Raw genomic sequence first — 576,716 nt, forward strand, 5'->3', positions numbered from 1 at the left:
TATAAGTCACAGGGGGAAAATGTAAAAAAAATAGCATTGCAATGTATTGTAAATAAACCAATGTATACATGTCATCTGAAAATGAAGTTGTGAAACATAGCTTTGCATGGTATTGTAAATAAACCAATATACGAAACTAAACAGAAAAAATAGCTTTGTAAGAAAAGCAACAAAACAGTAGCTAACTAGCAATCAAACCATGCTGGTGGTCGCAGGTTCGAGTCCTGCCTCGGGCATGGATATGTGTGATGTCCTTAGGTTAGTTAGGTTTACGTAGTTCTGAGTTCTGGGGGACTGATGACCTCAGATGTTAGGTCCCATTGTGATCAGAGCCATTTGATTCTTTTGTTATTATTTCCTGAGCCGGTCACTATTCAGCTACAGACAAAACATTATTTATAATATTAATTGCTTTATAACAAGCTTGATCTTCTCACTATGGTGCAACAGACCATGAATGCAGAGCCCTACGCACCTTTTCTAGCTATAAAGGATGAGGAGGAGGAGATACCCGCCTTGGCTCAAATAAATAGTGGGATGGGAGCGGTTTACTGCCAATTTTATATCACACAAGTACATGACGAACACATTACCAGTATTGGGTTACATCCTGTACCACATACAATTGTGGGTAGGAAGGGGGTTCCCCTGGGTGACCTTGTACAACTGATTTAGGTGTGAGGACTAGACGGTGGTATCCCATGGAGAGGAGAGACGGGGTTACCGTGGATAGAACTAGTCCAACTACCACAGGTCTAACATGATACCAGATGTATAACCTGATTCCAAATGTAAGTTATTCACAAGAGTAAATAAGAAGTAGCTATTCTCAGAGAAGTGAAGCAGTTTAAATCACTTAATAAAAGCATGTTTTCTAGTCCAGATTGTATAAAAACAAGGTTTCTCTCAGAGTATGCTGATGCAATAGCTCCATACTTAACAGTCACATATAACCGGTCGTTAGACAAAATATCTGTAATCAAAGATTGCCAGGTCACCCCCACAGTCCAGAAAGGCAGTAAGACTAATTCACTAAATTACAGGTCCATATCGTTTATATCGATATGCAGCATAATTGTGTAACAAACGTTGTGTTTCAACTTCATGTATTACGTTGAAGACAACAGTCTATTGACACACAATCAACACGGGTTTAGAAAACATCGTTTTTGTGAAAAACATCTAACTCTTTACACACAAGAAGCGTTGAGTGCTATCGACGAGGAGTTTCAAATTTATTCCTTGTTTCTAGATTTCCAGAAGGCTTTTGACACTGTACCTCAAAAGTGCCTTGTAAGCAAATGGCTCAAATGGCTCTGAGCAGTATGGGACTTAACATCTGAAGCCATCAGTCCCCTAGAACTTAGAACTACTTAAATCTAACTAACCTAAGGGCATCACACACATCCATGTCCGAGGCAGGATTCGAACCTGCGACCGTAGCGGTCGCGCGGTTCCAGACTGAAGCTCCTAGATACGCTCGGCAGCCCCGGGCGGCCCCTGTAAGCAAATTACAGGCTTATGGAATAACGTCTCACTTATGCGACTGGATTCGTGATGTCCTGTCAAAGAGATCACAGTTCGTAATAAGTGACGGAAAGCCGTCGCGTAACACAGACGCGATTTCTGACGTTCGCCGAGGTACTGTCTTAGGCACTCTCCTGCTCCCTATCTGTATAAACCATTTAGTGGACCATCTGAGCAGCCGTCTTAGGTTGTTTGCAGATGATGCTGCCTTTTATCGTCCAGTAAAGTCAACAGAAGATCAAAACAAATAAATGATATCTTTACGGTGCGAAAATTGGCAATTGAAGCTAAATAACGCAATGTGTCAGGCCATCCACATGAGTGCTAAAAGGAATCCGTTAAACTTCTGTTACGCCATAAAAACAATCAAATCTAAAGGATATAAATTCACTTAAGTTAGGAATTACAATTACGAATAACATAAATACGCTGAAGCGCCAAAGAAACTGGTATAGGCATGCGTATTTAAATACCGATATATGTAAACAGGCACAATATGGCGTTGCGGTCGGCAACGCCTACATAAGACGACAACAAGTGTTGTTAGCCCGGTCACTGCTGCTACTATAGCGGGTTATCTAGATTTAAGTGAGTTCGAACGTGACGTTATAGTCGGCGTACGAGCTATGGGACACAGCATCTTCGAGGTACAGATGAAGTGGAGGTTTTCCCGTACGACGATTTCACTAGTGTACCGTAAATATCAGGAATCCGGTAAAATATCACATCTCCGACATCACTGCGGCTCGAAAAAGATACTGCAAGAACAAGACCAACGACTACTGAAGAAAATCGTTCAACGGACAGAAGTGCAAATCTTCCTCAAATTGCTACAGATATCAATGCTGGGTCGTCAACAGGGCTCAGCGTACGAACCATTCAACGAATCATCATCAACATGGGCTTTCGTAGCCGACGGCCCATCGTCTACCCTTGATAAGTGCACGACACAAAGCTTTACGCATCGCCTGGGCCCGTCAACACAGAAATTGGACTGCTGCTGACTGGAAACATGTTGCCTGGTCAGATGAGTCTCGTTTCAAATTGTATCAAGCAGATGGACGTGTACGGTATGGAGAAATCCTCATGCATCCATGGACCCTGCATGTCAGCAGGGGACTGTTCAAGCTGGTGGAGGCTCTGTAACGGTGTGAGGGATGGGCAGGTGGAGTGATGTGGGACCCCTGATACATCTAGATACGACTCTGACAGGTGACACGTACGAAAGCATTCTGTCTGATTACCTTCATCCATTCACTCCCATTGTGCATTTCGACGCACTTGGGCAATTCCAACAGGACAATGTGACACAGCACACGTCCAGAAATGCTGCAGAGTGGCTCCAAGAACAGTTTTTGAGTTTAAACCTTTCCACTGGCCACCAAACTCCCCAGACGTGAACATTATTGAGCATATCTGGGATGCCTTGTAATGTGGTGTTAAGAATAGGACGCCACCCCCTCGTACTCTTACGGATTTATGGACAGCCCTGCAGGATTTATGGCATGAATTCCCTCCAGCAGTACTTCAGACATTAGTCGAGTCCATGCTATGTCGTGTTGCGGCACCTCTGCGTGCTCATGGGGGCCCTACACGATATTGCAGGTGTAGCAGTTTGTTTGGCTCTTCAGTGTAGACAAGAACATATAGAAAATTTTGTGACCAAGTCGAACCAAAGTCTTCATTTTATTGGCAGAACAATTAGAAGATGCAACGGTTCTACTAAATAGACTGCCCACATTACACCTGCCAGTCTTCTTTTGGAGTACTGCTGCACTGTGTGTGATCCTTATCAGGTAAGATTAATGGAGTACATCGAGAAAGTTCATAGAAGGACAGCACGTTTTGTTCTATCGGAAAATAGGGAATAGAATGTCACGGACATGATACAGGACTTGGGTGGCCATCATTAAAACAAAGGCGTTTGTCACTGCAGTGGGAACTTCTCATAAAATTTCTATCACCAACATTCTCGTCCGAAGGCGAAAATATTTTGTTGACGCTGACCTACAAAGGGATAAATGATCATCATAATAAAATAAGGGAAATCAGAAATCGCCAGACAAAACATAGCTATTCATTCTTTACGAGCGCTGTTCGAAAGTTGAACAGCAGAGAATTACTGTGAAGGTGCTTCGATGAACCCACAGCCAGACGCTTAAGTGTGATTTGCTTAGTATCCATGTAGATGTAAATGTAGGTGAAGGTCGTCTCATTGGAGTCCTGTACATCTGTTTCCGTTTCAACAGACGGAACATCACTGATGGCCACCCGGAAGTCAAAAAAGAAGGCGACAACTTGCGTACAGCTGTCTGCCGGATCTCATGAATTAACTGAGAAATAAGTAAAAGGGAAAAAAACATTCCAAAGTTGCAAATTTCGAATTTTTATTAACTCGGTGACTAGTTTCGGGCAGGGATCCCATTTCAAACCATCCTAACATAGTAAAAGAAAAAAGAGCAGTAGTTAATTCCATGTACATCCATATGTGTGCCACATCAAAAAGCCCAACAAATCCTCCTTTTAAAATCTAAGAAACATGTTATTGTGATCAATGGATTCTGGGAAGGTCTGTCAACACTCTGCTTATCGCCCTGTTACCGACCTTCCTGATGAAAGTCGCTCTGGCGGCAAACAAACGTCTTACATTTTATTTGCACCTAACGCCTGAGAGTCTGCAGGTCAACGTCGATTAATTTCTGCGGTCCCTGAGGACTATAATTCATGATGATATATTTGAGACGTTCCTACTTCACAATGGCGCCTACGTCATTGTAGATGGATATGTATTAGTTCCATTAACACTCTCAGTCTGAATACTCTACCATGTAGTCCTCTTTGAATGCAGGCAGTTCTTTCCATTGACTCATACCGACAGAATGCTGTGACGCTGAAGAATTGTGCCCGCACATACATACTCTCTGTTCCACGTCATAAAAGTTATTCAGTGATCAACTCGGAAAGGTTGGAGCACTTGGTGCTAGTTCAATATGCAATGATATGCATATCCTCTTCTTAGCAGTGCCAGATATAGTAAAACACACCCGTGCTGAGATCGCTCTCTCCAAACCTTCGATCCAAGCGGTCATCCGGCTATGCAACGGCATTGCGCCACTGGCGGCAAAGAACCTGCTATATTAATGACGTTCCCTGTCTGCACTGTTGTGTTAATCAAATAGTTTGCATTGAGCTCTGGACAAGTATAAAATCTCACATTTCTGATAGCTCTTCACTAGCAGTAAAGATTGTACTTACGTAAATTTCAAAATCCAACCACTGTGCTGCAATCAGAGACGATAACGGTCTCCGTTTAGTGTCCAATTGGCTCTTATTAGGATCCTCAGCAACTTTAGTCACGGATCTTAAGGTCAGAAGGACACCAACGTCAAACAATGCATTACCCTCTGAAGCAATACGGTATGTTCCCACCACACTTAACCTCGTCTTTTCCCTTAATCAGCCCTTCCTCTATTAGGCTGTTATCTTCATTGAATGACACAACACGGCCGCCAAATAACAGCACAAACATGTGATAGTACATTGTAGACTCGACCTCGAGAGTTACAACGGATGATCAGGTATTACTAAGGCAAACATCCGCCATGAATTGCACGCTACTGCATTAAGACATTAAACTGTATTTACGTAACTGAATATAGCCGACAACATTTCACGTTCGACAGACAGTAAAAAATCCTTCTACCTTCTGTCCTCAATTATACATTTACGCTTTTCAGCTAGTCATCTACGTCAACATCTACAGTACAGGTATTGCGCAAGCCACTGTACATTGCGTCGCGAAGGGTCCATCGTACCATTATAACGATTTCCTATACTGCTCAATTCGTGAACTGACACAGAGGCATATTATTGTCTACATGGTTTTGTACGTGTCCTAATCTTATCTTATCATCATTATCCTTACGCAGAATGGTGGCAGCAGAGTGTTCACACAGACATTGTCAAATACAGGTGCTCCAAACTTATTTAACAGGGATTCGCGAAAACTGCATCACGTTTCTTCCAAGCATTCCCATTTAAGTTTTCTATTATACCTGGAACTGGACTGTATCTACCTGTTCCGATACTTGCAGCAAGTTGTCGAATTCTTTGTATGTCTGTTGTCACGCCTACTTCATATTCAGTTCTAAGTTTTCGCACCATTTCGTACCGCTTCTTAGACCGGTAATTCTTATACAATGTGACGTGCTGTTTATGTTCATTACTAGTATTGTAATCGCGTTCCACTAGGTACTTTCTAATTTTGAAGAACTTTACTTCACAATTGCCCACATTTGAAGAGAATTGCAATTCATTATATCAAAAGAAAATTAGGTCCAAGTCTTTCTACAGTTTCCTTACGATCGTCCAACAGCCGGGATTAGCCGAGCAGTCTAGGGCGCTGCAGTCATGGACTGTGCGGCTGGTCCCGGCGGAGGTTCGAGTCCTCCCTCGGGCATGGGTGTGTGTGTTTGTCCTTAGGATAATTTAGATTAAGTAGTGTGTAAGCTTAGGGACTGATGACCTTAGCAGTTAAGTCCCATAATATTTCACACACATTTTCTTGATCGTCCAACAACGATACTTTTTTGTATACATCTGTATCGTCGGCGAACAATCTTATACTGGCGCCGATCCTGTTTGAAGTACCATTTATTTGATGTACCATTTACTTATATTAAGAAGGAAAGAGGTCCGAGTACGCTTCCTTAGGTCACATCCTACCTACCTTCATTTCTGTAGCTGCAGAAAACTTGGTTTGTTTCCCTCACGGGAAATCACATTGACTCACAGCACTCTGCAGCTAATAACATGCCTCGTAACCATGCTTAAGAAAATGACGATCTGATAAGTAATTGTGACGTCATTCGAGACGCTCTGAATACTCTGTAGCTTGAAAGAATTTCAGTAGGCGACACTAAGCTCAGGACTGAGGATCTCGACAAAGGGAATAGCATAGCGCCCGTCTCTACGCGCGTGGTGGCTTGCCGGCACGTAATTTAAGCACTTAAAACTACTCTCTGGATTGAAATCCACACAGAATAATTATTCCTCTAACGAACAGGCCTTATCGCCGTGGAAAAGATACGTTACCCACTTGTTGATCATGTCAGTGAAAGTGGAGGCATCCAGCCCCATACGGAGGCGTACTTACGGCCTTCATTCCGGCACACTATCTTTGATAGTAATATTCCCGATGGAGGTACAATTACTGCCTTCAGCACATACCAGTGCGATGGTCAAGTATAGATGTTGATATACTATCATTACTATTCAAAAGCTATTCTTGAGCACCATTGCTAGCAGGGTGTCATTATCTCGCAGAAATAAGACCGGAAGAGCGGCCTGCAGAAATGGAAGTCTTAACGATCGCTGAATGTCGTTAGCCCAAGTAGCACTCTATTGCTTCAGCCGCGCACACAAGGTGATCTGCTTTCCTACACAACGGCTCGTTAGATCATATCTTGATTGTTACAGTGCGGAACATTCTTTCCTACATATCCTCGAAGCTACGGACAACGGGTTGATTTCTAAAGCAACTGTTTAGTTTCCCATATTGTATTGAATATTAACTGGATATTATATCCACTAGACATGAAATACAGCATCTTGGTTGTAAAGTGGTAGCAACAGGAACCAGTCTTCGCCTTCTTGGAGAAGAATCCCGAAAGTCTGAAGTAATTTTGTGAACCGTTAAAACTGAATTCAATGGAAAACGAAGAAATCGACTGTTAACATAAAGTGTACCCACCTACGTCTGAAATCAATCTCTCACTAGAAAGATTTCCTATGCTTATTGCAAGAGGTAAGTACAGTGTTGCGCGTTATTATTTTCTTGCATTAGAGTTGAAAACAAAACAGGAAATACGCTCATCGACACTTTGGTGCCAACGTTACGAAGTTAAATGATGACTAGAAGGAGACATGGGAAAATGTCAGTCAAAATGCCTATAGCTTGTGATTCCAACGTCTTTAAGTGTTATAAAATCACAATTTGTAAAGTACTAAACTGTGGCATCTATCATTTCAGCGTTTTCTTGAGAAACGATGACGACACATGTTACATCAATGACGTATGAAGAGTTTTGCATGAACATAGGGGGATACGTCTCTTTTTACAATATGGCACCAAGAAATGGCAAGTCAGTGCAGACGTGATATTTTTCAGTGCACTACGAAGTGCTTAAAGGAGCTATCAGAATGTTTCTTTTTCTTAGTAAGATGCCGAGTAGAAGATACTAGAATATGCGACTGGACACATTTAACTGAGGGGATATATTTGCCAAACTATACATTTATGATTAAAAAAATTGGTTCAAATGGCTCTGAGCACTATGGGACTTAACATCTGTGCTCATCAGTCCCCTAGAACTTAGAACTACTTAAACCTAACTAACCTAAGGACATCACACACATCCATGCCCGAGGCAGGATTCGAACCTGCGACCGTAGCAGTCCCGCGGTTCCGGACTAAGCGCCTAGAACCGCAAGACCACCGCGGCCAGCTTATGATTAAACACCAGAGGAAACATTAGGTTGCAAACTCCTGTAGACAATGAGGTAATTAAAAACTGAGCTCAATCTATCGGAAAGTATGTACAAAGAGGTGACAGGAAATTGGACGTCCTGTCTACAAGGAATCATCTCCGCTCACACCTTAATCAAGTGTGAGTCGTGTGTCTTTCCACTGCACCGCTTTGTTTAGTATGATAAAACGAATTATCAGCTGAAGATACTGTTACTTACATCACATGTCCGATGACATCAAGGATACAAAGTACACATTTGTTTGCAAACTAGATTGAAAGACAGTGCTTTCTTGTGTATTAAATAGGTGAAATTTTATAGTAAAATTGTTTTCAGCTTGACCAGTACCTATTGTATCTTGTCAAAACGAAATTCAGAAGAAGGTGTTTACTATATTGCATTTAGTCTTTTGTAGACAACTTACTACTAGCATTTCCCAGTTAGTATTAAAAACGGTTGTTAATTTACAATGTCGCAGCAGTGAGTGGATAAACTGGATAATGTTAGAAAAGAATAAATGAATTTTTCACTAAGTGTTAACCTTCACGCGCTCGCGCGGGCGGTGAAGTGACGGCCTTTTTGCAATTTCGCGCCATACTTACTCCACAAAGGTAACGAGGCGGCGGGAGGGACATGTATTCTCTAGCTGCACCTTTTTCCGACAGATGCTGCTCAAAGTTCGTCCAAGTCGCACCTATCTGCCTCTCAGGACAAGTTCAAATAGGTCCGAACACGTTCGACGGTTAGTTTACCGCCTTGCGAGCGCTTACTACACCTTACAAAAGCGGTCAGTTACCGCCTTGCGAGCGCTTACGAGACTTTGTTCTACTCGTCTACTTCGGGATGTAAGTATTTCTTTTTGTAATCCCCTATAAGTCCTCAATTTTATAGACTCTTCCAATTCTCTAGTGAATGTGCATTACTTTCTATAAATTTTGCCATTCACTAATTCTGTTTTTCTTTCTACTTTAGCACTTCGTCATTCTAAGAAATTTCTGTTGGCAAAAGTAACAATTATTTTTATTTTTTAAAGGGAACGACGAAACCTTACGTCTTACATAGAATCTTGGCTGAATTGGAGAGAGAGGAAGCAGAGGGGAAAGGCCGTGAGGAGTCCCTAGAAGATGACGTTTCCGATGACCCAGATTACGAACAAGAAGGGATTGAAGATGATATACATCAAAGTGAGTCGGAAATTGATTTCGAAAACTGGGGAGAAAATGACATAGATCAACAGGAGCTACCAACAAATGACATCAGATTTCATATAGGTAAGGACATGGAAACTATTTGGGCTAGTAGTGCCAATATTACCAGCACAAAATCAAAGTCAAAAAATATAATCAAAACTTTACCAGGTCCTAGAGGACAAGCCAGCCAATGTGAAACTCGACTGGAGAGTTTTCAGTGTCTAATAACTCCCGAAATGGTAGAAGGATCGTAAGGTACACGAATATTTATATTGAAAGGAAAAAATTGGCACGTCAAGCACTGGCAGAAGGAAGCAGTAACTCTGAAGTACGTGAAAGGGATTATAAGCCGACAACAACGGCTGAAATGCTAGCACTGTTTGGTGCTCTGATTTTGATTGTGGTCAAAAGAGAAAACCGTGCAGATTTCTCTGGATATTTCAATAGCAATGGAACAGGTCTGACAATTTTGCCAGCTAATTTTAGGCTAAATAGATTGAGACTTTTGCTACGAGCTATAAGATTTGATGACACAAACACGAGATTGGAACGTCAAGCAACGGACAAACTATCTCCTATACGAGAAATTTTGTCTTCTTTCATTGCTAACAGCCAAAAATCATTCAGTTTAGGGGAATTTGTCACTGTTGATGAGATGTTGGTTGCGTTTAGAGGACGATGTTCATTCATCCAGTACATGTCTGAAAAACCAGCCAAATACGGGTTAAAAATGTACGCATTCTGTGATGCTCGCACTTTTTATACATATAATTTAGAAGTGTACTGCGGAAAACAAGTGCCAGGCCGTAACGTACTCTCCAACAAACCATACGACTTGGTCGCTAGATTGGTTGAATGCGTAGAAGGAACAAATAGAAATGTAACAACTGATAACTATTTTTCAAGTTACCCGTTGCTGAATATCTCCTTAGCAAAGGCTTCACTTTTTTAGGTACAATGATAAAAAATAAAAAAAGAAATTCTCCCAGAATTTGTGACAGTAAATGGAAATGCAGTGGCAGGATACTACATGTTCGGTTGTCAAGATGACAAAACTTTGATTTCTACGATTACAAAAAAAAGGAAAGCTGCAGTAGTGCTCTCCACAGTGCATGATACCGACATCATTGATAAAGATACCAAAAAACCTGTACAGATCACAGACTATAATTCAACCAAAGGTGGAGTTGATACTGTAGACTTCATGTGCTCCAGAATTTCAAAATCAACAAGAACACAAACGTGGCCTGCATGTATATTTTTCCGCTTACTTGACTTGGCAGGATTCGTTACGCATTTTTCAATTCAACACAGGTAATATGAAAGAAAAGAACGAGAAGACAATTCTTACATGCGTTATCTTTGGAACTGATGAGCGAAAACCTGAAAGAAAGAGCTAAATTGAAGCATTTACCAAAATATTTGTTAGTATTTTTGGAAAATTACAGAGGAGTGACGTAGTTTATCCAGCTGCATCAACCCCTACAAGGAGAGGAATATGTTATTTGGTGGCTCAAAAAACAATATAAAAACAAAGCGAGAATGCGGCGAATGTGGAAGAAACGTCTGTCTACGACATTAAACCACGACAGTTACGTGCAATAATTGTTGTCAGCCTCAAAACGAAAATGAAATGGATACAGACTGATCAGCATTTTTCATCTGACAGAAATGTTTGTGACGTTTTCAATCAAAAATTCTTTTTTTCAAAGCAAAATTAACTTTTATTGTGACGAGTTAAGACAGTGAATAGTTCTAGTCTAAAGTATTACATTATATAGTCCCAAAACATTACAATTAAAAAAATGTTCTTATATTTCATTTGGGCATTTGGCTTCCTTTTTGTATTCCATTGTATATTTTATTGTTAAATAAATAAATTTGATTACAAATGTGTTTTCAATATTGTGTGAGATATCCTATGTCGATATTTTATGCAAATATGACCTTTAAAAACGGAAAACCTCAAGAGATTGATGAAAACTCTCGGGCGGTCGACCGACCGCCCGCGCGGCCGCTCGCGTGACTATTTCTAGCGCGAGCGCATGAAGGTTAACAGTAAAGACAGGTTTGATAGGAAGAGAGGCGGTGTATTTTTAACTACAGACGAAACCTTTATAACCAATTGCGTTAGACATCGAGCCTGCATGAGATACGTCTTTTGCCGAGTTACACATGAGGAATTTATATCCTGCAAAACTTGCAGTAATATCCAGCAAAATGTCGAGAAAATATCAGTTCAGTGCAAGGACTAGTAACTAGCTCCTGAAGTGAAGAAATAAAACATGGCTACTCTTCGCACTCGCCCCTATCCTTCCATCGTCTTTGCTCCCCCGCCACGCTTGCACATCTTTGGCATCTGACAACTCAGTCGGTCACCATTGTATGGGGCTCAGTCCTGTAGGGAAACTTTCGAGTAAACTGGTAGAGAAATATTGTTCCATTACTAAGTCTCAAGTTTAAAAAAAGCTGTCAGTTATAGTCGCCTGTACGTTCATTATTTTTTAATAATTTTAACTGGTAATCAAACGTTAGACTAGAGTGGGTGATAAAAGAAAGACGATTTACTAAGGCCCTCTGAAGCTGAGAATGCAACTGTTTCAGCGTGGTCCAACTTTGGCCACGCACTGGCCATTCCGCTGCTTCGGATCCTAGGTTCTACCGACCGTGAGATTTTCACAGTAGCGGGAAAGCTCACAGGTTACGATAAATGTGCTAACGTGCTATCCCGTCTACGTGTCATCAGCGATCGTCCCTCAGGGAGCTCACGAGTCTTCCGTGAGTACATGCATGGCGATCTTAGGGCTCCAAGTTATAACAGTACCTACTTCCTATCCTGTGCTACAAACTTGCGCCAGGTTATGCTTTCTTTCATTTACATCTTCATCCATTTTATGTAGATCTATTTTTTGGCTAAAATAAGTTTTGGTTCCCTTTTGGGTTTGACCTCCATTTTTAAATTTTTTCTCCATTAAGGACCGACGGGGGAAGGACGCCTTAAATAGCGTCAACTGCCCACAGCCTTAAAGATCCTTTGTGCACAGTAACTACGAAGACTCATATGTGTGCCTAAAGCCCAATGCAGTAGCTAAGCTAAAGTGGTCGGGTCGTTATGTACCCCATAGGTAAAGCTCCTTAACAAAACATACCTCTCTGACTGATCAACTAACTCCTCTCGCATGCCTTGGAGTAGATGCCCATCTTCTTGCGGCACGAGGACCCGCAGTAATGACCATTATGTCAAATGATCTTTGCTGTGACTGGGCGTCGCCTGTGGGGAGAGCGCTTCTGCCGAGTATGTGCCATCGGTGATCGCGTTTCGAACATGAAATGGACGAAACTAAACCAATAATTAGTGCAGTACTCATCCGGATGTCTCAACACATAGTTATAGATAAGTCAGTGCGTACACTTACAATTCAACTGCTTTCCTTCCCCTGGCTACCCCACTGAAAGACTGATAAGTCAGAGGACAAGGAACGAAACAATTTATTCAATACCTGGTGCGTACTAGACAAAATGGAGATAATTTTACAGCAACGAAACCATTATTTTTCGTGGAACAAACTGGAGAAAAATTTCGAGAATAGGTCTCACTGGGAAACTTGCTAAATTAACCATTTTTGATTAAAGGCTCCTATGCTCCACAATATCAAGCAAATGGCATACCAGTGGCTATTACTTCACATATGGTAGAAGAATTTATGTTTCTCACATACCTTATATTACAGACAGAAGAGGAGCGACGAGGTAGTCTACACCAGGAAGGTATTTCTTTTGTACACGATGTAATAAATGATCGAAGAAATAACCACAATCTTGTAAGCAGTTTCATCTTAGATTTTGAAGGAAATGTTATCCAAGGAAAGTTAAAGTTATGGTTTATAAGGTGTGATGTGTAGCCTTTCAAGTCCTATCGCCCAAGAGATATTTGCAGTGTTCATGCCTTGGACATAGCACATCCAAAATGTGGAAACTGTGGAAGATCACTTCAAGGGGGTCGTCCTTGTGAACAACCACTTTTGTGTGTAAACTGTACAGAACACTATCCTCTACGTTCACCAGATTGCCCAGTATTTAAAAAAGAAAAGGAAATGGAGATCGTAAATCAACTGACCACCTGACGTAAAGTGGGGCAAGGAAATAATATGAACACATGCAACCAGTCGATATGGCGACAAATTACTCAGAAGTCGCATCTGCCACCCACCTACGTCGGCTTTCCAAAAGGAAATCTGTCACCAACCTCTCCTCTCGTGCTTCGTGAGGTTCAAATGGTTCAAATGGCTCTGAGCACTATGGGACTTAACATCTTAGGTCATCAGTCCCCTACAACTTAGAACTACTTAAACCTAACTAATCTAAGGACATCACACAACACCCAGCCATCACGAGGTAGAGAAAATCCCTGACCCCGCCGGGAATCGAACCCGGGAACCCGGGCGTGGGAAGCGAGAACGCTACCGCACGACCAGCTTCGTGAGGCACCATCTTCAGGAACTCCCTGCACCCGAGTGGCAGCCTCCTCCTATAGCGTCTGCCGGTGACAGGACTGGTGTCTATACCTAGAGAACGACGGATTTGAGACCAGTCAATGGCCGAAGTAGCCACAAATCGTGGGTCCCAGGGCATAACTCTCTTGCTCCGTTCCTACACCCACAGACGGTATGCCGTCACAACACCGTCAAAAGTTGCGACTGAGAAAAGGAAGCAACACCAAAGTCGCCATATCTTCCCACGCTGTCGCATTCTGAACCAGTGTTCGTTGACGTCATTCAATCCTCACCGGTGACAGACAGTGGTCCTGTCTTGAAGGTCCCTTCAAGCAAAAGCAAGACACGCTCATCGTGATGATTCAGTGGACCTGTAATGGATATTACTGCGATTAGCCGGAAGTACAAGAAACACTTTCCCTCGGTTATGCGAAACGTGTTGCTCTCCAACAAAAACACTTGAATTATTGCTATTCAACAATGATTCGATACTATCGTGCTTTCTGTTGCAGCCTTACTGTCCCCATGTGTGCATCTAGAGGTGTCCGTGAGTTAGTTCGCACAGATGTCATCACTTAGTGAATATCCCTTCGTACCATGTTGAAAAAATTACAGTGCGAGTTCAAACGATCATTTGTGACGTTTATTTATCTCCAAGCAGGAACTTTACTTAACTTGACAGGACCACCTTAACCAACAACACCCTCCCCCCGCCCGCGCCCCCGCCCCCACTCGCCCACCACCCCCCTCTTTTCTTCTGCTTGGCAATTTCAGCACGTGTGAGCAAGTACCACTTAGTTTGGTCGGGGCCTCCTGATTGACCAGTTTCCTTCCAGTACTGAGCTGTGTGTCCACAATGGTAGTACTCCTAGCGACTTCACTGCCTTATAGGGCATCCCGATTGACGACCTTATAATCTCTTCCCCCTATACCATGGCTGCGCTAAAATGGTCACTGCAGGACGATCTTTGAGATACAGATGCTATATCACATCATATGCCATTAATTCGGTGTAAAATTGTTTTATATGACCTATAGTTCTCTGCAAAAGTGGATTATCGAGATGAAAGGTCAATAGACACTGAAGCACCAAAAAGAAACAGGTATAGATATGCGTATTGAAATACAGAGATATGTAAACAGGCAGAATACCGCACTGCGGTCGGCAACGCCTATATAAGACAACAAGATCAAATATTCAAATTTGTGTGAAATCTTATGGGACTTAGCTGCTAGGATTATCAGTCCCTAAGCTTACACACTACTTAACCTAAATTTCCTAAGGACAAACACACACACCCATGCCCGAGGGAGGACTCGAACTTCCGCCGGGACCAGCCGCAAAGTCCATGACTGCAGCGCCGGAGACCGCTCGGCTAATTCCGAGCGTCAAGAGAACAAGTGCCTGGCGCAGTTGTTAGATCGGTTACTGCTACTTGAATGGCAGGTTATCAAGACTTATGTGAGTTTGAACGTGGTGTCAGAGACGGCGCACTAGCGATGGGACACAGTATCTCCTAGGAACAGATGAAGTGGGGGTTTTCCCGTACGACCATTTCATTAGTGTACCGTGAATATCAAGAATCCGGTAAAACATCAAACCTCCGACATCGATGGGGATGGAAAGAGATCCTGCAAGAACGGGGCCATCGAAGACTGAAGAGAATCGTTCAACGAAACATTGTCGATATGGGCTTTCGAAGCCAAAGGCCCACTCGTCTACCCATGATGACTGCACGACACAAAGCTTTACGCCTCGCCTAGGCCAGTCAACACCGAAATTGCACTGCTGATGACTGGAAACATGTTGGCCCGTCGGACGAGTCTAGTTTCAAATTGTATGGAGCGGATGGACGTCTACGAGATGGAGACAACCTCATGAATCCATGGACCCTGCATGTCAGCAGGGGACTTTTCAATCATGTTCAGGGTCTGTAATAGTATGGAGCGTGTACAGTTAGAGTGATATGGGAACCCTGATACGTCTCGATACGACTCAGACAGGTGACACATACGTAAGCATCCTGTCTGATCACCTTCTTCCTTTCATGTCCATCGTACTTGGGCAATTCCAGCAGGACAATGCGACACAGCACACGTCCAGAATTGCAACGGAGTGGCTCCAGGAACACTCTTCTGAGGTTAAACACTTCCGCTGGCTACCAAACTCCCCAGACGTGAACATTATCTGTGGTGTCACCGCCAGGCACCTCACTTGCTTGGTGGTAGCCTTTAAATCGGCCGCGGTCCGTTGGTATACGTCGGACCCGCGTGTCGCCACTATCAGTGATTGCAGACCGAGCGCCGCCACACGGCAGGTCTAGTCTAGAGACTCCCTAGCACTCGCCCCAGTTGTACAGCCGACTTTGCTAGCGATGGTTCACTGTCTACATACGCTCTCATTTGCAGAGACGACAGTTTAGCATAGCCTTCAGCTACGTCATTTGCTACGACCTAGCAAGGCGCCATATTCTTCAAGAATGTATTCTGAACAGATAATATTGTGAATCATGTACCGTCAAGAGCGACGTTCATCATTAATGGATTAAAGTTAAGTATCAAACTAATTATGTCCGCTTTCGGAATTCTCATTCCTTGTCATGTTCCAGACCTCACGTCAGTATAGTTCTTCCCTCCTCACGCCAGCCTGCGTGAGCTAAAACGCGTGCATTTCGACCTCCCCTCGTAAAACGGTATTGGCTCTTCAGCCAACACAACATTATCGAGCATGTATGGGATGCCTTGCTACGTGGTGTGAAGAAGTGATCTCCACCCCCTCCTACTCTTACGAATTTCTTTATGGATTCATGGTGTCAGTTCCCTCCAGCACTACTTCAGGCATTTATCGGGTTATGGCACGTCGTGTTGCCGGATGTCTGCGTGCTCGCGGGGCTCCTACACGATATTAGGCTGGTGTACCAGTTTCTTTAAGTCTTGAGTGTGAAACGTCCCCTTAGAACAATTATACATGATAGTGCTTAAACTGACACACAATATTTTTAGCGCAACGCAATCTGACTTTCAGAAATCCCTACAGAAGAATGGCCCTGACTAACATTAACCTATGCGTTTCACAAATCGCTTACCTCACAAAAATCTTGGTTACTCGAACTACTGCAATACAGCGAGCGCCACTACTGCCAGCTAAATAAAAGATTCAAACTACGGAAGGCACTAACTACTGATAGGCATAGTTAGCAAATGAAAGATTTTGATAGAGAACAAACAATGTATTTACCTTAATAGTGTTGAAAAATCATAATATACATAGCAGTTGATAATATCCAGTATTACAAATTTCAAAACTCCGCCATCTCTCTCCTCACATCCACCACTGCTGGCGGCTCACCTCCAACTGCGCAACGCTACGCGCTGTTCACGTCCAGCTACCCAACACTACAATGGCAGACAACAATGCAAACTAGCCACAGACTGCACACAGCACAGCCAGTGATTTTCATACAGAGCGCTACGTAACGTTGCCAATAAGAAAACATAAACAGCCTACTTACATAGCCCCCATGCTCCCCACAAAAATTTTACAAATTGTTTTGGGCACTGGGCAATACATATTTGTTAAAATTTTTGATAATCGTAATTACAATAACAAAGAAATCAAATGCACACACTTATTGATACAATGTTGGTCAAAAGCTAAAATTTTCTCACAGTCCATGAAGATAGTCCTGATCATTCATCATAATAGTAATTACAGTATTTTTTTTTACAAAATCTCATTAGTAAAAGAAATTGCACACAGAAGTAGTGGATTTCCATGCAGTCTTGAATAAGTAGTGTTGTCCTTCCAACGGAAAGACAGTGCTGACTCTTGACATGCAGACAGGTAATGGGCCACAACAGAGCAAACCCACGGCAGAGTCAGTCGAAGTTTTGAAGAATATTGGTAGGTAGGTCATCACAGAGTAGACCCATTGTAGTCCTGGTAGAGATTACGGTATTGGTGGGCCACCAGAGGTGCAGACCCACTGCAGTCCTTGTAGAAATAATGGTATTGGTGGGTCATCAAAGGTGTAGACCCACTGTAGTCCTTGTAGAGATGGCCAGCAGCCATCTGCTGCGACTGTGAAGGTGCACAATCACCATCGAAGAGTCTTGCAGAGAAGATAGCAAGTCCATAAACCACCACTTGTGCAGCACAAAGTTTTTGGAATTGTCCTTAGAAGTCTTGCAGACAATATAGCAAGTCCATAAACCACTACTTGTACACTCACGAATTTTTTGGAATTGTCCTTAGAACCAGCAATGCTGTTATCCAGTCCCTTGCTGAATTAGTAACACACGTGCAAACACTAACAGTCCCAACTTCTCACATATTGTGCATTACTATGACCAACAGAAATGTGTGCAGTGAAATGAATGCTTACAAGTTACTTAATTTGATGAACTGGTGTCTATTACAATATTATAACATGAGAATATAATTACAAAGGTACAAAATACATCATTAAAAACGTAACAATACAGATAACATTTGTAGTAATACAAGCCTTACAAAACAATAGAAATAAAATATACAACAGTGTTACAGGAATTATGACATGAGTACATACATAAAAGATCAGAATAACTTTCGAAACATCAACTTCACACCTGAGCATTAAAACAAAACAGAATAAATAATGTCTAAACATCTTTACAAAGAAAATAACATATTATCAGAAAAATTCTACAACATATCTCTCATCAGCTAAACACATAAAGACAGGAAAAAGACAAATAAACAAGGGTACATAAACATGTAGTGGGATAACACAAGGAAAGGACAGGTATTGTTTTATTGCAGTATTTTGCAAACAAAACTTTCTTTGCTTCTTGGAGATCTCCCTTCATTCATCATTATTCCTAAAAAGTCCTATCTATACATCCTTCCTGTATTCTATTCATATTTCTTTCAAAATAATTATTTCTGATTGTACAATACTCATTTTGGCCCAAATCTTTTTCATATAACTTCGCAATGCATTCTTTACCTATTCTCCATAGTCAGTTTCTTATATAGTCTACCCCTCTTAAGCTAACTTAAATCTACTGAGCTCAGATGCTAAACTAAGGGATGAGGCAATGCAGCAGCACAAAGCAATTAACGCAAACAGCAATGGAAAAAAATGCAGATTTGCGAAGCAAGCAGCATTATAGAAATTAGTATATTACAACTAATATAAGGCAATGTGCAGCAAACAAGAAAAATAAATCAGTAGTAAACTGGCTTAGAAGAGTAACACAAAGTCAAATTCAGTAACACTATGCCTGGCAAACAGCAGCAGCAAATGAAATAACTTATATCTAAACATTACATAGCTCAAGCAGAAAAAAACATTACGCTAAAGACAATAATGCAGACAAGGGAAATGTATAGTCACATCTTAATGTCTATGTAATTAAAGTGGTGCACCACTAAAAGTAATTCTACAAAAAATTACCAAGTACTTGAAAAGAAAATTATATATGCAGTTATTGTTATCAGTCCCTTCTTATTGTTCTTTCCATTCCAAGAGCTCCTTTTTCGAAGAATGTGCATCATAAAATAATTATTTAATAGATCTGTTGGCAGAAAGTGTTCACATTAGCAAATGCATCTAAGTTTATTTTATAAAACTAATGCTGCAACACAGCTGGAAACCAGATATTAAACAAAATGAGCAATCTCTCAACTACAAATACAATAGATGTAAAATGTTTCTCATCATTTCATTAGGCATTTTAGTAAGTATCATAAATTACGAGCTCCACAGTATGCTTTCAACAAGGAAATGTCAATAGCGAGGATAATGGCCTCCCCTTTCTTTTTTTCTACCTGTGCCTCTGAAAAGGTACACACTAATGGCTTTTCTCCAGGCGTCTGACACAGCTGGATGCCCACGACGCATTACGTGCAGGTAGTCACTTAACTTTCTTACGGAAATATTTATGACGGCAGTTTCCGCTACAGTGACAGTCTCATATAAAAATATTTCACAGGTCAAGAATTTGCGTTACAAATCTGTAGAAACAAATTCCTATTGATATAACAGTGTCCAAAAAATTTTCGTTGGCATTGTGATACATTCACGCATTTACATACATTTCATAACTCTTAAAGTACGATTCTTGGTTTCCAACAACCTTTTACACAAATCAGCGTCCCTAACCACTACTCATTATTCCTTACCTTATTACACATATACATATTCGTCGAGAATTCTTCAATATTTCATCATAAGAAATACGTAGCATAATCAAATAACTCATATAGCATCAGCTTATTGATCATAAACATACCTCAAACAGCATAATACACATTGTCGTCGTAAAACTAACATCATAACACCTCAGTCTAATCTCAAAAACGTCGTAGCTTTCTGCAATAATTTCAAAACCTAAAGAAAATTCTCTGCTCATTTCAGTAGTGTCATCTACCTTAAACGTACTTTAAAAATCATGATCTCATACAAAATACATCATTCAAAGCTCTCATAGTATCACAATGGTTCTGAAAAAATATGAACAATTCACACAGTACAGACAAAACACAATTTCATAAGTGTGAAGTTACGCAACTGTGTAATTGCGTAAACATGTGTCACTGATGTAGTAAAAAAAAAGTTTATCTCTCAGTTAAATGATCAGATAGCTGTGTAATTTATGTGTTAGAGAAATATGGTACCGACGTGTAAAGTTGTATGAGCAAATACCGCATTAGCTAGGGCTCCTTGTGCTTGCCAAACACATGGTACACAAAGTAGGCGTGTACCCCCCTGAGGATTAATGTAATTATACCCTCAGGTGTTACAGATTACAACAATGGAATGAAATTTATTACGGAAAACCTTTGTATCATTGTACTTCAAATATCTTTAAAAATAAATGATTTAAGTACAAAATTAATCACTCAAATACGTGTCCTGTAGCGCTAAATGTGCGTCTTGTTGTAAGATAATCTCTGTGGAAGTGTCGTAGTTATCGTCCTCCAAAAGCTAAGTTATGCAGAAGCCAATGTACTTTCCTCATGATACACAAAAGTGAAATGCTTTGCGTATAGATATCTTAGTTATTACGCTTATTGCCGTGATGAGGAAAGTACTGTGCTGTAACGTATTGTAGTCCTACGGAAAAGGCTGTCTCCTTGCAGCCATAGCACAAAAGTCACCACTAAAACATGTCTCACTTTACAGAAGAACTCAGAAAAAACTGTGCAGATATAAAACAGATACACCGCAAAAGCAACATTGTAAATTGTCACTCATTAGCAGCGTCATGATAAAATCGTGTAGTTGTCACACAAACCAACCACTGTGTCATCTGGCATTTCACAGAAAGCACCTCAAATCCAGAATCCACTCTCAAGCAAACCAAAATGTTGCATGAAAATCTCATTAGCAGTGCCGGTATATGTTCCAAGTATGTGAGCCTCATAGTCGTTACGCGATCGTGCAACTAACAAGCAAGAATGTACAAACAACAACACTGCGTCGTCCATTCACTATAACAATGCATTCGTAATTTCTGTTTAAATAATTTCTCTTGGTTCTTGACTGGATATTTAACTTCAAACACTGTTGCATGTTAACAGATACTAAGTCTGACAAAGCATACTGGTAATGTAAAGTGAAAAGTTATATGGCAAAGACAAAGTTAAAAAGCAGATTATCTTTCAATAAACGGTTTTACATGTGAAATGTGGTGTAAACCTTTACTCTTCCTAGTACGCAAAGTTTCAACTTCAACGCAATTATCATGTGGTATACGTCGGATTCTGTAAGGTCCATTGTACACTAGAAAGAATTTGTGACTCAAGTGTTTCTTCTTATGTGACAATGAATGAGCTTTAATGAGAACTTTCTGACCAATATATAATTTCTTTGCATTTGCTTTACCGTGTAGTTTTCTCCTTTTGTTTGCTGCAGATTTTATATTTTTAAGAGTCAAATCAATTATGTCTTTGTGTCGAAGTTTACGTGTATTCGGGAAATGTACAAGCTCTCTGATTCTGTTCGGTGGTTCTTCATTCTTTAGTACAAGAGTAGGTGGTAAAGCAGTGGAATCATGAGGCATTTCATTCAGCACATTTTGAAATAAGTGTAAATATCTGTCCCAAGGCTGATGCTTTCTGTGACAATAAAGTCTGCAAAGCTTATTGATTTCTTTCATAATCCGTTCAAACGGGTTACAATGTGGTGAGTACAATGAAATAAAAACAGGTTTGATTTTATGATTTCGAAGCATGCGTGACCAAACAGCAGATCTGAATTGCGGTCCGTTATCTGAAATGACTTTACTAACGTGTCCAACTTCACGTAAGAAATTTTTAACAAAGGCGTTGGATACAGACCGTCCAGTGGCTTTACGTAACGGAGTGAAAGAAACAAATTTTGAAGTAAGTTCAACAGCGACTAGAACGTACGAAAATCCATTCGATGTTCTGACAAGGGGTCCCAAGAGATCAAGAGCAGCAAATTCTTTTAATTTAGAAGGAATAATAGGAAACAACGGAGCACGATGTGAGATAGTAGATGGTTTCGCCTTTTGACAAAGTTTACAAATAGACATGTCTCTTCGAATTCTCTTTTCCATATTGTTAAAATAACAAGTCGTTCGAAGAATATGATAACATTTTCGTGGACCAAAATGTGCATAGCTGAAATGAATGTACCAAATGAGCTTATTAACAAAATCGTCAGGAATGCAAAGTTCCTATAGCTTGTCATCAACAGTGCAGCGTTTGAAGAGTATGTTGTTTCTAACCAGATAATAATGCCGAATCTGAGTGTGCGGCTTTACATGCCATTTGCTTTTGATGTCTTTCCAAATCGGATCTTTATCTTGTTCATGAGCAATGTCCTTTAAAGATGTGGTGATGAAGTTTTCAAAGGCGACTTTCTGAATGTAAAGAATACTGAAATTTTTCTCGATGTTGCCTTCTGTGTTACTTTTCTCAAGCCCAGCCGGTGCGCGTGACATCGCGTCCGCAACAATGTTCTCCTTGCCGGGAATGTAGACTATTGTGAAGCGGAATTCTTGCAGAAACAATGTCCAACGTTTTAACCTGTCATGATTTAATTTTGAAGATATAAGAAATTGTAATGCACGATGATCACTGTATACTTTTACGTGCTTACCAGAAAGAAAGAAACGGAATTTGTTAAATGCCCAAACGATAGCTAAAGCTTGTAATTCAGTAACGGAATAATTTTTTTCAGATTTTGTTAGCACTCGGCTAGCAAAAGCAATGGTTTTCTGAACAGTAATGTCATTTTCTATGGCTTCTTGAAATAAATGGGCACCAAGACCGACTTTAGAAGAATCCGTGCTAAGGCAGAAATCTTGTGACAGATCTGGATGAGCTAGTATTGGCGCGTGAAGTAACGCTTCTTTCAAAGAATTGAATTCCAACTGTGCTTGTTCGACCCAGTTCCAAATAGTACTTTTTCCAGTGAGAGAACAAAGTTTTGGTGTAACTAGAATTTGCATATTCAGAAAACGACGGTAAAAATTTACGAGACCTAGAAAACTGCGGACTTGTCTTTTTGTGGATGGAACTGGAATGGCTCTGATTGCTTCTAACTTTCAGGATCCGGCTGAATGCCTTCAGAAGAAATAATATGTCCCAAAAACTTCACCTTTGACCTACCGAATTCAGACTTTTCCAAGTTAATTGTAATTCCAGATCCTGCAAAAATACGTAACAAACTATTGAGGATGCGATTGTGTTGTTCTCATGAGGCTTCTGCTATCAGAATATCGTCCACATATAAGGTGATGTGACGTTTTAAGAACTCAGGTAATATGGAATTTAGCCCGCGAATGAATGCTGCCGAAGAAATGTTCAAACCAAAAGGAAGTTTCCGAAACTGATAACAAACGCCGAAACAAAGGAAAGCTGTGTATTTTCTACATTCTGGATGAAGTTCGATCTGATAAAAGCTGGATCTGAGATCAATAGAAGACAACACTTTTACGCCATTAAAATTTTGAAGAAGTTCTTCCATCGTTTGCGGCCTATCTGTTTCAGGAATGATAATAGTATTGATTTGTCTCGAATCTAAGACAAGTCTGATCGACCCATTCTTCTTCTCAACAACATGTAATGGATTGTTGTATGAGCTTACTGCAGGCTCAATAATGCCCTCGTCAAGCATAGATTGTATTTCTGTTCTAACACGGTCCCTATAATGTGCTGGAATTACGTATGGTCTAACACAAAATTTAGTATGGTCACGAACACGAAATTGGTATTGAAATCCCTTGATTGTTCCTGTTTTGTGAGTAAAAACTGTGGAATGTGCTTGTAAAATCTCAAAAAGGTCCTGCCTATCCGTGTGATTACAATTCTCAATTGTTTGATTTTATTCTGAATTAACTCATTAATTTCTAATATGCCGTCGATATCATCCCTGTCAGTACTTGCAGATTGATTGATAGTGTCTAGTTCCGTAGAAAATTCCGAACTGTTGTCTAACAGAAGGTAAAGCCGATTAATTTCCTCGTCATGGTTTGAGAGCCAATCATCAAATTTCAAAGCTATTGACTTACCTTCTTTCTCTAAACTTATTTCAGCACCGTGAAAGTTTAAGATTTCTTTGTATTCATTCAAAAAGTCTACTCCCAATATAATTTCCGTCGACAATAATGGAACAATAAGAAAGTTCATAGAGAAGCTGTGGGTTTGACAAATGAATTCTAAATTGGTTTGTTGGCGTACATCTACACTTTTTCCAAGATTGCACCTTGTAATTTAATGTTACGTAACGGAAGTATGGAGTAATCGTTCGATATGTTGCATTTTCTAAAGGCTGTTTCACTAATTACTGAAATGGGACTGCCAGAGTCAAGTACTGCCGTAAATTTTACGTCATTTACAGTAATGTGAATCACAGGATATGCAATGTTGTTATGTTTTACGTCGTGTTCCTGGAGTAAGATGCCCCTAGTGTCTTCCATTTTTACGTAATTACTAGCTACGGCAGCTGCGTTGTTAGTGTCATACGTACGTTTTGTGGCTGCCAGCGGTAGGAGTCATTGCCTATTGTCTCTTTGTTGGCTTGCGTCGTTATTGGGGTTTGGAGTCCTAACTTCTACAAATTCACCTTGCTGAGAGGGCCCTGCCCTGTTTAAATCCCGCCAGTTCTGATGCAATTCAGGTCTGTCGTTACGATCACATCGTCTGTCGTCATATTGGTAGTTCCTGTAGTTTCTTTCTTGTCGGAGAAGTGGTGGAGAATTTCTCCCTGAATCGTAACTGCGTGCTGGACCGTTGCGTCTAAAGTTATTATGTCTCCCATAATAATAATTGTTTTGGTTCCCATATTATCTGTTTCTATGATTGTCTCTGTGACAGTCATTACCACGGAGAGGTGATCTTTCTCTGTAATTGTTACTACTCTGTCAACGGTTGTCATACGGGTGGTGTCTGTTTTGGTCACGATTTGTGTTGTGAGAATAGCCTTGTCGCATCCAGTTATTATTTCTTTCATCACGGAATTGTGATGGATGTGACCTGTAATTGTTGTGCTCCTGTTTTCACGTTCCGCGATTGTCAGTGTCAATTTCCAGTTCTTGTAAGAGCCCCTGAAAAGCTCCAATGTCGTCTTTGCAACGTCCTGCCAAAATAATATGCTGTAAATGTTCAGGTAAATTGTTTAAGCAAATGCGGATGAGTTCTGAGGGGCTGTATGGGTTTGACAGGTACTGATTCTTGTGCAACATGTCTTCAAAATATTTCACAAGACTGGAAAATTCAGATTGTTCGAAATGTTTCATCATTATGATGCCATGTTTTACTCGGTCTTGTGTGGCTTGAGACCAATATGCTGAGAGGAAGGCAAGGTAAAATTCTCCTTCACTGTGGCAATCGTGAATGACCGATCGCATTCTTACAGCTGGTTCATTCTCTAAGTAGCCACACATAAATTCTAATCTGTGTTCTAATGACCAGTTGGGAGGAAAACAATGAGAGAGTTTATGGAGCCACGCTTGTGGATGAATGTCGTTGTCAGAATTCTTAAACATTTTGAATTTACGTGTAGTAATGAACAGTTCATAGTCAAAATCATCATGTCGGCGAGTCGCATGTCGGTCATTGTTACGTCGTTTCGGCGGTTCCATCTCAAAATTCGGTGTACCTTGCCAATTTCTTTCATAATTTCCGAAGAGTCCTGTGTTATTATTTTGTGGCTGTTCCGTATTTCTATGTCCCTCTTCCCGTATTGGAGCGCGAGTGTCCTCTGAAATACGTAATTCTTGTATTACCTGTGTCAGCTGGTCTTGTACTTCCCGGATTTCTCTTTGGTGTTGCGTATTCATTTGATTCAGATTTTGTTTCAGTTTCCTAATTTGTTCGCACTCTTCTGTGTCATTAAAGACTACCGGTTTTGTGTCATTCAGATTATCATCTACCTTCGTTGATAAATTATTTAGCTGATCCGAAAGTTCAACTACTTTCTCTGATAATGAACTACTTTCCTCCATGTGTCTCTCTGTACCAATTGTCAGAGTATCTACTGTGTCCTTTAAGTTTTCCTGAGTTTTTGCAAGTTGCATAACCGAATCGGTAGATGCAACTGAGTCAATTTTAGCTTGCAGGGTCTCATGATTTTGATGAACAATAGTTTGCAGTTCTTTTATTGCTGCTTCGTGATTCTGTAATGCATTTTTATGCCGCGAAAAAATAGGTTGAAAATGCTCACAAATTTGTGTTTTTACGACATTTCGATTCAATGTTATGTAACTCAGTAGTTAAATCTTCACGTGTTTGTTCAAGTGTGGTGTCTAACTTTTGAAGCTTTTGCTGTGTTTGTCTCTGATTTTGTTCCATTGTGTCTAACTTTTGAAGATTTTGTTCCATTGTGTCTAACTTTTGCTGTGTTTGTCTCTGATTTTGTTCCATTGTGTCTAACTTTTGAAGATTTTGTTCCATTGTGTCTAAAGTTTGAAGCTTTTGTCCCATTTGTTGCATTAATTGTAACAACAATGCACTGGTGTCTGAAACATGTTCCTCAGTGCTATTCGGCAATGCATTTGAGCCGGCAATATTCGCAGTTTGAAAAGCAGAAAATGTGTCTTGACTTATTTGAGAAAAGGGTGAGGACGCAAAACCTGAATCGACAGTATTTGCAAGATTGTGTCCTGTCATTTCGGATTCCTGAGGCAAGCTGTTGCCGACCGATCGATCGATAATGCTTCCCTGTTCACTAATTGTTTCACTGTCTACACCATTGTTTGCAGCCCGCTCCATTTCCCTATGTACAATTACCAAATTACTACTTTGAACATTAGTTAATTCATTACTCGGTGGCGCTAACACACTGCTTTCGTCTTCACTGTCATTTCTCAGTTTACTTTGGAGCCTAGTATTACGTTTTTCACACGCCATTATTGTCAAAATATTTCACATGATAACACAGAAAAACACAATTTGAAGAGCAACAATAGGGAAACAGATTAACATAGCACTGAAAATAATATCTAGTTAATTGCAAGCGCAGCTGCGAAATACTTTGTGCAAATCTACATGCATGCCACAACTGTTTTACTGTACAAGAATGAAAAACTACAACTACAAAGGAAATTCTCTCTACAATTACGCGCTAGAAATAAACAAAATCTACACTAATTACACAAACTACAAGAAAAAATCAGAAGATTCCAGTGAGGTATCCTCGGCTAAGGGTCGACATATGAAACGTCCCCTTAGAACAATTATACATAAATGACACACAATATTTTTAGCGCAACGCAATCTGACTTTCAGAAATCCCTACAAAAGAATGGCCCTGACTAACATTAACCTATGTGTTTCACAAATCGCTTACCTCACAAAAATCTTGGTTACTCGAACTACTGCAATACAGCGAGCGCCACTACTGCCAGCTAAATAAAAGATTCAAACTACGGAAGGCACTAACTACTGATAGGCATAGTTAGCAAATGAAAGATTTTGATAGAGAACAAACAATGTATTTACCTTAATAGTGTTGAAAAATCATAATATACATAGCAGTTGATAATATCCAGTATTACAAATTTCAAAACTCCGCCATCTCTCTCCTCACATCCACCACTGCTGGCGGCTCACCTCCAACTGCGCAACGCTACGCGCTGTTCACGTCCAGCTACCCAACACTACAATGGCAGACAACAATGCAAACTAGCCACAGACTGCACACAGCACAGCCAGTGATTTTCATACAGAGCGCTACGTAACGTTGCCAATAAGAAAACGTAAACAGCCTACTTACAAGTGTATTAAAACAGTATTGTAGGCTCACGGCGTGAAACAGGTAAAGCACACGCCTCCAGATGTAGGAAAGCATAAATACGCGTACCGCCCTAAAGCGAGGAACACAATTCTTAGCGGCGGAATGACGTGTTAAGACACAGAACGGAGGAAAGCAGGTGCAATATGTACATCTATTGTCTACGAGTCAGCAAAACTTCTTATAGTCATGTATCGCTGGTAGTCAACTTTGTGGGCTACAAACTACACAGACTCGGGAAATCTCAGATAGACAGTCAGAAGTACACATCAACAGGACTGACTGTTTTCCGTCCACTCTCCAGCGATCTCCACGCGTCCTGGTGGTGCGAGTCTCCCCACAGGGGTTGGTACATCGGCACTACATTCGCGTCCCCTCCAGCAATGTTTCCAGTTTCCATCCGCGTCCCGGTCATACAGATTGTCCCATGAGGAGTGGTCAATATTTATGTGTATGACAGTAACGCTATTTTGAAGCAATAAACTTCGTATGAACATATGCCCTATTCCGGATGGTCTACGAGATAGAACACATTTCGTGCTACGGGCTAAGGCACTGAAGAAGTTCCCAGTTTGTGGAAGGTTAATTATATAATTCGGCGAGACGATGGTTGAAGAATAGAGAGATATATTCAACTTGCTAAGCATAATCGTTCGGATTCCTTACCTCTAACACTGGTGGACGACTCACAGACAGTTGAACTGGTTAGGCGTTTTCTGCATGAAAGTGGTTTCTATTCTCAGTTATAACATTTTAAACTAACTTCCCTTTTGAGGCAGGTGGTTGTGACTGAGGCGTCTCCCACCATTAGCTGGCTCTGGGAGACCCTCGACGCTATCTCCTTAGCCAGCTACATCCGTCATCCCAGTTTTACTTCGTTTTAATTGGTCTTAGATGAGGCTCACCCATTTTTTAGTCGCACAGTATTTCCCGTTTTAGCTCTTTGTTAAGTAGTGGCTACAGTTCCTTTCTTTAACGCTTTGATTGCAGGGAGTTCGGTTTCGGGTAGCTTTGCGAGGGGTGGCTTACGTAAAGTGGAGAGGCCTAGGGCACACCTGCCTGGCCTCCTCCCCCTGCTCCATTTATTGCTTCTCTCACCTGATTTAATATTAACGAAGCAACTGGTGTCCATTACGTTTCTAGCATCCTCACATTCGTTATTTTGAATCTTCTAATTAGAAGACATTCTTTACCCTGTTACTGTCTTTTCCCCTAATCAGTGGGAGAGAATGCGAGAGGAGAGATTACAAAATGCAGCTGAGCTACTTGCGCCATCTTGGATTTTTTTTAAATTCGTTTGAGTTGCTTAGAATTTCTGTCGAATTTTTTAAATTGACAACCATGTACCTTTTCTAAATTTCTCGCCATACTCTGTCTTCGATTTTTAATTTTTCTGCCATCCGCCATCTTGGATCTTTAAGGTTTCTACCTGCTCTATGTCGATGACCTCACGCAATTACAGTGTCGACTAGTGGTGGCACCATGAACTGATAGGATAAATTTGCTGCAGTATTAAACAGTACACATGAAGTGAATTTCTACATCATTGTCTGCCCAGCCTAGCGAGCAGTTTGCCCCTCTACTTCTTCTGTCATAATATTTGTCTGTTTAAAATACACTACTGGCCATTAAAATTGCTACACCAAGAAGAAATGCAGATGATAAACGGATTTTCATTGGGCAAATATATTATACTAGAACTGACATGTGTTTACATTTTCACGTTATTTGAGTGCATAGATACTGAGAAATCAGTACCCTGAACAACCACCTCTGGCAGTAATAAGGGCCTTGATACACCTGGGCATTGAGTCAAAAACAGCTTGGATGGCGTTTACAAGTGCAGCTGCCCATGCAGGTTCAACACGATACCACAGTTCATCAAGAGTAGTGACTGGCGTATTGTGACGAGCCAGTTGCTCAGCCACCATTGACCAGACGTTTTCAATTGGTGAGAGATCTGGAGAATGTGCTGGCCAGGGCACCAGTCGTACAATTTCTGTATCCAGAAAGGCCCGTACAGAACCCGCAACATGCGGTCGGGCATTATCCTGCTGAAATGTAGGGTTTCGCAGGGATCGAATGAAGGGTACAGCCACGGGTCGTAACGCATCTGAAGTGTAACGTCCACTGTTCAAAGTGCCCTCAATGCGAACAAGAGGTGACCGAGACGTGTAACCAATGGAACCCCATACCATCGCGCCGGGTGATACGCCATTATGGCGACGACGAATACACGCTTCTAATGTGCGTTCACCGCGATGTCGCCAAACACGGATGCGACCATCATGATGCTGTAAATAGAACATGGATTCATCCGAAAAAAATGACGTTTTGCCATTCGTGCACTCACGTTCGTCGTTGAGTACACCATCGCAGGCCCTCCTGTTGTGATGCAGCGTCGAGGGTAACCGTAGCCACAGTCTCCGAGCAGATAGTCCATGCTGCTGCAAAGGTCGTCGAACTGTTCGTGCAGATAGTTGTCTTGCAAACGTCGCCATCCGTTGCCTCAGGGATCGAGACGTGGCTGTACGATCCGTTACAGCCATGCGGATAAGATGCCTGTCATCTCGACTGCTAGTGATACGAGGCCATTGGGATCCAGCACGCCGTTCCGTATTACCCTACTGAACCCACCGATTCCATATTATGCTAACAGTCATTGGATCTCGACCAACGCGATCAGCAATGTCGCGATACGATAAACCGCAATCGCGATAGGCTACAATCCGACCTTTATCGAAGTCGGAAACGTGATGGTACGCATTTCTCCTCCTTACACGAGGCATCACAACAACGTTTCACCAGGCAACGCCGGTCAACTGCTGTTTGTGTTTGTGAAATCGATTGGAAACTTTCTTCATGTTAGCACGTTGTAGGTGTCGCCACCGGCGCCAACCTTGTGTGAATGCTCTGAAATGCTAATCATTTGCATATCACAGCATCGTCTTCTTGTCGGTTAAATTTCGAGTCTCTAGCATGTCATCTTCGTGGTGTAGCAATTTTAATGGCCAGTAGTGTAATTTAACCTGTTAGGATAAAATTGCTACAGTATTAAACACTACAGAAGTGAATTTGTGGGTCATCGTTTGCCTAGCCTAGAAGTTCTCTTCACAAGTGAGCAGTTTGACCCTGTGATTCTCTAAGTGTTTTGATGTTATACTGTTTGTTTCTCACATACCATCCCTTTAACAGGGACTGTTCAGAGAATGTTCTCGGTGACCTGAAATATGAGCTCAGGACTGACCATCATCACTTCCTTTCCTGGTGGCTATTTGGCTTTCCTCGATGAACACTCCCCACGCAGCTGATTTAAAATCTTCAGTATAAAACCTGAGTTGTGCTGGATGACTATTCTGCGATGGGAGCTACCGTGTTCACTATGGGGCACACATAATTTCCTGATTTGATGAAAAGCACTCAGGCAACCTATCGTTTATTTACCGGCACGTTAATTAACCTAACTTGAACTCCACAAAAAGTTTCTGAACTAATTGTAACAGAGGGTAAAACGAAGCAATTAAAATGCCCGCAAACTGGCAGCTCTACAGGATACGATTAGGAAACAAGCTAAATTTAGGTCATCTTAAAGTCTGTAGGCTATGTTATACAGTATTAGCATGGTGTCTTGTGTGGGTCATTAAGTTGCTGTCCGGTGTGTGTACAATCAAAAGAAAAATATGCGGTAATTACATATTTGATTTGTATCCTCCATGAAAGCTGTATTAACTCGAATAAAAGTCCGTAGGCAGCAAGGATGGATGAAAAGGGTAAAGCTATTTGAAAACAGTAACATTCCAAGGACGAAGGCGAACTAATTGAAAGAGAGAAATAGAAAGAGAGAGAAAGAGAAAGGGAGGGGGGAGGGAGAGAGACAGCGCGGAGATGCAGACGGTCTGTCTGCACCGGAGCAGAACTCAAATACAAGAGAGGCTGAGACGTTATCAGTTCTTTACCAGAACTAGATTACAAGACCGTGGTATTCACAAGCGCTTCAGTTCAGTTAGGTGGGGCAGTTCCATAAACTGCCTTTCACTCTCCTTGATCGGTGAAAAAATGCCGGTCTATACGGCGTCCTGGTATTGTCTCTGTACTGCAGTTCGTCTTCGGTGCTTTAATTCAGCACTCTTGTAGTGGTTCGTGTACCTGGATAGAACAGCTGGTTCAAAAAATGGCTCTAAGCGTTATGGGACTTAACATCTGAGGTCATCAGTCCCCTAGACTTAGAACTACTTAAACCTAACCAAGCTAACGACATCACACACATCCATGCCCGAGGCAGGATTCGAACTTGCGGCCGCTGCAGCAGCGCGGCTCTGGACTGAAGCGCCTAGAACAACTCTGCCACACGGGCGGCAGAACAGCTGGGTACATAAAGTAGAACTATAAGCAACAACGAAATGGGTAAGTGATTGAATGGTTTCACAGGTTTGAACTTCCGTTGTCGTCCACTTCCACACACGAAGCTAGCCTGTCCCACATACATCAGGAAATTTAAATGTAAGAGTCGTACACATGATTTACATATTGTCTCTTTTCGAAGCACATTTATTTTCCAAGTGTACTACCAACGAATCGTAGCACGCCGTTAGCCTTACCTAAAACTGAGCCTACGTGCCTGTTCCACTTCATATCAGTGAGTGACGTCACAAGATGTAACTGTTTAGAAACAGGACGAAACCGGAGAGGAAAGGTACGTTACTACGTTTTTGCTAGATCGAAATACCGTATCTAATTTGCATGTATATAAATAATCTTAAAATATTGTTTGTTAGAGTATTCAAATTTCTTTTTAAGGTGTTGTTTTATACAGGTGTGTATAGTTTAATGACCCTTTTATGCTGTAAGTCACTTTAATGATGGCTGAACGCAAGCCTGCTGAAGTTAAACGAAATTCGATCACACTTACATAGGTTGGAACAAATTACACGAAAAGTTTTCAGATAATGGGTAACCACCTGCATTAAATAAAATGAAATGCATTATTAATCTGTATTTTCAATTAAACAAGTAAATTAAGCATTGCTCAGCACATTGCAGAGTGCTTGACCTATGTGGGAGTCGTACTGTCTTTTAGATACTTTTTCCGTCATACATTTAAAATGTTTACTGAGCGGCCGTGGGGTTTCGCCCAGTGTGAAAAGTGTGAGTTTCTCCCTGCTGGCGATGGCGGCCGGTATCTTCCGCAACGTTAAGTTACTACGTCACCGATCGTCGATTGCTTATCGCTTCAATGAGGCGTCTGTCCACGGAGTATGGCAACAAGGCTGCTTGAGAATGACTATGGCTGCGAGGTATGTAACATGTCAGATGTCCTTCCAAATTCGTGACAAGCGACACCAGAGAAAATATAACACAGTTTCTTGTTGTGCAGACTACTGAAATAATCTCGTTTTCTCCTTGCTATACCATTGTGTCACCGGTTTTCCTCCACTATGTGTCATTGCTCCGAATTAATATTATACGTCCTATGTTCGACATCAACTTGCAATAACCACTCACAGAAGGCAGGTGGAGGCACTAGCAACGTAGGATATACACTCCTGGAAATGGAAAAAAGAACACATTGACACCGGTGAGTCAGACCCACCATACTTGCTCCGGACACTGCGAGAGGGCTGTACAAGCAATGATCACACGCACGGCACAGCGGACACACCAGGAGCCGCGGTGTTGGCCGTCGAATGGCGCTAGCTGCGCAGCATTTGTGCACCGCCGCCGTCAGTGTCAGCCAGTTTGCCGTGGCATACGGAGCTCCATCGCAGTCTTTAACACTGGTAGCATGCCGCGACAGCGTGGACGTGAACCGTATGTGCAGTTGACGGACTTTGGGCGAGGGCGTATAGTGGGCATGCGGGAGGCCGGGTGGACGTACCGCCGAATTGCTCAACACGTGGGGCGTGAGGTCTCCACAGTACATCGATGTTGTCGCCAGTGGTCGGCGGAAGGTGCACGTGCCCGTCGACATGGGACCGGGCCGCAGCGACGCACGGATGCACGCCAAGACCGTAGAATCCTACGCAGTGCCGTAGGGGACCGCACCGCCACTTCCCAGCAAATTAGGGACACTGTTGCTCCTGGGGTATCGGCGAGGACCATTCGCAACCGTCTCCATGAAGCTGGGCTACGGTCCCGCACACCGTTAGGCCGTCTTCCGCTCACGCCCCAACATCGTGCAGCCCGCCTCCAGTGGTGTCGCGACAGGCGTGAATGGAGGGACGAATGGAGACGTGTCGTCTTCAGCGATGAGAGTCGCTTCTGCCTTGGTGCCAATGATGGTCGTATGCGTGTTTGGCGCCGTGCAGGTGAGCACCACAATCAGGACTGCATACGACCGAGGCACACAGGGCCAACACCCGGCATCATGGTGTGGGGAGCGATCTCCTACACTGGCCGTACACCACTGGTGATCGTCGAGGGGACACTGAATAGTGCACGGTACATCCAAACCGTCATCGAACCCATCGTTCTACCATTCCTAGACCGGCAAGGGAACTTGCTGTTCCAACAGGACAATGCACGTCCGCATGTATCCCGTGCCACTCAACGTGCTCTAGAAGGTGTAAGTCAACTACCCTGGCCAGCAAGATCTCCGGATCTGTCCCCCATTGAGCATGTTTGGGACTGGATGAAGCGTCGTCTCACGTGGTCTGCACGTCCAGCACGAACGCTGGTCCAACTGAGGCGCCAGGTGGAAATGGCATGGCAAGCCGTTCCACAGGACTACATCCAGCATCTCTACGATCGTCTCCATGGGAGAATAGCAGCCTGCATTGCTGCGAAAGGTGGATATACACTGTACTAGTGCCGACATTGTGCATGCTCTGTTGCCTGTGTCTATGTGCCTGTGGTTCTGTCAGTGTGATCATGTGATGTATCTGACCCCAGGAATGTGTCAATAAAGTTTCCCCTTCCTGGGACAATGAATTCACGGTGTTCTTATTTCAATTTCCAGGAGTGTATAAATCGTGTCGGGAGGACGCGGCAAAAAGTGAGTCGTTGTTGTTATGCGGAAACGGAGCGAGGTAACTGACGTCCAAAAGGGCATGCTCATTGACCTTCGGGCCAAGGTTGGAAGCATTTGCGAAACGGCTAAGTCTGTAAATCGTTCGCGTGCAGCAGTGGTTAATGTATAGCTTGGATAGCAAAATGGCATTATCCAAAACAAGCCCCAAGGCAACTGTGGTGCTGTACGGTCTTCAGACCTGCTACAAACTCGTCGGGCAATAGACCGCGCAGCTCGAACTGTCATCACAACTGACACTGCTAAGAGTATATTACGACTCCCACATATCGGCTACGGCTTATACACAATGCTGGTGACTACCTTGAAGGTCAGTAAAACCTTTAAACATGTATCTATTTTGTACGAGCTACGAATAAAAAGTTGCCACTAATAAAGCTCCAATCCTCGTATTATATTCGACGGAACGTCGGTAATACGGACGTTCGAGGCGTGCCAGCCTTCTATGTGCTGGGAAAGGAAATGAAATGGTCAATAAAGAAACCGTGTCACTCATGGTGACCTAATAATCCATCTAAGCTCAAAGGACCACAACCGTATGTCGCAAACACAAAGTGAAGTGCGACATATAGATATACATATTATTTACACAGAGGATACGATACAGAAATGACTACATGTGCAGTGTTACACAGGAAAGCGGCTGCAAAAAGGGCAGGTGACTCCAGTATACAAGATAGGTTAAGAAACGGACCCGCAAAAGTGCAGACCACTATCACTTACTTCTGTTTGCTGTAGAATCCTTGAACACATCCTCAGTTCGAATGTAATAAACTTTCTTGAGGCTAAGAAGCTTGTGTGCCCTTTTCTCACATGATAGAACTGTAACTATGAATGAAGGGCAACAGGCAGATTCCACATTTCTAGATTTCTACAAAGCATTTGACATGGTGTCCCATTGCAGGCTGTTAACGAAGGTATGAGGATATGGAATAAGTTTACAGATGTATGAGTGGCTCAAAGACTTCTTAAATAATAGAACCCAGATGTCTTACAAAGTCAAAAGTTGGTTAATGACCAAATACATACAATTCTGCAGAAGATTAGAATGCGTTTAATGTATAATATTATTAATCATGACCAGCCAGCCACCGATGGCAAATTCAGTTAATGTCATTATATATACTGAGGGAAAAATTGCAACACCAAAACGTAATTAACACAGAGCTGTGGAATTACGAAAATAGATTTGTCTTGATAACATTGCAACTTCAAAGGATACTGTTATTGCGAGAGAAGCCATTGGAAATATGTAATGCTGGTACATTAATATCTGATGCAACTACCAGAATGTTGAACCCAAGCATGAAAACGAGCATGCGTTGTCTTGTGCAGATGGGGATGCCAGTTTGTGGGACGAATTTCCATGCGTGCTTCATTTAGTTGGTCAATATACAGGGGTGGTTAATACTAGTATTGGGGCAAGGAGAGTACGAGTGCACTCTTCATTGTTGCCAGATGTATCCAAGATGGAGGCGATGACGTCATTTAAGATGGCGGCATGTAGACTTTGCAACTGTGCATGACGTCATCCAAGATGGCGGACATGACGTCATTGAAGATGGCGGATTTGGCTGGGAAGTTTGAATTTTGGTGGGAAGATAGGTCAATTAGACTACCTCCACTAACCTAAGTCATCTGATGACCACCTATTCCTAGTGATTGGTGGGAAAAGGACCCACCCCCACTGGGCTGCTGGAGAGAGGAAGGACTCTACTTTATTTATTTTGGGACAATTTATTTAGGGATGGAGTTTGAAAAATAGTATATTTATCACACTGATATACAACACACACTCTGACATGCTTTGGGTCATGCCACACAGCCGCATACCTCTAAACTACTCCTACATAACTCTTTGCAGACACGCAAACAACTTGTAAATTACCAAAATAATTTCAGTATGGACGTGCAAACTATTCCTAAAGAATGCAGTACAGTGATAAGCAAACACAAAATCAACTCATAAACAATACAAATAACCCATAGCACAGCCTACAGACCTGCTTGCAAACAACGTGCCACAGGCACTGCCCACTGCCCACCCTGTCCACCGGGTCACACAATAGCCTACCGCACATGCTCCCAGAAGTAGCAACACACTGGTATCCCCTGCGAAGTGACGCACAGGTGCCTGGAAGCATGAGGCAGAAATACTCGCTGCTGACAGCTATGGCTCTGGAAATAGAAATACCTGCACTATTTTATGACCTGACATACTCTTCCCTTGCTGTCAAAATATTCCACGTCAAATCCATACCTTTTTTACGACTGGACATACTTATTTACGTTGCACATGTCGGAACACAAAGACATACTTAATAAACCTGATGCTCAAGGTGAACTTATCACACATCGCCTAGTACTAAGTGTAATACTTCGCCAATAAATGATTGCAGACGATACAAAATAATACTGACCGAAAATCAGCAATGGGTGGACATGTCTCATAAGTTTTTCTCTCAAGTGGTACCACCGTGTCCTAGAAAAAGAGGTGTAATCTACCTAAAAACCATCAGATGTTAAAAAATTCGACCTTACCTAGTACTGTATGTTACTCTCACAAGCGGTCTTGGTTCTACATGTGCACAAAAGCATCCATGTTAAAAGCTTTACCGGCTTTATAAATTCATGTGTGGCATTACCTACGAATCACGTGGTTTTTTCAGACAAATACCGAGACGGTGATTGCCTTAGTGTATATCATCGCACCAGCAGTGTGGTTACACGTCGCCGAGGGTGCACCCTCGTAGTAAAATTCCCGAATTTTGAAAGTGATTCAGCTAAGGAGCTTGATATGAAACCAGTATTTGCAACCCCGTCACCCCACTCTAGATATTTCTACAGTATTTGTAATGCAATCTGTCTCAATGCAATGTCAGAGGGTCGGTGATATATCCACTGGGCTATAGGAGATGGTTGATTGAGAAGGATCACAAACAGTAGATGGTGCACCGATTGCGGTCATAAGAAATGTAGACAAACTTTTCAGATCTCTAATACTACGCTATCTGCTAGAAATGGAATTTGGAATCAAGTCGTTCCATTCAACCACATACCTGCGTTCGATCCTATGGAAAAGTCATTTAACGAATACAGCAATATGTGAATCATCTCTCGAAACGAGTCACCTTTCTCGAACCTATATGCTACAGTATAATTCCAACATGGTTTTAGTCAGTCCCTATGCATCCAGCGTCTGCTGAATTTTCTGCAGCTTTGCTCGTGTGATCATTCCTATTTAAGTCGGAACTGAGTAGAAGTCGGAGAACGCCATATCTACCACCTCATGCAACCCGTGTAGAAGCCGAGCGACCTAGAGTTAGTGCGACAGGGCTGTGTTTAGACAATCTGGAGTAAATGGGCGCATTGTGGCACGTCCTGAAGCTAGATACTGATACATCACATCCACATCCATTCACATCTATCTCCCCAACTTGCTGTCTTCGTTTTTCTGCACCATCCATCAGAGAAAAATTATGAATTATAAATGCTGAACTAACGTCATCCGATAGAGAACTAGATTACATTTTTAACGCATCTCTCTCCTACCATATATCTAAAAGAAATACCGCATACGTGCAGGCATCGAGCGCATATGACGAGCCTATTAGAAATACATGTATTGATCAACTGCACAGACCAGTTTAAAGTTCCATCACCTGTACTCTAGGAGGATGATTGTATCCCGCGGTATATAATGTAAATCTCAAGAGACGCCCCTCTGTGGCCCTCTCTCGTTGTTTGAAACATTATTTTCTAACACACTTCGAACACTGCCCAACATTTTATTTGTATGCCACGACTGCAGGGTCTGTGTCAGGTTCCAAACTGACATTAAGACGTTCTGATTCATGGCCTCTCGCAGACAACAAGGACATCACACCAAAGTACAGTTATCCAAGACATAGCACTGTGATGCAATTGAAGTCATTCAAAATAGTTGCTGTAATATCAGCTGATGATGAGAGTGACATTGCTCAAAATGGGGGAAAGCGCCACACACCTCTGCCAAGCCCACCTGGTGGGAAGTTTGAATTTTCGAGGGAAGATAGTTCAACCGGGCTACCTCTACATTTACACTTATATGTCACAGTGACGGAATAGCTGATGGCTCTGTGTTCCGTTTCCACTGATTCCTCAAATTGTACTCACGTATGCGATCACTGTTTTGGTGCTACCAACCACAGAAGGAGGCACCCACACACAAAATTCTTTTCCCAACTCAAACAAAGCGTAGTCAGTCAACCAGAATGCGGTAACCAACAGCCTGACAGTGGATGGATGGGATGGGAAAGACACCACCAATGTACTTTAATAATGAGCATCACACTTGATTGTGCAAACAATATTAGCAATTCTACGGTAATTTCAACACCTGCCAATGATGTGACAGCATTTTTCCCCAATTTCAGTATCATAGCTAAGCCGCCCCTTCTCTTCTTTGCGAGTATCATTTCAAATGTAGACAGATGATGGTGCAGTACGTCCATTCGTTGTTAATTATCGGACACATTAATCATCAAAGTATACCAGACAGTGCTCTACATATTTCTATCAGCTCATTGACAGCGCATAACATAGTCCAAATGGTTCAAATGGCTCTGAGCACTATGGGACTCAACTGCTGTGGTCATCAATCCCCTAGAACTTAGAACTACTTAAACCTAACTAACCTAAGGACATCACACACACCCATGCCCGAGGCAGGATTCGAACCTACGACCGTAGCAGCAGCGCCGCTCCGGACTGGAGCGCCTAGAACCGCACGGCCACCACGACCGGCCATAATATAGTATCTGTCAGTATGTGGATGGGAGTCATAGAGCATTCTCGCAGTCCTAGGATAAAATTAGACACTGAAATGCCTCCCCACACTGTCTTTGACCAGCCCGCCCAGCAGCACCATTACCGATTTAATATGCAGCTGACCAGAAATATACCGCTACAGTCCACGTTTCGTGCTGAGTCCTCTCCCATCCAAGTCCACAAGATTTCCCCAGATGCACCCATGTAGAGGAGGTTAGCACCCCTTATCGGTGTGTAGTAACTGATTTGAAAGTGTTGTCATGAAATAGCACAGGGATAATTAGAACAAGAAATGGGTGATTTTTATGCATAATGGAATTCCAGACTGATGGAGTTCGAAGCATTTTATGTAGATTAACCATGCTATCGACTCTAAAGTATGGTTTTAGACCCCAGGATCAGTAGCTGTAAGGTATTGGTAACAGAGAACATAAACACCTGCACTCCTAAGCGCTGATTATCGGTCAGTATTATTTTGTATCGTCTGCAATCATTTATTGGCGAAGTATTATATTTAGTACTAGGCGGTACATGATAGGTTCGCCTTGAGCATCAGGTTTATAAAGTATGTCTTTGTGTTCCGATATGTTCGATGGAAATGACTATGTCCAGTCGTAAGGAATATCTGGAATTCACGTGAAATACTGTGACAGCAAAGGGAAGAGTATGTCAGGTCATAAAATGGTGCAGGTATTTCTATTTCCAGAGCCATAGCCGTCAGCAGGGTGTATTTCCAATACTTTGCTCACTGTCGAATTGCGTTCAACTGAGATCGCCATCGTAACATTTAGTTGTAAGTACAGGGATAAAATACATATGAGGCCGGTTTTTTTTCCTAGGACGATTCGGTCTATGCTTGCTTGGCATGCAGCGCTGGTGACTTGTGGCAGGAATGATTCAGGTTTTCTGTTAACTGTAGGAGCCGTACGAATGCAGAGGCCTGTTTGAGTGTTGGAATGTAGCTGAATTATCTGTTGTTCTCTAGACGACCGAATAGCGAACTAATACTTAGTATGTGTTGGATGGCTTTCGTAATCACATGGAAATTTAAGAAGTTTCAATGTGTACGTGTATTGACACTGGACCGTTATTCCCTCCAATGTAAATTTTTCTATGACTGCTTCTGCAAATTTCGCGCCTTTATTTAGTTGAGGGAACATCGCTTGTTGTGTGTGCATCTGGCAGATGAAATACCTGTTTTCTGGTTCTCTAGACGTGGGAAACACCATACTTGACTTTGTAAATTGTAGGGATAATTTGGAATCTGTTACAGCACCGACATCGGTATTCGCGTGTGGAAATATCAGTTTCCTCTATTTGTTTCGAGTTCTCACACAAAGGTCTTTGCAGACGGCATATGTTTCTACTTACTCAGTGGTATACAGCATGCTCCACCTCACTAAAGTTTCGGGTTTGTAGTGAAATAATTTTCAGTCTATATCTTCGGAATTATGTTGCGCGAGCGATCGGTAGGGTACTGCTGTGTGCTTGATACCGTGAAGTACCGCGGAAATGGTATGATATCATGGCAAACCATAGGAAAATACATGTGTTCTTGTAATCCCAGAGTCTGGAGATGGATGTAGAAAAGCAAGCAAGCAGGTCTGGACCAGAAAGCGTAACGCATTTGCGCCGAGGGGTAAAGAGTCTGAATTTGTAGAACAGTTCTGAGATGAGGGCACTCTAGTCACCCATCGTGAGTGGATGACCGCCGAACCTCACAGGGAAATATCTAGTGCTGCAAGGAGTATATACGGTGCTGTCTGTCTTCGCAGTATATATAAAAATGCTGTAAAAGAGATGATTTTGTATGGCACAGGATACGAACTGTATGTTTACTACATCGACATGGTTGGAGATCAGTTTTGCACTCTAATATTGCAGCTCCTGTCCTCAGCGAGAGAGCGGTGTAATTGAATAAAAGTCTTTCCGTATCTCACGATATGTAGCGGCACTTTGCAGGGCTTAATTGTCGGTGCAATATGGTGATCTGTAAAAATACAATCATAGTGCTATAGAAGTTTACAAGACATCCTTTGTCAGGGACATAGGAGTATCTACAAGGTTATTTGAAGAAGATGGATGGAATGTAGGTACAGAAAGTTCTGAGAAAGCATGTGTTCAAAGACAGGATGAAGCAGACCTTCCATCTCTGGCAGGGATGCCGTCTCTCATCCACCACTGTACCATTAGGAGACCTCCGCACCTGTAGCTGTAGAATACAAAAAATTCACGACATATTTATCTCCTCTGTACGACAGTGTTTCGAATTCTGTTTGCGTAATTGTTCTGAATCACCCCCTGTCTGTGCTTAGACAGTGATCTATTTCCAACCAAGGAGGATGCTTTTATGATTAAGCGTGTTTTCGCAAGCGAGCACAGGCTTTTAGCTGTGTGAATGTTTAACATTTCTGAGAGGTATATTGACAGCAGGCCGAACATCATGCTGTGAAGCGTGATCCAGGCTGGGTATGCAAGCATTCCTAGACACAGCTCACATGTTCCATCAGGAATGCGTGGAAGAATGGACCCAGTGATATTCTGGAAACAGTTCTTGCACTGTCTGCGAGGGTCTGTCTCTAGGCAAATAGGTCTTCGGTGGACCACAGGTAGAGAGAAGGTTCACACACCAACAGCAGCAAACACACCTGGATGCGGCCCAAAGGATGACTTGGTGCTTATTTAAACAGACATGTAACAATAGTATAATAGTCGGAGAATTTTCATATGCCGTCAGGACCTCCTCTGTGCTGGCTTGCACTGGATTGCGTCCAGCGGTGGCTCACGGCGTCGACACACTCTGCAAATAGGTCATTGCTCTTGTCCGGTCGCGGCAGCAGTGGTACCTAGGTGAACACGTTTCCTGAGAGGAATTTCTCAGGTGTCAAGTATGTAAGGGGTGCGCTGCCTCATGCTTCCGGGCATCTGTATGTCAATTCGCAGGGGTGGCATTGCATCTCGACTTCTGTTAACGTGTGCGGTAGGCTCCTGTGCAACCCGGTGGACAGGGGGGGCGGTGGGCAGTGCCTGCGCACGTTGTTTGCGAGTAGGTCTGTAGGCTCCACTATGCGTTATTTGGACGGTTTGTGAGTTGATTTCGTGTCTGCACATCAATGTACTGCATTCTTTAGGAGTAGTTTACGTGTCTGTACTGAAATTATTTCATTAACTTACGAGTTGTTTAGATGTCTGCAGAGAGTTATTTAGGAGTAGTTTAGAGGTATGTGGCCTGTGTGACGTGTGCCCAAGCATGTCAGAGCATGTGTTATATATCAGTGTGATAAATATACTATTTTTCAAACTCCATCCCTAAATAAATTATTCCAAAATAAATAGAGTTCCTGTCCCCAGCAGCCCAGCACAGGCTGAGTCATTTTCCTCTCCAGACAGTCACCTTGGGTTATGTAACAGAGGAGACAACAGCACCCTCTGGGGACAGTAGTGTGTACTACGTCCAGACCTCGTGGCAACCACACTTTTTCCTGCCATTTTCCCCCACCGTCTTGGGCTACATCACGGAACAGATGACAGTGTACTCTAGTGGTGGTACTGTTTACTAGGTCCAGACCTCTTGGTGAACACACTATTTCCCGCATAAACCCGCCATAGTGGATAACGGTACTTGCATCATCAGCTGACGTCATGGCCTCCATCTTGGATTACGTCACGGAATGGACGACAGCGCAATCTGATACTGTGTACTAGGTCAGCTGGACTCTGGTCCTTGTGGCAAACACACTGGGTGGTGGTATGGCCTCTAATTGTTTAAATAAAGACTGGTGCATGATTTCGACAGTTGACGATTAGCAAGTATCTTTGCAGATTCTTTTAGATGGATTATTCTTTTGACAATTTACGAGTAGTTTGGTTCTCTGGACATAAATGTATTGCATTATTTATGAGTTGTTTGCTGGTCTGTAGGCTGTGTGGCGTTACCCCAAGCATGTCGGAGCGCGAGTTTTGTATCACTGTGATAATTATAATATCTTATAAAATCCATCGCTAAATAAATTGTTCCACAATAAATAAAGTACCCTCCTTCCTCTTTCCAGCAGCGCAGTGCAGGCTGGGTCCTTTTTCATCAAGCCATAGGAATAGGTGGTGGTCGGATGACTTATGTTAGTGGAGGTTGACCAAATGCCCTTTCTTTCCCTCCCTTCTCTTAAGTTAGTAGAGATAGCCCAAGTGACCTTTCTTTACCGCCAAAATTAAAATATCCCACCGATCCCTAGGACGAGGTGGCAGTCAGGTGACTTAGGTTAGCAGAGGTAGTGCCCTTTCTTTCCAGCCATTTTCTTAGGTTAGTAGAGAGAAGCCAATTGACCTATCTTCCCGCGAAAATTCAAACTTCCCACCAAAATCCGCCATCTTTAATGATATCATGGCCACCATCTTGGAGGAAATCATGCACTGTGGCCAAGTCTAAACGCCGGCATCTTGGATGACGTTATAGTCGCCATCTTGGATACATCTGGCAACAGTGCAGAGTACACTCCTACATTCCTTGCACCAATATTAATGCTAGTTCGGGATGGCACTGGAAGTGTCGTCCAATTATGTTCCATATGTCCTCAACTGGAGATACATCTGTTGACTGAGCAGGCCTAGGCAACGTGTCGACACGATGTAGAGCATGTTGGGTTACAACAGCATTGTGTAGGCGGAAGTTGTCCTCTTGGATAAAACCTCCTGGAATGCTGTTCATAAATGGCAGCACAACAGGTCCAATCATCAGACTGATGTATCAAATTGCAGTCAGGATGTGTGGGGTAGCGGCGAGAATGCTCCTACTGTTATACCAAATCGTACTCCAGATCATAACTAGCATGCTGATAGGTTGGTTCAGGCTCTCAACTGAAATTACCACCTTCTAACCACAACTCTGCCACCACTGCCGCCGAAGCAGAACCAGCTTTCATCATAAAACACAACAGACCTCCACCATGCCCTCCAATGAGGCCTCGCTTGACAGCGTCCTCAGCTCGTGGTCTAGTGGCTAGCGTTGCTGCCTCTAGATCATGGGGAACCGGTTCGATTCCTGGCAGGTTTGGGGATTCCCTCTGCCTGGGGACTGGGTGTTTGTGTTGTCCTCATAATTTCATAAACATCAACATTTGTGACTAGACTGAATTGTGAAAAAATAGACTTGTAAAAATTATGACTCTGTATGGGCGCTGATGACCGCGCAGTTGAGTGCCCCACAAATCAAACCATCATCATCATCGCTTGACAGTACTGAAGTCGCAAACGGCGGTGGTTTGGGGTCAGTGGAATGCACGCTACACGGCGTCTGGCTCAAGCTGCCCTCGAAGTAATCGATTTGTAACAGTTCGTTGTGTAGCTGTTGTACCAACTGCTGCTCAAAGTGCTGTGTCAGAGCTATACACCGACAGCCATGATCTTCCCTCTTGGTAGTGCATGTCGTTATCCAGAGCCTGGTCTTCTTGATACCGTACATTCTCGCGACCACCACTGCCAATAATCATGTACAATGGCTACATTCCTGCCAAGTCTTTCTGCAGTTTCGCAGATGCAACATCAGATTTTTCGTAGCCGTTTTACATGACCTCGATCAAACACAGTGAGCTGTTGATAATGGAATCTTTGTTGCCTTAAATACATTGCTGGCTAACGCTGACGACTGTTACAGCCCGTATTTAAAACAAAGCTGATTTGCATCCTCATAGTGGCGCTACTAGCGCTACTCTTATGCAGGTGGCACAAAATCTGAGTAAACATCATATTTCAGATATAGAAACGCGTCTACCAACTTTCGTTTATGTCACACAACTCAGTCTTAGTGCTGCAATTTTTCCTGTCACTGTAATTTCTCGTGATTACATTCTACTTTCACAGTAAGGTTTTATAAACACATGTGCTTTATATGTTATTTTTCAGAATAACAGCTGCATAGAAAATTACTACAGATAAGAATCTTTGTAAGTTACGATTCCTGTTAGCCCTGCCTGCGACCACTGAGAGATGAAGAAATTTATTGATATTACCCACAGCTGTCTATTGGTTCTCATTATAGTCGTCGACATACAGTGTAAGATAATAAATACGGCTGTGAAGGAAATAGATATATGACAAATAGTTTCACGATGGCGTGTTTTTAGAGCGATTACGCATTACTACTATAACTTTCTAGTACTTTAACCACCAAATTTCCAACACCATTATGGCAGGACATATTGTGTCGGAATCTTGTGACCTTAGATTGCCTAACTCTATCCGCTACTCCTGATTAAAGAATTGAAGTTGTCTAACGGAGTGTTGAGCTCATTCTATACTGTCCAGCCACACTTTTGCGACCACCTGTCAAAAACCTGAGTGCGGATCGCTGCAGCATGTGGAGGAAGAGAGTCAATAAGGTTCCGGATGGTGCTGACAGGGATGTGGAGGCCTGGTCGGAGTGGGTGGCATCAGGGCAGATGACCTACAATGAAACAGGTTAAATTGAATCAAGCTGGTGGTCTCTCGGCTCCAGCAGTCTCAAACCGAGTAAGGAGTAATTTTGATGCTGCGACCTATGATTCCCGATCGTTCACCTCCCTGGGCAAACTTTGGGAGGACCATACGGCGACCTGGTCTCGCGAGCCATATTCGCATCAGTACCTAGTTTACAGCAGGGCTGATGAAGCGATCTTTCAGGCAACGACCCCAGCTTTTTGTCGACCATCTTGAAGACAGGTTTGGGGAAGTGGCGGCGTTGTCCAAAATGCGCAGCGGGTCGATTTTGATCCAAACGGCCTACACAGCCCAGTCGCGGGCGTTGCTCGCGTGTAACATGCTGGGTGACATCCCTGTCTCGATTACGCCCCTTAAAAGCCTCAACTTGGTCCAGGGTATTATTTCCCATCGATACGTCCTTTTGCAGTCGGATGAGGAACTATGCGCCAACTTAGAGCGACGGGGTGTCCACTTCGTCCGGTGCATGCATAGGGGACCCAAAAACCACAAGGTTGCTACCGGCGCCTTGATCTTGGCTTTTGAGAGTGACTTGTTACATGAAAAGGTCAAGCTGATGCCTGACGCCGCTTAAGAAGGGATGGGTACGGAATTGTACCCATTGTCAGAGGGCCGCAGTGACGGCGTCTGCATGTAGTTTGGACGGTAGGTTGAATATTAGTATTGTTTGCACTCAGAGGCAGGCATGATCGACAGTATCAGGCTCTATGTTGCCGTCGGAATAGCAGAAGCGTAGTGCACGTCTGGTCTACTGTAGCTGCTTGTCAACACTGCATCCTTAATCAGCTTTCGGTAGCCTACATGGTACTACTAACCTTGGACAGGTGAATTCCAGTTATATCTTATGGTGTTATTTCATCAACATTGTGAAGAAATCGTTCGACATAAGTGCTTTGGGACGGGCAAAGTCTGAACAAAAGGCGAAACGTAAAGTTGTTTTGCAATAGCTGTCCACTATATTGATCTATAAGGAAGACTGTACTTACCAGCGGTCGAAGTAAACACAACATGCGACACGTGCCTCGCTAAGGGTAAGCGCAAATTGAGACAAGTATAGCGCAGCGCTTTGATGTGACATGACACCACAGCGCGATGTTCACGTTCGGCACTTGCCGCGCTGCTCTTGTGCATATTGAGACGCGTACTCATTCTTCGCACGCCCTAGTTGGCGACGCTCTGCGCTGACAGAATCAAAGCGCGCGCATCCTGTAATCCTTCTCAAACAGTTTTACAGAAAGTATTCAGTAAAAACATTTGATTTTTGCGATACTTGTAAAAAAATGTTATATATCAGCTTCGTGGCGAAGTGCCCAGCATCTCGCTAATGGTCATACTTATTGTGATATACCCATTTAAATAACACACTGTGCAAAATTTGAAAAGTTTTGCAACGAAAAACAAGGGTAGTTATGATTTTGCGTTTGGTGCATGTTACACCACATGTTACTGCATATGAAAATTAGATAACATATTGAATGTTTCTTTAAATTTGGGAGGAGGTCTCAATCTGCCTCCGATCTCGAGAGAAAGGATTGTACATAGCGTTATTATTCCTGATCGCCCGCCCGCGAGAATGAAATATTCGGACCATCCCACAAATCTCCTATACCGCTCGGGGCACCGAAACGAGATTTTGGCGAATGATAACACACAAGAAGGAGAGCATTTTGCGAAATTGTTAACAAGTGGGACTTATTTATATAAGAAGTTGTAGTTTTTTTTTCCTCCTTGTCACGACCCGCGCGGCTCCCCCCGTCGGAGGTTCGAGTCCTCCCTCGGGCATGGGTGTGTGTGTTGTTCTTAGCGTAAGTTAGTTTAAGTTGGATTAAGTAGTGTGTAAGCTTAGGGACCGATGACCTCAGCAGTTTGGGCCCATAGGTCTTACCACAAATTTCCAAATTTTTCACTCCACTGACTGTAATTTTTTAAGAGTCATCGATGGCTAATGAAATGAGAATTTCCTAGTATGAAAATGAACATGAAATTTCTTTTCAAATGTTACTGATATCTGAGCGTCCGTCGACCCCTTCACGGCATTTTCTTATAATCATCACATGAGCCTTAAGTAAAATACCAGGAGGGAACGAGGGAAAGTGGATTAAGCTTCGTGAGAGTGAGAACTGTTAAAAACAAATAGCTGTACGTTTAACAGCTGTAGATGGAACAAATCGAAATCATACACTATGAAGTGATAGACCGTTTCGTGATTTAGTATATCTGTGCCATTTATTTAAAGGCAGGCAGTATTATGAATAAATTACGATCTACTTTTAGGACTTAACCGAACATCTCGTTAGTGGGAAAGGCAGGAGTAATATACTATGTGTTTGAAATGGTTATATAGGACGTCGAGAGAAGATGCTAAACGTTTTGCTTCTGCATGATACTACAACGAGAATTTTGAGATTTTCAGAACTAAATGAATCATGTATCTTTGGCAAGCTTTCTTCATAACAGACAACCGATGTATATAATAAAATCATAACTTTCGAGACCGTAGTGATTTTTTCTGTACGCCGGGCTACTATGCGTCTCACCCCGAAGACCAGGTTAAGCTGACAAAATAAATTTGAATTGCAATTACAGACCGTTCTACGGTTGTTATTTACGTGATCTGTGCATGTTTTATGGAGCCATTTCTTACGTCGAATGCATCGAATCCAGCCCACTTACGATCTAATTTTTCGTAGTAGTTTCTTTTACGCAAAAGACAGTCGTTGTCTTCATCAGTCAATCTCACTTTTCCCCCTTGTTTAGTGGTATGAGTCCGTTTTTGTATCATTTCTTTTCTATTAAGCTGCTTTTAAACTCTATAATGTTTCCTGCTCTTTTAACATTGACGAAGCCTCCTCCCTGCTTTTGTGTGGTGTTTCCAAAATTGGTTTCAGTCCTGTCTTTTCAAGCGAGGTAGATGTCCCTGCTTTAGCTGCGACTCTTAGGGCAGATTAAATTTATGTGCTTAGAGATTCGTTAACAGTGTTGGGCTCTGGTTTTCCAGATCTACCAAGAATGCTGGTTCCATTAGACAGTCTCTCCGCAATTTCTAGGCACCCTCTGCACATAAGTGTATGTACAAAAAACATATTGTAAGTCTCACGGAAAAGAAAATGTGGCGTCTTTTCCAGGTATATGAGGGTGAGATGCAAGATGAAATACAAGTCCCTGTATGGCAGCAAACAGGACGTCAATGGCGCACACATAGATCAAGACACAGAGTACGTGATAAACACGCCGTTAGAACTGGTAGAAATGTGTAGAAACCATTACTATTGTTTTTAACTACAACTGCCATTATTTTACACCGTAAATTTTAACACATAGCACAGTTTTTTGGCTCACAAAGACGAAAAATATCCGTTACAGCTGCAACTACCGCTTGCCCCTCGAGACTTGGTTTCAAGGAAGCAGTTGGCCGGTGGGAGCTACGCTCTCTTGACACAGGGAAGTAACACAAACAAATAGGAATGATAGCCGGATTACCATCTTTCACCAACTGACTCTAATAAAATGCTAAGGAATCATAGCCATGATGATGAAAATACAGATGCATTATCATTCTACTTGTACTCATCTTCACCATATCTTGTAATAGTTTCAATGCAAGATAAAAGAAAAAGATGATACCAACAAGGTGGTAGAAATACATTACAGTACAGTACTGTTATTACAAGACGGAGAGTAAAGATAGAACGAAGCGTGAAGTTTTCAAAAGAATAACATCACAGAGACAGTAATAATTAAATCAATGTAGCTCGAATTACCATGAGACTAGAAGAAAATAATTGCCTTATAACATGACAGAAATACAAACTGTGGAGAGCTCTTTAAACTTCAAATTTATTATGGACAGTGTTGGAGAACATGGAGAGTCAATTTGTGAGTGGAATTTCTTTGACTGTAGAGAATTCTTAACTTTGGAAAAGCATTAGAGAATTTGAGTGACATGGTCTTCACAACCAGGATTATGTGCAGGATAAAAAAGTAATATGGACACGTAACGAGTGGCTTGTATACTGATCATACCTACATGAATGAGAAAAAGCATCGACGTCAGCCTCATATTTTAGTTTTCAGTAAATGATGTTACATTTACACAGTAGATTTCATATACCATGAATATTTTACCCTCGGTTCTTATAATAAAGGCATGATACACCTTTAATAGTTAAAAAATAATCGTATTTATTACGATGCTATGAAACCAAATGTATTTCTATAAAATTCTTGAGGGTATATATTATTTGCAATATATTAGTCCTTCAAGTTCTAGTTGGAACATATACGCTAAGGTGACACAAGTCATGGGATGCCTATTAACATTGTATTGGAACTCTTTTGGGCCGATGAAGTGCAGCTCGACGTGGCATGGACTCAACACGTCGTTGTAAGTCCCCAACAGACGCACTAAGTTATGCCGTAAAAATTCCATCGTAGTTTGGGAACATGAAGTCTATGAATGACTGAAAATGATCTCCAAGTAGCCGAACATAACCACATACAGTCAGTGATCGATTCCTTTGGACCAGAGGACCCAGTTCATTCAATGTACACATAGCCGATGCCATTATGGAGCCGCCACCAGCTTGCTCAGTGACTTGTTGACAACTTGAGTTAATACACTACTGGCCATTAAAATTGCTACACCACGAAGATGACGTGCCACAGACGCGTAATGTAACCGACAGGAAGAAGATGCTGTGATATGCAAATGATTAACTTTTCAGAGCATTCACACAAGGTTGGCACCGGTGGCGACACCTACAACGTGCTAACATGAGGAAAGTTTCCAACCGATTTCTCATACAGAAACAGCAGCTCACGGGCGTTACCTAGTGAAACGCTGTTGTAATGCATCGTGCACGGAGACGAAATGAGTACCATCACGTTTCCGACTTTGATAAAGGTCGGATTGTAGCCTATCGCGATTGAGGTGTATCGTATCGCGACATTGCTGCTCGCGTTGGTCGAGATCCAATGACTGTTAGCAGAATATGGAATCGGTGGGCTCAGGAGGGTAATACGAAGAACCGTGCTGGATCCCAACGGCCTCGTATCACTGGCAGTCGAGATGACAGGCATCTTACCCGCATGGCTGTAACGGATAGTGTAGCCACGTCCCGATCCTTGAATCAACAGATGGGGACGTTTGCAAGACAACAACCATCTGCGCGAACAGTTCGACGACGTTTGCGGTAGCATGGACTATCAACTCGGAGACCATGGCCGAAGTTACACTTGAGGCTACATCACAGACAGGAGCGCTTGCGATGGTGTACTCAACGACGAACCTGGGTGCGCGAATGGCAAAACGTCACTTTTAGGATGAATCCAGGTTCTGTTTACAATATCATGATGGTCGCATCCGTGTTCGGCGACATCGCGGTGAACGCATATTGGAAGCGTGTAATCGTCATCGCCATACTGGGGTATCACCTGGCGTGATGGTGTGGGGTGCCATTGTTTACACGCCTCGGTCACCTCTTGTTCGCATTGACGGCACTTTGAACAGTGGACGTTACATTTCAGATGTGTTACGGTCCGCGGCTCTACCCTTCAAAGCCGGCCGGAGCGGCCGAGCATTTAAAGGCGCTACAGTCTGGAACCGCACAACCGCTACGGTCGCAGGTTCGAATCCTGTCTTGGGCATGGATGTGAGTGATGTCCTTAGGTTAGTTAGGTTTAAGTAGTTCTAAGTGCTAGGGGACTTATGACCACAGCAGTTGAGTCCTACAGTGCTCAGAGCCATTTGAACCATCTAAGCTTGAAAAAATGGTTCAAATGGCTCTGAGCACTATGGGACATAACTTCTGAGGTAATCAGTCCCCTAGACTTCGAATTACTTAAACCTTACTAACCTAAGGACATCACACACATCCATGCCCGAGGCAGGATTCGAACCTGCGACCGCAACGGTCGGCCGGTTCCGGACTGTAGCGTCTAGAACCGCTTGGCCACCCCGGCCGGCCTCTATCCTTCATTCCATCCCTGCGAAACCCTACATTTCAGCAGGATGATGCACGACCGCATGTTGCAGGTCCTGTACGGGCCTCTCTGGATACAGAAAATGTTCAACTGTGGCCCTGGCCAGCACATTCTCCAGATCTCTCACCAATTGAAAATGTCTGTTCAATGGTGGCCGAGCAACTGGCTCTTCACAATACGCCAGTCACTACCCTTGATGAACTGTGGTATCGTGTTGAAGCTGCATGGGCAGCTGTACCTGTACACGCCATCCAAACCCTGTTTGACTCAATGCCCAAGCGTATCAAAGCCATTATTAAGACCAGAAGTTGTTCTCAGGATCTATGCACCCAATTTGCGTGAAAATTTAATCACATGTCAGTTCTAGTATAATGTTCAAATGTGTGTGAATTTCTGAGGGACCAAACTGATGGGGTCATCGTTCCCTAGTCTTCCACACTACTTAAATTAACTTAACGCTAAGGACAACACTCACACCCAAGCCCGGGAGAGGACTCCAACCTCCGGCGTGAGGGTCCGCACGGTTAGTGACGTCTGGCCGCGCGGCTGTAGTATAATGTATTTGTCCAAAGAATACCCGTTTATCTTCTGCATTTATTCTTGGAGTAGCAATTTTAATGGCCAGTACTGCAGCTTCGTGGGGTCTATGCCACATTCGGACCCTACCATCAGCTCTTACCAACTGAAATCGGGACTTATCCGACCGGCCCACGGTTTCCCGGTCGTTTATGTTCCAACCGATATGATCAGGAGAGGCAGCGCAGGCGATGTCATGATGACCGCCCGGATGGGCCGAGTGGTTCTAGGCGCTTCAGTCTGGAACCACGCGACCGCTACAGTCGAAGAATCGATCGAATCCTGCCTCGGGCATGGATATGTGTGATGTCCTTAGGTTAGTTAGGTTTAAGTAGTTCTAAGTTCTAGGGGACTGATGACCTCGGATGTTAAGTCCCATAGTGCTCAGAGCAATTTGATGTCATGCTGATAACAAAGGCACTCGGTCCGGTCGTTTGATGCCATAGCCCTTTAACGCCAAAATTCACCAAACTGTTGTAACGTATACGTTCGTCGTACGTCCCACATTGATCTATGCGGCTGTTCCACGGAGTGTTGCTTGTCTGTTAGCACTCACAACTCTACGCAAACCCGAGCGAGGTGGCGCAGTGGTTAGCACGTTGGAAACGCATTCAGGAGGACGACGGTTCAAACCCGTATCTGGTCATCCTGATATAGGTAGCTCCTACTACTATTCCGCATTCAAAAATTGTCAATTCCTGTCGTGCGGCCATAATCACATCGGAAACTATTTCACATGAATCACGTTAGTACAAATGCACTTCTCTTCTATATCTTATATACACTCCTGGAAATTGAAATAAGAACACCGTGAATTCATTGTCCCAGGAAGGGGAAACTTTATTGAGACATTCCTGGGGTCAGATACATCACATGATCACACTGACAGAACTACAGGCACATAGACACAGGCAACAGAGCATGCACAATGTCGGCACTAGTACAGTGTATATCCACCTTTCGCAGCAATGCAGGCTGCTATTCTCGCATGGAGACGATCGTAGAGATGCTGGATGTAGTCCTGTGGAACGGCTTGCCATGCCATTTCCACCTGGCGCCTCAGTTGGACCAGCGTTCGTGCTGGACGTGCAGACCGCGTGAGACGACGCTTCATCCAGTCCCAAACATGCTCAATGGGGGACAGATCCGGAGATCTTGCTGGCCAGGGTAGTTGACTTACACCTTCTAGAGCACGTTGGGTGGCACGGGATACATGCGGACGTGCATTGTCCTGTTGGAACAGCAAGTTCCCTTGCCGGTCTAGGAATGGTAGAACGATGGGTTCGATGACGGTTTGGATGTACCGTACACTATTCAGTGTCCCCTCGACGATCACCAGTGGTGTACGGCCAGTGTAGGAGATCGCTCCCCACACCATGATGCCAGGTGTTGGCCCTGTGTGCCTCGGTCGTATGCAGTCCTGATTGTGGCGCTCACCTGCACGGCGCCAAACACGCATACGACCATCATTGGCACCAAGGCAGAAGCGACTGTCATCGCTGAAGACGACACGTCTCCATTCGTCCCTCCATTCACGCCTTTCGCGACACCACTGGAGGCGGGCTGCACGATGTTGGGGCGTGAGCGAAAGACGGCCTAACGGTGTGCGGGACCATAGCCCAGCTTCATGGAGACGGTTGCGAATGGTCCTCGCCGATACCCCAGGAGCAACAGTGTCCCTAATTTGCTGGGAAGTGGCGGTGCGGTCCCCTACGGCACTGCGTAGGATCCTACGGTCTTGGCGTGCATCCGTGTGTCGCTGCGGTCCGGTCCCAGGTCGACGGGCACGTGCACCTTCCGCCGACCACTGGCGACAACATCGATGTACTGTGGAGACCTCACGCCCCACGTGTTGAGCAATTCGGCGGTACGTCCACCCGGCCTCCCGCATGCCCACTATACGCCCTCGCTCAAAGTCCGTCAACTGCACATACGGTTCACGTCCACGCTGTCGCGGCATGCTACCAGTGTTAAAGACTGCGATGGAGCTCCGTATGCCACGGCAAACTGGCTGACACTGACGGCGGCGGTGCACAAATGCTGCGCAGCTAGCGCCATTCGACGTTCAACACCGCGGTTCCTGGTGTGTCCGCTGTGCCGTGCGTGTGATCATTGCTTGTACAGCCCTCTCGCAGTGTCCGGAGCAAGTATGGTGGGTCTGACACACCGTTGTCAATGTGTTCTTTTTTTCCATTTCCAGGAGTGTATGTGATACTACCGCCGTCTGTATAGGCGTATATGCATACCGCACTTTTCTAACCTCAATGTACAAAGCAGTTATATTGTAGTACACGGTAAATGATACAAATTATCTTCAGCTTTGTTTTCATCTGGATCTGCGTGCTCCACGACGGCATAAATGAGATCCAAGGTAGGAGAACGAGCAGCATCGATAGTAAATTTTTAATGTGTTTGTTGCAGATCGACTTCAGCTACTGTGTCACAATGTTTAGTGCATTTATATCCAAATCATAATGACTCGTCGTAAATACAATTGCACATGGCACCTGATTAATGATAACAAACAGTTAAATTGTTTAACTGTTCGTTATCTGTACTGGCAATGTGGCACCATGTGCGAGTGTATTCACAATGAGCCATCATGAGTTGCATATAAGATAATTACACAGTAGCTATAGTCGATCTGCAATAAACAAATTAAAAATATACTACCTATGTTGCCTTTCCTCCTATCTTGATATTAATTAGTTGCCTGTTTCGATGTATCAGTTTGATACGTGTTAAATGTTGTTCTGAGAGTAGGAAAAAAAAATGTTATAGTTAGTTATCACAATATGATGGCACATGAAGTATTTAACTTTTACATTCTTAGATAAACAGAACAGTTAGTAGAAGTTCACAAGCCAAAAATTACCTAGAGTCATTATATCCTCGATGTAAAATTGTTTCGAGCGGTGTAACAATTACGGTATTCCTTTTCGATACGCGGCCGAGGCAGTAGTAAATTCGGGAATGCATCTGAAATATCTTTTGTCAACAGCACCTTCTTTCAGCTTATCTAATGCCAAAACAAAAAAGCATAACACGGTACAGAAACCTGTCAAAGAAGGAGGTAGGTTGTGGAGATGAAAGGCGACAATCAACCATAACCAAAAAGAAAACAGATTCTGGAACAAAGTCACTGTTAGATGAATGTCTAGTTATCTACACAAAATAAGAACTGGAATTGGGTGATTAGATATTAGCCATATTATATAAACATAGTAACTTGAACTGGGTAATGTACTAAGAGAGTTCATACAATTGATAAATGTGGCAGTCATCAACAGGCAGATATACAAGAGTTTTGTTTTTGCAGTGTTTATGCCAGCCTGCGCTGCGACGTCAGGAGTCTGATACGTTGGCGGAACGAAGATTTCCTCATAGATGGCGCGATGCGGTGCTACAGATAGAAGATCGTTCCCGCGAGCCACGAAGCGCGAAAATGAAGCGTGGAGCTAGGTGCAACGCAGGGAAAATTGTATCCGGCGGAAGACTTGGCTGCGTATTGACGGGACTGGGAGTTACCCAGCCCCTGTAATCGCGTTTCCTTGATCTCTGGCGCTCCCTCCTGCAGCCAGCCGCCGCCTCGCGACTAAACATAAATCGCTTCCGCAAGCGGGGGAGCGCCAGGCCGACGGCGCAGCCACAAAAAATCCGCTCGTTTCTTTTGCCTGCTTGCCTGCCAGATCACACCTGCGTCTCTTGTCACTGGCGTAAACGAAATACGCGCTTTCACTCGGAGCCATTTTAACGACACCTAGGTACGCAAAAGCTGAAATTCTACCATTTTAACGACACCTAGGTACGCAAAAGCTGAAATTCTACCATGCGTACTGTTTTACGTTGTTTTATTGCTTAGATTTTTTTTTAATTATCGTAGTTGTCTTTGCTTAAATGTGGGTTTGCGTTGTTCGAGATAAGTAATTATGGTGAAATAAGAGGCATATGTAGAGTGTTTTGTATCAAAAGTTTGTAGCCTTTGTCATCTGGCCTTCTAGCAGGAGAGGAAATATGCTAAAAAGATAAATTTAAATTTCATTCAGTAGTTAGCGTTTTCTCCTTGTAACGTTTGAATCTACATGGTTACTCGCAATTCCCACTTTAGTGTTTGACAGAGGATTCATAGAACCATCTGTTACTGAGAGTTTTTATTACTCTTATTTTATTTAGATGTTCATTTCTACCCCAATAGGTAGGAAGCCACAAAATATTTTGCAGTCGGAGGAGAAACTGCTGATTGAAATTTCGTGGAAAGATCTCGCGACAACGAAAAATACCTTTGTCTTAATGATTACCGCCCTAAGTTGCTCATTATATCCTTAACATTCTCACCATTAATTTACGATTGTACAAAACGAGATTCCCTGATGCGCTTGTTTGAGATGTTTCGATGTCTTCCGTTTATTCCACTGGGTAAGGATCCCACAACACGCGGCAGTAATGAAGAAGAGAATGAAAACGCGTAGTGGAGGCAGTCCCTTTACAAAATTTGTTGCAACTTGTAAGTTTTCTGCCATTAAAATGTAGTCTTTGGGACGCTTTCCCACATAATTTTCTATGTAATGGTTGTACTTTAACACGTCGAGTGCCTTGCCAATAATATTACGTTGTCTTCGATGTTAGAAAGATAGACATGCTCAACACTGAAGTCAACGTAGTGTTAAAGTTTTTTCCAAGGGGTTTCAAGCTAGCAGTTTCCAGCGCTCTCTCCTCGAAGTCCTCCATAAAAAAGTTGTCCACCAAGGGTGACAAAGGGCTACCCATGGCGACACCGTCAGTCTGTTCATAAAATTCGTTATTGAATAAAAAATATGTCGAGGTCAAAACTTGAAACCCACTGCGTTTTGGAGGTGTGTTGATGACACGTTTGCAGTGAGGCCCTATGGTGAAGACAAGCTAAAAGCATTTTTAAATCATCTGAATTCTATCCACAGACAAATTCACTTCACGATGGAAATCGAAAAAGATGGATGCCTTCCATTTTTGGATGTTTCGGTATGGTGCAAAGATGATGGCACTTTGGGACATGCAGTGTGTCGAAAACCGACCCACACGGATTTATATTTACGTGCAAATAGCTGCCACTATCCTTCGCAGACGATGAGTGTACTCAGAACTCTAGTACACAGACCACACGTCATTGCTGACGAGAGCAGTCTGGAGGACGAGCTTCCAACCTGAGAAGGGTTTTTGAACCCAATGGGTACTCTCCACAGCAGATACGTAAGGCACTACAAATGAAATTAACAGTGAGCACAAGAAAAGCGGAAGAAGACACGGAAAGTTTTAAATCCGTGGCTTTCCTGCCATACATGGGAAGCATTTCGTCAAAAATAGGACGGATCCTCAGGAAACACACAGTGAAAGCGATGTTTCGCCCTCCACCGAAGAATCTCAATGTAGACAAGTGTAATGCGCTGCGAATACACAGAAAGATAGATCCTTTATCATTTAGCTACAAAATAGCAGGTCAGCAACTGGAAGCAGTTAATACCATAAATTATCTGGGAGTACGCATTAGGAGTGATTTAAAATGGAATGATCATATAATGTTGATCGTCTGTAAAGCAGATGCCAAACTGAGATTCATTGGAAGAATCCTAAGGAAATGCAATCCGAAAACAAAGGAAGTAGGGTACAGTACGCTCGTTCGCCCACTGCTTGAATACTGCTCAGCAGTGTGGGATCCGTACCAGATAGGGTTGATACAAGACATAGAGAAGATCCAACGGAGAGCAGCGCGCTTCGTTACAGGATCATTTAGTAATCGCGAAAGCGTTACGGAGATGATAGATAAACTCCAGTGGAAGACTCTGCAGGAGAGACGCTCAGTAGCTCGGTACGGGCTTTTGTCAAAGTTTCGAGAACATACCTTCACCGAAGAGTCAAGCAGTATACTGCTCCCTCCTACGTATATCTCGCGAAGAGACCATGAGGATAAAATCAGAGAGATTAGAGCCAACACAGAGGCATACCGACAATCCTTCTTTCCACGAACAATACGAGACTGGAATAGAAGAGAGAACCGATAGAGGTACTGAAGGTACCCTCCGCCACACACCGTCAGGTGGCTTGCGGAGTATGGATGTAGATGTAGATGTAGATGTAGATGTAGGCTGCAGCACTTCTGGGTTCCGTTAAAGATGATTTGGTGCTCCTGAAGCCTGGGGTTTATAAAATCCCCTGTGAGTGCGGCCTTTCATACATCGGACAGACGACACGTACAGTCCAGGTGAGATGCACAGAGCACCGCAGGTACACTCGTCTCTTACAACCTAATAAATCCGCGGTGGCGGAGCACCGTATTGACACTGGGCACTCTATGGTGTACGATAATGTAATTTTATGATCGACTACTTCTTTCTGGGACTCAGTAGTGAAAGAAGCAATTGAAATTCGGTTAGCGACGAATTAAATTAATAGCGATAGCGGCTACAGCTTAGACAAATCGTGGAATCCGGCAGTTTCTGTAATTAAATCACAAAGAAGTTGCGACGGTACAGATTTCCCTGACACGTCGATATCACCGTGTGTATCGAATGCGCAGCCATAGATTTAATTTCCGTGCATATGTTACACCTCTTGGCCGCCTATCAACGTCTCTGGGCCTTTACGCAGTGGTTCGGTGCTCGAGTTAAAAGGACGGAGCAAGTGCTGGAGCGTTAGTCACCTCGGCTCACTCTGAGATGGTGGACGGAATGCAGCCGAAGTATTAGAATAAGAAGCTGAATTTATGTGGCTGCATGCCCGAAATTTTAAGGCTCAATATAGCAATTTCTTTTGATTTTCTGTTGACTATAATAAACGGTAAACGGCAGCATCATCTGCAAACAATGTAATAGGGCTCATCGGATTGTCTCCTGAATAATTTAAGTAGATTAACGTCAGCAGAGGACCTATAACACTTCCTTGGCGTTCTCCAGATATCACCTCCGTTTGATTAGCTGGTTTCCCAGCAGTTACTACTAACTGCGAACTTTGTGACAGGAAATAACATATCCAGTTGAACAACTCACTCCATTAGGCACGCAGTTTTATGAGAAGCCATTTGCGATATACTTAATCAAAAGCCTTTGGGAATATAGATACAAATGTAGAATGAACTTGAGATCACCTGCCGATAATATGCATACTTATTTCTTTCTGTGAATAAAGTGCCAATATATATCAATATATCGTTTCCCTTAAGATACTTGCAACGCAGTTAATGTTCCAAAATCCTACAGATCGATGTCAATTGTATGGGTGTAAATTCAGCTGATTATTTATATTTACCTTCTTTTGTACTGATATTGCTTGTACAGCTTTTCAGCTCTTTGGTAAGGCTGCTTTGTCGATCGAGCTGTTGTATATAATTGCTAAATTTAGAGCCATTTCATTAACATATTCCGAAGAGAATCTACGCAGTGTGCACCGGAAGACTTACTTTTGCTATACTTCGTAGGCAGTCTTCAAAATTTATTGCTCTGTTACTACCTCCATGGAAATTATTTTAGGACAAACAGAAGTATAATTTAAATATTATTAAATTTAAATGCCAAGGTAATTATTACATGTAGATGTTACATCAAGTATATATATATGTGTGTGTGTGTGTGTGTGTGTTGAGAGAGAGAGAGAGAGAGAGAGAGAGAGAGAGAGAGCGAGAGAGAGAAAGGATGTGAAAGACCTATACCATTTACGGCTTTCAAGAAATGACAAGTAATAAGACGCAAAGGAGGAATATATGGAAAGCCAGAGAGACTGAAACATAAGAGATAGCTTATGAGGTATGTAAATTATGAGTATTTTAGAGTAGAGGATAGGGCCTATACCTGATTGAATTAGGGAACAGTTTCAGTTTATTCGAAAATGAATATTAAGTAAATTTAAATTGAAAGAGGCAATTATTTCACGAAAGTATTTACACAAACAGTAAACAATATTACAGGAACTGTGAAGGTAAAAGAGAAGGAAGTCACAAATTTAAGTTATCATAAGACGGGACTTTCAAGCAAATTATAGTAAAACCACAGTGACATGTGTTGAATAAAGCAAAACTCTTCAGAAATATCTTTCGAGGGATGTCAGAAGGCACAATGAAAATATGATTAAAGTAACGTAAGAGTATGAAGAAAACAAAACAGAAAATACTTTTGGTAGACCTCACATTTCATCTGTTAAGATGGTAGATGATCTAATAACTAAGAATTGAAATAAAATTGTACAAGCATTGAGGAGATCTCCATAGACATTTATAGCTCAAGAAATGAGTCATGAACACACATTTTTAATAGCGCAACTAATGCATTTCCGTAGATAATACCATATTAAATGTATAAAGCTATGTGGTATACCGTGTAATACTGCGAGAGCTAACGCTCTAAGAAATAGGATTCCAGTCAGCCATGCCGTGTTACTGTGAGACATTCCCCACCGTCACAAAGAACAGGTAAGTGTGGTATACAATTGTTGTGCTTTGCGCTGAGACAGGTGTCCTGTTTAAAGACTGACTGACGTCTCCAATTTCCCAAATACCTGAGATACCTGAGCGAGACTTGAAAGGCCTTCCCGTTACGAGGCAACGTACCTTCTGAAAAGCTACAGCCTTCTTGCTGATGCAGGAATGCGGTGACAGGATACCTAGACACATACACAGAGTTTTCTCAAGAAAATGAAGTGTGCAAGCCTCTAGGGAACTTGTCACAAGCTGTTGCTGGTGCCACAACTGGAAACAAAGTGAGTTCAGTGCTGGAACGCGGCCTGAGTTCACATGCTTCTCGCTGGTCACCACCCAGTGATTTACCGACGTGTAACAGGAACTAGCTGGGTGGAGTTACGCACCATCGATTTATCATTGGGGAACATTACAAACTGAGTCCGCCAATTGAGAGGTTTTGCTTAAGTGGGAGGCAGCTCCACTTTTTTGCTCTATTGAGTTGAACATTCTATCACATACAAAAAAAAGCGCCTTCGTTTGGTGCAAGAAAGATGCAGCTCCACCCACTAGCTTCAGAAAAATCCAACAGTTGGAACTGCCTGCACTCCGAGTCTGCATGAAAACAGAGGCAGCTCCGGGAGCTGTCTCGTTCTTCCCCCGAACAAGAGCAGAAAGGAGGTTGTGTTACGTATTGTTCAGCAGACTGGTGTAAACATCACGCGTTTGTTGACACGTTGAAATTTTTTTTTTTGTAAAATACCCTTACGTATCATTATCGAACAAGAAAAGAGGGCCAGCCGGTGTGGCCGTGCGGTTCTACGCGCTTCGGTGTAGAACCGCGTGACCGCTACGGTCGCAAGTTCGAATCCTGCCTCGGGCATGGATGTGTGTGATGTCCTTAGGTTAGTTAGGTTTAAGTAGTTCTAAGTTCCAGGGGACTGATGACCTCAGATGTTAAGTCCAATAGTGCTCAGAGCCATTTGAACCATTTGAACCAAGAAAAGAGGAAAATATTTAATGACTAAGTACAAAATATTCCTCTGTGAACAGCCATACATCGGTAAAGCGATTATTCAATGCATTGCGACCGTAGGGATGACTGTCTTCGATAATGTGCAAATTTTCAACCAAAGACCTGCGAGTATCATAACAGTGGACCTTTTTCATCAAACTTATGATTGTCTACTCCCACTTAAAGGTCACAAGTTTAAAGATGTCAAAGAGCTGGCCAGAAAGTATGTTGGGCAAAACGAAATGTGATTTTCCGACCAGTTGACGTCAGATGCTTCAAACGATCCTGAGGTGACTGAAGGAGAGCTATAAGAGTGAAGAAGAACTGTAGAATTAATGTATTATGCCAATAATGTTGTACTTTCTTTATCAATAAATGTTTTTTAAACTGAAATATGGTTAAATATGAAGAAAATGGTCCTACAAAGAGTTTTTCATTCACTCTGGAGAAACACGGAGGCAGCTCCAAAATTCAAAACTCTATCGCACGTACCTGAGTGCATGTATTTGTGTGTATTCTCGTCAGTAGTATCAGATACTCCATAGCCTAAAACAATGCTGAAATCTTTTTCTTTTTGGTAAAAACTGAATTTCTAAAACATTTGTTCAATTTGCCCCGAACTGGAAACAGTGAAGCTGCCTGTTTCTTGCACCAAACCCTTCAATTACAGGATGATATGATGGAAAATTCAGCAGCTGCAGAGAAGTATGGGGGAAGGAACACAAAACTCCATAGCAGAAGCATTCGGGTTGTGATTCTCCGACTAATTCATTAAGGTAGTCTTTCACAGGGCGGGTTTGGTTGATTCGAGGTCATACTAAATAATTTACATGCTGCTTCGCATAAACCATTCAGACTTAACATTCCGGAAGAATTTCAGTCTATTTGCTACTTAGTTTCTAGATTTTGAGTTTGGTTCTTGTATTCATCCGATTAACTTCTGCCACTTGGCTGCACTCTCAGTTTTCATTCTCTTTCTAACATTCTTCCTTTTTGTTCGATATCCGAATATATGAACAAACTACTACGTCATTGTCAACTGACATATTCTTCCAAAGACAACTAGGACAAGGCCTCTTCGCCTAATTTATGTAGACGAAAAGCTCCACATGAGCATCAGGAGACTGAGAGAAGCTGCTGTGAAGAGGACAAAAGCGCTGCACCGAAATGTCGGGTGGTTTGTTTGCCTGCTCGACGTGTGAGGAGGAAGCGGTGGATGGAAACAGATTAACGTACTCTGGGAGTCGGCCCACGAATATGTGAAATAAGCTCCTGGCTATCAAACAACGGCCATACGACATCACGCCGATTCTCCTGGAGCTCTACACGTCACTCGGACACCGCGCCAGAGACTTTTGTCTTCATGATTTGCAGTTCCATCATGTGGTGACATAAAATGGTTAATCCTCCTCTTCATGTCGACTTAATGAATCGTGTCTACACCCAGGCACATTGGACCTGAATCATTTATATTTACAATTTGTAGATTTTAATATACACTCCTGGAAATGGAAAAAAGAACACATTGACACCGGTGTGTCAGACCCACCATACTTGCTCCGACACTGCGAGAGGGCTGTACAAGCAATGATCACACGCACGGCACAGCGGACACACCAGGAACCGCGGTGTTGGCCGTCGAATGGCGCTAGCTGCGCAGCATTTGTGCACCGCCGCCGTCAGTGTCAGCCAGTTTGCCGTGGCATACGGAGCTCCATCGCAGTCTTTAACACTGGTAGCATGCCGCGACAGCGTGGACGTGAACCGTATGTGCAGTTGACGGACTTTGAGCGAGGGCGTATAGTGGGCATGCGGGAGGCCGGGTGGACGTACCGCCGAATTGCTCAACACGTGGGGCGTGAGGTCTCCACAGTACATCGATGTTGTCGCCAGTGGTCGGCGGAAGGTGCACGTGCCCGTCGACCTGGGACCGGACCGCAGCGACGCACGGATGCACGCCAAGACCGTAGGATCCTACGCAGTGCCGTAGGGGACCGCACCGCCACTTCCCAGCAAATTAGGGACACTGTTGCTCCTGGGGTATCGGCGAGGACCATTCGCAACCGTCTCCATGAAGCTGGGCTACGGTCCCGCACACCGTTAGGCCGTCTTCCGCTCATAGTGGGCATGCGGGAGGCCGGGTGGACGTACCGCCGAATTGCTCAACACGTGGGGCGTGAGGTCTCCACAGTACATCGATGTTGTCGCCAGTGGTCGGCGGAAGGTGCACGTGCCCGTCGACCTGGGACCGGACCGCAGCGACGCACGGATGCACGCCAAGACCGTAGGATCCTACGCAGTGCCGTAGGGGACCGCACCGCCACTTCCCAGCAAATTAGGGACACTGTTGCTCCTGGGGTATCGGCGAGGACCATTCGCAACCGTCTCCATGAAGCTGGGCTACGGTCCCGCACACCGTTAGGCCGTCTTCCGCTCACGCCCCAACATCGTGCAGCCCGCCTCCAGTGGTGTCGCGACAGGCGTGAATGGAGGGACGAATGGAGACGTGTCGTCTTCAGCGATGAGAGTCGCTTCTACCTTGGTGCCAATGATGGTCGTATGCGTGTTTGGCGCCGTGCAGATGAGCGCCACAATCAGGACTGCATACGACCGAGGCACACAGGGCCAACACCCGGCATCATGGTGTGGGGAGCGATCTCCTACACTGGCCGTACACCACTGATGATCGTCGAGGGGACACTGAATATTGCACGGTACATCCAAACCGTCATCGAACCCATCGTTCTACCATTCCTAGACCGGCAAGGGAACTTGCTGTTCCAACAGGACAATGCACGTCCGCATGTATCCTGTGCCACCCAACGTGCTCTAGAAGGTGTAAGTCAACTACCCTGGCCGGCAGGATCTCCGGATCTGTCCCCCATTGAGCATGTTTGGGACTGGATGAAGCGTCGTCTCACGCGGTCTGCACGTCCAGCACGAACGCTGGTCCAACTGAGGCGCCAGGTGGAAATGGCATGGCAAGCCGTTCCACAGGACTACATCCAGCATCTGTACGATCGTCTCCATGGGAGAATAGCAGCCTGCATTGCTGCGAAAGGTGGATATACACTGTACTAGTGCCGACATTGTGCATGCTCTGTTGCCTGTTTCTATGAGCCTGTGCTTCTGTCAGTGTGATCATGTGATGTATCTGACCCCAGGAATGTGTCAATAAAGTTTCCCCTTCCTGGGACAATGAATTCACGGTGTTCTTATTTCAATTTCCAGGAGTGTATGTAATTATTGTTACGTACTTCCCCTTCTTTAATAAGTCTATTTACTATGATATTTTGGCACTCATCATGTAGCCGTTCCATTCCATTTTCAGACTACTGAGTTTATTTAATATAATAAACAAGGGAAAAACTGCTTATGATGACGATGTTTCAATTGAAATGATTTCATCTTGGCGAAAGGTAATATAACAGAAAAATGTCGAAGTATTTACGTGATGTCTATGGGAGACGATGATTTCTCAAAAGAGAAACAATACTGTAACTGTTCTCCTTTACAAGAACGGAAACAGAAAAGATGTGAAAACTAAAGACTCGTGAGCGTCCTCTTCCTAATCCATAAATTGTTAATTGAGAATATTCAAAGTTAGTCTAGCAAAACTTAGTCAGGTTTTACAAGTGAACATAAAGATAGGTACTTTTTCATGTTGTAAACGCCCTAACAAACGGAGAAAACAGTATAAATTGTCATTTAGATTAATTTTCATAGATTTTGAGGAAAGCTATCGATTCAATTTCTCAGTTTCGGTATTAAGAACGTCTGAGAGATGAGGCAATGATTCAGCCCATGTTAGTATAATAAAGTATTCATGCACCAAAGCTACATGATGGTGACGATTTTTTAATTGAATTAGGACTCCGACAAGCAGATTATACATCTGCAAAAAAATTCTCAGCAGCCCTAAAGCATGTTTTAAAATCCTTATGTTGGGATAAACAAGAAATACTAATGTTCATGCAACAAATCTACACTACCTTGTTTCACTGATGGCATTATTCCGTTGTGGAAATAAGGTTCACAAATAATGGAATAACTGAACTGAAGAACTTCGAACTGAAGCACGAAAATAAATATTAATATGATTAAACTAATGCACAATCAACAATTTGAAAAGAAAGTATTATTCAGAATTGAACTCGTAGAACGAATTGTTAAGCTGTAGTATTGAGGTTGGTTCAAGAAAAAACTTCAAGGACAAGAAAAGAAATAAACTGACGAGTCAAAATGGTGTCGAGAGCTTTTGGTAAACAATAGATACAGGGTGACATTTATTGAAATATATGAAATAAAGTCGTCATAACTTTTGAATGGTTTGCGTTAGGACGTTCAGACTGTACGGTTGGACACGGGACATTATGGAAATTAGTATTCGCATGGTAAGTACGGTTTAGCGATGAAGCCCACTTTCATTTTGTTGGGTTCGTCAATAAGCAAAATTGGCGCATTTGGGGCACTGAGAATCCGCATTTCGCGATCGAGAAGTCTCTTCACCCTCAGCGGGTGACTGTCTGATATGTAATGTTGAGTCATGGAATAATCGGTGCGATGTTCCTTGATGACACCGTGACTACCGAATCGTACGTGAAGGTTTTGGAAGATGATTTCATCCCCATTATCCAAAGTGATCCTGATTTCAAAAAGATGTGGTTCATGCAAGACGGAGCTCGACCCCATGAAGGAGGAGGGTATTTCATGTCCTGGAGGAGCACTTGTGGGGACCGCATTCGGGCTGAGGGGTACCCAGAGGCCATTGGCATGGGCCTCGATCTGGCCGGATCTGAAAACATGCGACTCCTTTTTTTGGGCCTATATTAAAAACAAGGCGTACAGCAATAACCCCAAAACCATTGCTGAGCTGAAAACAGCCATACAGGAGGTCAATGACAGCATCGTTGTTCCAACACTTCATCGTGTCATGCAGAATTTCGCTATTCGTCTGCGTCATATCATCGCCGATGATGGCAGGCATATTGAACATGTCATAGCTTACATCGGAATATCGGTAGTGATGCTTATATGTTAAAGAAAATGTGTACACGCCGTAGTTTGTAACTAATTTACGTTTTTTTATACAGTTAAATAGTTGTCACATTGTGTGAACTCAGTTACAAATGTGAACAACAAAAATCTGGAATAATCAATGTGTGAGTAAAGATATCTTACACTTCTATGTTGTAAATAGAAATAGGTTGTGTTTCGTAGGAATCCCGAAGAGCCTAACTGCACTTCATTCATAAAAAAAAAAACTTCCTGACAACTCCAGCAAGTGGACGAGTTTGTGATCCCGGGCTCGAAGTCAGTGTTGTGTTATGTTATTAATAACGTTGTGTTACAGTGAAAGATAAAATGTGATACAATTTTGAATAGGTGTTTAGGAGAGGAAATGAATTACCGAATGAAATATACAGGGTGTCATTTTAAAAAGTTATACCGCTGTTCATATCTTCGTAAAAAACAAAGGTACAACGAAGGCAATCATTCTTATTGATGTCCCCCTGACGGCTAAACAATACTGGCTTGAAACATTTTGTATTTTCCATATGGACAAACAGTTATTTAGGGTGTTCAAGATAAAAGGGACATCCTGTATGCAGCGCTTTCGTCGGTATTGGCATCCTGCCTGCATGTAAATAAAGAGGCCACAGATTAATTTGATGCTTTTTCTCGTTGTAAAATATTAATATTTTCTCTTTGATGCCTTCATCATTGACGTCATGCGCCATGTGACCAAAAAGAAAATAAGAATTAATATCATGTTTGTGTCGGATATTTTGATCAATGAACGTAAAATAATTTAAAATCATGAGTATATTTAACGACTGAAAGGGGTGAAATATACAGCCTAGTCTTTACAGTCTGCCACTCCTTTTTTAAAGAAAGAAAATAGAGATAAGACAAACAAATTTTCTTCTTCTTCGAGGGAAAACAGAACTTTCATTTGTCATAAACAAATTTTTCTCCGTAGCAACATAATAATTCAGTAACGTGTCCAGTTTCCATCGCCCTCTACAACTGCTTTTAGCCGCCCGGGACAGAGGCTACAAGTTTCCTGACGAATCTATTATTCTGTGACAACTTTTCCCATTCGTTATGAACTGCATCGGACAGTGCTGGCTTCGTTGTTTGTCCTGTCTTCTACAACTAGTAATTTTCCCCATCACTGCTCTATGGGACTGTGTTCAGCACTTCTGGGTGACCAGTACAACAGCTCAACATCTCCGTTTATTTGAAACATGTGTTTTACACAGTTCGTTACTGGACAGAAGAACGGTCACATCCTGCCTCCCTAAAATCTCATACGAACGGAACAACGCAATACGTCGACTAGAAAACGGACGGTCCAGTTGCCATAGAACACCAAACCACTTGCTGCTATCCATTCCCAAACTGTAACTGCAGTTCGGCCACATCTTTGCCACTGATGGACATGTTTGATGTCGAATCTCAGTCCACTTGGACGATGTACATAGACTGAAGTATTTGGTATAGTAGAAAACACTTTATCGACCGTAAATATAATGTGCTCCTAGTACGAAAGCGCTTTTCTTCAGTATGCTAGTGCAAAGTTTAATCTGGCAGCCTCATGTTGCTCCTTAAACATTTCCTTGACCGTTGACTTTCGACCAAATCTTCCTTTCCCGTTGAAACGACAACGAATGGTCGAAATGCTCACACTTATCAGGAGGATGTTTTTAATATCCTTGATAGTCTTGAAACGGTCTTCATCACTAAAGTGGAGTATACTATTGTCTTGATTCTCCGTGGTAGTCCGTGGTCGTCTAAGCAGACGAAGACGTTTAACGTGGTCTTCCTCCGCTGTCTTCTTCACCTAGAGATGTATCGTAGATTATCTGCATCGTAGGGCATGGGAAGAGACGCTGGTACGGTATCCATCTTCTTAAAGCGCTAGAATGCGACATTTCTCAAATTCCTTGAGCTGTGACATTTCTCAGGTAAAGACCTACTGACAATCAGGAGGAAACGATGTGCGCTACAAGGTGGAGAGCACTTTCTTCGCCTCTGAAGCCAAGTTCATTCCAGATTCCAGGCTTAGTTCCTTGGGAGTATTGATTAGAGTAGCGTGTAAATTTATTTTGTCTCTAAATATCATATGTAATAATAATAATAATGACATTGTTTTCAAAGACCAAAAGTAAAATTTAGAATCAGGTTGTGATGCACGTCGTGTTGCTCCGGCTATCGTATTTTAGTTAAATGTGTTACCTCACATATTACCCCACAGAAGTCTGTAACAGCGCTTCTTGTAAGTAAGAGGATAGTGGAGTAGGTAAAGAGGTCAGTTCGTAATCTCTGGTTATCGGGTTCGAATTTTTCCACTTCCACATGTTTTAATTCCTTGCAAGTAGAGAATTGTTTAAGAGTAAAACATCAGAATGAGAAGTCTGGAAGGTAGGAGACGAGATACTGGCAGAAGTAAAGCTGTGAGTACCGGGCATGAGTCGTGCTTCGGTAGCTCAGATGGTAGAGCACTTGCCCGCGAAAGGCAAAGGTCCCGAGTTCGAGTCTCGGCCGGGCACACAGTTTTAATCTGCCAGGAAGTTTCAGTAAAACATCGGTTTTAACGTTCAAAGTATTCGTAGTAATGCAATCATTTGTGTATATGGCTTCCAACGCTCATTGGAGGAAGGCGTCGGCAAACGGTCCCCCTTCGTTTCAGTACTATAAATTCACTCAGTCTGAGGACGAAATCAGCCTTCGGTTGGTAATCGTTTTGTACTTTTAGCTGTACCATAACCTTAGATGTAAAAGTCGGTTTCAACTAATGATTTCCACAACTATAGGAACACAACATGTGATGACACCTCTTAGGCAAACTATAATGCAGTCTGTAGACGAAAAGATCGACCTGGCGCCGATGGCGCAGACTTTTTTTCTAAGCCTTTTCGAAGCTGGACATAAACCTTCTCTTATTCGGTAAATTTGTGAACTTTCTGCTTAGGATGTTGTCAAATTGAACTAAATTCCTTCACCTACGACTACGTTAAAAGACATCTTCTTAACTGCGAAAAATAGCGGCTTGTGGAGCGATTGCTGGCCGCACTTTGGCGCATTTCACTAGTTAGAAGGGAGAAAGCTTACTGACCAGAAAACTAATCTCCATAATGGAAAGGAGGAATGAAATAAAACCTCTGATGTTGGTAGAAGGATGACTTTTATTTCAGTAGTTATGAAATTAAGTGAAACGAACAATGAGGTTGGCAGTAGTGTCGGTATAACGTTGCAGTACCTTGGGCCTTAAACGATACAGAGTCAGTTTAGGTCAGCAATGTATAGAACTGGATGCCACGGCAATACTAAATTGTGCAATTCCTATGCATTGCTTGGATACGACATTACTGTTACAGTATAGTTATAGAAGGCGGTAAACTGGTGCTCCACAAAGTCAGAATTTCTGGTTGGCGACTCAGTGTAAGACCTATGTTTTGGATGTCAGTTTTGGAAAATTGAAATACTTTTTTACATTGTTGAAGTGGATACTACCGTTAGAGTAATACCGCGAGAATGTGAACTTTTACCACGTAAACTAAGATAGTTGCAGCGAAAATAGTTGATCTTATGTAATATTTGCTCCCTTGTACTACTTGAAATCTGTGTTGTGTAGAAGTCATCTGGAATGAACGATCGTGACATTTAATATGAGTCATTAACATCCTCTGGCTTTGAAAGTTGGGTGTACCCCCAGTTTTGGCAATTTACAAGCGTCGTTGCTGAGCGCAAGGAAATGAAGTAGTGCAACGCAGTTTCTGTTATTAAGTAACATCTTTGTCAATTAGTTTAGCTTTAATGTAATCTGCAAATAATTGGAAATACTCGATATTACCTTGAAAAGTATTTCCTAGACATAGAAAGAACTATATAAGTACTTGTTACGGTCCATTTGGCACGGAACGCAGCAGCCATTTGCTGCGAACGAAATATTTAACCTTTTTTTGGGCAACTGCTTCTAAAAATTACCAAGCAGCAGCAAAATGAAGAAGAATGAAGAAGTTAATAGGGATAATGACAGTATTAATCAAAGCATCTGTTAACATCACACTCTACAATGGTATTTCTCGATCTAAGAAATGTCTTGGAATAGCGAAAAATTTTCAAAATGGGTTAGACTTAAAATAGACGTTATGATGTCTAAGAGTGTCTTTACATACCACTGGCATGAGACTAGCATAATTTTCGTGCTAGAATCCTGCTGGTAATTCACTTGTTAATAGAGAACCGAATTTTCTTCACCGTGTCTAATGTGTAAGCTAAGCGCATCGTACATAACGACACAAACAAGAACGTGGCGAATGTGGGCTTCAGTGGTTTTGTGGATTGTTACTAGTTCGTTAGTTGCGAGACATGTGTTCAATTCCCACTTCTGTCATGTGTTTCAAACAAACTTTAACAGATATCTTTCTCGTTTAGTAATGCCAAGTGAAGAATGTCAGGTTGCACAGTAGTTCAGAACACGCAATATAAACATCATATTACTTCGCTACTAACTGGGGCAGAGCTGCTTTAGGTTCGGCCATAGCAGAGGCAGAAGTCAGGGAGAACAGAAACTCTGTTGCCAGTGAGCTTCCTTACACTAGGGACTTCATTTTATGTAATTAATGAAAGGTCATTGAAGGTCACAGGACTGTTATTTCTTTTGAACTTGAGACGTTGGAAAATTTGGTGCTGGACAGGGATTATTTCGTGGTATCTGGCCCACACGGAAGAATATAGGTGATCATTTCGTTGTTTTCCCCAAATTTGTAAATTCTACTAGGTCTCCAGGAAAGACACGCATGTGGGTTCGAATCCTGGTCGAACACAAAAGTATTTATGATCGATTTGCAAGCTCTAGAATATGCACACCGAACTACAAATGATGAATAATTTTCTTTTATAATGTATCTTCATGTGTTTTCAACAATAACGATGATTAAATCATGTAAACATCTAGCTACTGGTGGGCAAACAATTCGTGGATAGAAAACAACAGCAGTAGGTGCCGAGTTCGATCATTGGCCAGGCAAAAAAATTGTATCATCATTTCAAATGACAATATCTGGCTGCTGGTGAAATAATTCGATAGCTAACGTCCGATTTTACGTAGCTAACAATCTGATTCGAACCCCAGTCACAAAACCTTACATCATGACACTTCGATGCAAACACGTGCAAACGTTCTTACTTGAAATTATATTAAACTTTCTTGGTGGTTAGGCAACAGGGAAATAAGGATCTTGACAGGATTCCTGGCAGAGTGCCAAATTTTTCCTTTCACATTTCCTAATTGATACAGGTGGAGACTTCTATAATTCACCACTCTATATGCGCAGTTACCAATGAGTCTGAGTCTGATTGAGTCTCGGTCAGGCTCGAATGCTTTGCTTATTTACAACGGCTATAGGTGCTTGGTTTCAATCCAGATCCAGGACAAAAATGTTCGTCATGTCGTTTAAAGTTCAGAAATGAGGAGAAATAATTGCTCAGTCATGAATATAGAGAAATTACTGGTGATACGATTTGAGGTTTCCAATGAGCACTCGCCGCTGTCAGTCGCGTCGCTTTTTACTGGTTAGTTCAGTATCCAGTTTTTGATAAGTCTCTCGAATCAGGAAAGACGTTTCACAGGTGTGGTAAAACGTTTTAAAGAACAAAATACTTCGAACTCTCACAGAACGTTACAAGTCCAGATGTGGTTCCAAAATATTTTATTTTTTCTAAAGATTTTTGGATTGATTTATGTGACAGATTTAGTTGACTCAAATTCTAATGAGTGTCGTTACGATTCTGAAATCTCACCTACTGTAATAAAACTGAGTTTACAAGGGTTAAGGACTGTCTCATCTATAATGACGCGTTTCTTAGTATTTGCTGCATCGTGGTTTTGATTTACGTCTTAACTGATTACATTAAAGGACAGTGTTCTCTAGTATAGTCTAAAGACTGTAGTGCAAACATGTTAGATTACCTGCAAGGTAGCTATGTTATGTGGGCTGCATAAAAATCAGGCGAATCGCAGTTTACGACGTTCCGATACTTTTGGGAATGATAGTACATTACTTCACTATTTATTCTTCTTCATTGTAAATGGAAAAATTAAAAACGAAAAAATTAAACATTTGTGTTACTACTTGAACCGAAAATGGGCCCACGTTTGTCGTTATAAGCTGTCACTTAATTATACACATTATGGAAGATTACACTTTTTAACTGACCTTGTAGTTGTTACATGCATTGCCCACAGTGGAACTGGTTAACACCAGCTGCCTCCTCAAAATTATCGTGCAAACACACCTTGCACTTATTACACCTAATCCGTTCCCCTTTCTTCACTGATCTAGGGTCGTTTGATGTTGCAAACACCACGAGGTATGTTTCATTCCTCTGACTCAGTTTCAGATGATGAAGAAGACGAATCCTCTTCTGGATTTGAAGATTCCACTTGAACATCCAGGACACATCCGCAACCCTTGACCGTCTTCCTTGGGAGTTTTCAAAATTAAGCTGCTCTTCCCCCTTGTAAGATTGTGATTAAGTGGTGAAGTTAGATGACAAGATGATTTTATCTCGTTCCTCGCTGGTGTGGTAATGGTGGCTTTCGTTGCGGTTGGCAAAACTAACTAAATACATATACATCTACGTGACTACTCTTCTGTTCACAATACGGTGCTTGGCATAGGGTTCAATGAACCACCATCAAGCTGTCTCTCTACCTTTCCACTCTAGACGGCACTCGGGAAAAACGAGCACTTAAATTTTTCTGTGCGAGCCCTGATTACTCTTATTTTATCGTGATGATCATTTCTCCCTATGTAGGTGGGTGAAAACAGAATCTTTTCGCAGTCGGAGGAGAAAACTTGTGATTCAAATTTAATGAGAAGGTCCCGTCGAAACGAAAGACGCCTTTGTTTTAATGATTGCCACTTCAATTCACGTATCGTTTCTGTGACACTGTCTCCCCTATTTCACGATAATACAAATCGAGCTGGCCTTCTTTGTGCTTTTTCGATGTCATCCGTCAGTCCCACCTGATAAGGATCCCACACCGCACAGCAGTACTCCAGAATAGGGCGGACAATCGTGGTGTACGCAGTCTCTTTTGGAGACCTGTTGCACCTTCTAAGTGTTCTGCCAATGAATCGCAGTTTGCTCTACCCACAATATTATCTATTTGATCGTTCCAATTTAGGTTATTTGTAATTGTAATCCCTAAGTATTTGGTTTAATTTACAGCCATCAGAATTGTGTGACTTATCGCGTAATGGAAATTTAGCTAATTTCTTTTAGTACTCTTGTGAATAACTTTACACTTTTCTTTATTGAGGTACAATTGCCACATTTCGCAACATACAGATATCTTATCTAAATAATTTTGCAAACCGTTTTGATCATCTGATGACTTTACAAGACGGTAAATGACAGCATCATCTACAAACAATCTAAGACGGCTACTCAAATTGCCTCCTATCTCTTTAATGTTGTTGTTGTGCTCTTCAGTCATGAGACTTGTTGGATGCAACTCTCCATGCTACCCTATCCTGTGCAAGCTTCTTCATCTTCCAGTACCTACTACTGCCTACATCCTTCTGAATCTGCTTAGTGTATTCATCTCTTGGTCTCCCTCTACGAATTTTACCCTCCACGCTGCCCTCCAGTGCTAAATTGGTGATCCCTTGATGCCTCAGAACATGTCCTACCAACCGATCCCTTCTTTTAGTCAGGTTGTGCCACAATCTTCTCTTCTCCCCAATTCTATTCAATACCTCCAAATTAGTAATGTGATGTACCCAGCTAATCTTCAACATTCTTCTCTGGCACCACATTTCGAAAGCTTCTACTCACTTCTTTTCTAAACTATTTATCGCCCATGTTTCACTTCCATACATGGCTACACTCCACACAAATACTTTCAAAAACGACTTCCTGACGCTTAAATCTATACTCGATGTTAACAAATTTCTGTTCTTCAGAAACGCTTTCCTTGCCATTGCCAGTCTACATTTTATATCCTCTCTACTTCGACCATCATCAGTTATTTTGCTCCCCAAATAGCAAAACTCCGTTACTACTTTAAGTGTCTCATTTCCTAATCTAATTGCCTCAGCATCACCAGACTTAATTCGACTACATTCCATTATCCCCGTTTTGCTTTTGTTGATGTTCATCTTATACTCTCTTTTCAAGACACTGTCCATTCCGTTCAACTGCTCTTCCAAGTTCTTTCCTGTCTCTGACAGAATTACAATGTCATCGGCAAACCTCAAAGTTTTTATTTCTTCTCCATGGATTTTAATGCATACTCCGAACTTTTCTTTTGTTTCCTTTACCGCTTTTTCAATATACAGATTGAATAGCGCATCGGGGAGAGGCTACAACCCTGTCTCACTCTCTTCACAACCACTGCTTCCCTCGGCTCTAATAACTGCCATGTGGTTTCTGTACAAATTGTACATAGCCTTTCACTCCCTGTATTTTACCCCTACCATCTTCAGAATTTGAAAGAGTGTATTCCAGTCAACATTGTCAAAAGCTTTCTCTAAGTCTACAAATGCTAGGAACGTAGGTTTGCCTTTCCTTAATCATTCTTCTAAAATAAGTCGTAGGATCAGTATTGCCTCACGTGTTCCAACATTTCTACGGAATCCAAACTGATTTTCCCCGAGGTCGGCTTCTACCAGTTTTTCCACTCGTCTGTAAAGACTGTGACTTATTAAAGTGATAGTTCGGTAATTTTCACATCAGTCAACACCTGCTTTCTTTGGGATTGGAATTATTATATTCTTCTTGAAGTCTGAGGGAATTTCGCCTGTCTCATACCTCTTGCTCACTAGATGGTAGAGTTTTGTCATGACTGGGTCTCCCAAGGGTTTCAGTAGTTCTAATGGAATGTTGTCTACTCCCGGGGCCTTGTTTCGACTCAGGTCTTTCAGTGCTCTGTCAAACTCTTCACGCAGTATCGTATCTCCCATTTCATCTTCATCTACATCCTCTTCCATTTCCATAATATTGTCCTCAAGAACATATCCCCTGTATAGACCCTCTATATATTCCATTCACCTTCCTGCTTTCCCTTCTTTGCTTAGAACTGGATTTCCATCTAAGCTCTTGATATTCATGCAAGTGGTTCTCTTTCTCCAAATGTCTCTTTATTTTCCTGTAGGCAGTATCTATCTTACCCCTCGTGAGATAAGCCTCTACATCCTTACATTTGTCCTCTAGCCATCCCAGCTTAGCCATTTTGCACCTCCTGTCGATCTCATTTTTGAGACGTTTGTATTCCTTTTTGCCTGCTTCATTTACTGCATTTTTATATTTTCTCCTTTCATTAATTAAATTCAGTATATCTTCTGTTACCCAAGGATTTCTACTAGCCCTCGTCTTTTTACCTACTTGATCCTCTGCTGCCTTCACTATTGCATCCCTCAAAGCTACCCATTCTTCTTCTACTGTATTTCTTTCCCCCATTCCTGTCAATTCTTTCCTTATGCTCTCCCTGAAACTCTGTACAACTTCTGCTTCCTTCAGTTTATCCAGGTCCCATCTCCTTAAATTAATACCTTTTTGCAGTTTCTTCAGTTTTAATCTCTTTAATATAGATCAGGAACAATAGAGGGCCTTTAATATAGATCAAAAACAATAGAGGGCATACAACACTTCCTGGCCCGATATTATTTCCGTTTTATTCGATGATTTTCCGTCTCTTTTTACGAACTGTTACCTTTCTGACAGGAAATCACGAATCCAGTCGCACGACTGAAGCGGTACTCTGTAGGCACGCAGTTTGTTTAGAAGACGCTTGTGAGGAACGGTGTCGAAAGGCTTCTGGAGATCTGCAAATATGGAATCTATTTGACATCCCCTGTCGATAGCACTTATTACTTCATGAGGATGAGGTGCTAGGTGTGTCTCACAAGAACGATATTTTCCAAATCCGTGCTGACTATGTGTCAATAAGCCGTTTTCTTCGAGGTACTTCATAATGTTCGAATACAGTATACGTTCCAAAACCGTACTGCCAATCGACGTTAGAGAAATAGGCCTGTAATTCCGCGGATTACTCCTACTTCCCTTTTTGGGTGTTGGTGTGTCTTTAGGAATTGTCCAGTCCTTAGGTACGGCTCTTTCTGTGAGAGAGTGGAAGTTTATAATTGCTGCCGGCCGCGGTGGTCTAGCGGTTCTAGGCGCTCAGTCCGGAACCGCGCGACTGCTACGGTCGCAGGTTCGAATCCTGCCTCGGGAATGGATGTGTGTGATGTCCTTAGGTTAGTTACGTTTAAGTAGTTCTAAGTTCTAGGGGACTGATGACCACAAATGTTAAGTCCCATAGTGTTCAGAGCCATTTGAACCATTTTTTTTTATAATTGCTAAATATGGAGCTATTTTATCAGCATACTCTGAGAGGAACCTGACTGGTATACAATCTGGACCAGAGGCCTTGCTTTTATTAAGTGATTTAAGCTGCTTTGTTATACCGAGGATATCTACTTCTATGTTTCTCATATTGGCAGTTGTTCTTGATTGGAATTGAGGAATATTTACTTCGTCTTCTTTCTTGAAGGATTTCGAGAGAGAATTCTGTTGTTTAAATTATTAAAAGCATCTCATATAGAAGTACGCCCTATATTTCGAACTTCTGTAAAACTTAGCCAATCTTGGCGATTTTGCGTTCCTTTAAATTTGGCATGCTTTTTTCGTTGTTTCTGCAGCATCGATCTGACCCTTTTTGTATACCTTGGAGGATCAGTACCATCACTTATTAATTTATGAGGTATGTATCTCTCAATTGCTCTTTGAAAACATTCAACAACATTTCTACACTTACGTGATCAGATCGGAAGGAGTGAAGACTGTCTCTTAAAAACGCGTTAAGAGCATTTTTATCAGCTTCTTTGAACAGATATACTTTGCGTTTCTTTTTGATGGTTGTAGGTGTTACGGCATTCAGCCTATCAGCAACTGCCTTGTGGTCGCTAATCCCACTATTAGTCACAAAACTCACTATTTGTCCTGGATTATTTGTTGCTAAAATGTCAAGTATGCTTTCACAACCATTTACGCTTCGAGTGGGCTCTTGAACTAATTGTTCAAAATAATTTTCTGAAAAATCATTCAGTATAATTTCGGATGACGTTTGTTCCTGCCGCCGGCTTTAAACGTATAATTTTTCCAGCCTATCGAGGGTAGATTGAAGTCACCACCGACTCTAATTTTACGAGCGGGGTATTTATTTGAAATGAGACTCAAATTTTCTTTGAACTGTTCAGCAACTATATCTTCTGAGTCGGGGGGTCGGTAAAACGATACCGCTAATAGTTTATTCCGAATGTCAGGTATAACGTCTGCCCATACTATTTCGCACGAACTATCTACTTCAATTTCGCTACAAAGCAAAATACCTCTGACAGAAGTAAATACTGTCCCACCAACTGTATTTAATCTATCCTTTCTGAACACTGCTAGATCGTTTGAAAATATCTCGGCTCAGCTTAGTTCCGGTCTTAGTCAGCTCTCTGTACCTACAACTATTTGAGTTTCAGTGCTTTCTATTAGGGCTTGGAGCTCTGGTTGTTTTCCAACACAGCTACGACAATTTACAACTACAATACCAATCGTTTCTACAACTATCTCACTGTGTTTTACCCGCCCATTTTTAGACGGACGCCCCTTCTGTGGTTCCCTGAGACCCTTTAACCTAGAAAACTGCCCAATACCTTCCACACAGCCCCCGCTACCCGTGTAGCCGCCTTCTGTGTGTAGTGTACTGCTGACCTATTAAGCGAAACCCGGAAACCTGCCACCCGATGGCGCAAGTCAAGGCATCGGCAGCCTACATGGTCGCAGAACCGTCTGAGCCTCTGATTCAGACCCTCCGCTCGGCTCAGCACCAAAGGACCACAGTCGGTTCTATCGACGATGCTGCAGATGGGGAGCTCCGCCTTAATATCGGAACTAAGACTGGCAGTCTTTACCATTTCCGCTAGCCGCCAGAAACCAAACAGAATCTATTCCGATCCAAAGCGACACACGTCATTGGTACCGACTAGAGCCACCACCCTCAGTTGGCTGCACCCTGTACTCTTCATGGCATATACATCCGGAATGACTCTTCCCGGAATGCACAAGGAGTGCACACTGGCTTCCTTCCCCTCCTTGGCAGCCATGTTCCTAAGGGGCCCCATTACGTGCCTAACGTCGGAGCTCCCAACTACCAGCAAACCCACCCTCTGTGAATGCTCAGACCTTGCGGGCGCAGAAGCTTCCTCTGGAACAGGATGGACGACTGCATCCGGCTCAGGGACGTCAGCCACAGGAAACGCCCGGAACCTGTTTGTCAAACGAACCGAGGAGACCCTACGATGGGCCCCTCGGAAAGTTTTTCACTGCCTGCCAGACTTTGGAATGATCTCCCACTCGACCACGGGTGAGGGGTCAACCTCACTGCAGGCAGTACCCGGGGCTGCCACAGCACTGGACACACCGGAAGACACGAGGGACGTGCTCGAGGTCACTCGCATCCCCGCGTCCAATCCCTCACAATGACGCCCCTTGGCAGCAGCCTCAAGCTATGTGACGGAACACAACGCAGCCCGAAACTGTGAGCGAAGGGTCGCCAACTCAGCTCGCATTTGTACACAACAATCACAGTTCCTATCCATTACTGCAGTCGCTCCTGTTTGAAGCTCGTAAAAATATGCAATAAACGAACGGTGAATTCGCCTTATTAGCAGCGGGAAATAGAAGTGCTCTCTAACCAAACAAACAAAAGTCTGTACGATACGAGAGTCGATAGCAACGGCGGTACTGTACACTACACTGTTATTGAAATAAAAGGTTGTGCCTGGTAAGCACTCAAACACTCAAGAAATTACAAAAATACCATGATGGTAATGTGGTTGAGCTCCGAGTTTCCGGAGGGTTAGAAGGAGAAGCAGAGGCCTGGGTTTACTTATGATTCTATCGTAACAGAGTGTGACTCATGATTCAGGTCTGTGGACAAACGAGGGAAGGAATTTGTGTGATGGTATTTTGTTGCGAGTAACAGGGGAAAATTCCCATTTATTCAAATCTCTTTACAGCCTTTCCTACGTTAGCTCCATGTCCGCAGGTGATGTAAATTTTGCCAAAAACAAATCAGTTATTGGAGGCTGGGTGATTATTGCGTATAATTAGGCTACATAAATACTTTAATTAAGAAGAAATAATACATATTATATTCCGACTCAGAAAGCCCTATAAAGACAGCTTTACGTAGCTCCATTCCCTTATTTTTTTAAAGTAAACAGTTACACAGCTTTACAGCAGATGCCGCAAGTTGTTCTACTGACTGCGTCGGTGTATGCTCTACAACTGTCAGTCTAAAGGTTTATTAATAACGTTCATGTATTTCAACAATAGACCATATTTTAAACAGACTTAATACACTCCTGGAAATTGAAATAAGAACACCGTGAATTCATTGTCCCAGGAAGGGGAAACTTTATTGACACATTCCTGGGGTCAGATACATCACATGATCACACTGACAGAACCACAGGCACATAGACACAGGCAACAGAGCATGCACAATGTCGGCACTAGTACAGTGTATATCCACCTTTCGCAGCAATGCAGGCTGCTATTCTCCCATGGAGACGATCGTAGAGATGCTGGATGTAGTCCTGTGGAACGGCTTGCCATGCCATTTCCACCTGGCGCCTCAGTTGGACCAGCGTTCGTGCTGGACGTGCAGATCGCGTGAGACGACGCTTCATCCAGTCCCAAACATGCTCAATGGGGGACAGATCCGGAGATCTTGCTGGCCAGGGTAGTTGACTTACACCTTCTAGAGCACGTTGGGTGGCACGGGATACATGCGGACGTGCATTGTCCTGTTGGAACAGCAAGTTCCCTTGCCGGTCTAGGAATGGTAGAACGATGGGTTCGATGACGGTTTGGATGTACCGTGCACTATTCAGTGTTCCCTCGACGATCACCAGTGGTGTACGGCCAGTGTAGGAGATCGCTCCCCACACCATGATGCCGGGTGTTGGCCCTGTGTGCCTCGGTCGTATGCAGTCCTGATTGTGGCGCTCACCTGCACGGCGCCAAACACGCATACGACCATCATTGGCACCAAGGCAGAAGCGACTCTCATCGCTGAAGACGACACGTCTCCATTCGTCCCTCCATTCACGCCTGTCCTACGGTCTTGGCGTGCATCCGTGCGTCGCTGCGGTCCGGTCCCAGGTCGACGGGCACATGCACCTTCCGCCGACCACTGGCGACAACATCGATGTACTGTGGAGACCTCACGCCCCACGTGTAGAGCAATTCGGCGGTACGTCCACCCGGCCTCCCGCATGCCCACTATACGCCCTCGCTCAAAGTCCGTCAACTGTACATACGGTTCACGTCCACGCTGTCGCGGCATGCTACCAGTGTTAAAGACTGCGATGGAGCTCCGTATGCCACGGCAAACTGGCTGACACTGACGGCGGCGGTGCACAAATGCTGCGCAGCTAGCGCCATTCGACGGCCAACACCGCGGTTCCTGGTGTGTCCGCTGTGCCGTGCGTGTGATCATTGCTTGTACAGCCCTCTCGCAGTGTCCGGAGCAAGTATGGTGGGTCTGACACACCGGTGTCAATGTGTTCTTTTTTCCATTTCCAGGAGTGTATCTCACGGCGGATTGTTGTAAGCAATACTATCTTCCCTATTCTATTTCTTTTTGGATGATTACTTTGTGGATTAAATGTACCTGGTAAAAACTTCTTGCCGCTTTTGCATGACCTGCCTTGCTAGCAACGCTCCTGTAACATCAAGGCGTCGTAGCTGCATACACGGACCGAGCGTAGAATATCTTCTTATTTCTGTCCACATAGCCTCATGGTTCATGTATCAGTTTAAATGTCATTGTGGTACCTATATCGTCGAAAAATATTTGAGCCGAAGCGTTTTATGATTGTGTTGATGAACACTGGAGCAGCGATGAAGATTCTCAGATAGAGTCTTCACAGTGTTTTATATTTTCATGGAGTTTCAATAGCACCAGACATCTGAACACTTTATGCGAGCGGCTTGTGGCGTCAATTGACATACATATATCCACTGTGAGCGTCTGATATAGAATTATTTCAGTTAGAACTGTTAATAGCGATGAAAACTGAAATTATTTATAATTGCTGTCCCAAAAGAATAGTCTGTATTCATGGATATGACAGTAACGATCATTAGAAGCAAAAACGTCTCGTATCATATACTCTAAAATGCATACCTTTCTATTGATCAAGTTATCATAGCTTTTAGGACATTAATTTTACAGTCCATGTTCAAAAATGGCTCTTAGCACTATGGGACTAAATATCTGAGGTCATCAGTCGCCTAGAACTTAGAACTACTTAAACCTAACTAACCTAAAGACATCACACACATCCATGCCCGAGGCAGGATTCGAACCTGGGCCGTAGCGGTCACGCGGTTCCAGATTGGAGTGCCTAGAACCGCACGGCCACACCGGCCGGCTCAGTCCATGTCTACTAGACAATTTATTCTTGTGTTGACCCTTACTACCTCATCCGAAAACATGGTAAGCAATGATGTTGCTGTAAAAGAGATTTTGTTCACATTATAGAAGATGATGAAGGCTCTTAAGGTACGCGTTTTAGAGCCCATATTTCCTATATTTTCGCTTCGAGTAATCGAGCGTGTCATTCCTTGAATATCGACCATTTCTCCCGCGGCAAACAGTAGACTACATCTATTTAATGAAAGTTAGCTAATTTATCATTTTCTTATTTTAGGTAGAAATTGACATATGGAATTAAATGTAGAAAAATTGCCTGCCTTTTAACAGTCTTTGCTGCCAAGTATAAGACCTATAAGTCATATCAAAAATGTTCGTCCTCTGGCTCCTCAAAGGTTTGTAGCATATGGTAGCTGAAAATGCAAAGAGTGACGTAGGCAGGATGGTGATGCGCCATCGGCTGGGAAGTGAACCGTCAGCGCCTGCCACGGGCGGCAGCTAAGCGGACAGCGACGCGGAACTTCTGCTGACCAAGGAATTCTGCCTCAGAAAAGTCATGGTCCGCCGCCTGGGATCGTCTTCACACTTAGCCACAGAAGTCCTGCCCGCATCGTCTCTACCTTCAAACTGTGACACTGCTCCCACACAATAGCAGAATACGAGTATACAATAAACTTGGTAATTGCGTCAGTTGCTGTTTTACTATGTATGATAATTACAATGCTGTAATACAGATGATTTATTTTATCAACAGGTCACAGCGCCTGAATTTGGTTGCAGAGTGATATAATATCTGGTTTGTTAATGTCTCTGCAGTCGTCGTCCGCGCCGTCATTGGTGTTGTTGTTATCGATGTTGTATTAGTAACCTTCGAGAAGGAGCCCGGTTTGAAGCCGATCTCCACTGTAGGCTATGTGAAAATCTCTTAATTTCTCCATATTCTGTTATTTGAAACCGATTTCTATACTGAACCTTGGTGCTTTGCTACAGTTTCTTCCGTGTACACTTGGAACACGTGAGGCAATACTGACCATACGACTTATCTTAGAAGAAAGATTAAGGAAAGGCAAACCTACGTTTCCAGCATTTGTAGACTTAGAGAAAGCTTTTGATAATGTTGACTGGAATATTCTCTTTCAAATTCTAAAGGTGGCAGGGGTAAAATACAGAGAGCGAAAGGCTATTTACAATTTGTGTAGAAACCAGATGGCAGTTACAAGAGTCGAGGGGCATGAAAGGGAAGCAGTGGTTGGGAAGGGAGTGAGACAGGGTTGTAGCCTCTCCCCGATGTTATTCAGTCTGTATATTGAGCAAGCAGTAAAGGAAACAAAAGAAAAATTTGGAGTAGGTACTAAAATCCATGGAGAAGAAATAAAAACTTTGAGGTTTGCCGATGACATTGTAATTCTATCAGAAACAGCAAAGGAGTTGGAAGAGCAGTTGAACGGAATGGACATTGTCTTGAAAAGAGGATATAGGATGAACATCAACAAAAGCAAAACGAGGATAATGGGAATGTAGTCGAATTAAATCGGGTGATGCTGCGGGAATTAGATTGGGAAATGAGACGCTTAAAGTAGTTAATGAGTTTTGCTATTTGGGGAGCAAAATAACTGATGATGGTTGAAGTAGAGAAGATATAAAATGTAGACTGACAATGGCAAGGAAAGCGTTTCTGAAGAAGAGAGATATGTTAACGTCGAGTATAGGAAGTATAGTATAGGAAGTCGTTTCTGAAAGTATTTGTATGAAGTGTAGCCATGTATGAAACTGAAACATAGACGATAAATAGTTTGGACAAGAAGAGAATAGAAGCTTTCAAAATGTGGTGCTACAGAAGAAAGCTGAAGATAAGATGGGTAGATCACATAACTAATGAGGAGGTATTGAACAGAATTGGGGAGAAGAGGAGTTTGTGGCACAACTTGACAAGAAAAAGGGACCTGCTGGTAGGACATGTTCTGAGGCATCAAGGGATCACAAATTTAGCATTGGAGGGCAGCGTGGAGGGTAAAAATAGTAGGGGGAGAGCAAGAGATGAATACACTAAGCAGATTCAGAAGAATGAAGGTTGCAGTAAGTACTGGCAGAGGAAGAAGTCTGCACAGGATGGAGTAGCATGGAGAGCTGCATCAAACCAGTCTCAGGACTGAAGACCACAACAACAACACTTCCTTCCATTATCTTCCTGACTATAGCGCGTTTAAAGTAAGTTGCGACTTTTGGCAGTTCAGTACGGAGCGAGTGGAGGCAGGCGTAGTTGCCAGCGTGTGCTGGGCACCTCAGCAGGGGGCTACAGTATAATGACAGGCCTATTCGGCTCGGAACGTGGCAGGCTCGCTTGACTGCATGAAGAGCCAGCCGGCTGATCTGCGACCTTCCTCACGCGATTTTAAAGGAACTATTCGATAGTAAACCCTCATTCTTTCACATCTCGTAGTTTAATTCGTCAGCTTCATGAGGCGAACCGCTTATCGTTTCGTTAATGGTCATAGTTATTGTGAAGTTTCCATGATAGCTAAACTACTGCAAGAAATTCTTAATCTGCAGTGAAAAATAGGTGTAGCTCTGAATTTGTGTTTGGTGTATGTTAGATATGTATTGCTGAGTATTAAATGTATATAACATATTGAATTATTCTTTGAACTTGGAAGGATATCGTTGTCTGTTTCCACTCTCGATAAAATGAAATATATGTAAAGCTCTCCGTCACGAACTCATGTGTCGGTGAAAGAACTAGAATGAAATATTCATAAACTCCTCGTATCTCATAAATGGTTTGAGACACTGAAACAAGATTTGGCGAATGACAACGCTCAAAGATGAGAGTGTTTATCTAAATGATTAATATGCGAAACTTCCATATCTGCCGCTATATTTAAGAGATTACAAATTTTTTCAATGAAATAATGTAGTTACTAAGGGCCATCGATAGATGGTGAAACGAGAATTGTGTAGGTTTTGCAATAATATGAGTGAAGAAGTTACACGTTTCTTTTTGTATGAATGGGCTATTGACCTGACATTCACTCAGTTGTTAGTTTAAAAACACACTGTTTCAGGATTCTGTAACAATTTCAACTGCATTAGAAATTATGGGAGATAAATATTTCTAAGCCCTGTTGTGTTCTGACAAAAGAAGTAGATTTTAACAGGCATTAAGATAAGTTACGTATTCCCCAAAACTCATCACAGTTCTTCATGAATCAAAGTCTCTTCTGTTACCTTCTTGGTATGGCTGACAACTCAATACCAATCCAGTCGTGTTACATTTTCAGTGGCTACTTTTGTCAGCATTTCAATCCCAGTGAGATTAAACTTCTTGTGGCGTTTTGCCAAATTACTTTTCACCTAGGCCCATATACTCTGTCCGATTTAAATGAGCATCATAAGGAGGAAGCCTGATTAAACTATGCCTTTTACGGTGAGCCAGTTCGTCGACCTGGTAAAATGAAGCTTTGGCTTCTGCAGCACTAAAAGTTCCATTAACTTCGCGCTATACATGCTAGGTTCAACTCGATGTCATGGAACATTTGTCTGTGCCCAGAGAAAAAATATCCGCTTTCCTGCGTTGCATTGTTGGAGATTCATGCATCAGAACGGAGTGCTATGGCATTTTGTCCATTACTAATGTCGAGATCCGAGGAACGTTATATTCCCAGCCGGTGAACGGCAGTAATTCAGACGTACTGCACTGTTGCTATTAAAGCAACGCAAACACAAACACATCCTCACAATCTAACGACTACAGAACTTTTCAGTGCCACAAATTCGACTTTAGAATAAGAGCTAACGAACGTTGACGCGTCTAATGTGTGACGCTACATTGTACTTTTAACATTTTTATGGTTCATTTAAACCTTTATAATTTTTTTTGCTTTAAAATTTTCGCATATTGGTACTATATTTTCTGTAAATGTAAAGTAAAGTGTGATATACTGGAATTTGAAGTTCTTTGCATTGTACGTGAGTAATGTATGTAAAATACTATGTAAGTTGTTTATTACATTAAATAATTTTCTGATGACTTTTGTATTTAAAATGTTTTTGTGTATACAGGGTGTTTCAAAAATGACCGGTATATTTGAAACGGCAATAAAAACGAAACGAGCAGCGATAGAAATACACCGTTTGTTGCAATATGCTTGGGGCAACAGTACATTTTCAGGCGGACAAACTTTCGAAATGACAGTAGTTACAATTTTCAACAACAGATGGCGCTGCAAGTGATGTGAAAGATATAGAAGACAACGCAGTCTGTGGGTGCGCCATTCTGTACGTCGTCTTTCTGCTGCAAGCGTGCTGGTCACAACGTGTAAGTGTGCTGTGGACAACATGGTTTATTCCTTAGAACAGAGGATTTTTCTAGTGTTGGAATTCCACCTCCTAGAACACAGTGTTGTTGCAACAAGAAGAAGTTTTCAACGGAGGTTTAATGTAACCAAAGAACCGAAAATCGATACAATAAAGGATCTGTTTGAAAAATTTCAACGGACTGGGAACGTGACGGATGAACGTGCTGGAAAGGTAGGGCGACCGCGTACGGCAACCACAGAGGGCAACGCGCAGCTAGTGCAGCAGGTGATCCAACAGCGGCCTCGGGTTTCCGTTCGCCGTGTTGCAGCTGCGGTTCAAATGACGCCAACGTCCACGTATCGTCTCATGCGCCAGAGTTTGCACCTCTATCCATACAAAATTCAAACGCGGCAACCCCTCAGCGCCGCTACCATTGCTGCACGAGAGACATTCGCTAACGATATAGTGCACAGGATTGATGACGGCGATATGCATGTGGGCAGCATTTGGTTTACTGACGAAGCTTATTTTTACCTGGACGGCTTCGTCAATAAACAGAACTGGCGCATATGGGGAACCGAAAAGCCCCATGTTGCAGTCCCATCGTCCCTGCATCCTCAAAAAGTACTGGTCTGGGCCGCCATTTCTTCCAAGGGAATCATTGGCCCATTTTTCAGATCCGAAACGATTACTGCATCACGCTCTCTGGACATTCTTCGTGAATTTGTGGTGGTACAAACTGCCTTAGACGACACTGCGAACACCTCGTGGTTTATGCAAGATGGTGCCCGGCCACATCGCACGGCCGACGTCTTTAATTTCCTGAATGAATATTTCGATGATCGTGTGATTGCTTTGGGCTATCCGAAACATACTGGAGGTGGCGTGGATTGGCGTCCCTATTCACCAGACATGAACCCCTGTGACTTCTTTCTGTGGGGACACTTGCCAGAATCCAGAAACAATTGAACAGCTGAAGCAGTACATCTCATCTGCATGTGAAGCCATTCCGCCAGACACGTTGTCAAAGGTTTCGGGTAATTTCATTCAGAGACTACGCCATATTATTGCTACGCATGGTGGATATGTGGAAAATATCGTACTACAGAGTTTCCCAGACCGCAGCGCCATCTGTTGTTGACAATTGTAACTACTGTAATTTCGAAAGTTTGTCTGCCTGAAAATGTACTGTTGTCCCAAGCATATTGCAACAAACGGTGTATTTCTATCGCTGCTCGTTTAGTTTTTACTATCGTTTCAAATATACCGGTCATTTTTGAAACACCCTGTATATTGTTAATGTTGATGTAAATTTAACAATTTAAGAAATGGTCACGCTTAGGAACAATGTAAGAAATAGGTGTTACGTAAAAGCCAGTGCGCCTTTGTTTGGAATGAAAGTGGCTCTGGGGAGTGGAAAAGGTGGTAAGAGCAAATTGGCACGCAACCTAGAGCATGCGCGGGAAGGAAGTCACACAGTCTGTAGGCAGTGGTGATTGAGGCAACACCCTAGTGGAGCAAGAGAAGCTTTGCCAGCAAATTTGCACAAAATTGCCTCGGATGAAGACTGCAAACGGCTTCCGGAATACCTGCGAGTTGTTGGGCTACTATATGTAAAATTGAACGACGCCAAGATGAGAAATTGAGCCCATACAGCAAGATACTTGCAGGCCGTACTGTGGGTAGTGTAGCCGTCATAATTCTTCGTCACAACCAAGCCTACAGCCACCAGATTAGATATTTTTCTATTTTTACTGTAGTACAGCGTGAACCATTAATTTAAATTGTGTTTCAGTAACCATTCTTGAACTTTAAAGAAACAGGTCATCCTGGTTTTTCATCCAAATCATCCACTTATATCGGGTTCCATCCTGGTGTTTCATTAATCGGAGTATCCTGTTTTACAGACTTATGAAGCGCCAAGTTGATATAAAGAGGCACCATTTAAATGGTTATTTTTGTTTTCTTAAATACTGCAAAGTGTTACAGTAAAAGTTTGCTTTCGTAAAACTGATTCAGAGTGTAGCCAAGTTGCTAGAATCTGTTAAATAACTATACAGTGTTAGTACAAAGCATAATAGCTTTTGAAAGTAAATTCTACTAAGAAAGAGGTATCCTTAAAGTGAAATGTTCAGTATAAAAAGTGTGCGCATTAGTATCTAAGTGTTTCAGTTTTTAAGTGTGTTGGTTATGGAAAGTGCTTTTCTAAAGGTCCCCGCGGCCAAATTTTTTAACTTCCTTGAAGTTATCTACTGGACGCAATGTGTAATTGTGTAATCCAACACTGTTTACGTGAAGTATTATTTAATTGAAGAAGCAACTTGAACTGGGCAAGAAAATAGGGAAAATTCATACTTCTGCTTTTTTTCATTGTCCGCCAGTGCGGACGCATAGGCGGCGGCTAAGATCAGGTCACATTCACGTTGACAGCAGAAATCAGCTCGACAGGAGGACGTGGAGGGCTCGTTTCACATTATGGGGTTGTCTCTGGACTTCCATTGGCACCTAAGGTGATCGCGTCACCGGGAAAACACTTCCGTTGGGGAGTACAATGGTTGCTCGTTTGTCATGGGCGATTCCGTGTACAGTGCAAAATTAACGCTTACCCCGAAATTAATAAATATTGAACCATATGTGTCACTGAAGGACAAGTTGGCACATTTGAAGCGGAAAACATGGGTGATTACGAGTGTGAAGACGCTCCTTCGATATCCGCATAGTAAGTTAAATGTTATAAATAATTCCTGAAGCCTAAAAGTGAATACCTCGGCTACACATTACAGTATTGCAACAAACGAGATGTCTATGGATACATCTCGTTGAACTGTATTGGACTGTATAGATTTACTGAAACTGTTCATATTCTTAAATGAGAGGCCGCAAAGTGGATTTTACACAATTAAAAACAGCTTTTCTTACTAAATCAGTAGAGAAATGTTAAAAATAGCGACAATACTGTATACTTTAGATATATAGGAAAATATTTAATGTATCATTTAAATTGTTTCTTAATATTTACATATATTAATACAGAAACGGAGGAAAACCATAGAAAATATTATTTATCAATAAACTATGGTAGATAAATGAAAACTGATAACAGCATAATACTTCCGGAAAATTTCTGTGTAATTTTATGCATCATGTGCGTATAAAAGTTTAAAATCAAGAATTTTAGCAATTTTCGTGCTCAGTGACTTCAGTGGTGCTTGACCGAGGTTTCCTGGGTGAAGAGTGGCCATTTGGAGGGGAGTCCTGGTTCTGACGCCGTTGGAGGCGGCGAGGCTGTGTTAGTATGTTTTAGGAGAAAGTTTTATCTGATGAGCGTGTAAACAACCACCAGTTCGCGTGTGTGCATTATTCAGAGTTCCTTCTTTCGGACAAACATACCTTTCGATATCTGATGAATTTCTTACCTTTCCAGTTGCGTGTGATGCAAGCCGCACTTATACGGTTTGATTGTGTGGCCATTGTGGAATTTATAGTTTGATAAGCTGTGGAACTTTGTTTTCTAAAGATAACTCAGGCAATTAATAGTCTTTTATTCAATCACCTCCAAGATCTTAAGAAACTTGGTCAGGTTCTGCAATTGATTTATTGTGAACTGTGACTTGCGTATTTTCTATTATTTTTATTGGAAATAAAATCGAATTTGTGAAACTTTAAAACATACGTTAGTGCGTACGTGGTTTTGCATAGCATATCCTGCCTGCATTTAAATTAATTGCTTTTGTGGAACGTTGGGTACATTGCGACGAATGTAAGTTGGTGGCCCATGGACGAATCTTAGCCAAACTTGTAAGTCCACCCCCATTTATGGGGGTCTAATAAAGTTTTTGTTCTCTGTAATGTGTGCGTAAATCTTTTCGGGCAGTAGGAAGTGGGGGCTCCGAGCTGATACAGAACTTGTGAGCAGTCTAGAATTATGATTTTCGGTGGCCGGCCGCTATGGCTGAGCGGTTCTAGGCGCTTCAGTCCGGAACAGCGCTCCTGCTACGGTCACAGGTTCGAATCCTGCCTCGGGCGTGGATGTATGTGATGTGCTTAGGTTAGTAAGGTTTAAGTAGTTCTAAGTCTAGGGGATTGATGTTAAGTCCCATAGTGTTTAGAGCCATTTGAACCATTTTTCTTATTTTCAGCGAGTTGATGAGAGAGACTATGTTTCGTTTCATCATCCGCACCACATGCACATTACCATATCACCCGTACGGTCACAAGTTTAAAACTTTCATCTTCACACCATTTTACGGTAGCAAAATTACTGATGATGGCCAAAGAGGTAGTTAATCAGAAAGAAGATAAAAGATGTTGATGGCACAGCTCGACCGAAACTAGGTATAGGAGGACATGCCACATCCTGAGGCATCATGGACTATAATGCGTTTAAAGTTAGTTGCGACTTTTGACGTTTAGTTGACCAGAATGGGACATAACGCCGTTGCCCAGGAAACACCAATAGTAGGCCGACATTCTCTACCACGCCGCCAGCGGTTCGGCTGGTAAAGCGCCCCTGTTGCTACAACATGAATAAACTGAATATAACCCTTCCACTACGAGGGTGTTTCCGAATGCCATGAAGAGTACCGGGTGCAGCCAACTACAGGTCTTGACTCATGTCGGTACCTATGACGTGTGTCGCCTTGTAGTGAAGTTGAAGTACATAGTTCTTGCGAAATAGTATGGGTAGAGGTTATACCTGACAATCGGACTAAACTATTAATTGGGTCTTTTTACTGACCCCCAGACTCAGAAGACATAGCTGCTGAACAGCTCAAAGAAAACTTGAGTCTCATTTCAAAAAGGTATCCCACTCATACAGTTATAATCGGTGGTGACATCAATCTAGCCTCGATATGTTGGAAAAACTATATTTTCAAAGCCGGCGACAGTCGTAAAACGTCGTCCGAAATTGTACTGAGCACTTACTCAGAAAATTATAACGAACAATTAGTTCATGAGCCCACTCGAAGCGTAAATTGTTGCGAAACCATACTTGACCTCTTAGCAACAGATGCCCCTGGACAAATAATGAGTATCGCGACGAATACACGGATTAGCGACCACAAGGCAGTTGCTGCTAGGCTTCATGCCGTAACACCTACAACCATCAAAATGAAACGCAAAGTATATTTGTTCAAAGAAGCTGATAAAAATGCTCTTATCGTCGTTTCAAGAGACAGTCTGTACCCATCCGATCTGGTCATGTAAGCGTAGAAAAGTTGTGGAATGATTTCAAAGAGATTGTATCGACTGAAATTGAGACACATATACCACATAAATTAATAAGTGTGGTACTGATCCCCAATGGTACACAAAACGGATCAGATCGCTGTTGCAGAAGAAGCGAAAAAAGCAGACCCACCATACTTGCTCCGGACACTGCGAGAGGGCTGTACAAGCAATGATCACACGCACGGCACAGCGGACACACCAGGAACCGCGGTGTTGGCCGTCGAATGGCGCTAGCTGCGCAGCATTTGTGCACCGCCGCCGTCAGTGTCAGCCAGTTTGCCGTGGCATACGGAGCTCCATCGCAGTTTTTAACACTGGTAGCATGCCGCGACAGCGTGGACGTGAACCGTATGTGCAGTTGACGGACTTTGAGCGAGGGCGTATAGTGGGCATGCGGGAGGCCGGGTGGATGTACCGCCGAATTGCTCAACACGTGGGGCGTGAGGTCTCCACAGTACATCGATGTTGTCGCCAGTGGTCGGCGGAAGGTGCACGTGCCCGTCGACCTGGGACCGGACCGCAGTGACGCACGGATGCACGCCAAGACCGTAGGATCCTACGCAGTGCCGTAGGGGACCGCACCGCCACTTCCCAGCAAATTAGGGACACTGTTGCTCCTGGGGTATCGACGAGGACCATTCGCAACCGTCTCCATGAAGCTGGGCTACGGTCCCGCACACCGTAAGGCCGTCTTCCGCTCACGCCCCAACATCGTGCAGCCCGCCTCCAGTGGTGTCGCGACAGGCGTGAATGGAGGGACGAATGGAGACGTGTCGTCTTCAGCGATGAGAGTCGCTTCTGCCTTGGTGCCAATGATGGTCGTATGCGTGTTTGGCGCCGTGCAGGTGAGCGCCACAATCAGGACTGCATACGACCGAGGCACACAGGGCCAACACCCGGCATCATGGTGTGGGGAGCGATCTCCTACACTGGCCGTACACCACTGGTGATCGTCGAGGGGCACTGAATAGTGCACGGTACATCCAAACCGTCATCGAACCCATCGTTCTACCATTGGTAGACCAGCAAGGGAACTTGCTGTTCCAACAGGACAATGCACGTCCGCATGTATCCCGTGCCACCCAACGTGCTCTAGAAGGTGTAAGTCAACTACCATGGCCAGCAAGATCTCCGGATCTGTCCCCCACTGAGCATGTTTGGGACTGGATGAAGCGTCGTCTCACGCGGTCTGCACGTCCAGCACGAACGCTGGTCCAACTGAGGCGCCAGGTGGAAATGGCATGGCAAGCCGTTCCACAGGACTACATCCAGCATCTCTACGATCGTCTCCATGGGAGAATAGCAGCCTGCATTGCTGCGAAAGGTGGATATACACTGTACTAGTGCCGACATTGTGCATGCTCTGTTGCCTGTGTCTATGTGCCTGTGGTTCTGTCAGTGTGATCATGTGATGTATCTGACCCCAGGAATGTGTAAATAAAGTTTCCCCTTCCTGGGACAATGAATTCACGGTGTTATTGTTTCAATTTCCAGGAGTGTATATTAACGAGATAGGAGACAATCTTAGTAGCCGTCTTAGTTTGTATGTAGATGATGCTGCAATTTACCGTCTTGTAAAGTCATCACATGACCGAAACGAATTGGAAAAGATTTAGATAAGATATGTGTATGGTGCGAAAAGTGGCAATTGCCCCTGAATAAAACAAAAAGTGTGGAGTTATTCACATGAGTACTAAAAGAAATCCACTAAATTTCGATTACGCGATAAGTCACACAAACCTGAAGGCTGTAAATTCAACTAAGGACTTGTTGTTGTTGTTGCGGTCTTCAGTCCTGAGACTGGTTTGATGCAGCTCTCCATGCTACTCTATCCTGTGCAAGCTTCTTCATCTCCCAGTACCTACTGCAACCTACATCCTTCTGAATCTGTTTAGTATATTAATCTCTTGGTCTCCCTCTACGATTTTTACCCTCCACGCTGCCCTCCAGTACTAAATTGGTGATCCCTTGATGCCTCAGAACATATCCTACCAACCGATCCCTTCTTCTAGTTAAGTTATGCCACAAACTTCTCTTCTAGCCAATCGTATTCAATACCTCCTCATTAGTTATATGATCTACCCATCTAATCTTCAGCATTCTTCTGTAGCATCACATTTCGAAAGCTTCTATTCTCTTCTTGTCCAAACTATTTACCGTCCATGTTTCACTTCCATACATGACTACGCTCCATACAAATATTTTCAGAAACTACTTCCTGACACTTAAATCTATACTCGATGTTAACAAATTTCTCTTCTTCAGAAACGCTTTCCTTGCCTTTGCCATACTACATTTGATATCCTCTCTACTTCGACCGTCATGACTTATTTTGCTCCCCAAATAGCAAAACTCCTTTACTACTTTAAGTGTCTCATTTCCTAATCTAATTCCCTCAGCGTCACCCGACTTAATTCGACTACATTCCATTATCCTTGTTTTGCTTTTGTTGATGTTCATCTTATACCCTCCTTTCATGACACTGTCCATTCCATTAAACTGTTCTTCCAAGTCCTTTGCTGTCTCTGACAGAAATATAATGTCATCGCCGAACCTCAAAGTTTTTATTTCTTCTCCATGGAATTTAATACCTACCCCGAATTTTTCTTTTGTTTCCTTCACTGCTTGCTCAATATACAGATTGAATAACATCGCCTACAAGCCTGTCTCACTCCCTTCCCAACCACTGCTTCCCTTTCATGTCCCTCGACTCTTATAACTGCCATCTGGTTTCTGTACAAATTGTAAATAGCCTTTCGCTCCCTGTATTTTACCCCTGCCACCTTCAGAATTCGAAAGAGAGTATTCCAGTCAACATTGTCAAAAACTTTCTCTAAGTCTACAAATGCTAGAAATGTAGGTTTGCCTTTCCTTAATCTAGCTTCTAAGATACGTCGTAGGGTCAGTATTGCCTCACGTGTTCCGACATTTCTACGGAATCGAAACTGATCTTCCCCGAGGTCAGCTTCTACCAGTTTTTCCATTCGTCTGTAGAGAATACGCGTTAGTATTTTACATCCGTGATGTTTTAAACTGTTGTTCTGTTATTTTCACATCTGTCAGCACCTGATTTCTTTGGGATCGGAATTATTATATTTGTCTTGAAGTCTGAGGGTATTTCGCCTGTCTCATACATCTTGCTCACCAGATGGTAGAGTTTTGTCAGGATTGGCTCTCCCAAGGCCGTCAGTAGTTCTAATGGAATGTTGTCTACTCCCGGGGCCTTGTTTCGACTCAGATCTGTCAGTGCTCTGTCAAACTCTCACGCAGTATCACATCTCCCATTTCATCATCACCTACACCATCTTCCATTTCCATAATATTGTCCTCAAGTACATTGCCCTTGTATAGGCCCTCTATATACTCCCTCCACCTTTATGCTTTCCCTTCTTTGCTTAGAACTGGGTTTCCATCTGAGCTCTTGATATTCATACAAGTGGTTCTCTGTTCTCCAAAGGTCTCTTTAATTTTCCTGTAGGCAGTATCTATCTTACCCCTAGTGAGATAAGCCTTTACATCCTTACATTTGTCCTCTAGCCATCCCAGCTTAGCCATTTTGCACTTCCTGTCGACCTTGTTTTTGAGACGTTTGTATTCCTTTTTCCTGCTTCATTTACTGCATTTTTATATTTTCTCCTTTCATCAGTTAAATTCAGCATTTCTTCTCTTACCCAAGGATTTCTACTAGCCCTCGTCTTTTTACCTACGAGGTCCTCTGCTGCCTTCACTACTTCATCTCTCAAAGCTACCCATTCTTCTTCTACTGTATTTCTTTCCTCCATTCCTGTCAATTGTTCCCTTATGCCCTCCCTGAAACTCTTTACAACCTCTGGTTCTTTCAGTTTATCCAGGTCCCACCTCCTTAAATTGCCAACTTTTTGCAGTTTCTGCAGTTTTAAATTACAGTTCATAACCAATAGATTGTGATCAGAGTCCACATCTGCCCCTGGAAATGTCTTACAATTTAAAACCTGGTTTCTAAATCTCTGTCTTACCAATATGTAATCTATCTGAAACCCTTCAGTATCTCCAGGCTTCCTCCATGTATACAACCTTCTTTTATGATTCTTGAACCAAGTGTTAGCTATGATCAAGTTGTGCTCTGTGCAAAATTCTATCAGGCGGCTTCCTCTTTTATTTCTTAGCCCCAATCCATATTCACCTACCACGTTTCCTTCTCTCCCTTTTCCTACTACTGAATTCCAGTCACCCATGACTATTAAATTTTCGTCTCCCTTCACTACCTGAATAATTTCTTTTGTTTCATCATACATTTCTTCAATTACTTAGTCATCTGCAGAGCTAGTTGGCATATAAACTTGTACTACTGTAGTAGGCGTGAGCTTCGTGTCTATCTTGGCCACAATAATGCGTTCACTATGCAGTTTGTAGTAGCTTACCCGCACTCCTATATTTTTATTCATTATTAAAGCTACTCCTGCATTACCCCTATTTGATTTTGTATTTATAACCTTGTATTCACCTTACCAAAAGTCTTGTTCCTCCTGCCACCGAACTTCAATAATTCCCACTATATCTAACTTTAACGTATCCATTTCCCTTTTTAAATTTTCTAACCTACCTGCCCGATTAAGGGATCTGACATTCCACGCTCCGTTCCGTAGAATGCCAGTTTTCTTTCTCCTGATAACGACGTCCTCTTGAGTAGTCCCCGCTCGGAGATCCGAATGGGGGATTATTTTACCTCCGGAATATTTTACCCAAGAGGACGCAAGCCTCCCCGCCAACGGCAAGGTCCGTGGTTCTTGGGGGGGGGGGGGGGGAGGAACTAAGTACTTAGGGATTAAAATTACAAATAACCTAAATTGGAACGATCACATAGATAATGTTGTGGGTTGAGCCAACCAACATCGCTGTTCGATTCCAGTACAGTTAGTTGATAATTCGCAGATTTCTTTCCTCCTTTTCAATGTTTCTCAAAATCTCAATCAACTTGTCGTGTTTTACTCTGACAGAAGCCTTCTGATAATCTATTAGGCTAGCAAATATATTTCTACACTCATGCTCATAAATTTAGGGTAATTGCAGAATGTGGTGCCACACAACTTGGCACTACACAAAACTGGTGCTAATAGCAAAGGCACATAGGGAACACACATGAAACAGATCTGTAAGTCCACGGTATTGGCGATAAGTTGAGAAAACCGTCCTGAAACACATGTGCTACAAAACGTCACTGTTTCCTGTGCACGTACCTCGATGTCAATATGGGATATGATCACCATGCACACATACACAGGTCTCTCAACGGGTTGGCATACGCTAGATCAGGTGGTCTAGTAGCTGCTGGGATATAGCCTCCCATTCTTGCACCAGTGCCTGTCGGAGCTCCTTAAGTGTCGTAAGGGTTTGAAGACGTGCAGCGATACGTCGACCGAGAGCATACCAGACGTGCTCGATGGGGCTTAGGTCTGGAGAACAGGCAGGCCACTCCATTCGCCTTATATCTTCTGTTTCAAGATACTCCTCCACGACGGCACCTCGGTGGGTCCGTGCTTTATCATACATCAGGTGGATGGAGCGACATACTGCACCCCTAAAAAGGCGGACATACTGGTGCAAAATGACGTCCCAATACACCTGACCTGTTACAGTTCCTCTGTCAAAGACATGCAGGGGTGTACGTGCACCAATCATAATGCCACCCCACACCATCAAACCATGACCTCCATACATCTCCCTTTCAAGGACATTAAGGGGTTGGTATGTGGTTCCTGGTACGCGACAGATGAAAACCCGGTGAGAATCACTGTTCAGAATATACCTGGACTCGGCCGAGAACATAACCTGGGACCACTGTTCCAATGGCCATGTACTGTGTTCTTGGCACCACGCTTTACGGGCTCTCCTGTGACCAGGGGTCAGTAGAATGCACCTTGTAAGTCTCCGGGCGAATAAGCCATGTCTGTTCAGTCGTCTGTAGACTGTGTGTCTGGAGACAACTGTTCAAGTGGCTGCGGTAAGGTCCCAAGAAAGACTACATGCAGTACTCCGTGGCCGTCTGCGGGCACTGGTGGCGAGATATCGGTCTTCTTGTGGTGTTGTACACTGTGGACGTCCCGTAATTTAGCGCCTGGACACGTTTCCTGTCTGCTGGTATCGTTGCCACAATCTTGAGATAATACTTTGTGGCACACGGAGGGCCCGTAATACAACCAGATGTGTTCGACCAGCCTCCAGTCGCCCTAGTATTCTATCATTTATAACGTCATCAATGTGTGTTCTTTGAGCCGTTTTCAACACACAGTCACCATTAGCACTTCTGAAAACGTTTGCACACTTACTCACTGCACCGTACTCTGACATGTACCAACACACCTATGCGTATGTGGACCGCTGCCAGCGCCACCGCGCGACGACCGCAGGTCAGATGCACCGGATGGTCATACCCCGAGGTGATTTAAACCCGTTAACCGCCCACCAGAGTATTGTTTCACTATGTATCAGCATTACCCTTAATTTACGTATATACATCTCTGAAACAATATTTGTACATTGATTGAATCTTCTCTCGTACCCACGGTATTAACAAACCCAAAATTATTGGGGGGTAACTACTCCTCACATAGCCTATATATTGTTCTGTGTATCACCCCCAAAAACAGATTTAAGATATGCCTCATTAAGCTTATCATACTATAATCTCCGGATTGTTTTGCCTTTGGCCTTTTGGGCAGAGTAATTAACTCTGATTTCAGCCACTCCAGTAGAAATTTTCCAGATACATAAATTTTACTGAACATTTGGGTTAACCATGTTACATGATTTTCAACCGTCAGTTTTAAGAAATCTGCTTCTACTGTATCTGGTCCCACAGCCTTTCAGTCCTTCATCTGACTGATGGCTGTTTGAACCTCTACTCATAGTATATCTGCGCCACGTATTTCATTTGTACTTGAATTAAAAGCATATCTTATGTCATGGAATAAATTTTCTGTATATTTTTTCACTGTATTTTCCTTGTCTTCTAATTCCAACACCAGATTACGTGCTGCATCCACTAGTTTTCCAGTGATTTTCTTCCTGTATTACCCTGTTATTTCTTTAACTTTCTTGTGTGCATTGAAGCTATCATAATTACTTTGACAAAACTCGATTTCCTCACATTGCTCCATTTCTTTCATTGTCTTTTGCCTTCCTTATTTTTCTAGTGACGTCCTTATTTATCTTCCTGTATTCCGTTGGGTTTCCCTTGTATAATCTCCTTTTCTCCAGTAGATTCAGCATCTCATCCGTCATCCATAGCTTCCTCTTCTTTCTCTCTGGTTTTATGTACTTTTCTTTTACTTGCTGTACAACATTCTGTAATTTGTTCCATTCTAAATTGACATTATTACGTTTGTCATAGAGTGAACAAACCATTAAGTGAGTGTCGTCACGTTTGAAAACCACAATTTCCCTGTAAGACTGCTTCACTGCAAACCTAGACAAACAAATCTTAGAATGTTTTCACTTTTTCCTTCCCGAACGACAGCACTGTGTTGTTCTGGAAGTTTCATTTCTGTTCTACCCATTTTACGGTACGTAAATAGAAAGACCGTCCTACAAATATCACTGTTCTGTTAACTCCAGTATCATGTAATTTAATCCAACTGCTCTTACTCACCTATATCGTTCTTTTCATTATTCTGTTCCCATAACACGGCATTTTCCGTTGAGTTGGTTTCTAACTCTTTACCCTTGAATTCTAATTCCTGTCCCAAATTTGTTCTTTGTTTCCTTTACTCGTTGTTATGTGTACGGGCAATAACAGTGAAAATAGGCTGTCAAACTGTGTCATTACTGTTCCCTCTAAATTTTTGCTTCGGTTTCAAGTCCTTCGAATCTTATAACTGTAGTTTGGTTTCTGTACAAGTTGTACATAACCTTTGATCCTAATATTTTACTTCAGAATGTCAAAGAGTCTGTTTCAGTTGTTACGGTCGCAACACTTGAGAGAAGGCATTTTCCTGGGCAGAATGTTTTCATTTTCGAAATGTACACTTTACTTCGTCCTTTTCCTGTCAGCTACTAGTAATTTCGCCACCTTTGGGATTTCCCAGATACCTTTACCACAGTGAAAAACTTTCGTCACATAAAATTTCACATATTTTTGTGTAGGGAGCTTTATCTAGTGGTTTTCTTAAAAACGTTTCCTATGTTCACGGTGGTAATGGGCACAAAAATTCCGTATGCAATATGAGAAAAAGAAAATCTTTAAGAGCGTTTTGTCACACGGTCAGCGTACATCGCGCTAAAATACCTTAGTTACACTTGAGGCGGTCAGCATCTTAAACATTGCTTGTATGCAAAGGACTACTGTCTGAACATTTCTCTGGAAATACAAACCATTCAAACAAATGTTTCCCACTGCAATTTCTTTTTTTAAATACGTCTCTATGTCTGATCTTCACCCAGGTTGGATTCTGTCAGTCGTTCCATTCTTCAGTAAAAGAACTGTACTAGTATTTTGGACTCAAGACTTACTAAATGATGAATGATGTTAACCAGTTGTGATTAGTGAGGCTGTTTTGTTTGAATTGATCGGTTTCCAGTAGTACTGCTTTTAAAACTTCCTGGCAGATTAAAACTGTGTGCCCGACCGAGACTCGAACTCGGGACCTCTGCCTTTCGCGGGCAAGTGCTCTACCATCTGAGCTACCGAAGCACTACTCACGCCCGGTCCTCACAGCTTTACTTCTGCCAGTATCTCGTCTCCTACCTTCTTCTCTCATTCTAGTACCGCTTTTAATACGTAAATGATATCTGTTACTGCACTAGTGCACTTAGTCTTCATTAGTTCATTACGCACCATGAACGAGATTCAGACATTTTAAATTACCTTTATACCAAGTGTTGAGTTATTAATGAGTGGGTGAAGCCCTCTTTTATTTAAAATATGTGCCGCAGCCCGTATTGTTTCCCTCTGTCTCTCACCGTAGACTGACCTGTCCTTCATCGACAGCCAAGGTCCTCAGTATATAGGACTGTTGGAGAGTTACGATTTTAGTACACACCTCGTTTGCCTCTATAAACAGTTTCCGTGAGTTCCTTCGACTAAGTGTGAGAGGTGTGTTAACAACGTTGTGTGGCAGCCATTTCTATATTGGCATTATAAAGTATCACAGCTTGGTCTCTTAGACTGCCACTGCTGTTCCACGATTTGCCGGGGGGGGGGGGTTACGTAATTGTTGACTCAGAAATGTTGCAAGAGGCTTGGAAACAGTGGATTCAATCTGTGCACATAGACTTTTTCACAGTTTATTGCGCTTGCTTAATTGGGAGTTAAAGGTAAAATAATAATAATGTCGTGTGACTAGGGCCTCCCGTCGGGTACACCGTTCGCCTGGTGCAAGTCTTTCGATTTGACGCCACTTCGGCGACTTGAGCGTCGATGGGGATGAAATGATGATGATTAGGACAACACAACACTCAGTCCCTGAGCGGAAAAAATCTCCGACCCAGCCGGGAATCGAACCCCTGGCCCTTAGGATTGACATTCTGTCACGCTGACCACTCAGCCACCGGGGGCGGGGAATAGAACCAGAAGAGTCCCAAAGTCTCTGAGTCCTTTGTAGTGATAAGGCAGTCCAATAAATAATATAATTAATGACCGTTTTGGAAGAGAACAAAGCAAACAGTCATGCCTCAACTCTGACACGATTACGGCTCGTAGCTGGGCACTCTTCTTTGAAAGAGACGCAAAGTTAAGAGCAACAAAGGGCTTATGTGCGGCAAGACACTAAGCGAGGTTCTTGGTTTCAAAAGTCTGTCCACATGGACGTCAAGTGCAAGTGGAAGTGCAGCAAGCCACTAAGCCGCGAGACCTAGTCTCCAAAATATGGGCCTACGATGATCAAATGCCTGAAGCCTCGGAGTCACAGGACTGTTCTCAGGATCTGTTCACACAGGGATCAAGAGTGGTAAGAGTAAGGCGCGAGACCTGGAATCAAAAGTCTGTCTACGTCAGGTGTGGCAAGACAGTAAGTCACGAAACTAGCCACAGAGGGTTTTCCAAAGGGGAATCGATTTCTTGCAGATTAAACATGCTAAGAGGCACATACGTTTTATGATAAATACCTAAAACTTTCTCAGTCACCGAGATATAAAATAAACTCGTCCGCACTAGTGGGAGGTCGGCGGGACGAGGTGTAAATAGGCTGTCGAGGTTTTTATGTTGGTAACGCCACATAGAGCTCTGTGTGAAAATCACTAACTGTGCTGTGTGCAGTCTGTGGCTGGTTGGACTCGTTGTTGGAATATTCGCTTGTGTAGCGTTGGGCACTTGGATGTGAACAAAGCGTAGCGTTGGGCAGTAGGAGGTGAGCCGCAATTTGAACACTATTAACGTAAATACATTGTTTGTTCTCTATCAAAATCTTTCATTTGCTAACTAAGCCTATCAGTAGTTAGTGTCTTCAGTAGCTAGAATCTTTTATTTATCTGGTAGTATTGGTGCCCGCTGTATTGCAGTAGTTCGAGTAACGAAGATTTTTGTGAGGTAGGTGATTCATGAAAGGTGTAGGTTATTGTTAGTCAGGGTCATTCTTTTATGGGGATTATTGAAAGTCAGATTGCGTTGCGCTAAAAATATTGTGTGTCAGTTTAGTGATGATCAGAATAAGTAAAGAGAAAACTGTCTGAGCACGTTCAGATTTACTCAGCTGTCTTTGTATCAAATAACGCAAGAGTTTTTCCAGCACTGTCATTCATAATTTTTCTAAAGGGACGTTACAACTGTGTTAAACGCTTAAGCAGTGTGCAAACCCGGTTTTGAAGTGAATAGTACAAATGTCTGCACGATGTAATAAATACACACAAAATGAAACTCGCAAACCTGTGAGACGAATATCATCCGAAAGATTGAGTGTACAGGGTGAACAAAAATTCCCGTTACCCCTCCATTTAATAACCAGCATAAACCCCTAAACTTGAATAAATAAGATGAACGGCAGTGCTTCAGAGGAGTATTTTTGAGATATGGAACATGTAGAGCTGCTTGTGCGAGCCGGTGCATCGTTACCAATTGTGATCTATGAGACTGGGTCCTCCGAATCGCAACTGAGACGAACAGTGCTGATTTCAAGTCTTCTCTGAGCTTGGTTAAGCAAATTCAGGAAATCTAACGGTGTAGGAAATCGCAAAACTACGAAGATTACTTGAAGTGAAACAGTAGAGAATATGCAGTTAATTCATTGCTGACGTGGAGACGAAGCTTGCTATGAACTCCACGTCTGCTGCATCTAACGCCGATCAGTAACGTTCTGTGAAAGAACTGCGCGCAAACAGCACTTTATCGTTTGGAGACGAAAAAGACAGAATCTGTTGTGCAGTCAGTTAATGCTATGGAACATTCACATACGACAATGAAAGTGATAAGTATGAGTGGATTACTGTTTCTGCAGCTTTATATCTGTCTTCAGGGCGGTCAAGATATATTAGGACCACTAATAGAAAAGGGAATGTTTAGTCGCAAAAAATTTCTCAATCGATCTATCAAAATCTGGAAAAACAGGAAACAACTACTTTTAACATTTCATTCGAAACTGTTTCTAACCAATTGCAGAAATTAATTCATTACTTTTGTTGGACTCTTGATTTGGACATAACGATACCTCTGTCTTTCAAGATGACGACGAAAAGACTGTTGATATAACTCGGATTTCACCCGGAACCACCAATGTAACTGTCGATATAGAGGTTTTTCGACTGTGGAAATATTTTTAAGCAGACTGTTGGACAATATAATTTCCGATAGCTTCGTATCATTTGAGGTTTATCAAGTAGACAATATTCTTAAATTCCAGTCATTTGTGCATTATCAGCTTACATTGGCACATTTCTGAATTCCTTTTAAGTACGCTCGGTGTGCAACACAATAAGCAGAGAAAATGCCCGGACCATTTCTTAATCCACCAAAATACCGTCTAAATATAGCTAGCAATTACTGTGACACACGTGAAACTATTAATATTTCTTACGTCAATTATGCCTGGTGTAAGAAACATGTTTGTTTTCGTTATTCAAATAACACTTCGCTTTATTGTGACGACTATAGGGAATAAACAAGGAACTGTTTCATAGCTATTAAAATATACGTTATTCAGGAAATATCAAAATAACTATGTGACAAGAACTGCTATAAAATGATGTATGTGTAACAAATACTTCATTTTAATTCATTTACGTCACAATTGATGGAAGTCGTCTGTTACATCATACACTGCCTTCAGTTATTTTCGTCTGCTAGGCATCTTTGTAAGAATTACGTATGCAAAACTTTAGCAGTCGATACGAACTGCATCTTAGTCAAAACATTAATGACACGTGACACTTGTTGTATGGTTTAAATGCTTCGCATTCGCTTGTGACACACCGGATTTTAGCAGAACACGACGCTGCGCCCTGTTGTAACGGCCGATCGCGCGGTGGGCAGAGAGGGGTGTACAAACCGCTTTCATAAGAGCTTCTTTGTGCGACAAGAATGAGTAGATTCATCAGTTGTTAACAAATACTTGCAGTGTGTGTTAGCAGCTAAAATTTGCATAGATCATTTATCACGTTGTATTTTTCACACAAAAAAATTTTGGGGTTGGTTTCGACATGTCGGATTGGACCATCCCCTTGTAAATAACGAGACTGACATAAACAGCAAAATAGCAAAGCAGGAATGGCTTTCTGATAAATGCTAAGCTGTAGAACCATGGATTACTATGAGTAAAACAGATGACGCTTATAGGAAAATTAGAGAAACCTTCGGAGAAAAGGGAGAAACCTGTAAGAATTTTAATAGCTCAGACGGCAATCCATTTCTAATAAACAGTGCTAGAGTGAAAGGCGAATTGAATATGAAGAATCACTACGTAAGGGAAATAAAGTAGAAGACACTCTTACTGCCAGGGAAATGGAACTGGATGAAAACGAGATGCTTGATGCGATAGTGTGAGAAGAATTTGATGAAGCTCTTAAATACTTAATTCGGAACAAGGCATCAGGAGTAGGCGATCGACAGTGATAGTGAGATAGTTGGGAGAGCCAACGATGACGAAACTTTTTCACCTGATGTACAAGATATACGAAACAGGCGAAATACCCCCAGAGGTGAAGAAGAATATCATTTCACCTTTTACAAATAAGGTAGTTTTGGATCCAGAGAAATGTAGGGCAATATTGATCATACGACTTATCTTAGAAGGTAAGTTAGACAGAGGCATTCCGACCCTTTGGCAGTGTTGACTGGAAAACTCTATTTGAAATTATGAAGGCAGCAGGCATAAAATACTGGAGTAAAAAGTTATCTGCACCTCGCAGAGAAACCGGACTGCAGTTATAGGAGTCGAGAGATAAGGAAGGGAAGCAGTTGTTGAGAAGGGACTAGGACAAAGTTGCAATCTATCATCGAGTTTATACTGTCCTTACATTGAGCAAGCAGTAAAGCAAATCGAAGTGAAATTTTGAAAGTGAATTCATGTTCAGGGAGAAGTTATTAAAATGTGATAAAACTGTAATTATATTAGTAACGGCTATGTATTTGGAACATCCGTTGAGCGACATTTACAACGTATTTTTAAAGAGGACGTTAACTGAGTCTCAACGACAATAAGAAGGGTATTGGAATGAAGCTGAATTAAATCAGGCGATGCCAAGAGAATCGCGGCATGAGACACTAAAAGTAGCAAGTCAGCTTTTCTATATGGACAGAAAAATAAATGATGCTGGTCAAAGTGGAGGGATAGAAAATGCAGGGTGGCAATATCAACGAAATCAAATCTGAGAAAGAGAGATTTGCTAACATCTAACATAAATTTAAGTGTTACGAAGTGTTTTTAAGGAATTTATCTGTAGTTTCAGTTTTATATGTAAGTGAAACGTGAACAATAAACAGTTCTTAAAATTATAGGAAAGTAGCTTTTGGAAAGTGCTGGTAAATATAACTTTGTACACAAGAGTGTTGAAATTGGATAACGAAGGGGGAAATACTTAATCAGATTTGAGAAAACAAAAAATTGTGGCACAACTTTAGTAAAGAAGAAATCGATGGGTAGGACACATCCTGAAGCATCAAAGAAGCATAAATTCGGTAATGGAGGGAGGAATGGGGGTAAAACCGTAGAGACTTGTGTTTGACCATAGTAAGCAGGTTCAAATAGTTGAAGGCTGCAGTAGTTATACAGAGATGAAGTGGCTTGTACAGGATCGACTAGCAAAGAGAGCTCCAACTATACAGTTCGCGGACTGTAGACCAGAGAAGAAACGAGAAATGGTAATCCTGAACGTTATATAATGTAACACGTAATATTATTTGAAAGGGATCACGCCACAGCCTTGCCCCTTTGTCGATACAGTTTTTGTATGAGGAAAACGGGGTGGGGGAGTTTTAATCAACATAAGCCATTTGCCAACTAGTGTGACGCTCAACATTCGTGAATATATGTTCAATTTATTTTTGTCGTATTTGCGGGTTCGTGGATAGGGCTGGTTGATCAGCAGCAACGTCAGATTTCTTCATCAATACATGTCCTTAAAAATCAGTGTGGTTGGAACTGAACTCTGACTGTTTTCAAATGCAAATAATATATTCAAAAGAAATGATATCGATGCATTAATGACTATTTCCAGTCGGAACATTGTGGCTATGAGATTAGCCTAGTTGATAGTTTTGGTACTTCGGAGGGTCCATTGGAGGACGGTGATCGCAGGCTTGACGAGCAACCACAGGTAAACACGTGAATGGAACTGTATCGTGAGGAGGAAGGTGGGGAAGTGATATAGGTGGAGAAATGATGATGATGACGATGCTTGGTTTGTGGGGCGCTCAACTGCGTGATTATCAGCGCCCGTACAATTACCCAATCTTTGCTCAGTCCAATTTCGCCACTGTCCTGGATGATGATGAAATGATGAGGACAACACAAACGCCCAGTCATCTCGAGGCAGGTGAAAATCCCTGACCCCGCCGGGAATCGAACCCGGGACCCCGTGCTCGGGAAGCGAGAACGCTACCGCGAGACCACGAGCGGCGGACGTGGAGAAATGATGTGAATTTGAGAAGACAAACACTGTGACAAGTATTCCGAGGTTTGGGGTAATGGCAGAGGACCCGGACGTGGAATGAAAGGTGGGATCAACTGCGAACCGTAGTCAATAAATACTTCGACTTTCTGTCTGTTGTCTTCCGTTTCGGCGCCGGACTGATCGACGAGAGACTGGACAGCTGCAGGACACAGGACACGCTACTCGAGCTGAGTGCCTGAAACTACCAGCCAGCGCTTCTTGCCCGTATATCGATGGCGGCGGAGAGGAACATCTGCCATCGATTGTGGCGGCGCGCTCTTAGTCGATTGGGGTCGGCGGTAGTGGCAGAGGCCGGGCCGGCCGTTTGTTTGGCTGCAGCGTGTAGTGAGTAGCGAGTAGCGATAGCGCGCTCAGTGCCAGCCGCTATTGATCGCACGCAAGGAGCGCGGCGCGGCGCCACGCCGTCACCTGTTGGTCTGCCCGGGCCGCAGCCACAGCCGCCCCCGCACCTGCACCGGCCGGGCCACGCCGCGCCGACCGTTATTAGCCGGCCCTTTGTCCTCCCGAGCTACCGCAGCCGGAGTCTTGGAACGCAACCGCTGCTCACTTCGGCTATTGCTTGCCTAATTGCAACTCCACGCAGCCGAGATTCTCTTCGCTGATTTCGGGTACACTCTGCTATCGAGCTGTGCTACCCATCCACTTAAGTCACAGCGTTCCCACATCGCGAGGATTTTCTAATAAAAACTAAAAGAAATGCACCGAATAAAGTTTTCCGAAGCACGAAGGGTGTTCAACACTGTGCCACATGGTGTACTGATAGCAAAGCCACGATCATACACAGTGTCTTCTTAAATGCAATGTAACACAAATAAAAACGACTCACCACAAAAGAATTATCCAAATAGGACGAAAATCGGTTGTGATGCACATGTACAAACAAACAAATGATTACAGTTTCAGAAAAAATGGTTGGTTGGTTGGTTGTTTGGGGAAGGAGACCAGACAGCGTGGTCATCGGTCTCATCGGATTACGGAAGGATGAGGAAGGAGGTCGGCCGTGCCCTTTCAGAGGAACCATCGCGGCATTTGCCTGGAGTGATTTAGGGAAATCACGGAAAACCTAAATCAGGATGGCCGGACGCCGGAGTGAACCGTCGTCCTCCCGAATGCGAGTCCAGTGTCTAACCACTGCGCCACATCGCTCGGTTCAGAAAAAATGGATGATTTATTCAAGAGAAAGAGTTTCAGAAATTGAGCAAGCCAATAACATGATGGTCAACCTCCGGACCTCATGCAGGCAATTATTCGAATAGCACTGACTGACAGAGTTGGTGGATGTCCTCCTGAGGGACATAGGACCAAATTCTGTCCAAATGGCGTGATAGATCGTCAATATGCCGAGACGGTTGAGGGCCCTCCCCATAAAACTCCAAACGACCTAAGTTGGAGACGGAGCTGTCGACCTTGCTGGCTAAGGTAGGGCTTCACTAGAATGAAAAGAAAGAACAGGAACTTTCATCTGCCACGAAGGGCAACCAAACTGGGCGCAGGGTATCGTCGACTTACCGCTGTGCTGTAAGAGTGCCGCGGATGAAGACAAGAGAGGTCCTGCTATGAAAGTAGATGGCAACCCCTACCATCATTGTCGCGCTGAATGGTGGATGAATCCAGGTTGGTATGCCACCGCTGTCTAGGATGTCTCCAGACACGTGTTCCACCTGTAATCTCAATGACTGGAGTAGAATTGTCTCCAATGACGAGTACCGCTTCTAACTGAGTCCTCATGTCTGCAGACGCTTCGGACTGCAGTGGGATACCAAGCTGACTGTCGCCCGCTATACGGCTTGATAACCAGGAATGATGGTCTGCGGTGCCGTTTTCTTTTATAACAGAACCCCTTTGGATGTCTTCCGCGACACCGAGAGAGGTGGCGCAGTGGTTACCAAACTGGACTCACATTCGGGAGGGTGACAGTTCAAACCCGTGTCCAGCCATCCTGATTTAGGTGTTCTGTCATTTCCCTAAATCACTTCAGGCAAATACCGCGATGGTTCCTTCGAAAGGGTACGGCTGACTTCCTTTCCCATCCTTCCCTAATCCGATGGGACCAATGACTTCGCTGTTTTGTCCCCTCTCTCCAAATCCACCAACCAACCAACCATCCACGACATCCTTAAGCCACAGCAGTACGTCGACAGTATTCGCTTTTTGCCCTTTCTTCGCAAGCCATACTGGGCTTATATTTCTGCAGCATAATGCCCGCCAGCACACGGCGAGAGTTTCTTCTGCTTGTCTTCGTGTTTTCCTAAGTCTGCGTTGGCGAGCAAGGTCGACGGCTCCTTCACAAATTTCGATCGTTTAGAGTATTACGGGGAGGGCCCTCCAACCATCTCGGGATACTGACGATCTAACGTGCCAATTGGGAAGAACTTAGTCCCAATTCCTGAGGAGGACATTCAACAACTCTATGAATCAATACCAAACCGAATAACTGCTCGCGTAAGAGCCAGAGGTGGACCAACGCGTTATTAGTTTGCTCATTTTGCGGTTTTTTCTTGAATAGATCATCAATTTTTTGTAAATTCTCGTCCATTGATTGCCTGTACATGTACATCACATCTACCATTTTCCTTCAAATTCGGTAATCTCCTACGTGGTACATCTTTTTTCGTCCTAGAGCGTATATGACTAGTTCACAGAATCTAGTACACTCATGTTCAGAAAAACAGACCATATTGAACGATAGGATGTGTTGACATTCGCAGGACATGTACATTACTGTGTTCTGAAGAAATGATTAGCATTTCAGTCACCTCGGTTCAGCATGTGTCCTGTCGCCTAGTAGGCACAGGGTCCGACATGGGCCCTAATAACTAGTTCCACACGTCATGGCATCGACGCGTATGAGAGGCGAAAGGCATTCTGTGGTATAGTTAACAATTTTGTATTCATTTGGTTTCAAAGTTCATCAGTGGTGGTTGGAATTGGGTCACCTCACTTCACCTGTCGTTTAACTATACCCCATACATTTTCGATGGGTGACACGTCTGGTGAACTGGTGGGCCAGGGAAAAAGGCTGGCATCCTGTGGCACCAAGAAGGCTCGTGTTCGTGCAGCAACACGAGGTCCCCCATTGTCCTGCTAAAAATAGCGTCTGTGGTATTGTGCTGGTATGGTCACTGGTCGCAGGATATCATTCACGTAGGTCACATTGGTCATTTTGTAATGAATAAGTCATGAGCAAAAATAATGATTGTTGTTAACTTGTACGTAGCAACATGTGGTCCTGAGAATAGATTTTTTCATTATGACTTGCTGTACACTACCCAAGCCACTGTACAGTGCACGTCAGAGAGGCTTCGTAATAGTATTAACGATTTTTTGTCCCATTCCATTTGGATATGAGGCAAGAGAAAAACTATAGTCAATCTGCCTCTTCATGTGCCTTAATATCTCATATATTACTACTCCTACGCGTGGTACACGATGGTGGAAATGCCACGAAGGGTTTCCGCGTGGTTTGAGGCGCCTTGTCACGGATTGCGCGGCCCCTCTCGCCGGAGGTTCGAGTTCTCCCTCGGGCAGGTGAGTGTGTGTTGTTCTTAGCATAAGTTAGTTTAAGTAGTTCTAAGTTCTAGGGGACCGATGACCTCAGCAGTTTGGTCCCTTAGGTATTCACACATTTGAACATTTTGATAGTGGAAATGGTAGTGTTGTACACTTATCTTCGAATACGGGGACGCTTGAATTATTTCCTCAGCAAGGTTAAACGAGAACACCGTCGCCTTTCTGCCAAAGATTATGATTTATGTTTTCTGTGGATCTCTTAGTCTGCTGAGTGAGCTGTACCTAATTATTATGATCCTACAAGAGCGTCACTAAATTCTTTTGCTATTTTCCGTCTATTTACTTGGTAATGAGTCAAGACACAGGAGCGGGACTCTAAAATTGGCCACCTTATACGTCCTTTACAGACGCACTGCTCTTCGTATAATCTGAGACGTTGCTTTATCTCGTCCAGGTACCAACTACAGAGTCCTACTACCGGCCGTGGGCGGAATCCACGCGCTGTTCACGATGTGCGGGGTGGGAGACCAATTACACAACGCATGCTCCGCAGACTTAATCAGGAACGTTCATTGATGGAACGCATTATTTCTCTGCACTGCTACATTATAAAAGGTGATATAAATAAGGCTCGTCAGTCCGATCTTGACCCGCGGCTGGATTGATATTATCAATACTCCAAAAACAATGTATACCGTCGTGTAGCTATCAAAGTGCATTCACAAATATTCCGAGGTCTGGCCACTGCACAGTGAAATGCACGCCAATAACAGTTACTATATCGCGTCCAGCCGGCTCCTAGCAACCTCCACAAAAACGAAACGGGAATAACGTTCAAAGTCAATAGGAAATACGTTACACAAAAGCAATACACAACAAATTCCGTCAAATGGCTTCAATTAAATTTCGCCAATTCGTCCTCGATCCGTGAACAACATCTCGATCCAGGTAACGGCTCTTTGCTCTGCCAGTGAGGCGTCCGCCTATCGAGCAGGTGCAAGCACAACACAGCAACTGCAGCTCAATGATCCACACCATTAATTCTAATTTAAGTATAGACAAATTTGAAAAACAATAAGTAGTATGGGATCATAATTACTAATAGCTATCTATAGTTGTATAATTCACTTTAGGTTTAAATATAAAGGTGAAGAATGCTAATTTTGGCAAGTTCATCACAGTGAGATGCGAATAACTAACAAACTAAGTACCGTAGCAAAAAAGGTCACAGCATGACATCTGGTGGTATTCTAGTCCTCTTTTATATAAAACAGCTGTTCAAGCCATAAATTTACTGTAGTTTTTACTTGTTGAAATGTCGACAAATTACTTACGAGAGACATAATACAAAACTTTGCTACTAAAATCAATCTGAAAAACATAGATGAACACGTCAAAAGCATTAGTGTGAAAGCACAAGGTATGTTACATGCTTATGCGAATAAATTTGTAGGTTACTTCTTACGATGTTTATGCTTTCAATAAATGGCACATTTGCGTACAGACTGGTGACATCTAATGAGATGAATTTGCCATTTATAATCTTCCTGTGTCTGAAATACAATTACATAGGTCCATAATTGGTTATGAAAAGCTGCTTTGCCGGAACCCTGGCAAATATTTTCATAGATCACTCAGGAAACAGATTTTTCAGAAAACGATCCAAAGAGCAGAAAACGTCAGTTATTACTTATATTATGTTGCTGACACTCTTATTATCTTTAATGGAAGTAATCACGAAATCAATTAATTTCACTAACAGTTGAATAAAATTCATAACAGCATTAAATTTACAATAGAATGTGAAACAGACAAGATCATAAACGTTTTAAATAGAGAAATAGTTAATGATGATGGTATCCTTAAATTTAAGTCAACCACAATGATTATATGTTACATAACTCATCGTTTCACCCACTAGCACACAAAACAGCATATTTTCACGCTATGATGGATCGCGTCATTAGAGTTCCTTCTATAGCCGATAAAATATACAGAAAGCAAGTTAGTACCAAATTTGGAAACGTTAGAAAAGTTAACTTTTGCACGGAGATTAAACTAGGATGGAAGATTATACACAGAAGAGACAACACTCAAATATACCATCCACACTGAATGTGTAAAGTTAAAGGCTGCGAATGTGACATATTCTACAATGGAAAAACTGGACGTAAATATGCTACAAGATAAAACTAACATGATAAAAACCTTCCACATTTAGTATACCTCTTTGAAGAAATGGACACTTTACAGTAAACAAAAGCACTAATCCTTAAATTCTTCATAGAACCGAAAATGGAATCTACGTTAACATCATTGTGGAAATAGAAATCTACATATTTGACAAAAAATCTGAATAACGTTTTACAGATATAAACAGAACTTAGCAATAAAGAATATTTTCAGACTTTGAAAAAACTCTTGTCGGTTATAGATAATTCAGAATGAAAGATAATTCTAAAATTTACATACCATATAAATTGTCTTTCATCAGAGTTACAAACTTAGTAACAAACCAAATCTCTGACACAAATCGATCTGGTAGGAGCCCTGCACAAATACAGCGAATCAATAGTAGATCATATTTGCAAAATAACGTTTAATATTTTCTTACACAAGTAAAAATTACAGTACAACCCAAAATTTTACATTTTTATGCATACGAATACCCGAACGAAAAATTCTCCTAGCATAGTAGGCGAATATGTCCCGGCCAGATTCAGGGATGTAAAAGAAGTGACCGAGCTTTTCGACTTATCTGGAAGCATAAAAGACATTTAAACCAAAGCAGCTTGATATATTCCCGCTTTTTTACTTGTTACAATGAATACCCATGTTATGCAATATAATGCGTTGTGTCGAGTATATCACAATACGTGATGTCATGTCGTATATCATGACACATGCCTTAATGTCATTCAACTTGGCATTTCTCATGTCGTCCAACAGAACACAACATTTCATTAAAGTTTAGAGCGCATGCATCCTCATTCGGGGGCACTGGATAGTATAGATCCATCACCAGTCGGAAATACTTACTGTTGTAGAGGCTTCCCACTCTCTAGAAGAACATAAATTTGTGTCTGTTTGTTCTTACAACACACATCATGCACGTAACAGAGGGTGAGTGAAAGGAGAAACGGTTCCCTCGGGAAAAATCTCACCCCTCCCCTCACAGAATAGTGAAAAGATTGTTTTAACGTCCTCACAGGGAGAAATTCACTCCCAGAAATTTTACTGCCCGCAGAAAGCCTTTTTTAGTTATCATGTACGCTCTTTAGCATTACGATATTGCGAGTGTATACTGTTCACAATGGCTGGCGGTTCTTACAGATTTTGGGCACAGGATCAAGGACTTCAGCCGATAAATTTCAAGATCGAGGTGTGCCCACACCTTGCAGCTAAGAGAGCTCACTGCTCTGGAGAAGTAGGTTTAACTCATAAAAAAGCACGAATATGTCAAGATGCTTTAGTTTAAACGTCTTTGAAGGTGCCAGTTAAGTCGAAAAAGTAATTCCCTTGTTTGACATCCCTGACTCTGTCCACGACACATGTGCCATTTTGTACTATGACAGGGTCATTTTAATACTGGTTACCAAGTTTTACTCGAACATAATTTTGACATTAGGCAGCAATAGCTTGACAACGGATGTAGATTTTTATTGATTCGGGCGACAACTGATCCCGTATAGGTTTTCTACTGGCCTTCGAACTGGGCATCGTTAGTCGGGTCCCTCTACTGTTAACTGCCTGATATGTTTGAACCTGTCCAGTATAACCTACTGCGTCCTCAGAGCACACAGGCTTCACCACCACGTCAAGCTCACACGCTTGCGTCACGTTTTTTGTCTTATTTTTACGTTTAATGTTCTTATTTTGCATTATTTTCATAATTTTGTTTTATTTTTCAATTTTTTAAAAATTTGGTTAGATTTCTGATCCTTTTCTGAATTTTATGTAGTTACACACATTTTATCCATATGAAAAATGAACCATAATTACTCAATACAGTGGACAAAATAACAGCAAACGTAAATATGGTATCGAATGAAATATTAAATACTGTGGGAAGCTTATGATACTGTTGTTGTTGTTGTTGTTATGGTCTTCAGTCCAGAGACCGGTCTGATGTAGCTCTCCATGCTACTCTATCCTGTACAAGCTTCTTCATCTCCCAGTACCTACTGCCGGCCGGAGTGGTCGAGCGGTTCTAGGCGCTACAGTCTGGATCCGCGCGACCGCTACGCAGGTTCGAATCCTGCCTCGGGCATGGACGTGTGTGATGTCCTTAGGTTAGTTAGGTTTAAGTAGTTCTAAGTTCTAGGGGACTGATGACCTCAGAAGTTAAGTCCCATAGTGCTCAGAGCCATGTGAACCAGTACCTACTGGAACTTACATCCTTCTGAATCTGCTTAGAGTATTCATTTCTTGGCCTCCCTCTACGATTTTCACTCTCCACAATGCCCTCCAATACTAAACTCGTGATCCCTTGATGCCTCAGAACATGTCCTACCAATCGATCCCTTCTTCTAGTCAAGTTGTGCCACAGATTTCTCTTCTTCTCAGTTCTATTCAATACCTCGTCATTAGTTATGTGATACGCCTATCTAATCTTCAGCATTGTTATGTAGCACCACATTTAGAAAGTTTCTATTCTCTTCTTGTCCAAACTATTTATCGTCCATGTTTCAAAAAAATGTTCAAATGTGTGTGAAATCTTAAGGGACATAACTGCTGAGGTCATCAGTCCGTAAGCTTACACACTACTTAACCTAAATTATCCTAAGGACAAACACACACACCTATGCCCGAGGGAGGACTCGAAACTCCGCCAGGACCAGCCACACAGTCCGTGACTGCAGCGCCTTAGGTTCATGTTTCACTTCCATACATGGCTACACATCATACAATTACTTTTTAGACAAGACATCCTGTCACTTAAATCTATACTCGATGTTAAAAAATTTCTCTTCTTCAGAAAAGCATTCGTTGCCAATGCCAATCTACATTTTATATCCTCTCTACTTCAACCATCAACAGTTATTTTGCTCCTCAAATAGGAAAACTCATTTACTTCATTAAGTGTCTCATTTCCTAAACTAATTCTCTCAACATCACCTCATTTAATTCGACTACATTCCATTGTCCTCGTTTTGCTTTTTCTGATGTTCATCTTATATCCTCCTTTCAAGACGCTGTCCATTCCGTTCAACTGCTCTTCCAAGTCCTTTGCTGTCTCTGACAGAATTACAATGTCATCGGCGAACCTCAAAGTTTTTATTTCTTCTTCATGGATTTTAATACCTACTCCGAATTTTTCTTTTCTTTCCTTTACTGCTTGCTTAATATAAAGATTTAATAACAGTGGGGAGAGGTAACAAACCTGTCCCTTCCCTACCACTGCTTTCCTTTCATGCCCCTCGACTCTTATAACTATCAGCTAGTTTCTGTACAAATAATAAAAAGCCTTTCGGTCCATGTATTTTACTCCTGCCACCTTCAGAATATGAAAGAGAGTATTCCAGTCAACATTGTCAAAAGCTTTCTCTAAGCATACAAATGCTAGAAACGTAGCCTTTCCGTAATCTATCTTCTAACATCAGTCGTAGAGTCAGTATTGACTCACGTGTTCCAGTATTTCTACAGAATCCAAACAGATCTTCCTAGAGATCAGTTTCTAACAGTTTTTCCATTCGTCTGTAGAGAATTCGCGTTAGTATTTAGTAGCCGTTACTTCTGAAACTGGTAGTTTGGTATTTTTCACATCTCTCTTCTTGAAGTCTGAGGATATTTCGCATGTCTCATATATCTTGCTCACCAGATGGTAGAGTTTTGTCAGGGCTGGCTCTCCCAAAGCTGTCAGTAGTTCTAATGGAATGTTGTCAAGTCCCGGGGCCTTGTTTCGACTTAGGTCTGTCAGTGCTCTGTCAAACTCTTCACGCAGTATCATATCTCCCATTTCAACTTCATCTAGAGCCTCTTCCATTTCCATCATATTTTCCTCAAGTATATTGCCCTTGTATATATCCTCTATATACTCCTTCCACCTTTCTGCTATCCCCTCTTTGCTTAGAACTGGGTTTCCATCTTAGCTCTTGATATTCATACAAGTGGTTCTCTTTTCCCCAAAGGTCTCTTTAATTTTCTTGTAAGCAGCATCTATCTTACCCCTAGTGAGATATGCCTCTATTTCCTTACATTTGTCCTCTAGCCATTCCTGCTTACCCATTTTGCACTTCTTGCTATCTCATTTTTGAGATGTTTGTATTCCTTTTTGCCTGCTTCATTTACTGCATTTCCATATTTTCTCCTTTCATCAATTAAATTCAATATCTCTTCAGTTACCCAAGGATTTCTACTAGCCCTCGTCTTTTTACCTACTTGATCCTCTGCTGCTTTCACTATTTCATCCCTCAGATCTACCTATTCTTCTACTGTACTTCCTTCCCCCATTCCTGTCAATCGTTCCCTAATGCTTTCCCTGAAAATCTCTACAACCTCTGGTTCTGTCAGTATATCCAGGTCTCATCTCCTTAAATTCCCACCTTTTTGCAGTTTCTTCAGTTTTAATATGAGCTCATAACCAACAGATTGTGGTCAGAGTCCACATCAGCTCCTGGAAATGTCTTACAATTTAAAACCTGCTTCCTAAATCTTTGTATTACCATTATATAATCTATCTGAAACCTTTCAGGTTCTCCAGGCTTCTTTCACGTATACAACCTTCTGTCTTGATTCTTGAACCAAATGTTAGCTATGATTAAGTTATGCTCAGTGGAAAATTCTACGAGGCGGCTTCCTCTTTCATTTCATAGCCGCATTCCATATTCACCTACTACGTTTCCTTCTCTTCCTTTTCCTGCTGTCGAATTCCAGTCACCCATAACTATTAAATTTTCGTTTCCCTTCACTATCTGAATAATTTCTTTTCTCTCATCATACATTTCATCAATCTGTTCGTCATCTGCGGAGCTTGTTGGCATATAAACTTGTACTACTGTGGTAGGCGTGGCTTTCGTGCCCGTCTTGGCCACAATAATGCGTTCACTATGCTGTTTGTAGTGGCGTACCCGCACTCCTATATTTTTTTATTCACTATTAGACCTACTCCTGCATTACCCCATTTTGAATTTGAATTTGTAGCCTGACGAGAAGTATTGTTCCTCCTGCCACAGAATTTCACTAATTCACAGTGTATCTGACTTTAACGTATCCATTTCCCTCTTTAAATTTTTTAAACTACCTGCCCGATTAAAGGATATGACATTCCAAGCTCCTATCCGCAAAACGCCAGGTTTCTTTCTCTTGATAACGACGTCCTCCTGAGTAGTACCCGCCCGGAGATCCAAATGAGAGACTATTTTACCTCCGGAATACTTTACCTAAGAGGACGCCATCATCATGTAACCATACAGTACAGCTGCGTTCCCTCGGGAAAAATTACGGCTGTAATTTCCCCTTGCTTTCAGCCGTTCGCAGTACCAGCACAGCAAGGCCGTTTTGGTTATTGTTATAAGGCCAGATCAGTCCATCTTCCAGACTGTTGCCCCTGCAACTAATGAAAAAACTGCTGCCCCTCTTCAGGAACCACACGTTTGTCTGGCCTCTCAACAGATACCCGTCCGTTGTGGTTGCACCTAAGGTACGGCTATCTGTATCGCTGAGGTACGCAAGCCTCCCCACCAGCGGCAACGTCCGTGTTTCTTGGGTTGGCTTATGATATTAGCGTATGAGAATAATTTATATTACGTACATAAACCTACGATATGACCATATTACACAGATAAATTTCCTTAAAGGCTCATTACATAGAAAGCTGAATCATTCACGCAACAAACAATAAACTACTGAAAAGTGTACATTTTCGTATTATCCCTTACCTTAAAATTCTTGTCATTGTTTGTTTAAAGTATACAATAATAAAAACAGCAGGTTAAGAACCGGCCACCAGATTGAAATCACGTGAATAATTTTGCCACGAAATGTTGTACCAACTATTCGGAATTAATAATGAGTATGACTGGCTGAAATAAGCTGAAGTACTGCGAAACAGTTTGTACACGGCAAAATACTATCAACTTCTCAAACCTGTACGGAAGTTGACGAACTTAAGACCGTTTTGTGTGAAAATAAATTTTGAACAAGGTAGAATATTAATTTTTCAAGAAAACGCTGTACAACATTTTCTTTTGGTTATAAATAAGGTGACCTTATTTCGGACAATTACTTTTACAGCAATTTTCGGGTTACTTAATTTCCTGCGTGATCATCGCTAAAGCTTTAAACGCTCGATCAAACAGTATATCATTTTTTACAGGGCTGGGCATAATTCTGGTTTGGTACATGTATTTTTTTACAAGTCCAATAGGTTTCCGATGATGTTAAGCTGCTGGTGAATAAATTCCTTAACGTATAAACAACGAAACAATAATAAGCTATAACAATAATTTTTTTAAGATATCCAAATGCAGCACTTAAAATGCGACGCATTTCTCCGAAGCAAAGTTTCGTGTGCAAACTCGTGATTTCTTGCACGGTAAACAGAAATATGAAACTCTTTTGCAAACTCTTCTGATAATTACCCGAAGAATATATTTCTATTATCATCTGTACCACTTTAAACCTTCTCAGCAGGTGCGATTCGCGTAAAATCGGATTTTGTGGGCATTTAATGTGCAGTTTTAAACCGCTGTATGATGACAACGGTGAAGCTTTCTCAAAGTAACAAGACGACAATTGATTACATGTATTTATCCACCTTCTTATAAAATTCGAGTTTTGAAACACAGAAATGGCGTGCGTTAAAAAGCTCATAAAAATCGGGTTTTTTGCACGTAAAGTCCGAATACAGATAGAGTTTTGAGAGCGAGTGTTCGATTTCATCGTTAGAATGCATTTGTTTTATTTATCCGATACACTTTAAAGCGTTTCCATACATTCAGTTCAAGTAAGAATGAATTTTACATGCTACATTTTCTTCGGCTATAAACCATAATATCTTGGAAAGAGATAAAGGTAATGGGTTAAAGAAATTTCGTTTTGAATTTATCCACCTTCGAGCAAAGTTTGAACCGATTCGTACAAGTTGGGAGTATAGAAGTTTAAACATATCTTAGACAAAGCTCCGATACAGCGGTGGACTCAATTTGAACCATCTGTCTCTCTCCAGCCCGTATTTATTTAAGATTGACTTTTTGCACCTAAAATCTGAACGAATGTGACTGTTTTGTACGTAAGATCCGAAGGGTGCACATACATAAGGTGCCATTAGCTGAACAATAATTTCAGCACAATTAAAATATATTGTAAAAGGAATTAACCGATCTGGACAATTTGCCTGGTTGCTGGCTCCGGTTCGCCATTCAAATCTTCCTTAACATGCTGTAACACAACTACAGTAAGACAGATGTTCAAACGGATATACAAATGACCGCTATTGCCGGACTACACCGAAAGGTTTTAACTTCATGTTCCTAGCTCAAATAGCAACCGAGCACCAAATCCTCCACCACCCTCTCCGACCCCTACCCCCTAATCACTATTCTGTGCGCGCTCTTTTCATACATGCATACTTCCGCACTGCAACGATGGATGTACACACACACACACACACACACACACACACACACACACACACACATACCGACCTCACAACGGTGTTTTCTTTCAGACTTTTTTTCTTGACTAAGACAACTGTAAACCTGGAAATGACGTTTTCCGTATTAACCTAGCCTACGAAGATGATTTTATTATAATAAATTCTTACGAGAGTATCTGCACGCCATTTTCTGCTCGTTTCTCTTATGACTCATTTATATGAAAACTTTTGTGTCCATCCATCTTTTCTTGTGGTATTATTTCTACTATGGAGATTAACTTGCAAACGGTGCTTTCTACTGAAAGCATCTTATGGTGGTCAAAAGAAGTTCTTCCGTTTTACAAAAAACGGTTACAAAAAATGCAAACAACGTTATGCTTAATACTGATACGAAGCACTACAACCATAGACTGTACAATGGATTTCAGAGTATATACTTATCTTTAGATGTCAGAAATTAGCGTCTTGTAGACGAATACGTGAACAAGAGGAAAGAAGTGAGGAAGGAAGACTGGGGTAAAGAAAGAACTATCCCCGCCTCTGCTTCAGCTGATACAAAATAATCAAGATTAACTTCAATCAGGACGGCCTAATGGGAATTTGAACCTCGTTTGCTGTATTTTATCAACACTGTCATCTCGCTCAGTGAGAACTTAAATACAGAAGAATACATTAGCTTGGTTGTGCAAATGTGGGGAATGATTTTGGTTATGGTTAAGTGGCTATTCCAGGATTTGCATGACGTTATTGATGAAATCCTCAGCTAATATGAGCTGAGGCGCTGTGAAACGGATTTAAAAAATGAAATTCTGGATTTAAAACATCTTCCTTCCCGTTACGAGCCCTGTGAATTATCTGTTGTGTTATGTGCTTCGGTTCAAGGGAATAATATGTTCCAGCGTGACAGGGCATTGTGGTGCAGTAGTTAAGAGGCTGTGGAATCGAAGTCTGTGAAAAAAATCCTGATGCCAGTTCTTGGAGATTTTGCCTATCCTGTGCATTTGTTGAGCAGCGCTACTGCCAATTTCTTTCTTCTCTAGTAGCATAGCTATGGAGAATGTATCAAAATAAAGAGATTGAAACAATGAGGGAAGAATGTTCGCCGCGGATGGGTATTTAATTCACAACATGTTTCAAATTTAATTTCAATATCTGTTTGGTAAAAGCCTCGGCACATTATGTCACAGAATTTTTCAAAGATTTTGTCATATGAAGAAAACTTTTTTCCTCAAATTGGGTAAAGTATAGGACTATTTGTTCCCTGCTGTGAAAATGGACTTAAATCTACATTGAAACAGTGCATAGCTATGTTTAATCATTTTCGTGTAATTCTACATTAATAATGGATTATGCTTTATTTTCAGCTGCAGTCAACTGATTTACCCAAATTTCTACGTGTATTTCATAATTAAAACATTCGTATAATTTACCGTTGATTTAAAATTAATCACTATAAGTTACGAATGGCAACGACACAATTTACTACAAGTGATATAAACAATGAATTGTCACGTAAGGCTATATAATACTTATCAGTGAAATCTTAGATATTTATTACTTTCCACTATGTTGCGTTTTACTTTCTTTAATTCTCCTAAAAGACACCGAGCGCGGAAGAATTTCAGTATCGTTTTAGGTACCGAATATGAATCTAGTCATTACAGGCCTAAGTGTATATTACGTAGCTTGTTAGTCTGTGGAAAGCTACAGTCAGAACTATGTAGTCTCGTCTTGTCGATAGACTGCGAACAGTATTTTACGACCATACGAGTAACTTCTGTCGAAAACAGTCATAATTAATAAAAATTACATAAAAATACGTCTACATTTTGGTGGAAACGAAGATTTTACATGTGAACTGGTAACGCAATACAGGCGAGATCCTCAACCACGTGCAAATGAATAATAAATACCATGAGAATGGAAGGTTGGTACAAGTAAATAAAGTCTTATAATACTGTCAATACAGTCTGAAGCCAATCTCTAAAATGAAAGACGACATTTCACATAAAAGACGTTAATTACATACGTACAGCGAACAGCGGTCGTTTTGATGCGAGTCTAGCGTCTTCATCGGGGCATCACCTCTCTTCTCTTTGATTTGAGGACAGAAATCCTCGTGACGATAGAAATACTCGGCGCCCTGCTTACCAGTGAACATGTGTAGAAGCCCAGAATGGACGCCTTCATATATTATTTCATCCCCGTCTAACATAAATTTCATTTACAGCTTGTAACATTCTTAAACTCATCATTTTGCTAAGAAATGAGTTAATCAAAGTTATTTCGCCACAGCCATGTCTCAAAATTGGTAAACGTCCCAATTTCAGTGACTGAATTCTTGATTGGAGGGTAAAACTAATACATGCTTGTAACCTGTTTGTAAATCCGCACATACCTTATACAATTTACAAGAAATATTATCTTCCGTTACAATGATGTTGTGAGGATGACATAACTCAGAGAGTGACAACGAACGCAGCAGGTTTTTGCTGTTTTTTCACCGTTTGGTGCACTGAAAGTTAATACTCAAAGGCGATGTGTTGAAAGCATAGTAAGTGTAAAATATAACGATATTCTGAACAATTCTTTAGCATATCTTTTGTAACCTCAGCAATGCACAGTGCAATAACGAAGAGAAGCAGTATTTACACGGTGCTATTGATTCTAAAGTGTATGTGTTCTTTAATTTTATTCACTCTCTGATACACATGTATAAAACATACCATACAATGTTGTTCCTGTAGAAGATAATTAAGCACAGTGGTGCACGTACGTATTTCACTCAATTTCAGTTGCAAAAAAGGCAGAAGGTAGATTCTATAGTAGTCGTAGTCTTCTGTAGAAGGGCTAGATTGATGCAATTCTTCACACTAGTCAAAATATAGAAGCAAATAAAATTATGCGGAGAACTAGTCGTGGCCTTACTTTCAAAATGGCAAACTCAGATTCCTTGCACCGCTTATCTATGTTGCCGCACACTCTCCAAAGCGTCACTTCCACCAGGCCGTAAACATCGGTCATAGCAGCTACCTCTCCGTCCACCACTTATTCAAAAATGTACACACTGATCTTACAGACTTCACTGAGCCATCATCCGTTCCATAACAATCCAATGATGGTACAAGGGGCATGGGGAGGAACATATCTACTGCTAGTTCTCTGTGCCAGATTGTCCACATTTATCTGCTACAGCCAACCTTAAAAAAGATCTTAAAAACCATTAAAGAAGGAATTACAACTCTCACTAGTTTGTATACTAAGTACATTATCAAACTTACCCCTTTCGCGGTTGCTAGGGCCGAGCTTACTGCTCGCCCAACCAGCTAAAATGGGAGAAGTATTGTGCGCGCCATCGGAGTGCGACTGACTCAGCCCAACGACCTTTGCAGACTACGGCCACTGTAGCCTAATTGCACAATCCAAATCGAATGGGACCAACCACGAAAGAGAACTTGATAAATAATACACATTTTCTGTTATAAGTTTATTCTGCGCTGAGTAGTTAATTTAGAAAACCCATTAGAAGTTTTTAATTTGTTTCTGGAAAATTCTGTAACATGAGATTTACACTGCAAATACATGTGCATGTAACTTACTAAAATCTCATTAATATCGAAAAAATACGTTTGAAGATATATAGTTTTAAAGTGAACAGTTGCTAGTGTATACGCCCTAGCGTCAGACTGTCTTGTGCGCCGCATAGCTGCATGTGTCGCAGAGAAACAGCTAGTATTTTGCTGCGCGGCTCGCCTTTTGAGACATCTCATACATCGGTTGTATAGGGTAATTCGTGCCGTTTCACATTATGTGTATCGTGTGTACTTTGCGGATTGGGAAATCAATTTACAGTCACTTTGCCGTGTACGCCATTTTCTCTTCTGTGGACCGTGAGTGTTGCTGAGAAACTGCAAGTTCGGAAAAAAATTTGGAATTTTGTGGTAAGGGCTATGGGACCAATCCGCTGAGGTCATCGGTCCCTAGGATTACACGTTAATTAAACTAACTTACGCTAAGGACAACACACACACCCATGCCCGAGGGAGGACTCGAACCCCGGACAGGAGGAGCCGCACGAACCGCGACAAGACGCCACGACCGTACTGCTACCCCGCGCGGCTAACTGTAAGTGCCTTGCTACACTGTTCGCCTTTTTAACCATATCATACGTCAGTTACGTAACATAAATCATGCCTTTCAGATTTATATATGTACATATCATGTGCACTTTGTAGATTAGGAGATAAAATTACTGTTACTTGCCTGTGTGTGTCGTTTTCTGTTTCGCATGGCCTCGAGTGTTGCTGAGAAACTCTACCAACAGTATATTACAGCACCCTTAGCCATTTGAAACGTCTGAGGCACAAGTTCATTAAGATAATATACACCCTTTAGATTAAATATGTTTGTGATATTTGTCTTGCGTGCGTTACAAATCGTTAGATCGACTTGTAAACAGAAAGGAACAAGGAGCAGGTAAAAACTGTAGCACTTTCTGACGTTACAAACAACAGCTGATAACATCGGTGCTGGGAGGAATGTTGAAACACGGATAACATTCTGTTGTTTACGTTTGCCTGCTTCGCGTATATAAACACCTTCTGCGTCAGGCGTTCCTGCCTGCCAGGCGTACACTGATGCCCTTAGCCGGCTGGCCGTTCCGCCTGCTCGGCGTGGATGTACGCCCGTAGTAGCACGTGCACACTGCCTGCTAGGCACACATGTATGCCTGTAGCCAGAAAAGAGCTCGTGGATTACTATTGCAAGTTCGTCAGAAAAGAAGAGTTTCTTTCCCATTGTTAGTCTTTCTATGCCTTTCATGGGAAGACTAGTCTCATAGATACGTTTTTCAACTATCGATTTCCGGTAGTTGCCGAGTCTAAAAGTGTCTGCATGCTTCCTATACCTTGTCGAATATTTCCCACCTGTTCGGCCTATACATTTCACTTCACACGATGTACATGGTATTTTAAAAAAGCCTACCTCTTCAAATTTACTTAACCTGCTGTCTACTTTATGTTTTAAACCATACCTCATTACGTTTTCAGCACTGGAAGAGAAAATGTCCCCCATTTTCTGAGAAATTTTCACAAATTAAGGCAAATTGATGCTCTTCTTATTCATGTTTATTTCCTCTTTCCAGTTCTTCTTTCTCCTATGTATAAGACGATACACCGTATATACAGGGTGTTACAAAAAGGTACTGCCAAACTTTCAGGAAAAGTTCCTCACACACAAGAAAGAAAATATGTTATGTGGACATATGTCCGGAAACGCTTCCTTTCCATGTTAGAGCTCATTTTATTACTTCTCTTCAGATCACATTAATCATGGAATGGAAACACACAGCAGCTGAACGTAGCAGCGTGACTTCAAACACTTTGTTACAGGAAATGTTCAAAATGTCGTCCGTTAGTGAGGATACGTGCATACACCCTCCGTCGCATGGAATCACTGATGCGCTGATGCAGCCCTGGAGAATGGCGTATTGTGTCACAGCCGTCCGCAATACGAGCACGAAGAGTCTCTACATTTGGTACCGGGGTTGCGTAGAAAAGAGCTTTCAAATGCCCCCATAAATGAAAGTCAAGAGGGTTGAGGTCAGGAGAGCGTGGAGGCCATAGAATTGGTCCGCCTTTACCAATCCATCGGTCACCGGATCTGTTGTTGAGAAGCGTACGAACAATTCGACTGAAATGTGCAGGAGCTCCATCGTGCATGAACGACATGTTGTGTCGTACTTGTAAAGGCACACGTTCTACCAGCACTGGTGGACTATCCCGTATGAAATCATGATAACGTGCTCCATTGAGCAGTACATACTGACGAAACTAAACTGAGCTCTAACATGGAAATTAAACGTTTCCGGCCACATGTCGACATAACATCTTTTCTTTATTTGTGTGTGAGGAATGTTTCCTGAAAGTTTGGCCGAACCTTTTTGTAACACCCTGTATATCACACCCCTTATTTACTGCTGTCTGTTTAACGATGTTTACTACATTTAACGTATGTGCTGCACTCACTGGAACATTACTGGCTCTAATTATTCAGCTTCTGAACGCCACTTCTTTAAAGAATTCGGGTGGAAAGACTGGTTCATTTACATCTACATCTACAAGGTTAATCTGCAATTCACACTTAAGTGCCTGGCAGAGGGTTCATCGAACCATTTTCATACTACTTTCTCGAATGGCGCGTGGGAAAAAGGAACACCTAAATCTATCCGTTCGAGCTCTGATTTCTCTTATTTTATTATGATGATCATTTCTCCCTACGTAGGTGGGTGTCAACAAAATACTTACGCATTCGGAAGAGAAAGTTGGTGATTGAAATTTCGTAAATAGATCTCGCCGCAAAGAAAACCGCCTTTGTTTCAGTGACTGCCACCCCAACTCGCGTATCATATCAGTGACACTCTCACCCCTATTGAGCGATAACACGAAACGGGCTGCCCTTCTTTGCACTTTTTCGATGTCCTCCGTCAATCATACCTGGTAAGGATCCCATACCGCGCAGCAATATTCCAGCAGAGGACGGAGAATTGTAATGTAGTCTGTCTCTTTAGTGGGTTTGTCGCATCTTATAAGTGTTCAGCCAACAAAGCGTAGTCTTTGTTTCGCCTTCCCCACAATATTATCTATGTGGTCTTTCCAATTTAAGTTGCTCGTAATTGTAATTCCTAGGTATTTGGTAGAACTGACAGCCCTTAGATTTGTGCGATTTAACGTATACCCAAAATTTATTGGATTTCTTTTAGTAGAGGTAGGGGTGTAAATGATGAAGCGTGTGGGTAATGTGGAAACGTCTAGTATATGGCCTGCAGAGTACTGCACTCTAGTGGGGCAGCCAGAAATTGTTGCTATAGTTTCTATTTGTCATGGAAGCGGGTTAGCAGTCAGTTGAGCAACAGACGCCGTGACAGTGATGCAATGTACGTTCTCGCATTTTATAAACCTTTTTCGAGGTAAGTTGGGGTATTATATTTATCTACATACTCTGTAGTTATCTTTCTTTACGTCTGCTAGTTTATAAATGGAGGTGCGTAGAAAGTTTTACCAGTCTTTTGTCAACCTCAAATGCATAGCTGCTTAATGTAATCTGCCGAAATTTAAAACGGCCATTGTGTAGGTAATGTGGAAGCATGCATACGTTTCCACAATACCATCATCAAATACATAGCTTCTAATACGTTTTGTCTCTGTTTCTTGATGCCACGAAAGCTAACTGATTGGAAACCAAGAGCTATTGTGAAGAAGTGGGATGCTGAAAACATGATTAAGACTATAATAGCCTTTAGGGAAAAGCAGGTGGGGTTAAGAAGAGCAGTAAAAGCTTTCAGTGTACCTCAGACGACACTTCAAAGGTTTGTGCATAGTGATATGTCACCTGAAGAATGTGTTTCTTTGAGACTTGGACGTAAGCCTGTACTACCTGATGCTATTGTGAAAGAGTTGGTACAGAGCCTCACTGAAATGGATAATCGCTTCTATGGCCTTGCCAGATTAGATGTCAAGATAATGACATATCAGCTACGGAAAGAAATAATATTAATTATCCTTTTACTTCAAATGCTGCAGGTAGGGCTTTGTTTGACCATTTTCTTAGACGACCCAGAAATAAACTCACAATCCACAAACCTATGGGGACCTCATTCTCGAGAGCAAACGGGTTCAACAAAGAAAATATAGACACGTTTTCTGTCATTTTGGTAGCTGAGTACAGTAAACACTCCTATAGCGCTGATTGTGAGTACAATGTGGACGAGACTGGGCTCTCTGTCGTCCGGAGCAGAATACCACATGTAATTTGACTGAAAGGAAAACGTCAAGTACGTGCCCTCACATCAGCAGAGCGAGGATCCCTGATGACTGTCATATGCTGTGTGAGTGCTGGCGGTACTTTCATACCACCAATGATCATTTTCCCCAGGAAGAGCTCGACCGATACTCTACTGAAAGAAGGACCACCTGGAACAATAGGTAAATGCCATCCTTCAGGCTGGATTCAAACTGAGCACTACTCCGAGTGGTTTGACCACCTCATTTCTACGGCACATCCCTCGATAGAATCTCCTATGTTGTTAATTCTTGATGGGCGTAACATTCATGCCAGAAACCTTCAAGTTATAGAACGTGCAAGGAATAACCGTGTTACAATAGAGAGCATCCCGCCTCACACCTCTCATAAAACTCTGCCACTTGATAAGACCTTTATTGGCACTCTAAAAACCTATTACGCTGATTATGTTCACCAGTGGTTGCGGCGCAGCAGCCGGCTCTTACGACCATATGAAATACTTGAGTTGATTGGGAAAGCGTACCTAAAGTGTCAGACTGGCTCAATTGTTGCAAAAGGAGTTTTCGAGACTGCAACTTTCCCATGTGACAGGACAGTTTTTGCAGAAATCGACTTCATAGCTGCCACGTCGGCTTTAGATGAGGCCAGAAGTCTGAGAGGAACTGATGAGAATCTTCAGGTGGAAGTAATGATCTCAGGCAAGAAGACACTCAGAACGCATTCAGACCTGTGAGAACTGACGGCCCAAGAGAAGACGGCCAAAGAGAAAGCAGAAGGTCAACATCGTTGTCAAATACCTCATCAAACACGTGTGTGTCTCCACAAGGTATCATGCCAGTTCCTCCTCTAATGAGGAAGGTTTCCTACACAAGTCGTAAGCCAGGTTCATCAACTGTTTTGACATCTTCGCCTTATAAAACACGCCTTGAAGATTCCTTACTGAAGGGTAAACAGAAGCTTCCTAAGGCACCTGTCAAAAGCAAGAAAAACCGTTAAGTTCCTCCTAGAAAACCATGCAAAAAACGGCTTAAGTCATCTGACGATTCAGGTGAAGAGCCCAATGCACCAACTGCCTCTTCAGGCAAGTCAGATTTGGATCTCCCAGTTGGGGAAGAAAAACCTGCTGAGGAAGATGCCATTTGTATTTTTTGTGGAGGCTCATTTTCCAAAGACGTTCGAGGATAATTATGGATTAAGCGCGTAGTGTGTGAGGAGTGGAGTCACTCTGTGTGTGCCGGAAATGAAGGAGATATTTACATATGCGATTTTTGCAAGTGAACTTCGCATATGAAGCATGCGTTTAAAAATATTTTTGTGTAATTTAAATTTGATACAAAATAAAATAATTTCTAACATTTTTAATAGTTTTCGTTTGAAGTAATCAGTTTCCCATAATTTTAAGGCGTTTCCATATGACCTGCACTTCTTGGAAAATTAATGAGTTGTAGTGCACGCAGAAAATGTTTTTTTAATTTTTAACATATTTAGTTTTTGTGTTTCATAATATTAAATTCATTGCTAAAACATTGTGTATTAGCTTTGGCTAATTTTTGAAGCCGAAAGAGAAGTAAACATTTCTTTTATAAAGCAAAAACAAACTGGGTTTTTCACATTTACACCCCTACCTCTACCCATGTGGATGACCTCGCACTTCTCTTTGTTTAGTGCTAATTTCCACTTTTCGCACCATACAGAAATTCTCTCTAGATCATTTTGTAATTGGAATTCATCGTCTGATGATTTTACTAAACGGTAAATTACAATGTCATCTGCAAACAATCTAAGGCGGCTGCTCAGATTATCACCAAGATCATTTATATAAATCAGGAACAGCAGAGGGCCTATGACACTACCTTGCGGAACGCCAGATATCACTTCTGTTCTACTCGATGATTTACCGTCTATCACTACGAACTGTGACCTCTCTGAGGGGAAATCACGAATCCAGTCACACTACTGAGATGATACTCCATATGTACGCAATTTGATTAATAATCGCCTGTGAGGAACGGTATCAAAAGCCTTCTGGAAATCTAGGAATATGGAATCGATCTGAGATCCCTTGTCGACCGCAATCATTACTCCTTGGGAATAAAGAGCTAGCTGTGTTGCACAAGAACGATATTATCTGATTTCGAGATGGTTATGTATCAATAGGAATCACATCTATTGTAGTTCACTTTCTGAGTATATTGAGTGTGTGCAATTACTCTTATTTCATTCCTTCAAGGTCCAATAACGAAATACGACCATTAGTTTCTCACTCTACAGTGAAATCGATTTTTTGTGAAACATATTAGATTTAGCAACTTTTTTATAAGTGTCTTCATCAGTTCCATTTATGTTTGTAGTATGTTACATTTTCTATTAAATGATCATCAGATCTTAAAAATTTCTCTTCCAGATTCTTAATACACATATCCGCCATTGTGCCCGTGGCAGGCTGATTTTTCTGAACGTAAAATTTGTTGTTGAATGAAAAATAGTTAAAATCAGTGGCAAGTTTCAGCAACTCTGTGAACCCAAATATTTCCTGTATCACTGTTTTCATACGCTTGAGAAGGTTATTTGTAATAGTCTCCATCATCTCATCCAGGGGCTATGGTGTACAAGTTTGTGATGTTCAGGGAGACTAGACTGGAGGATTCATTGATTACTTATCTTTAATTTTGTTAATTAAGGTCATACAGCTGCTTACACAGTTAATACTACCGAACACATAACTGTCTCAAGGAAGCAGTTGAGTAGATTGTTCAGTCTGTAAGCAGGACTGCCTCTTGTAATAACAGTCGGCCTCACTAGATGGTTTTCATTGTAATTCTTTAATTGTGATCGAAATCTTGGTGCTGTGGTTCTCGTATTATGACACTTACTCTTATCAGCATCCATAAATGGGAAATACATAAGCTTACGAGCCATATTGAGATCCTTCAGAAACTCATCAGTAAAAGGTTTAGGGTTTGTTTATAAATAACGTTTCTGCTACCATTCACGATTTTATTTTATTCATATTTTACACGACGCGTTTCGTAAAATTATGAAATTTGTAAGTGCATATTTCTTTGTACCATACCATTTTTACATAATATTTTCGACGTGTGAGGCTCTGCTTTGTTTTGTTGATTTAAGTTTTCTTGTGGCCCATTTGTGCAGTCTCTCGCACATGTTAAACATCACTCACGCCTTTCTGTGCACAAAGTACTGTGCACCAAAAGGTGTAAGTGATGTTTAACATATATCGTGGGGAAATTTAGTTTTGTGGATTCTCTCCATCGAATCCAGAAATTCGTAAGGCCAGATGGGCATATCATAGACCCTTTTTTTACATCAGAAACTGATTCTTAGTGTCATCGGGATTGGCAGCTCTGGTGATGTGCATATAAATGTTACTTATTTTGTTGCCAACATCATGGTTTAAATTATGTATCTCATTAGATGTTTTGCATTTACCGACAGCTGAAAGTTGTATTGACGAAAATTTCTGTGAAATTATCCCCAAAGTATCGAAAGTGACGTTTTATACATCCCTTGTTACTTCCTCAGTTTGTTTCTTCTTGTCCCTATTGGTGTGAGAGGATTTACCGCCTCAACATCATACCCATTATTTACTGCTGTCTGTTTAATGATATGTAATTCATTTAACTTATCTGTTGCACTCATTGGATATTTATTGGTTCCATTCACTAAGGTTATAAACATCGCTTCTTTAAAAAATTTTGAGTGACAAGTCTGATTGGGAATCACAATATGAATTGCAGTTCACTTTCTGAAACTATTAAAACATACGATTTTTCTTGTGTCATTACTTCGAGGCCCAAAAACAAAATACGACTATTATTTCCTAGCTCTACAGTGAAACATATTTCCTTGGAACCCTAAATTTACCAACAGTTTTTTCGATGTCTTGTTCAGTTCCATGTAGTTTGTATTATGTTGTCTTTTGAGTCAAAGGGTCCTGGGATTTTAAGACATTCGCTTCCACATTGTTGTTATGAATATCTGCCATTGTGCCTGAAGTACTTGTACCACTAGCCTGCCTATTTTTCTGAACTGACAATTTGTTGTTAAATGAAAATTACATGAAATCAGTGACAAGTGGCAACAACTCAATGAACCCAAAAGTTTTCTCTGTCAGAACCATATTAGGCCTCAGAAGGTTGTATTTAAAAGTCGAAATCAGCTCATCCACCATAATGCTTTTGTACTAGTTATTGATGTCCAGGGTGACAAGTCGGAAGCATTCAGTGATCTTCATTTTTGTTAATTATGTCCACACTGCTGCTTAAAGTGTAGCTATCACCAAACGTACAATTTTCTCTAAGGAGGTAGTTGATCATATTCGTCAATTTGTAAGCAGGAGACCCTCTTGTATGAACAACTGGTCTTTGTGGATTATTTAGTTGTAATCTTAATCTAGGTAGAGTGGTTCACATATTATGGCATTTACTCTTCTTGCCATCTGTAAACAGAAAACACATACATTAGTGAGTTCCTTTTGAAACTCACTAGTAAAATCATCAGGTATTTCAGTGATATCATTTTCACCAAGATGTTGAAGTGTTTTACTCATGTATTATTCTTCTTTATTGGTTTCTAAAGCATACGCTGTATCTGATTTCATAGCAATCGTTTCAACATCAGTTAGTCTCTTTCTAATCGATTTTATTGTCCTTTGATACCTACTATATTCATGATACTTCCTACCATTCCCTCGTCCACGTAATTCAGCTTCTTTGTCCTTAAGCAACTTCTTCATCATATTCCCTATTTCGTTACAAATAAGTTTCATTATGTCATTCCCCATTTTAGCAGCAAATACTGTGGCCTTATCTACGTTTTAATTGAACATCGGTTCAATAATTTGGTACAGTTCTTTATTTATCAGTATGTATTCATCTTCCTCATACACAACATTCGTTTGATTCACTGTTCTTGGATACAAACCAAAGCTATGTCATAGCTTTACTCGCCGTGCTTTACCTGCAGCTCTACTGAGATTAAGTAAATTCTTATCCTCTTCAGTACCGTTTTTACGAACTGTCTCTGAAATACATCATCAGTCTGTATTTTTAGTCTTTCCCAATCATTTTTCTGAAGTACACCTCTAATTTCATGCAATACTGAAACTACTTTTCTACTTACCTTTTGACAATAAAGGAGTTTAGTTCCAATGATTATTGGTAAATTCTGTGTCATGAACATTGCTAACTGTCCCACTTTGGATTACTGATCTCCTATTTCCATTGAACATAATTTGGTATAAAATCGTTTTAGCAGCATTCTTTGCTGTAGCTAGTACTACTGCCAGCTTTAATTAATTACTGATAAATTCCTGTATTTATACAAAGAAGTAAATACTTTGCTTGGCACATGCATTCTGATATTAGAACCGACAAGATTCCACCCCCTTTTAAGCCTTTATACCTGTTTTAATTACTTATGTCTCTTCATTCAAGGTCAGTGCACCATAGAGAGATGTTTAGGTACCTTATAAACAAATTATTACTAGCAATAATTCTTGCTGTAAAGGTCTATAGTGAATGGGTTTGAAAATATTAATACTGATAAAACTGAGTAACTTATTTTTCGCTAATAACAGTTTTCTGCAATATGATTTGTTAACAATATTGTTTACTTTCTGGTATTACCACTTTTATTCCTTTTGTTGGTTTATTTGCAAAGCTATTTGTTTCTGATGAATCATAATTTGCAAAGCATATTTTACAATTTTTTAAGACTTTTCTTGGTTTGCTTATTACATACAATAATCTGTAAAGATCTTTTATTTTATATTTTTTATTTTAAGGTGTTATAATCCTTTTTGGGTATTTTTTTTAAAATTCTGTTTCAGTGAACAGTAATTAGCAGCTATTTCTGTAATTTGACTGATTTACAAAGGTATTTGATTCTGATGAATAATAATATGCATAGCTATTTATTTTTCTGATTACATATACAATGGCTTACTTAAAAAGGTACGCTTTACAGTTTTTTCTGAAGACTTATATAAGTTAGTAATACTACCAGGTGAACTAATAACTTAAATACTAAATTTGCCATTGAGCATGCAATTGTTTCATTCTATTTACATTTTCCAATCTGTGATAACTGTAGTTAAGTTTTAATCACGTCATTTCTACATGTATGGGAAAGAGAAGCTAGCATCAAGTGTACACACACACACACACACACATACATAAACACAAATTTACATACTGTATTTACGATATAAATAATTTTCTACATTAAATTCTTCATGGTTGCGGATGACAAACTGTGAAAGAAAAAAAGCTATATAGCAAATTACAGAAGGCCAAAGAAACACAGCATGTGTTAACAAAGTATACATTTAAATAGGACTGTTTTCAGATTTGTGAGTTATTTTCTTAAAAAGTGAGATTGCAAATGTGCACATAAGAATGGTCAATTTTCTTGTTATACAGTAGAAATGAACTAAAATATCTAATGATGATGCTGTAACTTCTGTGAAACATATGGGGGTGTGGAGTTGAAACAAGAAAACACTATATTTGTTCAAGGTGGAGCCTGCACAAAAACGTTTTTAAAATGCCTTTAATTGTAAAAAAACGTCACTGGGTAAATATATAACGAAACCACACATTTCACAGTATCTATGGGGTAATGCTGTGGTGATGTTACTGTGCTGGCATGAACTGTCGCCATCACACTGGTCGTCAAAGATGTAGCTCGAAAGTCGATTGTAGGTGCTGGATCAAGTGCACCTATCATGGGAAAGGCCAGAGACACGCCTACAACCAAAGCCCTCTCGACAGCATGTATTTAGGCCGCCGCCGCTGACCAGAGGGCCTCACTCAGTCACACTGACTCACTCTTCAAGTTGGCATCAACATAAACACGGAGCGTAGCAAGATTATCGATGGTGTCTGCCAGAGGACTATTACTGATAAGCTCTTCGTGTTCATGTAAGTAAAGAACCATATTAATCCATGTGCGCATGTGTGTTGTCAAAAGAGGGTACCGGTGACCCATAACAACATTCTCTCCCTTGCTTCTTTGCGGTACAAGACTCTACAGTTACAAATTTTCAGGAATGATGGAGAAGGGTACATTTATTAGTTTGAGGCAAGAGACCCTAGTCCAGACACACCCCAGTCTCAAAGTTAAAAGCTTAAATCGCTCTGATGTCTCAGAGACTTCTATTACTGCAATTGTTTACTTTCCATATTTTGGGAGAATGTCTAGTATACATGAGCTCTGAAATAGGTACCTTTTGAGTTATGAACACTTGGTAAGCACAAGAGATGTGTTTCACAGTAGCAAAGATGAACAAGTACTCATAGCTGTTAAGGTATGCACTTCAGAACTCATGTTTAATAGACATTTATTACTTGCTTTGGTCCCCACTACATCCTCCCAAAATATGGAAAACAAAAGAGCTTGGTGTAGATGAGGTCTACTAACAAAGGTACAGTAACAATAATGTCTTATAACTTTCAACTCGTGGATCAGTGTCCCTTACCTCCGAGTAATGCAGCTACCATTCTACATCGTACCTGAAAGTTTGTAACATTATCACGGAATCACAATACATAGCGTGGTCCAGCTGAAGTTTCGGATGAGATTATTTCAAAAATTATACATCGCTTAAAAAGGGTAGGTAACACATGTTCGTAAGATCAAAGGGGGACATCAAAAGATACTACGCGTGACCCCCATCCCTGGCCCCCTTGGGTGGGGCGGGGAGCAACTTTTAAATCTTAAATGAAAACACCTATTTTTATTGCAGATTCGGATGCTCCATAAAAGTAATCAAGTTTTGTCTGAAACATGTTTTAAAACCATTGACAGATGGCGCAGAAATCGGGAAAAATGAGAAATTGGGGAAGAACTCTGATTTATTTAGAATTATCGGAGAAAGACGCATCAAATCGATAAAAAATGTGTACTAATTCTTTCGTTACGTCAAATTCAGCTATTTTTGTACAAAATGTTCTGTATCCTACTTTTAGTGTTACCCATGAGCAACGTCATGGACGTAATAGAATGATGTTCCCATGAGGTGCTTCATTAGTGTGAGTCCTCTTGCCTCTCACAATTTGGGGTGCTTAATTAATGAAATTAGCCACGAAGAAATTGACAAACTTCCTATTGGCTTCTGTCTCGGGTTCTTCGGCCGACGTTCATCTAATGATTTTTCTGACGTTTCGCCAGCACGAGTGGCTGGCATTGTCAAAGCTTCACCATCCATTGCCGGTTGGGCAGTTTGTCAAAAAGTGGCCACGAAAGCCTTAACAATTTTTCAGGAAGAAATTGTTCAAAATTTTCCCCATTTGCTTCAATGTATAAAGTCAATCGTCTGCGAAATTTGTCCACAGTTTTGAGCAGCACATCCGGTGGAATGGCTGCACACGCTCTTCGAATGCGTTTCTCCATATCGTTTCTGGTTTTGGGCTGTCTTTCATAAACAATATTTTTTAAATAACCCCACAAGAAAAAAATCAGGAAATGTAAGGGCTGGTGAACGTGGAGGCCACTGGTCCACCGCGTCCTATCCACTGAGCAGGGTACCGTAAATTTACAACGTTCCACACATTTTGACCATAATGGGGAGCTGCTCCGTCCTGTTGGGACCACATTCATTGCAAAGTTTCTATGTCAACATCTTACATTAACTCTAACAAATCACCGCGGAGAAGTTGTAAATAAGTTTCCCCAGTAACATTTCGGTCAAAAAAATACGGTCCTATCAAGTAACCGTTTAAAATTCCACGCCAGACCATTAACGACCATTTGTGATGATTATCAACGGATCTCTATGGTTCAAATGGCTCTGAGCACTATGGGACTCAACTGCTGTGGTCATAAGTCCCCTAGAACTTAGAACTACTTAAACCTAACTAACCTAAGGACAGCACACAACACCCAGCCATCACGAGGCAGAGAAAATCCCTGACCCCGCCGGGAATCGAACCCGGGAACCCGGGCGTGGGAAGCGAGAACGCTGCCACACGACCACGAGATGCGGGCTAAACGGATCTCTGCCAGTGTGGATTGACAGGGGACCAATAATGACATTCATGACCAATTAATTCGCCATTGTTTTTCAATGTGGCTTCATCGGTGAACATAACGTATAAATAAAAATCATTGTCACCTCTTATCATTTCCAAGGCCAATTGGCAGAAATGCACTTGTATTTGCATATCATTCGGCGTTAATGTCTGCGTCAAAATGGTTGAAATGGCTCTGAGCACCATGGGACTCAACATCTGAGGTCATCAGTCCCCTAGAACATAGAACTACTTAAACCTCACTAGCCTAAGGACATCACACACATTCATGCTCGTGAGCAGGATTCGAACCTGCGACCGTAGCGGTCGCGCGGTTCCAGACTGAAGCGCCTAGAACCGCTCAGCCACAACAGCCGGCAATGTCTGTGTCAGTGTGATATGATAAACATGATATTTATGTGCCTTCAACATCCTGAAAACAGTTGATTTCGGTATTCCAGTTTGTCTCTGAATCGCACGACTACTAATTTCGGGATGCAGTTGACACAGGCGAGAACGGTAAGGGTACGAGCGTCATTTTCATAGTATTGGTGATGACGAGGTGGACGGTGCATGTATCCATTTCGACCTCGTTGAGTGCAATTTCTAATAGTGGTTTCGCTTGGATGTCTGTTCGGGAAACGATCCGCAGCTGCAGAGTAATTGTTATGGCATTCACCTAAATTTAACACCATATCAACAATCTCTGTAGGAGGATAGTGAGCCATGTTTTGCAAAAGAAAAATTTACTTTCATCAGTTGATATTTATGGTTCACAATCTGAAAGTGGAGTGACGTCTGATCGGATTGCACTGTCCTTTATACTGTGCCATAGTTTGTAGTTTGGCCACGATAGCGCCACAGTCGGATGAGTAATGCAACTGTGAAGAGTTCCCTAAGGAGATTTTAATACCATTTCGCCTCCCTCCATCCAAAACTGTGACGGGTAGGATACATTTTGTTAAACAATAGCTTAATTTGGCGTAATGGAAGAATTGGTGCACATTTTGTATCGATTTGATGCGCCCTTCTCGGACCAATCTAAATAAATTGCAGTTATTCCACAATTTTAATTTTTCTCGATATCACCACCATCTGTCAATGATTTAAAAAAATGTTTCAGACAAAACTTGATTAGTTTTTTATGAAGAATCCGAATCTGCAATAAACATGGGGGTTTCCGTTTAAGATTTAAGTGCTGCCGGCCGCCCCACCCAAGGGGGCGGAGGTTGGGGTCACGTGTAGTATCATTTGATGTCCCCCTTTGAGCTTACGAACTTGTCGTACCCAATATTTTTACCCGATGTCTAGTTTTCGGGATAAGCTCATCCGAAACTTCAGATGGACCACCCTGTATAATGAATTAGTTGTGCAATTCAAAGATTAGCCTAGAAATAAAGTTACCTTTGACCACTCAAAAAATACAATATAAAATAGGAGATTAAATATAGGCTCAATTTTAGACATATTACGTTTAAACGTAATTTACATCCCTGTTCAGGGAGACCAGCTGCAGTGGGAGAGACTGCCAGAGAAGCGTTGTAGTGCGCGGAAAAGTTTACTTGTATAATTGCGAGGGCATAAATTAGAAAACGAGTAGGGTAAGATACTTCCTCCTCCCACACACACCCCGTGAAACGAACACGACGAAAAAGAGATTCGAACTCATACATACCATTCGCCCATGCAAAGGGTAAGGGGGAAATGTTAGTGGCAAAGGAATTGTCCATTACCACATATTGTAATGGCTTCGCGGAATATACATTGCGAAACAAAATTAAAGTATCATTTCTTTGGAAGCCACTAATTGTCTCCTATTTCGACGCATACGTTTGAAATTTGACTCAAAGGTGAGTACAACCTACCTCTGTAACGGTGTTAAAGCGTGGCGCTCTGCGACTTCATCCTCTGGCTCGTCGACACGTCAAAGTGCAAGGTGTCGACACGTGCGAAAAGAAGGCTACTCGTCTGAAAGGTGTTGCCAGACTGGGTCGTCTTAAAGGGACACATTGCCGTTTTATTCCCGCCAGAACGCCACAGGAGGGCGCGAAAAAGGGAGGGATGAAAAAGTATGGAAACAAATGGTTCTAAAGCTCTGAGCACTATGGGACTTAACTGCTGTAGTCATCAGTTCCCTAGAACTTAGAACTACTTAAACCTGACTTACCTAAAGGGCATCACACACATCCATGCCTGAGGCAGTATTCGAACCTGCGACCGTAGCGGTCGCGCGATTCCAGACTGTAAGGCCTAGAACCGCTCGGCCACTCCGGCCGACTAGTATGGAAACACTTTACCGCTTCGGATCAGGGTCAAATTTCGACAAATGGTTTTTAGAGGTCGCTAGTGATTCCACCCTGTATGGCACAGCAAAAACTGCTGTCATCCTACGCTCCAAAGGGATGAGGTCGCGTTTAGTGGCGTTGCAGCCCCTCATTGTCCTTGGAGTAGGGCTGAAATGCCCAGCGGGTGTCAGCAGTAGCCAGATTTATCAAGAGCGCCGTCCTGGTGCTCATCGCACTGCGAACTATCCTTATCGACAGCGAAATGCGCGGGAGCCAACGCCCCAATGACGTCATGGTTCCATTGACGTCCTATATACCCCACCCCCGTTCCCCAGCTCTATTCGTGTTGATTCTGGGCGGTTGTGTGTCGGAATGTTGTTTCTCTGCCGCCTAGACGATAAATGCGTTATTTCAACGCTGGGTGTCGCGATAATGACCACTATGGCGCCTGCCGGAGTGGCCGAGCGGTTCTAGGCGCTACAGTCTGGAACCGCGCGACCGCTACGATCGCAGGTTCGAATCCTGCCTCGGGCATGGATGTGTGTGATGTCCTTAGGTTAATTAGGTTTAAGTAGTTCTAAGTTCTAGGGGACTGATGACCTTAGAGGTTAAGTTCTATAGTGCTCGGAGCCATTTGAACCATTTTGAACCATAGGCGTAAGGAAAAGGAGTGAAATGTGGATAAGAGGGCTTGTGGCGAACTTTCCATCTTGTGGCACATCCACGGTCGCATTTTGCAGATTTGTGGTGAAATTAGGTGCCAGCGTAACATGATTAATCCCTCACACAGCTAACACGAAGTTCTGAGGCGTGGCCTTTTCTTCGCATGTTTCGACACCTTGCTGTTCGAAGGGTCGCCGGACCCGAAGATGTCGTCGCAGGATGCAGTCCTTTTGCGCCATCACACAGGAAGGATGTAGGCACCTTTGTGACAAAATTCAAACTTATGTATTACATTGGGAAACAGTTACGTGATTTCGAGAAAGTTCTGCTTTAATTTTGTTGCCCAATGTCGATATAGATACAGATGTATACAAATTATTGTTTTCCCTGCGTTGAAGGAACATGCTCTATGTAATACTCACCAAGAAGTAACAGCCGGTTCACGGCAACCTCAGAGTACACATTTCAAGTGCAGTCAGCTGCATATCCTTTGTCTTTTCCAACATGCGGTGTACACACAGAGGGTCTCTACTTAAAGAACTATCGCCTTCTACTCAGAGCTCCACGTAAACACCCTAATTCACCCTCAAACGAAAAGGTGATCGAAATTATCATAATCATCCTCAAAACCAGTAACACCCTACCCATTTTGTGTGATCAAACCGCCGGCCGGTGTGGCTGTGCTGTTCTAGGTGCTTCAGTCTGGAACCGCGTGACCGCTACGGTCGTAGGTTCGACTCCTGCCTCGGGCATGGATGTGTGCGATGTCCTTAGGTTGGTTAGCTTTAAGTAGTTCTAAGTTCTAGGGGACTGATGACCTTTAGATGTTAAGTCCCATAGTGCTCAGAGCCATTTGAACCATTTTTTAATCAAACCGTTTTCTAATACTACTATTTAAAGGAATGTAAGAATAATTTACCAGGCATAACGCGAATGAACACTCGCAATACAAACGGAGGGAGGGGAGTGGTACTACATTCCCAACTTTAAAAATAATCTAGTTGGGTTCGGTACGTTATATTTTAAAGTTTAGGAAAAAGTATTTATTGCTTTAAATAAAGTAGTCTACCAGACTCCAACAATGTATCAAATTTTCAAGTTACAGTTAGACAAAAAATTTTGAAGTGCTAATATTAAATGGGCCTTCTCACAATGAACGTCATATTCAATATTTTCTGTTTCAGGAACATACTTACACATAAATACCTGTTTCAAAAGTATGTTGTGAGTAAAAGTGAACAAGCATTAACGAAATTTGTATTCCCTTAATTTTTTGTGGTGGTCCTAAAGTCAGCGTTCCAAGAAAGAACTTGTACTGCTTCATACCTTTTCAATAGTCGTCCACTGTACGCAGACGCGAACCCGCTGTGAAGAAGACCTGTTAATGAAGTGGACGATTGTCTATCAGCTCTTTACCTGCTGAGACCACTCACTTGAATTTCGTAATTATATGTATATCCACTGTTTATAATATGCCCACGAAGGAGACTACAGTGACACTAATTGATCCTACGGACTGTTGTCTAGTCCCTTGTTTATGTAACGTATAGACAATATCGCCTGATAACTGTAGAATACTTCTGTAAGTGTCCTCCAGTTATCAGGCCCTATGGTGAATTATGAACACAAGAAATCAAGGCAAATTACTATCCTGAACACAAAACAATAATCAAATACTAGGTTTAACATCTGTACCGATGAAAGTCCCATGTGTATGTTCTCGTTATCTAATAAATCTGCCATATCGTCTGCGTGCTTATCTCGTCGGTAACGCCTCCCATGCAAACGGGCCCGGGTTCGATTCCCGGCCGGGTTCGAGATTTTCTCCGATGGGAGACTGGGTGTTGTGTTGTGCTCATCATCATTTCATCCTCATCGCCGGCGCGCAAATTGCCCAATGTGGCGTCGAATGACATACAACTTGCACTTGGCGGCCGAACTTTCCCGAATAGGGGCCTTCCTGCCCACGATGACATATGCTCGTTTCATTTTTTTCCCTCTATATTAAGACAAAGAAACCTGCTTTGCGAAATGCATTTAAGTATGGCATTTGACTGTGACAGCCTACTTTCAATGCCCTAACATAAGAAAGTTTATTTATTTTTATTTACCCCTGAGCCGTCCGTACACTAAATGAGGAAATCCTGGTAAGGAATCCAGTGCGGATGCCGAAACTCTTCCTTGATATTATTTATTACTGAACTGACCAGTTACAGCACGCTAGGGCTATGTTTAATTGGCTTCGTCACATAATGACATCTCGATATCAGTGACTTTTATTGGTCAAATTTCATTCATATTCTGTTCGCATATTGTGATGAAAACATTTGAAAAACGGACTTGCGGGCTGAAACTGGCTGGTCATTTTATAAATAATAATGAGAGGAGCTTTAATAGCTTTGTGGCTCCCTTTCCAGAATTTCCTGCTGCAACGTATCATCTGTTAACGGTTGGTTGGTTGATTTGGGGGAGGGGACCATACAGCCAGGTCATCGATCCTATCGGATTAGGGAAGGATGGAGAAGGAAGTCGGCCGCGCCCTTTCAAAAGAACCATCCCGGCACTTGTCTGAAGCGATTTAGGAAAATCACGGAAAACCTAAATTAGGATGGCCGGATACGGGTTTAAACCGTCGTCCTACCGAATGCGAGTTCAGTGTGCTATCCAGTGCGCTACCTCGCTCGGTATTTGTTAACGACTAGAGGTTCTAAGCATCTTTACCGCGTCGTTAACAAGTTTACACTAAATGCTTCCCCACTGCTGCTTACACTGAAAGATGTGATTAATGAGATTTTATTTTGATCTTTCAAGTTCATTTGTTTCTCTAAGCTTCCCACTTTTATACGGAAACTTTCTCTTCGTACTCCACTGAGCTTCACTGACCGACTATGCAGACTTCCATGTGTAGTGTGGTTCCGCAGTGCCAGTATTCAAAACCAGTATACTGAACCTCCAGAAAGGCATTACACATGGTAATCTCTACGATCATCTGAAATTATACCAGTCCGCAGACAGACATATTCATTCATCCGAAGATAAGCCTTTCACAGGTTTTCACTTAGAGTTCTGGTTGTTTATCAAATTAAAATTCATACTGTACCTGCAAGAGTCGTCGATTAAGGGGAAAGATCCTCGGGGTTGAGACACTTGTGAGGAGCGAAAGTTGTGAGGAGCGACATTTGTGAAGCGCGACATTTGTGAGGAGACCCGGCGGTAGCGGGCGGTCTACAGGCACACCAAACAGGTAGCACACTGCAGTTCAGTTCTGCATCGTCACATCACTGCTGTCACTTAGGAGTGCAAAGCGATCGCTGCAACGCATCAGGCAAAAAGCATGGGATCTACACAAGATCCGACTGATGCTGCAGAAATACACTCCTGGAAATGGAAAAAAGAACACATTGACACCGGTGTGTCAGACCCACCATACTTGCTCCGGACACTGCGAGAGGGCTGTACAAGCAATGATCACACCCACGGCACAGCGGACACACCAGGAACCGCGGTGTTGGCCGTCGAATGGCGCTAGCTGCGCAGCATTTGTGCACCGCCGCCGTCAGTGTCAGCCAGTTTGCCGTGGCATACGGAGCTCCATCGCAGTCTTTAACACTGGTAGCATGCCGCGACAGCGTGGACTTGAACCGTATGTGCCGTTGACGGACTTTGAGCGAGGGCGTATAGTGGGCATGCGGGTGGCCGGGTGGACGTACCGCTGAATTGCTCAACACGTGGGGCGTGAGGTCTCCGCAGTACATCGATGTTGTCGCCAGTGGTCGGCGGAAGGTGCACGTGCCCGTCGACCTGGGACCGGATCGCAGCGACGCACGGATGCACGCCAAGACCGTAGGATCCTACGCAGTGCCGTAGGGGACCGCACCGCCACTTCCCAGCAAATTAGGGACACTGTTGCTCCTGGAGTATCGGCGAGGACCATTCGCAACCGTCTCCATGAAGCTGGGCTACGGTCCCGCACACCGTTAGGCCGTCTTCCGCTCACGCCCCAACATCGTGCAGCCCGCCTCCAGTGGTGTCGCGACAGGCGTGAATGGAGGGACGAATGGAGACATGTCGTCTTCAGCGATGAGAGTCGCTTCTGTCTTGGTGCCAATGATGGTCGTATGCGTGTTTGGCGCCGTGCAGGTGAGCGCCACAATCAGGACTGCATACGACCGAGGCACACAGGGCCAACACCCGGCATCATGGTGTGGGGAGCGATCTCCTACACTGGCCGTACACCACTGGTGATCGTCGAGGGGACACTGAATAGGGCACGGTACATCCAAACCGTCATCGAACCCATCGTTCTACCATTCCTAGACCGGCAAGGGAACTTGCTGTTCCAACAGGACAATGCACATCCGCATGTATCCCGTGCCACCCAACGTGCTCTAGAAGGTGTAAGTCAACTACCCTGGCCAGCAAGATCTCCGGATCTGTCCCCCATTGAGCATGTTTGGGACTGGATGAAGCGTCGTCTCACGCGGTCTGCACGTCCAGCACGAACGCTGGTCCAACTGAGGCGCCAGGTGGAAATGGCATGGCAAGCCGTTCCACAGGACTACATCCAGCATCTCTACGATCGTCTCCATGGGAGAATAGCAGCCTGCATTGCTGCGAAAGGTGGATATACACTGTACTAGTGCCGACATTGTGCATGCTCTGTTGCCTGTGTCTATGTGCCAGTGGTTCTGTCAGTGTGATCATGTGATGTATCTGACCCCAGGAATGTGTCAATAAAGTTTCCCCTTCCTGGGACAATGAATTCACGGTGTTCTTATTTCAATTTCCAGGAGTGTATTTCTGCAAGAACATCATTTGCTAATGAATGATGGGAGCAAATTTTTACTTTCAGATGACGTCAGAGGACCAAATGATAGGATATTGGTGTTCGCCAGCGAAAGGGGACAATCCTGCTTAACAGACTGCAATTCGGTCTTTGTCGATGGAACGTTCAAAAGTTACAGCAGGCAGTTTGGACAGTTATTTATCGTTCATGCCGATATTTCTAGTTCTGAGGAGGAAACAAACACAGTTCCAACTGTGTACGTCTTGCTACCCAATTAAAAGCGAGAGACTTACGATTGCTTTTTCACAGCTGTTGAAAGAAACGTACCTGGATGGAGTCCTACAGCTATCATGATGGATTTTGAAGCTGCAATCATCCGATCAGTAACACATTTGTCTCCTCGTGCAAAGATTAATGGCTACAACTACCATTTCAATCGGTGCTTGTGGAGGCAAGTGCAGGATTGCGGCCTAGTTGCTGCCTACAAGGTAAGCGAAGACATTCGTTTTCACTTAAGATTGTGTTCCACTTTGGCTCACATTACCCTGGTCATTTTAGATGTTGGATGGCTATGCACTCAGGAGAGCACACCAGATAATGATAAACTGCAGGATTTTTACGACTATTTTGTTGAACAATGAGTGGATAGCGAAGACATGCCAAGAGATATATGGAACTGCGCAGGAAGGCGTTACCGCATTAACAATGATTCATGAGGATGGAATCGGAGGATAAATACATTAATTTCGAAAGTTCATCCAAATTTTTATTCCGTAGTAAAAATTCACAGAGAAGACGCAGAATATAATGGGCACCGAATAGTTTTAAATCTAGGTGGGAAAAGAAGAAAGAAGTCCGCAATTAAGACAGAGGAGATAGTTTCTAAGACCCTTACAAGACTCCAAGTTGACGGCAATATAAAATCATTTCTTATTTGAGTGGCTAATGCAAAGAAATTACGATGAAAAGGAAATGGCTAAAGCTACAGCAACACTTATGAATATTGAAAAGGGGTTCAGTTCACGCCGATAGCCCTATTGTAAATAAATAATCATCCTGTAAATATTGTAAATAAATATAATGGGGGACGAAGAGAGACTACCTCCTCGTGATGTTCCCTGGAAACGGCACTAAGTCGGCTAAATGTCTCTTACAAATAGTAAAAGATTCACTAATGAAGTCTGAAAAGTCATAGTTTTTCTAACAATCACAATCAGCATTTTTGTGTAGAGAAATTTAGAAACAATATGTGTTTGTGTGGACGATGAACATATCTTGTTTCAATACATAAATTGCATTCCTTAACGCTAATTGCTAGTAGGAATCACATTAGACCTCAGTACAATTCCCTGCGTGGTACGGAAAAATTGAAGTTTATTTCGAAATAATTAATGAAAAAGTTTCTACCGTGAACCAAATTCTTTAGTTGGCTCCTCTTAATATATGGTAAAAGTCCTATCATATCAGATTTTGGGTGACGGGTTGAAAGATGGAAAAAATTTCGGTTTCTATAGTTTCTGTAGAATACATCGTTAACTATGAGGCTGAGCAAAAATTATGCCTTATGTAAGATTAATCAGAACAAAACTTCCAATGAAAAAGGTCTTACGCATAACTGTGCTGCAACTAATGGTTGACATGATATCGTGGGGGCAAAATCAGCTCCGATTTCTGACTAAGGCTACTCTTCCCCGCCCAAAAAAATTCCGAAATAATGTAACCTGGCTGCACTGGAGGAGTGTGAATGTCCCTCGGCAGCTGCCCGGGCCGGCACAAGCCGAGCGCTTAGTCACACCAAGCGGCAGCAGGTAGTGGCCGAGCAGGTAGTGGCGCAGCATTTACGATGTGGTGTCACCGCCAGAAACCACACTTGCTAGGTGGTAGCCTTTTAATCGGCCGCGGTCCGTTAGTATACGTCGGACCCGCCTGTCGCCACTATCAGTGATTGCAGACCGAGCGCCGCCACACGGCAGGTCTAGAGAGAATTCCTAGCACTCGCCCCCGTTGTACAACCGATTTTGCTAGCGATGGTTCACTGGCAAAATACGCTCTCAGTTGCCGAGACGATAGTTAGCATAGCCTTCAGCTACGTCATTTGCTACGACCTAGCAAGGCGCCATTACCAGTTACTATTGATATTGTAAAACATATACCGTCAAGAGCGACGCTCATCATTAATGGATTAAAGTTAAGTATTCCACCAGCTACGCCCGTTTTTCTAAATTTAAATTCCCTGACCTGTTCCAGACCTCACGCCAGCCTGCGTGAGCTAAAACGCTTGCCTTTCGGCTTCCTCTAGTAAACCGGTGTTGGCTCTCCCGCCAACCCTCAACATTGGCGACGAGACAATACTGTGTTCGTAACTATACTGCCCTGATTTATTTGTGTAATGGCTTCGCCACCATCTCCAGATGTACTGTCCAAATTTTATCGCTTACAGAATCAGCAGACGCAGGCCTTACTAGATGCCCTTGGACAGCTCGTCCACTGTCAATGTGTGATGCAAAACGATGCGGCAGCCACCGCCCCACCGCTAATGCAGCCACAACACGCAGTTGCACCAACTTTTCGTTCTTTTGATGCTGCACTGGAAAGCTGGACGGAGTGGTCACGCCAATTTGGATTCCTTCTTGCCACCTACAGAATTCAAGGTAACGAGCGGCAGCCTTTTTCGTTATCTTTCATCGGGGTGACCACGTACCGAGTGATAGTCAAATTATTTCCTCGACGCTACATAGCAACTCTGTCCTACGACGAAATTTTGTCTACATTAGATGCATATTTCAAAGAATCAGTCAGTGTAGTTGCTAAATGCTATACCTTTTCTCTTACAAAACGTATGGCAGATCAGACAAATTGGGAGTGGGTTGCTACCTTGCAAGGCCTTACTAGGGATTGTGCTATTGAGTGTCAATGTAGACTCCCTTATTCAGATACTATGGTACATGATGCAATTGCACAGAACGCTTCTGATGTTCATATAAGGGAACAGATTTTGAAACTAGTCAATCCCTCCCTTCAACAAGTGATGGACATATTGGATCTGCAGGACACACTTGACTTTGCTCAGGAATCATTTGAACCTTCGCCACCCGTGTGTCAGGTTAACCGGCCCGCCGGGCGAGATGCACGGAACAGTACACAGTCCTCGCGCCCAAATGCGCCGCTGCCGCCAGGCTCTCAGCCACGTGGACCGCGCCGGCAAGCAAATGCAGTGCTAAAATCATGCCCGCGATGTGCTACTAGACATTCACGTCAGAATTGCCCGTCACGCCAAGCTATTCGCTTTTACTGTAATACAAAAGGACATGTTCAAAGTGTTTGCCAGAAAAAGCTCAGATCGGAAGCTCAAAATCATTCCAGGCCCTTTGCTTCGCGCCGGAATGAGAATCGAACCAAGGATCCTCGGGCTCGCGAAACTTCGGCTATGGAAATTCATGTAGTTCATGCCACTCCATCCAGTGCCACTCTCCCTAACAGTGACTGTGTTCGTCCCACAAATAGTGTGCGTCGACATCGCCGGAACTCCCGTCAAATCGCAAGTGATTTTGTACCAGTGTCGGTTCACGTTGCACGAGACAGTCGCTCTTGTCGTCAGCAGGACAATAAACTTTTTGTGAACTTGGACATTAACGGCAAAGTGATACCGGGGCTGCAGTTACACTGATCAATCAAGACACTTACAAACAGCTGGGCATACCTCCGTTGCGTGCCGCAAATGTTAAGTTAAGTAGCTAAACAGGTCCAGAGATCCCTGTGTTAGGACAGTGCAGCCTTCTTGCAACATACAAAGGACAAACAAAACTTGTGTCATTTTACGTCCTTCGTTCTTCTTCTGCAGTGAACTTGTTTGGTTTCGATTTATTTCAGTTGTTTAACTTGTCTATAGTAAATGAGGTCCTATCAGTGAACCAGACTGTGCCTTCAGGCAGTGTTTTTCGTCTATGTGAAGAATTTGCAGACATTTTTGCACCGGGCCTCGGTTGCGCTACGAACTATAAACCACATTTGGAACTGAAAGTAAACGCGCAACCGGAATTTTTCAGAGCGCGCAGTGTCCCTTACGCATTGCGTGATCAGGTCGCAAAAACATTACACGATTTGGAATCACAAGATGTAATTGAATGTATGCAGGTTTCTCTCTGGGCATCACCCTTAGTAATTTTGCCAAAACCTTCCGGAAAATTGAGACTTTGTGTGGACTTCAAGGCAACAGTGAATCCACAACCAGTGACTGCAACTTTTCCTTTACGCCACCCGGAAGATCTTTTTGACAAACTGTGCCCGGGTAAATATTTTTCGAAGTTGGACCTAGCAGATGCGTACTTGCAAATACCGGTGGACGAAGAATCCCAGCGCGTTTTGGTGGTTAACACGGATCTTGGTTTGTATCGATTCAAACGACTGCCATTCGGGTGTACATCTGCCCCTGCATTGTTTCAGCAATATCTACAAACTGTTTGTGCGTCGGTCCCTACTGCAGCAAACTATCTGGACGATATTGTGATCTCCGAAAAGACGGAAGAAGAACATTTAGCCCATCTCAGAACATTATTTCAGGTCTTGCGACAAAATGGTCTTCGCTTGCGGAAGGGAAAATGTGTGTTTTGCTCGTGACTTACCCTACCTGGGGCATGTACTCAATCCAAAGGCATACATCCCAGTCTCGAGCAACTCCGTGCCATACAAGACTTGCCTTCGCCGCAGAATTTGAACCAACTACAGAGTGTGCTGGGCAAAATTAACTATTATCATCGCTATGTTCCACAGGCCTCTTCCATTTCAGCTCCGCTTCATCGCTTACGCCGTAAGGGTGTTCCATTCGTCTGGACGACGGAATGCGAACGCGCATTTCGCCAGTTGAAATCGGCGTTGCTTTCCAATACTTACCTTACGAGATTCGATCCCCAGAAGCCCCTTTTGTTGATGGTGGATGCATCGGATTTCGGGATCGGTGCTGTCCTTGCGCACAAAGATGGTTCGCACGATCGCCCTATTGGCTTTGCGCCAAATTGCTCTCGTCTGCAGAAAGAAATTATTCACAGATCGAGAAAGAAGCATAGGCTCTCGTATTTGGTCTTACAAAGTTTCATGATTTCTTGTATGGTCGTCACTTTACCATCATCACAGACCACAAACCTTTGACATCGCTTTTTCATCCGACCAAGCCTGTACCTCCACGTACAGCGCAGAAATTCATTCCCTGGTCTATTTTCCTCTCGCAGTACCGCTACGATATCTTGTTTCGGTCCACTGCTAAGCACGGAAACGCCGATGCGTTGCCCGTTTGCCTGTTGCTGGGAATAGAGCATTCGATTCCTCCGAACTTGCTTGCATGTTCATTGATTCGGAAACCGATGACGTGGTCGAATCGTTTCCGATTGATTTTCGTCGTGTATCTACAGCCACAGCTGCCGACCCTGTCCTTGCTACCGTTTTGCGTTTTGTTGCTACGCAGTGGCGCTTGTCAGAGTCACGGATCGGGGATCCGTTGATTCGCCGATTTTTTGCTCACAAGGAGAGACTTTTTGTTCGATGTGGTGTTTTGCTGTTGCGTTCTGATAATGATCAGTCCAGGGTCGTGGTCCCACGTTCGTTACAGTCCTCTGTCTTACAGCTTCTCCACCAAGGACATTGGGGTATAGTGAGAACGAAACAACTTGCTCGTCAGCACTATACTTGGTTCGGAATCGATGCCGCGATTACGAATATGTGCTCTTCTTGCACGGTGTGTGCCGAACAACAATCAGCACCACCGCGGAAATTCTTTGCATGACCAAAAGCCACTTCCCCTTGGCAACGCTTACACATCGAATTTGCTGGTCCATTCTGGAATGTTCGATGGTTGGTTGTGGTAGATTCATTCAGTAATTTTCCTTTTGTTGTCCGGATGTCTTCCACGACGTCATCTGCCTCCATCCAAGCGTTATCTGCTATCTTTTGCATGGAAGGTCTTCCACAGACTATTGTTTCCGTCAATGGCCCACAATTCATGTCCGCAGAATTTCAGTCATTCTGCAAGGCCAATGGTATTCAACATCTGACATCCGCACCATTTTCGCCACAGTCATACGGTGCCTCTGAATGATTGGTCAGGACTTTCAAGTCACAGATGTTGAAGTTGAAAGAGTCGCATTCTCGGGAGGACGCGTTATTGCTCTTTTTGTCCTCGTATCACTCTCAGCCCCGAGATGGTCGCTTGCCGGCTGAGTTGCTCCATGGTCGCCCTCATCGAACCTTGATGTCTTTGTTACATCCGCCGCATCAGGTTCCTGTGCAGCGGCAGACACCTGCTTTTGCCCCAGGCGACGTTGTCTACTGCCGCCACTATCGAGGTTCACGGCGTTGGCTCGTAGGGCGCATTCTACGCCGCCTCGGCCGCGCTATGTATCTGGTTTTGGGAGGCTCTGGTGAGGTGCGTCGGCATCTCAATCAGCTGCGCCTCTGTCGTCGCACGGGATTTGCCGCTCCCCGACTGCTTTCAGCGACGGTGCCGTCCGGTCAGCGCCCTGGGGACCCATCTACTGGCTCGCCTCGGCCCCAGGTGTTACCGACGCTGCCTTCCATTTTGCCCCATGGCGACGCGCCGCCGCCGCCGCCGCCGCCTGTTCTCCCGCCGGCGACGCCCGCAGTGGGCGCATCGCTGCAACCGCCACGCGCCTCCCTGGGTCACGCGCCGCCGATCGCTTCCTGTGACATGTTCGCCCCGTCCTTGCTGGCGTGCCGCAAGGGAGTGTTCTGGGCCCGATCTTGTATTCCGTCTACACCTCCGACCTGCCGGTTTCCCCGAGGGTTGGTCGTGCCATCTATGCTGATGACACGGCCCTCTTCTCGCGCCATCACAACATCGACGCCGTCCTCCGACGTCTGCAAGCTGCGCTGCAGGACCTCGAGCGTTGGGCCGCCGATTGGAGGATCAGCTTCAACGCCGCCAAATCTCAGGGGCTGATCCTCACTCGCCGTCTCCCACCTGACGTGCCGCCCCTGGTGCTTTGTAACCAGGCCATCACTTGGACCACGACTGCAACCTACCTCGGGGTCATTCTCGATCTCAAGCTGACGTGGAAGGCTCAAGTCTCCGCTGTCCACCAGAAGACGTCTCAGAGGGCTGGGGCATTGTACCCCATGCTCAATGAAACCTCCTCGCTTCCTGTCGCCAACGGCCTGCGTCTTTATCGCACGTGCATCCGTCCGGTCATGGACTATGCGTGTGAAGTCTGGGGCAATGCTGCCCCCTCTCACATTCAGAGGCTCCAGCAAGTACAAAACAAGATCTTGCGCCGAATCTACCATGTGCCGCGTGATTTTCCTCATCGCCTCCTCCATCAGGCGTCTGAGGAACCCCTCGTCCGGGAGAGATTTCAAGATGCAGCACGCCGGTTTTATAACACCACCCGCTCTTCAGACAATCCCCTCGTCCGGCACTTAGGACGCCATAATGACAATTACGACCACTACAGGCGGCCCGTTGCCCTGATCGAATAATCAGGTCAACCCCGCGGATTCCCCACCACCTATTCCTCTCTGCGACTTCTAGTTATCACACGCGATGTCCTCCGCCAACCTCAACCTGCAGCCTTGGTAGGAAATACCTCTCGGTAAACCCTACGTTCACGATAGACCGGGATGTTCCACACCCCGTCCAGAATCTCATGAGGCCGCGCGCGCTTCCTGTGACCAGTTGTCGGTTGGTTGGTTGGTTGTTTCGGGGAAGGAGACCAGACAGCGAGGTCATCGGTCTCATCGGATTAGGGAAGGACGGGGAAGGAAGTCGGCCGTGACCTTTGAAAGGAACCATCCCGGCATTTGCCTGGAGCGATTTAGGGAAATCACGGAAAACCTAAATCAGGATGGCCGGACGCAGGAGACCAGTTGTCCTCCGACATGGAACTCTTGCCCGCTCCGGACCGTATGTCGTCTTCGCCCGTCGGGTGCGCCGGCCCGATGGAGGTCGACCATTCGGCCCCTCCTATCTCTCTGCTGGCGCATACACCGCATGTTGGCGTGCACCCTGGAGCAGGTTTTCAGGCGTTCCCTAGCTCCCCGCGGTCCGAATGGCAGGGTGCGGGTGGCACAGCCTCGCCTGTTGTTAGGCTACCCACCTCGTCGCATACGTCAAAATGGGGTCCTCCCCACGGCGGGCGGAAGCCTTATGCCACAACCATACGCCGATTTGGGGGGGAGGAATGTGGTGTCACCGCCAGATACCACACTTGCTAGGTGGTAGCCTTTAAATCGGCCGCGGTCCGTTAGTATACGTCGGACCCGCGTGTCGCCACTATCAGTGATTGCAGACTGAGCGCCGCCACACAGCAGGTCTAGAGAGACTTCCTAGCACTCGCCCCAGTTGTACAACCGACTTTGCTTGCGATGGTTCACTGACAAAATACGCTCTCAGTTGCCGAGACGATAGTTAGCATAGCCTTCAGCTACATCATTTGCAACGACCTAGAAAGGTGCCATTACCAGTTGCTATTGATACTGTAAAACATATACCGTCAAGTGCGACGCTCACCATTAATGGATTAAAGTTAAGTATTCCACCAGCTACATCCGTTTTTCTAAATTCTAAATTCCTTGACCTGTTTCAGACCTCACGCCAGCCTGCGTGAGCTAAAACGCGTACCTTTCGGCTTCCTCTAGTAAACCGGTGTTGGCTCTCCTGCCAACCCACAACATGCGACACACCCTGTGGCGGTGCCTTAGCATACCGATTTCTCACAAGTGTCGCCACATTCCAATTTCTCACAAGTGTCGCTTCTCACAAGTGTCTACAACTCAAGTTCCTCTATGGCTCTGCAGTCCAATATATACAGGTATCGAGGTGACATAATGGTAAGACACTCTACTCACGGTCGATAAGACGGCAGTTCCTAAAATCCCTTAAAGGAAATGCGAAAATAGTGTGTATGAAAAAGATAGGGTCGAAGTCCTTCCCCAGTCCCAAGTTTGCGCTCCGTTTCTAATTACTTCCTCGTCGACATTGCGTTAAACCATAAGAATCCTTTTTTCCTTCCATAGTGGTTCGCTATTACTCTTTCTGGGGCTGCAGCAAGTGAGATAGTAATTTCTATTAGGTCTCTGTCTTCACATTGTCTAATGTGTAAGAGAGTATGTGCTAATACGGCGCGTACGTAGGAATTGGCCACCCATTTCGATGCTGGCACTGTAGTCGGAAATTATTTACACAGCTTATAAAGGACACGAGAGCGAACCTGTAAACGCCTTTGTCTGAATTTGACCTACCTCGAAAACATCAAAAACACTCGATTGTAGTTTTCCCAGTAAATAATATCTCGACACAATAAAACAGCGTACTATATCACTTTCAGGATGAAGAGAGTAAGCCAGTACCACAAAGGCGAGTGAGTCCCCGATTTAATTACTTACATACAGACCCAATCATTCCAACTGAATGTAATTTAAACTTGTATCGTTGCCAGTGGCGACAGGTCATACGGATGGCCTAAAAGCATTGTGTGCCAAATTAATAAGGGATTGGAAATAAGATTAAAAGCAGAGCATATGAACCAGATATTAAATATACTGCTGGTGATGTATGAAAATCGCACCAGAGAGCAAATAAAGTTCTTGTAATGAAACAAAGGACGGCCCGACTTTATTGTTTCCTTCAATCATGCATGAGAGGTGAGCCTGTCGTACGTACAGAATTACAGTGCGCGGAGAAGAGGCGGCCCCAAACTGGTCCGAATATGAGGACGCGCGCAGTCACGACAGTAGACGCAGACGTGAATTCACAGATAAAAGGAGATTACACCGATTGAGCTTATGAGATGCCAGCAGTGCAAAGACAAAAGACGCGCCAATATGCCGCGCTGCTCCGAATTAGCATAGGAATTTGCTGGCGCTGGGCTGTCCAGCCGGACAGGGTCAGCTAGACGGATGCTGGACACACACGGCTTGCGGTACGCTCCCGGCACAGATGCTCGCTTTGTCAGGTTCCGGAATCTAATTTGCAACGAGAGCTCGTAGCAGTTCGCAGCGAACACAACGGTTCAAAGGAAGAAAGGTGGTACAGGAGCACAAAGGCTACCGTTCAGCAGTATTCTCTGATTTCTGCAGCATTTTCTGTCCTGCTGGTAGTGAAATCAAACGACGGCAGTTTTATATTTCTTACAAGAATGGAAATGAAGATTAGGGTACAACGATCTGACAAACACGAGGCAGAGCACAATGGAGAATAGAACTTGCATAAAGCAGCGAATCAGTAGTTATAGCTAGATAGGAAGCATTCCGTTAGTCGCTATTTATACGTCAGAGGAACTACTCTCGACTACAGTGAAGCTGGACGGACAAAGTTAATAAAAGGTTGAGAGAATGCGAGTTCAGTGTATAAAATATTACTCAACTTCGCTGTTTGTACCGATCTTATTTAAATCTTTCAAGCTGCTTACTGTAATAATAAAGATTACTAACATACCATTAAGGCTTTATAAAGTGTATTGCCGCGCACAAGAAGTAAGTAAGTAACCAAAATAAATATCTACAAAAGCTTGCGAATGTCTTATAGAGAAAAGTGGCTTAGTGGGTAAGGCGCTGGACTTGTTTTAGAAATCAGCGACGATGAAATAGCTGCAGATGAATATCGGGACGGTTGTTACTGAGTATATGATTGATTTTACATATGTTTTTTTCCCACGACTCGCGTAACACTCTGTTCCCTCTGGCCTAAACCGCTATCTTTCAGAGGTTCCTTTGTACTGTATCCTCAGTGGCACCGAATTGTGCGGTAAACGCACCCTTATGCATGGACAACACGCAGCCTCACAGCGTGTGATGCGCAGACAGAGTACTAACACTTTTCGCAGAGGTGGCAATGATGGTCGCCGTGCAAGTGCAGGTCTGATCCTTCCATTCCCTCATGCAAACAGCTTTCTTCTTCCGTCTTTAATATCTTTCCGTATGCGGAATGTTAACTCACAGTCTTCCTTCATTTTATTTATGTCTTCAGCGAGCCCATGAAAGACATTTTACAACTCACAAAAAAACACAAGTTATTAGTAAGGAAAGACAGACACAAGAAGAGGTTCCTCCATAAAAAAACGTGGACACAGTAAAGAGTTTTAGTTTGAAGTTATTCTTCAGTCCGACTACACAGCAGTAAACTATACAGGAAACTGGTGTAGAGGCGTAGAATTAATAAACTTTATAGTATCCGTATACGAAAGAGGCGGTTTCAATTATAAGGTTTCTGAGGGTAAAATACTACGTATGTACAACAAAGAAATAATCACAAATTATAACTAGAGTCGACAATGCCATAGATAATGACTTCATAAAGTCATTCATTGAATTAACAATATGAGATATGGATGAAAAATAATAGATTTTTGTAAATATTAGTACAATTTTCAATAGTTTCAGTGACTTGTAACACTATAGCTTAGACACTACATACCCTAAGTTGATTCATTTTGCTTTCTGTTTTGTTCAACATTCCATTCTTGAGCTTCTGTAAATGTTGTTTGATTGAATACATAACACAAAGTTGTATACTCCTTTCTTTGTAAAAACTTTGATGTCACGGTTTGATCCTATGCAATGTAGTGTATCTGTCATTTAAATTCTTTGTCTCATTTGGAGGGAACGAAACTTACTGCATATAATTGTAATCTCTGTGTGAATAATTTTTTGTAGACATGTGAATATATGCAAATGTTCTGTTTTATTTAATATGTTTGGTTGCTGTTATGTAAACTGCTGACCTTCACTTAGGGCTCTGAGTTATTTTGTATGTAAAAGGTGGTGTGGTTCCCCTCGGGAATGGAACTGTGTAACCCGCGCAAAATGTGGTGGGCATGGATAGAAAGGCGGAACCAAGAGCCAGTCGCGGACGAGCTACCAAACTATCAACTGCTCATGTAAAAGTTGTGTATTGTACTGGTTCCGAGAGATGCTTTTACTAACGCTTTCCAATACCTCGGATGGATGTATAAAGATCAGGAACTATTCTGGAATTGGTACCTATTCTCGCCACCAAGAAATGACAGAGTCCAGCATTTCTACTTGCAGATCCACCTACAACATGCACTCGCCACCACATTCCGCAGTCACTGTAGTGGAATAGAGGAACTATAGTAATGTAGAGTGAAGGATCAGCTCATTGGATGTTATAGTGTGCGCAAATATAAGGTAAATTATACCTGATCTCTTGTACCTACCGTGATTTATCCTCAGTCACATATCCACTTAGGGTCCCACCCATATTAAAGTGCTTACCGAGTGTCCTTTTATTGAAAGCAAATTAACGTTAACGTGGCAAAAGAGTGTGCTAAAATTAATATTGATTGTTGAAAATAATCTTGCAATCAGAACTGCTTTCCAAAGACTAAAATAAATAATTGAATATAAAGCAGTAGTATAGTTCAAACAGGCATTAAAACAGTTTGCTGTTACTCTTAAAAATTAAATGTTCTTAAAACTGAGGCTTATAAAGTTTTGTTTAGTTAATGATCATAGTTCTGCCTGTTGTAAATTTTGAAAGGTGAGTCAGTTTTTTTACAAATTTGTCAATATTGTGTCTCACTGCAGTAAAAGTCATGAACTACATTTGTGGAAAGCTGTATACTCATGTTTGCTAAGTGGTTGTCTCTCTTGTGTATTGGAAGTGCATATTAATGGTGTAACAGGATCCACAGTTTGTCTATTGTGCTCATCCTAGATAACGATTAATAGAAAGACCACTATCTATGAAAATAGTAACTTCTTTATTCAAAAGACAGTGAGAAGTAATTTGTTAGTGAACTCCATTTAATTTTCATTGTAAGTAGAAAGGTGTTTAGTAGTGAGAGACTTAATCTATGCACAATAACTAATTTTGCTGTGAACCATATCCATATTTCATGTCATATAGGAATTTGTTTGAAAAGTAATATTAAACCTATGTCCAATTTACGATTCTACAGTGAATATTAATAGTAACGTTATTGAGACCATTCTGTTGACTAATTCCTCAAGGTAATAGTGTGTTTTGTTATCTGTTATAATTATGCAAATAGTTTGTTCTTCTCTGTCAGCTCCAACCTTAACGTGAATATACTGTATGCAGGTGCCAGAGTTCATTGCACTCTCGTGTGACAACGTATAGGCTGTGTTCGCCCATTGAAGTTACTTATTTTCAGTTTCTTGAACAAGAATGTTACTCATTTTTATGCCTAATGAGGTTGGGGATCGTTTTTTATTATCATTTGGACGCTGTCGATAGGTAAATTATTGTTTGTTACTGTTTAAATATTTGTGTAATTCTGACTTTCACTTCCGATAAGCCACCTCCGTCAGGTACATCGCGGTCATCACAACAAAATTCCTCTCAGAGGGTAACACTGCTCTGTTGCTTTATACCATAGTTGCTTTAACAAGATAGTTCCATTTTCCGATCTGCATCCAACTTTAAGGTTATGGTATAACAGTAGCACACGGTAGTGTTATACGTGGCTTTTCCGTGACAGAACTATTTGTTCTGTTGGGGCATAGTACGTAATAAACCAAATTTGGTATTTGATTGCACAAGCTGCGTAAATCTAGTTGCAGTATTATAACCTCTCAAAAAGGAATTATCATTTGACATAAATATATTCACAGTTATTTATAGATGAATCAGAAGTAAATTCTTAAATGTTCTGTATTTCTGTATATTTATGGAGTCCCACAATTTTTCAGCAGCATAACTAAGATTATTAAAACTTCAACATTAGTAACGAATAATACGGTTCCAGAGATAAAGGAATGTCTGCGATATATGACATTAATGGTTTTCCAAATATTCTGTGCTTTGAGAAGAAATTCTCTTTGCTGAGACCGCAACAGTATCACCTTAAAGAAACCGTACAGCTGCTAGATACAGACATACTCACAAATAGTGAACATGAAACAAAATGGCGTTATACATTAAAAACTATCTGCGTAGCTTACGTTTGTAAGTCTAAAAAGAAACTGACGAAACACATAAAATTTAATAACATTACATTATGTAATAGACGCTATATTGTTAGGGTGGATCATTTGCAGTCAGAAAAACAGAAGTGAACTGACTAGTAGCCAAAACGTATTCACAGCTATGGCGTTAGGTAGCTAGTAAACCACACGCAGTGCATAGTGATAACATAGTGTTGTTACATACGCCGCGTCTTAGTAAACACTTTTTGGGGAAAATTATCTGTGATGAATAATATTAAATCTTCTCATTTCGCTAAACACTATTAGTATATCTACGGTACTATGACGAAATGCTGACTGCCTTATCATTTGGGAAGATGGGGAGGGATTTAGTGGTCGGTGTATGGGTTTATCATTTCCAGCATGCTCTCTACCAGGCTGCAGAAACATTTCATGGAAGGTACATTTAATCATTTGGAACCAGTGAGTAAGGTCTTTGCTTGTGAATTTAGGTATTTCCTAATTACCTGCTACGCCAGATACTTTGTATTATCGTATTGATTTATGGGAAGCGAACTGGACGAGATGAAAAGGATGACGACTAAGCAGTTATCTATAAAGTAGCTGAGCTACTGGGATTCATCTGATATTGATAATCGATATTACGAAAGTCGTTACCATCCAGGAAATTATAGAGCTACATGTCATTGCCAGTCAACGCTGGGTTCTTCTAATAAAGGGAGGATATCTTTACAAGCAGCACCCCTTCAGGATCCATCATCAATAACATGGAAGTACGTCTATGCAAAAGCGATGCTTTACCGAATCATACGGTATTCTGCTGTCTACTATACATGCAACACTGACCGATCACGGTGCGAGAGCAACTACACACATCAAAAAAAGTTTTGCATTACATCGAATCCGAGAGTTCTGGAACCTGTACAAAAAATTGGAATAGAGATCAACATAAACAGCATTTCCGCCCTTTTTATTGCTCATGAAAATCACAAATTGCATCTTGTACCACCATACAGCGAGATCTTCAGAGGTGGTGGTCCAGATTGCTGTACACACCGGTACATCTAATACCCAGTAGTACGTCCTCTTGCATTGATGCATGCCTATATTTGTCGTCGCATACAATCCACAAGTTCATCAAGGCACTGTAGGTCCAGATAGTCCCACTCCTCAACGGCGATTCAGCGTAGATCCCTCAGAGTGATTGGTGTGTCACGTCGTCCTTTTCAATCTACCCCAGACATGTGCCATAGGATTCATGTCTGCGGAACACGCTTGCCACTCTAGTCGAGCGGTGTCCTTATCCTGAAGGAAGTCACTCACAATGTGTGCACGATGGGGGGCGAATTGTCGTCCATGAAGACGAATGCCTCGCCAGTATGCTGCTGATATGGTTGCACTATCGGTCGGAGGATGGCATTCACGTCTCGTACTGCCGTTACAGCGCCTTCCATAACCACCAGCGGCATACGTCGACCCCACATAATGTCACCCCAAAACAGCAGGGAACCTCCACCTTGCTGCACTCGTTGGACAGTGTGTCTAAGGCGTTCAGCCTGACCGAATTGCCTCCAAACACGTCTCCGACGATTGTCTGGTTGAAGGCATTTGCGACACTCATCGGTGAAGAGAATGTGATGCCAATCATGTGCGGTCCATTTGGCATGTTGTTGGGCCCATCTGTACCGCGCTGCGTGATGTCGTGGTTGCAAAGATGGACCTCGCCATGGACGTCGGGAGTGAAGTTGCGCATCATGCAACCTATTGCGCACAGTTTGAGTCGTAAGACGATGTCCTGTGGCTGCACGGAAAGCATTATTCAACATGGTGGCGTTGCTGGGTTCCTCCGAGCTGTAATCCGTAGATAGCGGTCGTCCACTGCAGTAGTAGCCCTTGGGCGGCTTGAGCGAGGCATGTCATCGACAGTTCCTGTCGCTCTGTATCTCCTCCATGTCCGAAAAACATCGCTTTGGTGCACTCTGAGACGCCTGCCCACTTCCATTGTTTAGAGCCCTTCCTGGCACAAAGTAACAATGCGGACGCCATCGAACCGCGGTATTGACCGTGTAGGCATGGTTGAACTACAGACAACACGAGCCGTGTACCTCCTTCCTGATGGAATGATTGGAACTGATCGGCTGTCGGACCCCTCCATCCAATAGGCACTGCTCATGCACCGTTTTTCGCGTCTTTGTGCGTGTTTAGTGACATCTCTGAACAGTCAAAAGGACTGTGTCTGTGATCCAATATCCACAGTCAGCGTCTCTCTTCAGGAGTTCGGGATGACGCAAAACTTTTTTTGATGTGTGTATTACGTGGAACAGGGACCGAGAATACTAGTAAGCTGGAAAAAAATGGTTCAAATGGCTCGTAGCACTATGGGACTTAACATCTTAGGTCATCAGTCCCCTAGAACTTAGAACTACTTAAACCTAACTAACCTAAGCACATCACACACATCCATGCCCGAGGCAGGATTCGAACCTGCGACCGTAGCAGACACGCGGTTCCGGACTGAAGCGCCTAGAACCGCACGACCACCGCGGCCGGCTCTAGTAAGCTGCAAGCAAATCTTACATATAGTATCTTCGAGCCCAGGGTGCACCGTAGCACGCTTCCTCCTTTGAGGTAAACCAAATGAGGAGCAAACATACCCCTGTGGTTTTCTCAGTGAGTAGATAGGATGCAAATCAGACCCTTTTAAACGCACTTACCTTCATATTGCTTATCGACCAGCTGACTTGAGGATTGGAGTCCTGGAACGTCTACATGATTGTTTTCTCTCCAAAAGTGAGCATGTGATGGGTGCTTTCCATTACACATGTGAATAAAGGAACCTGACCCCTTTCATTAGGATTTTTTTTCAGTCGGCCACTCAGGAAAGACTTATCATTTATTAGGAATTACCATTTACTTAGAAAAGCGATAGCATTCTAAAACGCTACATACACTTAACCACTTGCCATATCACGCTAAATATCAGAGCACTCTCGGCAGAATATTATCTATCGCGACACAGAGGCCATCATAGATTTTAGTGCTATCGTCAAGAAGATGCAAACACGAAACGCTAGTGCGTCGAAGACTTACTTACGAGGCGAGGAAAGATGCGGATGTGAGTAATCCCCTAGATTTAGAACTACTTAAACCTAACTAACCTAAGGACATCCCACACATCCATACCCGAAGCAGGATTGGAACCTGCGATCGTAGGTGCAGCGCGGTTCCGGACAGCAGCGCCTAGAACCGCTCGGTCACAACGTCCGGCACCATTCTGGAGGTGTGCTCCTGGTAATTTATAACAATAGGGAACACATTATTACCAAGATCATATCCGTTTCAGACAGTGTGATCTACGTGATGCTTGAGGTAAATACTAACATTAATATTCACATCAATTGTGACCGCGCACCTACTTACGCGTTAACTGATGAAGAACTAGAATAATTCTATGAAAACCCGACAGCAGCAAAAAAAGCTCAGAAACCACCATGTTTTCCTTAATACTTGGCGATTTTAACACGAAAATGGGAGTGAGGTCCGTGGAAGACTATCCATTCATCGGAAATTTGGGACTTTCAACGTGAATCCAGACAGTACAAAGAATGATGAATTTTCTTAACGACGTACGGAAAAGTTAAGAGGAGTGAAACTGTAATGAAATCTCAAGGTAAGTTACCAGCAGCGTTGAAACAGCAACAAAGAACGTTTGTATAGCATGACCACATTTTACAAGAGAAATCCGAAAAGGATTTGGACCTGGAGAAGCCAAGACGGCACGGTTCACAATAAAGTAGGCCACATCCTCACATCGAACAACCGAATTTGCTCAGATGACTGACGTGCGTCATAAAACGGTTCGAAACTCTTAACGAACGTAAGCTATTTAGAGCCAGGAACCATATTAATACGCAACTCAACAGAAAACTTACAATTAAAAGGAACACCCGACCAACAATGAATGGGTTGAAAGAGAAAAACAGTAAGTTTAACCAATCCATAGACAAGAATAATTAAATTCTGTAAAGTTTGGAAGGTAGGAGACGAGATACTGGCAGAAGTGAAGCTGTGGGACCGGGCGTGAGTCGTGCTTCGGTAGCTCAGTTGGTAGAGCACTTGCCCGCGAAAGGCAAAGGTCCCGAGTTCGAGTCTCGGTCGGGCACACAGTTTTAATCTGCCAGGAAGTTTCACATTATTTACATAGTAAATTTACATACTAGACGGATTGTCTTGCTGAGCTTTCGAAGGCAGTACATCGCACTCTTCTGTAAGTCTTGTGGTTTACGCTCCTCATCTGTAAGGGCACAGATCTGCTGGTGGCCCTTTGTGCTATCTGTAACAGCCTCGTGGCGTCACATTCGGACCTGAGCGAATCTGACAGTCTCACGTTTGATGGCCGCAGCCGTCTGGCGCAGACTAACCTAGCACTCCTCTCAATAGTCGGATCACGCGCTGGCAGGTGACAGCGCCGCGGGTTGTAGACGCGCTAACGCACTCAAAATAAAACAAATCATCTCGGGTCTCTTTTCTGTCTGTTGTATCATTAATGGTGCAATCTTTACTTGGTGTCCGTCCCAGAGTTTGTTTCCTGTGTACTTCCTATGCGCTTTCCTTTTATAGTTTTGCAGCCGGAGTCCTTTTTTTATGAGCTATCTGATTTATATCATGTTCCTATACTTATCTCGATGGGTAGTGATGTGTTAAGGAGAAAATAGTCTGATAGCATGGAATACCTTTAGATCACCTGTTTATTAATTTTTCTTATGTTAAGTGACTTTGCTCTCCTCTGTCGGGAGACAAGTGAAGAATTAGAGTGTTGCTAAGCCTTTGATCCCTCTTGTCAGGAATATTTTGAGAAGGGGGCCGTTGATTTATTGTTTGTTGCACGCTGCAGACGGGAAACACCGTGCTAGACTGTCGGGAAGTCCGACGTCGCTCTAATATCTAGACAGAATATAAGCGTTATTAGAGTTGCTACTGTATGGTTTTTACAAACGACAGATGTGTCGCGCTTCTAAGAAATCGTTCTGTGTCCTTATAAGAAATGTTGATGAATGTGTAAAATTCATAGACTTGCCTTCTGAAAATATATGTTAGGCATTTTCTGGCGCCAGATGGCTACTTCCATATTTTATGCAAAAGATTTTATTTGAATTACGTTGCTGCGTGGTATGGGTCTTACCACACCTCCCCCATGTATCTGTTCACTCGGATACTACAGTACAACTATGTTGTAGACATTTGTATCGTTGCCAAACAAATGGAACATACAGAGGTAATGAGGTAATAATTATGTTGAATGTAAGGATACATGTCTATGATTTCATGAGAGATGTAAAGTTGTTGTGACTTACGCGTGCCAAACGAATAACCATTATTACTTCAATAGGTGACTGATTGGTAATAGCTATATCTGATTCTACTAATGATACTTTCTTTTCTAAGCCCTGACTAGTTCTAATTACGCTCTTAAAACATAGTTGCTGACGCAAGTTTGTTTGCTATGAACACTTATTCAACTCATTCGATACGAAAATTTTCTTTTGTGTAAAGTATGAACCGAAAGGAAAATATAACATATAATCCTCAGCCAGCCTGGAACACTCTAACTCGGACTCACACTTACATACAGAAGATCAAAAGACGTATGCCCTAAGGCAGATTTGATTAAAATAAACAGACTAAAACTTAGCGTAAGGGGGAACTATGCCTGGTTGAACGATGGAAACACATTAAAATCTTCTACTTAAGATACTATTAAGAAGACTAGACATCACACAGAATCTTAAAACACAGACCATATTCGATTCATCGTCTCCTAAAATGGATGTCATTTCAGATGGTAATCTGGTTGCAGCCATCATGGCGTTGTGTAAAATGCATTCTGTTAAAATGTGCAGTACAACATAAGCACTGCATACTGGCGGATTATCTTACTGGAGGAGGAATCCATGTCTAAGAGGACAGTTCCCTGTCTTGAGGTGCGTTGTGATTACATCTGACAGATGTTCCTCTATCATAGCCACTCCTTCTCCTGTGACTGAACAGCGACGTAACAGCCTGTATGGGGGCAGTCCATTCAGAAACCATATTCTTCAATCAGGAATTCTCTGCTGCTTCATTCGCTTCGTCACTACCCTGAATGCCCTAGTGTCCTGGTTCCTAGCAGAATGACACCTCATTGCTCTGCCTCTCTAAATGAAAAAGGGTGTCGTGGATCAGTTAAAGGCCTGAACAGCACTTAGGGAGGCGGTGCACATCGGTAATTTGGTGGCAGGAAGACATCGCATACGCTTCAGCACCCTCACGGTCGCATACAATTCAGTGTCCTACAGTTTGAATGCAACAGGTAAGAGAATCTTGAGAACACATTCTGGAAATAACTCAGCACAGCCGATGGTAGTGGTGGTGGTGGTAAGTTCCTATGGGACCAAACTGCTCAGGTCATCGGTCCTTAAGCTTACACACTTTTCACCGTAACTTAAACTAACTTACGCTATGGACAACACACACACTCACACCCGAGGGAGGACTAGAACCTCCGACGGGGGGAGCCGCGCGAATCGTGGAAAGGCGCCCTAGACCATGCGGCTAACCCGCGCGGTGCAGCCGATGGAATTACCCTGATTAGACCCATCAGTGTAAGCAACCACACAGTCACATTGATTGGATAAAATTCTGTAAAACATTCGTGTAAAAACATAGACTGGAGTAAATTTCTTTTTGTACATCGATACATCTCAAATAATTCTGAATCTCCTTGTTACCAGGGTGACAAACGTGGCCTATCTGAGCAGTTGCTCCAGTGGAGTATGAGCAACGGTATGAAATTTCGGGGACATTGGAATGGAGAGTAGGCTTCATACATGTGGCATCATGGCGATCTGCCACTCCACTGCATGATAAGTGGTGGTTCACTTGTCTCAGCACAGAGGTTAGGAATCGGATTTGTCCTATATGCTCCTGTTGTCAACTGAATCCCCTCATGGTGAACAGCATCAACGATCTTAAGATAAGATGGCCTAGCTACGCATAAACCATGGAAGCATAACCGAGGCGGGATCTCACAAACGCCTTGTAAATCTGGACCAGACATATTCAGTCTGCTCCCCGTGTTCTGTGGCTGAGACATTTTAAGACGTTCAATAAATGTAAACGTTTGGCTTTCATAATCAGATGTGAGAGACAGAAACGTCACTGAACTTTTCCAATTGTGAACACTGTCTCTCGTTTAAAGAAGAGGCAAGTTAAAAGTGTAACAAGAACGATTAAATTTAACAGAAGCACATTTTTCTGAGGACAATTAGAAACCTTTGTTGTTTGTCCGTTCATCTAACTGTCAAATCTGTAGCTGCAACTGACGAGTCGTCGTTGCAAGGTTGGATGAGGTGTAGAATATGGTAAAGTCGTGCACAAACAATGAACATCGAAATGGAGACTGAACAGTGGACATATTACCATTTATTGGTTTAGCAAACAGTCACATTTAAATGAGATCCATGAGGAACACATTTTCGTAGTCTGATCACTCGGAGAGAGCATCACCGACCAGGTACGGAAAAATTCGCTTAGAAAGAAAGGACTGTAAATACTGGTAGTCGTCCTCTGAAGCCCCGTTTGTGTCGCAGACCTTCTCGAATTTTAAGAAGATACTCTTCAGGTACTGTCTGTGAAGGGAATAGTTTTCTATTTCCATCTCAAGCATGGCGAGGTTTGTCGAGGGTCGATCGATAGCTCCGAAACCTACAGTGGGAGCGACTAAGCATATCCAGTGATACTAGGACCAAAGCCAGATGGCGGCTGACGATGCGCTCTAGCGTCTTCCCTACGCAGTAAGTGAGGGCAACGCTACGGTAATTACTGGGCAGCGAGCAGTCCTTCACTGGTTTCAAAAGAGTCACTAAAATTTCCTCCTTCCACGGGTCGGGGAAGTACCGAGTCAACAAAATTCCATTAAAATGAGATAAGAGGCTTTCCTTTGGATACTGTTTGAGGGACTGTAACATGCTGTACAGGACGCGATCTTTACCTGGTGCAATCTCCTTGATTAGAGGCGAAGCACTCTCAAGGTCCCACGTAGAAAAGGATCTGTTGTTCTCGGTGTTCTTGGAAAGAAAATTCCAACTACTCATCTGTGTTAATGTCAGATGGCAGCGGAAAGATGGATACTGGTTTTCAGTGGCTGGGCCATAACAGAAGCACTCTCTGATTGTATGCGCGATCTCCACAGGAGTAGAATGGAGATACCCCTGCCTCAGTGTAGCAATTACAGTTGCTCGTGTTCCGGCGTAACATCAAGCACCGGCACGTCGGCCCGAAACGTAACAGTAGAGAAGGCTGTGAGACGACGTCTACATCTACATCTACATCTACATCTACATGATTACTCTGTAATTTACATTTAAGTGCTTGGCAGAGGGTTCATCGAACCACAATCATACTATCTCTCTACCATTCCACTGCCGAACAGCGCGCGGGAAAAACGAACACCTAAACCTTTCTGTTCGAGCTCTGATTTCTCTTATTTTATTTTGATGATCATTCCTACCTATGTAGGTTGGGCTCAACAAAATATTTTCGCATTTGGAAGAGAAAGTTGGTGACTGAAATTTCGTAAATAGATCTCGCCGCGACGAAAAACGTCTTTGCTTTAATGACTTCCATCCCAACTCGCGCATCATATCTGCCACACTCTCTCCCCTATTCCGTGATAATACAATATAAGCTGCCCTTTTTTGCACCCTTTCGATGTCCTCCGCCAATCCCACCTGGTAAGGATCCCACACCGCGCAGCAATGTTCTAATAGAGGACGAACGAGTGTCGTGTAAGCTGTCTCTTTAGTGGACTTGTTGCATCTTCTAAGTGTCCTGCCAATGATACGCAACCTTTGGTTCGCCTTCCCCACAATATTATCTATGTGGTCTTTCCAACTGAAGTGGTTCGTAATTTTAACACCCAGGTACTTAGTTGAATTTTCCAACGGATTTCTTTTGGAACTCATGTGGATCACCTCACACTTTTCGTTATTTAGCGTCAACTGCCACTTGCCACACCATACAGCAATCTTTTCTAAATCGCTTTGCAACTGATACTGGTCTTCGGATGACCTTACTAGACGGTAAATTACAGCATCATCTGCGAACAACCTAAGACAACTGCTCAGATTGTCACCCAGGTCATTTATATAGATCAGGAACAGCAGAGGTCCCAGGACGCTTCCCTGGGGAACACCTGATATCACTTCAATTTTACTCGATGATTTGCCGTCTATTACTACGAACTGCGACCTTCCTGACAGGAAATCACGAATCCTGTCGCACAGCTGACACGATACCCCATAGGCCCGTAGCTTGATTAGAAGTCGCTTGTGAGGAACGGTGTCAAAAGCTTTCCGGACATACAGAAATACGGAATCAACGTGAGATCCCTTGTCGATAGCTGCCATTACTTCGTGCGAATAAAGAGCTAGCTGCGTTGCACAAGAACGATGTTTTCTGAAACCATGCTGATTACGTATCAATAGATCGTTCCCTTCGAGGTGATTCATAATGTTTGAATACAATATATGCTCCAAAACCCTACTGCAAACCGACGTCAATGATATAGGTCTGTAGTCCGATGGATTACTCCTACTACCCTTCTTAAACACTGGTGCAACCTGCGCAATTTTCCAATCTGTAGGAACAGATATATCTGTGAGCGAGCGGTTGTATATGATTGCTAAGTAGGGAGCTATTGTATCAGCGTAATCCAATAGAACGCTGACTCGGACGACACCACGACAGGAGCGGCACCTATACGATGAGAATATAAGCGCCGTTCCAGCTAGTCTCGGCCACATTAAAGAGCTGCAATAGAAGACGAACCGTTATCCTAACTCTGTAGTCGTGACTTACGTTTTGCTTGCATGGAAATTGTATATATCGAAAGACATTGATTATTTGCATGTCGCCAATTGCTTGCGACACCTGTTCGTGAAAAAGAAAAGTTAAGCATTGTCAATTCAATTTATTGTAATAAACTCCATGAATACGATTTGCTGGAATGTCGTCTAGATATCCGAGGAAACAGTTTCCTATGCACCCATTATTAGACGAGTGGGCCAGATCCCACAGTTCGGACACATTTGTCAGGTATCCTCCTTATGGATTCCCATACATCTGAAAAGAGAGTGGAGCGATTTTTTGAGCCGTGGAGCCGCTGTCAAGGCCACTTTTTGCTCTCTTTGATTCTCCTTCGTGTCTCTGATCTCGCGACCGGAAATTTTGCGTGGTTCGTAAAAGATGGTTCGTAACTGAACCTTTCCAGTGACATGCGTCTTTCCTTGATTGTTGAGAGACACTTATCTTTATACTAAATCGCCTCTTATGTCCACCTACCGACTTTAGGGTACATACATCAGTGGCACGGTACACCAGCTTAGTAATGTGATCCACCCAGTTCTGGGTACTATCTCAGTGTTCCCGAACAGCTGATTGGCTGTACATCATCCAGTTTTCTCTGCTAAGAATCGAAAGTGGTGACTTCCTTTAAAGGACAGCTGTCTGAGAGGTGGATCCAGATGGGGTAATGGTCACCTGAATGCAAGTCACCGACCACTTCCCAGTGAGCCGCACCTATACAAGCAGAACTGAAAGATATAAGAGCAGGGCAACTGGAAGAAAGGTCTGTGGCCAAGACGATTCATGTTGTTGTTGTTGTGGTCTTCAGTCCTGAAACTGGTTTGATGCAGCTCTCCATGCTACTCTATCCTCTGCAATCTTCTTCATCTCCCAGTACCTATTGCAGCCTACATCCTACTGAATCTGCTTAGTGTATTCATCTCTTGGTCTCCCTCTACGATTTTTACCCTCTATGCTGCCCTCCAGTACTCAATTGGTGATCCCTTGATGCCTAGTCAAGTTGTGCCACAAACTCCTCTTCTCCCCAATTCTATTCAATCCCTCATCATTAGTTATGTGATCTACCCATCTAATCTTCAGCATTCTTCTGTAGCACCACATTTCGAAAGCTTCTATTCTCTTCTTGTCTAAACTATTTATCGTCCACGTTTCACTTCCATACATGGCTACACTCCATACAAATACTTTCAGAAACGACGTCCTGACACTTAAATCAATACTCGATGTTAACAAATTTCTCTTCTTCAGAAACACTTTCCTTGCCATTGCCAGTCTACATTTTGTATCCTCTCTACTTCGACCATCATCAGTTATTGTGCTCCCGAAATAGCAAAACTCCTTTACTACTTTAAGTGTCTCATTTCCTACTCTAATTCCCTCAGCATCACCCGACTTCATTTGACTACATTCCATTATCCTCGTTTTGCTTCTGTTGATGTTTATCTTATATCCTCCTTTCAAGACACTGTCCATTCCGTTCAACTGCTCTTCCAAGTTCTTTGCTCTCTCTGACAGAATTACAATGTCATCGGCGAACTTCAAAGTTTTTATTTCTTCTCCATGGATTTTAATACCTATTCCGAACTTTTCTTTTGTGTCCTTTACTACTTGCTCAATATACAGATTGAATAGTATTGGGGAGAGGCTACAACCCTGTCTCACTCCCTTCCCAACCACTGCTTCCCTTTCATGTCCCTATAGTCTTATAACGGACATCTGATTTCTGTAGAAACTGTAAATAGCCTTTCGCTCCCTGTATTTTACCCCAGCCAAGACGATCCATGGCAGCGCTAAAATGGGTTCTGCCAGCAGAGGTAAGGAAGTATAACTCTTCTGACACAATGAGGCTTTTGATAACTCTAATCCTGGTTCAGATCGACGTAAAAACCGATAGCAAATGATGTGCATTAAAATCTCCTAGATGTAGTTAGGGTTAGGGCAGCTGCGAAATCGTGTCAGAAAGAGCTGCTCTTCGAAAATTTCTATAGACTGCAGATACACGTTATAAATTGTAACTTTCATTGGGGCATGCACTGTGACAGCAACTGCCTCAACAGCTGTTGTGAGAGAAACAGAAGTGGAATGGTAAGTCTCATTCGCAAAGATAGTCATTATACTTTTAGCCCTGTCTCCACTGAGGTCATCTTTTCGATGGAAGCTGTATCCCCTGAGCACAAGGCTATCCTTACGATTATAATGCATGTATACAGAGAGACAGTGGGCTCCCCTCTGGAAACAGTTTCAGCTCCTCCATATGTTTTCTGTACGCAGACACGTTCCATGAAGTACATGAGCTCTTTATCTGGGAGTTTTACGTTATCTCCTAGCTATTATGAGTGTAATAGGGCCCTTTCAGAAGGGGGTGAACTGAGAGGACTCCCTGGTTCATTTAAGCATTGGTCGAGTCGTCATTCTGAGTGTCTCTGTATCTGATAATCCGCTGGCTTCGATTCCGCCTTCTTCACGGTCTTTTCGCCTCAGTCCTCTCCTTCAGATACGATGACACGTATTTAGGCTGAGGCAAACTAATTTCCATCAATTACCCTTGCAATGCAGCATCTACGTCAGGGGCTGAAGTGGAGATTGTCATCGGAGTTTGCGTGGAGGCAGTCACAGTTTCAAGTGAACTGCTGCTTTAACATGTGAATTTGGAGGAGCGAATCTTGTCATCAGAATACGCAGGTGACGACTGAGACAAAACAGTATAGCAGATTTCTTCGTGAGTGCTGCACTAAACGAATTTGAAAAGTGTGGGAGTTGAAGAGATTTGCATACCGTCTTCTCTTCGAGCGTAGAGTATGTCCTTATTCACCTTCTGTTCCAGGATTTTATTTTCTTTCTTCAACATCATACACTCCATGCTCAAAGTGTGATGGGGACCTGAACATCTGACACAAAGTTCATGGAGGTTCGGGCAATTACTTCAGCGTGGGCAGCCATATCACACTCATCACACGTACCTTCAGCAGTTTTCCAGTAGTAGCGTCCCCGAATTTCAGTCATGCTAAACACCTCACGGGGTTGGGGAAGCATGGTCTGACTTTTAGTCTTAAAAACTCAGCGTTGATATAACCTGGAAAAACCGGCGAATCAAACGTCAATATTAACGATTCTGATTTTTCCACTAGTCTGTTCACGCGATGCATTTCGCACTTTAATGAGACACTTGTCAGCCAACTCCAACTTAAACTCTGTAGTGTCCATATCATTTAAGCTACTGTACGGTACTACTCCTTTACTGTAGTTGAATGTATGGAGCAATGTAATTATAGTAATATAACAACCGTGAAGTTTGGACTTCAGGAGATTTGAAACTTGCTGTGATGTCACTGATTCGATTGATAACGTGCCGTTATGTAGTCTCTTAACAAATCTGAGGGATCCAGCCAAGCCGTTAAGTCCTTTCTTTATGTACAAACGTAACTACTTCTGAAACGTACCACCTTCTTTTCGTATCTTACAAAAAAAGTAATTTGACATGATAGGTTTGCCCCGTTACAATATGGTGCCCAAAATTTACATGAAGCCGTGTTCTCTTTGTAGGATGGGTGTTTTTACCGCCCAACGGACCACCTGAACCAACAGTAGGATGTGTATAAAAAATCAAGGATGCCATGGGCAGGACTTATGCAACTGAGGTGCAGGAAGTTCCTCAGAGAACGATCACTAACGACTGTTGCACATCACTAGCTATATACCACATCGGCGCGCAGTACGCCTTAATATTGAGGTGATTTGAGTGAGATACTTACCGTTCTCGTAACCCAGGCGGTTAAGCCAAGATTCCCGGCCACTGCGACACCAACGTTCCAACGCTGCACCGCATGATGTTCGCTGAAGTGTACCCAGAGGTTATCGTGACAGAGCACAGGCAGAACTCACCAGCCCCCACCTCAGGAAACCTGGGTGTGTCAAGCCCGTACTTAGCAAACGAATGATGAGCAACTGAGGTTCTCGTTACTTAGCACGACCTGGGGGGCGATGTGGCTTATCGAATTCCACGGATGCAACGAGCTTCTACCCCCTGGCTTCTCAGTTTTGGTATACATACATGAACAATTTCCTCAAGCTCAACAATACTCTTGTCCTCATTTTCGATCTGAACAAAGTAGATTTTGTTGTTGAAGGCGTTTAACTCTGTTTGATGCCCATAAATACGCTGGAAGATCACTCGCTGGCAGTTACAGAGACCCTGTGACAGTCAATTGGCACACTCCCACAAGTAGTTTTGCGCTGTCAGCCAGGACCGATGCAGTAGCGTCAAAAGATTATCCGTTTGATCAGCAGAATTATGCGAAGGGAAGAAAGCTGCGATTGCAGATATGTTATTTTTCTATCCTACTCTGCTTAAGTAGAATGCCATTTATCGCACACAATGTTGATAACACAGAGACCGTGGATTCCTAATGACGATGACGGCGGACTTCACAGAGTAATCGGCTAAGCAAAACGGGTGCAATGCGTAGGAAAGTCGTCTTTAGCGTATACCAGCATTGAAGGCAGCAATCCGAATGAGAGCGTAATAAAGGAAAGATCAAAATTCAGATTATCGATGGCAGGTATATAATACATCAGTGAACTAGTGAGACTGTCTGACAAATGTCGGGCCAATGTATTTACTATTAGTCTCGCGTAAGTGGACGGTTCCACGTGACATGCTTGCAGCAACGGTGCCTTTTGGGGTAGAAGCTGTGACTGTAGCACGAGTATCTCTGACCTGTTCTACATGTCGAATCTCGGTCCTGGCACTGAATCCGGATCACTCTCGGATACTAAACCCTCCTTTCTTTAATAGGCTCGGCCTATGCCGAAACTGTCGGGGAAAATGTGAGAGAGATGCCGGAAGCCCCGTCGAAGGTTTCTGTAGAAGGTCATCGACATGTTTGGTCGGGTCAGATGACAGTGCAGGCAGTGGAATTGCCAAGTGATGTGTGGGTTTTGGGGCGCAGCCTGGTTCTATCTCCAGCGGAGACGGTGCCGGACGTATAGAGGATGGGGAAAACGATTTGGTCTCCACGGTCAACTATGTCTGAAAATGAAACTTCCTGGCAGATTAAAACTGTGTGCCCGACCAAGACTCGAACTCGGGACCTTTGCCTTTCGCGGGCAAGTGCTCTACCATCTGAGCTACCGAAGCACGACTCACGCCCGGTACTCACAGCTTTACTTCTGCCAGTATCTCGTTAAAAATCGAACAGTTTTGCCGTTTCCCAGGCGCCGGAACATAACTATCTGTCCTTTGTCAAAATAACATATTGCAGCGGATTTTTCCAATTGCGGCCTGAGTCGTCACTAAACTGATCCCCCATTCGCATTTAATCCGCTTATGTACGAGTACATTCCTTACCACTTCACGAACCCAAAGCTCTGCCAGGCAGCATTCTGTTTTGCGGTGGGCCTCAGTCATAATATTTTGCCTCATCTGTGTAAGTTGTGTATGATGTCACCTTAGTGCAGGACGAAACTAACAGATACAACTATGAGTGTGTGCAAACCTGTTTATGTCGTCCTTACTCAGCAGACTATAAAGTCATTGAAAACAGCATGCCTTTGTTGTTGAGTGAAGGTAAGAAAACAGAAGGGATGGATAAATAAGTTGAATGGTATTACGGCATCAAATAACTTACGCAGATTGAAGGGAATCCAACTCTAGGAAAACAGCAAGGTAGTTAAACGTTGCGCTTAATGATTGTCATTGACAGCAACAACAGTTTCAAATAGTGTTTATTCGACAACCAAAAGGTCCCATTCAGGACACACAACGCTTTTATGTGCTCGGAGCAACAGTCAAACGGTTCAAATGGCTCTGAGCACTATGGGACTTAACTGCTGTGGTCATCAGTCCCCTAGAACTTAGAACGACTTAAACCTAACTAACCTAAGGGCATCACACACATCCATGCCCGAGGCAGGATTCGAACCTGCGACCGTAGCAGTCGCGCGGTTCCGAACTGAGCGCCTAGAAACGCGAGACCACCACGGCCGGCGGAGATTATGCATTTGGTCTAAGTGTCGCTGCAGTGGTCGGACTTGGTATCGTCGTCATCGAACATCTAAGACGTTATGAATGTGATAGAGAGGAATAGCACTCCAGGGGAAGGGGTATACATTTTACACCCATACATGAACAATATACTGACAGCATCATTTTTTCAAGCATGAGAGCAAGTGTAACCCTTAGAAGGACCCCAGAAGTGTTTCGTTGTACCGAGAATCTGGAAGTGCATTAGGACGAGACAGTATCTAGGGGTGTGGTGATATATGAGCTACTGCATATTATGTTTACGGTAATCTATTGTTGAAACATACTTACTAAGCACTGGTATGCACAAGGACGGCCAGAAGAGTGGCCACTGCTATTATGCGACTGAACTTAAGAAACTGCTTCATATGGAATTTTGTTTCTCAACTTAGATTTTACTCATTTTGTCTAACAAGTGGCATCCTAAACCATCTTTAGTTCGACTGCTAAGAATTCATTGTTAGGCTAGGTTCCTTACCCGGTAAAAAAATGTATAGAGAATATCCACAGAAAAGCGGCGTTTCTCGTCAGGGGTTCGTTTAGTAGACACGAGGGTACCATGGAGCTTCACGTCAAACTTCAGTGGCAGATATTACAAGAGAAGCGTTGTTCATCACTAGAAATTTACAATTAGAATTCGTTTTGCACACCATTCACAAATGTAACAGGAAAGTATGTGGTAACAAAGGATATCGTCGCCACACACTGTGACATCTGTAACTCTCAATAAATATATGCTACAAAACTGCATGTATGTATGTATGTATGTTCCACCTCTCTTGCTAATTCACGGGATCGTTTGTGTTGTATTCGTTACGGAGAGTGTGTAGAGAAGAATGCTTTTGTTCTCACTTTTGTTCTCACTGATTCTCCTCTACACACTCTCCGTAACGAACACAACACAAACGATCACAAAGGCAGCCAAATGCATAGTGAGTAGTAGTTCACAATACAGAAGCCTAGAGGTTGCTGCGATAGCGGGCATAAGCTATTAAATTGGAACTGCTCGCATGACCACTACGTAAACCCCCAAATAATGCGTGATAACAAATGTCGGCTTCCTTTGATCTCAAGGGCCCGAAAAATCCGCTGAATGGTGGAATCTTTATGGAATATGATATCTGGAGAATTAATGTTTGTGTCTGGTCACAGAAGATTTTTTTTTTTGTGGATTTAGGGCGCACAACTTCAATGGTCATTAGCGCCCATCAGAAGATGTGCACTTTCTCAAGTGCTTACCTCCTGCTCGACAAAACAGAGGATGGCGACAGCCCTTTCATATTTGATACCCAAGAAATTCCCACCGAACTGCCACCTGTTGTAACGTCATCATCCCAAATGCGCAGACCAATGTGTTCCCCCACTCCTCCCCTCCTATACTGTATCTATGAATTAGTGGGAAAAAGACTGAGTCTGTGCTGAGGTGGATTAGAGTGCTAAGAGCGTACTCTACCTCTGTCATAGGATGCCTTATCACGTTCCAGCTCTCGCAATTCAGTCAAATCCCTTGTTACCTACGAAGTATCTTAAGTTAGCGAAATAGCTGCACAGAGGAGTTGTCAATATGAGATTAATACTACGTATCACTTTATAAGCTCTGTAATATAGCTGATTTTATTACGATGGCCGTCTATCCCTGTGTAGGTGGGAGATTGAAATTTCATTGAAACATCTGGCGCCAACGAAACGACGCCTGATTGCCGTTCCAACTCACAAATCATATCCGTGGCACTGTCACACTCTCTTCCACCATCCCTTCCACCCTCCCAGTGGCACGTCTCTGACATCAAACTGATTGACTAATCAATTAAATTAACCACGAGAGTCCCTATGCATGGTGAGTAATTTGTTTCATCCTGCACTCGGATTACACTGGCCAGGTAACTCTAATGGGAATCTCTCGAAGGAAGGCGATGTCCTTTTCGAGGAAGGCCTTTGAGAACCAACGCTTGAAGCTGACTGCAGAAGGATTCTACTGCCACTAACATATACTCGGACTACAAAGATAAGATAAGAGAATTTGGTGATCATACAGAGGAAAGTAGATAGTCTTTTCATCTGTCGCTCTATTTGCGAGTGGAATAGAAAAGAAAATAAGTAGTAGTCTTACAGGGTACCCTCTGCTATGCATCGAAAGATGTGTTGCGACACATGCATACAGATGAAGATGTAAATTTAGTCTATCGATAAAGATGTCAGTCAAGGAAAAATGTTGTCTGCTACTTATTGAGAAGACAGAAGATGGAATCTATGCTACAGGTTGTCTCTCAGTAAAAACCCTCGTATTAGCCTCTAAGTTTCACACTGCAGTTACTTCGTGACATGTATGTGAGAGGCTGTGATATATTTGCCAACAACACTTAGAAGAACGGGTATAGAGCTCACCTCTCAACCCAGAGTAAAGCATTCCCGCTATAGTCTCACAAATCTTCCCAGTCTCTGATATATTTAGCATTTGAATCCAACTGATTTGCGGAAGAGTTGTCCCTCGCCAAATTACAGACCTCTGCTAATTCTCTCAAAATTATATCTCATTCTGGCAGCTCTGTTCCATGAGTTAGAAGACTGTCTAGTCCTCCACCCGTCAATGAGTAGGTATGGCGGTATCGTAATGGGAAAAACAGCACATCACATTCCTTTTTCCTGCTGCCATACCAGCGTTTCTGCCCTGCACTTACTGTTACCCCCTTCAAAATCTAAAACTAAACTAAACTTCGTCTGGACAGGTCACGGAAGACCCAACTGTACTGACCGACCACTCGATGCAGATATGTATGACTAGAGGTCAGTGCACTGCTCTCGCGGCCATTGTCAGTTTTCATGAAACAAGCTGCTACTTCTCAATCAAGTAGCTCCTCAATTTCGTCACATAGACCGAGTGGCGCGTAATGGGGCCCCTTAGGGATATGGCACAATAGAGGGGAAGAAAACCAATGTGCACTCCGTGTGCATACCGGGGGGAGTCATTCCAGATGTGGAAAGGGTTCTTCCGGATGCCATGAAGGGTACAGGGTGCACCCATCTGCAGGTGGTCGCTCATGTCGGCACCAATGATGTGTGTCGCTATGGATCGGAGGAAATCCACTCTGGCTTCCGGCGGCTATCTGATTTGGTGAAGACTGCCAGTCTCGCTAGTGGGATGAAAGCAGAGCTCACCATCTGCAGCATCGTCGACAGGACTGACTGCGGACCTTTTGTACAGAGCCGAGTGGAGGGTCTGAATCAGAGGCTCAGACGGTTCTGCGACCGTGTGCGCTGCAGATTCCTCGACTTGCGCCATAGGGTGGTGGGGTTTCGGGTTCCGCTGGATAGGTCAGGAGTCCACTACACGCAACAAGCGGCTACACGGGTAGCAGGGGTTGTGTGGCGTGGGCTGGGCGGTTTTTTAGGTTAGATGGCCTCGAACAAGTACAGAAAGTGCAACAGCCCCAACGGGTGCGAGGCAAAGTCAGGACATGCGGGGACCAAGCAGCAATCGGTATTGTAATTGTAAACTGTCGAAGCTGCGTTGGTAAAGTACCGGAACTTCAAGCGCTGATAGAAAGCACCGAAGCTGAAATCGTTATAGGTACAGAAAGCTGGCTGAAGCCAGAGATAAATTCTGCCGAAATTTTTACAAAGGAACAGACGGTGTTTAGAAAGGATAGATTGCATGCAACCGGTGGTGGAGTGTTCGTCGCTGTTAGTAGTAGTTTATCCTGTAGTGAAGTAGAAGTGGATAGTTCCTGTGAATTATTATGGGTGGAGGTTACACTCAACAACCGAGCTAGGTTAATAATTGGCTCCTTTTACCGACCTCCCGACTCAGCAGCATTAGTGGCAGAACAACTGAGAGAAAATTTGGAATACATTTCACATAAATTTTCTCAGCATGTTATAGTCTTAGGTGGAGATTTCAATTTACCAGATATAGACTGGGACACTCAGATGTTTAGGACGGGTGGTAGGGACAGAGCATCGAGTGACATTATACTGAGTGCACTATCCGAAAATTACCTCGAGCAATTAAACAGAGAACCGATCTTGGACCTACTGATAACAAACAGACCCGAACTTTTCGACTCTGTATGTGCAGAACAGGGAATCAGTGATCATAAGGCCGTTGCAGCATCCCTGAATATGGAAGTTAATAGGAATATAAAAAAAGGGAGGAAGGTTTATCTGTTTAGCAAGAGTAATAGAAGGCAGATTTCAGACTACCTAACAGATCAAAGCGAAAATTTCTGTTCCGACACTGACAATGTTGAGTGTTTATGGAAAAAGTTCAAGGCAATCGTAAAATGCGTTTTAGACAGGTACGTGCCGAGTAAACTGTGAGGGACGGGAAAAACCCACCGTGGTACAACAACAAAGTTAGGAAACTACTGCGAAAGCAAAGAGAGCTTCACTCCAAGTTTAAACGCAACCAAAACCTCTCAGACAAACAGAAGCTAAGCGATGTCAAAGTTAGCGTAAGGAGGGCTATGCGTGAAGCGTTCAGTGAATTCGAAAGTAAAATACTAGGTACCAACTTGACAGAAAATCCTAGGAAGTTCTGGTCTTACGTTAAATCAGTAAGTGGCTCGAAACAGCATATCCAGACACTCCGGGATGATGAAGGCATTGAAACAGAGGATGACACGCGTAAAGCTGAAATACTAAACACCTTTTTCCAAAGCTGTTTCACAGAGGAAGACCGTACTGCAGTTCCTTCCCCAAATCCTCGCACAAACGAAAAAATGGCTGACATCGAAATAAGTGTCCAAGGAATAGAAAAGCAACTGGAATCACTCAACAGAGGAAAGTCCACTGGACCTGACGGGATACCAATTCGATTCTACACAGAGTACGCGAAAGAACTTGCCCCCCTTCTAACAGCCGTGTACCGCAAGTCTCTAGAGGAACGGAAGGTTCCAAATGATTGGAAAAGAGCACAGGTAGTCCCAGTCTTCAAGAAGGGTCGTCGAGCAGATGCGCAAAAGTATAGACCTGTATCTCTGACGTCGATCTGTTGTAGAATTTTAGAACATGTTTTTTGCTCGAGTATCATTTCGTTTTTGGAAACCCAGAATCTACTATGTAGGAATCAACATGGATTCCGGAAACAGCGATCGTGTGAGACCCAACTCGCTTTATTTGTTCATGAGACCCAGAAAATATTAGATACAGGCTCCCAGGTAGATGCTATTTTTCTTGACTTCCGGAAGGCGTTCGATACAGTTCCGCACTGTCGCCTGATAAACAAAGTAAGAGCCTACGGAATATCAGACCGGCTGTGTGGCTGGATTGAAGAGTTTTTAGCAAACAGAACACAGCATGTTGTTATCAATGGAGAGACGTCTACAGACGTTAAAGTAACCTCTGGCGGGCCACAGGGGAGTGTTATGGGACCATTGCTTTTCACAATAATATAAATGACCTAGTAGATAGTGTTGGAAGTTCCATGCGGCTTTTCGCGGATAATGCTGTAATATACAGAGAAGTTGCAGCATTAGAAAATTGTAGCGAAATGCAGGAAGATCTGCAGCGGATAGACACTTGGTGCAGGGAGTGGCAACTGACCCTTAACATAGACAAATGTAATGTATTGCGAATACATAGAAAGAAGGATCCTTTATTGTATGATTATATGATAGCGGAACAAACACTGGTAGCAGTTACTTCTGTAAAACATCTGGGAGTATGCGTGCGGAACGATTTGAAGTGGATTGATCATATAAAATTAATTGTTGGTAAGGCGGGTACCAGGTTGAGATTCATTGGGAGAGTCCTTAGAAAATGTAGTCCATCAACAAAGGAGGTGGCTTACAAAACACTCGTTCGACCTATACTTGAGTATTGCACATCAGTGTGGGATCCGTACCAGATCGGGTTGACGGAGGAGATAGAGAAGATCCAAAGAAGAGCGGCGCGTTTCGTCACAGGGTTATTTGGTAACCGTGATAGCGTTACGGAGATGTTTAACAAACTGAAATGGCAGACTCTGCAAGAGAGGCGCTCTGCATCGCGGTGTAGCTTGCTCGTCAGGTTTCGAGAGGGTGCGTTTCTGGATGAGGTATCGAATATATTGCTTCCCCCAACTTATACCTCCCGAGGAGATCACGAATGTAAAATTAGAGAGATTTTAGCACGCACGGAGGCTTTCAGACAGTCGTTCTTCCCGCGAACCATACGCGACTGGAACAGGAAAGGGAGGTAATGACAGTGGCACGTAAAGTGCCCTCCGCCACACACCGTTGGGTGGCTTGCGGAGTATAAATGTAGATGTAGAGTGCATCCCACTTTCCAGCATCGCTCGGCAGACCCGCTGGTCACCCAGCCAAGCGCTAGCCAGACTCAAGAGCCATTAACTTCAGTTGCCTGACACGAACTGGTGTTAACATTACGGCAAGGCCGTTGGCTCATCCCCCTCATAAGGTACTTGTATAGCCGTATTCCCTTCATTCCATTAACTTCCTTTAACTTCCTAGATCAAGTGAGATATAGCTGCTAATTTTCTCATTGTAGTCACTTCACGCGACATATGTCGGAGGGTGTAGTTTGTTTGCTCACAACGATTAGAAAAAACGGTGAAGAGACCATCTCTCAGCCTCACTTTTTCAGAGTATCGCGTCCCTTTGATATTCACATGAACCAGTTTTCGACATGTACCGGTATGTACCTCCAGCCAAGTCACAGACTATTGCTAACTCTCTTGAAGTTCCATCACGTTGCAACAGCAGTGTTCTATTAGTTAGAAGGCTCTCTAGTATTCTACTCATCGCTAGCAATGTAGAGAGCTTGTAACGGTTAGTTAAGTTTAAGTAGATCTAAGTCTAGGGGATGGAAGACATCAGATGTTAAGTCGCATAGTACTTAGAGCCATTTGAACCATTTTAGGTCAGTTGCCTCCTACACCATCATTTGTTAGTGGACGAATCACACTCTCCTTAAAAACCAAGCAAGTGTATTTGAGGCTGAGATGTTCTTCTGCTTTAGCTCACAAAAGTGTCAATTCCTAGTGTTTGGATTGCTTCCTTTATGATTCCCGAAAAGGAATCCCAATCCTAAAATTGTAATCTATTTCAGCTCACTCCAGACATTTCCTGCTATATTTTACGTCAGTTAACGCTTCCGATGACAGTGTACGGTATTTATAGCTCAATTAATGAGCAATAGATTTAGTTATGTTCAAGTCAACAACCAACTCCATCACAGGTCTTCCCAACTGCTTGCAGAGAACTGCGTCACCAACAAACATCCCACATCAAAAAAAAAAAAAAAAAAAAAAAATACTCTGTAAGTGCATCGTACTTAGCACGATCATTATCTACTACCCTTCTGTCCCAGTCTCATACACTGATCGAGTAAATAATTTCCTACATGCTTCCATACACACGATACTCACTCCTATGTTTCTGAGACAAATACGTCACCTTTTCCACAGGTTTTTTTCCGTCACGTATTGGAATAGAGTATGACAACCTATATGATCCTAGCAGCATCCACATGTTTCCTTAGCTTCACAGATGAGTCACGTAACACGAACGGATGTGGTCTCCCAGGTCTCATAGACTAAGACTAGGTAGTCTCGAGCTGTCGCATCAATGTTATTGTTCACCTATACTTATCATTTAACCACAAACGGGACCATGCGTGTTAAAGTCGGGATAGCACCTGACAATGGCCTCAATGTTAAAGCGGAAACTGAGAATCTACACACATCAAAAAAAGTTTTGCATCACCTCGGTTCCGAGAGTTCCGGAACCTGTACAGAAAATAGGAATAGAGATCAACATAAGCATAATTTCCGCCCTTTTTATTGCTCATGAAAATCACACATTTCATGTTGTACCACCATACAGCGAAACCTTCAAAGATGGTGGTCCAGATGGCAGTACACACCCGTACATGTGATACCTAGTAGCAAGTCCTCTTGCATTGTGCATGCCTGTATTCACCGTGGCATACTATCCACAACTTCTTCAAGGCACTGTTGGTCCAGATTGTCCCACTCCTCAACGGGGATTCGGCGTTGATCCCTCAGAGTGGTTGATGGGTTACGTCGTCCATAAGCAGCCCTTTTCAATCTGTCCCAGGCATGATCAATAGGGTTCATGTCAGGAGAACATGCTGGCCACTCTAGTTGAGTGACGTCGTTATCCTGAAGGAAGTCATTCACAAGATGTGCACGATGGGGGGTGAATTGTCGTCCATCAAGACGAATGCCTCGCCAGTATGCTGCTGATATGGTTGCACTATCGGTCGGAGGATGGCATTCACGTATCGTACTGCCGTTATAGCGCCTTCCATAACTACCAGCAGCATACGTCGGCCCCCTTAATGCCACTCCAAAGCAGCAGGGAACCTCCACCTTGCTGCACTCGTTGGACAGTGTGTCTAAGGTGTTCAGCCTGACCGGGTTGCCTCCAAACACGTCTCCGACGATTGTCTGGTTGAAGGCATATGCGAAACTCATCGCTGAAGAGAATGTGATGCCAGTACTGTGCGGTCCATTTGGCATGTTGTTGGGCCCATCTGTACCGTGCTGCGTGATGTCGTGGTTGCAAAGATGGACCTCGTGATGCACGTCGGGAGTGAAGTTGCGCATCATGCAGCCTAGTGGGCACAGTTTGAGTCGTAACACGACGTCTTGTGGCTACACGAAAAGCATTATTCTACATGGTGGCGTTGCTGTCAGGGTTTTTGCGAGCCATAATCCGAATTCGCGGTCGTCCACTTCAGTAGTAGCTCTTGGGCGGCCTGAGCGAGGCATGTCATCGTCAGTACTTCTGTTTCTCTTCCATGTCCGAACACCATCGCTTTGGTTCACTGCGAGACGCTTGGATACTTCCCTTGTTGAGAGCCCTTCCTGGCACAAAGTAACAATGCGGACGTGATCGAACGGCGGTATTGACCGTCTTAGGCATAGCTGAATTACAGACAACTCGATCCGTGTACCTCCTTCCTGCTGGGATGACTGGAACTGATCGACTGTCGGACCCCCTCCGTCTAATAGGCGCTGCTCATGCATGGTTATTTACATCTTTGGGTGGGTTTAGTGACATCTCTGAACAGTCAACGTGACTGTGTCTGTGATACAATATCCCCAGTCAACGTCTGTATTCTGGAGTTCTGGGAACCGGGATGATGCAAAACTTTTTTTATTCGTGTATAGCGAGTTACGAAGTTGGGACTCATTCAAATGAAATGGGGAAGCTGTGCAGCAGGCTGACGTGTATATTGAGGGGCAGTTGACAGCTAAATACGACACACTGTGTTGCAGCATTCCCATCTTCGAGAGCAGGATTGTTAGTGAAGCAGTTATTCACTAGCCTGGTGCTGCTACGTTAAAATCACCAGCTTGACAGTCATCGCAGGACGTATTTCTAAAGCAGCAAAGTGTGGTGAACACACATGGTCTGCAGGAAGTTGTATGTACTGCAGTGGAGCGAGAGTAGGTCTGTGACATTGTTTTGCTTAAGATAATTTGAACACTGAGACGGAGATGTGCTGTTCGTGACTTCGGTCACTCAATCATTCTAAAATCAACGAAAGCCCAGTGCAAGATCGTATACATCGCCCTACAGCTTTTGCATGCAATAAATATGGGATTCAAAGCATACAAAATTAATTATTTGCGAAAAACTGTCGCATAATTACCGAACGTCTTCCAGGGCTAGTTAAGAAGAGTGATGCTGTGTGTGGTACTCCCTCCCACCATTGACAAATGTGCCATTAAAGCTACGGTATTCCATACCATAAACGTATATATGGACTCCCTAATCATTTCGAAATGTAATTAGCTTAGGAAGGAAACAAATACCCAGTAAGCCAGCGATGCAATGGAATGAGATGCATTGAACCTAATCTTCAGGCCTCAGTCAGTGCTATTTGAGTACAGTGATGCTGTGTAGGCTACTCCCGTCCATAATTAACAAATGTTGCTTTAAATCTACAGTCTTTCACACCAAAAGCATCACATAATCTTTTCGGGAATCTGTTTCTGTGTCGCTAACATTTAGACAGGACCAAACTAGAGGAGTCCATTTCTACAATTATAATTAAGGGGGAAAAATAAAGTTATTTGTAGTGGAGGAAGATGTAAACGTTTCTCCCAAACGTTATGTAGCTGCCAATATTCATTATTATTATCCAAACACATAAGTTAGCAATCATCTATAGAAGCTCATTGCAACAGTACTCATTGACGGTCCAGTTCCCCTTTAAATGATTTTTTTTTTCTGCTGCATCCATGTCCATTTTGTCCTAATATAAACAATGCTCCTGACTGTGGAGTATCGTATAATGTATTTAGGGTGCATACACTTCCCCCTGTTAAAGTGCTGCTGATACATAAGACCAGCCTTTCATCCGGCTTGTAGTGCATAATTTAAAAACCCGAGCACCTTCAACTGTAAATGCTGATTTCATCTGCTGTGCAATGCCTTATACTGAAGTCTTATCACACATAGCCGTAGGCAGCACTCAGATTTTCTTTTTCATCCTGTATTACACTCCAATACAGTATCTAGCTTAGTGTTGTGTACATGTCGCAGAGCACATACTGTTGATCATATGGAACGCTGTGGCATAGATATTAACAATAGTATTCTGCTAGGGGGCGAAACAATGTTTTTAACATCTATGGAAGACTTCATATATTGACACAATACAATGAAACTCGTCTAGATTGAAGGGGCAAACCAGATGGCGCTATGGTTGGCCCGCTAGATGGCGCTGCCATAGGTTCAAATGGTTCAAATGGCTCTGAGCACTATGGGACTTAACATCTGAGGTCATCAGTCCCCTAGAACTTAAAACTACTTAAACCTAACTAACCTAAGGAGATCATACACGTCCATGCCCGAGGCAGGATTCGAACCTGCGACCGTTGCAGATGCACAGTTCCGGACTGAAGCCGGACTGAAGTGCCTAGAACCTCTCGGCCACCGCGGCCGGCTGCCATAGGTCAAACGGTTATCAACTCCGTTTTTTTTTAAAATATGAATCCCAATTTTGTATTACATATTCATATTGTATGTAAAGAAATATGAATGTTTTAGTTGGACCACTTTTTTCACATTGTGATAGATGGCGCTATAATAGTCACAAACGTGACAGACACGGCCACTGTAAGAAGATCACCTATATTACCGAATTTATTAAGTGATCCGTAGTATTAAACTGATATTTACAACTATCCTACGAAGCTATTTGACTGTCTTAAGAGACTTCGTAGGTGACAGGGGATTTGCCCAACTTAACAGAGTCTTAGCGTGAGAAGGCGTCCTGTGACAGAGGCAGGGCATGCTCTTAGCACTCCGATCGAGCTCAGCACAGATTGAGTCTTTTCCCCACCAATTCACACGTGGGGAATGGGGATGGGAAGTTGGGGTGGGGAGAGGGGAACATGTCGGTCGGCACGTTTGTGGTACAGGTTTTACAACAAAAGGTAATCACTTGAGAGAAAGTGGAGGTGGTTTGATGGGAATTTCTCGGGAATCAAATATCAAAGGGATGCTGCCGTCCTCTGCTTTGCCCAACAGAAAGTAAACACATGGGATAGTGCATGCGTTCCGAAGAGAAATACAAATATGAATTTTCCAGTTGTCATATTTCAAAGGGATGCCGCCATTTGATGAATTGTTTGGGGCCACGAGATCGAAGGAAGCTAACATCCGGTATCATCCGTTCCATGGGGGGATTAAGTAGTGGGGTGGCCAGATGGATGCCCAGAAAGAATGTAGCTTGCCCCCACTGTCGTGGCACACTTAGTCGGCTATATTGAGAACTACTAGTCAATATGCATTGGGCTGCCTTTGTGATTGCATGTGTTGTGTGAGTTACAGGCAACATGCAGTGGAGGGTGCTTGTGTTCCCAAACATCAATGCATACAAGACCTTATGTATATTCAGTGCAACAATCTATTTGCTGCAGAAATTTAATTACTTGATTTGATCAGTTCATTTGTGTGTGTGGGATTCTGAAACGATGAATATATGTTTTATTATGAAGAAGAATCATTGTAAGCAGACAGTGAGTATTATAAACGATCTTTTTGACTTACACTTTACAAATCTTTTTTTCCTACTTTCTCTCCTGTAAACTGTTAAATTATTAGTTTGATAGGCTGGTGTAAATCGATTATTCTCCAACATTTTATTGCAGTTTTCATGGCATAGTAGTGGGCTATTTTCCCTACCCAAATAAGAGATCAACAGCCCAGCATTTCCCACCAATATTGTTAATTAATTTAGTTAATGTTAAAATAAATAAAAAGTATATTGCTGGAATTTTCCATCAATTTGGTGTTATGAGATCTTCCCAGTCTGGCAGCTCAGCAGTGACTGAATATTTTTCCTACCAATTCAGAAGTGGGTGTAGGGGAGGAAGTGGGGGATTGGTGGGGAAGTGGGTTAAAGTAGCTGAGGGCTGAAGGATTTCTCAGGAAGTGGAAAAGTGGCTCAGACCTGGACTGTGGGTCTGACAAAAAAGTTCTCCTGTTCCCAGAGGAATGGGGGAGAAGGAGGGGTAAGGGGAGGGGTAGGGGGTTTCTCAGAAGGATGGAGTATACCCTAGGTTGTCATAAGCCAATTAGGATAACAATAGGTTAAGGGGTGGAGAGGGATAATTTGACCTTGAATGTATGCTTGCCCCTGAATGTATGCTACCTGCACAAACAAAACTATGCAGAACACTCTTTATCGCACCACTCACACAGTCTGTGTAAGTTGGCGTACTGGTAAGACATGGCACTCATATTCTGGAGGGTGGTAGCTCAAATCCACGTCAAGCAATCCCTTTCGACAGTATCTGTTAATTCTCTAAACGGTTTAAGACCAATGCTGTGAAGATACCTTTGAAATGTCATGGCAAATTTCCTTTTCCATCCTATGCCAAACAGAGCTCGAGTACTGGAACTAATTACCTCGTCGTGGACGCGACGTTAAACACTAATCATCTTTTCAGCCTTCAACCACAGGGTACCTGAGGTAAACAAAACGTCTTGACCGACCAGCTCAATCTCCAGTCCTAAATCCATGGAAACTGCATCAAATTTTTGTATTTTAAAAATGTAAGACGTGTAGTTATTCGCATCCAAAAAAGATAGTAGCCACAAACATTCACAGCAATACACACCGCTATACTTTGTAATTCGGAGTAATCAAAGCTAGTGTCGATATTGCTTGAGCTTTAACAAACTGATGCATCGATTTTGCACACCAAAGGTGTTGAACCCGAAAGTAAACTCATTTTCCGTGTCGGTATTATCATGTTTCATTTAAGACATGTCTTGATTAAAGAGACAAGATTGGGCTTAGATATATTTTGCACTCGTAATTTTGGATAGATTTAATTATATTGTCGTGGAAGACGTCTAACGTTCTACAACAAACGGACACCGCTGCAGGAGATTGGTCATTGTCCGGAAAGAAGTTACTGATTAATAAATAGCAATGCGATAAATCTGTGGCTGATTCTGTGTTTTCACATTATTATGTGATACAACCTTCATAGAATGTACTCGTACATCAATCATTAATTTAAAGGAGTAACTGTGTCGACATTTACTCCAACAGTTTGATCGGCGTTTCATGTTCGGGAGGCTGTGGCTAGAGTTAATGATCTGCAGTATCTAAAAAGATATTAGTAATCTTCCACCAGGCTAATTCCCAACACGAATAAAATAAAACGAACTGAAGCGCTTTGGAATGATGAAACGCTGCTGTAAAACGGAGACTGCAATTACGGGCAGACGGTACATTATTGGATGATGCGGCGGGCAGCTCTCGGCGTTTGCTTTGACACGTGCGCCGCCAATATACCGTGACGAAAATGAACTGCCCGCGAGAGTGCATATTTCATAATGTGCTTTCTGGCCCCTGAAATTCAATTTCACAGTCTGTAGTTATCGTTAAATGGACAATCGAGAAGCAATTAACAGGAAAGCTTCCGCTACTAATTTCGTTCGTCACTGTTTTCAAAGTAGCGGGCAATGATCGCGACAAAAGAAGCATAAAAAAATGCGCCGGAATACTTTTTCCGTTTTAGATAACCGATTCCTGAGTTGAATGCGAGTGACAGTTTATCAGTTAACCTTCCAGTTTCCCTCTAGTGGATTTAAAGCCGACTGCGTTGTATTTTACGAAACAGTGACAGGTCTATTTACTAAGAGAGGTTGCTCGCGTTAAAGCACTGGGTTCGCAACTTAGGAGCAGCGGCTTTCAAATCAACGTCTGCCCACACAGATTTTGTTTTTCCCATGATTTCCATTAGTCTACCTGGATCTAGTCTACCTGGATAGTTCTCTTAAAGAGGACATAGTCGATTTCCTTGCCGAACTTGGTTTATACGTAGCCAGCACTTCATCTCTAATTACCTGGTCGATAATAGAATTCTGTCCTTCGTACCTTCCCCTGCTTCTACGTTAACTGATTAAAGGAAGCAAAACAATAATTTATGACTCGTGTTGTTTTGTTGCTACCTATAATTTTATACATCCACCACCGTAGTTGCATGGTCAAAGTGTAGATGGATTTTTGTTTAGTGTGTGTGTGTGTGAATTTTATGGAACTTAACTGCTAAGGTCATCAGTCCCTACGCTTACACACTACTTAACCTAAATTATCCTAAGGATAAACACACACACTCATGCCTGAGGGAGGACTCGAACCACCACCGGGACCAGCCGCACAGTTCATGACTGCAGCGCTTAAGACCGCTCGGCTAATCCTGTGCGGCGTGTGTAGATGGATGTCATGCTGAGGACCCGACTTTGTTTCCCGGTAATGCCAAGGATTTTTCCCAGGTGGGATAACTGGTACGGAGTATGCTTAGTCTTTTAATCTCTATAAATGAGCTACTTCACCGTACAGTAGAGACTCCGCGGTCTGGAAAGTCTGCAAAACGGCCGAGAGAGCTGTGTGCTGACTACATTCCCCTGCATATCGCATCAGGAAGATGCTAAAGGCAGACGATGACATGGCGGGCCGACCTGAGTGGCCGTGCGGTTCTAGGCGCTACAGTCTGGAACCGAGCGACCGCTACGGTCGCAGGTTCGAATCCAGCCTCGGGCATGGATGTGTGTGATGTCCTTAGGTTAGTTACGTTTGATTAGTTCTAAGTTCTAGGCGACTGATGACCTCACAAGTTAAGTCGCATAATGCTCAGAGCCATTTGAACCATTTGACATGGCTGCCGCCAGACATGCCTTGGTCCTTCATGATCTGAACGAGAAGCACGAACTTGTTTCTTAGTTTTTTCTCCACGTATTTAGTCCTAGGTTTCTAAGCATTTCAGGAATTTTTGCTCTGTTTTGGCTCAATCAATGTATGAATGAGAAGTGATCAAATTATCAAATGATGTTCGATGCAAACGATATGGTTGTCATCTATTGTATCATTGAATAACGTGAGCACTTCGACTTCAGATTAGAGACTCCTTCAGCTTATGTTCACCGAAAATGTTGCAGAATGTGCATACATTTTCTTTGTCAAAAGTGTATTCTGTTTCATACCGCTGTGTTTCAATCTCTTTATTAAATCTCCACATTTGCAATCAATAATGACTGAAAGGAAACCATGTGATTCCACAGTATCTTCCACTTTCTGAAATATGAGAGTAAGTGCTGCACATGTTATTACACATTGTTTCAAGCTAGTAATTAGATTCTTGCGAAATAATACCACAATCTTGATTCTCGATTGTGTTCCGCTAATAATTGTCTGTTACTTACTGTTTCTGGAAATTCAGTTTTCCCATTTGTCGTTAAGTCTGGCGCTCAGTTCACATTTGATGTAGAACGTATTAAGAAATTAGAAACAGATTTCATCCGTTCGATGAAGAGTATATCCTCTAGTAAATGGTGCATTATATTGTAAGTTGTTTCACTTAAGACAGTAATAATTATGCATTGCTTAACGTGTTTCATGTTTTAAATAATATTTGCACATGCAAAGAAACGGGGTCTCGCATCATCTTGTATTTTCACGAAATAAATGAGAGAGTGTCACGGATATTTCGCGCGCCTAACGAAGACAATTTTTAGTTTTATTTTTTATTTTTTTGTTTTGTTTTGTTTTTTGTTTTGTTTTCCTCGCGAAGAACAGCACACTACCCAGTGGACAGTTTGGTTGATCGCAATTCACTTTTTAGCGAACAAAATTACGAGTATCGAGTCAGTTTTATTTTTTGGATTCAACAAATTCGTAGAAGAAGGTACTCCAGTATATGGACGAAACGGACAGCGGTATTCATAATATCGAACCTCAGGATTGTTATAGTCTCGTTTCTGTTTACAGCAGATAAAACTTGAAACTTCATACCGTTTTCCCAGACGATTATGTTGTCTATACGAAGACTGAATCGAAAATCGGATGAGGAACAAAGATTTTACCGTTTCATTTGTTCCATTAAGGAAATAGACTGATAAGCCAGTACATTATGACCACCTACCTAATAGTCAGTATGTTCACTTTTTGGCCGGCCGAAGTGGCCGTGCGGTTCTAGGCGCTGCAGTCTGGAACCGCGAGGCCGCTACGGTCGCAAGTTCGAATCCTGCCTCGGGCATGGATGTGTGTGATGTCCTTAGGTTAGTTAGGTTTAACTATTTCTAAGTTCTAGGGAACTAATGACCTCAGCAGTTTAGTCTCATAGTGCTCAGAGCCATTTTTGTTCACCTTTGGCACGGATAACCGCGTCGGCGCGTAGCGGCGTGGAAGCAATAAGGCCTTGGTAGGTTGCTGGAGGGAGCTGGCACCACATCTGATCAGGTAAGTCACCTAATTCCCGTAAATTCAGGGGAGTGGAGCGATGAGCTCTGACGCCACGTTCACTCACATCCCAGCTGTACTCGACCGGGCTCAGATATGGCGAGTTTTGGGGTCAGCACATCAACTGAAACTTGCCTCTGTGTTCCTCGAACAACTCCATCAAACTCATGGATTTGTGATATGGTGCATTATCTTGTTGAAAAATGCCACTGCCGTTGGGAAACACGATCGTAACGAAAGGGTGTACGTTGTCTCAAACACGTGTACGACAGCCCTTGGCCGTCATGGTGTATTGCACGAGCTCCGCCGGATTCATGGATACCCACGTGAATGTTCCCCAGAACATAATGGATCCGCCGCCCACGTCATGCAGTACAGGTGTCAATGTCTGTTTCCTGGAAATTGGCGAATTCGCTCCCTCCCATCGGCATGATGGAGAAGGCATCGGGATTCATCAGGCCATGCAACGTTCTACCACTGCGCCAGCGTCCAGAGCCGATGGCCGCTTGAGCATTTCAGTCATAGTTGCCGATGTCGTGGTGTTAACATTGGCACATGCGTGGGTCGTCGGCTGCGTAGGCCCACCTTTAGGAGTGTTCAGTGCACTGTGTGGTGAGACACACTTGCACTCTGCTCAACATTAAAGTCTGATGTTAGTTCCGCTACAGTTGGCCGCCTGTCCTGTTTTACCAGTCTGCCCAGCCTTCGACGTCCGACATCTGTAATGAGGGGTGGTACCCCAAACTGACGACGTCTGTACGTGGTTTCACCTTGGTTTCGCCAGGTGTTGAAGACACGCACCACAGCACTCCTCGCATACCCGATAAGACGTGCAGCTTCCGAAATGCTCGTGTTAAGACTGCGAGCCATCATAATCTGCCCTCGGTCAAACTTAGATTGACCGCGGGCCTTCCCCTTTCTACACATGGACAGCATGCTCACTCATACTACGTGCGCCGTGCGTGTGTCATTTCTCGCCAGGTGACGCTGCTATTTTCTGGACGGGTTTCTACCGACAGTAGGTCAGTGGTCATAATGTTCTGGCTGATCAATGTATATGCTCGCCTATAGTGCATTCTGTGGTAACATTCCTCGTATACGGTATTTATAGTTACGCATTGCTTAGTGCATTTAGTATTCTAAATATCATCTGTACATACATGTAAGTGGGACAAAAATGCCGTAATTACAATCTACAACAATGTTTACGTCATGTGGAAAGGCGGACAAAAGACGGCATTTTATCGGTGGAACACTTAAAAGATGCAGAAAATCTACTGGAGGGACTGGGTACATTATACCTGTCAATCATCTTTTGGAGTATTGCTACATGGTATGGAATCCTCAGCAGACAGGAGAAATCGTTCCTTTGAGAAGGACCTCCCCATATTTACCTATTTCCCACTTGTGCAACCGAGCGAGGTGGCGCAGTCGTTAGACACTGGACTCGCATTTGGGAGGACGACGGTTCACTCCCGCGTCCGGCCATCCTGATTTAGGTTTTCCGTGATTTCCCTAAATCGCTCCTGGCAAATGCCGGGATAGTTCCTTTGAAAGGGCACAGCCGCATTCCTTCCCCATCCTTCCCTAATCCGATGAGACCGATGACCTCGCTGTCTGGTCTCCTTCCCCAAACAACCCAAACCCCCCCTCCCCCCCCCCCCACCCCCACTTGTGCTGCCTCTACTGTTTACAAAGGTTGGCATTTTACGTTCCATAAAAATTGCCCCAGACGAGGCTATTGTCGATACGAAGACCATACCGAAAACAATATGTGTAATACCCGCATGTCACTTTATTGTGTGTGATGGACAGAGCTTCCGATACCTCCATCTTTTAATCACTGGCGCCGTTCTATCCGCGAATGGCGCGTAGAAAGAAGGACTGCAGGCAAAACCTCCGTAATGACTCTCATTTCTCGGATGCTCTCATTGCGGTCACTTTGTGAGTCGTATGTGGGAGGAAGTAACATGTTGCCCAGCTCTTCCTGAAACGTACTCTCTCGGAATTTCGACAGTAAATTTCTCTGTGACACACAACGTCTCTCTTATAGTGTCTAATATTGGAGCTCTTTGGCGTCTCCGCAACGCTGCCTCACTGACTACACAACCGCATGAATGCCGCTTATACATTTATCTAGGCTGCCTTTTCCATTAATGTTACCTGATAACGAGACGAGAACGACGAGCAAATATTAAGAACTCGTTCTTCTTAGAGACAACGGCATCATCTGCGACTAGCCATATGGGGCTTTGAACATTATCTGCTGGATCATTTATATTGGTGTGCATCTGACACAACCGATTAAAGATGTAGTGACATTTTATCACTAGTGCCATTATGTGACCCATGTTTGTTTTTTACAGTTATACCACAATTAAGTTACGTCGCTAGCACCATGTGTGATTTGTATTCAAACGGTTATTTCTTTCCAGGATAATTATTCAGACAATTCTATTTTTAGAAAAGATCGAATTTATCATTCAGAATGAGATATCTTGAAAAAGCCTCTATGAGTTTTATAAACACCCTAAAGACCCAAGACGTATGAGGTAGATGGAAACAATGGTCGAGGAACTGACTTCTCGTGTAGTGTCTCGGGGTACCCACCACGTGCTCACAGAGCGCAGCTCAACTGAGCAAGAAGGTTACTATGGGATAAGTCAGTTGCTGGAAGGTTATTTCATCTCTTACATACGTCTTGATTATTTACAACATATATAAACTTATGCTCAAAAGAAACCTCTATGCCTATTCAAATACAGAGATATGTAAATAGACACAATACGGCGCTGCGGTCGGCAACGCCTAGATAAGACAACAAGTGTCTGGCGCAGTTTTTAGATGGGTTACTGATACTAAAAATGGTGGTTATCAAGATTTAACTGAGTTTGAACGTGGCCTTGTAGTCGGTGCACGAGCGATGGGACATATCATCTCCAAGGTAGCTATGAAGTGGGGCTTTCCCATACGACCATTTCACGAGTGTACCGTGAACATCACGAATCCCGTAAAACATTAAATCTTCGACATCGCTGTGACCGGAAAAAGATCCTTCAAGAACGAGATCAACGACGGCTGAAGAAAATCGTTCAACGTGACAGAAGTGCAACCCTTCCGCAAATTGCTGCAGATTTCAGTGCTTGTCTATCAACAAGTGTCAGCGTGCGAACCATTTAACGAAACATCACCAATATGAGCTTTCAGAGCCGCAGACCCACCCGTGCACCCTTGATGACTGTACGACACAAAGCTTTGCGCCTGTACCCTCAGCACCGACATTGAACAGTTGATGACTGGAAACATGTTGCCAGACGAGTCTCGTTTCAAATTGTATCGAGCCGATGGGTGTGTACGGGTATGGAGACAATCTCATTAATTCATGGAACCTGCATGTCAGCAGGTGACTGTTCAAGATGGTGGAGGCTGTTTATTGGTTTAGGTCGCGTCCAGTTGGAGTGATATGGGACCCCTGATACATCTAGATACGACTCTGACGGGTGACACGTATGTAAGCATCCTGTATGATCACCATTCATGTCCACTGTGCATTCCGACGGACTTCGACAATTCCAGCAGAGCAATGCGACACCCCAGAAATCCATAATTGCTACAGAATGGCTCCAGGAAACCTCTTCTGAGTTTAAACACTTCCACTGGCCACCAAACTCCTCAGACTTGAACGTTATTGAGCATACCTGGGGCGCCTTGCAACGTGCTGTTCAGAAGAGATCTCCACCCCGTCGCACTCTTACTGATTTATGGACAGCCCTGCAGGAGCCCGCATCTCGTGGTCGTGCGGTAGCGTTCTCGCTTCCCACGCCCGGGTTCCCGGGTTCGATTCCCGGCGGGGTCAGGGATTTTCTCTGCCTCGTGATGGCTGGGTGTTGTGTGCTGTCCTTAGGTTAGTTAGGTTTAAGTAGTTCTAAATTCTAGGGGATTGATGACCATAGATGTTAAGTCCCATAGTGCTCAGAGCCATTTGAATTTGAAGCCCTGCAGGATGCGTGATGTCAATATCCTCCAGCACTACTTTAGACATTAGTCGAGCCCATGCTCGTCGTGTTGCGGCACTCCCACGTGCTCTCGGTGGCCCTGCACGATATTAGGCAGGTGTGCCAGTTTCTTTGGCTGTTCAGGGTATACGAATCTTTGATAGGTGCGGTTGAACAGCATTCTACGTTATAAAAATCGGAGAAAGTAAAAATTGGTGTCACCTCTTTTAGGTTGTCATGGAGTAAAATTTTGTAAGACTCACTAAGCATAGAGCCATATTTAAGGTAGCTGAGGTCAGCACACTCTCCTATGCTGTAGTAACTAACATTCTAGTGCGCTACACATGCACCACAATCCATGTGTTTAAGATAAACTATTGTTTCTATGTAAGAAAAATGTTAAGTTCGCGTCATATAGCTGACCTTCTCTAATTGTTCTTGAAAGTCGCTTTGATAACAGATTTCAACTATCACAATTTTGCACAACACGGTTCTGTAAAGAGAGTAAACACATTTGCATTTCCCTTACTAAAGAGTGCACCACCTTCGAGGAAATTATTTTGCGAATGTCAGTTAGGAAATTGGTCACCTTTTCCAAAAATAGCCACAAATCAGATGTCTTCGGTTGGATGTTTAGTACTTTCGAGTGAGACATGCAGACCTTTTCAACTACCATCAAAACTGATTAGTTATTAAATGTTGATAGGTGCTGGGTGCTACATCCTGTTTACACACTGTTAAAAAGCCGTTGCTTAGTGCATGTGTAAGCACAATGTATGTAAGAGGAATGCATTTTCTACCAATGTCTTTATTTTTTTTGAATGTGTACATCAAAAAACACACTATCCTAAGCTTTTCCTTAGCCCTGTCGCTCGGTTCGGGTCTATATGATTCGAAATGGTTATAAATTTCGTTTCTCATTATTTAAATAGCAAGACAGCTTCATGAAATTTGATCAGTTTGTCTGAAAACGAATTACTAATACATGTATAACAATATTTTGAAGTATTTTACGTAGTTTGGTAGTAACATTTAAGAGTAACGTATGCATTGACACAAATATTATTATTCTAAAATTAAAAATGTTTTAATTTTCGGCTATACCTTACGTTAGCAATGATTTTTATCATTCCGACGTACTCTGAACAACCAAAAAAGCCTCTTAATTCACCACAATGTGTATTTTCTGTTTTTCTAAGGTATCCTTTGGCACTTCCCTATTTTTGAATCTTTATTGTTACTGATAAGTTTAAATTGCCACACTTCGGCAGTTATATCGATGACTGATACTGAGTTGGTAGAATTAGTAGAATCCTCAACAGATGAAAGGACACTTTAAAGTATGAAGATCATGGAAGTAATGCATCTGAAAGCAAGTGTTCTTATCACAGCTGATAGTCCACAGCCTGCACAAGATCATGTACAAGCTTTTCTTACTAAACTAGGAAATGTGGAATGGCAGCTACATCCTCCAGCACAACATTGCCACTTATGTGTTACTGGGTATGCAATCTATAGAACAAGTGTCATTAATTTTAAGTAGTATTTTGTACAGTGCTTAAAAATGAAGTAATAGAGATGTCAAATACTGAGGGGAACAATATTATTGGAGAAACGTAGGAGTGACTGCTAGCAGAATGCATTGTATCAAGGGAGCATTTCCCAAGAACGTAACTATCTCTTAAAATCATCAGGTGCATCCAAAACCCTGGAGTTGTGGCAAGTGTGTCGTAATCAGTGACCACCAGGAATCCTATTAAACATCCACACTGTAAGCTGTGTCCAGAAAACAATGATAGTAACACAAATATAATGTGTGGAAAACTTAATAAACACGTTTCCTGAACAAATGTTGCCTACTTGTGTCCAAATTGCTGTAAGTAAGAATGAAAGTTAGAAAATAAATGTTAATCAATGAAAGAATTATGGTCATTCTTGAGAATTGTTGTTTCATACTTATGATTTTGTCAATGTTTATGTGACTATCCAAACTGCAATGACTAAAGTAAAAGACAGAGTATGAAAAGAAACATAAGGTAATCTTTCCCAAGAAAAATGCCTTACTGATTTCCGTTGTTCCAAATTTACCATTTGTGAAAATTAAAACAAGCAATTTTCATAAATAAGGTTTTGTGTATTATTATCATTATACACTGAAGAGCAAAAGAAACAGGTGCACCTGCCTAATTTCTCGGAGGGCCCCCGCGAGTGTGCAGGAGTGCCGCAACACAGGCTGTCCATAAATCCGTAAGAATACGACGGGATGGAGATCTCTTCTGAACAGCACGTTGCAAAGCATCCCAGGTATGGTCGACAAAGGTCATGTCTGGGGAGTGTGGTGGCCAGCGAAAGTGTTTAAACTCTCGCGGTAGCGTTCTCGCTTCCCGAGCACGGGGTCCCGGGTTCGATTCCCGGCGGGGTCAGGGATTTTCACCTGCCTCGAGATGACTGGGTGTTTGTGTTGTCCTCATCATTTCATCATCATCCAAGAAATTGGCGAAATTGGACTGAGCAAAGGTTGGGAAATTGTACGGGCGCTGATAACCACGCAGTTGAGCGCCCCACAAACCAAACATCATCATCATCATCTGTTTAAACTCAAATGAGTACTCCTGGACCCACTCTCTAGCAATTGTGGACGTTTGGGGTGTTGCATTGTTCTGCTGAACTTGTCCAAGTCCGTCGGAATGCACAATGGACATGAACGATACAGAATTGTTAAGGCTTTCGTGGATACTTGTTGAAAAACTGCCTATAGGCTTCTGTCTCGCGTTCGTCGAATGACATGCGTCTGGTGATTTTACCGCCGTTTCGCCAGCACGAGTGGCTGGCGTTGTCAAAGCTTCACCCTCCACTGCTGATGGTTCACTGGTGAAACGTGGGTAAATTCTTCAGACGAACGTAGGCCGAAGAACCCGACACAGAAGACAATAGGCAGTTTCACATGAATGGTGATCATACAAGATGCTTACATAAGTGTCACCCGTTAGAGTTGTACACATATCAGTGGTCCCGTATCACTCCAACTGCACACGCCCTACACCATTAAAGAGCCTCCACCATCTGCAACAGTCACCTGCTGACATGCAAGTTCCATGAGTTCATGAGATTGTCTCCAAACCCGTACACGTCCATCGGCTCGATACAATCTGAAACAAGACTCGTCCAAGCATGCAACATGTTTCCAGTCATCAACAGTTCAGTGTCGGGTCCAGGCGCCAAGCTTTGTGTCGCACAGTCATTAAGGGTGGACGAGTGGGTCTGCGGCTCTGAAAGCCCATATTGATGATGTTTCGTTGAATGGTTCGCACGCTGACACTTGTTGATAGCCCAGTATTAAAATCTGCCGCAATTTGCGGAAGGGTTGCACTTCTGTCAAGTTGAACGATTCTCTTCAATCGTCGTTGGTCCCGTTCTTGAAGGATCTTTTTCTGGTCACAGCGATGGTTCAAATGGCTCTGAGCACTATGGGACTTAACATCTATGGTCATCAGTCCCCTAGAACTTAGAACTACTTAAACTTAACTAACCTAAGGACATCACACACATCCATGCCCGAGGCAGGATTCGAACCTGCGACCGTAGCGGTCACGCGGTTCCAGACTGAAGCGCCTACAACCGCACGGCTACACCGGCCGGCGTCACAGCGATGTCGAGATTTTGAATTTTACCGGATTCCTGATATTCACGGTACACTCGTGAAGTGGTCGTATTGGAAAATCCCCACTTCATAGCTACCTTGCAGATGCTGTGTCCCATCGCTCGTGCACCGACTACAACGCCACGTTCAAACTCAGTTGAATCTTGATAACCTGCCATTGTAGTAGCAGTAACCCATCTAACAACTGCGCCAGACACTTGTTGTCTTATATAGGCACTGCCGACCGCAGCGCCGTATTCTGTCTGTTTACATATCTCTTCTGTACTTGAATTGGCATGTCTACAGCAGTTTCTGTGGCACTTCAGTGTAATTATTATTATTATTATAAGCAATTTTTAAACTAAGTTAAGAGTATTATATGCATTATAGCCTTTATTATTATTATTATTATAATTACTATTATGTTTATTGTTATTAGCAACAACAAGTTATTACAGAACAAACTCGATAACTGTACAAAAAATTCGTGTGTTGTAGAGATCGCTTGGAGTATCATAATGGTTGGTCACACTGTCCCAGACAAGATATTTGTACAGCGAAAGCGAACAGAACGCCAGGGTTAACTCGATGGTTTGATCTAGTGAGTAACTGTATGCATACAAAACTTAGACAGCTTGCTTACCAGAATATTCAAGTGTATTACAGATTTCTGTTTGAAAACAAAAAAAGAGCGTTTTATCTTAATACCAGAGTAAACTATTTCGTTCCTGAATCTAAATTATCTGTATTATTTTGTCAAAAAGCTCGTCTTAATTGTGGTAAAATTGACATCAAACCCATCCATAAATCATATTGATCCCCCATGATACGGTAATTTACTCTCTATGGTTGCCTGGGAGAGACTTGCTTTTCACTGTGGATTGACATCTCACATGATACTGGCAATGTGACTTATACTTTAATAAATATACGCCTCTAAATTTCCTCTTTAAGTAGGTCTTTTTAGGTCTATTTTTGGCTAGGGTAACACTGTGTATACAAAGGCACATGAATGTTGTTTGTTGTAATAAACACGTATAGCTCTCACGCTACAGACATGAACCACATATCACTAAAAAGCTACACAATGGTAAATACTGAAGGGTTTTGGAGGATGGTACATGACGGTAGCATGTAACATTGCGAATCACAATCATGAGAAACATCGCAAATACATACAGCTTTGTAGTAAGTATCTCTTGCAATGTAGCTGTCAAGCTATGATGTAAGTAAGGGGTAACATCACTTGAATAACTCTAAATTCCTCTCTGTAGTTGGTGTTTGGGATGGATAGTAACAGTATGTATACAAAAGACATGAGGTTTGCTTATCATAATCAGCCAGAATGATTAAGAATCTCTGATCATGAACTAAAAATTCCATCTTCAAAACTAAATCTTCTGTGTTAATAAACACCAAAATAGATAATGTTTTGGTTACAAAACACACGTGCTTGTATTGTCGTAATTAAATTGTTCTAAACAGTAACAAAATACAGATAGTACACATATTGGAACTACTGATAAAACTGAATTTCGTAATAGGTTGGTTGTGTCAGACCCACAAAGCGCTTGCATCAATATTAATGATCCTGTGTATAACATCGGAAGTGCCATGAGACTCGTAAGGATGATGTGGTTGGCTATAAGAAGATAACAGCGACAGAAAACTGTTGCTAATTGAAATAAGACCTGCAGTGGATTTATGACTGGCTCTGGGACAGACAGTCAATACTGAATAAATGTAAACTAACGTAGTGTGCATTAAAAGGTCATAAATCCCATACTGTACGATTACGCTAATGATGACGAATCGCTAGAAACAATGACAGTCGTAAAAACCGTGCAAGTACATGAAGTGTAACAACTCAATAAAACAAACTGTAAGAAACGCAGGTGCTAGGCTCATATTAATTGGAAGAATCTTAAGGAAATGTAATTTATCTAACAAAAAAGTAGCTTACAGAACACTTGTACGACAGAGTTTATGTAGCGTTCCAGGTCACATTAATAAAATACGTAGTCGAAAATCAACAAAGAGCGGTATGCTTGCGATTATATTCTCGTCTTCAATGATTTCGGGTATGTTAAACATATCCCAGTGATAGAGGCTATAAGAGAGCTGTTCTGAATCGCTGAGAATTTATTGTCTCATATCCGAGAGAGTAAGTTTCGTGAAGATTTGGGCAAGATCTTACTTCCTCCCACATACATCTCGAAAAATGACCACAAAGAGAATATTCAAGAAATTAGAGCTAATGCAGAGGTTTTGTCAACAACCACTCATTCCACGCGCCATTCGCGAATACAAAAGCTATGGGGGTTTCAAGGTAAAGATACTGGAAGTACTTTCTGCTATGTACTGCAACGTGATGTATGGGTGTTTCGCATTTGATATTCGGTTCAGTCTTCGTACAGACAAAGCCTTATGGAGAAAACCATATTATCTACTTTTAGCACTAGAGTCAGCACACGAGAGGATTAGGTAAGGATGAGGGGGTGTATTAGTCATGCCCTTCTCTAAGGAACAATCAGTCCTATCTGGCAAGAATTCCATACCACAGAGCAATAAGCTAGTACAAAACGCACAAGCATAATGTGGGCTATTTCGTTTATTATATTCATGGGATCCTCTAACTGTTCTTCGAATAATTATTAGTAAGTCATCTGACAGAATTTACCGCACAATGCAGTACAGACGAGAGGCTCTCTGCCTAATTTTTAATGCATGGTTGCGCACGAGAAACCGAGCCCGAGTACTAGACTGTCGTTTGTCATCTGTTGTGTCGAAGCTGTTGCGAATACATTTCTTATTGTCAGCATGGAAGCCGTTGTGAGTTGGTTAAGACGTGTGAAGTAAATATCTCGGGGAAATTTATCCTCTGTGAGCTCGTGGCGGGCAGAAAATAGTGCGTAACTCGCAATTAGTGTGTACTGTAGGGCGCGTTTCCCTGCTCCACCTTGTATATTCCAATCAACTGTGAAAAGAGCCCCATCCTTAAGACGAATCAGAATATATCCAGAAGCAATTTTCGTGCTAGAAACGATGGTAATACTATTTGTGTTGTCCAGGGGTCGTGAGCTCGCCCATTAACGTATGGATACATGAATTCCAGTGCGCGCTTAGGAAATACGGAGGCTCAGACGGGAGTGGCGGTGACGCCGTAGGTCGCACCGCAAACGTGTGGCAGCGCTCGTAGAGACACGAGCACTGTGGGAGACTGCCGACCTCTGCAGCATGACTTGCCTCACATGGACAGCAATGTATTATGCGTCAGAGCTTACCACCAGCAAAGTGTTTTAAACTAATCGTCTCTGTTTTAGCGATAATTAAGTACGACTCTGACATACTACTACACACATGTCCGGGGGACTGCTGTAATTGTAAAACATAGGCCAAGGGCTGATCAGTGTACTGCGCCTCCAAAATGAGCTCTGTACTTCCACAGTGTAACCTGTTTCATAGCAGGACTGCACTTTGTTTAAAAGCTGAACACAATTGCTCACACTGTAATTCTTACATCACAAGAATGAACTTTGTTTGTAAAAGGAATCCACAGTGTAAATGTTACGTAGCTGAATATTACGGTATATTGATAATTTTTACTTATGGACCGTCTGACAGCAACTGAATAAACCACAATTTTAGCGCCACACGCGTTTCGCCTTTATTTTGTGCAAGGCAAAATCAGTGGCCTGAAATATGTACATATATTTGCCATTTAATTTACATTTTGGTCACTGTACAAATGGGTTATAAACAGTTCTGGTGATTAGTATTTCCTACTAAGTAGTGATGTTTTGAAATGGACGTACAAGTTTCGTGGACGACTTCCTACATATTACTGTCCTGTTGCATTTTTGGTGTTGTCCTTCTTCTTATAAATGCCAATTTCTGTTTATTTCCCACATTTCGCATCACTATGAACTGAAGACTTGTTTCGATGCAATGTTTTGGTTTCTCTTGCCGACTGTCAGATATTTTTGCCAAAGACCGAGTGTTATTGGCAAGCTTTCGAGTGTAATTATTGAAGTATCTATGATCTGTTCGTGTATGCATTTGTGTGTGTGTGTGTGTGTGTGTGTGTGTGTGTGTGTGTGTGTGTGTGAGTGAGTGTGTATGTGTGTGTGTGTGTGTGTGTTTTGGTGTGTGATATAACTTTTTTTTCTGGTTGTGTGAGAGGAACGATTTGTTCCTTTCTTTTTCCTCTGTTTTTAATTTTTTATCTGATCATTTCTTTTATTAAGTGCAGTAGGGAGCCTGTGCTGATGTCTGTTTGTTCATTTATCACATGTTTGTTTTCAGCAATGGTCTTCTGAATGTGGAAGTTTTCTTCCGTTATTATAAGATGTTTGTCGTGGTTGCTTATTCTCATTATTTTCATTTCTTGTTCCATGTTTGTAGGTGGTGGTTATGGTGATTTCAATGTTCTGCAAATGTGGAATGATTTGTTTCGTACTTCCAACACCTGATATGTTCTTTGTATCGTGTTTTAAAATTCCTGCATGTCATGCCTATGTATACTGCATCACAGCTTTGACATTCAAGTTTATATATTCCTGATTGTTGGAATTTGTCCCTCTTGGTAGCTGGTTGGCTTACATGTGATTGGAGGGTTTGCCTATATTTATATATGCTATTTGGAAGCCCTGTCTCTTTAGAATGTTTGCAACTCTGTGTGTTAGTTTATGTGTGTAGGAAATGATGTACCATCTGGTTCTTATCTGTGTGGTGGTGTGTTTGTTGAGTGTATTTGTAAGTATTCAGCTTGTGATTTCTCTTGTCTTCTGGAAATGTTGTGTTTGTTTTGTATCAGCGTTATTAATTTTTGATTGAGCCTGTGTACTAAATTTGTTTCATACCCATTGTTCCTAGCTACTTGTATGATTGTACTCATTTCTTTTTCATAATTTCTCTTGGTGAGTGGGATTCTGTTTAATTTATGTAACATATGTCTTAGTGCTGCAAGTTTCTGGCTGTGGGGATGGTTAGATGTGGAATGTATTACTGTGTCTATGGCTGTTGGTTTTCTAAAGATGTTAATAAACGAAATCAGATAAAAAAAATAAAAAAAGAAAGAAACCAATCGTTCTTCTCACACAACCAGAAAAAAAGTAAAGTAAAATAAAAGTTATATCACACACACACACACACACACACACACACACAAAAGCATACACGAACAGATCACAGATACTTCAATAATTACACCCGAATGTTTGGCCATAACATTCGATCTTTGACAAAAACATCTGACAGTCGGCAACAGAAACCAAAACATTGCATCGAAACAAGTGTTTAGTTCATAGTGCTGTGAAATGTGGGATGAAACCGCAAATTGACATTTATGAGAAGAAGAACAACTCCAAAAATGCAAAGGAGCTTAATATGTAGGAAATCGTCCACTCAACCTGTAAGTACAGTTCAAAACATTACTACTTAATAGGAAATACCAACCACCAGAACTGTATATAACCTATAGGTACAGTGAACAAAATGTAAATTAAATAGCAAACATACGTACATATTCTAGGCCACTGATGATGCCTTGCAGAAAATAAAGGCGAAATGCGTATGGCACTAAAACTGTGTTTTATTCAGTTGGTGTTAGACGGTCCATGAGTAAAAATTATCAGTATACCGTAATATTACACGCGACTGAGGAAGACAGGACTAAAATAGTTTGAGATGTTACGTGGCTGAAGTACACTTCGTTTTAAAAATTTCTCTCGCTCATGAAAGTGGGCAACATCAATCATCTTTTTTATCGTCCTTCAATAAACGTGTCTAATAGTTATATATCTCCACGGACACCCACAGGTGTGCAAGACATCCTCTCGCAAACAGATAATGCTAAACATAAGTCCTTAAAATGTACAGTGTGAGGTAGAAACATTCCTAAATGACCGGCCGCGGTGACCGTGCGGTTCTAGGCGCTTCAGTCCGGAACCGTGCGACTGCTGCGGTCGCAGGTTCGAATCCTGCCTTGGGCATGGATGTGTGTGATGTCCTTAGGTTAGTTAGGTTTAAGTAGTTCTAAGTTCTAGGGGACTAAAGACCTCAGATATTAAGTCCCATAGTGCTCAGAGACATTTGAATTCCTAAATATGAATGTAAATAGACCATGTAACATGCATGAACTACCCCGTTTTTACGTTCGGCTGACATCATAGTGCCAGACTTATACTAGGTGTCATGATGACAGCCATCTTGGATTGTAACATCATTGAGGCAACCATCTTCATCAAGAAGGAACCATTATGTCAGGGATCCGGGAAGTTGCAAGGATAATAATGCCTCCTACTTATGTCAGCTGTTAGACAGGGGGTGGGGGTGCAGATCATACATCCTTAGTGATGAGGAGGTAAGGACCCTTGAACAAAGTAGAGGGGGGGGGGAAGGGGAGAGCTTCTAAATAATTGATAAGGGAAGATAATGGTGACATTTGATAAATTATCTGTACCAGTACTTACATTTCCTCCATACGACTGAACAGTGGCTGTAGCAGGAATCACAAGTGACGAAAATCACAGAGTTTATGACCTGGAACAATACTGATTTATCGCATAACTACTGAATTTTGTATTACTGGATCGGCTAGAGTTGCATTGTGGAGGCGGAAATTAATTTGATCATCACAACTGAACTATAAGCATCGCTTCTGTTACCAGCGCTGGTGTTCTTCATGAAGTAGTTTGTGTCTTCAACCTCCAGCCTGAAGCAGAAAATTGCTGTCTGAAAGAAGTACTAAAAAAGTATGGTAAAGTTAAAAACATCAGATACGAACACTGGTTCAGTCATCGTAAGTTGCATAGTTTTATTGGTATGTGCTTTGTCGAAATGCAGATAAAACGTCGTTGGCGGATTTCCGTTTTGCAGACCTCTTTGCAGCAACGGAAGAAACTATCAAGCGACCGACGAAGTTCAGCCAAGTCCATCCAGAATCGAGCAAACTTCTGACATATTATTTAAAAATGTTCCGCCACTTGCAAGTAAACCCGATTTTGAAATGTCTACACCTGAAGACGTTGCCTCAGTGACACGTACTAACAGACGATAATCGTGTGAAGGGCACATTTGCATTGGGATCATTTCCGAATCGGTGCAGTTGGGTAAGAAGCACTGACAAGAACCTGCGTCTGACGCAGCATTAAATAATAAAGTTGCCGGAGACTCCATGAACCTGGGCTTCAATAATTTACCGGAACGACAACATGAGCTCATGGTCCTACCTTCCGCAAGTATTGCAGGCTGCCAGGTATCTGAGCAAGTCGAACCAGACCACGCGTGAAAGGAAAACAAACAAGTGACGGTACGTAATCAGTAACAGTAGACAAAACATCCTCCTGCCAGCTTTTCGTTGACAACATTCCGAGAAGGGCACAGTGTACACAACGGGAGGCTACTGACAGTTATAATATAAATACAGATCAGCTGAAAGCAAAGCCACAAGATTTACAAGCATGTGAATTCCAGACGAGGAACAGGAGGTAAATACGGCTCTCCTGTCACCTTCACCTGTAAAGCGAGGTAGCCATCAGTGCGTGCAGTCGTACAGAAGTACAGTCGAACGTAAAATACACCAGAAACAAAGAACTTGAATAAAAGATTTACAAATCAAGATAATGAAATTCACGAAACCGACGCTACAAATGACATCCAAATGGAGTGGTCCGATTACTTAACGTTGTCCGACTATATTCAAAAGTAGGTAACTAAGTAATGTAGCAGAAAGACACAGTTCTTATCCTGATTGTTAATGAATCATATCTTACTTTAAAATAGCTGCAGTGCAGCAATTGACATATGAGTCTCACGTTGACATTATCCTGTTACAATATGTGACACAATTAAACTTAAATATACCTGGATTTCAAACAAATGTGAACTTCGCATTCAAGGAAACACAGGGACAGCCATCCTTGTACGTGGAGGCATCCCTGTCAGAGATAGTGAGAAGCTATGATTCAAATGGCTCTGAGCACTATGGGACATAACATCTGAGGTCATCAGTCCCCTATAACTCAGAACTACTTAAACCTAACTAACCTAAGGACATCACACACATCCATGCCCGAGACAGGATTCGAATCTGCGGCTGTAGCGGTCGCGCGATTCCAGACTGAAGCGCCTAGAACCGCTCGGCCACAACGGCCGGCTGAGAAATTATGATCGCGAAGAGAAACTAATCGTAAAATTTACGCTGTCGCCTTTTTAAACGTTTACACCGGAGACGTCGTCTTTAAGTATGAAATTGTTTATATTTTCATACGAAAGCCACCTAATCTACGTACAGGAGGCAATATTAACTATGTATTTGATGTCGGAGACCAGCAAACAGAATTAGATATATCGTAAGCAATTACACAATCTGGTGAACACACACACAGATTGTTAGTAATTTATTAAAACATGAGCCTGTTAAATTCTTAACAATTAGTTTCCACACAGTGGACATGTATTTCATACCGCTGACACTTATGACATTAGTACAGGGTTATTACAAATGATTGAAGCGATTTCACAGCTCTACAATAACTTTATTATTTGAGATATTTTCAAAATGTTTTGCACATACATACAAAAACTCAAAAAGTTTTTTTAGGCATTCACAAATGTTCGATATGTGCCCCTTTAATGATACGGCAGACATCAAGCCGATAATCAAATTCCTCCCACACTCGGCGCAGCACGTCCCCATCAATGAGTTCGAAAGCATCGTTGATGCGAGCTCGCAGTTCTGGCACGTTTCTTGGTAGAGGAGGTTTAAACACTGAATCTTTCACATAACCCCACAGAAAGAAATCGCATGAAGTTAAGTCGGGCGGCCGAAGTGGCCGTGCGGTTAAAGGCGATGCAGTCTGGAACCGCAAGACTGCTACGGTCGCCGGTTCGAATCCTGCCTCGGGCATGGATGTTTATGATGTCCTTAGGTTAGTTAGGTTTAACTAGTTCTAAGTTCTAGGGGACTAATGACCTCAGAAGTTGAGTCCCGTAGTGCTCAGAGCCATTTTTTTTTTTTTTTTTTTTTTTGAGTTAAGTCGGGAGAGCGTGGAGGACATGACATGAATTGCTGATCATGATTTCCACCACGACCGATCCACCGGTTTTCCCATCTCCTGTTTAAGAAATGCCGAACATCATGATGGAAGTGCGGTGGAGCACCATCCTGTTGAAAGATGAAGTCGGCGCTGTCGGTCTCCAGTTGTGGCATAAGCCAATTTTCCGCAGGCTACGCGTGAAACTTGCCCGCACGCGTTCAACCGTTTCTTCGCTCACTGCAGGCCGACCCGTTGATTTCCCCTTACAGAGGCATCCAGAAGCTTTAAACTGCGCATACCATCGCCGAATGGAGTTAGCAGTTGGTGGATCTTTGTTGAACTTCGTCCTGAAGTGTCGTTGCACTGTTATGACTGACTGTTGTGAGTGCATTTCAAGCACGACATACACTTTCTCGGTTCCTGTCGCCATTTTGTCTCACTGCGCTCTCGAGCGCTCTGATGTCAGAAACCTGAAGTGCGGCTTCAGCCGAACAAAACTTTATGAGTTTTTCTACGTATCTGTAGTGTGTCGTGACCATGTGTCAATGAATGGAGCAACAGTGAATTTATGAAAACGCTTCAATCATTTGTAATAGCCCTGTACTTTGTTCACTGCAAAATGAAAGATTCACATCACAGCACAATCGTCTTTAACGTGACATAAAGATCAGAACAACTGTTCTATTCGTCGTAGGCAACCTGGTCTATGCTAAGACGCTACTGCCGACGTTAGCAAAGATTACAAATTGTTGCCGATTATACAGAGACTGATGGGTGCGTCATTGAGCTCGGACATACATAACTTTCCAGTTGCGGTGGCGTAAGGAACCACAGCAGGGTGTGTCTACTCCGATGTCTCCGATTCATTGATTCGTCTGGCAGCGACTGTCCTTACTTGAGGTGCTCTTGTGAGGTGCCAAGATTTGCACGAGGCCTCGTTCTGAGGACAATACTGCAAACGCCACAGACGGGAAAATGACGAACAATCATTTACTGCAAGGATGAATCAACATGAGCAGGCCTCTGTAGATGGCGTCCTGGCACTCGTTCAGTATGATGGTTTCAGTGCACGTGAAACGGTAGCCAGGGTCAACGATCAACTCCGGTGTGCTCAAATGTGGATAACGCTGTGGTGCGAGACAAGGTAACTAGTTGGCTTCGCATGCCGGGCCTAGGAAAGATGTAGGCGACTCAGAAAGATAACGTATTAGTGGAAACCTGCATGGAACCTCAGTTTATAGCCGGCCGCGGTGGCCGTGCGGTTCTCGCGCCGCAGTCTGGAACCGCGGGACTGCTACGGTCGCAGGTTCGAATCCTGCCTCGGGCATGGGTGTGTGTGATCTCCTTAGGTTAGTTAGGCTTAAGTAGTTCTAAGTTCTAGGGGACTGATGACCTAAGATGTTGAGTCCCATAGTGCTCAGAGCCATTTTGAACCTCAGTTTATAAACGCCAACAAACTGAAGAATGCATCAATTGCCTTGGATGCTATCAAACCGTTTGCAACCACTGCGGGATGCTAGCCCTGGAGCCCATAGGCCCCTCTGTTATGACCACAAACTCTTTTGGCTTGCCTTCGCTGAACTGAATCTAGACCATGACTGCAGCCACGTCATCTTTTCAGACGAGCCGGTATTTAGCTCAGTGAATAAGGATCCGATGATGGCCTGCAGGCCACAGGAAGATCATTACGGCCCACAGTAAATGACGCAAACCTCGCGTGTTGGCCGTACCACAGTCTCGTGCTGGAGTTGGATGTCATGAGATCGGGTAGGGATACTTCATAGAATGTTTCATCTCGCTGCGGATCAGTATGTACACACAGTGAAACATACTATGGGCCCTGTTGTGATGGCGTGCTAGCCTACTGGACTGATACAGTTCCAACTGGACCAATCACTGGCTCACTCGAGTGGAATCGCTCACCGATGCCAGTCGCAAAAGGCTGACGTCTATCTGCTCGACTGGAATGTTGAAGCGGCAGACTTGAATCCCATTGAAATTTTGTGGACCAAAATAAAACGTCACATGAACTTAATGTGGTCGACGCCAGCATCACACACACCTTACCATCTCTGGAAAGTGGAGTTGGATACATGAGAGTGTCTTAAGGACGACGAAACATATACTGACTGAAAAAAAACGCTAAGAACGAGTTGTGCGAAATAAATGAAAGTTAGTGGGCGTATTTCTATACAGAAACACACTAGTAGCACCACAATGAGGATACAAATCACCTTTGCTTCAAACAAATGCTATAACGGTCATGACCATTAGTTACCTTTGAGACTGCACACGAGAGCAGATGTTAATGAAAAAAGCCTTTAAGGCGACAAAGACACCATTATTACCTCCCCACTGAGTTTGTAGGAGGTCGTCTAACAGGGTTGCGAGAAGCTACGATACTGCTAAAAGATCTGGCAAGAATGCAGACATTGTAAGACGTCGTGGTCTCCTGACCTTCATTGCTTACGTATTCCGCCCTCATAAGAGACCGAAAGATATACCCCTTCACGTCTGGTATGAACCTAATTTATCTTAAGGACAAACACACACACCCATGCCCGAGGGAGGACTCGAACCTCTGCCGGGATCAGCCGCACAGCCCATGACTTCAGTGCCTTAGAACGCTCGGCTGTGTATATGCCAACTAGCTCCGCAGATGACGAAGAGATTGATGAAATGTATGATGAGATAAAAGAAATTGTCCAGACAGTGAAGGGAGACGAAAGTTTAATAGTCATGAGTGACTGGAATTCTATAGAAGGAAAAGGAAGAGAAGGTAACGTAGTAGGTGAATATGGAATGGAGGTAAGGAATGAAAGAAGAAGCTGCCTTGTAGAATTTTGCACAGAGCATAGCTTAATCATAGTTAACACTTGGTTCAAGAATAATGAAAGAAGGTTGTATTCATGTAAGAGGCCTGGAGATACTGGAGGATTTAAGATAGATTATATAATGGTAAGACAGAGATTTAGGAACCAGATTTTAAATTGTAAGACATTTCCAGGTTCAGATGTGGACTCTGACCACAATATATTGGTTATGAGCTGTAGATTAAAACTGAAGAAACTGCAAAAAGGTGGCAATTTGAGGGGATGGGACCTGGATAAACTGAAAGAACCATAGGTTATAGAGAGATTCAGATAGAGCATTAGGGAAGGATTGACAATAATGGGGGGGGGGGAATACAGTAGAGGAAGAATGGGTAGCTTTTAGAGATGAAATAATGAAGACAGCAGAGGATCAAGTAGGTAAAAAGACGAGGGCTAGCAGAAATCCGTGGGTAAAAGAAGATATATTGAATTTAATGGATGAAAGGAGAAAATATAAAATTTCAGTAAACGAAGCAGGCAACAAGGAATAGAAACGTCTCAGAAATGAGATAGACAGGAAGTGCAAAATGGCTAAGCAGGGATGGCTAGAGGACAAATGTAAGGATGTAGAGGCATATATCATTGGGGGTAAGATAGATTCTGCCTACAGAAAAATTAAAGCGACCTTTGGAGAAAAGAGAACCACTTGTATGAATATCAAGAGCTCAGATGCAAACCCAGTTCTTAGCAAAGCAGGGAAAGCAGGAAGGTGGAAGGAGTGTATAGAGGGTCTTCACGAGGGTGGTGTACTTGAGGACAATATTATGGAAATGCAAGATGATGTAGATGAAGATGAAATGGGAGATATGACACTGCGTGAAGAGTTTGACAGAGCACTGAATGATCTAAGTCGAAACAAGGCCCCGGGAGTAGACAGGATTACATTAGAGCTATTGATAGCCTCGGGAGAGATGGACATGACAAAACTCTACCATCTGATGAGCAAGATGTATGAGACAGGCGAAATACCCTCAGATTTCAAGAAGAATATAATAATTCCTATAACAAAGAAAACAGGTGTTGACAGATGTGAAAATTACCGAACTATCAGTTTAATAAGTCACGGCTGCAAAATGCTAACACGAATCTTTTACAGACGAATGGAAAAACTGGTAGAAGCCGACCTCGGGGAAGATCAGTTGGGATTCCGTAGAAATGTTGGAACACGTGAGGCAATACTGATCCTACGATTTATCTTAGAAGATATACTAAGGAAAGGCAAACCTACGTTTCTAACATTTTTAGACTAAGAGAAAGCTTTTGACAATGTTGACTGGAATACTCTCTTTCAAATTCTGAAGGTGGCAGGGGTAAAATACAGGGAGCGAAAGGCTATTTACAATTTGTGCAGGAACGAGATGGCAGTTATAAGAGTCGAGGGGCACGAAAGAGAAGCTGTGTTAGGGAAGGGAGTGAGATCCCCGATGATATTCAATGTGTATAATGAGCAAGCAGTAAAGGAAACAAACGAAAAATTAGGAGTAGAAATTAAAATCCATTGAGTAGAAATAAGAACTATGAAATTCGCCGATGAAATTGCAGTTCCGTCAGAGGCATCAAAGGACCTGGAAGAGCAGTTGAACGGAATGGACAGTGTCTTGAATGGAGGATATAGGATGAACATCAACAAAAGCGAAACGAGGATAATGGAATGTACTCGGATTAAATCGGGTGATGCTGAGGGATTTCGATTAGAAAATGAGACACTTAAAGTAGTAAAAGTTTTGCTATTTGGGGAGCGAAATAACTGATGATGGTCGAAGTAGACAGGATATAAAATGTAGACTGGCTATGGCAAGGGAAACGTTCCTGGAGAAGAGAAATTTGTTAACATCGAGTATAGATTTAAACGCCAGGAAGTCGGTTCTGAAAGTATTTGTATGGAGTGTAGCCATGTGTGAAAGTGATACGTGGTCGATAAATAGTTTAGACAAGAAGCTTTCGAAATGTGATGCTACAGAAGATTGCTGAAGATTAGGTGGGAAGATCACATAACTAATGAGGAATTACTGAATAGAATTGGGTAGAACAGAAAGTTGTGGCACAACTTGACTAGAAGAAGGGATCGGTTGGTAGGACATGTTCTGAGGCATCAAGGGATCACCAATTTATTACTGGACGGCAGCGTGGACGTTAAAAATCATAGAGGGAGACCAAGAGATGAATACACTAAGCAGATTCATAAGGATGTTGGTTGCAGTAGGTACTGGGAGATGAAAAAGTTTGCACAGGATAGAGTAGCATGGAAAGCGGCATCAAACCAGTCTCTGGACCGAAGACCGCAACAACAACAACAAATATAAATATGTCATCTGTTTCGTTCTGTTGGATTGATAGAAAATCAATACTTTCCAATATTCAGTTCTTCACACGTGCACTTTGTTAACTTTCAGAATTCCAGTCCTGATAATAATTGTTTCCTGAAAATGAGAAATTGTGCCAAATAATTCCGTGAAGTCAAACAATTTAATGAGTCCTAGATTGATTCCTAATTGTCGAGCAATTGTAATACTACAGTAGTGGCTCATTAATAAGGGATCGGGCTACTCAAAAGAAAACAGCCACTACAGCACAGGAACTGGATGAATTAAGAGGGAAAGAAGCAAAACATATGACGAAATGGAGAAGAAATCATGTGTACCATGCTGCTGGGTCTCTCATTGGCCGCAGAGCTTATTAATTTCAATAATAACAGTAGTATAATTATTATTGTTTGAGAATACCTATCAATATCTAAGAAGACGATTGTGTGATAAGTAAATATTAAATCTTATATGTATCTATCATATTCGCTAAAATAGGAGTGGGACTAAACTGGCTTGATAATACAAAAAGCATTGAATTCCTTCTTATCTATAACAGATAAGGAAATGGCGAAATTACGACTTTACAATGTAATTTGTTTCTAATCATAATTATTGTTGTAATATAATAGGCTAATGTTAGAAGAAAGTCATCAGTAATGGTTTCGGAACATAACGGAAGATGGAAATTTCGTCGAACAGCAGTCACAAGAAATAATCTATCGTCCGCAGCTCGTGGTCATGCGGTAGCGTTCTCGCTTCCTGCGCCCGGGTTCCCGGGTTCGATTCCCGGCGGGGTCAGGGATATTCTCTGCCTCGTGATGACTGGGTGTTGTGTGATGTCCTTAGGTTAGTTAGGTTTAAGTAGTTCTAAGTTCTAGGGGACTGATGACCATAGATGGTAAGTCCCATAGTGCTCAGAGCCATTTGAACCATTTTGAAATAATCTTTCTACCATAAAATAATAACAACACCATCAGTAAATGATTGTTACAGTAATGCACTCACTTGTAAACGTTTTAAGAGGCTCATGAAGAAATACATACACACAGTCTTGGCGATGAAAGGCTTTGAGAATTGACAAATACATGAACTGACACGTAAAACAAATGGTTCAAAGGGCTCTGAGCACTATGGGACGTAACTTCTAAGGTCATCAGTCCCCTAGAACTTAGAACTACTTAAACCTAACTAACCTAAGGACATCACACACATCCACGCCCGAGGCAGGATTCGAACCTGCGACCGTAGCGGTCACGCGGTTCTAGACTGTAGCGCCTAGAAACGCACGGCCGCCCCACACGTAAAACAAAGAAATGTAGTAGATATAGTGTTGGTGAAGCTTAAGAGTATTGCATCGGTTGCTGCAGGAAAAATGTAGTTGCCTTGGCACACATTACGCAGTCGTCACCTTCAAATGCAGATGCTAATGACGAAAGATCGCAACAAGGCATTAGTAGCTTCGGCTACACACGAGTGTGCAACGACAGTTTTAGCAAAATCATCTTGCGGAAGATGTGTGAAATCTTATGGCACTTAACTGCTAAGGTCATCAGTCCCTAAGCTTACACACTACTTAACCTAAATTAACCCTAAGGAAAAACACATACACCCATGCCCGATGGAGGATTCGAACCTCCGCCGGGTCCATTACTGCAGCGCCCAGACTGCTCGGCTAATCCCGCGTGGTTCTTGCGGAAGGTCGAAGAGTTACAACAACAGTTGCTACGTCGGGACAGCTAATAAACTCTAGTTAATAGTGATCGGAGTAAATCAGTGTAGCCAAAAAAATCAGTCTAATTTAACCAGTACGCTCTCTGCCTTTTCGACGTATCGTGTTGCATTCAGATGCTGTTGAGCACACAGCCGGGGGTTGTGTCTGGATCCTGGTAGTTGTGTTTTGTGAGCTGCAGAGTTAGTGAAGCACCTCGAGCTAGCGGCAGGACGTTCTAAATATTTAGTAAGGAAGATTTCAATCTACTAATCAAGGAAAATGACGATACAGTCGTATAACGAGGCTTTAGACGAATCGACGGAAATTTTTGTTGTGTTCAGTGTTTCAGGCACACGAGCACCTACTTGAAAATGTGGCTTATAATAACGCCAACCGCGGATGGACTACATTTTTCAAAATGGCTCTGAGCACTATGGGACTTAACATCTTAGGTCATCATTCCCCTAGAACTTAGAACTACTTAAACCTAACTAACCTAAGGACATCACACACATCCATGCCCGAGGCAGGATTCGAACCTGCGACCGTAGCAGTCCCGCGGTTCCGGACTGCAGCGCCTAGAACCGCATGACCACCGCGGTCGGTCGACTACATTTTTAAAGCGCAATGACGTATCGAGCCAAAAATTGTTGCAGAATAGGAATGTAACTTTATTCTTGTATTTTCGCTTCACAACAGGGGCCACAAAATATTCAGCATTGTCTCGAAGAGAGTGTGCGCGGAGATGGAGGTGCGCTGGATTTTCTAGTGCAGTGTAAAAACCAGAAGTACCGCAGAGCTTCCGTCACGTGAAAGCAGAGGCGCTCGTCAGCACGGGAGAGGCGGCGCCGCGTCTTGAGTTATACCGGCAGCGGCGGCCCGCTGAATTTACGAGACACGAAAACAGCGGCGCGTTCTCGGAGGGAGCGAGCCGTTTACGCTCGTGTGAGATACGGGGGAGGCGAAGCGCCAAGCGCCAACACCGCTTGTATTGCTCCCCGGCCGGTGCCTACAGCTTACCTGCAGAACCATTGTAATCTTCCGTGATCTGTGAGCGGGACGTCTCTCAGGCTGAAACACAACAACTATGAGGGAGCTATTTAGCTCTTTCGCTTGCTACGAAACGGTACGTGACCGCTCAGTGATTAAGAGGAGATTTAGATGCACTACATAAACATCAAAGAGTGTCATCAACTGTCCACTGTTGCGGAGCAATTAGCAATAACCGTGGATAGAAAGAACAACAAGAGCGGTGTACAATATCTTTAGTTCTTTATTCTCTTTCTGCTAAACTGTTTCGTAATCACCTAGTTTCTTTCCTCATACGTAATGAAACGCAATAGTGAAACATAGTTAAGTTGCGCCGTAAGATGACTCATATCCTCAGGAAAAAAGATTGAACCCTCCCTTCCTTCCATTTTCATTAAGATAATGGAGGATTAAGGTTTAACGTCCCATGTATAAATAGATTGATCGTGTCCTTGTAACAGGAACCATTCCGACATTTTATTGAAGTAATTTAGGAAAATTATGATAAACCGATGTCGAGGTTGGGTTAGAGCTTCCCTTCTCCCAAACAGGGGAAGCTATAGTGAAGGAGGGGTAGCACAAAATAAGTTAAAGGATCACGAGGGAAAAATTGGATTGGAAGACCAAGAATGAAGTGCTAAGATTATAAAGGATGTACGACAAGGTTGTTGTTGTTTCGGGAAGAAGATCAGACAGCTACGTCATCGGTTTCATCGGATTAGGAAAGGACGGGGAAGGAAGTCGGGCGTGCCCTTTCAAAGGACCCATCCTGGCATTTGCCTACAGCAATTTAGGGAAATCAAGGAAAACTTAAATCAGGATGGCCGGACGCGGGATTGAACCGTCGTCCTCCCGAATGCGAGTCCAGTGTGCTAGCCACTGCGCCACCTCGCTCGGTGTATGACAATGATGCAGTCTATCACACCTACTGTTCATTTTAGACACAAAAGACGCAAAGACGAAATTAAAAGAAAAGTTCGAGAATGCGATTAAAATTCAAAGCGAAATGGTTTTAATGATAAGATTCGCAGATGATATTGCTATCCTCAATGACATTGAAGAAGAATTACAGGATTTGTTGAACGTAATTAATAAATCCAATGAGCACATAATGTTGATTGAGAGAAAGCTGGAAAGAGGCAAAACTAATGAGAAGTTGCAGAAATGAGAATAGCGAGGAATTTAGCATCAACATTGGTGATCACGAAGTAAACTAAGTTAAGAAATTCTGCTATCTCGGAATCAAAATAGCCCATGATAGGACAAAAACCGGAATGACACAGGGAAACAGGGTATTCGTGACCAAGAGAAGTCTACTGCTGTCAAACATAGGCCTTAATATGAGGAAGAGATTTCTGAGTATGTAGGTTCAAAATGGTTCAAATGGCTCTGAGCACTATGGGACTCAACATCTATGGTCATCAGTCCCCTAGAACTTAGAACTACTTAAACCTAACTAACCTAAGGACAGCACACAACACCCAGCCATCACGAGGCGGAGAAAATCCCTGACCCCGCCGGGAATCGAACCCGGGAACCCGGGCGTGGGAAGCGAGAACGCTACCGCACGACCACGAGATGCGGGCTATATAGGTTCGGAGAACCTTAGTGTACAGTATTGAGTCACGGACAGTGGGAAAACCGGAACAGAACAGAATCTAAGCGTTTCAGATGTGGCGTTGCGGAGGAACGTTGAATATTAAGGGTATTGATAATGCCAGGAATTAGGTTCTTCGCAGAATCGGCGATAAACGGAATATACGGAAAACACTGAAAATAAGAAGGGAAAGAATCAAAGAACATATGTTAAGACATCAGGGAATAGCCTCCATGCATTCGAGGGAGCTATAGAGGGTAAAATATGCAGGAGAATGCAGAGGTTTTAATATATCCAACACATATTGATATTGTCCGGTGAACGTGCTACTCTCAAATGAAGAGGTTAGCTCAGGAGAGGAATCCTTGGCGTGCATTATTAATACAGTCTGAAGCCTGATGACTCGCAAAAAAAAAAAAACCAACCCAAATAGAAAGCCAGTCTGTTAATGAATCTGCAACCTAAATCAGTTTTTTGTGTACAATACAGTTTTGATTACACATTCTTGCAGAGAAGTTATTTCATAATGTAAAAGTGTAGTGCTACACTGGTGGGTAATTCCGTTTTTCCGGGAAAGTTGGACGACGCAAATTTATCCAAGCTAGGGAAAGGTTGAAACCAGGCTTGTGCAACCTTTGACTACCCAAAGCAGGATTCACACGACGCTTCATCACGACGCGACACCGCCACTCCTGACTTCAATGTTTATGGGTACCGCACCGACAAGAATGGTACCTCCTTCCTGACACACCACACCAACATACTATACCACAAAACAAGTGATTCTGAGAGAACGATCATTCTATTTTCGCGCGGATTTCTCCCGCGGACCGTTTTGAAACCAGCTGCGGGCCGGATACAGCCCTCGAGCCGCCGCGCCGGTTGCCCAGACGTGGTGTAAGCCTTGCACCGACGCCAAAGCGTTTACCAGTAGTTGACTTTATAAGCTCTAACTTTCTGGTTATCAACTAACTCCTGATACTGCCGAAGAGGTACGAGAGAAACTTGCCGTGTCTCGACTGGGCCACATTTGCCCAAGAGTAACATTACAGCATCTGTGAAGGCTACTTTGCCTGCGCTCAGACTGGAAGTTGATACTGTTATCTTTACCGTGGTAAAGATCTGAGCTACAGTTGTGTCGGATAACCAAGATTATTTCCATATGACGCTGTGTTTACTATCTCATCCAGTATAGCGCCGACTAAATGCTGGCCTTACAAAATGGGGTAACAGGAAGACTAACAGCCTCGTACAGAAGATTTCCTTGTCATAACAGACTATCAACAGTCTACATCTACATCTACATCCATACTCCGCAAGCCACCTGACGGTGTGTGGCGGAGGGTACCTTCAGTACCTCTATCGGTTCTCCCTTCTATTCCAGTCTCGTATTGTTCGTGGAAAGAAGGATTGTCGGTATGCCTCTGTGTGGGCTCTAATCTCTCTGATTTTATCCTCGTGGTCTCTTCGCGAGATATACGTAGGAGGGAGCAATATACTGCTTGACTCTTCGGTGAAGGTATGTTCTCGAAACTTTGACAAAAGCCCGTACCGAGCTACTGAGCGTCTCTCCTGCAGAGTCTTCCACTGGAGTTTATCTATCATCTCCGTAACGCTTTCGCGATTACTAAATGATCCTGTAACGAAGCGCGCTGCTCTCCGTTGGATCTTCTCTATGTCTTGTATCAACCCTATCTGGTACGGATCTCAGACTGCTGAGCAGTATTCAAGCAGTGGGCGAACAAGCGTACTGTAACCTACTTCCTTTGTTTTCGGATTGCATTTCCTTAGGATTCTTCCAATGAATCTCAGTCTGGCATCTGCTTTACCGACAATCAACTTTATATGATCATTCCATTTTAAATCACTCCTAATGCGTACTCCCAGATAATTTATGGTATTAACTGCTTCCAGTTGCTGACCTGCTATTTTGTAGCTAAATGATAAAGGATCCATCTTTCTGTGTATTCGCAGCACATTACACTTGTCTACATTGAGATTCAATTGCCATTCCCTGCACCATGCGTCAATTCGCTGCAGATCCTCCTGCATTTCAGTACAATTTTCCATTGTTACAACCTCTCGATACACCACAGCATCATCTGCAAAAAGCCTCAGTGAACTTCCGATCTCATCCACCAGGTCATTTATGTATATTGTGAATAGCAACGGTCCTATGACACTCCCCTGCGGCACACCTGAAATCACTCTTACTTCGGAAGACTTCTCTCCATTAAGAATAACATGCTGCGTCCTGTTATCTAGGAACTCTTCAATCCAATCACACAATTGGTCTGATAGTCCATATGCTCTTACTTTGTTCATTAAACGACTGTGGGGAACTGTATCGAACGCCTTGCGGAAGTCAAGAAACACGGCATCTACCTGTGAACCCGTGTCTATGGCCCTGTGAGTCTCGTGGACGAATAGCGCGAGCTGGGTTTCACATGACCGTCTTTTTCGAAACCCATGCTGATTCCTACAGAGTAGATTTCTAGTCTCCAGAAAAGTCATTATACTCGAACACAATACGTGTTCCAAAATTCTACAACTGATCGACGTTAGAGATACAGGTCTTTAACTCTTACTGCGCTGTCCCCATTGATATATGATCTTCAGAAGTTCCACAACAAAGAGGTTCCTCTTTGGCCTACTGTCAGTAACGTTCGATGCGACTTCACTGTTCAATTCAGGTGCACACTAAATTAAAAAAGAAAATAATAATAATGATAATAATAATAATAAAGGAACTGAAAGTTTCTCTTAAATCTTTATGGCCAAAATATAAATGAATTATCTCGGAGCACCCAGCGCTACTGTACACATCACCAATGAATCAATAATCCAGTTGTTACCACTCTATCAAGGGCCAAAGTAAACTGCTGAATATTTTATATATAATTTGGCAGCATTTAGACTAGCGGCAACTAGTCACTTGCCGCATTCGCCCCAAATTTTCAACTAAGAAAGAGGATCTTCCAATTAAATGCAGCCTAGACTTGCATACAGAGAGTTCATTAGACTTACGAATTAACCTCCTAACGTACCATTTCCTTGCTCCAAAACTTTCAAAACATTACCTATTTTTTCTATTTAAGTTTACACTTTTTTAAATGGGCAAATGTGTGTGAATTTCTAAGGGACCAAACTTTTGAGGTCGTCGGTCTCTAGTCTTAAACACTACTTAAATTAACTTATACTAAGAACAACACACACACCCATGCTCGAGGGAGGACTCGAACCTAAAGTGGGAGGGGCCGCGCAGTACTTGACATGGCGCCCAAGACCGCTCGGCCACTCCGCGTGGCACACTTTTATAAAAATGTGTTGCATTGGCGACACATTTCCACGTTTCTCTTCAAAATCTAAGAAGGTGTTGTAGGTGGAAGTGGATGAAAGGTATTATACTAATATAGCTCGGGAGTTTTTTTTTTATTTAAAGATACGAATCAGAACGTAGATAACATGTACATATGAGAATCACACTAGACTGTTACCAGTAAGAGGGTTTTGTATGATAGATTCTGAAGCACGGCGCGATGCACAAGGGGACCTGGCAATGGAGGCAGTAATATCACGTTTCTCTCCGGATGCACTTACCAAGTACATCCAGCTTCTTGGAGAAAACTGTTCATACTCGTCTCGAAGTGCTCTTCTTCTCTGTTGGTTCAATGACTTCTCTGAAGTGTCCCTCTGTCAACGGAAGAGGGTAGGGTGTTCGTCCTGGTCTGCCTGGCTTAGGAGAAATGAAGCTCCCTTTGTGTTTCTCAGCTACTTTTTTCCGAGAGGGTAAACCTAAATTCCAAGGAGTGCTTTTCCCCTCCAGATTTGCCATACAAAATAAAAGAATTCCACACAGAAATTTCGAGCAAACGCATAAAGGTTTTCTTGTAGTATGTCTTGCCTTGCTTTCTGCCTTTCTCTGATCGACTGGGTCCACCTATCCCATTTTGTCGTTGCAGTCAAGCACAAACTTTGGCTTCATTATTTATTTTCAACTTTTTTCTCAGTCTCCATCATATCCATAGTGCGGATGGTTGAAAGAAGTACCAGGTCTTTCTTGTCTTTCCAGAGCAGTGTTAGAATTTTTCCTCGTCTGTCACCTGCAATTTGCCGGCCGCTGGTGGCCGAGCGGTTCTAGCCGCTTCAGTCTGGAACCGCGCAACCGCTACGGTCGCAGGTTCGAATCCTGCCTCGGGCATGGATGTGTGTGATGTCCTTAGATTAGTAAGGTTTAAGTAGTTCTAAGTTCTAGGAGACTGATGACCTGAGATGTTAAGTCCCATAGTGCTCAGAGCCATTTGAACCATTTGAACCTGCAATTTCCCCTTTTCGTAATTTGTTATTTCGAAGAGATTGTGGCATCACTTTCCGCGTCATTTTTACTGTTCAATAACTATCAGTGAACTTCAAAATTAGGAAATCTGCTAACTGTGGTTCAAATGATTCAAATGGCTCTGAGCACTATGGGACTTAACATCTGAGGTCATCAGTCCCCTAGAGCTTAGAATTACTTAAACCTAACTAACCTAAAGATATCACACACATCCATGCCCGAGACTGGATTCGAACCTGCGACCGCAGCGGTCGCGCGGTTCCAAACTGAAGCGCCTAGAACCGCTCGGCCACACCGGCCGGCCTGTTAATTGTGGAGATGTGTAAAACCTATCTGTCGTTACACAGAATCCTTGCTTCATGAGTGGTTTTACATGAGTCAATACAATCTGTGACGGCATTGGAAAATCCGTAGGGTCTGCATCCAGCTTTGTCCTTTTCCCAGTGTTTATTATCAGGGACCGCATGAATCCGCTAAATGATTCAGAGAGCGTGTAGTATTTTATTGCAAATCTCGCTCTTTTCGTCGCGATGTAATTTACTCAAACCAGCTGGCTCTTTCACAAAACTCGACTTTCATCCACCATCATATCCCGTTCAGGAATATAAGACGTTTGAATTTAGTTTCAAGGTGCTGGTAAACAAACCAAATTTTGTTCAGCTTAGGATTTGGGTGATTTGCATCATCATATACTCCGTTGTCAGAAAAATTAAAATACTCTTTGATTTGGCAAAATCTCTTGTAAGACATTAAGTTATTGAAAAAAGAAATGATATGCTTGCCCACCGTGTCCAGTGCATCAGTAATTTAGATTTCTGAACAACACTTTGCAAAATGGTTAGAGCGAGAAATATTCGAAGTGCTTCACATTATGGTGGAAAGACATTACATCCGGTGGTTGAAACACAATGGCTGATTTATTGAGCTGTTTCCACCTGTATCATTTCCGTCAATTCCCCGTCAAGAAGTGTTCAAATATTTCACGTTCACCATCGGCAAAAGGAGCCGTACAGCCGGGATTAGCAGAAAATGTAGTTCTTGGTGGAGCACAATCAATATTTTGATCAAGAACGTCCACACTGTCACCTGAGACCAATCTATATTGGCCTCTTCCTCACATTCATCCTCACTTGACGAAAGTCACCATCAGATTCCGAAACAAGGATGTCTTCCCAGTACTCTTCCTCACTGGAATAATCAATGTTCAATTTAGAAGACTGAAAGTGGACGTAATACTGCAACAACCGCATCAAAATGCTACGAAACAACACGGTAACGTTGAAAGAACTTCACTACCACAAGCCAGTAGTAATACAATGTAACAAAACATAAAACTGCGAAAAACGCTAACTAGTGACAGCGGATGGAACAACAACGATTATAATGTGGATCATGGCGCCAACTAGCGACAGTGAAAGAAATGCAACTTTTATAACCGGAATGTATGGACAGGGACGCGTAAAATTGGATGCCAAAAGTATCTCGGGATTACAATCCTCAGCGAAACAGTTTAACCAGTTACCTCGCGATAATCAGTTAGGAGGTTTAAGTGTATAAGAACTGGGACTTGGAAATTTGTGGTACGGTCCTATGGGACCAAACTGATGATTTCATCGTTCCCTAGGCCTGCACTTAAACTAACTTACGCTAAGGACAACACACATACCCATGCCCGAGGGAGGACTCGAACCCCCCCCCCCCCCTCTAACAGCCGTGTACCGCAAGTCTCTAGAGGAACGGAAGGTTCCAAATGATTGGAAAAGAGCACAGGTAGTCCCAGTCTTCAAGAAGGGTCGTCGAGCAGTTGCGCAAAACTATAGACCTATATCTCTGACGTCGATCTGTTGTAGAATTTTAGAACATGTTTTTTGTTCGCGTATCATGTCTTTTCTTGGAGACCCAGAATCTACTCTGTAGGAATCAACATGGATTCCGGAAACAACGATCGTGTGAGACCCAACTCGCTTTATTTGTTCATGAGACCCAGAAAATCTTAGATACAGGCTCCCAGGTAGATGCTATTTTCCTTGACTTCCGGAAGGCGTTCGATACAGTTCCGCACTGTCGCCTGATAAACAAAGTAAGAGCCTACGGAATATCAGACCAGTTGTGTGGCTGGATTGAAGAGTTTTTAGCAAACAGAACACAGCATGTTGTTATCAATGGAGAGACGTCTACAGACGTTAAAGTAACCTCTGGCGTGCTACAGGGGAGTGTTATGGGATCACTGCTTTTCACAATATATATAAATGATCTAGTAGATAGTGTCGGAAGTTCCATGCGGCTTTTCGCGGATGATGCTGTAGTATACAGAGAAGTTGCAGCATTAGAAAATTGTAGCGAAATGCAGGAAGATCTGCAGCGGATAGGCACTTGGTGCAGAGAGTGGCAACTGACCCTTAACATAGACAAATGTAATGTATTGCGAATACATAGAAAGAAGAATCCTTTACTGTATGATTATATGATAGCGGAACCAACACTGGTAGCAGTTACTTCTGTAAAATATCTGGGAGTATGCGTGCGGAACGATTTGAAGTGGAATGATCATATAAAATTAATTGTTGGTAAGGCGGGTACCAGGTTGAGATTCATTGGGAGAGTCCTTAGAAAATGTAGTCCATCAACAAAGGAGGTGGCTTACAAAACACTCGTTCGACCTATACATGAGTATTGCTCATCAGTGTGGGATCCGTACCAGATCGGGTTGACGGAGGAGATAGAGAAAATCCAAAGAAGAGCGGCGCGTTTCGTCACAGGGTTATTTGGTAACCGTGATAGCGTTACGGAGATGTTTAGCAATCTCAAGTGGCAGACTCTGCAAGAGAGGCGCTCTGCATCGCGGTGTAACTTGCTCGCCAGGTTTCGAGAGGGTGCATTTCTGGATGAGGTATCGAATATATTGCTTCCCCCTACTTATACCTCCCGACGAGATCACGAATGTAAAATTAGAGAGATTCGAGCGCGCACGGAGACTTCAGACAGTCGTTCTTCCCGCGAGCCATACGCGACTGGAACAGAAAAGGGAGGTAATGACAGTGGCACGTTAAGTGCCCTCCGCCACACACTGTTCGGTGGGTTGCGGAGTATAAATGTAGATGTAGATGTAAACCGTGCGAACCGTGTCAAGGCGCCTGAGACCGTGAGGCTACTCCGCCCGGCAATTTAGATTTATTTCCTCTTCTTCTCACACTAACAAGTTCATGAATTGCCAATATTGAATGTTATTATGCCAATGTGAGAACCAAAATTAACCCAGGCAGTATCTCGCGCATTGCAAAATCTCGCAACAGTTCTAAGCCCCACTCGCGTATAGTTCAAGATAAAGTTCCGAAATTCCTAAGTTGCGAAATGACAAAAATTTAAAGGGAAAAAAAACACTTGCAAGGTCGGCGATGAAATTTCAAATTCTTAAATCGTTCCCTGACGCAAAATCTTATGCTTTCTAGCGACACAGACGTACATTTTATAAGTCCACGTTTAGACACTTCACAAAATTTCACACTTTCACGAAGTGATTATCTTGCAACGCATACAAAGCTCACCACGAATGCCCCCAAATACTGTCAGACTCAGACTACTTGCTTCATTGCGCCGCCAACATCAGACTGCCCAGTTGGCTGCCGGGTATTAATATCCTCGCGTTGTAACATAAGTCGAAATATATACTTCCCTTCTTCCACAATATATAACAGCTCTCTAGAAATGTCGCTATACATATGTATTATACACGAATTTGCATACAAATTTTCTATGGTTTTCATTGCTGCCTTCAGTTTCTCATTACATTCACTAGTTGTCTTATATATTATAGTTCTATCTCTGAAAGCGTTGTTTGGTGTTATATTATCGTTAGTAGATACAACAAATTTACAATAGGCATATTCATACGTTCGTAACTATGTTTATTTTACAGTGCTGCCGCTACTTTCAACATATTAATTAATCTTATCGCTAAAATTAACTATTTTCTCACCTAGAATGCACAATGCAGTCGTCATTTGAGAACTGGAAACTTTTATAACAATTCTAAAAAATAGCTCTGAGCACTATGGGACTCAACATCTTAGGTCATAAGTCCCCTAGAACTTAGAACTACTTAAACCTAACTAACCTAAGGACATCACACACACCCATGCCTGAGGCAGGATTCGAACCTGCGACCGTAGCAGTCCCGCGGTTCCAGACTGCAGCGCCAGAACCGCTAGACCACTGCGGCCGGCTTATAACAATACTGTTTTGATTCTTTGATAGATATCTAAAATAGCTATTCATAGACACTTCGTTTCTAAAAATCGGCAAAGTTGTTGTCAGTTATACATTTTTTAAGTTTATACTGTACAAAAGACATTTAACATAAAGTAAATTAGGAACTTTTACATCGTGCCGAGGAAGTGTGTAAACCTTCGGGCTCGTCTAATTTTTTTTTCTTTATTGAGTTTAGATTCCCCCCCCCCCCCCCCCCCCCCGAAGGGGGCGGGCTGGCAGCAGCTTAGTATGCCGCTCTTCAGCCTACAGAATTTGTTTCAAAAAGATGAAGATACAAACAATAAAACAGGCGATAAAATCATGTACTTAAATGGTAATATGGTGGAAAAAACCGTGGAACTTAAAATATAGAAATAAAGGGATGATGATGCTAATAAAATACATATGAAGCAGACAGGTAAAATAATATACAGACAATAAAAAAAACACGGCGGCAGTCTGCTTTCTGTTCGCAAGAGACATAAAATTCACACCCAACGACAGCATGAATTCTGTTTGCAAAACTTTGGAAAGACGAACAACACTGAACAGTCACTTGAACATTGCACTAGAAAGTTGGCAAATATGACATACCACAGCCGAGGGCAGGTGTGGGGTACCTGGACAGATGATGCGAAAATAAAAAGGGGAAGGAGAGGAAAAACGAAGGGGGGGGGGAAGGGGGGAAAGGAGCCGATGGAGGAAGAGGACCCACAAGAGGGTGGGCTGGGCAGACGCCACAGGGAGTGGGGAAAGGCAGAGGAGGGGAATACAAAAGGACACGGGGGGGGGGGGGAGAAGGGAGGTAGGGAGAGGGTAGGCAGGTAGAAAACAGGATGGAAGGCGGAGGGAAGAGGGTGCCCAGGAAAAGAACAGGGAAAAGGAGGGTGTGAGGACCAGAGTTGATAGGAGGGATAAATGGAGGGAGAGTGGGCATCATCTGGGAGGCGGAGTTGATGGAAGCCACATTGGGAAAGGAGATTAAGTGTGTAGAAGTGGAGGGTAGTGGGGACACAACAGTGAAGGCGTGGCAGGGGCGGGGATGGGAGAGGAGAGGGGCAACCAGGGGGTGAGGGGGATTAAGGCGGCGGGAGGTGTAGACTATGCGAAGATGTTCCAGGAACAGGAGCAGATGAGGGAAAGGAATGAGGTCATAGGGGATCCGTGTGGGGGACGGGAGGCATATACGGAAGGCGAGGTGGAGTGCATGACGCTCAAGGATCTGGAGGAACTTATAGAATTTGGGGGGGGGGGGGGGCAGATATCCAGGCAGGACTGGCATAACAGAGGATGGGACGCAACCCCCATGTCCAGAGGAGTTTGAGGAGTCGGAGGTGGTTGTGGGCTTTCGATTGGATGGATCGGAGATGAGAGATCCAGGTGAGGTGACAGTCAATGGTGAGGCCAAGGTAGGTGAGGGTGGGGGAGAGGCAGACAGGACTGGCACAGATGGTAAGGGAGAAATCCCAGAGCCTGAAGCAGCGAGTGGTACAACCTACAATGATAGCCTGGGTCTTGGAAGGATTGATTTTCAGGAGCCACTGGTTACACCATGCAGCAAAAAGGTTAAGGTGATTCTGGAGAAGGCGTTGGGACCATTGTAGGGTAGGAGCGAGGGCAAGGAATGCGGTGTCATCGGCATACTGCAAGAGGTGTATGGGAGGGGGGGGGGCATTGGGGCATATCTGCTGTGTACAGGAGGTAGAGGAGAGGGGAGAGGACAGAGCCCTGGGGCACACCTGCAGAGGGGTAGAAGGTGTGGGAATTGGCATTATGGATGGTGACGTAGGAGGGGCGGCGGGAGAGGAAGGAGGCCATCAAATGGACATAGTTGACAGGAAGGGCGTAGTTTTGGACTTTAAACAGGAGACCAGGATGCCAGACATCGTCGTACGCCTTTTTGAAGATGAGGGAGACAAAAATGGTGGAGCGATGTGAGTTAAGCTGGAGGGAGAGGAGATGAGTGAGGCATAAGAGGAGCTGGTCATCAGCAGAAAAGGAAGGTCGAAAGCCACATTGGGTGTCGGGGATGAGATGGTTTCGGTGGAGGTGGTGATGGATGCGCTGTGTAAGAATGGATTCCAAGAGCTTGCTGAACACCAATGTGAGACATATAGGACGATAGGAAGAGGCATCAGATGGAGGCTTGTTGGGTTTGGAGAACATCAGGATATGGGAGGTTTTCCACATGTTGGGGTAGAAATCGGTGGCAAGGATGACGTTGTAGAGGGTTGCAAGGACTGAAAGGAAGGAGAGAGGGCAGTGTTTGAGGTGGCGGTAGGTAACGCGGTCGTGGCCGGGAGCAGTGTTGCGTTTAGTGCGGAGTGTGAGGCTGATGTCCTGTGTAGTGATGGGAGTGTTAAGTTCAGATGGTGGTGTGTGTCCCAGGTACTGGAAGCTAGGAGCAAGGGGTGGGACAGAGGTATTCGTACAGTCGAAGACATCAGGGAAGAGGGAATAATGAAACTGGGGATCATCAGGTATGGAAAAAACATCGGAGAGGAGAGAGGCAAAGTGGTTGGCCTTACTGAGGTTGTCAGGAAAGGGATGGTCATCAAGGAGGAGAGGGTACTGGGGTGGGGGGGGGGCGGTTCTCAGTAAGGCGGTGGAACGCGGACCTATACTTGGATGAGTTTATTGGGAGTGTGGTGCTGAGTTGTGCACATGTCTGGCGCCAGGCATGGCGTTTCTTCGCAGTAAGCAGGTTGCAGATGTGTCGTTGTAATTGCTGGTGATGGGTAAGTGTGTCCCTATCACGAGTGCGGAGAAAAGAGCGGTAGAGACGGCGGGGCTCTCGAAGGAGAAGGACGGCCTTTGGAGGAGGGTTGGGGCAGTGAGGGTGGATGGCTTTGGTGGGGAGATGGGTGGCGACAGCGTCAGACAAGGTCTGGTGCAGGAAGGCAACAGTGCGAGAGATGTCATCAAGAGATTGGAGGGTAAGGTCGTGGCCGCTCGTCTTAATTTTTTCCTTTTATTTATGGTACTGGCTTTCCTCAATGTTAAAGTGTTTACTTTTTATTGAGATATATTAAGCATTTTAGCTGGTCACTCAGGCCAGTTATGGTGGCCTTTTGCTCCACACTTTGCCTCCAAAGGCTAGCGAGCACGGGAAATTCCGACCACGTGTTTTCAGAGCATCCTGAACGTCCTCTAGGCATCAGGATGTTTCATACTTCCTGAATGACCCAGTCACAGAGGGTGGTAGAGTGCTGCCATCTATAGGTGAGACCGCAAAGCTGGTGCCGCTGTGAGCAGCTCAGCGCGGTCCCCAAGTGGCCCGTTTCTTCCCCTCTTTTAGTATCAAACATGCGCTCGCGCGACTACGTCTGTCCATCAACCCACAACAAACAATACGGGCGCAGTCGCGTCAGCCTAAAAGTTTATTGACTCTTATTTGGTAGCTGTAATTCCCATTGTGCTCCGATATATTGTGAAGCCAAACGCTTTGTTACTATGTCGATGAGACTAGTAGACCAGCCTGTACACCATATTAAAAACTTTGCCGATTTCTTAGGTCGTTCATAGAGATTTCGTTTGAATTGCGCTGATATCAGACAAAAGGATTTGCGATGTGGACTCCTTCGTCAACCTATTATCTGTCTACGTAACATTTCGACGAACGTTTTCTGGAATCGACGACGCTCAAAGCTGCGTGCTTTTTCTAGATATTTTGTCTTTACGTTTGTTGTTTGACCTCATGGTAGTGAGAATTTAAACATACTTCTACAACATCACAAGTCAGCCCACCCAAATACTCGTATCAATATAGACCTGGAAGGGAATGGTTGCCTTCTTTTCCTTGATGTGTTGGTGAGGCAGAATACTGGGGTATGCTGTTTATAGGAAGCGACCTGGCAGTGTTTTGTTTCTTCAGTCTAATTGTTGTCACCCTTCGGGCCAGCGTGAAAGGGGAGTTCGTACCTTGTTCTATAGACGTCATCTCAGACACTGCAACTTACTCAGCTGAGTTATCCCACCTAGAAATCACCCTTTTATGTTATACTGACAGGTAGATCATACGCAAACTACCCTAACAAACAATTGTCAATATGGTGAGTGACGAAAATAATCAGGTGGCATTAATTCTACGGACCTTTTTCCTTGTTGATGTATTAATTCCTACGCACGTTGTGAAGTGCGTTTTTCGGCCACCATCTAATGTTAGTGCTCCTATAAAATGTCTAAGCGATGGTCTAAGTCTGCAAAACTTGCAGTTATGGCACTTCTTACATTGATCAGGAAGGCAGATACATTTAATATTGGCGTCACACACACGCACGACAGCCGACCAAACCTACTACTGAAGATTATTGGCTTGATATCGGTCATCCTACGCGGTATAATAACACAAAGTTTCTCGTGTGCACTTCTAGCTAGTGGGATAGTGTTATTAAAGAAGAAATTGAGCTTAAATCAGCTAGTTGTCTTATAAATGGAGAAGGAGATTTTTAATTAAATTCTGCATGGCATCCTTCACTCACCCTGGTTAAACAACAGAGTCACAAAGTCAATGCTAATGGCCTACCTGCTGGTAATTAATATTCCCTATCGATAAACTCTCACGTTGGTCATCTTAGATTTTGTGGTGGCTCTAGGTATTTGCAGTGAATATGTGTTGCATATGCTGTGCATTTTACGTGTTCTAGTTCTTCTCCGGAGTAGCTCCGCGTACCGAGGTTATAAATTGCCTTTCACAGCACTCTACCTTTGTAATGTATCCTGAAAACCTCGGCGTGTCCTTTTGCCTAAATATCGTTGGCTGCCGATGACGACATCCGACAGCATTCCCATAACTTGTTTAAACACACTACTGGCCATTAAAATTACTACACAAGGAAGAAATGCAGACGACAAACGGGTATTCATTGGACGGATATATTAACTAGAACTGACATGTGATTACATTTTCACGCAGTTTGGGTGTATAGATCCTGAGAAGAACAACCACCTCTGGCCGTAATAACGGCCTTGATACGCCTGGACCTTGAGTCAAAAAGAGCTTGGATGGCGTGTACAGCTTCAACACGATACCACAGTTCATCAAGAGTAGTGACTGGAGTATTGTGACGAGCCAATTGCTTGGCCACCATTGACCAGACGTTTTCAATTGGAGAACGTGCTGGCCAGGGCAGCAGTCGAACATTTTCTGTATCCAGAAAGGCCCGTACAGGATCTGCAACATGCGGTCGTGCATTATCCTGCTTAAATGTAGGGTTTCGCAGGGATCGAATGAGGGGTCAAAGTGCCGTCAATGCGAACAAGACGTGTCCGAGACGTGTAACCATTGGCACCCCATACCATCACACCGGGTGATACGCCAGTATGGCGACGACGAATACACGCTTCCAATGTGCGTTCACCGCTACGTCGCTCACACGGATGCGACCATCATGATGCTGTAAACAGAACCTGGATTCTTCCGAAACAATGACGTTTTGCCATTCGTGCACCCAGATTCGTCGTCGAGTACACCATCGCAGGCGCTCCTGTATGTGATGCAGCATCAAGGGTAACCGCAGCCACAGTCTCCGAGCTGATAGTCCATGCTACTGCAAACGTCGTCGAACTGTTCGTGCAGATGTTTGTTGTCTTGCAAACGTCCCCATCTGTTGACTCAGAGATCGAGACGTGGCTGCACGATCCGTTACAGCCATGCGGATAAAATGCCTGTCATCTCGACTGCTAGTGATACTAGGCCGTTTGGATCCAGCACAGTGTTTCGTATTACCCTCCTGAACCCACCGATTCCATATTCTGCTAACAGTCATTGGATCTCGACCAACGCGAGAAGCAATGTCGCGATATGATAAACCGCAACCGCGATAAGCTGCAATCCGACCTTTATCAAAGTCGGAAACGTGATGGTACGCATTTCTCCTCCTTACACGAGGCAACACAACAACTTTTTACCAGGCAACGCCGGCCAACTGCTGTTTGTGTATGAGAAATCGGTTGGAAACTTCCTTCATGTCAGCATGTTGTAGGTGTCGCCACCCTCGCCAGCCATTTCTGAATGCTCTGAAAAGCTAATCATTTGCATATCACAGCATCGTCTTCCTGTCGGTTAAATTTCGTGTCTTTAGCACGTCATCTTCGTGGTGTAGCAATTTTAATGGGCAGGAGTGTATTTTGAACGTTCGGTAAGACTGAAATTTCAGAAGGTGTATTCTTGGGCAGCATCCAACTATTGTTGTTCGTCGCTAATAGATATTATTGTTATTAACAAAGATGAGTGAAACCTCACTGGTTTACGCTATTTAAAACGAGGAAGATTCATTTTTGTGTTCCATTACAACAATACCATCACTTATTTCACTTAAGAAGCACATGTAGAAGCAGCTATGAGCTAAACCAAGTTCATTATGATAGATAACGCGAATTACAATAGGGCGTTAAAGTTGTAACGAAAAAGAGGATTTCAATTATTTGCATCTTCGAACTTGAGATTTCTTAATCTGTAAACTACAGAGCTACAGTGAACGGAGCGAATGGTTTGCGATGTCATCTCCACTACGAATTTAGCCTTCATGAAAAAATACGTTTGCTACACTATTAATGCTCATCCCCTGAGCACACAATTTAGGTAGAAAAAACGTTTGAGTGGAGAAACACGCGTAACGAATAGAGCAGTGGTTTTAGCGTCCTTTCATCGTTTGTCGGCACTAGTCGCGAGCTTTTCTCTCTGGCTCTTTCATTGGTTCTGCAGCTGCCAGGCAGACGAGCAGCCACAAAAGGGAAGCCTACCAGCTGATAGAACTGGCAAGAAAGGGAATTTCCTGCACTTAGAGAACTCTGTGTGGCGCCGGTGTTAATTCTGTAGCTCGTTTACGGTGGCTGCAGCACAAGTAGCGACCACAGCTTAGGGACTTCAAAAGAAACTTACTTCAGACGAACACCGCACTTTACAGAGACAGTTCGAATTAGAGCGCTATTGAAATTAGGTATAGGCAATATTTCCACAAGGAACATAAAAAAGCTGTAGACTGTAAGCTATACCCGACTCCCTGATAAAACAAGATATCCAGTTTTGTACGTGTACTAAGACATTTCATGAGACTCAAAAATTAGGGTATGAGTAGTATCAGTAAATTATGGTCACGCCCGCGATGGATGTCGTGTCTAATAAGCCGACATACTTATATACAAATGCCTTAGCTCTGCCACTTTTTCGTTTCGGAAAATATCAGATTTTTAAGATCAAAACATCAAAAAGTTGATTTAATTTCTCAGTTTTCATTCACTAATGTCTAATGGTATTATATTCAGAGGTAACTCACCAATGACGACGAAACTGTTCGTTGCGCAGAAACCTGTAATAAAGATAAAATAATTTGTAGCCCTTACGGCAGCTTTTAACAAATTCATTGCCAATTGCAGTCTTACAGAATACCTGCTACATTCCGAAATTTGTTGACAACGATCAGTCACAATTGTTAAACAGTAACATTCATAAATGTAATCCTCGAGAGAGATATTGCTTCTACTACTGTTCACTTAGCCTTAGTGCGGCTTAAAAACTAGTCGGGTACTCAGCCAGAAGAAACTTAGACATATCATGTGTGGAATGTAATTGATAACAAAATCAATTTCAATAAGGTCTGGAAAACAAGTCTGCTTGACAACTCCTACTCGAAAATAAATCTCTGAAAGTGTAACAATACAATGTGTCAATGTGTGTGTGTGTGTGTGTGTGTGTGTGTGTGCGTGTGAGAGAGAGAGAGAGAGAGAGAGAGAGAGTGAGAGACAGAGAAAGAGACTGCTGATGGATTGACCGTACAGTAGTTAAGTGGAAATCAATCTCTGTCTCTGTGTCTTTCCTAGCGCTTATCCTTCCGTACGGAGTCCGGTGTTCTTTTTCTCTTTGCTTTATAATGTAATGGATTCATGACCGGATGTCCTTCCTGTTTTCATAGTCCTCAATTAATCTAAGGGAGGAAAGTCGTGTGTACCGCTAGTCTGTGGATTGTGTAAACTTCGTTCTGTATGTTACACTCCTGGAAATGGAAAAAAGAACACATTGACACCGGTGTGTCAGACCCACCATACTTGCTCCGGACACTGCGAGAGGGCTGTACAAGCAATGATCACACGCACGGCACAGCGGACACACCAGGAACCGCGGTGTTGGCCGTCGAATGGCGCTAGCTGCGCAGCATTTGTGCACCGCCGCCGTCAGTGTCAGCCAGTTTGCCGTGGCATACGGAGCTCCATCGCAGTCTTTAACACTGGTAGCATGCCGCGACAGCGTGGACGTGAACCGTATGTGCAGTTGACGGACTTTGAGCGAGGGCGTATAGTGGGCATGCGGGAGGCCGGGTGGACGTACCGCCGAATTGCTCAACACGTGGGACGTGAGGTCTCCACAGTACATCGATGTTGTCGCCAGTGGTCGGCGGAAGGTGCACGTGCCAGTCGACCTGGGACCGGACTGCAGCGACGCACGGATGCACGCCAAGACCGTTGGATCCTACGCAGTGCCGTAGGGGACCGCACCGCCACTTCCCAGCAAATTAGGGACACTGTTGCTCCTGGGGTATCGGCGAGGACCATTCGCAACCGTCTCCATGAAGCTGGGCTACGGTCCCGCACACCGTTAGGCCGTCTTCCGCTCACGCCCCAACATCGTGCAGCCCGCCTCCAGTGGTGTCGCGACAGGCGTGAATGGAGGGACGAATGGAGACGTGTCGTCTTCAGCGATGAGAGTCGCTTCTGCCTTGGTGCCAATGATGGTCGTATGCGTGTTTGGCGCCGTGCAGGTGAGCGCCACAATCAGGACTGCATACGACCGAGGCACACAGGGCCAACACCCGGCATCATGGTGTGGGGAGCGATCTCCTACACTGGCCGTACACCACTGGTGATCGTCGAGGGGACACTGAATAGTGCACGGTACATCCAAACCGTCATCGAACCCATCGTTCTACCATTCCTAGACCGGCAAGGGAACTTGCTGTTCCAACAGGACAATGAACGTCCGCATGTATCCCGTGCCACCCAACGTGCTCTAGAAGGTGTAAGTCAACTACCCTGGCCAGCAAGATCTCCGGATCTGTCCCTCATTGAGCATGTTTGGGACTGGATGAAGCGTCGTCTCACGCGGTCTGCACGTCCAGCACGAACGCTGGTCCAACTGAGGCGCCAGGTGGAAATGGCATGGCAAGCCGTTCCACAGGACTACATCCAGCATCTCTACGATCGTCTCCATGGGAGAATAGCAGCCTGCATTGCTGCGAAAGGTGGATATACACTGTACTAGTGCCGACATTGTGCATGCTCTGTTGCCTGTGTCTATGTGCCTGTGGTTCTGTCAGTGTGATCATGTGATGTATCTGACCCCAGGAATGTGTCAATAAAGTTTCCCCTTCCTGGGACAATGAATTCACGGTGTTCTTATTTCAATTTCCAGGTGTGTATTAAATTGTATCTGTTTGTGTGTCATATTTTCATAGGTGGAGACTGGGTACCAGCAGTTGCCTAAACGAACGTGGAAAACCATCTAAAACCTACATTCAAGGTGGGAAGTGTACAATATTAACCGTCGTTAATCTGTTCCTCTGAAGAAATCCGAGTCTGGATCTCCTCCCTTTGTAACAACACAGTACGTTATGCTGTACCAGCATATCAGATGAAACAAAAGGGAAAATAAATGAAATAAGTGGCGATTCGAGAGCTTTAATGGTAATCCATCTCATTCTTGAGGAAGACTATGCGAATGACTGGAGAACTCTCCGCGTCGGCTGATGGGCTGTTCCTGATATCTTCCATATCATTCAGATCCGGAGACCTCATTGAACTCTCCATACATTGGATATCTTCACCTGAGAGAATAAATTCCTTTCATCAGGGATCACTGGATGAGCATTATCATTTGTGAAGTAATGTACGTAAAATACTCCTCTGAAAACTAGCATATCTCACCTTATTCCTCCCGCATCTACGAAGATTAGAAGCTTCATACACACATTTACCGTGATACTTCTCCGTAGCTGTGGTTCAAAGTCACAAAAATAGTCACTTACCGCGTTACATCTATGATGTCATGTACTACCACTCGCCTCCAGACTAATTAACGAAGGCAATCATTCTGAAAACGGTGTGTTATTTGCCATTGAAAAGTACATTCCTCTATTCATAGGTGGTCACACGTCAAGGATGGTGACTACTCGTAAACGGCTGTGCACTCTTAACTTTATAAGATATCACTGAATATATTCATCCAATTAAGGCCAGATATCAGGCCGGCTGTGGAGTTTTGCCGAAGTTGTTTTTGCCTAGGACGAACGTTTCCTGTGTGTCGTAATAAGTGCCTAAATTGCAGACTCTGCCTGACGCTTCAAACCTTACAAAAATTCCGCCGTACAATCCAACGTCCGATTAACATTTTTATGGAATAATATTATAGGCTTCACCATGAAACTACACGCTCGTCACAATGAAAGTTCAAACACTACTGATACATTATACTGACCAAAGAGACTGCATCTCTTTTTTTTTTTTTCAATTAAACTCGTACCCGTTCGAAGTACGGAGCAAGTGTCGTACCAGGGGCGAAATGTAAGTAGGAACACACAATGTTTACTCGTCAGTGTTTCAGTATAGTGAACTATTTTAGAATCACATGAAAGAACGTTCACTAAAGACCACCTTAAGCAATTTCCCGCATTTTCTCCCGTTTTTGTTGTGAGACATTAGGATGTTTTTTGTGCAGCGTTGGTAAATATCACGATTTCTCTGCAATTGTGTTCTCTATGATATATCAGAGCTTTTTTAAGATTTATTTAATTCTTCAATTGCAGAATATAATGTTGAGTAAAATTCTGAATATTCTTAAAACTAATTACATGTCATGTGGATGGTTATGCCGTACGTCGTCAATCGTGAACTCTCTTGCACCTTGAAACGGAAGGTCTTCTTCCCAATGCACACGCGAGATTTGCATACTAATTGATGTTCTATAACGCCTAACTATTTTCCCTGTTTCTAAAATGTAAAATTTGTGTTTATTGAAAGACCTACTGTTTCAAAATGTTTTCAGCTTGTAACATTTCCAGCAATCGGTGTCAACGTTATGAATGGGTGCATACCACATACAGCTGTTGAAACTTATTTTGATAATACCTGTTTTTAATTTGATTTTACTTACTGGTTATTGGTATATAGTGGAACTGTCACGTAACACACAGACTATTAAATACACTGTCGACAAGGTTTTCTCGGATGCAACACTCTAAATCTGAACAGACCGTAAGTTCCTAGATAGGCAACATGACTATGTTTTACCTTGGAACAGTGTTTCACATTTGGAGAAACCTTACTTCCGGATTAATTTCTGTAATTACAGAGAAAGGCTTTAGCACAAACAAAGTAAATGCTATAATTTCAAAATGGAATAGGAAAATATATTAAACTTCTATTACTAGGGTGGCTAGAAGCGGAAGTTTGAAAAGTGTTCCAAGATAGAACAGTCTACCCTACTCATTTTACTATGTAGGTAGGGATATTCTATTTGCCATGAAATGTTGACAGTCATGCACAAGGATTACTCATTTTTTCACTTTTCTGTTTTCCTCTTATCTTACTGGTCATTTTGATACTAGTGTTGTTGAAATAACGTAGTATCTGTGGGTGGCATACATGAGAGAGCGTGCTGGTGATACACTCATTCAGTTCTCCACTTCAGTACTGGCTCTGGCTGAATGAAACGTAGCAATCAAGTAGCAGGTCGATAACCTATAGGAAGACAATGCACCGATTAGAGCTTAGTTGAGTCATCTGAAGGCGAGACATATTGTTATCCTGAGAAGGACTCCTCTCCTATGACACCATCTGTATATTTTAGTCCACACGAGAAGTGTAGGTTTAGTGTATGGAAATGTTTGCTACGCAGCCCATTGTACTGTTATTGGAATCACTAGAGTGCGTATTTTCTAGAGACGTAAAAACAGCGAAATTAATCTTGGTATGACGATGAATCCTCACTTTTGTCGTTTTTCTCATTGCCAAATAAATTTGTGAATAGTTTCAGTGATACAAGTGAAAGACAGTATGTCATTTTGGCTCGCATTTCTTTCACTTTAATTACTCAGATAAAGTGGACATACGCAGTGAGGACACTTACGAGGGCAGTTCAATAAGTAATGCAACACATTTTTTTCTGAAACAGGGGTTGTTTTATTCAGCATTGAAATACACCAGGTTATTCCCCAATCTTTTAGCTACACAACACTATTTTTCTACGTAATCTCCATTCAATGCTACGGAATTACGCCACCTTGAAATGAGGGCCTGTATGCCTGCACGGTACCATTCCACTGGTCGATGTCGGAGTCAACGTCGTACTGCATCAATAACTACTTCATCATCCGCGTAGTGCCTCCCACGGATTGCGTCCTTCATTAGGCCAAACATATGGAAATCCGACGGTGCGAGATCGGGGCTGTAGGGTGCATGAGGAAGAACAGTCCACTGAAGTTTTGTGAGCTCCTCTCGGGTGCGAAGACTTGTGTGAGGTCTTGCGTTGTCATGAAGAAGGAGAAGTTCGTTCAGATTTTTGTGCCTACGAACACGCTGAAGTCGTTTCTTCAATTTCTGAAGAGTAGCACAATACACTTCAGAGTTGATCGTTTGACCATGGGGAAGGACATCGAATAGAATAACCCCTTCAGCGTCCCAGAAGACTGTAACCATGACTTTACCGGCTGAGGGTATGGCTTTAAACTTTTTCTTGGTAGGGGAGTGGGTGTGGCGCCACTCCATTGATTGCCGTTCTGTTTCAGGTTCGAAGTGATGAACCCATGTTTCATCGCCTGTAACAATCTTTGACAAGAAATTGTCACCCTCAGCCACATGACGAGCAAGCAATTCTGCACAGATTGTTCTCCTTTGCTCTTTATGGTGTTCGGTTAGACAACGAGGGACCCAGCGGGAACAAACCTTTCAATATCCCAACTGGTGAACAATTGTGACAACACTACCAACAGAGATGTCAAGTTGAGCACTGTGTTGTTTGATGGTGATCCGTCGATCATCTCGAACGAGTGTGTTCGCACGCTCCGCCATTGCAGGAGTCACAGCTGTGCACGGTCGGCCCGCACGCGGGAGATCAGACAGTCTTCCTTCTTGACCTTGCGGCGATGATGACACACGCTTTGCCCAACGACTCACCGTGCTTTTGTCCACTGCCAGATCACCGTAGACATTCTGCAAGCGCCTATGAATATCTGAGATGCCCTGGTTTTCCGCCAAAAGAAACTCGATCACTGCCCGTTGTTTGCAACGCACATCCGTTACAGACGCCATTTTAACAGCTCCGTACAGCGCTGCCACCTGTCGGAAGTCAATGAAACTATACGAGACGAAGCGGGAATGTTTGAAAATATTCCACAAGAAATTTCCGGTTTTTTCAACCAAAATTGGCCGAGAAAAAAAATGTGTTGCATTACTTATTGAACTGCCCTCGTACATTATTAAGGAAGGCACCGTGACGAATGTGATGCTTATGAAACAGGGTTAACAGTGGTTGGGTACTGAGTTCGTTGGTGTCTAAATGTGCAGAGCAATTTGAGGTAATGGGACTGGGATTGTCTTTGGTAGAATTTTTTGTTGGACAGTTGCGGATACAGGTGGGTGAAGTGAAACTCGCCAGTTAGAGAAAAGGCCATTTTATTGGTGTCAGTTCAGAGAACAAGGAAGGGACGCAGACGAAGGCATATCAGGCAGGCCTGGGGAACTCAGTAGCTGCTTTTATGTAGAGGGTGGCAAACTGACGGAAACGGCCAGAACAGCAGGGGTTTCCCAGCCACGTGCAGAGAAGAGGGCTTACCAGGCCACAGTACATTTTCCCAGGAGATTGCGGAAGAGTTTTGTACAGCTTCTTTAGCGGAGTCGCGACGGACCTGCATCGTGATAATCGATCCCTATCCAGCAGCGTGCATTCGTTAGAAGCTGAAAGTGTCCACCCACTGATTCTCCACGGAGCTTCCTGCAAGATATGTATCTGTAAGGATATGAAAACATTTCCTCTCGATGGCTGACATTGGCCGGTTCTGAAATGTTTCCAGGATAGCTGTTACGATTTTTAAACGTCACATAGACACCCACACCACATCGTTTAGGCACCACTTCAGAAGACGTACCGAAGGGCATCTCTTCACGGAAAGCGACATGATTGGAGATCAGGAATTTGCCAGTTTTCTGGATGGATGCTGTTCGGAGAGGAGAGAAATACGCAACCGGCGCAACGATACGCTGCTGTATTTCGATTGGTAGTTTTAATTTTTGGAGAGTACTGCACAGAGGGTGTATCTCGTAATTACCGCGAGGTGACTGAGATAAAGGATTTAGGCTTTGGCCGCAAGGTGAGTCGGATCATATATGAACATGGATTCACGTTTGATAGTACCCTGTAGTCTGATATGGGGGCAAGGAAAGAATACTGAGGCCCACCGTTCGAGTTAATGCGTAGGCACACTGATCACAGACTACTACTGGTGTATAGTGAGCATTTTACAGCTCCAGCACATTAGGAACCTTAACGTTGAATGTTCATTGTCCATGCCATGTTCTTTCAAACAGCAGCAGGCATTGTTCAGTGTATGCAATAACATGCTACCTTGCCGCTTTGTTGTTCACAATCACTGTAAACCGGAGTACATTTAGTCCGATCCCAGTATCCACATTTATGTTAGAAGGTGTGGCGAACTATTCCACCCACTTCCCAACTTTGTCAATACTGCATCACCGTTTACTTTATTTAATAAAGTAGATGCCTAAATTGAATAACTGTTTGTTTATTTCTGTTAATGTATAATGTCACTCTTGATCTTTAGATAATAAATCTATCGGTATCTAGAAAGCCACTTCTTATTCCAGAAAATACAGTTCAGTGACGATTTATTAATTTTGGTCAATTATCTGGGAGGTACTAGTAGTTATTTTGGGTTGTAACACAGTGCGTCACTTTCATTTACTTGCTAGAACCCTAAATCAGTCAGTTACGTATGAATAATCCATTGCGTTTAGTTTCACAGTGATGTAGGTAAAGGGTGGTTCTGTGCCGTAGAATATTCCAGGACAGAATTTCATTACAGATATAGCCACATTACCTTTCCACCGGACACTATGTATAATCTGTCATTCCCTGCAGGATCCGGAATTTTTTCTCAACGTTTGTGACACAGTGAGGCCAATAATGTTGAATTCACATTTTGTTGAACCATCGCATTGTTTTGATTTGAATCGTCGAAAACAGCGTTGTTGGCTGTTGTAAGGATTATTTCTTGAGGTATATGTCTGTCAACACAGTGTAAGTTTTTGTTTGCGTCTTTTTTGTTTTGTTTTGCAAGGTAAGTAGGAAAATGACAACTCTCTTATAGTGATAAGTTAGAGTGTCGCGCCAATGACAATGAGAAGTGAAGCACGATAGACAGCAAAGAGAACAAGAAGAGAAGTTTTCTTAGTATGTAACAGGATCAAAATAGGAATGCAGACGAGTCCGCCTACGACCTCATCATTTTTCGTATGGAACAGTCAAACTGAAATGGTGACACTATGTATGAGGCAGCATCAGATTGTGAGGAACTGGATGGTGCATTTGATGACAATGAAGATGAAGGGAGACTACGTTCAAAAAATGTTGATGCTGCACTCACAATGAGAAATGTTTCATCAAGGGATAATGATAGGTCGGTTTCACCACCAAAGCACGGTAGTGAAATGAGTCTACACGCGTCTGCGCCAGAATTCTGACAGGGTGAGTATACTGACTGATACGGTCTTAGAATTTAGAAAGCAGGAAAAAAGATAAGTAAGGAACAAAGTTAGGAAAGAAAGGAATTCAAAAATAGTTGGAGAAAAACACAACAAAAGTGAAAGACAAGAAGACGAACATTAAGAAGATGTGAACTGAGTTGAAACAAATTGAAATCGACAAAGAGAAAGATGCAAGAATACCCAGTATTGAAGCATTAGAAACAAGGAAAGAGGCACTAGTAGTGAAGGAAAACGTGAAGCAGACAAAAAATGCAGTAAGTGAAACGGAGATTGTTCTCGTCACATCACGGGAGAAGGGTAATATGATATTAAAGAGAGAGAGAGAGAGGAATGAATATTAAATAATTCGAAGAGTGTAGATCACTGAGAAAAACAGGGGGAAAACCTGTCTGAATTGTTGGAGGATCACTCATGCATTAATGCGCGGTAAACAGAAATAATTAAATATATCAAAGAAATGCGGGATAGTGTAAAGTAGGTGGAAACTCGTTGTGCAAAAAATCGGAGGAGGAAAACGGTCGTCTAAGACGAATGAAGCTCGAAGTGAGTAGGCACGGTTCACATTCCGATATAACGGAACCAGTATGTACAGTAGAATTCCCAGTATGTCGATCAGTTGTTGCATGTCCACCATAATTGAGCACACTGCCAGTTGCGCGACGTGACTCGTAGCACGAACCATCTCACAACTGTGTGTCACACATTAGTGAGGATGGTAGTGTTGGAAGATGTAGCAGTAACTTGTCTAGTTGGGTACCCATCATATGGAAGAAGTACGTGTATCAAAAGCAAGGAAAATAACGAGCACAAGTAACGGCTTGGAATTCGACCGTAAGCACTTTATCTCTGTTCAGATCTTCCAGAACTATTGAGAGAATGGCAATAAACTGCTTTCAGAGCTTGGATTGCTCAGTTTGATGGGTAGATGGCCATTTGGATACAAATTAGAATTTATGTGTGTAAGCTAGGAAGGGTCGGTAGTAGAGACAATGTGACATATAGCAGCCAACTGTAGATCGTACAAGGAATTCAGAAACGCTTTACTTGTCGGTTACTGGTCATGTGAGACTCAGGACCGAATCAAACATGAGATCCTGATACGTAGGATATGGTCTCAATGGGATGCTGGTGCTCTGTCAGTATATTTGAATCGGTAGTCAAAAAGAATGTACATCTGGACGAGCTGTGTAGCTCGAGCCAAATAATCAGCTTCTGCTACATGAAGTTACAGTTAAGGTATCAACTTGCACGAACGTGTGGATATAATCAGAGGCATTCAAAAGTGTTCTCTGATAACTGTAATTTTCATATGAAGCACACAACGTGAGAGAGAAGGGGAGAAATCTCGATGGAAACTTCCACAAGCTGTCAAATAGAAACAAAAATTGGAGAAATAACAATAGGAATGGGTTATCAGCCGGACATTATTATGGCCGACTGCAAGCAGAAGTACCCCCATTTGAGTGAAGCAGCAACTGCAATAAGTTTCATGGGGAAACAACAATCAACATTCTGAGCGAAACTGGCAAGAGTCAGATATGAGACACCAGTAGGCAGAAATTGTAGAGACGCAGCCACTGAATCCTACATTCAAATACCATTATGGGAACCTATCACTCATATTACGGAATATTGATGTGGGACAGTTTCAGAATATACCGATCTGAGCAACTGGGGTGAACCAAATAAAATGTATTGGAATATTAAGACATAAACCACGTACTGTTAGAAGAGAAAAGGAAAGCTGAAAGATGGGATCTGAATCTCATCATGTAGGTTACAATAGGAAATGTTAGGCCGAAGATTATTTTAGACAACAGTAGCCACATCGCGGCTATATCGGGAGACGCATATAAAAAATATGCAGACCATCGTTGTTGGCCGATCCTGTCACTTGGAAAGGCAAGCATAAAAGGCACATTAGTTCTAAAACATACGAAGGTACAACTCCAAACCCACACAGAATTCAAGTGTCAGAGTTGTACATTAGAATTAATCTTCTACATCATGCCAAATTTGGCTGTTGACTTAATACTTGGCATGGATTTCCTGAATGAACAACGAATGATACTAGATCTTGAGAGAAGAGAGGTCACATTACAAAAGGATGTTATCATTTGGATATGATTTGAAGAGCATATTACTAGAGCGCAGATTTCTGCAAACTGCCTTAAGGTGAGTTATGCTAATAGAGAAGATGAGGTAGAAGTCAAACCCCAAGGCTACAGCGGGAATAATGCGACCAAGATGAGCGAGAGATGAAGAAAAGTATGAAGAATGCAACTGAAGAGAAAATACGGAAACTGCAGAAAATTACGGGGAAAGAAAGAAAGGATTTTTCAGAACATTTTGTTAGCTAACATCGAGGTATTTTTGTCGAACACCGGCACTATAAAGAACTTTGAGTATGCATTCAGGGTACGGGTGCACAGGGAATTCCTTGTAGCATGATATCCCATTTCCATTATTGTATGGGTTAAAAGTGTTCCTTGAAATTCAAAGAATGTTAGACAATGGTGTAACTGAGCCTTCGGCATCTATATACGATATCCCATCCACAGTGGTGGTGAAGTAAGCTCATTCTGTATTGCTTGCCTTGTATTCACAGCAAATAAATACCATAATCGAACTGGAGACAGAGGGGCCAGAGAAATTAGATCAATTTCAACAAACATTTCATGAAGTTGCTGTATTTTCACAAACTGACTTGTGGGTCAGCTTCTGGCAGATACTCTGAGACTGTCGAAAACTGCATACCTGGCATTCGATAGATGCTATCAGTTTTGGTGCCAACCGTTAGTGTTAAACATATCTTCAGCTGCCATTATATGTGAATTGAACAATGTTCTGAGCGATTCTCTTAAACAGCACATCGTATATGGACGATCCCTTGATAGCAGAAGAATCTTGGGATGACCACAATAAAATTCTGAGCCTGGTCCTACAAACTTGCAAACAGCAGGATATGACTGTGAACAACAATAAATCATGTTTCAGAACTTTGTGAGTGAAATGTCTTAGCGACCTTCATGTGGCGTAAGGGATCTGTCCAAACATGGAGAAGTCTATTGACAAATCTGCCACATCGACAATGAAAAAAGAACTCATAGGTTTCCTTTGGACGACAAATTCTTATAACAGATTTATAAATGTTACCACATTAGCACCACCAAGACTCCGCCAGCTTACTGGTAAGAAGCCACTTACTGGGAAGAAGCCACCATGGTCTTGGGAAGCTGTGGAAGAACAACAATTTCAGTCCTTATAGTCAGCGTTGATAAGAGCATCAATATTGTCACACCTAAATTTGTCAGAGGAATTCTGTATGGCCACTGACACTACCTATAATTCATTTGATGTCATGCCGTTCCAGCAACACAAAGAGAATGGAAATATAGTACAGAAGCAACTGAATTTTTGAAGCTTGTTCTATCAAAGCGCAAAGAACAATTCTATGTCCGAGTTGGAAACACTGGCTCATGTTTGGAAGTTTAAAAAATTCAGGTTTTTACAAGAAAAACCTGAGGGACATGACACAGTGAATTTGAGTTCTTATTAAATAGCAGACTAACACGCAAAAGATTAGCACAATGGATGCACTAGCTTCAGGAATTTGATGTCACCATCACGTATGTACCAGGAAAAACTAATTTTATTTGAAATGATTTGTCATGCTCACCTGTTGGGTTGTTTGAAGGTGCGAGCGATGAGCTTCAAGGGTGCCCATTCACTTTGTTTTATATGCATAAAGAGGCATTTGAAAATTAGGTAATGGTGAGTATGAAAGACATTGAGAGAGAACAGGACAGGGAGCCTGTGCTTCTAGCACTGTAAAGAAGATGGAAGAACTGGACCTAAGCGGCCATTAGGCAGTTTTACCTATTATCTAAGGGAATTCATTTCCACTGCAGCCGTGCAGGAGGTTCATTGTGGCACTTGCACATAGCCGAGGAACTCATCAACGAGGTAACATGAAATACACATCTGAATTACTCGTGCTTTGGAGCCAGAAAGTCTTTGTTAATGCTATGGGACTCCCGTTATTTCAGCGTTATGGAGGAGAGAATTGACGGAGTCTTTAGTGTCTGTGAGTCCTGTCAGAAGGCAAAAAATTTCACAATGACACCACAGGCACCATTGGATCCCACAGCGCCAAAGATACTGAAACAGTTAGCCGCAACCGATTTAATGGGACCCCACGCACACAATCCTAGAGGGTTGAGCTGACTTCTAAATTCATGACATGCAACTGAAAAAAGCTATGCCCTTGCTGCATGCAGATCACTGTGCAAGACTTTCTTGCCACAGGTAGGGCTCGTTGATAAGATAATTTCGGATAATAGTCCTCAGTTTAGACTATAAAGGTGGAAGCTACATTGAAGGGGCGTAGAATTGAACCTATACGTATGTCATCACGGCACTCAGCCTCGAACCCATCGGATGAAGCGATGAAAGGCCCATGATACTTGTGTAGGGTATACTGTGCAAAACAGCACACTGAATGAGGTACCTTCCTAAGTGATTTCCAAGATGTGATGAATGAGATGCCGCATGGTATAACGACGTTGGTTCCAGGCACTACACTAGGGAACTGGCAGCCGAAAGACCGTATTAGAGAAGTTGTTGACTCTTCAACAAGAACATGAGACCAATTTAAAAACACGTTGGAGCAGCACTCCAAAGTATAAAGGAAGCAACCAGAAAGTTGGAGTGGTCCTCCAAGAAGGAACGAGTGCGCTAATTTCATGAGGAGCAGAAAGTTTTCGTGAAGTCATTCAGACTCTCGAATAAACAGAAAAATTTTGGCCACAGATTTTAGTGGGATTACAATGGACCAGTGTACATCAAATGGATTGCATGTCCAAATGCGATACAGGCTGAATCCATTAAAAATAAGAAATCAGTGGGAGTTCGCCGTATTTGCCATAGTAAACGTTTCGTCGAGTAGGCAGAAGTGGCTGAGATCCTGCTAGAATATTATTACTATGTTTTAGTCTAATTGTTGTTTTCTAGTAAGAATTTTTAGTTTTAGCATATGGTTATCTTAAATCAATAACATGTATCATCCTAGTGTTAGAGTGATTAATTAATTGTGATGTCACTCAGTCTAAAAGGATTTGGTTGTGACATATAATCTGCATTCTTTTTTATCAATAATATTGCATTGATAAAGAAGATGAAAGGGTACACTGCCATATCAGAGTAATTTCTGTGATAAAACTAACTGGCGAGGACTCATACAGATGTGCTCCTCATATTCAGTCATTCTTTTTGCCTGCTAGATTCAGGGAATTATTCATCCTACTCCACGGTTAGAATCTATAAGTCGTTTGCCTTTCGAAGACTTGGTCATCTGTGGATATTGTTTTTCTTGTCCAGCTGGGTGCTGTGACTAGCCATGTCTGAGTTGCATATTTACTGAGTTGTGTTTTCACTGGTGCCTGAGTTGTGTTTTCACTGGTGTTTTTATTGTCTCCATTTAATGGATGCGAGTGTGACATGCTCTCGGCTGTAGAAACTGGTCCACGGTAATGTAGCATAGGTACTATTTTGTAATTTACTCTAGGGACTGCCAACATCGCATTAAGTGTGTGAGCCAGTCTTTTTCTTTTCCGTAGAGTCCTGAGATTATTAGCACAGACAGTGTTTGTCATTCTGAATGGTGACTCATCATGTAGCATCAAATGCTATTGGTTGACGGAGAGTGGGGTCCTTGCAGATCACACTCTGTGACTGACAGGAGTTTCTCCTGTGAGTATACCAACTGTCAGTAGAGGCTTCAGCACAACAAGTTAAACTTTTGTGTATGGGGGAGTGTGTATGTTATCGTTAATGCACAACTGTGAGTTTCAGGAATAATAGTAAATATTATTCAGTATAATTAAAATTAACATCATGACAGTACAAGAAAAAAGCCTGAACAGATTCTCAGTTTCCAAAATCTTCATTGGAAATCATTATCTAGGAGGTGGACCAGGATCTAGCATCTGCTGCCGTTATGTTCCCCAATCCACCCCTTAAAATCACAAGACCATCCAATCATTCACAATGTACCATCAATCAATCACAGATAGATCGATAAGGAATAAAAAGAACGGTTACCTTTATGTAGCCCCAGTTTTCAATGTACTCCTGCCATTTACTGAGCGAAGGATTAAATCGAGATTATGATAAGAAAATTAAAGTCCGCCCATAACACCAGTGGTACAATTGTAAGTCAGTCACCTGAGATACAGATTTTAAAAATTAAAGAAAAACATGAAATATCATTCAAAATCATTAAAATTAACATTATAGTATTCAGCAATTAAAAGAAAATATAAAAATATTGATAATTACTGAAAAGAGGTACGCAATTTCGTCACCACTATATTATGCCAGGCGACCTATCTAATCCAATGGATCATAACTATATGTATTTGTACCTATCCTCTTGTTAGTTGGTTACATGTTAATATAGGTAAGACTGGCATCAGATGTATATATATATATATATATATATATATATGTCAATTCATTTACTGTGTACTGTCACATTAATTATTTTGCTTACAATGTTGTTTACAATTATTGTCAGTCAATCGCTGATTTGACATATATGGGGTATGTGCTTGCTTGTACGAACTGCAAGGCTTCACAGACACATGAGGCACACAAACAGCCTGACCAAGATGGGCAGACATTTTGGCAGAAGAGCAGTGGGGGCAGGAGGCAACTCAGCAGATGGCGAACAGATGACTGACGCTCAAGGCATATGACGGCAGCTTTCAGAGCAGCAGAATCCCCAAGGTGCATAGCATTGCCTCTTAAGCGATTCCTGAGAGAGCGAACCTAAATGGCGCCCAATGTCCCAGTGGGATGACTGGATGTTGACAAACGCCTGAGGGAACAGCCAGCATGGTACCTGAGTCAGCGCAGCTAAAAAGTGTATTCCTTTGGCTTTCCAACGTCTGGAACGTTCCTGATAGACGTAACATATCTCTGACAAAACTGTTCCAGACCTACTACAGCGACATTTTTCTGTAGTGACATCCCACAATTCACATTGATACCTTCTTGGTAATTTAGTTATTCTCACTCATCCATTCAACCAGACTGTAACCAAATGCTGTTCTTTGCTATGAAACAATCTAAAAAGTAAATCCATTTTTTCTCTTGGTGATAATATCACCTTCTGTTGACTGTGGACACGGAATTGATCAGGGATAGCTATTTATGAAACTGTAATTCAATAGTAAGACTTGGCCTGTTCTGCTAATACACTTTCCTGCATACGCTTTGCACACAATAGAGCCATGAATACCTTACTACCAACCATGTACAAAAGAATTTAAATTGACTGAAGGTCCAAATATGTTGAATTTTCTCATTCTCGCCAATACTTGCATACGAAAGATAAATGCAACAAAATGTGTGTGATAACTGAAATATGGCATGTAAAAAAATAAACCAAAGTGGACAAGTGTGCAGTACAAAAGGCAAATAAAATTATGTGTGTACCAAAAGATGAATATACAATTAAATGGAAACAAAAAGTATGTGGGTTATGTGTGAAATGTGCCATGTGTATACAGTGTACTAAAGTGGCAAGGTGTACATGTACCGGATGTATATCACAGTGTTGGGACGAAAAATGAACATAAATATGAGTGGAAACAAAGTCATACAGTATTACTAACATATATGTTAATGACAGCAATCAATGTAACAAAACATTTGATTTGTAAGATGACGTTCACAAATACTGAAATTAGAATCAGCACATGAGGACAACCTACAACATTATAGTGCCTGTGACGTCACAGTAATCAGAAAATGAATGAGCATAGATATTATGTGTTAGATGTGATTATCAAATATATAAATTTAAAAATTGTGTAAATTAGAAGAAAGTGGCAACACAGAAGTACAACATCTTACAAGATAATATACAAAAATGTACAAATTAATCGTTAACATGTTCAACCTGGATACAGGCATGGCATCTAAGTGATGCTGGGTGTTGGCCCTGTGTGCCTCGGTCGTATGCAGTCCTGATTGTGGCGCTCGCCTGCACGGCGCCAAACACGCATACGACCATCATTGGCACCAAGGCAGAAGCGACTCTCATCGCTGAAGACGACACGTCTCCATTCGTCCCTCCATTCACGCCTGTCGCGACACCACTGGAGGCGGGCTGCACGATGTTGGGGCGTGAGCGAAAGACGGCCTTACGGTGTGCGGGACCGTAGCCCAGCTTCATGGAGACGGTTGCGAATGGTCCTCGCCGATACCCCAGGAGCAACAGTGTCCCTAATTTGCTGTGAAGTGGCGGTGCGGTCCCCTACGGCACTGCGTAGGATCCTACGGTCTTGGCGTGCATCCGTGCGTCGCTGCGGTCCGGTCCCAGATCGACGGGCACGTGCACCTTCCGCCGACCACTGGCGACAACATCGATGTACTGTGGAGACTTCACGTCCCACGTGTTGAGCAATTCGGCGGTACGTCCACCCGGCCTCCCGCATGCCCACTATACGCCTTCGCTCAAAGTCCGTCAACTGCACATACGGTTCACGTCCACGCTGTCGCGGCATGCTACCAGTGTTAAAGACTGCGATGGAGCTCCGTATGCCACGGCAAACTGGCTGACACTGACGGCGGCGGTGCACAAATGCTGCGCAGCTAGCGCCATTCGACGGCCAACACCGCGGTTCCTGGTGTGTCCGCTGTGCCGTGCGTGTGATCATTGCTTGTACAGCCCTCTCGCAGTGTCCGGAGCAAGTATGGTGGGTCTGACACACCGGTGTCAATGTGTTCTTTTTTCCATTTCCAGGAGTGTACTTCTTCTGGTTGAAATCAGGGAGGCCTTATTTTGCAGAGGTACAGTAGCTCCTTGGCACAATTTTGAATGATATTAGAAAACGTCTACTCACTCATTACTAAAGGCATGATAGTGATTTCATGTTCGATACGTTCTACATCTACATCTACATCCATACTCCGCAAGCCAGTTGACGGTGTGTGGCGGAGGGTACTTTGAGTACCTCTATCGGTTCTCCCTTCTATTCCAGTCTCGTATTGTTCGTGGAAAGGAAGATTTTCGGTATGCCTCTGTGCGGGATCTAATTTCTCTGATTTTATCCTCATAGTCCCTTGGCGAGATATACGTATGAGGGAGCGATATACTGCTTGACTCCTTGGTGAAGGTATGTTCTCGAAACTTCAACAAAAGTCCGTACCGAGCTACTGAGCGTCTCTCCTGCAGAATCTTCCACTGGAGTTTATTTATCATCTCCGTAACGCTTTCGCGATTACTAAATGATCCTGTAACGAAGCGCGCTTCTCTACGTTGGATCCTCTCTATCTATTCCATCAACCCTATCTGGTACGGATCCCACAGTGGTGAGCAATATTCAAGCAGTGAGCGAACAAGTGTACTGTAACCTACTTCCTTTGTTTCGGATTGCATTTCCTTAGGATTCTTCCAATGAATCTCAGTCTGGCATCTGCTTTACCGACGATCAACTTTATATGATCATTCCATTTTAAATCACTCCTAATGCGTACTCCCAGATAATTTATGGAATTAACTGCTTCCATTTGCTAACCTGCTACATTGTAGCTAATGATAAAGGATCTTTCTTTCTATGTATTCGCAGCACATTACACTTGTCTACATTGAGATTCAATTTCCATTCCCTGCACCATGCTTCAAATCGTTGCAGATCCTCCTGGATTTCAGTACAATTTTCCATTGTTACAACCTCTCGATATACTACAGCATTATTCGAAAGAAGCGTCAGTGAACTTCCGATATCATCCACAAGGTAATTTATGTATATTGTTAATAGCAATCGTCCTACGACACTCCCCTGCTGCACATCTGAAATCACTCTTACTTCGGAAGACTTCTCTCCATTGAGAAGGACATGCTGCGTCCTATTATCTAGGAACTCTTCAGTCCAATCACACAATTGATATGATAATCCAATATGCTGTTACTTTGTTCATTAAATGACCGTGGGAAACTGTATCGAACGCCTTGCGGAAGTCAAGAAACACGGCATCTACCTGTGAACCCGTGTCTATGGCCCTCTGAGTCTCGTGGACGAATAGCGCGAGCTGAGTTTCACACTATCGTCGTTTTCGAAACCTATGCTGATTCCTACAAAGTAGATTTCTAGTCTCCAGAAAAGTCGTTATACTCGAACATAACACGTGTTCCAAAACTCTAAAACTGATCGACGTTAGAGATTTAGGGCTATAGTTCTGCACATGTGTTCGACGCCCCTTCTTGAAAACGGGGATGAGCTTTGCCCTTTTCCAATCCTTTGGAACGCTACGTTCATCTAGATACCTACGGTACACCGCTGCAAGAAGGGGGGCAAGTTCCTTCGGGTACTCTGTGTAAAATGGAACTAGTATCCCATCAGGTCCAGCGGCCTTTCCTCTTTTGAGCGATTTTAATTGTTTTTCTATCCCTCTGTCATCTATTTCGATATCTATCATTTTGTCATCTGTGCGCCCATCTAGAGAAGGAACTACAATGCAGTCCTCCTCTGTGAAACAGCTTTGGAAAAAGACATTTAGTATTTCGTCCTTTAGTCTGTCATCCTCTGTTTCAGTACCATTTTGGGCACAGGGTGTCTGGACATTTTGTTTTGATCCACCTACTGCTTTGACTTAAGACCAAAATTTCTTAGGATTGTGTTCCGTTGCAGAAATTAGTCCCTCAAAGGCTTGCAAGGAAATTCTGGTCCAATATATTAAATGTCTAAATGTCAGAAACGTCCAGCGTGGGCTTAAGCCAAGTATTCTGCACTAAACGGGATAAGTGTGAGTTTCTGTTTGGATTGCTGAAGATATTTGTTTGTCAGATGGTGATTAATTGTGTCTAATTTCTGGGTTCATGTTGACAAAGTTGATACACTTTTTTCTTTTTGTTCTGATCAGTTAAAACAGTATTAATGAGAAATTCAAAGTTTTGCTTGCCCATAACCCAGTACCACGATTAAAGTGCGACGTTCCCCACATAAAAATTTTCTGTGCTGGAGGATTGTGAAAGATGGCAATTCCTTTGGGCTCGCCTTTCTTCCACTTTCATTATTCAGACCATGCAGATATTTGGAAATCCACTTGTATCTACTTAGGAAGGGACTATGATCTATATAATGTTTATGAAAGAGAGTTGATACGGTTGGATAGTGACTTCATTTGTATGTAATTGCACAGAGTAATTTTAGGTGACTGGACTGGGTTTGAGTTTGGTAGACTGTCACGTTGGGCAGTTAAAGCTGAAGGTGGGTGAAGGAAAGCCCACTGGCCCAGATAATTAATACACCTCTTTATTGGTGTCAGTTCAGAGTACAAGGAAGGTGCACACACGCAGGTATATCAGACAGGCCTGGGAGACTCGGTCACTACTTTTCCACAGAGGGTGGCATACTGCTGGGCATTGCCACCATAGCAGATGGTCACCCAGCCATGCACAGATAAGTGCTCACAGCAGGCCACAGATCATTGTCCCACACTCATATAGCAGGGGTTTTATAATTTTTTTACCTTGTCGTGACCGACGGGCGACATGATAACTGTTCCCCGTCAAGGAGAGTGCATTCTTTAGGTTATGATGGTAGCCATCGGTTATTTTTCTGTGGAGCTTCATGTGAGATATGTATCTGTAAGGATCATAAAAACGTATTTCCGTGACGTCTGAAATAAGCTGGTGTGGCTGTTTACTCAACACTCTCTTGACAGGACCGCCATTATTTAGATGCTATGAAGGCTTCTGCACCGTGTGGTTTCCTCCATGAGCAGAGGAATGGTGTTTTGATTGGGAATTCAACGGCGAAATCTGAAGACATAAAGGAGGGTGTCTGTTCTCTGGTGTGATAGCGATAGGAGCACAGATATTTTCTAGTTTTCTGCAGAAGAACAATGTGATTGGCATAAAGTTGCACTGCCGCATTACGGCTGGTAGTTTTAGCTGAGAGTATTCCACATGGAGTGTGACTCGTAATTGTAGCGAAGTGACAGAGAAAAAGAATGCAGCCTTTGGCCGGAAGGAGAGTCTGTATATTGGGGATAGAGCCTGGAATCACATTAAATCGTGTCTTTGGGTTTGATCCGGAGACATGGTAGCACGTCCTAGGACGAGAGAAGGACTTTGAGGTCCACCATTTGAGTCAATGCGTAGGAGCAGTGCTCACAACATTTTATACACCTGCAGGATTGTGGTGAACATTTTTTAGCTCCAGTGCCTTAGGAACCTTAAGGGTGAATAGTCAGTGCTCCCAGTGTGTTTTTAAACAAGTAGCTGTCACTGTTCAGTGTTTTCAGATCATGCTACCTTGCAGCTATGTAGTTCATAATCACTGTCTACATCTACATCTACATGGATACTCTGAAAGTCACATTTAAGTGCCTGTCAATTGATGTAGATTCTGTTCGATAGTGATATCCAGATTTAAAGTAGGAGGCATAGTGAAGTGTTCCACCTAGTCCCCAACGTTGTCAATCGTACTTCACTATGTAGTTTATTGCATTAAGTAGGTGCTTGAATTGAATTAATGTCTCTTTCTATCTGTTTCTGTAAGATGTCCAACTTGATCTTTTCGTAATAAATGTATTATGTTCAATATCATCTCTTATTCCAGAACGTACCATCCAGTTACAATTTATTAATTCCGTTCTTTTGTGTAGGAGAAAATGGGAGATATTTTTTGGTCTAGTACACTGTGTCAAGTTTTACAGATCAGCCAATTGCATATAAGTCTTCCCTCGTGTTTATTTTCACAGTGGTGGAAGTAAAGGTTTGTGTGTACCGTAGAATATTCCAAGAGAGAGATTCATCGCTGGTATCTCCACATTACCTTACCACCTGACCCTTTGTACAAGATTTACTCGCAAATTTTGCTACATACAGACTATGCCCCAAATGTAGGTTGCCTTAACTTTAGGGTCTAATAGTAGAAGTGACTAGATTAGTGGTTGAGCTCATATTACATACATTATGCGATCAAATCACAGATCTTTATGTAAGAGTGGGAAATTTACATTTACTCTGAGAGGAAGACCATTTGTAATTGCATCCTACCTTGGATAAGAAGGAGCTGAACAGTAGCACCTGTGGTTTGATGCACACAAGCAGACATGATAAACTCTGAAGACGTCTGCAGCAGCATCCTCCAGAATATTGCTTTGTGTGATGAAAATGCTATGTATGAAACACTTAGTCACATTGATAATACACTGAAGATCCAAAGAAAGTGGTACACCTGTCTAAAATCGTGTAGGGACCCCGGAAGCACGCAGAAGTGCCGCACCAGGACATGGCATGGACTCGACCAATGTCTGAAGTAATGCAGGAGGGAACTGACACCACGAATCCTGCAGGGCTGTCGATAAATCCGTAGGAGTACGCGGGGTTGTAGATTTCTGTACAGCACTTTGCAAGTCATCAAAGGTGTGCTCAATACTGTTCACGTCAAGGGAGTTTGGTGGCCAGCAGAGGTGTTTAAACTCAGAAGAGTTTTCTTAGAGCCATTCTGGATGTGTGGGGTATCACATCGTCCTGCTGGAATTGCCCAAGTCCGTCGTAATGCGCAGTTGACATGAATGGATGCAGGCGATCAGACAGGATGCTGCATACGTGTCACCTGTCACCTGTCAGAGTCGTATCTAGACGTATCAGGGATCCCATATCACTCCAGCTCCAGGTGCATTCGTGAATGTCAATAACTATCTTCTCCGAAAGCAAAAATTTGTTTGGTACCTACCTACATAGGGAGAAATGATCACCATTATAAAATATGAGGAATCAGAGATCACATGGGAAGATTATGGTGCTCGTTGTTGCTGAATGTTGTTCGAAAGTGGATCAATATGTGTGTAATCTGTAGTCGTTTAAATAACCTGTTAGGCACTTAAATGTGAATTGCAGAGTAGTCATATACATGTGTGTGAGTGTGTGTGTGTGTGTGTGTGTGTGTGTGTGTGTGTGTGTGTGTGTGGAAAACGGTGGATATTGGTCATGTAGGTCGGTTTTGTTTTTCAACCACAATGATGTAATAATCCCTGATGGAACCCTGTTTAAAATATGTGAATGATCTGCATTATTATCTATGTTAAAATTATATTCAAATGAGGTGATTTCAGCACCATGACGAAATCTAGCTGAAAACCCTGTAATTTTACTACTATATGAACCATCACATAAATAGCATAGTCTTGTATGAAATTCAGTGATATTTGAATGATTTAATTTTTGCACCATGTTAAAACGTATTCGATTATTGTAACAAATTTCCCAACACATCGAAAAATTAGGGCAAAGTTGTAACAAACAATACTATACATCATCACACTTACACGAATTTGTAAGGAACTATCACCCTATTTCTCATCATGTTATAGGAATATTATAACAGATCACACTATACATCATAATACTACATCAAAATTGTAACTTACTACCCCTGCTACAGCACAGGTGTGACAAATTACATCATATAACGACACGTTATAGGTCATTATAACCAATTATGTCATACAACGTCATGTTACAGCAACACTGCAACAAATTCCTTTGTACATGTGTACCTTACAGCAAAATTGCAACAAATTGCCTCATACCACACTGCGTTATAGCAAAATTCAACAGACTAGCTTAGTGCCCACTGCTACACTTGTTTCGACTGTATGATCTGTACGGGTATTTTGTATTATTTTTGTTTTCTTCAGAAACTGCAACACCTTCTAAATTTTCCACGTTATATAAGGCTGTAGAAGTATGGTGCCGTCCAAATGCACTCCTGATCAAAAAGCGATTCTGGTAGCTGGAATCTTGGGTTTTTTTACTCATGCCTTTTCCATTCTTCTGAAGATATTTATATATGAACTTTCTTCCTGAAACACATATTTCTTTATATGAAACCGAGAAGTGGAACACAAATTTTCACACATTTAGCGTTTAATGTTTTTAATATAATATAATTAATATAATCAACAATTTTCATCTCCCTTTAACAACCTTAGGGAGTGGATTTTCAAAAACAGTGTAACTCGTATTTTTTATTTCTAACAGAGATGGCAGATACAAATTTTCATAGAGTAATCTTCGAAACTGTTTCATAATGAAACAATTTCATCTAACTTTTCATCTCCTGTTTCACTCCCTTAAGGGGCTCAATTTCCGAAACAATGAGACATGAATATTTTTATTACTAAACAAGAAGTGAATTACCAATTTTTATAAATGAAGTTTTAAAAATGATTTAGTAGTTCTTTAATAAATATTTATTTTCAAGGGAAATTTCACCTAGTATTTTACCGCCTTAGTGGATTAATTTCAAAAAATTCTGAAACATGGATTTCTCTATTTCTAACCCAGAAAATAACTACCAATTTTCTTAGTTCTAGCTATAAAACTGCCTTAATAATGACATATTTTCGAAAAACCTTACATCTCATATTTCACCCCCATAGGAGTGGAATGTCGAAAAGTCCCTTCTTAAACGATACCTACCATGAGAGATAAACTACTTTTCAAAATTTCAGGTTTCTATTCTTAGCAGTTTCGGTTGGGTGATGATGAGCCAGTGAATCTGTCCTGCCATATGTCAACCCCTTAGTAATTACGTCTCCAGCAGTGACACACATATTTTAGCATTTCTAACTCAGAAGCCAAAAACCAATTTTCGAAGATCTAGCAATAAAAATGCTTTCACAATACTATATTTTCAGAAAACGTTGCACCCCTTATTTCACTCAGTAGGGGTTGAGTTTCCAAAAACAGTGAAATGCATGATTTTCTTAATTTCTAACAGAGAACCTCAAATAAATGTTAGTAGATTTAGTTTTAAAAAATCATGCTTAACGAAATATTTCTATAGAATTTTCATCCCATATTTCATGCCCATAGCATGGTAGAGTAATTATGGTGTTCGCTTATAAGGCTGAATTTTCTAAAACGTTGAAACGTGTACCTCTTAATATCAAACCGCACAGCCACATAACAGATTTTAACAGATTTCTCTTTAAAAATGATTTCAAAATTAAATATTTTTATACTTCATTTCCTAAGAAAAACACTGAAACAGGATTTTCTCTTTGTAATCCAAAAGCCAAATAGCAATTTTAATAGACGTATCTTTAAAAATACGTAATTAGTTCCTCTATAACGATAAATTAAAAAAATTATACACACCATTTCACCCCCATATGAGTTAAATTTCGAAAAAACCTGAATTGTGTTTTCCCTTATTTCTAACCAGGAAACCAAATACAAATTTTCGTAAATCTATCTCAAAAGTTACCTTAATAACGACATACTTTAGAAAACATTTCTTCCTCTATTTGACTGATGTATGGATGGAATTTCGAAGAATCGCTTCTTAAACAACACAAACAGTATAATATCAATACCTTTTGGAAATCTGAATTTTCTGTTCTTAGCGGTTTGGGCTGGGACATGAGGAGTCTGTCAGTCGTGAAACTGCCCTTGATATACAGGGTGTTTCACTAAATGTGTCTGCTTCTGTAAGCTACGAAGTAGTGGGCGACGGATATATTTATTGCAGTAGGTCACCATAAGAAACGTTGCACTGTCCGCAGAGCTTTGAACATAGTTTATTGCGTTATTATCCAAAGAGTTAGGGCAAAAAGAAACAATTTTTTAAATGGAGTAATAGTTATTTCTACCATGCACTAGAATCAATAACACCAGCCGTGTATACATCAATTTACATTCCATTCCTATCACTTTTAGTTTGGGAGCTAGAACCCTTCAAAGTTTCTGGGGCAGATACCACCCACTGTGTGTAATACATGATTGTGTGGTGGGTGATGGATGTTCTGGCGATGGGAAGTTGATTTAAGTGAAATGTTCAAATCTGTGTCCACATTCCTGAATGCACAATGCAATGAGCCTTCTAAAGGATCTGCAGACGAGATGTAACATTGCCGCTGTCACTGAACAACATACATCCTCGATGCGCCGTTTTGGGTCATCTGGGCATGTAGGCTCAGTGACATAAACATGATCCTTTAGCTATCCCACAAAAAGAAATCTAATGGTGTTAAATAGGACGAACTTGTGGGCCATGAATGAGGACCATGGCACCCCAACCACCTTCCTGCAAACCTGTTGTTTAGTTCTTCCACAACAGCACGCTAGAATGGGCTGGGTGACCATTGTGTTGCATCCACATGTGGACTCTCATGTGAAGACACACATATTCCAGGAGACCACACACAACTGTCGACTACAAATGCTCGATATAACTCATATGTCAGTGTACCTGGGAAGTAGTGTGGACTGATGATTTCATCCCCAAGCATTCCACACCATAGATTAATAGACCACCTACATTGACAGGTAATAGCCACTGAGAATGGTCTGCAGCCCAGTAGTGCATCTTATGGCGATTTACTGCACCGTAACTTGTAAATAGGGACTTATCAGAGAACATAACACCTTGTAAAGACTCCAGCGTGAAATTACACATGGCCCATTCACAGAATGTAGCTCTCACATGAAAATCGTTTCCATGCAGCTCCCAGGTCAGTGACAGGCAATATGGATGAAACTATATCTTTTGGAATAGATAGTTTATGGCATGGTGATTTACTCGAAATGGGTTCACGTAATCTGAAAGGAATTTCCAAAAATAAATAAAGGATACAATAATTTATTAACTGTAGCAGATCAAAATTTGCTTGGGCTATTCCACTTGAAGATCAAAAATGGTAAAAATACAGTTGGTTCTTCCAAAAAAATATTTTAGTCAAAAAACGAAAAAAACTACAAACAGATAATGGGAAAGAATTATATAATTAAGAATTTCAAGAAGTAATGAAAAATTTAACATTAATCATTATCCAAAATTTAGTGAATTAAAAGCAACTGTTGTTGAATGGCTTAATAGAACACTGAAAGAAAATATTTGGAAAATACTTACTCTTCAAAGAAACTATAAATGAGTTGACTTATTTTGTAAATTAATGGATGAATACAACTTAGCAAAACATTCAGTTATGAAAACACAACAGATAGACTTAAATACACAGAAAAAATCGTATTGAAAATTATTAACATAAATAATTTGTTAAAAACTGAAACTAAATATAAGATTTGTGGAATGGTAAGATTAAGTAATTTGAAAACACTTTTTCAAAAACTATATACTACAAACTGACCAACAAAATTTTTCAGAATTGAAGATATTATAAATTCTAATGCAACCACCTATAATTTGAAATGTTTAAATGGGAAATAAATCAAAGGAAATTTTTATGAACAAAAATTACAGTAAACGAATTTCACTGACATTTTTCTTGTTGATAAAGGTTTTAAATAAAAAGGTAATAAATAATATATAAGATGCTTAGGTTTTGATTATTCACACAATAGTTGGTTACATAAAAGTAATGTAGTTTTTTAAAAGATAATAAAATCTTTAGATATCAATGGAGAGATACTGAGAATTTAACCATTTTTACATTGAATATAATACTAATTATACTTGTTGTTTCATTAAAGACGATAGAGTTTATTTTAGTATCCAAATGAAGGTAAGCAAAAATCATTTGAGGAATTTAAATTGGGGAGGTAGAAGCCCTATTCCAACAACGTCAAATTTAGTGACTTGGCGTCTCTGTTTTTCAGCAACCACTGTAGCCATCGATATGAAACTTTTACAGGACATTAAACTGTATGTTCCGATTCCATTGAACTAGAATAATTGTATCTCACCCAATGGTTTCGGCAATACAATTTTCTAATTACACAGTTAAAATGTTATGTTCTTTTTGGTACATTACCCTAAATAGTTTTATTTGTACATAACATCGTGTACTTCTTTGAGTTCAGTAGACTGAAGATATGTATGTTATTAGTCCCTGAAAATTTGAATGCTCTACGCAAAGTGGTTTCTGAGATTTAGGGAAAAAAATCAACAAAAAATGTAAATTTTCAGGAACCGCTTCTAAAGTTTCAAAGGACTGTAACTCACTTAATATGTGATTAATTTTTTATTTTTAGTCACTCAGAAGCACCCTGCACCATACTGTGTATCACCTTTTTGATCTTTTTCAATTTTTTTCTTCGTTCTGAACTCCTTAGTAGCCAACTGTGCTACTTACTCTACTTTATCAGTTTAAGTTCTCTAATGCAGTTTGCTCCAGGATTAATTCCTAGATGCTGCAGCCATTGCACCTTACCAATGTTGTCATCATTAAAAGCAATAACAGAATTACTGACCCCCAACTTTAGTGTCTTCATTCCAACAAAAACATTTTTGGTAAGCCAGTCCATATAAGATTTTTGAACAACTCATTAGGATTTTGAGTTTGCCCATGAACACAATTCTTCAGTAATTCAGAATTTGCCAGGTCTCTGTAAATAGGTTTTATGATATTCATGACTGCTGCTGTGATCTAATGTTTACAGCTGTATGGACTGTTTGAGTAATAGCACCATGAATCAGGTCCAGGAAGACAATGGTGGTGTACAGCTTTTTCATCAGTTGACAGCCTGTGGAATCTACATCTACATCTACATGACTACTCTGCAATTCACATTTAAGTGCTTGGCAGAGGGTTCGTCGAACCACAATCATACTATCTCTCTACCAATCCACTCCCAAACAGCGCGCGGCAAAAACGAACACCTAAACTTTTCTGTTCGAGCTCTGATTTCTCTTATTTTATTTTGATGATCATTCCTACCTATGTAGGTTGGGCTCAACAAAATATTTTCGCATTCGGAAGAGAAAGTTGGTGACTGAAATTTCGTAAGTAGATCTCGCCGCGACGTAAAACGTCTCTGCTTTAATGACTTCCATCCCAATTCGCGTATCATATCTGCCACACTCTCTCCCCTACTACGTGATAATACAAAACAAGCTGCCATTTTTTGCACCCTTTCGATGTCCTCCGTCAATCCCACCTGGTAAGGATCCCACACTGCGCAACAATATTCTAACAGAGGACGAACGAGTGTAGTGTAAGCTGTCTCTTTAGTGGACTTGTTGCATCTTCTAAGTGTCCTGCCTATGAAACGCAACCTTTGGCTCGCCTTCCCTACAATATTATCTATGTGGTCTTTCCAACTGAAGATGTTCGTAATTTTAACACCCAGGTACTTAGTTGAATTGACAGCCTTGAGAATTGTACTATTTATCGAGTAATCGAATTCCAACGGATTTCTTTTGGAACTCATGTGGATCACCTCATACTTTTCGTTATTTAGCGTCAACTTCCACCTGCCACACCATACAGCAATCTTTTCTAAATCGCTTTGCAACTGATACTGGTCTTCGGATGACCTTACTAGACGGTAAGTTACAGCATCATCTGCGAACAACCTAAGAGACCTGCTCAGATTGTCACCCAGGTCATTTATATAGATCAGGAACAGCAGAGGTCCCAGGACGCTTCCCTGGGGAACACCTGATATCACTTCAGTTTTACTCGATGATTTGCCGTCTATTACTACGAACTGCGACCTTCCTGACAGGAAATCACGAATCCAGTCGCACAACTGAGACGATACCCCATAGGCCCGCAGCTTGATTAGAAGTCGCTTGTGATGAACGGTGTCAAAAGCTTTCCGGAAATCTAGAAATACGGAATCAACTTGAGATCCCCTGTCGATAACGGCCATTACTTCGTGCGAATAAAGAGCTAGCTGTGTTGCACAAGAACGATGTTTTCTGAAACCATGCTGATTACGTATCAATAGATCGTTCCCTTCGAGGTGATTCATAATGTTTGAATACAGTATATGCTCCAAAACCCTACTGCAAACCGACGTCAATGATATAGGTCTGTAGTTAGGTGGAATCCTCCTACTACCCTTCTTAAACACTGGTGCGACCTGCGCAATTTTCCAATCTGTAGGTACAGATCTATCGGTGAGCGAGCGGTTGTATATGAGTGCTACGTAGGGAGCTATTGTATCAGCGTAATCTGAAAGTAACCTAATCGGTATACAATCTGGACCTGAAGACTTGCCCGTATCAAGCGATTTGAGTTGCTCCGCAACCCTTAAGGTATCTACTTCTAAGAAACTCATGCTAGCAGCTGTTCGTGTTTCAAATTCTGGAATATTCCATTCATCTTCCCTGGTGAAGGAATTTCTGAAAACTGCGTTCAATAACTCCGCTTTAGCGGCACAGTCGTCGGTAACAGTACCATCGGCACTGCGCACCGAAGGTATTGACTGCGTCTTGCCGCTTGTGTACTTTACATACGACCAGAATTTCTTCGGATTTTCTTCCAAATTTCGAGACAATGTTTCGCTGTGGAACCTATTAAAGGAATCTCGCATTGAAGTCCGTGCCAAATTTCGCGTGTCTGTGAATTTTAGCCAATCTTCGGGATTTCGCGTTCTTCTGAACTTCGCATGCTTTTTCCGTTGCCTCTGCAACAGCGTTCGGACCTGTTTTGTGTACCATGGGGGATCAGTTCCATCTCTTACCAATTTATCAGTTATGGATCTCTCAATTGCTGTTGCTACTATGTCTTTGAATTTGAGCCACATCTCGTCTACATTTGCATAGTTCGGAAGGAATGGAGATTGTCTGTTAGGAAGGCTTCTAGTGACACTTTATCCGCTTTTTTAAATAAAATTATTTTGCGTTTGTTTCTGGTGGATTTGGAAGAAACAGTATTGAGCCTAGCTACAACGACCTTGTGATCGCTAATCCCTGTATCAGTCATGATGCTCTCTGTCAGCTCTGGATTGTTTGTGGCTAAGAGGTCAAGTGTGTTTTCGGAACCATTTACAATTCGCGTGCGTTCGTGGACTAACTGCTCGAAATAATTTTCGGAGAAAGCGTTTAGGACAGTCCCGGAAGATGTTTTCTGCCTACCACCGGTTTTAAACAAGTATATTTGCCAACATATCGAAGTCCCCACCAACTATAACCGTATGAGTGGGGTATTTATTTGTTACGAGACTCAAATTTTCTCTGAACTGTTCCGCAACTATATCATCGGAGTCTGGGGGTCGGGAGAAGGAGCCAATTATTAACTTAGTTCGGCTGTTACGTATAACCTCCACCCATACCAATTCGCACGGAGTATCTACTTCGACTTCACTAGAAGATAAACCACTACTGACAGACACAAACACTCCACCACCAATTCTGCCTAATCTATCTTTCCTGTACACCGTCTGAGACTTCGTAAAAGTATCTGCAGAACTTATTTCAGGCTTTAACCAGCTTTCTGTACCTATAACGATTTCAGCTTCTGTGCTTTCTATTAGCGATTGAAGCTCAGGGACTTTCCCAGCACAACTACAACAATTTATAACTACAATTCCGACTGTTCCTTGATTCAAGCACGTCCCGTATTTGCCATGCACCCTTTGAGATTGCAGCCCACCCCGTACTTACCCGAGACCTTCTAACCTAAAAAACCGCCCAGTCCACGCCACACAGCCTCCGCTACCCATGTAGCCGCCAGCTGAGTGTAGTGAACTCCTGACCTATTCAGCGGAACCCGAAACCCCACCACCCTATGGCGCAAGTCAAGGAATCTGCAGCCAACACGGTCGCAAAACCGCCTGAGCCTCTGATTCAGACCCTCCACCTGGCTCTGTACCAAAGGTCCGCAGTCGGTTCTGTCAACGATGCTGCAGATGGTGAGCTCTGCCTTCATCTCGTAAGCAAGACCGGCAGCCTTCATCAAATCAGACAGCCGCTGGAATCCAGAGAGAATTTCCTCAGATCCGAAGCGACACACATCATTAGTGCCGACATGTGCCACCACCTGCAGCTGGCTGCACCCTGTGCTCTTGATGGCATCTGGAAGGACCCTTTCCACATCAGGTATGACTCCACCTGGCATGCACACGGAGTGCACACTGGATTTCTTCCCCTCCTTAGCCGCCATATCCCTAAGGGGCCCCATTACGCGCCTAACATTGGAGCTCCCAACTACCAATAAGCCCACCCTCTGTGATTGCCCAGACCTTGAAGACTGAGAAACATCCTCTGAAACAGGGCAGGCAGCTGCATCTGGCTCAGCCAGAGACAGTGCCTGAAACCTGTTTGTCAGAAGCACTGGGGAGGCTTTCTGACCAGCCTCCGGGGACGTCTTTCGCTGCCTGCCACGCCTTGGAACGACCTCACAATCAACCACAGGCGAGGGCTCAGTCCCACTGCGGGCAGCAACCGGGGCAACCACAGCAGCAGACCGATCTGGGGACAAACGGGACTAGGTTGATATCCCCGTGATACCCAAGTCGGGTTCCCCACAGTGGTGCCCATTGGCAGCAGCCTCAAGCTGCACAACCGAAGTCAGTGCCGCTTGCAGCTGTGAGCGAAGGGATGCCAACTCAGCCCTCATCCGAACACAGCAATCACAGTCCCTGTCCATTCTAATCAATGTTGAACAATAGCTACTGAAACACGAGTCAGTGCCCAGATAACGCAAGGGAAACACGCAAAGAATGTATTAACTAACCTGTACAAATGCCTAACAACTGCGCTACAATCTGCCTGAATTTACGATTACAGTAATTAAAACTCGAAATTACACCTCCTATACGAAACTCACACGCAATTTAAGTAAGAATCTACGAAGTAAACACTAAAGCTCGATGCTACAACTCTTAAATACTATAATACGCCCGAAATTTATGAATTAAACAATGCAAGTACCCAAAAACACGCAAAGAAATTAAGAATTAAACTATGTAAGAAATAAGTAAGCTAGGGGTATACGACTTGCTGCTGCAGCTGCTTATCCAATGGCGGCAGGGGGAATAAGGTAGCCCATACTGCACGTTTCATTTTCAACAAATTCTGAGTATTATTTCTAATGGCCGTCCCACAATACAACAGTAGTTCATCAATCATTTTGTCTGTCAGCCTGCCCCGTATAGTTCTACCATCAGAAAGATCCTTGTCTCTCAAACTATTATTCAACTTCCACAACCTGGCGCCCATTTTCTTCTGGACATGAACTATATAACATACCAATCCACAGCCTTCTATATAAAATGTAACTGATTTTATTAAATCTTGAAAAATTGCACCTACAAACTTTAACATTCTCTACCTTTGTAGATTATAGTTAAAAACAATTCCCATGAGAGTTTATAAGTGATATATATATCATTTTATTCGGAAATTTACAGATTCTATAATGAGATAAAAATCTGAAAATATGTAAAATATTTCAGTTCTTACTATCCTTATGAAGTGAGCATATGAAAGGAAATTTGTATGAACAAGAACTACAGTACACGAACTTTCCTGGCATTTATCTTGGTTAAAAAGGTTTGAATAAGAAAGGTAATAAAGTATATGTTAAATGGTCAGGTTTTGATCATTCACACAATAGCTGGGTGAATAAAGTAATTGTAATTTAAAAAAAATATATTAAAATATTTTAATATAAATGGGGAAAGTATTTGAGAATTTAAAGAATGTCAAATTGAACATAATAATCTATATGCTTATTGTTTCACTAAAGAAAACACAGTTTATTTTAATATTCAAATGAAGGTTAGCAAAACGACTCAGTGGCAAAATCATTTGAGGATTTTAAATCTGAGTAGATGGAATCAGGTGGTTTTAAATAATTTCGTTTGTTAGCTACATACAAATTTTTTACGACTCTTATATAAAATTTGATCATTTAAAAAGTACTTGGAGGTCTCGGTTCATACTCTATGAAACGTTTGTTGGAATATTTACATCTTCATATAATTTTTTTTGTGAATATTTATTCATAGAATTGAAATAGTTTTGGTAGGAAATAATTCTTAAATTTCCTTTTATTTGTTGATATAAATTTATTGAATTTCATACAAAAGTAAGTCTTTTCTTGCCTATTTATGAGTATATTTATTTGATTTGTGCATTTTTCAATTCTGTTCTGAACCATTATACTGCTAATTAAAATCATGTAAACTTAAAATGACAAAAGTCTTAAATTTGAATAATTTATTTGAGAACAACATGTGGTAAAAATGTATATATTTCTTCATTTATTCCATCAATTATTCTAACTGCATCACGAATTAATGCTCTGAAATCTTTTATGTTTTTAGCTTTCATTTTATTTCAATTTTCCAAGTGAGTTATTCTCTCTTTCATTTTATATTAGCAATGTTTTCTAATAGATGGTCAAACATCTTCATAAACACAATATGCAATATTTTTTGCAAATGGTACTTGGGAACTCATAGCTAAGGAATATGAACTAGGTTCACCAATAAATTTTTATATGAGGATGAATATTTTTAGATAGCAGTGAAATATAACTATTGAAATATTCATACATTTCACGATATTATTCTATAAGATGTTAGGATATAGTGTCTCAAGGATGCTTATATATTAAAATATCACCAACCTGATAAACATAAAACCACAGTTTTTCATCCATTGTGAAATTAAGAGTAAGTAGTCCATAAATAAATTACAATAATAAAACAGCAAATACCCTCCAAAATGGGTCATAATAATTGTAGAAAACAGACACAAAAAGAACAGCTTTATAATTGGCATATTAAAGCACTTTTTTTGGAAACCATGGGAAGGAAATGAATAATTCTTCTAAATTTATTCATAACTTCGTCAAAAGATATGAAAATAGTTTTAATTTGTAAAAAAATAAATAAAGAGACTTTGAAAAGTTGAATGTTTTTGTGGAAAATGTGTTTGTAAAATTTATGAGGAAATACATAAAAAATTACCATATCATGAAAGAATGTTGTTGATGTTGTGGTCTTCAGTCCCGAGACTGGTTTGATGCAGCTCTCCATGCTACTCTATCCTGTGCATGCTTCTTCATCTGCCAGTACCTACTGCAACCTACATCCTACTGAATCTGCTTAGTGTATTCATCTCTTGGTCTCCCCCTACGATTTTTACCCTCCACGCTGCCCTTTAATACTAAATTGTTGATCCCTTGATGCCTCAGAACATGTCCTACCAACCGATCCCTTCTTCTGGTCAAGTTGTGCCACAAACTTCTCTTCTCCTCAATCGTATTCAATACTTCCTCATTAGTTATGTGATCTACCCATCTAATCTTCAGCATTCTTCTGTAGCACTACATTTCGAAAGCCTCTATTCTCTTCTTGTCTGAACTATTTACCGTCCATGTTTCACTTCCATACATGGCTACACTCCATACAAATACTTTCAGAAATGACTTCCTGACACTTAAATCTATACTCGATGTTAACAAATTTCTCTTCTTTAGAAACGCTTTCCTTGCCATTGCCAGTCTACATTTTATATCCTCTCTACTTCGACCATCAACAGTTATTTTGCTCCCCAAATAGCAAAACTTCTTTAGTACTTTAAGTGTCTCATTTCCTAATCTAATACCCTCAACATCACCCGACTTAATTCGACTACATTCCATTATCCTCGTTTTGTTTTTGTTGATGTTCATCTTATATCCTCCCTTCAAGACACCATCGATTCCGTTCAACTGCTCTTCCAAGTCCTTTGCTGTCTCTGACAGAATTACAATGTCACCGGCGAACCTCAAAGTTTTTATTTCTTCTCCATGGATTTTAATACCTACTCCAAATTTTTCTTTTGTTTCCTGAAAGAATATTAGAGTGAAATGATTTTTTTGGCTTTTTTTTAAATATTTTCTAAAACTGTTTACTTCTTGTGTGAAAGCTTTTTTATCATATTTTATTTTAATTTGGGTTGAATTATAGTGACCATATGGTAATGTATTAATTGAATCTAATAATACAACACGATTACCATCATCAGAACTTGAAACAATTTTATTACATCCAACTATATACAATTAATGTTCAAATGAACCAATCAAATTCCTTTATCAACACTGTTTTATTTTGTCAGACAAACATTTTGCATAATAATCAAAAGTAATTTGATTTTCTCAAAGCAGCTTTCTTGACTCCTTTATATTTTTCTCTTCTTTATCACCAACTTTATAAGCATACATTTTCGATCACAAACTAATATGTTGTAAGACAACTTTTCCTCAATTTTCATCCTTATTTTTTCTTACAATTTTCTTACAACTTGCTTGTCCATAAAAATTATCTTTAGGTAATCACTTGTATCAAAGTAATAAATTATTCACAATGATCTTTATATTAGTTGTTGATATGTAAATCAAAGAATAAGTATCCATATTACATAAATCATTGTTTAACCATATTTTTGTTTCATAACATTTCATTGAAAAGCATACACTATTATTCTCGAAATATCTAGAACGCTCATTACAATTTAAATTGGTTTATTGAACTTTATTTTAATTTTCTTGGATTGCTATGCTACTAGATTTTCTGAAAAGACAGTAGTATGACCATAATTTGGTTTTGAAATATAATTTGTAGATTTTGTTGGATCTATTATTATTTAAAACTTTGTCTATTTCTAATATTGTCCTTTGCTTTTTCCAAATACTGAATTATTCTGTAATTTGATTAAATATTTTCAAAATCTTTATTTACCTTGTTCCTCATTTCTGTATTGGCAACATTGTATTTCTGCAACCATTCTGATTGTGCAAATGATAAGATTCTATGAATTTTCTTTAATTTTAACACAAGATTTAAACATTGTTTAAGAATCCTTTATTGTTTAAAGTTGTTAATATATCCTTTTCCACCTTCTGGTGCTAGTGTTATATCATATAATTTCTTTGATTATTCTAAATCAGCTTCTGAAATATAAGCTGGTTCATACTCATCTGAGATGTTGAGTAGTTTTTTCAGAATCAAACCTTTCAGTTTCTACCCAACTGATATTTTCAAATGTTAAAAATTGAGTTGCTGGCCTAAAATATAAATTATTTGCATCTTAACATGAGATACAATTAGATTCTTATTTTTCAACTCAAAATTTTTCATATATTTGTTATATGATTTAGCATAACTTTTAATACATTGAAAAATTCCACCTCGAATTCCTTCGTCAATAATTAAAGTCATATCATAATTGTGTAATAAATCTGATACAAAATTTGCAATTTTTAACATAGAATCCCTAAATAAACCTGGTGCAATAAAATACAATGATGAATAAAGTTTTTAACGTTTAATAGATGTATCTCCAAAACTTCCAAAAACATTAGTTAAAACTAAAACATCAGAGTTATTATATTATATTATGGATTTAGTATATTCATCAAAACTTTTAATTCCTGAATTTTTTCCAGACTCTTTTTGCTATGTTATGACCTTCATCAGAAGTGTTTTCTCTATTAAATCTTAAATGAAATCATTTGTTTTAGGTACTTTATTTTCTTCAGAATCAATACATTTGTAATGATAAACCCTTTTTTTAATCATTAAATCTATTTGTTGACTGTAAAAATACTTTTGCCATTTCTCTAAATCGTTATTTTGTTAGATAAGAAGCTAATTTATCAACATTTGAAGCCATAAATTTAAATGTATCTAAAAATCTTAATGTTAACCATCTTCAAATTATTTACTAAAGTAAATACATTTTTTCATTGTTTGGATTAGAATTAGTACCTTTATTATCTATTGTTAATTCTTTAATAAACAAATGAACATCGTAATTTGCTTAATTATGAATGTATATTGCAATTAATTTATGATTTTGGCAATTAAGATTGCAATCTTCATGTCCAATTCCTCAACATTTTGCTTTTAACTCATTGAAATTTTCCTGTTAACTGGCAGCGATTCTTACCTTATTTCCACCAAAAGTAGTTTTTTTGCAAACAAAACGTGTTTTAAAATTGTTTATTTTTTTAGTCATTATTGTTGGAATATTTCGACCTTATATTTTAGTAATTTCCCTAGCCTCCTCTTTTAACTTTCTTGCTGCTTCTTCACCTGTATATGTAACAGGATTTTTATAATCACCATCAGAGTATTTAACATAGTAACTGAATGAAATCGGTAAAAATTTTTGTTATTAATATTATATAAGATTTCTTAGGATCTGTCTGGCAAGTGTTAATATCTTTAATACGCGTTTAATATCCGCATTAATTAGAACAGGTACCCTTAATGAATGATTATAGTTTTGAAATTTAATTTTCTGACCTTTTACTGGCACAATTTTTAGTTATTTATGTTCTTTAGCATTGTTTTCCTGAATCTCTAATCCTTCCTCTGAATAAAAATATCTGAATCATCTACCACAAAGGTAAATTTAAAGACAAATTTAAGTTGGCTGTGATATCGACAGATTTTTTATCGAACAATAATGAGAATTATTTTAAAAGTTATTCTCCTTCAAAAATTTCATATAATTCTAAACCAGTATATCTATAATTTTTAGCTCTGACTACATGATCATTCATTGCACATAAAGCTGATTTAATTGAATAAAGAAAACATTTTTGATCTGATTTTTGTACTTTAATTACTGTTTTTATTGAGTTACTTTTAGTAAAACAGTATAAGAAGAACCAAACTGTGGATTGTGTTTATTAACATTCAATTCGAAACTATGTCTATAAAATAAAGACCAACCAAATTCATTACTTTACATTTGTTCCATTTCAGTTATTAGTTAATTTGTTGATTATTGATAATAATCTTCTGAATCAGTTGTTCTTAATATAACTTGAAAAGTTGTTTTAAAATTGAATTGTTATATTTTATCTTGGTTTTAAAAATTACAATCAATATATTAACTTAAATTATTCTTCATTTTATCGAAAAAATCATATAATTTGGTGATTATTTCTTCATTGATTTGATTAAGAAATTCTTATGTTTCTACAGTCTGCTTCTTCTTCTTCTTCTTATTATTATTATTATTTTATTATTATTTTTAATTCCACAAGCTATTATTCTTAATTCAAAGGCAGAAAACTTTCTAAACTTTCGTCTAAGTGATTTAAAGAACATTATCATCTAGAAACTTCAGACCTGATAAATTTTTTGCGTAGGTACTTGACATTTAACTATCAGAACTTCTGAAAATAATTCTCATTATCGTTATAGTTAATATATTTCTCTGACCTATTGATTGGACTGATTAATTGTTGTTTATTCAGATTAGAATATTTTAAGAAATTTTTGCCATACAGATTTTATGCAGAGCATATGAAGATATTTTACTCAGATCGTTATAGTTACTAAAGTTACCTCCACATCTTTTGATAAGATCAATTAGTCACCTTTTCTAAGTTTAGAATTTTTTTTATTATTTTTGTTTTACAGATTGTATGAAGTTATTTGAAGATTTGTATTCAACTCATTATCATTATCATTGTAATTAATATTCTCAATATGATTAAAAGCAAGGTCAATTTATTTTTGGTTATTATTTTTTGAATAATTCTTCAAATTATTCTGTTTTACAAATTGACTGAATACCTTTGTAGTTTTTCATTTTAGTTCTGTGTTCTTCATTTCTTTATTAATTATTATCGATAAATTCCATCAGATCTTGCGTAGCTACATTTGAACAACCATTTTACTATGATCTAAATCTCTATAACTCAATCCATACCATCCTTTTTTACAATTTTCAAGGTTTAAAAGTAGCTCCACTGTGTTGTTCATTTTGTTTTGGTTTTATTTATATTGAATAAAATGTAATTTTTATTTTATTAAAAAGCTTACAGTTAAAATATACATTTTGGATTTTTCATTTGAGTTTCAATTGATCACATATGTTCAAGGTTTGATGGTTCTTATTTATAAGAAATGAATGTTATTATATTTGTAAACTGTTAAATGAGAAAATGAGAATTTGGTTTTTTTGATATAGGCCAATGAGGTTTGATGTTTCTTATTTAAAAAAAGAATAAAATTTATTACATTTGTAAATTATTAAATGCCAAAATCAGAATTCGGTATTTTAGAAATAGGCAAATGAGATTTGGTTGGAAAATACTTCGAAATTATAATCTTTGTTTCACAACCTGGGACTTTTTATCTAAAATGTTCATTAGTCAAGAATTGTCATAAATTTACCGGTTAAATAGTATTGTTAGCTGGCAGTCTATGTGCCATAACTTGAAGCTGGTAGTGAGATACTGGATAGTACTATTCTAAATCCAGAAGGTAACAGTGTATGTATCACTACTAGACAATGGGTTTCTGCTACTGCATCAAAAACAGTGTTATTTGTCACTGATAGACAAAAAAATTGGAACAAAGTACTCTATTTGTCATTGTGATTCAGTATAATCGCTGCAAATTGGCTCATACATCCCCAAATTACGTCTTAATTGTCATAAATTTCCCTTTACACCCCAATTGTCACACAAATTTTAACCATTTCCCCAGACCCATTAGAATTGTTTCAGATTTTTCCTAAATTCAATCCTTATGTTGCACATAAACTGTCACAAATTGCTCTACACATCACAACTGTTAAAAAACTCTAATAATTCCCTGTTGTATCAATATTATTTCCAATTTTCTAAAATACTTACATGTTACAGCAAATTTTTGAAACACGTGCATTGGCCATTGGTATATAACAGCAAAAATTGTGATAAATTACTCTATAGATCCCCAAGGTATAGAAAAATTGTTACACATTGCCCCAGGTGCCACATGTTAGAGAAAAACTTTATCAGGTAGCCCAATTTATCACCAGTGACAAACAAAATTGCAAAAAATGATCCTGTATCTCAACAAGTAAAGAACATTCGACTTGTTCCAACAAGTTGTGACTTTTTCCCACATGGAAAAGGGATTCTTCAACAAGATGAAACTTACGTATGCCAGAAATTCAAGGCTTATTCCAATAAGCAAAGCACATAGACATAGTCATCACATGTTATAAGCAGGTCAGTATGCCATCCATGACATCAAAAGCTATGTATGACATCACTATGATGTCATCATGATCTCCCATAAAATTGTCTGACCATGAGCACACGGCATCAAAATCCAAGATGGCATCTATGTAGTGACTGGATGTTTCGTTCTAATGGGCAGTAAAAGCTGTTGCTGAGTGTGACCACATGCAGTTAAGGTGAATGACATTTGTTTGACATCACGAAAACGTCACAAAAAGGGTGCACCTTCTGACATCATAGGTGGATGTGCATGAGACATGATTCTGAGTAAGTGTTTTGCTTGTTTAAACAACTCTTGTCTTGCTGGCACAACAACTCTGAGCTTGCTGCCTAATGACATGTGATTGTTGGAGCAATTTACATCCTGCTGGATCAAGTCCCATGTTCCAAATCTGGTTGTGTATGGAGAAATTTGTTACCATATCTCGTGTAACCTGACAATGTATGGGATTATATCTTACAATTTTGCTATAACATATGGATGTTTGGGACAATTTGTTTCAATTTTCTAAGACAGAAGTCTTTGTTAGAGTTTTGCTGTATCCTGAAGGTGTATGTAATAATTCATTCCACACTCGATCTAACATGGAGATGTAGAGAACAGTCAGTTATTATTTTGCATCAACATTATCTCATATGGAGGAATTCGTTATGACTTTGCTGTAATGACTCAGTGTGTAGAGAAACTTCTTACAATTTCACTTTAAAATAGTAGTGTATTTGGCAAATTACCATGTAGTCTTCAGATGGCTCTGAGCTCTATGGGACTTAACATCTGAGGTCATCAGTCTCCTAGAACTTAGAACAACTTAAACCTAACCTAAGGACATCACACATATCTATGTGCGAGGCAGGATTCGATCCTGCAATGGTAGCTGTCATGTGGTTCCAGACTGAAGCACCTAGAAATGCTCGCTCACAGTGGCTGATCACGTAATCTCCACTGAGCAGTCACACTATTTAACATTATGATCATAAGATGGCAAACATATTGTACTGCTAAATAGAGTGTTACTATATAACTGGGTCGATACAATATGTGCCTGTCCACATTTTTACCTGAGTGGTCAGCATAGGTAGCTGCCACAAAGAGGAACCTGATTCGATTCTCAAGATTGCTAAAGATATTACCTAGATGTGATGACTGGTGTAGTTGCACTCAACCTTGTGATGACAGTTGAGGAGTTATTTCACCGAATAGTAGCAGCTCCTTCATCTGAAAAATCTACAAAATAGTTGATGTGCTGGCCATATAACACTCTTACCGTACTCACACGATGCCACAAGACAGAGGATGACATGGTGTTCAAGAGACATACTTGCTCCGGACACTGCGAGAGGGCTGTACAAGAAATGATCACACGCACGGCACAGCGGACACACCAGGAACCGCGGTGTTGGCCGTCGAATGGCGCTAGCTGCGCCGCATTTGTGCACCGCCGCCGTCAGTGTCAGCCACTTTGCCGTGGCATACGGAGCTCCATCGCAGTCTTTAACACTGGTAGCATGCCGCGACAGCGTGGACGTGAACCGTATGTGCAGTTGACGGACTTTGAGCGAAGGCGTATAGTGGGCATGCGGGAGGCCGGGTGGACGTACCGCCGAATTGCTCAACACGTGGGGCGTGAGGTCTCCACAGTACATCGATGTTGTCGCCAGTGGTCGGCGGAAGGTGCACGTGCCCGTCGACCTGGGACCGGACCGCAGCCACGCACGGATGCACGCCAAGACCGTAGGATCCTACGCAGTGCCGTAGGGGACCGCACCGCCACTTCCCAGCAAATTAGGGACACTGTTGCTCCTGGGGTATCGGCGAGGACCATTCGTAACCGTCTCCATGGAGCTGGGCTACGGTCCCGCACACCGTTAGGCCGTCTTCCGCTCACGCCCCAACATCGTGCAGCCCGCCTCCAGTGGTGTCGCGACAGGCGTGAATGGAGGGACGAATGGAGACGTGTCGTCTTCAGCGATGAGAGCCGCTTCTGCCTTGGTGCCAATGATGGTCGTATGCGTGTTTGGCGCCGTGCAGGTGAGCGCCACAGTCAGGACTGCATACAACCGAGGCACACAGGGCCAACACCCGGCATCATGGTGTGGGGAGCGATCTCCTGCACTGGCCGTACACCACTGGTGATCGTCGAGGGGACACTGAATAGTGCACGGTACATCCAAACCGTCATCGAACCCATCGTTCTACCATTCCTAGACCGGCAAGGGAACGTGCTGTTCCAACAGGACAATGCACGTCCGCATGTATCCCGTGCCACCCAACGTGCTCTAGAAGGTGTAAGTCAACTACCCTGGCCAGCAAGATCTCCGGATCTGTCCCTCATTGAGCATGTTTGGGACTGGATGAAGCGTCGTCTCACGCGGTCTGCACGTCCAGCACGAACGCTGGTCCAACTGAGGCGCCAGGTGGAAATGGCATGGCAAGCCGTTCCACAGGACTACATCCAGCATCTCTACGATCGTCTCGATGGGAGAATAGCAGCCTGCATTGCTGCGAAAGGTGGATATACACTGTACTAGTGCCGACATTGTGCATGCTCTGTTGCCTGTGTCTATGTGCCTGTGGTTCTGTCAGTGTGATCATGTGATGTATCTGACCCCAGGAATGTGTCAATAAAGTTTTCCCTTCCTGGGACAATGAATTCACGGTGTTCTTATTTCAATTTCCAGGAGTGTATTTTCATTTCGTATTTCATGCAATGTGAAGTTATCGCTCTATATTGCCAAAATATGTAGTGTAAGTGATACAATACTTTAAACATCTAGTAAACATACATAGTTTTTAGTACATTTGTTGTGCCAAAGTATTCGAAAACAGATTGCGTTGGTGAATAGAAGTGTCACCACAGGTATGTAACAAATCAAATGTAAAAAATATTATATTAGTTATCAATAACACTGGTTACCTTTTTCCTTATGCAAAGCCAGATGCATTATATTCTTTCTATGTAAAACTGTGGCAAGTCCTTGTATTGCAGCAACATATTCGTTTCCATTATATTCATTATACTAGGTTATGTATTACATATTTAAATCACTGTGCTTGTCTTTACACATTTAACCTCATATTATATCATTTTAACTCCTGAATTTCTCTTCATGGTGAATCTCATTTGACGAAAAAATAAAGCTACTGAAATATATCTATAAAAATCATGTAAATTATATTATTAATCTGCAGAGAAAACCAGTAAACTCTTTTTTAGAATGAAGACCATTGAGCCATGGTAAAGTTTGCTGTTTTGAAGAGCGCGCCGCAGTGCGTAATGTGAAGCAGTTGCCCTCCATTTCTGGTGGCGGCGCCGCTGTGGCAATCGCAGCTTTGGTGTCTCCCTCTGGTGGGAAAGGGCAAAGATAGCCTGTTCACGTGCATTTAAGGGGCGCTATGAGCTCGCTAAAGAGCGAGTCTGTCAGTTGGTCAGCTGGGTCAGTGTGGGGCAATCAGTGTCTGTCTGTCCTCCGGAGTGCTGGTATGTGTTTGGCCGCCAGTCTGCTCGAGTTTGTTCAGGCAATGGTCATTGGCGGTTGGATCGATCGGGCGGTCGGTCGCGCACTGGGACACAAGATGACTTGTCCGTCTTGAGAATCGGCGCAGGTGAGGTCGCCACGTCAGTCCAGTGGGCCGCGCCGTATTGCGAGGGGTAGTGGCTTCGCGGCCGACACGAGAGGAACAGGAGTCAACCCACGACATCGGTCTGGCCAGCGTGAGCTGCGCCGCCGTGAGATGGGAGATCGGCGCTCCTTCCTGCGTCCGTTGAAGCGGCTGGCAGGGACGCTTCCGGAGAGCGTTTTAGGGGTGCTGCTCCAGGTCTTCGCCAGACATCGCAGTTTGTTAGAAGTCAAGTGATTCGTGATATGTTGTTTCATTTACTTGTTAAATGCTATTTGTTTTCTTGTTCAGTCTCTCGTCCCCAGCTTGCTCGTATGTCTCTCGTCCGCATTTGTTAGGCAGTTAGTGTCTGTCTGTCTGTCGGTCTGCCGTACGTTAATAGCTGCCTCTGTCATGTTTGTCGGGTTCGGTGTTAATGAATTTATTGTTTGAAGTGTAACGGCCGAATTCCTGAAATATGTTTTTATCTTCCTATCATATTGAGAGGCGGTATATGTGTAATGTAGAGCATGTTTGGCCAACCTTGTTTATTTTCTGTAAGACTGCATTTCATGGGTTTTTATTTAAAAGGCCATTTTAGTATATAAATTTGCCACACTTCCACCGTAAGAGTTCTATTTTTAAAAATCAAATTGCACTTTCGGTGGCAAGTTAATCTTTTAATGTTAGTGTTTTGTACCATTTCCATCCCTCCTACGAGGTGCATAGTTTATGTGCTTGTGTGAGATGTTACAATTTTTAGTTTAAAGTAATATGGTGTGTTGAAGATTTGCAGCAGTGTAGTCTTTCAGAGGTTGTGAGCGGTCGTGACTACGGCCATGTTAAAGGGGAGTGGCAAGGTTCTCATATTGTCAAAAATTTGTTCTTTCTGCCTCTGAATAAATCGTAACTTGATGTTTAGAGGGTGCTATCTAATTATAATTTCAAATCTGTTTCATAAAAAAGGAAAACGGGTTTTTAGGAATAAAATTTCCATTAGTTGAAAGAAATTTGATTTGTTTTCATCAGGTACCCACTAGCAACTACTTCCTCGCTCACATAGTGTGATTAAATGTGTCAATGTTCTTGATGAATCGCTAGTAAATAAAGTAAGTTCTTAAGAAAAATTTGTGAAAGTAAATTCACGGTTCAAACATCTTCTTATTCAAAGGCTTTAATTCTGAATATCACAAACTCCAGCTCAAAACGCGAACTTGTTCTCCACTCATAGTGAGCAGTGTTTGCTACTATAAGCAAACCTGGGGCACGAACTGACTAAAAAACCAGTTGATGTTTAGTCAGATAAATTATTTCTGAAGATACATGCCTTTTTATTAGTGTCTGTAGTATATTACACTTTGGGTAGCTTTTACAGATGACATGTTGTAACTATACTCGACGAGAGATCTGACTCTTCTGCTATTATTTCATAAAAGTGAAGTTACTCCCTTTGACACAATGTGTTATTGGACTCGCATTAGTAAAATGCAGGGCCCTCCGAGCGCTGGATTGCATTTACTTTATTTGCAGAATATGTTTTGTAACTATTTAGTGTGATCTATATCAATTAAATAATTTGTTACATTTCTGTTCTGCTCCAAAAGAGCAGAAATATAATATTAACATGTAATTCGGTTCACAGTTGATTAAATACCGGACGGTTTCATTAACTGTATGTGTCTTCGGCAAACATTTGTTTTCAAACGTGTATTCAACAAGTGGATATTTCTGCGTGCAGCAGCTATTTATACTGTTATTCAGTAACGTGTATTTGTAATATAGCAGTTGTTTAAATAAAATCGTAATATTCACGTAGCATCACATTTCAAAAAAGCTTAAATGGAATAATTGTGGAGTGGTACGTTAGACACTGATAAAATTCCACAGATTTTCTATATCACATCAGAAAAAAGCCTACCGTCAGTCGCTGGAAGTTTCTCAGAAGGCTGATTCTTTAATGTCGGTACGGTTCCACGATTTTTACTTATCTCGGTATTTGTGGAAGTATACATGGGGAAACGGGGACAATAAATCATTGTCATGTTCGCTAAGGTATAATTTGTTCTCACTTTAGCTTCCAAAAGAATTGAAGATCGATTTCAAACGGGTAGAATAACCCTCTGATTGCGAAAAGCTGGCTGTTGGACCCATTTTGTGTGTAATGGGAAGACATATACACTCCTGGAAATGGAAAAAAGAACACATTGACACCGGTGTGTCAGACCCACCATACGTGCTCCGGACACTGCGAGAGGGCTGTACAAGCAATGATCACACGCACGGCACAGCGGACACACCAGGAACCGCGGTGTTGGCCGTCGAATGGCGCTAGCTGCGCAGCATTTGTGCACCGCCGCCGTCAGTGTCAGCCAGTTTGCCGTGGCATACGGAGCTCCATCGCAGTCTTTAACACTGGTAGCATGCCGCGACAGCGTGGACGTGAACTGTATGTGCAGTTGACGGACTTTGAGCGAGGGCGTATAGTGGGCATGTGGGAGGCCAGGTGGACGTACCGCCGAATTGCTCAACACGTGGGGCGTGAGGTCTCCACAGTACATCGATGTTGTCGCCAGTGGTCGGTGGAAGGTGCACGTGCCCGTCGACCTGGGACCGGACCGCAGCGACGCACGGATGCACGCCAAGACCGTAGGATCCTATGCAGTGTCGTAGGGGACCGCACCGCCACTTCCCAGCAAATTAGGGACACTGTTACTCCTGGGGTATCGGCGAGGACCATTCGCAACCGTCTCCATGAAGCTGGGCTACGGTCCCGCACACCGTTAGGCCGTCTTCCGCTCACGCCCCAACATCGTGCAGCCCGCCTCCAGTGGTGTCGCGACAGGCGTGAATGGAGGGACGAATGGAGACGTGTCGTCTTCAGCGATGAGAGTCGCTTCTGCCTTGGTGCCAATGATGGTCGTATGCGTGTTTGGCGCCGTGCAGGTGAGCGCCACAATCAGGACTGCATACGACCGAGGCACACAGGGCCAACACCCGGCATCATGGTGTGGGGAGCGATCTCCTACACTGGCCGTACACCACTGGTGATCGTCGAGGGGACACTGAATAGTGCACGGTACATCCAAACCGTCATCGAACCCATCGTTCTACCATTCCTAGACCGGCAAGGGAACTTGCTGTTCCAACAGGACAATGCACGTCCGCATGTATCCCGTGCCACCCAACGTGCTCTAGAAGGTGTAAGTCAACTACCCTGGCCAGCAAGATCTCCGGATCTGTCCCCCATTGAGCATGTTTGGGACTGGATGAAGCGTCGTCTCACGCGGTCTGCACGTCCAGCACAAACGCTGGTCCAACTGAGGCGCCAGGTGGAAATGGCATGGCAAGCCGTTCCACGGGACTACATCCAGCATCTCTACGATCGTCTCCATGGGAGAATAGCAGCCTGCATTGCTGCGAAAGGTGGATATACACTGTACTAGTGCCGACATTGTGCATGCTCTGTTGCCTGTGTCTATGTGCCTGTGGTTCTGTCAGTGTGATCATGTGATGTATCTGACCCCAGGAATGTGTCAATAAAGTTTCCCCTTCCTGGGACAATGAATTCACGGTGTTCTTATTTCAATTTCCAGGAGTGTATAATTAATGAGCTATGAGTCGGAAAAACCCCAGGATGCTGTACAACGTACTACAGGAAATGATACAAGTTTTTTGGATGACCGATTTCCTCGACGTGCCGGCCGTAGTGGCCGTGCGCTTAAAGGCGCTACAGTCTGGAACCGCACGACCGCTACGGTCGCAGGTTCGAATCCTGCCTCGGGCATGGATGTGTGTGATGTCCTTAGGTTAGTTAGGTTTAAGTAGTTCTAAGTTCTAGGGGACTTATGACCACAGCAGTTGAGTCCCATAGTGCTCAGAGCCATTTGAACCATTTTTCCTCGACGTATAGTTTTGACGCCGTGTAGCATTATTGGATGACGTCTCTGGACCCACGTTTCAATTCCCAACATGTGCCTAAAGGCAACCTTTGTAGTCTCTCTTTGTTTCGTGAACGGTTCAAGATGTCGTAAAGTGGTTTTCGGCAAATATTGTTTGTTGAGGAACACACAGTTTTGTTGCGTTGTTGATCCTGTAAACACTTGTTTCAACCGAGATAACTAAGCAAGTATGGTTTAGTAAGTTGTACTGCTTTAAACAGCATTCGAAAGCTTTTGAAGCCGCTAGTACACTGACACAACGCTTGTTAATGTTGGAGATGTTGCGTTTGGCAGACGTATCATAGAACTGTACTAAAATTTAAAAGAAAGGCATCTGAATTTAACTATGGTGGCATTTTACGACATAGTAACGAGGTGAGCTACAATTTTTGTATATCGTTCTACAAAGGGCGTTCAAAAAGTTTTGCGCAGTTGTCTCTAATTTTTTTTTTTTTTTTTTTTTGTAGGAAGAGAATGAAAGTTTTTGTGAACATATTTGGAACATTTAGCTATACATTGAGCCTACTCAATGTAGCCTCCATCAGCTATGACGTATCTGGCCCAACGTTCTTTCCTTGATGTAAATGTACATTGGTGAAATTCAGGGGGTTGACTCTTACACCATCGCTTGACACAGGAAGTAAGGTCTTTTTCAATATCAAACGTTTAACCGCGCAGGTGGGCCTTCAGACGACAAAAAAGGTAAAAATCAGACGGAGCCAAGTCCGGACTGTAGAAAGGATAATGAACAATTTTCTAAACCATTTCCCGGATTTTCTCCTGCGTCGTAAAGGCTGTGCGGGGTTTGGCATTATCATGGTGTAGTCTAACGAGTTGACCCTGAAGCCGTCGTCTGTGAGTCTTAACGGGACGGCGCAGCTTGTGGAATGACAAACAGTAACGGTCTCAGTTAATTGTGGAGCCAGGTTTCAAAAAGTCAATGAAAAAGACACCACACCGATCCGAGAAGAAGGAGGCCATCACCATTCGGCCTGCTGTTCGTGAAAGTCTTGGTTTCTTCTTCCGAGGGAAACCCGGATGACGCCACTCCATACTCCATGGATTGGCTTTTGCTCTCAGGTTCGGACAAAAACAACCGTGTTTCATCCCGGGTTATGAAGCCGTCAAAACACTGTTGCCATTATTAAGTAAAGGTCTTCATGAGACCCTCGCACACATTCTTCCTCTTTGTTTCCATTTCTCTTGTCAGTAATCTAGGCACCCAACGTGGACAGATTTTTCTGTACCCTATTGACTGTACCAGTGATGCCATACTACCTAATGAAAAACGAGTCATTTCATCAAGCTTGTCGTGTCGTCACACATCTGTCATTTTGGAAGATTTCATCAATGGTCTCCGTATTCACATCATTCACTGCCATCGATGGTCTACTGCATCGTGGATTGTCCAGTAGAGAGAAATAACCTTATTTAAACCTCTGCAACTAACGCTGGATACTGTTGCGATCCACTGTGTCCACCCCATAAACAGGGAGCAACTACCTGTGAATCAATGCGGCAGAGTCATCGCCGGTGTTGAAGAGGAACTCCATCACTGACCGTTGTCGCAACCTGACATCAGTTTCACGGTCCATTATGGCTCACCTATAAATAAAAGAAAATACTAACTTATTGCTAAATGTACCAATGTTCACAAAAAATGACATTTTCCTTCTGCAAAAAATAAAAAAATTAAAGACGGCTGTGCAAAACGTTCTGAACGCCCTTTGGAGAAATGTAGGGTCCCCCTGAATAGGTCAGGCGTGCACTACACGCCGGAAGCGGCTACAAGGGTAGCGGAGTACGTGTGGAGTGCACATGGGGGTTTTTTAGGTTAGAGAATCCCCTCCCTAGGCCCGACAAGACGCCTCCTGAGACGCGGCAAGGTAGGAGTAGGCTAAATGTAACAGGGAATAACAATATTAATGTGCTAATAGTAAACTGCAGGAGCGTCTACAGAAAGGTCCCAGAACTGCTCTCATTAATAAACGGTCACAACGCCCATATAGTACTAGGGACAGAAAGTTGGCTGAAACCAGACGTAAACAGTAATGAAATCCTAAACTCAGATTGGAATGTATACCGCAGAGACAGGCTGGACAGTGAAGGGGGAGGTGTGTTTATAGCGATAAGAAGTGGAATAGTATCGAAGGAAATTGACAGAGATCCGAAATGTGAAATGATTTGGGTGAAGGTCACGGTTAAAGCAGCCTCAGACATGGTAATTGGATGTCTCTATAGGCCCCCTGGCTCAGCAGCTGTTGTGGCTGAGCACCTGAAGGATAATTTGGAAAATATTTCGAGTAGATTTCCCCACCATGTTATAGTTCTGAGTGGAGATTTTAATTTTCCGGGTATAGACTGGGAGACTCAGACGTTCATAACGGGTGGCAGGGACAAAGAATCCAGTGAAATTTTTTTAAGTGCTTTATCTGAAAATTACCTTGAGCAGTTAAACAGAGAACCGACCCGTGGCGATAACATATTAGACCTTCTGGTGACAAACAGACCCGAACTATTTGAAAAAGTTAACGCAGAACAGGGAATCAGCGATCATAAAGCGGTTACGGCATCGATGATTTCAGCCGTAAATAGGAATATTAAAAAGGGTAGGAAGATTTTTCTATTTAGAAAAAGTGACAAAAAGCAGATTTAAGAGTACCTGTTGGCTCAACACAAAAGTTTTGTCTCAAGTACAGATAGTGTTGAGGATCAGTGGACAAAGTTCAAAACCTTCGTACATAATGCGTTAGATGAGTATGTGCCAAGCAAGATCGTAAGAGATGGAAAAGAGCCACCGTGGTACAACAACCGAGTTAGAAAACTGCTGCGGAAGCAAAGGGAACTTCACAGCAAACATAAACATAGCCAAAGCCTTGCAGACAAACAAAAATTACGCGAAGCGAAATGTAGTGTGAGGAGGGCTATGCGAGAGGCGTTCAACGAATTCCAAAGTAAAGTTCTATGTATTGACTTGGCAGAAAATCCTAAGAAATTTTTGTCTTATGTCAAAGCGGTAGGTGGATCAAAACAAAATGTCCAGACACTCTGTGACCAAAATGGTACTGAAACAGAGGATGACAGACTAAAGGCCGAAATACTAAATGTCTTTTTCCAAAGTTGTTTCACAGAGGAAGATTGCACTGTAGTCCCTTCTCTAGATTGTCGCACAGATGACAAAATGGTAGATATCGAAATAGACGACAGAGGGATAGAGAAACAATTAAAATCGCTCAAAAGAGGAAAGGCCGCTGGACCTGATGGGATACCAGTTCAATTTTACACAGAGTACGCGAAGGAACTTGCCCCCCTTCTTGCAGCGGTATACCGTAGGTCTGTAGAAGAGCGTAGCGTTCCAAAGGATTGGAAAAGGGCACAGGTCATCCCCGTTTTCAAGAAGGGACGTCGAACAGATGTGCAGAACTATAGACCTATATCTCTAACGTCGATCAGTTGTAGACTTTTGGAACACGTATTGTGTTCGAGTATAATGACTTTTCTGGAGACTAGAAATCTACTCTGTAGGAATCAGCATGGGTTTCGAAAAAGACGGTCATGTGAAACCCAGCTCGCGCTATTCGTCCACGAGACTCAGAGGGCCATAGACACGGGTTCACAGGTAGATGCCGTGTTTCATGACTTCCGCAAGGCGTTCGATACAGTTCCCCACAGTCGTTTAATGAACAAAGTAAGAGCATATGGACTATCAGACCAATTGTGTGATTGGATTGAAGAGTTCCTAGATAACAGGGCGCAGCATGTCATTCTCAATGGAGAGAAGTCTTCCGAAGTAAGAGTGATTTCAGGTGTGCCGCGGGGGAGTGTCATAGGACCGTTGCTATTCACAATATACATAAATGACCTGGTGGATGACATCGGAAGTTAACTGAGGCTTTTTGCAGATGATGCTGTGGTGAATCGAGAGGATGTAACAATGGAAAATTGTACTGAAATGCAGGAGGATCTGCAGCGAATTGACGCATGGTGCAGGGAATGGCAATTGAATCTCAATGTAGACAAGTGTAATGTGCTGCGAATACACAGAAAGATAGATCCTTTATCATTTAGCTACAAAATAGCAGGTCAGCAACTGGAAGCAGTTAATACCATAAATTATCTGGGAGTACACATTAGGAGTGATTTAAAATGGAATGATCATATAATGTTGATTGTCGGTAAAGCAGATGCCAGACTGAGATTCATTGGAAGAATCCTAAGGAAATGCAATCCGAAAAGAAAGGAAGTAGGTTACAGTACGCTTGTTCGCCCACTGCTTGAATACTGCTCAGCAGTGTGGGATCCGTACCAGATAGGGTTGATAGAATAGATAGAGAAGATCCAACGCAGAGCAGCTCGCTTCGTTACAGGATCATTTAGTAATCGCGAAAGCGTTACGGAGATGATAGATAAACTCCAGTGGAAGACTCTACAAGAGAGACGCTCAGTAGCTCGGTACGGGCTTTGGTCAAAGTTTCGAGAACATACCTTCACCGAAGAGTCAAGCAGTATATTGCTCCCTCCTATGTATATGTCGCGAAGAGACCATGAGGATAAAATCAGAGAGATTAGAGCCCACACAGAGGCATACCGACAATCCTTCTTTCCACGAACAATACGAGACTGCAATAGAAGGGAGAACCGATAGAGGTACTCAAGGTACCCTCCGACACACACCGTCAGGTGGCTTGCGGAGTATGGATGTAGATGTAGATGTAGATGTAGATGTATCTGCTAACTTCTAGTGTGCCAGCACGGACTTAGAAAAACTATTTTCAAATTTACGCACCTATTTATATTTATGTGAACAGGTTTTGTGGAAACAGTAATATCTTTGTCATGTAGTTATGTGCTTGAGAAACTACTGCATTAATTTTCGAATCTGTGAAAAGATTATATGACCCGTCTTGATAGGGAGACGCTCGAATGCTTCTTGAAAGTAAGACACCTGCTGTTGGACAACTACCGCAACAGATACTACTCAAAGTTATAATTAAATAGAATAAACAACTCAATAAATTAATAATTTGAAAGAATTTAGCCCATAATTGATACAGCTGAGCTGTGTTACCTTCCCTTTATAAAGTATACAATAATAGCCACTGCCAGTCATAAAGGAGATGATTTTATTTAATGCATGATTGGTTTCGGGGTTGTGCCGGTCTTCCAGTAGTTTTACGTTCAATTCCGTTTCAGTGCTCGGTGCCGGAGATCACTGCTAAAATAAAATATAAATAATATGATGATGACTAAATACACTCCTGGAAATGGAAAAAAGAACACATTGACACCGGTGTGTCAGACCCACCATACTTGCTCCGGACACTGCGAGAGGGCTGTACAAGCAATGATCACACGCACGGCACAGCGGACACACCAGGAACCGTGGTGTTGGCCGTCGAATGGCGCTAGCTGCGCAGCATTTGTGCACCGCCGCCGTCAGTGTCAGCCAGTTTGCTGTGGCATACGGAGCTCCATCGCAGTCTTTAACACTGGTAGCATGCCGCGACAGCGTCGACGTGAACCGTATGTGCAGTTGACGGACTTTGAGGGAGGGCGTATAGTGGGCATGCGGGAGGCCGGGTGGACATACCGCCGAATTGCTCAACACGTGGGGCGTGAGGTCTCCACAGTACATCGATGTTGGCCAGTGGTCGGCGGAAGGTGCACGTGCCCGTCGACCTGAGACCGGACCGCAGCGACGCACGGATGCACGCCAAGACCGTAGCATCCTACGCAGTGCCGTAGGGGGCCGCACCGCCACTTCCCAGCATATTAGGGACACTGTTGCTCCTGGGGTATTGGCGAGGACCATTCGCAAACGTCTCCATGAAGCTGGGCTACGGTCCCGCACACCGTTAGGCCGTCTTCCGCTCACGCCCCAACATCGTGCAGCCCGCCTCCAGTGGTGTCGCGACAGGCGTGAATGGAGGGACGAATGGAGACGTGTCGTCTTCAGCGATGAGAGTCGCTTCTGCCTTGGTGCCAATGATGGTCGTATGCGTGTTTGGCGCCGTGCAGGTGAGCGCCACAATCAGGACTGCATACGACCGAGGCACACAGGGCCAACACCCGGCATCATGGTGTGGGGAGCGATCTCCTACACTGGCCGTACACCACTGGTGATCGTCGAGGGGACACTGAATAGTGCACGGTACATCCAAACCGTCATCAAACCCATCGTTCTACCATTCCTAGACCGGCAAGGGAACTTGCTGTTCCAAAAGGACAATGCACGTCCGCATGTATCCCGTGCCACCCAACGTGCTCTAGAAGGTGTAAGTCAACTACCCTGGCCAGCAAGATCTCCGGATCTGTCCCCCATTGAGCATGTTTGGGACTGGATGAAGCGTCGTCTCACGCGGTCTGCACGTCCAGCACGAACGCTGGTCCAACTGAGGCGCCAGGTGGAAATAGCATGGCAAGCCGTTCCACAGGACTACATCCAGCATCTCTACGATCGTCTCCATGGGAGAATAGCAGCCTGCATTGCTGCGAAAGGTGGATATACACTGTACTAGTGCCGACATTGTGCATGCTCTGTTGCCTGTGTCTATGTGCCTGTGGTTCTGTCAGTGTGATCATGTGATGTATCTGACCCCAGGAATGTGTCAATAAAGTTTCCCCTTCCTGGGACAATGAATTCACGGTGTTCTTATTTCAATTTCCAGGAGTGTAGATCCAACTGAAACAACTCGCAGTACTTAAATACTGCAGTACTTTACAACACATGTGGCTTAGCATCTTCCGATTCTTTCTATTGGATCACATTATTTGATCATTATTTAAGCAGTGAATTCCTACTTTGTACACTCACACATGTAACTGAATGTAAAACCACTTGAAAATGGGCACAAGCCCAAAACCTGTTGTGCATTAAATGAAATCACCTCCTATTGCGACTGGTGGTGATTATTATTCTACAAACTATAACCATTTTAATCACAGTGGTTTGGTGACTACCTGTCATCTACAAAATAGATGCTTTTCTGAACGAAACACAGTTTTATGCTGCACTTAGAGTTATAATTAAAATGTTGTCCGTTGTCTGCAATACTCCTTTACAGGCTGCCTATATTAGCAATTCAATGGAATACATGGAGCATTGTAATAACCATTTTACTCACAATAATACGATGATTACGCCAAATAAAAACTTAACTATACATAGCATTTCGGTTTCACAATTGTGGCTGCAACTGGAAATTTCAGTTTCACACACGAAGTTTTGTTTTTAGTAGATTGTAACAGGTATGTCTTAAATACTTTGCGTATCTCTGCTATAATCAACCTCATTTGATACAGAAATGCCCAAAGAGCTTGTCTTCGAATGTCCGCTGATACACTTTTGGATCTTAGGTAGATCCGTTTGTCTACTAACAAATAGGAAGCCTTCGTGAATGAGATTTTCAGTCTGCAGTGGAGTGTGCGCTGATATGAAAGTTCCTGGCAGATTAAAACTGTGTGCCCGACCGAGACTCGAAAGCGGGACCTTTGCCTTTCGCGGGTAAGTGCTGTGCCATCTGAGCTACCGGATCACGACTCACGCCCGGTACTCACAGCTTTACTTCTGCCAGTACCTCGTCTCCTACCTTCCAAACTGGCAGAAGTAAAGCTGTGAGTACCGCCCGTGATTCGTGCATCGGTAGCTCAGGTTTGCCGGCACGGTAGCTCAGCGTGTTCGGTCAGAGGGTTAGCTGCCCTCTGTAATAAAAAAACTGAGTTAATGGATCAACAACGAACTTAAAGGGATGTCTTACGACGTCCACCCCGAGCAGCTGAAAAAAAAAAAAAAAAAAAATGGTAGAGCACTTGTCCGCGAAAGGCATAGGTCCCGAGTTCGAGTCTCGGTCGGGCACACAGTTTTAATCTGCCAGGAAGTTTCAGGAAGCCTTCGTGATTTGGAAACTTGTTGGAATCTCCATCCTCCATTCTGATTCCGATTCTGGCACCACATCCCGTCAAGTTCAGTTCTATTTTTGCTTTAGGGGGAAGACTATCTTTGTGTAATATCGTTCGGAGTTAATTTGGGGAGTTTACCATTATGAAGAAACCGGTGAAGATCATTTCAGTTACGTGCCGGTGTGAAGTTTAGGCGAACTTATTACGTTACATCGGGACTGCTTGCTATATTATTGCACGGTATGCTCGCGGTTACTTCGCGTTCAGATCTGCAGCTGTATTCTTCCGCATGGTTAAATTGAAAAAGTGGAATTAATGTCGAAGCAAGATGCGAATAATACTCATCTGCCCAATAAACCATTCCTTCCCGACAAGTCTCGTGTCATCACGTGAATTGGTAAGTCGAAATCACAAAAGCGTCTTCGTATGCTATGTCAGTTGCAATCTTGATCCTCGTTCTTTTCTCAGATTTCCGGCTAATCGTTCGTAGTAGTGTCCCAGTAATTCTTGACAATGACTTGCACGTTGGACACCGGAAATGTGGATGGATATCTTTATACCACCGTTATGTTCTGTGATCATTTCTTCGACAGTCAACATAGACAAGTGGGATGTTAATTTTTCCTCATTCTATATTCCTTGTTAGTTCTACTTTTAAGAAAAGTTTCAGGGTCAACATTAAAAAGTATTATATTATTGTTTTTTTTTCTTATCAGGAGCTTTCACATGCATTTAAAAACAGCAAGTCGATCCATTAAAAAATCATACTTCATTCAATATGTCGACTCCAGAATGAGATTTTCACTCTGCAGGGGAGTGTGCGCTGATATGAAACTTCATGACAGATTAAAACTATGTGCGGGACTGAGACTCGAACTCGGGACCTTTGCCTTTCGCGGGCAAGTGCTCTACCATCTGAGCTGCCCAAGCACGACTCACGACCCGTCCTCACAGCTTCAATTCTGGCAGTACCTCGTCTCCTACCTTCTGTGAACCTTGCAGATGTATAGTTTGAATTTGAAAGGTAGGAGACGAGGTACTGGCAGAATTGAAGCTGTTGACGGGTCATGAGTCGTGTTTGCGTAGCTCAGTTGGTAGAGCACTCGCCTGCGAAAGGCCACGGTCCCGATTTCGAGTCTCGCACCGCACACAGTTTTAATCTGTCAGAAAGTTTCAATCTGATACAGGAGTGACGAGGATTAACCATTCAACAAAATTATGTTCAGCTTGAATATTATCATTTGCCGAAAACGTCGTATTCAGTTGCTGAGCAAAACTGGGTATTGGTTTGCGCATGTGAACAGTGTCGAGAAGTGAGACTAAGAACTTCATGAAATGCATAATTTGAAATAAAGGAAATGAATCTAATTAAATGCCAAAAAACTAATTGTGAGGTCATTGAAAAATATATAACTGAAACTCTTTACCGATGCACATTATGAACGATTCTTACATGAAGTGCAATGTTAATCTTAGTGTAGTGTCACCGCCAAACACCACACTTGCTAGGTGGTGTCCTTTAAATCGATCGCGGTCCGTTAGTATACGTCGGACCCGCGTGTCGCCACTATCAGTGATTGCAGACCGAGCGCCGCCACACGACAGGTCTAGAGATACTTCCTAGCACTCGCCCCAGTTGTACAACCGACTTTACTAGTGATGGTTCACTGACAAAATACGCTCTCATTTGCCGAGACGATAGTTAGCACAGCCTTCAGCTACGAAATTTGCTACGATCTAGCAAGGCGCCAATACCAGTTACTATAGATACTGTGAATCATGTAACGTCCAGAGCGACGTTCACCATTATTGGATTAAAGTTAAGTATTCCACCAGCTACGTCCGTTTTTTCTAAATGCTAATTTCCTTGTCCTGTTCCAGACCTCACGCCAGCCTGCGTGAGCTAAAACGCATGCCTTTCGGCTTCCTCTAGTAACACGGTGTTGGCTCTCCTGCCAACCACAACATTGGCGACGAGGCCATACCGCGTTCTTAACTATACTGCCCTGATTTACTTGTGTAATGGCTTCGCCACCATCTCCAGATGTACTGTCCGAATTTTATCGCTTACAGAATCAGCAGACGCAGGCCTTACTGGATGCCCTTCGACAGTTCGTCCAGGGTCAAAGTGCAATGCAAAACGACGCGGCAGCCGCAGCTCCACCGCTAACGCAGCCACAACATGCAGTTGCACCAACTTTTCGTCCTTTTGATGCTGCACTGGAAAGTTGGACGGAGTGGTCACGCCAATTTGGATTCCATCTCGCCGCCTACAGAATTCAAGGTAACGAGCGGCAGCCGTTTTTGTTGTCTTCGGTCGGCATACAAACGTACCGAGTGATAGTCAAATTATTTCCCCGACGCGATGTAGCTACTCTGTCCTACGACGAAATTTTGTCTGCATTAGATGCATATTTCAAAGAATCAGTCAATGTAGTTGCCAAACGGTATACCTTCTTTCGTACAAAACGTACAGCAGGTCAGACTAATTGGGAGTGGGTTGCAACCTTGCAAGGATTTACTAGGGATTCTGCTTTTGAGTGTCAATGTGGACTCCCTTATTCAGATACTATGGTACGTGATGCAATTGCACAGAACGTTTCTGATGTTCGTATAAGGGAACAGATTTTGAAACTAGTCAATCCCTCCCTTCAACAAGTGATGGACATATTGGATCGGCAGGACACACTTGACTTTGCTCAGGAATCATTTGAAACTTCGCCACCCATGTGTCAGGTTAACCGGCCCGCCGGGCGAGCTGCACGGAACAATAAACAGCCCTCGCACCCGGTACGTGCCGCTGCCGCCAGGCTCTCAGCCACGTGAACCGCGCCGGCAAGCAAATGCAGTGCTAAAATCATGCCCACGATGTGCTACTAGACATTCGCGTGACCATTGCTTGTCACACCAGGCTATTTGCTTTTACTGTAATAAAAAAGTACATGTTCAAAGTGATTGCCAGAAAAAGCTCGGATCAGACACTCAAAATCATTCCAGGCCCTTTGCTTCGCGGGAATCGGAATCGAACCAAGGATACTCAGGCTCGCGAAACGTCGCCCATGGAAATTCATATAGTTCATTCCACTCCGCCCAGTGCCACTCTCCCTAACAGTGACTGTGTCCGTCCCACAAATAGTGTGCGTCGACATCGCCGGGACTCCCGTCAAGTCGCAAGTGATTTTGTATCAGTGTCAGTTCATGTTGCACGAGACAGTCGCTCTTGTCGTCAGTAGGGCAAAAAAACTGTTGTGGACTTGGACATAAACGGCAAAGTGATACCATTCCAGCTCAATACCGGGGCTGCAGTTTCACTGATCAATCAAGACACTTAACAACTGCTGGGCACACCTCCGTTGCGTGCCGCAAATGTTAAGTTAACTAGTTTTTCAGGTCAAGATATCCCTCTGTTAGGACAGTGCAGCCTTCTTGCAACATACAAGGGACAAACAAAACTTGTCATTTACGTCCTTCGTTCTTCTTCTGCAGTAAACTTGTTTGGTTTCGATTTATTTCAGTTGTTTAACTTGTCTAAAATAAATTAGGTCCTATCAGTGAACCAGACTGCCTTCACACAGCGTTTCTCGTCTGTGTGAAGAATTTGCAGAAATTTTTGCACCGGGCCTCGGTTGCGCTAAGAGCTATAAAGCACATTTGGAACTGAAAGTAAACGCGCAACAGAAATATTTCAGAGCACGCAAAGTTCCCCACGCATTGCGTGATGAGGTCGCAAAAACCTTACACGATTTGGAATCACAAGGTGTAACAGAACGTGTGTAGGCTTCTCTCTGGGCATCAACCTTAGTAATTTTGCAAAAACCTTCTGGAAAATTGAGACTTTGTGTGGGCTTCAAGGCAACAGTGAATCCATAACTAGTGACTGCAACTTTTCATTTACCCCGACCGGAAGATCTTTTTGACAAACTGCGCCCGGGTAAATATTTTTCGAAGTTGGACCTAGCAGATGCCTACTTGCAAATACCGGTGGACGAAGAATCCCAGCGCGTTTTGGTGGTTAACACGCATCTTGGATTGTATCGATTCAAACGACTGCCATTCGGGTGTGCATCCGCCCCTGCATTGTTTCAGCAATATCTACAAACTGTTTGTGCGTCGGTCCCTACTGCAGCAAACTATCTGGACGATATTGTGATCTCCGGAAAGACAGAAGAAGAACATTTAGCCAATCTCAGAACATTATATCAGGTCTTGCGACAAAATGGTCTTCGCTTGCGGAAGGAGAAATGTGTGTTTTTTGCTCGTGACTTGCCCTACCTGGGACATGTACTCAATGCACAAGGCATACATCCCAGTCCTGAGCACCTCCGTGCCATACAAGACTTGCCTTCGCCGCAGAATTTGAAGCGGCTACAGAGTGTGCTGGGAAAAATTAACTATTATCACAGACATGTTCCACATGCCTCTTCCATTTCAGCTCCGCTTCATCGCTTACGCCGCAAAGGTGTTCCGTTCGTCTGGACGACGGCATGCGAACATGCCTTTCGCCAGTTGAAATCGGAGTTGCTTTCAAATACTTGCCTTACGCCATTCGATCCCCAGAAACCCCTTTTGTTGATGGTGGATGCATCGGATTGCGGGATCGGTGCTGTGCTTGCGCACAAAGATGGTTCGCACGATCGCCCTATTGGCTTTGCGTCCAAATTGCTCTCGTCTGCGCAAAGAAATTATTCACAGATCGAGAAAGAAGCATTGGCTCTAGTATTTGGTGCTACAAAGTATCATGATTTCTTGCATGGTCGCCACTTTACCATCATCACAGACCACAAACCTTAGTTATCGCTTTTTCATCCGACCAAGCCTGTACCTCCACGTACAGCGCAGAAATTCATTCGCTGGTCTATTTTCCTCTCGCAGTACCATTACGATATCTTGTATCGGTCCACTGCTAAGCACTGAAACGCCGATGCGTTGTCCCGTTTGCCTGTTGCTGAGGACAGAGCATTCGATTCCTCCGAACTTGCTTGCATGTTCATTGATTCGGAAACCGATGACGTGGTCGAATCGTTTCCGATTGATTTTCGTCGTGTAGCTACAGCCACAGCTGCCGACCCTGTCCTTGCTACCGTTCTGCGTTTTGTTGCTACGCAATGGCCCTTGTCAAAGTCATGGATCGGGGACTCGTTGGTTCGCCGATTTTTTGCTCACCAGGAGGGACTTTTTGTACGACGTGATGTTTTGCTGTTGCGTTCTGATAATGATCAGTCCAGGGTCGTGGTCCCACGTTCGTTACAGTCCTCTGTCTTACAGCTTCTCCACCAAGGACATTGGGGTATAGTGAGAACGAAACAACTTGCTCGTCAGCACTGTACTTGGTTCGGAATCGATGCCGCGATTACGAATATGTGCTCTTCTTGCATGGTGTGTGCCGAACAACAATCAGCACCACCGCGGAAATTCTTTGCATGGCCAAAAGCCACTTCCCCTTGGAAACGCTTACACATCGATTTTGCTGGTCCATTCTGGAATACTCGATGGTTAATTGTGGTAGATTCATTCAGTAATATTCCTTTTGTTGTCCAGATATCTTCCACGACGTCATCTGCCACCATCCAAGCGTTATCTGCTATCTTTTGCATTGAAGGTCTTCCACAGACTATTGTTTCCGACAATGGCCCACAATTCATGTCCGCAGAATTTCAGTCATTCTGCAAGGCCAATGGTATTCAACATCTGACGTCCGCGCCGTTTTCGCCACAGTCAAACGTTGCCGCTGAACGATTGGTCAGGACTTTCAAGTCACAGATGTTGAAGTTCAAAGAGTCGCATTCTCGGGAGGACGCGTTATTGCTCTTTTTGTTCTCGTATCGCTCTCAGCCCCGAGATGGTCGCTCGCCGGCTGAGTTGCTCCACGGTCGCCCTCATCGAACCTTGATGTCTTTGCTACATCCGCCGCATCAGTTTCCTGTGCAGTGGCAGACACCAGCTTTTTCCCCAGGCGACGTTGTCTACTACCGCCACTATCGAGGTTCACGGTGTTGGCTCGAAGGGCGCATTCTTCGCTGCCTCGGCCGCGCTATGTATCTGGTTTTGGGGGCCTTTGGTGAAGTGCGTCGGCATCTCAATCAGCTGCGCCTCTGTCGTCGCACGGGATCTGCCGCTCCCCGTCTGCTTTTAGCGACGGTGCGGTCCGGTCAGCGCCCTGGGGACCCATCTACTGGCTCGCCTCGCCCCAGGTTACCGACGCTGCCTTCCATTTTGCCCCATGGCGACGAGCTGCCGCCGCCGTCGCCGCCTGTTCTCCCGCCGGCGACGCCCGCAGTGGACGCGTCGCTGAAACCGCCGGGCGCCTCCCTGTGTCACACGCTGCCGATCGCTTCCCGTGACCCGTTGTCCTCCGACATGGAACTCTTGCCCGCTTCGGACCATGTGTCGTCTTCGCCCGTCGGGTGCCCCGGCCTGATGGAGGTCGACCCTTCGGCCCCTCCAGTCTCTCTACGGGCGCATACACCGCATGTTGGCGTGCACCCTGGAGCAGGTATTCAGGCGTTCCCTAGCTCCACGCGGTCCGAATGGCAGGGTGCGGGTGGCACAGCCTTGCCTGTTGTTAGGCTCCCCACCTCCTCGCATACGTCAACATGGGGTCCTCCCCACGGCGGGCGGAGGCCTTATACCACAACCGTACGCCGATTTGCGGGGGAGGAATGTGGTGTCACCACCAGATACCACACTTGCTGGGTGGTAGACTTTAAATCGGCCGCGGTCCGTTAGTATACGTGGGACCCGCGTGTCGCCACTATCAGTGATTGCAGACCGAGCGCCGCCACACGGCAGGTCTAGAGAGACTTCCTAGCACTTGCCCCAGTTGTACAACCGACTTTGCTAGCGATGGTTCACTGACAAAATACGCTCTCATTTGCCGAGCCGATAGTTAGCATTGCCTTCAGCTACGTCATTTGCTACGATCTAGCAAGGCGCCATTACCAGTTACTATCGATACTGTGAATCATGTAACGTCCAGAGCGACGTTCACCATTATTGGATTAAAGTTAAGTATTCCACCAGCTACGTCCGTTTTTTCTGAATTCTAATTTCCTTGTCCTGTTCCAGACCTCACGCCAGCCTGCGTGAGCTAAAACGCGTGCCTTTCGTCTTCCTCTAGTAACACGGTGTTGGCTCTCCTGCCAACCACAACATTTAGAACATCCACAAAAATAGGTTATTGGTCTACTCGGAAGAAAATAATTGTTTGAAATTACTAACAACACTGTGCACAGAAAATTAATGTACTGGCTAGCACGATACCTAACAATCCTTACTACACACTGCTTGCACAAGAAAGTTAGGTGAGATCTGCCCTGAAATACAAATGGCTTACTTCTTGCTCAGCATGTTGTTTTTGTGTCTGGAGTACCCATGTTCTTGAGAGCAAATACAAATGACCAGAGGTAGCATCTCAAGATAAATAATATACTGTAACTTGTTTTTGGAGAATGGGCATGCCACAGTGGTGATACCGGTTTTAATCTGGGGGAAGTTTCATATCAGCGCACATTCCACTGCAGAATGAAAATCTCATTCTGGAAACATCCACCAGGCTATGGCTAAGCCATGTCTTTACAATATCCTTTCTTCCAGGAGTGCTAGTTCTGCTAGGTTCGCAGAAGAGCTTCTGTGAAATTTGGATGGTAGGGGACGAGGTACTAGCAGGATTGAAGCTGTGGCGACGGGTCGTAAGTCGTGCTTGGATAGATCAGATGGTAGCGCACTTTCCCACAAAAGGCAAAGGTCCCGAGTTCGAGTCTCGGTCCTGCACACAGTTTTAATCTGCGAGTAGGTTAGCATATGATACAGTTTTCCCAGTGGCTCTTCGTAGTGGAGTGAGTGAGACAGGCTTAGGAATTAATTCTAAAGCTATAAACACATCGGAAACTTCATTTTTGTTTCTTAAGAACTGACCTAGAAGATCTACAGCTGATAATTCTTTCACACTTTATGAATGATGGAAAATAGTAGAGCACGCTGTATAACAGTCGATGGCTTAGCTTTTGGACACAGATTGTATATAGATAAGATTTTTCTCATTCTCTTTTCCATGTAACTGAAGTACTGGTTGTGTGAAGTCTGTTGAAACACCTAGGTGGCCCAAAATGAGTGTAACTGAGATGTGTGTACCAGGTAAGTTTGCTTACGAAATCATCAGGAATACATAAGAGCCAAAGTGAGTCGTTGAATGTACAGCGCTTGAATAGAATGTTCTTGAGTTCTACGTAATGCTGCCTTATCTCAAAGTTTGTTTTGTCATATTACTTATTTTCCAGATTCTTCCAAACAATGTCGTTATCCTGTTCCTGAGACATATCTTTTAAAGAAAAAGGAATAAAGGTGCTAATGCTACTTCCTGAATATACTGTATACTGAAGTTTTTCTCAAGACTCGTTTGTATATTATTATTTTCTAAGCCAGTGGGTGCAGGAGATGAATTGTCAACAACAACATTTTGTGAACCAGGGTTATGAATTGCCGTGAAACTTAATTATTGAAGACCCATAACGTTTCAATCTGTCGTGATTAAATTTTGAAGATATTAAAATCTGTTAAGTACGATCATATGTATAGGCTTTAGTACGTTTGACTTGCAGCAGTGGATACACCGGTTCCCGTCAGATCACCGAAGTTAATTGTTGTCGGGCGTGGCCGGCACTTGGATGGGTGAACATTCAGGCCGCCATGCGCTGATGCCATTTTTCGGGGTGCACTCAGCCCTGTGGTGCCAATTGAGGAGCTACTCGACCAAATAGTAGCGGCCCCGGTCAACGAAAACTATCTTAACGACCGGGTGAGCGGTGTGCTGACCACACGCCCCTCCTATCCACATCCTCAGCTGCGGATGACGCGGCGGTCGGATAGTCCCGATGGGCCTCTTGTGGCCTGATGACGGAGTGTTTTAGTACGTTTGACACAGAAAAAGAAAAGCGAAAATTGGGAAATGCCGAAATGATTGCTAGTGCTTCTAGTGCAGTTGCTGATAATTTATTTCTCACTTCGTCAGAACATGGCTATCTTCCTTGGCACAATGGTACCATTTTCCTTAAATCCCTGGAATAGATGAGCACCTAATTCCAATATTGAAGAATCTGTTACCAAACAAAAATCCTGTGACAGGTGTGGGTGTGCAAGAACTGGACAATTCAGAAGTGCATTTATTAGACTTTGAAACTGTACCTGTGCCTGTTCGTTCCAATGCCATAATGTTTTTTCACTGGTAAGTGAACTAAGTTTTGGTGTGGAAAGAATTCTCATACTTGAGAAGTACCGATAAAAATGTATCAAACCAGGGAGCCTACGAACTTGTCCATTGATGGTTGGAACAGGAATGGCTCTCACTGCCTCACGTTTCTCGGGGTTAGGCTCTATGCATCCAGACGAGATGATTTTTCCTAGACACTTTAGTCTGGTATAGCTAAATTCCGATGTTTCTAGACTGATTGCAGCTCCTGGTTCTTCAAATATTTGGAGTAAACTACTGAGGACACAATTATGTTCTGACCAAGATTTCTCAGCTATGACGACATCATCAACATATGACGCAATGTGTTGCTTCAACTACTTTGGTAAGACAGAATTTAAACTACGAATAAAGGCGGCAAAAGAAATGTTAAGATCAAATGGTAAATTGCGAAATTGATAGCATACGCCGAAACAGAGCTATGGAGTATATTTCCTACACTCTGAGTAGAGATCTATTTGCAAAAATTGGCTCTCAAGTCCACCGAAGACCTGTAAACCATAAAGGGGCTGAAGTAATTCATCTAAGGGTTAGAGCCTATCTGTCTCAGTTTAGATAATGGTGTTAATCTGTCTTGAATCTAATACGAGGGTGATCGATCCATCCTTTTTCTCTGCTGTGTCCAGTGGACTATTGTATGAAATAACTGATGGTTCTATGACACCTGGATATAGCATAGACTGAATTTCAAATTTCACTTGCTCTCTCTAGTAAGCAGGAACAATATCTGGCTCAACACAGAATTTATTGTGATCTTTGAGTTGAAACCTGTACCGGAATCCGTTTAGAGTTGCAATACTGCAAGTAAAACAACTGAGTTTGAATGCAAAATGTCAAAAATCCCTCCTAACTGTATCAGTCCAATGCTCTACGTCGTCCCGTTTCTCTTGGATCAAACTGTATATATGTATGATCTCATCAATGTCATCACACGAAGAACGTAAATAACGTCTGTTATCGTAAAATAATTGGGATGGAAAACTTTTTACATGGTTTGACAAACAAAGATGCGATTCATTTCCTCGTCCTGTCTTGAGATCCAGTCTCCAAATTTCAGAGTAATTGACTCACCTTCAGCTCCTACGATTATCTCAGCATCATTAAAATTTAAAATTTTAAAATTGCTTTGTATTCTTTGCAAACGTTTACTATCTTCGTTAAAGCGGTAGGATTAAAAAATTCATTACAAATTTATGGCTATGATATGTGGTTCCAAACAAGTTTGACATCGAATATCAACACTTATGCTTGGAATAGGACCTTGAAGTTTCAATTTGCGTAAAAGTAATGTACAACAACCTGTCGTCTTTCCAAATCTATTGAAAGCAATATCACTGACCACAGATATGGGGCTACCTGAGTCAAGACCAGCAGACAAAGTGATGTTACGTAACGAAACATGTATCACTGGATGTCAGATAGCATTATGTGTATTACCTGATTCCTGTAATAAAGTGTCTGTAATGTCTTGAAGACGTACGAAATTTACTGTTTTGCCAGCGACGTTTTCAGTGCTGTCTACAATGTCGTCAGCTGCGGGAGCTGCGAGTCACTGCTTTGTGTTATCTCCTTGGCTCCGATTTTCCTAGTAGACTGAGGTAGGTGATCTCACCTCAACCTTCTCTACATGTTGCGGTGGGCTTCATCTGCCTGTGTTTTTCCAATACGGGCTGTGATATTGTCTGTTATTGTTTTGATAATGTTCTCTTTTTTGATGACTGTCCTTTTAAATTCTCTTTTGCCATGGGTTTTGTGGCCTTGATCTGTCAGAATTGTATCTATTAGAATACGAGTTGTGCCTGTAGTACTTCTGATTATTGTGACAGTTACTTTTCTCGTTTTCATTGCGTCTGTCTGTCGATTACCATCATCATGATCGTCACTACTGAAATGACTTCTGTCACAGTAACTGTTTTGATTTTCCCAGTATGCATCATACAACTGATAGCTGTTTTGTCGTCTGCAATTGTCTCTGTGACATTTCAGTAATCTGTAACACCAATATTGATTGTAAGTAGTTTATACTGTGTAATTATATGTATCTTATTATGAAGTGGTTGTTCTTTATTGATTAAGTTCATTGAGTTGTGAAAGTTGATATGTGTAATATATGTAATATAAAAACTTAAAAAACTGTTTGAAAATCATGAGATTTTGTAAATTTTTCCTGTTTATAAAAGAGAATTTGTAATTAGTAATTTGAATACTGGTTATGACTCAACATACGTACATAGGTGTTATAAATGGATGTCGTGAGTCACGATGTCTGTTGTCATATTTTCGAATGATGTTCCAGTTTTTGAAACAAACCTTGGAAAGCCTCAAGGTCGTAGTTGTATACTCCTGCTGTTCTGGCGTAACCACAAGCGCCGGAACGAAGAGGAAGAACTCAAGACCAGAGAAGGCGGTGAACGACGTCGGCCAATAGGGCGCTGACCAGGACGTCACCACGACAGGAGCGGCATCTAGCAGAAGTGAATATAAGCGCCGCTCCTGACAGCCTCGGCTCAGCCTTCCACCACCTTACTGGTAGCCATCCCACCCCGCATTACCCTATCCTCCATGACGACCGACCCTTTCCTGACAACCTCAGTAAGGCTAACCATTTTGCTTCCCACCTATCCGAGGTCTTCTCCATTCCTGACGATCCCCATTTTGATTACTCCCTCTTCCCCACCGTCCTTGACCGCACTGACACCTCTGTCCCCCCACTCCCCCTAGCTTCCAGTACTTGGATCGGTTACCCCCCTCAGACATCAACACTCCCATCACCACGCAAGACATCACACTCGTCCTCCGCTCCAAACGCAACACCGCCCCTGGTCATGATGGCGTCACCTACCGTCACCTCAAGGAATCCCCTCCATCCTTCCTGTCTGTCCTTGCTACCCTGTACAATGTACTCCTCTCCACTGGATTTTACCCTGACCTGTGGAAGACTTCCCGTGTCCTGCTGTTCCCTAAGCCTAACAAACCCTCCTCTGCTACCTCTTCCTATCGTCCCATCTGCCTCACCTCTGTGTTCAGTAAGGTCTTTGAGGCCATCCTCTCTCGCCGTATCCACCGCCACCTTAACCAGCACCGCCTCCTCCCTCTTACCCAATGTGGCTTCCGGCATTCCTTCTCTGCCGACAACCAGCTCCTTAACCTTACCAATCTCCTTTCCCTCCAACTTAACTCCCATCGCTCTGCTATCTTTGTTTCTCTTGATCTCCAGAATGCCTATGACCATGTCTGGCATTCCGGCCTCCTTTTCAAACTCCAGACCGATGCTCTCCCCATCAACTTCGTCCGTCTCGTTGCTTCCTTCCTCTCCCATCGTCCCTCCTATGTGACTATCCACAATTCCAACTCCCGTACTTTCTACCCCTCTGCCGGCGTGCCCCAAGGTTCTGTCCTTTCCCCTCTCCTCTATCTCCTGTTCACTGCTGATATGCCAAAACCTCCACCTCCTGTTCATCTTCTCCAGTACGCTGATGACACCGCCTTCCTAGCCCTTTATCCTACCCTTCAACGGTCCCAACGTACCCTCCAAACCCACCTTGACCAATTCATCGCTTGGTGCAACCAGTGGTTCCTCCATGTTAATCCCTCCAAGACCCAGGCGATCATCATAGGCCGCACCACCCGCTCCTTCCCCCTCCATGATTTCTACCTCACCATTTATGGCCGTCCTATTCACCTCACTCCTACCCTCAAATACCTTGGCCTCACACTCGACCGCCATCTCACCTGGACTCCCCATCTCCTTACCATCCAAAACAAAGCTCACAACCGCCTCCGCCTCCTGAAACTCCTGTCCGGCCGGACGTGGGGTCTGCATCCTTCCACCACCCTTCACACCTAGAAATCCATGATCCGCCCCATCCTTTGTTATGCCAGCATTGCTTGGATTTCCACCCGTCTACATCTACATCTACATCTACATCCATACTCCGCAAGCCACCTGACGGTGTGTGGCGGAGGGTACCTTCAGTACCTCTATTGGTTCTCCCTTCTATTGCAGTCTCGTATTGTTCGTGGAAAGAAGGATTGTCGGTATGCCTCTGTGTGGGCTCTAATCTCTCTGATTTTATCCTCATGGTCTCTTCGCGAGATATACATAGGAGGGAGCAATATACTGCTTGACTCTTCAGTGAAGGTATGTTGTCGAAACTTTGACAAAAGCCCGTACCGAGCTACTGAGCGTCTCTCCTGCAGAATCTTCCACTGGAGTCCCGGTTCTATAAAGCCCTCCAAATCCTCGAACGCCATGCACTCCGCCTCACCTTCCGCATCCGCCTTCCGTCCCCCACGCGCATCCTCTATGACCTCATCACCTTCCACCACCTTCTCCTTTTCCTTGAACACATCCGCACACTATATATTGTCCGCCGCCTGGATCCCCCTCACCCCCTGGTGTCCCCCTTCCTCTCCACTCCCAACCAGTTGCCGCACCTTTTCCGTTGTGTCCCTCCCTCTCTCCATCTCCTCACCCTCCATCTCCTTTCCCAACACAACTTCCACTGTCAACCCCTCCCGGATGATGAGCTTCGCCCTGACATCTACCCTTCCTACCAACTCTAACCCCCTCATCCTGCCTCCTCCTCCGGGCTCCCTCTTCTCCCCTTCCCTCCTTCTGAGCGGATTTCCCCTCCTACTCCCCCTCCAACTCTTGTGCCTTCTTTCAGTATCTCTGCGCTCCCTCCTGCCCTGTCTTCCCTTTTCCTCTCCCGCCCCATGTGTCTCCTGCCTCTTCGTGAACCCACTGTTGCCTCTCCTCTCTTCATCCTGCCGCTTCCCCAGCTGCCCCATGCTCTCCCCTCCTTTTCCATCCTCTCTGACCTTTCCCTTGGCAGGTCCCACCTGGAGTTTTATTCTTCGTCGTGTGCTCCAAGTGGATTTTAAGTGTGTTGTCTCGGAGTGTTTTTAATACTGTGGCCAACTTTTTAACCTGTGCATGCACATTCGGTGTCTTCTCTGTGTTTTAAGAATCGCCAACTGTGTTTTTTAACTTTCTGGTGACTTTTTTAACTGTCCCCCATGAACGTCTATATGTCAGTGTATTTTTACCTCCATTTTCTCCCCTTACTTTGTTTTATGTTCCTCTTTTTTATCTCCTTATGTATGTATCATTTTATTCTTGTTTTAGTTGTCATGTCACTCGGCTGAAGAGCGGCGGATTGTGCCGCTGGCAGCCCTTCCCTGCCCATATGGGGCAGGGGAATGAAATCACAATAAATAAAAAATAAACAGCCTCGGACGGACAATAGTGGACACCATTCTCAGATAATTAGCGCAGCCTAGCTGAGAGTGCTACGATATCGGTTATTAGTGATACACACTGTGTGTCAAACTTGCATGAACATTGTATGTGCCAAAGGACTCGGATTTATACTGTATGTCGCCCATCGCTTGCGACACCGTTGTTATTTCAAAGTTAAGTCTTGTCAATCTGTTGTATTGAAATAAAACCACTAATGCTATTAGCTGGAATTCTTGTATAGCATTCCGAGAACGCAGCATTCCTCAGGCACCGTATACGAGACGAGTGGGCAAGACCCCACACCTGCCTATAGTAAGTAGACAAATTTTTTTCTTTGTATGCATCAGCATACTCCGAAAGGAACCAAATTGGTATACAGTCTGGACCAGAAGACTTGCTTTTATTAAGTGATTTGAGATGCTTCACTACTCTGAGGATATTTACTTCTACGTTAGTCATGTTGGCAGCTGTTGTCGATTCGAATTCTGGAATGTTTACTTCGTCTTCTTTTGTGAAGGCATTTAGAAAGGCTGTGCTTAGTAAACCTGCTTTGGCAGCACTGTCTTCGATAGTAAGTCCATTGTTATTGCGCACAGAAGGCATTGATTCTTTCTTGCCGCTAACACACTTCACATACGACCAGAATATCTTTGAATTTTCTGCCAGGTTTCGAGACAAAGTTTCGTTGTGGAAACTGTTATAGGCATCTCATATTGAACTCCACGCTAAGTTTCGAGCTTCTGTAAAGGATCGCCAACCTTGGGGATTTTGCTTCTGTTTAAATTTGGCATGTTTGTTTCGTTGTTTCTGCAACAGTGTTCTAACCCGTTTGTGTACCAAGAAGGATCAGTTCCGTCGTTTGTTAGTTTATTTGGTATAAATCTCTCACTTGCTTCCGATACTATTTCTTTGAGTTTAAGACAGATCTCATCTACAATTACATCATTAATTTGGAATGCGTGGAGATTGTCTCTCAGGAAGGCGTCGAGTGAATTGTTATATGCTTTTTTGAATAGGTATATTTTTCGCTTATTTTTCGAGGATTTGGGGATTACAATATTCAATCTCGCTACTACAACCCTGTGATCACTAATCCCTATATCGGTTTTGATGCTGGTTATTAACTCAGGACTATTTGTTGCTACGAGGCCAAGTGTGTTTTCACAGCCGTTTACTATTCGCGTGGGCTCATGAACTAACTGCTCGAAATAATTTTCACAGTATGTAACTGTGTATAAATATAGTATGTGAATGAACACGTTTTTTGCCTTTGTGAATGCTCAGAACTAGCGTAACATCATTCTCAATGGAGCACAATTTATAGAAAATCAGTGAAGTTATTCGTAACTAGTATTGGGTGAGAGCCCATCTGTGACGAGCAGTTTATTCGTAAAATTCTCTGCTCAAAATCGCGCACGTATGAAAATACGTACACATTTGAAGCTTCGTAGCGGTTCGGTTCTTTTTATGCCTCTATGGATTTCTCGCTTTACCCATAACGAAGAGTGCAGTGACTGGAAAGCGAAAGAAAGAATAACAAGAGAGTGCCTCGGGCGATGTTCGAATAGAGTCGGCCCAAGTGAAAAATTGAGGACGAGCCAGGCGCCGGATGTGCATTCAGTATTTAGAGTGATGCTCCGCCTGCAGCGAAGCTGTGCCCGTCTTCCTCCAGAGCACCGCTTATCCACCTGTGTTTCGCATACTCCGATTTCGCTGTCTTGAATCATTTAGATTTTAAAAGGCACATAATGAATGCAGTGAGAATTTGCTTGCGTCATCTGTACTTACAAAAACCCTACGATACGTGTCAAATTTACACGGATCGAGTGGCACCTACATTATCTCTCGGAATTAAAATCCACTTAGAGAACGATGAAAAGTTTCCGATTTGCTCTGTTTTGAACAAAATGAGAGAGTAGGTGCATCTTCTTGGTCGTTTTAGCCCATAAATAAATCTCGGCCTCTTGTGTGCTACGGTTCAGCGTTGGCGAAGTTCAAATGAATGTTTCTGTCCCGTATTAAAAAGTCTTTCGCGGTTTTAATGGGAAAATGAATGCAGAACTAAAAAATGTGGCAATAATAATGTTCAGAAACGTTGAATGAATTACGTGACCAGCTAAGCTGTCTCGTATGAACTGTACAACAGAAAGGCTGGTGTTATGATTCAAACTTGAGTAGCTGTGAAACAACCGACCTCAGCGTGACTAAAATTCCCAGGGTCTAGAAACACGCAAACACAGAAGAGTGATCCTTAACATATGTTACAGAGAATTAGTGTTGTAGATCATACTAACTCTCAGAGAAACGTGTATATCTATCAGAAATTGATCCATCTTTGGGTTCCGGGGGGCTGTAGGGAGGCAGAACTAATGTGTAGTTCCTGAGGAGTTGTATGAGCCTTTTCATTAGCTGTGGATGACTGACTCATGGGGCCTTGTAACAGAAGGTAACATGGCCTAGCTTTGTCGTATGGTGTACTGATATGTGTGGTGTACTGAGACACTACACAAGATGAGTTTGCGACAGGTTGTACCAGAAGTATCGTGGACGTCCGTCCCCAGCAGGAAAATCGCTGCTCCCAAAGCAATCACACTGCCCGCGAGAATCACGCCCATATAGTGGCCACTCCATCAGTAAGAGAGACGTACGCTAAAGTAACGATGCAGGAGTAGAAGGTGTCCGTTGTAGGTTGTAAGTCAGCCCGAGTCTTGCTAGGGAGTTGCTGCAATACGTCCCTCGTGTCTTCAAGTCGTCGAGTGAGACAGGAACAGTGGCCGATAGGCAGACAGTGTTTAGTCTTCAGAAGAAACAGAACATTGAATAGAATCGTTTTGTATGGACAGAGACTGCCTGCCTGGAGGTTTAACGAGGTATTGTTAGACTGACATATTCTTCTAATAGTACATCGAGATAGAAGATTAGTGTTCCTCCTACTTTAGTCCACATAACTTTTTTTTAGCTTGTGTTCGTGAAACTATAGTCAACACAGGACAGATAGGCTAAACAAGCGTTCTGCGATTACTGAAACCAGCGTTACCACAGTTGAGTAATAAGTTTTCCCATTCACTATTCTGCGTTGCTTTCATTGTGCGTTTGGTACCCTAGAACGCATGCATCCTTCCTACCAGGACGTCTGTATTTTTTTTTTTTTCATCGGCAGCGAGATTTTCATCAAAGTGGACTCCCCAGATCATAACAATTTGCAAAGACGATTAAGAAGCCGTAAGATTCGTGTGAGTGACGTGGATATCCTATCGACAACGTTACCACTCTGGAAAGTTTTACCATTTTGTCGTCTCAGTTCGTTGCAGACTTAGTCACACGTGTACTCTGCAGATCGGTTTAATTGTACACAGCTTGTGAACTAATGTCATCATTCACCGTAAATTAAAGCACTATCTGCAATAGCTATAGTTAACCTTTGAATGAGTTTCAGTATAGCACTTGAAATATTTTAGGATATCTTCAACGTTACAGATAAAAAAGAGATAAATTTTGTAGCTGTCAATTAAAAGCAACATTTAGATACATTAAAATTCATTTCTAGGTACTTCAATTGGCTCTGAGCACTATGGGACTAAACTTCTGAGGTCATCAGTCCCCTAGAACCTAGAACTATTTAAAGCTAACTAACCTAAGGACGTCACACACATCCATGCCCGAGGCAGGATTCGAACCTGCGACGGTAGCGGTCGCGCGGCTTCAGACTGTAGCGCCTAGAACCACTCTGCCAATCCGGCCGGCTCTAGGTACTTCAATGGATGGTTTAAAATATACAGTTTCTCGCTACATAGTTCATGAAACATTATGTTTATCAGAACAGTGTAAATTATATAATGTTTCAGTTATGAAACGGTATCTACTTTTGTTGTGAAATGCCGGCCGGGGTGGCCGAGCGGTTCTAGGCGCTACAGTCTGGAACTGCGCTACCGCTAAGGTCGCAGGCTCGAATCCTGCCTCGGGCATGGATGTGTGTGATGTCCTTAGGTTAGTTAGGTTTAAGTAGTTCTAAGTTCTAGGGGACTGATGACCTCAGAAGTTAAGTCCCATAGTGCTCCGACCCATTTGAACCATTTTGTCGTGAAATATTAGTATTTTCGTCTGTTATGCTGTCGGAGTGAGTGAAAGAATGTAACATGTATATGAAATAAGTAGGAAGCAAAATACTTTTGGGTAAAAATTTGACAATGAACGTGATCATTGAACTTTAGCAGCGGCAGGGCTGCGCCAGCAGCGATCATCAAACACACAGATTGCATAGATGCAGAGGTGATATGCTATGTCAGTAGTAACTTGGTACACAGCTTTGTCAGCGGATGTGCCTCGTCGGCATATCTTCCGCCTCGTGAATAAATTTCATCTACATGTGTTCACACAGTATACACAAGTAAATTACGATACTGACAATATCTGGTACCATGATGAAAAATATCTGAACATTCTGAATTTAACACCACTCGTAGAAGTATACAGACGATCTCAATTATTATTCGAAAATGTGTAAATGGAGTAACCTACAGTATTCCATACCAAAAATACGTAAGTGCACACATACAAACACACACAACGTTTATGTCTATGGTATTTCTTCACTTTTGTTTGTTACTTTGCCACCCATTTTCGCAATGTCGGCATGTTTATTAACGTATTTGACATGGTTAATTAAAGGGATGGCGCCCTTTCTCTCGCCACCCCCTTAGCTACCCCCACCTAGAAGACAGAATGTGTGTGCAGTAACAATCTGCGTGTAGTGTGATTCATGTGGAGGCGTGCCAATGTTTTCTAAATGTTGGCGAATCGGGTAACAGAGATGAGCCTTGGATACCAGCATTGTGTTCACCTAGTGAAACGTGGGAAACCATTTACGTCAGTGCTATTTCCATGACTTAAATTAGGTGTTAAACAGCATTTGCCTACTAGTTTACCTTCATCTCTGTCCCATACATGGTGTGAGGCACAAGAGACTCTCAAATTAAAATTTCCCCGTCTAAATTGTGTGTATTATTTATTAAAGAACTATGTAAGTACATGCAGTGGTTATGTCAGTGATATTATCACGTCCAAATATTTGTATTTCAAAGTTCATCGTAAGCCTAAATAAGGTGATGTCACTGACAGTACAAACCGAGGTATAATTTATTAAAAATACATAAGCATGCACACGAAGGTTTTGTTAATATTATTACTACGTCAAAAATCTCTGTCAATTTTTTTTTCGGTGTAACTTCCTGTATTTCCATGTCCTACATGTCTGCCAAATATGTTTCAGCAACAAACACGATGTTAGTGTCACATGACAGAACGTTTTTATAACTTCTAAGATGATGCTATGTACATAAACAAACCTTACCAAGCCTATAACTGTACAAATCACATGTATCTTGAGCAAGTAAGCAATGACTGTTGACACAAGAAACAGGCAGTCTGTGTTATTGATATACAACTGTCAGCTACTGGAAGAGTTCTGTTAATGTGTAAATTACATTAGACACTAAAATATGACTGTGGACTCTCAAATTAAGTGACGCAATGTTATATCTAAGTCTCTATTGCTGTATGCAAATGTAAAACACTATTGGCTAAAATAACATACCGAACAGGTAACTGACAATTAATTTCCTGTCTAAATGAGGCTACGTAAGAAACGAACCTGACGAAGCCTATAACAACACAGAACCCATCTTCGCTAAAATAACTCGCTAAGGAGGCAAGGAATGAGAGCTAACATAAGAAAATAGGCAATCAGAATATTTTGTTATATCCGTCAGTTACTGGACTAGTGCAGTTAATATGTAACGTAAACTTAAGGAATAAAACATGACTGTGGACTCTTGAATTAATTGTCACAATAATACAAAGTCTCAATTGATCTGTAAAGTACAAAAGATATCTAGCAGGCCCTCCATTAATATTTGACAGTTCCTCTAGACCTAAGTGAATGTTGGTAATGTTCGCCGCATCCGTGGCATTTTCAATAAAGCTACACATGCCCCTGGAGTTTCTCTAAATGGTGAACGCCTCAGGCACCTCAGCACTAGTTTGCTGGGTACAATCTTCGACAACTCGAATCGTCTAGGCAGCGAAGAGACGGGCACGACCTGTCCTCCTGTGGGCATGCTTCAACGACCACCGTGTGCTGCGTCAGTGTAACGTTGTGTTTCACAGGAAATGGGGATCTTGTAATGACCACCCACGTGACGAGGATGGTAAAATCCTCCATGAAAATCCCTTCAATCAAAAGGTGTTCTGCGCGCCGTTGGGTTGAATGGCTGCTGGAGTGAAAGAGTCGGACTGGACAATTTCTGGGGGACGTGAGGCACCTCAGTTGTATAAGGCTTAGCCAGGTAAGCGGGGCACATTCTAAGTGGACCCTTACTTCTACTAACTACTCGCAAGATCTCTTTGAGGCATGTACCTCTGTCTTCTACTCCCAGGAGTTCATATGCTCCATTGGACAATATTAACACCCAGACTGCAAAGCAATCTCATTTGCTGCTCCGCGTGAAACGTTTGTGGAAGACAGAGAGAGAATGCTAAGGTAAATAATATTTTTTTGTTGTTAAACGTATAGAAAATCAGTTTGTGAAATCGTCCCTTTTGTACAGGTCTAGAGGGACTTGCTGGGAAATCAAGAGACTACTCGGTAGTACACACCTGATTCAGAATCTGAAAGCTACCCACGTAAGCAAGTTGTTGAATGCAAATTACTTTGAGTATACGCTATCAACAGTGAGCTGAAAATTGTACTAAATTGTTGGCAGGGAGTTGTGACTTGTCGCGACGTTATGGATATAGACGCCATAGAACGACAACAGGACCGCTAAATTAGTGTGTTAATGAAGTTCAGAATCTCATTAAAAGGGACGATGCTGAGCACCAGAAGTCAGCAACTTACCGAAGATTCCGGAGTATATTACGGCGGGCTTCTTCCGTCTTTAAGTTATGCCTCATGTATCCGCTCTGTTGCGCTGCTTTAAACTGTCAACGCTACAGCACGCCCACACGCGCTGCAGTGGTCAAGGTATGTGTCGAAAATGAGGCTCTACTGCACTTGAACTTGGTATTCACTGTACTGCACTGCCCATCCCCATCCATGTGTGTCAGATGCTCCCAGGCTCATCCAGTTTTCCACCCAATGCATCTCGTACTCTGACGTGAGTAGAGACTAGTGTAGGCAACCAGACTTTGTCAGCTGGGCAGGGCACATCAACTTCAATACGGAAATGCAGCTGAAAGCGTTCATCTCTACGCCGACGAACACACCTTTCTGATTGGTTGCAGAATATAATGTTGGGAAGGATAACAGTCCCCACGGCTGACAGCAGAAAAATACCAGTAAAATTAAGCTGTTCTATCGATCTCACCATCGTCCCCAAAATCCAGGCTGAAGATGAAGAACAACAGGCGACAACCACCGACCCATCAGATAATGTGACTGTGTTCCCGTCTGATGTATCAGATTACTACTTTATCATGATATGCCTGAGCGAACCATTGAGTGCTTCAAGTAACTAAACCCCCCTTCCCCTCGGCTGCAATCACCCCACCACAGAACAACAACAGTGATAAAGATAAAAGAAGACTTCACAGTTATATTGGATTCTGTACTTCACTGGGTTCAGGTAGAAATGTAGCGGAGTGGTGTTTAACAGTCGAGAGAGATTTCGAATGGATTCTCAGGTTCACAGCAGCCTCTGCAGCGGGCACTGTCCCATAACATTCGACGAAGTCACCCTAGCCAGTGCACCTACTCCCACCCCCACCGAAGCCTGCGATGTATAAATCACTTTAGCCACACAAAACGTAGAACAGTTGAATATGAGATCTGTTGATGCGAAAGGCATCAGCCTTTTGCCTGCAGCGTATAATAAAATCAAGGCAATAGATCCATGAAAAGTTAAACACAAAGTAGGCTATTATTACACTTTTGCCGTAATATAAGTATTTATGGAGTAATTTGTTAAAACTTTGCTGTAACTTAGCGATGAAGGGGAGATGCAGTCTCCCTGAAGGTACGTTCCAATCTTCCTGAAGGTACGTTCATGGGTTGGTTAGCTGCGGTGCTTGACTTTTGAATATCTCAGTACAGCAGTTAAAAGTCAAGCTTTCTCTAAAACTGATTTACATTTCTTCAGTCCAACAAAGTAGCCTACTTTGTGTTTAACCTTTCATGGACCGTCTTGATCTTATTATACACAGCAGGCAAAAGGCTGTTGCCTTTCACATCAACAGTACGAAAACAGAGTGAGAGGGAGAGAAAGAGAGAGAGATATGGAAAACAGAGGTGGAAGCGGAATGCTGGCCAATGTGTGTGTGTGTGTGTGTGTGTGTGTGTGTGTGTGTTTGTGTGTGTGTGTGTGTATGTGAATGTGTCTGTATGGTCTGCGCTGTGTTTGTTTTGTTTGCGCTGTATTCTTCATAAATAATGAGGGTCGTTTGGATAATTCGAAACGTGGCATAAAAAATATTTTGATCGTTAAGATACATTTGACATGACCCCAATTTAAACAATTTAAGTGCATTTTACTTATTTTCGTAAATAATACACGTCGTTCACTCACATTTTAACATGCCAAAATAATTCAGATCCTTTCGATACGTTTGGAAAAAGGTGCATGCATATTGACTGACCACTTTGCGGCATGTTTTGAATATCCCGTTAACGTGACGTCATGGATAAGGCTCTGGGCTTCTCACATCATGACAATTAATTCTTGGATAAGGATCGTGGCTTGTGATGTCGTGTCGGACGTCATGAACTTGACCGCAAGTGACGTTGCCAGAGTTCGAGGTCAGACATATTGTTCCAATAGCCCATAGCAATTCAACCTCGCGGCAAGATATTTATATTGACTCAGTTAAATATTACGCACATTTCTATTTTGTCACTTCACATGCACACACATTACAGGTCCTAATAATGATGTCACTTCCCATTATACCTCCTAAATTTAGAACGAGTTTCACCATGACTGACAACTTGCTGATTAGGCATACATACACATCTCCATAAAGTGCCCTTGCAGTCACACACACTGTCGCAACTACACTCCTGGAAATGGAAAAATGAACACATTGACACCGGTGTGTCATACCCACCATACTTGCTCCGGACACTGCGAGAGGGCTGTACAAGCAATGATCACACGCACGGCACAGCGGACACACCAGGAACCGCGGTGTTGGCCGTCAAATGGCGCTAGCTGCGCAGCATTTGTGCACCGCCGCCGTACGTGTCAGCCAGTTTGCCGTGGCATACGGAGCTCCATCGCAGTCTTTAACACTGGTAGCATGCCGCGACAGCGTGGACGTGAACCGTATGTGCAGTTGACGGACTTTGAGCGAGGGCGTATAGTGGGCATGCGGGAGGCTGGGTGGACGTACCGCCGAATTGCTCAACACGTGGGGCGTGAGGTCTCCACAGTACATCGATGTTGTCGCCAGTGGTCGGCGGAAGGTGCATGTGCCCGTCGACCTGGGACCGGACCGCAGCGACGCACGGATGCACGCCAAGACCGTAGGATCCTACGCAGTGCCGTAGGGGACCGCACCGCCACTTCCCAGCAAACTAGGGACACTGTTGTTCCTGGGGTATCGGCGAGGACCATTCGCAACCGTCTCCATGAAGCTGGGCTACGGTCCCGCACACCGTTAGGCCGTCTTCCGCTCACGCCCCAACATCGTGCAGCCCGCCTCCAGTGGTGTCGCGACAGGCGTGAATGGAGGGACGAATGGAGACGTGTCGTCTTCAGCGATGAGAGTCGCTTTTGCCTTGGTGCCAATGATGGTCGTATGCGTGTTTGGCGCCGTGCAGGTGAGCGCCACAATCAGGACTGCATACGACCGAGGCACACAGGGCCAACACCCGGCATCATGGTGTGGGGAGCGATCTCCTACACTGGCCGTACACCACTGGTGATCGTCGAGGGACACTGAATAGTGCACGGTACATCCAAACCGTCATCGAACCCATCGTTCTACCATTCCTAGACCGGCAAGGGAACTATATCACTAACGTCGATCTGCAGTAGGGTTTTAGAATATATGCTGTATTCGAACATTAGTTTGTACCTCGAAAAAAAGATTTATTGACATATAGTCAGCACGGATTCAGAAAATATCTTTCTTGTGAACCACAACTAGCTCTTTATACTCATGAAGTAATAAGTGCTATCGACAGGGGATGTCAAATTGATTCCGTATTTTTAGATTTCCAGAAAGCTTTCGACACCGTACCTTACAAGCGTCTTCTTATCAAACTGCGTGCCTACGGAGTATCGCCTCAGTTGTGCGACTGGATTCGTGATTTCCTGTCAGAAAGGTCACAGTTCGTAGTAACAGACGGAAAGTCATCGAGTAAAGCAGAAGTAATATCCGGCGTTCCCCAAGGAAGTGTTATAGGCCCTCTATTGTTCCTGATCTATATTAACGACATAGGAGACAATCTGAGGAGCCGTCTTAGGTTGTTTGCAGATGATGCTGTCATTTACCGTCTTGTAAAGTGATCAGATGATCAAAACGACTTGCAAAATGATTTAGATAAGATATCAGTATGGTGCGAAAAGTGGCAATTGACCCTGAATAAGTGCGAAGTTATTCACATGAGTACTAAAAGAAATCAGCTAAATTTCGATTACGCGATAAGTCACACAAATCTGAGAGGTGTAAATTCAACTAAATGCTTAGGGATTACAATTAAAAATAACCTAAACTGGAACGATCACATAGATGATATTGTGGGTAGAGCAAACCAATGACTGCGATTCATTGGCAGAACACTTAGATGGTGCAACAGGTCTACCAAAGAGACTGCTTTCACTACGCTTGTCCGCCCTATTCTAGAGTACTGCTGTGCGGTGTGGGATCCATATCAGGTGGGACTGACGGATGATAACAAAAAAATACAAAGAATGGTAGCTCGTTTTGTGTCATCGCGAAATAAGGGAGATAGTGTCACAGACATGATACGTGAATTGGTGTGGCAATCATTAAAACAAAGGCGTTTTTCGTTGCGACGGGATCTTCTCATGAAATTTCAGTCACCAGTTTTCTACTCATATTGCGAAAACATTCTGTTGGCATCCTCTGTAGATAACAGAGGGAGATATGGTCATCACGACAAAACAAGAGAAGTCAGGGCTCGTACGGTAAAATTTAAGTGCTCGTTTTTCCCGCGTGTCGTTCGAGAGTGGAACGGCAGAGAGACAGCATGAATGTGGTTCATTGAACCCTCTGCCAGGCACTTTATTGTGAATAGCAGAGTAACCACGTAGATGTAGATGTAGATGTAATGGGAATCACTATGCCAAATATCCATCATTGCCCCAATAGTATCTATCATGTATTCGTGATGTACAGAGTAATTGGTCTAACATAATGATGTATGGAGATATTTCTTACAGTTTTACTATAACACGCCTACCTATGGAGTCAAGCAGTCACATGGACTCCACTGCATGATAGTGTAGGTTAGCATAATCATGGGAACATGCCAAAAATTAAGTACTGCAAGATAGATGTCTCTATGACATGAAGTCGATATAATGTTTGAATGTCTTTGGTAAGTTGTTCAAAGAGTGTAATTGAAAGCATTACGACCTTACTCCACTTCAGTTCAGTATGATATTTCATCCAAGTGTTATGTAGTTTCCATTGGGTAACTGCGGAAGTCAGTTCTAAAAAAGTGCATTTTACCCTCTAAGCTAGATCATTAGTGCTTTAAGTAGGCTGTTTATGTTTTCTTACTGGCAACGTTACGTAGCGCTCTGTATGAAAATCGCTAGCTGTGCTGTGTGCAGTCTGTGGGTAGTTTGCATTGTTGTCTGCAATTGTAGTGTAGGGCAGCTGGATGTGAACAGCGGGTAGCGTTGCGCAGTTGGAGGTGAGCCGCCAGCAGTGGTGGGCGTGAGGAGAGAGATGGCGGAGTTTTGAAATTTGTAATACTGGATATCATGAAATGTTATATACATTTTGACTTTTGAACACTATTGAGGTAAATACATTGTTTGTTCTCTATTAAAATCTTTCATTTGCTAACTATCCCTATCAGTAGTTAGTGCCTTCCGTAGTTTGAATCTCTTATTTATCTGGCAGTAGTGGCGCTCGCTGTATTGCAGTAGTTCGAGTAACGAAGATTTTTGGTGAGGTAAGTGATTTGTGAAACGTATAGGTTAATGTTAGACAGGGCCATTCTTTTGTAGGGATTTTTGAAAGTCAGATTGCGTTGTGTTCAAAATATTGTGTGTCATTTTAAGCACAGTCATGTATAATTGTTCCTAATATGGTATTTGCTTACACAACTTTACACATCGGTACCATATTTCTCTAACACATAATTACACAGCTATCTGATCATTTCACTGAGAGAGACAATCTTTTTTACTACGGCAGTGACAGATGTTTACGTAATTACACCGTTGGATAACTTCACAGTTACGAAATTGTATTTTGTCTGTACTTTGTGAACTGTTCATATTTTTTCGGACCCATTGTGATACTATGAGAGCTTTGAATAATGTATTTGGTATAAGATCGTGATTTTTAAAGTACGTTTGAGGTAGATGACCCTACTGAAATGAGCAGAGAATTTTTTTTAGGTTTTGATGTTATTGCAGAAAGGTACGACGATTTTGAGATTTGACTGAGGTGTTATGATATTATTGTTACGATGACGATGTGTATTATGCTGCTGAGGTATGTTTATGATTAATAAGCTGCTGCTGTTATTTGATTATGCTACGTATCTGTTATGATGAAATATTGAAGAAGTGTCGACGAATATGTATATGTGTAATGAAGTAAGGAGTAATGAATAGTGGTTAGGGACTCTGACTTGTGAAAAAGGATATTGGAAACCAAGAATCGTACTTTAAGAGTTATGAAATGTGTGTAAATGCGTGAATGTATCACAATGCCGGCGAAAATATTTTGGACACTGTTATAATCATAAGATTTTGTTTCTACACATTTGCAACACAAATTCTCGACTTGTGAAATTTTGTATATGAAACTGCCACTGTAGTGCAAACTGGTGTTGTAAATATTTCGGTAAGAAAGTCAAGTGACCTTCACGTAGTGCATCGTGGGCACGACATATTACGTGGGCAGCTGCGTGACAGTCGCCTGGAAAAAAGCCATTAGTGTGTGCCTTTCAGAGGCACAGGTGGAGAAAAAAGGAGGCCATTATCCTCGCCATTGACATTTCTTTGTAGAAAGCATCCTAAATACGACACACTCAAACTCAAAAATATATGATTACACTGTGGAGCTCTTAATTTATGATACTTACTAAAATGCCTAATGAAATGATGAGAAACATCTTACATATATTGTCTTTCTAGTTGAGAGATTGTTCATTTTGTTTGATATCTAGTTTCTAGCTGCACTGCAGCATTGGTTAAAATAAAATTTAATAGATGTACTAATATAGATATTTTATGCCTACAGATCCAGTAAATAACCATTTTATAATCTACTTAAAAAAAAAACGAGGGAGCACAAAAAGACATTTCCCTTCACAGGAATTGCATACATTATTTTTGTCAATGACTGGGTAACTTATTTAGTAGTGTAAGTTAAAGTGATGCATCACTCTAGTGTTAAGATGTGACATAGGTATTAAACATGGCCATTTTTACTGTAATATTTTTTCTGCTTGAGCTTTGTCATGTTTAGATATAAGTTATTGCATTTGCTGCTGCTGTTTGCCAGGCATAATGTTACTCAATTTGACTTTGTATTACGCTGTTAAACCAGTTTTACTACGGATTTATTTTTCTTGTTTGCTGCACAGTGCCTTATATTAGTTGTAATATTGCAATTGCTTTGCCAATTGCCATTTTTTTGTCATTGCTGTTTGTGTTAATTATTTTGTGCTGCTGCGTTCCTCGTTCCATACTTTATGCATCTGAGCTCAGTAGATTTAAGATAGCTTAAGAGGGGGTAGCCTATAAGAGAATGAGTTGCGATGCATTGGAAGAAATGCATTGAGAAGTTAAACGAGAAACATACAGAAAGCAGGTATCGATAGGACTGTTTGGAAATAATGAAGAACGAAGGGAGATCTCCGAAATGTAAAGAAAGTTTTGTTTGCAAAATACTGCAGTAAAACAAACCCTGTCCTTTCCTTGTGTTATCCCACTATGTGTTTGTGTATCCTTGTGTATTTACGTTCTTCCTGTCTTTATATGTTTATCTGATAAGACTTATGTTGTAGAATTTTTCTAATACTCAGCTACATGAACTATGATGAGGAATACCGTTATCCTCAAATATAATTTGCATTAATAATATGTTATTTACTTTGTAAAGATGTTTAGACATTATTTATCTGTTCTGTTTCGTTGCTCATGTGTGAAGTTGATCTTTTGAAAGTTATTCTGATCTTTTATGTATGTACTCATGTCATAATTCCTGTAACACTGATGTATATGTTACTTCGATTCTTTTGTAAAGCCTGTACTACAAATGTTATCTGTATTGTTATGTTCTTATGTTTGTACCTTTGTAAAAGTATTCTAATGTTATAAAATTGTAATTGACACCAGTTCATCATAGTATTAACTTGTAAGTTCCATTTCACTGCACACGTTTCTGTTGGTCATACTACATGGACAATATGTGAGAAGTAGGGACTGTTACTGTTTGCACGTGTGTTAATAATTCAGCAAGGAACTGGATAACAGCATTGCTGGTTCTAAGGACAATTCAAAAACTTTGTGAGTGCACAAGTGGTGGTTATGGACTTACTATATTGTCCGCAAGACTCTTCGATGGTGATTGTGCACCCGCACAGTCGCAACAGATAGCTGCTGGCCGTCTCTACAAGGACTACAGTGGGTCTACACCTTTGACTCACCATGACTCACATGACTCACCAATACCATTATTTCTACAAGGACTGCAGTGGGTTTTCGTCCATGTTGGCCCACCAATGCCATACTCTCTACCAGGACTACAGTGGGTCTGCTCTGTGATGACCTACCTACCAATATTCTTCAAATTCGACTGACTCCGCTGTGGGTTTGCTCTGTTGTGGCTCATTACCTGTCTGCATGTCAAGAGTCAGCACTGTCTTTCCATTGGAAGGACAACACTACTTCTTCACGATTGCATGGAAATCCACTACTTCCGTGTGCATTTTCTTTTACTTCTCAGACTTTGAGAAAACACTGCAATTTTACTGTGATGAACGATCTGGACTGTCTTTATGGACCGTGAGAAAATTTTAGCTTTTGACCAACATTCTATCATAAAGTGTGTGCATTTCATATCTTTGTTATTGTAATTATGAAAAATTTTATCAAATCATTATTGGCCACTGCCCAAAACAATTTATAAAATTTTTTGTGGGGAGCATGCGGGCTATGTAAGTAGGCTGTTTATGTTTTCTTATTGGCAACGTTACGTAGCGCTCTGTATGAAAATCACTAGCTGTGCTGTGTGCAGTCTGTGGCTAGTTTGCATTGTTGTCTGCCATTGTAGTGTTGGGCAGCTGGATGTGAACAGCGCGTAGCGTTGTGCAGTTGGAGGTGAGCCGCCAGCAGTGGTGGATGTGAGGAGAGAGATGGCGGAGTTTTGAAATTTGTAATACTGGATGTCATGAACTGCTATATACATTATGACTTTTGAACACTATTGAGGTAAATACATGGTTTGTTCTCTATTAATACCTTTCATTTGCTAACTATGCCTATCAGTAGTTAGTGCCTTCCGTAGTTTGAATCTTTTATTTATCTGGCAGTAGTGCCGCTCGCTGTATTGCATTAGTTCGAGTAACGAAGATTTTTGGTGAGGTAAGTGATTTGTGAAATGTATAGGTTAATGTTAGTCAGGGCCATTCTTTTGTAGGGATTTTTGAAAGTCAGATTGCGTTGCGCTAAAAATATTGTGTGTCAGTTTAAGCACAGTCATGTATAATTGTTCCTAAGGGGACGTTTCATAGGGGCAACTGTATTTTGATAAATAATAGAGACAATTACAGGTTTCTTCGTAATGTGGCACAATGATCAATCTTTAGTCGGATTAAGTAAGCAACAAATAAATAAATATATATCTTAGTCGACAGGTGCAGTTCTGCCATATGTGTTTTGTACTGTTATAGAACATATCTTTACGTATTTTGATAAACAATACTGACAATATTTGGTTTAATTATAAACGTAGGCTTCCGCGGCCATTGTTACGGTCAATAAATTGAATGCAGTATTTGGTTTCTTTAAGGTGTGGTACAAGGATCAAACTACGACTGTCGGCAAGTGCTGCTCAACCTGGAACCTACAGCACCAGCAATTGATGGTGAATCTATGACAATACCAGCCACTCGTGCTGTCGAAACTTCAGAAAAGTCATCAAACAAACGTCGGACGAAGAACCCCAGACGGAAGCCAACTAGCAGATTCTGAAACAATGTAACTTTTCGTCAACCACTGGCTGTCTACAAATTTCTGCGCGTCCTCTCATCCTTCTCCGGAGAACCACGTGCAAAGAAATGCTTACGCCTTTACAATACTCATACTAGTGAGAGCAAGTGCTACATTCGTGAGTGTGGTAGTGCATACCATGAGTAAATAAGTGTAATGAACAACGTTGTCACGTCTTATTAATGTGACCACCTGATAAAGCCTGAATAACCACCTTTCGCACCGCGAGACGTGCAGGAAGTGAGTTAATCAGTTCCTGGAGGGTAAATGTCGTATGACTAGGGCCTCTCGTCGGGTAGACCATTCCCAAAGCTTTCGATTTGACGCCACTTTGGAAACTTGCGCGTCGATGGGGATCAAATGATGATGATTAGGACACCACATAACGGAGTCCCTGAGCGGAGAAAATCTCCGATCCAGCCGGTAACCGAACCCGGGCCCTTAGGAATGACATTCTGTCGCACTGACCACCCAGCTGCCGGGGGCGGATTCCTGGAGGGTACCGACACGGATGTGTAGCCACAGTGACTCCAGTGCCGTGGCCATCTGCGCTAGGTTCCTCTGTTGAAAATTCACGGTGCGAGCCTCCTGATCGAGATGGTCTCGCAGATTCTTGATCGGATTAAAATTCGGGGGAGGAGGATTTGGGTATATGGTGTCCATGGGAATACGGTAAACTCATCCTGGCGCTCTTTGAAACACACACGTACATTGAAAGCTGCGTGACACGTTGCATTGTCCTGCGGGTAAGGGCCACAGTGCTGAGGAAAAACAAACTGCATGTAGGGGTGGACGTGGTCCCTAAGGATAGATGAGTTGATCCTTTGCGCCTTCTAAACTGATGAGCTCATCTAGAGAATGTCACGAAAGCATTGCCAAGACTATAACGCTCCCTCCTGGTCGCAGGCTGTTTGTTATCAGACGTTTCGGGCCGTTCACGCCATCTTATACCTGTCCGATGGAGCATGAAACGTGTTTCTTCATTTGTGGAGGGGACTCTACGTTCATCTGGGCGGTCAGTTGCTCGATAGTTGCAGCTCTGTTCACCTATACACATCTCTGCAACCGCCGTTTACCCCCGTCATTTGTTGCCCGTGGTGCACCTCACTTGTCTTGGAGCCGGTTTCGGATATCCCCATTTTGCCGTGCACGGTATACTTTAACCACGGCGGCAAGTGAATAATTTAAAAAGTTAACCCGAATACCAATGATCATATCCTTCTGGACGTCATAGCTCCATTTCTGCATTACTACTAAGGGTGCATTGTTTTTTGCATCCCTCCGACACTCTTTATAAACCCCTCACTGGTAGTCTTGCATACTCCCGTCTGTGAGTGGATATTACATTGTACATATCCTGCTGATATGCGTAGTACAGCCTTTATTTTGAGCCGACAGAATCACATTATACGTCACATAGGCCGGCTGTGGTTCTAAGGAAGTTTGTGGCGGTAAGTGAGTAAATTCTAAGAGACTGTCAAATCCTACTATCCATACGCCTGCTTTAAGAGCTTGTACAGTATCTTCCTGCCGAGTGCACTGTTTGTACATTTTGAGTTGATATTCATCCTAGCTGTGTCCTCTAGGATGTAACCTGGCCCCTTAATTCTTGGTCGTCCTCTTCCTCTCTTTTCATCTATTGTACTATTGAATGCTGTACTAGGTTGTCTATATTTCATCATTCTTGCTGTGTGATCAGACCAACTGTTACAGACAACTTGATCAAAAGTGTCGGGCCACCTATTAGTGGCTATGATATATTGTAAGTCCAGCCTCCACTTTCATGACGGCTTGAGCTCTGTTGGGGATATTGTTAATGAGGTGTCAGACTATCTGTGGAGGCATGGTAGACCATTCTTTCTCGAGTGGCGATCCAGGGAAGGTAGTGATGTTGGGTAGTGGGGTCTTTAGCGAATTACCAAAGGTTTAGGTCCATTTCAGGTACGTTATAGTCCAGAAACCGTCGCCTGACAAATGGTGCTTTATGAGACGGTGAATGTTCATGCTGATAAAGTCATCGCCTGTGCACTGTACCTCTATTGTACCCAGTACAAAATGTTACAAATAGTGTTCATACCCTTCTCACATGCAGCATTTTCTCAAGCGTCGTTAAGTGACCTCACCTTAACAGTGGAAAACACCCTCATACCGTAACCTGACCAACTCCATGCTTTACTTTTGGCGCTACATATGACTGCGAGTAATGTTTTTCTGGCATTCACCAAATCGAGTACCCTCCATCGTATTGTCACAGGGCTTAGCGTTATTCGTCACTACAAATCACTCGTTTGCCGTTTTCCGCTGTTCATTGACGTCGCTCTTTACACAACCTCAAGTAATGCTCAGCACTGACTACAGATATCTGTGGCTTGTGAGGAACTTCTCAACCATTGTACCCTATACTTTTTAACTCCCTAAGCACTGTCCTTGTGCTCACTGGACTACTGTTAGCACGTTGTAACTGGCCAGTGATTTTTTCGCTGATTTCATGCGATTACTTCTTACCATCCTCGGCAATGCTTACTGTCAGTACGTAAGATCTGCCTCCCCTTGGCTTAGTGTGATTGTTTCTTCGAATTTGCAGTTTACAATCACACCAACGACAGTCGGCCTAGACCGCTTTGGATGGGTTGCAATGTTCCCGTATGATTTGCTACTTAGATGATATCGAGTAACTGATAGACAATCGAATTCAGTTATGTCTGAAGACAGATGCATTCTGGTGTTATTGGTTCTCTACTGACAACACTGTACTTCCCACCTCCTTTATTACTTGCTGGTCCACCTCTCGTGGCGTCTAGTGGGCAAGTACACATAACATTCGGGTTTCCGGATACTTCTGATCAGATAGCGTATTGCCTATACAGTTCTATAGCGAGGCTTAATAACGACATATTCCTCTTGTAGATAAAACAGTCCCTCATTGGGATCCCCTATCTGGGACAATTTAGGAGGATATTGCCATCAGGAAACAGAAAACCAATTTTCTACGAGTCAGAGTTTGGAATGTTGGTTCCTGTAGGAGGGTATGTAGGTTAGAGAATTTGAACTGATTAATGGATAGTTTGGAGTTGTATATTATGTGACATGACGAAGTGCGGTGGCAGGAACAAAAATGCTTATCTTCAGGGTACGCCAGAATACGTTCAATAATGCCTCAGCCGCACTGGGCGTGCTGCATTTCAGTCCCGGCAACCACACTACCAACGGGGCGCACGCGGGTCACGACGTGCTAAACGTCATCATGCGGCATGCGCTTTCCACTTCACCGCAACCTTCCCTCAATGAAAAATTCTTTTATTCAGAGATGTCTTGCTCGCATTTATTAGATACATGTTAAACGACCGAGTACGTGTTTGTTGACGGCTTTATGTGTTATTTACGTAACAAGATGCTGGACGTTTAGTACTGATGATGACTCATTACAGTCGAAATGGGTAAGCAGTAGCAATTGTGATCAACACATTTGTGAGCATATATGGTAAGTTGAAGCTAAAATAAAGCTGCCAATATTAGCTCCGAGGTAAACTGAGTTTTATTGCGTTTCAAAAATTCAAGATTAATGTGACAAATAGTGTACATAAATTAAACTTATGCAACTAAATGTTCAATGAACGGAAACTTTTTGACCACAACAAATAACGAAAAGCGAAACTTCGTATCCAAAAAGAGTTTCGGAATACCGTACTTTTTCACTCATTTGTCTTGGACAGAGTTACTATGAATAAAAAGAAGAGCATCATTGTCCAGCAGTAAAGGTTACCGTCTTCAGTTGAGGATAAAACATTCAAAACAAATATTTCTTACATAAGCAGAGATAGATGCTTGTGTACACAATATTTTTCTGGTGATCTTGTAAAGAGTCGAAAAACTTTGTCCGCACGCTTTCCAGTCAAAAGCCACTATTTCATCCATTTTGCGGTTTAAATTTAATTAAATATCCAGCTCATTTATTGAAAAAAGACTATCATCGACATCGATTCACAAAGAAAACTTCTGTACTTTCTCTGGTAGTGGAGTTTTTGTGGAATTTGTTGAAAGAATCGCCTCTTCATGGCTTGTAGAAGCCTCTTTCACCGCAACGTTTCCTACGGGATTGGGAAAATACAAAATCTCTTAGAACTACATCATTCAATATCAGGGCTTCGCCAAGGTCGCTTGCAAATTCGACCCAGCGATCTGATAAAGTGTTCTTGTATATTCTGATATTGTTTAGGTGAAAGAACGTCGACTCTGAACGTACGATGCCTATACTCGATTCTGTGACTGTGGTTCCAGCTGAAAGTCGTCAGTTCTGCTTTGGAACTGGTCATTGGAGAGTCGTTAACATAGGAATAAGTGGATTTTACACATTACTTCCGCCGTGATATCATCCCTCATCAAATATCATTTTAATGGCGAAATAGGGGCCAGAGAAAAGTTACTGCTTCATGGCACCTCTAACATTTTCTCCAAATGTAATTCAAGGTGTTAACGGTAAAAGTCCTATTGCTGGACTGGAATTTAATAGTGGACTGCTCGTAAGACATCCCTGAATGACTCAGACTTTTCTTCATGTTAGTTACAGAGGTGTGATCGCCGCTGGATTGGAGGCCGTTGGCCCCAGGATGACATACGGACACGAAGAAGGTCTACGAGCTGCCGTTATAACGATGTCCTGGGCAGCAGTGCATATAGGCAGCGTCACATGCTGTTGTAAGCTGAACAGCAATAGCTGACAGGAACCACGCGTTGCAACTGATGAATGCTAGCCACGTCCAGGCTGCTAGGACAGGATGTAACGTCAAGTACATCTACATCTACATCTACATCCATACTCCGCAAGCCACCTGACGGTGTGTGGTGGAGGGTACCTTCCGTACCTCTATCGGTTCTCCCTTCTATTCCAGTCTCGTATTGTTCGTGGAAAGAAGGATTGTCGGTATGCCTCTGTGTGGGCTCTAATCTCTCTGATTTTATCCTCATGGTCTCTTCGCGAGATATACGTAGGAGGGAGCAATATACTGCTTGACTCTTCGGTGAAGGTATGTTCTCGAAACTTTGACAAAAGCCCGTACCGAGCTACTGAGCGTCTCTCCTGCAGAGTCTTCCACTGAAGTTTATCTATCATCTCCGTAACGCTTTCGCGATTACTAAATGATCCTGTAACGAAGCGCGCTCCTCTCCGTTGGATCTTCTCTATGTCTTGTATCAACCCTATCTGGTACGGATCCCACACTGCTGAGCAGTATTCAAGCAGTGGGCGAACAAGCGTACTGTAACCTACTTCCTTTGTTTTCGGATTGCATTTCCTTAGGATTCTTCCAATGAATCTCAGTCTGGCATCTGCTTTACCGACGATCAACATTATATGATCATTCCATTTTAAATCACTCCTAATGCGTACTCCCAGATAATTTATGGTATTAACTGCTTCCAGTTGCTGACCTGCTATTTTGTAGCTAAATGATAAAGGATCTATCTTTCTGTATATTCGCAGCACATTACACTTGTCTACATTGAGATTCAATTGCCATTCCTTGCACCATGCGTCAATTCGCTGCAGATCCTCCTGCATTTCAGTACAATTTTCCTTTGTTACAACCTCTCGGTACACCACAGCATCATCTGCAAAAAGCCTCAGTGAACATCCGATGTTATCCACCAGGTCATTTATGTATATTGTGAATAGCAACGGTCCTATGACACTCCCCTGCGGCACACCTGAAATCACTCTTACTTCGGAAGACTTCTCTCCATTGAGAATAACATGCTGCGTCCTGTTATCTAGGAACTCCTCAATCCAATCACACAATTGGTCTGATAGTCCATATACTCTTACTTTGTTCATTAAACGACTGTGGGGAACTGTATCGAACGCCTTGCGGAAGTCAAGAAACACGGCATCTACCTGTGAACCCGTGTCTATGGCCCTCTGAGTCTCGTGGACGAATAGCGCGAGCTGGGTTTCACATGACCGTCTTTTTCGAAACCCATGCTGATTCCTACAGAGTAGATTTCTAGTCTCCAGAAAAGTCATTATACTCGAACACAATACGTGTTCCAAAAGTCTGCAACTGATCGACGTTAGAGATATAGGTCTATAGTTCTGCACATCTGTTCGACGTCCCTTCTTGAAAACGGGGATGACCTGTGCCCTTTTCCAATCCTTTGGAACGCTACGCGCTTCTAGAGACCTACGGTACACCGCTGCAAGAAGGGGGGCAAGTTCCTTCGCGTACTCTGTGTAAAATTGAACTGGTATCCCATCAGGTCCAGAGGCCTTTCCTCTTTTGAGCGATTTTAATTGTTTCTCTATCCCTCTGTCGTCTATTTCGATATCTACCATTTTGTCATCTGTGCGACAATCTAGAGAAGGAACTACAGTGCAATCTTCCTCTGTGAAACAACTTTGGAAAAAGACATTTAGTATTTCGGCCTTTAATCTGTCATCCTCTGTTTCAGTACCATTTTGGTCACAGAGTGTCTGGACATTTTGTTTTGATCCACCTACCGCTTTGACATAAGACCAAAATTTCTTAGGATTTTCTGCCAAGTCAGTACAAAGAACTTTACTTTCGAATTCATTGAACGCCTCTCGCATAGCCCTCCTCATACTACATTTCGCTTCGCGTAATTTTTGTTTGTCTGCCGGGCAACTACCATTTCAGACTAGGGCACACATTCCACCTCGGTGGTGAACCACTCAGGAGGTAGTTCCCCAGTAAGTGAGTCAACAGCGTCAAGACGCAAGAGAGCCCACGCAAAATCTTCTGCTCAGGCGGATACCTGTAGCTTCTGGAGCCTAAGTCCAGAGACACCTACTGGCTGTATCACTGAGTATTCCGAACGCTGTTCGTCTTGAACTTGGCGCTGACAGCTTAGCTGAGCATCACATAGACTTCTGGATACTGTCTGAGAACAACTGAGCACACAGAGTGGGAGGGTGGTTCAGTCATTATTTATGAGAACGAGACCAGCTAGTGTTTCCCTTTTCCAGCACTTTAGACCGGAAACCATAATAAGTTAGGACGTTCGCTCGCTACTGTGAAGCAATGCTGACATACCTTGGTCTGCTTTACCCGTCCAATTGGCTTTTCTGGAGACTCTGTCTTAGGTGAAAAGTGTCTAAAGAGCGCTTTTGAAAAGCAATGGCGGGTGTATTTTGCAGCGTCGTCTCACTCAATAAGTACTTATGCACTCTGAATATGTCTTTTGTCTTCATAGTTCATGATCATCATAATAACGGCACATCGCTCGTTACGACGGCTAGGTCGTAGTTCAACACTCAGTGGCAACAGCTCCTGAACATCATGTTCCACTAAATGAACCCTACGTAGCACAATTAAAGGATCACTTTTTAGAAATCCAGTAATTGTCTCCAACTGCGAAGCGTAAGCCTATAATTTTGCTCAAAGGTGCCTTCAACATTCCTCTGTAATGGTGCAGTAGTGTGGCGCCGTGCAACGACACCCTCTGACACGACGATGTTTCAAATAGAAAGGTGTCGATACATGCCAAAAAAATTCCAGAGCTCAGAAGTTCATGTGACATGTGAGGTGGGTTAATGGTCTCACACTGGCACGAAACTTCACCACAGTTCCGCCCAGTGTCACTGAGAAACTGTCATACATTGGGAATATCGTGACACCCCCTCTTACCCGCATTTCACCCTTCTTTTGACGGCTCTGCGGTGGAGATCAGAACCGCGATGCTCATCGTTGAAGTCTCGCGGTTTTCTTATGAGAGGCCCAGGAAAATATTTCAGACACACCGCCAATCGACACAAAATAGCCTCAGGGGATGACGTAAAAGGAATCACCGAAATCATCCATTACAACTTAGGACTACCGAAACCTAACTAACCTAAGGACATCACACACATCCATGCCCGAGGCAGGATTCGAACCTGCTACCGTAGCGGTCGCGCAGTTCCAGACTGAAGCGCCTAGAACCGCTTGGCCACAGTGGCCGTCCGACAACGTCAGAACAGTAATGTGGATTAGCAAACATGTCATTATAGCAACTACTGTTACGAAAACCAATAAATCAGTTAAACAAATCTAGGAGAGTAATTCTGCTACATAAAACAGGCAAGCAGTTGCTACTGTCTCACATAGACTGTGAACTGACATCGCTTAATTCCAGTAAGATGGATGTAGAGAAATTATGGGTGAAGTTTAAGCAGATTGTAAATCGTGGTCTGGAGAACTATGTGCCTAGTAAGTAGATTAAGTACGGAAAAGATCCACTATGGTTTAATAGCGAGATTCGGAAAGTGCTGAGGAAGCAGCGGTTGTTGCAGTCTTGATTCAAAAGAGAATGCGCAAATGACGATAAGAAAAGGTTAGTAGAGATTTGTGAAAAGAGCTTTGCGCGAGGCATATAACTGTAGTGGGACTAGGGCGGCGTGACCCCACTCTGCATTTTTGCCAGATTTATTCGAGTTGGCGGATCCAAAGTGTCGACAGTTGATACGGCAACGCCGCAATGACGTCATGGTGGGAAGTTCAAATTTAGGTGGGAGAAGAGGTCGATTAGGCTACCTCTACTAACGTAACCCCCGACACCCTCCACTCTTCCCTCCCCCAGAAAATGGAAAGAATTTCAAATTTTGACAGAAAAAGGTCACATTGGCTACCCCCACTAACATAGAAAATGGCAGGGAAAAAGGTCACTTTGGCTACCTACACTAATTAAGTCATCTAACCGCCACCTCCTCCTAGGAATTGTTGGGGCAAGGACTCAGCTTGTGCTGGGCTGCTGGATAGGATGGACATAAGACTTTCTTTTGTATGCAGTGTTTATTTAAGCAATTTGAGGCAATAGCTCCATCAAATGTGTTCACCATGAGATCTGGAGTCCAGCTGATCTAGTGAACATTACTGCTACCAGAGGGTGCTCTTGTTCCTTTCGTGAAATAATCCAAGATGGTGGTATGGGGGGGGGGGGAGGGAGATGGGAGAAAAGGACTCAGCCTGTGCTGCGCTGCTGCAGAGAGTAACGAGTGTACATTATTTACTTTGAAACAATTTATTTAGGGATGGATTTCATGTAGTTCATTTATTGCACTGATACAAAACGCTGATATGCTTGGGGTCACGCTACATAGCTCACAGAGATGGAAACTACTTGTAGATCACCGAAATAATGTGGCACACAGATATGGAGACACGAAAATAACTCGTAAATTACTGAAATAATCCAGTACACTGCATACAGACCTGGAAACTACTCTTAATTTACACAAATAATGCAGTACACTGATGTTCCGATCCGAAAACAACTCGTAAATTGTTAAAATAAGGCTTGTAAACGGCTCTGCAAACACGCTCAAAACGCTTAAACAGCCGAAAATAACGCACTCCACAAACACTCAGCGCACGTAAAAAACGATTTCGAAGTATTGTCAACCGCGACAACTCAGCAAACTGTTCCAGTGCGCCCACTCACTAACACAGCACAGGTGCTTTGCAGGGACAGCTGGGCGCAAGCCAGCGCTGGAGCGCAAGCCATCGCCCTCACACTGTTGCCACGTACAGCAATCAGGTGAAGGTCACGTATATTTGCGCGTTTACACTTAGAATTTTTCGAGTGATATACTGACGTCACTTGTCTATTTGAATAAGAGCCAAGTCACCCTCTGAATGTGAACATGCTCACTGTTCCTCACGCAATGCCTCTCTACCTGCGGTCCAGCGAATACCTAATTGCCGAGCGACTCATCCTGGCAGATGCAGCTACAGGGTGGCGCACGAAATGTGTTACCATTTCGTTTTTGAATATAAACATTATTGTCAATACAATCTGAAAGGAACCTATATTACAATCAAGAGCCGTCTTTGGAGATTTGTTCTAACTCAGCACATGCTCAATATGTCCACCATTTCATTTCCTAACTTCCTTCAAACGAACACTGAAGTTAGTGATTACCCTACGGCACATGTCTTTCGTAATTTCACTGATAGCTTGAAGAATAAGTCTTCTGAGTGGCATTAAATCACGTGGACGTTTCGGGAAAATTTTTTCCTTTAGGTACCCCCAAAGAAAAAAGTTACATGGATTGAGGTCTGGACTACTGGGGGGCCAATTTTGTCCGTCATTGAAGCGACCTGGAAACCTGAGTGAAATGATCCGCATGTCGAAATGCTCGTGTAAAAACTCCAACACAGTGTTTGCGGTATGTGGCCTTGCTCCATGTTGCATGAACCACTGCATGTTGAAGGACAAGGCAGTAGCAAGAAGCTGTTGAATGAAGCTATTGCGAAGCATGATCAAATAACGCTCGCTGTTCACAGTTTCTTCAAAGAAAAAGGGTCCAATAAGTCAGTGACTGGAAATTGCTGCCCACGCTGTAATCCTCGGAGCATAATGTTGTCGTTCATGAAGCAATTGTGGGTTTTCAGTGGCCCAAAAGCGTGCATTTTGTTTGTTAACCACACCGTCTAAATGAAAATGCGCCTCATCTGAAAACCAAACATTGATGAGAGTATCTTCCCTATCCTCCGCCCACTGACCAAACAATGGTCTCTGCTGCCTGTGTCCTTCAGTGAGCTTCTGTGCACAGGTCATCTTGTATGGGTACATATGGAGGTCACTTTTAAGATTGCGTTGAACGGAGCGTCTGGATATTCCCAGTTGCACTGCGGCCTCTACACGATTTCTCGGGACTTCTCTGTACAGCAACTCGTACCGCTTCAATATTCACCATCGAACAAACAGGCTTAGGCCGAGGTCGCTTTGCTTCCAATACTGTTCCTTCCTGTACAAATTTATCGTACAACCTGTGGATGGTCTTCTTGCAAGGGACCCATCGTGTGTTAAACTGTTGTTGAAAACGCGTCTCAGTCACAACAAGGCTTTTCGTTTCATGAAAAAGTAACACAACTGACGATCGTTGCTGTGTCGTCAGTCTTCCATTGTCAGCCGTTCCTGCTTACTAGTCTCCTAGCGGCAGTATCGTGAATTACATGTCATTTCGTAACTCATTTATTTTTCCAAGTTCTGTCGGTACTTCTGTAGAGATCCCAGCGGGATATCTAATATGCATCGTAAATTGTGAAAGAAACAATTGGTAACACAATTCGTGCGCCATCCTGTAATCGATTCTTAATGTTATACTGTCGTCACAGGATGCGCTATAGAAATCTGTTCCAATGCTTCCAAAAATAACACAAGTAGCATTGTACCTAGCAAATCTAATGGGACATGCGGGCTGCATCTACCCGTGCACACATTTACGTGCCAAGTGTTGCTGAAGCATTGCCTCGAAAAGTGCGCGTAGTGACTCACCATCGCAGGTGCATCTGAAAGGTTCTCAATGATATACTGACGTCACATGGCCAAGTCAACCTCTCTAAAATTTTAAAGTGTCCCAGAAATAGTTTACGATCGCTTCTGTAGAAGGTTTCGTGATGTCTGAGCTTGACCACAGGGAAGTTCTTGTCCTAAGAGAAACTGCTTACGAAAATAACCCAGAATAGAACCGAATGCATTCCTCATGATGGTCCTAATGTGGCACTAGGACTGTCACTTGTTACCTGTCCTGGAAAACGTTAAGTCCTGCTTTCAAGAATCGTTCTCATCAGTATGTAGAGGCTACTATGTCAAAGCCTAGAAGATATCTTATGAATCAATGGGACACTATGATTGCCTCTTACTGAACTGACCTGCCAAATTACTGATTCTGCTGGTTTGTAAGCACTGTCCTCCTTTTTTTCTTTCTGCAAACGAGACTTTTAGCTGAAAAAAAACTGTTTTGTACAGATCGCCATATTGCACTCACAATTAAACCCAGCAAAAGTGACATACAGATCGTCAAATACGAAAGACTCTACCACTGAGGATGGAAGATTGAATATTAAAGCATGAAACCGATCTCGAAATCGAAAATACATAAGCGCATACCATGTCGATTTAGTAAACATCTAATTCGTATCCTATGCCATACAAAAGCGCCCCTTTTACACCATTCATTTAGCTATCGACCGCCAGACACTCGTACATATACCGTGAGGACAGACAGCATAAGTAGTAGATATTTTCCTGCAATGTTGTACGGGCATCCACTGCAGCCAACGGTCACAAGTCATTCGCTCCCGACACATGACCAGAGCGCATTCAGCAGACCATTGTCACTCTCAGAACTGTTGTCCAAAGTCGGGCTCATTTCCCCACACCAAGACATTACTGTTTCTGGCCCCAACCTGCTTGCTTGCTTGCTTTCTGCACTCCTCTCCAGACTCTGGGATTATAAGAACACATGCATTTTCACATGGTTTGCCAGAATATTATATCACTTATTATATGACACAGAATGCGTTACAAGTACTGAAGGGATATTTAATGGTGGCATGAAGGAGTTGCATATACCAGTTTTATACCATGTTTCTTAACAGAATCACTTTCTAAATTCAGTGATTTTATCATGAGGTTGCATCGTCAGCTACGTGTAACCGGACTGTTGGTCTGATAATACACACTCCAGTGATCACCGTCTATTTTCAGTGTCACGGTATTTGTATGGAAAAACTACTCCATTCGGGTGTAATGCCATACCTAGATTTATAAATCTGCTATAGCTTTCAACATGGATACTTGTCTGTACCTGTAGAGCCTAGATCGCTTGTGATAGTAATATGGTCGATTTGTCCCCTTGCTTTTTTTAACATATGGCGGTTTGTGAGATGATTACGCATCTCTTTCTAAAACACAGTGGTACCATTCGCAAGAAAAATTTATGAGACATATCCACTCATCGCCGATTTTCTCTCAGTATTATTTCGTATCGCCAGCAATCAGTTATTATACTTAGCAGTAGGGGATGCATGATAGGTTTGGAATGTCCTCCAATTGAGACCGCGACCATAATATTTAATTGTAAGTACAGTGATAAAACATATATGTGGCCGGTTTCCTAGGATGATCCTGTCAGCTCCATCCGCCTGTGAACGGGCTGATACACGTTTCAGGCTAATGGTAGGAGCTGTCCGAATGCAAAAGTCTATTGGGGTTCTGGAATGTACCTGACTTAACTGTGTCATCCTCTAAATGGCCGAACAGCGAACTAATACTTAGTATGTGTTGGATGGCTTTCGTGAGAGTGTGGAAATTTGAGAATATTCAATATGGAAGTGTGTTTATTCTGGACCATTATACCCTCCCATGTAAATTGTCTGGTTGACTGCTTCTACACATTTCGCGCCTTTATTTAGTTAAGGGGGCATAGATTGTGGTGTTTGCTTCTAGCAGGTGAGAGACTGGTGGAAGACAAGCTGGTTGGTTCTCTAGATATGAGAAACACCTTAGGTGACTTCATAAATTATAAAAATAATTTGGAATCACTTACATCACCGAAATCGGTATTCGCAAGTGGAAATACCAGTTTCCTCTACGTTTTTCGTGTTTTCACGTAAAGGTCTTTGCTGATGGGATAAGTTTCTAGTTACTCAATGGTTTACAGCAGGCTAAACATCATTGAAGTTTCGGGTTTGTAGAAAAATGATTTCCAGTCTGTATATATGGAATTATACTGGGCTAGCAAAGTTTCTGTGTGCTTGATATCAAGGAGTATCGTATAAATGATATAATATTCTGGCAAACCATATGAAAATGCATGTGTTCTTATAATCCCAGAGTCTGGGGAGGGGTGTAGAAAGCACGCAAGCAAGCAGGTCAGGGCCCAGAAATGGTAACGCCTTGGTGCCGAAGGGAATTGAGCCTGACTTTGAACAACAGTTCTGAGAGTGAGTTCGGTCTGCTGAATGCGCTCTGGTCATGTGTCGGGAGTGGATGACTTGTGACCATTGGCTGTACTGAATTACCGCCCAACGTTGCAGGAAAATATCTACTGCTTATGCTGTCTGTCATCGCGCTATGTATACAAGTGTCTGGCGAGCAATAGCTACATGCATGATGCAAAAGGGGCGATTTTGTCTGTCATAGGATACAAATTGTATTTTACTATATCGGTATAGTACACAGTGATATATTGCCAGGTTGGAGATCAGTTTCACGATCTAATATTCAAGCTTCCATTCCCAGTGGCAGAGCAGTGTAATTGAGTCCTACGGTGCATGTTCTTATCCTGTCTGTTTTGTAGTATATGTAGGAGTCTCTGGTAGTTGATAGCTATATGAATGATGCTAAAGGGGTGATTTTTTATGGTGTGGGATGCGAATTGTATGATTACTACATCGACACAGTAAATGGTGATACATTGTTGCCACACAGGATTAGCCAAGCGGTCTAAGGCGCTGCAGTCATGGACTGTGCAGCTGGTCCTGGCAGAGGTTCAAGTTCTCCCTTGGGCTTGGGTGTGTGTGTTTGTCCTTAGAATAATTTAGGTTAAGTAGTGTGTAAGCTTAGGGATTGATGATCTTAGCAGTTAAGTCTCATAAGATTTCACAGACATTAGAAAATTTTTTATGATACATTGTTGGGTTGGAGATCGGTTACAAGCTCTAATGTTCAAGCTTCTGTCCTCAGTGGCAGGACAGTGTAATTGAGTAGAGTCTTTCTGTATTCACTTTTGCAGGGTTTAGCTCTCAGTGCAATGTGGCGATCTGTAGAAAATAGTTTTTTGCTGCTGAAAGTATTGTCTGCAGAACTAAGAAAAACAGGCAGACAGTGTTTACACACCAGCAATATGAGTAATTTGGCAGGTAAATTCAGTAAGACACGATAATGCTCCATTAATTCACAAGACATCGTTTGTGCCAGGTCATAGTAGCCACTACATAGAGGTGAGAACGTTTGTCTTTCAGAGATGTTTGTTGAAAGCAGGACTTAACGATTTCCAGGAAGGCTGACACTTGTCCATCAGGAAGAATGCCTTCGGTTTTATTCTGGGCTATTTTCATAAACAGGTTCTCTTAGTACAAGAATTTACCTGCGGACAATCTGAACATCATGAACGCTCCTACAAATCGACTGTTAACTATTTTGGGACACTTTACAGTTTCAGAGAGGTCGACTTGGCTCTTATTTATACAGCCATGTGACGTCAGTATATCATTGGGAACCTTTTAGATGTGCCTGCGATGGTGAGTCACTACGCAAACATTTCGGGGCGATGTGTCAGCCACACTTGGTAGGTAAACATGGGCACTTCTAGACACAGCTTGCATGTCCCGTTAGGATTGCTAGGAAGAATGCACCCTGTGCTATTCTGAGAAGCATTGGAACAGATTTCTATAGTGCCACCTGTGCCATCTGTATGACATTGAAATCCTTTTAGCTGCATCTGTGAGGGTGAGTCACTCAGTAATTAGGTCTTCGCTGGACCACAGGTAGAGAGGCTTTGGGCCAGTGAACGCGGGTGCATCCCCAATGGTGGCTTGGCTCTTATTTACATCGAGACATGACGTCAGTATAACAGTCGAAGAATTGTAAATGCATAACGAAAATAGACTTGACTCTCACTTGCTTGCTGTAGGCGGCAAGGGCGTGAAGGTGATAACTTGTGCTCCGGCCTGTGATGTGTTGGCGTGTGCACAGGTTGGAGCACTTCCCTGTTAACGTCGAGGTTGGTGACAGTTTCAAAGTGTAGTAGTTTGTGTGTCTGTACATCAGTGTACTCAATTATTTCGGTAAATTAAGAGTAGTTTGCAGGTCTGTATGCTGTGTACTGCATTATTTCGGTAGCTTAAGAGTGTTTTTCGTTTCTGCACATCAGTGTAATATTTCGGTGATCTTCGAGTAGTTTGCTGCGATGTAGGGTGTGCAATTCCTCTGCTTCGATAATTTACTAGTTTTTTGCGTATCTGTAAATCAATGTACTACTTTATTTCGTTAATTTATGAGTAGTTTGCAGGTCTGTAGTCTATGTAGTGTGACCCCAAGCATGTCAGGGCGAGTTTTTTGTATCAGTGTAATAAATGAACTATGTGAAATCTGTCTCTAAAGAAATTAGTCCTTTTCCCGCCATTCCCCATCCCGCCAGACCGCCATCTTGGATTACATTGCAGAAGGGATGAGAGTGCCCTCTGGTGCCAGTATTGTGTACGAGATCAGTTGCACTCCAGACCTCATAGTTAACACACTGGTTAGAGCTACTGCCCCAAACTGTTCAAATCAACATTGCATGCAAAATAAAGACTTACAGCTATCATGTCAAGCAGTCCAGCATATGTTGAGTACTTTCCCCAACAATTCCTAAGAAGAGGTAGCGGTGGGATGACTTAGGTTACTAGAGGTATTCCAAGAGAATTTTGTCCCGCCAATTTCTTTGTTTATTTGAAATAGCCCAAGTGACCATTTCTCCACCAAAATTTTACTTTGCCACCGTTTTCTGGGGGAGGGGAAGGGATGGGGGAGCAGGGAGAGGGGAGGGTGGAGGTGGGATGGGAGGGGTTTAGGTTAGTGGAGGGAGCCCAATTGACCTATTTTCCCACCAAAAGTGGAACTTCCCCCCATGAAATCATTCCGATGTTGCCATGTCTACTGCTGCCATCTTGGATCTGCCATCTTGAATAAATATGGCAGCAATGCAGAGTGGGGTGACGGGGCCTTTGTCTCACTACTTACAACGACCTCTGTCACATCCTAGCAAAAGACGTGGCAGAGATCCTGCGAAAATTCTGGTCCTTTGTAAAATGGATAAGTGTGTCTAAGGCTTCTATCTATTCACTTGTTGACCTGCCAGGTTGTGGCAGTTGAAGACATCAAAACGAAATCAGTAGTTTTAAATGTCACATTTAAGGAATCCTTCATACAGAGGAAGTGTACAAACGTACTGTTGTTTGACCATCAAACAGATTCCCATTTCAACGACATAGTAATAAAAGCATCCCTGGTGTAGATAAACAACTGAAGGAGTTGAAAACAAATAAGTCACCAGGTCCATATGGAATCCCAATTCGGTTTTTCAAAGAGTACACTACTGAAGTCAGCCGTTACTTAGCTTGCATTAATCGTGAATCTCTCTCGCAGCGCGAAGTCCAAAGCGACTGGGAAAAAGTGCAGGTGACTCCTGTGCATAAGAAGGGCAATAGAACGGACGTGCAAAATTGCAGACCAATATCCCTATCATCGGGTTGCTTCAGAAGCCTTGAACATATTCTCAGTTTGAATGTAATAAATGTTCTTGAACCTGAGAAGCTTATGCCCACAAATCAACATGGTTTTAGTAGGAATCGCTTGTGCAAAACTCAGTTTGCCCTTTCCCCACATGATATACTGCGAACTATAAATGAAGGACAACCAACACATGCCATATTTCTAGATTCCCGAGAAGAGTTTGACACAGTGAACCCTTGTAGGCTGTTAAAGAGGGTACAAGCATACTGAATAGGTTGACAGATATGTGAGTGGCTCGAAGATATGTGCAGTTACAGGCCCCAGTATGTCGTCTCTAAAGCCGAATGTTCATCAGAGACAAAGGTATCGTCAGAAGTGTCTCAAAGAAGTGTGATGGAACTGCTATTATTCTCTATATAGCACTCTGTCTTCAGGTCACAATTGGCCCATCGGGACCATCCGACCACCATATCATCCTCATCTGAGGATGCGGATAGGAGGGGCGTGTGGTCAGCACACCACTCTCCGGGTTGTTATGATGGTTTTCTTTGACCAGAGCCGCTACTTGTCGGTGGAGTAGCTCCTCAATTGGCATCACGAGGCTGAGTGCACCCTGAAAAATGGTAACAGCATGTGGCAGCCCAGATAGTCACCCATCCAAATGCCGGCCACGCCCGACAGCGCTTAATTTCGGTGATCTGATGGGAACCAGTGTATCCACTACGGCAAGGCTGTTGCCGTTTGCTATATAAGACATTCATAATTTGACAGACGGACTGGGTGATAATTGGCAGTTGTTTGCTGCTGATAGTGATTAATTACCTCAAAGAAAATGAACTAGTGACATAAAGTCAACATGGATACAGAAAACATCGTTCTTGTGAAACACCACTAGCTCTTTACTCGCAGGAAGTGTTGAGTGCTATTGGCAAGGAATTTCAAATTGATTCCATATTTCAGGATTTATGGAAGGCTTTTGACACTGTACCATAGAAGCAGATTGTAGTAAAACTGCGTGGTTATGGAATATCGTGTCAGTTATGTGACTGGATTCGTCATTTACTATCAGAGACGTCACAGTTCGTAGTGTAGGGGCACCACCGTTTAGGTTAGGGAAAGTTAGTTTCGTGCGATATACGGAGCACGAGTTAGAGCCGGTAGCGGGCCGGATGGCAGTAAGTTATGCTGACCAGTGATTGTGAAGTGGAATGGAGGCCATAGGGCCATCGAACTGCTCAAAAGCATAAACGCAGCAGTTTGCATGGTGCAAGCTACAGCTAGAAGGGGCCCGCTGGCACAACCGGGGTGTGGGGCGTCCGTGACATGAAGGGGCATGTTAGCGAAACAGATGCGCACAGCTGAGCATAAATAGGTGCTGTTTTCTAATGATATTCATTTTAGTGTGGCAGCTCTCCTGGATGGCGGGACATATCACACCACCGGGCTACACGCAGCACCAGATAGGGCACCAGTATCCCAGTCCACAGTGGGTTGTTGGTTCTACCCTCTAAGGCTGACGCGGGGTTGGCAGCCAGCCAGGATGGGCCACTCTTTGGCTTCCTACCACGGGCAGTTGTCTCGGCTCCCGACACATGATGGAGACTTCCGAGGCATGGGCCACATATTCAGAAGCCGGATCGCGGGCGGCCATTGCCACCGTGTTCTCAGCTACATCACCGAGGCAGAAGCAGCATCAGGGAAGGCTTAGGGCCCCCGGCAGAGCAGTGTGGAATCAACGGGGACGGTGGCCGCTGAATCGGCTACTGGTGCAGCCATCGTGATATCGTGGGAACTCAACGGGCCAGCCAAGGCTGGCACAAGACAGCCTTGCATTGCACAGGCCACTGGGGTGCTTCCTAAGCATTGTGGGGCCTTGTGACTCAGACTAAAGTGAACGGAGCACTGTACTGGAAGTAAATAAATCATTTGGAAAGTTCTCTCTGAGTTTCAATACGCCACTTTGTCGTCTGATACCCTAACAGTAGTAACGGATGGAAAGTCATCAAGTAAAACAGAAGTGATTTCTGGTAATTCCCAAGGTAGTGTTATAAACCCTTTGATTTTTTTTATATCTATATAAACGATTTGGGAGACAATCTGAGGAGCCATCCTTGGTTTTTTGCAGATGGCTCTGTCGTTTATCAACTAGTAAAGTCAGCAGAAGATGATAATAAATTGCAAAACATTTTTGGAAAATATTTCCATACGGTGGGAAAATTGTCAGTTGACCCTAAATAACGAAAAGTGTGAGGTCATCCACGTGAGAGCTAAATGGAATCCATTAACCTTCGGTTACACGATAAATCAGTCAAATCTAAAGGCCATAAACTCAACTAAATACCTAAGAATTACAATTACAAACTACTTAAGTAGGAGAGAACACACAGAAAATGTGAGTAAGGCTAGGCACAGACTGCATTTTATTGGCAGGACACTTAGAAAATGTAACAGATATACTAAAGAGACTGCCGACACTACACTTGTCCGTACTGTTTCAAAATACTGCTGCGCTGTGAGGGGTCCTCTCCAGATAGGATTGATGGAGTACATCGTAAAATTTCAAAGAAGGGCAGCACGTTTTGTATTATCACGAAATAGGGCACGGAGTATCACTGAAATGACACAAGATTTGGGGTGGAAGTCATTGAAAGAAAGGCGATTCTCGTTACGGCAGAACTTTCCCAGGAAATTTCAAACACCAACTTTCTCCTCCTAATGCGGAAATATTTTGTTGACACTGACGTACGTAGGGAGAAACGATCAGCGTAATAAAGTAAGGAAAATAAGAGCTCACACAGAATGATATAGGTGTTTCAACTGCGCGGTATACGAGATTGGAATAATAGAGAATTGTGAAGGTAGTTCGATGAACCATCCGCCAGACACTGAAATGTGATTTGCAGAGTATCCATGTAGCTTTAGAAGCAGATGCTCTGGTGTACGGTATGGTGTCGAAGCTGAGTGACTGTAAGAGTATACAACATGAATTAGACAAAGTATCGAGTTGGTGTGATAAATGGCAGCTAGCTCTAAATGTAAGTTAATGCCGACGAACAGGGAAAACAAACCCGTAATGTTCGGGTACAGCATTAGTAGTGTCCTGCTTGACACTGTCACGTCGTTTAAGTACCTGTGCCCAATGTTTCACAGCGATATGAAACGGGACGAGAATGTGACGATTGTGGTAGTAACGACGAATGATGGACTTCCGTTTATTGGGAGAACTCTAGGAAAATGTTGTTCATCTGTTAAGAAGACCGCATATAGGACGCTAGTGCTACCAGTTCTTGAGTCCTGATCGAGTGTTACGTATCTTGATTAGGTTGGATTAAAGGAAGACATTAAAGCAATTCAAAGGCGAGCTGCTAGTTTTGTTACTGGTTGGTTCAAACAACACGCGCCGGCCGGTGTGGCCGAGCGGTTCTAGACGCTACAGTCTGGAACCGCGTGACCGCTACGGTCGCAGATTCGAATCCTGTCCCGGGCATGGATGTGTGTGATGTCTTTAGGTTAGTTAGCTTTAAGTAATTATAAGTTCTAGGGGACTGATGACCTCAGAAGTTAAGTCCCATAGTGCTCAGAGCCATTTGAACCATTTGAACAACACGCAAGTGTTACGCTGGTGATTCGGGAACTGAAAAGGGAAGCCGTTGAGGAAAGGTGGCGTTCCTTTCGAGGAACAGTACTGAGAGTATATAGAGAACCGGCGTTTCAGCATGACTGAAGAATGATTCTGTTGCCACCAATGCACACTGCGCGTAAGGAACACGAAGATAACATACGAGAAATTAGGGCTAATGTGGAGGCATATACACTCCTGGAAATTGAAATAAGAACACCGTGAATTCATTGTCCCAGGAAGGGGAAACTTTATTGACACATTCCTGGGGTCAGATACATCACATGATCACACTGACAGAACCACAGGCACATAGACACAGGCAACAGAGCATGCACAATGTCGGCACTAGTACAGTGTATATCCACCTTTCGCAGCAATGCAGGCTGCTATTCTCCCATGGAGACGATCGTAGAGATGCTGGATGTAGTCCTGTGGAACGGCTTGCCATGCCATTTCCACCTGGCGCCTCAGTTGGACCAGCGTTCGTGCTGGACGTGCAGACCGCGTGAGACGACGCTTCATCCAGTCCCAAACATGCTCAATGGGGGACAGATCCGGAGATCTTGCTGGCCAAGGTAGTTGACTTACACCTTCTAGAGCACGTTGGGTGGCACGGGATACATGCGGACGTGCATTGTCCTGTTGGAACAGCAAGTTCCCTTGCCGGTCTAGGAATGGTAGAACGATGGGTTCGATGACGGTTTGGATGTACCGTGCACTATTCAGTGTCCCCTCGACGATCACCAGTGGTGTACGGCCAGTGTAGGAGATCGCTCCCCACACCATGATGCCGGGTGTTGGCCCTTTGTGCCTCGGTCGTATGCAGTCCTGATTGTGTCGCTCACCTGCACGGCGCCAAACACGCATACGACCATCATTGGCACCAAGGCAGAAGCGACTCTCATCGCTGAAGACGACACGTCTCCATTCGTCCCTCCATTCACGCCTGTCGCGACACCACTGGAGGCGGGCTGCACGATGTTGGGGCGTGAGCGGAAGACGGCCTAACGGTGTGCGGGACCGTAGCCCAGCTTCATGGAGACGGTTGCGAATGGTCCTCGCCGATACCCCAGGAGCAACAGTGTCCCTAATTTGCTGGGAAGTGGCGGTGCGGTCCCCTACGGCACTGCGTAGGATCCTACGGTCTTGGCGTGCCTCCGTGCGTCGCTGCGGTCCGGTCCCAGGTCGACGGGCACGTGCACCTTCCGCCGACCACTGGCGACAACATCGATGTACTGTGGAGACCTCACGCCCCACGTGTTGAGCAATTCGGCGGTACGTCCACCCGGCCTCCCGCATGTCCACTATACGCCCTCGCTCAAAGTCCGTCAACTGCTCATACGGTTCACGTCCACGCTGTCGCGGCATGCTACCAGTGTTAAAGACTGCGATGGAGCTCCGTATGCCACGGCAAACTGGCTGACACTGACGGCGGCGGTGCACAAATGCTGCGCAGCTAGCGCCATTCGACGGCCAACACCGCGGTTCCTGGTGTGTCCGCTGTGCTGTGCGTGTGATCATTGCTTGTACAGCCCTCTCGCAGTGTCCGAAGCAAGTATGGTGGGTCTGACGCACCGGTGTCAATGTGTTCTTTTTTCCATTTCCAGGAGTGTAGATAGAGGTCTCTCTCTCATTCTGTTTGTGAGTGGAACGGTAAAGGAAATGAGTAGTAGTGGTACGGGGTACACACCACCACGCGCCATATGGTGGATTGCGGAGTATCAACGTAGATGAAACACTGTCGTTTTAGACTGCGAAATGTATGGGAATCCGCGTCCCAAGGAAAGGTGTTGTTTCATTGATGCCTTTTATGCTATCCTGTAAATGCTTTTTGTGTCGATTCTGAGCGGTCGCGTATTTGAAATGTTTTTCTCTGCCATCCATAAGAAAACCGCGTGATTTCAACGACGGGCATACCAGTTATATCCTCCCTTGCAATGGCGTCAAAAGATGGGTTGAATATAAGAGGTGGGGAGGTGACAATCTTCCCACTGCGTGACATGTGCACTGTGGCGCTGGGCAGATTTTTAGTGAAATTTGGTGCTAATGTGACATCATTAACCAACCTTACTCGTCACATGAACCTCTCAGCTCTGGCCATTTCTTCGCATGCGTTGACACCCTGTTGTTAGTAGCGTCGTAGGGCCCGAGAGTACCGTTGCTTGACACCACACTTTCGTGTCATTACAGAGGACAACAGTAGCCACCTTTGAGCGAAATTTCTAACTTATTCACTACAGTGAGAGGTCATTACGGGGTTTCGAAAAAGTGATCCTGTAATTTTCTTGCGCAGTGTTTCATCATTGAGAAAATGTGTGACACAAAGTTGCATTAAACTTTCTTTATTATCACAACCGACTTCCGTCAACTAACATTATCACAGAATCTGTATCAATGAAAAGAAAAATCCAACTATAGAAAAAGCATACATACAAACATCGTAGGGTTACTGGGAAATCAGCAGTAATACTTACGAAAGTAGACTAATATTGCTCTCATGTCATTACACATATTGACCACAGAAGTTTAAAGTGCAGACGTGATAAATCAGTAATTTACATATTTGATCTGCGAATATGTTTCAGCAACATAATTATCAAACCAAAACTTATAGTAATGAGAAGGCAAGTCACATTGGCACCAAATTTCACTAAAAATGTGTCCAGCGCCACCGTGCACATGTCACATCATGGGAAGATCGTCACACCCCCATCTTATCCCGACTTTAACCCGTCTTCTGAGGCCACTGCGATAGAGGATATAACCGGGATGTCCGTTGTTGAAATCACGCTCTTTTCTAATGGATTGTAGAGAAAAACATTTCAGACACAAGACAGCTCAGAATCGACACAAAAACCCTGAGAGGATAACATAAAAGGCATCAATGAAACAACACCTTTCCTTGCGACACCGATTTCCGTACATTTCGCAGTCTAAAACGACAGTCTACAAGCAAAATAAGTAAAAATCTACATTAAACAGAGACAACTGGTCAAAAGTAAAGTGAAAAGTAAAACAAAGTAAAAGAAGTCACATACAGCTCAACGAAAAAGGTAGAAGTAATTTTTTTCCTGTTGAACATAATACCTCCGGTTATATTTTTGTTTAGATTTATCAGCGTACTCTAATAACGTTATTGGACTATCTTCTGACTTATGTGACATTTGATATCAGTGACTCATTTGCTGCCAGATTATGTCTTTTTATTTGTATTTTATATTAGGCCCTGTCGATTTTGTTTAATACAAGATTTTTATTTATTCTCTCCCTAAATTCTTTTAGAGTGACTTGCCTTGTAACTATTATACATTAAGTTGTTGTATGACATTCGCATTATCAAACAGTATATGAAGATCGGCTATGTAGAGTACCATTGTGTATGTTATACCTCAGTACTTTTGATTTCTACGGTCAGTGATCTTTGGTATCTCTTTGCGATTATATACTCACTACGTCAGGACCCGTTTTCAGTTACCATTTCATGGATTACAGCTTTATAACATATGTATAACATATGTTGTCATGCTGAAGATGCACCACGACAGTGAACGTATACTTCACATGAATGTTAATATGCGTAATGGCAAGTGAATAATTGCAGTCGTCTTTCGTAAGCGTTACAGTAAGTTGCCCATTAACTTTACGACGTTTTCTATAGTAGAATTTTTCTTTACAATGATACGGATGCTGTAACGATGTTTTTCTACCATTACCGGTTGTAGCAATAAAGAAAGATCAGTACAGCTTCGTTTCGTAGCTTTTCTCAAATATATAATGGCTGTTGCAAGTCGCCTGAGGAAAATGTACAGAAGCATAACTTCAGGGAAGACCATCAAGAGTATTTCTGAGAGAGGTTGGAGAGCCATAGTCGATGCTCTAATGCAGAACGGAAGTGTGCAGACCAACCGGCTGCACATTCCCCAGACAATGGCGGAATATTTCTTCAGAGAACGCAACTGCCGATCAGAATCCAGGTTTTCGACATTATTGAGTGACCGCTTGGGCAGTTGTGACTTCAGTTTCATAAATGATGACTCTCTTCCATGTGGAAATAGGAAATTGCATTATACGCGGTGCGTGACACATCAACAATTCACGATATTGTCACTTACAACATGTTACAGTACCTCACAGGGTACAACAAAGAAATCCTTCTCTTTTTTTTAACTTAATTTGGGCATCAGGATATTTCTCCAATTAGTGGAGAGTAACCGCATTAGTTCTTACGTTAACACTTGAGAAAGGCCATACATATCCGAGTAGTTATCGTAATGTTTGTTTCACTAGGTGTGTCCGCCTGCTTAGTCGGGTGGTAACATGCTCGCCTCCCATGCAAGAGGGCCCGGGATCGATTACAGGCCGGGTTGGAGATTTTCTCCGCTCGGGGAGTGGGTGTTGTGTTATCCTTATCATCATTTCATCCTTATTACAGGCGCGCAAGTCACCCAATGTGGCGTCGACTGAAATAAGATTTGCACTTGACGGCCGAACTTCCGCGAATGTGGCCTCCCAGCCAACGATGCCAAACGCTCATTTCCATTTTCTGTAGGAGTATGAGGAAGACACTGGAACAGATAGTCAATCGCCACCTTCTTTGAACGTCGTACAGAGATCTCCGCAGTTGCTTTCACAGTGGGTGCAGAAGATATCACTCCACCTTTGGTAACCTGAATCATCTTTCCTGTGCAGGCCTGACATTAGCTACACTCCTGGAAATTGAAATAAGAACACCGTGAATTCATTGTCCCAGGAAGGGGAAACTTTATTGACACATTCCTGGGGGTCAGATACATCACATGATCACACTGACAGAACCACAGGCACATAGACACAGGCAACAGAGCATGCACAATGTCGGCACTAGTACAGTGTATATCCACCTTTCGCAGCAATGCAGGCTGCTATTCTCCCATGGAGACGATCGTAGAGATGCTGGATGTAGTCCTGTGGAACGGCTTGCCATGCCATTTCCACCTGGCGCCTCAGTTGGACCAGCGTTCGTGCTGGACGTGCAGACCGCGTGAGACGACGATTCATCCAGTCCCAAACATGCTCAATGGGGGACAGATCCGGAGATCTTGCTGGCCAGGGTAGTTGACTTACACCTTCTAGAGCACGTTGGGTGGCACGGGATACATGCGGACGTGCATTGTCCTGTTGGAACAGCAAGTTCCCTTGCCGGTCTAGGAATGGTAGAATGATGGGTTCGATGACGGTTTGGATGTACCGTGCACTATTCAGTGTCCCCTCGACGATCACCAGTGGTGTACGGCCAGTGTAGGAGATCGCTCCCCACACCATGATGCCGGGTGTTGGCCCTGTGTGCCTCGGTCGTATGCAGTCCTGATTGTGGCGCTCACCTGCACGGCGCCAAACACGCATACGACCATCATTGGCACCAAGGCAGAAGCGACTCTCATCGCTGAAGACGACACGTCTCCATTCGTCCCTCCATTCACGCCTGTCGCGACACCACTGGAGGCGGGCTGCACGATGTTGGGGCGTGAGCGGAAGACGGCCTAACGGTGTGCGGGACCGTAGCCCAGCTTCATGGAGACGGTTGCGAATGGTCCTCGCCGATACCCCAGGAGCAACAGTGTCCCTAATTTGCTGGGAAGTGGCGGTGCGGTCCCCTACGGCACTGCGTAGGATCCTACGGTCTTGGCGTGCCTCCGTGCGTCGCTGCGGTCCGGTCCCAGGTCGACGGGCACGTGCACCTTCCGCCGACCACTGGCGACAACATCGATGTACTGTGGAGACCTCACGCCCCACGTGTTGAGCAATTCGGCGGTACGTCCACCCGGCCTCCCGCATGCCCACTATACGCCCTCGCTCAAAGTCCGTCAACTGCACATACGGTTCACGTCCACGCTGTCGCGGCATGCTACCAGTGTTAAAGACTGCGATGGAGCTCCGTATGCCACGGCAAACTGGCTGACACTGACGGCGGCGGTGCACAAATGCTGCGCAGCTAGCGCCATTCGACGGCCAACACCGCGGTTCCTGGTGTGTCCGCTGTGCTGCGCGTGTGATCATTGCTTGTACAGCCCTCTCGCAGTGTCCGGAGCAAGTATGGTGGGTCTGACACACCGGTGTCAATGTGTTCTTTTTTCCATTTCCAGGAGTGTATATTTTTTGACATCTAGAAGACCTACGATACTACTTGATGGATAACATCCACGTATGTGCACTGAGGCTGGAGAGCCACCACTCAGAATCATAAGGACTCATTATTGTCCGATAAAGTTAATTCACGCTATGCATGCAACAGACAGGTCCATACCACACTGTTGCTCGGCTTTCCAATAGAAAGACATTTTGACAATCGCCAGTGAGAAGCGAGGACCTATGGGATTCACACGAGAAGCGAAGTTTGAAGATGAGTGTGGCAAATTTTAAAGTTTTACACTAAACTGGGATCAGGTGTCAACCTCGGCCTCTAAAGGGTCCCAGGGTTACAATACATTTGACAAACTTTAAGAAAGATTTTACTAAAAAATTTAATTTCCTCTTTTATGACATTTTAGGTAGCCATGTCGGTTTTAGAACAGTGTATACTGATGGCTGAAAGAAGGGGACGCCCTTGGCCGTTCAGTCGTATCCCCTATCATTACTTCAGTATATTTTCTGTAGAAATCCATGTATTCCTGAAGGCGCTGGAGTAGGTGAGACTTCATCAAAGTGAGAGGTATATTATCTGCTCCGATCACGTAGCGCTCTGTTGGCGGTGAAGCAAAATTATCCAGCAGAGAACATTACACAAAATATATCGGACACCCTTTCCTGCTGTCAACAAAACGTGAATCATTCCTGTGGGTAGCAGGGGAAACGAGCAAGTAGACCAATCAGAAAAGCGAGAATACAGGGAAACTGACGTAACATAGTGTGCCATTACCTTACAGACTCTCGTGTAGCTGTTTGGCGGTGACCAGCAATAAGCTGCGGCCGGTAAAGCCGACTATCTTGCCATGGCCTACCTCAAACGTTCTGGAGGGTAAGGTAATCTTGACCCGCCTCTGAAAAGGGAACTCACTCCAAACACATGTCATCATCATACTACGGAGCGCTCCCCCCCCCCCCCCCCCTCCCTCGACCCACAGTTCATCTGTGACGTCTGTGGCGTACGACTCACTATATACCACACTTTTCTGAGTGTATTTTGTACTGTGATGAGAGGGGACAAGCAAATTTTACTTGGGGATCTGTCCTCCACTTTAACTCATCACGAGATATGTGTGGTAAGGATTTTAAAATTATTGTAGCACCTGGAATCGAGCCTAAGTTTATAGGCTGTAGATTTTAGTGTGCTGCAAAAGGGCTACATTATCTCCTTTATTCTAGCGATAAGCCAATTACAATTATTTGCTGTAGCATGTTAGTTCTTTCCACTGTTCTTTTCTTCTATTTGTTGTAACTCTTAGAATTAACAATACGAGTGACTTTCGTATTTTTCTGTCCTTCTCTCTCTTTGTGTCTGTGTGTTCAGGCCATCTTTATATTTTAATTGTTGCTATAGTTTCATTGTTTTACTCTTTTGTCACACTTGGTTCACCCTTGACTAGCATTAAAGAATTTGTTGTTACGCAACGAAACCAACACATTACTAACATCACAGTATTACAAAACTATATTTATTCCACTTCAGCCTTTCCAACTATGGTACTTGTGCAAATTTGAAAATGTTTTTTTCTCTTTGCCCCTTTCCTTATCTATTTTTGCCCATTTTTCTACTTTGACTCTTTCTTCTCCTTCTGTATTGCAATTTTTAGAATGTGAAGAGTCATATTCTGTATGTATTTCATTAGCTGATTCGTAAATCTACTTCGTATACATGTTAAAGGTAGGATGTCTATTCGGATTTGGGGATGTGCCATGTACACCCCTATCTTTCGAAATAAAGTGTTCAATAAAAATTATTAACAAAGATTAGTCTAATTCCTTATTCGATTTTATATCTAACTTTCAGTGTACATGAAAGAACTATTAATTATCTACAAACAGATACTGAGAAAGCATGTTTCCAGGAAAATTAATTTCGAATGTTTTGCCAAACCGTTCTACCATAATTCACTTTGTCCGTAGCAAATGGCAGGAACGATCAGGAATCAGGACCCGCACTCCTGCTGATGCTAGAGGTTGGTGTGGCGGTACGGGCAGTGTTTTATGGCGGAGTTTTGGCGCGCCGTCCCTCTCCGCCACTTGGCACGTGACGCGTGCCCCGGCGCTCGGCGCTAGGTACGAATTATTAAGCAACCCGCTAGCCGGCAGCGCCAGCGCCAGCCGGACGGTTTTTTGTCCGGCCAGCTCGCCTCGCCTCGGGGGAGCCGCGCTCGCAATCTGTCTAATGGCTTCCGCGCAATTAATTTGTGTCCGTGTTTGTGAGGCTTGCACAATTTCGCGCAGAGCGATGTGCAGCCACTGCCAACCCCACACCCTCGGGACGACACCTTTCGAAAAACCGCCGCTGCTCTCTGACCCAATTTGCTGGCCTGCAGCTGAAACGCGAAACAGATCCGAATCATGTCGCTATGTCTATTTGAACGTGTCGGCAGGGATAAGCCTGTGAGTTAACAAAATTTAAGGGGTGTCCAGTTTTCAAATCGGTTTTGATATAATTTAGGAAATACATTTACGAACTAAAAGGTATGGTATTGTACGGGCACAGAAAAAAACGTACATATAAGTTAGTCAGTTGTTCATTCATCCACAAATTACTTTATAATGATATTAGGTGTGTCAGTTTCACACAATAACAAAATATTATCAAAAGTTAGTGAAGATACAGGTGTATATAATTACTTTCATGTGTAGTTAATTTAAAAAATACTGATACATTGTTTATTCGCATCTCATCACGAGTAACTACACTGAAACAAATCATTTCGCCTGATTTGACGATGCTGCTTTTGATTCTGCTTCTTTCTTAAACTTTCTGAGCAGTCCTATTGTTCTGCAGCAGTTAGTATCCGTACATTATGAAATAAACTTTGATCTCAGGAAAACGAAAGAAGTTATCATTTTACGTCAGAGATGTTGTGTACACAATTTTCCAGTGATATATATTATACTCAGAAAGTATATCGTGGGGTAACACGGATGCTTTGTCTCCCAGTTTTCACAAACCATAATAATTTCCCAGCTTTTAGTTTATGCACTTTTAAGTAAATTTTTTCAATACTTTCTACAAGGGCTATTCGGAAAGTAAGGTCTGACCTGTGAAAACCCGATGAAGCTTTGCACAGATGTTCTGGGCAGTGTCTCTGGTATGGCCATCGATCGCGTCACGTCGCTTTTTTCAGTTCTGAGCACCCAGTGAGCATGAAAAGATCCCTAGAACAATAGTGTCTCCAGCATAGTACGAGTGCTTGTGAGAGATATCCCCTGATTTCATGCAGCCCACGCAGTGTAACTGTCATGTATTTCCTTCTTCATGACAATTCTCTACCACAGTCTACAGGGGCAATGACGAAGTTCCTGTAGCGTTTTCGATGGGAAGAGTTTTTCCACGCATTATAGAACCAGGACTTGACTCCCATTTATTTTCATCTCTGCTCACACGAAGCACTGGCCAGAGACAACAAGTTGCAGATCAGCATATAGAATTGGCAGAAAATGCAAGTGATTACCTTCTACGACAAGAGTCTTGGAAAGTACAATGCTACGTCACATGTGTCAGTCGGAGTGATGAATATGTAGATGAGTAATTGGAAGGTGTTGCTAACTGTTGCAAATGATATTCTTGGTGTCAATTGTGGTTTTCACTTCGCGACCAATCGGACTTTACGTTTCGAATAGCCCTTGTATGTTATATACGTTTTTGCGCGCACCATTATTTATTATTATTAACATTTGTTTTAAGAATCGTTAAAGAAATCTGTATACATAGAAGCGACCTGGAGACATCGAAAGTTTTCTGTTACTTTACATAATGGTGAGACAATGATTTCCAAAATTAGGTTTTAAACTGCACAGGATTTCCAGTGACAGATATGGACCCTGCTGGAAATTCATTGGCTATGAATCGCAAAACAGAAGTGAAGAAATTGGAGAAATATGGGCAATTAAGGAGATCGGACTTCGATAAACTGAAAGAATTAGGGGGCGTTGAGAGTTTCGAAGGGAACATTAATCAACGAATAACTGAAAAGGGGGATGAAATACAACAATAAACTAATAGGTAGCTTTGAGTGCTGACGAAGAGGAAGCAACAGAGGATGGAATAGTCAGAAATTCCCAGTAGTCGTCCTTGTGAGGCGTAGCGCCGTATAACGATCCTGCCTTGGAGGCGGTTAAGTGGGAGATGTGTCTCAGAGCTGGATAGTGACAGATGGTGACATGAGGCTGGACGCGCACGTAGTTTGTGTATCAGCCGATGGAGGACAATATTTGATAGGTGGACTGTGATTTTAGTTTCGATTGTGCCCACTAGATTGCACTACAGTAATAGAATGTTTTTCATCAACTGTTCTAGTATTTTCATAAAGTGTAATTATGTCTTTTTGTGTAGGTAAAATGTTATAAATGTGTTTTAGCAGTACGAATGATGCGTGAGTATGGTGAAAGGTTAATATGAAGATAATTGTTTAACGAGTTATGTAGTAGGATTTAGTGTGGGAACATTTCGAAGAAGTATGGATGTGTACAAAGGGGATTTTTGTAGAATAGATTTGTAAAGTAAGTTTATGGTAAAGGGAAAGTTAATTCAGGTATAAATAACAATAGTAAATAACTTTATGCATAAATGGCTCTGAGCACTATGGAACTTAACTTCTGAGGTCATCAGTCCCCTACAACTTAGAGCTACTTAAACTTAACTAACCTAAGGACATCACACACATCCATGCCCGAGGCAGGATTCGAACCTGCGACCGTAGCGGTCTCGCGGTTCCAGACGGTAGCGCCTAGAAGCGCAAGGCCACTCCGGCCAGCCTTTATACATAAACAAAATTTCAGCATATTAGATAATTACGTCGGTAAAAAGTGCAGTCGTGAGGTTTACTATTTTGCGATTGGTTATGGATGAAAAGCGCGGACTGACGCGGTAGGATGTTGTTTTGCTACTGGCTGTTGAGTACAGTGACCAATGGTAAAGCAATATTCTTCGCGCGCCTTTCTCTGCTGGTAGAGAAGACAGAGTATTCTAGAGAAGAGTGGGAGCCTAGCCATGAAACAGTTCGTACGTGTGTAGTAGTAGTTCCGATGGAAACGATAAGCTGTCGGATCTAGCAGTGTTTCATACATCAAAAGTGTGGTAAAGTGACGGCATAATTATTCCGATGGGCGTGTAGAAATTTCGGCTTTTTTAAGTGAATTTTGTGACGAGAAAAGACATATATTCCGCGTGGCGTATTGAGCAGGTCGGTGGCTAAAAACTGTGACTGCATTTGGTACCGACAGACTTAATATATGGCGAGCATTCTCAATAAAAAAAATCAGTATTTTTATAGCTATTGCGTTTTCGGGAAATGCAACACCATAAACTTGCTAACGTGAGTGAAAGGGATTATGAGTGACTGTGTTAAGACTAGCACGGGCTTTGCAGTGATATTTGTTCATCCAAGTTTCAGAATATGTTAATTAAGCACAAAATTTCCAACCTTTCATTTCGTGCGAAAACTTTCTCCCGAAACGTAGATTAGTGACTTTAATTGTAGCCTGGTTCACGTCGAAGTATAGTAGGTTTCTCTCGGCTTTCCTACTGATGATCTGCTGAGTCAATGTTCGCATGTTCACAGGTAGGTGTAGGTTCGTCGTGGAGGGACGGAAGGAACCGCGCCGCCGCACTTGGATAACTTAAGAGGTGTTGAAGTGAACTCAGAAATGGAGTAATGTGAGTAAGTGAAGCAGCTGAAGTGGAATATAGACCTCTGAAAATCTTGGTTGAGAAAAAGTTCAAATTATCTGAATGGGAATGGACAGAGAACGAATGCAAGACTATAGAAGCACAGATACATGCTTAGCTAGGGAAAAGGTAAATGACACCTGCAGGAAAATTAAGAAGACTTCTGTAGAATAGAGGATAACGTGAACAAATACCAAGAACTCAGATGCCCTATGCAGAAGAGCTATACGGCGGAAATGAACTCGAACCAAATTTAATAGAATGGTAAGAAAAAGAATACGACGGTGACATGGAAGAGACGATATGGCGAAAACAATTTGACTGGGGCTATCAGACCTAAACTGAAACAAGGCCCCAAAAGTAGATGACATAGAAATAACTGTGATCCTTGAAAGAGGCAGCCGTATGAAAATTATTCCACGTGGATTGCATGATATTTAAGAATGGTGAAATACTGTCAGATCTGAAGAAGAATATAATAATTCCAATAAAGGCACTGGCTGAGAAATGTTGAAACCTTAACATTTCACTAACCAGTAATTATTAGTTATTGCTTGTTCGTAAAATAAGAACTGTACCAATCTGAAACATCAGTCACGATATGTACTTCGTCTTCAGACCACAAGTGGCACATCGGGACCATCCTACCGCCGTGTCATCCTCATCTGAGTATGGAGAGAGGAGGGGCGTGTGGTCAGCACACCTCTCTCCCGGTCGTTACGATAGTTTTCTTTGACTGGAGCCGCTATTCGGTCAAGTAGCTCCTCAGTTGACATCACGAGGCTGAGTGTACCCCGAAAAATGGCAACAGCGCATGGCGACCCGGATTTTGTAATCTGACGGGAACCGGTGTATCCACTGCGGCAAGGCCGTTGGTGACAAACACTATATAACCTCTGATAACTATTACAATGGCTCAAAAATACAGGAGGAATGCTCCCAAAACCACGTTTTCAATTTACGTCAGAACAAACATTCTGCCACTACAAACAAAGTAACTAGTACGAGATCAGGTGATTACAGAGATCCAGATTTTTATTCTGTGTACTTTTAGCCTATCCGCACATCATCTATCTGTGAAAACCTACCTGATCTGCAGTCATTCTTACACTGCACTCCGACTGGTGTGTCATAATAACACTTTTCAGGAAGAGATTTGTTCACCACAAAATAAATAAATTACTCTGGTAAAATCACACTACATTATTGCCGTAATATGTCCTCTGGTTAATTTGATGTACATTATTAACAAGAAAAACGTAAGGAGGCAAATTCCAGACACGAGAATCCTAAGTGTTGTGTGGCGCATAGTTCCGCTGTCAGGCGCTTGTCTTTGTGTGAACAGTCGCTTACATCCAGTATGGCAGCCGCTATGGTCCCTGATGCAGCACAACAGCACAGTGGAGCACAGCGTTTTAGTTTGTGAATTATTTTTTAACAGCTTCCCAGCTCCAAACAAGGAGTTTTCTGTTTTTAATTTACGGGTGTGTTGTGCTGTTTAAATATTAAAATTGGTTGTACACTTATTTATTAGACACAGTCTTGCATTTAAAATACACTCCTGGAAATGGAAAAAAGAACACATTGACACCGGTGTGTCAGAACCACCATACTTGCTCCGGACACTGCGAGAGGGCTGTACAAGCAATGATCACACGCACGGCACAGCGGACACACCAGGAACCGCGGTGTTGGCCGTCGAATGGCGCTAGCTGCGCAGCATTTGTGCACCGCCGCCGTCAGTGTCAGCCAGTTTGCCGTGGCATACGGAGCTCCATCGCAGTCTTTAACACTGGTAGCATGCCGCGACAGCGTGGACGTCAACCGTATGTGCAGTTGACGGACTTTGAGCGAGGGCGTATAGTGGGCATGCGGGAGGCCGGGTGGACGTACCGCCGAATTGCTCAACACGTGGGGCGTGAGGTCTCCACAGTACATGGATGTTGTCGCCAGTGGTCGGCGGAAGGTGCACGTGCCCGTCGACCTGGGACCGGACCGCAGCGACGCACGGATGCACGCCAAGACCGTAGGATCCTACGCAGTGCCGTAGGGGACCGCACCGCCACTTCCCAGCAAATTAGGGACACTGTTGCTCCTGGGGTATCGGCGAGGACCATTCGCAACCGTCTCCACGAAGCTGGGCTACGGTCCCGAACACCGTTAGGCCGTCTTCCGCTCACGCCCCAACATCGTGCAGCCCGCCTCCAGTGGTGTCGCGACAGGCGTGAATGGAGGGACGAATGGAGACGTGTCGTCTTCAGCGATGAGAGTCGCTTCTGCCTTGGTGCCAATGATGGTCGTATGCGTGTTTGGCGCCGTGCAGGTGAGCGCCACAATCAGGACTGCATACGACCGAGGCACACAGGGCCAACACCCGGCATCATGGTGTGGGGAGCGATCTCCTACACTGACCATACACCACTGGTGATCGTCGAGGGGACACTGAATAGTGCACGGTACATCCAAACCGTCATCGAACCCATCGTTCTACCATTCCTAGAGCGGCAAGGGAACTTGCTGTTCCAACAGGACAATGCACGTCCGCATGTATCCCGTGCCACCCAACGTGCTCTAGAAGGTGTAAGTCAACTACCCTGGCCAGCAAGATCTCCGGATCTGTCCCCCATTGAGCATGTTTGGGACTGGATGAAGCGTCGTCTCACGCGGTCTGCACGTCCAGCACGAACGCTGGTCCAACTGAGGCGCCAGGTGGAAATGGCATGGCAAGCCGTTCCACAGGACTACATCCAGCATCTCTACGATCGTCTCCATGGGAGAATAGCAGCCTGCTTTGCTGCGAAAGGTGGATATACACTGTACTAGTGCCGACATTGTGCATGCTCTGTTGCCTGTGTCTATGTGCCTGTGGTTCTGTCAGTGTGATCATGTGATGTATCTGACCCCAGGAATGTGTCAATAAAGTTTCCCCTTCCTGGGACAATGAATTCACGGTGTTCTTATTTCAATTTCCAGGAGTGTATCTGTTTAGCTTATAGTTGTGCCGTCTTTAATATGGATAGGGACTGTGACTGCTTCGTTCGCATTTGAGCTGAGTTGGTGAGCCTTTCCCACAGCTCGAGGCCATGCTGCCGTTGGTTATGCAGCTTCAGGCTGTTGCCAGTGGGCATCACTGTGGAAGGCAGACGTGGGATCCAACGGATGTCCAGCACATCCCACGTGTTGCTCAATCGGCCCACACTCTACCGCCCTCTTCCCCCGCCCGGTTAGCGCCTGCAGTGAGGTTGACCTTCGAGTGGGTGGCAGGCAACGAAAGAATATTCAGAGGACCGATCGAAAGACCTTTCCGATTCGGTCAATAGCAGAGCTTTCAGATGCTACCTGGGCTGGTTGCTGATAAAGATGTTATCGCTTGATCTGTTTCAGAGGAGCCTCTAGGCCTCCGAGGTCTGACCGTACTCAGAACATGGGACTACTGGTAACCACAAAGTTACATCTGTAATGGTTTCGGGTTTCATTTAACAGTTCAGGGAACAATTACACACGGGAGGCCGTTACGTGTGTAGCAGGGGCAGTGTGGCGCTGACTCGAAGGAAATTTATGTTATTGATTCTCGGGAAAGTACAGAAAGAGCTTCGGTCTTGAAGGGTTTAGGGCAAACGAAAGACGACTGCAGACCCAGCAACAATCGATAGAGTAATTGTAAATTGTCGTAACTGTGTTGGTAATAACGAAAAAAACTAAGCACTAATAGAAAACAGTGAGGGGGAAATCGTTATAGGTATTGAACGCTGGCTAAAGCTGGATGTACCTTGAAGTTCAGCAGAAATCTCAACGTTGTTTAGAAAGGATAGATGAAATACAGATAGTGATGGTGTGTTTGTCGCTGTTAGTAGGAGTTTCATTTTTAACATTTACTTTAGGATCCCACTCGAAATGTAAATGGTTGTGAAAACAAAGTTGCCCACTTAGCAACAAATAATAGTGAACAAATAGGGAGCGTCACGGTGAATACAGGGATTACTGACCACGATGACGTTGTAGTGAACCTGTATACCGTAACATCCAAATCAACCAAAAGTAAACATAAAATATATCTATTAAAAACACATAAAAATTCGCTTGACACTATCCTAAGAGATAGCCTCAACTCCTTCCAGACTAACTGTGTAAGCATACACCAGATATGATTTAAATTCAAAGAACTAGTATCGACTGCACTTGAGCGACTCATAACAAATAAACTAATGAGAGATGATGCTGAGTTCGGTGTACAAAACAGGTCTCAAAACTTGCGGAAGCAACGAGAAAACATGCTAACTTTAAAGGAATACAAAATCTCATTGACTGGCTTAACAATATAACTTCACTACAGAGGACGAAGTAACTGTTTCAGAGTTCTAATGATGAACAGCGTGTGTGGCGAAGCACCCTTAACTCACATATAAAGGCAAGTCCTCCGGTCCAGGTTGTATACCGATTAGGTTCCTCTCATAGTATGCTGATGTAACAGCCCTATACTTAGCAACCATGCACAACCGCTGGCTCCACAAAAGATCCGTGTCTAAAGACCGGAATGTCTCACAGATCACACCAATACTTTAGGAAAAGAAATACGATTAATCTGCTGAATTACAGACCCATATCATTTAGGTCGATTTGCAGTAATATTTTGGAACATAACCTGTGTTATAACACAACTATCTCTTTATTCACACGAAGTAATGAGTGCCATCGACAGAGGATCTTAAATTTTTGCCAAATTTCCAGGGTCCCAAAATACTTCTGACACTGTTTCACACAAAAGATTTGTTATCGAATTGTGTGCCATTGGTTATTGTCTTAGTTGTGAGAATGGATTCGTAATTTCGTGTCAGAAAGGTCACGTTAACTGTGCTCGACAGATAGTCATCGATAAGAACAAAAGTGGCATCTGGAGTTCTCCAAGGAAGTGACATACACTGGTCAGCCAGAACCTTATGACCACCGACCTACTATGGATATAAACCCGTTTAGGCGATAGCACCATCACCTGTCAGCTGGCGAAGAATGACTGACAGTTAGATATAGGCACGGTGCATGTAGTCTCAATGAGTGTGCTGTCTGTGTTTAGAATGGAGAAGGTGCACTATCCATCTGAGCTCGACTAAGGGCAGATTGTTATGGCCTCAAGGCTCGGCACGAGCCTTGTGGAAACAACATGGCTTGTCGTGTGTTCGAAAAGTGCTGTGGTAAGGGTCTTAAACATGAGACAAAACCGAGGTGAAACAGAACCCAGACATCGTGGGGAGTAGTAGGGCGATGGCAGCACGAACCCAATTTTTATATAAAATTGATATGCAAATTAAATGAATGGGTCAATTAATTACACCCTCTATCCTCCATCTACCCCCAACCTCAGATAATGTCATGTGTTTTCCTCATCCGGCACTTGGGTGCCCGTCCCCTCCCCCTCCACAACTCTGCCATATTTTTTAATATATAATAATTTTTGTATGTTGTAAATGGACTCAGACAACAACCACAACAACACTGTTGAAGAGCTAGCACAAATGATATACAACAGACCTGAATTAAGAGCTTTATTTGAATCAGAAGATGAACTGGATGATCAAGAATATGTTGACTATACTGCTTATGGAGAAGATGACAATAATGAGTAGTGTCCACACGGCAGTTTATCTACTCGATTGTCCAGGACATGTCTTTCGTTGTCATGTGGGCTCAGAGCCTTCCTGTTTATTTCAGCTGTGTACATTTTTTGTCTTTCACTTTGAATCATATTTATCCTTCTGTACTGTTCTCTATCTTTGAATCGGCAGTCTTTATAATCTTCCAAGCTGAATCTATTTTTGATCACCCATTCCTTAATTCCTTTTGATTTCTACTCCACCTTGTCGCCAACCTTGTAGGCGTACATTTTCGTCCTTAGGCCACAGAACTCTTCTAAAATCCTTCCGTTGCACTCATCCTTGATTTTGCCCACAACTTCCTTGTTTATTTGAGGAATGCCGTAGAAGTTGTCCTTTGAATAGTCGCTCGTGTCAAATCATCAAGCATCGATTTCATGTCTTCGTAGAAATCTTCAGTCTGAATGTTGTAAACATAGCTGTCCGTGTCTTGGTAGCACAGCTTAATGTTTTCCCCATACTTTGGCTTCATTGCACTGTAGTGAAAATCATATATCAGTTCTTTAGACAGATCGAGTATGCTCATTTCAACATAGGCATGCTTATTAAATGTGATTTTCGTTTTATTCACATGGATAGCAGCAATATTTTCTTCCTTTAAGGTTTGGCTTTGCTGTAAGCTTATCACATATCTCTCCATCTGAAACCACTTTTATGTCCACCCAATTTCGTATGTTTCCCATTGTGTTACCAAAGACTGAATTGTTCATCAGCTTATACAAATCTTTCTCGAAGTTGTTTGTAGCCTTGGTCCTCATCTGTGTATTCAGATCTATATATTTCTTTAGCCAATCAGATTGCTTGAATTTTAAAACTCTGTTTATTTTTTGAGTTTCATCCCAAGAGAGGCAGTGTTTGAGATTTCTATAGTGGATCACATGTTATTTTTTCTCATTCAGCGTATTTAACAACTTTCATTAGCGCCAGGTACAATTTTATTTTCAGGAACGAGTGGTAAATCTTTATGTAAACCATGCAGTTCCTTCGGATATTGAAGATCTACTTCGAATATGTACCCCTCTGGAAAAGTGTTTGACATCTCGCTTATTTTCGCAGAATCAAAGCTGTTTGGATCATCCCACTCGAATATGCCATAAGGCAGACATTGACTCATAGCCCAACCATGCAGATTTGCATCCAAATATGCCAGATAGTTTGACGTCTTGTTAGCATCAAAATCGCTCAGATACTTGTTGTTCGCCTTGAGATATCTCTTGCAACATTGTGATATTCCCCCTCTCATTCCCTTTTCAACAATCAGAATCATATCATAATCATGTACCAATCGAGCGGTTGATGAGTCATTTTCAACATTGCATCCCAAGACAAATCGGATGCAGTAAAATACCAAGACTGGTCCAAATCATAGGCCTTTATACAAGTTTGTCCAAAATTTTCAAACACATCAGCCAGTAGCAACACGTCTGTTTTAAAGCAAGATCTACATCTACATCTACTTCCATACTCCGCAAGCCACCTGACGGTGTGTGGCGGAGGGTACCTTGAGTACCCCTATCGGTTCTCCCTTCTATTCCAGTCTCGTATTGTTCGTGGAAAGAAGGATTGTCGGTATGCCTCTGTGTGGGTTCTAATCTCTCTGATTTTATCCTCATGGTCTCTTCGCGAGATACACGTAGGAGGGAGCAATATACTGCTTGACTCTTCTCTGAAGGTATGTTCACGAAACTTTGACAAAAGCCCGTACCGAGCTACTGAGCGTCTCTCCTGCAGAGTCTTCCACTGGAGTTTATCTATCATCTCCGTAACGCTTTCGCGATTACTAAATGATCCTGTAACGAAGCGCGCTGCTCTCCGTTGGATCTTCTCTATATCTTCTATCAACCCTATCTGGTACGAATCCCACACTGCTGAGCAGTATTCAAGCAGTGGGCGAACAAGCGTACTGTAACCTACTTCCTTTGTTTTCGGATTGCATTTCCTTAGGATTCTTCCAAAGAATCTCAGTCTGGCATCTGCTTTACGGACGATCAACATTATATGATCATTCCATTTTAAATCACTTCTAATGCGCACTCCCAGATAATTTATGGTATTAACTGCTTCCAGTTGCTGACCTGCTATTTTGTAGCTAAATGATAAAGGATCTTTCTTTCTGTGTATTCGCAGCACATTACACTTGTCTACATTGAGATTCAATTGCCATTCCCTGCACCATGCGTCAATGCGCTGCAGATCCTCCTGCAAAAAGCCTCAGTGAACTTCCGATGTCATCCACCAGGTCATTTATGTAAATTGTGAATAGCAACGGTCCTATGACACTCCCCTGCGGCACACCTGAAATCACTCTTACTTCGGAAGACTTCTCTCCATTGAGAATGACATGCTGCGTCCTGTTATCTAGGAACTCCTCAATCCAATCACACAATTGGTCTGATAGTCCATATGCTCTTACTTTGTTCATTAAATGACTGTGGGGAACTGTATCGAACGCCTTGCGGAAGTCAAGACACACGGCATCTACCTGGGAACTCGTGTCTATGGCCATCTGAGTCTCGTGGACGAATAGCGCGAGCTGGGTTTCACATGACCGTCTTTTTCGAAACCCATGCTGATTCCTACAGAGTAGATTTCGAGTCTCCAGAAAAGTCATTATACTCGAACACAATACGTGTTCCAAAATTCTACAACTGATCGACGTTAGAGATATAGGTCTATAGTTCTGCACATCTGTTCGACGTCCCTTCTTGAAAACGAGGATGACCTGTTTTCCAATCCTTTGGAACGCTACGCTCTTCTAGAGACCTACGGTACACCGCTGCAAGAAGGGGGGCAAGTTCCTTCGCGTACTCTGTGTAAAATTGAACTAGTATCCCATCAGGTCAAGAGGCCTTTCCTCTTTTGAGCGATTTTAGTTGTTTCTTTATCCCTCTGTAGTCTATTTCGATATCTACCATTTTTTCATCTGTGCGACAATCTAGAGAAGGAACTACAGTGCAATCTTCCTCTGTGAAACAACTTTGGAAAAAGACATTTAGTATTTCGGCCTTTAGTCTGTCATCCTCTGTTTCAGTACAATTTTGGTCACAGAGTGTCTGGACATTTTGTTTTGATCCACCTACCGCTTTGACATAAGACCAAAATTTCTTAGGATTTTCTGCCAAGTCAGTACATAGAACTTTTCTTTCGAATTCATTGAGCGCCTCTCGCATAGCCCTCCTCACACTACATTTCGCTTCGCGTAATTTTTGTTTGTCTGCAAGGCTTTGGCTATGTTGATGTTTGCTGTGAAGTTCCCTTTGCTTCCGCAGCAGTTTTCTAACTCGGTTGTTGAACCACGGTGGCTCTTTTCCATCTCTTACGATCTTGCTTGGCACATACTCATCTAACGCATTATGTACGACGGTTTTGAACTTTGTCCACTGATCCTCAACACTATCTGTACTTGAGACAAAACTTTTGTGTTGAGTCAACAGGTACTCTGAAATCTGCTTTTTGTCACTTTTTCTAAACAGAAAAATCTTCCTATTTACGGCTGAAATCATCGATGCCGTAACCGCTTTATGATCGCTGATTCCCTGTTCTGCGTTAACTTTTTCAAATAGTTCTGGTCTGTTTGTCAACAGAAGGTCTAATATGTTATCGCCACGAGTCGGTTCTCTGTTTAACTGCTCAAGGTAGTTTTCAGATAGAGCACTTTAAAAAAATTTCACTGGATTCTTTGTCCCTGCCACCCGTTATGAACGTCTGAGTCTCCCAGTCTATATCCGGCAAATTAAAATCTCCACCCAGAACTATAACATGGTGGGGAAATCTACTCGAAATATTTTCCAAATTATCCTTCAGGTGCTCAGCCACAACAGCTGCTGAGCCAGGGCCCTATAGAGACATCCAATTACCATGTCTGAGCCTGCTTTAACCGTGACCTTCACCCAAATCATTTCACATTTCGGATCTCCGTCAATTTCCTTCGATACTATTGCACTTCTTATCGCTATAAACACGCCTCCCCCTTCACTGTCCAGTCTGATTCTGTGGTATACATTCCAATCTGAGTTTAGGATTTAATTACTGTTTACGTCTGGTTTCAGCCAAATTTCTGTCCCTAGTACTATATGGGCGTTGTGACCGTTTATTAATGAGAGCAGTTCTGGGACCTTTCTGTAGACGCTCCTGCAGTTTACTATTAGCACATTAATATTGTTATTCCCTGTTGTGTTGGAAGAAGAGCCAACACCGTGTTACAACTGGTGGCTGAAATGCACGCGTTTTAGCTCACGCAGGCTGGCGTGAGTAGGGAAGAACTATACTGACGTGAGGTCTGGAACATGACAAGGAATGAGAATTCAGAAAGCGGACGTCATTAATTTCATACTTAACTTTAATCCATTAATGGTGAACGTCGCTCTTGACGGTACATTATTCGCAATATTATCCAGAATACATTCTTGAAGAATATGGCGCCTTGCTAGGTCGTAGCAAATGACGTAGCTGAAGGCAATGGTAAACTGTCGTCTCTGCAAATGAGAGCGTATGTAGACAGTGAACTATCCCTAGCAAAGACGGCTGTACAACTGGGGAAAGTGCTAGGCAGTCTCTCTCGACTAGACCTGCCGTGTGGCGGCGCTCGGTCCGCAATCGCTGATAGTGGCGACACGCGAGTCCGACGTATACTAACGGACCGCGACCGATTTAAAGGCTACCACGTAGCAAGTGTGGTGTCTGGCGGTAACACCACATTCCCCAAGAGTTTTCATGCCAAGTTTTCCCAACTATTTTGACATGTTAGTAATCATCACCACTTACTTCACAGTCGTTCAGTTTGTTGTAAAATAGTTCTTTTGGTGGTAACTGTGTCTCTCAAATTTCTTCCAGGAATCTATGTAGTCATATGGATACAGAAATTTTCTAATCACCAAGTTGAACAGTTCTTTTGGGAAGAATTTTACGGTGTTTTTCAGCTGATGTCTAGTCAAATTCGACGAAAGTTTGTCAAGTGACGAAGCCATAAATTTAAATATGTCTTTAAACCTTCATATTCAAACTTTCTGTTCTCTTACCAAAACTAACGTATTTATCTTCATTGTGAGAAATTGGGTATATCTCCTTCTCATTGTAGCCAAGTTCTTTCCCGAATAGGTGTGAGTCGTATCCAGACAGATTCTGCAAGAAGATTGGTACAAAAGTTGGATGTTTTAGATTATGATTGTAAGCATTGCATATTGGAGCGATGTATTTTCCAGTTAAATGATCATGATGACGGACCTTTTTATTTTCTTGTATAGTGACATTCACACAGTTCGCATACCTTAGGCTTACCATGTCTTATTCTTTCTTCATCAGTAAACGGAGCCGTTTATTCAGCTTCAGAGTAAATTCTTCCAATTTCTTCAACCTCTGTTTTCATGCATTCTATGAACTGTTTATGGCAGCTCGGCCCTCTGTACGCAACGGGGTCTTTATAGTGTCCATTTACGTATTTAATGTAATAGCAGAATCCACTCGGCTCGTATTTTTGATATCTCATCGTATACGAACTTTCCGGATTTGGCTGATATTATTCATCTTCAAGAGCAAAATTTTCAAAATCAGTGTAAAAAACGAAAAGAACTTTCTGTGTGTGCTGATAATTTTTAAAATGTACCTATAATCCTTCCTTTGGCATTTCTACTTTTAATGGCTTGTTAATTAAACAGCTTCATGTGTGATTATATAATTTTTCTTTACTAGCGAAATGGACTAATCATGAATCACAAATAAATTTTGCTTCCTTATGTTTTGTTTTCTGAACATAAACCAGACGAGATAAGTCTTTTATGCAACAATGACATGAATTATTTTCATTCTTGAAATAAAGGAGATTTACGTGTTTCTCTCTCTTACTTTTCGTAATTTTTAATGGATACACTTCATAATTGTCATCAAAGGAATAGACGTCGATAGATACATTAATTCTAGTCTCTCTTTTTGGAATATGATCAAACACTACAGGAAACTCAATATTTTCAAGTTTATGATCAAAATCAAGACCAACATTTTTGTATTTCGTTACTCTTTAGGCGTTTTAATGTACTGGATACAATGCGAATTTTATAGACCACAGAAAACGTTTTTCATTTGTATTTTTTACGCTGATGCAAGCTATTTTGGTTTTTATAGCTGCAGGTAGTTCGATGTAGGATGACCCCAGTCAGTGTAATATATTTATTAATTTCTAGCCGTAAACCAATGATTCCATTTAATGTCCAGCCTGGTCCTTGTGCTTCAAAATTAGATTTTTTCGCTAAAATATCTCTCTTCCCACGCTCGAATTTCTTAATCAAATCCTTCTCTGTAATTATGGTATTGTTTTGTGTTTCTGGTCCAAATTACAGAACTTTAGCAGTCGTCTGCAGTTTGTACTCACAAAATAAATTCAAATTTATCCTTAAACCACGATGTGCTCTCAGATCATCTTACTCAATTTTCAGAATTTTCGTCTTCACTGCAGTCAAGAAATGATTAGATTCAACTGAGTTTATACTTATTTCAAAATTTATAGTTTGTAATCTGTTTGCAAATGCTTAATCCACTACATAATCTCTAACTGTTTCCTGTCTCTTCGTATCTCAAATAAATTAGTTTAAAAGGGAAATAATATTTCCTTATTAGGTCCAGTCTTCTGTTTCGCAAATACATCGGTGGAAAATGGAAATAATCTTTTCAATGGTTTACCTTCAGTTTTCTGTTTCGCAAACACATCGGTATAAAATGGAAATATTCTTTTCAATGAAATTTCCTGCCACATTAAAATTGTGTGCGGGACCGATACTAGAACTCGGAACCTTTGCCTTTCGCGGGCAAGTGCTCTAGCGTCTGAGCAACCCAGGCGCGACTCACGACCCGTCCTCACAATTTTATTTCCGCCAGTACCTCGTCTCCTACCTTCCCGAGTTCGTGTCTCGGTCCGGCACACAATTTTAAGCTGCCAGGAAGTTTCAAAACAAGCGCACAATCCGCTGCAAAGTGAAAATTTTATTCTGGAAGCATCCCCCAGACTGTGGCTAACCCATGTCTCCGCAATATCCTTTCTTCTAATAGTGCTAGTCCTGCGAGGTTCGCGGGAGAACTTCCGTGAAGTTTGGAAGGTAGGAGACGAGGTACTGGCTGAAGTAAAATTGTGAGGACGGGTCGTGAGCTGTGCTAGGGTAGCTCAGATGGTAGAGCACTTGCCCGCGAAAGGCAAAGGTCCCGAGATCGAGTCTCCGCCCGGCACACAATTTTAATCTTCCAGGAAGTTTCAAACCCAGCGCACACTCCGCTGCAGAGCGAAAATTTCATTCTGGATCCTTTCAATGATTTACCTTCAGTTTTCTGTTTCCCAAACACATCGGTAGAAAATGGAAATATTCTTTTCAATGGTTTATCTTCAGTTTTGTGTTTTGCAAACATGTCGGTAGAAAATGGAAATATTTCTTTCAACGTTTTTCTCCTTTAGTTTGGAGAATTTCACCATCAAATATTGGTAAGTTTTCCAAAGATAGGTCTTGTGGGCAGAACTCACATTAGGTGTGCGAACGCAGTCCTGAGACTGGTTCATCTATCGCTGAGACTGGCGACCGCCGGAGCAGTCTTCAGACTGTGTCTGTTTCTGCTTTCGCTGATATCTAATAATGTATGGAATTAAATCAGCTTTCCTTAATGTACTCTATCCTATTAAATATTCCTTTTGCAATAGTCATGAGGTTGAGCAATTGTGAATCTCTCCAATTTGCCTTGTATTTATAGAAAACAAAAACAATTGTCCTGCAAATTCAGTTCTTTTTTAATAGTTAATTATTGATTAAGATTGTTTCGTCTGTTATTTTTCATATATTCTTAAGTACACTTCTTACATTTATTATTATGTTTATCTTTAAGGGAAGGATTTATGTAAAAACCAAAATGGTTCAAATGGCTCTGAGCACTATGCGACTTAACCCTTGAGGTCATCAGTCGCCTAGAACTTAGAACTACTTAAACCTAACTAACCTAAGGACATCACACACATCCATGCCCGAGGCAGGATTCGAACCAACGACCGTAGCGGTCGCTCGGCTCCAGACTGTAACACCCAGAACCGCACGGCCACTTATGTAAAAACAACTGAAATATTTAATCTCTTGGCAACCTCTGCCATTTTTTTTTTGTTGAAGGGCGCAGCCGTGTGGCTGTTTCAGCAGATGCTTGATCAGGGACAACTTCTTCGTTAGTCATCGGTAGTAATATTTTCGAATGTTCTTCACTCGGAATCCGCCGTAAATGTTCTTTGTAATAATATTTAGCAAGACTTATTCCACAACATAAGCAAGGAATTTCTTTTTACAATGTAATTTTTTACATGATATTTATTTACACATGGTCTACACATATTTCTATAACCATCTTTTGTGTATTTTTGGAAGGTAAAATTTTCAACTGACTTCTCAGTATTACAGTATGTGCAAAATTGGGATTTCACAGAAATTGCTCTAATTGTTATTGAACCTGCTCCATTTATATAGAAAAAAGTTTATTAGATTTGTGAAAAAGTAATTGTTTCTAATTTTTGAAATGTATCTTTCAAAATATTTATTATCTCAGGAACTAAACCTGCTGATTTAATACAATCAGTTCCAAATAAAGATAAATCAGTTATACCAGCCCTAACCACTTTTTATATGAAAATTCATTGTATTCATAAAAGTATTGTCTTTGAAAAAGTACAACAGCCCATTAACATATCTAAATGCAGAATTTATTCGTCTAGGTAACCCCGAGAATCTTCGGTTCATAGTACAACACATTTTATTTTAAATCTGCTTTCATCCATATAAGCATAGAAAAATTCGTTAAAAATATATATATTTTACCTGAATATCTATTGACTACTCCATTTAATTTAAAATCTTGACGTAATCCTATTCTAGAAAATGGTTTTGGATATCCAGAAATTAACTGAAGTGTTTCAATATTTATCATGTAAATAATCTTGTTAACAAACAGAACAACTTCGCCGCTTCGTCTTGTGGAAAGAATTTCAACCAATCAGTAATTCGTGGTCCTTTATTATTTATCCATAAACAGTTCCGACAAAACATATAAATTTCCATTCACAAACAAAAATTTGGCGTCAGCTGAAGCAGGCTTAGAAGGACTTGAAACAACTGGTATTTTTTCTGGGACAAATGAATGTGTTGTTTTACCATATAAACTTTGAATAGCATTTATGTTATCTTCTCTTAATTCTATATTTGAACCATTATAATAAGGATACATTATCGATCCATAAACATCTGTATGTTCTAAACGTAATGAATGGCCAATTTAATGAATCAAAACTTTTAGTAGTTTTGTCTGATAATTCGGCGTATTTTCATCAGTTTCCAAATACCAATTTTCGTCTTTTTCCATATGTATCTCTACTGGATCATTATTCATAGCTGAAAAAAATGCATGAGCTACTACACCTCCTTTTCCATCTAGATCTCTTGAACATCGGTGACCAGAAATTTCAAATGTATGTGCTCGTCTTTTACCTGTAATTAAAACATCAGGGTTACTGATATCACGAAAAAATTAATATTGGCGTGTTTTTTTCCATAAATGGAATTTTCCAATACTCTTTGATTTGCTCCTTTGTAATTCCATTTTATAATTTTTTATTCCATTTGCACCTGGTAGCTGTACAACTATCAAAACAATCTCTTACACCATATCTAGGTCTTTTCATAAAATTTTGGGTACCTTCACTTAACTTGCCCGTGGTTTCAAGACGGAGTGTTACTCGAAATAGCATTAATGATTCTCTGAATACATCATCACTCACTTGAAAGCCGTTCAAAGCTGGCTTCAGCTGCTGCTGAGCTATTTCAGTTGTTGATGGAATATCCAAGTAACCAAAATCAATTAAATATTTAGCTGTTTTGTTCTTTTCATCTGACCGCAGGTCTATGCCTGCTTCAGCTGTCGCGGCTACTACTATTTTCACAAACAGCACTAGCAGAAGTATCTTAGCAACTGACGCAGTCAAAGACCACATTAGCTGTCGCACTTCAGTAGTCTTCAGACTATGTCTCATTTATATAAGCTTAAAAATAATATGATGACAATTTTAATGTAATCATCATTATACTCATAATCAATATTTATTTTGATATCATTTCTACACAGTGGACAATCATTTATTTCCTTTAGCCAATTGTCAGTACATACTATATGAAAAACATGATTACACTTTTTTTTTACAAACTGATGATTTTCATAACTTAAACATGTACTACATTCAGTATCGTCAGGCTGTTCAAATTGTTCATAAGGATTACATTTTTTTAAGAGAGTGAATCTAATATTCCGGGATGTTTCACACAACGTGCTGAGTAGCGTCGTGGTGTAGTGGTTATGATATTAAATTTTTGCCTGAAAGGTCATGAGTTCAAAATTCAACATAACTGCAAGATTTTAATTTGTATATTCGGTTCGAGTATATTCTAGGAGTATCCACAAATGTCAAGAATCATTGTAGTATAATGTTCTGTAGCTGTATATATACTGTATGTGTTCTGGCCGGAGACAGTTCGCTCCGCGCTTTTGTGTACGTAAGTACTGAATGAACCTTCGTTAAGTGAAGTTAGTGTTTGTCATTCATCTAATTACACTTTCTTATACGTGACATCATTTTCGTGGAGGCGCCGGATATTGGCACTTGTGATAGCGCACATTATCGACGACACAGTGGCTCCAATCAGGCCACGACAGAGCCGCCGTTTACGTGGCGAGCAACCCGAGTTGGCACCGTATTCAACAAATAGCAGTCTACCCGAGCCAGAATAAGAAGAGGACTTTACGATGACAGCAACTGTGTGCCACCACATGAGACATCCTTCTGGGTTCTCTGGTGACGATGGCCAAGATCCAAACAAGTGGCGACGCAAAACGACAATAGTGCAAGGCTGAAGATAAACTAAAGTGCAGGGCATAGCGTCCAGGAGAAACTACAGCATACTACATTCAAGACGTCTTGGAGCTATGTAAAATAGTGGATTCTAGAATGAAGGAGGAAGATAAGGTTGCGCATCTCAAGAAGGCTGTTGCTCAGGAGACGTAACGTCGCGAGTCAATCCACAATAGTGTTTTAATGCAGTACGGGCTCGTAGCTTTGAAGCCGGTGGCGGTGACAGCCTCTCGTATCTCGGCGTGATTCACTCGCACCTGTCGCTAGCACGGCCGTGGGAAGTGCTACTTGTATCAGTTACAGCGTCAGAATATTCGAGCCCCTAAGAATCTAAGTAAACGATACTAAATATTATTCAATTTTGATAAAACTTAATATGTAGCCTTTTGTTATTAAAAAGAATCTGGTTGCAAAATCTCAGCTTTCTGGCTGGGGTATTTTCAGAATTAGAGAAAATTACCTAAAATACCAAAAACCGACACTTACTGAATTAAATTTAGTAGGAATTATAATATTTTATCTTTAGGTATTATTTGAAAACATAAAGAGTACTCTCAGTATGCAGAAGTAGTTAACTGAGATTTTCATATTAAAACGTTAATTTTAATTTTTGTAATATAAAATTCAAACAAAATTGTTATTTTTGTCTTATGTCGTTGTGGGTGTAAATGAGAGCGAGTGAGAGTGTGTATGTGGGACATACGTTAAGTTTCAAGATCGATTTTATGTAATGCATTACGCAATCATAGTGTGGGAAAGATATTTGTAGCCAGATTGCTGATGACGTAAGTCAAAGCGTACTTGTTTTTGTAAGAAGGCAGCCCGAATAATTATTTGTAGAGTAACGTTTTCCTACAGTTATCTCAAGACTAATTTTCGTTTAGTTTCAATTAATAAACATTATAGCAATAATTTGCTTGTCGAAGTGACGCCAATGAATCTGATGAAGTGATTAGCTTGCAATAGTTTAGGCGGGAATGTGGTCTTGAAAGATTGATCTGATTGGCTGTTCATTTGATCAACCAATCCGAGTGAAGTCTTGCCCATGCTGTATCAAGTAGTATTGCGCTATGAGCAACGGCACTGAGAGCGTTATGGACTAACGTTTCAGATCATGTTAAATGTGTCCGTCCGTAAAATGTGTAAGATGAGGAAATGTTTAGTCCTTCACGTTCAGATGAATTTTAAATGGTGGTTTTTGTTGCTACAAACATTTTCTAAAAGTTTGAGAATCTGGGATATTGTGTTACGCGCGTGTGACGTATTGGACTTCGAAAATTCTGCCGCGGCGTTGTTCCGAGTTACACTTCAGAATATATTTGGTTAGCAACCTTTGTGAAAGAAATCTACTGAATGACTTATGTAAGAAATCAACGTTATGTGTGGAAAGTGACTGTATATACGCGTGATTATTCTCGGAATGGACTTAGGAGAATGCTGGCTGCTTTACGTGTGACATAAACTGGGAACTTATAATAGCAGTTTTGCATATTAGTTGTGGGCTGATGACACATGTTTGATCAAAGAAAATAAAACCTACTGATACCAGATTTCCGAACTTTCACTGAAGATCAGGACTCCGTTTCCACCCGAAAATTTATTATGAATATTTACTGGAGCAATCATAACGAGATTTACGAGGCCTTAGTAATTGTAGATATTAGGTGCAATTTTCATCAAAGCTGCTCTTTCATCACCTTGTAAGTATCTACGTTGCAGAGTGAAGGGACACTGAGCAGAAGCCGATCTGAGGTAGGTGAATATCAATTTGCAGCTTGCTTCAGTGACAGTGAAACTCAGAGACAGTTTCTTCGCTAAGCCTTACTCCTGAAGGAGTAGAATGGTGCCAGTACATCGAGACAATGCATCAAAAAAGAATTACACGCAAGAAGTTTGAACGGCTTCTAAACGTCGTATCGATGTCTGTGATGGAGGAAGCAACTTATTTCACAAATGTTCTTCATCCGATAGAGAGAGAGGAAGTTCAGAAGGCACTTGGATTGCACGGCGAGCAAAACACCGAAACGCTTCAAGAGGACATAAGGGAGGAAGTGAAACAGACATTGAATCCAATCTCTCGTCCTTCATTTCCCTTTGAAACAGTGAAAAAGTCGAGACCCAGTCGGAGTTACGTTCCTACAATGCCGCATGAGGAACCAGTTTGGGCACCAAGAAAGACTGACGTCTGGAGGACCCAGGATAACCAACCAGTATGTTTCCACTGCGGACGACCTGGACATGTGGTGCGCTGTTGTCGAGAAAGGCGGCGGATATTTGATGACGCTCGTGCCTGAAGACAGCATAACGATCTTAGCCGACGCCAACTCCGGGACGACGAAGATGAACAAGAAGATGTGGGTGCAGGACGACATAGGTCACCATCGCCGCAAGCTAGCCGCTGGAGAGGACGCTCCCCGAACACGCCGATCAAGGTCTCCATCGCCGTTTAGAAGCTCCAGCCGATCACCTAGCCGTCGCAACCTGGAAAACTGAAGGGCACGACCTTCCTTGGAGGTGAGGTCGCCGAAGAGAAAAATCCTCCTCCGTTGATCACTACAAAAATGACAGGAAACTACGTCGATATCCTCATGGATGGCCTACGAGCTCAAGCCCTTGTGGACTCTGGAGCATCATATTCAGTCGTTTCGGAGAATTACAGTCGCCAATTGCCTAAAACCATATTCATCGACAACAAAACATCTCTGCTGAAGGTGGCTAATGCGAAATACGTAAAACCTACAGGAAGGTGTACCTTTCGTGTGGGTATAAGTGGCCATACACAGCGCTTAGAATTCATTGTCTTACAAGAGTGTAGTCATGGCGTCACTCTCGGATGGGACTTTTTAAAAGGTTTTCAGGCAATTATAGGTTGTGGTCTCTCGAAGATTACGCTAGACTAGAGGAGATGCTGTGGACAGATAGATGGGCATCTGAGTGTGTGGAGACTATTTGTGCTGGATGAAGTGATAATTCCTGCAGTCAGTGCTAGAAAGGTAACTGTCACCTGTCATGCCATTCATCGACCCATGGATCTTGTAGTGGAATGTAATAGAAGTATACCACTGAGGAATAACGTAGTCACCCCAGCCTCTGTCGTCTAGTTCAAGAACGGATTCGGTGAATTGTGGATAGTGACTGTCGTCGACAACCACAGATCCTCCCAAGACGAATGTGCGTAGCGAACGCTGAGCGGATAATTGAAGAACAGCTGAGTGTCATAATACCTCCCATGCCGTGTCTGTGGGCGAAATGAGCGCTATCACTACGAGACAAGATCTTCCCACTCGACTATCACTAGATCTCACTAAGGAACAACAGAAGCTAGTTGCCATTCTTCAAGAATTCTCTGAATGCTTCAGTCCACAGGTGAAGAGCAAATTAGACAAATCGACGGTGAAGCACCGGATTAGCACTGGAGACCATCAACCAATAAGCCAGAGAGCATACTGTGAGTCAGCAACGGATTGCTGAATAATTCACGACGAGGTGGAGGAAATGATGAAAAATAACATCATTCAGCCTTCGCAGAGCCCATGGTCGTCACCAGTGGTCCTCGTCAGGAAGAAAGATGGCAGTTGGCGCTTTGTGTAGATTACAGGAAGCTTAATAAGATAACTAAAAAGGACGTTTACCCTCTTCCACGAATTGACGATGCACTAGATTATCTGAAGGGGGCTAAGTTTCTCTCAACCATGGACATGTATTCGCTAAATCGAAGTAGATGAGGCTCGTGAGTTGAAGACTCACCGGGACTGTAGAGTTTTAGTTTCTATATTCGGTTCGAGTACATTCTAGAAGTATTCACAAATGTCAACAACCATTGTAATGGAATGTTCTGTAGCTGTATATATACTGTATGTGTTCTGGCCGGAGACAGTTCGCCCCACGCTTTTGTGTGCGCAAGTGCTGAATGAACCTTCGTTAAGTGAAGTTAGTGTTCGTCATTCACCTAAGTACACCATCTTCTACGCGACAATATTTTCCAAATCACCTTATTCTTGAAATTCTGCCATAAAATCTTCAGCCATTTCTTGTGAATACGATGTACCTACCAAATGTACCTTATGCTGGAATTCTCTATTGAAATCATCAGTTAATTTTTGATTACATGATACACCTTTCTAGTCTAGTTTATCCTGAAATTTTCTTATCAAATCTTCAGTCAATTCTTGTGCATATATATAATATCCAACTTTAATTGGTCTTGGAATTCTGTCATAAAATCAATAGTTAATTTTTGATTAGATTATATAGCTCTCCAACATAATTTTCACTGAAATTCTCTTACAAAATCTTCAGAAAATTCTTGTCTGTATGATATAATATCCCAATCTAATTTGTCTTGGAATTGTCTCATAAAATCTTCAGATAAATCAAGATATGCTGATAAGCATTCCCATGCAATTTCAGTCTTTTCTTTTGCCTGCACTTCCAGTCCGCGGACTTCCAGATTGTTGAGGCTGCCCATATATAGGAAAGAACTTTCATTAGATTTGTAAAAAAATAGAAATAGCTGAAAGTAACGTAAAGTGATTTCCCCATCAGAGAGTAGAGACCTGACGCAGTAAAAGACTGCTTTAGCTGTCGCTTATTAGATTAGAAAGAAGACATTTACAAAGACAGTTATATGGACTTACAGAGAAGCATCGAAATTACGAAGAAATGTTGTGGCTTGAGTACAATCCTAACTCCATGTATCTGTATCAGCTATTCAAAGATAATTTGAGGACTGTCTGTCATCTCAACTATTTCAATACTTTGGATAACTCTACACAAGAACAACTGATTAATGATATAATTACCCTTCACGCAAACTGAATTGATGGGACCCACAATGGGTACAAACTCATGAGTTAGACGTCGGTAACTGACAGACGTTAAAAAAGCATCGAAAATTTTAAGGGTGTCTTCCAGACGCCCATAAGAGGCGAAGAAAATTTTAACCTCAACAAATTGGTCACCTTAAGAGGAACGAATCTTCCTCTTAAACTTTTTTACAAACTAATAAAGAATATTCTTCTAAATGGCAGCTTCTAACACAGTTGTTGCTAGGACAGATTAGTCAATACTGAACATTTTCGAATTCATTCGAGAGAGGAGTTACGATTTGGACTTGGGCTCTTGGTTCACCGACATATGGGTACCTCTATACGAGGAGAAGAGCGTCGTGATTACGAACAACATTCTTAGCTTTATTTATGGAAATTGGGCATATATTCCAGCGGACAAACTTTTGTACCCTGTAAACACACAAAACAAGATGCATTATGTGCAATTTCTCAAACAAAATGACCTGTCGTATATAGAAATAAAACATGATGACCCTCTTGCGCTGGACTATAAATACATCCAAAACGAGGGCAGAACTTTGAAGCCCAACAACCTCGGCCAGAAGAAATGGATCCTCTTGAGCGTCGACAGCTTCAAAGAGTCTGTGATGATGATGAACTATACAAATATTAAACACGTTCGCAAATACTATCTGACAATGGAGAAGATCTTCGTAGACTACCTAAAGTACACGAAAGAACACGAAACACAGCAGCTTACCATCGATCAACTGAAGATCAAAGACCGTGAACTTGAACAGAAAGAAAATAGATGTCTTCACTTGAAACACGTTGTATGCAACGTCGTAGAAATGACGAAAGAAGAAATTGTCTACATTGCGACAACCAAACACTATGCAAAAACGAATTATTTTAAAGTTGGAGGTGTGTTGTCTAAAAATCATCTTTCCGAAAGGTTTTCTATTTACAGTAGTGGCCGTTTAATCGATGATAAATTGTTTTATGCCTCCATCGAAGAATGCCACGACTATATAATGATTGAGAACATGATTGAAAAATTTTTCGGTATCCACCAAGACAAGAAAGAAAAGAAATGTTTCAAATTCACTACGACGATCTGAAACATTATGTTGGTTTGTTTTGCGCAGACTCGAACAAGTATGTTGACTTAATCAACTCTTATCGACGCGAAATTAATGAAAATGTGAGAAAGAAATAACCTATAGATATCGATCCAGTCGTCATCAAACAGGAAGTAATTGTCCAGATGCAGTTTGGAAACAAAGTACATAAAACAGAAACGGTTGTGTTAGAAAATTGGCCTAAGGAAAAACTAGTTTATATTGTTTCTGAAATCTTCGAAGAATGCCCAACGATAGACACAAATATGACGAAGTCTTTCGATTGCATTAGCTGTCGCTATGTCGCTATGTCGCTAAGAAACATTCAGAGAACTTCTAGAGTCAAAGGCTTATAAGGAAATGGGAAGATAGAAATATGGAAAGAGATAGTCCACATTTTAAAAATAAACTTTGCACAATAAGAAAATCACTTCGCTTTGGATTCAACGACATTTTGTCCTTTATTCATTATGAAATTTCAGCGACAGCTAAAGCAGTCTTAGACTCTTATCTGAGTCCGCGCTCCCGGACTCTGGAAAATTGGGAAGAACGTTCTCATCATGAACGGCATCCCCTACATGGAGATGAAGCACGACGACCAAGGAGTGACCTTTACAAAACTAGTGTCAGCTGAAGCAGACTTTGCGTCAGCATGGCCGTGCGGTTCTGGGCGCTACAGTCTGGAGCCGAGCGACCGCTACGGTCGCAGGTTCGAATCCTGCCTCGGGCATGGGTGTGTGTGATGTCCTTAGGTTAGTTTGGTTTAATTAGTTCTACGTTCTAGGCGACTGATGACCTCCGAAGTTAAGTCGCATAGTGCTCAGAGCCATTTTTTGCTTCAGCAAAAGCTGACTTTAGTCTGCGACTTTGGTCTGCGACTTAGTCTGCGACTACATTATCTGTACTTACCCAACTGTTGTGTGAATTATCGAAACCTAGCCATTTAACGTATTCCCTAGCCCCTTCGTTCTCAAAACTCTCTCAGCGAGATACACATCTGAATATTTCGTCTTCAGCAGCTCATGCTCATAAATATTTCTCTCAGTTCTTCACTGTCTACAGCCTTCAGTTTATAAGTGATTGGTGTGGAATGGACAACAGGCGCAACGTCAAAAATTTCCGTTGACCAGTTGGCCGTGTAGCCCTTCTCGAAATGTCCTTTCAATTTACAAATTCTGACATTGTTGCCAATTTTGAATTTGGGCTCAGCATCCGGAAAATTGGTTGCGTAAACGGTCTGCACCAAGATTTTTTAACCTCTTCATCTACATCTCTTAGAGCAATTTTTATAGTCGAATATCTCGTGCTGTTGTATTCGTCAATTGATTTCGAAACATGTTCAACCCATTTATAATTTCCTTGTAAGTCAAAGTTATTCGGCATCTTCTCATTCAATGTTCTATTGAATCGTTCAACAGCAGACGCTTTCATCTCTGTGAAGGCTGATGCCGTACTTCTTCATCATATCATGAAACTCTTTGTTATAAAATTCTTTCCCATTGTCAGTCTTCAAATTTTTTCGTCATATGACCGCGGGTCTCAGTCTGCTCCAGCTAGCGTTGATTTTTTTTTCGAGAGCATCAGCCACAATCTTACCTGTTTTATCCTCAACTGGAGCAGATCACGCAAATTTAGAAAAGACGTCAATTATGGTCAACAAATACTTGTATCCTCTGTTTATCTTCGAAAGTCCCTTCAACTTGCCAGAGTCCATTTGGACTAAGTCAGCTTGCCATAGATCATCAACTCCAAAAGAGACTACGTGTCTTCTTCCAAAACATGTTCTGATTGGCTTATGCAGCTCATCAATGATTTGTTCACGAATTGAATGCGATTTGAAGATTGACGGATTCAAACGTCCTTCACCGACTGCTAAAGCAGTCTTAGAACTAGACACAGCCTGAAGACTGGTGTAGCCAGAAATGGATGGTGAACTGCCACTCCCTTCACCTATAAAATATTTTAAACAAATTTACTCTTTTTAGTTTTACATACTGTGCAAAGTCCTTCAATCTTCTGTCTGCCACTTTTAGTTGTTACTCTGTGGGGATTATGTGTTTCAGTAAATTTTTTACACTTCGAACACTAGCTGTGGTCACTCTGAAGAGCTGAGTGCGAAGCGTGATCGTGCAACTAAAGAGATTAAAAAATGTAACAATATAATTTAGCTGCCGCCATCATCATCATCATTAAGTAATTCGCCAAACCTGATTAATTCAGCTGAGACAGACACAGTCTTAAGATATTAATTTAGAGATATAACTACTTCATCTTCCTTTTTCATTTCAAGTGATGGATAACTGAACTGTGTTGGATGTAAAATTTTCAGTTCATCAGCATTGAATCTTTTTATCTCAATTTTAAAATCAGTTGGTGACAGGTCACTATTTACATTGCCTCCAAATTAAATAATTCTCTTGATGTTTACATCATACCCAAATGTGTATTTCAATATTTCTGCACCAGTTCAAATGGTTCAAATGGCTCTGGGCACTATGGGACTTAACAGCTGTGGTCATCAGTCGCCTAGAACTTAGAACTACTTAAACCTAACTAACCTAAGGACATCACACACATCCATGCCCGAGGCAGGATTCGAACCTGCGACTGTAGCAGTCGCGCGGTTCCGGACTGCGCGCCTAGAACCGCGAGACCACCGCGGCCGGCTTTCTGCACCAGTATTAAAATCAAATTTCAGTTAATGTTTGTCATAAATTTTATTCTGAATATCATTTATTTGACTTAGATACGGTGTCAAATCTGCCTATGAAAAATAATCTTCAAAAGCTTTCTCTACTTCTTTTTTTTGTAAAGAAATGCTTTATAGTGTTGTATTTATCTTTATGAATCTCAGTTATTTTTTCATTAAGCTGTGTAGCAGTTACATAGTTATTGAACTGTGTTAGAATACTTGTGTATTCAGGTTTTGTAACATATTCTTTCACTTAGTGTAGTTTGGTTACAGAATCATAACCGTTTACCGGATCATTTATGTCTACGATTCTTCTGCCTTTAAAATCAATATATCCTTTAGCTACTTTAAGGACTGTGTGAAGTTCTTTATGAAACTGTTTAATTTCTAGAACAATTTCTCTTTTGAACGCAAAGACGAGGCCTATGGCTGCTTCAGCTGCAGCTGCTTCACTGTCGCTGAATGCGTTGGACGATCTTCACCTTTAGGCAGTAGTTTATTTCCAAAATTGTCCATTTAATAGGTTCAAAATATCATTAAAGTTATAATTATCACTCAATTGTTTTGAAACAAATAGACACAAATGGCCACATATTACCTCATCAAAATTTTGAATTCATTGTCCATCATAATACAGTTCATTCGAACCGAGATATTTAACCAATTCTTCGGGTATATTTCCCCCAAATGAATCAAAAACTATTTTTTTTGTCATTATTCTTATAGTAGCAAATCCAGTGAGTGCCAGTATGATCAGATGTATCTAAATTAACTATTCCAGATTCGTGAGCAGCACTGCTAAGACTGCGTCCAGGTAATTCATCGATCATAAAAACGCCATGAAAGTAAATGATATTCAAGTGTTTAACTAATTCTTCTATGTCAAAGTAGGACACAGGCTCGGCAAACTTTCGAATTAACTTCCAAAATATTTTTGGTGCAGCGACAGTCTTTCTGGCGGCGCCAGCGCCAGTTTTCTCTTCCATTTCAAAGTTGTTCCTTTTCTGTTCTTCTAATTCTTTGCCAGCTTTTTTATTGTTTATGACTGCATTTGCGATTTCTTCACATCCACCAGCAAGTGAACCAATAGTTGCTAGATATGGTAATGCTACCAAAAGTAACGGAAGAAATGCACATTCGTGTTGCGTTTTGTTAGATATTCCATAATATTTTTCACAACAGGAATACCTAGTGTAACGAGTAAATTACCACCAACTTCAGCTGTCGCTTTCTCTTTCTTTCTTTTTTGTGCATCAGTTAAAAATAGTTCAATCGCAACTAACTGATCATTATTCAGTTTAAATTTAATTGATTTTGGTTTAGTTTTGACACTAGGTAGCAAAGTGTAATAAACTGAAAAGTGATTCATTTGTATAGATAAAAACTTTATTAATGTTTTTGACAATCCCCAACCATTATCATCCACACATAAGCCAGCAACCGCTGAAGCAGGTGCAGTGTGAAGACTGCTTCAGCAGTCTCCAGTCACAGTTGCGCCCATTCCTAATTTTCGTTTTCCATAAATTATACCTGTAACTGCTGTAGCAGCAACTTTTTCTCCTAACTAAGCATCACTTGCATGCATTCTTCTTTTGCAGCTAACTGAGGTTGTTTATCAGCTTGATGTCTACTTCCTAAATCTTTATACGATGGGCAATGTCGTGTTGTTTGCTAACTTCATCTAATGGATTAATTCCTTGATCTGCTCCAGCTAATCTTTCATCTAGTTTTGTCCCTGGGCCACAAAATCTATAGCCAGGAAGATGCATTTCATATGGTAACTCCTTAATTAATGTATCTACTAAACCTTTACCATGTTCATCATTTTTGGAAAATGAGTGAGGAACGCTACTTAAAAATCTGAAGAAAATGGAATTCCTTTTGGATTATCGATAATAAAGTCACTAAATTTATTTGTCAACATCTGTGCTATGCTAACTTTTACATTATGGTAATTTTTATTTCCAGCTAATTCTTCTTCATGAATTACTGCTAATCTATCGATTAAATCTCTAATGTCATTCATCCAAACGTATTCAAGTGGTTTTCCTGTATATTTTTTAATCAAACCTTTTCCTTTCTTCTCAGTTGAGCTGAAATCTGGAGAATCTACAGTTGGTCTTTATTAGTTCATAAAATAGTCATCAACAATTTTTGTAATCAAATATTTATATTTATTACCCCTACTCGATTTTATTTTATTTGGATTATTAATAGAATACAATGCTCATGAATTGTATAATATTTTTGCATAATTTGATAAATCTACACCATCAAAGTTTTCACTCATATCATCCATAGTAATACGTTTTTCAGTTAAAAGGTTCATTCATCCATCAGTTACTTCATATGTATTTTCACCAATTTTTAATTTATCTGTATTGAATTCAACTGGTAACTTACCAGCACATTTAAACATACCAATGTGTTTCAGACCAAAAACTCTGTCTTCACCTTGATTAATATACTTTAACATTCTTTCACCAAGATTTATCTTTTTAGCTTCATCCTGATGACGGTCAGACTGTTTCTCCTTTGTTTTTTTTTTTTTTAGAGTGTCTCTCTCATCATAATTCTTCAAAATGTTTTGAATTTCTGATTCACTTAATGTATAGTCAGGAATGCCATCAGACCAATATTTTAAGGGTTTAATTTGTGATAAGTCTTCAAACCCTTCTTTATGATGTTGGTATGGAATCATTTGGTTTTCAACTGCTCTATTTTCCTCAATTGCTTTCAAAACATTATCACCTTAACCTTCAGTTCCTTGTCTTACTTGTCCAATAGCATCAATAACTGGTTGATCTTTTTTATAGTTTTCATACTCTGTTCTTGTTTTTTTTCCAAAGCTTGAATTATGATTTCCATTCTTCAGCTTTCTTTCTATTTCGCTTAGCTATTTTAACAACCTCTGGAATGTATTTTACAAACGTTTATTAGGGAAGAGAAAACATTAATTAAATATTTCTAACGTTTGTGTTGAACATTTTATGTTTACATTCAACATTTTTGTTTATGTTTAACATTTACATGTATATTTAACGGTTATGTTTTTATGAAATATTGTATTTACATACAAGACTAGAATAGAAGGGAGAACCAATAGAGGTTCTCAAGGTACCCTCCACCACACACCGACAGTTGGCTTGCGGAGTACGGATGTAGATGCAGATGTAGATTTTATTTCTGAAACTACCTTCATTTGGTTTTATAGTCATGTCTATCGTAAAGAATCCAAACTCATCATTCCAAGACTTACTGCACATTTCTTTAAAATCATTAAACTTCTAATACCATCTCTGATTTAGATTTCTGTCATCTGGTGTGAAAATATTCAAAAAATTGAGGTTGTCTCTGACAAACTGTTTCGGTATCTCTGAGTACGTTTGAGCTAAGTAAAAACATTCTATTCCTTTGTGTTTACCTCCAGTAAAATATTCTCTAACGATATCTCGGTTCTCAAGAATGAAGTCATCGAAGACAACAACTCAATTGTCTTGACTCCAATAGAATGGAACAATGTCATCGTTATTCTCGACAAAGGTAGCAATTTAGCAATTTTTTCGTTCTGCTGGATGCAGTCCTTAGACTGCTTTAGTTGTCTCTTATCTTCTATTTTTTTCACACCTTTTTATAAATTTCTTGTATTTTGGCTGATCTTAGCCTTTAGAGTAAACATACAGATGATTAATTTTATTCCAGTTCAACCAACCAGGAGCTAGAATATAATTGTCGATCATTAATGTAGTCTTTCCACATCTGCTCGGCCCAGTTATTGCACATCGAACAGAGTTTGGTAAAAGCTTACCATGTTTGGTTTTCGACTTCTTCTCTGGAAGTCTTACTTTTGACTCCCAATCGGTTTCGCTCATTTATTAATAGTTTTTTCTGTAATAAATGGGGTGGTTGTTTCAGTTAAGTGATTAGTCACCTGTTCTCAAAATAAGACTGACTGTACCCATACGAGATAGCTATACTAATGTTGCATTAGTTGGTTTGTACTCAACTTTTCTACCTCTAATCATCACAGTGAAAAATAACAAACTTTACTGTGACAGAGAGACAACAGAAATTCCTCTAGGGCACTGAAGTTTTAAAAGTTTAGAAACATTTATTCACTCGGAAAAGCCTAACATCCACAACAAAGCCGATGAAATTTTAAACAGAGTAACTATTGACAGTGATGTAAAATTATACATGGATATAACAGATAGTATTGGAAGTGTGCTTGGATTTAGTGAACAAACTGTTGAAGTAAATAAAAAGACTGTTGGTAACGATGTTCCCAGAATTATTATAAAGCATACTGATCATTTGCATCGAAAAACTAATATTATTGCTTCATTCAAGCCTAATGCAGAATTTGGTGAACCAATAGTTTATGAACCACTTCATCCCCTTAATATTCCTATTTTAGATCCTAGTCAAGATTTAGAAATTACTATAACAGATGAAAATGACAATTTGATTATCTTTAATGGTGCTACAGCGATAGGTTTTTTAGAAATGTCTTACAATTAAATAAATCTTTCCCAAATAAAACAGCGACATGAATAAAAACGAGAGTTATCACTTTTACTCATTCCCAGTGAACGAGAAAACTAAAAATGATTTGAATATGCCCAAGGGAACAGAGATTGAAATAAATATTGAAGGTGGGTGGCTTCATTCAAACTATGCAGGACTTTATACGAACTTCATTGTTATGGAATGTGTTAGGCACAGATTACCCAATATGCCATGGAAAGTCCAATAAAAGTTGATTGACAGCTATGTGGAAAAACTGTTTGATTTTGTAACCATAAAGCAAGGGAATAATATTTTAGCTACAATCGAACACCCTTTCATTTCATCATCGGTTTTATTGCAGCTGACTTCATCCCTTGCTAATAAAATAAATATGGAAGGACATTTTGTTAGTAATGGAAAAATAAAGAGCAAGAAAAATAAAGTACTTTATGCATTAGCAATGCTTGGAGGATATTTTAAGGATTATAAAGACATTATATGGAAGGTGGACTTAACAGTATGTTTTATATCGTCATCAAGTGCTGGAGATTCTATTTTTCGTTGGGCAGACTACATTCAATATGGAGTTGAAGATGTTATGACACTTCCAAAACAGGGCAAAATCGTAGTACAGTCAATTGGGATTCGTATTCATATTGTTAAATATGAACCAAATTACGAGTTAGAACAGCGAGAGAACATTCTAAAAAATCCGAAAGTTCAGATCCCTTTCTATGAACTACAAACATAGAAGTTGCAGCATTGTGTGGAAAGAACAAACTTGAGTTAGATATCACGAATGACTATAATTATGTGGAGTTTGATACACCATATTTTGTGATTGTTACGTTTCAGACAAATCGTAAAAATAATCAGTTACTCGACTCTTCGTTATTCGATCACGTTAAACTACACAATATATACTTGAAAAATGGCCGAAACGAAATTTTCCCACAGGAGATGTGGAATATTAATCCTCCAAATAATTTTCTCAAAGCATACTACGCATTTCTCAATTTTAAACGAGTTACACTACTGAAATTATATGTAAAAATAACTCCATATAATTTTATAACCAATTATCCGATTTATGTAAACAATATGTGTCGTAGAAAGAACGTTGTAACTACACAGAAAACGACTATGAACTTTGTGCCAACCTTTATGATAAAATTCCTGAAGACACTTTAGGATATATCGTTATGTATAGAAAGAAGAATCTCACATACGATTCACAACACAGAATACTAACTGAAAATTTTTAATTATGAATTTTTACTTCTTCATAAAAGCGTTACTGGCACCTAAAGCAGACACAGTCTTTAGACTGATTCGGCACTCGCCAGCTTTTAACTCTGTCATGTTAGCACATTGAATTTTTAAAATCGGTTAATATTTAACTGAGAAATTAGTGAAAAATCGAAATATCACGAGGTATCCGCAGTCACTGGCCGCTAGAGAAGCGAGAAATAGCGTAGCTCTTGCTTGTATGAGATCGCTAACTCCAATGGCCGATAGAGGAAACAGCAGGCTGTTACAGAGCAGCTGGCGTGGCCTTCACATAACTAGCCATGCCTCCTTGTCTCTCTCGGTCTCAGCTACACTTGTCTTTCAGCGGTTGAGGAAGCTCTCAATGGCTGCCTCTGACTGTAGGAAATTAATATTACAATTTTGCTATTTCTGAACCTATTTTGATGATATAAAGTTTGAAACGAAGCTGACACAGTCTAAGACTGAGACTGCTTCCGTAGTCGCGGAATTAAATAGTTTCCTATAGCTTCTAAGTGATTAAAATGGATTTTAATGATCATTATATAGCTGGACAGTTTTTGCTCTTCTATCAACTTTGTCACTCAAATACTAACTATATATACAATCTCCGAGCCTCTTTACTCTGTCAAAGCTTATAACCGAGTACGTAAACTGAAGGATTTTGGCCACTATCTGGAGTCATGAAGCGTCAGTGGTTTCAGGAGAGCAAGCCACTTGACAGAACACTTTCTATCCTCGCTTCTGTACGACCCTCCATGGGAGGGTCTGAGACCTGTTTAGCGTGTTTCATCCTGACTAATGGAGCAGCTATGTCAATTCAGAGATGGGACTCCGTGCTGAGTTGACGTACAGAGGGCAGAGGCCTGAAGCTCAGTGATCACTGAGTGGAAGGTGCTCGATAGGGCATGTTTCGCGCTTTTTTCTTACGTTCACCTAGGGAAATGAGTTATTTACTTTCGTTCACTTTCATTTACCTTTTGTGTGAAATAATAACTTTACAGTGAGATAGACTAGAAATATGTGTGTGAGAGTAGAATACTTTTGGGGTTTTTGGATAACTGGCTCAGTTTTGGGCAAACACCGAGGGGTCCCAAGGGGTGATCCAGAAAGTGAGCCAGTGAGCTAGAACCCCCAAAAGTAATCTACTTAGTAATAACCAAAATGACCATACGTGGTACGCAACTGCTTCTTACTTTTATATTTGTGACTTGGAAATTCCTCAGTCGCTCTAAATTTTTCCCCTTGAGGTACTACACTATCCGTACTAATGACATGACACAAGTATTGATTTTCTCCCTTAACCAACCACTGTTAACAAGACAATTTTTACTCAGTTTTTGATTCATCCTTGCGCTCTGCATGCCTACAAACACGCGCTTTTACAGTTCACAGCTTTCTGTCTAAGGGAGAGTAGCTTGCAGCACATCATCAGTGTAAATGGTTGGTGATTCCATCAGTTTAGTGCCCAATACATTGAGCAGCATTCCGAGAATGGCCATCTGATATGTTCAAATTATACCTCGCCACACACAAATGCGTCCAATGGCAGCCATTCTAAAATTCTTGAATTTCGTTGATTCCAGTGCTACACCGCTACACTTACATTCCAGTATCCACAGGTAACATCCAGTGACAAGGAAAATGTCCCCGGATGATACCTTTGTAACGGCTCATTGATTTAAACTAGTCTGTCAATTTCTCCCTCTACCTTCTCATTGATCTGTCTACAATCGAAAAGGAGGCATTCAACTCCAGCCTTTTCAGGGACCACAGATAAGGAATAGGTAGAGTCACTAGTGGCTTGTTCTGTGGCACCCCGCTTAAAAATTCTGTTAACCTATTCTTTGCCGTTTCTCTTTGCACAAATGACACTTGGAAACTCTTTGACAGAAATTTCTTGCCGGCCGCGGTGGTCTTGCGGTTCTAGGCGCTGCAGTCCGGAACCGCGGGACTGCTACGGTCGCAGGTTCGAATCCTGCCTCGGGCATGGATGTGTGTGATGTCCTTAGGTTAGTTAGGTTTAAGTAGTTCTAAGTTCTAGGGGACTGATGACCTAAGATGTTAAGTCCCATAGTGCTCAGTGCCATTTGAACCAAACTTCTTGTGGGGCTCTATAGTCAGTCAATCAACCAACACAACACTATACCTCAACAAAACTTATTGTAATCTCTTTTTATGTGGCTTTGTCAACTTCTTCATATCATTTCCTTTTTCCCCTATCTATTCCATGATAAGCTTTTGCTCTTCGGCCGAAGGGTTACTCTTTCCATTCTAATCTACCTCGCTCTCCTTTCTGTAGGCTGCTGTACATTCAATTCTTCTGCATACTGAAATCTCATGGTACCTATGTGTAAGTCCTTTTTCCCAAAGGTTGAGCTGTAGGCTTTCCTTACATCTACTGCTCCAAAATACATGTATCAAAATCCAGACTACAAAAATAATTATTTAAAACAATAATACGTACAACCACATTCATATGTAGCTGCAAAATGATTAAAATTACATTTTCTGCCATGGCATCCTGAAATTGAAAAGGCAGCATCATTTCCTGTCTGATAGATACACACAACTCTCCTGTGGTTAAAAACATCTTGACACTCAATACTGGCATAACTACCATGTCTGGTTTACTTGGGAAGGCATCAAAATACTCTAGTGAAAAAGCAGTGCTCTCAAAGCCATTGTAAGAGTACCTCGGATTCTAAGCGTCATACTCTTACAACTACAGTAGCACTAACGTTATCTCTAGTTGGCATCGGTTCTGTCATATAATAAATAATAAATCTCGGTTCTTGTCGTAACCAATGGCAAACACTGAAACTCATTAAGCATACTTTTGTGAAACTACATGTCACATATGTGCTATGCTTTGTGCCAATCAGCGTCAACATTAAGAAGCAATTTTTATTGAGCCTTAAGGGTAGTTGGTATTTAGATTTCCCATTTAATGTAATTCTAAACACAATATCGCTTTCTCCCCCAGGCATTTCCGTGCTTTATAATAGTTATGCGTTATGGTTCCTTGTCCGCCCCTGGTAGCTGAGTGGTCAGCCCGACGGAGTATCATATCTAACGGCCTGTCTTCGATTCCCGTCTGGGTCGTAGAATTTCTCCGCTCAGGGACAGGATGTTGTGTTGTCCTTATCATCATCATTTCATCTCCATCGTCACCCATGTCGACGAAGTGGTGTCAACTCGAAAGACTTGCACCAGGCGAACTGTCTACCAGACGGGAGGCCCTAGCCACACGGCATTTCCATTTATCAAGTTCTTTTATCTTCAAGAAGGGTGATGCTATTCAAGTAGCTAACTACCGATGAATTTCATTCCTTGAAATTGGATACAAAACCTTTACAACTCTGCTGCTAAACTTAATGAAGTCACTGGCTTAAGGAATTGTAGGCACACATCAATGTGGGTTCGTCACCGGATGGGCTACCATTGACCATATATTTATGTTAAGGCAGCTGATAGAAAAATTATATGAGTGCAATCCGGAACTACACCTCATCTTCATCGATTTTTGGCAAGCTTATGACAGCATTGACCACGTCACATTATGGGAAACGTCAGAGGAACTTGGCATCCCATTGAAATATACTCACCTAACTGCAGCTTGCTACTCTCAATCAACTTCTAAAGTACGTTTTGGCAACCAGCTATCACCACCATTCACTATCCAAAATGGATTGATACAAGAAGATCCATTGGCGCCAATATTATTCAACTTGCCCTTGGAAAAAGTAAGCCGTGACACTTGCCCCACCAGAGACATGGAGATGGTGGGAGAAGACACAATTCTGGCATTTGCTGACGATGTTGTGATCCTTGGCGACACTCTAGAGTAAATGTGTGATGATACTTTCCGATTCCTCCAAAATGCAAAGTAAAGTAGGCTGAAGGCGAACGAGGACAAAACTAAATATCTTGGAGTATAACGTCATCGAGTTCTCCCTCCTTCTATTGCTGTAGAAGGGCATACCTTGGAACGAGTTGAAGAGTTCAAGTACCTGGGCTCAATATTAATCAACAAAAGTGAAGTGACCAAAGAAGTACATCAGAGCACAACAAGAGGTAACCGCATGTTCTTTAGTCTGAATAGTCTTTTTATATCTCGTCTGATATCTCAGAAGAACTAAGTCCATCTGTACACGACACTGGCGAGGTCAGTACTTTAATACGGTTGTGAAACTTGGGCGACATCAGCAAAGACAGAAGATTCCATATGTGCGTTTGAAAGGAAGATACTTCGGAAGATCTATGGACCCGTCTAAAATAACATTGAAGGTAAACGGGAAAAGAGAAAGAAAGAAGACCTGTACCAGAGGTTTGGAAAGCCACACATTGGACGAATATTGGACAGAGGCGACTACAATGGTTTGGCCACATCTTACGAGCGGAAGGATCCCTTCCAGAGAGTGTCCTCCACTCTCAACCCACGGAAAAACGCCAGAGAGGACGCCCAAGAACGTGATGGAAGGATCGAGTGACGACGATCCTTCAAAAAGTGGAACTGGCGGCTGTGGAGGATGATGATAGAGACCGAAAAAATGGAGTGCCACCTGCAACAAATATCACCTCTCTTGTGATTGACAGACATTCCTTTTATTGGGACTTTTGTGTTTGTAATGTTCTTTTTTGTCATAGTGTTCTTCTGCTGTAGGCCTCAAAGGCTCGTTAATGCAGTAAATGATGATGATTTATCAAGATCCTTAGCCTGTAGTTAGGGACCATTCACACCATTACTTCTTGTCAAGTTCTGTTTCACTGCCCCAAAATTCAATACCAGAACTAAACGATCTGTTATTACTTTACATTCCCTGTTCTTTCAATAACTTGAAATGCCAAATACGGCATCCGCTCAGAGCTTATCTAAAATTCCTACTTCTAAGTTGGAGGCCACGCAGTACGGTGCTGAAGCTTCTCGTCAACTGTGTGCCCTACCTCTACTCATCAAGGTTAATTGTGTTCACCCAAGGCACTGGTCACTACAATGCCCACTCATGTGTGATACCTGGCCAGTTGGCGAACAGCTTGACTCCGTGTCCCGATTTCTCATGCCTCCATGGTCATCTGTGGCGTCATCATCCCGCACTTCGTTATTTTCCACTGCCAGATATATCTCAAATGTTGGGATGTCAGACTTACTGTATCTATCTGATGGACTGCTACTTTCAGGCCTTTGACTATGGCTCCCATTATGTCTTGCAATGCGTAAATTTTGCATGCTCTCTCGATTACACATAAGATACACCGACCCATCGTGATCTGGTCTCTGCTGTGCATTCTTATTTCCGGCATCTTTGCCATTAAACGGTCATACCTTTCCAGGAAACTTAAGTAATTATTGTAATTGTCTCTAAGTGCTAGTATGAGGTCCCTCTGCATGTATAACTGCAGCATCCACTCAATGCCATCGGCAAAAACTCTGTAGCGATTCCCCCATTAATATACTTAACCCACTTCAACCAGTGCTTACAAATATCTTCCACCATCCTGCGATCTGGCTGGTATGTATTTCCAATCCACAAATAAACTGACAACTCCCTCAGAATTTCCAAAGACAAATAGATCGTCAGGAAGTTATCAAGGAATTCCTTCACATTGGCACAAAAACTTGAAATTTCGGTCGCACATGAAATTGCTTACCCTTTTGGCGGTCCCGCTACAAAAGAATTCGTTCCCACATCAAGCAGGTTACTGGTAGGTTACGGATACGTAATCACCGGTGTGAACAACTTTGAGTGCACATTAGGTTGGGGATCAAACTAATGAAACTAGTTAATCTAGTGATGACCACTTCTGCTAAGGTACTTTAGGAAAACTGTACTACATATTTAGAAAACATCTTATTATTGCTTGGTCAGTTTTGACCGAGTCCTCATCAGGAACATATTGGGAACCAACTGGTTTCATTGCGATGACTAGGTCGCTTCTCTCTCAGCATTCAGTATGCGATTCATCTCTGCTACATTATTTCTAAAATTACTGTGCTGATCCTGCATGATAGAATTATTTACATTTTACAGATCGTTAGAAAGAGCCCTGATATGCATATCTTGAGCCTTAGCCCTACCTGCTCTGCTTAAGACTGATACACATTTTCATTGGTTTCCAACTGTTTCTAGATTTTATCATGTATTTCACAGCTTTTGCGCATAATACTGGGTTCTGAGACTCCTTTGAAGTAATAGTTTTCAAATGGAAATTATACTGGTGTCCAAAATTAAAGCAACAAACCACTGTTTCCCCTTCCAGTGTCTATAAGCGTGCAAACTGTCAACAGACGTGCGTACGATCGTGTCCTGCTCGAAAGATGGTATGCCGGTCAACGAACAACCACGCCAACAATGACGTCAGAACACCTATCAAACGGGGTAGTGTTTTCCGGGTAGTCGCACATCAAAAGCCCTTGTGTATACAGTCATAGACGGTGCTGTATGCACAATGAAGACGTCTATCAGACCCTCTGCCATGGAGAGACAGCAGGACAGTCGCAAACTGATGCGGCCCGATGTCGTAACGTGAATCTTTGTATTGTTTTCCGGGTGCGGCCAAAGTTTATAAAGACCGGAACTGTATCCCGAGGACCAGAGCAGGGCCGACTACGTGTGAAATCAAAACAAGAAGACCGTTATTTGGCTGTAAGGGGAAAACGGTACCGCCTTAGTACTGCATGGCAACTGGCATCTGACTTCACAGCATCCGCTGGATGTGTTGTATCGAGGCAAACGGTGTACAGTAGGCTTCTGCAGAGTGGCCTTTATTGCCAAAGCCCTGCTCTATGTGTACCTCTGACTCGTCTTCACATAAGGGAACGTCTAGAGTGGAACCGTCAACCTGCCACCTGGACGGCCGCATAATGAGCTAGTGTTCTTGTCACAGATGAGTCCCGATTTGGTAAGGAGAACGATTCTGGACGAATTAATATCTAGAGGTAATCTGGAACATGATTTCGGGACCAAAACACGATGGAAAGAGACCAATATCGAGGGGTTCCTATTGGTGTGATTAGGGATTATGTTGACTTCTCCAACACCTCTTCATGAACTTGTAATGTTGAATCGGCAAGGTTTAACTGCTGTCAGGTATCGTCATGACATCATTGTCCCTCATGTAGGGTTATTTCGAGTTGCTGTGGGCCCAGGCTTCGTACTGATGGACGATAATGCTCGACCTCACAGACCAGGGGTGGTTGATATTGTGGTGTCACCGCCAGACACCACACTTGCTAGGTGGTAGCTTTAAAATCGGCCGCGTTCCGCTAGTATACGACGGACCCGCGTGTCGCCACTGTCCGTGATGGCAGACCGAGCGCCGCCACACGGCAGGTCTAGTGAGACGTACTAGCACTCGCCCAGTTGTACAGCCGACGTTGCTAGCCATGGTTCACTGAGTATTACGCTCTCATTTGCCGAGACGATAGTTAGCATAGCCTTCAGCTAGATTTGCTACGACCTAGCAAGGCGCCATTACCAGTATAGATATTGAGATTCTATTAATGTATCATCAAGAGCGATGTTCTACAAACGTGGATTAAAGTTAAGTATTCCAGAAGCTACGTACTTTTCTTTATAGCATTCATTACGTATCCTGTTTCAGACCTCACGCTAGCCTGCGTGAGTTTAAGCGCATGCCTTTCGGCTTCCTCTCATTGTGTCTAGGCTGTCTTGTCTAGACACAACAGATATTATCTAGGAAACGGAAGAATTGGCACGCATAGCGTAGCCAGCTCGCTCTCCCGATTTGAATCCCACAGAGCAAGTCCGGGATGCACAAGAGACACGCGTTGAATGACGTCAGCATCCACCAACTACTCTCCAAGACTTGCGAGCAGCTCTGCAGGAACATGAGGTTGATGAGATCATTTACAGCGTGCCCTATCGTTGTCAGGCATGTACTGCAGCCAGACGTGGTCACGCCTCATACTGAGCACATTAACTAGTTGTCGGAATGTGCGTCTAAATTCGTTATGTAGGAAAACACGGAGAACATTTTTGTCTACCGCTATGCGTGTTGCAGTTGTTTACGTCCTGTTGTTTCTACTTTAATATCACCTATTTAGACTGTTTTGTAGCAAAATAAACACAACTTAGCAAAATGTCTGTTCTTTGATGTTGGGCACGAGTGTAATATGCTTATTCAGCTTTACTCTGTACTGGGTTACCTGCGAATTTCATTTTGAAATTTCTGTCGACACATGACTTTCAACATTATCAATCTCTTTTTTAAAATTTTTAACCTCTCCTTTTACGCTGGAATTGACCTATCGCTTCTGGTATTTATCTTGTCGTTGTCTTTTTGCAATTCGGATTTTAAATAACTTAACGCCTCGATTAATGAAAAAATCTAAATTATTTTGCCTATTTCATTGGCCATCTGGAGAGTATTGCTCTGCGAATTACTGTCATTACATGAATATCATCAGCACCCCTATGTATTGCATTCCAAAGGTCGAGTACAATTCATTCTGCTTTAACTTGAGCTATTGGAGCAACACAAGGAGCAACACTTTCATTTCCATAATGTACATGATTATATAGAAGTGTTCAGTCACATATACCGGCAACAAGAGTCACCGATCTGAAAGCCTAACATCTCAGTACCCATTAATTATTAGCTGTTACCGGCGCACAAAATAAGAACTGCACCACTCTGAAATATCTGAAACTATGTAACATTTAATAATTAGTACAACAGTTTAAACAGGTAGGAGGAATACTCCCCAAAAACACGTCTGTGATATATGTTAGAACCAACAATCTGCCACTGATAGCAGCGGAATAAGGCGAGTTCACGATCAAGTTATGACAGAGATATACTGGTAGTCCATATTCACGTCCTCTCCTTATTATAAGCGACATATCGTTACCCGGTCAGCAGGAGTTCTTACCTTGTGCTTCAACTGGTGTAGCATAATTATTCTTCGTACAAGCGGAATACAACTCAGGATGATTTTCGTACACACCGTGTGAATAACATGCTGCTCTAGTAAGAAAAAAATATTCCTGAGGCTCTATGTCCCTCAGCTGGTCTGGTGCACGTCACTAACAAGAAAACGGCAAGAATACAAACATCACAGAAGAGAACACCAGGAACCTATGAGCCTACAGGGTAGACGCTTATTCGACTTGACAAAAAATACTTTTAAATTTAGCTCATTAGCAACTCGCGACTGAAATCACCATAATACTTCTCCTGACATACTGGATTTGGAAAACAAAACTCCAGGATAGCTCTATATCTGCTTGGGAACAAGACTCACGATGATAAAAATCTGATCGACGCAGTCTCGACTAGAACGTACCAGCGATGATTTAATATTGCACTGGGAAAGATCGCCGCTAGAGAAAAAGCATCGTCCTATTTACCTTCAGCAAGGAGAGAGATGATGCAACGACGTGACATAAGTTTTTTTAGCCTATGCCACCAATGTAAGTCTGTAAGTACTATCATAACCCAAATTTCAACTTAAAAACTCCAATTAAAGTTACTGCTTATCAGAATATTCATATCTTGAGCTGGTTAACCTAAGATGAACGTTAAGAAGTTTTGAGGTGGAACTGAAATCAGCTACAAATCCTTCCACAGCCAAAACCTCTAATTACGCCCTGCGACCCTTATTTGTAAGAATTCTCTTGACTATGATATCAGATAGCACACGTTTCCAAATTTTTACGCTTTTCATCTTATTATGTGCTACACTGATTCCTCCTAGGCTATTTTCTGATAATAGTGATTGAAATAATTATAATATCATGCAAACTCTGTAACCTTGTCCTATTTCAAATTTTTCTCATTTCATATTGTCTTTACTTTATTGGTGATGAATTTATTTCTTCCAAATCTGCTGACAGTTGAAATGTTCCTAAATAATAGTAAAAGAGTTCAGTGGATCTGAGTAGTGATTTATATTTTTAAAGGACTTACACAGTATATTTTTATCACTTACAATTATTTACACAGAATTTAAGCAAATACTTGTATTAATGCACTTATAAGTAGAAATTGTACTTGTTATAACATTTATGATGTTCACTTCCATGAACTGAAACATCCTTATTGCTCAAAATAACTGGAATCATGAGCTATATTTTCACAAATACACTCCTGGAAATTGAAATAAGAACACCGTGAATTCATTGTCCCAGGAAGGGGAAACTTTATTGACACATTCCTGGGGCAGATACATCACATGATCACACTGACAGAACCACAGGCACATAGACACAGGCAACAGAGCATGCACAATGTCGGCACTAGTACAGTGTATATCCACCTTTCGCAGCAATGCAGGCTGCTATTCTCCCATGGAGACGATCGTAGAGATGCTGGATGTAGTCCTGTGGAACGGCTTGCCATGCCATTTCCACCTGGCGCCTCAGTTGGACCAGCGTTCGTGCTAGACGTGCAGACCGTGTGAGACGACGCTTCATCCAGTCCCAAACATGCTCAATGGGGGACAGATCCGGAGATCTTGCTGGCCAGAGTAGTTGACTTACACCTTCTAGAGCACGTTGGGTGGCACGGGATACATGCAGACGTGCATTGTCCTGTTGGAACAGCAAGTTCCCTTGCCGGTCTAGGAATGGTAGAACGATGGGTTCGATGACGGTTTGGATGTACCGTGCACTATTCAGTGTCCCCTCGACGATCACCAGTGGTGTACGGCCAGTGTAGGAGATCGCTCCCCACACCATGATGCCGGGTGTTGGCCCTGTGTGCCTTGGTCGTATGCAGTCCTGATTGTGGCGCTCACCTGCACGGCGCCAAACACGCATACGACCATCATTGGCACCAAGGCAGAAGCGACTCTCATCGCTGAAGACGACACGTCTCCATTCGTCCCTCCATTCACGCCTGTCGCGACACCACTGGAGGCGGGCTGCACGATGTTGGGGCGTGAGCGGAAGACGGCCTAACGGTGTGCGGGACCGTAGCCCAGCTTCATGGAGACGGTTGCGAATGGTCCTCGCTGATACCCCAGGAGCAACAGTGTCCCTAATTTGCTGGGAAGTGGCGGTGCGGTCCCCTACGGCACTGCGTAGGATCCTACGGTCTTGGCGTGCATCCGTGCGTCGCTGCGGTCCGGTCCCAGGTCGACGGGCACGTGCACCTTCCGCCGACCACTGGCGACAACATCGATGTACTGTGGAGACCTCACGCCCCACGTGTTGAGCAATTCGGCGGTACGTCCACCCGGCCTCCCGCATGCCCACTATACGCCCTCGCTCAAAGTCCGTCAACTGCACACACGGTTCACGTCCACGCTGTCGCGGCATGCTACTAGTGTTAAAGACTGCGATGGAGCTCCGTATGCCACGGCAAACTGGCTGACACTGACGGCGGCGGTGCACAAATGCTGCGCAGCTAGCGCCATTCGACGGCCAACACCGCGGTTCCTGGTGTGTCCGCTGTGCCGTGCGTGTGATCATTGCTTGTACAGCCCTCTCGCAGTGTCCGGAGCAAGTATGGTGGGTCTGACACACCGGTGTCAATGTGTTCTTTTTTCCATTTCCAGGAGTGTAATTATCATACATTTTTCACAAAATTTAGGATTTTTCTTAGCTTACAAACAAGAAGCACAAAGAATACCACCATGTTCTTTACAGATGTTTTACACTTCATTTATGTCGTGGTGCTTTACCTACGTTTTATACATGGAAAATATCAGCACCTTTTTTTTTCCTGATACAGCAAGTTGGTTCAGTCCTGAGACATCTGTTTGCACACCCCAATTGTACATGAAATCAGCTGGTTTTTGGGAGATTAGTGGATTCCAAGCTCAATTAGTGGTCTTAGTATTTCCTCTACTAAATCTCCTAGGAACAAACGCCTTCCAGCAGTTCTTGCAATATGGTATGTCGGACGTTGGGCAGAAAATAAATTTTCATTGTTCATTGCTGCGACGCCCGTAATATTCATCCATAACGCAAATGAGCATGTCCTTGTTTGTCTCTTGCAGCTGTAATATCGAACCTTCTTGTCCATTTGATGTACTCTAGCAGCTGCAGATTTACAGAAATTTACTATATTTGGTTTCTGTGGTTTCAGCTTTTCGGGAGAGTGATGCACAGTGCTAGTAAGAGCTACTGTTTTTTTTTTTTTTTTTTTTTTTTTTTTTTTTTTTTTTTTTAGTGGGGAGGAGCACATAGCTCACCACAACGATTTCATTTCCAAAGGCAAATAACGAGGAATTCTTCGCTCTTGTGAGGCGGACGGTTGAATGTCGTTCGGAATTTCTGATTTATTTTGTTTGATTGTCCTCACCACTGAAATTCTGAAGGGTAATATTTTGTATGATCCTTGTACGTTCTTAGCAAGATCTTTCACTATTTTCAACACAAGATTTAACTGAATAGATTCATGTGGCTTCCTTTCATTATAAACAATTCCGTCTAAAACATATGTAGATGTAGTATCACATAATCAAAATATCCTTATGCTATACTTGGCGGATTTAGTGGCCGTACTCTGGACAAAGCCACATCTTACACGGAATATGAATAACTGTCCGTCAACAATCATTAGGATTCATTCTGTTCCTACACTTAGAAAAAAAGGGTTCCCATACACAGAGAACAGGTGTAACTTCGTCGTCTACAGTCAGAGCTTCACAGGTGCCTCTGTCGTCGAAAGTTATTACTCTCCTTACACTGTGAACAGGCGTACGAGAAATTGTAGGAGGATCTAAATTCCTAATCGTTCCATTACGACTAATGTATATGCTGTCATCTTTGAACTGTTGATGTGGAAGTTCATTTACATACTCTTCTGAAGTAATTATTCGCATACATCAGCTTCTTCAAACCACTGAATGACAACGCTTTCTAAAGTAGCTTCTACGTACTGACTCTCTTGCTTTTCTCGATTAAGCCATAACAAAACACTTGCCACTCGAACAATAGTTGATGCAAAACTAAACTAGTCATGACGGTAACAATACGGGCAACAAAGCACCTAAACTAACCTTGTCGGCGACAATAGCAACACAGAAGAATAATACTGTGCAACAATAAAGCATGTCACTGCAAAAAGCTAAAAGGTATACCGACATTTCTTATAAATATAGCAGATTTCTATTATTTGTGCTGTTATACTAACACTACTAAAACGATCACTACTGCTACTGCTAATACAACCACAACCTCTACTACAGATGTTGCTGAATCAATAACCGCTCCTACACAAATGTAGAGTACAAAAAATATATTTAACTGCAAGAGGGCTTCTGAAGAACTGCTTAGTCATTAATAGTGTTTTGGGAAATATTCTGAATAACGCAAAACACCTGAGAAACAATTTATATCCGACTTAATATAAGGGATACCGTAGCTTAACCGGATGAATACTGGAAAGGAGTTTGAAAGAAGATGAAGAATTTAAGAAATTTTTAAAAAAAGTAGTACCATCAGGGTCCTCCAAGGCCCTGTAAATACACTGTAGGGTCTAAACCCATTTTTATGGATGGCCTGTCTTTGCTTCTTTTTCCCTACAGTGCTTGAGACCAGTCCCAATACGTGTAGCTAAGGGGTGTCTGCTACAGCAAACTACTTCTTACTTTTTTCCGCGGTACCCTTGCGTGAAGAATCCAGAATGCTCCCTACGCTTCACTCTAGGCCCGCTATGGGTGTCTGAATTTTACCAGGCTTTCAGTGGCACTAAGCCCTGCAGAGGTCGGATGAAGACGTTGTGTAGATCAGCGAATTCTGATACTAATGTTAAATTTAAATCCAAATCTACCAATCCAAAGGTCAGTTTACGATAGAGTTCGCAACAGTCGATATTAAATTAGACAGAGCCCACACTATTCATAAGTTCCACAGATATGTAGCAGGTACTGAGTATTGTCAGTGAGGTAGCGTATAAATGCATGCCTCAATGCGGATATTTCTGAATTATCAGTTCAATAGGTCATAGTTGTAAAATAGTAACACAGATTGTTTCCAGAAGAGTGAAAAAACTGATAGAAGCCTACCTCAGGGACGACTATCTGGGACTAATGAGGAATGTAAGTACACATGACGCACTACTGACCATACGACTCAACTCAAAAGATAGGCTCAAGAAAGGGAAACCTATATTCAGAGAACTTGTAGCTTAATTTGAGAAATGTTTGACAATGGTGATTGAAATACGCATCTTCAAATCCTTAAAGTAGCATGGATAAAACACAGGAGCTGCAGTTATATGAGTCGAACAAGATTAAAAGGAAGCAGTGGTTGAGAAGGGACTTCAAAATGGGTTGTAATCTCTCCAACGATATTATTTAATCTGTACATTAACCAAACAGTAAATAAAATCTGGGAGAGGTCTGGAAAAGAAAGTAAATTATAGGGAGAAGTGAAGAAAAAATGTATGTATTTGCAGATGGCCTTGTAATCCCGCCACTATTTGCCAAGAAATTGCGAGAACAGTTGAACAGATTCGATAATGTGTTAAAAGAGGTTCTGAGTTGAGTTTCGACAAAAGATAAGTAAAGGTAATGTAATATATTCGAATTAAATCATGCGATATTGAGGGTGATCATTGCTTGTACAGCCCTCTCGCAGTGTCCGGAGCAAGTATGGTGGATCTGACACACCGGTGTCAATGTGTTCTTTTTTCCATTTCCAGGAGTGTATATTAGGCTCTACATTTGGAAATCACCAGGTGATAAATACAGAAACCAAATCGATTTTATACTGGTAGAAGAAAGCTACAGGAATGGAATCAAGAAGGTGCACACATGATCAGGTGCAGATATTAATAGTGACTATAACTTACTTATGGCAGAAATAGAAATATGAATGAAAAAACTGAAGAAGGCGACCATGGAGAAGAAGTGGGATCTAGAGAAGATAAAATCCAGCAAAGAACAAATTACAGAAATGCTGTCTTGGGAGTTTCTAAACACATTACGAGACAAAGAACCACCTGATAATGCCAACGAGTGCTGAAATATGCTGAAAGAACGAATCATTAAAGCAGGTCAGCAAAATATAGGATATGTAAAAGGGAAAACGTCAAAAAAAATAAAACATGGGTCACACACGATATGATTTTCAAGATGGAGGAGAGAAGAAAATTGAAAAGCAAGAGCACTGAAGATGCAAGAAAGATATACCGAAGGTTAAATAATGAACTGCGAAGAGAAACAGAGCAGGCTTGGGAAAAATGGCTAAAAGAGGAATGTGATGAAATTGAAGAACTGGACAGGAAGGGAAGATAAGACTTACTATACAACAGAGTAAAGACTATGACATGTAACAAAAAAAGCAGGAAGTGCTACTATGGACATTTTGAGTAAAGACGAAGAGGTAGTGTACAAATATCATGACGATGTCCTCCAGAGATGGGAAGAATATCTAAAAGAGCTATATGACACAAATAGCAAACCAAAAACTCCGGAACTTGAATCACACAACAGTGTAAGTGATGACGAGAAAGGACCAACCATAATAATGGAAGAAGTAAAGTCTGCCATAGCTGCAATGAAAAATGCCAAAGCGGTAGGTACAAATACGATACCGGGAGAAATATTAAAATGCTTGAACCAAGATGGAACAAGAGAAATATTGAGATTATGTAATAAAATATAAGACAGTGGTGAATGGCCTGAGGACTTTCTGACAACAGTAATGATTCCATTACCGAAAAAACAAGGAACCAATAAATGCAGCGAGCACAGGACAATCAGCCTCATTTCACATGCAGCTATAGTGATGTTAAGAATAATTAATAAAAGACTTGAAAAAGTAATGGAGGAGAATCTTGGCGTGGAGCAGTTTGGCTTTAGAAGGAATACAGGCACCAGAGATGCAATAGGACTGCTACGAATCTTGGGAGAAAGGTTTATTGAAAAAGGAAGAGACTTATATATGTGCTTCATCGATCTAGAAAAGACATTTGACAATGTGGTTTGGGAAAAGCTGGCGACTATAATGAGGAAAAAGGGACTGGACTGGAAAACCAGAAGACTTGTAAACTCATTATACCTTCATCAAAAAGTTTCAATTAATGTGAGAGGAGAAAGTACAAACTGGATCGGACTAGGAGAAGGAGTAAGACAAGGATGCTGTCTATCACCTACTCTTTTCTACCTCTACTTGGAAAATAAGATTGACCAATGCTCATTAGATGACAAAGGCGTAGAAATTGCAGGAAGAAGAGTTGGTCGTTTGAGGTTTGCTGATGAAATTGTCCTTCTAGCCACAGGAGAAAAAGAATTACAGGATTTGGTGGACACCATTGAAACTAACGGAAAAAATATGGAATGAAAATTAACACAAATAAAACAAAAGTATTGGTACTAGGAGGAAATAAGGAAATAAAAATTATGCTGAATGGAGAAATACCAGAACAGGTGCAAAATTTTAATTATCTTGGAAACAGGATAGACACCGACTGGAAGCGCACCACAGAAATTAAAACAAGGATAGCAATGGCCAAAGAAGGGTTTTATAAGAAAAGGAGAATTTTCTGCAGCGTTCTGGACAGAGAACTCAGGAAGAGACTCATAAAATGTCTTGTACGGAGTGTTCTTCTATGTGGCGCTGGATCATGGACTATGAGGAAGAAAGACAGAGAAAGGCTGGAGGCTTTTGAGATCTGGACATGGCGGACTATGGAAAGAATAAGTTGGATGGAGAGAGTGAAAAATGAAGAGGTACTGAGAAGAGTGGGAGAGAAAAGACAGTTACTAGACGTAATAAAGAGATGAAAAAGAAATTGGATTGGGTATATATTAAGAAAGAATGACGGACTGATAAAAACAGTTTTAGAAGGTTATGTAGAAGGGAAAAGGAAGCCAGAAAGGAAGAGATACCAGTAGTGGGTGACATGATGGACGGTACAACATACAGCAGCCTTAAGAAGGCAGCAATGGATCGCAGAAAATGGAGAGGCAAAGGACCTGCTAATATAGCACATAACTGATGATGATGATGTTAGTTGTACAGAGACAAAAATGCCTGCACATGATAGCCTTGGCGGAAAGCTGTATCAAACCTGTCTTCTGAATGAATACCGTAACATCAAATAGTTCAAATGGCTCTGAGCACTATGGGACTTAACTTCTGAGGTCATCAGTCCCCTATAACTTAGAACTACTTAAACCTAACTAACCTAAGGACATCACACATATCCATGCCCGAGGCAGGATTCGAACCTGTGACCGTCGCGCTAACGCGGTTCCAGACTGTAGCGCCTGGAACCGCACGGCGATTCCGGTCGGCCCGTAACATCAATATTTATTTTAAAGAGGTGTACATAAACAGTCCTTTTACACATGTGTGATTCAATTCTATCCTTGATGTGTTTGGGGAGTTTACTGAATAGTTTACTTCCTTGGTAGAATATACTGTTTACGGTATTTCATTGTTTATTTTATGGTAGGGGTAAGCTAAGCCAGGCTCCTGCTCCATGATCGTAAACAGACATATTAGTGCAGTATTTACTAATTTTATCTTAATGTGTATAATTAATCCATAGATGCACTCACATTATGTAATTAAAATGCCCAACTTCTTAACCGGGATTTCACATTCAGCCTCTTCTTATGGAAGTTCCTACAGTTTAAACACTGTAGCCACATTTTGGGCTAAATTTGTTCGGGTATCAGTTCTTGCTCTTTTGAAGCTACATATCCAACGGGATATATAAACTCCATTTGCTACTGCTTTCTTGAAAGGCTTTTCTACTGCACTTTGAGTGATTTGTACTAGCTGGATCACATAGTATCTCGTCTCATGTAAGCTGCACTTCTATATGCCTAACATGCTTCATGGTGCTGTTTAGATAATAGTGAACAAACTGAAACACATTATGCGATGACAAGTAGATGAAATGGCGATCATGATCTTAAGTACTGTATGATCGCTAACACAAACCGACATTTCACATTTCATATCATTAATTTAATCGATATATTAAATGGAAGCAGTATAATTTAAGAAAATGAAAGTGAGGAGAGTGATACTCATTGGAGGTGCAAAATGTGAGGCAGCATTAACAGTTTTTAAAACCGTAACGTGTTATTCATGAAAGAAATTTGATGAATGTATTCCTTACATGTGTATGTGTTGAATTTGATAACTTTGAAACCATGCGCCAGAGCTACAAGTAACGTCTGACATATAGAAGCCTGAAGTGTTCAGCCTTCACCGTAGCACACTGTTTTGTTATGTAATCTAGTCCCGCCTCCCTAACCCTCCTGTGGTCGAGTGGGTCCCGTAATGGAAGGCTTTGCACGGATTAAGTAGGATTCCCCGCTTACTCGATTTTCTGTACTCGATACAGATTCCGCATTTTAGAGACACGAATACAACAATTTCTGCTATTCGTTGTGCACTCCCTTAACGAGGACCTTGTAGAATCACAGGAAAATCGTCTGAGCACTAGATTAGAAGTGCATTCTTATTAAAAATGCATGTAAGTTTCAAGTGACATAGTGACCGTAAATTTAATTGGGAAACCTTGGTATTTCAATGTCTGACAAATTTTAGAGAGCGAATCACTTTTCCAACAAAAAGGGAAACCCCGGAGTTTAGAAGGCGTAAACTTTATTTTACGTGTGAAACTAAGAGTTGTATGTGAAATAAAATAAAACGTTAAATAGTTCTCCGTTTTTGACCCACTACAAATAATTGGCTACTTAGGCTTAACAGGAAGCTTTTGGGACACAAGTCTTTTAATATAGACTCAATTAATCTGCTAACATACAAACATTGAGGAAAAAAATAAATAAGAACTCTGCCTCAAAAACATACTAATACTTAATGGTACGTGGGTAAAAATTGTTGTGTCAGTATCAATGTAGATGTAGAAATAGGACGTATGGTGGAGGCTGGATCTTTGAGACGATAAGATGTTTTCAAAAACTTGACAGGGATAACCAACAGAGCAAAAATTACCCTTTACTTTCGATTTAAGAAATGGTAGTATTTGTACAAGCGAAAGATATACTGTCGAGTTATTAGACACGAAAATTAGTTAACCCTTACAGGAATCCTCTTGCGAAGAGGAAAAAGAGCATTGTATACGCAGTGTTTCATTTCACGTAGCGTTCTCTTTTCATATTTTTGAGCCAATTTTTGTAATGAACCGCGCGTTGGAAGTTTACAAGGCTGGATGACTCCTGGCTTGGGGCTCAGAGACCGTAGCAGCGGTGGAATATAGTTTTACGGGCTTTTCCGGTGAGGAGAGGATGTGGGAAGCAGTAGGTAACTACCTGGAATCCCCAGAAAGGGTGCTGATGACAATGCCACCGGCTGTGGAGACATCGAATGCTAAGATGTTTCCTTGCAGCGGCAAATATTATTCAGAAACATACTGAAATTGTTTCTATAGAGCTACATAGAAATGAGGGTATCAAACTGAGCGTCTCGAAGTTGCTACATTACAAAGTGCTGAACGAATTCCTCTTTGTAATTAATAACGATTTTTACATCAGTGGTTTCAGTAACCTTTCAACTTGCGCTACCAGTAAACAAAAGCTCATACAATGTTAAACAATACATGTAAGAGTCGCTGAACTGTACAGTAATTAAATAGTGACGCAGATTGATTGTGGCTTAAAAGGAAGCGGGATACGATCACACAGTCAAATTAACCACAACTACATAACTCCATACTTGCACATACAATGAAATCAACATATGATGTACTACACCCCTACTCTTTCAAAAGTGTATTTAGGTTTCCCAAAAGAAGATAATGCTATGTTAAATTACCTATTTTTCAGTCCGAGTAAATCAGGCCTCAAATTGCACTGGCCATAATTGAAATTTGGTCAGCGCTATATAAAAACCAATAGCATCATGTAAATGTGCTGGGAAATTAACTCTCTTTTAATACACTACACTTATTTATATGAGAATATTTACCGGTATTTCTCATTTTTCAGAGCTGTACTTGATGGCACGATGTCTTGTTTTTATCAACACTCATTATAAGATGTAGGTGACAATGTTTTGCAGGATAGCAAAGTGACCAGCGTGGGAAGGTGTTCATTGCAGAACGTGTCATAATTTAATTTAAATTATGTCACTTTAAATACATTTGTAACTAATTGTGAAAAAGACTTAGTGGCAAGGCTTCTGCAAGTTTTTAATAGGCGGCGTTCACACACCACCTGGCATTTTCCGTCTTCCGGCAGGTAATCAGTGAGCTGATGGGGTTGGCTTTAGCATCTGGAGTGGCTGGTAGTTTTCGGCAGCAAATTAACATAGTCTCAGGAATACGAGCCAGCCGCAATATTTCAATTATTTAAAGTTTGGTAGGTGATAGAATTTTCAATACAGCATGTGACATTACGTATTTTCACCTTGCTTTTAAGTGTTTTAAATGTTGGTGTCTAAACGCGTCTAACTTTCCGAGAATGTTAGTTACATTTCTCGAAGTACTTCTGCTGACGGTGATGCATCACCATTAGTAAAGTTCATTAATTTAATGTGAAGGACGTACGCTTCAAATTATGTCACATGAGGCTGTTCCATTTTTTGTGTTTCAAATCGAACTATAACTAGTAATAAAACGTAACTTCGTCAGTGTCTACTTCACACAACCCGAACCGGACTGAAGCCCAACCATCAGCTTGAGGATATTTATATCACATATACTGATATTTCTCAAAAGAGCGGTAAGCTACCAACATTACGTGAATTATCAAGATGCTCATCCATTTGTTGCCGACACAGTAACTCATGGTGCCAAGGATACTAACATTACATTGCATTTGTGTCAATAGAGTTTTTATAGATATCCAGAAAGACAAAACCATCTTAGCATAATCATCTCACTCTGGTGAGCACTAAAAGTCAAAAACTTAAATATCAGAATTAGGCGTTCAAACGCCCTTCACATGTCAAAAGTGGTCGATTACTTAAAGCCCCGTTTAATTTCACAGGATACTCGTGTATGTCATGTTTTTCATCTAAAGTGAAAATCACATAACAGAAATATGCAGTTTGTCGTTATGTCGTTAGCAATGAACCTCCCGTAGTGAAGTTGTAAGGGTAAATTAACTATAACGGTTGACGTATATGATGGCAATAACCATGCATTTAGTTAACATTTTCGCAAAGACAATGTCCGCATCATAGTTTAAATAACTGGAGGACTACATTTTCGAGCCGCCATAAGATAATCCCTATGATTCCACTTCGCAAAACTTCGTGGGCTAGTACTGAATGACAACAATAAACTAAAATCCTAGAATAGGCGTCTTTACCTAGAAGGTTACGAAAGGCCATCTATTTAGCTCAGGGCGAGGTCGATTATTCAGGATATCGAATTAATCTTTATTAAACACACTTGATCCGAGTCCACTTGTAACGCCGGAAATGCGTATCCTCCTATTTCCATCTATTGTACTATAATTTTTTTCCTTGTTTTGTTACCTCAATATATGACATTTCTGTCTCTTTACATATTGTAATTGTTTTACTATTTGTATGTATATATATTTATGCATTTATGTCGATGTATAATTGGTTTGTTTCGGAAATATTATTTGTATTTTTACGCTGGGTCTTGCCTAGAGAAAACTGCTATCGAACGATTACATCGATAGGTCGTGTGAAGAATCAAAGTGTGGAGGATCTTTGGTAGTGTTAACTCTGCCGCGTGGAGCGCGGGCAGAGAGGGTCTGGCTGGGATAGCGAGTGGAGCAGGTGTGTTGTGTGAAGCTCCCGCGAATTGCCACGCTTTCGGGGTTTGGCAGCATGTAATTGCGCTCGACTTGCGATGATAGTTTCTGACATGGTGTCGCGGACGAGAAGCATTAGCTGGCGCACATCAAGAGCCCGTTTCGTCTGGTGGCCGCGCCGAGAAGAAGGCGCGCCAACATCCAGCTTCTGCAACAGCGACGGCCGACAATGAGTGACTGTCGCCACCTCCTCGATCGACGGCTTCAAACCTTCAATCAACCAACAAGGAAGACTGGAAGCACTTAAAGTTTTAGAACTGTATGGCAGACCTCAGCTTTTCAAACTTTTAAAATTGTTGCATCACAAAATTACAGCTACTTAGCATGAACCTTTGTTGCTCATTGTCCCAGTTGCATTACCAAGCAGGGTCCCTTCCGTTTCCGGAGTGAACCCGAGTGTCGTTCAAATTCAGACGCCAGCATTAAAGTACAATCATTCCATTTCACTACTTTAATTTCAAAGTTCAGTTAAAGTATTCATAGCTGTCTACAATACTTAGATTACACAAGCACAAATTAAGAGTGCGAGTTTTGTTACCATATTTTAGCTTACCTGTGACTGCAGCTCAGCTTGGTACGTACTAAATTTTACTATTGTTAATTGTTCAGAATCATTTAATTCAAGTTCAAAGTTAAATCTCTTATTTCTAAATTGCGTAGATTCAAGTAGATTTTGAAATGATTGTTGAGGTAGTCCAAGACTAACCGTATTTTACTGAATTTCGATGTGCTTCAGAAAGAAAGCTCACTATTAATTTCAGTCACTAAATTAACTTTCGATTTTCCAGTTTTATTAATTCTTTTGCTAAATTAAGTCAGAGTGTAGCGAAATTTGTTACTTCTGACAAACTTTCAGTTTTCACACTATACTTGTCAACCTTCAGTTGCCACGCTTCTAGTGCTAATTATATGTGTAATAATCTTTCTTTTTCAGTTACTATAGTAATTGTCCTTAGGACTGGCGACCGTAATTTCCCCCAAATCTCAAATACCTAATTACTGCTAGTTGACTGTTAACGTAACGGCCGCACATTTACTTTCTTTATTAACTTTACCCCTTTTCAAAATTAATTTCCACCAGTCTCACTAGCATTTTTCCTTTCAGTTAGATGTAACCCTTTCCTCCCTCTTTACCGACAAATTAACTTCGGTGACGATTACTTTTCCCAAATTTCCATTAGGTACACGCGGTTTAATTTTTCACTGTCAGTAAGGTCGATAAGTGAGGGGGAGGTTACACACTCACAGACGTCTTCGATTATATGAAAACTTAATACTAACTGTATAAAATTATACTAGAGTGGTGGTATAAGTATCTGAATGTTAGGTGTTAATACAATGATAGCAGAGCTTTAAAGGCTGCAGGGCCTAAATGAGAGCGAGTAAGAATGTAAGCAATTTTCTGTAGCGTAACGATTCAGTAGTCCTTCACTGAAGTTGGTCAGCGTCGCAGTACCTCAGAGAAGAGTAATTTACTTATGTTTGTGTAAGAAGCCATTAAAAACTTGACGTAGAAAAAATAAGCCTGTGTAAGAATGAATATCGACTTGCTAACGCCCGCTTTGATGTGTGGCTACGGACAATGGTGGAAAAGTAACGTGACTCTCAAAATAATATGTTGGTTTATTGAATTGCTAATAAGTTACGAGGAGTAATTAAATTTAAAAATATCGAGAGACCGAGTGGGAAAATAAATATACAATTTAAAAGCAAATCAGAATAACACACTGCTCTAACTATTCCCTCTGAATGTGTACAGCCTAAGAAAAAAAAATACGACTCACTACAATGGAGTTACGTAAATTGGTCACATAATGATTTTCGCATACACTGAAGCGCCAAATAAACTGATACAGGGCTTGCCTATTGAAATACAGAGATATGTAAACGGGCGGCGATCGGCAACAATTGTCTGGCGCAGTTGTTAGATCGGTTACTGCTGCTGTAATGGCAGGTTATCAAGATTTAAGTGAGTTTGAACGTGGTGCTATAGTCGGCGCAAGAGAAATGCAGCACAGCATCTCCGAGGCAGCGTTGAAGCAGGGATTTTCCCATACGACCATTTTACGAGTGTAGCGTGAATATCAGGAATCCGGTGAAACATCAAATCTCCGACATTGCTGCGGCTGGAAAAAGATACTGCAAGAAAGGGGCCAACGATGACTGAAGAGAATCGTTCAAAGTGACAGAAGTGCAACGCTTCCACAAATTGCTACAGATTTCAATGCTGGGCCATTAAGTGTCAGCATGCGAATCAATCTATGAAACATCATCGATATGGGCTTTCGAAGCCGAAGACTCACTCGTGTACCCTTGATGACTGCACGACCCAAGGCTTTATACGCCTCGACAGGGCCCGTATACACCGACATTGGGCTGATGATGACTGGAAACATGTTACTTGACCCGACGAGTCTTGTTTCAAATTCTATCTAGCGGATGGATGTGTACAGGTATGAAGACGACCTCCTGAATCCATGGACCCTACATGTCAGCAGGTGATTGTTCAAGTGGGTGGATGGTGTGTAATGGTGTGGTGCGTGTGTAGTTGGAGTGATATGGGATCCCTGACTCGTCTAGATACGACTCTGACAAGTGACACGTAAGTAAGCATCCTGTCTGATCACCGGCATCCATTCATGTCCTTTGTGGCTTCCGAAGGACTCGGGAAATTCCAGCAAGGCAATGCGGTACCCCACACATCCAGAATTGCTGCAGAGTGGCTCCAGGAACTCTTTTGTGAGTTTAAACACTTCCGCTGGCCACCAAAACACGCGAGACCTCAACATTATTGAGCTTATCTGGGATGCCTTGCAACGTGCTCTTCAGAAGAGATCTCCACCCACTCGTACTCTTACGGATTTGTGGACACCCCTGTAGGACTCATGGTGTCAGTTCCTTCCAGCATTACTTTAGGCATTGGTCGAGTCCAAGCCACGTCATGTTGTGGCACTTCGGCGTGCTCGCGGGGCCGTACACGATATCAGGCAGGTGTACCAGTTTCTTTGGCTCTTCAGTGTAGCTATCTATTGAAAATGCAAAGTTGTAATCTTTGACGGCCGATGGATGAATACGAGACGCTGCAACCTAGTTCACCGCGTATCTAGCAGGGATAGAAAACAGCAGACATGTCGATACCAGGGCATAAAGTTGCACAGTAACTCTGCCCCCATACAGGCGTGTATACAATACACTCAGATGTCAGAATTTCAGAGACGATCTGAATTAGGGCTCAAAGAATCCGGTTGGAGTAATTGGTGAATCGCTCGATATCTGTATAGGAGCGATGCGGTGCTTCTCTGACCACAGAGACCAATAATATGCGGCTCAGAGACAAGGGGGGTGGGGTGGGGAGGGCGCTCACGATGTCACGATGCTGCTTACGCCGACTACCATTGACCTCAGTACAATAACAATATCGTTTGCAGCCGTATCGGGCACATTCGGACTGGAAGCTTATTGACTGGAGTATAACTGTCTTCAGTGATGAATTACGCTTCGAACTGAGCTGCGATGGCCAGCGAGGACGTGTCAGGAGATGCCCAGACAGCGGTGGGATACTAACCTGTATGTCGCCCGCCGTACGGTCCGACAAACAAGTGTGATGACAGGGGGTGCGTTTTCTTTTTACAAGAGGACCGTTTGGTGGTCATCCGCCGCACCCTTACAGCACAGTGGCACGTCGACGATATTCTACTGCCCGTTATGTTGTCCCTCATGTCAAGCCATCCTGCGCTTACATTTCAGCGAGATATTGGTCGCCCGGATACTGTGAGAGTTTCTACTGCTTGCCTTTTTGCTTGCGGAAAATTACCTTGGCCAGCAGGGTCACGGAACTCTCACCAGTTGAGATTGTTTGCAGCATAATTGTGAGAATCCTTAAAAACCAGCTCAATATTTTGAGAAACTAACGCTCCATTTCAACAGAGTTTGGTACGGTATCCCTCAGGAGGGCGTCCAACAACACTATCAATCAATGCCAAGCCCACCAACTTATGCGTAAAGTCCAAAGTTGGACCAGTGCGTTATTGACTTTCTCATTTTGTGAAGCTCTTGCTCTTAAATAAATCATCGAGTTCTCCTGAAATCGTAAACATTTCTTTGTCTGTTCATCTACGTCACATCTACCGATTTCCCTTCAATTGGTATTACACCTTCGTGGTGGGTCTTTTTTTTATCGTAGAGTGTACTATTCCACTTCCATTCATATGAGAATTAGTTTAAACAGAATTATGTTTCAAATAACATATCTCAAAATACGTTCAAAGTTGCTGTAACAAATACTATTCCCACGTGAGTATATTGAAATACACTCCTGGAAATGGAAAAAAGAACACATTGACACCGGTGTGTCAGACCCACCATACTTGCTCTGGACACTGCGAGAGGGCTGCACAAGCAATGATCACACGCACGGCACAGCGGACACACCAGGATCCGCGGTGTTGGCCGTCGAATGGCGCTAGCTGCGCAGCATTTGTGCACCGCCGCCGTCAGTGTCAGCCAGTTTGCCATGGCATACGGAGCTCCATCGCAGTCTTTAACACTGGTAGCATGCTGCGACAGCGTGGACGTGAACCGTATGTGCAGTTGACGGACTTTGAGCGAGGGCGTATAGTGGGCATGCGGGAGGCCGGGTGGACGTACCGCCGAATTGCTCAACACGAGGGGCGTGAGGTCTCCACAGTACATCGATGTTGTCGCCAGTGGTCGGCGGAAGGTGCACGTGCCCGTCGACCTGGGACCGGACCGCAGCGACGCACGGATGCACGCCAAGACCGTAGGATCCTACGCAGTGCCGTAGGGGACCGCACCGCCACTTCCCAGCAAATTATGGACACTGTTGCTCCTGGGGTATCGGCGAGGACCATTCGCAACCGTCTCCATGAAGCTGGGCTACGGTCCCGCACACCGTTAGGCCGTCTTCCGCTCACGCCCCAACATCGAGCAGCCCGCCTCCAGTGGTGTCGCGACAGGCGTGAATGGAGGGACGAATGGAGACGTGTCGTCTTCAGCGATGAGAGTCGCTTCTGCCTTGGTGCCAATGATGGTCGTATGCGTGTTTGGCGCCGTGCCGGTGAGCGCCTCAATCAGGACTGCATACGACCGAGGCACACAGGGCCAAAACCCGGCATCATGGTGTGGGGAGCGATCTCCTCCACTGGCCGTACACCACTGGTGATCGTCGAGGGGACACTGAATAGTGCACGGTACATCCAAACCGTCATCGAACCCATCGTTCTACCATTCCTAGACCGGCAAGGGAACTTGCTGTTCCAACAGGACAATGCACGTCCGCATGTATCCCGTGCCACCCGACGTGCTCTAGAAGGTGTAAGTCAACTACCCTGGCCAGCAAGATCTCCGGATCTGTCCCCCATTGAGCATGTTTGGGACTGGATGAAGCGTCGTCTCACGCGGTCTGCACGTCCAGCACGAACGCTGGTCCAACTGAGGCGCCAGGTGGATATGGCATGGCAAGCCGTTCCACAGGACTACATCCAGCATCTCTACGATCGTCTCCATGGGAGAATAGCAGCCTGCATTGCTGCGAAAGGTGGATATACACTGTACTAGTGCCGACATTGTGCATGCTCTGTTGCCTGTGTCTATGTGCCTGTGGTTCTGTCAGTGTGATCATGTGATGTATCTGACCCCAAGAATGTGTCAATAAAGTTTCCCCTTCCTGGGACAATGAATTCACGGTGTTCTTATTTCAATTTCCAGGAGTGTATGTGGATTACTTCTGTGCAATCCTTTATTCCTGTAATCTTAATTGTTACCAATATGAGTCACCGAAAACCATGTGATACGTGATAGTCCTTTTTATTTCTGGATATTGCGACAAAATATCTAAAACTATAATATCAGAATTAAGATAAAGCGTTTTAGTTTCGGAGAAGTACGGTTAATTTGGAACCTTAACCAGCCTACGCTTTCTGTATCTGAAATTAACTTTAATACAAGTAGCTAGAGAAATTATTTCACGCTTAAGCATCTAATAAGTCTCAATTTTATTTCGTGAATGTGAAAAAGATTAACTGCGCGACGCGAAGTCAAACATTGCAGTTAACACGTTTGACTCTAATTACTAATAGCAATAGCGTTTAGTGAACTTAATGGGCTCAGACACAAAGATAGAACTTACACTTCAGCCAACTTCTCTTTTGATCGTTCTGTCTCCAGTAACGGACACTAATTCGCGAAAAATTGCAGCGGCGTGGGATACATATAAAAAAAACTTGTAGCTCGGAGGCAGACTAAGAGGATGTTCCCAGACGAGCTGCGGCAGACATTTATTACGCTTTATCGCTCTGCGGCATCTTCGTAATATCGGTATTTCGCCACCGTATCGTCTTCTGTACGACGTCGTGAAATAAAGAATATAACAATATCTCAGACAGAATGGCAGTGCAATTTGCTTTCTTTCAGCACATCCCCAGAAAACGGAACTTTTATCCAGAAAATATCGCAAGTGCCCTCAGCGAAATGATCTAGTAGGGGAGACACCGAAAATTACTGCAGCTTCTGACTACGTATTTTCAGCTACAAATGAGGTGTACTGGTCGCATGAAAGAGCAGTGGGCAACTGTTGTGGAAGAGAATGGACTACAAAATCTTTTGACGTTCATCGCTACTGAGGGACAGAATGCGCTGTGAAACAAAAAATATAAACACATGTTTAGACAATACTCATACATTCTTCAGTAAACGGAAAGGTATAAGGATACATTCTTTTGGTTTTGAATGTTACCAAGGAAGTTGATTGAAACAGAGCAAGTGAATTCATTCAAATTATTCGCGTACAAGCTACACATATTCATGACTGCGAGACTGAAAAGATGGTACCGTTACCGAAAATTAGTGCCAATATTTGTAATTAACGTCAAGAATTACAACAGTACCTACAGCCAATTACTTGAGTGAGCAAGCTGAAGTTAAAATGTTATAGCTACGTTAAAGTATTTAAACGCACATTAAAATAAATATTTTCGAGTTATTATCAATACCATAAGTAAAACAGAAGTGTCCAAGCAACAATGTAGGCCATGTGATCAACGATCAGTGAATAAACTCAACAGAAGTTCTCAAAATCAGTATTTATTACAGTCTAGAATACGATTTCGAATACAAAATGTGCCAACTGCACTGTGTTATGTAATCTTTAACGCTTCTCATAATACGTTGACAATTTTTGGAAGATGGCTACCGCTTTCCTAGTGCGATTTCTGTAAATGTAAAGGGATAAATTTTATTAGTAATTAAGTATTTATTTTTTGTTGCAGTAGGTACTTTACTGAATATTTACTTCTGCCGTATGTGTAATGATACGAAGCTGAAATGGGGTTCAAACTCGATCGGGCACTTTTGTTCTCTTTGTTATGGTAAGATACACATCAGAAAAGAATCCACTTTACTCCTTTAATTAGTTCGTCCTTGTGAATTAATTACACCTTTAGGTACGAGGCCGAGTTGAAAATTAGTGCAGCTAATATTTTTTGTGGAAAATCTTAAAGCTTTTTAAACAAAAAACGCTACTAACATTCTACATCTTTATTCTTCATGTCTACATAGGACTAACTGCGACAGGTTTCAAAGAAGAGATGAAATAATAATCATTTTACTATCACGTGAGATGAAAGTTGATGGTAGCGTAGATTAATTGACTTGTAAGTGTTGTGAGGGAATTTGAAATATTAATTTATAAGTTAGGAGAAAACAGCCTTGGGAATAGTTTGTAGAGGTGTTTCAGGGTTGAATTAAAATTGATATGACTTCATAGATATGGTAAGAGGGGAAGGGTCTCATACAGCTGTACGAGTAAACGTAAAGTAGTAGCAGATTAGTGGGATGAATGTTTCAACGTCCTTGGAAGCGAAGTCAAACACAAAAAGAAAGGTTTGCTACTAACCAGCGGTCGTGGTGAGCATCCTGGTCAACAGGGCAGCAAAAAGTAAAACTAGATACCTCTGTGCTTTGAGGATAGTATTAGAAAATATAAAACAGTAAATAGAAATTTCAGGTAGAAACATCAGTTACTGATAGTTGGAGGAGTAGGTAACAGAGCAGCCAATCATGTTGCGAATTACGCTGATATATAAGGAACAGCAACTGTTCACAGTGCGAGTATTAGTAAGTTTGTTCAGATGGAAGATCAGCCTTTGGCAAACAAATCTGTCCAGTGACGCAATGCAGAACTGACCAGATTACCGCCGATTCTGGAGAGGGCTAACTTTGTATCTCTGTCAGTTGGTGACTGCCTATTCTATTACGTGTTGCTGTGATCTTCAGTCAAAAACTAGGGTTCATGCAGACCTCCGTGCTACACCATTCTGATGAAGCATCTTCATCTCAGAATAACTCGCGCATCCGAAATGCATTGGAACCTGCTTATTATATTCACTCCCCCTCTACAATTTTTACTCTCTCATGCATCTTTCCATTACCAAATGCACGATTCTTTGATGCCTTATGACGGGTTCTGTCAACCGATCCCTGCTTTAGTAAAGTTCAGCAACAAATCTACTTTTTCCTGTTTTCCATTCAGTACCTCCAAATTAGTTCTTCGATTTATCTATTTAATATGAAGTTTTCCAGTAGCATCACATTTCAAAAGCTTGCATTCTATCCTTATCTTAACTGACTACCCTCCTGATTTCACTTTCCTACAAGGCTACGCTTCAGAAAAATTGTTTCAGGAAAGATCTCCCAACTTAAATTTATATTACGTGTTAACATATTCCTCCTTTACAGAAATGCTTACCTTGTCGTAGCCAGCCAGCGTTTTATATCGTCTATACTTCGGTCATCAAGTTTCTTTGCTGTCCAAATCACAAAACGTACCTACTAGTTTTAGTATCTCATTTCCTAGCCTAATTCCCTCGGTATTGCATGATGTAATTCGACTAAATTCCATTACTTTTGTCTTAATTTTGTTGATACTCATCTTCTAACATCTTAGAAAACACTATATGTTCCGTTCGGCTGATTTTCCTAGCCATTTGCTGCTACTAACAGAATTACAATGTCGTCGGGAACCTCAAAGTTTTTACTCCGTATCCTTAAACTTTCATAGCCTTTCCATATTTCACCTTGGTTTCATTCATAGTTTGCTCAGCGTACGAATTGTACAGCATCAGAAAGATGCTACAAACCTGGCTCACTCCCATCTCTACTACTATCTTGCTTCATATCCTTCGATACATATAACTGCCGTCTGGTTTTCGCTCCCTGTTATTAATCTCCGCTATCTTCACAATTTCAAGGACTTTACTCTAGTCAACGTTGTCAAAAGCTTCCTCTAAGTCTAAAATTGCTATAAATGTAGCTTTTTCTTTCTTTATTTTATATTTCAACATACGTCGTATATTTTGTATTGACCCAAGCGTTCCTTCATTTCTCCGGACCTGAAATGTCAACTTCTACCATTTTTTCTAGTCGCCTGTAAATTAATCATTATTTTGCCACCACTTCTTATTAAACAACCTGTAAGCATATGTCTGCTTTGGAACTGAAATCATTACAGTCTTCTTTAAGTCTGAGGCTATTCTATCTGTCTCATATAACTTGCACACCAGATAGTATTGTTTTGTCATGGTAGGCTGTACCTAGAATCTTAACATTTGGAGGGAATGTCGTCTGCGCCAGGGAAATTGATTCTAATTAAATGTTTCATTGCTCTGCCTAATTCTTCTCGCAGTATTAAATCTCTCATCTTCATCGACTTCTTTTTCTCATTCTGTAATATTACTATGAAATTATTTTCCATTGTATAGCGGCTGTATATATTCATCCCAACTTACAGTTTACCCTTCTTTGTTTAGTTTAGGCTTGCAGCCTGGGATCTTGATATTCACTCAGATGCTGGTTGTCTCTAGAAAGGTCTCTTCAGCTTCTCCATGGGCTATATAGTTCCTTTTTTCATGCATGCCTCTGCAGCCTTGCATTTTTCCCCTAGCCATACTTTTTAGAATTTTTTTTTTCCGTCACTCTCATTTTTTAGGTGTCTCTGTTCTCATATGCCTCCTTCATGTGTTATATTTTTATTGTTTCTTCAAAATGGCTCTGAGCACTATGGGACTCAATTAACATCTATGGTCATCAGTCCCCTAGAACTTAGAACTACTTAAACCTAACTAACCTAAGGACAGCACACAACACCCAGCCATCACGAGGCAGAGAAAATCCCTGACCCCGCCGGGAATCGAACCCGGGAACCCGGGCGTGGGAAGCGAGAACGCTACCGCACGACCACGAGATGCGGGCCTTATTGTTTCTCCTTTCTTAATTTGAATTTAATATGTGTTATGTTATCCAATGATTTCTACGAGGCCCTGCCGGTCTACTTACTTAATCCTTTGCTGCTTTCACTATTTCATTTCTCAAAGGTACCGATTCGCCTTGCACTGTATCCCTTTCTGCCTGTTTCAGTCAATCTTTGCCTAACACATCCTCTGAACCTCTCAAAACCATCTGGCTCTTTTAATTAATCTTGGACCATTCCCTAAATTTTCTACCTCTTCGTAATTCGTTCCGTTTTAATCTGTTGTTCATAACCATTAAACCATGGTCATAGTCCACATCTGCCACTGAATATAAACAACAGTTTAAAATCAAGTTTCGGAATCTCTGCCTTACGGTTATATAACCAGTCTGAAACATTGGTGTCTCCGAGTTTCTTGCACTTATACAACCTACTATCATGATTTTTAAACCCAGTATTTGCAACGATAAAATGAAGCTTTGTGCAAATTTCATTCATTTCGCTCATCCATATTCCCATATTATTCGTCTTTCTCTTCCTTCTTCTATTATATGATTTCAGTACCCCATCACAACTAAAGTTTCGACTCCCTTAATTATCTGAATAATTTCTCTTATCTCCTCATCCACTCTTCCAACTTCTTCATTACCTGTGTAGATAGTTGACATATAAATTTTTATTACCCTCGTAGTTGTTGGTTGCGTTAATGCGTTTAATATGCTGTCCAAGTAGCTTACCGTAATTCTTGTTCATTATTAAACCTACTTATGTATCACCCGTAGTAGATTTTGTATTCATGATCCTGTACCACTTGACCTGAAGTCCTGTTATTCCAGCTACCGCCCTTCAGTAATCATTACTACACCTAAGTGCATTCTGCTCAAATAAACGTTCTAACTATCTCCGCTATTAAGGGATCTAACACTCGACTTTCCGACCCGTAGATTGCTAGTTTCGTTTTTCCTGATGACGATGGTCTTCAGAGCGTTTCCAGCGTGAAGATCGATATTGGACGTCTATTATACCTCCAGAATATTTTAACCGTTTCTCATCATCGTATGACCATGCCGCAGAGATACGTGTACTCGAGAAAAAATAATGGCTGTAGTATCCCATGGTTTCTGTCGTTCACAGTACCAGCACAGTAATACCATGTTTGCTAATGTTACAGGGACAGATCAGTCATTCATCCAGACAGTGATCCCTGCAACTACTGAAAAGACTCCTACCGCTGTTTAGGAATCGTGGGCTAGTCTTATCTCTCCACAGCAACACCTCAATTGTGGCTGCGACTGCGTTACGGCTACCTTTGTCGTTGAGGCATGCACACCACCCAACCTCGGCAAGGTCCATGGTTCTTGGGTAGAGTGCATAATATAAAGTGGAAAAACAGGTAAATAAATTTGTCAGCTTGAAAAATTATTGGACAAAATGTCTAGGGCTACTGATGTAAGAGGAGCATCCTTCTGTGGCTACTTTCAATGCACAGACAGGGAGCACAGAGACGTATTAAGGCAAATTAATTTCCGCATAATTAAACGAAAGGGAAAGAGGATAGCCCATTTAGTTTCGTGCACCATCAAGATATTGAAAGTTCAGGACTACAGAGTAGCAGATTTGTATTACCGAAGTAGTATGGAGAAAGTTTTCATGTACGTGAAATGAAAATAAGAAAACGTAAACATAAACCCCACTAACAAATTAAGCCTTATGCCTGTTCCGACTGGCCGACTGCCGTCTGTGAGTCAGTACGAGGAGCCACCAAAGATCGTGGGACATGTGGTCAGTGTGTTGACAACCCCTCCAGACGTTATTGGCAGTAGATGAATCCTGATTGTGCCGTTGCTTCTATGTTCATGCAGCTCCTCATTTGTGCTTAAGAGGCTGAGTGTACACCATTCCGAAAGTCCAAACCTCAATAAAAACTAAAGAAGTGCCAGAAATGAAAACGGGGTTTCTGCACACCAAAGGCAGTGATGCTACCCACTGTGCTACGGAGGCGGCCTCAAGTGTAAATATAAATTTAAAAAAATAATATAAGCAAAAAGCCAATAGATGGACGCATGTTCCGTGAATTGATTATGAGTAATAACACACTTATGAAGACTGTTAATTGGAATTTGTAATGCGAAACTATCACATGCTTTTAGAAAAAATGGATACAATTTGTGCCAGATCTCAGACAAAATATTTAATCGGTAATTTCAGATGGTCTGATTATTAAGTTCTTGCATGTGTCTTAAAAATACAGAGTGTCACTTAACACATACTGTGTATCTTACTCCATGTGGGACGGTGATTAAAACCACAGCTAGCCACGCAGAATGAAGTATTCTGTGGTTTCCGTGACTTCAGGAGACTGAATTTTTCACGCTGGATTTTATTCCCCAACTGTGATTTTACCGACTGTATGTTCTACATTATTGTTCTTTCCTTTTTATTTATTGTCTATTATTGACTGTAAACTTTCACGTCATAAAATTTCCAGGATAGTAGCACTTCAATAAATAACATATTATTATGTGTGAGCTCAAAGATTATACTGGTCCCGTTTCCAATTCTTGCTCTAATTATGATGCTTAGATACAATGATGTCACCAGTACCTTGAGAAGAAATCCACATAGTCCCAGCAGGAATAAAGTATATTATGAAAAATTCATTTCACTTGTAAAATAATTATTATCCACTATTTATAGTGGTTTCTCAAATAAAATTCTGGAATATGACATTGTTAACACATGAGAGAAATTTTTGATTACAGTGAACATTAAGGAGAGAAGAAAAGAACTAAACCAAGTTGGGAACATGCACACAGAAATTAAACTTTTTTCAGACTATAGAATCTTGTAATATACAGTAATATGCAAATTAAAGGAAACAGCCACATGCTGAACGCCAAAAATGTAGGAACAGAAGGGGTATAACTTAGATAATCTTGAAATAAGGGTGAAGAGTTACAACTATTATTTTTGTTGAGTAACGTAATCAGACAGAAATATTTTTCAATCCTTTTATTTCAGTACCATAACCGATTTCGGCCATGCATGTCCATCTTCATATGGCCAACATAATACGCTGTATCAGGTGAAGTTATCTAGAGACACCCGAAGTTTTTAGGTAAATCAAGCAATAGTAATACAAAGGCTACGACACCAAAAAATTCCTAACATGTATGCAGGAGCTGACATTCAATCTGAACAAAATTTGTTTCTTATGAACTGTAGATTAAATGTAAAGAAATTACTGAAAGGTAGGAAATTAAGGGAATGGGATTTAGATAAATTGAAATTCCAAGAAGTTGGTAAGGGTTTCAAAAGGCGAATGAGGCAACGATTGATTGAAACAGAGGAAAATGAATGCAGTAGGAAAGGAATAGATGATTTTCAGAGATACAAAAAGTGCAATACACCTAAGCGGGAACAGTTCTAGGACAACTGCAGGACAACAGCATGTATGAGAAGGGAAACTTAGATGCTGCCTACAAGAAAGTTAGAGAGACATTAGAAGAATAGAAAACCTTTTGTATGAATATTAAGGGCTGAGGTGGAGAGCCAGCACTAATAAAAGACTGGAAAGCCGATACCTGGGTGGAATACACAGAATCACTGTACAAAGGAAACAGACTCCAATACACTCTTAAGAGACACGATGAGGGAGAAATGAAGCTAAGAAAGAAGGTATGGTGCTATGAGGAAACTTTTACAGAGGAAAAAACAAGAGGTAAAAACAAGACATCTTTACTGAATGATATTTTCAAAGAATTATTGATTTATTTCGGTGAGGCACCTTCGACAAAACTATTCCATTTGGTATACAAGATATATGAGGCATCTGAAATTCCCTCAGATGTCAACAGCCGTCTAATAATTCGTGCTATTGAACCGGAAACATTCACCGTTTCCAGTCTTCACATAACGCTCAATTAGCACCCTGCAGTTTCCACGGAGTAAGTGGCCAACGGAGGGAACCCACTACAGGTCACTCTCGAACACAAACGAATCTGCGCTTGACGTAAGTAGATAAAATCAAAGGGACAACTATTTTTCCTTAGGTGCCTACACTGAGAAAATGACGATGTTTTGATTCTATTTTATCAGTTAAACCAAGCGAGTGGATAGCATAGTGGCTGATGGCACTGCGTCGATATATGGTACTCTTTGTTTAAATGCAATCTTTTTTTTTTTTTTTTTTTTTTCCTTTTTGCTGTCGCAGAGGTATGTTTTATCATTGACATTAATGTTTCTGGTCACATCAAGAAATTCAAAAGGATTATTAACAAAAGAAAAAAGCTTTCAAATTTAAACATTTTATCATCACAAATCTTGTTTGACATTATATGTTTGAGGTTAATTGAAAATAAAATAGGTATAAGTTCTAATATTTCAATTTTTCCTTTGATATTTAACTTTTATACTTCAAGTGAATCGACACATTCCCTTTGGTGATATGTATTATAAAACCGTTCACATTAAAAATATTGAGAACACCACGATCAACGTTTGAGGCTCATACTTCATAGTCATATTTTTTACTGTAGATATCACTATGAGAAGCAACGTGTTAACATTGTTAAATACCTCGCGATCTGGCGGTAATTACGCAGCAAAATAAGCATGTCAAAGTAATATCTCGAATTCTCGAGCCTGCAATTGATTGCGAATACTCGCGTGTATTTTATTAATTGCATCACTTCTATTTGTGATTTAAGTATCCTCTGCGACGAGAGTAAGTCACTTCTGTAATGCACGAATGTAATTACGAGGTAGGTTTGAAAGTTCTCGGAATCACCACGAGAGGTTAGCGCTAGCGCAACGAGTTGTTCGGGTGGTATTCATTGGACTGTTGCCTGTAAACACGTGCCACGTCAGTCCTATTGGAAGAGAGCTGTGGCAGTGACGTGCCTCTGTTGTTGTCCCCGTGTAGTGATTTGCTAAGATGGAAAAAATCGAGATTCGAACAGTGATTAAGTACTTCGTAAAGAAAGGTATGAAAGCAAAGGACACTCATGCCGATTTCCAGAGGATACTGGGGGACTCAGCTCCTTCATATTCAACAATTGTCAAATGGACAAATGAATTAAAATTTGGCCGGGAGAGCTTAAATGATGATCCGCTCAGCGGTCAGCCAAGATGCGTCACTACTCCATAAATCATTGCAAAAGTGCACAAAATTGTCATGCAGGATTGCCGATTGAAAGTGCATAAATTGCTCACACTTGTCATCTGGAAGGGTATATCACATTTTAACTGAAGAATTAGAAATGAAAAAAATTTCTGCAAGTCGGGTGCTGCCACTCTTGACGCTGGATCGAAAACACATGAGAATGGACATGGCAAAATTACACAAATTAAGGTATGGATTGTTGCCATACCCGCCTTATTCACCTGATATGGCTTCGTCAGACTTCCACCTCTTCACAAAACTGAAAATTTTTCTTGGTGGACGGAGATTCACTTCAAACATGAGGTGATAGCTGGAGTTGACAACTATTTAGTAGGCCTGGAGGATAATATTTTCGAGATGGCATCAAGGTTCTGGAACATCGTTGGACCAAGTGCATTAATCTACAAGACGACTACGTCGAAAAATTAAAAACGTTTCAGTGATGTAAGTAGTTTTATTTCTATTCCGTTCCGAAAACTTTTCAAACCACCCTTGTATTCATTTGTCAGTAAAGGCTTACGTCGTAGGGTTGGCAGAACGGCATACACTTTTTTGCATTACTTTTCATGAAGAAGTCGATATTCCGATTTCATCGACACCCATGCTATCGTATACGAAGGGATAGCTATGCCCATTCCCTGAGTCAACAGTGTACAGTAACGACTAAGTTTCTATGCAAGGTCATAAAGATTGTACAAAAACTGATGACCAGTATCTTTGGTGAGATTTCCAGAATATTTGGCTGTTGCTTACATATCATGACGCTGTTCCATTAGTTGTTTACGTCTTGTTAGCTCGAGGATTTTTTGTAGTTACACAAAAACTTTTTTAACTAGACAGTGTATTAGTGCGCAACCTCATACGTAGAAGATAGTAATCATGATGGAGGACCCCAGCGATAAGCGGGGGCATCGACTGCGGTGATGATAATATCGGGTGGTCGATACTCCTTACCGTGACCTCGAGTTATCCAAGTAAGTGTCTAAAACCACTCGAAGATATCCATAACGACACATATTTGGCGTTTGTTGGCTGTGCAGGGACAATTTTAAATCGGGAATACTTTCTAAAGTAATGATTTCAGTTTGATTACGAAATGTTCAATTTACTTCACCAATCCCATTTCATCCACATTCACTGCCTTACTAAAGTTCAAATTTTTCACTTTATTCCACAGTGATGTGAAAATGAAGTGTCTAGTCTCCAAGTCTATTTGTCCATCTCGTTTAGCGCCACTCACGTCACCCTCTACTTTTTACGAGTGAAGCAGGAGCCATAAAGCAGCTGTGTCAGGAGGCAGGCTGATATGCATGGAATGTATCTTAAAAGCGTTATTAAGGCTATCGTACAGTCTCCAAGTCGAACTGAAGTTACAGTTAGCATTTTCCACTGAATCAAATGTGGCCACTAGTTCCGCAATATTTAACATAGCAATCTGCTTTAAAAGTTACATTTCGATAAATATCATCTGGATGTCGTGATAGTCTGGAGGTGTCTTCAGTGAGAAGCGACTGGGATATAAATTATGAGAAAATAGCGCTAACGGTGAGGTAGTGCATAGAAAATCCATTCCACTTTCACCTAGAGAATCCTATTTATTTTTTTCTTTTTCTTTCTCTGTGTCTAAAGTTGCCTGGAAACTGAAAAGCATATTCATGAGGCCCTTGACGGCAAAACGTCACAAGCAGGTAAATTGTAATCATTACTACTAGACGATACCTTTCGTCCCTTTGGTTGTTATACACTAAATATTTTCTTGTCAGTTATATTAAACATTCTATTATTGTCACTTAAGGGATGATACAGAGGTAGGTAATCTATGCTTTTGAGTCCTGGAAGCTTGTTAAAACAGAAACTGCAGCTTACTTTACAACATACGTCGTGAATTCTCCGTATTAGCCATAATTTGGGACAACAAAGGAGAGACGTCTGCTACTGTCATATATTAGCTTAGCGGTCAAGTGTTCATCCTTTGAAGGGAAGCCTGTATAAGTTTTCTGTTCTAGTCACTTTGGAGACAAGATTTCTATCTCTTCTGTGAAACAGCCGCTAGCAAGCAGACGGAAAATCACTAAAGAAATATCAGGACAATTTCTCCCCCATAAATTATGTCACTATCTTGAAACTTGAAAATTTCAGACTTGTCAGTGCTTACTTTTTCTGCTTCTGTAAATTCTATTGACTTAACTGAGGAGTTAAATGATTTACTAACTGGATTCCGTTATATGCCCACCCCTAATACTACATTTGCACACTTTCGAGGTAGTGCTTCCTATAACGCTACTTCAGTATGAATGTAGACTAAATAGACACACAGACCATTTAGAAGCCGAGACTGTGTATTATCCTCCTAATTCATAACAATTTGGGAAACACTGATTTACTAAAGAAGATGTTTTTCGTAACGGTATCGTGATTAGTTGTAAGTAATTGGCATTAGAACAGTGCATACTAAACCTCATTTCCCCTTAGTTTACTGAACACAACTGATAAAAGTAAGTGATAAGTAAATTAGGAGCAATATAGTCTTCCCAACTATCTAATCCAGCCTGACCATACCAAAATTTGTTTCTCGAATTAACGCCTATAGACAGCATGTTGGCAGCACTTAGTATCCTTGCATGTTATGCTGTGTAAGAGACACTAAAGCTGTACAGTTAAGCGTTACTATAAGGCGAGGTGTCTCGCAAATTTTGTCACCGAATGTACGTCAGGTGGAAACACTAAAGTCGTTTGAGCATTAGTGAAATTCATTACAAGTTTTTAAGTGCTAAAATTGTGTCTTCTCTTATTAAGAACGCTGTTATAACAGTACACTCAACACCAAATCGTCACGGCGTCTTCCTAAATTTAAGATACAATGGAGAATGTGGTCAATGAGCGTGAAGAGAGAAAGCGTAGCTCCTAAAGCCGTCCAATTAAGTCAGACAATGCTTGGATACCATCCTGGGGAATATACACTCCTGGAAATTGAAATAAGAACACCGTGAATTCATTGTCCCAGGAAGGGGAAACTTTATTGACACATTCCTGGAGTCAGATACATCACATGATCACACTGACAGAACCACAGGCACATAGACACAGGCAACAGAGCATGCACAATGTCGGCACTAGTACAGTGTATATCCACCTTTCGCAGCAATGCAGGCTGCTATTCTCCCATGGAGACGATCGTAGAGATGCTGGATGTAGTCCTGTGGAACGGCTTGCCATGCCATTTCCACCTGGCGCCTCAGTTGGACCAGCGTTCGTGCTGGACGTGCAGACCGCGTGAGACGACGCTTCATCCAGTCCCAAACATGCTCAATGGGGGACAGATCCGGAGATCTTGCTGGCCAGGGTAGTTGACTTACACCTTCTAGAGCACGTTGGGTGGCACGGGATACATGCGGACGTGCATTGTCCTGTTGGAACAGCAAGTTGCCTTGCCGGTCTAGGAATGGTAGAACGATGGGTTCGATGACGGTTTGGATGTACCGTGCACTATTCAGTGTCCCCTCGACGATCACCAGTGGTGTACGGCCAGTGTAGGAGATCGCTCCCCACACCATGATGCCGGGTGTTGGCCCTGTGTGCCTCGGTCGTATGCAGTCCTGATTGTGGCGCTCACCTGCACGGCGCCAAACACGCATACGACCATCATTGGCACCAAGGCAGAAGCGACTCTCATCGCTGAAGACGACACGTCTCCATTCGTCCCTCCATTCACGCCTGTCGCGACACCACTGGAGGCGGGCTGCACGGTGTTGGGGCGTGAGCGGAAGACGGCCTAACGGTGTGCGGGACCGTAGCCCAGCTTCATGGAGACGGTTGCGAATGGTCCTCGCCGATACCCCAGGAGCAACAGTGTCCCTAATTTGCTGGGAAGTGGCGGTGCGGTCCCCTACGGCACTGCGTAGGATCCTACGGTCTTGGCGTGCATCCGTGCGTCGCTGCGGTCCGGTCCCAGGTCGACGGGCACGTGCACCTTCCGCCGACCACTGGCGACAACATCGATGTACTGTGGAGACCTCACGCCCCACGTGTTGAGCAATTCGGCGGTACGTCCACCCGGCCTCCCGCATGCCCACTATACGCCCTCGCTCAAAGTCCGTCAACTGCACATACGGTTCACGTCCACGCTGTCGCGGCATGCTACCAGTGTTAAAGACTGCGATGGAGCTCCGTATGCCACGGCAAACTGGCTGACACTGACGGCGGCGGTGCACAAATGCTGCGCAGCTAGCGCCATTCGACGGCCAACACCGCGGTTCCTGGTGTGTGCGCTGTGCCGTGCGTGTGATCATTGCTTGTACAGCCCTCTCGCAGTGTCCGGAGCAAGTATGGTGGGTCTGACACACCGGTGTCAATGTGTTCTTTTTTCCATTTCCAGGAGTGTATATCCTCAATTTTTGTATGCAGGATCTCAAACCATCAGCGTACAGCTTTTACTTGAAAACGTCTAAAACCAAGTCCTTGCTTGACTAACCATACCACAGAAACGTTTGATGAACGAATGTCAGACGAACATGTGAACCATGAAAGCGGTAGTATCCGTCACACACGTTGTTATTAGATGCAGTTCAGCGCATTTTTAACGTTACAGCCAGGGGCGGGCAAAAATACTGGAACACAGTAGAAATGCATTCTTGAACATAAATGAAGATGGTAACAAGCATGCAGGTCCGACTACTGTAGTTGATCACGAACGTCACCTGTGCAATATTCTCAATACATCGCAACTGACAGTCGTGGTCAGACCAATGTTCCATATAGCAGTGAGTACTGTATGCCGGATCTCAGTGCATTCAACGTGGACAAATTGTTCGTGCTTGTAAGGCGAGCTCTTCCGTAACCAACGTATCCTATGTGTTTTGTGACGGAAGAAGTACCGTGTCGAAGATTTATACCGCATACAGGGACACTGGGAAAACACCTTCCAGAAAGTCATAACACAAACTAAAGTGTGTATTGAGATATAGTGACGGATTGTCACTAAAGAGGGTTGTGCCGAAATATAAGAGGACGAGATATGCTAAACTCACTTCGGGACGGAATGCTGCACTCGCGTATCATGCCAGCAGCTAAGCAACACAAAGCAGGCAATTGCAAGGCAAACAGGAATTCCTAAACCATTCATCACTGATAAAAAAATGTCTACCACTTGCTTTACCTACAACTATGACTATGCCTACGTGATAGTTCCATTTCATATGGTTGCACTCATCATCTGTATGTGTTGACCGAATACTTGACACCGTAGTCACAGGATACTTGTCTTTTTTCTCTTTGTGGAGTGCACAGTTTTACATTTCTGAACATTTAAAGCGACCAGCCAATCTTTGAACTGCCTTGAAATCGTAGCTGATCATTTGCACCATTTTTAAGATTATGTTTTACTGTAGATAACTGCGTCATGAGCAAAAGGTCTGAGATTACTGTTAATTTTATTTGTAGGGTTATTAATAAACAACATGAACAGCGAGAGTCCCATCACGCATTTCTGAGTCAAGCCGGAGGTTGGTTCTACATCTGCCGATATTCCTCCATCTAAGATAATATGCTGCGTCCGGCAGACGAAGAAATCCTCAATCCGGTCACAAATTTCGCTTGATACCCTGTACGCTGGTACTCGCGATAATAAGCGTAGGTACGATACTGAGTCAAATGATTACGGAGGAGTAGAGAAACTGCTTCTACCTGCTTCTCTTTGAGCCTCAGCTTTCAAAGATGTATGAAAATAGCGTGAGTATGATTTCACATGTTCCATGTTTTCGAAATTCATGTTGGTTGTCACGGAGGTCATTCTAATCGAGATAGAAAATACAGCACTAAATCTGAGCTCACGTTATGTTGTAAGATTCCATAACAGATACATGTCTAGGATATCGGATGTTAGTTTTGCGAATCATTTCTGCTACACTTTTGGTAGACCCATGTAACTTGTCCCTTTTTCCAACTATTCTACACAAATTGTGGTTACATGTATCTGTGGTATGTTATGGTTAAAAGAAGCGTGAACACAGCAATAAATTCAGCGGAGTAACAGACTGGAATCCTCTTAGTGCCCAGGAGCTTTGCTCAGTTTAATCGATGTCTGCTGTCTGTTAACGTTGCTGCCAGTACCATTTACTTCCCTCATCTTTGCTGTGGTGCGAGAGTTAAACGGAGCAACAACCTTGAATTTTCGTATCTAAATGAACGTTTGAAAAGGGATCTCAGGTTATCTGCATTTAATTTAATAGCCACAATTTATCTTCCTATCCAGTCCATGAGTGCCTGGACATGTGACAGATCAACCCTAATACTGCTTACGAAATAAATCTCTGTGGCGAGATGAAGCACTAGAAACAATTTGGCGGCGCTCTGCACTATTTCGAATTATGGCTCGATATCGTTGTAGGGTCGAGACGTACATGTCTGCTTTCGAGCCCAGCAGTTAAACTCGTTACCAAAAGAGTGTCGTGTGATCATTTGGTCTGATTTATCCAAGCATCAGCAAGTAATCCTATTTCAGTTATATACAAGTTGCAAAAAAGAAAATATTAATAAAACGCTAAATTAAGTTGAAGTGTCCTTGATAAGAGATGTAACCAACACCAAAACGCCTAAACTGTAATGAAGTGGTCATTAATTTGATCAGTTCGCGCATAAACAAATTAAAATGGTGTTGTTACAAGAATTTTGTAATCATGAAACAAAAATAACAAAAAATTATCAAATGCAGTGAAGCTTGCATGGTTGCGTGTTTTAAATGGTAGCAGATTCCCCAGTTACCGTTTACGCAACAACTGTCGGCGAGGCCCATACAGTTAAACTAACCACAAAATATTCTCCCATTCATAAGAAAATAAAAATCACTGTGCCGATCAACATGTATGAGATCGCGTAATCATGGGCTCTGTTTAACAATTAGTCCATATATGCAAACGAAAACAAACGAAAGTTCGCCACTTCACAACACCTAACATTCTCGAAATGTGGAAGTCCCAACTGACTTACTGATTTTAAGTCCTATTTGGCTTTAAATTTTCATAAGTGTCAATAAATGTTAAATTAATCGAGTGGCCACTGGCCGGCCAAAATTGTATGTAAACCGCATACAACGTTCCCACAAGGATGCAATCATCTCCACAGGATACAAGTTACCTGTAAGACCGATCCACACACTGCGACTGTACTGCAAAGAATGACGTAGAAGGAAGGTTCGAATTGCGAAAGGAAGGGGAAGGATACCGGCCATGCCCATTTCAAAGGAATCCTCCTGGCATCTGCTGAAGCTATTCAGGGAACTGACAGAAAAAAACCTAAATCTGGATGGCCGGACGGGGATTTGAACCATCCTCCTCCTGAATGCGAGTCCTGTGTGCTAACAACAGCGCCACATCGTAAGGTCGAATGACGTGTATCTGCTTTTCTCTTGCGCTTAGAAATGTACCGTCTTTTAATATATGTACAATCTAAAGTTACAGCATTAAATGAAAGGTGTATCCATCCTAGGCCCCTCAAACCATACACATTACTCTATGCCTAGTACTTAATGCGCAATTTATTAGATGACGAAATTTACAGACATGCACTTACTATAAATGACAAATCAACTGTTTTAAAGATCTTGTTAAGGTAGTTATCAGCTTCTTATAAATACTTTATAAAATAATTGAGACACAAGGATACAGAGAGTGGGGAGGAACTCGTGCCGTGAACTTAATGGAAATTGCTTCTGTCCCCCAAAGTTCCTGCAAGTAATTATGAGGATGTATACTTTTTAAATTTGATTTGTTATGAGTATATCACTTCTGAAGGAATACAGTAATGTTTATGGCATTATGTACCTTTACCCCAGTTGCTTTTCCACCCATGTAGGTGGAGGATGAGATGGTATTAGAGGCAGTTGTGACATAAACATTATAAAAAGTGAATGTTATGAGGTATATCACAGTTAATATGCTTGTCACGCTGGTTCTGACTTGGTTAACTTCCTACATGGTCATACCTTATTATTGATCCTCACACAATTAATGAATGTGGTGTTGTCTGATTGCCTTAGATGAAGGTATGTTACCTCTTAGCATAAAAACAGGGTGATAGAGGTCACTTAAATTTTGATTCATCTATGAGAAGGTCCGAGGCATTTTTCTCTGATTGTTGAACTCTATAGATGTAGCCGTCAGGGCGAACAGGCTTAGATGGTGGGGTCATGTTACACGCATGGGAGAAGCAAGGTTACCCAAGAGACTCATGGATTCAGCAGTAGAGGGTAGGAGGAGTCGGGGCAGACCGAGGAGAAGGTACGTATAAGGGGGGGCTATGCTGCAGACTGAACGCTGAAAGGCATAATCAGTCTTAAATGATGATGATGATGATGATGATATGAGAAGGTCTCCTCCTTTCTGGCATTGTATTTCAGTGTGAATTAATTAATTAGATCACGTGACTGCCCCAAGATCATTGACGATATTACGGTAATATTTTGTATTTTCGCTTAGCAAATTGTATTTTTTCTTAATTTTTGTACATTTTTGGTGACAAATGACATCATTAATAAGGCACTATTGACATAAACATTACGATAGCTATTTGTACCCCTCAAAGTTCTTACTTATGATTATGTGAATCTATATACTCTTTGTTTATTTGGTATACCTATTAGTATACTATTTGTGAATAGATTTGATCCTGATTATGCCATGGCATAGACCCCTAACGCATCATATTTGTTCTCATAGTTTCTACGACAATTTCTGATTATCTCTGCTGACGATGTTCAAATGTATGGCATTTTTTTCTTTAATGATATATAAATTTTGTTAATAATTTTTTTCATCTAAACATGTTAGCATGAACTGGATATTTGCAGTATGGTACTTACCCCATCCTGATACCTTCCCTATATTTTATTGTAAAGATGTTACTCTTTAGCATTTATGATGACATAGGATGTTGTTTCCATAGAGTATTCAGTATACGTCCTGTGTCAGTCTCAACAGTTGTTGCTCTTCACAAAGATATGCATGTAATGTTCCAAATGAATGACACTTCTAATTTTGATATTCAGTATTGTCTGGTAATTTATTTTTGAACGTAGGTAACTTTTCTGTTGTTAAATGCAAATTAATCTTATGACCGTGAAGGTCATTTCCTTGCAGCATTTTGACGTGATTTTTATTATGTATTTTGTATAAGTCCGTGAATATGGTTTACAACCAAAACCGTTCGGAATAAAATAATTTAATTTGAGTGTTATGAATTTTTTAAGAAACAATTCATTTAAAAAATTATGAAAGATAAGGTTGAGCTATTCAGTAGAAGGGACTCATTGTGCGCTATCCAATGATTGTATCAAATATCACATGTATCAAATAAATCACTACTTTCGAGTGATGAGAGTCTTTAAAACGGATGAAATTTAATATAAGATTAAATGAACTAGAAAAAATGTGATTAGTTGTATAGACGATGCCCCAGAAATGTTGTATCAGACTTCTAGGGGAAGTGGGGCACATCTTAAAATTCCAGAACTGCGTATCAACCAATGGCTACAAACTCATCGTACACTGTTAGGTGCTGTTGTACGCGAGACTACGAGACTACTGGAGGTTATGGCAAGCTGAAAAAGAGACAGTAGCGAGAGAGAGAGATATTGTGATGGAGCTATATGTGCATATGATAAACCCCTTCCCTCAAGCATATTTCTCTTCTTCATACCTCAAAAATACTTCTCTTCTTCATACCTCCTCTGTGTTACTACAGATGACATGTCACTGATCTCATTTGTACTAAGATCGCAGTACACTCAGGGTGGCTATTTGCTTCCACCGCCATGAGTGGAGTGCATACTTTCTAACAAATGCTCACCAACCTGCAGTCTTCTATAGTTGTTGTCCCCTGCGAAGAAAATAGCACATAGGTGAGATTCCGTTATCTGGAGGCAGTAAGAAACTCTTAGAAAGGAACTGTTGTTTTAGAAATCATTAGATTTCCAATCCGTTTGTTTATACGGGATGCCACTCGCTTTTTATTAGCAGAACATGTGAAACTGCACAATTGCATTCCACTTTAGAGTCACAAATGATTTCCATGCTTCAACAAATTAATGAACTGCATATTTCTGTAATTAGTAGCACACTGATGTCAACTGTATGTCGAAATACCCATACATTGTTAATAAAGACTTAACTAACACCGACCGTGGTAGACAACATGTCTGTCCTCCAACACTGCCGATCCAACTCTGATCTTACAGCCGAACCACTTCTCTCGCCATCCAAGTTAGGCGCGAACTGAAGATCACCAAAGTGCTTTCTCTGCCATTTCGTTTTGCAGTTGTTTATTATTCTGCTGGTTATTAATACCTGTGATATAATGGAATGACAGCACGCTATTGAGAGATGCTTTAAATATGACATGCAATTAAATATGCAGTTTAGTTTCCTAATATTAATAACATAAGATTGTCATTTGGGCATGCAACTTCTGAATCCAGCGGCCAATAGCTGAGAAGGACCACAATTTAGGCTGTCTTTCTCACGATACCCATATCTAACAAACCAACTGTCATCGGTATCTCGCACCACACTACGTTATCTTGCAACTGCTGCCTTCTCAACTCCCCTAAGAAGAGCTTCTTGTACCTGAATATGATGGCTACAAAGCCAGAAATATTACGCATCCCCCTCCTTCTGAGATTTCCCAAAATTGTAATATTCTCGCAGACAACAATCAATTTTAGAAATAAAAAATTGGATCTGTCTTTATAAATGTTTCAGCTGTCATCTCTCAAGAGCCATATCATTTCACTACACTTGTACTTTTCTGATTGTTTCTCAAACGTTGAACATACGTTTTTTTTCAGTCTCAGATTATTAATCAACTTAAGTAATTATATACATAGTTCTTTATGTTATAAACACTTAATGTTATCCTCAGTAAATTCATCTATAACCCTATGTCCCAAAATAATTAATCTTTAGTTACACTTTCTATACGAATTACATTATTCTTTAAATAGTAAATATTTTCAAAGAGTTATTATTTATACTGTAATACTCTACAGCAATCCACTATTTCCGAATAAAATTTCATTCACAACATTGTATATTGCCGTTAAGCTACTATCGACGCATTGCCGTCCATTAAATTCAACAAAATATTTCTTAAGAAGAATTTACATTGTTGCTCATTTTTCGGCACATTGTCATTTTTTAAATTGACCAACTGCTACACCACTAATAACGGCGCATTGTCATCCATTAAATTCCACCAAATATTTTTCTCTGTTTACACTTCTTGAACATTATGTCGGCACTATGCCATTCTGCATAAAGACGTGCGCTTCACTTGGCTGCTAATAATACAAACGCCATACCTACACATACGCAAGCACCTCCCAACAGCAACCCATATTGATGATTATGTTGTCCATGATGTGGTCTTTTGCTGTAAAACTTCAGACTTCCAAAGTGGTGGCAGTCCGTTCTCCCTCATCCAGCTTCAGAATACAGCTCCAGTACCTTCCCATGAAACAATATAAAATGCCTTAAATTACTTTCCTAACAATTTCAAACAAATGTTAAATAAACACGTTTTCATACACTATTACAATATAAATGGATAATACGTTATGTTTTGTTTTGATGTAGGGTGTTTGTAAACAAAGCCAATGTTTACGTCATAGTACGACAGTGATTCATCAATGACTTAGTTTTGGTCACAGCTGTAGCTACAGACAACTAGGGTATTGCCTTTCGTATTCTTTGAGAGCTCTGTGCTTGCTCACACCATCTGTTACTACCGACCACGTTCCCTAATGAGTCCCTCCGTTAGCCGCCCAGCCAGAGTCACCTCCTTTGCTCATTAAATCTTATCTACGGAGGCTCACAACTGCGATCCACAAATACACTGAGAGAACGCTTTAGAAACTTGTTTTGATCGTAATGCACAAACCTTCATTTACCAAAGCATTCTACAGTATGAGGTGTCATTCCTTCTAAATTTGAGTGTCACTGTTGCTACAATCCGTATCATTGATACAGTATTCATCTTATAACTGTGTATTTTCTACTGACTTTCATATATGAGCGTTATGTAACTTGGTAATAGCAGGGGCTAATTAACTTATTCTTCCTTGACCTTTACTCTACCTTCCTTTCATGTCTAAAACCAGTGCGTGTCATTCTCTGTACTTCATGTTACGTGGCGTTCTATTAAAGCCCTGTTTACTACGTTCATGTCTTTTATTAGATATCCATGTCAATATTGTGACTTATGTCGACAATATGTCTACTCCCTTGTACTTCACAAAGTATTTCTCGGAAACCACTTCGCCTATAAATAAAACTTAAAGTCCGACTTACATGTCGCCTTTTGCCTTTCCTCCCTCAATTTTCATAAATGATTGCTCGACTTTCCTGTCACCTAATAACAATACCTCATCCTTCTCCATGTACACAATTGGCCGACTTTACTGTCGCCTAATCTGTAACTCTCCGTTTACCTCTTTTTTTCTCTTCGTAAATAATTGGCCGACTTCTGTTGCCTAATAACCATAACTGTCATTTACTATAAACCTCACTGGCCGGGCTATTCCCAGCCTATCAGTGTGTAATTCATTACATTCTCCGTTGAAATTCATACTAAAGAGTAACGATATGTCTATTCTGATACACTCTGTACATCATTGAAAGAGAACAATTAGTTATTTCCATTAGTTTTTCCACCAGAATTGCGTCTACTGTAGATTGTCGTGTTCACTTACCTAGTTTATCATCGTCCTCTTCTTTTTCAGGCGTCAGCTTATTTATTTTGCGTTATTTCATCTGTATACATACAATAGTAGTCGTCTTGCTTTCGTGTTCTTAAAATATTTTGAAAAATATTGGTTTGTGTATCACTGTTCTGAATATTTTAAAACTGTTCCACTACATAATGTATAACATATTTTTGTTATGTGCATACATCTAGTATTGGTGTAATTTAATAGTGTGTTCTCTTGTTGATGTATCTGTAATCCTTTTACTTATATCCTGGTCTGTCCATTATAGTTCCAGTAAATGTCTATTGTTCACACGTGCTATGCAGATGTTTACTCTGTTGGGTTACTTAGTTTGTGTCATATCTTGTTTCTTTGTTGCCACATACAGCGTAAGAAAATTTGCTGATGTTAAAGAAGACAGGTAATAGTTCTGAATAAAAAACAGAAGGAAAAGAAATGAAGTATACTGTCAGGTAGCTCGGTCACCTGGTAATCGTCAGTAACCTAGCAATACAAAGGACGTTATTGCCCCCTGAGGCTAGTATTCATAATAGTTTTTCATGTCATTGATTAACATTTCATTTAATAATTGTTGTGGCGGTATTTCCGCGGTAGAATTAGGCACTTTATTCGCTACTTTCTCTAATTCAACCCCGTAATCTACCTCCATATGCTGCTTGTTAGAACTGAACTGATAGCTTTGTCTCCTATAGACTAATGCAGTATACATTTGACCATTTTTTGCTACAGGTCTCTGACAGACGCTGGCTGTCAGTTCTATGTTTATTGATATCTTGACACCTCTGTACTTAGGTACGGGACCTTCTACTATATTACTCCCATCCATTTCTGGTGTAATGACGTTTCCACTGTCAAGCGTTCTGTCAACAAATACTTCACCTCTCACTGTTATGTGTGCTGCAAGACCAGTCTTGATTCAAGAATGCTTGAACAAATTCTTTGTATGTGTTACATGTGTTACTGACCTTTGTTCCCCATGATTTTGCTTCTCCTTCTAACCTACTGGACACGAAATTGATTTTTTGTTGTTCACTCATGTTTTCAGCAGAGATCCCCTCAACTTGTCCAATGAAGGCTACTGGGTGTACAATTCCTTTACTATAGAAATGATGGAAATCATACACATCAGCGTAGTTTGCTACATCACTTACATGAACCAGACCTTCCTTTCTTTCTTGTTCACAGCAAATTTCTAGCTTTTGCTAATGTCCATTTTCTATTTTGTCTTGCATCTTAGGAAGTACTTTCTGCTATGTTTCTCTCAATTTACTCTGAATCGCACTTGTGTTGCCTTTACAAATGGATCGCACATGTGAAATATTGCAACTAAGTATTTCCTGCTCATACTCTGTAAATTTCTAGTAATAGATTCGCTTTGCTCTTGTCTTACATTATTAATGTCATTATTTGTTGTTTGAAAATCCTCATGAAACTTTCTGATTTCGTGGTCAACGTTTTGATTTATTTTTGTCTTACGAACTACTTCTTTACTCCATTCTTTTGTTTCGTAATCTATGCTCTTGTAACGACCCTCAGTTTTAACTTCAAAATTTGCATCATTTTGTTGGAAAGCACTGAACGTAGCGAAGGTCTGAGCTATTCCTTACTTAGCTTCTTTAAAGCCATTATCTACTTTGTTACTTAATTCTTTATTTTTTCATGATCTTTGCTAAATTAAGTTTAGAGTTGACAAAGTGTAAGTTGATGCTGTACCATGACTTACTTCCTTTCGTACTGCCGCTCATACTCGTAGCTGTGGGCTGCGCCGCTGGCAGCAACGCCGCCGTCTTCGTGTGATGAAGCTGTCACTCCCAACGCGCCGTACAGTGTCAACTGCGCCGGCGGCTGCTTGCCGCCGTCGAAACTGTTGCCTGTGGCTGCCTCACACTGCTCTGCACGGTGCGCCATGTCGTAGCATGAAGGATCTTGAAGTGATGATTTATAACGTAATCCTATGGACCGCGCACATAACGTTAACTTTTATTCTGTAGCAATTCACCACTTTCTATTCTTCAGTTGCCCATACTACCTCCGGTGTAACAGGAAAATTTTAATTTGCGGCATATATTATAGTCCGAAGTTCAACAACGGTTCAAACATAGTTCAAAACCTAGTTTTCACAGTTCTTATGCAGTCCTATGGTCATTTACAGTTCACACGAATCACAATCCTTTCACAGTTCGCTGGTCGGTTACAGTTAACAGTTCTTGCTAATAAAATCTGGCCTCATAGTTCCCAAGCATTTCGGCTTCAAACATTTCCCCGACAGTGATGCCGTGTACGGGAAGTTGAAAAAGAGAGAATAGCGCAAGAGAGAGAGAGAGAGTGAAAGTGAGACAGATGTACGTGCGTATGAAAAATCAAAAAGTTCAAATGCATGTGAAATCTTATGGGCCTTAACTGGTAAGGTCATCAGTTCCTAAGCTAACAGACTATTTAACTTAAATTATCGTAAGGAGAAACACACACAAACCCATGCCCGAGGGAGGACTCGAACCTCCGCCGGGACCAGCCGCAAGGTCCATGACTGCAGCGCCCCAGACCGTATGAAACATTCCTTCCCCCCAAAATATTTCTCTACTTCATAACTCCTCAGTGTTACCTAAGATGACGTGTCAATGATCTCATTTTTATTAAGATTGTAGTACACGTGAGGTGCCTATTTGCTTCAATCGCCCTGAGTGGAATGCGTAAGTTGCAACGTATATTCATCAATCTTCTATAATTGTTGTCCCCTGTGGAGAAAACAGTACGTAGATGTGATTCCGTTATCTGGAGGCTGTAACAGACTCTTAGAGAGGAACTGTTGTTTTAGAAATGATTACATTTCCAATGAGTTTGTATACACTACTGGCCATTAAAATTGCTACACCAAGAACAAATGCAGCTGATAAACGGGTATCCATTGGACAAATATATTATACTAGAACTGGCATGTGATTACGTCTTCACGCAATTTGGGTGCACAGATCCTGAGAAATCAGTACCCAGAACAACCACGTCTGGCCGTAATAATGACCTTGATGCACTTGGGCATTGAGTGAAACAAAGCTTGGATGGCGTATAAGGTACAGCTGCCCATGCAGCTTCAACACGATACCACAGTTTATGAAGAGCAGTGACTAGCGTATTGTGACGAGCCAGCTACTGCGCCACCATTGACCAGACGTTTTCAATTGGTGACACATCTGGAGAATGTGCTGGCCAGGGTATCAGTCGGACATTTTCTGTATCCAGAAAGGCCTGTACAGGACCTGTAACATGCGGTCGTGCATTATCCTGTTGAATTGTAAGGTTTCGCAGGGATCGAATGAAGGGTAGGGCCACGGGTCGTAACATATATGAAATGTAACGTCCACTGTTCAAAGTGCCGTCAATGCGAACAAGAGGTGACCGAGACGTGTAACCAATGGCACCCCATAAAATCACGCTGGGTGATACGCCAGTTTATCGATAGCGAATACACTCTTCCAATGTGCGTTCACCGCGATGTCGCCAAACACGGATGCGACCATCATGGTGCTGTAAACAGAACCTGGATTCATCTGGATAAATGACGTTTTGCCATTCGTGCACCCAGGTTCGTCGTTGAGTACACCATCGCAGGCGCTCCGGTCTGCGATGCAGCGTCAAGGGTAACCGCAGCCATGGTCTCCGAGGTGATAGTCCATGCTGCTGCAAACGTCGTCGAACTGTTCGTGCAGATGGTTGTTGTCTTGCAAATGTCCCCATCTGTTGACTCAGGGATCGAGATGTGGCTGCACGATCCGTTACAGCCATGCGGGTAAGATGCCTGTCATCTCGACTGCTAGCGATACGAGGCCGTTGGGATCCAGCACGGCGTTCCGTATTACCTTCCTGAAACCACCGATTCCATATGCTGCTAACAGTCATCGGATCTCGACCAAAGCGAGCAGCAATGTCACGATACGATAAACCGCAATCGCGATAGGCTACAATCCTACCTTTATCAAAGACGGAAACGTGATGGTACGCATTTGTCCTCCTTACACGAGGCATCACAACAACGTTTCACCAGGCAACGCCGGTCAACTGCTGTTTGCGTATGAGAAATCTGTTGGAAACTTTCCTCATGTCAGCACGTTGTAGGTGTCGCCACCGGCGCCAACCTTGTGTTAATGCTCTGAAAAGCTAATCATTTGCATATCACAGAATTTTCTTCCTGTTGGTTAAATTTCGCGTCTGTGGCACGTCATCTTCGTGGTGTAGCAATTTTGATGGCCAGTAGTGTATCTGGGATGTCGCTCGGCCGGCCGCAGTGGCCGAGCGGTTCTAGTCGCTTCAGTCTGGAACCGCGCGACCGCTACGGTCGCAGGCTCGAATCCTGTCTCGGGCATGGATGTGTGTTATGTCCTTAGGTTAGTTAGGTTTTAGCAGTTCTATGTTGTAGGGGACTGATGACTTCAGATGTTACGTCCCATAGTTTTCAGAGCCATTTGAATAATTTTTTTTATGTGACTCGCTATTTATTAGCAGAACATGAGAAACTCACAATTACATTCCACTTTAGAGTCACAAATGATTTCTCAACTCTATGCCCTAATAACCATACAATATTAATAAAATCTTAAGTAACACCCTCCGCGTCAGACAACATGTGTGTCCTCCGACACTGCCGAAACATCCTTGACGTTACAGCCGAACCTCTTCGCCTGCTATCGAAGTTAGGCGTAATCTGAAGATCGCCGAAGTGGTTCGTCTGCATTTCGTTTCACAGTTGTTTATTATTCTGCTGGTTATTAATACTTGTGAAATAATGAAATGATAGCACGCTATTGAGAGATGCTTTAAATATGACACACAAGTAAATACGCCATTTAATTTGCCTATTATAAATAATAGAAGATTGTCATTTTGGTGCGGAACTTCCGAATGCAGCTGCCAGTCGCGGGCAAGGACCACAATTTAGGATGTCTTTCTCACTATACCCATACCTAACAAATCGTCTGCCATCGGTACCTCACACCACATTACGTCATCTAGCAACTGCTGCCTCCTCAATTGCTCTAAGAAGAGCTTCTTGTACCTGAATATGATGGCTGCAAGGCCAGAAATATTACATGGGGAACATGAGGGTTTCCTCATCCAAGGAGCGTGGAATGGTATACGAATGATGAGCTTGCAGACATGCACTGAAATGAAATGATCCCATGGCACTGATGGCCAGGGAATCTCGGCCACCGAGTTGTAAGGTTTATTCAGCTGACACCACATTCAGCAAGTATCGTGTCGGTGATGACGAAAGGATAATGAGGACAACACGACACCCAGTCCCCGAACGGAGAAAATCTCCGACCCCGAGTCAAACCTGGTCCCGCTGTATGGTAATCAGATGGCTGACCACTCAGCTTCGTGTATAGAATATCTGAGTGCAAGGGACGAGACGCTGGACGTATTTATTGAGAAAACGTCCCATACAGACATGAGCCGCACCACAATTTGTTCGCAAGTCTGCATCGATATGGTGCGAGTATGGGTCATTAAGAAGTGGCATCACTGGCGAGGGTACGCCATTATCGGGGAGTTCAGTCTTATTGGATGACGTGGGGACTAATCCAAGCAGCAGTACACGTGCCGTCGCCTCAGACGTAGGAATGTCTCATGGCTGTGTCCATAGCGCTTTGAACGTCAAGTCTTTACACGTCTTTCATCTCCAAAACGTGCAGTTATAGCACATCGATGACCATCCTATACGTATGCGTTTCACGCAGTGGTTTCTGCAATAAAGTAAGTGACCGAGATGTGCATTTCCCAGTTTGTGTGTTATTCACTAACTAGACCTCATTCTCTAGGGATGGCGTAATCAATAACCACAATGAGCTTATTGGCACGAGGAAACCCTGCGGTGTGAGACACCATGCGTCACTACCTGGCTTCACAGCTAATGTGTCGGGGGGTCTGGTCGGCGACTGCTTAGTTGCACCGTACCTTTTACCATTCTGCTTGACTGCCATGAAGTAAGAGACCTTTCTGGAACATGTTCTCCATTGCTTACTTGAAGATGTTCCAGCAAGTGTGGCCCGCATCTCATGGTCGTGCGGTAGCGTTCTCGCTTCCCACGCCCGGGTTCGATTCCCGGCGGGGTCAGGGATTTTCTCTGTCTCGTGATGGCTGGGTGTTGTGTGCTGTCCTTAGGTTAGTTAGGTTTAAGTAGTTCTAAGTTCTAGGGGACTTATGACCACAGCAGTTGAGTCCCATAGTGCTCAGAGCCATTTGAACCAGCAAGTGTGAGACGCACCATGTGGTTACAACATGGGGTGCCTGCTCATTTAGAACTGGCTGTTCGTAGGCCTGTGAACAGGTCATTCAAGCATAGATAGAATAGGCGTGTTAGCCTGGTTCCCTGCCCAGTGCTCACCGGATTTATCGGGCCATGCTTTCTTTCTGTAGGGAGCCATGAAATCTCTCGCGTATCGTGACCTTGTGGGGTCTGAAACTGATCTCGCCTCAAGAATCGTCAGTGCAGCTGCTAGAATCTAAGAAATTCCATGAGTGTTTGAATGTGTCTAGCAGTCAATGCTCCGTCGGTGTCGGGCATGCGTGGTGTCAGATGGTGCAAACTTCGAGCATCTGTTGTACCGTTACAGCTATATTCATGTCGTACGCCGTGTGTACTTATTACGCCTATTAAACGTTTTAAAGGAATCACTCTGTTTCCTTCAACCTCTGCTACCACTTACCGATGACATTTACGGACATGAGTTGCTATGCAGTTCTCAGTCCTAATACTGGCTAATAATCTACATAGATGATTATGAACAAGTAGGTAAAGGTACAAGAACAGTCATGCAGCGTTCATGTTCTGTGTAATTGAAGGGAATACGACGATTTGGCACGTTTATGCACATAAGCAGATAAAACGTAATAATTCAACAAATAAAATAAATACAGAGACAAGTTGTATGGGTTAACTGTCGTCTTTAGCAACTGTAATAAAAGTCGTATTAGGACCAGGGGCGTTTCGCTTTATTTTAAAACATCTTCAGTGGTCACTGTAACAATATGCTTTTTTCTCTTAAGATTATGTTTGTTATGATCATTAACAGTTCGCAGGCTTTACATATTACAATAAACAATTTTTAATCTATTTATTATTCCCAGGTCTTTTTCTGTTTTTTTTTTTTAAATTGTTCTTCGTTTTCCATGTGTATGGGCGAATTATTCACACATAGTACTTGCACTGCAATTAACACATTTACCCTTCTACGTCGGGAAATATCGTTGTCTTCTCGCCATTTTACGTGTTTTGTTTTGCTATTGCGGGATGCATTCGTCTTTTGCTTATTTTGACATTAATGGAGGTGTCTGCCATCACTTTGTGAGTGTTTATATTTTTCGACTGGGAAGAGGGAGAGGGGAATATCTAGAGACGGCGTGTGTATGTATATGTGTGTGTGTGTGTGTGTGTGTGTGTGTGTGTGTTGGTGTGGGTGTGATTTCATATTTAATTATTACTTTTCAATTAACAAAGATATTTTTATTTATTTATATTTTAAGTGGAGGGGGGAGGAGGGATGGAGGTTTCACACATCTTATACATGCCTTTTGTCTGTCATGTCGTGTGTGTATGAAACCTAAAGCCCCAAATCTCCGGATCCAACCGAAGCTTCAGAAAGAAAATACCTCTGTGCGGCCCACTGTGAAATACAGAAAAGCACCCACATATGCCGTCACCAGACATATGCTAAACATACTCTCACAACAGTATAAAACACAAAATGACAGAAAAGTAAAAAACAAATCAGAGTTAATAAACCACATAAAGACTCATATATTTGAGACACAGCTATGTCAATCTATTTGACGTAGAAAACGTCACTCCACTATTCCAATCAAAGAAACAAACACGTAATAGAAGAAGACCTAGATATTTACAATTAGCTACAACAAGAACACACAACAGAGATAATCACACTCCTACACCTCAAATTGACCAAAATTACTTTGAATTCAAGAAAGAATTATACCTACAAGAAGAAGGATTGTCAAAGGAATGACCAATTTCAGGAAGGTAAGCAGAGATCTTCATAAACGAAATATAAACAATTTTTCCAGAAAACAGTGCCAGGAAAATACAATACACTGTATTGGTGGAGAGACATGGACGAAATCCTCTGCTTCGTAGATGAATCTGAAAATAATATCGAACAACTACGTGCAGAGATAAGAACATTACACAAAAACATAAAGTTCACTTTACAAACAGAACAAACAGGCCAAATAAATATCCGTCACAGGTTAAAATAACAAACACTCATTCACCATGTAGAGGAAAAACTCCACAACTGATATAACATTACACCAATGATCTAACCACCCACATGCCCAAAAAGAATATGTCTTCATATGTATGATCCACAGTTCAAGCTCATTTCCACTTGATGAACATAACTATAATAAGGAGGTGGACATCACTATTGAGAAAGCAAAAGATAAGGGATACCGAGAATCCCTACCAACAACAATGGATAATAAATCCAGAAAAGCATAAAAATAAGAACAAAACAGCACACAAATTCAGAGACTCACATCACCTACTGAAACACACGCACAAACGTCACCACCGCGTCATAACAAAAGAACAACATAGAAACTCAACAGAGCAGCTGCTACACACTCGCTTATGGAAACAAAGTGACACATAGAATTAGGAACATCCTCAAGAAACAAGGGCTAAATATACCCTACCTAAGTAGTGAATATATAAGAAATGTCTATAAAATCGTGATCAAATGAACATCTACCAAAAATGTAGCATTTACCAACTCCAGTGTAACAGTTATGATGTTCTATATCCAGAACAGACAGGTACAACTTTTAAAATAAGGTATAAGGAACACAAAAGGGCATGGAAATATGGCACCAACCATTCAAAATTTACAGAAAACGGCCGGCAACGAAACCACCACCCTACCAAAGTAGAAAATGAGATGACAATAGACTCAGCAAGAAGAAAGCTCTCCTATTACTACAAGGAAACTTCTGAGTTCAAAATGCAATAAGAAGGAAGAACCAGATAATAAATGACCAGACAATCATCAGCCACCAGATGATATGTAAACTAATAAAACGTATTGTTGAGAAACAGCATTCCCCATACTCACCACAAAATAACGTCACAAACTAGGCAATATTCCGACCCTAGAGCATCTATCACTGTATCAGAGTAAAGCAATAAATTAACCACATAGTATCCACGAAATGTTAGCCCCCTTCACGAGCGCACACACTCTCACACACACGCACACAAACACACACACTCACAAACACCCACCCACCCACACACACATACAAAAACAAACAAACAAAGAAAATTACTCCATATTTTAAAAAAAATTCTTTACAGAATATAAGAAAGTACTTCACATGTAAAACATCTCTCTTTGTCTCTCTCTCTTTCTCTGTCTCACACACACACACACACATTCAAACAAACCCTCTTAAAAATAAAAAAATAAAAAAATAATTAGTAATTAAAAATTTTAATTGCAAATGTAATCACACACACACAGTCCCAACAACACCCCGTCCTGTCTCACACTTCCTAATCGGAAAATATAAACACTCACAAAGCGATAGCTGACGCCTCCATCACTATCAAAATTAACAAAAGACGAAGGTATTCAACAATAACAAAACAAAACACGCAAAATGGTGAGAGGACAATCATCCTTCCTTATGAACGTATTAATTGCAATGAAAGTGCTATGTGTAAGTACTGAACCATACACGTCGAAGACGAAGAAGAATGAAATGAACAGCAAAAAGAACTGTGAATAACAAAAACATTATAAACTGTTCACACTAATAAGTAAAGCATGCGAACTGTTAATGATCTTAACAGACAAAATTTTAAGAGAAAAAAGCATATTGTTACAGTGACCACTGAAGATGCTTCAAAATAAGGCGAAACGTGTCTGGTCTTAATAAGACTTTTATTACAGTTGCTAAAGACGGCAGTTAACCTATGCAATTTGTATATGTGCAACTGCGGACAATAGCGGCCGAAAAACAGAGAAGACAAAATGTTTATACAGATATTTGGCTTATAATGATGATAGCTAGTGTCCTCCGCTGTCATTTAATACTTTGCTCGTCCAGATCACATGAAGCGTTCAACCCTTATTAATTTTCAATTGTTTCAATAAAAGCATTCATTTACTGCTGCTTCTGTAGTTTTTGTGATATACAAAATATTACTGTTTCAATACGTGCACCTTAGTGCTATAAATCTAAACAGTGAACTATTGTTTGATTCTGAAGTGTTTCTCAATAGTCCCAGTCTGTCTTACGCCGACCGCAGACCTATTTAGTGCCAGCATTTTCATCCACTTTTTTGTACTCAAGCCAAAGCTCACCTCTACCTTCCACGCCTAGGAAAAACCGGCGGTTACCTGTTGCCGAGCCAAATATTATAACTCCAAGAGTCCAAACACTTAAGTTGGCTGATAGCCTGTCGGGGTATACGTTATGTTACATATATTAACTTTGGTGCCACTAACAGCCTTTATATGCAACCAGAAGTTCAGTAGGTTTAGTTAGAGATCTGACTTCACAAAGTGCCTGTCAAATATCCGCCGAAATTTTTAATTTATTGTAGTTACTTTTTCATATAATCTGTAAAAAATACTCACTAAATTACGAATATTAAATTTTTAATTCTATTACTTACCGTGCTATCGTTATGAACTTGGCGTTTTTACATGCATATATAGTAATTTTTGCCGCCAGTTTCTCAGATTCGCGCAGCTCCCCCCGTCGGAGGTTCGAGTCCTCCCTCAGGTATGGGTGTGTGTGTTGTCCTTAGCGTAAGTGAGTTTAAGTTAGATTAATTAGCGTGTAAGCCTAGGGACCGATGACCTCAGCAGTTTGGTCCCATAGTCCTTACCACAAATTTCCAAGTATCGCAGTACTAGAAGTGACAAATACATTGGCGTTTCACTCTGCAAAATTCGATTAGTATTTTCGAAAAAACTACGGTATTTATAATTTATGATGTATCTTCTTTGAATATGAAACCAATGACTGTGTTATGAAGAATCCGTTGTTTCACATACAAATAGGGAAGTATGTCTCGTTGGATAAGAAGGAAACAAGGTGCTGCACCATCCCGATACTGGTACAAACAAAGCTTAGACGCAGCTTCATTCTGCGTAGTTCACGTGTGAAAAAAAATCTTTTATAAACCAATATACACTAGACATGTTACTTCTCTAAGGAGAATGCAGAAGGAGAGCGAAGACAGCGAATGTGCAAAATTGTTATTTTAAGGACGCTGGAATACTATGCAGAACATAAGGAGTAAGCCAGCTACGAGCAGATCAAACTAAATAGATTTCCTGGCAGATGTTGTACTTACCAACGCATAAAAATATTTAAAAAAAGGAAGGGCCATGGGGTAACATGAAGGAATCCTACAAGACCTTGTACGTTTTATAAGTACAGCTGGATAGGAACTACCAGAGAATAGACATATAGTGGGCTGGAGCGTTGGTGATGGCAATGGTAACCGATGAAGAAGGAATGTGTTTGAATTCCTGCCTAAAAATCAGAAACACTTGCTATCGTTAAATCACCTCAGGTGGTATTGAAAAAACATTTAGTCATAGTTCTCCATCAATAACAGCTTCCTTCACTCCAGTGTTACAATCACAACTACACTTCATATTGCACATCCTTTCGTTCTTCAATTACCTTTTTTAAGAGACACTAATCACTGTGACTTCAAAGAGGCAATATTCTGGCAGTTTCCATGTGTAAGGAGGTAGAATAAATGATGGTCAATTTCTCACCTTACATGAGAGTTTTACACATCGTAACGGGAAGGTGAATATGACGCCTAACTTACTTCGGCTGTAAGGAGCAGATTTGCCTATAAGTATGTAATGCAAAAGGGATGATACTAAATCGACGGTATTAACACACCACTCCTATATAATGCATGTCAATGAGCAGAAGGTGAAACAAGCAGCGAGAGGAAACTTTTTGTGTGGAAGCCAGGCAGATGCAGAGGCCGCACCCCAGGAGGCACTACAGAAGCTCATAAGGGGGCGCGTCGTGCAGCGGGTCAGCGACCGGACAGGTGACACATACTGCAGGGTGAGTAATGGACCGCCAGAGGTACGGCAGAAATAAGCTTTAGAAAACAGCATTTCAGAATTCCAAAGGGATACTAAGAAAACCAGTGACACATTCGATCGCGTGAACTGCAAGTGGTACACGTGTGATAGACACATATAGCTTTTTAGATATCTGGAGCAGGTACAAAGCGTCTGATTGGTGGAAACGCACAGGGGAGTACCGAAGTGCCGAGATTTTGATGCAGATTAATGGTAGGACCCTTAAAATTGGTAGGGAGAGTTTCCACAAAATAAGAGGAACACTCCTATTGGATGAAAAAAAGCCATGACGTGGAGAACGAAAGAAACCAGGTGGGGAGAGAGTTCCGCTACGAGAAAGACGAGAGCGAAATTTTCTAGGGACTCGTCTCTGAACTGGCGTCAAGTGCAGAACGGAGTGCATAACGCCCTGCACGACACAGAGGAGAAATTTGCGTGAACACTGTGTTCACAGCGGCTGACCTCCAGTTAGAAATCAGCTATAGCGTCGTTGTGCTCCAACTGTGGACAAAGGATCCAGCCAATTAGTCAATTGTTCTTGCGAGAACTGAGAGGGCATTATAATATGCACCCTGCTTCAGCCATGTGCATGTGTATCTCCATAGTCTGAAACTAGGGACGAGTTAATGTTTTGTCACATATTGAGAAACAGGGAGAGTTACTGCTTAAAAATTCAGCGAACGCTTGGTTAGATTTTTTAGGACTTTCAGTGGGCGAGAGCAGCTATGCTGATGGTGACTCGTGAAGTTAAGGTAAATAGGTGTCCAGAAGCGTAAACTTGTTGCTTCACCAGCTTGTGTCCACTGTAAACTCGAACGATCTTGGGTAATTTTTGCACAGCTTGTCACAAAACTAACCATCCTCCATAGACTTGATTGTCATCCTAGGAATATTACTGACCTTTGAACCAGAATTGGATGATTTATTGTAGTACTGGCCAACATCATAATGTAATCGTAGGAACAGTCTTGTAAAGAAATTTCTAGTTAAAATTTAATATTGTTGTGTTTAAGATTATTTAGCTTTCTGAGGGTTATAATCTAAGACTGTTGTGTTTTGGATTGGTTCACGTTCAGAGACCGAGATGTGTCATTTTGACAACTATCTTAACAATGTCACATTGTAAACTGTGTAAAAGCATGTACTCTGTGACAAAATTGCAATATTTAACAATGTAATTACAGCTTGCACAGTTGTGTTCAGTCATAGACTAAGAAACCACCTAACTATAACCTTACAAATGACCCCCTGCCAGGATGACAATTGGTCTGCCTGGATGGCAATTAGTCAAGTTAGAAGAGAACATTAAAATTTTTTAAGTGAGAAAAGAAATTTTTTGTCTTGTTATTTGTGTTACGAGGTTACCAAATGTATATAAATGTATAGTGGTCAGAATACAGTAAATGTGTCATCCAAAGTGTAGAAGAGTTGCATTATTAAATGAGATAATGTTTATTTTGGTGTAAAAGTAGCTTGTGCATGAACTTGCTGGCGCGCCTGAAGTTTTTCACGGCGTTGTTGAGTTGAAGTGACATTCTACAAACAGTGAACGGCGTTGATAATGATGTGTACATAGACTAAGAAACTTTCTATGATATTTTGGTAACGTGTAATATCATATAACATGATGTTGACGAGAGCGCAAGCTCGCGCAATTCGAGAAAGACAGAGATTAGTTAGACGGTCGGAGATGGCGGATGAACGGAGAGTATTGCATAAGGGCAAACTAAAGATCTTGACAAGGTAGAGATTGATGTAGAACAAAAAGTATCGAGTGTGAGTCACGGAACGGAACGTAGTGATAGTGCAGAGAGAATGGTGGTAGTTTCGCGACTGGTATCACAGTCTGAGAATTCACAAAAAGTAACAAATGATGGAGCTAGTAGGTCAGAAGTAGATTCAGAGGACGAACAAATTCAGTACATTGAACAACATATTGTGATTCTAAATCATAAGGGACAGTTTCCAACAGAAAGAGTGTGTGTAAGTTCGTCCGCACTATGTACAGAAGTTGGTGAGACACCACGTGAAAGACGCTAACGGCAAAACTTACAAAACTAACAGACAAATGCAGGGTTAGCTGACTTGAAAACAGAAACAGCGAATTTAAAACCTGCAACAGATGCAGGGTTAGTGGATTTGTAAACAGAAACAAATGGAGGGTTAACAGATTTAAAAACAGAAACGACGAATTTAAAAACTGAAACGGCGATATTAAAAACAGAGACCAATGTTGCCTTGAATGGTCTCTAATTTAAAAACCTATTATGGATTGGAAAAAGTCCGCGAAGATCAACAAAAACTACGAATAGAAGTCAATGAACAGTTTGCTGATATCCGGAGACAGGTGAGAGACTCGCGCGAGCTTATACAATCGTTAACTGTTGACCAGAAAAAGATGCATTCTGACGTTGACCAGTTGCAGGATGCAAGCCGCATTAAAAAGCTCAGACACACACACTGAAAACATAGTCTCGAAAGATCGGAAACAGTATGAACAGTTTCGTACAGAACTGAAACAGCGTAACGAGAACCGTAACGAAAGCAGTAGCGAGGCAACGGAATCAGTGGTACCATCCGACATAGTTATGGACAGAAATCGAGAAGTAAACACGTCAGTTCTGCAGTCTTCCGTAGAAGTAGTGGAAACACAAAAACGTCACGAAATTCCAGTCGTACATCCACAACAGGCTGCGGAAATAATTACCGAAATGAAACAGAGCATATAAGAAAAGACAGTTAACACAGGTAATGTGCTGTCACAGCTGACAATGTAGCGAGAAACGGTAAACGTGCGCATTCCAACAGGGCGGCAGCCGACCCTCCGAACGTGCGCGTGTGACGTGAGAACAGAGCAAGTTACGGTGACACATGTACCAATTCCGCAATTTACAAGTTACAGTACAACATGTTATTCAGGGTGAAAAGTATTTAAACCGACAAACTCCGGGAGGCTGTAGGGGACATCAAAACAAATATCTTTCCCTAGTGTCATTTTTTCCTATGAGGATTGTTTAAACCGTTGGAGGCCGTATTACGCTCTTCAGTTGTTAGAGGGCGTATTATGCTCTTTAGTTGTAGGCAACTGCTGTCCACCAGTGTAGTAGTGCACTGTCTCTGTTTACTAATGGAGCGATACACATGGGGTGAGTACACTGATATGGTTGGTGCGTACTACGTAGCCCAACACTACAGACGGGCTGCACAGCGGGTTTATCAACAGCAAAATCCTAATCGCCGTATCTAGCATCATACGACCTTTACTGCTGTGTACCAACGTCTGCGTGAGACCGGGTCATTTAGCAGATTCCCTGGACAGGGACACTGTCGCGCGTTAAGGACGCTGCAATTTGAGGAATATGTCTCGCAGCATGTGGAGCCGGATCTAATCAGCGTTCGTGCAATTGCACGTAACGTGGGGACGAATCAGACGAATGTAGGAACAGTCCTTCGAGAGCAATTGTTACGTCCATTTCACTTACAGCGTGTCCACAACCTGGAACCTGTTGATTATCCACCTAGAGCACAGTTTTCGCAATGGTATCTGGAACAGTGTGAAATGCACCCTACATTTCCATCCTCAGTGTTGTTTACCGATGAAGCAACGTTCGGGCGTGATGGAGTCTTCAACATGCACAATTCGCATGTTTGGAGTGAGGATAACCCACATGCCACAGTTACTGGCGCTCATCAAGTGCTGTTCTTCGTTAATGCGTGGGTCGGTGTGGTTGGTTACTGTTTAATTGGGCCGTACCTGCTACCTAGGCCATTAAATGGCAGGCACTATTACAATTTTCTCGCCGGAGCATTGCCAGAACTGCTGGAAGACGTCAAACACGCTACAAGACAACGCATGTGGTTCCAACATGACGGGGCGCCGGCACATTTCCGTCGTCGTGTGCGTCGATTCCTGGACCGACGGTTCCTAGAAATGTCGATTGGCAGAGGTGGACGTGTACCATGGCCTCTTCGATCCCTAGATATGTCCCCTCTGGACTTTTTTGTGTGGGGAGAGATCTGCAACATTGTTTACGCAACTCCTGTTGCACCAGAAGAGGATCTGGTTGCCCGGATAGTAGCAGCAGCAGGAACAATTCAGGATACTCTTGGGGTTTTTGCCCGAGTCAGACAGTACACGATGCGACGGTGTAACCTTTGTTTACCTGTCAGTGGAGGCATTTTTGAAAATCTACTGTAACTGAAATTGGGTTGTGTTAATGTGTTGTGCCTTGGTCACAAAAAAATGGAAAAGTGTTTGTTGGTTTAATTAATTTGCCGCCAGAGAAATCTTCCTCTACCGGTTTAAATACTCCTCATAGGAGAAGATGACATTAGGAAAAAATATTGGCTTTGATGTCCCGTACAGCCTCCCAGAGTTTGTCGGTTTAAATACTTTTCACCCTGTAGACCGCAAGTCAATATCAATCAAACAGGAAGGTAAAACACTGAACCAGTTACGGGAAATATAAACGAATCCTTCCGTCCGATACACGAGGAACGGTACGGTTTAGATAGCTGCGCACCACTGCGTACATACGATGCTAGATGGGACGTAAATAGCCAAATGTGGTAGAGCGACTAAAAGGAAACATGACACAGTTTGAAGGGAACGGATAATCTTACGAAAACACAAACGCTGTATGGTGGAAGAGAAAAATATGATAACGATCATTTTTCGACAGTCAGAATATTCCAACATTATAAAGAAAGCGGGAACGGCTTACACCCACGCACGTTTATAAATCAATTCCAGATCGGTTTACCAGAACATTGGCTACTTAGACATAAACTTGACTTCATTTGTGGGCATATGGATGGCGCAAAAGTGGAAACCACACAAAGAGTAGCTGTAAACTGCCAATCATATGAGCAATTTAAATCCGCCCTCTTGGTCCACGGAAACCCAAAATAGAGAAAAGTATGAATGTTTACCGAAAGAGTTCCTCAATAATTCAGGAGAATAGAAACCAGTGAGATTTTTCGAAGAAATGACAAAAAAAAATCAGTGTTTAGATAATCCATACAGTGATGGCAACTGATACGAATGTGCACAATGAAGTTACCGTTACGTTATCAGCAGTCATTGGTTGGTAGGACAGGAGATAATATACAAGCATTTAAAGGAATATTAAGAGAACTTGAATTCATTTTCAGTGAAGATGACGTGTGAAACAACGTGCACTTAGAGAAAACAGTGGTAGGGGGAATAACAGCAACCGATGAGGCGTTAATAATAATTACAACGGCAATGATGGCGTAGTAAAAGGTAATCTTTTTGGTAGGAGTGTCAATCGCCCATTGGATAACAATAATAACTATGGTTTTGGAAACGCACAGAGGATGAACAATAATTACGGGTTTGGTGGGCCGCGGGATTACAGATTTGGTTCTAGATATTACGGTGGTAACAATGATCCGAGATATAATCCCCACGGTGGTAACTACCATCCGAGATATAATCCCCGTGCAAATGAAGCCGGTAGGTTTAGAGGTTTTCAACAACAAAGTTCAAGTTATTCAGGTGGAAATGGAATGGCCAGAACATAGAAAGGTTTGGAAAAAGAAGCTTCAGCAGGGCAAAACACGCGAAATGAACCGGTACAGAAAGTCGAGTTGAGGCCACCAAACCCAGGTAAAAGACAGAATTGAAGAGATGAACGGTAAGAAGACCAGTCACAAGTGATTCAATCGAATAGTGAAGTTAATTATATAACTAAACATGTGAATGGTCTTATTTTTAATCAGCAAGATTCAGAAGTAGGTTTAGGGGGAGATCGGATACAAACACCAGCATTCTGGGATTCAATTGACTGGGACTCGAGCGTTGATGAGGAACAGAAGTTATTAACGGTAGATATAGACGGTAGTACAAAACCTGATGATGACCCGATTGTAAAAGATGTAGCTCAGCTATACAAAACGGAGAGAGAAATAGTATGCCCAGAGGATAATGTACCATTGGCAACACCAACAGTGGTACCTAAGGCTGATGGCACATATAGGACAGGGACATATGAAGAAGCTATAGAGGCGTTAAATAAAGATTATGGGCAAATAACTTCATCCCAAAGCATTCAGATGACAGGTGTTAAAAGTAATGAGGAGAAAAAAGTAACGGTAATAAGCCAATGGGAAGGGCTGGCCCAACACATTGACAGGTTAACGTATGATTGGATTCAGGAGGCATTAATGCATGAAAATGGAACTAAATCTCCTCATGAGGTGCAACCGATCGTTCGGATTGAGGTAGGTGGCACGTTTGTAGACACCATTCTTGATGCGGGTAGCGAAATTATTGCGATTTCGGAAGAACATTTTGAGAAATGTAACGCTGAACAGGCACGGACAAAACGTGTTAAAGTCAAAGGACCGATCATGGGTGCGTCAGAGGTAATTAGTACGCAAACGCGTGGAACTTTTTCAGCTAAGGGGCATGAAATAGAAGCGAACATAGTAATAGTGCGGAAAATTTTCTGTACACATAATCACTGGAGCCGATTTCATGGGGCAAAAACGAGTTACACTCAATATGGACGAAGGGTATACGATGCTCGGGAAAGTGCGCCTTAATTTTGAAGAGAAACTCAGACGTAAAGAGATACCAGGGGCTTACAAACAATTGACTATGCAGCTGGGTCTGTATCAATCGGACGAGGGACATCCACGATATAGGAGGGCGAAAGAAACAATACCTGTAGGTAAAAGATCGATAATAAGTTGTGACAAGTGAGGGATATTTCAGATACAGACAAAGTCGAATTAGAGAGAGTATTACGACAAAATGCTGAGGTGTTTCTACAAAACCCGGTGCCATCAAGAATTTTCAATACGAATCCCAGGTTAAAGAACACAAGCCATTTAAAGTACCGCCTTACACTATTCCACTGTGTTACAGAAGACATGTATATTCAGAATTACATATGATGGTAGAAGACGACATTATTGAAACTTCAACCTCAACATACAACACTCCCTTGAAAATTGTAGATAAGAAGGATGGCGGTACTAGGTTAGTCATACATGCAAGACAGATAAACTCCATTATAATTCCTGAGAACGATCGCCCAGAAAAATTGGAAGAGCTGTTACAAAAGTTCTTTGGAGTTAAGATTTTCTCTTCCCTTCATTTGAGAGCTAGTTTTTGGCAAATAGAACTAACACCTTAATGTAGAAAGCCTAACATTCTGCGTGGTGTCTGCTTGTTCTATATCGTGTCTCCCTACCACTTTCGCGCAACGACGCTCTGAGCGTGTTTTTTAGGGAATTGACTAGTTTGAACGTGGGACCTGTTGCTGGTAAGGAGACGCCAAACCACACAAGACATGTAGAGTTCAGAAGAGTTCAGTGGGACTAGCGATGATATAACCAAATACTTAATGATTTCAGCGTCAGCTCCACAGCACTCCCTGTAAAAGAATCTTAATACTAACTAAATTTAGTGGAAGGGGTTCAAGGCTTTCCTATTTTTAGTTAGCTGGTAAAATAACGTCAAAAAAGCAGTTAAGTTTACCACTGGAAATTTTATTCTACTCACAAATCATTGTTTATAAATTGCACTATTGATAAAAGGAAATGTTTTAATACAGAATGGTAAAAACCAACTGCGTTCAACAAAAATGTGAACGAATATTCCCTGAATGGGTTTCCAAGTTCTACAATGGATCGAAGGATGACCTATTCCATATCACATCTATAATCTAGGTTTAAATTAAGTTTCACAAAAGAGAAAACTATCAAAATGGTCTACAGTGACCCTCAATTATCTTTAATTACTTATCTAACTTGTGGTAAATTACAGTGGCTGATGTGACTTCTCAATAACTATATAACACAAAAATCATCGCGTTTCAGATTTTTACTTCAAGTGGCAAATGTGAACACCATGAGCTTTAATTGACGATCGACACTAGTATTACGTAAAAAGGGGGTGTAACAGATGAGACTTCTGCAGTTCTGAGTGAAGCTTTATGCGCTGTTATGCGGCATCGCATGCGTTCATTACCTTGTCGGTGTTCGTCAGGGGGCGGCGGTCAGCACAGCTCCACTCACCGCGCCGTCTCGGAAGCAACTCTCTCCTAACTTCTCCCTACTACAGTTTACGAAAGTTGGTTTAAAAAAAACTATCTGGCTGTGTTTTCATCTGACCAATCAGGGTCTCAATGTTAACCTTAAGCTCCGCCTACAAAAATTCTGTCTATCCAATGAGAAACGTTATACTTTTCGTGGTGGGGCAATGTTTTTAAAGTTTGCAACGTAACATAGACGCGAAAAAGTCTCACGCTAAAACTTTCAGTTGGTGTGGTCCTCTTAGTGTTATCGTAAGATCTATACTGTTCTTCTGGAGGGCTCTGTCTTTTAACATGGGCTGGGGTTGGTCCTAGCGGTTAGCTGGCAACGTGGGTGTCCGTCCCTTATTGTTGGGCCTTCCAGCTTAACACGGTTCTGCTCTCGGCTTCTGTTCTCGTTTCTCCCCTCGGAACTGCGTCTGTCTCACGGTAGGAAGGTATGACATGCATTTAGGCATTCTTGTGTTAGTCTGTGGTATTCCATTTGCTCACTCGTTACTCGTATTACTTTGGTTAATTTAATGTCACGATTTATTCGGAGCTATGTGACATCCTACTGGATTTGCTTATCATGTCAGGGTTTTCATGGAAGGTGTTGGATTTGCCTGACACCTTACAAAAGTATACAGCTTTTATCGCATTTGAACGAAGTTATCAATTCAAAAGGCTCCCTTTCGGACTGAACATATCCTCTGCTGCTTTTACAAGAGGTTTAGGGACTGTGTTGGACAAATAACTCCAACAGCATCTCACTTGTTATGTTGAAGAGATTTTAGTAGCAGAGCCATCATGGAAACTCCTTAATGAGGTGCATGACAAGTTGTTAAGGGCATTAAAAGAATATGGAGCAGCCTTAAACATAATTAAATCCAGTTTAGGAATAAAAAGGTCGAATTTTTAGGCCATGTTATCACTGAACTGGGAATTGAACCTAATCCTAACAAACTGTAAGCCATACAGAACATAGGCATGCCATATAATGGAAAGACGTTGCGTGGGTTCTTGGGACTCATTAACTTTTACAAAATATTCATTTGGATTGAATCCCTAGCTACCCCACGTTTATGTGCGTTAACTAGAAAAAATATGCCCTGGGTGTGGGATGCCCAAGCATAACAGGAGTTCCAGCAACTAAAAAAGTCACTGTTTAAAAGCACCACTTTTAGAGCATCCCGTTTTAACGAAGGAATTCTGCAGGCCAACCGACAGTAACACAAGCAGTGAAAGTAGATATTGCAGTTTTCAATTCATCGATGGATTTTGGACGGTTTTTGTAGACAGTTGCTTTCGCTGCACCCCAGAAAAAAAAGTCAGGTGGTGTTAGACGCGAGGTGTATGTGCGGTTGCACCATCTTGTTGAAAATAAGCGTTCATTATTTCACTTAACTCAAGTTCTCCTATGAATGGGCACAGAATATCACTGCAGTATCGTTGTGTGTTTATTGTTTCGTTGAAAAATATGGGACCCACAATCCGACATCAAGAAATTGCAATCCAAAATCCTATTTTCAAAGAATGCAGTGCTCCCTCATGAATACACAATGGATTTGCAGTACTCCACATACGAGAATTTTGCGAGTACATGTTCCCGGAGAAATTAAACCACGCCTCATCAGTGAAAAACTTTTCATTAAGAACATCTCTTCCATTCTGTTGAACGAAATTTTTGAACCATTGACAATAATGCAGTCTCTTGCCATGATCAGTAGTTTTCAGTTCTTGCAGGACTGTCACTTCGTATGGGAAAAGTTCTAAGTTTTTCCTTACATCTGTGTGGCCCGTTCCGACATTAACGTCGATTTCATGGTCGAGTTTTCTTACTGACTTCTTCGGACTCATGGAAATTTTATCGGAAATATCAAGAAGTTTTGAAACCTTCCCGTCTCCTCTATACCTCTTTTGTTAATGATAACGTTCCCTTTTACAATAAACTATGTAAACTTCGCTTAGGATTTCTTTCTGTTGCTTAATAATAACATATTAAATCTTCCCTTTGAAATTTACTCTCTTTCTCAATCTTCGCATACAAATTTAATTGCTGCTTATTAAAAGTGATTTTCTGATTATTTCGACGAAACATAGAATGTATCGTCGTCATGGCCCTCAGTCGTTATCTGCAATACCCAAAACTGTTCCTTACTTTTTCTTTTACTGTTAATGGATCGCCATTTCACTGCTACATCGAACTGCGGCATAAATATACTTACTCTGGTTTACGATACTCTATTAACTGCTGGTGGGCTGTCATAGTAAGTAGCTGTATTTATTACCAAAGCTGAATTTATTCTTTATTTATTTAAAGCTAACGTTATTCTTTAATTAATTTGACTGAAGTTACGTAATTCATATTTACACTTTTTCTTCACAACAATAAAATTTTGCAAAGTTTTACGTTGATGGTTTTTGGGATGGATAGTAATTAAAAATGCAATATTGCTCGCAAAAGTCAAATATACTCTGAATGAAACGATTTTACAAACATTCAAATGGGACTTACTTTATAATAATCTTACAACTAGAAATGCGGAAATATACCTTCAGTAGTCTTGAGTTTCTCAAAATGTAATTCAGTAATATTAGTTCCTCTTATTATAATAGTTAGCCGATGTCTCTGTACATCCGTTTATAATCTCTTGTAAATCATAGCTAGTGGCTGGCAGGCACACTGCTGCTCTCAACCTCTCGCTTCAGACGTGCTACCAACTCGCTTCACTTCTCGCTTACTACTGACTTCCTACGAATGCTTAAGTGCGGTCTCTCAGGCCAACAATGCTTTCTGGTGCTGACAATCCCTGCTACCATTACAATATGTATCAATGATATGTATCCCGCTCTTTTGTTGAAATGTATCCATATGTGGTCTCTCCCGCCCTTTTTAAAATTATTTCAATTTGTGGTATCTCTTGTCAACAATACTTTGGTGCAGACATTACCAGCTACCACAATTATTTCCAACATGACAAATATTAATTATTCCTACTTAATCCTATTAATAAAATATAAACATCTTTCTAAAATTGTGATTTGACAATAGACAATAGAAATATCCACGTCTTACAGTTTATCCTCAGACAAAACGCTAGGACGAGCACTTCTCGGTGCATCTATAACTGAACCCGTACTTCTAAATTTGTTAATCAAATCTCGCGTAGTATCGCGATGTGGGTGTGTTGTCTCCGGAAATACTGAATTATATGTTGGACGAAATGAAACTGTATTTACCGCCACCTTTGAACACTTGTTCGACTAAAAACGCACGTTCTTCAATGGTTAGCATTTTAACAGTGACAAAAACGAAACAAACGAAGAAAGGAACTAAACTTAAACGTACACGTCAACACGTAACGACACACACCAACGATACTACTGACACTGGCTGAGATAAACGAAACAGTGGAATATTGGGAGAGTCCACCTGAAGGAAGTAACCCAAGCAGACGAACAATCATACGGCACGCGCCGCTAACAATCATACGGCACTGCATAGAGACTTTTGAACACCCCGTATTTACGGTCCATAAGGCACTAGAATTTATGTTAAGTGCAAAACTACTTCCAGGAAGACTAGGTCGGTGGGTGTTAACGTTGAAGGAATATGACTTTCGAATCACTTGCGTGCCAGCACCATCAACTGTCATAGCTGATATCCTCTCCGGACTGCCAGAAGGCGTTAACAATAGCTGAGTGAGCAGTACGGGAGAAGAGAAAGTACTCATGTATTACCTGAAAAATGTGCCATTTGAAAACTACTTCACCAGTACCTTGAAACAGTTAGGCAGGGAACAAGACAAAGACCCAGACCTAACCAAAATTAAAATTAAGTGGAAAGACAGGGAATCACGGGACATTAGACAATTTTATCTCATAAGGGACAATGTCTTATTCTACAGACGTAATACAAATACAAGACTATGGGTCGCATGCATACCTCAGAAACTGATAAATAAGTACATTTGGTACACTCATTTGAGTAACAGCCATTTTGGTCTGAAGAAATGTTTTTTTTTAAATTAAAGATGTCTTGTCGCTTCGCAAATATGGAGCGAAGAACCAGAGAGGTCCTAGCTACATGTAAGAAATGCCAGAGGGCTAAGCATTGCAACCTTCCAAACGAGACCACCAATGTTCCCTATGATGCCGGAGAAATTGAAGCACATGGCAGCAACAGATTTCATGGGCCCATTACCCCGTACACAGAGAGGTCATGTGTTCCTTTACGTAGTTCTAGAATTAACGTCAAAATACGTGACGTTTACACCCTTGAAGAAAGCAACGGGGAGGAGCATAAGCAAAGCGCTGACACGAGATTTCCTTCGACAAGTTGGTAAGGTCGCTAAAATGCTATCGGACAGTAGACTACAATATCGCTCAGCTCAATGGCGAAACACGCTACGACGATATAAAATTAAGTCTATTTATGTTTCCAGGTACAAGCCAAGCGTCAACCCATCTGCACGAACGGTGAAAGATTTGGGAACCTCAGTCGTTTGTATTGTAGCAAGCAGCATAATAAATGTTCCTATATCCATAATTGAAACGGACTACTTGGGGCGTCAGCTAGTATAATATATGTTAAAAATGACGAAATTCCTCCAGCTGTTTTAGGGTTTTGGTTTTAATGGCAACTAGTTTCGATGTTGTTACAACATCATATTCAGGCCCTAAATACAGCATACTATATATAAGCAACCAATGCAACAACGGTAATTTATGAGTTATTATGCGAAACAATTCTATTATAACCATAATACATAATTGATAATTTTAATGAAAGTAATTATATTTTTGGTCGTTTCTGTTAAAATGCCATTACTCTGGACATTAGCCATTTACATGGTAACACTAAATACAAATGAAGCTCTATATCCACATTCGTTTTATTATAGGTCAATATCAGGCATTAAAAAATGGGAGTATATAAAAGCTTAAGCGACAAGCCGTTATTCTAATGGTTAATAATATAGGCATGTAACACTGTAACTTTTTAAAAAAATAAGGAACTATAAAAAGGAAAACATCCGCATGCCAATCAGACATATGTTAGGTAAACTTCATTGTTTACTAGTAGTGAACGGTGGGCAAGGTAGACTAGAGTTACGTTTGCAAAATTCTGTACTGTCGTCATACTAAAGTAACAGTGGCGTAATTTACTTAGACAACTTCGTTCCTAACACCATGAAAGAAATGGTAAGGGACCGAAAAAATGGCGTGAAACGCAGTTGATACAAGGTAGTCAATAGTGTAAAATACATACTAATCAATTTAAAAAACTATTCATTCCAATAAAAGTATAAGTTAACACGTTGCTGAAATACTTTCTAGGTCAGTGTCTCATCGAAGACTATGACCAGGGTCTAAAATAATCAATTCCAGTGAAAAAATGTCTCATTTTGAAAACTTTCTTAACCCTTCTGGGACGGAACGCGTTTCCCCAAAGCAGAGCAATTCGGCGTCGCTGTGCGGGTTCCATATCCCTTAGGTTTCTTTCGTCGCTTATAAAATCTACAGTTTTTTCTTATCGGTGTAATTTTTTTTGTAAATGAAGCTTAAAACACGGTCTTTACCGGCATACCATTTTCATTATTCCACATTGCGCACTTTTTGCCTTGGCGGTGCTGTTACAATAGAAAAAAATGAAAAATTTAGTTTTTTTTTACTTTTCTTAGTTGAGAGGTGATGCATTGAATTAGACATGTTAAAATTAGATGTATCTTATTCATTAAAATTTAAGCAATAAAACGACATATAAAATACAGTTTTATCTCTTATGGAACGTCCATTGGAATAAAAATAAAAAGTCTATTTTGAGGGATGAAAAATTTGATTTATGTCAAGAAACTACATAATTTCATAAAATTTGCTTAAAACTCACTTTACAACTTTGGCGTATCAATTTTTCGATAGGCAACCACATTTACAAGTCCTTTCGGTACTTTGCTACTTTGTGACACCTAATGAACACTCAGTCACACGAAGTGAAGGGTCGGATGGACAAGTTTCGCAAAAAAAGGGATACCGTTTTTGCTGTCCTGCCTTGGAGCGATCACTGCAAACGACACAGTCACCCTGTTTTCCGGTGTCCATTCTTGCGATAGCATGGTACAGGCCGTCCATCCTGTGTAGATAACCATGCTCAGAGGGTGGGGTCTTCCTCGATGGTGTTGGTTGAGCCCTGACGTCGCCCACAAGCTCCTTGACGAGACTCTTCCGAAACTGCAAATGACTCTTTGGTGTCTCTCCTCTTTTCTTTGCTGTGATGCCATAGAGCAAGTAAGCGTTTCGACCCCCACCTGAAATCAGCCAAGGCCTATTAGAAAAGGGAATATCGTACCTCGAATAATCAAAAGGAAATATTCCTCCACCATTTGAGGGATTTTCTGGCAAAATGGTACGATGCGCGGTAGTGATCGGCTCTGTCTACGGATCCCATATTTGCAATGTAGTCACAAATCATTCATAGCTTCTGGATCACCTCTTCACCGCGTCCCCGCCTTTTCCGGGTGATTTCTTGCATAGCATCTTTGTGATGAGTAGATTCCATGATAACCGGCCTTTTGCCTATCCACGATAGAATAACTGCCACTGCGTTCTCGAACGCATTCACGTCACCCTTTTTGAGTTTTCACAGCTTTTTCCCTTTACCTGCAACTAAAAAAAAAGTACATTGTAAATTTTTTACAGTTCTGTTTTGCAAAATATTTAGTGAAATAAGCTAATTACCTCGACAGGTAAACCTTTTCGGTTTGCCATTATTGCCCCGGTTAGATGAGTTTTTTTCTTTCTTGAATTCCTACTGTATAAGCTTGTATAATATCTGTCGGTGTACATGTGCTTCGCCTGAGCTCGGAAATCTTGCTGTAGTCGAACAAACAAATGAAGGACGATTCGGGACGTAAAGGGAAGTTCAGGGCGCACCAAGGACTCCGTCATAGGAGAACCGTAGTATCGCACAAACGTCGAAATGTATCCTGTTTCGGAAACGGCCAAGCCCCATTTCGCCGGTTTCTGAGGATTATAGCACTTGAACGCAATTCTTTCCTTAAAACCGACAGTAGACTCATCCACTGAAATTGTTTCTCCTGGAAAAAGTGCTTTCGGCACTTTCTGTCAATGAAATCGGCGAGTAGTTAGTTTTGATGAGCCCTGAGGAGCCGGAGGACAAATGTGAAAGTAGTGGTAGTAGTAGCAGCAGTAGCTTTATTCATCCGTAGATCGCTTTTTACAATGATATAGGAAATGTCAAAGTATTTAGAAATTTAGATCAATTTAAAATGAGCTAATTCGTATACACATATATTTACAGACTTCTAGTTAGGGACAATCATTAGATTTACTCCTGGTATAATATACTTTTCTTACGAATAACTTATTAAATAATGTAATGCCACATTTTTCACTCATATTTCACTATCAGTCACTGCACACACTATACACACGTTTCATATCACGTCACTCACTACACACACACACACACACACACACACACACACACACACATACACACACACACACACACTGATGATCTCTGGGCCATTTTCTGTACCGCGACTTCCTATTTTCTATCCTGAAAAACTGACTCAGCATCCCTCCATAATGAGTGAGATATTCAGTTCATAAAGAGGAAGAGGTGTTAGTATTGTGTTATGCATAACTTGGGGGTAAGAATTTCTAGAAAGGAAAAAAGAAGGAAAAGAAATAAACATAAAGTGAAGGTGTTATGTGCAGTGTTGGATATTTTATAATCATTATTATTATTATTTATTTGTAAAGCATTTTTTATCAAACCCCTACTCTGTTTTAGCTAAGTAATCCTTCAGTGTATAAACTGTATTGCATAACAGGTACTTTTTAGCTGCCTTTTTAAATAAGTGTATTTTGGCAATTTCTTTAATCTCTTTTGGTAATTTTTGTATAGTTCTATTCCTTGGTAGAAAATGCTGTTTTGAGTTTTATGTTTATGTTTCCTTGGCAAATGTAAGTTGAGTCTATCTCTCGTTGGATGGTCATGGACAGAGCTGTTTGTACATTAATTACCAACGCTATTTTTGAAGTGTACAACTTACTGGTAAATATATTTACATGGAGCAGTTAAAATCCCCAATGTTCTGAACAGATCTTTACGATGATCCTGACTAGTATTTTGGTTATTATTCTTATGGCTCTTTTCCCGAGTTCGAAAATTGTCTTCATATTTTGTGCATCTGTTCTCCAAAAAAGAATTCCATAGCTAAGAACTGAGTGTAGATATGAATAATACGTAACTAAATGACACTGCATGTTACATATTGTTGATAGGATTCTAAGGGCATAACATGCTGATTACATTCCGTTTGCAAGTACTTTTGTGTGTTCACACCACTTCAACTGAGAATAAATATTCATTCCTAGAAATTTTGCAATTGTTACATACTCTATAGATGTGCCCGCTATGAGGGTCACTCCAAAAGAAATTTTTGTAAAAATACAGTTTTCATTCTGCATGTGTGAATGTTTTACAGTGTGTGGATACATCTTTCCCTCTTGTGTTCAAACTTAGTTCAACCTGTTCCCACGAGTGACGGCCGTCACAGCATGTCTTCAAGATGGTTGCTACACTTGACGTTCGTCAGAAGCAACGTGCTGCCATAGAAGTCCTGTGCTGTGAAAACGAGACAGTGGGAAACATGCACAAGAGGTTGAAAAAGGTGTATGGAGATGCTGCTGTCGATCGCAGTACAGTTAGCCGGTGGGCAAGCAGGTTACGTGATGAAAGCGGGCGCGGCAATATTGAGGATTGTCCTCGCAGCGGCAGGCATCGTACTGCACACACTCCAGACAATTGGCAGAGAGTTAACGAATTGGTGACTGCTGACAGGTGCACCAGTGAACGAATTGCCACGCTACGTTGGGATAGGAGAAGGGAGTGTTTGCAGAATACTGAAAGTGTTGGCGTTAAAAAAGGTTTGTGCCAGGTGGATTCCTAGGATGTTGACAGTGGCTCACAAAGAAACAAGAAAAACGGTATGCAGCGAACTTTTGGAACAGTACGAGATTGGTGAAGATGAATATCTAGGAACAATTGTGACAGGTGATGAAACATGGCTCCATTCATTTTTCACCAGAGACGAAGAGGCAATCAATGGAGTGGCATCATGCAAATTCACCCAAGAAAAAAATTCAAAACCACACCCTCTGCTGGAAAAGTTATGGCTACGGTGTTTTTCGATTCCGAAGGACTCTTGCTTGTGGACATCATGCCAAGTGGAACCACCATAAATTCTGATGCATATGTAATGACAATGAAGAAACTTCAAGCTCGACTTAGCCGAGTTCGACCACATCGTCAAAAGCAGGATGTTTTGCTGTTGCACGACAATGCACGGCCACATGTCAGTCAAAAAACCATGGAAGCGATCACAAAACTCGGATGGACAACACTGAAGCACCGGACATACAGTCCTGACCTGGCTCCATGTGATTATCATGTCTTTGGAAAACTGAAAGACTCTGTTCATGGAACAAGGTTTGAAGTTAATGACACCCTTGTGCACGCTGCCAAACAGTGGCTCCAACAGGTTGGTCCAGAATTTTACCGTGATGGTATACAGGCGCTGGTTCCAAGATGAAGTAAGGCAGTTGAGAGGGATGGAAATTAAGTGGAGAAATGAAAATATTGTTCCTAAAGGATGTATCTACAGACTGTAAAACTTTCAAACATGTAGAATAAAAGATGGATTAAAAAAATAGTGTGAATTCTTTTGGAGTGTCCTTCGTACATTTAATTTAACATTGTAATATTTCCTCTTCAAACTGAAATTCATGGCATTAGTTTTCTTTATGTTCGATGTCACTTCACTAGTTATTGACCAATCATAAACTTCCTTGAGAGTTTCATTTGCTTTCCTGGCAAGGAGTTCTCTTGTTTTCTCACTGACTATAATATTGCTCTCATCAGCGAAGAGAATTTTTTCAAAATGAGTAACACTACTGGGAAAGTCATTGATGTATATCAGGGACAGTATTGGTCCTAATATGCTACCTTGCGGAAACCCTATATTCATGTATTTTGGTTCTAATAAGTGTTTTAGTAAATGTTTAGATCCATTTCAAGTATGTGTTATCTCTACTCTTTGTACCCTATCTGTAAGGTATGATCGAAACCAGTTGTTAGCTACCCCTCTTACTCTTAATGCTTCTAATTTATGTAGTAGAATCTTCTGGTCGATTGTATCAAACGCCTTAGAAAGATCCAAAAATATGCCTGTGACGCACTCATCTTTGCCAAGAGCATCAAGTATAACTTTTGTGAATTCTACTATGGCTGACTCGATATTTTTGCCACTTCAGAAACCAAACTGTGATTCGCGGAAAAGATTGTATTTATGCAGGTAATTCATTAATCTGTCTTTCATAATTGCTTCTATTATATTTGAGAATGCTGACATCAGGGAAATGGGCCGGTAATTTTCTATGTCTTCTGCATTACCTTTCTTAAGCAAAGGTACAACTCTTGCCTGTTTTAACTGCTCTGGAAATGTCCCTGATGTGAAGGATACATTTCTTATATTTGTTAAGGAGCCCTGTATAATCCCTATGCGTTGTTTCAGTACACACATTGGTAGGTACTTCATCTAAGCCTACTGACTTTTTATTTTTTGTTTTAGAATTGTTTTACGGACTTCATTCTCTGTGGTTCAAAGTAACACCATTATATTTAGTGCAACATTATTGACAAGTGGTATATTAGTTTGGGGGATTTTTTGCTGTAACTTCTCTGCAATACTAGAAAAATTCTGGCTTACTTAGTTTGCTAAGTGCTGTGTAACATTTATTATTTTATCCCCCACCCATTAGTAGTATGTTATTTTGCGTTTGTTTGCCTCCCCCCGTTTGCTTTTTCATATCATCCCAGACTGCTTTGCTTTCATTCTCTGCATTATATATTATCTTGCCATTAAATGACATTTTTGCAGCAATCGGCACCTGGCTATAGATCTTTTTGTATCTATGATAGAAATTTAAGAATTCTGGATCATTGCGAATCTTTTTCATTGAACTGAGGTGTTTAAGTGTTTGGGAGGACTTCTTAGTACCTGCTGTTATCCATCTGTTTTTGTGAGATGATGATACAGACAGGCATACTTCGGGAAATGCTTTTTCAAAGTTCTGTTTAAACAATGTGGAGAATTTAGAGAATTTCATATTCACATTGGTTTCCTTATACACTTAATCCTAGCCTTGTTTTTCTAGCTCTTGAAAAATCTTTTATTTTGATTTCTGATAGATGTCGTTTGTAGGCTCGTAGTTTACGGAATGATCCGAATCGTGAATTTACTGTTGTTATTTGACAGAGATGGTCTGATAGTCCGAGATATTTTACAGCTACATATAATTTTTCCCTGACCATTTTTGTGGCCACATGGTCAATTACTGATGAAGTCGTTGTGGTAACCCTTGTTGCACTAGTGACCAATAGTGACATGCGAAAACTTCGAAGGATGTTTATGAAGGTGCTGCTGGATTCATTTATGATGTTAGCGTTGATGTTAATGTCGTCACACTGACTTATGTTGACCTTTGTACTTGAGACTTTATCTAGAACTTCTGTTAACTTATTGAAAAAAGTGTCCACACTACCACTGGGAGATCTATACAAACACAAAATGATTAACTTCTTGGTGAAATCAAGCCCTGTTAATTCAATAGTTGATATTTCAAAGTGTTTTTCTTCACTTACAGTACTGAGGTCATTTCTTGATTTTAACTGTGTTCCTTTTCTCATATAAATGCATGATCCTCCACCCCTTGAAGTAGTTCTGCATAAGAGTTTGCCTTTTCATACAATGATAATGCTACATGTTGGATTTTTGTGTCTCTACACCAGTGCTCAGTAACACAACCTACTGTACAGTTCAAAGATTTTAGCTCAATTTCAAAGAGTTGTATTTTATTTTTTATTGTATGTTTTGATGGAGGATTGTTAAGTCTGTGAAGTCCCCCATGTTACTCTTCCCAATGGTTTGTTTTTCTTCTTTGTGACATCTTGTATATGTGATGTTTGAGGTGATAAAATCTGTCTTGTGAGTGATTGTTTCAGTATTTTTTAAAGTGCTGGAGATACTCTTTAGGAAGAGGAACCTATTGTCAGAATTTACCCTAAAAATACCTACTTTTTCTACCTACGACAGCAGGTATTTGACCATGTGTGGCCCTAGATCCTCCCTCTATACTTTCATGAATCAGCTGTACCAATCTTCCCTTCCCAGTACTGTTTAGGCGTAGGCCATGCCTAGTGAAACCCAATCTGTTGATAGTCCCGACAGGCACCAGAAAAACGTGAGCGAAGTTGGCTGTCCTCAGAGCCATCCCTATCCCCACGTTGATTCGCCTCACATCTCCATCAAGGTGTGGTCGATCATAGCGCCGGAACAGCTCAACAAAGTGTACGCTGGTGCCATGAGTCAGGGAAGCTATCTTGCAGAGGTCACCACCTATGTCATATGCCTCATCCCTGTCCTAATTGTTTCCCTTCCCTCCCACTATCACTACATGGTCCTCTTTTCTAAAGTCTTTACGTGAAGACCGTAGGTCCTCTATCACATGACTTAGTCCTGCATTTGGCTTGAGGATACTGGAGGTCTGGTACGCTGCCCCTAAACTTTCCTGTAACTGAGGGCCTACACCTCGCCCATGGCTACAACCTAACAGCAGCGCTTTCTTCCCCCTAACACTTTGTACATTCCTAGGCTTCTTGGCCCCGGTTGAAGTGTGCTGCACATATCCTGCTCCTCATTCTACTTGAAGCTCTTCTCCACTTAACTCTGGCAGTGGTAGATACCTGTTTTTTGTCTTGATGATAAAACTATCAGATCGCTTTCTCTTTCTTCCTATCCTCCTACTAGCTGCCAGTTTCCTACCACCCTCCTCGCCCTATCTCCCTTGATCATTATGAGTTCCTTCCTTGCTTCCTCTAACTGTGCCTGAAGTGCACAGATTTTCCTTTCCTGTTTCCCAATGAAAATGTTCCTGCTGTATACTCTGCAGGTCCAGGACAGAGCCTCTTCTGATCTCCCAACATTCTCCCCACTGTATTCCCCCCAGTGAAAATATTTCCTACAAGATTGGCAAAAAATCCCTCTACTCACTACCCTATAACAGCTCCCACATTTCTCACTCACGGCCAGTTCCCAAAGAATAATGAAGTTTAAGGAATGTTTTAAATTTGTCAAGGGTGCGAGATTGGTTGTGTGTAAACAAAAATCCAACACAAAGGTCTTATCACCGAGTGAAGTGGCGCAGTGGTTAGACACTGGACTCGCATTCGGGAGGACGACGGTTCAATCCCGCATCCAGCCATCCTGATTTATGTTTTCCGTGATTTCCCTAAATCGCTCCAGACAAATGCCGGGATGGTTCCTTTGAAACGGCACGGCCGACTTCCTTCCCCGTCCTTCCCTAATCCAATGAGACTGATGACCTCGCTGTATGGTCTCCTTCCCAAAACAACCCAACCCAAAGGTCTTATGTGCGGTGGTTGTCTTTTTTTGTACCGATTTAGAGATACAATGACAGAAGAATGAATCAGTAATTAATCTGCTTTTAAAGAATTCACGTTATCAGGCGTGTTTGGTCAGGTTTTTAAATGTCTCTAACTCGGAAGATTTAGGCCTAGATCGCGTCTATCTAACTAGTAAACAATACGAAATTTGTTAGTTAAATACGATTTAGAAACGTTTCATTACACTTTTATTGTGACAATAGACACTGATGAAACTAGTAACAGTCTTTTTCAAACGAATTTTGAACTACCAAGAAAACTTGAATCGAATTTTTTGTGGTTATGTCACGCAATATAATCACGCTACGATAATGTAGCGATTATCGTGACGTCAGCTAAAGAACAAGTTTATTCAAGAACAGGCGCTGCTGGGACGCTAATATTTAGTTGTGTGACAAGAACGGACACTACAGCAAGTATTCAAAACAAATGAAATTTAAATTTGACACTATTCCCTCTTAAATAAGTTCTTTTAACGGACGAAGAAAATACCTGTGATCTCACTCGGCGGCCATCTTGACTGGTAAAGTTGTAGAAATCAGTGACGGCAAAATACTTCTGGAAAAAACTTCTGCTTTGTTGTTCAATCAGTAGAAAAGCAGGCTTTTATGTCACATTTTTCATTCATCGCCATGTTGAAAATTGTACCCAAAAAAAGCGTTTATTCCCGTCAAAGTCACATCATGCCAACATTTCCACTGCGAACGGGGTTTTAGGGGGCTAATTTTTTCAATTTTATCGCGGGCGTATCACTTAGTCTCGGCCACAATGTCATTCAAAAGTTCTTCGGAAAAATATAGTTGGAAAAAAATCTAGGAAACTCCTACAATTTGTTACAGCTTGAGGAATTTTTCCTTTTGTGGCATAAAATCGATGCCATTAGGAAGCTCCCCTTTTCCTGTAATATCTGTCAATATACCACCACCCCGAGGAACACCACTATTCGCGCCACCGCTGTCATTCAAATCACCACCATCCTCTTCATTTTTTTCAACGACGTTTTCTTCATGTTCTTCCTCATTGTCTTCTTCATTTCCCTCTTCATCTTCCTCTCCATGTCCCTCTTCATCATATTTTTTGTCATCATCACTACTTCCTGACCACTCACCCTCACAATCATCTTCGTCTACATTCCACTCCTCATTACTGTCATTCACCATACTCGCAGCCCCTAGATACAGCACTGGATGTGTGGCGCGACAATCGGGGCACGTATACGAGCCTCGCATTCCGAAAGGGTTAACATTTTCACATTGTAAACTGTGTAAAATAATGTATTTCCGTTACAAAATTGCAATAGTAAACAATGTCATTACAGCTTGCACAATTGTGTTCAGTAATAGAATAAAAAACTGCCTAACCAGTCCATAACCTTACAAATGTAGCAAATACGAGGTGGCTCCCGAAGTTGAATAGAACTAAATTAATCGACTATGAATGTTTATTTTGAGAAGGTAAAATCTGGTATCTCCTCAATGGCTTTAAACAGTGCTGTAACAGCACTGATTAAGCTCGATACCTATTAACAAATTAACAAAAAGTAATTTTATTGTTACTGAGTACAGACAAATTTCATCTTCATCAGGGTTCTGTGGAAGGCTAGTGGGCTTCAGAAAACAAAATTGTGAAATGTTCAAATGCGTGTGAAATCTTATGGGCCTTAACTGCTAAGGTCATCAGTCCCTAAGCTTAAACACTACTTGACTTAAATTATCCTAAGGACAGACACACACACCCATGCCCGAGGGAGAACTCGAACTTCCGCCGGGAACAGCCGCACAAAAAAGCTGAAATGATCGCCCTCAATTATATACCCACAGACTCAGAGTTGGAGTATTAAAAGTGTTGGCTGGTTGTCTAGGGGCTGGGATACTTAAAAAAGAAAAATGGTTCAAATGGCTCTGAGCACTATGGGACTTAACATCTTAGGTCATCAGTTCCCTAGAACTTAGAACTACTTAAACCTAACGAACCTAAGGACATCACACACAACCATGCCCGAGGCACGATCCGAACATGCGACCGTAGCAGTCCCGCGGTTCTGAACTGCAGCGCCTAGAACCGCACGGCCACCACGGCCGGCTGGGATACTTAGTTGTCGCATTACAAGCCAAATACTGCTGAGTCTACAGTATACAATATGAATATACTCATGAATCGGATGGTCGAAGGTTCCTGTCACTCGACAATTGCGAATTTGGAATGTAACATAGACATTAATAAACGAAAGATTGCAATGAAATAAATTCGGCAGGTACTATTTTAACGACTTTAAATGATGAGAACGGTAGCAGAAGTACCTTTAAGAAGGTCCTTTATTACTGTAAAACACGTGTTGGTGTCGATGGTCCGGCAGTTAAATAAAATATAAGCTGAATAACAGGGAAACAATAGATTCCTACTTCATGTAAGCTGGCCGCAGTAACTGAGCGGTTCTAGGCGCTTCAGTCCGGAACCGCGTGACAGCTACTGTCGCAGGTTCGAATGCTGCCTCGGACATGGATGTGTGTGATGTTCTTAGGTTAGTTAGGTTTAAGTAGTTCTAAGTTCTACGAGACTGATGATCTCAGATGTTAAGTCCCAGAGAGCTCAGAGTCATTTGAACCATTTGAACTTCATGTAATTAGTAACGAACAACATAGCTCGTGAGCTATTCACTTCTAAACGCATACTACGTCTTTACTGCAGACGCCATGGACGAGTCACAAGTGCACAAGTCGGCACTACGAAATATTTGTATCACCCGCGACCACGCGCAAACTGTTCCACTCTCCAAGTCTTTCCCGCGACTCACCGTCGCTCCTTCGTGTCCAGCTCTCTCTGTGTCTGGCCCAGTACTGTCCAGAACTGGCCAAAGTCCTCTACGGAAACGATGCTCCTCCCCAACCTCCATACGTCTCTCCACGTGTTCTTTTTGGAAACGATCGCTGTGACTCGCTAGATCTCTCCTGCCCTGTCTCCAAGCCAACGAACACTCACAAACATAATGAAACACATTATAAATACTGGATTTTCATTTAAATAACTTGAAATTAAATAAATATTCCTACGGCTGGACCATAAACACGCTCTAACACACATTATTAAATACATAAACAAATGAAATAAACATATATCAACGGAACAGAAAAAAAATGTAGTCCAGGAGCCTAATATCTCCTGCTTTCCAAAACACAGTAAATATTTAACCAATTTCTTCATGGATAGTATTTGTCGGATATAAACAAAGACGTAGATGAATAAATATGTTTATAAGCATGTTGCTACCGTTTTTTCGTGTAACTGTGGAGTACTTATGACCTGACGCGATAGATAGTAATCAGCCACTTTGACCTCCAATAACTCATATACTATTCAAGTTACATGCCTGTAATTTATACCAATTTAGGTTTACACTAACAGCTTTCTGAAGACACGTCGATAGACAAAATCGGATGAACCGTTTAGATTTTGGAGATTTGTTACTGGGTGTTACCTGTATAATTTATCGTCACATACTAACTTTAATCTAATAAAGATATTGAAAATCTGATTACACCATAAGAATCATCGTGCAAGTAATGGTAATGTACACGTTTCTTTTTGAGGTATCATGATTCATCTGGCCACTATTAATTTCTATATGAACTGTGAAATGTCTGCCATTAAGGTTTCACAGAGTCCGCCATCTTTGGCATTCCTGGCATGTCTCTTTCATCGACACAGCGTCACCATGGAAATTCCAAGCCACGCTGTCCCTGGACCACGCGCTGGGGCTACCCATCTTGTCTGGCACCTCGGGGTCGGCCTGCTGAGCAGCCCGCACGGCTGATCCAACTGCAAACTTAGAATATTTTCAGGTCACCACAAGTCTCCCGTTTCATCAATCTAGTCTGAAGAACCCAACTTTCGTGTACATTTCTTTTAGAATCCATGGACTACGCTAGTATTGCTCAAGGTATCATCAACATTTTTCGCTAACTTTATTGACGTGAAACATTACAGTGGCGAAATTGGTATTCACGTTGAACTGACAGGTATTTTAAGCGGTAAATACAAGCAGCTACGAAGGACGTTGAAACCGTACACTTAACGTTGCAGCAATGACATACAGGGTGACCCAAAAGTCGGTTAACAGTTAAAAATTAGCTAATTCACGGAATAATGTAGGTAGAGAGGTACAAATTGACACACATGCCTGAAATGAATTGGGGTTGAATTGAAACCAAAATCGAGTGCAGCAACAGGCCGGCAGATGGCGCTGGACAGCATGCTGGCAGGGTGAGAATCGTGTATAAAAAAAGAGGAGGAGGAGATTAGTGTTTAACGTCCCGTCGATAACGAGGTCATTAGAGACGGAGCACAAGCTCGGCTGAGGGAAGGATGGGGAAGGAAATCGGCCGTGCCCTTTCAAAGGAACCATCCCGGCATTTGCCTGAAGCGATTTAGGGAAATCACGGAAAACCTAAATCAGGATGGCCGGAGACGGGATTGAACCGTCGTCCTCCCGAATGCGAGTCCAGTGTGCTAACCTCTGCGCCACCTCGCTCGGTGAATCGTGTATAGAATGAGACGTAGTGAGAGAGGAAGTGCTCCAGTTTAATGTAAGTGTATAGTGCTGCGTTTTCAATGATCAATGTCTCTTCTGTAGTGTTCAGTGTTTTTCAAGCCTTCTTTCATGCAGACAGCATAATTTCTTACACTCTCCAATTAACTTCACTTCTTAAAATAATTTTAAATTCATGGTCGATATGTCTACTTGCTTTGTGTTTAGCATTTAAGTTAGACAATAGTGTCTACTGGCTGAAAAGCGGGTTGATGGTACCGCTGTCAGGCCCCCTGCCTGCTTGGGGCAAGGGTGGATGAAACAGCAATAAAGAAAAAAAGAGAGGGAGTACCAACTTACCTAGCCTGGCTGATAAACACTTGCTAGTAGGTACAACTACCACGTAAGATGGCACTCCACTGTGACACGCATAAAAGATTTATTGCACACACCGTTTGGTGAGGACTGCGTGCTAAGCCGCCAGTCTTGTCACGCATGGCTTTCCAGGTCTCAGACCGCAACCTGTGTTATTATTGGTTGTTGGGTTACCTGAAGCCACAAATGTACGGTGCTCGTCCGACATAGTTAGGGAGTTTAAAAGACAACATACGTTGGCAATATCTCACCTTATGTACTGATATGCTGTACAGTGGTGCTCACAACATTGTCCCTCAACTACAGATACTGTTGATGACTGATGGCCGACATGTTGCGCATTTGTTACACAAAACATCGTCTGTGCTAAAAATCAACTGTGAAGGAAATTATTGCTTTTGTATCTTATGAAGCGCCATCTGTTGGTAATTTCGTGATTTTTCTTTGTTTCAGTAAACCCCATGTCATTAAAAGCATGTGTGTTAGGTTTTACTTCTACAACTACAAACATAAAAAAATTCTGCATCACCCTGGTTCCCACAATTTCTGCAGATAGACGTTGACTGTGGATATTGCGTCACAGGCACAGTCCCTTTGACTGTTCAGAGATGTCACTAAACCCACCCACAGATGTAAACAACCATGCATGAGCAGCGCCTATGAGACGGAGGGGGTCCGACAGCCGATCAGTTCCAGTCATTCTACCTGGAAGGAGGTACACGGCTCGTGTTGTGTGTAGTTCAACCATGCCTAGACGGTCAATATCGCGGTTCGCGCGTGCCAGGAAGAGCCGTCAACAAGGGAAGTGTCCAGGCGTCTCGGAGTGAACTAAAGCGATATTGTTCGGACATGGACGAGAGACAGAGAGACAAGAACTGTCCATGATATGCCTCCCTCAGGCCGCCCAAGGGCTACTACTAGAGTGGGTGACAGCTACCTACGCTTTATGGCTCGAAGGAACCCTGACAGCAACGCCACCATGATGATTAATGATTTTCGTGCAGCCACAGGACGTCGTGTTACGACTTAATCTGTGCGCAATAGGCTGCCTGATGCACAACTTCACTCTCGACCTCCATGGCGAGGTCCATCTTTGCAACCACAACACCATGCAACGCGGTACGGGTGAGCCCATCAACATGCCGAATGGACCGCTCAGAATGACCATCACGTTCTCTTCACCGGTGAGTGTCGCTCATGCCTTCAACCAGACAACCGTCGGAGACGTGTTTGGAGGCCACCCGGTCAGGCTGAACGCCTTAGAAACACTGTCCAGCGAATGCAGCAAAGAGCAGGTCCCCTGATGTTTTGAGGTGGCAACGATATGTGAATGCCATCCTCCGACCGATAGCGAGACCACATCGGCAGCACAATGGCGAGGCATTCGTCTTCATGGATGACAATTCGCTCCCCCATCGTGCAAATCTTGTGAATTACTTCCTCCATGTTAACGACATCGCTTGACTGGAGTGGACAGCATGTTCTCCAGACATGAACCTTATCGAACATGCCTGGGATAGATTGAAAAGGTCTGTGACACACCAATTACTCTGAGGGATCTACAGCGAATCACCGCTGGGGAGTGGGACAATCTGGACCAACAATGCCTTAAAGAACTTGTGGAGAGTGTCCCAATACGAATACAGGCATGCATCAACGCAAGAGGACGTGAAACTGGGTATTAGAGGAACCGGTGTGTACAACAGTTTGGACTACCACCTCTGAAGGGGTATGCTATATGGTGGTACAACATGCAATGTGTGGTTTTAATGAGCAATAAAAAGGGCGGAAATGATGATTATGTTGATCTCTGTTCCAGTTTTATGTACAGTTTCCGGAACTCTCGTCACCGAGGTGATGCAAAAATTCTTTTGATGTGTGTGTATTATTCCGTGAAGAATTGAATTCTAAAATGTTAACGGATTTTTGGGTCACCTTGTACAACTACTCGCTCGACGAAGTATCCATGCCTAAACATTGAGAAGTTGCACAGATCACCCCTAAATTCAGAAATCGAAATAGTAGTAATCGACTGATCTACAGGCCAATATCACAGCCGGCTATTATCAGCAGTATGTTCGAAAATTATGAATTACCTCGGACAAAACGATCTATTGACACACACTCTGCAGGTATTTAGAAAATATCGGTCCTGTGCAACCCACCTATCACTTTATTCTGATGAAGTACTGAGTTATCCCGAGAGTGAATCTCAAATTGATTCCATACTTCTTCATTTCCGCAAGGTTTTTCTTATTGTTTTTCACGAGCAACTTCTAATCAAACTTTGTGGCTATGGAGTATCGTCTCACTTGTGCGACTGGCATCGTGATTTCGAATCATAAAGGTCCGAAGGAACAGACACGACATACATATATTTACGGCGATGACGGCCAGCTATCATTTCGATGTACCGGGTGATCAAAAAGTCAGTATAAATTTGAAAACTGAATTAATCACGGAATAATGTAGGTAGAGAGGTACAAATTGATACACACGCTTGGAATGACGTGGAGTTTTAGTAGAACCAAAAAAATACGAAAGTTCAAAAAATCTCCGACAGATAGCTCTTCATCTGATCAGAATAGCAATAATTAACATAACACAGTAAGACAAAGCAAAGACGATGTTCTTTACAGGAAATGCTCAATATGTCCACCATCAATCCTCAACAATAGCTGTAGTCGAGGAATACTGTTGTGAACAGCACTGTAAAGCATGTCCGGAGTTATGGTGAGGCACTGGCGTCAGATGTTGTCATTCAGCATCCCTAGAGATGTCGGTCGATCACGATACACTTGCGACTTCAGCTAACCCCAAAGCCAATACTCGCACGGACTGAGGTCTGGGGACCTGGGAGGCCAAGCATGACGAAAGTGGCGGCTGAGCACACGATTCGAAGCGTGCAAGAGATCTTTTACGCGTCTAGCAATATGGGGTGGAGCGCCATCCTGCGTAAACATCGTACGTTCCAGCAGGTGTTTATCAGGCAGGCTGGGAATGATGCGATTCTGTAACATATCGGCGTACCTCTTACCCGTCACGGTAGCAGTTACAAAACCAGAATCACGCATTTTATCGAAGAAAAAAGGCCAGATAACGGTAAATGTGATAAATCCAACCCATACCGTGACTATCTCGTCGTGAAATGGAGTTTCCACGACAGTTCTAGGACTTTCGGTAGCCCAAATTCTGAAGTTGTGGGCGTTGACAGACCCTCGGAGCGTGAAATGAGCTTCGTCGGTCCACAACACGTTACTCAACCAATCGTCACCTTCCGCCATCTTTTGAAACGCCCACAGCGCAAATGCCCTCCGCTTCACTAAATCACTAGGTAACAGTTCATGATGCCGATGGATTTTGTACGGATAGCATCGGAGGGTACGCCTAAGTGCCAACCAAACAGCAGTGTATGGAATGCCGGTGTGACGTGCGACTGCCGGCGGGAGTGGCCGAGCGGTTCTAGGCGCTACAGTCTGGAACCGCGCGACCGCTGCGGTCGCAGGTTCGAATCCTGCCCCGGGCATGGATGTGTGTGATGTCCCTAGGTTAGTTAGGTTTAAGTAGTTCTAAGTCATAGGGGACTGATGACCTCAGAAGTTAAGTCCCATAGTGCTCAGAGCCATTTGAACCATTTTTGACGTGCAACTGCACGAGCGCTGACTTCCCCATGCATAGACGAACCCGCTACAGTCTCCATTTCTTCCTGAACTGTCTCAGCAGAATTACGCCTTGTGCTCGGTCGGCCACTACGGGGTCTATCACCTAAACAACCCGTGGCTTCGAACTTCGAACTCATTATTGCGATAGCTACATTTGTCAACGAACCTTTACCCGTTCGATTCCCCTTCCTATGGCGATAGGATCGTAACGCTGAACTAGCACATTCCCCATTCTGATAATACAGCTTCACTAAAAGCTCGTTTTCAGGTAACGTCAACATGCTGCGATTGCTGGCGCATCTGATTCTCTCTTTTTTTTTCTTTCTTTATTGATTTTCAATTCCCCCCCCCCCCCCCCCCGAAGGGCAGATTCTCTCTCTTTCTTTTTTTTTACTTTATTGTTATTTTAACACCTGAACAAACAGGTAGGCTGGCAGCGGCATGCTACGCCACTCTTCAGCCAGAGAGTTGACAATCACTGTACAAAAAAGGAGAAAGAAAATGAACATAGTGACGGGCAAAAAATAGTGGTCACAGTCACACAAAAAACACGGAGCCGTTCACACTCGACGAGAAAGACACTGAAAACATGTTGACACGGCGCACAGAACAGTGATGAATCTGATGGCACAAGTGAATGGAGAAGTGTGACGGCGGACACTAAAAACACGAAACGACATCACACACATGAGACACAGATGGCGATGATCTCCGGCGCGCGAAAGTCCACGTAGCGTGTGCGAGTCCGGGGACCTGCCAAGAGGGGAAGCAGGGTGAGGGTGGGTGGAGAGGGTGAAGAGGGGAGATCAGAGATGCCAATGGCTGAGGAGAGGGGAGGAGGAGTAGAAGGACAGGGGAGGGGAGACCCGGGGGAGAAGTGGGGAGGAGGGGGGGAGGGATGGAGGATGCCCAAAGGAACAGATACAGGAAGAGGGAGGGAGGATCAAAGTTGGTAGGAGGGGTAGATGGAGGGGAGGAGGACATCATTAGGGAGGGGGAGCTGGCGGAAGCCACCTTGGGAGAGGCTGATTCTCTCTCTCAGTACAGCTCCTTTTATACACGATTGTCATGCGCAGTCACGGACGTTTTGCTGTCCAGCGCCATCTGTCGGACATTTTCTGAACTTTGTTGTTTTTTTTTATTCTAATAAAAGCAAGTGTGTCAATTTTTACCTGTCTATCTACATTATTCCGTGGTATATTAAGTTTTCCAATTTATAGTAACATTTTGATCACCCGGTACATGCACACCAAGCTCGAACTCTTAGAAAAAAGCGAGATGTCACGAGTAGTGGGGCTAATGAGAAGGGCACTACATGAATAGTGTATGGTATAACATGAGAATATAAGTCTGACGGGAGGCTACCGGGGGTAGTCCGTGCGTTTGTACTGACGGCTGTGTCCGAATGGCGTAGTGATCAGCGCATCCCCATAGTAAACAGGAAACCCGGGTTCGAATCTCAGTTCGGCACAATTTTCAAGTTTCCCCACTGACACAAATCAATGCTCACTGGCAGCTGATGTCTTTAATTCCTTTATGTCTTCACAGTTCTAAAGGCTGCGAATGCAGCTAAATTCATAGGAATTACAAATAAATTAAACTGGAATGATTACGTAGATAGTGATATGGGGAAAGCAACCCAAACACTCTGTTTTATTGGCAGAACATTTAGGAGACGCAACAAGTTTACGAGAGAGACTACATGCACAACGCATATACGTTCTCTGCCACAGTGTTAGAGTGCAGCATGGGTTCTGTACCAGATGGGATTCATGGAGGACGACTAAAAGGATCAAAGACGGGCAGCTCGTTTTATGTTACTGCGAAATAAACGAGAGAGTGTCACGGATATGATACGCGAGTTGGGATGGGAATCATTAATAAAGAGGTGTTTTTCGTTGCGGCGACATCTTTTCACAAAATTTCAATGTGCAACTTTCTCCTCCGAAAGCGAAAATATTTTGTTGACACTCACCTACATAGGCCGAAATTATTATTGTAATAAAATAAGAGAAATCAGAGCTCCCACGTAAAGTATTCCTGCTCGCTGTTAGAGAGTGTAAGCGGGAAGTGATAATGGAAAACAGGTTCGATGAACCCTGTGTCAGGCTCTTAATTGTGAACTGCACAGTTGCCATATATAGGGTGTTACAAAAAGGTACGGCCAAACGTTCAGGAAACATTCCTCACACACAAAGAAAAAAAAAAATTTATGTGGACATGTGTCCGGAAACGCTTACTTTCCATGTTAGAGCTCATTTTAGTTTCGTTCTTCCACCTACGCTCAATGGAGCACGTTATCATGATTTCATACGGGATACACTACCTGTGCTGCTAGAACATGTGCCTTTACAAGTACGACATAACATGTGGTTCATGCACGATGGAGCTCCTGCACATTTCAGTCGAAGTGTTCGTACGCTTCTCAACAACAGATTCGGTGACCGATGGATTGGTAGAAGCGGACCAATTCCATGGCCTCCACGCTCTCCTGACCTCAACCCTCTTGACTTTCATTTATGGGGGCATTTGAAAGCTCTTGTCTACGCAACCCCGGTACCAAATGTAGAGACTCTTCGTGCTCGTATTGTGGACGGCTGTGATACAATACGCCATTCCCCAGGGCTGCATCAGCGCATCAGGGATTCCATGCGACGGAGGGTGGATGCATATATCCTCGCTAACGGAGGACACTTTGAACATTTCCTGTAGCAAAGTGTTTGAAGTCACGCTGGTACGTTCTGTTGCTGTGTGTTTCCATTCCATGATTAATGTGATTTGAAGAGAAGTAATAAAATGAGCTCTAACATGGAAAGTAAGCGTTTCCGGGCACATGTCCACATAACATATTTTCTTTCTTTGTGTGTGAGGAATGTTTCCTGAAAGTTAGGCCGTACCTTTTTGTAACACCCTGTAGAGGCAGACGTAGTTGTAGATGTAAACGTTTGCGCTAATTTCGGCTGTCCCCTTTCTATTTTAAACCTTGTTGGAGTATAGTGCTTTCAACTTAACTAATTGGTACAATACTGTTTTGAAATGTTCCAGAGCTATTTTTTTTCATCCGTATGAGAAATAATCTACTGAGAAATTAAATGGCGGTCGCCGCTTTGCGCAACGGAGAACGGAAGTCTACTGCACTGTTGTCTCCCCAGACCCATGAGAAAGACAGGCAGTGGCGCGTAAGTCACAGCACGTGACACTACAGGTCTTACGAGTCTCTAGTGGGGAGCTAGTCACTATTTCAGACGAGTTTAATAATTCTTGACTTCATTTTAAATGCATGCAATTTCTCGACAGCACACGACATAATTTTGTCGTGACCTTTTCTAGGTATCTTTTCAATTACATACTGATTTCCCGTGGGCCCTGCACGGAGCCGACCGTCCGCGAAGTGTGGGAGGCAAGGCGACTGATATCATGTCACGAGGTCGTTACAGGGCCAGTATATCTCTTTGGCCCCGGCTGCCTCCCCAGTCATGTTAGGGGCGCTGACCAGTGGCAGGATATTAGCAGGGACTGGCCTGCCTGTTAATTTCTACGTACCTTGGGCAACGGTGACAACGGCGCAGGGGAAGCTAATACAGTGTTCACATATAGTCGTGGAGACGCGAAAAATGACGATGGCGGAGGCCGTGAAGACGGCACAGCCACAACAAATATGCTGCCCATGAAGAGGGAGGTAATGACGAACACTAAGGCAAAGGCGATGGTTACGAGCTTGGAATTTTTATCGAATCATCCAACGTAATCCTGCGAGTAACCCAGAGAATTAGTACTCGACTAGATGAGTGTTTCCACCGCTCGACTGAAAACATTTCCGCACTGAATGGATTTGTATAGCTCAAGAGACTGTGTCCCATGTATGTTCCTTCATGGCAGACAACTGTCGTTTCCTTCTCTCCCAATTTCCTGGAGAAGACTAATGCGTCTTCTGAAAGCGAATTACGACGAAAATGAATTCATGACATCACTAATACAACTACCGACGTATCAGGACACCTATATTAATATGTTATAATGTTTATAGGACGTAACAAGCAGTGGCTCCCTCGATTACGAGGTGACAAAGCAAATCAAAAGGCAAATAGATCACCGAATAAACTTGCAGATAAGAATAACACAGAGGATACATGAGTTGTTGTTGTTGTTGTTGTTAGTGTTTAACGTCCCGTCGACAACGAGGTCATTAGAGACGGAGCGCAAGCTCGGGTTAGGGAAGGATTGGCAAGGAAATCGGCCGTGCCCTTTCAAAGGAACCATCCCGGCATTTGCCTGAAACGATTTAGGGAAATCACGGAAAACCTAAATCAGGATGACCGGAGACTACATGAGTTGGAACATAAGCTTACATATATTACACACATGAAAATGTATAAACGAAACCGACACACATATACACAATTTCACCAACCCGATGTACGTCACATTACACATACGCAAGACGCGAACTATACAACAAACCATTTAAATTTGTCAAGTGAGGGACTCTCCACCTCTGAAAAGTGCAACAAGGAGGAGAAACACACATAGAACCTGAATAAATCGACGCTTAAACAATCATACACACAAACTAATACAAAACTCTGAACTACCGAACCCAGGCTGAAAACAGTGGACAAATTACAAGAAGACGACACTGACGGAAACACAGGCGAGATTTTCTACGATGTTAATGTGTATCTAGATATAACCAACACTCCAAACATCAGCAAAGACACCACGACATATGCATTAAGTGCAACACCGATCACCATCAACGTTAACACCACACCAGCTAGCACCACTCACAACAGTGAAAGACATGCGAAGGAAAAAGCATTGAAGAAGCATGTACAAATTCAATGTAACCGTGTAACATCACATAAAGATTCTAAAATGTCTCGCAATCAGTGTCCAACGGCAAACTACACTCCGTCCACCACCAATGCAGAAACCGCAACAGAAACCAGCACCAGCAAGAAACCAGCGATACCTACTTATAATAATTTATACTTTCATTTACTTTTAAGTAAACTAGAGAAAAAACATGTATTGCAGACACTGCACTAGATACTATTTAGATCACGCCATCCTAAGGGTGTGTCGGTCTGTTTTCCAAAAGTAGAGTGGACGGACAGAATAATCCTATGGACAGAGAATGTTCCTACATCATCAGAGCCGCTGCTCGATCTCATGTTCCAGGTTTTCAAGCGCAGGACACAACCAGTCGACCTGGACAGAATATGTAGCGATAATATGGACGAACATATCTCGATTACACACAGACAGTCAGTGTATTCTTTGTACACGTAAAATACCCCTGTACGCACAGACGCCAGATGGATAAATTACAACATAGTACAATAAACAGTACTACAGATAGCGCGGAAATCCCGAAATTAGCACAATCCCTGTAAGCAGACACCATGTGCTTACAAGAAACTTACAACTTAGATCGGCGACTAATATGTCTGTCATCACATGCCGGCATATTGAGAGGTAGCAATGTCTCTGAGGCTGCTGTAGTAATTTTAAACAGAACTTATAACGTAATTAAGATTACACAGCTATGTAGTCAACATTTAGTTACCACAAAGACAACCAACGGGAAGGTTACATGGGTATCGCATTCATGTACACCCAGTGTAGGCACCAAATACAACCTTATGCATGTCACATCAGAGACCAATGTATGCCAGAGGCAAAAAAATTGTGGTAAGTGCTGACATTAATTCAAGACTCACCCTCAGAAACTCAGACAGAACAGATGACGGAGGACGCATAATCAGCGACCTAATACAAGAGACACAGTTACATGTAATGAACACAGATAGACCCATACTAGCGTGTGCAGGGTTCGACGGTACACGCAGTAATATCGACTTCACGCTAGCAAATAATGCAGGAATGGCATACGTAACAAAATGGACTCTACACAACAATATAACCAGTAGTGACCACAATGCTGTAAACTATACACTATGTTACAAACTATACACTAACACACACTCACAAAATAGCTACCAGATTACACCACCAGACAGTTATTGTTCCACAAAGCAGACTATAAGAAGTTAACAGAAATTATACAACAACACGATCTAGAAAATGTCAATGAGGGTAGATAACAAAGCACACAATCTTACACAGGTAGTAAAACATACGCAAAGCACATGAATACCGACGGCAAAGAACACAAAACACTCTCCAGAACTATGGACAAATGAACTCATGAGTCTCAAACAAGACGCCAGACGCAAACGAAAAGTATCTGAAAAGAGAGAAAAGCATAAGACTTGAGGCACAGAGGCATGCAAAAAACTGTTGTAGGCAGACCCCACGCATAACACGTGAACAACGCTGGGAACGATATGTAGCAACACAAACACATAAACTATGTGGGGAGAATGATACAAGATACTGACAGAGAAGATAAAAACACCATTATTTCTGGGAACTCTAAGGTAGGATGGTAGCACGATGATCAGGGGATGAAGGAATACAGCTGCGTTTTTGCTATACAAACTGCTATATGACGACCTCATCGATACAGACACACAGTATTAGACAACACTAAGGAAAGACCCACACACGGTTCTCAGAAATGAAAAAAACATACTTGGACCAGGAGATATCCACCCGGAAACACTTAAAAAATGGCATACAGATTACCCCGTTCCTAACAACGTTACTGAACGACTCCTTACGGCTGTGCATGTTACTTGCAGCATGGAAAACCTCCAAAGAAGTCATTATTAAGATATCATCAGGCAGGGATCCTTCAGATCCTAAGTCTTACAGTCCTATTTGCCAATAAATACTCTATCCAAGATTCAGGAGAAGAAACTGTGTAAGCGTTTGCAAACCAACAGATCTTTCAATGGCATGAGCCAACACCAGTTCGGCTTCAGAACCGGCAAATCCTTAGATGATACCATCAACCACGTACTGCACATAGTTAACAACACAACACAGAAATACGACAATACTGATTGACATTGTCGGAGTGTTCGATAACCTCTGATTGCCCGCAAGGTTTCAAAGGTTAAGACATCTGGAGGTGCCGCAATCACTTTACAACGATCTACTAGACTAATTTAAAGACCCAGTAAACGAATGGCAGATGGGCAACCGGAAAGTAATTAAAAGAATTACCAGAAGCTGTCCTCATGGGTTGATCTGCGGCCCCATTTTCTTAACAATCGAACGCGTCCTACAATTTCTAGACGTGGATGACAGATCAGACGTAATTGTCGCCTACGCATATGATCTATTAGTTGTAACCACCTCAAACAACAGAGGCCAGCTAGAATAGAAAGCAAGTGGAATACTAGAAGCAATTACACAATGGTGTCACAATAACCAACTCACGATAGCCGAAAACAAAGCAACATACACGTTACTGAAAGAATCAAATGGTTCAAATGGCTCTGAGCACTATTTGACTTAACTTCTGAGGTCATCAGTCCCCTAGAACTTAGAACTACTTAAACCTAACTAACCTAAGGACATCACACACATCCATGTCCGAGGCAGGATTCGAACCTGCGAGCGTAGCAGTCGCGCGGTTCCAGTCTGTAGCGCCTAGAACCGCTCAGCCACCGCGGCCGGCCTGAAAGAATCAATTCAAAGTAAACCTTCAGTTAAAATAAGAGACACAAACGTCAAACGAGTACATGTAATACTCTATCTTGGGGTACACATAGATGAGAAAATGAATTTATAGGTACACATAAGGTAAACCACAGACAAAGCAGGAAAAAAAATTACTTAAACAGGTGTGGAAAAATTCAAAACAGTATAGACTATCTCTACCAGTAATACCGATAGACCACTGTGCGCTCTGCGAATCAGTACTCAGCTTCGCAGCTAGCACGTGGTCACACAGACTGAACCTGGTGACCACCAAACCATCAGTAAGACGAGAGGAGGGAAGTGTCCTACTCACGCCTTCGGTGCCACCTCAGTGGAGGCGCTGTATATGGTGCTCGGAATATGCCCAACAGGTATCACGACCAAATACATATCTGCAACGTACTTACTAAAGATGGAGAATCTAGATGAGGTACACTCAGCAACTGGTGTACCGATACAGACTACACATCACCCTGAAAGCTGTCATTTGGATACATGCCAAGGTGAGTGAGATGTAAGTGATAAGGGACGTAGACTGTACGATTTCCTCCCTGACACATGGGAGCAGTTGAGAATGAAACATATCGATTTCAGTCGCGATATGGTACATTTATTAACTGACACGGATCTTATCCCACGCGGGCATGGGTCTGAGGCAGACACGTACCTCAGCATTCGGGAGAGACGGTTCCACAGAACACATTTTTTCTGCGGGCAATACGCGAACAATAGACGTACACTACACTTAGATACACAGAAACAGAAATTCATATATACATAGTAATGAGAGACCAAGAACAATGGGCATAATTCAATGCATTTCAAAAGCTACACATGAAGGGTACCTGCTGGCACGACGATACAGAGATGCCAATCTGCAACGTAAGAACAATTTCCACACGGTGGACAACGACATATACAGCGACAACGACAACTGTACACTTAAGAGGATGAGGTGGGGGAGGAAGATTTCGAATTAAGAATCACATATAAAATGCCAAAATGCACTGACAAACAATACGTGTGAGTCAAATCATACTTAAAGATAGCGATTATTAGAGTAAATGTAGTGTAAGGTGCTGAGAGCATTCAGTGTTGTACATGGATGAATACCTAATGTTAATGCATGGGTTTAGCAATAGCATTTACATCCTACTAACTACAACCTGCTTTTTTCTATAATTTTTTTAATGGTGGTCAACAGCTCGAAGATATTATTCTGAGGTAATCATCAACAGTCACAGTCAATGGTGGCACTAACAAATCTCTCCTATGTCCTAGCATCTTTCTACATTCTTCTCATAACAACAATATTATATTGATATTTCAACCCCAAATTATTGTTAATTTGAAAAAGAATTCATTACATGTCCAGTGCTGCCGATAGAAGCAAAAAAAAAAAAAAAAAAAAAAAAAAGATGACGAACGAAAACTGTAATATGTACGACCTGTTTAAAAACATCAGGTAACAAGTCTTTAAATTTGCAATGAATAAACAAATAAAAATATCCTTTTCGTCAATGCAGAATTCGTTTCAAATGATCTTCTTGCATTTGTTGTCTCTTGGAGCAAACGACAGACTTTTTAGCAGAGTTAATTCTTTGTTACAGTTAGCTGAGTTTATCGACAGGTTCATCATTTGTCGATTAACTGTCAATCGCCATGGCGTATCCGACACGTGGAAACGTGCTCTACATTAGGAACGATTCGTCAAACATAAACCCTATTGTTTATCGGCTTCTGATTGTGCTGTCAATATCGGTACACGTGCGCTTCCGACATGCTAGCTTTCGTATTAACCAGCTCATTGGGTGGCGCACTAATGTTCATTTCTGTTTACACGACGATGGCTTTGATGTGGCGACTGGCACGTGTTAAAGCTCTTACCACTAGTGACATTATTTTCGCATACCATTTAACAGCAACAATGGTGACATAATACAGTGATGTTTAATACTGCTGAAATGATGGTCACTGAATAAAAAAATTTCAAGTATATGTTGATGGAGTCAACAGCCTGCATTGCATATTTATAACAAAAGTACTTCTTTCAACACGAAACAATCCGCTGATTCTTTCCAGTGGTGTGTCAGTACTCCTCTGTTCATGTTTTGCAGTTTATATATGGAGCTATTATCATACAGTATGATGGTACTATCTACACTTCTCTGAATAATTCGATTTACAGTTGTTTTCAGGAATCTGTAAACGTATAGGTACATGTGAAATTTTAGGCTACGTACAGCGCATTCATTCTCTCACCGGGGATTATAATATAGGTCTCATACACACAAACCCATAATTGTAATGTTATGACAGTTCAGTAATTCTTCCTATAAAGTTGGCTGAAAATGCCTTTGAGAGACAAAAATTACGTATCTAACTGAATATTAAATAACTTTGAAACAACTCGCATTTTCAGTGTGTAACTGATTATTGATTTAAGAGTGTGGAGGATATTCATGCGTCAAAGTAAAATTCTATTGTTCTGTTGTAGCATTGGCCATATTAAAATAGCTCAGTACGGGCCTGTAAGAGTATATGAACACACATACACTATTCACACTCTCACTTTAGTTACCCACTGACCTTTAACATCCCTTTCGGCTGCCTTAGGAAAAAATATACCGTCAAAAATTGCACGGTACTAATATAGAATAAAAACTTTGTGCCCCTATTTGCTCCATCGTTTCCGTTCCCGACTGGCACTCATTCACTCCATGAGCCGAACCTTTACATTAACTAAGTACCTCATTCTCTGGAGGAACCAAATAGACACACCACTTCCTAGCCGACGTGGCATTCCCATACCATCTGTGATCTAAGGTATAGCAGAGACGCGTGAGAGTAAAATTCGATACATTAGGTTAGTATGGATGTCTGTACCCTTCCAATATTCAATAATGTCACTTAATGGAAAAGACAACAACATTTCTCCAGGGTCATAAGCAGTTTCTTCAACTACTCAGAGCTTTTTCAGTTTCATTCCCTTTTCTACTTTTCTTAACTGGGTCGCCAGTATTGCCTTTCATACCACTCTCGTTGTCTATTACATCAAATGTTTCGTGTGGTTTTCTCCAGGCTGAATTCTTATCTGTATCAGCATATACACACTTCAGAACGAAGGCATATCACACACATCATTAGCAAACGCATTTCCTTCCCCACATTACAGGGTGATTCAAAAAGAAAGAATAGATTTCAGTTGTTTATTACAAACAAACTATGAAACGTAGGAAAATATTGCGAATGTCGCTGGAAACAGCAAAGTTCAAAGTATTATGTTCGTACAGAGGCTATACCATACACTCAACATGAACACCATGCGTTGTTCGAGAAATATCGAAGTGGTAGTCGATTTCATTCCACAGACGCATCAACACGTCCCTGTTTACTTAATCGACAGCTTCAACAACTCGACTTCTCAGATCTTGAAAAATATGGTTCAAATGGCCCTGAGCAGTATGGGACTTAACAATTAAGGTCATCAGTTCCCTAGAACTTAGAACTACTTAAACCTAACAAACCTAAGGAGATCACATACATCCATGCCCGAGGCAGGATTCGAACCTGCGACCGTAGCGGTCGCGCAGTTCCAGGTTCAAATGGCTCTGAGCACTATGGGACTCAACTGCTGTGGTCATAAGTCCCCTAGAACTTAGAACTACTTAAACCTAACAAACCTAAGGAGATCACATACATCCATGCCCGAGGCAGGATTCGAACCTGCGACCGTAGCGGTCGCGCAGTTCCAGGTTCAAATGGCTCTGAGCACTATGGGACTCAACTGCTGTGGTCATAAGTCCCCTAGAACTTAGAACTACTTAAACCTAACTAACCTAAGGACATCACACACATCCATGCACGAGGCAGGATTCGAATCTGCGACCGTAGCGGTCGTGCGGTTCCAGACTGTAGCGCCTTTAACCGCTCGGCCACTCCGGCCGGCGCAGTTCCAGACTGAAGCGCCTAGAACCGCTCGGGCACACTGGCCGGCTGAGATCTTGAATAATGGGTACAGTATGTTGGAGAAAGACTCTGTATTTCATTTACACCCACGAAATAAGTCGCAAGATGTGTGGTCTGGTGGGGAAGGACCTGTTTTCCACCTCAATACCACGTTGTGGGATGGTGTTGTTATGATAACGCCGCAAGACGAGGTGAAAGTGAGGCGGAGTAGTGCCGTCATGCATAAATATGAAATTACTGAAACCTGCATGAAGTTTATGAAACAACTAGTTTTACGGCATGTCCTTGTATGACATCCCTGTCCCCTCTGCAAAAAAGAATAGTCCATAAACTTTGTGAACAGGAACGGCCCCAAACACATTCAGTATCCGTGAGTCTCTTTCACGTTTGATGACGACGCCAGGATTTTGGGACACAAAAATTGGTTAGTTATGACGGTTTTCTTTGTCTAATAGATTAAACGTCAATCCGTCAGAAAAGATGAGTAGTTTGGAAAAAGTGTACTGTGCGATATCCTTGCGAACTGAAATGTAAAATTTTTACCTACTGTTATGGTCGTCGAGACGCAATTGCTGCAGTAATTACAGCTCGTAATGCTTCCTATGTAGGCGTCGTTTCAGAACACGCCGCACCATTGAGAAAGTTAAAGTTCCTGACCTGCCCACCTTGTGGATTTCCGAGGGCTCCATGTGACGGCATCTTGGTTACGCTCGAGGTTTTCGTCAGACGTACATGGCCTACCAGCGCTCTTCCCTTTCCATATGCTTCCAGCCTCCAACAAAAGTCATAAATCTGCGTCTGCAGAGGCGGCGTCTTGTTCAATCGACCGCGAAACGCACCTTGCGCTTGTATAATGGATTGACTTTCCGTAAATGCTAACACACAAAATTATTTCTCTTGCAGTGCAGTCGCCATGTTATTACAAACAAACAACAGCGCAGCATTGTCAAAACACTGAAACTTCCTCCATGCAGTGACATGCGCAATGTTTTTCAATTTTTCTTAGTTTGTGTGTAATAAACACCTGAAATCGGTTCTTTCTTTTTGAATCACCCGGTCTTTTCCTTATAGACTTATTAAGAGTAATTTGGATTCAGCAGTGAGTTTCCGATAGAAAGATCCATTAATACGAATTTGATAGCTTATATCCCTGCTATTTGTCAACATGGCTTGTGACGATCAGTTAACCTTAATCTTTGTTGTTCTTTATATATGCCATACACGTTCAACTTTTGCAAAATACAGCCACTTTCACAAGTAACACAATTTTGTTGCTCAGAGAAAGCTTTACTCTATCTTTCTACAAGATACTTCTCATATTCGTGCCCGGATGGGTAAAGTTGGCCACGTCCGCAGCATTCGATATGCAATACACGTCCCTGGTGTCGTGCCAAATGGCGGGCACCACAGAGATTTCAGTCTTTATTCACTGGGTGACCTAGGGTTTCCTGAGTTGGTGACTGGTGAACTCTACCAGCCCTCTGTGATAGTTACTCAGGGCATGCTTCTGCGATCACCGAGTGGTGTAGGGGTGAGTTATAGTGCGTCACTGGGAGCGAGGATCTTGGCTTCACTGCCTGCGTCACGCCTGCAGTACAAACTTCTACAGAAAAAAAAAACGGAACCTTATGGTGTGTTGCGTGTCGATTGGGTAAAGCAGTCGCCAAGGGGCACCTCTGGGGAACCGCCGCACCTCAATTGTATAAGGCTTACTCAGAAAAGTGGGGCTCTGTCTGGGTAGTCGAATGTAGTATGTCGTGGGAAAAGAAAGGCTCACATTAACAGTTATTGTCAAAGTCCCAGTGGAAGGTGGTGGCATGTGCATTGGGGGGGGGGGGGGGGGGGGCACTGGATGATTTTCCTTCCACTCCACAAATAGCTTCGAGTGGAAAGCCTACCCGACACATCTATTTTAATGATGAATAACAGTAAAAAAGCAATGCCAATGCATAATGCTGTAGTCTTTTTTATGAAGAGGAAAGGGGGCACATTCGAGAGAATATCCCCGCTCTATACAGGAAAGGATGTACAGTTAACTGCTGGAGCTCTTAAACGTATTAACAGGTTATGGATTGTACCGCAATGGTCTTTCAGTGGAATCGAAAAGCGAAATTATATGAGAAATGTGTTAAAACAGGTGGTGACTTGGAGAAAACATCTACCTTAGTCCTCGCCTTCAATTCACCTACATTACCTAATACATAAGGGCTGCTTTCTTACATGTTTAGGTGCGTCCGTAACTCCCCATTCCGAGGCGCTCCCTTCAGTGCTAGATTCTTGGTCACAATGTACCAGCGTGCAACGGGAAACCAGACAGTGGAAGATGTGGTTCAGACGCTCATGATCCAGGCTCGAAATGCAGCCCAATACCTTGTTGTTCTAATTTCTCAGACGCACATATATATGGACAAAGAAATGTGCTGTCTATGTCCAGGAACAGAAGAATCAGAAGCTTCGGATCACTAAATGGCTACCATACGTGGAGAAAAAGAAATATTTGAAGGCTAGGTCACCTCCAGTGTTCGCAACCTCGTTCTCTACCATCGTAAAGCAAACAGTTGCCAAATCTGATGCCTCAGTGCAAATACTAGGTATAGATGCTAGCACATCTACCTTCTACATCGTCCACATAAATCCTCCGCAAGCACCTAAAGGTGTGTGTTGGGGGTTCTTCTCCAACCACTAATTGATCCACCCTACACTGTTCCATTCGCGAATGGCGAGTGGGAAGAATAACTGTCGGTGAGCTACAATACGGACCTATTGCGTGAGGGATTCTGATACCACTTTTGAAGCCAGGGAAGGAAAGGCTACTTCCAGATAGTTAAAGGAGTGTTGCTCTCACTAGCTGAATTGATAAGACCCTTGAGCAGATGATAAACCGACGCCTGGTGTTGACTTTCAATACTGGAGGATTTATCAGCCGTTTCCAGTGCGGGGTTTGGAAATACCGTCCTCACTTGAGAATCTACTTCATTTAGAAGGGCCGATACAAGTGTCATTCCTACACAAACAGCAATTTATTGGTATCGTCTCCGGTCTGGAGAAAGCATATGATACCGGAGGAGGAGGAAATTCGTGTTTAACATCCCGCATACAACGAGGTCATTTCTATGGAGCACGAGCTCGGATTAGGGAAGGATGGAGAAGGAAAGCCACTATGCCCTTTAGAAGGAACCATACCGGCATTTGACTTAAGTGATTTAGAGAGATGACGGCAAACCTAAATCAGGATGGCCGGACGCGGGTTTGAACCGTTGTGCTCCAGAATGCGAGTCCAGAGTGATAACTACTGTGCCACCCCGTTCGATGCACATTATACCACCTGGAAACACAACGTCGTCCGTCAGCTGCAGGAATGATAATTTTGTTTGTGCCTTTCCTCCTCGCTGAGCGATTTGTTTGGTATCCAGTTTGTGCTACATACTCCGACCATTTCCCTCAACAGAACGGTGCTCCTCAGAGTAGCGTTCTGACTGTTACCCTCTCAGTTATAGCTATCAATAGTATCTATGGCACGATAAGGAGCCCAATTAAATATTCCTCATTTTTGAACGACTTTGCTGTAGTTTGCTTTTCCTCCAGTCTCAGGACACTACACGTGAACTATAGCTGAGGATTCAGGTGCTGGAGGATGTGGCTGATAGGAATAGTTTCAAATTCCCCGAGAAAACTGTTTGTGTGTATTTTAACTGGTCCCGACAGTCTTTCTTTATCAAAACTCCGGATGAGGTGTACCATGTTGGATTCTAATATCTCAGTACTGTTCTTGAGATTCGTCTCTGAACAGAAGTTAACGTAGCTCCGACAGCTCCATTATCTGAAATACAGATGTCTGAAGGCACTAAACATTTTAAAAGTCTTACCAGTAAGAACTGGGGAAAGATCGGTCCAGTCTACTCAAATTCTATAGAACTTTAGCCTGCACTTGACTTGCCTATGGCAGCGTAGCGCATAACGCACGGCGCAACTAAACTAAACATATTAAATAACAAATATTTTAAAATATTATACGATGCACGTATAGATCGACTGATATAGTATGCCTGTGTCTGAAATGTAAATGTCTTTATAACTTACGAAATGAGTAGTATTTTGCTAAGATAATTAAACGAAAAAGATGTTTTATAATTGTAAATGATTGCATTACTTCAAGGATTTAAATAATAAGTAATTCAAAATAAATACATGTTGCTACGAGGGCCAAGGATTTTGACTGGACGATTGCCTTGGTCCGCTCGGTGGTGACGCGCGCATCAGCGAGCTTTGATATGCGCTGATACGCAGTCAGTAGTCACAAACGTAAAATTAAACTTTAATAAATTGTACTTCGGATCATTTCTAAAGTGGTGTGGCGTTGATTTGCACGCTATTAAAGCGTCTCTGAAATTCTGAAGTAGCGGACGTATGAAGCAGTAAAGTTTTGTGGGTCATGGTTTGAGTTGTAACAAGCGATCTGCAAAGCGACATGGTGGTCAGCGTTTAAAACATTTTTAAAAGACGTGAACAAGCTGTGTAAAACTGTTGGCCACAGCATTTTCGACGATGCAACTACGACAAGGCAAGACTTTTATATTGTTTAGTAGAAATAGAGCTGTAATTGAATAACAGTCAAAATAGCGCGGGTGTCAAGCTGGACATATTTAGAACATTATAATTCATTATTCAGTTTAACACGAATTTTGTTTAAGGTACAGACGAGTCAACATTCTAATTATTGTGTCAGATATTGTAAACTAACTTGCGTTAGAATTATGATGTCAAGAATCGTACTTGCATAACACGAAAACTTTGCTGATTCAGGATATGGCGAACTGCATTTATCATACATTTACACAGAATTGAATATGAACCTTGTGCATTGGTAGCCTTTGTTTCCAGGTTTGCTAATGTAAATTTTAGCGAATGAAAGCTCATAATCTAATACGCAAATTTCAGTAACAGCTAGTCAGTGCTTTAAATATGGCTGCAAAAACGTGGCATCATGTTGAATTTTAAGTAGAACTTACATTAATAAAATTGGCTACTCATTTACAGTAAATTTCATGTTTGTTAACGACATAGGCTCTTTCAGAACTTGGTGACCATGAAATATAGTACTAACATCTATTTAGGAGGGATGAATAAGGTGAGTCACAAATGTCTGTTTTCCTGTGTCTGCAACGAACGACTGTTGGCTTGGCGCATATTATCGCGGTATCAAAAAGACATTGAAGACAGTGCTTTGGTGATATACGATCGGGACCCTATTTCTACCAGCTGCTTTCGATTCAGAAGCCAATAGCCCTTTTTCTAACAAAAATCGTATCAGAGCACACGTTTTTCAAATTAGGAAAACGATGATGTTAACGGCCTTATTTTCCTATGTAATAATAGTGCAAATACTCCAGTGCGTGATAGGATAAGGCTTTTATACTTGCTGACGACTATTGCGAAGGAAAAAGCACCATCCATTCTCAGTCCATTTCGTGTGCTATAATCGTGCACGCAGCCGCGCAGCGCGTAGCGCCCGAAAACCCGGAATCGTGCAATGCTTAGCTCGGTATAACAGTTTTGGCAGCATTGGGCACATTTAAATGAATTAACAGACGGTCGCGAAGTGTCGGTATCTTAGCAACGTATACGTAAGGAATCTGATGCGGTTCTACGCAGTTTGTCACCAAATAGAAGTACTAATTGAAATAACGTAGAATCGTTATCGTTCACTCACAGGTGCATGGATCAGCTACATCTGCCTCTACATTTACATGCATACTCCGCAATCCCTGCACGATGCATGGCGCAGAGTGCATAATACCCCACTTCCTCTATTGTTGCCGCGCAGTGTAGCCGTGCGGTCTCAGGCGTCTTGCCACCGTTCGCGCAGCTCTCCCCGTCGGAGGTTCGAGTCCTCCTTAGGGCATGGGTGTGTGTGTGTGTTGTCCTTAGCGTAAGTTAGTTTAAACTAGATTAAGTAGTGCGTAAGTCTAGGGACCGATGACCTCAGCAGTTTGGTCCCATAGTCCTTACCACAAATATCAAAATTTTCATTTACTGTTACACTCGTAAATGAAGCGAGGAGAAACGACCGTCTATATGAAATCTATCTGTCCTAATTTATCTCATCATATCCTCATGGTTGTTATGTGAAATGAACGTTGGCGGCATTGGAGTTGTTCTCCATTCAGCCTCAATAGTCCGTTCTGTCAATTTTCTCAATAGTGTCTAGCGAAAAGCACTTCACCTTCCCATTTGAGTTCACGAAGCATCTCCGTCATACATGCTTTCTGATCGAACCCACCAGTAGCTAACCTATCAGCACACCTTGGAATTGTTTCAATGTCTTTCTGTGGTCTAACCTGTTCGGGATACAACACACGAATACAACAGTACTCGAGAATTGGTCGCACTAATATTCTATATGCTGTCTCCTTTATAGATGAAATACACTTCCCTAAGATTCTCGCAACAAAATGAAATTGATCGTTCGCGTTCCAACTACGGTCCTTAAATGCTCGTTCGATTTCATACCCCTCTGCACGTTACGCTTAGGTATTTAATCCATCAAGCAGCACACTACTAATGTTGTATTGGAGCATTACGGGATTGTTTTTCCTACTCATGCATTAATTTACTTTTTTTTAAGCTTGTTGCCACTCATTACACCAATTTGAAACTTTGTATAAATCATCCTGAATCCTCCTTCAGGTGTTAAATGACGATATCTTCACGTACATCACAGAAGATTGCTGCTCATCTTGTCCATCAGAACATTTATGTTTGTAGAAAATAAGAGCGGTCCTATTACACTTCCCTGGGGCACTCCTAGCGATACCCTTGCCTCTGATTAACGTTCACCGCCAAGGACAACGTATTGAGTTTTAATAGTTAAGAGGTCTTCGAGTCACTCACGTATCGGACAACCTATTCCGTATGCTTGTAACTTTCTAGACAGTCTACAGAGGGATATCGTGTCAAAAGCTTTCCAGAAATATAGATATTTGATATCTGCCTACTGCTGTTGATCTATGGTTCATAGTATGTCACGTGAGAAAAGAGCAAGCTAAGTTTCGCATGATCGATTCTTTCTAATTATGTGTCGATTTGTGGACAGAAGCTTCTCTGTCTAAAGGATGATGGTTATACTCGAAGAAGAATTATGTTGAAAAGTTCTGCAGCAAGCCGATATTGGTTTGTTATAATACTGGCCCATTCTTTTGCCCTTCTCACATACGGGAGTCGCCTGAGTTTATTTCCAGTCGCTTGCGGCTATACGCTGGACGAGAGATTCACGATAAATGCGAGCAAAGTAACGGGCCAGTGCCGCAGCGTACTCTCAGCAAAACCGAACTGGTATTCCAACCGCATCTGGCGTCCTATTTGTTTTGAACCCTCTGAGTTGCTTCTCTGCCTGAAGGATAGCTGTTACTATGTCATCCATATTGCAGTCTGTGAGACGGTCAAACGACGGTATGTTTGTACAATCCTCCTGCGTGAACGAGTTCTTCAATGCGAAAGTTATCCACCCTGTATGTTTGCAAGGATGACAGTTAACTTGCACGTGGAGGAGTACTTTCAGATCAACTCTCTATCTATAACTTTAAAAAGGGCTTTTAGCGGCATTTTATCTTAGTTTCTCGAGCGTATGGTTGTGTCTTCTGATGGGTGCAAGCAAGAAAACAATGTCCGGTGTTCTGTTATCTTCCCACAGTATATAAAAGAAACCACCTATGAAGGCACTGCTCAGTGTATTGCGCCGAGCTGTGGGCAGTCAGAGAGGCAAGCGAGCAGACGAGTGTAAAGTTTACCTTTTCTCGACTGGTCGCCAAGAACCTGAATAGATTTCTTCGATCCGCTTAGCGATTTTACTTATCATTTGAATTTTCACCGGTTTTCGGCAAGATCTGTCGCTAAGGTATGATAGTGGAAGTTCGTCTATCCTTCGCTCATTAATCTTCTTACAGATGCACGAGTTTCTGCTAACTTTTGCCTGCTTCCTCAGCATTTTCCGAATTTGATTGTTAAAGTACAGTGGGTCTTACTCCGATCCATTTACACGGCACCAACACTACTGGCCATTAATGTTGCTACACCACGAAGTTGACGTGCTGCAGACGGTTCTCGCTTCCCACGCCCGGGTTCCCGGGTTCGATTCCCAGCGGGGTCAGGGATTTTCTCTGCCTCGTGATGACTGAGTGTTGTGTGATGTCCTTACGTTAGTTAGATTTAAGTAGTTCTAAGTTCTAGGGGACTGATGACGATAGATATTAAGTCCCATTGTGCTCAGAGCCATTTGAACCATTTTTATGGTACAGACGCGAAATTTAACCGACAGGAAGAAGATGCTGTGATATGCAAATGATTAGCTTTTCAGAGCATTCAAACAAGGTTGGAGGCGGTGGCGACACCTACAACGTGCTGACATGAGGAAAGTTTCCAACCGATTTCTCATACACAAACAGCAGTTGACCGGCGTTGCCTAGTGAAACGTTGTTGTGATGCCTCGCGTAAGGAGGAGAAATTCGTACCATCACGTTTCGGACTTTGATAAAGCTCGGATTGTAGCCTATCGCGCCTGCGGTTTATACACTCCTGGAAATTGAAATAAGAACACCGTGAATTCATTGTCCCAGGAAGGGGAATCTTTATTGACACATTCCTGGGGTCAGATACATCACATGATCACACTGACAGAACCACAGGCACATAGACACAGGCAAGAGAGCATGCACAATGTCGGCACTAGTACAGTGTATATCCACCTTTCGCAGCAATGCAGGCTGCTATTCTCCCATGGAGACGATCGTAGAGACGCTGGATGTAGTCCTGTGGAACGGCTTGCCATGCCATTTCCACCTGGCGCCTCAGTAGGACCAGCGTTCGTACTGGACGTGCAGACCGCGTGAGACGACGCTTCATCCAGTCCCAAACATACTCAATGGGGGACAGATCCGGAGATCTTGCTGGCCAGGGTAGTTGACTTACACCTTCTAGAGCACGTTGGGTGGCACGGGATACATGCGGACGTGCATTGTCCTGTTGGAACAGCAAGTTCCCTTGCCGGTCTAGGAATGGTAGAACGATGGGTTCGATGACGGTTTGGATGTACCGTGCACTATTCAGTGTCCCCTCGACGATCACCAGTGGTGTACGGCCAGTGTAGGAGATCGCTTCCCACACCATGATGCCGGGTGTTGGCCCTGTGTGCCTCGGTCGTATGCAGTCCTGATTGTGGCGCTCACCTGCACGGCGCCAAACACGCATACGACCATCATTGGCACCAAGGCAGAAGCGACTCTCATCGCTGAAGACGACACGTCTCCATTCGTCCCTCCATTCACGCCTGTCGCGACACCACTGGAGGCGGGCTGCACGATGTTGGGGCGTGAGCGGAAGACGGCCTAACGGTGTGCGGGACCGTAGCCCAGCTTCATGGAGACGGTTGCGAATGGTCCTCGCCGATACCCCAGGAGCAACAGTGTCCCTAATTTGCTGGGAAGTGGCGGTGCGGTCCCCTACGGCACTGCGTAGGATCCTACGGTCTTGGCGTGCATCCGTGCGTCGCTGCGGTCCGGTCCCAGGTCGACGGGCACGTGCACCTTCCGCCGACCACTGGCGACAACATCGATGTACTGTGGAGACCTCACGCCCCACGTGTTGAGCAATTCGGCGGTACGTCCACCCGGCCTCCCGCATGCCCACTATACGCCCTCGCTCAAAGTCCGTCAACTGCACATACGGTTCACGTCCACGCTGTCGCGGCATGCTACCAGTGTTAAAGACTGCGATGGAGCTCCGTATGCCACGGCAAACTGGCTGACACTGACGGCGGCGGTGCACAAATGCTGCGCAGCTAGCGCCATTCGACGGCCAACACCGCGGTTCCTGGTGTGTCCGCTGTGCCGTGCGTGTGATCATTGCTTGTACAGCCCTCTCGCAGTGTCCGGAGCAAGTATGGTGGGTCTGACACACCGGTGTCAATGTGTTCTGTTTTCCATTTCCAGGAGTGTAGTATCGCGGCATTGCTGCTCGCGTTGGTAGAGATCCAATGACTGTTAGCAGAATATGAAATCGGTGGGTTCAGGAGCGTAATACGGAACGCCGGGCTGCATCCCCACCGTCTCATATCACTAGCAGTCGAGATTACAGGCACCATATCCACATGGCTGTAACGGATCAAAAATGGTTCAAATGGCTTTGAGCACTATGGGACTCAACTGCTGTGGTCATAAGTCCCCTAGAACTTAGAACTACTTAAACCTAACTAACCTAAGGACATCACACACATCCATGCCCGAGGCAGGATTCGAACCTGCGACCGCAGCGGTCGGGCGGTTCCAGACTGTAGCGCCTTTAACCGCTCGGCCACTTCGGCCGGCTTGTAACGGATCGTGCAGCTACGTCTCGATCCCTGAGTCAACAAATGGGGACATTTGCAAGACAACAACCATCTGCACGAATAGTTCGACGACGTTTGCAGCAGCATGGACTATCAGCTTGGAGACCATGACTGCGGTTACCCTTGATGCTGCATCACAGACAGGAGCGCCTGCAATGCTGTACTCAACGACGAACCTAGGTGCACGAATGGCAAAACGTCATTTTTTCGAATGAATCCAGGTTCTGTTTACAGCATCATGATGGTCGCATCCATATTTAGCGACATTGCGGTAAGTAGTGGGGCAAGGCCAGCGTCACCCCACTCTCCATTGTTTCGAAATTTATTCAAGATGCAGGCGATGACGTCATCCAATATGGCGGCATGTAGACTTGGCAATAACACATGACGTCATCCAATATGGCAGCTTTTGGCAGGAATATAGGCCAATTAAGCTACGTCCACTAACCTAACCACCAGAAAAAATGGCGGCAATTTTGAATTTTGGCGGAAGAAAAAATGAGAAGGAGTTTGAATTCCAACAGGATAATGTATCCAAAACCGTATTTGCCTTTCATTATTATTCATTGTTATTTATTAATATTCATTGTCATATATTATTATTTATTATTATTAATTAATATGTATTATGATTTATTATTATTTATTATTAATGACCTGCCTCCACTAAACTCCCTCCAAATTCAAATTCCAACACGATAATGACTGCAAACTTTACTTTCGTTTATTATTATTTATTACAATTTTATAACATTCATTATCAGTCATTGTCATTTATTATCATTCATTATCATTTATTATCATTTATGATCATTTATTATTATTTATTATTATATGCCTACCTCCACTAGAAAATTGCGCCAAATTCAAATTCCAACACGATAATCTCTTGAAAACTGTACTTGTATTTATTATTATCATTTATTATTTATTCAAGATGTCCAATTTTCTCAGTGAGAAAGCCATTTTGCTTACATCCATAACAAAAATCTATCACAAGTTCAAACGCCAACACCATAATCGATCACACGTACGAAATTTCTCCGTCACTTATCTTTTCTCACTGGTAACCTATCAGAATTGCATCAAATAATAAACTGCTCTTATAGTAACCTAAGTCACGTCCTTTGATTTTTCTGGGGGGAATGGACTGAAGACTTTATTTCAAGCAGTGCGGTCATCAGTTTTTTTTCCTACACAATCAGCGCACACATCTTTGCTATCGCAGTGCAGTCATCACGATGTCCGCGCTCCAATTGAATTAGTTCAAATCCTCGCCACAGCCTGGCCAGCGCGCCGAGACACTGCCGACGCCTGTCACGTGAGGCGTCCGCCCACGCTGGACTGCCGGTACGCTGGGGGCGACCCCTGTGATCGCTCCCACGTCGTAAACATGTTTTCGCTGGACAGGCTGGAATTTGCCGAGTTTGATGTCACAGCGGTACCTTGTCCACTCACAACATGTATTCGTCGCCTCCGCATGTTTCCCGCCAAAATTGTTTGCCTCGAAGCTGAATCACACAACGGTCGGCCGTTCCCTGCCACACTTTTGGCGCCAAAGTTGTTTTACTGGGCACATTCAAACCTGTCGATGCCGACCACTCACCGTCCACCACGTGTCCTTGTGCGAGCGAGCGAGAACGCAGTGCTACACTTTTGGCGGCAAAGTTTGCTCGACAGTGGAATCCGCCATGACTATATAACAGCACGTTTGGTCCGCACTAGAACGCTCGCTAAGTGACTCTCTCCCTCGCGCGCGTAATAACTGTACAATCGCTGGACATAGTCTTCTGCAAATATCTAAGTACTTAATTCCATTTCGTTTTTAATCATATTAAATAATTCAATTTACAATTTCATATACGTATGCAAAGGTGTTCAACTACCTAATTTCAACTAATTTTCGACGACCAGACAGCCACCTCTCGCTAGGAACCAGCGCCGAGTTTGAATTCTGGCAGTAAAGAAAGGTCACTTATGCTTTCTCTACCAAGTTTGAAATCTGCCATTAAACAAAGCTCACTGGTGCTTCCGCCACCAACCTAAGAAAATTGTTGCAAACCAAGCTCATCACCGCTAAACTAAGCCACCAGCAATCAACCTCCTCATACACGTTTCGGGTAAAAGGACACCCTGCACTAGGTCCATGGATGGGGGAACCAATTTACTTTATTTACGAATGGAGTATATGTATCACACCTACATGTTCCACACCATACAGACCTGCAAACCACTCCTACATAATTAATTTATAATGCTCTAGACACACACTTGCTAATTGTAAACAGTTAAAAATAACTCATACCACAGCCTACAGACATGCGAACCGCTCGTAAATGATGCAAAACATTTACGTCCCAATAGCCAAACAACTGCTAATTTTTGTAAATAATTTCAGTGCATAGGCTGATGGAAGGAGGAACGAGTGTATTTTATTTATTTGTGACTTTTTTTTGAACTTTTCCTTCTCATAGGTTACGATATGTAAGGCTAACCTAAGGCATGTTCTGAACTCCAGTAATGCACTACACTTGGCAACACAACCACACCCATCAAGATATTCATTCCAATCCAGACCTGTACCTCCTCTACAGATAAATTTGTCCAGTTATTTGTCGACTCACTCACAGTCTGACAAAATTGCCGTTACGGCGTAAAAACAGCTCAGACTGGGCTGTGCTGCTCGGGGAAGTAAGGAAGGACTGCACTCTATTTATTTCAAACCCTTTTATTTAGTAGTGGAGTATATTTGTCACAAAACACCAGCACTGATCCGACTGTGGTCATCTGACACAGGCCACAAACACGTAAGCAACCCGTAATTTCACCACACAATAGCAAACAGCTCTTAAATAATGTAGTACACAATATCAGTAGAGGAGCTCTGTACTCTTAAACTCTCCAAATAAAGCACAGCACAGTGCACAGACATGCTCGCAAAATAGTGCAACAGACGCGCCCAAACACCCACAACTGCCAAACTGACCAAAAGTCTCTGCTCGGCCTCCCCCCAAACAAGACCTCAACACAGTCGCATTCGCGCCTAATACCGGAGAAATTGATATCGCTTATGCGCCTTAGATTACGTTCCAAGGTAGACCCAGGCCGCACGCGCGCCTGGTTGGCATGGGTAGGGCGTTCCAGAGCCTTCACTCATGTTCAGCTTCCGAGCGCTCCTGACAGATGACCAGAAAGGGCACTCGCATCCGACACATATCAAAGCTGCATTGTTCTTCTCATGTATACCGCCGGCGTCTCAGGTCTGGACCTGCCTTCACGTCTATTGTCAGAATAGCCCATAATTCGTTGACACACACGATTAACGCGGCCGGGAAAACATTTACTACTCACATGCAACCGAGGTGGTGACGGAAAACCAATCACTCTGATCTGTGCTGCATGCGCGTGTAATGATTGAGAACACTCTATTTATTTTTTCGAACAACTTATTTAACCATACAGTATATCTATCACGCTATCACAAAACACCCAGTCAAATGTGCCCTGGGCCATGTTGCACAGCCCAAAGACACGCACCCAATCATAATTTCAGTACACACTACAGCAAACTGCAACTAAATAATACCTCACGCAGATGTGTAGATACGCTCAGTACTCGTAAACTATACCAATAACGCATAGCAGAGCCTGCAGATCCGGTCGAAAAATAACTCAGCAGACGTGCGCAGGTACCCCCCACTCCGCAGCCTGTCCACAGCATCGTGAAGTCACACAAGTACGGGACCACCGTTTTTCGGTGCTAGCAACCCCGGAACTTGCGGTCCATCACCCAAAATTTGTCCCCCAAATCAAGCAAGCATTGTCAGTCAATCATTATGTCTTACTCTGTGTACAGATGTGATGAATAAGCCACCACCGATCTACTGTAATATTATCCATCACAGCTGATATTTTACAGTAAGGCCAACACTGGCCTGTCATGTGACAGCTTGTTTTCTTAATTTCAGTATCGTAGCTAAACCATACATCCTCTACTTTGCAAGTATCATTGCGAACATTCATAGATGACTGCTGAGCACGTCCATTCACACTTAATTCTCGAACACATAAAGACGATCAAATTATACCAGACAACATATACATATTTATAAGCCCTCGCGCATAGTACTCGAACAATCTCTCTGTGTAAGGCGGTCACAGAGCTATCTAGTCCTCTGACGTTCAAAGACCATCCTCACCTCGGCATTGACCAACCTACCCCACAACATCGCTGCCCAATTATTCCTCAACCGAGCAGACGAATACAGCTACACTGCACCTCTCTTGACTGAATAGAGCTTACCTAGTCCTAGACCCTCCAAGTGCACCATATTTCTCGAAATGTAATCAAGTCTTGGAGCTTAGCACACCATATCGATCTGTAGTAACAGATCTCAAAGTGCCTTAATTTAATAGCAACAAGAACGGAGTGATATTTATACACAGCATAGTTCGATAGATTTTTAAGCAAATCATCCAATGTATCATGAGTAAAGTATTGTTCTAGAGTCCATGATCGGTACATCGAAGGTTCCGGTAGGAGAGAGAGAGAGAGAGAGAGAGAGAGAGAGAGAGAGAGACAGAGAGAACATAAACACACACACTCCTAAGACCAGAACGTTCAGTACTTAAAAACGGGCAATAACCTTAGCTCGCTTACTTTTCCACTGGGGTCACCCCAGCGTACCGGCAGTCCAGCGCGGGCGGCCGCCTCACGTGATAGGCGTCAGCAGTGTCTCCGCGCGCTGGCCAGGGGGCGGCGAGGATTTGAACTAATTCAATTGGAGTGCGGACATCGTGACGACTGCACTGCTGTATCAAAGATGTGTGTGCTGACTGTGTTGGAGAACAAGTGATGACCGTACTGCTTGAAATAAGTCTTCAGTCCCTTCCCCCCTGCAAAATCAAAGGACGCGACTTAGGTTACTATAAGTACAGTTTATTATTTGACGCGATTCTGATAGGTTACCAGTGAAAAAAGATAAGTGACGGAGAAAGTTCGTATGTTTGATCGATTATGGTTTTGGGGTTTGAACTTGTGATAGATTTTTGTTATGGATATAAGGAAAATGGCTTTCTCCCCGAGAAAATCGGACATCTTGAATAAATAATAAATGATAATAATAAACAGAAGCACATTTTTCGAGAGATTAGCATGTTGGAACTTGAATTTGGCGCAATTGTCTAGTGGAGGAAGGCCTATAATAATAAATAATAATAAATGATAATAAATGATGATAAATGATAATGAATGGTAATAAATGACAATGAATGATAATGAATGTCAATAAATGATAGTGAATAATAAGAAAGGAAAGTAAGGTTTTGCAGCCATTATCGTGTTGGAATTTGAATTTGGATGGAATTTTCTAGTGGAGGCAGGTCAATAATAATAAGTAATAATAAATAATAATATATGATAATAAATAATAATAAATGATAATGAATGTTAATAAATAATAATGAATAATGATGAAACACAAGTACAGTTTTGTATGCATTATCCTGTTGGAATTCAAACTCCCCGCCATTTTTTCTTCTGGAGGCTTAGGTTAGTGGACATAGCCCAGTTGGGCTATTTTCCCGCCAAAAGTCAAAATTGCCGCCATTTTTTCTGGAGGTTAGGTTAGTGGAGGTAGCACAATTGGCCTATTTTCCTGCCAAAAGCCGCCATATTGGATGACGTCATGCACTGTTGCCAAGTCTACATGCCACCATATTGGATGATGTCATCGCCGACATATTGAATAAATTTGGCAACAATGGAGAGGTGGGTGACGCTGGCCTTGCCCCACTACTGCTGTGAACGCACACTGGAAGCGTGTATTCGTCATCGCCATACTGGCGTATCATGCGGCGTGATGGTATGGGGTGCCATTGGTTACACATCTCGGTCACCTCTTGTTCGCATTGATGGCACTTTAAACAGTGGACGTTACATTTCAGGTGTGTTACGACCCATGGCTATACCCTTCATTCGAACCCTGTGAAACCCTACATTTCAGCAGGATAATGCACGACTGCATGTTGCAGGTCCTGTACGGGCTTTTCTGGGTACAGAAAATGTTCGACTGATGCCCTATCCAGCACATTCTCCAGATCTCTCACCAACTGCAAACGTCTGGTCAATGGTGGCCTAGCAACTGTCTCGTCAGAATATGCCAGTCACTACTGTTGATGAACTGTAGTATCGTCTTGCAGCTGCATGGGCAGCTGTACCTGTACACGCCATCCAAGCTCAGTTTGACTCAATGCCCAGGCGTATCAAGGCCGTTATTACGGCCAGAGGTGGTTGTTCTGGGTACTGATTACTCAGGATCTATGCACTCAAATTGCGTGAAAATGTAATCACATGTCAGTTCTCGTATAATATATTTGTCCAATGAATAGCCTTTATCATCTGCATTTCTTCCTGGTGTAGCAATTTTAATGGCCAGTAATGTATTTATCGATGGCTCGTGGTAACCCCTCCTATTTAAAGATAATGGGTGCTACCCACCATGCAGCATTATATTATGGTCCACAGGAGTGTGCTGAAACAGTTCCAAACCTAATTCCCGTACAGAGGCTTCCTATCCGCCAACTCATTATGGTGTGACATGTATTCAAACTGAGCTCCATCTTCGAAAAAAATACTGCTGGTAGTTACGCTTAATAATCCATAGTATGAAGGGCTTCCAATACTCGAGCAACTAAGTCTTTCACAGCCTGTGCGAATTAATTACCAGAGGAAGTAGCCATCGCAACGTACCAGTTCTTAAATACAGATTAAGAACATACCCACCCTGTATGTTGGAAAGGCCGTGAGTTAACTTGCACGTGGCGGAGTACTTTCAGATCAACTTTCTATCTATAACTTTAAAAACGGTTTTAGCGGCATTTTATCTTAGTTTCTCGAGCATATGGTGGTTTCATCTGATGGATCTAAGCAAGGAGACAATGTCCGGTGTTCTGTTATCTTCCCACAGTGTATACACACTTATGAAGGCATTTCTCAGTGTATTGTGCCGAGCTGTGGGCAGTCAGAGAGGCAATGGAGCAGATGAGATTTCTTAGTGATTATTCAAATGGTCCACTATACCACACACCCGCTGCAAAGGCAGAAGAAAGTTGTGGTCTTCTTCTGGGTATCTGGACACATTGGAACTGGGGGGAATGAGGAACCTAACAGAGCAGCAAAAGCAGTCAGCCAAGGAGCCACGAGAGTTTACTATATCGCCCCCCCCCCCTCCCCCGGCCTCATACAGTCAAAGGTAGTCGTGTCGTGAGTACCAGGCGGTGGCTGGAAGTGCCCAACCAGAAGCTACGGGTGGTCGAACCGATTGTTCGACCATGGCGCATTTCCTCCTTAACTCAAAGGTGGGACGAAGCGGTCCTCCCTTGCTTTTGTATTTGACAATGCCGAACGAGACATGCTTATATTCTGCTGTATTAAGATTTGTCGGAATACAGCGTTTGTGGCGTCACGCTCACCGTGCTTCAGTTTAACGTTGTGTGTTCTGTATACTGATTTGAGGGCAGTCTTTGGTCTACCGATAGACTTACCCCTAATTTTGAGCGATGACAGTGGCAAGAATATTGTTGATATTTTTTGTGGCGTCAGGACTACAGCCCAATTCATTTTTACGATGTTTTTTCTGTACTTTTGGGTACCTAGCGCATCCTATTTGTTTCAAGATCAACCAGCATGTGTATGCCATCCACTGCTTTATTAATACCGGTACTTTTTAACGTATCACAACAATGTGAATAGATATCGTGGAACTGTATGGAGAAACTGTATGTGAATTTTTTTATTATTTTGCCTCTTGTTATATGACCCTTGCTTTTTGTTTTGGTAAGAGTGACTAATCACGCAAGAATACCATGACTTTGAGAAACGGCACTTATGACAACACCACCCAACCATATTCCACTTCTTGTGACTAAACGAACTGTTCCCTATGCTTCTTAGTTACACTGGTATTAGTTACTTCGGCAATTAACTTTTATCTTCATTCAGCAATTACAGAAAACGTAAATAAGCAGATTTAAGCAGATCTATCGCACTCCTGATTTCATTAACCTCTGGAGTGTACATTTTAAGTAAATGGACGCTGAGGACGTACATACGAGCCCTCGTTGTAAATGTTCATGCGTCTCAGAAGGGGAGGAGCTTAAGGTCCATCCCACATGGCGTAAGATTCGCTGTGAGCTAACTTACTGCCCCATGTCACGGCTCCAAAACATGCTCTGTCGGTTGCTAGTCTACTTGCCTGCAAGCAGCTTCGCATAGTTTCCGTGATATACCTAATGCTGTTTCCCTTGCAGAGTCTCTCAATGCTACTAGAACTAGCGAATTTACTCTGATTTATTTCATCATTTACGGATGATAACTGTTAGAAAACTGTGAGAAATATAGTTTTCGATGGCTGTTAGAAGTGAGTTTAACGTATGTCGATGTAGAGATATGGATCATCGTTCTCGTGAATGCAAGTCCAGTATACAGCAACGACATCACGGTTGGTAGAAAATTGCTGTTACATACTATAATGGAGCCAACTGCGTGGATTTACAGCAGAAAGTATTTAGTTTATGACGGTAGGAGAGTAACATCAAGACAGAGTTGGATAGGAGTCTGAAGGTAGCAGTCCGTTGGAAGTGAGAGATAGGACGAGTGCCGAGGTGAGAGAATGCTTAGTCAGCGTGCAACAAAAGTGAGAGTTTCATGCATATCTTCTGTATTAGATGTTGTGGATCGATACAAGATACGGAAGTACTCTGGGACAGATGTGGATGTAACAATAAGGAATTGTATAGGAGACTACAGTGGGAACAGCCATTTGGAGAATATGTTTAATAACTTAAAAACATTTCCAGAATTGAGGTAGATTTCATAGTTCATTACAGAAGTAGTACAAACTCCGATTACGAAAGAATTGGAAAGGAGTCGGCCCCTTGGACACGTTTTGGAACTACGTTTTCTACTAGAGTGATCCTCTGTTCCTTTCGATCACATTTTTAAAAACAAATGTTATTAATCAAACGAAAGATGGGAGCTCACAAAACGATAGTTTATGGTAGTTACTTTGGCTACCATGTGACGGAACAAATAAATCAGATACATCTACGCTCCTATGACTGACATAAAAAGCTGAATCTCCGTCTTTTGGTGCTGTTGGGCCATTCACTACCGGCAAGCCTCCATGTTACCCTCTGCCAACGCCTTCATTCGAATGAATTATGGAGGCGCATGCGGTCTGTACACTACTCTCCTGCCTACTATCAAGTTCCGAGATCTCGGAGCTGCTAACTCTCACTCGAGGTGCTGCTCAGTCGGCGTCATAAGTCTCAGTGCAACCCGTTAAAGTCCCCCACCAAAGGAAAATGCTGCCAGCTTAGGATCGCTGCACAGCAGTCTGACGTGTTGAGCACTTAGCTACGGAATTAATTATCTCTTGTGTATAATTCAATCACTGGAAGTCAAGGACTCAAAAAACTGAATTTCCGTTTCTGGCAAAAGAGCAGGACTTACAATGTGCAGCTAGACTTCCGTTTGGTAAGCTTATACCACTTTCACATTTCCACATGTGTGTTAGTATTCTGGTACGTATCTAACAGGAGGAGAACGGTGGCGGATTAATTCTTGTATGATGACACAGAGTAGCGGCGGAGAACACCGACACCAGTACTAGCCACGACAGACACTTATACCCCAGAATTGCGTGTGCGGTGTTAGCTGGTGAAGGTCTTCCAATATCGCGGCGAATGCGGCATCAAGGATGCTCAATCAATAATGTCTTTGGTACAAGAGGTTGATGTACTGCCAGGAACCGGGTAGCGGGTGTGGATACCAGGGCGGCGGCGTGAATCCTCAACAAAACACGGCCGGCAGCATACGTGGCCTTCCTGATGCAATGATGGAATCAGTTTGGTAACCTGCGAGCTTACGATTGGTCTGGTGTGTAATACAGGCCCCTAGAGGCGCCCAGGAAGTGTATCCAAATGCCCACATTGAACGCAAGACTCTTGGAACAGCACGGAGTGTAAGGCAGTGACACACAGAAATAACCCTCCAATCGGCAGTACATGTTCAAGAACCATCAGGTCTATCTGGCAGCTCGTAAACCAGCAGCTTCGTCCAACTGATTACACTGCTTCGCGTGATGTTGTGGTGGCTCAGCCACACATTTGACTGATGACTGTCATCGAGATTGTCACAGTGACGGAGACATATAAAGTCCAAGAACAAGTGAAATTAGTAGGTAAACTGGAGGATTTTTACCCATAAAACTCCGGTATCTTCTTACAGGAGTCTATTTCCTGTCACGTAGATAACTGAAGAAGTGCATCATTGTGCGACGCATGAAGCAACCCATCGCACCACTACAGTAGTCCACTGCGTAGAAGAATATTACGTCAGCATTACTTTAGCACCCAGTGCAGGACTTTTTTTATTGGAGGACGTACGCGCCCCTGTGGTTGTTGTGAAGTCATACATCCAGCTGATGTTAAAACACTTGTTGGCCCCTTGGGAGAATTTGGTCCTCTGAATTTTAGATTACTGCTTAACTTGCGAACTACTAAAACAACTGATGTGTTCACATTTTTACTCTCGCATCCTTATTTATATTTCTTTACATTGCCTGTTTTCTTCCCTGCACGTTCCATCATTCATTGTATGGCAATGGGTAAGCCCATACTCTTCAAACCGTGTGGTCGGTCCGTTGAGTTGATAGGCAATGGACTGGGAGTTTGGATCGGGCATACCTTTCCCTGCTGATAGTGGAAGTAGGCCACACAAGCGATGATCAGCATTAACAAACTTCCTGTGAACTAAAGACAGGTACTGGCTACCACTATGGTGCTGCCAATATTCCGGATCATCTGCCCTGCGCTAATGCATCCTCTCTGTGCTTCTATTAGCGTGTCGAAGAACTAATTACGCTGGCGGTATCTAGGATATTATTTAGGTAGATTATGTTCTTTACTACACAGTTTCGAAAACATTATGTTACGACTTCTGCACCACTTGTTAGCAGCAGACACAGTGGCTGCTCAAAAGACTGAGATGGCGTGGAGTTTTACAATTATTTATTGAACTTTCTTTACAATTTCTCCCTCGTCGTCGCTGCCCAGCCCTGCGGATCTCTCCGCCTGGCTGCTGCTGTGTAGAATTTCCGACAATGCTCGCAACGAGCGCCGCTGATCGCACTCGGGAGCCTCAGGCCACCGGTGCTCCGCTGAAGCCAGGATGCCCTGTGGTTGAGATGAACTCGTCGCCGCTCGGCGCCCCAGTACGTGAGGTCAGCTGCCGATGCCTGCTGCACCGGCGGCTGGGAAGCCGTCAGTCGCGATGTCCGCGAGGTCCCGTCATGGACGGACCATGCGCTGTGGGGCTGGGTTGCCGTGAAGTCCGGGCGTCAGTCCCCGGCGTCGCCTGTGAGCAAGACCGCGCTGCAGCCGGTCCTGCTGGAAGTTCTCGCTGTAGTTAGTCAGCCATGGTGCCGACCGAACTCTGGCCGACCTCCAGAGCTGAAGTTGACATCTGGCGGCGAACGGATAGCTCCTGCAAGCTGGAACAGACTTCCAGAATCGTCACCTACGAAGATTGAACACAGGGACATGGATCACATTCGTCCTCAGATCCGAATTGCTTCCTAATGCGCTCCACTATTTATATCCGGCAGGAGGGCGTTTTTTACCCTCGGTGGTAGCTTTTTGTAATTACTCCCGCAGTATATTGCAGCGTAACTTAGCGGGCTGGCCTCACTTCCCCTTACTCAGCACTTCCAGGCTTCGCTCAGCGCTCGGTCTGTGTGTGTCCTTGCGTCAGTCTGTTGGTAGACTGCTGCTGTCAGCAAGGCTATGTGTGCATGCTTAATTCGCAACGCCTCGATCGCCGGCGTGCCTCTGTTTTGCCATTCTCCACTGTGTGAAGCAACGCTTACTACATGTGGCCGCAACAGTTATGTCGTACGCACAGCACAGAATTCGTTAGTTCCTTTTGTTGTCACTGAAGGCTAAAAAGTCGGTTTCGAGATGTCACAATGTGTCCCGTTTAACACTGTCCCACTGTTCCGTAATTACAAATTTTCTTTTTTCCTTAAGTGTCCTTTCTCATAGCAGATGGTGCACCAAATGCAGACCCACTTTCAGAAAATACGGATTTGTTGCAAGGACGTTCCGTCGGCTTCCTCCCGCACGTGTTCCGCGTTTCCCCACGCCATATTGGACTACCGTGGAGGAGCATATCGTAACGTGCTCCTTCTAGCATCAGCGCAGCTCTTTTGTTGTCACCTTATGGTCCAGTGTTGCTTACTTTCTGCCTTGAAATCATTGGACGTCACAACCATTCCACTAATACAACCTGTCCACTGCTAAACTCCATGAAAACTGTGGGCTACTTTCACTAACAGTGTTCGATTTGAAACTAGAACCTGAATAATTACAGTGAAATACGTTATACAACATATACATCAACATTATCGATACTAAATATTTTCCTTGTATTAATGTGAGCTTCACTAAGTACATCTGTGTCAGTTTCCTCACCTCTCCATGTTGCAAATTTTTCAAGAAATAACTGCCCCGCCCGCATCTCGTGGTCGTGCGGTAGCGTTCTCGCTTCCCACGCCCGGGTTCCCGGGTTCGATTCCCGGCGGGGTCAGGGATTTTCTCTGCCTCGTGATGGCTGGGTGTTGTGTGCTGTCCTTAGGTTAGTTAGGTTTAACTAGTTCTAAGTTCTAGGGGACTAATGACCACAGCAGTTGAGTCCCATAGTGCTCAGAGCCATTTGAACCATTAACTGCCCCAGCTGTACAGTACAGCTGTAACACAAAAAGAAAAGAGTTTGTGAGCTGGCTCTTTTCCATTCATCAGCTGGTAATTGCTATATGTTTCCCACTGATCGACTGTTATGATGCAGATCTCACTTCTATTCATTTAGCCATTCATCATCCTCTTACAAGAGGACCATTCTCTTTATTTCAGATTAACTCTTGTACTTAAAGCACATCTCAAAATACACACAGATTGTGCAGGTTCAGCGTGCTCATTCTGTTGTGCCATTTTACATTTGTTAACCCGTCCCTTAGTTTTAGGTTAACTCTGGTAATAAATAAAGCCTCAATGCGCCCTGGAATGGCCGAATACGCCCAATGTGGACGGCAGTCGATTGAGTAGGGTCCTGATTTAGTCATGCGAAGCAAGCAATCAATTGTTTGTATTGAGTCGCGATGTGATCGGGAGAGTACATTTCCTTCTTACAGTGTATCTTACCAAATAGTTAAGATGAACTTGCCAGTAACCGTGCAACTAAATATTCTTGGCGATCCTCAGATACTAGTTCTTTCATGAATAACGTCGTCCCATAACTGCTAGTTAATAAATTTTTCCATCCTCATTTGTCGGTGATGTAATATTCTGCGTGGCTTACGATACGCACACAGTTACTTCTCCTCTAGGATTCTATGCTTTGTCACCGGGGCACTGGAAAAGCCCCACAAGGATTAAACACATCCTCATACTCCAACAATAAATGTTCCGTTGCCATTGTCTCTGCTCCTTCCAAGTGCGCTTCCTTCTCCTGTGATGCAGCTAAACTAGCACCTGCTTAAGTTTATGGCAGAATTTTCTCTATGCATATCGTCTCCCTGTAAAATCTCCAATTTTGTGACTGTTAACCCTTAGGACAACTTCGTATCTGTGGTTCCAAAACTACTTACTCCAACGATGACGACTTCCTCAGAAACTCTTGTTTGCATACAAAACTCCCGGCTGAACGCTGTCTCATTTTGCTTTAATGTCTCCATTACACACAATACGCTCACTACTAAATTGGTTGCTACGTAGCTTTTCCATAACTTGTGGTACATCATGATGCAAGTTTATAATTTGTGGCCTTGCATGAAGTTTCTCTCAGCGTCAAGCACATAGATTCTACGGGCCGCACTCCCTTTCAAAAGCGACAAGTCCGTAGGTTCTAGGAGCCAGGGAGTTCTGTTGATTAAAAATCACTGCGTGTTGTTTCCGCAGCTGTGACTATCGATAAACGATGTTTATACTATTTTATATTAGTTGCATTTACAGGTGGCGTGAGTGTGGGTCTTTTTCCCGATATTTCGTTCGTCGTGAGTTATTGCTTTGCCTGCGGATAGGGCGTATTATTGGTATTCTGTGTAAAAGAAATGGTGCGCCATGGTTTATCGGATGAAGAAATTTGCGTTTTGCTGAATTTTCCAGACATTGTTGATGTCTAGATAGTGAAGAAGATTTAGACGACATAGGTGTCTTTGAAGAAGGCTGTAGTAAATGTGTTCAGGCACAGAACTGTAAAATGGTGGCGGAAAATGATTTTTAATTTGCTCTTACTAGGAGTACCGAATGCATTTCGGTTACACAGTTCATTTCAGACAAATAAAATATCAATAACTGATTTATTTACCTATCTTGACAACAGCTCGAAGTAACCAAAACGGACCTGTACGTTGACTGACACAGAGACATTTCTTGTAACATTTATCATGCACAGGCAAGAAATAAGCCTTCCGTGTACGTAATGTTTGTTCTTCAAAAACAAAGAAAGAAACTGGGAAAGCGTCGCGCAAGGAGACACGCTATCAATGCAAAAAGTGCTGTGTCGCGTTGTCTATGGAACACTGATTCCAAATATTTCATACTAAAATGCAGTATAAACCCATGTATAAAGTGCTATTGTATTTAAATACAATATTAAGCACAAATCATTGCGTATTTATCAAATAATTTACTCTACCTGTAGGAATGAATGACTTTCAATTTCACGTAAACGACTGCATGTATAATAATATAATTTGTTCATGTATACCAGACGAGAGTTGGTTCATATTTGCATATTCAAGGCGACAAATTGGACTTCTGTTACTTTGGTATTTTATGTTAGATATTTTCCTAGATATAAATTTTTGAACACCGCTAAAATCGCCTGGATTTTGCGTTCATGGACATGTATTGGGGAAGCGCTGAGAATGCTAAGTGGTTCCACTTTCGCCAAGGATCAACTTGCGACAGTGTGCCACTGTCAGCATTGTCCCCCACATGAAACGATGACCCATAAAGCTGAACCACGCGTCGATCAAAGTTTTGTTTTAGTGTGACGTTTAAGCAAAGGACATAAGCGTAAGACAGCGAGAGCGAGAGCACCAGCAGCAGCACAGTACTGTTTGTATAAAGCGTTTTTGTACTTATTTGCTGCGCTTAGCTTTTAAATAGTTTTTCTGGGAAAACCTAGCGTAGTTTTCGCGTCTCGTATTTCAGTGAGTGTTTCTTGATTATCAGAGTAGCTCATCAGAAGATTATCTTGGGAATTTGTCACCGTATAGGGTAGGGTAAACATAGTCATGTGTAGGGACTGTGGTTGTTGTGAGCGGACGCAAGGAGAATTGGCCACTCTTCGGGGGCAGGTGGAGGCTTTGTCTGTTAGGCTCATCGAGCTCGAGGCGCAGGCGTCGGCTCGTAGTGGCGTTGGGGCAACTGTGGTGAGACCTATGCCTACTTCGGTGGCCTTGGAATCACATGGAACCCCTGATGTCGCTGCGTCTTCCGGCAGTGAGCATCTTACCGGTCAGCCATCACTCCAGGGTGAATGGCGGACAGTGGTGGGCTCTCGCGTGCCTGGCCGAAAGGCGAAGGTGGGATCTGGCCGCGTGGCAGCTGCCTTACCCCTTTCCAACAGGTACGGGGTGCTTCCTAGTGGTGATGACATCGTTTCCGAGCCACCACAGGATGCCTCGCCTGTTGGGCCAGTGGCCGATTCTCCGGCAAGGTCCCGACAGTCACAGAGGGCGGGCCTATTAGTTATAGGGAGCTCCAACGTTAGGCGGGTTATGGAGCCCCTCAGGAAAATAGCGGGTAGGTCGGGGAAGAATGCCAGTGTGCACTCGGTGTGCTTGCCGGGGGGTCTCGTCCGTAATGTGGAGGAGGCCCTTCCGGCAGCTATTGAACGCACTGGGTGTGACCGGCTGCAGATAGTAGCACATGTTGGAACGAATGACGCCTGCCGCTTGGGTTCTGAGGCCATCCTTGGTTCCTTCCGGCGGCTGGCTGATTTGGTGAAGACAACCAGCATCGCACGCGGAGTGCAAGCTGAGCTTAATATCTGCAGCATAGTGCCCAGAGTCGATCGCGGTCCTCTGGTTTGGAGCCGTGTGGAGGGTCTAAACCAGAGGCTCAGACGACTCTGCGACTATAATGGTTGCAAATTCATCGACCTCCGTTATTGGGTGGAGAACTGTAGGGCCCCCCTAGACAGGTCAGGCGTGCACTACACACCGGAAGCAGCTACTAGGGTAGCAGAGTACGTGTGGCGTGCACACGGGGGTTTTTTAGGTTAGAGGGACCCCCCCTTGGGCGAAACGATAAAATACCTGACGGCTTACCAGAGAGGACATTATCATCGTTGATAAAGAACGTCCGTCCTCAGAGACCAAAAACAGGAAAAGTTAACGTAATATTGGTAAACTGCAGGAGTATCCAGGGCAAGGTTCCTGAATTAGTATCTCTTATTGAAGGAAATAGTGCGCATATAGTATTAGGAACGGAAAGTTGGTTAAAACCGGAAGTGAATAGTAACGAAATCCTAGACACAGAATGGAATATATACCGCAAGGACAGGATAAACGCCAATGGTGGAGGAGTATTTATAGCAGTAAAGAATTCAATAATATCCAGTGAAGTTATTAGCGAATGCGAATGTGAAATAATCTGGGTTAAGCTAAGTATCAAAGGTGGGTCAGATATGATAGTCGGATGCTTCTATAGACCACCTGCATCAGCAACCGTAGTAGTTGAGCGCCTCAGAGAGAACCTGCAGAACGTCGTGAAGAAGTTTCGTGATCATACTATTGTAATAGGGGGAGACTTCAATCTACCAGGTATAGAATGGGATAGTCACACAATCAGAACTGGAGCCAGGGACAGAGACTCTTGTGACATTATCCTGACTGCCTTGTCCGAGAATTACTTCGAGCAGATAGTTAGAGAACCAACTCGTGAAGCTAACGTTTTAGACCTCATAGCAACAAATAGACCGGAACTTTTCGACTCCGTGAATGTAGAAGAGGGTATCAGTGATCATAAGTCAGTGGTTGCATCAATGACTACAAGTGTAATAAGAAATGCCAAGAAAGGAAGGAAAATATATCTGCTTAACAAGAGTGATAGGGCACAAATCGCAGAATATCTGAGTGACCACCATCAAACGTTCATTTCTGAGGAAGAGGATGTGGAACAAAAATGGAAAAAATTCAGAAACATCGTCCAGTACGCCTTAGATAAGTTCGTACCGACTAAGGTCCAAAGCGAGGGGAAAGATCCACCGTGGTATAACAATCATGTACGAAAGGTACTACGGAAACAAAGAAAGCTTCATCATAGGTTTAAGAGTAGTCGAATCATAGCTGATAAGGAAAAGCTGAACGAAGCGAAAAAGAGCGTAAAGAGAGCAATGAGAGAAGCATTCAACGAATTCGAACATAAAACATTGGCAAACAATCTAAACAAGAACCCTAAAAAGTTTTGGTCATATGTAAAATCGGTAAGCGGATCTAAATCCCCTATTCAGTCACTCGTTGACCACGATGGCACCGAAACAGAGGACGACCGAAGAAAGGCAGAAATACTGAATTCAGTGTTCCGAAACTGTTTCACTGCGGAAAATCGTAACACGGTCCCTGACTTCAGCCGTCGCACGGACGCCAAAATGGAAAATATTGAAATAAACGATATCGGAATTGAAAAACAACTGCTAATACTTAGTAGCGGAAAAGCATCCGGACCAGACGAGATACCCTTAAGATTCTACAGTGATTATGCTAAAGAACTTGCCCCCTTTCTATCAGCAATTTATCGTAGATCGCTAGAAGAACGTAAAGTACCTAGCGACTGGAAGAAAGCGCAGGTCGTTCCCATTTTCAAGAAGGGTCATAAATCAGATGCGAATAATTATAGGCCTATTTCGCTTACGTCAATCTGTTGTAGAATAATGGAACATGTTTTGTGTTCTCGTATTATGACGTTCTTAGATAATACAAATCTCCTTCATCATAACCAACATGGATTCCGCAAACAGAGATCATGTGAAACTCAGCTCGCCCTATTTGCCCAAGAAATTCACAGTGCCGTAGACACTGGCGAGCAGATTGATGCCGTATTCCTGGACTTCAGGAAGGCATTTGATACGGTTCCGCACTTACGTTTAATGAAAAAAATACGAGCTTACGGAATATCGGACCAGGTTTGTGATTGGATTCAGGATTTCCTAGAAGAAAGAACACAACATGTCATTCTTAACGGTTCAAAATCTGCAGATGTAGAGGTAATTTCGGGAGTACCGCAAGGAAGCGTGATAGGACCTTTATTGTTTACAATATACATAAATGACTTAGTTGACAACATCGGTAGCTCCGTGAGGCTATTTGCAGATGACACGGTTGTCTACAAGAAAGTAGCAACATCAGAAGACTCGTACGTACTCCAGGAAGACCTGCAGAGGATTAATGCATGGTGCGACAGCTGGCAGCTTTCCCTAAACGTAGATAAATGTAATATAATGCGCATACATAGGGGCAGAAATCCATTCCAGTACGATTATGCCATAGGTGGTAAATCATTGGAAGCGGTAACGACCGTAAAATACTTAGGAGTTACTATCCGGAGCGATCTGAAGTGGAATGATCACATAAAACAAATAGTGGGAAAAGCAGGCGCCAGGCTGAGATTCATAGGAAGAATTCTAAGAAAATGTGACTCATCGACGAAAGAAGTAGCTTACAAAACGCTTGTTCGTCCGATTCTTGAGTATTGCTCATCAATATGGGACCCTTACCAGGTTGGATTAATAGAAGAGATAGACATGATCCAGCGAAAAGCAGCGCGATTAGTCATGGGGACATTTAGTCAGCGCGAGAGCGTTACGGAGATGCTGAACAAGCTCCAGTGGCGGACACTTCAAGAAAGGCGTTACGCAATACGGAGAGGTTTATTATCGAAATTACGAGAGAGCACATTCCGGGAAGAGATGGGCAACATATTACTACCGCCCACATATATCTCGCGTAATGATCACAACGAAAAGATCCGAGAAATTAGAGCAAATACGGAGACTTACAAGCAGTCGTTCTTCCCACGCACAATTCGTGAATGGAACAGGGAAGGGGGGATCAGATAGTGGTACAATAAGTACCCTCCGCCACACACCGTAAGGTGGCTCGCGGAGTATAGATGTAGATGTAGATGTAGTAGCCATCACCAACATTAGACAGCAGTTCTATACAAGAGAGTTTCTCGCCGAAACTCAAAAAGTAAATAACGCTGAACTTAGTGAATGCCCATTCCACTAACCTACACCATGGTGAGCCCGACTTCCGTTTAACCATGAGGTCCAAACTTTCCAAGACACCTTGGATTCTGTGTCCACAGAAACCTTTCGTTTCTCACCATCCAATAAGCCACCACTGCATATGCTTAGGCCTCTCCGGAAGCCCATTGCCATTCAACGTTGAGCTACCATTCCTACACGGTGTGCACTTATCATGTCCTTTGTCAGGATTTTGCCTTCAGTCCCGTTCTCGGTGCACCCTACATTGCAGATCACGCCCTTTCCATTGTACTGGCACGATCGCCCACTCCGATAATATTTAACCCCTGCAGTAAATTTCCGTTTCCATTCCGAACTCATGCCAGCACGACTATCTCTTCCAATACCGGCGCAAATTCTTGTGCTAATTAAACCATGTTTCCTACTGTATCGCTGTTTCAAGCCTGTCCTCAGAATTTCGACCGTCTGCGAATTCCCTAATTCTCTTTATCCATTACTTATATCTTAGCGTCTCCAACGAAACGTAATTTCACATATACCACAACTGATTGTCCGAAATAGACCCCAGTTTAGCAGGTGTTAACAAGTTGTTACTAATGCTAATCCATCCAGTTAAATGCTTTCGCAACTCTCTACTGTCTGCCTGGATCTGAACCATCAGATTTAACAAAGTATGAATCAAGAAAACAGTTATAACCGTCTCTAACCCTGGATCATCCACTGAAAAACTGCGTCCACAATAAATACAACATTATAATACGAAATAAATCAATACCCATACCACAGGTGCATTTCTTGGCCATGAGTATACCTAATTTTTACACTTTAGTTCTAACCATGGGCATTCCGTAAATTCCCTGGCGTGATATTTAAGCCTCCTACATTAACTAAGTTAAGAAAATTTGATCACAATGAATGGCGAGATCACTAACCACCGAATAAATTCAGCAATGAAGTGATGAACAATCCCTAAACACCTTAAAATTGTAGAGTACGTAGGGGGGAGGGGGAGGAGGGTAGTAACAAGAAAGATCCTAGGAGCTATCGACCAGTTACTTATAACACTGCATCTGGTGAAAGAAGCCCCTATTGAGATTACACCCTAACAACTGCCGGACGTTGTGGCCGAGCGGCTCTAGGCGCTTCAGTCCAGGACCGTGTTGCTGCTACGGTAGCGGGATGGATGTGTGTGATGTCCTTAGGTTAGTCAGATTTAAGTAGTTCTATGTCTAGGGGACTAACGACCTCAGATGTTAAGTCCCATAGTGCTCAGAGCCATTTGAACCCTAACAACTCACAGGTAGGCTTTCACGAAGTTCATTCCCGATTAGCATGATGGCTTAACGACTCCTGAGAGCTGTAACACACTAACATGGGTTACCTAGGTAATATGCCAACGGCAGCACAAGAATTTTACGGACACTGTGCACTGTGAGAATCGCAAGGCCTCATCAAATGAACAAGACGGCCAGGGCGCTAGCCAACGCCAGTCCCTTCAGTGATTCGCACAGAAGGGCGGGGGGGGGGGGGGGGGGTTATACAGATAGTAGAAAATTGTAAAAAAATCAAGTATGGTTGAAGTTTAATTTCCCGGCGGTGACGCAGTCATTGTAGGAGGGAGACAAGTGTGGGTTGGTGATGGAAGAAAATACAGCGAAGGGAATCGGCACTGTCTTTTTCAGATGAACAATCTGGAATTCTCATTATGCTATTTGAGGAAACCATGGAAAAACGAAGCGTGGATGCCCAGGTGAAGATGTGAATCATCCTTCACGTGAATGCAAGTCAAATCTTCCCCAACGCCATCACAATTGGAAGAAAATTGCTGTTAGATACCGTAAGGAATCCAATTCCGTGATTTACAATGGGAAGCAGGAAGCATGCAGTTTATGGCGGATGGAGAGCAGGAGCAAGACAAGAGTTGAACAGAAGTCTGAAGGTAGTAGTCCGATGATAGCGAGAGACAGAACAAGTGACGAGGAGACTGAATGCTTAGCGTGTGACAAAAAGGTGAGAGTCTCATGCATTTCTTCTCTATTACGTGGTGTTAGAAGATACTGAAGCGCCTGGGATAGGAGCGAATGTAAGAGAAAGGAAAGAAATAGGAGACTATAGTCTCTACAGTCGACCGGAGAATGAGTTTAACAATTTAGAAACGTTTCCAGAATTGAAGTAGATTTCATATGCATGACAACGCTTACTCAATTAGAAAGAGGGTAGAGATTAACATCCCGCTGACAGCGCAGTCACTGCAGACAGAGCACAGCTCTGATTACGAAGAGATGGGAAGGGATTGCGACTTTTTGAAAGGAACCAACCCGGAACTTGCTTCGAGTGATTTAGGGAAAAATCGGAAGGTCTCAATATGGATGACCGGACTGGGATATTAACCGTCGTTCACCCGAATGCGAGTCCAATGCGCCATCTCGCATAGTTTGGTCGAACAAATAATTAATCATTTTGATTTTGCTAATTGGACGGTGAATCCTTCCGCGTGAAGTTATAAATATTTCATGTTGCCTCTTGTCTCACATTGTTTCCAACTTCTGCCTGAGTTTGCGTCCTGTGAATGAAACATGGCGAGGTTTAATTTGGACAGCCATATACATGGGAACCAGAGTTACTCAGCAAGATCTCATTATTTCCACGGCTTATGTGATCTTTTGGATGATCAGGTCCATCCAAAGGTAGTGAAACGAGCTGAAATGTAGCAGAACTTGGAGCGCCGAAATAACCCACGGATATAGGTGGCAACTGGCCGTCGCAATCCTTGATCAGCGCCCTTCAGCAGCAGCAAAACATCCGTGACACCATTCTGGGTGGCAGTGCCTTGGAGCCAGCCCTCCAGAAACCACTCCGGCTTCACCCACTTCCGCATTTTCGACGTGCACTGCCGATTACACCAGGCCCTGACCATTTCCCTGTTCCAACTAGTTCGCGACGGTCCACACAAACAGCCCTTCCTCGAATTCAGCCATGAGAAGCAGTTTTTAAATGCCAGCCCTCCAGAGAGCGTCTTGTTCGACACGACAGGGACAATTATGGCACCTGCCGTATGTGTGAAGTCACTACCAGTCTGCTGACGCAGTCCCATAGTCTTCGCCACAAATTCTGCTGCCACCAGGCAGCAAACCAGCGACCGCTGCCTGTGCAGTGGTGGCGGGAGCGCTTCCTACTCTTCTCCGGGAACGCTTGCGATGGTGCATCCGCACCGGCGCCCATGACTCCGAAGGTAATTTAACACAGTCCACATTCTGTGTTTAATATACACTGAATTACCCTGCGCTACGCAATTAAAGGTTCTTTTTTTCCAAACCCTATAATTTTCTCCCATTGGGATGAGGAAGTTTGATATTTGGATTAAAGGTGTCTGCAGCGGTCCTGTGTTATTGGGCAGCACCGTGGCTCCTTGCAACATGACCCTCAGGCTAGGCGTCACTTCAGTCAGATATCGACACATGCGAAGGAAAGGCTGAAGTTCAGTAGACCATGTGACTTTTACGGTGGGTCACTATAGCATCAAATTTAACCACAATTTTTTTAAAATCCTCCTTGGACGTGTCACACTGTGGGAAAATAGTGGCACCCTTTCCTACCCACAATTCATCCCATCTTCCGACACCTCTTCGATGGAGGTCAGAACAACAACGCCCAGCGTTGACATTAGGCAATGTTCTTGTCTGTGGCCGAGAAAAACTTTTCAGAATCACTGCCGCTCAGCATCGATACGAAGTAATCTTAGGGGATCACGAAATAGCGCCAATGAATGCACCACCTCCATTGGGGTGTTGGTGTTCACACATTTCGTAGTCGAATACTACAGATCGCAGTACTATCAGCAATAGGTAAACGTACGTGACATCCCGTTACGTTGCCAACACCCTCTGGACGATTCTAGCTTTCCGTAAGGACCTCATGAGGCCGCACCCCAACTGAGCAGCACCGAACCCTTTTGCAGTGTAGCGTCAAAGGAAGGGGTGGTTTCATTGACGCTCTTTGTGCCACCCTGTGAGGCCTATTCGTATAGATACTGAGCAGCGGTGTGTCTGAAATGTTTTCCTCGGCCATAATAAAAAACTGTGTGGTTTCAAAGCTGGGCCTCACGGTTCTGGCCTCCCTCGAGGAGTCGTCGAAAGAAGGGATTCAATGTGGGTAAGACGATGTGTGATGACCTTGTCTTCGAGTGACACGTCCCTGGTCGGGTAATACAGGATTGTTGTAAAATTTTATGTCAATGTGATATCATTAACGCAACTTACATCCGATATTAACATTTTAGTTCTGGCCCTTTTGTCCCACATGTGTCGGCACCTTGCTGTTCGAAGTATCGTGGAAACCTTTGGTACCGTCGCAGGGCGCCAAGCTTTTGTATCATAACCGAAGAAAGTTGCAGGCTACTTCGAGCCAAATATTAAACTTCTGTGTCTCAAAGGGACATTATTACGGGGTTTCGAAGATGTGAACATTTAATTGTGTTGCACAGTTTAGTTTGATCGATGCTGTAAGTAAAGTGTTACATCAACTGATTGTCAGCTTTCATTGCCCTCTCTTCCATCCAGCTGCAGCAAAGAGAAACTCGCAGTTTCCTTGCAACAACATTTCGTTACTCTACGTTGTGCTGAAGTTGGGCTCCAAGATAACAGTGCTTCACTTCAGAGGGATCGCTTGTCCATGACTGGTTTTGTGAACACGAGGATGAATTTCACATCTCCTCTGGCCACCACAGTCATCATACCTCAATATAATTGAGCCTATGTGGTCTATTTTGGAGGGAAGGGTGCGTGAGTGGTATCTACCTACAGCATTGTCATCTGAACTTGACGTTATCATACAGGGAGAATAGTATAAGATTACTTTAAAAAGCGTAGAGGAACTGTATTTATCCATGTAGAGAGGACTGGAAGCTGTTTCAAATAATAGCGGTTTCCCTACTGCGTTTTATAATTTGCGGTATAGCCTGCAATCCGGTCGGCCGCAATTTCAAATACATACGCGGCCAGTTACGCAGCCACGTTTCCTACAGCCGCCGCTATACAAGAAGGCGCTGTCACGAACGATTATGCCAATGAGACACAAGCATCTCGTTTCCAGAACTTGAGCGGTGGCTCTACTTAGTTTGGAACATTCCTACACTGACTCCATTTTGTGTTTTTGCCAGTTGAATTGCATTTACAGACTTCCATATAGGTCAGGCATCGACATCTGCTGAATAGGTATTGTACTGAACAGTGACAGATTTATAAACCTTTTCTGTACGTAAGTATATATTTCTACATTAAAATCTACTGTATGCAACTGACGGCCCAACTCCAGCAACAAAATTATGTATTATTTTAACTGTTTCGTATTTGTTTGTCGAATATATTAATATTTAATTTCTCTGTTTACAAACGGCATCTGTTCCTTGCCCCTCCATCCACTAATGAACCACATAACATGGAAGGAAGACATAACAGGAATGGTATGTTTTTTTCTTTTCTTTCTTTTAATCTCTCTATATATCAGGAACTGAAACAACGAACTGCTGATGATCAAGATTACATTAGTTCTGGGACCTAATAAGTCCTGGGCGTTAACAGAATTTCTCTCGGTGGTTTTTAATGTAAAATGAGTTTTACGACTCCAGTTTACAAATGGCTCTAAGCACTATGGGACTTAACATCTGAGGTCATCAGTCCCCAAGACTTAGAACTACTTAAACCTAAGGACATCACACACATCCATGCCCGAGGCAGGATTCGAACCTGCGCAGCGCGGTTCCGGACTGAAGCGCCTAGAACCGCTCGGCCACTCCGGCCGGCTCCAGTTTACAATCTGTGGAAAGAAGCAAGGTGTAGTCCGATAGTTTATATATCCGTGAGAGTTGCAAAAGGCTTCTCAAGTATATGTAATGTATGAGAGGGAATACGAGCGAGAAGAAACAGGTATGAGACTGGGAATAAGGTAGAGGAAATCGAGAGGAGACTCACTGACATCGAAACCGAAATGCAAAAAGTAACGAGTATTCCAGCCTGGACAAAAAAAGAGAATTGGACGTAACATCGAAGGTAATAAGGTTAAAGGGCACTGGCAACTTCACCCTAACGAACTATAGCTGAGCTTGAGGGCAGTGGAGCACATGAGACGTAATCATGCTACTAAACTCCGCATCTGCTTCAACTTCCAAAGTGCTCTTAGGTTATCCCATCACATGTACTCAGCAGGCATCAAGTCCTCTTCCACCCACAGAGGCACGGGAAGTATGAGCCATTATACAGGGTATCGGTGCACGTGTGACTGTAAGGGAAGGAAGATGCAGATGATTTATCTAATGATGTCTGCATGTCAAAAAAGATTGGAAAATATGGGCTCCATACACAGGCTACCACATCGCCATCGAGGCTCAGGGCCATTCGTCAGTGAGAAGAGGAGTGGGTAGGGTTGGGGTGCAACAGGCTGTGGCTGGTGACGAAAACAATACAGCTATGGCGTTTCTCCTGACTGCCACTGAAATGAAATAAAATGATCTAATGGAGACCTTGTCTGGGATTCTAAGGCTGCCCGGTGCATGTTTTTCTATTTAGTGCCACTTCGGCGACTTGCGCGTCTTTGAAATGGAGATGAGATGAAATTATTAGATATCAAGCCACTGACGGAAGAAAACCAGCGACCCAGCCGGAAATCGAAACCGAGATCTTGCGATACACAGGTAGTGACGCTAAATACTAGACCACAAGCTGCCGGCAATGAGGCGGCAGGGAATTCCTTTAATGCGCCCATGGACAGGCCAGTGTCCTACGACTCGTGGATTCTTCCTATGACCACAGGGGTTTACCAGTGAGCAGTGTTCGTGTTGTACAGACGATAACACGACACGTTTTGTTGAGTGTATTTTGTATAACGGCAGTATACCGCAATTCAGCTGGAAAGCCGGTTGCAACCCCTTTTAGAAAACGTTGCAACAAATTGGTGCCGGCCGAAGTGGCCGTGCGGTTCTAGGCGCTGCAGTCTGGAACCGCGAGACCGCTACGGTCGCAGGTTCGAATCATGCCTCGGGCATGGATGTGTGTGATGTCTTTAGGTTAGTTAGGTTTAACTAGTTCTAAGTTCTAGGGGTCTAATGACCTCAGAAGTTGAGTCCCATAGTGCTCAGAGCCTTTTGAACCATTTTTTGAACAAATTGGTTTGTGTTTTAAAAATCAGTGTAGCGTTAGAACATATGCCTTGGTTTTTAGATGGAGGGTATGAAATGTATTAAGCGGATTGGGTTATCTGTACTTTTACGGTAGTCAGTCCCCTATTATGTCATTTTAGCTACTGTGTGAGTTTTGTACGTGTATGTTAAATTGTGTAAAATAAATATATATCATGTTTTGTGTATTTTGCGCTTCTGAGTGAAAACATAAGCGACAGTGAGAGACTGGGGCAGACTGTCCATTTTTTGATTGAGATGATTTTATTAAGTCCCTGATGACGTTCAACACATACAACCAACCAACCAACAACACAGGAAGGAATGAGTAAATATGTGCAGAAATATCACTACAGGCTGTCATAAGCTTGAAGGCTGTGCTCTAAATCCAGTAAGTAAACTATAATTTCATGAGTATAATAATTTATAGGCTTATTACACGGTAAATTAGCTTCATATTAGGAAAGAACGTAATCATAATTGAGAAGTGTGTCTCTTACATTGAATGGAGATGTAGTTTTAACAAAGCAATATGTTCTAATCCGATCAAATTTATCATGCTGCGTTAATATGGTGAAATTCAGCCAATATATTGACAGATAGCATGGTGAAGGTACAGAGAGTAAGTTTCATACGGATTAAAATCGTGTTCCAGAGCTTCTCGTAGGAAACAAATTAGAGAAGTAAATGTTCACGTATATTCATATCGCCATATATCCATGAAACAACTATGTACTTGAATAATAACTACTCAGTTTTGTTACGTAAATACAGACTTACGCCAAAAAATGAGTAGTGCCGTCTCTAAGTGCAACAGTTTAAATTAAGTGAAAAGAATCCCTTAAATGTCAGATGTATCCTGTACAACAAACTGTCACAGAGCTATTGGAGGTAATCAGTTTCTTAGCCTGTATATCTTCAGCAGATAATTCTAACATACAGTGCAAGTGTCTACTGTATATTGTCTACAGGAATACTTCTGTTAATCCCTTAAATCTGTGTTGTAGGCCGGCCGGTGTGGCCGAGCGATTCTAGGTGCTTCAGTCTGGAACCGCGTGACCGCTGCGGTCGCAGGTTCGAATCCTGCCTCGGGCATGGATGTGTGTGATGCACTTAGGTTCGTTAGGTTTAAGTAGTTCTAAATTCTAGGGGATTGATGACCTCAGCTGTTAAGTCCCATAGTGCTCAGAGCCATTTGAACCATCTGTGTTGTAGTAGTGATAAACTAAATACCAACCTGCTGATGAAAGCTTAACAATGGAAGTAGTGGAGTGAGTGGGGCAGGGTTAAAACATATTTTCGTATGTTTTTAGAGAAAATGACAACAGAATCACAATGTAACAAAGGGCAGGAGCTTTTCTAATAGCACTGTGTAAAATTATCCGAGGACAGACAAATACTTCTTCCACTACTACTACTTATATTATTTGTGAGGGAGGCGCCAAACCTACCATCCTCATCCGACATTGTTACATACCTCTGTTTCATAAAAGGGGCAAAGAAGTTGGCAATTCAATGCAAATCATTGGCGCAGAGTCGTTTTATCGGGGAGGTAACGCCACCTCCTCTTGTACTCTTCTTGGGAGCATGTTTCCAGCTCAAGTATCTCCACACGAACATGTGTGAGCAACTTAGGTATTTTTTTTCTTTAACACTTCCTCATTCACAATACAGAAATCGCACTGACATAAGATTACTACGCGTTTTTCGGGCAAACTGCTGAAGGCAGTTATAGGAAACACGACTTACATACTGTATGACTTGAAAAGCAAATATAAAAAACACTGATGATTCGATGCAATCAGTTTGGTAAAAGGTGCTTGAACATTGCAATAGTTCAGCATTAACATATTTCTGTTATTTTAAGTGAATTATGTGACACTTAACAAACGTTTCTTAATAAGAAACAACGAAGAACATTCACTACAATTTTGTCAGTTAAATTTTATAACGATTAAAAATTAAAACTTACTCTGCTAAAGAAAGAAAGGTAGACAGTCGTCTACATATTGATATTTAGGAGGGTACTGTCGGTATAATTCTTCTTGAAAGAGAAGAGAGAAAAGAGGTAGTCAACGTGACAGTCTCCAAGCAGTTCACCGAGTGGGTGGCTGTGGCAATGGCCAGCACACTGGACTCGAATTAGGGACGACGACGATCCAAATCCTGGTTCACTTATCCAGATGTAGGTTCACCGTGGTTTCCACAAGTCGATTAAGACAGATACCAGGATATTTCGTTACAAAGTGCATTGTTGATTTTCTTCTGTGTCTATCCCTAATGCGAGCTTGTGGATTGTCCGTAAAGACCTCACTGTCGACAGGTCGTTAGACGCTAATCTTCCTTTCTTTCTTAAGCAGCTAAACTCCTCAGTACAAAGTACTTGATAGAACTTCAGAATCTCGGTGAAATGTAATTTCATTTCACTTTAACATTTTTCTTACAGTCAGTGTTTTCGATTTTTAACCTGCGAGGTACTCGTTTTTATTTTGCGCTTTAATTCTCGGTTCGTTTAGGAGGGTCGCTGTTGTTAATTTGTAAGCGCCGCTTCTTAGCGGCTGTAATGTAATTAGTGGGGCTGTTAATGGCAGAACATTCAGGGCGCGCAAGGAGCTACGGTCTTTGTTCCAGTAAGTGGTGAGCCATTGTGCGTACGGTCACCTGCGGCTTTTATCGATCGTCACTGACCAAGCCACCCACTCGTCCGTTTAGCGCCTACTTTCACTCATAATGTTGCTAAAAACACCATACACAACTAGCATACCAGCTGCACAACCCGTAACAGTTCATCTGCACGAAAAGGCACACACTGTGATACAGTAGGGGTGACCAGTAATGTGCATAGGGAATTGGAGCATACGAAGAATTGTTGGTTTAGCTCAGTTCTCATGTTAGTCATGAAGTTCAGTATCAAAGATAGTACATTCATTTGAGAGAGAAATTCTGAAGAACAAAAGTAAATAAATGCTGTTCCATCGGTTAGACAAACGTTATTGTACCCAAATTTCAATTCAGACTCTTCGTTTAAATACTTCATAAGATATACGTTTAAAAAGTGATTCGGAGTCTGAGATATAATACACGCCATCAAACTGAAAAATCTCTTGTGTCTGTGCAGTAAACAGTATGGATGTTTAGTCAAACATTGAGGCCAATCCTCTATGTCTACGAGATATGTCCGTTAAATGGTGCCTCCCCCTGCCACGAGTGATATAATAGTTTTTTATTTCTGCTCATATGAATACTACACGAGCATAGTCGTTTGTCTTCTGTTTTTGTTTTGAACGGCCAGTGTCGGTTGGTCACAGCCAGTGTGCTCCCTGCCTCCGTTGGATAAGCAGCTGCCAGCAGCAAGTCGTATACTCCTAGCTTACTTATTTGTTACATAGTTGAATTCTTAATTTCTTTGCGTGTTTTTAGGAACTTGCATTAATTCATAAATTTCGGGCGTATTATAGTATCTGAGAGTTGTAGCATAGCGCTTTAGTGTTTACTTCATAGATTCTTACTTAAAATGCGTGTGAGTTTCGTATAGGAGGTGTAATTTCGAGTTTTAGTTACTGTAATCGTAAATTCAGGCATATTGTGGCGAAGTCGTTAGGCATTTGTACAGGTTAGTTCATACATTCTTTGTGTGTTTACCATGCGATATCTAGGCACGGACTCATGTTTCAGTAACTGTTGTTCAACATCGATTATAATGGACAGGGACTGTGATTGCTGTGTTTGGATGAGGGCTGAGTTGGCATCCCTTCGCTCACAGCTGCAGGCGGCGCTGACTTCGGTCGCGCAGCTTGAGGCTGTTGCCAATGGGCACCAATGTCGGGAGCCGGACTTGGGTATCACGGGGATGTCAACCTCGTCCCGTCTGTCCCCAGATCGGTCTGCCGCTGTGGTGGCCCCAATTTCTGCCTGCAGTGGGGCTGAGCCCTCACCTGTGGTTAATTTGGAGGTCGTTCCAAGGCGTGGCAGGCAGCAATAGATGTCCCCGGAGGCTGATCAGAAAGCCTCCCCGGTGCATCTGACAAACAGGTTTCAGGCACTGTCTCTGGCTGAGCCAGATGCTGCTGCCTGCCCTGTTTCAGAGGATGATTCTCAGCCTTCAAGGTCCAGGAAATCGCAGAGGGTGGGCTTATTGGTAGTTTGGAGCTCCAATGTTAGGCGTGTAATGGGGTCCCTTAGGGACCCTTAGCTCAGAGAAAATCTGAGTCTCGTAACAAATAAATACCCCACTCATACGATTATAGTTGCTGGGGACTTCAACCTTCCCTCGATATGTTGGAAAAAATTCTTGTTCAAAACTGGTGGTAGGCAGAAAACATCTTCCGAGTTTGTAAATGGTTGCGAAAACACACTTGACCTCTTAGCCACAAACAATCCAGAGCTAATAGAGAGCATCATGACTGATACAGGGAATAGTGATCACAAGGTCGTTGTAGCTAGGCTCAATACCGTTTCTTTCAAATCCACCCGAAACAAACGCAAAATAATTTTATTTAAAAAGCGGATAAAGTGTCACTATAAGCCTTCCTAAGAGACAATCTCCATTGCTTCCGAACTGACTATGCAAATGTAGACGAGATGTGGCTCAAATTCAAAGATATAGTAGCAACAGCAATTGAGAGATTCATACCTTATAAATTGGTAAGAGATGGAACTGATCCCCCATGGTACACAAAACAGGTCCGAACGCTGTTGCAGAGGCAACGGAAAAAGCATGCGAAATTCAGAAGAACGCGAAATCCCGAAGATTGGCTAAAATTTACAGACGCGCGAAATTTGGCACGGACTTCTATGCGAGATGCCTTTAATAGGTTTCACAATGAACATTGTCTGGAAATTTGGTAGACAATCCGAAAAATTCTGGTCGTATGTAAAGTACACAAGCGGCAAGACGCAGTCAATACCTTCGCTGCGCAGTGCCGATGGTAGTGTTACCGACGACTGTACCGCTAAAGCGGAGTTATTGAACGCAGTTTTCCGAAATTCCTTCACCAGGGAAGGCGAATGGAATATTCCAGAATTTGAAACACGAACAGCTGCTAGCATGAGTTTCTTAGAAGTAGATACTTTAGGGGTTGCGAAGCAACTCAAATCGCTTGATACGGGCAAGTCTTCAGGTCCAGATTGTATACCGATTAGGTTCCTTTCAGATTACACTGATACAATAGCTCCCTACGTAGCAATCTTATACAACCGCTCGCTCACCGATAGATATGTACCTACAGATCGGAAAATTGCACAGGTCGCACCAGTGTTTAAGAAGGGTAGTAGGAGTAATTCAGACCTATATCATTGACGTCGGTTTGCAGTAGAGTTTTGGAGCGTATACTGTATTCAAACATTATGAATCACCTCTAAGGGAACGATCTATTGATACGTAATCAGCATGGTTTCAGAAAACATCGTTCTTGTGCAACGCAGCTAGCTCTTTAATCGGACGAAGTAATGGCCGCTATCGACAGTGGATCTCAAGTTGATTCCGTATTTCTAGATTTCAGGAAAGCTTTTGACACCGTTCCTCACAAGCGACTTCTAATCAAGCTGCGGGCCTAAGGGGTATCGTCTCAGTTGTGCGACTGGATTCGTCATTTCCTTTGAGGAAGGTGGCAGTTCGTAGCAATAGACGCAAATCATCGAGTAAAACTGAAGTGATATCAGGTGTTCCCCAGGTAAGCGTCCTGGGACCTCTGCTGTTCCTCATCTCTATAAATGACCTGGGTGACAATCTGAGCAGTTCTCTTAGGTTGTTCGCAGATGATGCTGTAATTTACCGTATAGTAAGGTCATCCGATGACCAGTATGAGTTGCAAAGCGAATTAGAAAAGATTGCTGTATGGTGTGGCAGGTGGCAGTTGACGCTAAATAACGAAAACTGTGAGGTGATCCACATGAGTTCCAAAAGAAATCCGTTGGAATTCGATTACTCGATAAATAGTACAATTTCAAGGCTGTCAATTCAACTAAGTACCTGGGTGTAAACATTACGAACAACTTCAGTTGGAAAGACCACATAGATAATATTGTGGGGAAGGTGAGCCAAAGGTTGCGTTTCATTGGCAGGGCACTTAGAAGATGAAACAAGTCCACTAAAAAGACAGCTTACACTACACTCGTTCATCCTCTCTTAGAATATTGCTGCGCTGTGTGGGATCCTTACCAGGTGGGACTGACGGAGGACATCAAGACGGTGCAAAAAAGGGCAGCTCGTTTTGTATTATCACCTAATAGAGGAGAGAGTGTGGCAGATATGATACGCGAGTTTGTATGGAAGTCATTAAAGCAAAGACGTTTTTCGTCGCGGCGAGATCTATTTACGAAATTTCAGTCACCAACTTTCTGCCGGCCGGAGTGGCTGTGCGGTTCTAGGCGCTACAGTCTGGAACCGAGAGACCTCTACGGTCGCAGGTTCGAATTCTGCCTCGGGCATGGATGTGTGTAGTCCTTAGATTAGTTAGATTTAATTAGTTCTAAGTTCTAGGCGACTGATGACCTCAGAAGTTAAGACGCATAGTGCTCAGAGCCATTTGAACCATTTGAACCAACTTTCTCTTCCGAATGCGAAAATATTTTGTTGAGTCCAACCTACATAGGTAGGAATGATCATCAAAATAAAATAAGAGAAATCAGAGCTCCAACAGAAAGGTTTAGGTGTTCGTTTTTCCCGCGCGCTATTCGGGAGTGGAATGGTAGCGAGATATTATGATTGTGGTCCGATGAACCCTCTGCCAAGCACTTAAATGTGAATTGGAGAGTAGTCATGTAGATTTCGATGTAGACTGGTAAATCCTGTCACTAAACTGAAGAACGAGCAGGCGAGTTCCCACTCTCTCTACATAACTACCTCATAGGAAGCCGCTGCAGCCAGTTTCCCAATATTACACTGACCCCTCCATAGCGCTCTTTTTAAATGAATGGCATCGTAGTCCGCAGACTCGTCTGAGAGTGTTTAATTTCCACTAAATGTGTCAAAAGTGTACGGAATACAGAAATTAGTAACTAATATATTTAATGTAAGAAACGCACATCAACAGAACACACATACGTCAACGCCCTTTACACTGCACTGTTGGACTGAAACAGTTTCTTACCGATCCAATACGGCAGTGCTAGCGTTCTTCCAGGAGAGTTCCCTACCCCCACAAAAAGGCTCACACTGCGAATTTACAGGCAGCCTATAAGCTATAAGTGAGTCGTATACAGAGGACAAAGATTTGTACCCACGTCGCATCGTGAGAGGTAGTCGTCAGAAAGATAAGGATGGTTGTCTCACTGGTCTCTGCGCTGTGGGGGTGTGGGGGGTGGAGGGGTGTGTGGAGGGGGGAGTGTAGGTTTGGTGAGGGGATTGAGGGAGTCGAAGGAGGGGGAGATCTTAGGGCGTTACGATGAACTATGTGCCACTCATTGGGTTACCTGTATGTATAAGTATCCCTGTAACGAGAACTTACGACGTCGACGTGAAGTGTCTATAGCGAAAAGTGAGCGTTTAGTGGTAGTACGTGTGTAATTGTGAGCGAATTTTTCGTACTGTGTAATCCGAAATGAATGTGTAATGAAATGAAATGTGGACGTGATCGTACAGACTTTACTGATCCGTACAGCCGATGGACAGTAATTAACGGCAGACACTTTATGAACATTGAAGATTAAGGCAGCCTTCAAAAACGTTTATCCGATAGTTGTAGATGTTAAATGCAAATTTGTGGCTCAAAGGTGTACGCATTATGAATATGGACTACATGAAAACTGTGAAAAGGCTGTGAGTGAGAGTGATCGAAAGGTGAAGTGAGAATGGAAAATGAGATAATAATTAGGATAACGCGCAGTTTACGGGCTGTGACACTGGACGTTAACCTCCACTGAGGTGGCAAAAATCGTGGGATACCTCCTAGTATCGTGAAGGATCTCCTGTTGCATGGCGTATTGCAGTAAAACGAAGGATCGACTCAACAAATAGCAGGAAGTCTCCTGCAGAAAACTGAGCCATGCTGCCTCTATAGCAGTCCATAATTGCGAATGTGTCGCCTTCGCAGGATTTTGCGCTCGATCTGATCTCTCGATTACATCCCATAAACATTCTGTGGGATTCATGTGGTTCTGGGTGGCCAAACCATTCACTCGACTTTTCCAGAATGCTGTTCAAAGCGATCGCGAACAATTGTGGCCCAGTGACATGGGGAATTGTCATTTATAAACATTCCACCGTTGTCTGGGAACGTGAAGTCCATGAATGGCAGCAAATGGTCACAAAGTAGCCGAACATAACCGTTTCCAGTCAATGATCCGTTCAGCTGGACCAGAGAACTCAGTCCATTCCATGACACAGCCCATACCATTATGGAGCCATGGCCAGCTTCCACAGTGCCTTGTTGACAACAAGAGTACATGGCTTCGTGGGGTCTGCGCCATACTCGAGGCCTGCCATTGGCTCTTACTAGCTGAAATCGGGAATCAGCTGATCAGGCCACGGTTTTCCTGTCATCTCGTCTCCAATAGTCATTAGCCCAGGAAAGGCGCCGCAGCCAATGTCGTCCTATGAGCAAAGACGCTCGCGTTGGTTGTCTGGTGTCATAGCCTACTAGTGCCAAATTTCGTCGCACTCTTCTAACGGATAAGTTCATCGCCCGTCCCACGTTTATGTCTTCGGTTGTTTCGTGCAGTGTTGCTTGTCTGTTAGCACTGACAACTCTACGCAAAACTCCCCTGCTCTCGGTCGTTAAGTGAAGGCCGTGGACCACTACGTTGTCCGTGGTGAGAAGTAATGACTGAAATTTGGTACTGCGGCAGAGTGTGGATACTGCATATTTCGGAGTGCTGAATTCCCTAACGACTTAGGATGTGTCATGCATCTCGCTTCAATTACCATTCCGCATTCAGTGCCTGTCAATTTCCGTCGTGCTTCCAGTATCACGTCGGAAACCTTTCACAGGAATCACCTGACTACAAATGACAACGCCGTCAATACACTGCCCTTTCATATCTTGTGTACACGGTACTACCGCCATCTCTATACTTGTGTATCACAAACCCATGACCTTTTGTCACAGCAGTGCAATTTTGTTTCTTATTGAGGTTTCTGGCTTAGAATGTAGGAGAAAGTTTACATTATTTGTTTTGTCTTCGATTGGCTAGCATGTAAGGTGGTAAGACAATGGATCAGTGCTCAGTCAGTAATTTAGCAGGTTTTCCCTTCCTCAAAGTTTAACACAATTTAAAGAAGTACATTTGCACATAACGCCGTCATGGAATTCTAAATTTTCCGTCCTTTGACGGACTTTATGACTGGGTCTCTGTTTCTACAACATTTTTATCTGATACTGTGATGGGATCAATGTCTACTGCTTTCGTAGGCTTTCATAAGTGATTTTTCCATTAAGATGTGGTTTTCGTGCCTAAATATTCGGGTTTCGTACGTCATTTGTTCATCGGTGTTCTAGTAAGCGTTAATTGATTATGTTGAATTATGCTACATTTTATTCCTACTGAATACCTGTTCATGTTGTTAATTTTTGGCTGTTTTCCTCGTTTTGGTTACAATGCATTTTCGTTAACTACTTACGTGATTGTTTTCTGTGGATCTCCGTGCGCTTTAAGACACGTTGGACGCTATAGCTGTTAGTACTTGACTGTTTTCTTTCTCTTACCCAGAATGACACAGCATTATGAATAGATTTCCAAATGAAAATTGTGTAGATGCTCTCACAGCAACAGCAATCACATTACACTACTTTAGCATCAACGCATGGCAGCCTTTGAGAAAAATGATCTCTCATTTGAAACAACAGGAGCTATAAAATATGTTTCCATTGTGGGTGGGGACCACTGGGACTGTGTTTCTTGAAATTACTGCAACCAGTCGGCTTCTGTTTTATTCTTCAATTTTTATTATCACAGTAACGGTGTCGAAGCGCTTAACGATTCATCATGAGATGGCACATTCATATTTATCTTCTGCAGCAGTGTGGGAATCGTGTAGCTGTGGCAAGGTGCATAAACGGAACATGTAAGCACTGAGTGTGTCGAGTATTATTCACACTACGTGAACGATTTTGTTGCGTTACTTACAGTTATTACTATCCGTTGGTTGGTTGTCGGTGCACGCAGTATTCTGGAAAACATAATGAATGTTTTCCAGTGACATTATTTTTAGTGCGCTTCACACACGTAGCCGCAGGTAACATCTTCCACATGCCTGACAAAACGTAAATAAACCAATGAGTATAGCTAAAGTTATGTCAAAGAGTCTGTGTTAGGACAGGGCGTCTCTTTTTCCCGCTCTTGTAATACACACTGTCGACAGTAAGTATGTATATATTTCTGTCTTGTAAAATTAACATGTAGTTATATGGTAAAAGTGACATGTGCTACTTATAAAGTCTATTAAACAATGAATTTAGAAGATGCTACATCTACAATTTTAGCACTGAAATAGCGGTTTTGCTTAACTACCATACATCAACACTTGTTAAATAAACAATAAATATTACAGCATTAAGCAGAATGGTGTGTTGGAGGAGGAGATTGTGAGTGTGCGTGTGTGCGCGCTAGCTACGTGGGAAGACACACACACACACACACACACACACACACAGTCTCCTTCTTCAATATGCCATTCTGCTTAACATTTCATTTAAAAAAGTATTTATCAGTGTTACTTAAATAAAAGCTAAATGAAATGTCAATGGAAATCTCAGTGTTAAAATTGTAAATATAATAGCCTCCAAACTCATTGTTTAATAGAATTTGTCACTTTGCAGTGTAACTGCACGATATTATGGCAAAAGAAAAATAGATACATACTTTTTGTCGACAGTGTGTGTCACAAGAACTGAACAAAGAGACGCTCAGCCTTAACACAAAACATCTGACTTAACTATAGCTGTACTTCTTGGTTTATTTACGTTTTGTAAAGCAGGGGCAACGTGTCAGATGTGGCTAAGTATGCGTATTTATTATGAATACTGCGTGCACCAACAACCAACCAGCTGATACTAATAATTCTAAGTAAAGCAACAAAATCAATGTTATAATATGAACAATGCTCGCCACGCTCAGTGCTTACATGCTTCGTTAATACGTCTTGCACAGCTACACGACTCCCACACTGCTGCAGACAATCAATAAATATGTACCATCCAACGATGAATCGCTACACGATACGAAAGCGGTAATGGGTTCATAAAATTCAGGAAAAAAAGAAAAAGCGACTGGTTGCAGTAATTTCTAGAAACCCATAACTGAAGCTATATCCAGCGGACTTAGCATGTTAGGTGGAGTTTTCAGTTTGATACCTACTGCAATATGCAGAATACCACGTTTCTTTTCCGTCTTCTTTCGCGCTGATAACTTCATAGTGTGTATTCAACGGGATTAATAGCCATCTATGGGAGAACATACACCATATCGTATAAATTATATAAGCGCCGGCCCTTAATATAAGATCTGTGAACAGAAAGCACTGCTTGGGTATTCGATAGAGTGCCCTATATTTAATCTAACGTTGCACGATCACACATGCATATATAACGGACATCTGTGTGTTCTTTCTTCATCGCCTGTGTTATTCCTAGCAATGAGACATCATTTTTTTACGACATATGTGCAGCGCAAACACGAAAATAACGAAGTCCACTCACATTCGACATGCTTTTCCCTCGTTTCTGGTCCATAATCCTAACACGATCAAAGTGATGAGAAACTTTTTATACATTTCTCTTGAAGAACGGTGCTTTTTAGTACTTTAAATTGGTCATAGGAAGCGGTCGAGACTGTATATGTTCATTTAATAGTGACAACAGATTTACATTACAACAACCAACTCCTGTGTGTGTTTTGGTATTTCATGTATGAAAATCAAAGTATTTCTCTCGATAATTCTACCCTCAACGTCGTGTATCATGCACAAACGCTGCTCCTCTGCCACACCTAACTTTACGCACAGTATTAAGACAATCGATCTATGGAAAAAAACTCCTACATCCAAACAGAAACCCCATAAATCGTTGACCACTGCACAATGCACTGGGGAAGGTACAGTCATGCTCAAAAGTATCCGAACGTCCTGAATTGCATTTCGCCTAATTCGCATGCAACCCACATAACGCAGCTGTCTAGCAGGCCCTCTAATCGCTCCTTGGTACAGTCGTTTGACTATTGAAAATGGTTCTAACAAGTCACCACTAGAAAACACTTCTCTATATCGCAATAACTCAAAATGTAAAGTAATACTACGATACTACAAATATCAGGGAACACCTTATCACAGGTAAGACTGTCCTTAAGCCTTGTAAGCTCACATTTATTACAATAAATGACATACCTGAAATGTTACCACTCTCATTATTACGTCAGATAGGTAATGCACGTAGTAAGTTCGTCGTATTCATGATTTCCTCTTCAAAGTAACATACCGTATTTATTATTTAACACAAAATGACATTAAAAAATTAAGTTATTCATGAGCATCTAGTCTCGTTCTGCATATGGATTCAAACCCAGGTCATGCAGACTAAGCAAAGATTTCGTGACTGACGGAAACTAAGTCATTCCTGATTAGGCATACAGAGAGTGATAAACCTCGATTTTAGACAGTATCAGTTAGCAAATATCAACTTTAAATTACATAACGCAAACATTTTTAACGGACTCGAATTCCTACCGAGCACCCACTGTCCCTGTTAACGAACTACGAGAGATGTTAAATATTGCTTCTTAATAAGTAACTTATTTGAAATGCCGTGAGGTAAAGCTTTGTGTTGGACAGGGATTCGAACCCAGAATCTAATCGGATAGATATCGAAGCACAATCAACAGTGACATATCGAATTTTCTCGGCAGTAGCTAGATGTTTTAACTGAAATGACGAGACGATACATTAATTTTTTTCCTTCCCAGGACTCCAACCCCGCACCTATCGCTGTTTTATTCTAGAGAAAACGAACGTTAAATATGGGTTTGTTGCACCAGCAGCGACATGTGAGCATGTTTGAACTAGAAATAATATGACGAAGAGTTCAGGGCTGACTGTGAATAGAGTTCCACACATATCATTGTTGACTACACACAAAGAGACGTCAGCTACCGAATTTTTCTTCACCAGCAGCTCGGAATAATATCTTGAACTTACAGTGATCTCGTAAATACACTCCTGGAAATTGAAATAAGAACACCGTGAATTCATTGTCCCAGGAAGGGGAAACTTTATTGACACATTCCTGGGGTCAGATACATCACATGATCACACTGACAGAACCACAGGCACATAGACACAGGCAACAGAGCATGCACAATGTCGGCACTAGTACAGTGTATATCCACCTTTCGCAGCAATGCAGGCTGCTATTCTCCCATGGAGACGATCGTAGAGATGCTGGATGTAGTCCTGTGGAACGGCTTGCCATGCCATTTCCACCTGGCGCCTCAGTTGGACCAGCCTTCGTGCTGGACGTGCAGACCGCGTGAGACGACGCTTCATCCAGTCCCAAACATGCTCAATGGGGGACAGATCCGGAGAGCTTGCTGGCCAGGGTAGTTGACTTACACCTTCTAGAGCACGTTGGGTGGCACGGGATACATGCGGACGTGCATTGTCCTGTTGGAACAGCAAGTTCCCTTGCCGGTCTAGGAATGGTAGAACGATGGGTTTGATGACGGTTTGGATGTACCGTGCACTATTCAGTGTCCCCTCGACGATCACCAGTGGTGTACGGCCAGTGTAGGAGATCGCTCCCCACACAATGATGCCGGGTGTTGGCCCTGTGTGCCTCGGTCGTATGCAGTCCTGATTGTGGCGCTCACCTGCACGGCGCCAAACACGCATACGACCATCATTGGCACCAAGGCAGAAGCGACTCTCATCGCTGAAGACGACACGTCTCCATTCGTCCCACCATTCACGCCTGTCGCGACACCACTGGAGGCGGGCTGCACGATGTTGGGGCGTGAGCGGAAGACGGCCTGACGGTGTGCGGGACCGTAGCCCAGCTTTATGGAGACGGTTGCGAATGGTCCTCGCCGATACCCCAGGAGGAACAGTGTCCCTAATTTGCTGGGAAGTGGCGGTGCGGTCCCCTACGGCACTGCGTAGGATCCTACGGTCTTGGCGTGCATCCGTGCGTCGCTGCGGTCCGGTCCCAGGTCGACGGGCACGTGCACCTTCCGCCGACCACTGGCGACAACATCGATGTACTGTGGAGACCTCACGCCCCACGTGTTGAGCAATTCGGCGGTACGTCCACCCGGCCTCCCGCATGCCCACTATACGCCCTCGCTCAAAGTCCGTCAACTGCACATACGGTTCACGTCCACGCTGTCGCGGCATGCTAGCAGTGTTAAAGACTGCGATGGAGCTCCGTATGCCACGGCAAACTGGCTGATACTGACGGCGGCGGTGCACAAATGCTGCGCAGCTAGCGCCATTCGACGGCCAACACCGCGGTTCCTGGTGTGTCCGCTGTGCCGTGCGTGTGATCATTGCTTGTACAGCCCTCTCGCAGTGTCCGGAGCAAGTATGGTGGGTCTGACACACCGGTGTCAATATGTTCTTTTTTCCATTTCCAGGAGTGTAGTTCTGTGTCTCACTTGGAGTCAAAAACGTCAATTATCGTTAGTGTTGACAACGAATGAAAATACATTAAACATCAAAATTATTATCCACCAGCAGATAGGTGTTCTCATGGTAGAGATTGATAATACATAATGAAATCTTTAGTGCCAGGCCTGGATTCGAACCCATTCACACGCAATATGTGGAGTTGTTGAGGAATCTGCATTTTTGAACAAACAACAAGTTGTAGCCGAGCTCTATTGTCACGAAGGGATCAAATTCCGCGTTAATGACGGTCTGAGCAGCATTCCCAGTTCAGACCCAATTTTATCGACATAGAGAAGCTCAGATAGAAGATGGAATAAGTGTCCTGTGAGCCTACATAGCGTTTGTTTCGTCACTAGAAATAAATAACTAGTATAAGAAAGGTTGCTGGTGATACAGTTTCTACATGTCGCCACTCCTGACTTTTTTGTGGATCAACCTACCGTCTACTTGGTAGAGAAGGAATATAGTTTTTAATGTGAATTTCAGACCACAATGCCATTATATCTTCTTCACTTGGTGTAGCTAGAAGTGAATGGAATCTGTCTCTCCCTATCTAAAATCACTGACCCAAGTTGGAACCTATCATCAGCCCAACAAAGCACCAAATCCTGTTCTAAGTGGCTGATTTTTGTATCATAACGCCGTTGTGCCACACTGGCTGATAATTCTGACACACAGGCTCCCTGTATCAATTTGCAGCATGTTCAGTAAATTCATTTGCTTGGTTGACCGAATCACCATGAACTAGCTGCCTCGGCTACCCAGTGCATAGGAAGTGTTCCTTTTCACTTGAGCTACTCTATTGCGCTATTTGTTTGTTGAAAACGTCATGCAGTGCAAATGAAGAGTTATGGCCATATGCATTATCCCACAGCGCTGTGGAATGCAAAAGTTCTGGAGGAATTGTTGTTGACTTCTGGAGCTGTTATAGCTCCGTGTCAGCTAGTAGCGTGATGGTAAGTATCGCGGTCGGTCGATAATATGTCAAGAGTTCGAGTACATTCACTGCTTAACTTTTTTAAACGCAATTCTGCTGTCTATTAAAGTTATCAACGTAATGGGACTTGGAACGTAATTCCCTTCATTTCTCAACCCAAAATAGCCGTATGTGGAAAATGGGCTAACTTCTGCGACATTTAGTTCAATTCTGGTTTTACAGACAACCAGACAGTAGATGTATCTCGAAACGTTTTTATTATGTGTGGGTAGAGCGCATCGTGCGAAAATACGTCGGAGAAGTATTTTCTACATTAGCTGTCGTCTGGTAGTGACATTTTATTCTCCTTCAAACCTTGTTTAAGAGCTTTAAATCAGAACAAATTTTCTACACGCATGTAATCAATAAACCGCATGTGCATTTTCAGATTATAATAGATAACATTAGAGAATTCGCATACATCGTTGACGATTAATGTCTCTCTCATGTTTACTATTGTTTTAACAACACTAAAGGAAACCTTACGAAAATTGTGAGCTGTATTATAAGAAATGTAATAAAACTACCCACAATAACCTCACGACGAAAGTCTGATTTAATAAAACTGAGTATCTGTAGACAAGCGTGCCTCTATCGACACGAATTAGTAAAATACTAATCACTTAGATTTTGATTGGGTCTGTGTTTAATTGGTATGCTGTGTCATACTCAAAAAGTATGCAAATGTGGCATTTCATAAAAAAGGTTATGTATTCCTAGAAACCCAAAATTTGCTTGTGGGCAGCGGAAAGAGGCGTTACGCATTTTCACAGGTCAGCACGTTACCACAGAGCAGACGAAGAACTATTTGTCTTACCTTCCTCTTACGAGAGCAGTAGTGACTAGAACTCGTAAACCGCTATTTGAAGGACGAGATTAGTTGCGATTTTCACGTGCAACGACTCTTCCTGGGCTGGAAACCGTAAATTTAAAATCTTTTGGTGCACCTGAAGAGGTAATAACTCAGATTATTCAATGGAAATGACAGGTATAATCAAGTGAATTTTGTGGCTTAATTCCGTGCACACCAGGAAGTAACTCGTCAATCACAGAGTTGCCAAACATATACTGCCTTGTTGCAAAATCTCAGTTACAATACCAGCAGGAAGAAGACGAACCGATGTGATCTTACAGCGGGCTGGGAAGTGACCATAGCTGGTATCTCCAAGTCGCGGCTGCAACGGCTTGGAATACGTAATGCGTCTGATTCGCATTTCTGTAACTAGGCTTAGGGACTGGAGCGTAGTTACTAATAATAATCAGAACTGACTGAAAACTAAGCTTCATAAATCAGTAACTCTCATAGTTGTTTTTATATTTCTTTCGTAAGTGTAATCGAAACTAAGAAACTCTTTCACAGATGTTTTCGTGCCTCGCCGATAGTCGAGCACAACAAACAAATAAAAATAAAAAAAAGAATGTGTGTGTGTGTGTGTGTGTGTGTGTGTGTGTGTGTGTGTGACAGAGAGAGAGAGAGAGAGAGAGAGAGAGAGAGTAAAAAATTGTAAAGAAATTGAATCATGGTATGTAAAGAAATCTTTCATTAAAATGACACGTTCCACATCATTACGAAATATCGTATTATGATCTATGAAACAAGAATTAATCTAATGTAGTCTAAAGTAACCATATCATTTTGATGACTTGCCATGGAGAGTCATGAATTACCGACGTTTTTGCCGATACCAGTAACCAAATCTAGACTTGAAAATAAAAGACGACAGTTGTTGTAATAAACCCGGACCTCTATCAAGACCCTTTCGTCCCTATTAATTAACCACGAAAGATGTCTGATATACCTCTATTCTACAGTAACAAAGTGTGCATGCATTTAAAGATGAAGTCCATGATTGATATTCTGTGACAGAGATACGAACCCACCACGGTTATTTCCCTGTCTACGGAATCCTTTTCATATTAATATCAAACATCAGCAATTACTCGTAGATTACATTAAAACTAAAGTAATTGATGAAGACTTTACTTGATAACAAAAACGCGCTGCCTTTCTTCATTTACTTGCGCCTAGAAATGGCTATCGAGTACTGCCAAACCAAGAGGCAAGAGATCTTACTGCCTTCCGATTTACGTCGCTGTCAGTTCCTCCATATGATTTGGTCGACATAACCTGTTTCAAGTTGTGTTTGACAGACAATGTTTTAGAAAATCAATTGTTTTCCTTTGCATTAAATAGAAAGATTTTGATTCTAAGCTATCCAAGTACGAAATTTTCTCAGTATTAGTTCAAATTCAATATTCGGTTCTATAATGTAGGAACGTACTTCACGGTTACCAAACTCGCATCCGACTCATTGACCTTACACTTAGTCGCTGACCATAAATTCTAGCTCAGAGTGACACCAGTTTAAGTAACCTAATGTAGGGAAGACTGTTTGCCAGTGCTCTTTCTCACCGGAAAATACGCAATTCACTCATTGGCCTGCATAAGTACACTGTAACAGTAATTTCTGTGTGTATTCAATGCATACGGATTAGAATTTAGTGGTGCTCTCTCTCCCACTTCTGTATACAATATGCCTGACCTAAACGGGCCCTTTATCATTACAGGCCCTGGGCAGTGCAACATCATACTGACAATAGTAATGTGCTTATACTGACAACCTGACTGTTCGTTTTACCTGATTTTGTAATCATTTAAATAAAACAACATGACCTTCCAGTGGGAGACATTTCGTCCCTCTTTTCCTTCTGTGAAATTTGTCAGTAAGCTTTTTGCCTTCCAACCAGCGAAATGCGGCAGAGTACAGCCGCCAAAAGATTCATAAACCACAATTTAGTGCCGTTAAGACGATTTCTTTAAAAGTTGTCGTAGCTAAAGGAATTTAGTTTCGTCTTAAATCGTCTCAAGCAACAATGTTCACAGACATCTCAAATACGAAAAAGCTCGTTATCCAGGTACGAAGGTTGTAAAACAAACTTCCCACAGTTTGTGTCAGGTTGATCTTTTCGTCTGATAGCACTGCGTAAGTATTTTGTCTATGAAGAATCACAAGTAGTGTTCCTGTAGCTGTGGGAATCATTGGTTGAAAACGGGTTTAACACCAATGGATACAGTACTGCTAAATATTCAAAATGATTATCAACCTAAGTCTGAGTTCATCCGCAAACTGATGCGAATTTATAATATTGAAGCCAGACTGTATATCCTTGTCTTCCTTGAGTGCACATTGGAAGGCGATTACAGACACGGATACCATACTATGAATACTTCGAACGCTATAGTTAACGTTGCTTTCATAAACTACTTCTGTCTTTCAATTCTTCTGTGTCTTCAGCGTGCAATATGTGTTGTAGATACAGTCTTAGAGCAAAAAATTGACCGCCGAGTCGTTCACGTAAGGTGGGCAATATGCTCGATCTGGCAACATTGTAGACTGCGGCACTTCCCAGAGGAAGTCTTGACTTCAGTCTTAGTACTTTATTCTTGACTACGACCGTTGTCTTGAGGTAAAACGCGAGTCTAGCTAGTACGACGTCTGGTAACTAAAAGCACACGTCAACAAAGTTTTTATCGCCCCTTTCCTCTCGGTGCTGAAGCTATGAGTGTAATTCAAGCGAATCTACAATAGATTTCGCTTTCTGTCACACTGGTAATAACAGTTTGGTCCAACAATGTTTTAGCGAAAGACTTCTTTGCCTCTGAACACCGCATGCGTCTGAGTTCTCTGGAACCCGTTTACTGCCTACCGGCGGGGGCTGAGGCACTGCATTGTCTCGCCTTCTGCCGACAACGTCTGCTCCACTCCGCACTCTCAACCATGTAAAATGCTTTAATATTGTTGAGTGGTGATCTACAAAATCTGTCTACGATTTGTGTTTCACTCTTGATATCAAAGGAGGCACAAAACCGTTTTTATTTGATGATTATTTTATTACACTAGAATGCAATACATCAATGTGGCACAGAATTAATTTCATTGTTTCTGATCCAGTGCACTACAATTAAAGTGTCACATTCTGTTTTTTTTTCCTTTCACGGGAGGTTCCTCGAATAATTTGTTATTCTCATGGATTCAGATGTGTTAGTCAAGGCACAGAGAGTAAATGCAATGTAATGTGTTTGATTTCTTTCTTTGATTCTCTATGGTAAATGGATGCAAAAGATTGTGTCAATACCTATCAGAACCTGCTGTATAGCTACTCGGGCAAATTGCTTGTTTTGAGGTCTACACCTTAATTAATGGAGAAGTGAACGCTGTTCACAAGTGATATTTAAAATATTCAATTGGATTTAAGGCGACAAAATTGCCCATAATTGAAGCTACCCAGAGGAAAAGTAAGTTGCTAGAGCCGCTGTTAGCAAATGTCTGCAGGGAGATGCTACTGTGGAAATTTAGCATAGAGGCCCTATAGTAATCAAGAGGTTCATTTCCTTCATACTTATCACCCTGGCATGTGAGTCTTAAGTAAAGAACAATTTTGAAATTCGCATCGCTGATGGTCGATTCGAATTTCTTCAGAGACGCTGGTATTGCGAAGCAGCTTCGCAGTCAGAAAGCCAAGATCTATGACCATTAACACGACTTACTGAGTCGAGCTACCAAGAGGATTTAATGTGAAAAGGTCTTCTTCCGATTTCGATACAGAATTTTTTCTGGAAATTCGCAGCTCCATAAAATATATCAGAAAAAAAAGCTCGACTACGCTGGCCCCTACCACAGTTAGAACTGACGACTGATTGAGCCGTTCTAACCCGAGACACCCCCCCCCCCCCCCCCCATGAACCATGGACCTTGCCGTTGGTGGGGAGGCTTGCGTGCCTCAGCGATACAGATAGCCGTACCGTAGGTACAACCACAACGGAGGGGTATCTGCTGAGAGGCCAGACAAACGTGTGGTTCCTGAAGAGGGGCAGCAGCCTTTTCAGTAGTTGCAGGGGCAACAGTCTGGATGATTGACTGATCTGGCCTTGTATCAATAACCAAAACGGCCTTGCTGTGCTGGTACTGCGAATGGCTGAAGCAAGGGGAAACTACGTCCGTAATTTTTCCCGAGGGCATGCAGCTTTACTGTATGATTAAATGATGATGGCGTCTTCTTGGGTAAAATATTCCGGAGGTAAAATAGTCCCCCATTCGGATCTCCGGGCGGGGACTACTCAAGAGGATGTCGTTATCAGGAGAAAGAAAACTGGCGTTCTACGGATCGGAGCGTGGAATATCAGATCCCTTAATCGGGCAGGTAGGTTAGAAAATTTAAAAAGGGAAATGGATAGGTTAAAGTTAGATATAGTGGGAATTAGTGAAGTTCGGTGGCAGGAGGAACAAGACTTCTGGTCAGGTGACTACAGGGTTATAAACACAAAGTCAAATAGGGGTAATGCAGGAGTAGGTTTAATAATGAATAGGAAAATAGGAATGCGGGTAAGCTACTACAAACAGCATAGTGAACGCATTATTGTGGCCAAGATAGATACGAAGCCCACACCTACTACAGTAGTACAAGTTTATATGCCAACTAGCTCTGCAGATGACGAAGAAATTGAAGAAATGTATGACGAAATAAAAGAAATTATTCAGATAGTGAAGGGAGACGAAAATTTAATAGTCATGGGTGACTGGAATTCGAGTGTAGGAAAATGGAGAGAAGGAAACGTAGTAGGTGAATATGGACTGGGGCTAAGAAATGAAAGAGGAAGCCGCCTGGTAGAATTTTGCACAGAGCACAACTTAATCATAGCTAACACTTGATTTAAGAATCATGATAGAAGGTTGTATACATGGAAGAACCCTGGAGATACTAAAAGGTATCAGATAGTTTATATAATGGTAAGACAGAGATTTAGGAACCAGGTTTTAAATTGTAAGACATTTCCAGGGGCAGATGTGGACTCTGACCACAATCTATTGGTTATGACCTGTAGATTAAAACTGAAGAAACTGCAAAAAGGTGGGAATTTAAGGAGATGGGACCTGGATAAACTGAAAGAACCAGAGGTTGTACAGAGTTTCAGGGAGAGCATAAGGGAACAATTGATAGGAATGGGGGAAAGAAATACAGTAGAAGAAGAATGGGTAGCTTTGAGGGATGAAGTAGTGAAGGCAGCAGAGGATCAAGTAGGTAAAAAGACGAGGGCTAGTAGAAATCCTTGGGTAACAGAAGAAATATTGAATTTAATTGATGAAAGGAGAAAATATAAAAATGCGGTAAATGAAGCAGGCAAAAAGGAATACAAACGTCTCAAAAATGAGATCGACAGGAAGTGCAGAATGGCTAAGCAGGGATGGCTAGAGGACAAATGTAAGGATGTAGAGGCTTATCTCACTAGGGGTAAGATAGATACTGCCTACAGGAAAATTAAAGAGACCTTTGGAGATAAGAGAACCACTTGTATGAACATCAAGAGCTCAGATGGAAACCCAGTTCTAAGCAAAGAAGGGAAAGCAGAAAGGTGGAAGGAGTATATAGAGGATCTATACAAGGGCGATGTACTTGAGGACAATATTATGGAAATGGAAGAGGATGTTGATGAAGATGAAATGGGAGATACGATACTGCGTGAAGAGTTTGACAGAGCACTGAAAGACCTGAGTCGAAACAAGGCCCCCGGAGTAGACAACATTCCAGTAGAACTACTGACGGCCTTGGGAGAGCCAGTCCTGACAAAACTCTACCATCTGGTGAGCAAGATGTATGAAACAGGCGAAATACCCTCAGACTTCAAGAAGAATGTCATAATTCCAATCCCAAAGAAAGCAGGTGTTGACAGATGTGAAAATTACCGAACAATCAGTTTAATAAGCCACAGCTGCAAAATACTAACGCGAATTCTTTACCGACGAATGGAAAAATTAGTAGAAGCCGACCTCGGGGAAGATCAGTTTGGATTCCGTAGAAATACTGGAACACGTGAGGCAATACTGACCTTACGACTTATCTTAGAAGAAAGATTAAGGAAAGGCAAGTCTACATCTCTAGCATTTGTAGAATTAGAGAAAGTTTTTGACAATGTTGACTGGAATACTCTCTTTCAAATTCTAAAGGTGGCAGGGGTAAAATACAGGGAGCGAAAGGCTATTTACAATTTGTACAGAAACCAGATGGCAGTTACAAGAGTCGAGGGGCATGAGAGGGAAGCAGCGGTTGGGAAGGGAGTGAGACAGGGTTATAGCCTCTCCCCAATGTTATTCAATCTGTATATTGTGCAAGCAGTAAAGGAAACAAAATTTGGAGTAGGTATTAAAATCCACGGAGAAGAAATAAAAACTTTGAGGTTCTCCGATGACATTGTAATTCTGTCAGAGACAGCAAAGGACTTGGAAGAGCAGTTGAACGGAATGGATGGTGTCTTGAAGGGAGGATATAAGATGAACATCAACAAAAGCAAAACGAGGATAATGGAATGTAGTCGAATTAAGTCGGGTGATGCTGAGGGAATTAGATTAGGAAATGAGACACTTAAAGTAGTAAAGGAGTTTTGCTATTTGGGGAGCAAAATAACTGCTGATGGTCGAAGTAGAGAGGATATAAAATGTAGACTGGCAATGGCAAGGAAAGCGTTTCTGAAGAAGAGAAATTTGTTAAAATCGAGTATAGATTTAAGTGTCAGGAAGTCGTTTCTGAAAGTATTTGTATGTAGTGTAGCCATGTATGGAAGTGAAACATGGACGGTAAATAGTTTGGACAAGAAGAGAATAGAAGCTTTAGAAATGTGGTCCTACAGAAGAATGCTGAAGATTAGATGGGTAGATCACATAACTAATGAGGAAGTATTGAATAGGATTGGGGAGAAGAGAAGTTTGTGGCACAACTTGACCAGAAGAAGGGATCGGTTGGTAGGACATGTTCTGAGGCATCAAGGGATCACCAATTTAGTATTGGAAGGCAGCGTGGAGGGTAAAAATCGTAGGGGGAGACCAAGAGATGAATACACTAAGCAGATTCAGAAGGATGTAGGTTGCAGTAGGTACTGGGAGATGAAGAAGCTTGCACAGGATAGAGTAGCATGGAGAGCTGCATCAAACCAGTCTCAGGACTGAAGACAACAACAACAACAACAACCCGAGACACGGGCGGTACCACCGCAATACGGACTCACTGCTGCCTGTATGCTACTCTCATCATGGTATTTGTCGCTCAGCCTCATAACGCATCGTGAGAGATAATAAAAGTTGTCACGTATGTGAAGAATAGAATTTCTTTAGGCAAAAATTTGAATCTTCTGTCTCAGTGTCTTAGTTTACATGAGGATTACATAGCACGAGTCATTCCTGTGGAAAGGGAATATCAAGTGAATTTAGCGAGTCAGTTCAGTACCATACGCGGAAGTGATTGCACTGTCACAGTGTTGCCTAATGTTTGTGACGAAGTTTCCAATTCTCAGCTGTGCTAGGAATAGCTCTGTAGTGGCATGCGAGGAGAATCCCGTGCTCGTGTCATAGGAGGATATGGAGAGGAGGTGCGCGGTTTGGTTAATATGCAGCGTTTTCTCCTACCAGTTGTGTCAAACATTCAAGTGTATAATCTTCCATCACGATTACAGTTTCCTACAAAATACATACGAATAAAACACTTACCTTGTTACTTTGTGACAAAATATTATTTCAGTACAATAAAAAGTCTTTGGAAATCACTTATGCCCACCTGTCACAAAAGTAAGATAACAAACACTTTGCACTTCGAAATCGATTGCACCTATGTGCAGTCTTGTGACGTTTAAATAAATCGTCTTAACAGCACTAAATCGTGGTTTGTGAAACATTTACCGGCCGTACTCTGCCGCATTTCACTGGTTGGAAGGCAAAAAGCTTACTGACAAATTTCACAGAAGGAAAAGGGGGACGAAATGTCTCCCACTGTAAGGTCATGTTGTTTTATTTAAATGATTACAAAATCGGGTAAAACGAACAGTCAGGTTGTCAGTATAAGCTCATTACTGTTGTCAGTATTATGTTGCACTGCACTGGACCTGTAATGATAAAGGGCCCATTTGTTGTTGTTGTTGTTGTTATGGTCTTCAGTCCTGAGACTGGTTTGATGTAGCTCTCAGGGCCCATTTAGGTCAGGCATATTGTATACAGAAGTGGAAGAGAGAGTACCACTAAATTCTAATCCGTATGCATTGCATACACACAGAAATTACTGTTACAGTGTACTTATGGAGCCCAATGAGTGAATTGCGTATTTTCCAGCGAGAAAGAGCACTGGAAAACAATCTTCGCTACATTAGGTTACTTAACCAGGTGTCACTCTGAGCTATAATTTATGGTCAGCGAATAAGTGTAAGGTCAATTAGTCGGATGCGAGTTTTGCAATTGTAAAATACTTTCCTACATTATAGAAGCGAATATTAAATTTGAACTAATATTGCGAAAATTTCGTACTTGGATAGCTTAGAATGAAAATCTTTCTGGTTATTGCAAAGGAAAACAATTGATTTTCTGAAACATTGTCTGTCATACACAACTTGAAACAGGTCATGTCGACCAAATCATATGGAAGAAATGACAGCGACGTATATCAGAAGGCAGTAAGATCTCTTGCCTTTTGGTTTGGGCCGGCCGGAGTGGCGGAGGCGCTACAGTCTGGAGCCGAGCGACCGCTGCGGTCGCAGGTTCTTATCCTGCCTCGGGCATGGATGTGTTTTAAGTAGGCTGTTAAGGTTCTTATATTGGACACGCCACCATCACGTAGCGCTCTGTATGAAAATGACTGGCTGTGCTGTGTGCAGTCTGTGGCTGGGTGGCATTGTTGGAATTTGCTATTGTAGTGTTGGGCGTGGTAGGCCCAATACAGGATGTAATATTTCGCATCTCACGCCAATACAACGGTATCGCTTCTGCGACAGACTATTGCAGTAAGTGATTTTAACGGCACAGCACGTAAGCTATTGGATCGTATGATGCCGGCTGTTAAGTGCTGCAACAAGTTTCGTTGCTGACCATATGTATCCATTAACTGAAGATGGGAAAAGTGTGTTCGGTGACATTGTGTGAGGTATTATACAACATCTACTGTGTGATGGCTGAGAGTTGGGTGATTTCATAGCAGCCTACGGGCGGGATTACATACATGGTGGATTCAGCATGCACAAAATGAAATACCAGGTAAAAATGGACCTATGGCAGGGATTCTAATGGAGGAAAGGCGAACATATATTTAAAAGAATTGTAAATACACGAAAAACGCGTAATAAATTGTTGTTGTTTTTAAGAGTTACGGTACAAGTATAGTTACTTTCGGTAAAAATAGAACATGGTTTTCATACTGCAATTTATAACTGTGGACGGGCTGTCTGAGTTTGACTCAGAGGATAGTGATCTAAATGTGTTACTGACGCCAACACTTTGTTTTTTTTATATGGGATGGAGCTGTAATAAATTGATACTTCTTTCTACAAGGTGTGATGTGTTAAATTCTGTTACACATATTATTCTATTTCCCTTGGTAATAGATGTATTTCGTTTTCCAAAATATATCCAGTTGACTAATGTTAATTTCTGAAAAAAAAAATGCTTGTAATGTAGCTGAAAAAGTTTTCTGGCGCACACCACACGTTGAAATCGTCTTTGTTCTGTATACCCAAAAAATCAAATTTTAGGGAGCCCCTGACACATCACCCTCGCACCTGTGGTGGGAGAGTGCACCTCCAAATACCATTTCAGATGTGACGATGGAGGATTCGCTTCCAGACCGAACGTAGGAAAATGTACTTTTGCATATTATTCCGGACTTCGTACAGGTGGATACGCTTCCAGACCGAATGTAGGCGAGTCCATCTCTGCACACTATCCCGGTTGTTATGTGGGTGGATTCGCATTTGGTCCAAACACGGGAGAATCCACTTTTGTACACTCTTCCAGATGTAACGGGGGTAGATTTGGTTCCGGACAGGACGTGGATATTGTTCAAATGGCTCTGAGCACTATGGGACTCAACTGCTGAGGTCATTAGTCCCCTAGAACTTAGAACTAGTTAAACCTAACTAACCTAAGGACATCACAAACATCCATGCCCGAGGCAGGATTCGAACCTGCGACCGTAGCGGTCTTGCGGTTCCAGACTGCAGCGCCTTTAACCGCACGGAAACTTCGGCCGGCCGGGAGGACGTGGATAAATCCACCTCTGGACGCTATTATAGATACAATACTGCTGTATCCGCTTCTGAACCCTATCGCGTTGGGCTTCTCCAGAGAGACAACATGATGTAATGGGCTACAATTCTGCGTTCTGCCTATCTTCAACTGAGAATACCATCTGCAAACTGGTGCAACTCGACATCCTGCCTGCTGACGTTTACCATAGCCAGCCTATCAAACAGCGTACAGAGTGCGATGAAACTCCCGTTACTAACTTCTGGACTCGAAGAGAGGAGTGGGTAGATAATATCCTGAACTGGAACCTATGACCGGGAACGTACCCTTTCCGAGTTACAATCATTTGAAAACACGTTGGTAACGTGACAAATTTTACCAGTAATTGAGTATGTGTGACTCTGTACATCACTTGTTTTGCAGTTTCTTCATTAACAGCGTAAGAAACTGCTCGTTTACTCTTGCACTGGGTCAGTATTTGGGACAGGTTTCGTAATAGGCCTCAAAGAAGCCGGCTGGAATAATCGGCGGATCACTCGATATTTAAATGGGAGCGATTCCGCTATTTATCAATGTTGGCAGGATCAGATTAAACTTGATCTGTATCGTGACTCTAAACAGAAATACCAAAAACAATTAAAGAAAACAAGGCAAGACTACTGGACCAATTTTGTAAAAACCCAGCTACAGAGCGTCATCTGGGGACAACCATTCAAGATAGAAACAGGACGAGTTAAGACACCGACAGTTCTGTCAACACTGAAACAAGCTGACGGCACAATGACCAGAGGATGGAGAAGCTCAGCAGAATATCTTCTGAACAGGCTCCTCCCGAATGACGGCCCCACACAAGACGAGCGACACCACGCTGACCTAAGAGAGGTCATGAGGCAAACATACATCAGTGACAGTGTAACCATGCCATTCGCGCAAGAAGAAGTCGCGACGGCAATCAGCAGGCTTAAAAACCGAAAAGCACCCGGCCCAGACAAAATACTTTCAGAAACATTAAAACAAACTGTAACAAACGTTTCTTACTAACCTGTTCAACGAGGCACCACTAACAGGCAGAATTCCAAACCTCTAGAAAACTAATAATGCAGGAAATCACAAGACAAAGAGCCAACAGACCCCAAAACGTACCGACCGATATGTCTCTTAAACACTCTCGGCAAGGTACAGGAAAGGCTCCTCTGTGATCGTTTACAATCGCACAGGCGCCTCCTCGGCCTAACGCCCCATCAGTTCGGCTTCAGGGAAGGTAGATGAATAGAAGACGCCGTTAACCAAGCACTGACAGTTACAAGTAGTGTCAGCGACAAATACGCGGCCGCCATTCTAATCGACATAGCCGGGGCTTTTGACAACTTGTGGTGGCCGTCCCTCTACGCCAGGTTAAGAGAAATGAGGCTATCAGCTTCCCCCTACAATAGCCTCCTCAATTACTGCAGAGGCAGAGTGGCGGAGTGGAAGGTTGGTACACGGAATGTTGTCAAGAGAAGAATAAAGGGATGTCCACAGGGCTCGATCTGCGGATTAATATTCTGGGATATCGCAATCGATCCCTTGCTGAACACCCCGGACAGTGACGACAGGGTGAGAGGTGTGGTGGCTTACGTAGATGACCTGCTCGTAGTGGTGTCAGCCAACTCGAGAGCAGCACTAGAAACGAAAGGCACGCAACTGCTTCAGAAAATTAACAGTTGGTGCAAAGAAAATAAATTAAAAATAGCTCCCAACAAAACTGTGTATTTACTGCTCAGAGGGACACTACAGAGCAATCTAATTCTAACATTAGACAATACAAGCATACAGAGGAAGCAAGCCGCATGTTATCTCGGACTGCATCTAGACGAAAAACAGACTTTCAACCACCATATAAAATTCACAGTTGACAAAGCCTCCAAAATTACGCACAAACTAGCAAGACTAAACACAACTCAGTACAAATTACCTATCAAGACGATAAGGACCTACCACATCGCGGTATTTGAATCCATCGCATGCTTCACCACAAGTGCTTGGGCTCACAGACTGAACATACTGACTAACAAGACAATTGCAAGACGAGGTCAACGTAGTGTATTCCTGAGAATGAGCGGAGCCTCCAACACCACGTCACTAGAGGCACTTCGCGTTGTGATGGGGATCTGCCCTATAGACATAACAATACGTTACCGAGCTGCATTTTATTGGCTTAAGAGGGACAGGGTCGAAAAAGTCACCGAAATTACATGAACCAACATTATGAACACAACACAAATGAAACAATGGCGGATTCAAAGATGGCAGGGAGGGTGGGATGCATCCGATAAAGGTCGCCGAGTACACTCTTTCTTTCCTGATGTACATGAAAGACTACAACTGAAACATGTCGACCCCAGCCTGGGGTTGGTTCATTTCCTGACCGGCCACGGGCCGTATGCGGTACATTTAAACCGTATCGGACTAACTGACGATGAAGTATGCGTATGCGAAGAAACTGGGACACCAGAACATGTCACACTGTTGTGCAACACGCTAGTACAAGTGAGACCTATACAGAATAACAATGACATCTCCAGAATAATAAGTAATCCCGATGACTGGAACAAAATAAACAGCGTAGCCGATATTGTATCGAACACTCTGCACGAAGAATACAAGCGCCAAAACGCATATGGAAGGAGGCTTGGCCGGCCGGTGTGGCCGTGCGGTTCTAGGCGCTACAGTCTGGAACCGTGCGACCGCTACGGTCGCAGGTTCGAATCCTGCCTTGGGCATGGATGTGTGTGATGTCCTTAGGTTAGTTAGGTTTAATTAGTTCTAAGTTCTAGGCGACTGATGACCTGAGAAGTTAAGTCGCATAGTGCTCAGAGCCATTTGAACCATCTGAAGGAGGCGTAGAAGAGCACAGACAACACAATAAACTACATGGGAGGACACAAACATGACCACAGATTCCGAAACCAAGGAAGGAACGCTAAGCGAACATGACTCAGAAGGGATCAACATTTAAGGGACCAAAACCAACAATGTATGACACTGCATGCCACAACACAGTCACAAACAACACAACAATCACATAACGAATAAACACCGGCACCACACACTAGGACTGTAGTAATAAGGTAATGTCGCTTGGGAGGAGAAGGCTCGAAGAACTTTTACTGCGAGGCTCCTCCTCCCCAATAGCATCCTGCATAGTGTTTAAAGTATACTGCACACAAGCAGTCACGTATTTCTCGCCTTACTGTGTGCAGACAGAAGTATATTCTCTTCTCTATTCAAAGCTACAATCAATGAATTTCATATATCAGAAATGTTTAAAGTTATTTAAGGAATAATGCATTAAATTAGCAATGAACTATTTTCTATTTCAACTGACAAGTTACTAACATGAGTGTATATCTCATGTGAAGCTAAAATTCATGTTTTCCATGCATGAAGTGCTCAGTGAGCATTTAATCGGTATAATACGTTTAAACATACATTAGCGCAAACCATTTCAGATGAGAATAGCTCGAGGTTGTACCGAAACCTTATCATCTGAAATAGATAGAAATAGGCCATTTCTAACCAACATGCCACTTATGCTGTATTTGGATGAGTAATACAGTGTATCACTCCCCTCTATATATTACAAATTATTCTTAACCACGTTCATCGTGTTAAAGTTTCTTTTTTTCTTTTTCTTTGACATTTTTACTGTATAAATTAAATTATATTCTCATCAACTAGATAGTATCAAATTATATGGAACAATTTTAACAATTTTTAAGCATTCAATTCGCTGTAACCTCAGAGAAATCTTTACATGTAATGGTCTTCATATTATTTAAAAAATCAATAACAACTGTATGCCAATGAGACTGTTACAGTGAGAATTCTTTCCTATTAGATTCAGAAGCATCCGACCCACCTTACATTTCAAGGCGGTGGGCTACTCTGTACTATTAATGAAATAAATAAATAAATAATAAATAAATTCCCGTACTGGTGAAAACATTTTAGCTGAAAGTCACTCCCCAGTATCACTGGATAAATACGATATTGCAGTGCGTGTGTTGTTAAGAAGAACTACAGAGTGTTCATTCAGACATCCATGGCCGAAGGTACACTGGATCGCTCTTCTTAACATTACAGGCATGCAGTATCGTATTTCTCCGCCAGTACTGGGCAGCGACTTTCAATTAAAATGTCCTCCCCTGTACAGGAATTACATCATGTGTGTACGAGAACAGGTTGTGAGACAGAAATGACAGCATATGGAAGTTTGTGTCTGGACATGAGTCATGCACGGATAGCCAAACTGATTAAGGCGACCACTTGCGTAAAACGGGGAATCTAGGTTCGACTCCCACTACGGCGCAAAATTTCATAGTCGTCATCCCCTGGTGGCTGTTCTTATTCGCAATTGCGAATACATTTCATGTATACGTTATTTCATTTGGTTGTGTTACACCCACGACGTAAAGAATGGTGTGGAAGGGACCTCAAACACACTAACCATATTTACCAATTTTTAACAATAAAAAACAATTACAACATCCAGGAAGCTATCAAAAAGGGAAAAGAAGTTATCAATGCCCAAACAAAACTAAGTGACAAAACTCTGTTCAACACTTCAAACGAATTATTGAACAACACAAAATAAAACATACACGCACGCGCGCGCGCACACACACACACGCACACACACACACACACACACACACACACACACACACGCGCGTAAGTGACAGACTGAAAGTTCGCGGAAGCAAAACAAATCAAAACAGTAAACAAGCGGTAGTCGGAAGAGCGTCAGAAACCTGTATTTGTAGAGTGAAAGGTGTATCCAAGTCACAGAAAGAAAACAGGACGCTGTATTTAGAAACGAACAGGAAAACACATGAGTAAATAATATTTAACCGCTTTTTCCTCTCCTTCTCTCGCACCACCACGTGACCCGCTTGGCGTCGCGTCTTCTTGTCGTCCGGCTTGCTCGTTACAGGGAAGGAGCGAGGGAGAACGGCACGTGGAGTTTCGGGAAGGGTGACAAAATTCTGACAGGTATGTAATGTACTGGCATTCAGAGTTCTAATGATTGTTTTTACATTGAGAAAATCAAGCAACATTGAAGATGTCGAACTGCGGTTTATTGATCCTTATGTAATAAAACTGCAGTCACTCTGCATCCACTCATCTTAAATAGCGTGATTTCGTATGCAACTGTAATTGTGCTGAATGATTCATGTAACCTAGCAACGGAATCAATAAGCTACTCCGTATTGCCGATTATTTAAAAATTCAACATTTTAATACTTACCATGGGTGACTCTTTAAATCTCCGCTAATTATTTACGCACCACACTATTGTCTATCGCGCGGCTATTCAAATTTCCGTGTTTTCAGATAATTCGGCAAAGTTAATCGCTCACAATGCGTCTGAGCGCGTCCTATACCAAAGTGTTATTTGTGTTCTCTCTGTGACTTTAAACTATCTCGTCGACGTTATCACGCGACAGAACTGGATTAATGTACCAATTTCACAATGTAGCACTTTTCCATAGAAATAATACGGACAAATCACCAAGACGAATTATTGATTCACACACACATCTCAGTCCAACCAAACAGAATACATCAAAAACGCTCTCTCCTCTGTTCACGGAATAAACGCGGCACTTAAATCTTACCTTCCTCTGACGTGCAAATCCAAAACACTTTAATAAAGACATCTACGAAATTCAAAGCCAGACAAATGTCAAAACAAATATTCTACTGTAAATAGAATTATCCACCGTAATTAAATCACCACGTTACCAAACTTTAATTCCGAGATCGTCAACTTTGCAAGCAAGAACCAATTTAACGTTTTGGTACTAATCTCGAGTGCAAATAATTTCTTTCTCGAAATTCACGTTAAATGGAGAAACTCAAACCTTTATTGAGTAGGGGACGGCACATTCAGTCACATTATGATATCAAAATACAAAACACAATCCATGACTGTACGAACTACACGAAACAGTTCACTATAGTGAAGCTACAATAAACTTTTATCGATATTCACAGGATCAGCTATGCTATGCAATAACTCGTCTGGTATATAAAGCAAGTTTGCCACAGTTAAGGAATAAGAAGTACTACCGTAGTAAGGACAAACAAGGGAGTATTCCACGAATATTGCCAGCCTATACATTTTGAAGATTGGATGATAAACAAAAAATTTTACGCATACGATTTTCTAACGTGCCTCATGATTGCAGATGACACGGTGTCCTAATTTAGACCTGTAGCTGATTTTGGTTGGCAGCCACAAGACACACATCATGTAATGTAAAACGTAAAGTGCACATACATCTTAAATGACAACAAAATCTGATGCATCATATTTCTTAATTTAAAAATAACCCGTGTATGTGTATTTAAGGTAAATAATAAAAAACCACTGAGGATGCCACAACTGCTGTGAAACATGTTTGGGTGATAAAACAAAACAATAATTAGTCTACTTGCAAAAAGGCAGACCCATTCTTCACCGATTATTATTTTTCTGTAAGCACGGGAGTTGAGCTCTAAACTCCAATATGATCAATATTCATTTCCTTTTATAAGTTTTCTGTTTGTGACGAATGAAAGAACAAATTTCAACGTGTATCTACATGCATACTCCGAAAGCCACCAGACCGTGCTTGGCTTGGCACCACTTACTACAACTACTAGTCATTTCCTTTCCTTTTCTACTCGCAAATAAGAGTGGGAAAAACGACTGTTTAAACGCCTCTGTACGAGCCCTAATTTATTGCATCGTACCTTCCTGGCCCTTGGCGAAATGTACATCGGTAGTAATAGAATCGTTCTGCAATCGGCATCAAATGCCAATTCTCTAAATTTCCTCATTAGTGCCTCGCGAAAAGAGCGTCGTCCCCTGCTGATCGAAACTACCGATAGCAAATCTAGCAACACGGCTCTGAATTCCTTCCATGTCTTCCTTTATATAAGTATCTTTGAGTAAAAAACCGGCTGTTAAACTTGAATTTCTATAGCTGTCAGATAGTAAAGAAAAACAAATTATAATGTATGTGCAATAGCACATGATTGAACAACTTTAAAACGTTGCTGAAAATAATATTACAACCTACAACTACAGACAACAATAATGGTTTACTCAAAGTTGACAATTGTCCGTCTACAACATCAGAACATGTACCGATGAAAGCAATAAAGCCGAAATGAGCTTATATACTAAAATGAAATATCAAGTAGGATACTGTTTTCCTGTTCTCAGTATAATTTCCTACTGTGTAATAATAGATGCAGCATGTTCCTCAATAAAGAACATCATGTTGACAAATGTCTGATAACTCTGATAAATCTCAACATATCAACACCTTCTCTGGCATGTGAGTATTCATTATCATCAGGAAATTGAGTAGGATGTTATTCTATAATCCTGTTGTGAGAGGACACTAATTTCAAAACCTACCCATCAAAGTACATAGCAACTGTTAAAGTTCGTCACGCTCAGATTTAGAAACACTGGGTGTAGTGGGTATTAATACAGCTATTTTTGTATGTGGTACGTTAATAAGTAAACACATCAGTGCGTTGGTCTTTTTTTTCTGTGTCGAACAGCCTTCCCTCCAACACGTTACAAATTTTAAGGCCTGAGGTTTTGTGCATGGTCGTAACTGTACCAGTGAGTGGACTCTACCTGCCGGTATAGAATAACCGTTTTACGTCCACGCGTCCGTATGTAAAATCTTCACCTGCTGCCCAGGGCGAAATTAGCATTATTAGCTTGCTCTTGCCACACATAATTGAAGGTACTAACCAGTTAACATTCGACTAGCAGTAGCTACAATAATTAGTCTGCATATGACGTAAATATTGGTGTAATGTTGTTCAGTACACTGCCCTAAGCGTATTGGCACTTATACCCGTGATATTCTTGTACCGTGAATTCGTTCCACTCACCGTGAAAATAATTTATTTATTATTAGGGTATAATTTGATGCAGGCACTGTATTCAGTGAAACAACGAATCTAAGTTAATATTTGCTACACACTATACGAACGAGCATTAATGTTCGTTATTGATAATTTAAATAAACGTGATGGCTGCCTACATCGAAATGAGAAATATTAACAGATCCGAACCGCAACTGAGACAAATAATAAGCGTGCTCCGAAGAGCAGTATACACACACTAAGCCGACGGCCAGAACAGAGCTTTCTCTAAGCTTCTAGATTTCCTCTTTGTTTGCCATCATCCAGAGTGTCTTTACAGGGCTGGCAGGCCAATCGGAAACACCGCCAAAGAAGCAACAGGCGTTTTCACAGTCAGGTGGGTGCTAAACAGGCGGGAAGTCGTTCCGTGGGAAATTTCATGACTCCACGAGTTGGCTGGCTTGCCCAAACGCAAAACAGTAAGACAAAAGAGGGAAAAAGGGCCGGACTTCTGTAGACCTCGGCCATATCAGGCCATAAGCAACATCTGAACGAGATTCAACGGGTAGTTCCGAAGGCTCTACAAAGAGAAGTATGAAAAACTACTCTGACCACTATCGGCACACATTCTTACCCAGATAATTACACATCCACACACTGTAGAGATTATTCATTGTGGGGATTACGGAAAAAAGGTAAAACAGGTTGATGATAATAATCAATAAATTGCGTCACTACGCCATCCTTCTGTGAGCATACAAATATAACAATAATAAAAATAGCGGAACATCAGTCTACCAGTTTGGTCAATACATGCTAGATATTACTAATAACCGTTACATGAAAGGGGTCTGAAACAGTTTCGGTGTGGTTTCAGGATGACCTGTAGTTTAAGACCCAGGATTTGTGTCCACTGCGATACAGAATCAAGTTGAGAAAGTATTTTATACTGCGTGAAACCACAGCTGTTGAAAGGCATGACGTTAAGAAGAATTCCGCAGACAGCTCGTAACATTCTTGTTTTATTGATACACAACCGGTTTCACGGCCTAAGACCACATCATCAGGTGCAACAATGTTAAAAGGTCATAGGTGTACCCATCGCTCATGATGAAGCTGTATTATTCAGTGAATATGGTCTACTTTTTATTCACTGAATAATGTATCTTGACTACGAGCTACGTGTACACCTATGACCTTTTAGGACTGTTGCACCTGATTACGCGGCTTTAGGTGGCGAAACCGGTTGTATATCAGTAAAAAAAAAACTATACCAGCTTTCAGTGTAATTCATCTTTAATCATGCAAAATAAAATTCATCAGTCATACCTGATACAGCAGCAGCAATGTTCTTAAGACTAACGCTTTGACACACTGGACGTAGTCAGCATATAATTGATAAGTACGAGAATGTCACACAGATGGAATATCATTATACACAGCGAGAAAAGCAATGGACAAAAGGAAATAAGCTGTAGGAGTCTCGAGAGCACCAGTTTTCATGACGACCTCTCCAAACAACAGTCGGCTCTTGGATATCTGTTTTTGAAGTAGCTGTCCAACAACAGTATTTCTCTAATAGCGAAATTCGGTTGTTCCATTTCCTTTAGTCATAAAGCGTAATCAACACTATCAAAATCCTTGCTCTAATTGTACAGTGCAAAAAAGACTACACTACGCCATTCAAAGGAAGTTTCTTGTCGTCTATCACTTCAATTAATGCAGTTGCTGTGCAGTGTTGTTTCTGGAAGCCTGATTAGTGTTTATCGTGTATGTTTTAAGTTAGAAGGTAGTTCGTCAGCTGTTCATAAACAATGTACCCCAAGGCATAATATACTGTGGACAACACGCTGATCGGACTATTATCGTCTGTTGATGTAAGGTTACCATTTTTGAATATATGTCGTAATAGCATTTGTTTCCATTCAGGATAGTATGTATCACTAATCAGATACGGATAAAGATGTCCGTAAAAACAACAGTAATAATAATGATATAATCCATCATCATTTTGTTTTGTGGCTGAAGTCTTCGAATTCGAAATTCGATTACAGCAAGCTGTTTCTCACTCTCCGACGTATGTGTTATGCAACGCCATGTCACACGTTACAATTACGAACCCCTTAGTGGCAAAGAGTTACAACTTGCATCATCAAAGCAGGAAAGTCTACTGAGCACTGTGAAGGGCATGTGATACCCAAACCGCTTTGAGAACAGAATAAAAGATTCGGAGTCATCATACTTCAGTACGTTCTTGTACAAAGATGATATATTCCATTCAATCTGCTTTAGCATAAAAGCAACCGTTCTTTTGTGTAGTACAAATGATTAACAACCGCCCACAGCAAAAACCAACTAGTCCAAAATTACAAGCATGGTAACACAGTCTTTTTCTCACACTTCGTTACATGCATGCCTACTCGATGATGCTCCCAACACCAAAGATAGGCATGTGCCAAAGATAGGCTTTCTACAAGTTGAATTAGTATGAAAATATAAACTTGTGACATAATTTTTTGTACGTCAACTGGGAGAAATTTATAAATTTTTTCAAATTATAATTTCTATTAATATATTCAATTACTGTTTTTATTCACATCCATTTTAATAAAATATTAATTACCTAGATGACTATTCTACTCCGTTACTGCTTTTACATCTTTCGAACACATAGAGAAAATACGTAAACTTTTATTAAGGCACGAGTCTGCAAATGAATCGAAGTTGTGCAGAAATAATAAACTTTCCTGTCAAAGCTAGGGGACGCGTAAGTTCACAAAAAATGCCAACGGAAATTTCGCTTTAGAAGTCAGGCATCAGTAACATCAGTACTGGTTCCAGGGTGTCAGTCTTGGGTCCTTATACCGGTTAGCACAGTATTTTAGCCAACACGTTTTTTCCGTAGTTGTAAACATGGTCAATTGATTCTCGTGCATAGCCTCATTAAAGCCTAGGATGTAATCTCGACTGCCTGATGAGCATGTTGACTTGGCGACATATGTCCTTTAAAGTTTCATTACAAGTTTCCAATGTAGAACACGATATATTACATTCTTCACCAATAAATTGGTGTTGGTGAGCAGAAACAATACTAAATTTAGGACACTATGGTCAGCGTGTGTGTGTGTGTGTGTGTGTGTGTGTGTGTGTGTGTGTGTGTGCGCGCGCGCGTGCGTGTATGTTTTAAAAAATTGCCCATTGGGCCTTATACCAAATTCTGTGCACTAATATACCTAAGTACAGTGACAAATACAGCTTAATCTATACATTAATTTACAAGTTCGAAGCTACATTGATAATGACAATATTCCCCTGTTATTATGTTGATACCAGGGTGCTTTTAAACATGGGACAAGAATTCAGATTGTTTAGAAACTTCCGTACATTGGCAATATTGCGGCTCTGGGGCTACATTGTGACTGGCCATTTCGTTTTAATTCCTGGTAAACTATAAGGGTGTTATTGCTATATGAATACTGTTCCAAGAAAAGAGTAGTGGCCTCTTGGAAAGTGACAATATGTCAGGGGCGTCACTTGTGAAGTCAAGTGAAGGGACATTGCTTGTGATGTCCTGATGATGATGATGATGCAAATAATAAGGAGGCATGGCTTGGGATATCATGTATTGAGGGTCAATTGCCACACATGATGATCCCTGGGTTCAAGGCCAGAATGAAAGACCAGAATGAAAGAGTCCTAGTTCTGCAAGGTTCGCAGGAGAGCTTCTGTAAAATTTGGAAGGTAGGAGACGAGGTACTGGCAGAAGTAAAGCTGTGAGGACGGGGCTTGGGTAGCTCAGTTGGTAGAGCACTTGCCAGCGAAAGGCAAAGGTCCCGAGTTCGAGTCTCGGTCCAGCACACAGTTTTAATCTGACAGGAAGTTTCATATCAAGATTTTTACCGTTTGAGAGCGTGAATGCTATCAACTCAGAAAAACTAACAGAAGATACCTGTGTTTTTCAGTGTGTTCGTCTCTATTTGTGTGTGGTGATACTTTCGTGCTATACTCTTCCGATGCTTGATATCTCGTTGTCTTCCTTCTGTGTTAACAACCAATTTGTGACATCCATTGTTCCTTCGCCACGCCGGTGTTTGGTCGCTGAACCAGTCACACTCAGCGAATACAGAAAACTACCACCACTCACCAATCCTCTCGCCAGGTCCGGATACACCAAACCTGTACTAGTCAATGAAGACTGAATGTCTGAGGCGATCCCTATTTGGTGCTCTCAGCATGCACTCGTGGATAAACAAATACCACAGACTTTTCCCATTCCGGAAACAGCAGTGATGGTAAAAGTGTACTCCGCCGCACGCGAGAAGGCGGTTTTTGGTAATTTTTTTTTGAAGCAGGGCATTTCAAATTTACTTTCTATAAATAAGTGTTTCGTAATGAAAGGATATTCCTTAGTTTTACCATTAAGGTACAATGATATTTACTGTGTAATCTCTGCAACTATTTCCGGTAATAAAAATTAAACCGCCAATCTTTTTGCCACATGTCTATCCTGCCGCTCGTAGAAAGACTGTCAAGTGAACTTATAGTCTATTCCCCTTTAAAATATCAGACTAATATCTCTACATACTTTCAGAAACGTTTTAGGAATATCTGGTTTCGGCACAATTTAGCGGAAATTTCCAGTATGATAATTGTTCAGTTATATGCATAGATGATCAGTCATTAAGCTGACAGTTCTGTTATTGCTCTGGAAGACTAAAAACAGCCAAAATCGATTGAATTTAGCAATTTACTATGCCTTTCAAGTTATAAACTGTCACCGTTGGTACATTCTGCAACCATCGAAGCATACTAATTACAACGATCACTACATACCGTTCCAGTATTTCGGCTTTTATAAAATTAACAAAGCTTATGAATTCCATCTTCTGTAAATTAATAAATGTTTTCTTTTCCGCTTTTATTCCGCAATAATTCAGGACCTTTATCCCTACGGTTTTAGGCACAAAATGAAGTACCAGAAAACCGAAATGCTTGTAACATATTTTTCCAATGAAAAATAGCAGGGCAAAAAAGAAAAACATATTGTAATTCCTGGAAGGTAGGGACCAGAAACTTCTTCCTTTCGAAAACATGGACAGAGTATCACATCACGAAGATTTAAAATCAACAAGATTATTATGTAGATCACATCGTTCACAAGGTTTCAGTTTTCTTGTATAACAATGACACCGAAAAAAAATACAGTACCCGGTTCATGTCAACTACAGAGGGGCGCCAAAAATCCAGTGGGAAGAAAATACGAAAGTATTTCGGTGTTCACATTCTGCGTTAATTATTTAATATATCCTGGAATCAGAAGGAAGTCTTAGATCTACACTAATTTCCTAAACTTGAGCACGAGCTAGACAAAGTAACAAGACATATTAACTACTCTGTGGAAGTGATTGAATGTATACACTGAGACGCCAAAGAAACTGCTATAGGCATGCCTATACAAATACAGAGATATGTAAACAAGCAGAATACGGCGCTGCGGTCGGCAACGCCTGTATAATACAAGTGTCTGGTGCAGTTGTTAGATCGATTATTGCTGCTAAAATGGCAGGCTATCATGATTTCAGTGAATTTAAACGTGGAGTCGTAGTCGGCGCACGAGCGATGGGACACAGCATGTCCGAGACAGAGATGAAGTGGGAATTTTCCCGTACGACAATTTCACGAGTCTATCGTGAATATCTGGGATCCGCTAAAAGATCAAACCTCCGACAACACCGAGGCCGGAAAAAAATCCAGCAAGAACGGAACCAACGACGACTGAAGAGAATTGTTCAAAGTGACAGAAGTGCAACCCTTCGGCAGATTGCTGCAAATATCAATGGTGGGCTGTTCCTGATCTATATAAATGACCTGGGTGACAATCTGAGCAGTTCTCTTAGGTTGTTCGCAGATGATGCTGTAATTTACCGCCTAGTAAGGTCATCCGAAGACCAGTACATTTGCAAAGCGATTTAGAAAAGATTGCTGTATGGTGTGGCAGGTGGCAGTTGACGCTAAATAACGAAAAGTGTGAGGTGATCCACATGAGTTCCAAAAGAAATCCGTTGGAATTCGATTACTCGAAATATAGTACAATTCTCAAGGCTGTCAATTCAACAACTATCTGAGTGTAAAAATTACGAACAACTTCAGTTGGAAAGACCACATAGATAATATTGTGGGGAAGGCGAGCCAAAGGTTGCGTTTCATTGGCAGGACACTTAGAAGATGCAACAGGTCCACTAAAGAGACAGCTTACACTACACTCGTTCGTCCTCTGTTAGAATATTGCTGCGGGTGTGGGATCCTTACCAGGTGGGATTGACGGAGGACATCGAAAGGGTGCAAAAAAGGGCAGCTCGTTTTGTATTATCACGTAATAGGGGAAAGAGTGTGGCAGATATGATACGCGAATTGGGATGGAAGTCATTAAAGCAAAGACGTTTTTCTTCGCGGCGAGATCTATTTACGAAATTTCAGTCACCAACTTTCTCTTCCGAATGTGAAAATATTTTGTTGAGCCCAACCTACATTGATAGGAATGATCATCAAAATAAAATAAGAGAAATCAGAGTTCGAACAGAAAGGTTTAGGTTTTCGTTTTTCCCGCGCGCTGTTCGGGAGTGGAATGGTGGGGAGATAGTATGATTGTGGTTGGATGAACCCTCTGCTAAGCACTTAATTGTGAATTGCAGAGTAATTATGTAGATGAAGATGTAGATGTAGAAGGGCATAGAGACTGGACTAGCAACGGTTGGAGTTGTGTGCTTTTCTTGGATGAGAGCAGATTCGGTCTGAGTAGTGATTCTGAGCGTACTGTCATACAGCGAGAGGTGGGAACGTGGAATTACAATCTGGAACATTATCGAACACGATCGTTTTCGTGTTCGAGATGTTATGCTGCGGGGAGCTACAATATTACATAGGGTTACTGACGTACAAATCTTTGCATGTGGAACACTCACAGATTAACGTTGTTGTTCAACGGCACTTCTTCCCTACCTGCATCCTTTTAGGTGACATTTCGGCGCTGACTTCATTTTCATGGATGTCAAGGCGTGAATGCATCGTATATGATATTCAGATAGACTATCCTGCCCATTCCCCGAAATTAAATCCCATAGAAAACATGAGTAATGTGTTGGAGAGACACACTGCAGCACGTCCACATGCACCAACGACCATCCAACAGTTGTCGACGACGTTAGTGGAGAAATTCAACGCACTACATAAACTTACCAGCCTTGTGGTCAGCACGGTCACAAAGTCCAGAGCGTCCAATTGCTACACGTGGTGATCACACACTCTATTAAGACCCATATACACCTTTTGTGCTCTCCAGCGAACAATCATCAATCGCGGTGATTGCAATGTAATTTTTGTCGCCTCATCGTGAAATTCTTTGAGCTACCTTCTGTACCAAGCTGTACCAGTTCTCTCTATTTATTATCCAAGTTTTATCGGCTTTTGTTAGTTGCCGGTGACACATCATTCGAAAGCTACTATCGTCCATACATTTTGCACACCAGAGTGTTTTCTGGAGGTACGTGTATTGTTGTGAAATCGATCTACAAGTAGGAAATAGATAAAATATACGTGATGCATCTATGATACTTGCTAAATGGCATTGCATTAATGCACACGTGGTGGACGTTTGGGAGAAAAATACAGCTGATCCGGTCCACAACTTTCAGAAGGTCATCACATTCCCATAACATAGTGTAGAAACACGAAACAATAAACATGATGAAAGTGGATAGCAGGCCACCAGCGAAGTGTTTTACATCAAATAGTACATACAAAAACAGGGTGATGAATAAGTAAACCAGACACTGCATCACGAATACTCTTCGAAGTCTTACACCCTTTGAACGTACGAGACGAAACGCTAAAATTTCCGTGTAACTAATATGTAAATACAAAAGTGTAATATCGCAAGTGAATCTGCTGAAGATGCCGTTACAGTGATAGGCGAATCGTGTGCGAAAATCATATAGTACTACTGCCGCAAAAAATAGTGTTTCAATTATAAAATGAATACCGGTTACTGAGGGATTGTTACAAGAGAGCTGAATATTGTTTATTGGCGCAACATGAATGCTATTAAACAACTCTGAAGCTGTGACATGGATTGTTTCCTCGTGTAATACACGTTGAGCGTTATCTTACACTAGAGCAAAACACGATGCAACATTTCTTTGCAACTTTGTTGGAACCTGATGGTAATAAACCTGGCTTATATCATCAGTCATGAAGATATCAGCAACATAAAATACGGTGGTCCTGACTTTTTCGAATATTTTTACGCAACACGATGCACAGTGTGTCAATTGCTACTCTGTGTGATTGTAAACTTTCACCGCGTATACTGTTGACGAGGAGCTATCGAGAATGAGGCCTGGTAATAGTGGCGATGATGATTAGAATGACAGTGGTACGAGAGCCATCAGTAACACGATGTTTTCTCGAAGTTTCTTAAGAGAAGCAGAGGTGCGAGGAAACGCTGAATTGCTCGTGTAAGTAAGATTTGTAAAAACATAACTGTATAGTATTTCAGAAAAATCCATTCGAAACGCCTTTAATAGAAAAGGCGAAACCCGTCTGGAAATTAAATACTACTACTGCAACAAAAATCAGTAAATTTATAAAATGAATATTAATGTGTCTATTGCCGAAACTGACTTCATGAGCAGACTTGTTCATCCTTCAGGTAACTAAACGAAGTTCTGAACTGCTACTTAGTTCTTCATGAGCATTCAAATTTCAGTTCATTACGTAGGTCAACAACGCCTATTTTGATTATCATTTAGCAGTCAGAGCTCACTGCAAAGTATTAAACTGGGTCCACGCGACGTGTGCCCTCGCTGGAACGTGACGGAGCAATTTAGCGGACCCAGCCACCATTTTCGCGAAGGGGCCTCACTGCGTGGACACAACTTTCCCTAATGCGGGAACTTATGCACAGACTGCATGAAATATTTGACAGCCGAGGAGACAACGAGGATACTTGTCTGTCGAGCCTTGTGAATAGCAAGTGCGTCGAGTAAGACGATGAAAACAGCCATGGTAGCGAACATGACAACAGTCCCTCATTAAATTGGCAAGCCACAGATTTTTTCCGGTCTAGCGGTTCTAGGCGGTCAGTCCGGAACCGCGCGACTGCTACGGTCGCAGGTTCGAATCCTGCCTCGGGCATGGATGTGTGTGATGTCCTTAGGTTAGTTAGGTTTAAGTAGTTCTAAGTCCTAGGGGACTGATGACCTCAGATGTTAAGTCCCATAGTGCTCAGAGCCATTTGAACCATTTTTGAACAGTGTTTTTCCACTTGTTGAGGCTGATGTGACGTGGCCAGAGAGTTACTTTAAATATTCATCCACCAAACGGGAATTATTTTTCACTGAGTAGTTATTAATGGAAAGTATTCCAGCTGTGGCTTGCTAATGGTTTGACTGAAATTGTTCGAAAAATTCCAATTACTCTTTCCTGTAATAATACTATACATTCACCATTCATCGAGTTACAGAAAGCTTTCTTTTATCAGAGCAGTTGGAACAATGTCGTATTTAATGAGGTCTGCTGTGTAATACGAATAATTTATACTGTGTGCAAAATATCGTTCGCGTTCCTTCTCAGAAAGTTAAGAAGGCCGTAGAGAAGGCATTGCTGAAAACATATTCTATAATTTATCAAGTAACTTTGAGTTTTTATTTGTTACCTATGTTGCTGAGATTAAAAATCGAATTTGAGTAAATGGAAAGAAAACCATTGAACCAGTGGGTATCGCCCTGAGCGCTCTCGACTTATTTCTGTCAAGATATAAGTGTTCTTCCGTAACAAGCTGCCAAACGACAGCTCGACCTGCTAGATCTTTTCTAATCTGATCTGTCGAGCGAATCCACAAACGCCTATCTTCTTTCTCAAAGCACACCCTAGCTGAACTTTGTAGTAGCATGTTTTTGAAGAGACCAAGCCATTTGAGCCAGGCTTCAAGACACATCAGAAAGGCCTTTTACTACTTAGTCTAGATTGATATCTCTTCGATTCACATTTAATTGCTCTTATTTATTCTGGATCATAGGTCATAAGAACTTCATCTCCGCTGCTTGTATACTGCTGTATTTCTGTTTGTCTGAGTGCAGATTTCGATACTCTATGAGTTAGCTGGTACAAAGGAGCAGCTAAAGAGCAATACTTCCGATATTAAATGAATTTCCATAGCAAAACTAAACTTGTCCACAAAAGAATAGAACTAAATAAATAGCATTATCTGCTAAAATCTCTACAGATTGACCCTTATTTGTAGATTATATACTGCTAAGGTAATGAAACTGAAGCAGGCTTGCTTGTTACAAATTTCTTCCGTCAAGAGTTGTAATACCACAGATGTCCAGTCCACTAACAAGCAAAACTACCTTATCTGACTTGCTTATTAAGAGTACAAACTGCATGAACTAAGGATATCTATCATTCAATATTATATCGTCTACAAAATAAGAGCCTTTGTAAACTCGTTCACAAAGTAATAAAATTAAATTAAATAGCATACTCTGCTAATAATCTACACAGGTGGACACGAACTTGTTCATACTACACTGGAAAGATAGTGGAATTGAAACAGGCCTAATTTTGCCGTCTACGTTTCATTAAGATTTATAATACCACAAATACCCAGTCGAGTAACAATCATATCTTCCTTATTTTCCTTGCTCATGATGAGAACAAACTGCTTGAATTACTGTTTATTTTCGTCCTGTATTATATCATCCACTAAAGGAATAGCTGTTACTTCGTGTTTGTGTTTAAGCTACCCGATTCCCCTCCTCATTTCTCACATTACGGTAAGCTAGCACACTGTCCAAAGTATTATTCATCTAACTTATTTATTTATTCTTATCTTGCATGTAAAGTAAACCAGGGAGTAGAAGCAATCGATCCCTTACTGCGAATCAAGAACAATCGTCAACATGAGTAACTTAGAAATAAGTATTCTAGGTGTAGCTAAGCAGCTAACAATTAATAAAGGCAAGGTCTCTGGGCCTGTTTGCATACCAGTCACTTTCCTTTCAGAGTATGTGGATACTATAGCTTCATATTTAGCAATCATGCACAAGCGCTCGCTCGTAAATGGATAGTAAACCAAAGATCATGAAGTTGCCCTAGTTACTCCAATAGCCAAGAAAGGAAATAGAAATAATCCACTGAATTATAGATCCATACCACTAACGTCGATTTGTAGTACGATTCTGGGACATATATAGCGCTCGAAAATTACGAATTACCTAGAAGAAAACGATTTATTGACAAACAGCCAACGCGTATCCAGAAAATATCGTTCTTGTAAAACGCAACTAGTTCCTTATTCTCACGAAGTAATGAGTACCATTGACAAGGGACTTCAAACTGAATCCCTATTTTTAGATTTCCAGAAAGCTTTTGACATCGTTCCTCACAAGCGACTTCTAAGTAAATTGCTCGCATATGGAGTAGCGTCTCAGTTGTGTGACTAGATTGATGATTCTCTGTCATAAATGTCATAGTAATAATTGACGGAAAGTCTTCATCTGTTCCTGATGTACATAAAAGGTTTAAGAGACACTCTGTGTAGCCCTCTTAGATTGTTTGCAGCTGATGCTGTCATTTACCGTTATGTAAATTCATCAGCTGACCAAGACGAATTGCAAAATGATTTAGACACGATATTTGTATGGTGCAAAAAGCGGCAGTTGCTTCTAATACAATTCTAATGCAAACAGAGTTATGAGCTATAATCCTTGTGCAGATATTCATCGATGGAGTAGAAGGAGTTGCCCAACAGGAAGTTCTTTAATTCACTCTGAAACAGATCTTTATCACTTACAAGACCTTTGATATTCTCTGGCAAGTTACTGAATATATGAGTACCAATGTATTTGACTCCTTTTTGTAATAATGTTAAGCTTTTATTGTTCTTATACAGATTGTTTTTGGTTAGGGTATTATATTCATGTTTTGCACTATTTTGTGCAAAAAGAGACATGTTGGAAATGACAAAGGATATCAATGAGTATATGTACAGGGAAGTAGTAGTTAGAATACCAAGTTTCTTAAAGAGGTCTCTGCATAATGATGTAGGAATGGCTCGTTTCCGAATTTTGAAAATGTTCTCTTTCGGACACGAGTTTTCCCAAAAGATGATTCCATAACTCATTAGTGAATGGAAGTAGGCCGAATAAACTAACTGCTTTACTTCTTAATCACCGACACCTGCTATCATGCGTACTGCAAATGCAGCTGAACTAAGGCGTTTCATTAAGTCTACAGTGTGAGTTTTCCAATTTAGGTTGTTGTGAATTTGTAGCCCTAAAAGTTTGACATTGTCTACAGCTTTAATTTCATTGTTTGAACACATTATACTATTAGGATCAGGTATTCTTTATGAGGTACTAAACTCTATTTACTGTGTCTTGTCAAAATTCAGTGACAACCCATTTGCTGAGAACCAGCCATTGATACAAATATTTCATTAGCTGATTGCTCAGTGAGATTACAGGTACCGTTTTTTATATCATTACTTTTATCATTTGCAAATAAGACATAATTTGCATTGGATGGACATTAATATATAGTGGGAACAACAAGACACCTAAAATAGATCCCTGGGGAACCCCTCATCTAATGGTTTCATATTTTGAATGACTATTGTTATGTGGTAAGCCTGATACAAACACACACTAATTACTATTAAAAAGAAACGATGAGAATCGTAAGGCAGCTACTCCTGTTATCGCATAATAGTTTAACTTTTGTATAAGGATATCATGCTTAACACAATCAAAAACTTTAGCCAGATCACAGAATATTCCTAGTGGTAATAACTTTTCGTTTATTGAATCTAATATATCATCTGTAAAAGTGAACATTACTAGATCAGTTGAAAATCCTTTCCAAAATCCAAACTAATTTTGAAGTCTATTGTGCATAACCCTTTCCAACACTTTTGAAAACATTGCCAATAACGAAACGGGACAGAAATTTTCCACTGATGATTTGTCTCCTTTTTTGTGTATTGGTTTGACAATAGCATATTTAAGCCTATCTGGAAAAGTATCACTGTGGAGGGATTCATTACATAAGTAGCTTAGTATGTCACAAAGTTCTGAGGAGCAACATTTACTTATGGTAGTGCTGATTTCATCGTAATCACTGGAACATTTGTATTTAAGAGAGTTAATAATATTACAAATCTCTTTTGGTGAGATAGGATATAGTTGAATTTTGTCAAACTTCTGCGGAAACACATTTTTTAAATACTTTAAGCTATCTTCTGAGAAACTACGCAAACGTACGTTCTCTGCTACTGAAAGGAAAAAGTTGTTGAAAATTTTTGCAATTTTGAAGGTATCTCTCATCAACTCATTATTTACATTTAACATAATTCTCTCATTTGGCTGATTAGTTGTTCCTGTTCCACCTTTACTATGTTACCTTCAGTTTTCATCTTTTTAATAGAGGCATTTATTTCTTCTTGAAAGTATATACATTTTGAGGTTCTGATTACTTTGTTTAGAATTTTACAATTTAATCGGTCATGTGATTTAGTTCTGTAGTCATCGTTTTTCCCTGATATTAAGCACAGTCTTCTTTTCTTTTGGAAGATATTCCCTTTGTAAGCCAATGTTTTGAAACATTTCATCTATTTGCTTTGATTACTTTCTTAGGGCAGCTGTTTTCAATGTGATCTATGACTGTATTAGAGAAACATTCATATTTTTCATTTTTCCTGGATTAATTGTATACATCATTGAAGTCTGTATTCCTCAAACATTTTTTTTATACCTTCAGTTCCTGTTTCATTTATTATTCGTATAGTTTCCCACTTCCTGTTACTAGTTGAATCAATCTTGGGATTGCTGTATCAAGGTGGTGCGTAGCTCAGTTTCGATGGCGTATCCTTCAAGCCAGTGAGCTTTGTGGAGGTTATAAAACTGTTGGAAACGACCAGCTTTTATCAATATTGTTCCATTACGCAATCGCCTGACTGATTTTAAAGTGCCAGCAATGCGTTCTAAGCCTTTTTGATTAAATAAAGGCGAAACTTTCTCGAAGCTGCCCTTTTTCCTTTTCACTATAAGAAACATACTGAAAACCACTATACGTTCTGTTACCGGAGACAAAACGTTTGGAATTCATCAGGAGAACTGGGTACACAAGCGCTCTTATTCGACTGGCTATTGCTACCTACTAGGGCCCAACCCTTTCCAGTGGGAGGAGAAAGAGAGAATTTCGAGGGTTCCATCTCAGTCCCAAGAGCAGCTATGGAAATAAAAGTCCACCTAGACAGAGCATCACATACTAAGGTAAGCATGATACATCTCTGATGTGGCAGTTTCACCAGAAGCTGCCCGCTAACGACTGTTTCACCTCAACAGCCATGTATCTCATCAGTGCGCAGCACACCTTTTGATTGAGGGGTTTCTTATATAAGTGTTATCATCCTTGCAGGCCAAGGTCACCGTTCCCTGCGACAAACAACGTTTCATCGCTGCACCACACAGTGGTCGCTGAAGCATGCCCAGAGCTTACGGTGACAGAGAACAGCGGAGCTTACCGGGCCTCAGCTCAAGAACCGCTGGGCCACCACATCCGTACCCACCAAACGAATGCTCACTCCTGGAGGCTAACAGAGAAATTAAAACGAAGAAAACTGCTGACAGTGCGCTGGCTTGCTGCACATCATTTTCCAAAAAACTCTAAATCTCCATCGCCTATTTCAGCACAGTTCTGGCAGTGTTCAAGACGGAGATTAGGTTAGATTAGATTTACTTGCATGCCAATTGATCTGTGTTGCGGAGGTCCTCCAGCATATAGAACATGTCAGAAAAACAATAATACATGACAAATATTGATAACTAAAAAAAATAAACTAATGTACCTTCCACAGGTTCCAAGTGGAATGATAGTCATTATTTTTAAATGAACACTATATGAAAGGATCATTTTACAACACTCATTTACTAAGTTTACATTAATGCACTCAGTTTAAAATTAAAAACAAATTTTTATTGATAAGGTAATAACATAATAGAACTACTCCAACACTTATTTACAATGAACACATTACTGCACTGAAATAGAGCAGAAGTTATGAATTTCAATGGTTGTTAATCTTTTTACAGCTGCTGGCAAGTTATTGAAAATGTGTGCTCCTGAATAATGCACACATTTTTGTACAAGAGTGACTTTAAATCCTTGAAAAGATTATTCTTATCTCTAGTATTGATTCCATGAACTGTGCCTGGAAAACGTTAGCTAGGCTTGACGAATTACACCAAAAAATAATCAAATTCATTTTTGTATCCTTCCTTATGTCTGACAGAATTCGCATTCCAAATAGAGCGTCGTTTAGACGCTTCAGCAGTTCTGTGGTGTGTTCATCCCAATTGAATTTAGTATCAAGCTATAATCCCAAGAACTTAACAGTGTCCACTTCTTCTATCTGCTTGTCATCATTTGTTAGGCATATAGTCGTGGGACACACCTTACAAGTTCTGAACTTCATGTAGTGTGTTTTTCCAAAGTTTAGTGACAAAGAATTGGCTATGAACCAGTTATTAATGTCCACAAGGATTTGTGGAAATTAATTAATTAGCCGATCTTTCTAAGACTACATTTGATTGGCTATTTATTGCAATGTTTGTATCATTGGCAAACAAAACAAACTAGGCATCTGGTAATATTACTGATGAAAGGTCATTAATATACACAAGAAAAATTAAGAGCCCTATGATGGAAACTTATGGGCCCCACATGTAATTACTTCCCTGTTTGATGATTCCTGATAGCTTAATACATGTCTCCTAATAACACCCTTTGTTTCCTACCACAGATATAAGATTTGAACCATTTTGCAGCATTTCCTGTTACACCACAGTATTATAATTTACTTAAAAGGATATTGCGAGTTACACAGTCAAATGCCTTTCACAGATCACAAAATATACCAGCTGGGAGCAATTTTTTGTCAAATAAATTAAGCACATTTTAACTGCAAGTGTAGATAGCCTTCTCAATATCAGAACCCCTTAGAAATCCGAACTGTGACTTTCACCATATGTTATTTCTGATAAGATGGTTATAAAGGCGATAGTACATTACCTTTTCTAAATTTTAAGAATGCTGGCAAAAGTGAAATGGGAAGGAAATTTCCCGCTATTTCTTTATCTTCCCTCTTATAAAGTGGCTCAACTGCAGCATATTCCAAACATTCAGAAAATATTATACTGATAAATGACTGGGTACAGAGATAGCTTAAAATGCTACTTAACTCAAAATCACATTCTTTAATTAACTTTGTTGGTATTTCATCATAGCCTCTAGATGTTTTTGATTTTAAAGATTTAATGATGGACATTACTTATGCTGTGGTAGTGGGGGTCAAATTCATATTATGGAAGTTACTTGAAAAGCCACGAGCACTGCAAACATCACCCCAGTGAATGTCTGTGGGGAGACTCCTAAAATAATCCATTTTTGGTTTATTGATCACCCATTATCCTCTTGAGTTTAGATTCAACAGATTTTATGTCCTGTTCAGTATTAACATTTAACGAAAGGAACAGCATGTCATGATCTGAGAGGCCATTGACTATTGGTTTTGTAATATAATTTTGTTCATTGGACTTTTGCATAAAAATATGATCAATGGCTGTCTGTGATCAATTGGCTACCCTAGTTGGGATCTTTACAGTGGCAATTAAGTTGAATGATTGTGTTACTGACTCAGATAAGTTCTTTTTGGGAGAGTCTTTAAACAAATCTACATTGAAGTCACCAGCAACCAATATTCCTTTGATTTTGGTTGTTAAATGGGACAGTACAGCTTCAATGTGGTTTATGAACAGATTTAATTTACCTGCTGGTGCTCGAGATGAATTTAATATTGTGAAGTAATTTTTATGAAATTCTTCCTCTATTGCACAAGGTTCCATATTCTGTTCTAGGCAAAAATTATGACTGTTTATGTTCTTAAATGTATGACAGTTCCTGCTGAATGTGGCAGCTCCTTCTTCCTCCACTTCTGCTCTACAAAGGTGGGATGCTAAACTAAATCCTGTAACACTTAAAAAGTTCTACATCAATGTTCACATGATGTTCATAGAGGCAGATTATGTCGGCTGGATTTGAGGAATCTAATTCATTTATGCAGATAATTAATTCATTAACTCAATTTCTCGGTCCTCGAATATTTTGATGCAATCACACTGTCTGAGTTAAAATGGGGTGGAATTGAAATTTCTGCTGATTATTGAAAATTCTTAACCAACAGCTGTTTTTGCTGATGTAATAGGCTAAATGATGTTTTCTGGTTTCTTTCTCAAACTGAAGGTTTCTCTCAGTCCTAAACTTGGTTTCTTTCTGTCCTCCCTACCCTAAGAGAGCATCTTTTATGAACCCTATAACCATTGGTAGTTTTTTACTCATGACAGTGCCTCGCCCCTTTAACTTTCCTGCTATTTTCTCAGCCAGATTACCCTTCCCTTTCCTGTTGAGGTGAAGGTCATCCCTAGCATAATCCCACCTACTGAAAGAATCAATAGGAACCACATCAATGTGTCACCCTGCATCCGACATAAGCAACCATTCCAACTCCAAATTAACTCTCCTGACAGAAGAGTTCGAATGAGGTCGGTCATGGCGCCCAAGAACAGATAGAAAGTCAACACTAGTATGCTTCGATGATGATGCAATCTTTGCCAAGTCACACTCAATACTGTACCCAGGATCTCTGTCAATACTATTACCTGGTCCACCCACTCTAACCACGGTGTCTCCCTTAGTGACATCTTTGGAAAGTGATCC

Source organism: Schistocerca cancellata, chromosome 4, assembly GCF_023864275.1.
Source record: "Schistocerca cancellata isolate TAMUIC-IGC-003103 chromosome 4, iqSchCanc2.1, whole genome shotgun sequence".
In the NCBI taxonomy this organism is placed as follows: domain Eukaryota; kingdom Metazoa; phylum Arthropoda; class Insecta; order Orthoptera; family Acrididae; genus Schistocerca; species Schistocerca cancellata.